Genomic DNA, 534,677 nt, shown 5'->3' on the forward strand with positions numbered 1-534,677 from the left:
TTTTGGCCATTACGAGAAGAAGTTTATTGATGTAGACAAATCCTTTACAGCTCATTTTATGTATGTTATTACCAATGAAGAAAAAAGCCAGTCACTCACTCAATACTGACAATAGTGTCAGACAGTGAAGTCTAGCAAGTAAATGGGTTTCCTTGCATAATTTGAATATTAGGACACTGCTAACGTTTAAATTTCACAGATAGGACATACATGACATATTCATAATTCCTGCAAAGTTCTACAGAATTTGAGGTTGGCTGCAAAAGGGATATAGTATCTTTATTAACATATAAATGTGTTAAGGATTCTGCGAGGTATATTATGAAGACATCTGACTTGATTTCACTCATGATTCAGACAAGTAAAGATGTCAGCAGTTAATGTCCTCCTCCTTACTCAACGAGCAATGTGTATGACAATAGCTCATGTAATTCTCAGGGTCCTTCTTGTTGCCAAATTTTGTGTAGGATGGTATATTATCTGTGGTGCACTTTAGAGTTGTCTTGTAGCAGCCATCAGCTGTTAATCTCCTCCTTCTTATTCAACGAGCAATGTTCATGGCGATAGGTCATGTAATTCTCAGGGTCCTGCTTGTAGCCAAACTTTGTGTAGAATGGTATATAATCTGTCTTGCACTCTAGAGTTGTCTTGTAGCAGCCATCAACTGTTAATCTCCTCCTCCTTATTCAACGAGCAATGTTCATGACGATAGGTCATGTAATTCTCAGGGTCCTGCTTGTAGCCAAACTTTGTGTAGAATGGTATATTATCTGTCTTGCACTCTAGAGTTGTTTTGTAGCAGCCGACTTGTTGACTAAGTAATGTCAGGGTTTCCACCATCCTACAACATAAACCAAACAATGAAATGATACTCGGCGACATTTTCTTAAGGACCTTCTTATGTCAACTATAAGTTTAGGGTTAGGAGTGCAAAGGTTAGGTTTAGGGTTAGGTATACTGCTGCATCCACGATTGAATTACACAATTCTGTTAGTAAAGGAAATTAATGCAGAGCAATAGTTGCAGGAGCATTTGTAATTCAACTGATGATACTCATGAATAAAATGAGTGAAAGTCATTGGCCTACATAATCATGCTGTTTTCCAGTAGATAAGAAAAAGAACACCTCCTGCTGGTAGGAAATATTTTGCATTAAAACAACAAAGAGTTAACATGTCTCATGTTTAATTAACCTCCCAGAAGACTGAGTTGATCTTGGAGGTGTTGATAGTATGCAGAAAGATGTTTCTACTGCTTGTGAGCAACACTATTTTGCTAAACACTGAAGGCAGCAATATAATTTGATTTTCACTGTTCTACTTACAATTTTCCTAGCTGCTTTCCCCTGTATTCCTCTTTCACCACTACTTCATCCAACTTCCCTTTCTGAAATAGAAAAGAAAATAGAATAATCATAAATACATACAAACTTATTTTTTATGAATACAGACGAGGATGAACATGATCAATATGGTCAAAAAATAAATTTAAGTTGCAATAAATTGTTTTGGCATTGGGCAATTACATGCCATTATAAAGCTTTAAACTGTAAGCTCTTACAATGTATGTTACTGTTCACTAACCAATATTAGGACTTTTGTTGAATTCTATGTTACAAACAGTGTTCATATTTTTGAGGGAGGGGTCAAATCAAAAATCTTATTTATATTTAATAATATTTCAGATTTCAAAAGTTATTTCTGTAATGTGTCCTTTCTTCTTTCCTTTCTCTTGTTGCTTCATACATTCTCAAGTCATGTCATAAGCAATCTGCACTATCCCTGTCCCTTTATTAAATAAATTACCTAAACATTTGATGAACTTGGACAATGGAACACAACAAAGTACCACTCTATCTTTACCTTTGAACACATATGAGTAAACTTGAAGTCTATTCCTAACGTTCCTGTAGCCACCACCTGACTACAGCTTGTGTCTTCTATCACAATGATGTAGTAAGAGTTTGGACAGGCTTTGTAGGCATGGAATTGTTCTGAAAAGTAACCAAAAAAGATACATTACACTTAAATACTGATTTGAGGAATCATACTTTATATGTTATACAGTTACACATATGACAATATGAACATCACATTTTTAATGAAAATCACTTCAGAATAATAACCTTGTGAAAAAGTATTAAAAACAACTTGATGTGACAGGGCATATTTGAGTTTGGACTAATTGGATTATTTCAAAGCAATGAGAAGGTTGATGTGTATAACAAAGACAAAAATAAGAGGGTGTCCTAAAAATATATAGCCTTGATCAAAATGCCAAGGCATCATTTCCAAATATGAAAAGGGGAAGAAAGAGACCTGAAGCCTGAAAAGACAGAAATGTTTAATTCTCAACAGAAAAAACAGTAATGATAGTACTTCCATGGTTTTTGCTTGGCAAAAGTCCTTGAAAGTTATAGGGGTACTTTGACGCTTAAAATCCATGCAATTCAGGTAAAATTTGACATACATGTACAAGCATTCAACTCTTTAAAAAATGGGCTCAGTAGTTTCATTCAATATGCAGGTAATAAAACCACATACTGGTATACAATACAAGAAACTACATACCTTCAAAGAGCTTCCTTGGCACATCGCCAACAGTTGTTAGCTGTGAAAGCAGTTGCAGGTACCCTGAGAAATGCAAAACAAACAAAATGAGCACCAAACCCCAATTCTGATTACACAACATGCCTATTTCACATAATGCTATAAACATGGTAGAAATTTACAACATGCTCCGGTACGGGCAGATGGAATAAAGCACTCGTGGTCAATCCATCTTTCATAGTTTAAAGTAAAACAAAAAATGACACTTTTACTCAAACTTAGGAGACCCTTTATCTTATAATTGCAATGGAAATATTTGATTAGTTTATTTCTTAATGGGGAAGTCTACCCTGATATTAAGTTGGTTTTAATAGAAGGAGGAAAAATGAGAGAAACATTCCAGTAAAAGTTTGAGCAAAATCTGATTAAAAATAGGAAAATAGGATTTTTTGAAGTTGTCATCGGTGATATCAGGGTGGACATTCTCATTAATTCTCATAGAATAGAGGCTAATTTAATATCTTGAAATCATTTAGGCCTACATATACTGTGAGACATTAAGATATCATTGACAAGTAAAGTCAACAAAATTGTCAATATTTTGATTAAATTTATCATCTACATGTACAGTATTGATGAAATTAATCTCTTTTGAAACAATGTCATATGGTCTGTTTGGAGCCAGAAGGGCATTAATCCATATACTCATATCCATACTCATATAAAGAGTAAACACCCTTCTGGCTTTTAACATACTTTATATAAGATCATTTATCACATTGTTACTAGAATTCACATCTGAAGTTTTATTCAAACAACTTTAAATTGATAAGTCACTGAAAAAAAAAGTTGGGAAGCATCAACCAATACATTTCTTATGAAATTATGAAATATCCTTTCTTAGTAACAAAATTGTTGATAGTTCACCTCAAGATTGTGCTTTACCTTTATCATAGTCTCCTATTTGAAGTGGCCTCATCAGCAAATCATTTCCTGGATTGGCAGGACTGATGGGTGGCTTGAAGGATACTTTTGAAATACTTTCAAAATCTGCTTTGAGTTTCTCCAATAACTTGGGATCAAACATTGGGGTCTCCTCTATATTATTCTGACAAATGAACATAATTGAGAGGAAAAAGAGATTTTTATCAATAGAGATACTTCCTCTATTTAAGATAAATCAGATTATGGAACCAGCTCTTGTCTACCATCATACCATTAACCATTCAACATCCTTTAATTTCCAGGGACATCCCCACTAGCTCCCTCCAAGAGGTATATTTAAGCATCCAAAGTTCTTTGCATCATCCTGCAAAGATAGACTCTTCACATTTTTGAAATGTTCACCAGACTTCACCTTCACCTCTTAACAAACAACTGCGCCACAGCTGTTTTATCATTATCTAAAAGTGGTAATAACTCAATCATAATGCTTATGCATCATGTGATGTGTGACTTATTTCCACTTATTTTGCAGGCAATTGTTAACAATTAAACACTGCATTCCATGCTCACTGTATAACTTGCTTGTCATCTACAATGATCTATTTCATCATATGAAGGGGTTTTTTTCAATTGAAAATTTCAATAAGATATCGTGATTTAGAGTTATGACCAGTGATTTATTTAAAAATAAATAACAATTTCAAAACCTCAATTCTATGTCTTAAATTGCCAATTTAATCAGTTGATTTTTTTGTGTTTTTGCCAATCTGTAGGACTACAACATATGAGAACACACACAAAAGGATATATCCTTAATATTGCTACTGAAGTAAACCAACATGAGTCTACTGCTTTTCAGACCTCACATTGAAAACAAATGTTATTTTTAATTTCAATGAGATATCAGGTTATCAGCAAACTTGGACATACACATATTAGTTTCTTCCAACCACAGGCCCTGAAAATGAAAACTAACTTTGTTTTCAACTTTTCATTAATTGGTTAAAAGTGTGTCACACACTATTTTGCAAAAAGTATTATTTAAGGCTCCCAAGTCGTAAATAGGACCTCAACTAAAAGTACTATTTATGGCTAGCAAAAATAAACACAGTAATCATGAACAAGGCAACAGGAATAGCATCAGTGGGTAAGCATGGAGCTATAAGATAAGAGAGATTGAATTCTTTGACTTTAACAGCAAAATCTTTTAACCAATCAATGATGAATGAACAATTGATATAGTAATTGATTGTAGTAGTATACTGCCTTTATTCGAGTCTCTGGATTAAAACTATGGTCCCAAGAGGGCTGCAATAGTGCTACTTTGCTGAGGGTATAGTTTTAACCAGAGCCTCTCAAGATCAAGTGTACATTTGTATAAACATCCACCACGCCCACCCACGTTAGATGTCATACGCCACTCCGATTAGACCTCACCCTGAGCTCAGGCGGAGATGAGATTGAGTTTTCGATGAGCAACTCAATTGTTATGGTCGAAGCTGGAGATTTTCGATTCCTAAGCCATAATTAAACGAAACTATACACCAATTTAAAAAAAATAAACAATTGTATTAATAACATGAACTTAAGAATTTCAAGTTTTTGTAATTACCTCCATATTAGACAAGATTGGTTGATTTCTAAAGGGATGTTGGACGTCCTTGCTTGGTCACTCGACTTGTGTTGACGTGTGCGCTGTGATCGTGATGGGTATGAGTTTCAGCTAGGTTGTTTTAGAGTACAGCGAACTTTACCTATACAAATATGTCAAGGACTTGTTTAAGTGGGAAAATGTTTTCATAATTTAATGTATTTTTTTATAATTATTTTTAATATGTGATTTAAATATATTTATATATTTTATGAACATAAGATGAGGTAATAGTATTACTAATAGCGGAACGAGCTCATTTCACTTTCAACATGGCAGCCTCCATATGATAATAACTAAAAACTTTGCTCGATTGATTTTGTTGTCTAATAATTGGGGGAAAATTCCAACAGTTGATAATGTTGATTGATGCTTAACATCAATTGATGTATTCCGTTATAAAGATATTCTTCACCTGAAACTCCGAGGTCTGGCTGTGTGCTTCCGCTCCGATCAAAATCAAGACACAACTTTAAGTCAAGAGTAGTCGTGCATGCCGTCTCCATCGGCGACTGGAACGGAGTGGTCCCCGCGCTCTCCGGTGAGTAGAACTCGTGTGGGGTCGTGATCATGTTCGCAATTTTATACTTAGTTATAAGGTCTAAGAATACGAGGTGTTTTCATTCCTGCTTAAGTCATGCTAGACATGCTAGAAGAGTGTCAGACATGTCATAATTCTTCGTCTTTTAATTTTAGTTGATGTTAACTTGTATTTTTGTAATCATATTTAGTCTTAAGTTAGAGTCTAACTTACAGTCTAATTTGTTAACTTATAAAAATGTTTATCACTTTTTATCAGTCATTGCCAATGGATGAGATGAGTGATATTTTCCAATCATCCATTGTAGTCTATGAGTAAAGTTAAGTAGACCTAGATCTACAGTAAGTAAGTATACTAAATGGCAACAACTTTATGTTGACTTATTTCTTTACTAATCCCCCTTCCATCTGAGCTATGCAAAATTAAGACAACAAAATCTTCCTTAGCCTACCCTGCCTTAGGTAATACTGTACATTTTGTTACGATATACGATATCCGATATATCCGGTATCCGTCGTAGTTCAATAAACATGGTCACCATCATCACAAACCTGACTGCCGACTCGTCTATTATCATGAGTATCTACCAAATCTAAGACCCTCGAACTCATCATGGTGGCAGCGGTGGGATCTTCGAAATCAAGTTTGATTTTTGAAGACACAATTGATCCAGTTCACGACCGTTGGGAAGTATAATTAGCAAAATTATCGTCGATTAGCGATTTGTCACGTCGCACTTTTTCGTATGCATTGTACATGCACCGTACATATATACAGCACAGTGTACCGAGACACTGATGCTACTGCATAATCCCGATGAACTCGTACGTGAATGGTGATGTGTGTATGAGCATATAAAGGTTCATAAAGCCTGCTCAGAATAGCCTAATCAAGTTATAACTGTGCTCAATCACTGACACAGGGGTCTGCATAATAACTTAACTAGTAAAGTTTAAATCTAAAATTAAACTAAATCAGAGGTGTGAACATTAAACCTGTTTTCAGATAATATTAACAATAATATCTGGTGTGTGAGGAATTGTCACTGTCGGACATATTGAGTGAGAGTGATCAACATTTTCATTGCATGAGACACCTAATGACATTCACACAGGTGTGAGAGCGTACACAGGTTTACGTGTACGAACCTTATCAACACCAGCCGGTTAGGACCTGTTCACACTAAGATAAACAACACAAAGATTTACACTCATTCATATAATCTGTCGTAACCAATACGCACACGTGACATATACAATGAGTACTAAGTATCCAGAGATGAACTGGGAGGTACCAGACCTACCCGAAGAGTTCAAGCTATTTAAGCAGAGAATGGAGCTTGTGTTGGCAGATCAAGAAATAACTGAAAACAAAAAAAAGGCTATAAAAATCAAAATCGCTGTAGGCAACGAAGGTTTGCGCAGAATCAATGCGTCTGGGCTATCAGAGGCCGACCAAGAAAAACCACAAGAGCTGTGGAAATTATTTGAGAAACAAATAAAGGTAAACATTAATTTTCGGGTCCATCGTCTCGAGCTGATGCGATATCGGCAGAGACAAGATGAGAGCATTGACGCATTCGTTACTCGATGTAGAGACAAAGCCAACACATGCGACTTTGAGGAATCCGAGCTTGCCGAGCGGATAATGGAGGTAGTCATCACCTCAATACCAAGTCTAGAATTCCAGAAATTCCTATTGGACCAGCCTAAAGGATATCTAATCGAAGCAATTCTTATAGAGGGTCGAAAATACGAGGCAGTTGCGGCGAGCAGAAAATGCCTAGAAACGCTTGAGCCGGCTAAAGAAAGCATAGATTCATTCAAGCGGAACCAGGGACGAAAGACGTGTGGAAACTGTGGACGTATCCACAAACCTCGTCAGTGCCCTGCGTACAACGATGTGTGTCGTGCCTGTGACACAAAGGGCCATTGGGCCAAGATCTGTAGAAAGGCTAAGAACGATCGAAGTCGAAAACCAGATCATAGATCAGATGACCATAAATCTGATGACCGTCAACCGAAACACGGTAACCAATCACGATCAAAATCAAAGGGTCGAAAGTATAAACCGATAAGTGAAATGGACACTGAACATGATACTAGCACAGATCATGAACATCAACAATCAGCAGGTCCATCAAACTTCGAACATTTTGACACCATACACACGATCGGAACACACACAGTGATCAACTCAAAGGGTACAGTAGCTTTTGCAAACATTGACATCATATGCCCACAGAAATCAGGTCAGCATTACCTATATCTGAAGATAGACTCTGGGGCAAGCGCTAATACTATCACAGTACGCACAGCCAAACAAATATATGGTGACAAGTGGAGGCAAGTAGTGAAACGTACACCAGTAAAGCTAGTAGCATATGGCGAAATATCAATACCATGCGTTGGTACACTAGACATAAAGTGTAGATACAAGAGTCCAGAATGGTATACACATACATTCTACGTAGCAGACGTGAATGGACCAGCTATCTTAGGGTTGTTAGGTTGCACAGATCTCGGGATTATCACAATCCACACAATGCACAAGGACACACCTACACATACACCTATCATAAGTGTTAGTGACCTCAAACAAACATACCCAGATCAGTTTGATGCCATAGGAAGCTTTAGCGGGAAAGCAATGCTGCATCTGAAAGATGATGCAGAGCCAACCATAGATGCACCTAGAAAGTGCAGTGTCCATCTGAAGGACAAGATCAAAGCCGAACTAGATAACATGGAGAAGCAAGGAGTCATCAGAAAGATAGAAAACCACACAGATTGGTGTAGCTCGATGACCACCGTTGTGAAGAAAGATGGATCCATACGGATATGTCTTGACCCCAGAAGGTTGAACGATGCCTTGAAAAGGTGTCCACACAAAATTCCAACCTTGGAAGAAATCCAACCAATCTTCGCAGGAGCTCAATTCTTCTCCAAGCTAGACGCAAAGGCTGGATACTGGTCAGTACACCTAGCAGAGGAATGCCAAGACCTGACCACCTTCAGAACACCATTTGGAAGATATTGTTTCCAAAGATTACCCTTCGGCTTATGCACAAGCCAAGACATCTTCCAGCAACACATGGATAGGATCGTCCAGAATGTGCCTGGCTGCGTATGTATCGCAGACGACATTGCCATTGTCGGGAAAACAGAGGAGGAACACGACAAGAATCTCCACTTACTCATGGAGACAGCGAAACAGGAAGGACTCGTGTTCAACAGCTCCAAGTGTACTATCAAGAAGGAAGCTATCAGCTACTTTGGATCCATGTACACAAGATCTGGAATCTTCCCAGATCCAAGCAAGGTTGAAGCTATCAACACAATGCCTTCACCCAAGGACAAGGAAGATGTTCAGAGATGCCTAGGATTATTCACATACCTAGCACCATACATTCCTAATCTATCAGAGAAGTCAGCACCACTTCGTGAACTCCTTCACAAGGAAATTCCATTCGTCTGGGACGAGGATCACGAACATGCCTTAAACAGCCTGAAAAGCGCAGTCTCATCGGGTGCATGCCTGCAGTTCTTTGACCCAAAGAAAGAGACAACCGTTGAGGTAGATGCATCAATGAAAGGGCTGGGAGCATGCCTGCTCCAAGATGGCAAACCCGTAGCTTTTGCATCCAAAAGTCTCTCCAATGCACAGTCCAACTACTCGAACATAGAGAGGGAAACCTTAGCCCTAGTGTTTGGTATCGCCCGATTCCATACATACCTATTCGGGAAGGAATTCACTGTGATAACAGATCACAGGCCTTTGGAGACAATTTGGAAGAAACCTCTAAGAAGCGCACCACCTCGTCTACAGAGACTATTGATCAAGGTACAAGGATACAGATGCCAAGTCAAGTACTTACCTGGGAAAGAAATGATTCTTTCAGATACCTTGAGCCGTCTTCCTAACCCCAAGGAAGCACGCGATGTTCCACTAGACATCAGAGTGGAATCAATCTGCTCCGAAGTAGAAGACACTCATCAAATCGACTTGATCTTCTTCGGACAACACAAGAGAACAGAACTCCAGAGGGAAACATCCAATGACCCTGTTCTTAGGTCATTGTGGCAGACAGTCACTCAGGGTTGGCCTGAAACTCTTCAGGAGCTGCCGACATCCCTCAGGGAATTCTGGTCTTACAGAGATGAGATTGGAGTATCTCAAGGAGTACTCTTCAAAGGAAGTCGAGTCATCATACCAAAGACACTTCAGGAAGATATCCTCAGACAACTTCATCTTGGACACATGGGAATCGAGAGCACGAGACGACTAGCTCGTGAGACAGTGTTCTGGCCACACATCAACAAGGACATTGAACAGATCGTAAAGCAATGTGCTGCATGCCAGGAACACTAGGCAAGGCAACAGAAAGAGCCGTTGCTTCCCCATGATGTACCTTCAGCACCTTGGACTAGACTAGGAACAGATTTGTTCATGCTAAACAGACAAGACTATTTACTCGTCACTGACTATTACTCCAAGTATCCGATAGTCTACAAGCTGACTGACACATCAAGTGCTGCAGTAGCCAACGTGATGAGTGGAATCTTCAGTCTATTTGGTCCACCAGAGGAGATCGTATCCGACAACGGTCCACAATTTGTCGGGAAGCACTTCAAGGACATGTGCCGGAAGTGGTCGATCACCCATACAACCTCTTCACCTCACTATCCAAGATCCAACGGACTAGCTGAGAGAATGGTTCGTACCGTCAAGAATCTGTTGAAAAAGTGTTCACAGACTGGCCAAGACAGTCAACTGGCTATGTCACACCTAAGAGCAACACCCGTTGACAGTCACATGAGATCACCTGCAGAGATGTTGTTTGGAAGACCCATCAGAACAACACTGCCAAGTCATCATCTTTCAAGAGAATCTACCACCACTGATCATCTCTTGAATCGACAGAGTAAGATGAAAGAAACGCACGATCGACATGCGGGTCCAGATCTTCCACCACTCCACGTAGGACAACCAGTCAGAGTCCTACATCCCAAAGATCATACTTGGATACCAGCCAAAGTATCCAAAGTCTGCGACGAGCCTAGGTCGTATGAAGTATCAACACCTAACGGAGGAATCCTGAGACGAAACCGATCTCACCTGAGGGAGATTCCATCGTCAACCAACCCTACTCCAAAGCGTGTTAGGTTCGACGAAGACTACACTTCATCTACTCAAGCAGAAACACCACAACAGAATGGCAACAACCATCAGCCAACACCAGAAACTCAGAACATTCAATCTAAAGGACCAACATCAAACTCGCAAACCACAACAAGATATGGACGCAACATCCGTACACCAGCGAGATACATGTTTGAAGATTGAAACTGAACTCTTAAATTTCTTCAAAGAAGAGAGAAGATAAAGAAGAACACAGAAGACGCTTAGTTTAATGTAGTCTGAGAAGTTTATTGTTCATATGTATGTATAATCATTGTACAGTATTTTTGGTATGACAAGCATAATGTTTATAAGTCTAAACAGATGCTAGCCCAAACATGTTTCGTTTGGAAATCCATTTTTATAAAGGAATCAAGTTATATCAAAACTATGTTCAATCTTGCAGATCAACTGTGAAGTTGAAAGTGGAACGACATAATTATATAGACAGTTAAATACTCATTCGTTAATACAATACAAAAGTAACGTATTGAAAACAAATCAAGATTTTATGTTATATAACCTGATTGGAAAAAGTTTATTAGGAAGCAAATAACCAAAACTTGCATACTACCAAAAATATTGTTATCAAAGCAATATGTCATTAATCATCGATCAGTGATGTTCACTGATTCCCAATCTTTCCAGAGGAAGGGGGATGTTACGATATACGATATCCGATATATCCGGTATCCGTCGTAGTTCAATAAACATGGTCACCATCATCACAAACCTGACTGCCGACTCGTCTATTATCATGAGTATCTACCCAATCTAAGACCCTCGAACTCATCACATTTTATTAGTAGATGTTGAAAATTGGTATTCTATAATTTATGTTCCATAACTTAAATGTAAAAGTAAAATCCTACCATAATAATGACTAATGATTATGAGTAATAAATGTTTTTTGCTAAATCAATCTAGATCTACCAGTAGTAAGCCAGACCATAAAAGTCCATAGGTCTTAATTTAGTTGTTGGAAAGTTTTTAAACGGTTTCATTGTCATTGTCAACTCACTAATCCAATGTTGATTGTGTGATTTTGAAATTTCCAATTGTAGTCCCCTCCCTTGTGAGTTGTTCGATTTGTTTTCAATTTCTTGTTTATCTGTTTCTGAGTTCTCTCTTTGAAAGTTGTATTGTAATGTTACACACTTGTAATAATAATAGGTACATGTATATTATAGACTATTGATCTTTTTTTCTTCTTTCCTTCCTCTTCCCTCCCTCCCTCCCTCCCTCCCCCTCCCTCTCTCTCTCTCTCTCTCTCTCTTTCTCTTTGTCTTTCTCTATTCTCTTTCTACAGATGGAAAAATCATGTCTTTTATAAGACTGGTGTCAGCAACTCGGTTACCACTGCATCGAGTCACTCCCTCCTGGACTGCAGTAACTGACTGGGATCAACGTCAAAGACATAATTACCAGTCAATTAGACCATGTCTGTGTTCCTACTCAAACTCATCCCATCCTGCCAATGATAAGCCCAAAAGTCGGAGAAGTAGGCAGCGAGAACAAGCGTTTCAAGTGAAGCTTGGCTATGCGTTACTCAAGCAGGGTGGGGTCAACCTGCTGGGACGGGCCAAGAAGGGGGCCGAGAAGGGGGCCAATGAATTTGAAGAGACAAAGAAGAAAGTTCAAGAGCAGGTGGAAAAGAGCAAGATCAAAGTCAAGGAACTAGTAAGTGTTTTTTTCTTCACACTAAATAGTTCTTTCTGATGTATTATAAATATCTCTGTGGTTGGAAGAAAATATCTCTTTGCTCCAAATATTTTTCTAAAAATTGAATGTCTTTGCTGTTAATACATGTGTACACATAAGTATGTATGAATCATGTAACCTATTTATATATTTGTATGCATTTAAATTATATAATTATTTTTTTCTTCTTCTTTTTGGACATTTTCAGAGAGAGAACATTTTCACCATCCCAAACTTGCTGACGACAATGCGGCTAGCCCTATCTCCTTACATTGGTTACCTAGTGGTCAATGAACAGTATCTCCTTGGATCATCTTTATTTGTTCTAGCTGGTGTATCAGATTTGGTAATTGGCAAAAATACATTTGTATTAAGTCCTATAAAAGATTGTCACTCATTAATTCATTGGATAATCAGAAAAAGAGACAAATTTAATCCATGCAAGTTCGCAATTTTTATAGCATTCATTCGTTTTAAAGTTCATTTTAATTCGTTTTAAATGATTTTGTAAATGCTCCAAAGTGATGGCAAATTTTACTTTAGAAGTATTCATACATTTATTTATAATATGATTTAATGAAAATTGTGAAATGTACATGTTTCTATCATTGTATAGGTTTTACTGGCTTAGTAGAAAATGAATGACATAAATGTATTCTCTGATTAAATCTCATGTATTTCTGTTGCAGTTACCAGCTTTCTTGAATTCAAATTCAAATTGTTCTCTGTTTATTCCACAGCTGGATGGATGGATAGCGAGGAATTTTGAAAACCAGCAGTCTGTATTAGGTTCTATCATAGATCCTCTGGCTGATAAATGTCTCATCAGTATTCTCACCATTTCCTTGACCTACAGTGACCTTATTCCATGTAAGTCCAGTCTTGTGAACTTGTTGTGATGATGTTGATGGCATATCTAATGCAGTTTAACTGTATGAAGCCCTTAGAATTTGAGCTGAGAGCCAAATTTAACTTACTTACAGTTTAACAGTAATCTTACTCCATATAAGTTGGGACTGGTTAAACAGCAATTTCAATATTTTGTTTGGTGTGATTATCATCGTTATGTCATTGATGTTCATGAAAAATATTTATTTTATTTATATTTGCGGGTTGAAATGTGTGTTTCGTCTTTCTTTGCATTTTTTATTTCCTTCTTAATTTAGCCTTTTCTTCACCTTGCCTCACAATTACTATTAGAGCAGCTATGTTTACTTCCAAACATTTTTTTTTTCATATGTTTTCTATATCATCGTTCTTGTCACCATTTACTCTTAATCTAAATATACTTTAAACACATAACATTAGTATGATCATCAAAGCATTATCTTTCATAAGACACACATAAATGCTTCATCAAAGTAAAATTTGTATCTGACATATGTCTGTCTCTTTCTAGTGCCCCTGACAGCTCTCATTATTCTGAGGGATGTTGGTCTCATGTCTGCTGCATTCTACCTACGCTATCAGTCCTTGCCTCAACCAATCACATTAAGAAGATATTTTGATGTCACCCATGCTACTGTACAGATGAAGCCAACCTTTATTAGTAAGGTAAGTAACATTGCCTGATGTTGCGTTTGTGGGCAGGTCCAAGATAATTTCAGATTTTTATAAATCAAATCCAAGTTATCCAGTAAACCTATATTTTAACTGTTGAATTTTATATATTTTGCTAGTTTACGTCTTACCTCTATCAGTGAATCATGTGTTACGACTCTGATACACATATCAATGCAGCTAATGTTGTTCAGTTTTCTTGAAGTAGAAGTTTTTTATTTTATATATTTCCTGATTGTCTTTATCTCATTCATTTACCGGTAAGTGGTACTAGTAAGTATTCTCAATAGCGTCTTCATTATTTATTCAAGTAATAAGTTTTTAATAATTCTTGATTGCCTGTTCGTCTATTTTCATTATCTTTTTTATTGTCTCTTTCCAAATATCACAATGAACAGTGACAGCGATTTCTATATTTGTACCTGGTTACACATTTTGTCAGCGTCGGTATGAGAATTAATCCAATGAAATTGTGTATATGAAAAAGCAGTGTATAAAATTCTTAAACTGACGAGTAGTACATTCTCTTTCTTTCTAATCTGTGTTTTGTAGGTGAATACTGCAGTTCAGTTATCTCTTGTTGGATTCACCCTCATTGCTCCAGTCTTCAGCTTCATAGATCATCCATTCCTACATGGATTATGGTAAGAGCTACTTTTAGAGAAATTTGAATAATATCAATAGTTGAGCTTAATTAATGTTGTCTTCAGAGGAAATATATTTATATGAAGGAAGGTGTTTATAATTGCAAGTATTACACATCTGCATGTATTACTCACTTGTAACTCACTTGATCCAGGATTCATCAATCTTAGACTGTTTGTTTATGGGTTATCATATTTGTCTGGTTTTCATAGAGTTCGTCATTCTGTCTGTTTCTAGATATAAATGTTGAATTGTTGATTGCTATAAAATCTATTATTTAGCAGATAGCTCGTCTCTGCAACAGCAACATGCAAATAGTATGAAAGAAGTTTGTACTAATTCAAAGATGTTCCGGTACTACTTTATTACCCCTAGGGAATGATAATTTACACTTAGGAATTTATTCCTTTAATTTATGTAGACAGAATCAAAGTGTTCAGCAAGTGTTTTGATGGGCATTGAAAGCATCCTTTCCTAATGGTACTGATTACCTGTAACAACATCTAATGCAGTAAACTCAAAATATCCTACCATGCTTCAGTACAATGTATTATTCATGGGCATAAATCTGTCATTGATACCTATCGTTCAGGGGGGATGATCTATTCATTCATCCCCCCCTGAACAATAGGTATTACGTAAGGAGTTACGCCTATGGTATTATGGTTAGGTATACGGAATGGTTTTGGTTAGGTTCAGGGTTAGGGTCAAGGTGAGAGTCAGGGTCAGTGTTAGACCCTAAGGTCAGTGGTAAGGTGACCTGTGTTATAGGATACTCTGCAACTGTTCCACCAAATTTTAGTCAGCCATGGTGATAGGATTGGGAACTATCCTTTTTTTTCTTCTTCATTCACATTGACAGGGCCCTCAAGGACAGCAGTGTTTTATCTGAAGAAGCAATCCTATTTGAATAAAACTAAATGAATAAATGAATACCAGGTAAATAAATAACTTCATACAGTTAATTTAGAGTTTATGATATGATCTTTGTCCCCAGGTATGTGACAGCATCTACTACAGTATTATCTGGTCTTAGTTATTGCTTCTCGCGTGATGTCTTCAAATACTTGAACAGGAATAGATAATGGAACATATGTTTGCACGCTACACACCTTGGATTAAAGAAATCAGAGACAAAGAGAAAGAAGGCAATATTAGCCTTTACAGTACTCGGTTACTCACTTTTGGAGCAGAATCAATATTAATCAAACCAGTATGGAGACCTCATTACATGTACGCAGATGTTTGTATTCGTGAACGCTTCAGAAGTTTTTTTGAGATGATATTAATAATGATTTTGCTGTTATGAATAGAAGACCAAACCAGCTCAATGCCTAATGTCTGGTATATACAGCATCTGTGCGAGTCTCCATAATTTTAAAGGAAGATTCTTCAAGAGAAATAAACTAGTAAAGATTATTTGTGATGTCTGAGAACCTTTGTCAGTCAGTCGGTCATTTGCATTGTACAGTAATATTAGAGATGTGACCTCTTACTGATTCAGTGGCATCAAGCAAATTTAAACATTCTATGGATATTCTCTTTTTGCTTACCGGTAGCTTTATTTTGAATTATGTCCAATCTTACATTTCACTTAGGAATAATTCACTCAAGACAATATTTCTCCAATGTGATTTTGCGAATGATATTACAAGAACTGCTGAGGATTTATGTAATTGTGACTGTGCAACTTAGGGGTCAAGTAACATACTGCAATAGTATGATAGAGTGTAATCTATCCATTTGGCACTTTCAAATCTTTGAGTTGGTTGTTTTCTGAATGCTTGTTTCTCTATTTTACTCATCAATATGACTGCAAAGAGAAGGTTAATTTATTACATGAATAATTTAAAATGTATCCTTTTTTTCCATCCATTATAGTTTTGAATACAAGAGCCCTACTCTTTGAAATGGTTTTCTATTCCCCACCAATTTAAATGGTATTTTTCATTCAAAATTTGTAATTTGGATAATAAGATAATTAAAGACGTTATTTTTTCAGGTATATATTCTTACAAGCCAAAAAATAGAAAATAAGATACTATCCTTTAACAAGATATAGTTTGATTGGTTAACACGCACCAAAATAAGGACCAAGAACAATTTTTAAATATTATGCATGTATATAAAGTACTTAACAGTTTCTGCTTTGTGAACTAAACTTGTAAGCTTTCTCTACAAACCATTTTCTGACCTTGTACAGACTTGCTACTAGTAATGATAACAGTATGCATTTTTATAGCAATGGGACATGAGTAGATATTCAGAGATCATTAGGGGGTTGTTTAGTCAAGTATGAATGCTTATTTTATGTTAGTCCCATGTTATAGCTGAATTGTGGGTTAAAGTTTGTTGGATCTCACAACCAGTTTAAGCAGAATGAAAAGATAGAACTACATGTCATTTCTGTAGGGAAGCCAATAAATATATTTTCATACTGAAATACCTATTGCAAATAAACTTAACCAAGACACTCTTGTTATAGGTTTGGAGTCACCTACTTGTAATGTGATACAAGTTTGCTCACTACAATAGATAACAACATTGGTCATGGGGCCTATGTATATAAGCTTAAAATTTATGAATTAATTGTCTTTTTAAGTTAGCTCAAATCTGTGAAGAGGTAAGCTTTGTTTGTTTGTTTTTGTGCCAACAAAATGTATGCAAGTATTGCATGATTTTCTTTTTAAAAATGTTTTGATAATTTTCTGATAAGTAAGTTATTAATATTTTAGCTTTCTTTTTAAAAGCTGAAGCTTTATTGTATATGTTCCTTACATGATAGAGGAAAGGAAGAGATGGGAGACACAGAGAGTGTACTAAATGAATGAGGTATCATTTAAAATATTCAGCACGTCTCAATTTTTGCAATTAAAGTGTACATGTATGACTATTTGATATATTTTTGATGATATTGATTATGAACAAAATTTATGAATAAATGCCACACAAATGTGTATCATAAAATGTTCAATTGCCTTTGGTTGTAGTGTGTCTGTACAGATCGTGCGCTTGGCAATGTAGATAATGTGAGTGCATGAATTTATGATGATGTACATGTGTGTACAGGGTATGGTCATTCATTCTTTCATTCATCATTCTTGGTAAAAAATTCAGTCTTTCAGATCATCAGTAGGATTACACATAACCAACAAATCTGGGCTAGTCAATGCCCTCCCAATAAAATTGTGTTTGACCGAGTCTGTAACTGTCAAGACTAGCAATCTTAATGCCCCCTCCCAACCCTGCCCCTTGTAATTCTCACTAATTAAGTTCATTTCCTGATTATACATATTATTGATTTTCATTTGGTTATGGCTTGTGTCGCTTCCTTGATGCATATTTATAAATATAAACTATTTACCACTAAAGACATAACAAATATTCAGCTTTTAAACTGAATTGAAGTATATCTGAATAAATCTGATAAACGAGAAAATAAAAAAAATACTGAATTATATTGGCAAATGATAACCGTACTAACGATATTGAACTACTCTCATATCATTTTCTTAAATGATTTTCTAATTGTCGATGTTCTTTATTTTCATCATATTAAGAATAGATACACGAAGTAATTACTGTTTTCAATGTAGTACAAAATTGATTTTGTACAAGTGTATTACCGTGAACAAAAAGAACTATCCTAAATTGTTTCAATCAAACGTCACGTACATCATTACTCTGGTAATAATGTAGATTACATTTATTTCCACACTGTAATAATTACTTTTCATATTTCATAACAGAGACAAAAGCAGAAACGTTGGGAAACAAACTTGTTATGTTTGGTTACATACCCTGATTGAATACGAAAGGAACGTGTTCGTTGTGTCCTACTTCTCGGCAACCTCAATATTCTCCCTTACCTGGGAAACTCGTAGAAAGAAAATAAATAATGATTAACATTTGTCATGATTTCTTTGTTTTCTTAGACGATTCTCTTTTTTACATTCTTCCCCAAGTCCCACTTTACGCTTGTGATTTTTTTCTGCATGTTAATATTGTCCAGTTTTGATAGATCTTCTTTTCTACAACCTGCAAACCATACAATCGAACATGTAACACTCATTACTTATAGAACATATAAGAAACTCAAAATCGTCCTATCCACATAGAAGAATTTCACTTTTCGTAGGAACAAACATTCTTTGCCGAACTTTCTCGTTGTAACCTTACATTGTTCTGAAATAAGTTGTCATCTATCACTGTAACTAGGTAAGGTATATTTTTTTTCCCCACAATGCCAACATCTATAAAATTCATCTAAATTGGTTCCAGATGCCCTTGCCTTTCTGAAATCAAATATCATCTCTTTCATTTTGGAGGCATTCAACTCGAAGTTATATGTACACCATGTTGAAAAATGTGTCAACTCATTTCGAAAATTGTCTTTTACTCAGTTTATTGCTGTGTCGTCTGCATATTTTAAGAATGGCACATCGTTTTTTTTTTCACTGATTTAAAATCATTCGTATATAAAGAACACAACCTCGATATTCAGAAAAATTTGTTGGGAGAATTAATTTTTTTACCAGTAATAAAGTCAAAGATGGCTTTACATTATAGCCCCTTATAGCTCTCTAAATCTGTCTATCCGTGCCTGTATTGTAAATGCCGAAGAGAAATCAGTACAAATATGTACATATGAAAGAAACCCTTGCATATTGACCTTGTTTATCAATGTGTTGTGCAATCATTGTGTACTAAGGTGATACCTCGGTCACGTCGCCAGACTGACTCTAAACCACTGATCTCTACGGAAAAATCGAGATCAGTGCTCTAAACCGACTTATTGTTTTGGTATACGGGTAATGTATTTGTTGTTGTTGGTTGGTCTCGGGGGCGGCGGAGTGACTTCAAGGGCGGGGATGGGTGAGGGGGAGCACCAACAAAAAGGGCGCTTTTTCAATATTTGTTTCTCTTCATATATACACCATACAAGATATTGCTTAAGCGTCATACTTTGCAGTTGAGTGTGATGGTCTGAATATTCATTTGCGAGCGAGCGAGCGAGGAAACAATTTTAAGATTTGTGAGGTCGCAGTGCGAAAAATTACATCTTATAAAGAGGAAAAAACCCAATCCTGATGGGGTTATATAAGCACAAATTTCATTACGGAAGACTGAAAAGACCTTTGATTTCGGGGAAATTGTTCTCGGTCGCTTGGAATTAGGGGCGCGTTTAATGGTGAGAGGAAAAGGGAACACTTATCGAAAGGGATAAGACACTTATTAGAAAAGAAAAGGAGCACGTGTCAAAGTACAACGGGTATTTATCAGAGGTGAAAATGGGGCACTCCTTACACCTACAAAAAGAGGTACTCATCAGGGATGAAAAAGGGCTCATGAGAATGAGAAATGAGCATTTGTCGACGGAAAAAAGGGCACCCATCAGATTTTGATAGGGACATTTATAAAAGGTGAAAAGGGGCATTTATGAAAAGGGGATAGGTCCCTTATTAGAAATGAAAAGGGGCACGTATCATTGTTAAAAGATAAATTATCAGAGGTGAAAAGTGGCACTTATCGCACCTGAAAAGGGGCACTGACAAGATTTGAAAAGGGGCACTTATGGGAATGAAACGGGCATTTATAATAAAGGAAAATGTGCATTGATTGAAAAAAGGGGCACCGATCAGATTTTAATAGAGGCATTTATCAAAGGTGAAAGAGGGCTTTTATGAGAAGGGGGAAGTGGCTCCTATTAAAAAGAAACGGAGCACTTATCAGAGATGGAAAGAGCACTTATTAGGAGGGCAAGAGGTACTTGTCAAAGTAAAAATGAGTATCTCAGATTTGAATAAGGGCAATTCTCGGAGGTGAAGGGGGAAAATATCTGGAGTGAAAAGGGGTTACTTTTTGAAACTGATAAAAGGTTATTTACGAGAGATGAAAAGGGGCATTTATGAGAAGGAAAAGGGGCTCTTTTTTAAATGGGGGCAGTTATAATAAGGAAATGGGGCACATGTGTGAAATAAGGTGCGCTTATCCGAGTTTAAAAAGGGGTAGTTATTAAAAGGGGGCACTTCTTACAAAGGAAAGGGGCACCTGTTAAAGTAAATGGGTACCTCTCAGATTTGAATAGGGCGATTATCAGAGGAGAAGGGGCACTTCTTAGAGATTAAAAATGGCACTTATGAGAATGGAAAATTGACACTTATTGGAAAGGAAAATACGCACTGGTCAAAGTAAAAGGAGCACTTTTCCTATTTAAAAGGGGGCACTTTTGGCGTACTTGAACAGTGGGGGCGCCAATGGTCGGTCTGTTATGGGTATGATGTCAGTCTTGTCGGTGTGATTCATGTCTAAGTAACGCATCATTATCATATATTTTTTAGGTTGGTATACGAACAATTTAATTTGTCAATGAGGCTTGAAAAATAAGGAAGAAGATGTTGCATGAATAATATCTCAAAACCTTTTCGTAACTACTTAGGTCAGAGTAATCTGTCTCTGGTATATAGTTATTTAGTTAGAATGGGGTGGAATGGAGTGAAATACCCAAGTTGAAATCAGATACAAACAGTACTCTCGAAGATAATCATTAAATTGTAATTCTGTTAATACGATTAGGAAAACGTAAAAGAAGAAGAATATAATAAAACAGAGAACCGTAATTGTACACAAGTGGTGTGTATGGTCGGACAGAGTTGTGTTTTTAAAGAAACTGAAATAATGCTATATATTTCATTATTTTTATGTCCTTTCTGTAGGTTATATATTCGTCATAAGTTAAACATTAACAGTAATGTTTTTGTGTTTATACAAAGGGACTTTATATTGACACGCCTTTTTGTTTGATCGAGGTTGGCGATGGATTTTGTAACAGAAAGCGCATTAGAGATTAATATTCATCACCATAAAACCATTACCCATTGTACACAAAATTACTTACAAATAAGGCAATCACACTACAGACGTATATAGTTTGTCATCAATGGTATTTATGATATAGACAAAGCAAAGTGGTTATAAAAAAGTAATAAATATATGTTTTATGACAGAATTCTGATTATGCATATAGTAACTCCGTGCACCCTGACAGTATCAAAGTGCGCTTCAAACTGCAATATGAATGATAACAAGAAACAATGGATACAGTGCAAAGTGATTTCTAACTCTATTATAATGGAATACCTTACGAAAAAGACATTTTACGAATTTTAATTTGTTTCTCGCTTACACCAGCGTGGAATCAACAAAACTAGCTTTCGATGCTACTTCTTGATTTTGTCCACATCCTTTATTTTGTGTTGCATTACAAAGAGTTGTTTCATGTACGTGTTCATGTATGCACGTGAAACACATTTAATAATATGAATATCTTTATATTTAAAAATGCAGACTATAAAATGTCCTTCATCTATACACACTTGAAACTTGTTCATTCTAATCAAGACAAAACCTTGGCCTCCAACAAAAATTGTTCTTCAATTGGTAACATTTATAAAAGTATAATAAAGGAAGCCTTGTATCTACGGTAGTGATCATTGTTTTTATATACAGTATATTATGGCTTGATTTTAACAATTTTAATAATTGGCTCCATGATGAAGCAAAATTTTCACGGGAATACAATAATTTACTACCATTACTTTAACCGAGATGCAGCGATTAGGCGCTCGGGCGTTCACTTCTTTACCAATAATTATATCTTTGTGTCCTTTGCACTTTTTTTTCCTTCCAAACATGAATCCAATTAGAGAACAACGATCATGAAGTTTTGATTATTATCACACCGACATTTGATGCCAGTGGTGTCCATACAACACACAGCTATCCCGCCTATCAAGGCTCTTGAATATAATGATTACTACACAAACACGAGCTATTTAAAATGAATGATATCTTAACATAACAATACTGCAGGCCTAGAAGTGTTGTGGTATATGGAGAGATGTGGTAATGTAGTGAATAAGTGTCCGGATTATGAACCACAAGGTACGGGGTTCGAATTCCTGCCGAAGCAATAACGTCCATTGGAAAGATATCAATATACATTTACCACACTCCACCCAGGTGTAGTAACTTGCATAATTCCTTGAATGCACTAATCGCTACGGTTGGCCCAAGCTAAAGCCGGGATAATACTTACTTTCTTAATTCATATAAGAGGAAAATCCACTTTTTAGGAGGATCACTTTTGGGGATCACTTCGAGTTGAATCTACTCAAATATATTAGAATACTCTCAAAGTAGTGATTGAATTACTCCTTTTCGAGTGGATTTCCACTCTAAACGAATTGATCCCTCATAATTATGACTCTCTCAAAAGTGGATTTCTAATCCTATACTTTTAGAGATTAGTGCTTGAAATACATCTTGCACAACACGAATCAACACAAAGTAACTACCAAAATGACGCCATAATAGTCAGGCAGATGGCGAGAAGAAAATGTGATGCCATTGCTGTGGAACTTCGAGAAGTTGTCATGCTTTCGGGCGGTCCCGGGGTGACAGTTACTGTATTAGGAGGAAGAAAATAAAGAGGAATATATTATATAGGGAAAGAGAAGGTAGAGGGAAGGACGTTAGCAATACACCAGAGACATGAACAAGTTATCCTAAAAGAAAAACAACAATTGGTCTACACTATACTATCAAGATATTTATTTTGTCATGGGGGGGGGGGGGGGGTACTCACATAATTATGAAGACATACGGGGGTGTACCGATCTAATCATGAGTCACTTTTCCACAAAAAGATCATGAACGTGGGTCCATTTTTCGAAAATTGTGGAAGATGGGCTTTACTTCGAGAACCCCCCCCCCCCCTCTAAAATGTCCCTTTTAAAATGAGTAGGGGTTTCGAGGCTTTGCTTTATTTACGTGATTTCCAACCAAAGGCATATCACTCCCATTTAAAACGGTTTTCATTCGAAACTTTTCGATATGAAATTTCAATATGGCCTAAAGATTTATCCGAATAGTTCCACACCGACGGACGACGACTTTCTGAAATGTTCAGTATCTCACTACCTTTAGAGAAAATATAGGTGCTTACCCGCCTCGATATCTCTTAGCTGTCTGAAAGTGTCAGCCCACTGAGATTGTGACCTAAAGAAGACTGGTATGTGACCCATCGGAGAAGGGACTGTGAGGGTCTCGCCTCCAGCCGAAGTGATGTCTTCATCCCAAAGGAATATCCAGTCATCTGTAGGGAGGTACACATCCCAGGTTTCTCGACCCTGCTCAATCACGGGAGCGACCAGGAGATCACGACCAAACATGTACTGATACTGGATGTTGTACACACGCTCGTCGTCCTCGTAATGGAGGAAGAGTGGACGCTGGACGGGGATGCCGAGTTCGTGGTTCTCGCGTATAGTGCTGTTGACGTAGTCGTTCAGGGCCACGTATATCTTCGTGTGACGGGCGAACTCGTACATGGTGTGTGAGCTGGAGTAGAATTGCCAGTTCTCGTCGGGACGGTTACCCTCGTGTGTGCGCATCATGGTGGTGAAGGCTGCCATCTCGGCATAGCGAAGGAAGAGTTCCTCGGTCCTGGTGACATCGAAGAGAGATGTGTAGCCTCCGATGTCGAAATGGTTCATCCCGTAGCCGGACATACCCAAGGATAATGTACCAGGGATTACGGACGCGATGCCATCAGCTAGACCATAGTCGACAAACTGATCACCAGCCCATGTCATGACACTATACCTCTGCGATCCTGTATACCCAGCACGCATCCAGAATAGGATATCTCCCATTTTTCCACCCTCCTCGACCCCTTCTCTGTTCACTTGAGCCCAGATGGCGGGCCATTCGTTATGAATATCTGTGCCCTTAGCTCCACTATAAAACACCGCATCAATCGGAAGGTACTCTCCAAAATCCGCCATCCAACCACTGATACCCAAATCCAGCATATTCTGTTTGATGATGCGGTCCTTGTACCACTGGCTCGCATTTGGATTTGTGAAGTCGACAATCCCGCAGAAGAATTCACCATAATCAACTATATAAGGATCACCAGAGCTGTTCTTGATAAGGAAGTCTGCGTTGACAGCTTCCTGGTACAGACCTCCTAATCTATTGAGATTTGGATTTGCGTAGACGAGAACCCTGATACCTCGCTGTTTGAGCTCTGGTATGACCGTATCGAGGTTGGGGTACTGCTCGGGACTCCATTCCCAGTTCCAGAACAGACGTCTTCCAAAAGACGTAGTGATGCGTCCAGCCCAATCCTGGATCCAAACGCCGCTCACTTTGATTCCATGGTCCTGTAATGGGTAAACAAAATGAAAATGACGATAAAGATGAGCTGTTCCTGCAGTTAAACAATAAGGAAAATTACAGAGTTTATTTCACAGTATAGGCAGACAGTGTATGTTTTAATTCCCGGCCCTTCTTCATTTACTTGATACATTATCCCAATATATCAGAGTTGTTCCGAATTGATTGATATCAGATAAAGACAATGATATTATTGGTAACATTTATAAAGTGTTCATTAAGAATTTAATATGTTACACTATTTTGTAAGGTGATGACAAAGTTGAGGACACCATTGAACACAGCTATTAAAAGGAGGGGAAGAAATATTAAAATTCGTTTTGTCCACTCACCTCGGCCATCTGAATGTAGTTGAGCATGGCTTCGGTGCCCCCTTGTACCCCTAGGATAGTGCCATTGTAAATCCATTCAGGAGGCATTGGCTGCCTTCCTAGGTATCCCGTTAGCCCCTGCAAAAGCTCAATGTAACTGCTTCCGGTGAAGAAGTGGAACTGGCTGGGGGAGTTCCCCCAGATTTGGATCTCGTGGAAGTCATCAGCTCGGAAGTCCAGCTCAGAGTAGGTGGTGGTGTCGAAGTGGGCATAGTACAAGCGAGACGAGACGAACGTTGGTTGAGCCCAGTAGGTTGTATAATAGTCGCCACCCCCGCCGTCCCGTTGGTCAGCCTTGAACGTGATCTCGTAATTCTTGTCTCGCCCAACTCCCTGTTCAAATATGACATAATATGTGGATAATAATCTACACTTTGTTACTTCATATCAAGGAGAGAATTTGGGACATGGGATGATACCGACAGTCATTGTGATGGACGCAGTTTTTGTCAGCAATGACAAAGTGATGATACTACGAAAAATACGATACAAGTCGGCTTTCTCTGGATGAGAAGACGAGATGCCTAGAAAGATCTCGCCAAGATGACTTTCGAGTAAAAATTAAAATTCATTATTATTTATTTCTCTTTTTTTTTCTCTTTGTAGTAATGTGAGATTGTTGCCTCCTGTGGCTGGACCTGGGTTTGGTGCAGGCTATTGTTCAGTGTGCACTCAGGCCTCTCTTGCAATGGCTGGAGTGCACGCTGGACAATGACCTGGGCTTGGGTTCGGTTGCAGGAGGTGACAGCTTTCACATTACTGGAGAAGACATTACTGCAGAGAAGTCACAAGTGGTGCACGTGCATAGTGGGCAATTGAGTTACATGTGAGTTAATCATTCGATTATCCTGATAAATTTTACATTTATTTATTGTTATATATAATACATGTATCCTACTTATATGCTTGTTGAACAATTATTGATGTTCCTATGGATATTGGCAGAATTTGAGTGTGTAATGTGTTCTTGCAATGCGATCCTTTTTATAGTATTTGAGTGGCGTATGTGCATGTACACGAAGTGAAATCCTAAACTCGCACTTGTTAATTTTATTGGTGGTACGATGTTTTACGATTTTATACAGATTAATGGTCTATTATAACTGAATTGTATGTATTTATACCTTTGAATTTTGCTGTATGTTAATTGTAATATATTACGTTTTATCCCTCATAGGACCACAAAGACTGTATTGTACAAGGGCGTTCGTTGAAGTCAAGCCTTTTTTATATGGTGTGGGCGGTGAGTCTTATTGGTTTTTAATTTGTTGATGGAACTGAAGTCCTGCATGACTTTGAGGAAAACCTGTGGGTAACCATGAAACTGAGAGGAAACGACAAACTTGTGATGGGGTGCATCTACAGAAGGATAAGGAGAACAACACAAAGCTATGCCAGCTCATTTGCAAAGCATGGGAACTGCAGGCATCTCATCTGTTGATTGCCGCTGACTTCAACTATGCTAGTATCAACTGGGAAACCCACACTACATAAAAAAAATCAGAAGAAGCTTTCATAGATGTAATAGAGGACTGCTTCTTAACGCAACATGTAGAGGAGAGCACTAGATACAGAGAGAACCAAACACCAAATACCTGCTTGACCTCCTCTTAACTAATAGAGATGGCATCATTTCAAACATTGACTTCCTGCCAGGACTTGGAAATAGCGACCATGTGTGCCTCCTATTCGATCTCCTAGTCTACCCTGACAAAGGAAGTGGTCATTCACCAAGACCACAGTACCAAAGAGGGCAGTACCAGGAAATAGTGAATGAGCTGAATGAGGTCGACTGGGAAAGAGAGATAGGTGACCTTTCAACAAACAAGGCTTGGGAGTTCCTAGAGAGCCTTTTGACTGTCCAGATGCAGAAACACATTCCTACAACAAGGGCAAGCAGAAGGAAGAAGAAGCATGCATGGATGACAAAATTTGCCATGAGAAAACAGATGAGGAAAGCAAAAGCATGGACCAACTACATTGCAACGGGCAGAATGGAAGATAAGGTGACTGCAAACAAGGAAGCCAAGGACTTGCGACACTTAACCAAGAAGCTCTGCTTAGACTTTGAGAGAGAGAGAGAGATATTGCCAAAAATATCAAAACCAACCCCAAAGCCTTCTGGAAATACACGAATGGGAGATTTAACTCACGGAGCCAGATTGGAGACTTAATGAAAGAAGATAGTCAAGTGACCAGTAACGACAAAGAGAAAGCAGATATTCTAAGCAAGTATTTTGCAACAACATTCACAAATGAGGACAAAGAACATATTCCCACTCTTGACAGCAAATACCAAGGAGAACCAGTAGAGACTGTCACTATTACCCCAGATAATGTTCTACGCAAGCTTAAAAAATTGTCAAAATATAAGAGTGCCGGACCGGACAACTTACATCCATGCCTACTCCGTGAAACAGCCTCAGCAACCTGTCTACCTCTCTCCATAATTTACAACAAGTCCTTGGAAGAAGGTAAACTACCAACTAGATGGAAGCAAAGCAATGTTGCTCCAGTTTTCAAGAAAGGCTGCAAGAAAGATCCTAGCAACTACAGACCAATAAGTCTCACCTCTGTCTGTTGCAAACTCATGGAATCTCTGATCAGAGATGAAGTATCTGACCATATGCTGACCAATGACCTATTCAGTGACCATCAGCATGGATTCGTCCCTGGAAGGTCCTGTATGACACAACTGCTGTGTGCTATGGAAGCATGGACGGACTTGATCGACAAGGGGGAGCTAGTCCATTGACGTAGTCTACCTTGATTTTAGTAAGGCTTTTGACTCGGTTCCACACCAGCGTCTAATACACAAGCTCGAGGCCTATGGAATCTCTGGTCCTATCAGAACGTGGATCCAAGACTTCCTCACTGAACGGAAGCAGAGAGTGGTTGTGAACCACAACATGTCAGATTGGACCCCAGTCACCAGTGGAGTACCGCAAGCTAGGGAGCGTGCTCGGACCTCTTCTATTTGTCATCTACATAAATGACCTTCCAGATGAGATTGAGGCAGCAGTCAAAATCTTTGCATGCAGATGACACCAAACTGTATGGCAAAGCTACGTCTGAGGAAGACTACACCATCCTGTAGAGAGAAACTTGAGGGATGGTCAGATAAAAGGCAGCTCCACTTCAATGCAAAGAAATGCAAGACCCTGCACCTATAGGGGCAGGCAATCCACGGAGGGAATATGAGCTAGACAGTGTAAAGATCCCAGAAACCGAAGAAGAAAAGGACCTTGGAGTTGTCATTGACGAGAAGCTCAGATTTCATCAACAATCTGCAATATTGCTGCTAGAAAAGCAAATGGAGTACTAGCTCGCATACGTAGATCTTTCACTTGCAAGGACAGATCAACAATTCCACTCCTCTATAAAGGTCTTGTCCGTCCCATATTAGAATATGGCAATGTAATCTGGCACCCTCGCTATGTGAAGGACGAAAAAATCATAGAGAAAGTACAAAAAAGAGCAACAAAAATGGTACCAGAGATAAAACTCCAAAGCTACCATGAGAGACTTGAGAGTTTGAAGCTTCTCTCACTTAGCCACCGCCGCCACCGAGGAGACATGATTCAGGTGTTCAAGTTAATGCAGAACATTGACAGGTTGGACTCTACCCAATTCTTCACACCTGCAATCAATTCAACAATGAGAGGGCATGCTTTCAAACTGACCAAACCCAGGTGCAACACCAAACTCAGGCAAGACTCATTTAGCCACAGGGTCCTCAACGAGTTGGTAGTATCTGCAACCTCGGTAAACAGCTTGAAAGTCAGACTTGACAATCACTGGAAGACGCCCCAAACTTAGACGGCCCAAACATAGACATTTTTAAGAAAAGGCTCTGCGATTTTTTCACAAACACCAATCGGAAATAACTCCACCAGGTCAACCCCCAGGTCAGCCCTCTGACGTGATGCGGGATCCCGCTTTGTCGGAGTAAAATCCAGAACCAGAACCAGAGAAGGAGCAATATCATTCGCCCTTCTCCCAGTTGACGGGACCCAGCAAGCAAGATACAGATTTAAAATGACCATGGTGCAAGACCCGGAAGCTGGGACATCCCGCCCCCCCCCTTGAAGTTAGACCTGGAAGCTTGGCAGCTGGAGACGGCTTTCTTCCAGAAGCTTTGGTATTCAAGGTATTCAAGGTATTTGCATTATGTATTGAATGAATCTGTTGTTACTTTTTACACTTTAACTGTAATTTAGGTTTTGCTTAATTGATGTAAGGTATTATATTGTGAAATGAAAAGTTAACTGTCCTTTAGCCGTTATATTACACATGATATATTATTCATTATTCATATATTGTTCATTGAAGTCATGAAAATAATAGTGATGATTATTTAATAGTTGATACAATGTTTGATGCTGGTCTATAATGGACTTATTTACTGAACACCTTCTTTGTTGCTGATACAGATCATGAAGTATATAATTATGTAATTGGTTATTTGAATGTTATGATGTTTTTTAATTTACATTTGTTTTTACTCTTGTGTTTCTACAGGGGCTGTTTTGTTGCCTTCAAAATAAAATAACCAAACATCAACTGCAAAGCGTCTGAGAGTGAATTCTTTGGCCTTTCTTTCAGTTCAAAGGAGGTCGATGTGACTAATTTTGAGACCTAGGTATCTGGTCCACGTGTCTTCTTGTCTGAGGTAAGTCACGCTCCTGGGTCCGAATGTCCATCTTCGTTTGTATGTCAACGTAAAATTTATTTCAAGGAAATCGACGTTTGATTTATTTAACGTCTCATATTTCCGTCTTAGTAAAGTCCGTTTGTTCATATTCGAAAGACGGCTTCTTATCCTCGACTGGAAGCCAACTTTCCATGATGAGTAAGTCAAAAGATTTCGGCTACTTTCAATCAAGGAAGCCTAATTGTCAAGAACTCTCCCAAGAAAGTCATCGTCTCGACTTTTTTTATTTTCATCCCTTAGCAAGGAAAGGTATATATATATCGGCTGTTTTTCGAAGAGAAAGTTGGTTGCCGATTTGAATTCAAAATGTTTAAGGCTGGAATAGAAATAAAGCTGCATTGATTTAACTAACAATATTAATGCCTTGAGGGAAGTGAATTGATTCATTGTAGCTGTAATTCAATATGACAGTTTGGTTTACCTCAGGTGTAATATCTAAATTAGTTATATTTCTCTCTCTCTCTCTCTCTCACTCACTCTCCGTAATGTTATTACAAAGTATGAAATATGTTTGTTGTCCTAGGGTATGTGGATTTCTAGGGTTGGAGAATGATATCTCGTTGTTTCGTGGGTTGGTAGACTGAATTCATCCAGGCCTGTAATTAGTGAATTTGAGCATTGACCTTAATTCATTTTTAGTAGGTTCATGCTTTGCGTATGAGAGCGTGGATGTATTTATTACATTAGAACCTCGTGGATGTTCTCTATAGTGTGCAGGTGTAGTAGACTTCATTGCCCAACAAGGGACGTTTCAGTCTTTCTAATGTGTAATCAGGTTAGTACAATTATCTACATGGTCTTTTTATATACATGTGTTGTAACAAGATGGTCTAAAACCAGCATGTACACACATAGAAATAAAAGGTGTTCTTGGGGAGTAAAACGAAATTGGAAAAATAGGGCGCCCCCTATTACACCTTTTAGGGAGTAAAACACGGAAATACGCAAGGGTGTACAGAATAGTCATTTGAGGGGTGTAATTTTACACCCTATTTTAGTCAGACGAGCAATGGCGCATCGTGTCGATATAGGTACTGCCAATGAAGGAATATTAGCATAATTTACATATTTTAGTCATGTTGGGGAATCATATGGAAACGTTTGCTTGTTTTTGTCTCATAAAAGAAGTTGATCACAAACTGACTCCCACACGGTGTTGAGTGCTCAGGGGTCACAGGCCACTTGCTTCATCGGGCAGGTAGTTCCATTATGTGAATGGGTAAATTAACTATTACAAAATGAGGGGACACATTACATTGTACATTAGTGACACACATTGTTTTTATTGTGCAGAACATACTCTTTTATTAACTTACTTATTGCATGAAACTATAAAACCAAAATGCATTTTGTATTCCAACAATTGGAGTACAAAGAATAATAACAGGTGAATGAAATGCATAAACACCACAAACACCTGGGGAGGAAGCATTCATAAATTTGAATACATATAGTTGATAAACGACTCCGATGAAACTATAAAACCAAAATGAAATTTGTGGTCTGGCAATTGGAGTACAAAGAATGATAGCAGGTGAATGAAATGCTTCAACAGCAACACAAACACCTGGGAAGCTAGGAAGCATCTATAAATTTGAATAATTTAGTTGATAAATGACTCCGCGTGTGGACGTTTGTTGGAGCAGAAAGCAGTGGATTCTTAACAACACGATCCCATTTAACAAAATGTCGGAACGTAAATTAAATTTGGTGCAGTTGGAAAATGCATCTTTCTACCCTGCGACTTTTATGGTACGATCCAGTAATTAAAACAGTAAAACGGCTCTTATTTTAAAATTACTCATTAAATAAAAACCCAAAACTTCAGTGATATCAGAAAAAATATGTTAAATCTTACTAATAGTTAAAAAAAAATGTATAAACATTGTGAAAGTGTCGCATTTTACGATAAAAGACGCCGATTTGGCGGAGATGACGTCATTAGTGCGCTTGCATCAGGGAATTCAAGGTCAAAAGGTCAATTCAGACACTGATAAGTTATTGGTCGAGCCTCTTTGTTTCCTTTATTCCGACAAAATTGTACAATCAATCAAAACAAGTTTAATACCAGAAGAAAGCTAACGATTAGTATGTTCACTAACCGCTTGCCCCAAAGTCGCTTGACCACAGTGAAACGAGTGAGAGCTTGCGAGAGCGGCCAAAGTGTGATTGAAACTCGCTATTTGCTCTTCTCCAACGCAAAAAGAGACGACATTGTGCTGGATAAATGTATTTTTTCCGACAAAAGTACAGAAAATTTGCATATGGTCTTTTTATATTATACTTTATGAAATGTTACACGAGTGACTTCCGGGCGCCCCAATGCTGGAAAGAAACGCACATTTTAGAAAACTTCACTTTTTCATGGAAAAATGCTTATTTGTTCTATACACGCGAGTCAGATTGAGCGGATGATATAACGTTTCCATATGTATCATGTTTCATTTGGGCATATTATTTTTGTGAAAGTTATCTGATCAAGAATAAGGGGTTGTACCGAAGGTTATATTTGATAATTTAATGAAATTAGCAGAAGTGTTGTTTTACTAACTAGTACATAATTGCCTTCTTATACGTGTAAGTAAAGGACGCAGGTTCGAAACTGAGTCACGTCTTTCGGATGGTGACGTTAAAAATCGGTCCCCAGACGTAAATAATCATATCTGATTGATACACGTCTGTAAAAACCCAATTACACACACACACACACACACACACGGGAAGGCAGGATTGTGTTTTTAGGTATTTCCACTACATTTGATCCGATACGTCCATCCAGGCCAGCCTCACCGAGGCTAACTTTAAGTTGGTTTTTACAGTCTGCACTTGTGTTGAGTTCACACTAACTGTTGTTTAGGTAAGCAATAAAGCTTTTCGAGATACTCGAGATGTTAGGTATAACTCGACTGTTAGGTGATTACGAAGCATGATTGATTGCTCGAGGGATGATCAATTGGTTGATGCTGTACATAAGAAGGGTGTAGATTTACTCCCCACAGGGTGTGGAATCGATCATATAGGGTTTAAAATTCAACCGTACGGGTGTAGATTTGAACCCATTTTTCATGAAAATGGAACCAAAAGGTGTTGATTAAGCACCATTGGGTGCACATTTCACTCCTTAAAGGGAGTAAAATCATAACCTTGGGTCGCAAATTTACACCTTGTGGGGTGTAAATTTACTCCCTAAGGGGTGTCACTTATGCGACAAGCATTTACTACCTATAGGGAGTAAATTCAAACCTATTTTTCTCTGTGTGTATGTCCTTCGTGTCTATATCAGTAGTTGTATATAATTTTTAATCAATAAAACTGAATCAAATAATTCTCTATCTGGCCTGAAAATATTGTTTCCCCCTTACCCCATTTACAAACCCTATTCTCTTCATACTTTTTTAACCTTTAACAAAAGAACAAACAGCAAATTGATTATTTCATACAACCACCCCTTCCGCATTTGGCACTTGCCCCGTAGCTAGTGGTAGACTGGAAATTAACAATAGGTAATATGATTTCCGGGAAATAAAAATCTGACACCATCACAAGCAAGGAGATGTCTTTAATGATGTAGCCTGGAGTAGGTGTACAATGATTCAGGAAAGATTGTGACGATCTAGGGAGATGGTGGTGGTGGTAGTCAGGTGATGATGGAAATCTTCTAACTCTAAGAGATCATGAATAACTAGGGGCTCAAGAGGGGATGCATATTATAACATCTTAAGATTGAAAACTGCAAGTGTATGTTAGGGTGAGATTTCATGAAGAGAGAACAAGGGAGTAGAAGGAATCGGATGACAATTTGAATGCTAAAGAAAGAGAATTAATAGAGAAGAACGAATGGAGAGGCTATTCAATCTTTCATGATGGGCATATAACATGGGATAGAGCTTTGCTTAATTCTAGTTACGTTAAAGATCATTACCTCAACTGCAAACAATGTACAGTATCACCAATCAACAAACAACCATGACTTGTGATCGTCAATCATTTAGTCGAATCACGTGTATCAATATATTTAGGGACATGAATAGATTCTAGTAAGAAATATAATCACGAAGGCAGGTGGACTTTGTACTGTATTTTTTAAAACGTATAATGCCACATAATGAAGACTTGTTCGTAAGGTTCATTAAGCAAAGTTCAGACATAAAAACATTATAAATGTTAACTTTTATTCAAACATGTCTCGTAGCCAGTGGCCGAAATGCGCATGTGTACATAAGGGTGGTAAATTTAGCAAAATGCATCTAAATGTATCGCATGAAATATAACCGTAATACTTTAGCATAAAACCTAATCATACACCAATAATAACAGCGAACTTCCTTTAAAAAGTCACAAGATTCCCGCTTGATTGCGTAAATGAATTACAGCATCCCAAACTTAAAAATCGTAAATCCTATCAGTAAAAATGTTTTTATTAAAAAATTGTGTTTTGTGACTTTTGAGTATAAAACGATACAAATATATTTTACCAAGGGGGGGGGGGGGGGGGTAATTATTCAACAAGCAAGGTCATAGTCTGAATGAATGATAAAATATGCCTGACATGGCTTCATATCTATTTGCTCCAAAGGGCACATCAAAAGCTTTATTTGGAGTCAATGAGAGTTTCAAATTGGTTTTATCAAATCTACCCCCCCCCCAAAAAAAAAAAAAAAATATATATATATATATATATATTAATATTAATGCTATACAGAATAATAACAATCATTATGATAACGAAGGGGGTGCTAACTAAAAGCAGACCAGAGCTATAAGTGATGCAAAAGTGCAATTTTCTATGTCGGGGTTTAATCTCAAGGAATTAGAAATATAGAATCCTGAGCTTACTTGTTCTTGGATCCAGATTGGGAACTTTTTCCCTCGCATGTTCAAATGAGAGAACTGTGATCCTCCACCGAACACGTGTTCATCCTCCTCTGCGACGAGGCGCATCCACACTCGATTGATACCATCAGAGAGACTCACGAACTCACCGTAGTATAACGAACCATCAACGTCTGTTACGAAGCGGATTTCAACCTAATGAAATGTGAATGCAATTTTCTAATGAATACTTATCATTTTATAACAAATACAACGTGATGTAAAAATAGGTATTTATTGATAATTCTCTGTGATTCGTATTCGAATTATCACACAGGTTGTTTACAAGAATATTAGAAATGGAATAAAAGTTAAGAAACAAAGTGGATGGAAGATACCATTTTGTATTTATGTATTTTATTGATTTACATGATTATAGCAACAACAACAATCAAAATATAATTATAAATGAAAATTAAAAACACGAAACTTCAAGAGAAATATAATAGAATAACATAACAAATAGCAAGTGCATATAAAAACAATACCTGTTTGATACATTATGACGATTGAACGCAATTACAAGTAATCATGTAATTATTTGGATAAAAATGTGCATGAAAGAGGGAAGGGATGATGATGCTAGTTATAGTCACTGATCTCTATACGATTTTTTTTCCTGTAGATGTCGGTGTAACATGAAGGCTAAGATAAGTTGTGTAAGGTAAAAATGAAATTCTATTATTCCACATGGTGCATGAATGGTGATCCGAATATTCAATCGTAAGAACAAAGTTCAGACATTTCGCTTTCAGGAGAAATCTATTTGCTAAATTCGGTTCTTGGTGACAAAATTCTAACCCCCTCCCCCCCCCCCCCAGAAAAAAACCCAAAAAACACAGAAACAACACAAACATTTAACTGTGCCAATATAGACTTAATCAAGTTCCGACATGTGGTTTTAGAGGGGCATTTTCCTTCCTGAATCAAAAATGTTCAAGCGAGAGATTATACACCTAAGATATAAATCTAAAAAATCTGCTTTGTATATTACTCGACAAGAGCTAGTTAATACATGCCAACCATACATAAAAACGCGTTTTCATATTATCATTCTTACATCGTCATAATGATTCTAAAAAAAGAGTGCAAGAAGAATGAGAAGAATTAATGGCGAACTTATTCCCTTGATTATGAAGTATAAAGTTACATTTTACCGTAGAGTAATCATTATTGTCCTAGCAAAATGATGGAAGAATCAGCTTGAACTATTTCGGAACAAAAGCAATACATTTATTACCTTGTTCGAATTCATGATGCATTTTGTTGTTGTTTGGCAGGGAACATAATACGCTTAGGCTTCAGAGGAAAGAGACTTCTGTTAGATCATCATTTGGGAAATTATAATATACACTATTGAATAAAAACTTTGAAATTCAAAATAGTTGTTGTCACACACACAAAATGACACGCGAGTAAAATGATATTCATTTCATGGTTATTTCCCTCTCAGTGGGTTATTATCTGGTTTAAGCGTTATTTCGGATTTCCTATTATTTTGAACAAAATAACTGAAGAAATAGTAAATACACACCCGCATTTATGTTTCAATGCGCTGATATATTGATAATAAAAGGCTACAGGGAAAAAGGAAGCGGCATTCTATGGTCTAATGTACTGACCTGCAGCATATCTAGTCGACTTAAAGTAAAATGGACACTAATTGGATCCTGGTCGTCAACAAGAAAGTCGATAAGGGCAATGCGCTCCTCGACAAAGTCCTCGACATCGTAGTTGCCAAACTGGCCTTCGAAGGTTGGTATGCCAGACCCGACATAAAGAAACGGTTCTTCGGGAGAATGGCGGATGAGCTCAACTCCGTTCAGAGAAACATAGAAATGAGTTGCGTTGTAACTGATGTCGAAAGCGTGTGACGACGAAACGATGAGGACGACGACCACAGCAATATAATGCAGTTGATGAACCGCCATGACGGGTGATTGTCACCCAGTCGATGTTGAATTCTTGATCTAAGTGGATTCGTCTTTGTGTGACTGACTGATCAAAGAGAAGCTTGCTGTTATCCCCTTCGACTGACCCAAACTAATGAGTAGGTTTGAGTTTTTATGGAGTTATAGGAGAACCGGGATGGGCGTGTTTATCTGAACTTTGCCAAGGTTTATTAGTGAACTCTGATCTCCTACTCCTCGGATACCCTCATAACAAATTAATATTTGAATTCCATCGGACCTGTAAGTCTATAGAGTGCCCATAAATTAAGTTCACTCTGTATTTCGATTTTTTTAAATATTTTCATAGTAGAGTAGGTCATAAATAATAATGTGTAAGCTATTATAAAAGCAAGTGCCTCCTAATAAAACATGGGAAGGTTAAGGACAACATAACAGAGAAAGAACAAGAGAAGAACAGAGGAGAACGAGAAGAAAAGCCATGAAGAGGGATGATACAACTCACTCCAAGCCCCCACCCCTCCCATCCCCTCACTCAATGTCCTTCTGCCTTCCCCTATTTCATGCACCAAATAAGATCGTTGCGCCGCCCCGCCCCCAACGCCTCTCAATGGCTGAATAGTGTACCCGACCGAACGCCACTGATATGAATAACGTAATGTTTCAATGACAATCATACTCATTAACCTTCCTCCATAGCACTTTAACATTAAACAAATTTATTGAAACCTCACGTGCACGAGGTTAATGTAGCCTTAAAGCCCCTATAAAGTGTTGGGAGCCCCAAATTCGCCAAAATTTCACTTAACCTGTAGACTGCTGAATTATCTTATTCCCCATAGGCTTAACACAGGGACCGCCAGGTTCCCGTAAGCAATGGGTTAAGTTGTATCATAATGGGAGAGAGGATGTCATCTAAGACACACTTCTGCAAAGATTTCCCGCCCCTAAAAAAAATTGATAAAAGACAAAATTGATAAAAGAATACGTAATTTGGGTTTTTTGTTGTATGCAGAAAACCTAAATTTTGTATTTTTTCATCAATATTCGACTTCAAACACATTTGTTTTGAAAATCTTTGCAGAAATGTGCCTGAAATGACACCCTCTTTCACATTATGATACAATTTAAGTGAAATTTTGCCAATTTTTTGTTGGTGCTCCCAACACTCTAGAGGGGCTTTAACACTTTATTTTCATATCACCATGCATTGCAAAATGAGCAGCTTTGACTTCTCTACAAAATGTAATAACACATTGGCATTGGCATAAGCAGGCGCGGATCCATAATTTTTTAGGGGGGGGGGGGCCCAAATTTGAAATTATGCGAGCCAAATATTGGTACGTAATGGGTAACACCGGCAGTGGCGAAATGAGCAAAAACGTTAGAGGGTAGACAAAATAAAAAATCTGCATCACCCCACTCTTACACGGGGTCAAGGGAAGGAGCCCGCAGAAGCTCAGGGGTTTTATATATTAAATTACCTTCAGATGAGCATATTTTGATACCTAATTTGTGACACTGGCAGGTCACGAATTGGCGTGGGGTGCAGGGGGCAGAGCCTCCAGAAGCTCAGAGGTTTTGGGCAATAAATTACGGTAAGATGGGCATATTTTGATACCTAATTTGTGACACTGGCAGGTCACGAATTGGCGTGGGGTTAAGGGGGCGGAGTCCCCGGAAGCTTAGGGGTTTTGGGCAATAAATTACGGTAAGATTGGCATATTTTGATGACTTATTTGTGACACTGGCAGGACACAAATTGGTGTGGGGTCCAGGGTGCGGAGCCCTCAGATGCTCAGGGTTTTTTACATTAAATTACCGTCATATGAGCATATTTTAATCCAATTTGTGACACTGGCAGGTCACGAATTGGCGTGGGGTCCGGGGCGGAGCCCCCGAAGCTCAGGGTTTTGAGCAATAAATTGCGGTTAGATGAGCATATTTTTATACCTCATTTGTGACACTAGCAGGACACTAATTGGCGTGAGGTCCAACGGGCGGAGCCCCTGGAGGCCCATGGGTTTAAGGCAATAGATTACGGTCAGATGAACATCTAGGGGCCCACCTTAGGGCCATTGGTTGGGTTCAGGGGGCTGAGCCCCTGAAGCTCAGGGGTTTAGGCATTTAATTACGGTCAGATTAGCATAATGATACCTTACTTGTGACACTGTCAGCCTGTCAGGTCACTAATTGGCTCAGGGGTTTTAGGCATTAAATTACCGTCAGATGAGCATTCAGGTGCCCGCCTTTACGGCCCTGGGTGGAATCCATGGGGCAGAGCCCCCGGAAACTCAGGGGTTTTAGGCATTTAATCACGGTCATTATTTTGTGACAAAGGCAGGTCAATATTCTTTCTTTCTTTAAGAATTTGCCATTTTCCAAAAAACGCATAAAAAAGTATTATTTACTAAAGATAATGACAGTGAGAAAAATCTCGGAAAATTATGTCATTTCAGCAACATTTGTAAATCATCGGTTTCGAATTCGAAATAACCACGTTTGAATTATATTTAGAGGGCATCTGTCACCCCCCTCCCCCCTATCTACACCTTGCTGGCGGGAAAATCGCAACTGATCTCCCCTACCTTTTTTTTTTTTTTCCTTTCTCTCCTCCTTTCCTTTCCTTTCCCTTCCCTTCCTTCTCTCTGTTTTAGGTTTTCTGGGGGGGGGGGGGGAGGCAAGGGCCTTTTGCCCCCCCCCCCCCCCGATCCACACGTTGTTGATGGGATTAATCGCAACTGTTCTCCCCTTCTTTTCACGCTTTTCTTGTTTTCTTCCTCTTTTTTGTTCCCTTTTAGCTCTCCTCTTTCCCTTTCCCCTCCTTCCCCCCTTTTTTTTTGGGGGGGGGGGGGGCGGGGATGGGGGGGGGGGGGGAGGCAAGGGCCTTTTGGCCCCCCGAGGCCCGAACTACAACTTGTTGGCGGGAAAATTGCAACTGATATCCCTCTTATTTTTTTATTTTTTTTCTTCTTCCTCTTTTCTCCTTCCCTTTATCTCCTCTTTTCTTTCCATTTCCTTCCTTCTCTTTTATTTTTTGTTGGGAGGCAAGGCCCTTTCGCCTCCCAATCTCCTTCCCCCCCCCTTTCTTTTCTTCCTCCTCTTCTTTCTTTCCCTTTCTCTCCTCTTTCCCTTTCCTTTCTTTTCCTTCTCTCTCTCTCTCTTTTTTTGCGGGGGAGGGGGGGGGGGGGCCAAGGCCCGCTCGCCCCCCCCCACCTGGATCTGCGCCTGGGCATAAGTATTAGACTCATACAAACAATATGAAAGTTTGGTATTTATTGATATAGTTGTCATGGGTGGGGGTTGGACCTTGCTAGGGACCGGTAGTATCAATGATGAGACAGGACAGCAGATATAAGGGCATTGAAGTTTATTCTGTGTCGTTAACAAAAAACCCTGTAAAGATACAGAAAAAGCCAGTGATAAATCACTTGTACCATATTACAGATTCAAGTAGTTCAATGTCATCGTTCACATACATATTCAATATGCATGTATTGTATAAAAACCAATCAGACTTCTAGTCATCGAATAATCATATATTGTTACAAACAATATATGTGTGTCTCGTACTTTATTTAGAGATTCCTCATATTCAGATAATGTTTATCTAAATATTCAAAGCATCTTAATTATCAAAACATCTTAATCATCAAAGCATCTTAATCATCAACCAGATATAAGACAATAAAATTACAATTAACTCCATAAAGTGCATTATCTTATCAAACCCTCTGATAAAGAATCAATTCATTCCCTCAATAAATCATCCTTTATAATATTATTTGAAAGCATTTACAAAACATGGTAAAGCATTAATCAGAAAGCTCATTAATATTACTATACTATACTGCATTATAAACATCAAAAGTATCACTGTTTGATTAAACATATCAAACAAATGTCAAGCAACAAGCTGCGACAACCAAACTGCAAACTCCAGTCACTCACTACCCGTCACTGCTACAAGCAGAAATGCAGTCATCACCTACATGTAGGCCTGGACCAGCTGTAGTCCCATACCTCCCAGCTGTAAATGAAAAGTCAATATACCCGTAACCATAGAAACCTACATTGAAAATACACTAAGTATTAAATATATACAATGTAATATGTTATCTACGGAAAAACTATATCAAGATTCAATATCTATGATTATATAACAAAAACACATTCTCATATCATAAGTCGGTATCTACGATTCATGGGCGCCGCCATCTTTGTATACAAAATGCTGCCCTCTACGTTCACAACTACCAAGAGCTTAGCCAAAACTAACTAAGTTGATAATTCTTTTCAACTACTAAAAACAAGCAAGTTTCTGCACTTGTTATTATTAAACATGAAATAATTAACAAAGCAAATACAACAGTAGTGATTTCACTGTCTATTCTCAATCTCAACAAATATCATTTGCAATTTCACTGATAGCTTTGAACTCGTTACATCGAAAGACGTTTCATAAACGTTTAGACATGACATAGAAATTGTGGCAAAAAGTCATCCATGCACTCCAATTAACTGAATGCAAAATACTATACAAACTCTGTTCCGAATCCTAAGTAACTTCTTAATGTCTCAATTAAGATTAAAATGCATTTACAAGTATAAATTCGCATACCCGAAGGATCTCCAAAACCAAAGTCTTGCCCGACCTAGAACACGTCCCTGCATATGGATGTTCAATTGGTGCCTGAGCTAACCACACCCAAGATAGAGCTACTCGCCCATACCGCGTACGTACGTACGTTAACATACAGACTAATTCATGCATACAATAAAAAAAAGGAATGTCACTGCCACTTGGCCTAATGTCATTACGCAATCTAGTGTACAACTGAAATAAACACCTGACTCAGCTATGCAGGTCACATTATACTATGGAAAAGGAATTTTCCAAGTGAAAAAACATCAGATCTTACCTCGATCCTTAACACTTAATTGGAAGCAGAATATAAAATATAAATTAAACTTAAACATCATAAAATAAAGACTTCCACAAATTTCCAACTTCCGACATAATTAATATTATCTTTGTATGATTGATATATATGGTATAATTTGTAGATAGAAGTACTGATTTATCTTCATTTAAAACCAAGTGAGTGATTTGTTTGCACTTGCAAATATAGTATAGTTAGCCTCAGGCTAACATCAATATACAAATTAATTATATTATCAATCAAAACTGCATTAATTGTGACAACTTAGCATGCTTATACACACCTCAACCCCAAACACATAAACATGCACAAAGATGGGCATGCACATGAATAATGCACTTATCACCAGTTTTTATAGCCACGGCACCCTTTAGAGAAAGAAATTACAGAAGATTAATCTTGTATCACTCTGTTACTCACCGAGAGAGAGAGAAGCAAGCGAGCGAAAAACCATGTAATTTTTAACACTAGAAAAAGATATGATATTATGTACACAGGTAAGTTGCTGTATAGTAGTCATATCTTCGGTCACCTAGATGCAAGAAATCATACCGTTTTGCAACTTAATTGTTCTTCAAATGTTATTTCTCCAGGGAAAAAAACAGAGGTTTCTAGCATTTTGTTTTTACAAAATTCACCCTTTATTTCATAATGGATCAAAAAATATGTCTTCAATTAATTTCTCTTGCGGCACCCCTGGAGATGTCCTGCGGCACCCGAGTTGAAAAATGCTGGCATAATCTATATTTCCAGCTTCTTAACACATCATAATTTTCAATACATGCATTATATCAGTTATCATAACCATTATTCATGATTCAGTAGAGGTGTCATGGTCTAGTGGATACGCCACTGGTGTGGATCATAATGGTTCATGGTTTGAGTCCCCCCATGGCTTTGGCAAGACATTAATCTACATTTGCCATTCTCCACCCAGGTGTTCAATGGGTACCTGGTAGAAAGTGAACATTTATGTTGGATTGGCTTGAGTGCACTTGTAAAATGGCACCTGGCCAGAATACTCCCCAGAAAGCAGAGCATGTGAAATATCATGGGCGGGTCAGCCAACTGAATTCAATGACCAAGGTAATAATAAATACAAATGTAAAGTTCTTATAAATGTAGTATTAAGCGCTATACAAATGTAAAAAGTCACACAATTGAGCCTTCAGGCTGTGAGATGATTTTCAATAAAACGAACCATTTATAACATAATTATTATTATTAATGACACTTCTCCTTTCTCCTTTTCATGTACCGGTACCAGACTATTCAGATGCACAGTTCACTACAGGTTATGTAAACTTTCAAGCTTTCAAAGATTGCTAAATGAAATCATACATTGCTTCATCAACATTATATTTTAGCGTCCATTTATCTTTATCCAACATTATAGGATTATAAGTTTGGACGTTTCTGATCAGGATCAAAAAATGATTGCACAAAATTTATGGTTCAAGATTCTAAATGGAGTCCAATCACTGAACACCTTTTTATGTATTACGAAAGACTATTCACGCACATAGTTTACTGTAAATTATGTAAACTTTCAAGCAAGGATTGCTAAATGAAATCATACATGGATCATCATCGTTTAGCTTCCTTTTACTAACGTTATAGCATTGGACATTTTGACGATTTCTGATCAGAATCAGAAATTGATTGCACCAAATTCATTCTTCAAAATTTTAGAAGGATTCCAATCACTAAAATTGTTAATTCTTTAGTTCAGATGGAAACAGCCACACAATATCAGTTTCTTTAACTGGATCTAAGTTTAAGAAACTGTCAAGAGAATCATAACAGCATAATCACTCAGAATTCAAAACTAAACACAATTCAGTCTGAATACTACACCAAATTCCTTACACACACACACCTCCGTAATACCTCTAAATACCCTGCTTAAAAAAAGACATTGATGAATAAAACTCCACATATTGTACATAGAAGGTTCTGCAGAACAGAAATGGTGTAACATTCATAGATTGCTGGGATTGGTCATATAATTGAAACAAACTGCTGTGAGGTTTGAATTTTAAAAGATACCCATTTCTAGATGAAAGAAATGATGAAGGTGATCAATTCACAAAAGTTATCTATATTTACACTTAAAATTGATGAAAAATTGATAGTAGCAACGATGGTAAAATGTGGAATGCCTATTGCTGCATGGCAAAAGGTAAAATAGGCAGGGAAAATATTGGTTATCACAAGCAAACATTTTTACCTTCATTGGTAAGTTCTCAAAGACAGTAAAACTTAAAGCCCCTCTAAAGTGTTGGGAGCCCCAAAAATTTGATGGAAAAATTTCTTTTAAATTGTGTCATAATGTGAAGAGGATGTCATTTAAGACACATTTTCAAAACTAATGTGTTTGAAGTTGAATATTGATGAAAGAATACAAAATTTAGGTTTTCTGCATACAACAAAATCCCAAATTATGTATTCTTTTATCAATATTTGTCTTCAAACATATTTTTTGGTGGGAAATCTTTGCAGAAGTATGTCTTAAATGACATCCTCTTTCACATTATGATACAAAATAAATGAAATTTTGCCATAACATTTTTGGCAAATTTGGGGCTCCCAACAGTTTAGAGGGGCTTTAAGTGCCTGTAGGAATTCACTAAAATTTCATTAGAATGTTACATTATTGAGAGAAGTGGATCAACAAAATCAAGGACATGGTTTATCTCTGGAGCAATATCCATTATCAACATCAGAGTATAATTTGTTACGGACATCCCTAACATCCCGGAAAAGGTCAGCCCACTGGGACTCACGTCGATAGAAGACGGGGATCATACCGATAGGTGCTTCCACTGTAACAGTCTCATCACCCATAGAAGTAATGGTCTCATCCCACATGAAGACCCAGTCATCAGGTGGAAGGTACACATCCCATGTTTCTACTCCAGCTTCATATACAGGTGCAACCAGCAGATCAGGGCCAAACATATACTGATACTGCACGCTGTAGGATCTAGGGTCGGATTCGTAATGCAAGAAGAGAGGACGCTGGACAGGTATGCCCCTTACGCTGTTTTCCTCGACGACAGCATGCCTGTACCTGTTCAGAGCATGGAAAATCTGTGTATGACAAGCGAGCTGGGAGAGAGTGCGTTCGTTGGAGTAGAATTGGAGATTGTCGTCGGGACGATTGCCCTCGTGTGTTCGCATCATGGTTGTGAAGGCGGCCATTTCCCCGTACCGGAACATCAGCTCTTCCGTTCGTGTGTAGTTGAAGAGAGAGGTGAATCCTCCAATGTCAAAATGAAACAATCCAAAGCCAGATATGCCCAGAGACAGTGCAGCTGGAATGACGGATGCAATACCGTCACTCAAACTGAAATCCACAAACTGATCTCCTGCCCATGTCATCACGCCATACCTCTGTGAACCACTGAACCCTGCCCGCATCCAGTACAGGATCTCACCCAACATGCCAGCTTCCTCCACTCCTTCACGGTTGATTTGGGCCCATAGCGTCGGCCATTCATTGTGGAGGTCCATACCTGACTTTCCATTGCTGAAATATGCATCCGTCGGTAGGTACTCCCCAAAATCAGCCATCCATCCGCTGATCCCTAACTCTATCATATTCTTCTTGATGATGCGGTCTTTGTACCACTGAGCAGCCTTTGGGTTAGTGATATCTACAATGCCACAGATGAACTCTCCATAGTCCAAACGATAAGAATTTCCATCTTTGTTCAGGATGAGATAGCCTAGTTGTTCAGCTTCCTTGAAGAGGTTCCCTTCTTGATTGAGGTTGAGGTTAGTGTAGACCAAGACCTGGATACCTTTGGTTTTCAGATCAGCGATGACTTTATCAAGACCAGGGTAGTGGTTGGGATCCCACTGCCAGTTCCAAAAGATACGCCTCCCGAAAGAAGTCCGGATCCGTCCTGACCAGTCTTGGATCCAAACAGCACTGACCTTGATGTCATTATCCTTCAAACAAAGATAGGGATATATCATAAAACAGGATTGCAAATGAATCATATACATGTCTATATGTCCTCCTCTTTATTAATATTTGTTCGTTAAAAGCATTTAGTCAACAACTATTGCAATTTGTATTGAAAATGTAACATTAAAAAGACCCTGTTCAATATTTGAAATTGCTACAAAGACAGATACGCCTTGAACTCTAAGGAAAAAGATCTATATTTCATGAGATTTTGTGCAAAATGGAAGCTTCTTTCATTTTGTCCTGTTCAAAGACCCTGTTCAATATTTGAAATTGCTACAAAGACAGATACGCTTTGAACTCTAAGGAAAAAGATCTTTATTTCATGAGATTTTGTGCAAAATGGAAGCTTCTTTCATTTTGTCAAGCCTTGAGAATAAAGTTTCAGTCATTCCAATGATGCAACATGAGTTAAATACATTAAAAGACATTCACTGCAAAAGGGAACTAAAAAAACATGGGGTACATTTTTTATAGCAATGTTTTTCATGTTGGAGTTACAGCTCAATGAATGTGCTGATACATTTGACTCAAATCTGCGTGTATTGTTATAGTTGAGTTGGCTGTGCATATACTCATGAATACATACATTCATTTAACTACAAGTAGAATATTTATTTCAACAAACATTTGAGTGACCTTCTGCAAGCCACCAAAGGATAACAGATGTTTCTTGAGTGGCTTACATGTTATCAAACAGATGTGGTATATGGTTGTAAAGACTTTACCTGGGCCATTTTCAAGTAGTGCAGCATCCTTTCTGTGCCACCCTGTAGACCAAGAACCACTCCATTGTAGACCCACTCTGGAATAGGAGGCTGTCTCCCCTGGAAGGCTGTGAACTGCCCGACCAGGTCCACGTAGGATGGCCCAGTAAAGAAATGGATCTTTCCTGGAGAGCCGCTCAAAATGTACACCTCGTGGAAGTCGTCAAAGCGGAAGTTGAATTCTGAATAGCTGGTGGTGGTGAAGTGGGCGTAGTATTTTCTGGATGAAAGGAAGGTTGGCTGGGCCCAGTATGTGGTGTAGTAATCTCCACCGCCATTATCGCGGTTGTTGGACAGCAGTGTTATAAGTGAACTCTTATTCCTACCAACTCCCTGCAGATCACAAGAAAAATAGAAAACACAAAACATAGAAAGCATATTGATAAAGGTTAATTATCATTATATATCAACCATCATAGAACTTAAATGGTATATAGAAAGAAGCATGTCTATCATTGTAGCAGTATCTACCATTGCTGACCTCTACATGTACTCACATAACTTAAGGTACTAAACATAATGTAACCTGCAACTTGGGAATGTTCTGAAATATTCTTTAAATATCCATCTGTGATTTTGCTTTAATTTGAATCACCTGAGTGTAAATTTAACAGAGAGAATTCCATGACGTGCAAATTGAGTTCAGTCATATAAGTGAGTGAAAACTTTGGTGATTTCCACTGTACTTAATTAAAACCAAACAAAATTGTTTCCAGTGTTGATATTTTCAAGCAGATAGCATGTATCTCACTCAATGTCATAACATGGAATATATGCCGCTGATGTGGTTTTACTTATTTCTCAAAGCAAGTTTCTTTAAATGAGCAACAAATAAGCTTAAGCTCCATATGCACTGTTTGAATAAGTGGTAGGAAATTAAAAATAAGTCAATCGCATTCTACAATCAATATAATACTTGGTCAGATTGAGGATATGCACATATCTGCAAACATAAAGTTCACAATTGTGGCAGTAATTTCTTGTTTTGGGTATTTGTGCCCTCAAGACAAACAGTATGCATCTTCTACTCAGAAACCAGAAGTGTATTAATGCACACCATTTTATAAAGAGTGCACCCCTTCCTTGCTCTTGCTCTTGCTCTCAGCAGACATTATTCACCTGTTCTTGTACCCAGAGAGGAAAGGTGCGCCCTCTCATGTCAAAGAACGTAAACTGCTCTCCGCCTCCATACACCTTCTCTCCCTCTTCAGCATGAAGGCGGATCCATAGTCGGTTGAAACCATGTGGTACCGCAACAAACTCAGCGTACATGGAATCTGGCGAGGACACAAAGTCTACAGCAACATCTCCCTGCAGATAAGGAATTGCACATAGGACAAGAGAATAAACGATAATCATTATAACATATCTTTAAAGATAAGCTTCTTGTACTGTCCTCATATCCATATCAGGACAATTACCCACAGAAAACAATTACCCCGGAAAACTACCCCCCCCCCTCCCCCGCAAAATTACACCCAAGTACAATTATCCCCCCCTGCAAAATTACACACCAGGGACAACCAACCCTGAGTGCAATTACCCCCTTAGGACAATCAATCCATTCAGGATAATACTTAATTATATCAAACTTGCCTAATCACTCAATTCATTTAAGAGAAAATTAAAATCACAATTTTTACGATCTTATAAAACAAATTAAATCTTTGTGAAGTCAATTTGTGTTTTTCTTTCCCCCTTTCATTCATCTAGTTTTTCTGCCATCGCATTCTCTTGCCCTATTCCCCCCTTTTTTTCCTTCATGTTTGTATTACATAAGTTTATGATTATTGTTAATTGAGGGAACCATATTCTACAAGCCCTGCTTCTCAGTAGATTCCTCCATTTTCAGTTTTTACTTTAAAAAAAAGGAACCCTCATGTCCTCATAATCCATCTTGCCAAGTGTTCAAGGTACTCCATTACCCTAGATTTAACTAGGCTCAAAAATTTGGTGCTCAAAGCATAGTTTTAGGACAATTACCGGTACCCCCGCGGCTATACCAGCAGAATAATTACCCCCCAGAAAATTTGGTGCTTATAGCATACAAATTATTAAATCCTACCAGGTACCAATTAACTACGACACCTGGATGGAGAGTGGCCAAATATAGATCGATATATGCAAAAGAAAATTATTGCCGTGCTAGGGATCATAACCGCAACCATCACATATCCAGTGGTGCTTAAAGTATGGGATTATGATCTACCTGACTATATGAGAAAGGGAAATTATATTCTTTACATTTTTTAATAGTTTTCTTACATTAGTTACAATCTCTTTTCATTTTATACACACAAGGACATACTTGTAAATAGTAAAACCTGCCTTTACTCTTTAGGTATACATGTTATGTAGTTAAAGGTAATACAAAGTTTTGGTATGGGGTCATGAATTGGGTTCAAATGAACATATTGGAAGCATGCGATCCTATACAATATTCAGTGACCGTTGTCGCGGTTGAAATCGAGTGTAAAGTTATGAAATTGTAAATAATAAACTCTTTGTGTTTTATAGCTCCCTCCCAAGGTCAAAATATTAATTGAGCCAGAAAACAATGTTTCTTGACTAAAATTGACCGATTAGCAATTCCCATTTGGAAATTATATTATCACAACTACATATTCTGAGATTTTCATGGTCGCAGCTACCATTGTACGGCCATATAGGCGCTATTTGAAATTTATAAAAATTTATTGGGAGCACCAGTAAATTTTTATATTCAATTTTTCTTGAAAGCAAAAGTGTTTTAGGGGCTAAATTTTCTAGTGCTTATAATACATCCACAGGGGCATCCAAATATATCAAAATTGTAAAGAATCACTATCCACCCAAGTTTCAAAATTTCCCAAAACTTTGTTATACCTTTAACATTAACAACTGCGATCAGGTAAATGGCACTAGGATCTAATACCAATGAGAACTATCCTGGAAGCAGTAAATTCAAGGAATGATTTTTATCAACTTGAATTCATGTGGGTTTGATTTATCTGTTATTCATTTGAGTGTTCCCATCAAATCATTGATAACTTTCTAAGTTAGTTGTAATTTACTTGTGCGTTAGTACTTTACCTTTTCATCACATCCAGTAACACTGAAGGTTACCCTTGTTTTAACGACACCTCCCTCCCCTATCTCCTGCTTTCCAACAGAGAATTTCTGCAATGGAACTCTGCTTTCATCAAAGTCATCAATCCTGTAGTTACCATACTGACTACGAGTGGTTACTGATCCAGAGCCGATGAAAACGAAGGGAGAGGTTGGTTTGTGGTCAATGACGAGGATGTCATTTGCATTCACGGAGAGGTGGGTGTCGCTTTGATCAAAATGAAACGAGTTGGAAGATGAAGCCAAGGGTGCATGGGTCGCAAAGATGATGATGCACAGTAGATGTATATGATCCATGATGACCGTCTAATCTGCTATGACAAATGAAATAACATTTCAGGAACATTGTCAGTTAGAAAAAAATTGATGAAATATGCCAACAGTAAAATGACAGGACAAAACAAACTCCAAAGATAATGGATCAACAACAAAAAAATTCTACAATTTAAAAGTCTAAATCGATCAAAATGCATCCCTCGGCCCAGGCCAGGGTAGCCTCATCAGTATGTTATAGACAAACAGTTGACTACCTTTCAGTGCTCATCAACACCATTTGCAGAATCCTTCTTCCCTGAAGCTGTAAAACTATGGAATGACCTACCTCAACTAAACGTGGACATCAAATCCAGCACAGTCTTCAAATCTGCAACCCAAAAACTAAATCAAATAGCATAACCCCTGAAATACACAAATCTATACTCTCGTCACGCCAAGTTATACTTCCAGTTATACTTATAGTTCCTAGCGGACCTTTCGGAAGAGACGAACACAAGGTACACATGGTACAAGGTACTACAAGTATTCATACTGTTCTCCCTGAGGGCCCTGCAATCGAACACATAACATAAGGTGGATTAGACCGAAATTTCTGTCTCTTTCGTTCGTTAGCCTCTTATTTGGGTCGGGTCGGTCGACCTTAAACAAGGTGGGCCTGGGGGGCGGAGTCAGAGTCAGAGACTTTGAAGCTTTCGGTCGCACGCCGCGGTCGAGCGCTTGCCAACAAATGAATACATTAACAAGCGAAGCAAATAACAGTTTACAATTTCAAGACAATATAATTAAACTCTACATTGAATAACATTTGAACTTTGAAGTATTGATGTATTATTTACCTGACTACTGCCACAGCTCGTGCACGGCCACGACGATGAACAACCATCTATTTGTCGTGCGTACATGTACGATCCAACGAACTCAAATTCGATGGTGCGATCAATGTCAATACATTAATAGTTATGGAACGCCAAGTATATATTTTATATTTTCAAGTTATTATTATTATCATTAATGGCCTCAATGCTTAATACCAGGGAGTTCTGGTAATTCGTTGTGAAAGCACAGGCATAGCCGCACATGGGTACACTAGCTTTCTCCTTCTTGGTTAGTTGATCCTCCAAAATACTCGTCTGAGTTAACTGGAGGATGAAGTGGAAAAATGCAAATTGATATACCGAACAATTAATCTTTTTACTTTGAGAGGAATTTTTTCAAAAATTATTTATTATGTCACTAAATTTTAAAAAAAGAGAAGAAAAGAACGAAACAGCACGCTCATAGAGCTGGGAAATGTCGGTACTTCGTGGTGTACTGAATAGAAAATGCGTTCCTTCCCTCCCTTGGCCAAAAAAGGGTACATTTAAAAGGAAGACGGGCCCCCTTCCCCCTGGCGCAAGTGGGGGGGGGGGGGGGGGGGGGTGTAGACTCGCCGCTAATCATTTTCTCACGAATTGGGCCCCCTGCCCCCAGGGCCCAGGCTCCCTTGCTGCCGGCTGGACTCCGCCCCGTGATGGACAAGGCCTAGTTAAATTGCCCTATGTTGAGTTTTCGAAAGTCTTTGCGATCTTGCCGCATTCTGTCATGAAGTGAAGCATCCGGGAGCCACTTAATTTTTGTATTTAAACAAGAAAATAACTTCCCAGTGCGGGTGCCAATTTCGTCGGGAACAGACGTACATACGTCGCGTAAGAGCAATGAATATTATTCTTAGCTATTTGCATGCCTGATAAAATTTAGATTCCATACACAAGATTTGTTTTCTTCTTCAGGTTAGGTACATAATGATTGCAAATTTAAAGCACATGGGGGCGGGTCTATAGAGGAGGGCATGGGGAGGAACATGTGCCGTGGCCTGATCGGATTTGGAATATCTTAAGGAGACATAGATTTCGTGACCCCCCCCCCCCTTCCGGGCCCATTTGTGCAAAAGCCTTCCCAAATGCACCTGAAAATAATAACATTTATTGTGTTTTTATTTATTTGTTTTTGTTTTTACATGTCAGAGGATTTGGGTTCAAAAGGAACTGAATTTTTTTTTTCTTCATGTTTTGGGGGGTTCTTTTTGTTTTTGTCGTTACCACCCCCCCCCCCCCCAACTCAGTATTTTGTTGTGCACGCACGCCCAAGAAAATAATTGGATTCACCACTGCGGGATGAAACTCAAAATGGCCCTTATTATTAATTTTCAAAATCATGCTTGGTAAACTGAGGGAGATGATTTTTGAATTTGAATTTGAAAAAGCAGTAGGCCAATATATTTGAAAATCATAAATGCTTCAGCCTTCAGATCACTGTCTCATAAAGACCATGGCTGCATACACACACGTTATATTCGGGTATAAGGTATCATTCAGATTCGGATAGCAAGGTGGCATTTTTTTCTTCTTCAGAACAGAGCCTTCGATATAGTTAGATAAGATAAGATATTTATTCGTCTTTCTTTCAAATGTCACACAAAGCATAACATTAGATCATTAATATAAACAAAATTATGGCAATGATAAAAACAAAGTGAACTAAAAGAAAAACGAGGAGACCCTGGCACAGCTTGTAAGCTTTAGGGTCCCCTCTGGACCAAATAATTGGTTGGTACATAAATAAGCAACAATATAAACATGATGGGAGTATATTATTTGTGACTACCTTAGAATTCATTAAGAAAAAGGTGGTATAAGAAACAAGAAGTGGACACAAAATCAGGAGTCTATAGACTAGACAAAACGGGAGAAAAGAGAGAAATTATGAGAATAAGTAAAAGACTACAGCACATTGACAATATAGGCACAGCACAAAAACGGACATATTCATTACCCCCCCCCCCCTCACCCACAAAATTGTACTATTGCCACTGTAAGATGCCCAATATATAATTTGGGTTTTGGTTCAGTTTCTGCCTCGAGGAAAGAAAAAATGTCATGAGGCATGCATCTTTATAGTCTAATTGCTAGCCGACATAATGGTACCACATTTTAACGAAGGGGGCGCTAATGATGGCATCAGAGGGAGGGGGGGGGGGGGGGGGGGGGCAATCAATGGGTGCATGAATTAATGCAAATCTAAGAATCACAGAGAGTAATCATCCTATTTCATGTTCATCCAACCCTACGCACACCCCCCTCATTCTCCTCTCTCTCTCTCTCTCTCTCTCTCTCTCTCTCTCTCTCTCTCTCTCTCTCTCTCTCCATCTTAGCTTTTATACGGTTTTGCCTTTGGGAAGGGTGTCCCGTGCGGCCCCAGTCTATATGCTATTGGTATTTTGTCTTCATTTGTAGCCTTACCGAATGCACATGCACAACGTTGAATAACACATGTAAACACTTCCAATTACATCCATACTTTCAAGTTATGTATTTTTCTTTGGTATTTAAATTGTCACATCAATAATAGGCCTATAGTTACTATCATCATTAATTGAATATAATTGAATTAAAATTTATAATTTGATTTAAAAATAAATGCGGAAACTGATGTCTGCTAAAAAAAAAGGGGGGGGGTATGTATATCGTGCACGTCATATGACTCCATTACTCCCAGGTTCGCGACCTCAAACCAGACGACAAGGTCAAAGAGGAAAGCATGGCCGTCCGGGTTTCCCGCCAGAGTACGCCGTTTCTATGACAACGCTTAACTGGGTAATCTGAACTACAGTGTGATGTTTGGCCGATACATTTGTGAAATAAAGTTGTTTGAGCTGCGGCTCTTCCGGAATTTTGATGAACAGTCTTCGATGATTACATAAAATGGCGAGACAGAAACGGAGAGACGGGGCAGAAGAAAATGCCATATGGATCATAGCCATCCCCAAGTTATCCACTCGTCCTTAATTTTAGAATTGGAGGCTTACATCATTTCTATATCTAAACTATAAACGCATCCGCGACCCCCTCCCGATCTCAACCACCATTGTTAATCATTTACGACCACGCCCATGTATCCCCGGAGGAACGCATTGATACCACTCCATGCAGTGCTTCTCGGCCGCGCATCTGTCTGACCCGGATAATTCCAAATGTTGGCCGTGAAATCATCGATTTTTATCCCGGTTCAATACACCGACTCATCCAGCAGACGAATGTCTTTGCCATGAGCAAATCGAAATTTTGCAAACCATATTGCGCGCTCAATTGGCATCTGTTGCATTAAGAAGTTGCACACTGGATTGCATACAATTTGTAACTGCATAGTCATTATCAATAGTGGGGAAAGTGATAATGGAGTAAATGCAACAAGCATCATCTGTGCACATGCTTAGCCTAGAGACCGCCCGCACCTTGCAAGCCGGTATACGGAACGGCATCCCGTTCGCAAGCGTACGAGAAGACGTTTTTCACGTGCACCAGCATCCAATTTGTAAACAGTCACGTTAGCTGTGGAGTATTTTAGTGAGTCAGTGTTCGGCGAATTAATTACGGAGATGAGCAAAAATGGATGGAAATGCATATAATTTAAACTATGCAAACGGCAATGGCGGTAGTGGATTAGGTAAGTATTAGATAGCATAGCATTGTTGTGTCATGTACTTGCTTGAGACTGCACTGTCTGTGATTGCAGTGTCATGATTCAGGTTGAGTACAACGTTCAATGCATGATGGTTCAGGCCTGGTTCAGGCAACCTTCACCAATCTGAGATGTTTTGAATTACTATGTTGAACTAGACAATAATAAAAGTAACATGTGATGTACATTTGTCATTGTGATTGTGACTGTTAGTGTTACAGTATATTACATACTGAACTTCATTATATGTTTGTTGCTTGCCATGCTTGTCAAATGTGATGTGCTTTTGGATCCAATGTTTATTTAGACTAGTCTAATCTAACTGTCTTGTTCATGTGCGTGGGGGATTGTGAATGGTTTTTGAGTGTGGTATTTATCTGAATGAATATCCTTGGGTCTCTGAAATATCACCCACTGGACAACAGACCAGAATCTAACTAGATCTTGTGCATTGGGCAACTTATGGACTTTGTGCTTTTGATACTTTGCGACATCATATTGGCCAGGGTATTGCCAAAGTTCTCTTCCCAGACAATAATCAATACAGGGTAAAACCTGCAGATGCCTATTGTTTAACATACTGTACATTTAACATGTGTTCAACCCCAAAACATTAAACAAACACGTTGTGAATTATGCCCCCCCCCCCCTGCCCTAAAAATAACAACTGTTGATTAATATAGCCCAACAGTTTATTCTCTGTGTGTGACTTACTGTAAGTTACAGACATCTTAAAGTGCCACCCCCTACCCCCTCCCCCCCCCCCCAAAAAAAAAAAAAAGAAAAGAAAGAAAAAGAAGGATGCATTTGCTTTTGTTGTCAAACAAAATATAGTGATTTTGCTTGAAGTCATTTAGTATGTTCTTCCAATTTTAGGTAGATCATTCAACCACAATATGATCAAGGAACTCCTTGATATAATTGACCATACTCTTTAATAGTCTTTAGGATGTGTATAATGTGGAGTATGAATGACCATAAATATCTTTATGCTCTTGAGCTGTAAAATATATAGTAGACTTACTCTCACGATGTGCTTTATCAGTTCCTAATATTTAAATAAATCTGTCATTTTGATATATGAGACAGGACAGGTACATACATGTAGTATCTTTCTACAGAGCAAAGTGCAGGAAATTGTAGGTTATTGTACTAGCTTTAAAAGAATCATGATAGTAGTTGTTTGCTGATCAAAACGAAAGGGACTTTATATAGAATATACTTTGTGTGTGAATTATTAATATAAGCCTACATGTGTTGAATTCTCGACTAGGGATGTTTAATCCACTAAACAACACCAATTTTATTAATCATGAAATACATGTATTCACTTACATTGTTTTGACTGCGTTTCATGTTTCACTTATATTTCAAGCGATGTTACCTGAATATATTCTTTTCATTCAAGATTGACAAATATGATTGGAAAGTGGAAACCTCACATAAATCCCAATCTTGATAAAGATCGAGGCAAAATATTTACCGGTATGGGATATGATGTTTTCAGAGTTCAACATTGTGCCAAGTAAATATTCACCTGCTACAAAGTATAGTTGTCTTTAAGACTTTACTTGCAATTGGTGGAAATTTCTTTAAAAACCCCAACTCCTGTGTAAGTAGGAGCTAGAGAACTAGGTCTGTCTTTTGGTTAATCCAAGTAGTTCACCAACCCTTTGACTGACCTGTCGTTTCCACTCAGCATTCAAATTTGTACCCATAAGCGTGTATTCATTGTGAAGTGTATAGTGTGTCATACCCCTTGACCCTCGGCTCCCAGTGCTTTTGTTGCCCAAGTCTTCTAAAAATGTCTCACTTGCACTAATAGCAAAAAAGAAAAGAAAGAGAGAGTAATCGATGGAAGAAAAAGGAGAGGAAATTCAGTGTAATGATGAGGCTTTATTTAAGTGACACAGCAGCTGCTAAATTGCATTGATGCAGATCTATTATGCATTATAGTACGCACATGAGAGGGCGAGAAAGGTATAGCATTTTTGTCTATGTGTTGATTTAGATTCACATCATGGCTATATCCATATTTATATAGTAATAGCCATATTTAATTGTTTTGTATCAATTTCAGTTTTAAAAAAAGAAAAAGAGAATAGACATTAACAAAATCTAGATACGTAATTGGTAGCATACATGTTCAAAATGTTTATTGTTAGAGATTTCATTTGTTTTGATGAAATATGAGATGGGATTTAAGATTACTTGCTACTTATCAGTTTGAAATGTAAAGGTCAATTTTATAAGAGCGATTGCTTAACATTTTGTTAAAGCATTCTTAGATTGTTGTATACGTGCAAAGGTATATTTTTCTGTGCAAAATGTATTTGTATACTATATGACCAACTTTAACAAGTTGCTGCCAGCTGCCGCTACATACAAAATGTAGCATGCTTAGTATAGTATCAGGTACTCATTAGTCTTGTTTGTTCTGCTGTTTGTATTTGATTTATAAATGTACTTTATATACAACATAATTGGTTGTAAAATTTATGCATGATGTTAATTTAATGCAACTTACAGCTTAAAGTCTGTAGCATGATGTTGAAAATGTTTTTGCATTGATCACTGGATGTTTTAGCCTTAATATTTCTTATAAACTATTTCTACCCTTCAATATTATTCCTTTGAATTCTTTCAGTTATTTCTTTCTGTTCTATCTAATATATCAAGTCAGAAGTGCATACATTTTATTTTCTCAGTATTGAAGAAATATGAAGGACCAGTGTATGATAGATTTTTGGAAAGCCTTTAATTCAAAAGCCAAGTAGAAGGAAGTTTGGAAAGCTAGAAAGAACTCTGAAAACAGGTACTTCTCCTAGGAAATTTAGGCAATACCTCTAGAAGAAGAAAAAAAGTGTATAATTTACACTAATTTTGAGAGATTAATATTCCCCCTCATGACACAACTGCAACATTGAAGGTTATTTTCATGTGCTGTTTTAGACATCAGTGCACAAATTTATATAATATCACATTTCCTGCTCAATAATTGTTAATGATGCACAATTGATTTCAATAGCTATTTTTGATATTGATCATCAGATTAGAATGCCATGTAAGTAGATTCAGCATTTACCTTTCTAAGTGATTTTTGTTTAACCTGTGAATATTAAAGTCTATTTGTCTTTGTCTCTATATTCTGTGACTGTAATAGACAGAGCCATTGATTGTTCAGTGCTAATATTTGCCCAGTCATGAAGGCAAAGGTCCCCTTCACTCTCCATTCTAATTTTCAGGTAATGACGTCTACCTGTCAATATCTGTCCAATTAGACGTTGACAATTTGACTTTGGCCTAGGCTTTCATAACATTCAGTGTCTATTGTAGGGGTGTGGGGGGGGGGGGGGGGGGGGGGGGGGGGGAGGGGGGGGGGGGGGGGGGGGGGGGGGCAGGGTGCTACAAGAATTTTTTTCACCACTTGCCCTGTCGGGCAAGTGGGTTTTCAATTTACTTGCCCAAACAATATTTCCACTTGCCCAAAACTTTAAAGCGAAAAAGGACTCTGATCTTGAGACCGCAGTAATAAATTGAAAACGAGACAAAAACATTCATCTGATTTATATGAGCAGCGAGTTTTAAATAATATGTTCACAATCATTAACAGTCATTATGAATAAATATCAAACATTTGACTTTTTGTACTTACTAGAAAATCCCTGTTGTTTATTCCATTCCGATTCGCACGTGTTCATTTCCCTAGAATAATGACGTCATATTTGGCGTGATTCAACCAATCGGCAATCAGAGAATAGCAAAGGCCTGTCGGTGCGGCCTGCAGAGCTAGAGAGAGAGAGCGCGAATAAGCTCGCAGCTGGTACGATCGCGCTAGCTGTCTCTAGCTAGCTCACGGCCGGCCGTGCGTGGAGGCGGAGCGGCATTCATGGCTTGAAGTGTCACTGTTGCATGCGCGCTGAGCTAGCTGAGCTGGCTAGCTGTCTGTGAAGTTTTTTCGAAATCGGAACGATCGCTTTTTTGCTTCTGGATTTTGACGACGGGTAAGAAGTTGACGGGTGAATGGTAGAGTTCTTGGACACTAGGAAATTACTGTAAAAGTATCACTTGCCCGAATCGGGCAAGTGATAATTTGATTTACTTGCCCGACGGCTCAATTTGGTTGCCCCGGGACGTCGGGCAAGCGGGTTTGTCGCGCCCTGGGGGGGGGGGGGGGGCGGGGGAGAAGGGGGTACATGCCCAAGGTAAAATGGTTTGCTATACCTTCCAACTCTTGTGATAAGAAATACAAATGCCTAAAATAGAAATAGTCATGAATTATTTTTATGAATGTGTATAGTTGATATTATACAACTCACTCCCAGATCCTAATCAAATGATTGGTCATGCGTGGTCACGTGTGATTCATGTACTGAGCCTATTGCACTCATTTTCATGAAAAGGAGTGCAATATTTTCCAGTACTATTGAACTCGTTTTAAGAGCGCAGTAGTGCGCGTAGAGGTTAGAGCGCTTAATACTGCGTGAGCATGAGCCAAACTATGCGTAAATGGGTATAGAGGTAATTTGTGCGCTTGCTACATGTATATCTATAGCTATATGTGTGTGCACTAACTTAAGCCTTATTAAACTTGAGATTTATTTGTCAGCCATATACTGTCACGAAACAATCTTGAATGAATTCTTTTTACATCAAATAACAATGATCTAGGAGTTTCATTGTATAAAACAAATCGTCGCTGTTTTCACGAAGTGACGGTAGTGAAAAAAAATTGCATTCACTTTGCGTTACGATTTTCCTCACTACCGTCACTTCGTGAAAACAAGGACGAAATGATGCATGTTATCATTCGTTCATTATACGATCTGTCTGCCCTCGTTGATGCTGTGTGTATCTATCGAACTCATGCGCATGCATCATTTGTATACTGTAAATGTCTAGAAATTCTTTATTTTTACATTCAAAGTAAGATATCTATAGTTATTTGATTTCATTTTTAGACCATATGGGTAGGGTAATACTGCTTAGGATGGGTGGAAACCTGACAACTAACTTCAATCGCTGAACATTCCATTGAAGTGGTAATCATATCTGTAGATTCTGGTTAAACTTTTGCCAGCGGGCATGGCTTCTCTGCTCCCCTTATCAATGTGCATTAATTTAGCAATATGATAAACAACGCTTTCATACTCTAAACAAATACTTACACATGTATTCCAAGCGGGTGAAGCAGTATCATGAGCCATCACGTTTGCAGTCAAAACCAAAACCAAAACCCCAGAAAAACCATGTGAAAAGGTATGTTAAATTGTCTTCATGCATTCTGAACAATCATATTAGAATATGCAATTCACATACTTTGATTCTAATTTCTCAGTGCCTACAAACAGGCAAGACATGTTTGAGGTAGTAACATATACCGGTATCTCTCCAATAGGGTCTATATTAATTCTTTGACCAGCTGTGACATGGGTCATATAATGCAAGGAGATGCCAATGATGCTGTCAATGACCTCCAGGTTTGGACCTAGTCTATCCATAGTACTGTACATGTAGGTCCATGGTCTACCCCGTTGGTCCTATGCAGGATTGCAGGGGTTCCCATTTCTCTTACATGGGTTCATACAGTGAGAGCTATGGTTCAAGGTGAAAAATGTGTAGAATGCAAGCCATCATCATGATTGCTATTATTGTGTGTATCAAATATCATGATGAAGAGCTCGCAGTGCAAACAGAAACTGAAAATCATTACATTGGGGAGTATGTGGTAGACTGTGTACATATTCAGATGGAGAAGGGTACTTATAGATTACAAGAACAGAATTATTATGTTTACATTGTAGACTTACGTTCAGACACATTTCCATGATAGAGCAAAGTATGTAGTGATTAAAATATACATTGGTATTTATAATGTTGACAAATTTGTCCAGAAAGGGATGGGCAGTAAGAATACATAAATGGCTAAAATGGTATTAGATTCTTATGAAATTGATCACCTAGTTATGGTGATATTCATGATAGTGATAAGAGAATATGAACCATTTTTGAAGAACAAGCTAGGAAAGATCATGCTACAGCTTAGCTACAACTCCAGGTCCAGGGGGGGGGGGGGGGGGTGTCATTTTCAACATAATAACTGGGGGCTACAATAAAACACAAAATGTATACTCTTGTGTAAATGTGTACATGAGCTAATGTCTTTTATCCCATTTGAAGACTATTTGACAAATGCACCCTTCTACAAAATTTGAGAATATTGCAAGAACCGATGACTATTTCTAGCCCAGTTTATTGTACGAGACTAGCATGGTTGAAAGCCTGGTCAGTGTCATGATCCCCGTAGGTATTCAATTGCCTCCAAAGATGTCCTGTTAGCACACCTTTTCAAGTGTATAGCAGATACAATAGATAGGATTAGAGTTAAGTGAACAAATAGGTGTATAAATGTGATTATCACTGTGTGGGTAATACCTATTGATATCATTGTCATTCACATAGACAAGTTTACAATGACTGTCACGGTATTCTGATTTTCAATGGGGAAAACTTGCAATGCTGATTGAAAAGTTTGGCAGTTTTATGTGCTGAAGATGTCCTGTTAGCACACCTTTTCAAGTGTATAGCAGATACAATAGATAGGATTAGAGTTAAGTGAACAAATAGGTGTATAAATGTGATTATCACTGTGTGGGTAATACCTATTGATATCATTGTCATTCACATAGACAAGTTTACAATGACTGTCACGGTATTCTGATTTTCAATGGGGAAAACTTGCAATGCTGATTGAAAAGTTTGGCAGTTTTATGTGCTTAATAGTTTGTTCATTTTTGGATGCATACATACTTTTGAATTGTACGTTGGTAGATCATCATAAATACCTAGCAACCAAAAAACCTTATTACAAATTTACAATGTACATGAATTAATGCAATGAGTAAATAAATTTGAATTGTACATCATTTATGTACATGCTTAAAGGTAAAGACCAGTATTGGAAACGCCCCAATTTCAAAAAATGAAATGGAAGCTCGTATTACCAATCATGTGAAAGAATATGTTTTGAATAATACATGAAGATAAAAATGTTGACGGGAAACTGCCTACTAATTGATATATTTGGTAAATTAGTGTATCTCTCGCCTGTTGAGAGATACAAATGCACGTGTCGCGCACGTGTGTGTAGTCCCATATACATGTACATCTTTCTGTGTACAGTGATTCTAACTTTATCCAGACTTGGCCAAATTTCTTATCATTTTGATAATTCCAGAACCTTGCATTACATCTATGCTAGATGATCAACCTTTTCTGATCGATTTCACAATGTTTCTTTCACAATGCAATCGCATGACCATAACTGGTCTTTAGCTTTAAGCAGGGGAAGGGTTAGGGATGGAGATATGGTGAGGGGGGGGGGGGGGGGGGGGGGGTTAGAGACTGATGGCCGCCCTTATGGTATTCTATTTTTTAAAAAAGTGTAGAATTTGTGTACAGTGAACAAAATCCCCTTTCCCTCCCCCCCCCCCCCAAAAAAAAAAAAAAAAAAAAAAAATGGTGGAGAGCATTGAGGGTAAAATCTCACCAAAGAAACACCTACCGGTAATATAAACATGTATCCTCATTTTACAATTAAGTTTAAAGAAATGTTATGAGTTCCAATTTTCCAGATACATGATTATTTTTGTTGCATCAGTTGTTATGGTTAGAGGTGCCCCGCAAAAGCATTTGAATCATTCAAGGGAAATTTTCATAAGTTTTTCATTTCTAAAGTTATTGAAAGCTCAATCAGTCCTCAACAGTACAAGTGATTGACAGCATCTTTTGTAAAGAGGATATAGGCTTTAATTTAAAAAATATGAGAAAGAGGAAACCAAGTCTTACTGGATTGCTGATACCTGTAGACAAGAGCTACTTTCACTTTTGATCCAGATCATGATGAGGCCATACCGGTAGTCCAAGTGATATGATTGACTGTAACAGGGGAAATGCACAGCAAGGTGTGTGTTGTTGAGGCAACGAGTGTTAGCCAATATGTTCAGAAAATGTGAAGGATAGGTTTCATAGTGGTATTTCCTCAAGGCATGGGGAAATACAGCGTGGCATCTAATTAGAAGCGGTATGAACATGGCCTGTAAATATGACTTTCCTGCTTGTAATGTAGAGGAGGATGTGAGCTCGTAAATGGGCTTGTGTAATTATTGCTTCGTGGCACCCTCCGTGCATACTTAAAGTGTACACCCCTAGCGTAGTTTGGTAGGTTCCACTCGGGCCTGTTGAAGGGGTCAGGTACGTTTCCTCTTGAAGGAAGCATTTTGGGGCAACATTGCTACGCAACACACAGCAATTGGCAGAACTACTTCGGTTAAATTTAGAACTTGGCAGCGAACTGGGCACGGGTAGGCATTGATCGTGTAAGGACAAACATGTCCTAGAACTCATAAATGAAAGTGACTTCATGGATCTCTCATGTTTAAACGTTGTTTTGCTCTTCTCGCTGTAGAATCGCTTCATCCTGAGGCTTGTTATTAGGAAAGCCAAGTAGGATATTAACATCATTAGCTCTCTTTGTGTACATGTTTACTCTTTCATCAGTGACTGTTGTGAGCACAAATAAGCACCTAGTATATTTTCACTCAGTATCTCTTGTCTACTATATTTTTGCTATGTAAACATAATGGATAGTATGGATGTAATGCTGCTGCTTCGCTTGAGATCGATGTACTTCTAGCTGTGCAGTGCTTGTTGTGTATCTCTGTGTCAGTGTCCTTTGTAAACCAACTGAAATCACTTTGGATTAATCTTTCGGAATTTTATCTTTACCTCACCATGATGACATCCTCGGTACGCACAGCTAATAATGTGGTTAACAATGCAGTCAAATTTCTACGGGATACGACCGAGCTATTTGAGAATGATTCCATAGAGGATGATGTTCCAGCGACATCACAACGGCATCATCGGGCGACAAACGGTTCACCCTTCAGCAGCATGCCTCCGAATCAGTCTTTACCTTCTCATACCTGGAAAAAATATAGCAGTGGTTTGGGTAAATTGACTCAATCTGAATATTTATCAAATGCACATTTTATTGCTTTGACACGCATTCTAACTTGGACTTAAGTATGCTAATACTTCTGGTCTAGCAGATTTTGAATAAAGGTTTACAGCTGGCAAAAGACATATATTGATTTAAACATAACACATGAGTCAACCCTCAAAATACTACTGTTTCTGGGGCTGTTTTTTTGCAGAAGAAAATGGGAAAAGGACCATGGGGAAGGATGTTTGGGCAATTTCGATAGCTCTGACGGTTCAGTCACCTGAGAATAAGAATTTATGTTCCTTGCACGTGCACGTAATGATGAGCATGAGTTGATATTTACTAACTGATATTAATAACATAAGATATAAATATGATGTTAGCCGTCGTTGAATACATAATATTCAGATCATCTGCCCTGTCTGTCAAAGTGGTTGATGGCTCGATTCAATATTGAAAAGTATATATATTTTAATTTTGTACTACATTAGACTGTTCATTTATATCCTGTAAATAATAATAATAATAATAATGGGTTCTTGTATAGCGCTCATGTCAGTCAGATTTGACCCTCCTGGCGCTCCTGATTATTACTGAAGCTTTGGCATGTACCTAATTGGTTCTTAAACCAGTCACAATTAAAAGATGGCTATTATTTCTATTTGGTGTTGAGTAGCCCTGTGGAGATTAACATGACAGATACATTTCTAAATTAGTTGGATATATATAAAACTACTGTGTAGAGCCACTGAAGTATGAGCCCTTTTTATCTATCTAATATATTTGTGTATCCGAAATTCAATGATAACACTCTGAGCTAAAATCTCAAGTAAGGCAGAAATTGCTAATTCATAGCTAACCATTATAATGCATCCTAAAGTAAGTGTCAGTGACCCTTGAATAACGTATGTACAGCTATAGAATCCTTGCCCATTGGCATTGTCACTTTTGATCATTACTTATTTCTCATTTTTTCTTATCATTCTTTTTTTTTCTATTTCTATTTCTTCTTCTTCTTCTTCTTCTTCTTTAATATTCTTCTTATCAATATTATTATTTGGTTGATATTGGTAAATGAAGAGGAGAAATAAGAGAAAAGCAGAGAAAGAGAGAGAGATGGAGAGAGATGAAGGCAGGTCAATAATTAAGAAGGGGAGAGAGAAGGGAAAGGGTATTGTTAGAATAAAGTCCACTCTGATATTAAGTTGGTTTTAATAAAAGCAGAAAATGAGAGAAAAGGGTCAGTGAAAGTTTGAGCAAAAACTGATCAAAAATAAGAAAGTTCAGAATTTTTTTAATTGAAAGCAATTAAAAACTAATTAGGCCACAGAATCTGCAGGGATTTGTACAAATTGCAAATGATTGGCAGAGGTAAAAGTGAATTGCACTTTGTTTCCAAATTAAGAAAGTTACAAACTATGGTTATGTTGGTAAAAGGGGGGGGGGGGGAGAGAGAGAGAGAGAGAGAGAGAGAGAGAGAGAGAGAGAGAGGGGGGGGGTGATAGGCTATTTAAGTTGGAACCTAAGCAAGCTAACATTATCATGCATACATGTAGCAAGTCAATGCATCCCAGCACCCAATTATTCTGCAATTTAATTATTTTGTGAAAGTAGTTTGTAGTTTTTAATTCATCATGAACAAATGTATTAAAGTGACAGATTTTGGGAAAGGTGCACAGTTCCATTAAGTTTTGAAAAAATAAAAGGCTTAAAATATAAATATATAATTTGAATTTTCATCAAGCTTTCTCACATTTGAACAACATTTTTCATTCCTATCTACTGCCCTTCTTCTAAGCTAACCTAACATCATTTCCTCATCTAATATTCTTGTATATGTTACTTTCTAATAATGTAGATGAATTTCTGCTTCCCAATGATGACTTCAGCCTTGATTTAAGTGACAGAGTGGCGGCTTTAGAAAGGACAGTACGAGATCAGCTAGATGAAATAACATGTCTGAAAACTGCCTTAGCAGACGTCGTCAGAAGATTAGCGGCAGTCGAACATTCAAGTAAAAATAACACAAGAGGTAAGTGAAATGTCATCAGAATGATGCTGGAAATAGTGTGGAAATGACGGGGAAGGAAACCAGATCTGATACAGGATCTTCACACCTGATTGGAGATGAAATTTATGAGTTTCCCCAATTTCCACGCTATTTTCAACTTTCTAAAATGGTTACTTTTCAGAGCATCTTTGATATGAATCAAGATGAAGGAAATTACAGGGAATCCTTGTAACCTGTAAAAAAAACAAATTTTAATGCTATCTATGAAATTCAGAAAATCGAAATGTCTGCAAGTGTTTAGTGCAGTTTAATGGCACATGTCTGGTGATCCCCTGTAAGTAAGATTGTTGCAATGTTAGTATAATTCTGCAATATAAGTATCCTGTAAGATGACCTCAAATCCACATCATTCTAATCTGTCAGTAAGACAAACCCTCATCGTCATTTATAAATTTCTTAACAGGATGTTGCAACTAAGGATGAGGTCAAAGATATTTGGCCTCATTTTCTTTGAGCTCTGATATTGAAACTTAGAACATATCTCAAAATAATAAGCCTTTAATCTTCAGCCAGCTTTTGATGAAAATCACACCTTCTTTCTGTCTCCCCCCCCCCCCCCATCACGATTAGTCATATAGATATGATACGATTTAAATACTGTAATTCCGTGCAAAAGCCATATGATTGCACCGATTGATATAAGATTTTAAACATTCAGACTATTATTATTACCAGATATCGTTGCTGTTTTCACGAAGTGACGGTAGTGAAAAAAAATTGCATTCACTTTGCGTTACGATTTTCCTCACTACCGTCACTTCGTGAAAACAAGGACGATATATTGAATATCTATTAGTACCTTATTTCTTGTGTTTTGTTTACATTTTGCTTCATTTATAATTCAAAAGCAAAATGTAAGTTATTCTGTTATGTACTACATTTTTGTATCGTGATAGTAATGTTGACCGTGTATCTCAGATATAATTTGGTATATTGTAGAAACATCGAGTATGTCAACCTGCATGTTGATAAAAGCATCTTTGATTTGCATGTTCACTGCATGATTTATTATTACTTTATGCATGAATTTTAATAACATGTACTTATGTATTATTTTTGAAACTTTACAAGCTTAATATGATTTTGAATTATAAGTTTAAATTGTATTGAATAGCATGTTATAATATAGCTTTTTTATTCATCCAAAGCATGTTTGATATCTTCGTTATACATTTGGAAGAAAGCAGTGCAATTACTTGTAAGCTGAGCATTGTTCTTTTTTATATTAGCCCAGCGAAACATTAGAGATTGTTTCACTTTTCATTTGCACTTTATCATCAAAAGTTTGCAACTTGTTACTTCTCGATTATGTTTTGAATAAATTGGTATATTGATGAAAGGGGAACAATTCGTCGCTGTTTTCACGAAGTGACGGTAGTGAAAAAAAAATGCATTCACTTTGCGTTACGATTTTCCTCACTACCGTCACTTCGTGAAAACAAGGATGAATTGTGGTATTTGTCAGCAAAGGGTTGAAAGTAGATACCTTGATAGAAGACCCGTTTTATTTACAATGTGTTCTGACATAAAGCATTCACTGAAACTGTTAAGCTACATTTATAAATCTGGTATTACCGTAAGCTATATAGAACTAATACTACAGTGAAGATTTTGAGATGATAGCCTTTCAGCCTATATCATTGCCAGAATGGTATTAGTTAGAATCCCACTCGCATGTTGAGTTTAAAGAAATTTTGTAGTTTAATGTGGACGCTTCCTTTTGTTTATAATTCCTCCCCCCCCCCCCCCCCAAAAAAAAAAAAAAAAAAATCCTTGCATTTTGAATGTTCATCAAATCGATTTTGTTGGTAGTTGTAGTTCATTCACACAACAATACTACTTTTCACTAGAGGGGCTCACTCAAATTTCAAGGCTTTGCCAGCAGATCCCAGTTAGTATACCACATATAAGGTTAAATATAAAGGGGGGTTGAATATTGAGCACAAATTTGTCATAGAATCTTCTTTTTACACCAGAAATTTCAAAGCTAATTAATTATCATTTGAATGTTAATTTAAAAAACACTTTAGCTCTTGCTTTATTTGTTTTGAAGATTAATTTGGCAAATGCACATGTACAAACTTCATCTTGACTACCTACAAATGTTTTAATTTTTCACAAATAGTTCATTAACAAAAAACAAATCATGTTATCTTTTTCTATTTGTTCTGGAAATGTCTTATTGTCCATTACACTTTGAATACTATGTGAAATGGTCCCTTTAACGAGTGTGAAAAAGGATTTCAGCTGGCATTTTGCATCATGAAAAGTTTGGAAAATGAGTAAGAATTTGGCAGGGTGTGTCAGCTGAGTTCACATCTATCAAGTTTGCAACCCAAGACGCCTACGTGACATTTTCATCTAGAATAAATTCAATTTATTACTCGCTCATCTAAAGGTCATGATTGGAACTAGGAAGACCTGCTGATCATTCAGCAGTTCCTAAATTAAGTCGATAATCACCCACGTTCTTTGAGTGAAGAACAAGGTTTCTTAATTTACTTAATGTACTTAATGTTAAATGGGAGGGGACGTGCATTCAGATTCAAGATCACAATAACTTAATTTAGAGGAGAGTTTATTCCATTTCATAGTTTGGTAGGGACTGACTTGAGACAACACTGTAAGTGTAAAACAATAAGGCAACACAAATGAATATATTTTATGCCGGGTATTCTAATGGCACTGTATTTTTTTCTTCTAAATGTTTTATTTATTTTTTTCTTCTAAATGTTTTATTTAGTGGCAGAATATCCTCCCCCCCCCCCTTTCTCCCCCCTGCATGATACACTATACAGACTGCATTTATTACAGACACTCCATTGATTACAAAAATTATAATATTCTGATGACTCAGAATGCATGTCTTTATATCTTTTTCTACAACTTTTTTTTACATTACCAATGACTTTCCTTTAAAATACAATTGTTTTTGCACTTCTTCAAATGATGGGAATCTTTTTATGAAACTTTTGCCCGCATTGCTGGAAAATTAGAGTGAAGAAATCGCAGGAAAAATAAATCTGCTGCTTGTTTCATAAATTTTTAGTCTTTATTTTCATTTTTATTGTTGGAAAAGTACACTGAAAATACCAATTGACTATGATTTATTATATTTCTTTAATTTGAAAGCATCAGCAGCTAAGCAGCCTGCTTCTCAAAGCTCAAGTAAGACCCCATTTTTTAAAGTAGTATTCTCCTTAAAAATTTGTATCATACTAGGAATCATTCACTGAAGACCCTCTCATAAGTAGGGTTTTTATTTTAAACATCTTGAAGGCAATACTTCATTGTGTTTGGGGAGTGATAATGAGAGCATTGAATTTGCTATTAGGGAATCAGCATTTTATATTGTCTTATGAGATTTACATTTGTACACCACTTCTACCGGTAGTTATAATATTTTCTAATATGTATGTTACATTAAAACACTACCGAGAACATAAGATTGTATTTCAATTACACTACATTTATGCACTATGTAAATATAATAATTATTATGCTGTCATTCTTAACAATAAACACCTAAAAAATGCAATAAGGGTAAGTAGCTTGCCAGCTGGTATAGAAGTGATTTATGGTGTCCTTTAGCTCGGAAAAGAGTATATTGATATTCTGCATATTTACACTGTATATGTGTATACTGTATATTAGTGACTCTATTTTTAGTTCACACACAGTTACTGCATGGCTGTATGATGTTATTGTTAATAGTGTACATTGTCTAAAGCCTGATTTTGGCATATTGTATAGATCCTCTATAAGTTGCCATAATATGTCAAACTCTAAAGATTATTTGTTATTGTTTCAAAAATATTATCACACTGGTTCAACCTTAGAGCTATTTTTGCATCCCCCTTTAATACCTCACATCCAAATTTTGGAAATTAATAGTAAAGAAATATTGCCAATGAATTTTTGAAAAAATGTCAAGATCAATTAATATTATTGGGGTGTGTTCCATATCATTGCTAAAGAGCCAAACAAAAAATTATATATTTTTTTAAATAAATGAAAAGTTGATTTGTTTTTCTTCAGTTGACTTTGATTCCCACGCCACAGGCTATTATTTAATCAACTGCATGTATGCATGATGTTTAATCTGCATATGTTATTGAAAAACAGTAAATTAAATTGCACTATACTGATATAAGATATGTATTAATTGATATAAAAATAGAACAAACAGCATGCAATCTGCAAATATAAATGTACATACATTGTATTCTACATGACTGTATACTAAGTATTTTGCATTGTATCCAATCCATAGACTAATATCAAAAGCAATTACCCATTTAACAGACACAACACAAGGTCATTATCAACATCTGTTTCCAGGGCTGAGATATGCATTCACTCTGTATGACATTGATACTTTTGGTTTAATTATATATTTACAAATACGCAGGAAACCTATCACGGTATCAATTAGAGATAATTCAGTTTCAAGAAATAAATTCATTTATTATTTAATTTATGATATTGCATTCTCAAATACAATTTTCTAGCATTCAATTTTGAAGATATAAATAGAAACCCTTGTTTTGAGTTATACTGTTGACAAATTCAATTTTCAATTCAATTCAACTTGGTTAACATTTATTTCCTTCACAAAATCAAAATCAAAATAGCCTGGAATATGATATTATATTGACACTATTTTTATACTTAAAGGCAGAGTTGAAGAATTTCTGATGAAATTTGCCTATGAATAGATCTCTGAGATTGATCCTTGTGGAAATTCAATTCTTGTGCCAGAATACTAAAAATGGTACCTCATTCACTATTAATAGATCAGCACTTTTGTGTAAGCCTCTGACACACATAGCACTTATTTGTGTACCCTTTTGACATTATGATGAGGCATGTACATCAGAAATAGTACAAATTTTTACTTTTAGGGAACGTTCCAAGGCTACTTTTGTCTCAAAATTTCAAGTGTATTTGAACAATCAAGAAAAGTTGGGGGGGGGGGGGGGAGACCCCACTGCTTCATACGTGTTCAGCCACATTTCTTTTGCCAAGGGCATTGAATCTTCAAAGACATTGCCAACTTTAAAAAAACTTGATTATGAATATAGAACAATTCCCTCATTTTCATTTTTTAATGGGAATATGACAATTTTCTTAATGCTTAGGAAGCTCTAGAGGCACCCCAGTAAAAAATTGCCAATAAAACTTGAATTATCGGAATCAATATTATTTTTATTAGTATTATTATTTATTCGGCAAAAACAAAGAAAATCATTAGTTGAATACAAAACAAAAGTACATTTGGAAAAGAGTCACATGGAATTGTGTATATTTTCAGATAAAAGGTAGTATAGTCTTAACACCTTTCAAATTTTATCACTAGATTTAAATCTTGTTAAATTATTATTGTTTAGCGAAGATTAAGATTTCAGTAGTTCAAATTAGTTAAAGAATTTTTAAAGGGTCAGAGGAGCAAATGGCTGTTATATTATTCATATTTATTGATTTATTCCAACTAGTCAGTGATATGAAAAACATTAAAAATATAAATTCATCATAAAAGTATTCATTGAAAACAAGTTTTTGAGAAACATCTCTTTCACACTGCATACAATAATGAACAAATATTTCACATTAATTGATCACCTGGATATATCCTTCTCTCATTATCTATGACAGGTTACCATCACTCGTTCATTTGACAGGATACAAGCAGATTTGTTTTGTCAGAACAATTCATACCATTCAATACATTTAAATTGACACATAATTAGTTTACGTCAGTTCGGGCATGTGAATGTGAGGTGCGATATTATTAGACTGTAATTGATTGTCTGTTTGCATGATAGTGTTAATAGTCATGGAACAATACCTCAACATGAGGCCTGAAATGTATTTCAGTTTCAAGCCATTAGCCAACTATATCAATGCATGAACACTTAATCATAAAAGTTGATGAATTAATTGAAATATGCACAGTCCTTTGATGATGTAGCTTAAAGTAATATCCACTCCAATCCAATCCAATCCAGGAATTTATGAAGCGCCAATATCTAGTTACCTAATCATAGCCATGTTTATAATGACATGGCTTGGTGTAAAACCCTTGCATATTGCAACAATTATCTTAATGAGAGCAATTTAAGTTACACCCTGCAGATTAAATCATTTAAGCATTTATTTTACACCTGTAAAACAGTGTCTGTTTTATTTATAAAAGCAAGGATAAATTATGACCCCTATTAGCTTTTAACATCATAGATTTTAATTATAACATCACAAAAACACAAAGTGTACTCATAACCAAACATTAAACATGCATGACAACTAATTAACTAATTTTGTTCTTATCAACTCAAATATGATATATTCCTAATGTTAAGATGAATGATGGCATCCCCTGCATGTTACATACTATGTAGTGTACATAAAGTGTGCTAATTTTTGACATGAAGTGTGTTGTTGCCTCCCTTATTACCATTCATTCACTCATCCAGGGATGCCTCAAGGCCCATTCAAAGTCAGAGATGTACCAGGTGAGTGTGGTATAGACACCCCTCCCCCGCCTCTCCCCCACCGCTCCCAGGATTATAGTAGGGCTCTTTCAAGTGTTCTGCACATGATCTAATAGGAAACTCCAAGGAACTTGAGCATTTTTTGTCCTATTATGTTACCAGGGACCCGTTTCACAAAGCCTTTTTTCAATAACAAATGACAAAAATAAGTGACAAATCTGCTGATAACCAATCAGAAGCAAGGATTTCACTAGCTTATAAGAAAAACTGTCATTTGTCAATGATGGCAAGTTTTGTGAAATGGGGCCCAGGTTTAATGGAATAATAAACATAATTAATAGTAATACAAAGGTGTAATTTTCTTTCATATTTTTATTAAATCCATAGAGCTATCAAATATAAACCATGATCAGGTATAACAGGGCTCACGATCATTAAGGGTCTGGTGGACATGGTCCCCCCCCCCCTCGTCATAACTCTGAACCTAAAAATGTAAACATGGGCCAATGGTATTTTAACCCCTAACATTTCAATCTAGGCTCTTAAAAAATTTTTTAATGTAGAGCCGCCCTTGGTATCATAAGATATTGATACAATCTATATCATGTGGGAAGTCATTACCTTGGATTTGCTACTATGCAAGTCATGCAAAAAATCATTACGGTAAACATTCTGCAGTTTAGGGCCTATGGTATATGAAAATATAAAAGCAAAAAACAAAATGTCACTTATCCTGCTAAGTGTACACAGCTCTTCTTTCCACATTTCCTTATGGTAAAATCTTTATTAATACTTTTCATCACCTGTGTAGTTAGTCATTTTTCAGTCAGATCAAGATATTTGTATGAACAAACATTTCTATTATCATGAGTCATCTCTTCATAGGAAAACCAGTACAATATAGATTCGTAGACTGAATCATTTTATTTTGTTTAGATTTCCTGTCTCATACCATTCATCAAGTGACAGAATGATTGCACATATAACCAAATGTAATAGATTGCATCTATTTGTGTATAAGCAGGATATTGATTGAAGTACATGTAATATATTAGTTTGCATACTTTGTGAATCTCTGTGGATTGTATTTCCGTGGTCTAATATAGATTGTAGTGAAAACCAATGTGATTGCAAGTACGGATGTGACTTCAGTTTCACATTGCATGTGGTGTTTGAATTCCTACATGTAGAATATTTTTAACAGATTAGCCAAAGCATTACATTTACCTTATTGCATTTTTGGGGGGTCAGTTACAACATGTCTTTTCAGCATTATTTGTTCTATTGTTTGTTTCCTTTCCGAAGTCTTTGTTTTGTACATTTTAAAATCGAATTTGTTGGGCCCATGTTGATTCTTGAATCATTTATACTTCTATATTATACATCCGTTATTGTGTACCTTGATTTAGGTGCTTGGCTACTACCGGTATGCAACATTTTTGATTGGGCCACCATCTTCTTTATGGGATGTCATAGTACTTAATTTTGCAATATGTCATCATTCATATATTCATTCTGCATTATTACTTCATAAACTGACTACCAAAGGTTGAGAGTGTAAACCTTTGTCTTTAGATATGGCAATCATTTGTAAGTTGCCTCTTTCAACCTGGAATAGTAAATTAGTACCTTGTAGGATACATCCAAAGCCAAGTTATGATCTAGAAGGGCAGAGAGCGATGCTGAATCGGTGTGTTAACACTGTTATGTACAATTTTAAAATCAGAAACTTTCAGGATCTGAAACTTGTATTAATTAGTAACATACTTAATTTTGTGATTTGCAAAAATTCTATGTTTTAAGTCCATCATTTTTGCAGCATGTCCATCAAATCTTCACCATTCGCAAATTTATGAAGAGTTTCTTGCACATGAAAGTATTTGGTTTTACAGTATACAAAAAACGGACCATCAATATACCGGTAGTCCAATCCTGTAACCAGGAAGGTAAAATATTGTTTTTCTTCACACCTAAAGCACTTGAATTCTAAGAATTCTAAACGATTATTGATATTTTACCTTTTTCATTCCTAAAATATGAAGGTTTATTCAACTCATCACACCTCCCGTCAAGACCTCCAGTGCCAACCAATGACAGACATCGAATAAAGAGGCCTTCAACTCCAGAACCAAAGAGAAGAACTGCATCGTTTGGAAACTCTGATAAACAGAGGTTAAAGAGATGGGGTTCAAACGACAGTGACTCATTCTTGCCAGAGTAAGTTTGGATTTTTATCTTGTATCTAGAAATCGCAGTTGATTTTACCTTTGGTTTATCTTGAAGTATGTATAATGGAAACTGCATATTTGAATTATTCTAATACGTTTAATAATAACATTTAAAAAATAATATTATAACCTTGAAAATAATTGAAATAAAGATTGCTTGATTTTTGTAATATGATTCAGGATAAGGTTTAAAGGGATCGTTTAACAATGTTCATTCTGAGATACACGGCCCTACGTGTTATCAGTGTCTGTGATATTGTGTAATATTGAAACCCTACAAAAATTGCGCTTCAAAATGATCAAGAAGTGCCCCCAAAAAGTGAAAAATCTTTGAGTGACCGGTTTTACCATACTCGTTTTCCCCAATAGACTGTAATGTAATGAAAACCGTCAGGCGAACGGTTTTCAAAATGTATAATTCCAATCATGAATATCTTGATAAACAGACAGGCGATCGGCTTGCAAAAGTCATGGGGTTCCTGACTGACCTAAAGGTTTATAATTATCATTGCATCATGAGCTAAATCCAGAATTTTGTTTCAGAATCTGAAACAAAGTTACCGGATCCCTTTAAGGATTGTAAACAAAAATAACCAATTCTTGTTGGCTACTTAGGATATGATATTAACTTCAATCCCGTAGGCTTAATACAGGGGAAACTCAGTTCCAGTAGGTAATATTAGTTTTTTTTCAAATTGTAATACCTATACATGTAGTACAAGATTATCAAAAATGCATTTTTTAAATTCAATTATAGTGCTTATAGGGAAATAATGGAATCAATTTTGTATAGCTATCTAAAATTTAATGCTATCATCATACAATATTGGAGCTTTAAAAAAATACAAGTATGATACATACCTAATACGTGTTGATATTTAAAATAAAGTTTATGATAATTTCAAGTGATAATTTTAATATTTGTTTGTGCAAATAACTTTATTGCAGGTCTACCTTTCAATATGGTTCCCTGTAAGTTATTTTTTGTTGAATTTTGGTGGTGGTGGTTTGTCAAAGCCTTTAAAACTTGCTAAAGGAAGCAATTAATCAGAAAATTATAATTTTATAAAAACTAGATTCGTCTTTCTTTCTTAAACAGTTTGGTTTGATATAAAAAATAAATGGATATTTATATTTGAGATATGATAATTTGAAGTTTTAAAAGAAAAATAGACTAGAGCAATATATATGTACCAACATTCACATTAAATATATGATAATGGAAAATATTTAGATTCCAGATTTCTTGCAAGAAAGCAGTCTTCAAAATAATATGTAGTTAGATAAAAAATAAACATTGATGAAATGAAAATTAAAAGTATTTTAAGATTTGGTCTAACATTTTGATTGTGTAATTTTAATGTACATGATGCTATATAACTTATTCAGTGATGTGTACTTAGTACTTGCCCAGTTGGTCCATGGGTTTGAAGTAAAAGGGGAAAAAAAAAGAAATAAACAAACAATCATGGTCTTGTCATGCCTCTTGTTAATTCTCAAGAAGACAAAGATTCTACTTCTGTTTCTATCATAAACAATTTAGTTACCTTTAAAAACAAATTGGTCACTATCCTCTTTTTGAAATTTGTAATAATGAAAGTGAAACAAAAGTGCTGAGAAATTATCATTATGATGAATATATCTCACAATGCAAACACAAGGGGAATTAACCTTTTTAAGAAAACTGGCCTTTTTTTAATCCTTTGTCCACACTTTCACTAATCTGTTCTTCTCATGCTTTCATTCAGGCCAGCTTTCTGTTACAGTAACGGCTTAATTCCCCTTGAATTCGAACTATTTGCCATGTTTGGATAATTGTTTGGATGAAAATGTGCCCTGTAACCCTGTTTACCATTGAAGCTGTTACATAGCATCTTGTCATGCTTTATATTTCTTCTATTTAATCATGCTGGTTTTGCAGTGTCAGTGGGCTGTGGTGATGCATGTCTTATGTTATATCATGGTTTGAAATGAATCTCAAGTACATACTACAAGTAAAATATGATGGAAGAAAGGGATGAGGGAAAATGAATTTAATACTAGAGATAAGATGGCATAATCTTAAACAGGTTTTTGCAGACTGAAAATGAAGTGTATATAGTATTATGATTTTAAAGGAGATAATAGGATAATATTTTAGGATACAATGGCTCATTATTGAGAAGAAATATTTCACTTCAAACCATGATCAAGCCAATACAATTTTTGCAGTTTATGTATTCAGAACTTTCATCATTTTTGCCCAGAATTGTTTAGAATCCTTTGATGCTTGTTTTTTTGTATGTGCAGTGCAACTTTCTGTGATTTGATTTTTCTATCCCCCCTCCTCCCCCTCCTCCCCCTTCCTCCCATCGAACTCGAAGTTGACTAATGGTTTGCATGGCATGGCTACCATAGCGAACCTTCCATATCACCAACCTGTGAAAGTGAATGAGTTAACCCTAATATAACTTGTATAGTATGTATGAAACGAGAATGTGGAGAAAGATAAGTCAAGGTTTTCTGGCAGATCAGTTTGTACTTTATCGGTAAGCAAGAAAATATCATCTGTTTGGAGCCAGAAGGGTGTTAAGTAATTTTAACCAGAGACGTGGCGGCCATAGTCTCTGCTTTAAACACGGAGTTAATGCCTTCTGGCTCCAAAGAGGTGATATGCTATATTGTTCTCATTTCTGGTAATTATTTATGCATTAATAAGTATAAAGATACCATTACACTAGGCCTGAATAAGAAATAATGTGTTGTATTATAGACTATTTAAGGGCCTTTTATTTTACTTGATCAATTGCCATTTTAGAGTATCATGAGCTGTCCTATCGATGTACATAGGTATAGATGAGTACTCTCATGTTATTACATACATACGGTAGTCATACTACTTTGCACTTAAACAGTATCAATATAATATTTTCTTAATTCATTGGCCCGTATTCTGAAGTCAGGTTTAACTTTAAACCTAGGTTTAAGTCTAGTCTAAGCCTCGCCTAACTCTCAGATTTAAACCTAGGTTTAATTTTGCGTTTCTGAAGTCGGGTTTAACTTAAACCTAGGTTTAAGCCTGGTCTAACTCTGTGGAAATTGTACACATATTTAAACCTGGGGTACACCTAGTTTAAGTCTGGCTTAAGTCAGGTCTAACTATTTGTTGGATATTCAGAGGAGAAGAAGACAACATTAAAAGACATTACGACGAATTATTGCAAATAATGAGACCGGAGAGAGCTCTTGTGGAAAGAAAAAAACCTTTCACAATCATGGCGACGATGATTTGTTTGTCATCGCTGTCTTTTTTTAAATACCAAACAAACAGCGATTTGCATTGACTCCAACATTGGAGAGACACACACATCGCTTGCGGATAAAAGTGGGCCTTGCGATTTTATGCCTTCGGCAAGTTTGAACATTAATTTGGATACTTCATTTGCTTATTGAATCTTTATGCCTAATATTTTCTAAGTCTTAAGATTTTATATTTTATATAAGATTGTGTGATTTGTATAGTACGACAATCCTTGAAACTAAAAAGTTGCCAAAGTAAATCAACACGTATCACTTTGTTGCAGAGGAAAACAAATATAGTAGCCCCATACCTTTAGTTTGACGTTATGCTCACGTAGTTTTGAAACTGTGAGTGCAATACACATTTTCAAATTGCGTCCCAACGATGTAAACAAATGCGAGATAAAATAAAACTGTAGGCCTAAGGTTGGATTAGAATAATCTATATTTATAAGACAATCATGGATTAGTATAATTAAGAGCCGACGAGTGTATTAAGCCGGAACTCTAGACCTAGATCTAGTAGAGTTTTGGGTAGAATCTGCCCTAGATGTAGTCTAGACTCTAGACCTAGACCGATTAGGCGCGCCTAGTCTATTTATATTATGATGTCAAAACATCGAGAACATCCTTAAGATGCCCCGAACGATGCACTAGAGGTCTAGATCTAGATCTAGACCTAGGCCTTAATAAGATTAAAATGACTGAAACTAAAAATGATCAAAAATACCTTCTTGATGCAGAATAACTAGTCCAAAGTCAACATTGAAGCTCATATAATATGGTCGAATTTTAAGCGTTTTTTGTTAGGACAATGCAATATTTCTAAACCGTGTGTACTTGTACAAATGAATGCGCGCACGATCGATGATATGCGCGCACGGTGACCAAGAAGGGGATCATGATACGCGACATGTCGGTTCGAAAAAGGATTCCATCGTCCTAAAAAAAACTAAAAATCAAACAAATAAGCTTCAGCAATGTTGACTTTGGACTAGTTATTTTGCATCAAGAAGGTATTTTTGATCATTTTTAGTTTCTCTTTTAGTCATCTAAATCTTATTTAGAGCATTTTTATGTTGTTCTGGAAGTTTTGACTAATCTGCATGGGCATGCAGAAATTGTAGAATCCCGATTTTTGTATTATTTATTATTCGTAAAGATCAATTCCACCTCGATTCAGACTTTTTCAGCAGTTTAACAATAAATCAAAGGGTAAAACAAAACAAAAAATCACGTCATAACGTTCAATGGTTGCTTCGAAAGAGATTTGTTTGTGTCGAATATTTTGAATTAAAATTATTAAATTTGCAGCACGAAATCCAGCTATAACAAAGCCTATAAAGGCCATATCAGCTACCCTTGAAGATGGATGAGCTGTACTGAGCATGTGCAGTAGAAGCAGACTACATCTCCATGGTAGTTAAACCTTGGCTTAACTTTAAACCTGGGTTTTAGACTTAAACCTGGGTTTAACTAAACCTGGCTTTCAGAAACTGAAATGATACTTAGACCTGAAGTCTGGCTTAGTTAAACCCGGGTTTAAAGTTAAACCTGGGTTTAACTAAACCTGACTTCAGAATACGGGCCATTATGTTCAAGACAAGAAGAGACTATTGTTGAATCCACTGCTCTACTCTCGACAATGAAAGTAGAATACATGAGAAAAATCAATTTTTATATTAGGCATATATATGTCTTTGACAAAGAACATTCTTGGCCTTGCACAACCAGAGGCCTATTTGGAAGATCATAATTCTGAAAAGGTTTGTAGGAGATGCAGATAACAGTTATACTTATATAGCAATGGTGCATATTATGTAAGGATCTTTTATTCATTATCTACAGCATTGGTAGTTTTTTTTTAATTGATTAGAAATGTAGTGATTAAACATTTATAAATAGAGTGGTACTTCAGAAATCGGACACATTCGGGACATGATTACCACTATTCACTGAACTGTGAACAGCTAGGATTCCTCTTTTCAAGATCAAGATTAAGCTCCAACAATTGACTTGATGCCAAGAATGCTGTAAAGAAAGATTGCAGGACTTGTTTGATAACAAAACAGGAGAAGAATGTTTAGCTTTCATTGTGTGGTAAACCAACAATAGAGGGAGCTCTATTGATTGATTTACAGGAAGTTTTGACAATACAGTTGATTGCACACAGTGTATAGAGCTGGAGCTGGCAGACTGCTTACTGTGAGCTAGCTAAACTCAGGGCTTTGCACAGTGACTACACAGGATAATTGGAAAGATCTGGTCACATGTTCTTTGGCAGCCAGTCATCTGGCGTGGATAAGGTTGAGTGGGCAGGCTTGGCTTGGCGGGTTCTATCTAGCTGAGATCGTGATCCTGTTGTGTGTACATGTGTGGTTAGCTAGCTCACTGTAAATTGGGTTTACGGTAGAGTTCCAACGTCTGGGCTGGCTGTCGTGTGGCAAGGGTGTGGTATAGAAAGAAAGTAAAGGCAGAGTTTTGAAGTGGAGAAAGTCTTGGATTTGGTTCTTTGGAGAAAGATTGAGGAGTTTATACAGAAAGGCGTAGCCTAGCTTGATTGCTGTTTATAGCTGAACTGTGTAACAGTAAGTCTGGAGCGTTAGTTTTGGAAGTCACTGGGACAACATTTGAGGATCAACCACTGACTCTGTGTGTGCACTGGACTGTTGTCAAAGACTTGATCTAATTGAAGTTGAATAGGATTTCTAAGTGAAAGTTTGCAATCATGAGTAATCGGCCATCAACTGCCCGCCCTAACAGCGCTAGCCCCAGGCGTCCCAACACCCCTGGCCGCCCATCCAGTGCCCGCCCTGGCAGTGGACGAACACGCGCTAGCCCACGAGGGGGCTCAGCAGGAGGAAAGAGGCAAGTTCAAATCAGGGGTATTATGAGTGTGATTAATAACGAGAGGTAGAGTTAGAGGGAAGTATAGTCTGGGAAGTAAGACAACAACTATAATTATGGAGCAGTATGAGTGGTATGAGCAGTATATGAGAATAGATGAAGAGAGATCTTCACACAGATGGCATATGGGGCACTTGTAAGTTGTAATTATATCGCGTACAACATTGTAAAAGTGTGCCGGCTGTTCATAATTCTTGAAGTGTACTTATAAGAGACAGGGTTTGTAATTCATGCGCACATTTCACAGGTTGCCGTTTATATTGGCCCAGGTATGGTGATTGGTAGGCCATGCCATGCCATGCATTCCTGTATGTCAACATCAGCTCTGGTGGTATAGTACATTGTCCCTATAATCCCCATTCATACTGTCCTGTTGGTAGAGCTATTCACTCATTCAAATGGCATTTACAAGGTACAAGCTCAAGGGCAAGGTGATCAGAAATTCTTGAAAGTGGTTTGTACCAAATGAACCCAGAAAATGAATAATACAGAAAAAACTATGTTAAGAAACGAGGCAGAAACCACAAAACTAAAGGACTTGATCATGACATACTGAACTTTTGTAACCAGGTTAAAATTACCACAACTCAAGTGAGTCAATATGGAGTGCATTTTGTGTCATGAACAAGAAGCCTTGTTGAATGTAGGAAAAAAAGTCCTCATGAAGGTCTGATTTTGATCAAACCTGGCATCAGGAAATGTTATTTGAATGAGGAATAGCTGTACCAAGAACTCGGTATGCATAGATTATTGCATGGCGGTGTGTGCAAAGCAAAGTCAACCATGTGGTAGATTTGGTCTATGAGCACACCCCCTCTTAAAATATTCCCTGGTTCGATGACACACAGTCCGGGGTCATCAAGAAGAAGTGCCTCCCTGACGAACCTATCGCCTCGGGACAGAAGAGGATCCTCTGGTTCTAACTCAGGAGGGTAAGTAAAGATGTCTTTCATCAACCCACGACCAGAATGTCCTATAGTTCTGTTCTGACCATGGAGCATAGCAGCTTCATAGCTCTGACGTAAGGATTGTAATTAATAAGAAATGCTTAAACATTAACAGGACAGGTTGTCTAATGTCTTTTGTCTTGTACAGTAATGTAAACCAAGTTTTTCTGTGCAGTTATTGGTAATACTTGAATGAGTTACATGTATGACGTGACACAGAGTGAATGATACAATGCCATAATTCAGAACTGTCATATCATGTATGGCAATTATCAAATCTTGTTCTTTGTATTCATGAAAAGTGGGTACAATACAAAAATAAATAAGGAAGTTGTAAAACTTGCAATTATATGTATTATATTTATTGTACTACTTTTGAATAGAAAGCACATTATCTTGCATTCATACCGGTGAAAAATAAATTTCTAAATGGCGAATCAATTTTGAGTCAATATTGTGAGTGAAGTAAAAATGTCATAAAACCATAATTGTATTCAAAGGTTTGTTATCTGATAAAATACTCCTTTGAATGATACTGAAGATCAATGATGTATACAAGAAAGTTATCCCGATAGAAGGATTCAAAATATGTTTATTGGTGAAATAATACATTTATAATTAGTCTGTCGAAGCAATATGTGATTGAATGAAACAAACATGATAGAATAGGACAAGTCTAAGCCTCCTCAACCTGAAGGTAGCTACATGTAGCTGCTCATCAATTTCCTGATCGAGGGACGCTGGCCAGGAAAAGGAAGGGAGCCGAGCCTTCCGGCTCAAATTACTGCGATGTGTGTAAACCTTTATCAATAGCAGACGCTCTAGGCAGTGGAGTGCACTTTTGTAGTCAGCCTGACAACAGCTGTCTACTTTAATGTTGTAAAAGCTAGGCCAACAAGTAAAACATTAATATCTCAAGTCTCTCAGATATAATGAAACTGGATTATTATAATCCCCAAAAGAAAAGTATTTAATAAGCTGTGAATATTTGTACATATTTGTATCAGAGTAGGGCATTTTCATAGTGTTAACTTCAATTGTCTACATGTATGTTGAGTAAACCCTGTTCATTACCATTTCTAGTCTTTACTACTGTATGTTTCCAAAGTTGACTCACTTGATTGTTTTCAAAGAATTTGAACCATAAATGTACATTCTGGAATCCAGAGTATACTGGTAAACATATTACTCTACGCCGATTAACAACTTTAGCATATCAGCTGTGACTTGTTTACATCCCTCCCCTGTGTTTCCACCTGCATAATTTAAAGAGACAGAGTTCTAAATGGACAGACTATCGATTGATACACCTCTTGCACCCCTAGTGACTCCTGGGTAGCTCAAAATCAATAAGCGAAGGGGGCTTCTTTTGTGAGCCTCAGACTCTCACAATGGCTTCATCCCATTGGTAAATGTAGGTGACGCTATCCGTAGACCCTCCCACAATCCTAGGGTCTCCTTGTTTGTTATAGCCGATTGTTGCTTATACAACTTATGATAGAAATTTAATTAATGCATCTAAAAAAACTATCATACAGGTATTCTTATTTCCTGGTTGTTTGGAAATTTGGAGTCTTCATTACAAAAATGTATTGTCATTTGATAGTATCAACTTAAATGGCCTAAAGGCATAAAGAGTGTTCATTTAAGCATGTCAGTTGCATGCTAGTAATACTAAGACCTTTCACCTTTTTATGTGATTTATTGACCTTTTTAGTTTTATTCAAATACTTTTGTGATTATTAAATGGATGATTTTTTTACAAGTTGGATAATTTCAGCTTTTAAACTGCATGTTACACTTTTTAATGTAAACCAACGCTATCAATCGTGTAGTCAACTTTCCAGTTAATATAAAGCTTTACCTGGTCTTAAGTAAACATGATACCTACATGTATATTGTGGAACTGAGAAATGGCTTACAATAGTCCTTTCAATTTCAAGCTCAGTGACCCACAGTTGCTCCATGCTTGACCCTGCTGGCCTTATACATGTAACTTAATTTTCTGTCTACCGGTACTATGATTGATAGTTGGATACCTTTACTGTTATTTACACTGTATTTGAGGCACATACATTAAGAAGTAGATCATTCAAACTGGTCATAAATTGTTTTTCAATTCCCATGTACAAGTATACAAAATCTTGTGTTCCTAACACTTCATGAGAGATGATGGAATGAAACTCAAACATAGCACCAGAACTTTTTTTTCGAAATCCAAACTTCACCACGTGGAGCTTGCCACTCCCACCAAAAAGTGCTTAAACACACAACTAGGAGAATAGCCATTGCAAAGTCAATACTCACCCACACATTGGGATCAAGGTTCATATTTTGTCATAGCAAAGTATACAGTGTTCATTGATTGTTCATTATACTTTGCCTTTTCCAGCAGACATCAAAGAGAATACCCCAGGCATAAGTCGTTCAATCCGGAAGGATCTGTATTGACTCAGTTTTGGACTTTGTAGTTTTTATTTGTTATAAAAGTAATGTCTTTGAGCACTGTTCTATTGACTGCAGCCCAAACTCATTATTATTTCAGCATTTCTTTTCTTTTGAAATTGAATGATACACAAGAAGAATGTTCCTTGGTAAAGGTAAATGTAGGTGTGAACTTTTGGGTTCCACTTTTTTAAAATTAGAGACAGAACAAACAGTGATTAAAGCACGAGAATAAAGCATTTATACTAAGTATTTAAAGGTTAATTTAATGTATCATACTAATAGATTTTTTGTTGTTATACATGTATGTCAGTTGTTGAAATATTTCATAACTTTTTCATAACAAAAAGAGATGACTTGAGACCACTACCCCCTTTATTGTATAATAACTTCTCTATTCATGTGTTGATAAAAATGACTATGGTAACTGAAACATTGATATTTCAGTTTTAATGCTTTTGGTTAAACACCATATAAATTTGTGATTATACTTTGAAGTTAAATAATTCAAGCTCCTTCTGGATATTAAAGCAAAAGTTGCTTTAAAATATGATAAATAAAAATTATACTTTGGCTGTCTTATTATAAACAAAGAATTAATGTAATTTCCTTCAGGAAATGAAACTATGAAAACAGAGCGTACCGATAATCACATGGAGCATTTGTGGTTTCTGCTGTTTTCTTTTCCTATACTAGGTTTTCACATTTCAGTTGAAAAATTGAATATTAAATGTAGTACTGAAGATCTGTGCTTGTTTGGGAATTGAAATTGTAGTTGAAAATGAATAATACTGCATGTGACATGTGTACATTCCCTATACATAGTAGAATGAGTCAATCGGATATTTGATTTGGAATTCTGGTGCATTGTGTTGTATAAATAATTGCCTCATTTTTGTCTGGCTAGAGAATTGAGAAGCTTAAAGGTAGAGTTCATGCTTTTCTTGTCCTTTCATCTTTTCTTCTTTTTGATTCCATGACGATACACAATTTTCACCACCTCTCTGTAGTCACGTTTGTCAATTGACATTACTACAGTGTACATTAGGTGCCAAACGTACCATGCAATATTTGCTTTCCCACCATTGGCAGTTGGAATACGAGAATGCTTGATAAATGAAGCATTTTATAACTTGCAGACTACCAATTGAATGGTGTTAAAAGCTAATGATTATTTACTTTGTTCATGGGTACCACAAATATTTCTCCAATGATCCAATTAAGTTAGTGTAACAATTTCTGTAATTCATTTGAATATGACAAATATTTACTTTGTAATCAATTTAGATTAGCAGTATGAAATAAACCCTGGAATATGAGTTTGACAGTGATAAGATGATTTTTTTCTCTCCATGTAACAGCATGTGGAACTTTAATTCTTATTTTATAAATACATAAATATGAGTCCCTTATGAAAAAAATTAAAATGATTTACCGGTAGATGAAATTATCCTAATTTAGAGATTTTCATATAAAACTTGATGGATTTAATTATTATCTTTCTTTTTATATTAGAATCAGAATGAACCTTTTACCATACCCCTTGAAAATACAGGTTTATGAAGTTAATGCAGCTTCAATGGGTTCCGTTTAATTACATATCATAATGGAAGGAAACGAAAGGGTACTGTAGTGATTTACTAATTTTCTTTTCTTTCTTTTTGACATCCTTGTTTAGATTTTCAAAGGAGCCGCAGCATAATGCTGGTAAGTTTTCTGTTATCTAAGATTTGAAATTTATCATTGGTAGTAGTTGTGGTTCAGAATGTGTAGATGTAGTGTTGTGTTGAAAACCTTTTCCTCTCTCAAGTACCATGTACAGTGTAGTTGTACATTTTAGCTGTGTTAATCTGTTTTGTGGTTCCTTTGACAAGTAGAAATTTCAGAAATGTAGCCGCTATCACACCCTACCCCTAAACTGGTTTACCGAAGCAGTCTAAAATTGCACAAGTAAAGAAATAAAAAAGCTTAAAGTTGTTTTTCCAAACAAGATTAGTGCTTACATGCGATAAGAAAATAAAGAAGTATAAAGACGAGGTGACTAGAAGGCCAAATTTGTATGTTTTTTTTATAGTATTCTGAAGGTTTTGTCATTGCTCTTTTTTTTTAAAGAACATTTGTGACAAACAATTTTCTTGACTTGATATTTTGTATATTTTCCTTAACAATTAGCTCTGAAAATATACAAAAATACCCCTGCTTGTATTCTTCAAAATAAGTTTTATGTTGTTGATAGTGAAAAAGAAAATTTCAATTGTACAGATGCTCTAATTGCAATTGTGTTATGCAATATACATCTGTACCAATTTCCATTCATTCCTGTGTTAACTTATGAAATCTGTTTTCAGTGATATACAATTGGTTTATTACGTAACCTACTTGTACATGTAACTCTACTTCGATTTACATATTGATATTCATTAATTAGGGAAGTCAAGTGTTATTGAATTTTTGAGCTTTTTGTTTTAAAGAGCTGACAAGAAGAATCAACTTATCTGGCATTAGATTTCCAAGATTAAAAAGACGGCCAAAAATGTCCCCCATCAAACGCTGCTGGTACATGCAAAGTTAGAAAAGTGCCGCTGAAATGTTTATGTATATGTTTAGATAAACATTTGCTTGCATGAAATCTCAGTATTTCTGTAGTCAGTAGATGATGTATTGAAACCAAATATTCTATTTCCCTTCCAATCATAATATTGGTATGCTGTATTTTGACGATTACCCTTTCCATATGTGCTTAAATGGTCCTCTTCTTATTTGTGATGTACATTGTACCCCCATTTTAATGTGTTTGTCTTGCCCTGTGTGTGTTTGTAAGTTATATTTGTCTCTATGTCTAACCTGAAATTTGCTTTGCTGTGCCCTGCCTGCTATAGCGTCCCATTCTACGTATAACCAGGGTAAGTTTAGGAGAATGTACCGAGCCTGCACGATGCATGTGTAATATCCGGCATGTTTATAGCAAGAAAATTAAGTTGTCATGTAGACAGAGGAAAACTAATACATTTGTACATTGAGTTGCACCGTTGACATCTGTAGTTCATCCAGGGATTGGATGTACCAAGCTCCCAGTTAATCTAATGAGTATTTCTTCCAATAGAAGTTGCCCAGAGAAGTAGCAATATCCAATTATTGATTTTAGATTTTATTTGAAATAAAAGGACTGTGTTATTGATGTTTGAAATTTGACACATAAAAGGTGCTACAAATTGTATTTATATCTACTATGCCCTTGAAATTATTGGCATTATCTTTATAGCAAGTTTGTTGCTGATTTGTCTCTGTCAGTAGTAATATCAATCACTGACATTCTATTTGATGGAGTATTATAATAAAGTTAGTTTAGTTAGAAACACACATCCATGAGCATGCATGCACAGAGCTATAATTATTAAACATTAACATGCTTGAATATTATGAAGCACACTAATTAAACATTACAGTCAGGTTATATTGGTTTTATTTTCAAATAAGATAATTAGTACAACATGTATTTAGTCTCAATTTCAATAAGAGCTGGTATATGAACCGGTATACAGAAAAAAACTATATTTAGGTACATTTTATCCTTCTACTCATTAAACTTTGAGTCATGTTCACAATTCAATCATACAGGTACATTGATATGCTGGATATTAAAAGAATGGGTCGAAATAGACAGCCAGCATTTATTTGAAAGTGCCATTTACATTGAGAAACTGTTACAAGATGTATTACAAGCATGTATAATGTACTAATGTAACTAAGAAATACCCAAACTTCTTTGCATTTTGCCCCATGTGTGCATTTCTGCTTGTTTTGTTGATCGGTTGAGGATGAGAAACCCGTCTCCTAAAGGCTATCTAGTAGTACATGTATATCCCATTTTTACTGTTATGTGTTATTGACATTGACATTTGTACATGAACATGTATGAGCATGTGAAAAACTTGAAGAATGTGAATCTGATTAACGGTACTTTAATTTCATCCTCTTCGCAAACCGCAGCATCATCATAATATGATTATCATTTTTTAATTTGTCATCATTGTTTATCAAAAAGAAGAATAGATATATTGAGCTATAAACTTGTACAATGAAGTTTTCAAAACTTCAAGATTTTCAACAACAAAAAATAGAGAGATAATAGATGTTAGTCCAAGTCATGCATTCTGGACAAGTTTTTTATTTGTGTGTGTTTGTGTGAGCGTCACTAGTACATGTACATATCACTAGTCAAGCTACCACAGAGAGAGTTGAGACTGAGAAGTAAAATAAGAGCCATACTAATTACAAGTCCACTCTGATCTGACACACCGATACCATCCAAAGATTAAAGATTCATATTTTTGTCAGTGATGGTCATTTCATGCTCCGGAGAGCAGGTGTAGATAACTACCATCTGGAAATCTACTACCGTCTTCCATCCTGATGATATAGCCTCTAAGCATGGAAGATCATGGAACACCCTTTACCCTTTTTTGTCTTTGTAAATGTGAATGGTATGAATGGAAACCTGATATTAATATTTATCTTAGAAATTTGACAAGATGTTAGTGATACCATAATAGAGTTTAATAAAACAGTACTGGAAAGGGTCAATAGAATTGTAATGAAATAATCATTCGGTAAAGATTAATTAATTTACCATTTAGATTGGAATTACTTGCTACTTTATATTTTGTCCTTTCTATTGTGTGAAGTTATTCAATTTCCAATAGTATCTGATTTGTAAAGAAACATTATTTCACAATATCCACAACATAGCATATGCATCCCAACAACATTTAGGATCAAATCTATCAAACATGCTGCTGCACAAAGATTCACGAAACGCCATAAGCCCATAAACCCTTTGAAGCAAGGCCAAGTGCAGATTAATATCGATCACTCGGGAATTCACACAAACCCCAACCACTCACCAGCAGTCCACCATTATCTTTAGGCCTGTCCTCATCAGCTCGAGTTTGCCAAATAACCCGCTATTTTCAGACTCAGACTATTATCCTGAACCTTGAAATTGTGACTTCACCAGACTGATACGCTCATCACAAACTTGCACAAACGGGCGCGAATTAACCCGATATTTAGGAAAGAGCGAGGTATTTTGGAAACAAGACCAAGATATCTCTGGATATTTTCTCGACCAAATATCCCGCTCATTGCAACTCCGGGCTGATGAGGTTGCAATTAACTGGCTAATTTACTCTCAGAATAGTTAAAATAGCAGGTTATTTGGCAAACTCGAGCTGATGATGACAGGCATCTTGTGAGAGGAATGGCCGTGATCTCTCTGCTTGACTGGACACCTACAGGCGGTGCTTTTCTTATTGATTGCTAGGAATCCTAGGATGGCCGATGATGGGTGGGAATATCATTACCTGAATGAATAATGTTTATGAGAAATTACACTTCACATTTTCCCATGGGGGATTATGAACAAAGGGAATAATCTTTTGTTGGTATATAAATCCTCAGAAATACAGTGTAAAATGATTTACTGGTCATTGCAATGTTTTTTCATGTGCTATAGCAGGTGTTATTTGTATGATTTCTAAATTTATATTGTTTGAGATTGTTCTTCTTTTGAATATCAAAATAAAAGGCCTGTACTCCAAACACACTATATAGAGAGAGTTTATGGGAGTTGCAAAGCAAAAGGTAAACACAATTCCACTTTGATACAGCACAGATTTGGTGATTTGCATATTATTCCTCTTAAGAAGAAGGAAATATGCAGCAATTAAGATTTTTGTTCTGGTCCTGTGGATTTCCTGCTATTGACCACTTGTATTTGAAGTACACCAGATTACAGCAGACAAATTGATTTTGGGGTCACCAACAAATTATCTACCAGGGCTTGAATGAGTTTTGTATTATTTGAAGTAGCCTCAAAACTTGTCGGTTTGTTGAAAGGGCAAGGCCTTGATGCATAATACATGCAATTGATTTGCACTATATACAATACAATATACAATGGCTAATCTCATCAGCAGCAGTCACAACAAGATGCACTATGGATGCTACTAAACACAGTTATACCTAAGTCACATCGACAACACCAACTACAGGCCAAACAAATTATATTATTTCCCCTTGCTGAAACCATCGTGCATGTTCATGATGCCGATAATTGATCAATCAATTAATTATATTATGACATGCTCATTTCTCATAAAATTTAATCAATTCTCATAAAATTCATTTGTATGAATTAGTTGTGATGTAAAATATCCGTTTCATATCATTGATATTGAAGTTTACATTAAAAACCTGTATCAAAGGGATGAGATATAATTTAGAGCTAAAACATTTAGCAGGTGTCATATGTTTGAAAAGTATATATTTATTTATAGTTACAATATAGATTTCAATTGATATTAGTTTGTTTATCTTGCAAGCTAACTAGAATCTGAGGACTATTTGGGAGTTTGAACATTTTCATAATCTATTCATGCATGAACATTTTATAGAGAAAGTAACTTGGTATCTGGTTAAACTAGGCTATGTAGGTGTCATGATAATGTGATGATATTATGCATGAGAAATTCTTAAAGTCATTTTTTCAAGAAGATGGGTCAAAGATTTGAAGGCACATGGGTTCAAGCAAAGTACATGTACATGAAGGTTTTGTATTCTTCAGAATTGTTCGCACCAGTTGTTTCCTCTTTCCTCCATGCTCACATTTTCATACCAACTTTCTTATTTTTTGAAGCATAATAGTTGTCTTCCCCTTAGGTCATGGGCTCCTGGCTGATTCACTTTGCAATGATGTATGTACATGTATCATCATTGATACAATAAGTTTATCCAAGCTTGTATATACATGTAGTTCACAATGGATCAATCCCAGTTTAAAAAGGAGAATTTGAAAAACATTAAAATATAAATATTTGTGGTTATTTTTATGGCAGGGTTGATGATGTAAACTATAAACACTTTTGTCAGTTTCACTCTCAGGTCTTGATCATTGTAGTCCTACATCATAAGTACATTGTATACACATTTTCCACAGACATTTTCACCGAACCTATGACCTTTAAAAAACATACTGTTCTTTCCTCTAAGTTTGATAAAGTTTGCTCTTTTGATCAAGTGCTTACTTCACAATGTTTAGTTTCTTTTGAACAGTGTTGTCATGCAAAATGTTATGGGAAAGAAGGGAAATGTCAAGTCTTGTTTGAGAGAAACGTGCAGCACAGCTTTGAACAATTGGTACAGAAACTTCAGAGTAACATGGTAGACCACACTAAAAGCCGCAAGAAGAGAGACAGGCAGACAGACAGAGAGAAAGAGAAAGAGAGAGAGAGAGACGCAACCAAGAGAATGATGAATGTTGAATGAAACCACAAATACTTGATAATCTACTCAATTTGCTTACATTGTACTGTACATTGTCAAATCATTAGTTATACTGGTACATACAATATTGAGAGCATAAGGCACTTATCAACAAATAATTGAGATATTTACCTCAATTATTTCATTCACTACATACTATACATGTACATGTAGTTACCACATCAGCACAGCTATATGAAATATACACAGTTTGTTAGGTAGCTTAAAATAGTTGAAAATCATAATATTATCACACGTGGGTGTAACCACATCATTAGGATATGGAGCTGGTAAATGTGTTTACTATCTCGATGAGGCTCAATGCTAGGTAAACTTTCACTCAGCTACAGTACATGGATGTTAAAAAATAATAATAATAATAATAAACAAATGTTTATGGATGCTTTTTTTTTGTGCCATTACAATTTGCTAGGCTACCTTACCCAGAAACATAAGGAAGTGATTTATAGTCAAGTCAACTTTCTTTTACCATTTAACTTAATTTGCAAAACAAACTTCATTGCTTGTTATTTGTGCTCCATGTCAAGTATTTGTGCATTTTGTGAAATCGTGTCCAAACCTCCAAGCTCACCTCTATTTGTTTTTCATACATTTGTGTTTGTACTAACCTTGTTGTTCTATGGAATGTTCAACTGCCTTCATTTGCAACTTAATGCTCGTCTATAATCCAGTTAAATGATCACAAAAACACATTATATAACAATGTTCTCAGAGCCAATGCATGAACAAGGTTTTAAAGAAGTCTGTAAAATTAATCTATTTGTATCAAAACAACATTAATCCACATCTAGTTTTTAAATTTAGTTTTTGTTTGTTGTTTGAGGTCTAATCACAATTCAGTTGATATTTGATGAAGAGAAATGATAAATTAAAGAACTGAATATTGTGTTTATCCTTTTTATATCACCAGGATTACATGTACACTTCCCTTTTTTTTCTTTTTGAAGTAAGTTATGAAGTTTCAGAAAAATACTAACTTGAGGTTTTATTTCTTCATCCTTTAATGTAACACTTTGGAAGTATTTGATGTAAGGTTTTGCTTCACACAATGTATAGCCATCAAATACTAACTTGTTTTACCTGTGGTTTGATTTCTGCAGAGGAAGGCTACGTCCGTATCTACCTGAGAGGGCGTCCTGTGACCAACTATCTTCCATCAGACGTTGAGGATTATGATCTCAACGCCAAGCACCCCGCTCCTACTGAGAAACTCAAGCTTGACTGGGTGTATCCTTTCACAAATCACCTTAAAACACAGAGTTTGTCTCTTTAAAATAAGATATTGTTTTGTACATGATAGTGATCTGTCTGTATTTGTTTTGCACATTACTGCGTTATTGTACCGTCTTGCATAACCTTTAAATCTTACTTTACAAACTGTCTACTGAAGAATGAAAGGATGCCATGTTTGCCCAAGGGTAAAGCTGAATTAAAACTACAATGTTTCTGTCCTTCTGGTCTTGTAAGCTACAGCATGTGATAGATTATATCATCTAGACTAGAGAATTGTATTCATTAATCTTATGAAACGAGTTCACAAAATGATCCTTCAAATGTTGATTCATTTCAGCTAAAAGTAGGTTTAGCTGTTGTAACCCCCCCAACTCAAAGCTAAATTTATTTTGTTTTGGTTGTACTGGGCAAAAACTCAAATAGTTTGTTTGATGCGAACCTGACTAACCAGTATACAACATAAGAAATTAATATTATAGCACAGTATGATTCCCAAGGGAAAAGGTTCACAATTATATGAGTTGTTAAACTCTGTTTGATAAGAAAACAGTAGTCAGCTACTTGAAAGCAATTATGTCAAGACCACTATGCTATTATGACGGCCATGTTTCAGTCACGAATGAGTAGCAATTTATCAATCTGTCTGAGAGCTTTCATGGTGTGTGAACTGCAAATATAAAGTTGGCACTAGTGTGTTAGTGTTGCAACAAATGCTCATCAGGGTTCCCAGCAGGGCACGTATCTCATTCAAAAGGTGTCTGTGAAAATGGTGATCTCGCTACATCATACATGAATGCATTCGTGCAATTGGGACTAAATGAGGCGTGACATCCGAGGGACTAGGTAGAGGCTTTTGTCAGCTAATAGAAATGTATGAAGGTCTAGGAACTAGTTATCAATCTGTATGGGGCATTAGGTCTGTCTATCAGTGACTCATACCTCATATTTGACAATCGTCTTTGTCACCTGGCCTTGACGAGGAAGACATGCAGACGTCTAATCTGAGAACATTCACCTTCTACTCTGAATTTATTACTTCTGCAAATACCAAGCAGTGAAAATCCCCCTCAGCCCCTCAGAAAGCAACACTCACTCTCAATCTTTACAAACAAGTCAGACTTTATTAATGTTTTATTTCTATATTTTATAATTTTCAACAGAAAATCAAATTCCCAAAAAGGACTACAATGTACATGGACTGTGAGCAGTGATCCCATTGTATCGGTGGTATGAGAATGAAAAGTACAGATACTTTTCATTCAATACTTACTTGATATACTTACTTGGTATACTTGGTAGATTAGCCCTCTTTTCCTAAGGGAAGGGCTCTCAGTTGACTTTTAAAAGTCGCCACTGTAGGTGCAGACACTACTTTTTCTGGTAGGTTGTTCCAAGGTTGGACCACTCTGTTTGTATAAAAATGGCCAGTCAGTTGAGTTCTGGAACGTCTTTGGAACACTTTTCTAGAATGCCCTCTTAATTCCTTATTTGGGTGGGAGAAGAATCTTTGTGCTGGAGTTGTGTAATAGCCATTAAGGTATTTGTACAAATTGATAAGGTCTGTTCTTGCTCTTCTCTCCTTCAATGTCTCAATAGGAATTTCCTTGTTACCAAGACGTAGGCATTTGGTCTGCACCTTCTCTAACTTCTCAATATTCTTCTTTGTAAGTGGGCTCCAAGCAGATGATGCATATTCCAGCGCTGGACGAATTATGGATTGGTACAAAATGGTGATTTTCCTTTCATCCAGTGCAGTGAAACAGCGTCGGAACATTGCAATCTTACAGCGAGCCTTTTTAACTAGTTCATCAACATGTTCGTTAGGGGTGAGGGTATTGCTAATTATAACTCCCAAGTCCTTTTGGTTTGTCACTTCCTGCAGATGAACACCATTGATAGAATAATTGTAGTTAATAGCTGCTCGGATGCGCAGGACAACACATTTTTCAGCATTGAATTCAAGTAGCCATAGTTTAGACCATGCAGCGAGTGCATTTAAGTCTCTCTGTAGTATGTCACAATCATCTTTCGATGTTATTTGGCGGTAAATCTTGGTATCATCAGCAAACATCTTAGCAGTAGTGAGAACCATATCGGGAATGTCATTTACGAAGATTAGAAAGAGGAGCGGCCCGAGAATAGACCCTTGCGGCACGCCGCTTGTCACCGACCTCCATCTTGAGGTGCCGTTCCTTAGCACGACTCTTTGTCTGCGTCCAGTTAGGAACCCCTCAATCCAATTGAGAATATGTCCACGGATACCATTGTGCTTAAGCTTGTATAACAGTCGACGATGGGGGACGGTATCGAATGCCTTTCGAAAATCAAGGTATATGACATCCATTCCTTTCGCTTCATCGTATGCTTTCGTCCAGTCATAAAGACACTCTAAGAGTTGTGTCACACATGAACACTTCTTCTGGAAGCCGTGCTGGTGACATGAAATCATATCATTGTCTACTGCATGTTCCATCAGTTTGTCGTAGATAATTCTCTCAAGAAGCTTTAGAAAGTAATTTCCTTTTCAGGAGTAAATCAGGAAGGAATGTTGGCATGCCATGTAGGGGTGAGCCATTCACATTAGAGGTGTTAAAACAGCAGAGTGTGATAATTATGTCTGACAAGACTAATTTGGTGTCAAAGTTAACGATTCACCAGGATTTACTTAATTTCCTTCATGGAAATGGAGGTGTAAATCTAGCACCTCCCGCTAATCAGACTTCCAGACTTGCTTTCAGGTTTGCTTTCAGATCAGTGAGTGAAGCAGGGTGTCCAACATATGATACATGTAGTCTTTCACACACAGAGCAATTAGTGACATTGAATGAAATTGTAGGCGAACCATGTTCAGTATTTAGCATGAACAAAATAAAAAACAATTCATTTTTTTTTTTGGAGATTCCAAATCATGATCTGAATTGCGCCGATTGCTCTCTTTTGTTTTAATTACCAAAATGATCTGGTCTGCCCTCTGTGTTGCAGCAAAGTGCAGTGGTACTCTGCAGGGCTGGTACTCTGTGAGTTACAGTGTGCATGGGTCAAAGGAAATGTATACCATTACATCCCACATTTCTGTATGGATGCAAATAAGAAAAGGAGATTAAACAATTAAAATCTTTTCCTTTGGTATGTGAAGGCATAGGTCTGTGTTTACTTGTCAAATAAGATGCAACAGACAGTCATGCAACTATTGCAGGAACTGCTTTTGGGAAGAATGGAGAACTGTGTGTAGAGGATAGGTTAAAGCAAGGGTATCATCTTTAGATGCAATAATCCAATAATGAGGAATGGTGCTGCCTTGATAAGCACATTCAACCTCTCATAATCTAATAGCATATTCGATTGAATTATGATGCCATGTTGGACGGGTTGTACAGGGGTACAGCATATGAAGGTATGTGAAGGTACCCGTGACTGTGTTTTCACTAACTCCAGGAAGCAGTGTTTTCGACTCCTCTGGGCATGTCGCACCACACTTGAAATTATAATTTGAAGAAGTCTTCGATGGGAAAAGGGGTGATTCCTCGTCCTAAACCGAGCCGAGGTTTTGAAGGACCGAGGGACTTTCGAGTCATGCATATTCAGCATTTTCTAGCGAATGACGCTCTATAGCATGAATATTCATATTTGCTGCGCCGCTAACGCGAATGCGTACTTTCTCTTCGCCATGTTGACAATACAACATGGATGGCTCGGTTTAGGGCAAGGAATCGCCCCTTTTCCCATCGAAGACTTCTTCAAAATATAATTTCAAGTGCGGTGCGACATGCCCAGAGGAGTCGAAAACACTGTAAGTCAGAATTTGTAATTACTACCGTTACACACTTCAGGAAAAATGTCACCACAACCGCTGTTTGATTTTTGTTTCAGACTTCGCACTGAAGCTCCGACGCCTTTGGCGTTGGCGTCAGAGCTTCCTGGAGTTATGTCTCCACTTGAAAAGAGGAGTCCTAATACATACATGTACATGTACATGTACAAAACAGGCTCTATCATGCCATTCATGTGCTGTACCTGCATGTAGACCAGTTTTAGCTGATTTGCCATAGATTTAATCCTCAGACAATGGTGATTAAAATAAATCCTTGAATTGCCAGCTGGATTTTAGCTTTGTTAAAATTTGTATTCACACAGGTATTACTTTGAATACAGGTAATCTCTGTATTGAATTAAAGGTACTATATGTCCCTTTTGCAGCCAACATCAAATTCTGTAGAACTTTGCAGGAATTATGAATATGTCATGTATGTCCTCTCTGTAAAATTTAAACGTTAGCAGTGTCTTAATATTCAAATTATGCAAGGAAACCTGTTTACTTGCCAGACTTCACTGTCAGACACTATTGAGTGAGTGACTGGCTTTTTTTCTTCTTTGGTCATAATATACATACCGGTACATAAAAAATGAGCTGTAAAGGGTACATGAGCATTTGTCTACATCAATAACCCACTTCTTGTGATGGCCAAAATTAAACTGATTGAATCATTGTGTAGCATAAAACGTATGGCCATTCGGTACAATGGTCTGAAAATCAAGACTATTACTTATTGGCTCTATAGCCCCTAAGTCGATTTGACAACTAATGGTCATTATTTTCCCACTTGAAGACATTTTCAAGCCCAACCCTTTTTTAGGGAAGTTCTAAAAATAATATTATCTTTCAAATTCTGTTGGAATTTAACCTTTTCATTTTTTCGGCCTGCAAATGGGACGTACATGTAGTACGTACCTTTAAAGGCACTGTCATTCATTATGAAAAAGTTCTTGAAACATATGATTGGTTTGAAGATATTTACCGGTATGGCATACATATCACCTTGGGCTGTGCAGTGAGTACACATACATGTAGCCTAACATATGTGATTGAGATCACCTCAGAACATTAATGAAATACAGTTATCTATATTCTGAACTGTTTGTTTAAATTCATCATTATTATCATTGTTATTATTAATATTATTTTAATTTTCTTAATAAAACAGTGCTGTTGTTGTTGTTTTTGTTATTACTTTTTATTTTTAATATTCTTTCTGCAGAGTACATTATCTTTACACAACCTTTACTGAACCAAACACATAACGAACCAATGCAAATACTGTATTGTCCCATGCCTATCCACTTGATTGGCAATGAATAACAGCATGGATTGCATGCTTCTCCCTTTCAAAGGCCTCCCAATAGGTTTCAAGCCTATATTTCCAATTTCCAATTACTGAATGAGGAATATGTAAACCTCTCCATAAATAACCCACCCAGGCCCAGCCAGTGTCCGCATCAGGATGGGGTCAGTGGAATCCATTAGCATAACCCAGCGCATACTTGATTACTCTAACAACTCTCGGCCAGCTCGGCCAGAGCTCGGTTGGTCTATTAGGGAATGAAGCTATCATGAATATGGTATGACCAGCTGAGAGCTGTAATTTAATCAACTGTAATGATTCTGCGCTTGAGATGTTTTTTCATTTGGAATTGCTTGTTCAAGCGAATGTGGCGGCCTTGATAATGGAGAGCAATGTTAATGAAATAATGTTATTTATTGACATTGTGTGATTAATCAAAATGTACAAAAGAATGTTCTGCACATCCCTGACAGCCCTTCTAATGTGTTGGGAGCCCCAAATTCGTCAACAAATTTGATGGCAAAATTTCTTAAATGACATCCTCTTTCACATTATGATACAATTTAAGTGAAATTTTGCCATCAATTTTTTTTGGTGAATTTGGGGCTCCCAACAATTAAGAGGGGCTTTAAATGTTCAAGATCAAATAATATGTATCTTATTATGAAGAAGGAATTAATTTCTTTGGATGTATTTAGGAGTAGTTAAGTGAAAACAGGATCTATTATAAACTAGAAATGTGTACCAGAGTCTTCCTTTCTCCAGTTGAAAATTAATGATGCGAAGACAATGCTAGAATCTCTCATATTAAAATTATCGTGAATGTTGAAAAGCAGTCATGCATTGTGCACATCAACGATTAATGATGCTTGCAGTTTAATAAGACAGGATTATGGTAGGATATGAAGATGACATTGAGATAGATGGCCTTGCCTCCAATAGCCATTGAGATTAAGGGGGGGATGGCAATCTTTACTTGCTGGACATCCAGGGCTTATGGTGTAATCCTAGGTGATTTATGGATTTGATGTTTAAAGAACTAATTCAGTCATTTTGTGTAAGCAACAAGAATATTTCCCATATAATTTCACTGGTTAATTTTATGCTCTTTAAAGTGAGAGTGTGTAAGAGGCGTTCTTATTTAAATAGGAATTGTTTTTGTATATTTGAGCAGGTGTGGTTCAAGAACATGTGTATTGATGTGTAAACATTCATGTGTTCTGACTAAAAGGATAATTGGTGATAATTGATAACTGGAATTTTAATGTTTCTTTAAGTTTGACATGAAATGAGACAATATAAAAAAGGAACAGGATCACTGTAAAAGAAAGAGGGTGATTTTTATTTTTAAATCCACAATTTTGTTGTTATATGCCTTGACTACAATCCTTCTCAGCTATGGATACCGTGGACGAGACTGTCGTTGCAACCTGTACCTCCTGCCGACGGGCGAGATCATCTACTTCATGGCAGCGGTCGTAGTCCTCTACAACGTAGAAGAACAGAATCAGAGGCACTACACGGGCCACAATGATGATGTCAAGAGGTGAATTGACAGTGTTTTCTTGCAATTGTAATATGAGTTCTGCTGAACTTCATGGAAAATTAAGATACTGGATAAAATCAAATGAAATGAAGTATTCATTGAAACTACCACATATGAATGACATCTCATTTCATTAAAAAAAAAAAATTACTGTATTAACCCATTTAACACAGGAGCCAGCCAGTTCCAGTAGGCAATGGGTTCAACAAAAATACCTATTTGCTGAAATAAATTGCGACGATACCTGTAGTAATAGTAGCAACTGTGATTTGCCATGATAATACTGGGTCTATTAGGGCAAGAGTGAGACATTGGTAGTGCTATGGTGCAAAAGGACTTCCATGTTCGCTAAACATGAAGCAGCAAGCGCATGGTATTCTGATGGACAACTTCTGTATCATAATTTTGACAGAAAGGAAACCACAAAATGCAAAGAACAGCTTCACACCCCCTCAATGCCCCGTAAAACAGTGTGTAATCAAGAGCAATGCTTGGCTGCCTACTTGTGGAGCAAAGATTGTAGTAAAGACAATTTTGTTTTGACAAAACCAATCATTATAGACTAGTGCATATTCACATGGAACCCGGTTACACTCCACAATGTAAATGAACCATCCCATTTTGCATTCCTTTCGTTTTTGTGTGTAATTCAGTCCAATGACTATATCCTGCTTTTGAAAAAGACTTAATAGTTCATAAACCTGCGAAGAGTAGAAAAGATACGCCTCATTTACTTATTTCTTTGTTTATTTGAGCCTAAAATCTGGGCCTTGTGTAAAAAAAAAAAAAAGTAGAAAGAATATAATACCGTAACCTATTATCTATGGATGGAAGACGGTAGTAGCTGCATGTATACTTAATTTAAGGTTGAACTAGCTGTTACCCACTTTTTGATAGTTAAAATCTAAATATTTGTGTCGGTAAAAACTAGCTTCACAATTCAATGTTGATTTAGTCTATATATGATTGATGTAATCTCATAGTGATGCTCTGTTCTCAGTGATTGATGTATAAAACGCATGATTATCTTCTCCTTGTACATATATCAAATCATGTTCAATTTGATTTTGGCAAAACCAAAAGTGTCTGTTTTGAACAAGTATAATGAAGGCCATATTCATCACGCACAGTATTTTATTGAGTACTTAAACTATCGGGAATGGTTGGGTAGTTGTTTTTACACACAGAGTTGCAATATCAGAATACCATGTCTGGTATTAATAGGACCATGCCCTTTTTTAAGTGCTATGTTATAACAAAGAGATAATGTCAAGTATAGTCTCGATCACTTAATGTTTAGTCATGACAAATTGATACTTGCTGGTAGCTTGAATGGTTCAATTTCAAGGTTGTCACACTATGAAAACTCATCTCATCTAATTGGGTTAAAAGCTTTGATATTGCCTTTACATGCTAGTGTACAAAAAGAGGTAATTTTAATTACAGAAAAAAAAAGTTGAATTTGATAATGGCTTGAATGGTTCAATTTCAAGGTTGTCACACCATGAAAACTCATCTCATCTAATTTGGTTAAAAGCTTTGATATCGCCTTCATATGCGAGTGTACAAAAAAGAGGTAATTGTATTGAAAGAAAAAAAGTGGAGTGTGTAATGATTTGATAAAGGACTTAATGTTTAGATGGTCTTTAGTTTCATACCAATTAGAATTTTGGAAATATTGGATACTTACTTTATACTATTAAAACATTGAATGAATACAATTATATTCTATCAGTTATTAAGTTTATAAGACTATGGCATCAAAAGTCAAATATTCATGCATTTCTAAGTCAAGCAAATCTACCATATTTCATTTAAAGCTGTGACATTACACCTGCTCATGTAACAAATGCTTTTCACACTTTTGAATGTTTTGCATAGTTATCAATCAATAAATATTTTAATTCATTTGACAGCATTGCTGTACATCCAGACAGTGTCACCATAGCAACAGGACAGGTAGCAGGTCACGACCCAGATGAGGGAAAGGTAAGGGTCACTGCTGTTGCAAATGTACCTCATGTATTTTCAAATATTGCTAGTGTTTTAAATGATTTTTTGTTGTTGGTTATATGACGTATTCCATGATTGAAAGCTGTCTTTACCTCATTACAAATTGTGGGGCAAAATAATGCGATGAATGGCCTTGATCTTTCAACCTGCAAAGATTGAATGACATGCATGTTGGTTGATGTTGTGAACAATTGAGAGGACAGAGACAGAAAAAGGAATGAAAGTGAGGCAGAGTGAAGTTGGAGGCCAATGAATTGAAAGTGGCTAGGTTGGAAAGAAAATATATGCTTATACTGTTTTATTTGTGACAAAATTCATCTAATCGCAGACATGAGTTATTATCATTGGTAAGATAGGAAAGATTGTAATTTCTTTTTCATTTCTGCATTTCAGCCCCATGTGAGGATCTGGAACTCTATCACCATGGAAACCCTTCATGTCTTAGGCCTTGGATTCTTTGACAGGGCTGTCTGCGCTCTCAGCTTCTCTAAAGTGGTAAGATTGATATCATCAGCATTTTTTCCAGATTTACTGTCCTCTCATAACCCATTTGAATATCTCAAGCATAATATTTACTTGAAACATTTTCCTCTGACAGGTTGTAACATCTTTCTGTAGGAGCATGTAAGAATAATTCCTTGCATTTTCAGTATATATATTTTTTGTTGTATCTATTGTAAATTATGTCAATATCTTTTACTTTTTACAACCTCTTTTACCACACTTTCATTTGAAGGTGCTGTTTCCTTTTCTACATAAATTCCACATAAAAAACAACTTCAAAATTATTTCAAACATTTTATTTACATGTTCATTCCATCATGATTATTGGCTATCAAAGAGAGCAATTCCTGTAATAGGAAGAGCTTTGAATTCAGAAGGACTAAATTGTTTGTTTCATTTTTCTCTCTTAAGAATGTGGGTGTACACCTAGCAGCTGTGGATGAATCCAATGAACATGTTCTCTCTGTATGGGACTGGAAGAAGGAGAAGAAACTCAGTGACACAAAGGTATGTATATTTCTGAGTGAATAAACAATTATAGGAGTTACATTTAAAAAAAATACTTTCTGCCGATAGGTCAAGTACATTGCATTCTCAAGAAACTCAGTGACACAAAGGTCATATAAGCCAAGCAAGAGTACTCATTTGATACATATATAAATTAACAAAATGCTGGTAAAAATGTGGATCCATTAGGTTTTGACAGTCTTGTTTGTAAGAGACTGAAAGTATTAATGCTTTCAAAATAATTTTTTATTCCATTTCTTATTAACCTACCGGTATAGATCACTGGCAAATTTCAAGTTGAATATATTTTGTCCATGTGATATTGTAAAAATTATTGTATTTCATACAAAACAGAGGAGAAATAGTACTTCTTAGGCCACTTCAAATGAAACATATTGCGCGTTTGGTAACGCAAGTATTTTGGGAATGATGTATAACATTTTGTGTCATTTTCTAACCTCTTTGTATCGCAGAGTTCTCAAGACCCAGTCTTAGCCTGTGAATACCACCCCATGAATGATGAACAGATCATCACCCTTGGAAAAGGTCATATTCACTTCTGGAACACCACCGGTGGCAAACTGGTCAAGAAGTCTGGTATCTTTGAGGTAAGTCTCTAATTATTAGGAACTGTGGCCTTTATTTGCAGGTCTGTGATGTTGTATAGCTCTATTTAGTAACACAGGGTTAAATTCTGAGCTGCTTCTTTGGTGTAGTGGCATTTAAGGTCAGGCCCCAGACATTTTGCCCCATATTCTAATAAACATGATGCTGGGCTTAAGTTTTTGTTCAAAGGGTTAAACATGATCTTAGACCAAGTGTCAGTTATAACTGAATTAGTGTAATACAGGCCTTATACTTTAAGGGGCAGGCCACATTTGCAAGTTGGAGGGGCAAAGAGCCAAAAACAGATGGGGATATTAATCATAAGCTTTGACATTTGAAAGGGGCATTAAAGCCAGTAGCTAGGTCATCATTTAAAAATGCTCTGACCTTTTGGTAATTTGTTGCTTGACATTGATCTCAGAGTTGTGATACTGTAAAGCATTGAGAAAATTAATGAAAGATTGATCTACGCTAACTGCATTTGGAAGACTTAATTGGAAGGCTAGTTTGTTACCTCAATGTAGAAATGCAACTTAACCTTGGCCTTTGTTTTACTTTGTTCCTGCACTAGAAATATGATAAGCCCAAGTTCGTGCTGAGTCTTGCATTCACTGGCAATGGAGATGTGATTACAGGGGACTCCAATGGAAACATGTACATCTGGGGAAAGGGTAAGTCAAGAAGGAGGTACTGGTATCTAAAGTAAGAGTTTCCGGAATCAACAATTTGATGATGAATAAATGTATGGATTACAAAAAATATGTTGGCATAAAAACACGTTTATGACATGATATAAATATATTTGGGATGGAGACAATCCATACTACTTATTTTGACAGGTGGAAATGTATTATTTGTATTCTAGAAAAAAATGTTGTCAAAGGTTTTTTGTCAAAGTAGGCTTATCACTATCAAATTGTGACAAAAAAGGTAATATATAATATAAAAATACTGATATTATTTATGTATAATTTTCTCTGATTTGGAAGCTTTTTCCTAAAGTTAATGCTTTAACCGTCGCTCCTCACAGGCAATACCCGTATCTCCCAGGCTATTCTCGGAGCACACGAGGGCGGTATTTTCTCTCTGTGCGTGATGAACGATGGTCAGATTCTGTCAGGAGGAGGCAAGGATAAGAAGGTTATTCTCTGGACGGCGGACTATCAACAGAGTGAGGTCACTCAGGTTAGACTTCCCACCATGCATTCTTTCCACCTCTGTATCTGAAAAGTAATCCTGAAGTCGAGTTCTGCCAGGGAAATTTCATTTCATAGTAGGAGTGTTCTAAATATATTCCTTGATTGTTCACCATGGGTGAAATTGATTATTTTGATACACAAATTATCGAAAATTGCATACACTGACAACTAACAGGACATAAAGTACTACCGGTACATGTTCTATGGGCATTTTTTTTTGTCATGCTTGCTAACAAGCTAGTATACAGTTTCTTTCCAATTCATGTGATGGATATCATTTCATTATCAGATCTCAAAACTGCCTTTCACTATGTCATTCTTGGTATTTTTTCTGGCTGTCCATCTGTCTGTCTCTCTCTCTCTCTCTCTCTCTCTCTCTCTCTCTCCCTCTCTCCCTGTTCCTACCCCTCCCCCCTCTCTGTCTGTCTGTCCGTCTCTTTCTCTCTCCCTCCATTTCTTTCTCTCTCTCTCCATTTCTTTCTCTCTTTCTTTCCCCTCTCTCACCTCTCTTCCATTCTCTCTCCTTTTATCCCTCACAGTCTATTACTTGCTTATTTTTTTTAATACTTATCCTCTTATCTGTATTAAAATCAAGGCAATGTCTGCTTTCATTGTATGCAGGTACAAAGCCATTGATTGTTGTCCTAATAGATGATCAATCATCATGACTCCTGTACCATTTTCCATTGCAGTTTAATCATTCAATATTTTTACCAGAATGTATCCAAACAAACCCTCCAAGGTTGATAAATTCTGGCTTCCACACTGCCAGTTATTATTTTTTTTCACTGGAATTTCTGCTTTTGACTGATAATCAGGCTGTCGTATTTTACAATTCAGATTTCCTCATCCATGCCCTTGTCCTTCTTTCCTTGTCATCATCTGTGTCTCGCACTACATAATTTGATTCTCTGTACATCAAATTAATATCCATTACGACTCACACTTCAAGGTTTATGATGTTATGTTATGTACAAGTAATCGTATTGAAGAAACAATTTTGATGACCTTTGTGCCTAACAAAGTAGTTTGATGAAGTAATGTTTCTACGTTGTATGAACGAGAGTTTTAATGCAAGATATTTGTAGCTAATTCTGTTTAAAAAGAAATAATTTGCAGGTTAGATTCTCCTCTGGTCAACTGATGCATAAATCGATTGCTATTTTTAGCACGTTTTGGGTGGAACTTGTTCCAAGCAAAATGATAGTATTCAAATGCGATGTTATCTCTTATTTCTCTGTATAGGTCACAGAGGCCACGGGTCCAGTAAGGACGCTGTGTAAAGGCAAGGGAGAGGACTTCTATGTTGGAACTACCAGGAATGCAATCCTTAGCGGAAACATGGGAGGAGAGTTCAATACATTGGTTCAGGTAAGACCAGTTTGTTGTTGTTGTGTTGTTGTTTTTTTTCTTGGGGGGGGGGGGGGTAAAGATATCATGAATTTGTTATTCTTAGTAGAGATTAATGAAAAGGGTGTGTAGCACTCGTTGTTTACCGTAATTAACGTTGTATAAACCGCCCTCGTGTATTAACCGCACCCCTCTTTTTCGCCCTTAAAAAAAAATAAAAAAATAAAAAAATAAAAATTTTGGTCGACTTTTTTTTGCCAACTCTGTCGGCAGCAAGCCTGGTCCGTGTTAAAAAAACCCACGCGGGAAGGCCTTTCATTTAACTACGAGGTGCAGCTGAATGTGTAAGATCATTAATTAAATTAAAAAACAGTAGAGGACCTAGGATAGAACCTTGTGGTACACCATGTAATAGAAGAAAAATTGGAGGAATTATTATTATAAACTACATATTGAGATCACAGACTAATTTGACAGACAAATTTGAGTGTTTTTCTAGTGTCTGAGTGGTGAGTCAACACACCGATTACTGAGCTGGGAGACATTGCCAGGCATAGCGCCAGGTGGAGGGGCAAAAATCGAAACTTTAAAAAAAAAATAAAAAAATAGAATTTTTTTCGGAGGCTAAAAGGTGCGGTTTATACACCGTTAATTACGGTAAGATTTATTAATTTTTTTGTGGGAGTATATAGATTTTCTCCTTGCATTATTAAATTGATTGATGTCGTAGGAAAGTTCATTAGAATAAAATGCAGAATTCTTTTGGGAAGATTTTGGAAAGAGTATCCTCTCTGATTTTGTGCATCTAAATGCTGGACACTGATATAATAATAGATTGATTATTAGTGCAAGTCACAATTTGTTGCTTGTCTGGAATGATGCCACCATAAGAACATGTTAGACATTATAACTGTGATATTATTTCAAATCTGACTGTAACTTGAATTGAAGTGAATTCCCAGCTAAAAAGAGGATTGCATCAAATAGATATCAGCAAGAGTTTAAGCTCGTGACAATTTCATTTTCTCTTTAGAGAATGATGAAACCCACATGTCCAACAATTGTGAACTTTTGACTGATATCACCCACAAATTTAGTTTATGTATAATCTTTGATTACAAAATTTGATTGTGTCATTTATATCTTTGATGTAGGCCCATACAGAGGAGCTGTGGGGTCTAGCTTTACATCCAACCCAGGGTCTATTCTTGACTTGTGGCTACGATAAGAATGTCATCATGTGGGACTTTGAACAACACAAACCAATGTGGAACAAGCTCATGGAGGTCAGTGCGTGCCCTTTCTTTTAGAATTCCCTGGCTTGACCTTTGAACTTTTAACTCTGATTGTATGACTGATCAGGAAAGCTTTTTTTTTCTTGTGAGATTATATCAGGGACTTAGTTCTTATTTGTATTCATTTATAAATGCTTTAGGCCTAAAAGTTTCATTAAAAAAGCCCCAGTCCCTTTACCATTTGTATATTGTACAATGATGAGATATTTATTTCGTCTGTCATATTCAAAGAGGATTCAGGCAACAAAAACAACAAAAATCAACAACTTTTATTTTGTTAGCACAAATCATTTTGGGAATTCTATGTCCTGTTGTGTCTCAAACCATTCTTGATAAGGATGAATGATTCAACAAATTTTTAAGAAAATGCTTATTGACTGTATCATTTGATTGTATTTTTTGTTTATCTTATTTGATTGTATTATTTGATTGTATTTGATTGTATTATTTGATCATGAAGGATGGATGTCAGTCAGCTGGATTCCATCCCTCTGGAGCAGTGGTTGCCATAGGAATGACCAGTGGACGATGGGTAGCCCTAGATGTTGAGAGCCAGGATCTCATCACTGTACATACCGATGGCAAAGAGCAACATGACATCATCAGATATTCCCCTGGTATGTCTTCTACAAAAAGATGTATTATGTGTAATGTCTATGATGTTGAATTAAAAGTGTATTAAGCTTTGTTGTGTAATCCCCAAACCTGCAGTGGCAGATTATAATCAGTATTGACGGGAAACATTACAGAGGCCTTGCAAATTGATCATTGTAATGATCATGAACCTAACTATTCTTAACCCCATTAGCACCCACACATTATATCATTATCTAATCAGAGAAAAAGAAATAACAAATTGCATTTCACATTTAGATAAAATCAAATAACCTGCATTGACATAGTTTTCATTACAGAATCAACCTCATAATTCTGTGGAGGTAATTTACATGAGATTCCATAAAGCAAGAGGCTATACTTATGATGCTATAAAGTGCATGTGCGGTCTCTGATACTACAAGAAGAAAAGATTTGGTGGATAAGATACTATAGGGTGAAAGTGGAATATGATTTCCTGATCCTATCATCATTTATTAGCCTAATATTATCAAGTTGTTATAAAGTTATGATATGTAAATGTAAGATTTTTTTCTTCTGACCTCAGATGGAAACTTCCTAGCTGTGGCTTCCCATGACAACTACATCTATATTTATTCAGTGACAGAAGAAGGCAGGAAGTACTCCAAAGTTGGAAAATGTTCTGTAAGTATTCTACTTTCAATGTCATATCCAGAAAAAACATTGTATTCACTCCCCTCTTTGAATAAATAAACTAATTTAAATTACTAGGCCAAATAATCATGCAGAGAAAGTTGCATAATAATTGTGTGTATTGGTGATGTACAAATCTCGCTTGATTTTGGTGTTAGATTTGTTCTAGATCTAAGATTTAACAGTGGTCTGTGATTAGTTAAGGGCTGCAGAAGTGGACCAAAATTGTCTAATCCAGGATTTAAGCGAGTCATGAGAAAGAGGGGAAAGAAAGAAAGATAAACAGAAAGCAATTGAGTGAAAGAGGGGAGAGAGAGAGATAGAAAAAAAAAGGACAGAGTGAGAGAATTTTTAAGAAAGGAAGGGAGAGGAAAGTGAGAGTAATAGCAAGTGAAATACAGAATGGGAAAATAGACAGAGGTATAAACATATGTGGACAAACGGACAATACCTTTTGATGTCTAACACACACCGATGAAATATCACCTTTATCATCAACATTATTTCACTTCTTCTTTAGGGTCATTCTAGCTTTGTGACTCATATTGACTGGTCAGCTGACTCCACTAAACTACAGTCCAACTCCGGTGACTACGAGCTACTCTTCTGGGATGCATCTACCTGCAAGCAGATCGTCATCAGCAAAGAGACGAGGGATGTGGAGTGGGCAACATTCACTGGTGTCCTAGGATATCCCGTCTGTGGTAGGCATTAACTATTTGTTTTCTTTCATTAACTCTTCATCTGCTCTGGTTGACTAAAAAGACAAACGGAGGACTGCCACGGTCCACTTGTGTCACATGTATAATGTGTTTTTACAATATGCTTCAAAGCAATGAATCGGTCTAGGATTTCCATCAATAACAGATAAAGAGTTAATAGCGTTATATGGAATTCGTCTTCACATTTCTAATGACATGCAATATACCATTTCCTAAAGTTACAAATTTGCATCTCATTTGATAATAATAATGATAATAATGGGTTCTTGTATAGCGCTCATGTCAGTCAGATTTGACCCTCCTGGCGCTCCCGATTATTACCCTGGCTTGATAGCCAGATCATTACCTATGGTTTGCGAACATCCAATGTTTGACAACTGAACTCTGACATTATAATTGGAGTAGTATGAAGGAAAAAAGGAGAGACGGTCCAGAATGCATCAGTGCTCTTTCCACAGATTTGTATACAGAAGATTATTATTTTAAACAATATAATATTCTACAATATTTGGAATGTCACAAGCTTAAATCTTTAAAAATGCAAATAACTGTGGAGCTTTGATATTTGCTTCTCTTTGTATAGTCGTAATTTGACAATAAGTATCTGATCTGACAATTAGTATCATTTTGAAATTCTGCATGTATATATCTCTTCTTGTATACATATGTGAGCGATATAATTTAATAGAGAAACCCTGTGAAAGGGAGAAAAAATAAGTATCTGATCACATCATATACTGATTTGGCAAATAAAACCTGATTACAAACATAATCAACAGGAAGTCATCCAAGAGCATTAAATAAGAAACAGTTATTCACAGATCTGTTCTAATCTCTCACTTTTTACCTCATCCTTCAGGAATCTGGCCAGAAGGTAGTGATGGAACAGACGTCAATACTACAGCACGATCAGCCAATGGAAACCTCTTGGCTTCAGGAGATGACTTTGGAAAGATCAATCTCTTCCGCTATCCAGTCAACCACCCCAAGGTATGTCTCATCTTCTCTGCTTGTAGGGAAAACAGGTCTCAAAGAATTTTGATAAATCAAATTATTTAATGAATGTTGATTTATACCACCCCATTTTTGTTATTTGTACATTGTGAATTTTCTTATCATTCTAAGCTCATGGACATGCTAGCTTATTAAAAACATTTCCATTAACATGATCCTTTTCATAGTAAAATTAGAAGGTGTTTTGTATTAAAAATGATTCCACATACAAAGTTCCGACTGTTTGGACCTTATGCTGGATGACAATCTAATATTTTGGATTTTGAAAGACACACACTCCAATGGAAAAAATCCCCAAAATGTAAACAATAGCTGCACTTAGCTTGATATCTTCAATCCTGATATAAATTGTTCTTGATCATATTGTATTTTACAGGCTGACTGCACTTCATTCAAAGGTCACAGTAGTCATGTGACCAGTGTTGCGTTCAACGGGGACTCGACTAAACTGATCTCAACAGGAGGGCGTGACATGTCATGCATGCAGTGGAGCGTCGTCTAACGTCAACCTCTCAACCTCACAAAATGTGTTTTCTCTTGATACTCATTTTCGTTTCCATGAGATATCTCACATATCAAACTTATGCATTGTTTCTCCACTGTTGATACATTATCTTCCAGCAGGTCATTTGTTATGCCTGAAACACCATTCTTACAAAGAGTATTTCTATATGTGAACAATAATAAAGAAAATTGAAGTTTTGGGTAGTAGGGCCAGGGAGCTGTGGTGCACAGAATTGGATGCACTTTGTAATATTTTAGTTTACTGATAGCAGAGTGAGAAATGGTGATTACAAGAAATTACAAAAAAGTCCTCCAAATGTACACAGTGCACTTACAGTGCCATTGACCTGAAATGTTTCACTGATCATAGCTATTTGTCTTTCATTGAATTGCCTCACAAAGAAATCAGGCATCAATAAAAGAGTACAATCTTTTTCAAGCCTTCTTGGATAACATATTGTTTATTAACATCCTGAATTGTATGAATGTGTTTGTTGGAAATATGATCATACAGTGGAGAATTGTTACAATCATGAATGCAAATCTGACTTACTATTTTTTATTTAGTAAAATACATACAATTAGTTGTAGTCATTTCTGTAAACTGTTTCATATATTATATATGCATTGTTTCTTTGCTTCAAAGAAGTAGGATCCTGAACTGTATGGGGAAATAAACTTGCCATAAAAAGAGAAAAGGGTTAAGTTAGTTTGATGCTGAAAGTCTTGAGAAAGGGTATACATAATTTTTAAGTGAGTTATATTTGCATTTTTTCACAAGGAGGTCGTACAGAAATGATGGGATATGTAGTTTAGTCTGCTAAAGCATATTAAGGCTATGAAGGTATACTGAATGCATAATTTTAATGCGATAAAGATCTGTAGTCAAGCAATGGAAAAATTGTTTTACTTTCAAATTCCCAGCAGTCTCTGACAGTAATTAATTCTTATGACTTATTAAAAGTACCCACTTTGATTACACCTAAATTTTCCTTTCACTCTTGTCTAAATCTCCATATAATTGTTTTGAATCTCTATATGTATTTTTAAATTTGATACATCAAATGCAGTAAGGGGTCTCTAACTATCGGTATCTATTCTAGATATATTAATCAATGTAAAGATGAAAAGTATATAATTTTTAAAGGATATATATTGGGTTGAAGTGATTTCTCAAAGATGATATATCACAATTTTATTACCAAGTGCTATAGTGTGCAGTTTGTTGAAGTGTTGTAGTTGATCCATCTTTCTGTTGCATTTTAACACCCCCCCCCCCCCCCCCCCCCCTGTATCACTAGTGAACAAAAGAAAACAAATGCAGAATAACATTTCTTTCACTCCTTTCTTCAATTTACTTTTGCTTTTAAATAGATAAATGCAGTGTGATTTGCATAAGACAAACTTGTGAGACAATCAGACAATATGTATCTTACATCATTTGTCAAGGAAAGCAATTTACAATCCATTACCGGTATTGCAAATATAAGCATATAGCAGCATTATGAAAAAATGGTTTGAAACGTTGAGCCGCATAGTGTAATATGCATTCAGTAACAAAATGTTGCATCAGTTTAAAGTTGTCATGTGGTTTGTGTCCATCTTCCTGATAAAGAAGTTCCAGATGTGAAAAAGGGTGGACTTTATTTTGTCTATAATATGTGTACAATCTTGCTTGAAATGAAAAAGTCCTGAACAACAAATCATACGATGTGTAGGGAAGTATGTTTGTAGATATGTAAAGTTTTCAAAAGAGAAATAAGTAATAAAAACTTGGTGGTTGAATTCCTATGGCGAAAGAAGGGTAGTTTGTTGTATAGTTGTATGTGGAATGAAATTCGAGTCCTTATGAAATTAAGGAATATATATTGGGAAGCATGCACAGTTCATTTTGTATTTTTATGGCAAAGAAAAACTTTATAGGCCTAAACAAATTGGCCAAGTCATGTGATGTTTGTTCTTCTAAAATACAATCATGACTATCAATCTTCTAAAAAAGCATTATTCATGTTCATTTTTCACTTGATGGCAAATGATGATTCTAATTAAAGTATGAAATTTGATAAGTTATATTTTCCTTGTTTTGTCTCTTCATTCTTGAATGTCTTACTGACTAAATATCAATATAGGATTATTGTGAAATAAAAAGATGGAAAAAAGTAAGCAATTATTGTATATATGCAAAATAGGGGTATTTATTCCATCCAGAAATTTACATGACAAAGAAGAAAAATAAATACTTGTACTGCTAATTACTGTACCAAATATGTTACATCAATCTACATGAACTACAATGTAAATTTCTCACTAAGATAAAACAGAATTAAATTTACCAAGAGTAAAGGGAAGGTCTCAGATCAAATATAACTGATCCTTATAGAACAAATTGTTAACCAATGTCATGAATCTATAGTATTCAGAGACACTTACAAATTGTAGTTATAATACAAAATCACGTTTACTGCCCCGAAAACGTAAAAAGGCAAAGGTGTAGAAACACTCCTGACAATAGCAGCTACATACATTACATGTACAGTTAGCAACTAAATTACTCATAACCCTTGTTAATTTGATGTTTTTTGTGTTATTTGTAACTCAGTAATGAAAGGCGTACTAGTTGAACTAGGGTCTTTGTTGAATACTTTTACATGTAAGCTTTAAAGGGATAGTTTAGTTCTGTTTTCAGACCGCAAATGCCTTCAAAATGCTTGGTTATTGCTCTTATTCTTATCTTTGACATATCTAGTGCTCTTTTAGGACCTAAATTTGCTATGAATGTTATTTTAGACCCCAAAATGTGTGAAATTTAGCCAATACGATCATACCAATTCAGCTCCACCGTCAAAAAATATGGTAACCGTTGATTTTTAATTAAAAATAACAATACATGGGCCGACTGGTTGTGCGTAATATAATTAAAACCAACACAAAAAAGCCAACATCGGCATTGGTTAAAATACAACATAAAAGGCCCTATTTCGTTTTTTCAACGGCTTTTTCAAATTATTGAATATTTGTGGTGGTACACAAGTATTAGAAATTGTTATACTTATGGATATTTCAGCCGTCTCTGACCCGATTTTGATCAAACAAAGATGATTTTGTCATTTAAATTGTATGTTCTTTCAAATTTGACGCTCAGTTTTTATTATCGCACAAAAAAATTATTTTGTGTAGTGCCCTCTGCAACAGAACTCAACTATCCCTTTAATATGCCACATTCGCTGAAGAAACATAAATTGGGACAAATACATTTTTTACATTCTCGAAAAATGATAAACCTTGGTGAGGGTATGAATAATTTAGTTGTTAACTGTATATCATGCACATATCCGACCCCAAGGGTTGCTCAAAGGCACGTGCAAAGTACTATTACTATTATGGCTTTTACAAAGCTGCACTGGGTTTAGATTGGCAATTGTAGACAAATGTCTTTCCAAAGGACATAAGTACTACATGTACTGTACATGTACATGGCTCCCTTAGACTTAAATCAGAAACCATTTGATCCAGTCTAGTGACATAATAATAATAATAATAATAATATTTAATTTTTATATAGCGCTTAATACAAATGTCTCTAAGCGCTTTACAAATATATTATTACATTCCAGCCGGGCGTTACTTGACGCTCACAAGCTGTTTGACCAACAATGACATAGTTACTACAGCCCCACAATTATTTATTTTTAGGGGGGGGGGACCTGTTGGCTCTTAAAAGTAAAAAGTTGTTAGTAGACAACGCGTGTATGTGTCATTAAATTTTCATTGAAATCCCTGAACACTGCAAATTTAGCTAAATAATCAAATTCAGGGTAATGACAAAAAGAAATATAAATATACATCATAAGTAATATAACAAAAGACAATGAAAATTGACAAGCAAGTTTTTTGTTTCATATTATGCTATTCATTTTACATGAAATCTCTTTAAAAAGGGTCGATAGAACCTCGGTCTCAATCATCATTGAATGCGTGTACATCCCTAGAAAAATCATGAAGTAAAGTGTAAAGAGGGAACAATCGCATCATAGCATAAACCTGCATGTACATTTTACCCATGGTGTCTCTAAATCATATAAACCCAAACTGACTTTATTTGTCAATTAAGCATTCAGAGAAGGACAAAGTAGATGATATACAGTAAGCGATCAAAGGTATACAAAGTTATGAATAAATACATGTTTTAAAATTGCATATTAAAAATCTAGTTGAGTTCTACAAAAATAGAGAAAATAATGTACATCTTGTCTCTCTATGAGCTGTGCCTTTCTCTGTGACTACAACATAATTATTTCTTCTTGCCTGCTTTTCGCTTTTTCTTCTTTTTTCCTTTCTTGCCCTTCCTTGCCACCTTTTCAATATGGAAACCATCTTGTTTGTTGTAGGTCAGCACTCTGCCGTTATTCAGCTTGACACCATACAACATAGCACATACTGCATGGTCAAACTCACTGGAGTCTTTGGGGATAGAACAAGGCAATTCAGAGAGTGCCATCATGAGGACCATACAGCGAAGAAGCGTTGGGGCAGGAACGTTATTTACTGTATCTTGTGAGCTGGTGAGAGTTCTGAGTTTGCTAGGTGAATCAGGGGCTCTGACTGGAGCAGAGTTTGAAGATCTTGGATGTTGTGTCGGCTGCTGGCAGACATTTGGTGGTATCTGAATGCAAAAGCAACAGTAAGATGGAATTAGAGGCAAATCAAGAACCCAGACAAAGCTTACTTCTTCCCTCAGTTACATATTGTGACATTTTATAAGTCTATATATTTTGTTTCTCTTCACATTCTTTCATTTTAAAAACGCTGTGGTACTACTTTTTTTAGCATTCTTAAATAATCAATATCATTATTATAAATATGTATCAAGGAAAAATGCAAGGGTCTGGAATTAAAATCGTTAATGGAGCACAACACAAATAAAAATTAATCAATTAAAATTCTGCTTGAATTGCCTAATAATGCAGGTAGGGGTCTACTGTAACAATGCAATTTTCATTCTAAACGGGCCCGGGCCCCCTCCCTTGGGGAAAAAACATGTAAAAACACATTAATTTTTACCTTTTTTTGGAGATGGGCCCCCACCCCTGGCGCTCAAGGGGAGGGGGGGGGGTGCGAAAAAAAAAAATTAGTGCTCACTACCCCCCCCCCCCCACTGAGCGAATTATCGGCCGGCTATTTCGCTGCTAAATATTTTCTCACAAATTGGGCCCCCTCCCCTGCCACCGGCTGGATCCGCTCCTCATACAGGCGCGTAGCCAGGGGGGGGGCGGTGGGGGCAGTCGCCCCCCCCAAAAACGCCGGCCAAAAAAAAAAAAGAGAGAGAAAGCGAAGAAAAAAAAGAAAAGAGGACGTAGGAAGAAAAAGGGAAAAGGAGTCGAGAACGGTACAATGAATCGTCAAAGCTTCCGCGCTTCGCGCGTGAAGGGGGAAACTGAGTTCAAATTAAGAAATATGAGTCGGGAAAGGTACAACGAATCGTCTTCTTTCTCTAATAATTTAATGAAACGTCAAAGCTTCGCGCGAGGGGGGGGGGGGGGGGGGGAACAGAATTCAGACAAGGATTAAGAGTCGAGAAAGGTACAACGAATCGTCTTCTTTCTCTAATAATTTAATGAAACGTCAAAGCTTCGCGTGAGAGAGGGGAAGGACTGAATACTGTGGCGGACACGGTTCGCCACCTTGGCTTGACACGGAATATTTGTCAGGATGCCCCGTGTCGGCCAGGCGCTCTCCGTCCGTTTGGACAAAGTATATGCCCGTAGCTTGATGGCTGGAGTTCTTTCACTGCTCACGTCACAGGGCGTATTAACAATCATGCATCCTTCGACTGCAATCGGTCACCCCAATCGTTGTGCACAGCAACAGTCAATTGAACATCCTTCGAGCATAAGCAATCAATCAATCAATCACCATGCTTTGTCAACTCCTGTCACTGATTCTCGATCTCAATGTCTAACTACGGTTTCACTGTTCTAAGAAATCAGACCAATCATGAGTTGCATGTTGAATTCTTTTAATGCGAACCAACCAACAATTCAGGGTAAACTCGTTCAACAAGTACAAGTGTGGACTAGAAGTAAGACTTCAAGTAAAGACTAAGGCCAGTGCCAACTACAAGTAGGCCAGCCTCGGTGAGGCTGGCCTGTATCGGATACAGTGCAGTGGAAAGTCCTAATTACACAATCCTGACCATCCTAAAAATTTCCCTATACATAAACGTATAAAAGAACAATTATGTCCTCGTTAGTAAAACAACACTTCAACACCACATTTCTACTAATCCCATAAAATCTTCACATATAATCTTCAGTATAACCCCTTATTCCTGATTAGATCACTACTATACAAGTAATATCCCTAAAAGAAACATGATAATTGCACCAACATGATCAAAATATGTAATTTATGCTCATTTTCCTTCAGTTTGGTAATTGCTAAATCAACGATGCACCATATTGCTATAGCGCATGCTCGTACAACAGAAAATGCTTAACCTTCGTCCAATACTACAACACTGATTTGTTACACGATTCCCTTCCCTCCCAAGCTTGGTCCCCAAGCTAACTTATCTCTAACTTATGCAAAAACAACAAATCATAACATGTTATCAAAACAATTCAAAACTAAAATCCAAGTCTTTTCTGACAGTTCAAAATGGCTCTTTCCAAAAGTGTTCAACTGTTCTAGAGTTCAAATCATGGGTCTTGGGCTACCTCATGCTTCACTGGGCCGCCGACTGACACCTCGTTGATCACCTCGCCAACTGCTAGGCCAGTACCTGGTGGATCTCTAGCTACTTCTTCATCTATTGGGACAGCCTCTGACGGGTCTTTGATTGCCTCGTCCACTAGTAGAAGGGTATCTGGTGGATCCCCAGCCGTCTCCTCGTCTGGTAGAATGTCATCTACCGTCCCCCCAAGTGCATCAACATTCGTCGAATCCTCATCTGGTGGAATGGTAACTGAACCACCAACGTCTTGTTCAGGGTGCTTAGTCGCCACCCCATCGCCTCCAGCTGGATTATGAGGACAGTTCTGAAAGAAATGCCCAGCTTCATTGCACTGGTGACAACGTCTGGTCTCTGCTTCCTTCATTTCTGGACGGTCATGTGCGTACAGCATCTTTGGATGAGGACAATTCCAAGAAAAATGTCCTTGTTGGCCACAATCATCACAAGGCCCGTCCTGACGTCTTCCCCGGGAGTGTGGCCCTGTATTGCCAAACTGCGACGTACTTGCTACTTGGCGGGTCAGTGCTTCCAATCTGGCTGTAAGATCAGTTAGCGCCTTCTCCATCTTCTTCAAAATTTCGGGTGTATAAGGGCTATCAGGGTGCTGAGGTCGATCGCTACCTGTCAGTACCCGGCTGTGACTGTGACGGTGAGAGTACCACAACTCTCCCCTCTCTGCTTCCATCTGAAGAAGAGCCTCCGTGTTCAGAGCTGCTCCAATAGCCTCATCCAGGGTATGTGGCTGAGCCCGAAACAAACCTTCTCGGATGGCTGGATTCATTATTGCGTCAAGAAAGTGACCCCGAGCCAGCTCATCCTGTCCATCGGCACCAAACTCCTGGTAAGCCATTGCTGCCATGTATCTGATACTTTGGCCCAATTCCTGAAGGGTCTCGTTCGGCTTCCTTCGTCGGAAACGTAGTTCTGCCAAGAATACATCAGCTTTCCCTGAAGGTCCGAAGTGATGTTTGAGCCTGCTGGTCAATGCACTGTACGTCAGTTCTACCTCACCATTCTTCCCCAGTAGCCTCAACGCTGGCCCACGTAGACTGGCTGCTAGATAATGCGTTGCCTTTCTTTCCGTCCAATTATTGATGATTGCGCATGCTTCGAAATGCTCCAAGTAGTCCAGTATGGGAATTTCCCCGTCAAACCAGTCTGGCAGCATGTTTGGTTCATTATACGACTCCATTGTCGTTCCGCAATTCCGTCAGCTCGACCAGCTGCAACACCGTCAATGCTACCTTACGTCGTTCCAAGCTCCGTCAGCTCGACCAGCTGTGACGCAGTCAGTCTTACTGCCCGTTGTCCCCAAGCTCCTTCAGCTCGACCAGCTGTGACGCCGTCAGTCTCACTGCACGTCGCCCCCAAGCTTTATCAGCTCGACCAGCTGTGACGCCGTCCGACCTACTGCCCTTCGTCGTCCCCCAGCTCCGTCAGCTCTACCAGCTTGTGACGCCGTCAGGCCTCCTGCCCGTCGTCCCCCAGCTCCGTCAGCTCTACCAGCTTGTGACACCGTCAGACCTACTGCCCGTCGTCCCCCAGCTCAACCAGCTGTGACGCCGTCAGTCTTACTGCCTGTCGTCCCCCAGCTCCGTCAGCTCTACCAGCTTGTGACGCCGTCAGACCTACTGCCTGTCGTCCCCCAGCTCCGTCAGCTCTACCAGCTTGTAACGTCGTCAGACTTACTGCCTGTCGTCCCCCAGCTCCGTCAGTGCTACTGTCGTCGTCCCCCAGCTCCGTCAGCTCGACCACTCCACACCATCAGCAATCCCACTTCTGACACCATGTGTGGCGGACACGGTTCGCCACCTTGGCTTGACACGGAATATTTGTCAGGATGCCCCGTGTCGGCCAGGCGCTCTCCGTCCGTTTGGACAAAGTATATGCCCGTAGCTTGATGGCTGGAGTTCTTTCACTGCTCACGTCACAGGGCGTATTAACAATCATGCATCCTTCGACTGCAATCGGTCACCCCAATCGTTGTGCACAGCAACAGTCAATTGAACATCCTTCGAGCATAAGCAATCAATCAATCAATCACCATGCTTTGTCAACTCCTGTCACTGATTCTCGATCTCAATGTCTAACTACGGTTTCACTGTTCTAAGAAATCAGACCAATCATGAGTTGCATGTTGAATTCTTTTAATGCGAACCAACCAACAATTCAGGGTAAACTCGTTCAACAAGTACAAGTGTGGACTAGAAGTAAGACTTCAAGTAAAGACTAAGGCCAGTGCCAACTACAAGTAGGCCAGCCTCGGTGAGGCTGGCCTGTATCGGATACAGTGCAGTGGAAAGTCCTAATTACACAATCCTGACCATCCTAAAAATTTCCCTATACATAAACGTATAAAAGAACAATTATGTCCTCGTTAGTAAAACAACACTTCAACACCACATTTCTACTAATCCCATAAAATCTTCACATATAATCTTCAGTATAACCCCTTATTCCTGATTAGATCACTACTATACAAGTAATATCCCTAAAAGAAACATGATAATTGCACCAACATGATCAAAATATGTAATTTATGCTCATTTTCCTTCAGTTTGGTAATTGCTAAATCAACGATGCACCATATTGCTATAGCGCATGCTCGTACAACAGAAAATGCTTAACCTTCGTCCAATACTACAACACTGATTTGTTACAATACAGATAAGGATTAAGAGTCGAGAGAGGTACAACGAACCCGGACAACGAATCGTCTTCTTTCTCTAATAATTTAATGAAACGTCAAAGCTTCGCGCGAGAGAGGGGAGGGACTGAATTCAGACAAGAATTATGAGTCGAGAAAGGTACAACGAATCGTCTTCTTTCAAAACTCCCCCCTCCCTGCACCCACCCCCCTAGGGAGCGCGCTTCGTGCGCTCTTTAAGTGATTCGCACGCTTCGCGTGCTCACTACAGCCCCCCCCCTAAAATGAAATCCTGGCTACGCGCTTGTCCTCATATCTAGCCTAGATATAGAGTCTACTTACAGTGTCATTCATGGATGATGATGAGGGAATTGACGAAAGTGTTGTCAGAGTGGTAGACTTGAATCTCTTTGGTGGATGAGGAGACCTCAAGTTTGTAGTTGAGGGTCTAACTGAATCAGCTTTCCCAAGTGATGTTGCAGTTTGCAAAGTTGTTGAAGGACTCGCATTAACTTTGTCTTTATTTTGCAGGCAAGCAGACTGTGGAAATGTTGCAAAAATCGTATTTTGTGGAATAAGAGGAACAGTGAGTTGAGGCAAACTGGTTAAAACAGATAAAGCGGGGCTAGACACATTCTTAGTGCTGATAGTGAAGACTGGCAAACCTCCCAAAGATGGCATCACGCTTTGAATGGGAGCCGAGATCACCGGCGGAGGAAGACGTGTTGCGACTGTCGCATTGTTGACGTTAGGACTGAACAAATTGCTTCTTAAATCAGGTTTGGGGGCTAGAAGAACTTTCTTATCACACTGCGAAGAATCTTGTTCTACATGTACTCTGCTCTTCATTGCCTTCATTTCTTCTTCTTCCTGTACCAGCTTTTTGACTCTCGAACGTTTGTTCTGAAACCAAATATTAACAAAATGTGTCGACATCTCGATTTCCCTAGCAAGTTCTTCTTTCTTATCCCTGCCTGGCCATTGCTCCTGTTTGTAAAGCTCCTCTAGCTTCATCAACTGCTCCGGGGTGATGATCGTTCGTTTTCTCCTATTATGTTTCAACATTGCAAAAGTTTCCTCAGTTTCTGGCTCTGCAGCTGCGTCAGATGAAGATACATCCATGACAACCTCTAAATATGTCTGGTTTATCAGCTAAATGATAACCGGCAGTGGGTTTTTTTTTTTGCATTCAAAATAATGCACAGCGTCGCAATCGCGTTAACATTGAATTTGTATACGCGTATTATACGCGGTGCATAATACAGTGCACAATAAGTGCAGTGCAAAGCGCAATGCAATACAGATCTTCGGCGCATGTGTATGCGTGTTGCGAACGCATAGAGAGAATGCTAGCCCCGCACTTTGGACCAATCAGAACGCAGTATTTTAATTGATTGGTAAAACTGACAGGTGAGGTTCTTTTCAATCTGGCCGTATAATAAACACCCCCAGATTTTGAACTACATTTTAATTTCAAATTATATTGTGCTCTCTCCTCTCACCTCTCTCTCTCTCTCTCCCTCCCTCACTCTCTCTCTCTCTCTCTCTCTCTCCTTCTCTGTATTGTGATCTCCCTCTAGCAAAATGCTTTCATTTCTGACAAAACCTAATTGTCAAAAGGGAGTCGCTAACACGCGATTAGGAAAGGAAATGTTCTCAATAGATGGTTGAATGACAGAAAATAAAAGGCACTTAATTGGTTTGGATAATATGAATTATTGTAAATTTGGGTTTGATTCAAAAGAAATTCTCAATCTAAAACAATTTAGAAAATATCTCTTATTGGACCAGGCATTTTCATCTGGACTCATCTGAATCGTCAATAAATACGCTTCAAGTACAGGAGTTCTCTATTTTCTCCATACAAGTACAATCCACCAGGGGACGTTACGATAACTCTTTCCGATTCCCAAGTAATTTGAATGTTCAAAAGTAAGAAATAAATGATATATGAAAGCATCTCAAAGGTACTCCTACGAATTTAATCTCAATACATATAATTCCAAACACATTTCAGTCTCCCTTGCATTGCATTGTTCCTTTAAAATAAACTTAAAAATTACATACATATGATGCACCCATTTTGACATGCTTCGTTTGACTTTTCCTCACTGTATATATATATATATATATATATATATATATATATATATTTTCTTCATAATTTATCTGCATATTTTACTAGGCAACAAAGCATATAATCCTGTAGTTAAAGCAATAACATTACCACCTTGACCAGCAAGATGTTGAGAAATGTGCAAAGCATTAAATTACAGAATACTTTATGTCCGAAACCTATGTTAATTACAAAGTAACAATATTGTCCTGTCCAGTAAGAAATATGATTCAAAATAATTACAATCAACAGATTTATTAGACATCTCTACGTGTATGGATGTCCCTATATAGGGGGTGTGGGTGGGCGCGACAACACCCCCCACCCCGAAAGAAAATCTGCAAGGAAGAAAATTATTTCGGCAGATATTTTAAGATCCCTTTAGATCCCTTGTTTTAAATACCTGTTCCCCAATTTGAAAAAGTGATGTGCTTGTTTAATTAGTTCCAGAAAATGTTACCAAAATTGTCCCGACACCACACAGGCCTACTCCGCCGTTCGTTATAGCAACTCCCCTGAGTTAATCCAGGGAGTGTTTGTCTCACCTTCCTGGTTTATCCCACACATTATTTTAACATGTATACTTTGAAATGATTTAAGGAAAAGTAAATAAAAATACAATTTTTTCCTCCAAAAATTAAATAACCTTCACAGCCAAAAAGAATACATTAAAGCTCTTACAGTAGTGAATGATGCCATTTACGTTATTTCAGATCTTTCCTGGAAACAAAATTATTAACGAGCGGATATATTTACAACTTAATTCACATACGAAAATATAAAGATAAAAAAGAAAGTAACTTACATTATAAATAGACTATAAAACAGCAGTATAATTATGCAATCATTGAACATAAAGGCAAGTTCTTATTTCATTGGTTTAATATTTACTTTTTTTTCACTCTTACAATTTGAGGTAGAATCTAAATTAAAACATTAGCATGCACATAATGCACTGATATATAAATTCACTATACGTTGACCTATAAATAATCCCAGTTAGCTCAATAGATATCTTTAATTTACTCAAGCTCGTAATTAGCTATTTGGAACGATGATATATATAGGAGCAATCATTGTCAAATAAACAAACGAAACCACGCACGTGGACTGAAATATTTTACGAGAGACTGCATTATATCTGTTACAGAGGTCTATAAATCCTATATAGATTAATGTAAGTAATTGAAAATGGTAGGCCTACATTCACTGAGGCACGTTGACATACGAAGCATTACACGAATCTGTACAAAGAATGACACTTAATCTTCTAGGTTCTGGATTCGACACCCTTGTGGTTTATATGTATGGGTTCGTCTTGAAGCGGTAATGAGCTGGAACTGTTTGCGATCGCTCGTTGCGACTAACGGGTGATTCGGGCGGGGTCACCGCATCAAATCGCTATTAAGATACAAATGTAAATACAAAGAAAAATAAATGAATAAGTTGTATTTCACCCTTTCATCTTTGTGATTTCACCGCTTGTGTTTTATCAGGCTCTTAGAAATGAAAAAGGTGCTAGGTTTCAGAGATGAGTTGGTCAAATGAACAAGATGCTCAATGGCACGTCTTCAGTGCATGGGCATCAATCAAGAACGATTTAAGATGATTGAGGTACTCGAATCATGAATCCTCCCTTGTAATGGGCTCTGTGCAATCACTAATTCTTGTATGCATGTTTAACATTTTGTATCAAAACGGTCAAAATTTCATGAATAACGGTTTCTTTATTTTAATACAGGCGATCTGTTAAGAATGTCCCGTAAATTTGCAGTGATGCAATATAATTATGTATATGCTAAGTATAGAGTGAATATGAACTATATCGTATCTCCTTCGTTACCTGTAGATGTAGTGGGACGTTGGCATTGCCTTCTTTGCCGCCTTTCCTCTTTGAGTAAAAATACAACTGTTTAGAATGAAGAAAAAATGGAAAAATATGCTAGAGAGTTGTAATTTCATGAACGAGGGTAGTTATCACACATTATCCATCAACTCTAAATAAATTAAAAATATTGGTCCCAAGTGAAGAACACGATAGAACATGAGCTATTATTTTAGGTGCGTGTCTCTTCATGTGAATTTTAAATGAAAATGTAAAAATGGAAAACTGCAACAGCTGAAATATAAACTCGTCAGCCGCTTCATTGCTGATTGATGAAAGGTCAGTCTTCTGGATACAGAAGAACAGATCGATATATGATCAAAATAGATACACATGTAACATTAATTCTATTCAGTGTTTTGTTATGAAATGATTAAGCGAACGTACCCACTAAAAAATCGCTTTGTAAACAACAATATATTGGAAAAACATAAACCTTGAGTCTTTTTTAATCACGGATTTAATAATGAAACGCGAGTTCTTTTGATTTGCTAGAACAATAAATGATATTGTAAAATTAAGTTTAATAGGATACGATGGTCATAGTTATGTAAAAACTAGTTTTATATGAAATATCATACATGTAATCCTCTAGTTTCCACAGAATTATGATCGTCGTATCTTATTAAAACTTCACAGTCTTCTGAATAAGATATAACAAAGAATAATTTGTTCTTAAACATATAAAACTAGACTATTTAATGATTCACTCGTAAGTCACTTCGTTTAAGACATGAGCGGTAGGCAGGCCCTATGGAAAAGCGTAAATTTGTTGATTTCAACAATGTTTGGACGTTATCAATATACTTACGAAGGCGATAATGCACATGATAATGACAAGGATGCCGATTGATCCTCCAACGGCCCCAATGATCACCGACATGTTATTTCTCCCCTCGTCCGATGGTTTCTCAGTCGTCATATCAATGTCGATTTCCGTGAACGTAGACGAGATGGCACGGTATGTTTGACCCTCGAACACGAGCTCAAGGTTTCCACCCTCCACCTGAATAAAAGCATACGGATAAAGACAAGGTTAATCTCAATCAAGAGCGTTGTTTACACATTGTTATTATTCTTTTTATATCTATGAATATCCCGTATTTGATAATGATTAAGTATAAGTTTTTTTTTGTTAGTTCTGAAAATATTTGAAGTAAAAGAAACAAATTTATTTTAACCGAAGTTTGATTGTGAATATTAATACCATATTTGAAATCAATTTCCAAATACGTACGCTATAGACATGGAATTGAAAAATAAATAACTCACTTTGGTTTGGATTGCTTCTGTTATGACATCAACACTGATTTCCTCCGACGAATTCTTGACAATACTAAATTGGAGATACGTTCGGCTCCCATTAGAAGGGCGGATCTGAGATAGAGAGGGGAAAATATTGGTAGTTTAACACGCCACAATATGCCGTGCTGAATATTTAACTGTTAAATGAATGAAACAGAACAACTATGTAAAGCATATTGTATTATTCATTAAAAAGAACAATAACAGTATCTACATTCTCTCATTAAAAGGGTAGAAGATTTATATCTAACTGATAAATGCATGTATCAAAATAACGCTGACATATTATGTTTTCTGAAGAAAAAAAAACTGAGTTCTATTTTCATACTTGAGGTTGACACGGTCAATGCTATTAATTTCGCCTAAATCATTAACATGATTAAATGCTGTATAAAATAACGGAACAGAACCGTCTCTGTTTTGACCGACACTCAAATAATAAACTACCAATAACCAAACCCATATTACCCACTCAAATTCCGGCATTTCAATTCGAGATGATGATTCTTACATTAATATTCACATCACACTAATTATTCGGGCCCCATTGAGGATTATTAACAAAAAACAGAATTTTTTAAAATGTTATTTTATATATATATATATTTGTTTTACTTACTTCCATATTTTGAATCTGTGTGTTGCCAATTACGAAGGTTTGGACCATTCCTGTCCGAAATGCACTGTTAGAATGAGAAAAAAACAAAAAAACATTGTTGTGTTTATTTAAGGAAGGGATCAATTTATTGTCTTATTACACTCGTATCAATATTATGCGAACTACCGAAAGAAACTTACTAGCTTACACTCCACCATATCAAACATTCATTGTATTTCTTAAACTGTTAAAGCAGCGGTTTAGTAGGCTGACGCGAGTTACTGTGATTAAATAAAGAAAGAAATGAAATCTACAATAACAATATAAAGTATTATTCAAAAGGGCCGTCGATATGTGCTAGCTGGGTATCGAACCTTCGACTAATAGATTCATCAAAAGCAAAGTTGTATAAAGTTGGAGGATGTTTCAGCTTACTTCATATTGCTGGGCATAACGTTATTTAAGAGCATGTTAATAAGTGTTAGCCATTCTATACAGGGAAGAAAATACATCACATTAGTTTTAAACAGTTTTAATATACTTTTAAATATTCTGAAGTACTGTCAAGGAGTACAGTCTATGTATAGGGGAGATTTGACCTTTTATCTTCTTAATTTGCACGTATTTAGCGTTTAATTAGGTTTTATACTTTTACTTTTGTATATAACTGTGTTTCTGTATTTTTAATTAATGTGGAAATAAATTAAATTAAATTAAATTAAATTCAACTTACTCCTTAAAGTCACTCTCCTTTCCTGCTGGAATAGCTTTGTCCAATTCAATGGTGACTTGAGTAACCACAGGACTGAATAAGTGAAATAGAGATAAACATATGTAACGTATCATTATCAGACACAGAAATGTATGCTGTCTATCTTAATATTCTAATTCACTGTAATCTTTAGTCTACGATGGCGTCATTGTAGACACTGATTAGTATAGAAGGCTCGAAATAATAAACGCAATCTATATACTAACCTGTATATAATTAAAATGAACTTACGATCCAATGCCTAACTCTCTTCTCAGTTTTTTTTTCCATCTACTGTATATGATTGATGCTTGTCATGATTTGTAATGGGCGTTCTCAACACAAGCCTTGATTTTCGCCTTCTTATATTTACTGTATCATTTACTGCACGGATCTTTATGTTTACCATATTATTGTACCGATATGAAAAATAAATAAATATGAATTTCAATTCAATTTAAACAAAAATACCATATGCGTGAAGCACTACGAGTTCTGTAATGATTGATGATCAGGCTTGATAATTATATGAAAACAAATTAAAATTACGTCATAATTATTCCCTTTTTTTAATACTAGTTACACATGATTATCTTAATGTGTCAACGTTACTGTTTTATACAGACTTATGCTATTTTGAATGCATGGTTGTCATGGTGGTGGGCTGGTATATTCGACCAGAGTGAGGCCTGAGTAACCTCTTCCTCCCATAGCTCAACCCAGGCAGGGGCGTTGTTAGAGGGAGTGGGGTCACACTCCATCATCCGCCATCACATTTTCTGGTGGAACATGTCAGGGTATCTGCCAGCAAATGTAAAAAGTGCTGACTTTTTGTGTATTTTTTCTTTCTTTGGGAGAAAATTAAAAAATGTATGCTTGCAAATTTGCATATCCGGCAACCTGTTATTTCTTTGTCGGGAAATTTGGTCCAATACCCCCTATTTAGAGTGGTCTAGCAACGCCCCTGAACTCAGCACCCCTCCCCCACACACATACACTGCTATGTGTATGTGGGGTGGGGGGAGAGCGAAGAAACAAAATTTGTGGTCATTTGCATGACGCAAGTCATAAATATAGATACTATTTAGCCAAGGATAATATTAAAAAATTACTTACTACATATCTAAGGACACCCGATCAGATGGTGAAAAGAAAGGGAGAAAATGAGGAAGAAAATGGGGGGGGGGGGGGAGAGAATAAAGTAGATTTCATTATACATGTATAGGCTTCAATCATTAAATGCTTACTATTACATAGACACATCTTCGATCGTCTAGACCTATGGTCCAGACAATAAAAAATCTTTATACAGATATATCCATGTGATAAAATTATACTCAATAGCATGACCATGAATGATTAATTCGATCATTATTGCATCATTTGCTTGTCTAACATTAAACTAATTCTCGACATAATTATATACGTAATCCTAAAAATATGCATCTTCAAAACCCATTAAATTTCTCCTAAAACTTTACAAATAATCATTGTACTTTGTTTTGATAAAAAAAGATGCAGAATTCACCCTTTTTTAGTAATGATGTAAACATATTTACCACAGCTGCTCGTTGTGCATTGCCAGTCATTCTGCTGACAAGTACTGGGGAATATATAAATAAGTCAATGCAAGATTTTAAAAAGAATAAAATTCAACTTGACAATGAATAATTGATTGCCATACTCTTTACTAAATTAAAGAACGTTAATGATAGAATTATATTCAGCTGCAATTATTTGGTTTTTTGAAATATTATTATTATCATCTATTATGAGGCGCATTTATATATTTTTCTGTTCAGTTAGCCTTCTCCATATATCCTAGTCTAATTGTATCCAATTCTGTCTTTAATAACTTTGCAGAAATTGAAAATTCATTTCAATAATACAGGGAAACCATACGGAACAATCTCCTTACCAGAGGTTGCAGTGCTGTGGGCGAATGGTTCCTTCCTCGTAGGGCGTACTACCATACATACAAGTGTTGTCAACTGTTCAGAAATAGTGGTGGAAAAGTGGGCCATCATTAGTTTAAAGCATTTTATTATAACCCACAATTCATATTTGCTCCTTTCAGGATAGTTTAATGGATAGGTTATTATTCTTTCGTGTTTGATAAAATAATGCCTTCGGCTAAGTATCATGTCATAAAGAAAGTACTTATAAACCTTAAATAGGAGCATTTCATTAGACACAAGTCACTTGACTGTGGTTATTCATTCAGTTACAAGATTAGTGTAGCATGCTCACAATGAGTGAAGTATTAGGTCTACATCGTTCGAAACAAAAGCTATACTAAGGAAGTATCTTGAGTACAAGGCCTAGCATGTAGCACCGTGGACTGGGGTGAAACTCCAAATTCAGACATTGCGAGGACGACGCAACTTTAACCGACTTAAAAGTACTTCAAGAGTATAATACGCTCAAATGCATATCTTTGAAAATACATTTAGCATAGCAGCTATCTGCTACTATTATGCTCTATTCATAAGTGACAAACTCACCACAGTCATCGAGTTGAGCGCAGTACCAGCGACCGAACTGACAAAGACTGAAAATCAAATATGTATATATATATACGTATATGAGAGATGGGATGAGATTAGAGATGAACAGAAATGAATAATAAACTAAATGTTTGTAATCGGAACGTACTTCTAAATATTTGATATTTAGCACAGAAAAGAGTAAATGGAATACTTGAGATGTATACTGTTTGGATACTATTTTAGTGAATTGTAACGTCTGTGCATGTTTGATAATTTCTAGTGTATTCCCTGCTCGTTTTTTTAATGAAAAAATAGATATTAAAACAATATGTGTTATGATAAATAAATCACTTCTGTTTCTAATTAAACAAAATATAGCGTTGGTCAGAAGAGAGAGAGAGAGAGAGAGAGAGTAATATAAATAATAATCATACCATGTAGAACATCTGTCATTTCGTTGTCTACCGACATCATAAAGCTGACCATCATGAAGACAAACTGAACCTGCATCATAAGTAAGAAATAGGAACAACGAACAAATATTGACATGAGTTACAGAAAGGATTACCTTTTATGTCATTCACGTTACCGAAGGCATATAAAAAAAAAAACGATTGCAAAGAAATACGAGGGATTTAAATTACTGAACAAAGAGAAAATTTACCTTTGTGGTGACCAAATGAGAACATAAACAAAATTTAACATTAAACCGTCTATTTTAGGCATTGCATCAGGATGTAAATTAAGTCGATGAAGTCTTGCAAACCTTTGTTACTATAAAATCAAATGCATTAAAATAAACTCAGATGAAAAAAATATAACCTCAATGCATACCAAGATATTCTGTTAAGTGTGAACACGTAAACTACATTACGTTACATCTTAGGCAAGGAGTGATCATATTTGAAATGTATTTCGTATTTTCACTATTATGCGCATTTAAGAATTACAATGACGTCATACTTACTGCAATCAATGGTTGTACACAAAGTAATACCATCTTGGCAGGAACTAGAAAACGAAATTAAAAAAATATATATAACATGTTAAAAGAAAGGAATTACAATCAGATCTTTAGCCAACATATACGGATAGAAACATGATTTTACACCCTAAAGCATTGGAGGTATTCTTTAGCTGCTTCGGTCAAGTTAATGAAATTAGGTCTAATGAAAAGCGCTTATAATAAAAAAAAAAATTAAAAGCAGAATTCTCTATTTATTTTATTTTCCCTCTTTATTCAATTCTTTTATAGATAGCAAGTTAGCAACTGATAGAATATATATGGTAATGATCTCATTTAGAAAATAATTCACCTACCATGTATTGCAGTCTTCATACCAAGTATCCTCGTTATTGTATACATTTCCATCTGCGTAACATTCTAAGAGTTAAAGGGTAATACAAGGAAAAATGATAACACCAAACGATAAGCGCGTTGGTATTGTGAAGTGTCTTTTGCCTTGCATGTTGAAACATACCAGATGTTACAGTAGTCAAGGAATATGTAAATAAATGTATAAGAAAAGTGAAAGAGTTCTGTGTGATGTACTCTCATTTATCTTTGAATGTCAAATATATACTACATAAAACGTTTTTTATCAATCATATTAAAGGATTATATCGATGTAATGTAAAGAGACAGAAATCATCTCCAAATAAATGATATGGACTATTTTACTGTAGATGTATAATGACGGGTAAATCTTACTTCGCTTTTTGTTACTTGATATAATTCAGCCATAACTTTCACATTTCATCATTTTTTATTAAAAAGAAAGGGACGGAGAAGAATGAGTAAACTTACCACACACATTGGTAGTACACTCCCATTCCGAGTTGTCACACACACTGTGGAAACAATTTGAATGTATGCGTCAGTCATGATACAAGAATACTGATACGATACATACATATTTTAAGCAATTAGAAACAACTGTTGGTTTTCTATGTCCAGGCGCTTTATGGTTATTGAAAAGAAGCAAAATAGATAGCAAAAGTTATATAGAACTGAAACTAAATATGATTACAGGGCCCTCAGTGAGAACAGTATGAATACTGATGAGGCTACCCTGGGTAAACAAGACATATAATTATTATTAGCAATTATTATTATATGAAATTAAATATAATCTCTCGAATAAAATAGCCTTCTTTGTTTGACTACAGAACAACATGTATAAAGACTGTTCTCCCCCTTGTTCAATACACTGATTTTAATTAAGAAAATAAGATGGGCCAGAGCATGCATGATGTCTCAGCAAAAAAATGGGGCGAAAACGAAAGTGGAAACTATTTATTGTTCAAAACGGTCATATTCTATCAATAAAATATGATAAAATGTAAATAAAAAATAAAGGAAAATAAATACTCTACCAAAATCAATGACGATCAATTTTCGAACTTCCACGTTTTGGTGGACACATTAATGATAATAATAATAATACTCAGTTTTTATATAGCGCTTATTAGAATCACTAAGCGCTTCCAAACTTGGAGATTATTACCCCGGCTTTAGCTGTGCTGCCATTGCGGCGCTCTATAGCATTCCAAGGAATTAATTCCTACATTACACATTAGAAGGTCTGATTAAAATGGCAAATATAAAGCAAAATCCTTGTTATAAATACTTTTTTCTTTCTGTTTGCTGAGTGTATAACTTACCATTCTCCACACCCCTCGTTTCGAATGTCTCCGTCTTTGAATGATTGACCTCCGAACGAACAATCTGGAAGATGAAAATCATAAACAGATTTTTTTTCTTCTCCAAAGTTTCATTACCATTGATAAAGATAATATAAAAGAAGGCACCATCCATACATATTTTCAAATTGTATTCATATAATGTCAAGTTGGCAAAAAGAATTCACCCATTAATTTGTCGACACAATCATTATTCAGCAGATTAGAAGTGATTTCATCTTATCTTATCTGTTTATGTTAATAGAAAATTCAAGTATAGAATTGAAGTAAATATATTTTTTCACAGGCAGAACAAGAAGATTATCAACATGAGGATTGGATAAAGGCCGGTTCTAAAATTGCAATTCAATATTCCTTTTAACCTAATCCGAGATCTACATCAGATTTATATAAGCAAATTGCCCCCCCCCCCCCCCCAAAAAAAAAAAAGAAGAAAAAAAAAAAGGAAGATCGCTTCTTACCTCGAATATCCGTGGCGCATGCAGGTCCAACGAAGAAGGTTGGACAAAGACAAATAAATAGTTCGTCATTATCTACACATGTGCCATCATTCTGACAGGGGTTCGACTGGCATGGCTGGATCTCTCGGGTTTGGGCAGTCGGAATTTCAGTTTCAGTGGCGATGGGCAGGTCAGAAGGTAGTACTAATTTGGAAGAAAAGAAGAATGCGAATTTCATTAATTAAATGGCCAATCCAGAAAATTAGTGATAACGAAAAGATAGATTCTCTCCTGACGGCAGGGAGAGGGGAAGGGGAAGGGAAGGGGAGCATAGTGTACATGGACATCACCATGCTCTATACAAAGACATTACAATGTATATTAATTTTGTTGCTAGGCCTTCGAAAATAAGGGGTATACGACAGCTTCGTCGTTTGCTTTATTTGCCACTACTTGATTCACAGTCGTAAATTATCAATCATATTTACTCAAGGTTACAATTTGAAAATTTCTAGCGATTCAAAAACTCATGTTAATTGAAACTATACAGAACAGGGAAATATACATGAACAAAATGTTTAGGATTGAGATTACGATATTGCAAGATAAATATTGCGATTTCTAATCGACTGTAGGGAAACCCTTGACAATACCTTTCAAAAACATCTCATAGAATATATAACCATGCACACAAAGCACGACTATCTTTAAAAACTTCTTCAAAGAATGTGCGTTTGAGTATTTCTTTTCTTCACTAAGCAACTTACCATCGGTGTGTTCACAGTTCATTCCGGTGTAACCTTGCTGACAGCTGCATATGTATCCAACATGTGCACTCGGAGATGGTGTACATCCTCCTCCGTTCAAACAGGGGTTCGGTTGGCACTTAGGAGTAGCTATAGACAACAGAAGGATGATTTATTTTACATTAAAAAATGGGTGTAGTTCTCACAACCATGTTTTCGGTTAGATAATAATATACTATCTAGCCTAATACATTTCCAATAAAGTTTTTATGTATTAAGATTAAACGGTTGTATGAAGGCTCAATATTTCTCGAAATTGGTTGTACAGGTAATCGCTCTTTCCATAGTTTTGAAGACTGATGTAATGTAAAAAAAAATATTGGCCCTAAAAACTGCTCGTTTTTTAAATTGTATTATTTTTTCAACATGACTAGGTGAGTGTATAGGGGTTCCCATCCACATGAACCATCTACAGGAACCATCCACAGGAATACTGCACATTTGCCCTCAGATACTGTGATTTTTCCGGGAATTTCTTCGTAAATTATTCCCGACAGGGTCCAAATCTTTCTGCGGAACAACCCTTATTACGATCAAGATAGTGGTGAAGTTGATGATTTCCTAACACCTCAGTCACACGAGCAAACCGACTCCACACAGACTGATTTTGGCCAATCGGGGTAATGTGATTTATTGTTTAGTCTGCTGTCGGTCTCATTGGTGTGACCGGAGTATACGAATTATTTTTAAAAAACCCTGATCATTCAATCTTACGTGGGAGTTCGATGCCGCAGGTGACTCCGGTAAAACCCAGCGGACATAGGCACATAGGGTAGAAATTACCCGATGAATCAGGCCCTTCAAGCTCACACGTACTATCACCCTCACAAGGGTTCGATTCACAGTGATCTGAAAAACCAAACATTCCAAATTAGTCTGAGAAGTATATACTTTTACTTATTTAGTTTCAAATCGTACTCAATAGAGCAGCTTATTAGAAATGAAAGTAAGTGTGTGCTTCTTTCTTGCATGCCGATCGCACTTTTTAATGAAAACAACGATTACAGTTATTCAGCGTCGATATAAAGGGGATTATAATATGAATTAACAATTATTGTACTATTTTACGATGCATTCTACATTGTTTGGTAAGTAACATAATTGTAACATCGAAAAATGAATAATCTATTTTATATCATGCATCAAAAATGTATTGGTTTTTGATTGGTTGAGAGCTCGTCACGTAACCAGAAATATTTCAACTATTTTTAAGGTTGCTCTGAAAAAGTACTTTATGAGAGTACTATTTGGGAATACTATTTGGGATTTTTTTTCTTCTTCCAAAGCTTAATTTAATGCAAACGAAATATTCTACATATTTTTTTATTCTTAATTCTATTTTTTTTCCGAGAAATGGTATTTAAAAAAAAAAAAATTAAATAAATTGTTGATGCAGGATATAAAACAAATATACCATGCCTTCTATTCGAGGTACTGGTTAAAACTATGGGCCTCGGTGACTCCAATAGACACCTCTTGTGCATTACCATGAATATAAATTGATGTAAGGCACTTTAAAAATCCTCATTCTATGCGGCTTCAGTAAATCTATCCTTGATTATTATTCTTCCGTATTTCCTATACTTAGTACATTATATGAATCAGAAAAATCCATAGTATAATACGCTAAGGCGTCGAGGGGGGTATCCGGGGTCCATTTTACGGCGCCCAGATCTCCCCTCCCGCCCGCCCCCGGGCGCCGCCGGGCGGTCCCGCGGACGGACGGGGTTTCAATCTACAGAATTGGCCACGTCCCTTCCCGGTGCGACGTCCCGGTCGTCGTCGATGTCGTCGATGCGTCCGCACGTCCCACTTATCCGTCACGAATTTCATGCTCTAGCATGAAACGGAAGTGGACGAGCGGTCTGAGGCGCCGGTTGCGTTCGATTCGCCGGCAGCTCTTGCACTTTTTGCACGCACGGGTTCGATCCCGCCTCCGTCTCAAGTGTTTTGTTTTTCTTCCCCGTGTTTGTTTTGTATATTTTAGATTTTGTAATCTTTACCATTGTTTTTAATTTTAATTAAAATGTAGACCTCATATTTAAAATTTAAACGAGTCGAGTCTTTATTTGATATTTATTAGCTTATTTCATGATCAGCGCAACAGATGTCTTCCCATCCACGTCCAAACTTAGAGACCTATTTCCATCATTATTGCCGGGATTTTTATATAGTTTTCGTGAGTGGAGGTATGAAATCAAAGCTTATTTTGTGATTATTCTGGCCATATGTTTACTCAGTTTTGATTATCATTTATTAAAGGAAAGTTTTCACAAGAAAATCAGAGAAAAACATCGTTCAGTTTCAAGAGCTCTGCCGTACGCATGTAGTGCAGTGCACTCTAGCTGCGCTGGCTGCTCGATCGACTAGACTGAGTGAGTGAGTGAGCTATTCAGAGTCGAAGAGACTATGAAGGGCCAAACATGCCAATATTCGACAACTATACGCTATATTATGTATCCATCCATGCGACTATTTATGTCTATCCATTCATTGAAGTAGGCCTACACGTGAACACAACAGCGGGCAGGCCGAAGTGCCATAAGATCGTTGGGGGGAGGGGGGGGGGGGGCAAAATATTTTTTTTTGCATCTTACATGTTACAAAAAAAATCTGCATCTTACATGTTACATGCAGACCCCACAAAACATTTTTCAAAGTGTGGGGGGGGGGGTCAGGTAGATCGAAGCGAGTTGAGTGTAGGCGTGGGGTCCACGGGTTGTGGGGGGGGGGCGAGGGGGATCAGGTAGATCGAATCGAGTTGAGTGTAGGCGTGGGGTCCACGGGTTTCAAGGGGCCATAAACCCCGAAAGCTCGGGGGGTTTAGGCGTTTGATTAGGGTCAGATGAGCATATTTTTAATACTTTATTTGGCGTGGGGTCAATACGTAGAGTTGCGTAGTGTTGCGTACCAACTACGCTGGCCTACGTTACTATATGCTGGGGGACGGAAAGGGGTACGCAAGATGAACGAAAACAATTCAACATGTTTAATTTTTTTCGCGTACTTTCGGCGTAGAAACTTGACGCAGAAAGTACGCCTTTTTACGCAACACTACGCTACATGACTACGCAACAGTACGCTACCCTACGCCAGATTGACAAAGCAGTAAAAGCTTTCCACACAGTAAGCAACCATAAGCAAACCTGTACGCCAGCCTACGCATAACCTACGCAGGGACTATTTTCCCATTAATACGCAGCCTAATTTCTGCGTAGTCGGTACGCCACACTACGGAACTCTACGCAGTTCCAGTGGCTTAAAGAATAACTACCGGTATAGTTGGATCGTTTTTGTTTTTTTATATAAGGCCAAATTTAAAAAAAAACATGTTTAGCGTCCTGTTTTTTCGAAAAATGGGAAGGAGAAATACATTTTAGCAGTGCTTTTCATGTTTTTTTCTTTCAAAAAAATAAAAAAATAAATAAAAAATAAATAAATAAATAAAAAAAAAATAGGAGGCGGCCCCCAAAAAGGAAGCATGCGGGAACGCTGTTTTTTTTCTTTCAAAAATAAAAAAAATAAAAAAATAAAATAGACCCTATTTAAAAAAAAAGCGGGCGGGGACGCTAAACATGTATATTTTTTTAATGGCCTGAATGGCAAATAAAGTTGTTGGTGGTTTTAATTTAGACAGTCTCTATATATCTAACTACACCCCCCGCCCCCCTCTAGAATCCCGCGGATTTCCGCGGGTCCTGCTAGTCCATATAATAATACGCTAAGGCGTCGACGGGGGTATCCGGGGTCCATTTTACGGCGCCCAGATCTCCCCTCCCGCCCGCCCCCGGGCGCCGCCGGCCGGTCCCGCGGACGGACGGGGTCTCAATCTACAGAATTGGCCACGTCCCGGCCCGGTGCGACGTCCCGGTCGTCGTCGACGTCGTCGATGCGTCCGCACGTCCCACTTATCCGTCACGAATTTCATGCTTTAGCATGAAACGGAAGTGGACGAGCGGTCTAAGGCGCCGGTTAATTGCGTTCGATTCGCCGGGAGCTCTTGCACTTTTTGCACGCACGGGTTCGATCCCGCCTCCGTCGCAAGTTTTTTTTTCTTCCCCGTGTTTGTTTTGTATATTTTAGATGTTGTAATCTTTACCATTTTTTTAATTTTAATTAAAATGTAGACCTCATATTTAAAATTTAAACGAGTCGAGTCTTTATTTGATATTTATTAGCTTATTTCATGATCAGCGCAACAGATGTCTTCCCATCCACGTCCAAACTTAGAGACCTATTTCCATCATTATTGCCGGGATTTTTATATAGTTTTCGTGAGTGGAGGTATGAAATCAAAGCTTATTTTGTGATTATTCTGGCCATGTTTACTCAGTTTTGATTATCATTTATTAAAGGAAAGTTTTCACAAGAAAGTCAGAGAAAAACATCGTTCAGTTTCAAGAGCTCTGCCGTACGCATACAGTGTGTAGTGCAGTGCAGTGCAGCTGCGCTGGCTGCTCGACTGAGCTGAGTGAGTGATTGAGTGAGCTAGCTATTCAGAGTCGAAGAGACTATGAAGGGCCAAACATGCCAATATTCGACAACTATACGCTATATTATGTATCCATCCATGCGACTATTTATGTCTATCCATTCATTGAAGTAGGCCTACACGTGAACACAACAGCGGGCAGGCCGAAGTGCCATAAGATCGTTGGGGGGGGGGGGGGGGGGGGCAAAATATTTTTTTTGCATCTTACATGTTACAAAAAAAATCTGCATCTTACATGTTACATGCAGACCCCACAAAACATTTTTCAAAGTGTGGGGGGGGGGGGGGGTCAGGTAGATCGAAGCGAGTTGAGTGTAGGCATGGGGTCCACGGGTTGTGGGGGGGGGGGGCGAGGGGGATCAGGTAGATCGAAGCGAGTTGAGTGTAGGCGTGGGGTCCACGGGTTTCAAGGGGCCATAAAACCCCGAAAGCTCGGGGGGTTTAGGCGTTTAATTAGGGTCAGATGAGCATATTTTTAATACTTTATTTGGCGTGGGGTCAATACGTAGAGTTGCGTAGTGTTGCGTACCGACTACGCTGGCCTACGTTACTATATGCTGGGGGACGGAAAGGGGTACGCAAGATGAACGAAAACAATTCAACGTGTTTAATTTTTTTTCGCGTACTTTCGGCGTAGAAACTTGACGCAGAAAGTACGCCTTTTTACGCAACACTACGCTACATGACTACGCAACAATACGCTACCCTACGTCAGATTGACAAAGCAGTAAAAGCTTTCCACACAGTAAGCAACTATTTTCCCATTAATACGCAGCCTAATTTCTGCGTAGTCGGTACGCCACACTACGGAACTCTACGCAGTTCCAGTGGCTTAAAGAATAACTACCGGTATAGTTGGATCGTTTTTGTTTTTTTATATAAGGCCAAATTAAAAAAAAAAATTTTTAGCGTCCTGTTTTTTTCGAAAAATGGGAAGGAGGCCCTTTTTTTCTTTTTTTTTTCTTTCAAAATGGCCGCTCCGTACATTTTCCCTGACATTCAGCCTATTTTTCAAGATGGCGGCCGACAATTTTTTTTTTCTTTTTTAAAATCAGAAATACATTTTAGCAGTGCTTTTCATGTTTTTTTTCTTTCAAAAAAATTAAAAAAAAAAAATAAATAAATAGAGGTCTAAATAAATAAAAAAAAAATAGGAGGCGGCCCCCAAAAAGGAAGCAGGCGGGAACGCTGTTTTTTTTCTTTCAAAAATAAAAAAAATAAAAAAATAAAATATTTTAAAAAAAAGCGGGCGGGGACGCTAAACATGTATATTTTTTTAATGACCTGAATGGCAAATAAAGTTCTTGGTGGTTTTAATTTAGACAGTCTCTATATATCTATTTACACCCCCCGCCCCCCTCTAGAATCCCGCGGATTTCCGCGGGTCCTGCTAGTCCATATAATAATACGCTAAGGCGTCGAGGGGGGTATCCGGGGTCCATTTTACGGCGCCCAAATCTCCCCTCCCGCCCGCCCCCGGGCGCCGCCGGGCGGTCCCGCGGACGGACGGCGTTTCAATCTACGGAATTGGCCACGTCCCGGCCCGGTGCGACGTCCCGGTCGTCGTCGACGTCGTCGATGCGTCCGCACGTCCTACTTATCCGTCACGAATTTCATGCTTTAGCATGAAACGGAAGTGGACGAGCGGTCTGAGGCGCCGGTTGCGTTCGATTCGCCGGCAGCTCTTGCACTTTTTGCACGCACGGGTTCGATCCCGCCTCCGTCTAAAGTTTTTTTTTTCTTCCCCGTGTTTGTTTTGTATATTTTAGATGTTGTAATCTTTACCATTTTTTTAATTTTAATTAAAATGTAGACCTCATATTTAAAATTTAAACGAGTTGAGTCTTTATTTGATATTTATTAGCTTATTTCATGATATCTAGGCCTAAAATCAGCGCAACAGATGTCTTCCCATATCCACGTCCAAACTTAGAGACCTAGATCTATTTCCATCATTATTGCCGGGATTTTTATATAGTTTTCGTGAGTGGAGGTATGAAATCAAAGCTTATTTTGTGATTATTCTGGCCATGTTTACTCAGTTTTGATTATCATTTATTAAAGGAAAGTTTTCACAAGAAAATCAGAGAAAAACATCGTTCAGTTTCAAGAGCTCTGCCGTACGCATACAGTGTATAGTGCAGTGCAGCTGCGCTGGCTGCTCGACTGAGCTGAGTGAGTGAGTGAGCTAGCTATTCAGAGTCGAAGAGACTATGAAGGGCCAAACATGCCAATATTCGACAACTATACGCTATATTATGTATCCATCCATGCGACTATTTATGTCTATCCATTCATTGAAGTAGGCCTACACGTGAACACAACAGCGGGCAGGCCGAAGTGCCATAAGATTGTTGGGGGGGGGGGGGGGCAAAATATTTTTTTTTGCATCTTACATGTTACATGCAGACCCCACAAAACATTTTTCAAAGTGTGGGGGGGGGGGGGTCAGGTAGATCGAAGCGAGTTGAGTGTAGGCGTGGGGTCCACGGGTTGTGGGGGGGGGGGGCGAGGGGGATCAGGTAGATTGAAGCGAGTTGAGTGTAGGCGTGGGGTCCACGGGTTTCAAGGGGCCATAAACCCCCGAAAGCTCGGGGGGTTTAGGCGTTTAATTAGGGTCAGATGAGCATATTTTTAATACTTTATTTGGCGTGGGGTCAATACGTAGAGTTGCGTAGTGTTGCGTACCAACTACGCTGGCCTACGTTACTATATGCTGGGGGACGGAAAGGGGTACGCAGATGAACGAAAACAATTCAACATGTTTAATTTTTTCGCGTACTTTCGGCGTAGAAACTTGACGCAGAAAGTACGCCTTTTTAGCAACACTACGCTACATGACTACGCAACAGTACGCTACCCTACGCCAGATTGACAAAGCAGTAAAAGCTTTCCACACAGTAAGCAACCATAAGCAAACCTGTACGCCAGCCTACGCATAACCTACGCAGGGACTATTTTCCCATTAATACACAGCCTAATTTCTGCGTAGTCGGTACGCCACACTACGGAACTCTACGCAGTTCCAGTGGCTTAAAGAATAACTACCGGTATAGTTGGATCGTTTTTGTTTTTTTATATAAGGCCAAATTATAAAAAAAACATGTTTAGCGTCCTGTTTTTTTGAAAAATGGGAAGGAGGCCCTTTTTTTCTTTCAAAATGGCCGCTCCGTACATTTTCCCTGACATTCAGGCTATTTTTCAAGATGGCGGCCGACAATTTTTTTTTTCTTTTTTAAAATCAGAAATACATTTTAGCAGTGCTTTTCATTTTTTTTTCTTTAAAAAAAAATAAATGAATAAAAAAAAAAAAAAAAAAAAATTTAAAAAAAATAGGAGGCGGCCCCCAAAAAGGAAGCAGGCGGGAACGCTGTTTTTTTTATTTCAAAAATAAAAAAAATAAAAAAATAAAATATTTTTAAAAAAAGCGGGCGGGGACGCTAAACATGTAAATTTTTTTAATGGCCTGAATGGCAAATTAAGTTCTTGGTGGTTTTAATTTAGACAGTCTCTATATATCTATTTACACCCCCTGCCCCCCTCTAGAATCCCGCGGATTTCCGCGGGTCCTGCTAGTCTATAATAGTAATACGCTAAGGCTCCGCGGGGGGCGCGACGTCTCGGCGAGCCTTTGTATTCTATTGTTTTTTAATGAGATCGCCGACCGAAGTTGGTGCGGCTATCTCCTCCTGAACCCTCCCCTCGGGGTACCCGTGCCCTGTGCCATCGTCCGCGGGAGAGTCTACTGTAGCGAATTGGCTATACTCCGCCCGAGGTCCTCCTCCGTGTCGACGTCCAGGGCGAAAACAGACGCGATATGCATAATGCAGGATATGCGTGACGACAGAGATACCTCATGGATATTCAACATGACATTCATAGACACACGACCGATGACTGTCCACTCACATTAAGTTGCGTATTAAATGCACGACGCACAGGGTCGGGCTTACCCGAGTAAAGCATCTTTCTATAGTATAGTATTGTATAGTAGCTGCACGAGCCACAGAGATACACACGAAGCTTCCCGTCCACGTCCAAACTTAGGATTTCCATCATTATTGCCGCGATTTTTATATAGGTGTCGTGAATGGAGGTATGAAATGAAAGCTTATTTTGTGATTATTACGGCCATGCTACTAAATTTTGATTATCATTTTCTAAAGGAAAGTTTTCACAAGAAAACCATTGGACTGACAATTCAGTCGCAAGCTGCCTTCAGTCAGTGCAGGGCTGCTGTGCAGTGTGTGTGAGCTGCAATTTAACTCCAGCAAGCTCCAACACCGGCTCCGCGCACCGCAGGCGTCCGAGGCCTGCGGCGCGGGTGTTCGAGCCTTCTGGAGTTACGCTGGAGTGTTATGTGTGTGAGTACAGCTGAGCTGAGCTCGAGTCGAAGAGATTTGACACTTTGAAATTGTTATCTGTTGGTTTGCATCATTATTGCCGCGATTTCAATATAGTTTCGTGAATAGATTTACGAAACCTGAGCTTAGAATTAGTAAAAGTATTACTAATGTTACGTTTTTTAACGACTGTCTGATTTTCTTGTGAAAATTTTACTTTGAAAAATAATTATCGAAATTTATGGTCAGAAATAATCACAATCTAGGGTCAATTATGTTACAGTTCTTGCATCAAATCAATGCATGAAAACTTAGTTATTGAACTAGAAAAATGTTTTTTTTTTAAATAGGCAATTATGAAGAAGGAAACCTGAAACCCTGAGTTGAGTGTATATTTGTTTCAAGGGGCCATAAACCCCCAAAAGCTCGGGGGTTACGTTCTTCAAAGTATGGAGGGGGGGGGGGGGGGGGAGAGATCAGATCGCAGCGAGTTGAGTGTATATACAATATAGGCGTGGGGTCCACGGGTTTCAAGGGGCCATAAACCCCCGAAAGCTCGGGGGTTTTAGGCGTTTAATTAGGGTCAGATAAGCATATTTTTAATACTTTATTTGTGACACTTGCGGGTCACTAATTGGCGTGGGGTCAATACGTAGAGTTGCGTAGTGTTGCTACCAACTACGCTGGCCTACGTTACTATATGCTGAGGGACAGAAAGGGGTACGCAAGATGAACGAAAACAAGTCAACATGTTTAATTTTTTTCGCGTACTTTCAGCGTAGAAACTTGACGCAGAAAGTACGCCTTTTTACGCAACACTATGCTACCCTACGCCAGATCGTCAAAGCAGTAAAAGCTTTCCACACAGTAAGCAACCATATAAGCAAACCTGTATGCCAGCCTACGCATAACCTACGCAGGGACTATTTTCCTATTAATACGCAGCCTAATTTCTGCGTAGTCGGTACGCCACACTACGGAACTCTACGCAGTTCCAGTGGCTTAAAGAATAACTACCGGTACAGTTGGATCTTTTTTTAAATTTTTTATATAAGGCCAAATTTAAAAAAAAACATGTTTAGCGTCCTGTTTTTTCGAAAAATGGGAAGGAGGCCCTTTTTTTTTTTTTTTTTTCTTTCAAAATGGCTGCTCCGTACATTTTCCCTGACATTCAGGCTATTTTTCAAGATGGCGGCCGACAATTTTTTTCTTTTCTTTTTTAAGATCAGAAATACATTTTAGCAGTGCTTTTCATGTTTTTTTCTTTAAAAAAAAAAATCAAAAAAAAAAATCAAAAAAAAAATTCAAAAAAAAAAAAAAAAAAATAGGAGAGGCGGCCCCCAGAAAGGAAGCGGGTGGGGACGCTGTTTTTTTTCTATCAAAAAATCAACAACAAAAAAATTCAAAAAAATTTCAAAAAAAAAAAAATAGGAGGCGGCCCCCAAAAAGGAAGCGGGCGGGGAAGCTGTTTAAAAAAAAAAAGAAAAAAAAAAGGGAGGTGGCCCCCAAAAAGGAAGCAGGCGGGGACGCTTTTTCTTTTTTCTTAAAAAAAAAAAAAAAAAAAAAACTTTTCAAAAAATTTCAGGAGGCGGCCTCCAAAAAGGAAGCGGGCGGGGACGCTTAACATGTATATTTCTTAATGGCCTGAATGGCAAATAAAGTTCTTGGTGGTTTTAATTTAGACAGTCTCTATATATCTATTTACACCCCCCGCCCCCCTCTAGGATCCCGCGGATTTCCGCGGGTCCTGCTAGTTCTATAATAATATTGTTACCTGCCTGATTTCCTTATATAATTAGGGATTACATTCACTTAGACCCAGGTATACCAGTGATTACATTAAGTCAATTTTTTTTTATATCTTAAATGCAGGTGCGTGAGTTATCCTACACATTATTGGAGTTGGGTGACTTGAGATTTCTTCACAGTACGTCCCTGTGTATCCAGAAGCACATTGACACAAGAAGTCAGTAGCATCAGCATTACGCCAACATACACCATCATTCTGACATTGTGGAGGAAAGCACGGGTCTGACATCAGAGAAAAGTTGAAAGAGAATAAAAGAAGAGGTGGATGTTATTATCATGATGACGATCTCCTATAAATAAATAATAGCAACAATATATTATTGTTACATAGTGTATTTTTCTCATGAATGGATGATTATGAAAACATCAAACATAAAAATTGGAAAAACATGTCTTTCCATCTCGATATGAAAAAATATATACTCCTAATTGTTACCGGAGTAGCGTATGAACACACCACAGGTCAACAGTTATACGGTAATGTTTATCGGTTGAATGAAAGTTTGAATTCTTTTCAAGTCGTCCGAATATTAAAATTCTTTGTTTTTTCAATGTGAGAGAAAACAACTACAAGAGATTAAGTTTCATCTCGAATTTGTGCGTGTTGCATGATGCTATTTGGATCTTGACTCACCTGGAGATTCACACTGTAAACCAAGGAATCCCGGTGCGCATTGGCATTCATAGACATTGATATCGAACGTACAGCTTCCGCCGTTCAAACATGGACCAGACAAACACGGGTGCTCTGAAATAGGGAGGAAATAAAATTGAATTATCTCTGGTACCACCTGACTAGCACCACTGAAAAGGAATTAGTTTTATTTTCAAAGGATGTTCTGTAGCAATAAGTAGTTGTGCAAGGATAAGTATCTCCCTACCTATCGATATATAGCAATTATTTTGATGCTAAACACTTCTTATAACAAATATATTGCTCTCAGATTAATAAAACGACTGTGTAAAGAAAAAAAAAAGAACTTTTAAAAGTTGTATCTGATGTTGGTAATTGTCAAGAAGAATAACAAAGAAATAAACCTCGCAGAAAACATCCACTTGATGTCCTGAATTACATCATTCCCGAAGTAACAGTTATTAGAGTAATCTTCATGGACGTGGTACAAAACTCACCATAAAATATTTCGCAATATTGCCCCATGAACGGCATAGCACACTGACATATGAATGAATTCAATTGAGCGCTGATGAAACACTGACCATCATTGACACATGGGCTGGATGAACACGGGTCTGTTCATGTGTTGAAAGAAGAAATGCAAATTTTGTCAGCATACAGAAACATATACTGGACATAGGTAACATATACTACAAAAATATATCGACAGTAGCACATTACATTTATTTGAATATCATGATAAACGATAAACGTCAATATGGTACTATATACTTTCACTATAAGAGATAGGGACGAACTATTTAATTCCTTATTTATTTTATTATAAATAAAGCGGAGCTCGGTATAATGGGGGGGGGGGGGTGGTATTATAATTAACCATGTTGTCGACCCGTTCATTACTTTGTATTTGATCGGGAAAATTGACATTGAGAATTTATATTTCAACTTATTTTGCCAAAACATGGCATCATGTTATATAGTTGTCATTTTTTACTCAAGAAAAATGATTTCCGAATAGACTCCTCACAAAAAATTACTACCTATTGGTAATTCCCTATCCATATTACATATTTCTACAATCTCAGTCTTGAATATAGCTTACCAATAAGCTCACAGTTAGATCCGACGAATCCATCAGCACATTCACATAAGTAGAAACTGTTTATGGCGGTGCAATTTGCGCCATTTAAACAAGGATCTGATGAACAGGCATCATAAATTGGCACTGTGTAAAAACAGTTCAAGACAGTGTAGAACAAAACATTTTAGAAACTACATGTATAATAATAACAGCGAAACCTAAGTACACAAAAGAAGAGAAAGAGGCAGGGATGAAAGAAAAAAAATTAGAGAAAGAGATAGGAGAGGGAGAGAATGAGAGAGAAAACATATAAATATTTGTGCAAGCCAACTACCAAACCCCATAGGAAGAAAGTGAGCATAGTATGCTAGTGATCATTAAAATGTAAAAAAGAATTTAAGTGGCAGAGGTGATAATTCTTGCAAAAAGAACAACTACCCAGATACCAATACGTTACATTCATAATATATGACTAGTACTATAAGATCGAGAATATTTTTAAATATAGTCAAACGTTTTTGGTATGTAAATCTACTCTTCCATATTATGTGGATTATATTTTCATTCACTTTACGTTAGGAACTAACGTCGTCGTAGCACCGTCGAATCTCTTTAGTTATAGATTTCAATATATCCCTGTCGCTAATGAAGTTGCCCTGATAAGCTAATTGTCTTACACTCCTCTTCGCAGTTGACTCCTGCCCAGCCAAGGTCACAATCACACATATAACCTGCACTTCCATCTTCAAATAATGGATCAAAGACGTCACGAACGGTCATACAAGTCGCTCCATTGCGACAGGGGTTGGATGAGCAGGGATCTATGTGTAGTATGAACGATGTCATAGAATGTGTGCCGTGTGGAACATCCAATGAAAGGGTGCAATGAGTGTATAAACCAGAGAGATTGAAAGAGAGGTGAAAAACGAAATCATAACATTATAAATACACCAAGGGTGAACAGGGTCATTGAAAAGCTGGTGTAAATAGGGTGAAAACAATTTTCGAATTAGTAACTTAAGAAGGTGATGTAAAGCCTAAACATAGTGATTCCTTGCTTATATTTATTAAATGTAAATGGTGAAATTTTATCACCACTACCACACATACCGTTACTCGTACATGAATATGATATCTCTCTAAAAAAAAACACACACACATTTTGAAGAAGAAAAAAGAGAAGAAAATGCCAAGTCGACCAAATGAAGTTCACAACCCATCAACACCTCGTTGTAAAGAATGATGGATGACAGTGAGAAGAATACAAAATGGAGGCTCGTTCACATCTTATGTATGGAATATGAAGTAACAAGCTTTTTTTTTCAATGGTCGTTTAAGAGAATCTAATTGATTTCTTTCTGAGTTACGAGGCCACTGAAAAATGTTACCTTCTTAGGTTTGTGCACGTGACTCGGTTCGAGACAAAGGTCAATGTTAAAATATTTGAAAGCGATTCGGTTTAACCTAATTCTTCATAAGACGGGTCCTGAAAACATGGGGATTAGAGTTAGGCCTACGGTCCTGACCTGGTTGAGAGCACGTGGTACCAGTGAAGTCAGATGGGCAGTCACACCAGAATCCTTGTACCATGTCTTCATTACCACCTGGTGCGATCAGGGTACATGTTCCTTTATTCATACACGGACTAGAATAACATGGATCTGTAAGAGACAAGAAATAACAAGTTTTTTCTTTACAAGAACACAGTACCAAGGGGGGGGGGGGGGTATTACCCTTGTAGTCAATCCCTGTGACCCTCCCCCGTCATCTCCGTTAGCTCCTGTACAATAATCTACAGTGCTGAGACAATTGGTAAGGCTGATAGAAAATTCCGTTATAAATCCGAAAATTTATTTTGCGCCAATCCCCAATGACTGATTTTTGTTTAGAGCATTGTGAACTGATTCCCTGTTCCTATTCTACAATTTTTCCCATTCTTGAATCGAGGTAAAAGCGTGCCCATACCTTTTTGTTTAAATCCTAGCGCTGACATTGTTCAGGGAATCAACTGTTTTTCATGTCGGTGGGGTGGTATGCTCTCGCCCCCCCCCCCCACTCCGTGAACGGAGGGATACCATGCGTGTTTCCAAAATGTCCGGTAAAGGGGTACTTTTCACGCACCAAAGTCCGGCTCGAAGTACACAAAAATCCGGCCCGTATTGACTTTACACACTAGACTTAGGGGGGGGGTGTTTTCAAAAGGAGGGAACACGCATATGCGTACCCTAAATAACACTGAGTGGGGGGGGGGTATGCTTCACTGGATATCTGATTTGTTTAGATACCATGTTACGCATATAACACAACACGACACAAATAATCATAAAGTCAAGAGGCTAAAACAACAATCTTTGATACACATTCATCTTAATACTCACCTATATTTTGGCATGTGCTGCCTACATAACCAGCAGGACAAAAGCAAAAGTATGGTGCCAAGTTTTGGTTGACTTCTGACTCCATCAGTTGGAAGCACGATCCTTCATTCATACATGGACTTGGGCTACATGGGTCTGCATTTAGATCACAAATAATTAATATTCGTATTTTGTGTACATTTCTGACGGATGTTATAAAAAGTAGACTATGATAAACTAGAAAATAATGGTAAACTATTCGTTGAGAGTGAATTTAATAACATACCCATTACATGAATTATAACGTTCATAAACATATCATTCTCAAAGAACTACAAAGAGGCTGCATGTGCACAAATTAGGACTAAGTAAATAGCTTTAAAAACAGAAAACAGGGGAAACAGGTTTAAGGTATTAATCAAGAATTCGCAACATTATGAAATACATTTTGAAAACAAGTCATATGTTGAAATCAACTCCAAACTGTATTCAAATTCTATTTATCACTTATTCATATAAAAATGGAAGAAGAGGAGAAACCTTACTAGATTGGTAAGCTTCTGAGCAGTTTTCTCCAAAATATTCCGAAGTACAAGCACATATGTAACCAATGGAAGCAAAGGCTTCCTCCTGGCATGTTCCTCCATTGAGGCAAGGCTTCCCAACACATGGACCTGTTGGTAAAAATTCAGAACGAATAGGTAGATTAAAGCTGGGATTTGGTTACGATTTACATAGCACGTATTGAATATACATAATGTTGATAGAACAACCCATACATTATAGGAGAATGCATGAGTCTCTTAATGATACTAATAAACATAGCTACATTTTCATTGCGCACATATTCTTCCCAGCTACAAAGGTGTGACTATTAAATAGTAAAATGCTGAATTTGTCCAAATATATTTAACTTACGAGTTTTTTCTCGTTTGTTTCATATTGTGCTTCAATATCAGGATATGCACACTTTGATGTTTTGTAAAGTTTCGATATTTTAAGATATTATAAATATGCAACAACGTTTTCTTGGACGAAAAAGCAAAGCAAAACAAAAAACAAAAAACAAACAAACCATTCATTACGAGGATACCAAATACTTTGTATATAAGTTTATGTATTATTCTTTATTGCTATTATGAATTTATGTTCATGATTTTGTTATTAATTTTATTATTATATATTTTTTGTTTGAAATATTGTTTCTCATTATGTTTAACAGGGCATCATGGAAAACCACCATTATTAGTGATAATGAGTCACACTAAATATCAGAAATAAATAATCTGGAGTAATAGCAATGCTAGCATACCTTCCACTTCACAATGGCGACCACTGTATCCTGATGCGCAGGCGCAGTAGTAGTCATAGGTTTCATATTGATTCATACATTGTGCTCCATTCAAGCAAGGCGAGCTACCACAACCGTTGTATTCTAATGAAGGAGAAATAAACAAACTGATTTTTCGCCTCAAGTAACATAGATCTTTGTTCGAATTTATGAAAACATGATGAATGGCTGAGGTTAAAAGGGAATGCCAAACAAGGGCACTATCTAGAGAAGAAAATAAGATTGTATCGCGGCCTTGGGTCTGGGCCGTACTCGGCACCGCTCTGAAATAGGGCAATTTAAGGGCGACATGAAAACTTAACATGTATTTTTACATTTGTTGTTATGTATCAAGATGAATATCAATGTTTGGTTCTATCCGTACAATAATATTTTAGGGCGTTCATCCATTAGGCCTTTTTTTTTTTGAAGAAACAGATGACGAATTGCGAATATTATAACTGTCCCTTTATTAATTTGCACGAAACTCTTCTTCATAACATGACATTTGTTCAAAATGAAAAATAAATGATTATCGTATGACTTACCTCCAGAGAGACTCAACTCACAGTTAGCCCCTGTATAGCCATGTATACATTGACACGAGTAACCCCTGAGAGCAAATGGACTGGGGTCACACGTTCCAAAGTCTCCACAAGGATTGGGGTCACAGTCGCCTTTCCCTGATTTAAATGTCAACAACAACAAATTAAAAAGGAACCTCAACAATGGGGTGTCAATAAATGCCGAGAATGTTTCTCGTTATCCTCAAATAAAATGTCCATATCTGGGTAGTCCTTTTTTTTTTTAGGTTTATGGATCTTACATGAGAGGGTCATTGAACTGTGGGTGCATTGGGCAGTGGGTCAATGGCATAGTGTGAGTCTAGACATTGAGGGGCCACTAGGGGCACCGGTTTGACTGGGTAGATGAAATACGAATAAACAAGGACACTGATTAAGGGCAGGTTGTGGTTTGGGTTGCGTCATATGTCTTATTTTCATATTATTCTTTCCGCATTTCTCTATCTTTCTCTCATTATCTGTTTATGTTCCTTTTTATTTGTCGTCATTCTCTCGCTCTCTCTCTCTTTCTCTCAGAATCTCCCCGTCTTCCTGTATCTTTGTTTCTATTTCTCGCATATCGGTCGATTCTCTGCTTCATCGCTTCATGACACATCTAGGTTGATGACACTAGAGCCGCTCGAATTAACTTGAAGAATAGAGCTGGCAATACACGGTTGATCCTTACACTGTGATGAACATCATAGTTACTTTATCAAGTCACGCCAAGTTGATATAAAAATTAGGTTTAGCGTGGAATTTAAATTAAAAAAACTCATAATACAGATCTAACTTTCAATACCATAATTCAGTTGCGAACATGACCAGTTAAAAAGGAGCATTGAAATGGCGATATAGAGCCGAGTAACGAGTGAGAGTGGTAACCGAAATATGAAAATAGGTGGTTTTCTAAGCCTAAGGTTACACCAATTTACGAGCAATTGAATCAATATCTATACTGATAATTTATATCATTGGTATAAAACCATTGTACAGCATCTAAATTATGCATGTTTTGGATTCAATCATTTAATGACATCAACTATTTTTTAATAATTTGCTCATTATTTTAGACATAAAAATAGAATATGCATATTACTCTGAAGAATATGCATCCGATTATTTATTAAATATGATGCACGGTGCAGTCGCTGCGAACAAAATCATCAACGCCACCAAAAATATGTGCCAGAAATTGTATTGGACGTTTGTCAGCACAATCCATATTTAGTCATGGGCCCAGCTACTGTTTAAAATTGCTTACTGATCAACGGCGGTAGTGGATAGGGGATTTGTAAAGTTTTAAAGATAATGTTAACTATCGATGGCTATGAATTAAGTCTGATTTCTTTGAACTTACCAGTGTCTAGCCTGTCACAGGTATAACCGACGTACCCTGGGGCGCACTGGCAGAGGGCGGTAGTGGATAGGGGATTGGTAGGGTTAATACACGTGGCGCCATTCCTACATGGCCCGCTGGAGCATGGGGTATTGGCGAGCACAGGAGGAGAAGCTGCATGTGATTAACAAAGTGATTACTTTTATTAGAAATATGTTGATAACTGTTGACTTTAACTAAAAAAACACATGTTATTGTTTGCACAATAGGGAGCAGTAAAACATTAGTAACTGTCTAATACGATCGCTAAGACTTTCGAAAAATCTACCTAAGGTAATTTCAACAGTCTTTTCCATCACTCATTGAAATGTACGGATAAATATTGCAATTAAATATTTCTTTACCCCAAAATTATATGGAATTTTAAAAAAGGGTATTTGAATTGTCCTTCAGTATTTCTCGAATGTCTCTGTGATCGGTGTTTGGTGCAGTACGAGAACTCATGTTCTTTAAGTCATGCATTTTGCAATTATTCCAAATATATTATATTCTTAGCTCTGACTTTGTCATTATCTCTAAGGTTCAGTTGTGTTTTTACATTTTAAAATTTCCGGGTATGGTAACTATCTTTTCTCTTCACTATTTTGTCATAGATATTTGTTTAATTTTGTACGTAATTGTCAAGTAAGAATTTAGGTGTTTAAAGCACTTTTTACCCCCAAACCAAATGAAAATATAATATTACATTTACATCCATTTAATACATATACATGAACAAATATTTCGAAACTTGAAATGAATAATTCTTAAGTGGGCAAAAATATCCCTATATCTTTACTGCTCATTTCAGTGAAGGATTTTGAAATAAATAAATTCAAAATGTCTCTTACGAGCTGAGCCAGTCGCTGTCTCACATAAAGGACCTTCGAAATCTTGAGGACAGGTACATATAAAAGCAATGCTAGCCGATGGGTTCGAAGCAAGAAAGCATATTCCTCCATTCTGGCATGGGCTATTGGTACACGCATCTGAAAAACATGATATATTATTTTAAGAAATGACTATAAAATCTTCAGAACCTACACAATCCAACATTTCATATACTTTCGGAAACATATGCCGCATGTCTGTAATATCAAATAAGTATTGAGGGCTGGTGTACTGATTCATGGGATGAAAAGATCCAAGGAATCATCATTTTAATGTTATTTTCACAATTATTGAGGTGAAGAAACACGAACTGCAATTTTACACAATATGCATTTAGATTTAGATAACCGAACGTAACTGGATTTTTAAGTTTAAAGGGTGAACTGACGAGCAATTTTAATTTTAGTATCTTCCCTTTCTTCTTAATCATCTCGTTCTTGTTATTGTTCTTCTTCCACTTCTTCTTTCTCCCCTTCTTTTGTCCTTCTTATTTTAGTCCTTCTTCATTTCTCTCTTTCTCTCTTCCCTTCCTCTCTCTCTCACTCACACTCTTTGTCACGAGCAAACTTGAGAAAAGTTCATAATAATGATGACTGATTTGCTTTGATAACCTGAAACTGGTAACAAGAAGAAATGGCCCCACACTCTTCAAGGCAAAATGAATAAACGGGGACAAAAGGCTACACGTAAGTTGACTAGCTAGCTATTGTTACCGTTTGACGCAAGCATTTATTGTATACTTCGTTGATATTTTTTCGAAGTAAACGGTGTTTATATTGATAACAAAACATGTCGTGTGGAAATGAAAAGGGACAATTTATGATTTCACAAACTGAAATTGCATCCTGGTATAGAGAAATCCAGTTAATCATGCAAGTTATAATGAATTTCTCCATCCTCTCTCCCTCTGGCTCATTGAATCTAGCTGTCTTGTTCCTCATTGTATAGTGTTCCACAAATCCTACGTCATTTTTGTATTCTTTCAACGCCAAACGATTATACAATAAGTGGTATTCTGTTTCGATTTTGATCATCAGCATGTAGGGTCAAATATAATGAAAACAAATGATCATTCTAACTTACCATCTGCCTTGCAACTGTTTAATAATGACACCAGTACCATCATCATGACAATTACATGATACATCGTGAAAGATGTACTGCTGCTGCAGAAGGAGAAAAAAAAGAGATAAACATACATAGGCTATTACTATTGCTTGAATTATTGTTTTATTCATAGTTTGAATACATGCATGCACCTCGTGATATTGCAGGTAGAGAAGTTCGTGCTGAAAATCTCGAGCCTTTCAAATTGAGATTCAGGCGTTATGGATGTGGTAATAAAATCCAATTTTTCCAGAGATTATATTGGGGAATACATACAAATCAGTGGAAAAACCTCCAATTGGTGACACTTTCAATTATGAAAATTGTCAAGACAATTAATAAAAACTGCAAATACATGCATGTATTTGCAGTGGAAAGGGAAAGAATACAAATGGAAAGGGAAAGAATTGCAGTTCATGAACCTGAACAACCGGGGAAGGGTGGCTCCTTTTTCTGAAGGTTTATAAGTTAGAATACAAATAGCAGGGGCTCATAAATTCCGAGAACGGAACAGGATTCTAATATAGAAATGGGATATATTATTCCCATTATTCCGAAGGTTTATTTTCCCGAAAATAATTAAGGGTGCTGTTTCGTTTTCGAAATTATAAATCTAAATCAACTTTTGAAATTACGACCATTCCTTCATTTTCAGATTTATAAACCCTACTTTATTTTCAGAATTATGAATCACATTTATTTTTCGGAAGTACTAAATTTCTGAGTAGTAAACATTCAGATTACAAACGAGCGTTCGTATTACCGAACCTTGATATGAACCTTATACACTTAAGCAACAATAACTGTTGTTTTTATAAATCTTAAATCTCATTACATTTATGCAGTCATTGTTCTCAATGTTGTTATCGTCTTCTGCCACGTTCTTTCGGAAATACGAAACTTCTGAGTAGCATTAACCTTCGGATAAGGAATCCCAACAACATTACTATCAGTTTCAAGGCCTCACAGTCAAAAACGTGCCTAAAGTGAAAGAAATGTTACACTCCTCGAACAAATTTGAGCGAGACATACTAGGATAACATGACGCGGCGAAGTATGACGAAGTTATCCTACCACCACGGATTAGATCGACCGGTCGACCTGTCATAGAACAATCTAAGAAGAAAGGTCTATAGTCCAAATCGAACGAGCATTTGATGTATATACCACGGGTGAGGTGGTGGTGGGGACGCAGGGCAGGTGACCCCCCCCCTTAACATCCATGTGACATACCTTAGGAATCCAATAGAGAAATGACTCCAAAAATAATCTGGAAAACCTGGTAACCACCCTTTCGCTTGCTTGTTAAAATTCATTTAAGTAAATCAACACCCCCAAAGAAGAAGATATTTCGGTTCACTGAACATGTCATTAATATACATATATAGTTGCAGACCACCTTATGTGTGTCTGCATCAGAAACGGGTTTATTTTTTAAACATCTGTCACATCTGGCCACTATATAAAGAAGTGTGTTACACTATTCTAACCTGTTCATTTTTCCCCTTCTTTTTGACAACTCATCGCCCTCCGCCTGCCGGATGGACGTTTTTTTAGGCCGTTTTTGGTTTTTCACATTCATTGTATTCTGATCACAAAAAGCACCGACACCAATTTCCCCCAGAACACAATTACGTATGTTAATGACTTACACAACTGTACCTCTCCGACATTACTTGGTAAAACATTTAGAAAGTAGTAAATAACAATACATAGGCTATAACGTTTCATATCAATGAATCACATACTACTAGTGCAGGTATACGAAAATATTAATTAATATTTGAAATGTACCATTGGTATATCGGTGAGAAGTTTGATATGAATGTCGAGTCTCTGATGAATTTTTTAAAAAAATGACTTCTTAAAAAAAAAAAAAAATCCATTATGAATAAGCAAACTATCACATTCAAAGTATTATTGATAAAGTAAAGCGACGTATAATCACAAATACCATATTTATAAAAAATACATGTACATGTATAACGATCTGGTATGGACTTTACAAAATATATTTTACTTACCAATAATATATTCGAGTATCCATTAATTTGACCTCTGCATACGTTTCCGGAGAGAAATTGAATCGTGTCCTGCTATGTTTCTCTATTGGAAGTAAATAACCACCAAGAAGTACGATTGGAGATAATAAGATCAGACGTGATATACCTGTATTTTCAGTTCATGATGTATCAAGAACCTTTATTGTTATTTTAAATTCAACTAGTTTCCAAGTCAACCATGTAAGTTTAAGTCAAAAGAAGACCCTGAGCGTAGCAAACAGCTTATCTGGAGGAAAGGTAGATTGCTGTGGCCTTCTCAATCGCGTCGATTCATCTGACTTGTTCCTTTCTCACGGACCATCAAGTTCCTAAGCAGACGGTATTGGCAAACACATCGAAAAATTTGAACCATTGCCTATTGACTCTGTATAAAAGAACAAAATCCGAGTCCTATTGTTATTGAGGAAAATTTCTTGGGTTGGGCAAACATTGAACTCTGTATGCAATATTTTCATAAGCAACTTGCTCATTCTCCAAGTTCTGTTTCGGTTGTAAATACGGAACAATGGAATGACGCCTTCGATCGTCAGGGCCAGTCTTGCTAGCTGCTTTCTTTGAGTTCTGGTTTTGGGATAATATTTCGTCATTCATAAACGCGCGGCTCGGGAATGAAATGTCATTTTTCCTGTTACTTACATAGGTTATCATCTGGGGTCTCCCCTTTTCCACTTTCTGTGAAATTGCCTCACCCTTTGATGCCCCCTTTCTGAAAGAAAGCCGGCGTTTCCTTCCAGATGTAGTATTAATGTTTATTAAAGACCCTAAAAATAGCATGTTTTTCTTCTCATACTTGAAATTCATTTTGTTGTAGTAATAATAATAATCATAATGGTAATAACAATAAATATAAAGTATTAATGATATTAGTAATAATAATATTGAGAAGAAGAAGAAGGAAAATAAGAAGGGATAAAATAAGAATGTGGAACACAACAACCTCTATCATAACTACACTTATTCAATTGTAATACATTGACTGGAATTTGTTATTTGAAAATGTATTTTTCATCTAGTTCTAACATCTAGCTTGAGAGTATAGTATATTACAATTTGATTTGAGTGACTGAGAGAGAGAGAGAGAGAGAGAGAGAGAGAGAGGGAGAGAGAGAGAGAGAGAGTGGGAGACTGAGGGAGAGAAATAGAGAGTCAGAGAGAGAGAGAGAGAGAGAGAGAGAGTGAGGGGATATGTATCAGACGAACGCTTGAGTGGACATCAAATGATCATGAAGGGAATGATCTTTCCCATAGAAAATACTTTTAAAAGTAAGGCAGTTCAACGTTCTCGAAGTGAATGTACTTGTTTGTCCTTTTAGGGCCCCGTCTTATACAGAGTTGCGATCAATTCGAATTATATTAATCACAATATGCAATATATAAAATGTACATGTTAAACTATTTCCAAGGGAAAACTTACAAGTCTTGCAATATCTCATGTTTTTAAAAATGAACTGTGTTTGGATAACATCTCAGATGTTATATCAAATGTCCTTCAACATTACAGCCCTTACAGATGAGGTGTAAAGTGAATGTATATTTCTATTTCAATTATTTGTTGTTAAATGTATTTTATAACCGAATAAATACTTCTAAAGAGGAAATTATTTTAAAAAAAATGATCACAACTCCTATCCTAGTACAGAGTTGCGATTGATTTGAATCAATCGCAACCCTTTATAATATAGGGCCTTCTACTCTGGTGATTATACAGCCGTCTCTAGTTTCGTATAGTATAGTAATTCTCTTCTTACAAATCTTCTTTAAATCTATCTTCCTCCTTCTACTGTTATTTACTTTGACAATAAGGATAATATTCCGAACACGGTTTCATCTCTATTATATTCTAAAGAAAAAAATAAAATGGGTACTTTAAAACCTATTTTTATCTAGTTCGTGTATGTTCTCTTTGTTTCTCTATTTTCGATTTCAAGGAGTTATCTTAGTTATTACGATTAACACATCCAAATGCCAAGTTGTTGGTAAGTGGATGCACAAACATGGCAGTTTACATGGAAAGTTATTAAAACACTAGTTGACATTAATAACTTTTATGCAAACGCCAATGAAAAGGTGCAATTTAACTTTACTGATGGACAATTTCCTGGCATAAAAGATACTGTTTTAGTATTTTAAAAAAACCTTGTGTAAACCAAAGGAGATGTGTGTAAAAGTATTGTATTGCTTGTATGAGTGTCTGTGCAAGAAAGTTTTCCAAGATAACTTGTGAATATGAGAAACACACTCGCTCTTTACACATACACAGATAAAAACAGTCCATTTTAAATCCTCAGCTATAACTAAGTCACACATTTATTTACCACAACTCCTTTATAATCTCATACAATATCCATGTTTGTTGTTCTTACAAAACTGTTATATTCATTATGAGCAAAAAATGTAGAAAGAACATGAAGTTTCCAAATTGCAGTTATAAAAATACATCTACATTGAAAAATGTATACTACCAAAGAACAGGATACATGAAGATCATGGTTGTTCAAGTATACATGCTATTACTAAGCTAGTTTTTCTTGCATACAACGTAGGTATTTTGCATGTTTATTCTAAGCTGACATTAAAAAATGTTTACGCACATGAATAATGTAAATAACAAAAGACATGGCATTTATGAATACCGTTCAGGGATTATGAGGGACACATAGGCCCGAATTCACAAAGGAGGTTTGTCGACCTCCTTTTGTTTTTTTATAAACCAAGGTTTGTAAAAACGTGTCGAAACGCGCCGTATGACGCACTTAAACCTCGGTTTGTCGACAAACCTCCTTTGTGAATTCGGGCCATAGTGTCACTTATCCACATCAATTGGAAAACTGAAAAAAAAAGGGCAGGAATTCTATTAAATAATAAATTGATAAGATTTCTTAGTCATAAATGAATATACACAATTTCTGTCCCTGAATGAATACAAGATAAACGTAGTAAGATAAATGCATTAAAACCACAGATTCACAGAAAGTCCATTTATTATACACATATATTTACAAAATCTCTATTTACAAGAATTGTATGTATACGTACATAGCCCGTCATTTGTCAAGAATGTCTAAAAAATTATTTATAATAAACAATTGTACAGTGTATTGCCAAACACATGTAATTCATTCAAATACCTATCAAAAGTTTATTTGTACTGTCATTTGTCAATATTTCAGATTTTTTAATAATATCACATCTTATTCAAGGCATATGCTCGGTTCCAAGTTTTGTACGCATCAAACATATAGCATCTTTCAACCTAGCATGTTACGAGTGTAAGCACTGCAAGGAAAATTAAATGCTTGGCTAAAATGATAGCAAGTGTAGCAACAAAACCTCTAAAGCAAAATTTAAGTTGGAAGTTCATGAAAAGATGCATATTCTAGTAAAATCAGAAACAAACAAACTATGTTCTTCAATTATCAGGCTAGTGTTTGCTATGGAAAAACATTTACATCGGTAATGATGTAAGTACCTAAAATGAAACAAAAATCAAATACAGTTCAACATTAATATGGCACCTCAAAAAGAGTAACATTTTTTTGCACATCACACACTCCATAATGCATTGTTATTTTGTTTGAAGCTATCTACCATGAGTTCAATAAATACATGTGAGCAAACGCTACATACATAGAAACATTTTTACAATTTTCTTGCATAAGAATGTACTATTGAAGCTCCATGGAAGGGAGGGTCAAATAATGGTGTATAACAGCCACATCAGATGTAAGGATAAATTTAAAAAAAATTGAAATTGAAATTGAAAGTAATTAAAGGAAATAGGAATTTCCATATTTTGTAGCAAAGCTCAATGAAGAAGCAAGAATAAGAAGTAAAAGGAATACAAGATTATGTCAAGATATGCACAATCTAATACACTGTACATATAGGACTCTTTAACATCTATTGCTATCCAATTCTTCTATCCATAAAGCACTAATCAATATTTGTTAATTGAATAGCAATCCCTCCACTGCCGGGATAAGATCACTTCAAGAAAAGCTCAGGCATGCTTACTTTTTTCTGCTTCTTGCATTGATTGCTTAGCGTACATCATAATCACTGTGTTCCATTAAATAATTATATACAATGTACTTGTAAAACACATAAACTAAAGAAGCCCATTAGAGAGATGAGACTTAATAATTTAAGAAATACTGATCAAGTCATGGGTTATAAAAAGAACCATCTGACCATAAACTTACACATAACAGCTTACCTGCACATTCTTTGGGATGGGTACAATCAAAGTACTGTACATATTTACATATATTACATACAATGGGTGGTGCCATTCATTGGGTAAAACACATCTCACTTTACTGGAATGAAGAATGGATAATTGAGACATACCAAATTGAATCTTCATCATAGTGCAAGAACAATTGCTTTAATTTACACATGCAAAATTGCAGTGTTTCACAAACCATCACAAGGACAAGTTAGCTGACATTCCATTAAAACATGCGTATTAAAATTAACATGCACTTCAACTGGATGTCAGCAAACTTGTACTTATGACAGTTTTGTGAAATCCTGCCCTGAGCATCATATTAGTGTTAAAAATTAAGTTGGTACATTTTATTTGCAAACTCTGCAGCATAAAATGCAGACATGCTTTCAACTCTTGATAAGACGGGGCCCATCATAAAAACAGACCAAAACCCATGAGAAGCCATCAAATCTTATAACCATATTTTTAAACAAAGATTGACATACAATCTTCATTACGAGCCCAACACCATGAATCCCTAATTGTAGACATCAGTCAAGGTCATCATATCAACTATCAAAAGCTGGTGCATTTCCATCCAGCCTTCTCTGGGATAATACGTTCGTTGAAGACACCTTTTCTATTTGTCAGCATGCCAATTTCTACACACATCAAAATAGTTATCCTAAAATATATAGAGGCAAGTGGATGCTCTATGACATCTCCTGAGCAAATGATGAGGGTCATAATCCATTCTGTTAGCAGTGCAGCAAGGGTTTGAGTAAATAAAGGAATGCATCCATGTGTTAGATAATAGCTAAAAGAAATAATCACACTGAATGACGAAGCACCAATGTCAATGGCTGGAAATACACAATTGTCCATGAGGCTCATGAGAGAGAGAGAGACATTCTAGTAGATGTAAGGAATGATCCTGTACTTGACGGTAGCACAGTATTTGGTCCATGCTCCTCCATACTTCTGCCTGCAGGATGCGTCATCTCTTCGTTCCCGATGAACGAGGAGGACGAAGAAGTAGATGGGGTAGAAGTAGGGCACGATGCTCACAAAACCTGGACAGGAAAGCAAAGAGAATGCAGTTTTTGTTATAAAAAATAAGTGAAATAGGAATACGAATCAAGATTGTGTCTTATAGGATGAGTGTATGCTTTCCAAACATGGACTTTCTTCTAGGTAAGCAGATAATTTAAAGTTGCAAGATATCAATGACTTGAAACTTTGGTAAATTGGTGATAAAGGGCATTTTTGAAGCAAAAAACTTTCATAATTTGCAAAAATGAGTGTTATAATTCAATCATTCTGCAGCTTTCACAAATCAAGGTACATAACTTTCTTCACATTCCAGACTGCAAAAATGTGATGTTGAGATTTCGTACTATACACTGCAGTGTCATATGGAGATTAAGAGAGAGAGAGAGAGAGAGAAATCCAACTCTGATTACTCACCTGTGCATAGCGACCAAGAGAGTGCCATGAGTAGATCTCCCAGGTAGTTAGGCTTACGTACAAAGCCCCACCAACCTGATACCAGCAACCTCTTGCCCGTGTCTGTTGGAATGGTCTGAAGACCTGTCAGGGGAGGGCAAAAGTTCATCATCCATTAAGAGACATTCAACATTTGCTCATCAAAATGAATTATTTTAACTGAATATATGAAACAAAACATCAAGTGAAAAATATATTCTAAATAGAAAAAGAAGCTTTTTAAAATTTAGTTGTCATGATTTTCCTTATTATTGCAGCCATCTTGGTAATCTGTTGCCACAAAAATCCTTGTCTTTTCGAGCACAATAATGTAGATTATGTAACCACTTTAAATTTTAAGTCATAATACATATACAAATCTAACTACAATAGCAAAGGGGATGGCCTACCTGCAACATTCTTGCCATATGGGTTTTGCCTGTAAGCATTCTTCTCACTGTTGGACATACGGAAGATGAAGTATCCAAGGGCTATAATGAAATGATACAAAAAATAAGTAATCAATGCAGACCAAGATATTGATTAGAAATACTGATATGAAATTATGAATTCACTGAAAAAATATGTTTAAAAAATTTGACAACAGTTTTCATATTCTCAGTGAAAGACTGCTTCAACAAATTCCGGAAAGGCTGTTAAATTCAATACTCTGACTGAAGTGTTCATCTATATACTAAAAAAAGTGGAATGAAATTATGACGAAAGCTTTGCAAATTAATAGATTATTCAGCTGTTGTCCCCCCCCCCCCCCCCACCAAAAGTGAGAGAGTTACCACATTTTAAATACATGTCTGTTGCATAGTTACACCCAATATATGCAGGTAATTACGGAACATCCAGAATGTATAGTTCAAAAGGGGAATGAGAAGTCCACAGCTTAGGCAAGGATACAAAAAAATTGGACATGACTTACAGAAGAGCAGAGCAACCGGGATAAGGCAGTAGTCTGGGAAGGCTGGTGGGTGATCAGCTAGGAAGCGAGCTTGTAGGGTGTATGTGAAAGGCACCCAGGTCAAATCTCCAAAGACGAGCATAAAGCCAAAGCCATCTTGGATGATGTCCATTGTAGTCAGGATGGCAGACTAAGGGGAAGAAGAAGACAATGACAAATAAAGATGATTTAATAACAGCTTTCTATCTTGGCTGCAATTACATCAAGACGTGTATACATTGACTGAGAGTAGGTTATTCATATATGATAAGAATGTGATATGAAAATCACCACCATTATGAATACCTCATCATCATCATATTCTTTCTCAAATATAATCCATAGATATGTCTGACCATACGTGTTCAACTTAGGATAAAATCAAACGCATCCCTGGCATCTACTAGATTGGCTACAAACAATTTCATTCCATAAGGACTTGAATGATATCACACAGACATAGATCTGGTAAGGATCTGTACAGCAATACTTGTCTCTATATTCTGCAATTACAACAAAAATATCTGTACCATTACTCCTAAATCAAATGTAAATATAGACATAAATGTCCTAAGGAATGAATTGTGTTAGTCTCAAACAGATTACAAAATTGGAATGCCATAAAAATATCCTTCTGCTTTATAACAATTTACCACACCAAAGCACACATACCTCATAAAGCAGGGCATCAAAGACATAGAGGAACTGGAAGACACAGACCAAGATGAGGTTCCATGGAGGGTTGTCTGGGAACTCGGTCCATACCTTAGTCAGGCAAGCCATGTTGATCAGGGCCTGATTACAGAGACAAAGTTAGTTTCAATTATAATGAATTACATATCAAAACACAAATTATAGAAATATGAAAACTGTACACTGATGAGTGCCGACACAGAGCTTGCCTGAATGGTAGGTGCATTGTCTGTTCCAGTTATTGGTGATCAGGGCTCTCCCATATACATGGTTCTCTAGACAATACATGACAAGGAATCTACATCATACAAGTACATTCGTTTCTTGAATTCCCTAATACTTCATTGAGTGCATCTTGATGCCCTAAACCTCAAGAAGTTTCATCAATTACCAATTCATCAATTATTAAGTTCTTTCATTTGAAAATAACAGCATTATATAATTACTTGCAACTTCTAGACAGGCTATAGTTTGAGACTCACCCAAAGGAAGAGACCAGGTCGGAGCTCACAGAAGAATTTGAGGTCCAGGCTTCCAAGGCGAGGGTTCAACTCATGACCCATGAAGAAATCATAGAAGAAGTTGCCTACAAGAATGAAAATATATTTATAAACAGGTAATAAAAATTAAAAATTTCACACAATAGCTCTGAAATATCTCTTAGTTTGTAAAATTGATATCTACAAAATGTGAATTTCATTTATTTACTCCTGCAGATCTTCCCTAAATTTCCTACAACAAACAAAGAGATTTTTTCAGGAGTGACTTTATTCAACAAGGAGTTCGAGTAATTATTTTTCTTAATGTCTAGCTCAAAAACACAATCCCTTTCGATGTTAGAAGGGCCTCATCTATGTGCCTGCCATGATTGATTCATTATGTTTATCTCCTAGCTTTATTCAATTAGCTCTCGTTTGTTACTGATATGACAAGGAATGATTTATGATGTAAAATAAACAAAAAGATGTTTACCAGAGTTTCCACCAGTAGCCAGAGCACTGTTTGGTCCACACCTAGCCTTGATGTAGAGAAGGGTGCTGAGGAGGAGAGAGAAGAGCGCTGAGGCTGTCATCAAAGGCAGGATCTTGTCCACAATCAAGGTCACAGGACACTTGTAGTAGATCATACCTCCAAAGGTTGCACAGGTCACAATAAGGGCAAACAGACCTGAGTATGGTGTAGCAGAGGGAATGAAAATAAATGTGACATTTTTAGGAAATATAAGAACTCTTTAAATCTGTAATGATTGTATTTGTGATGCTAAAGATATAATAATGTAATCAATGAATAATACAGACAAGGTGCATGAGGATTGAAGAATAAAAATGTTAAAGGTAATACAAAGTTTTGAGAAATTTTGAAAATTGGCTGGATAGTGATTCTTTACAATTTTGATATATTTGGATGCCTGTGGATTTATTATAAGCACTAGAAAATTTAGCCCCTAAAACACTTCTACTCTCGGAAAGTTTTGATAAATTTAAAATATCGCCTTCGGCCGTACAATGGTAGCTGCGACCATGGAAATCTCTGAATATGTATTTGTGATATATAATTCCCAAACGGGATTGGCTAATCGGTCGATTTTAGTCAAGAACATCGTTTTATAGCTTAATTGATATATTGACGTTGAGAGGGAGCTTTACAACATAAAGAGTTTATTATTTACGATTTGAAGACTCGACTTCAACCACGACAACAATCACTGAATATTGTAGGATCGCATATGCTTGCAATATGTTCATTTGAATCAAATTCATGACCCCATACCAAAACTTTGTATTATCTTTAATACAAAGAATTTCATAATGAACGACTTCAAATTTGTGGTTTCCATAATTGGCAACCTAAAACCACATCTGGTTGCCTACATGTAAATGTCTTACATACATGTATGTGGTCGGGGGGGGGGGGGGAATTAAAAGATTCTCAATTAATGAATCATTGTAATTGTGTCATATCAACTTTGCCTAATTCATATATCCATGAAAAGTTGCCTGTGGAAACCCAAGGATTATGTTAGGTTGCCCTGTTGGCAGCCAAAATAATGAGTTAAATGAGCCCCCTGTACAACACGAGCACTTACCATTGGTCCTGTAGCTCAACCTCTGTCCAGACCTGAGAGGCTGACCTTGTACAACCTGCAAAATAAAGAAAGTGTATCACAATCATTAATCAATCTTAAAAAGCATTATCAGGGGTGATAGTGAGCACCAAAAAAAAAAATATAAAAAAATAAAACATTCCTCCCCCCCCCCCCCCCCCCCCCCCCCTCGTCCACAACACACCTTTGAGTAAAATTTTTAAAAAGAGTATTCGGGGGGGAAAAGGCATCTCATATTCCCCCCCTTTTGAGAAAAAAAAATTGGGGAAAAATAGGAAAAAAATAGGGAAAAATATGGAAGAATAGAGAAAATAAGGGAAAATCGGGAAACCGATTGAAATCGGGTTATTTTCAGGCCTGATTATGCAACAATCTATAGGTGATCCAGATCAATTGCAACTTTTATATGACTTGGCCCAGTGGAATATGATTACAGCTTACCTTTCCAAATGGAAGGAGAGCAAGGATGGCTTGAAAGAGGAACCATCCCACGTAGAAGAGATAGGCTTCCTGGTCATAGTAATCCCTCCAGTCCAGGGAGAAAGGTGGGTTGTAGACCAGCTTGCATCCCGATGGCAGGCAGGTGAAGTACAGGAAGTACACCACCAACGGTAGGCCAAAGATCATCAAGAACGTCCCTGTGTGTGTGGTGTGGTGGAATAATGCCATATGAGACAGAGGTATATGTGTGATCAAAGCTCTGGTTTATAATAATAATAGGTATTTCTATAGCACCATCTATCTAGATAATTTTATTCCGAGGGGCATTTATTATTACCCCGGCTTTAGTCTAGCTGCCGTTTATTGCTCCAGCATTTCAAGGAATTAATTCCTGCCAGGTACGGTCATTTACATCACCTGGGTTGAGTGTGGCAAATGTAGATCAATGCCTTGCCAAAGAACATTAGTGCCGCGGCGGGACTTGAACCGCAGACCTTGTGATCGACAGTCCGAAGTCGTATCCACTCGACCACGACACCTCCACAATATGTATACCAACTCACTTTCATAAAACCCCACCTATACATGTTTTGGTGTTACACTTTATTATTACCCCTTTAGATGATAACACAAGTTTCCATTCTTCGACTAACAAGCAAGAAATTGAGTTACAAACCAATACCTCACCAACCTTCCTGCATCTATCGATTCAATAGACTGATTGACCCATTTCAATTCTACCCCTAACATTCCTTCAGAAAGCTCCCATGAAACAATTTTATTTAACTTCATTGTACTGCAGGCATACAGTACATATCGTTAACTGGACTTACTGGTACCATATTGTTAAATTGCATTTGGGATGACATCATATGGAAAATATGTATACTAAATGAACAACAATGCATACATTTTCCATATATTTCAGTACAAATAACTTACCAATTGGACCTCCAAATTCATAGTGTGTGGTTTTAGCAACTTTTCCTGCCTTCATCTTTACTGGTAATTCTAGCTGTTGCTTGCCTGATCTTGTCTGTGCTCTGGTTGTGTATGAATGATGCTCTGTCTTGGTCACTGTCTGTGTCTGCACAAAAAACACAACATAAAGTGGTCAGGAGATTTTCTTTTTGTTTTCTTTCATTTTTGTGGGTGTGTAACTGTGTATATGTCGGTATGGTCATATAATTCACAAATTCCCTTATCCATTTGGGGTTGACTCAGTGACATAGGTAACCAGTGATGTTGAGGCCTGGTGGGTGTTTCATAAAGCTGTTCGTAAAGTTACGCATGACTTTATGAACGACTTGTATAATGAAGTGCCAGATAGGACGACCAAAGATTAGTTTTCCTGATGCTTTAACAAAGTGTGACTATATATTTCCAATAACCTCAATTGAATTATGGCAAAGAAATATATTTTGCATTAAAAATGTTTGTTATGATAAGAATATTAAAGATAAAGACCAGTTATGGTCATGCGATTGTATTGTGAACAAAACGTGGAATTGATCAGAAAAGGTTGATCATAATATGTATTGGTGTGTACTGCAAAGATTTGGAATCATCAAAATGATAAGAAATTTGGCCCAGTCTTCGTAAAGTTACAAGCACTGTACACAGAAAGATGTATATGGGACTACGCACACATGCGTGACATGTGTGTTTATCTCTCACACACCAATAGATAAACTAATTTACCAAATATATCAATTAGTAGGCGGTTTCCCAGCAAAATTTGTATCATCATGTATTAGTCGAAGTATACTCTTTCACATGATTAGTAATAAAAGCTTCCATTTCATTTTTTGACATTAGGGCGTTTCCAAAACTGGTCTTTACCTTTAATCTACATCTGCACAGTTAAACTTTAGTTGATGCAGTTAATAATGATTGAGCATCCCATTTGGCTTTTCATATTTAAGTCATTCGTGAAGTCATGTGTAACTTTACGAAACACCCCCATCATCCCATGGCCTTGTAAAACATAACATCACTGCAACTCAGGTGTCACAAAACTCAGTCATGATGCAAAAATTGGAGGTATCATTTATGTTTTCCATGTAATCCAAGGTCTTCTATGACTGCATACCCTAAAGATGTACAATCCCATACTATTTCAGAATTATTTTAGACAGAGGGTATCATTTAGATTTTGTTTTTCTTTCTGAGGAGAATTTTGCCTTTTATATTTCTAGTCGATTTATGGTAATCTAAAAAAAAGAAACGATTCACTGATCTTCAATAATATTTTACAGAAATTCCAATTACACTACATTTACATGTACATATCATGAGCAGGATTCCTTGGTGATCTTTCTACACATTTTTACTTTGGATCGATTTTGTGCTTAATAAAAACTTAACAATGTTTGTTTTTTCATGTGCTAAATTCTGATCGCTTGTATGACAGATTATGAATCACAAAAATATTTAGTCCATGCCATTGTCAAGTGTTGACTAATACACCTAATCACTCAAGTCAAATATAATAACTTCATGTTTTATTTATAGATTTGTTGGGTCAAGAAAACTAGGGAAGAGCAATCCATATACATGTAGTGGTATGCAGTGAACTCACATAAAATAGCTCAAATATTATAACTGCATAAAATATGTTGAATATCAAAACTGCATAAAATAATTCACTGCAAATTTGCAAATAGCACAATACATAAGGAAACATAAAACCATGAACATAAAAAAAAAAAACTCCTGATGGAAGAAAAAGAGGGTTATTGTAAAATTAAAATGGGGAAACAAAGATAGTAAAAAAACAAAGAAAATAAAACACCTTTAAACTGAAAAACAAAGGCATTGTGTTCTATATAAAAACAAAAAAAATAATGTGAAATAGAATAGATAAAAAAGAGCAATGTAAACTAAAAGGCATACTGTTGTTAGTAATGAAAACTCCTGAAAGTCTCAACACATAAACAACTTTTCCACTTCAAGAAATTTACCTTTCTAGCTCTTTTCGATGGACTCCCAAATACAAGACTACCTATAACCTTTATATTGAAATGCAAAACCAGTAACCAAATGTTATAAATAATTAGTCTCGTTTCTATAAAGAAGTCCATTCTATCAATAAGCTCTAGTGCAAATATATAGTCAACTATGAAATATTATCAAACTAATATGTCTCTCAACACTTACCAGACTTTATAATAAAGAAACTGTCAAATGTTATGCCTCAATGCATCATAGAGCACACCCTAGAGCAGGTCCAATCGATCAACTGGTCAAACTGAGCAATACTGCAGCAGTAGATGTATGGTGACTATATTTAAGCTATTCTGTATGTACAATCATGGACCTAGCATTATAATTAGCAATTGCTCTGGAATCTTAAGATTGTTCCAGGTGAAATTTAGTAAGCGTTTAATAGCACACCCAACACAGCAGTAGGCAGCATCTAGAATAGAATTGACCCTGTGGCTTTACATAAATGACATGACCTCATACTATCAAGATACTCTGCACATGTTAAGTAATGTATGCAAATCATTGTTATGCATGACTGTGCGCACATCAGGTGATTGATTTGATATGGTGTGTTCACACTGGTGATATATTACACAACTGTACTCTGACCTTATGTCATCAGAGTCTAGTGAGAAACCATATGGCTGTACTGTACATACAGTACATGCAGATATCACTCTGCTACTTAAGCAAAAAAAAAACAGCTCCTATTTATGCTATGTTACACCTAGTATGTATATTCATAAGTCATGCATTGTTGTTATCTACTTTTATGTTTGTTTATACTCTCATATCCTGAGAGGGAGTCAAAGAGTCAATCAAATTCTAAAAAAATGCAATACATATATTATAAGCAATGAATCTATGGAATATTGCAACTTGCATCTTCATTTGTGATTTTGTGCTAATAGTATACAAATGATATGCATGCGCATGAGTTCATTATACGATCTATCCGCACTTGAGTTGAGGCTGTGTGTATCTATCGCACGAAGCCGTTATAGGCTGAGTGCGATAGATACACATAGCATCAACGATGGCGGATATAGATCGTATAATAAACGAATGAAAACATGCATCATTTGTTTTATACAACGAAACTCCTAGATCCTTGTTATTTGATGTAAAAAGAATTAATTCAAGATTGTTTCGTGACAGTATATGGCTGACAAATAAATCTCATGTTTTAATAAGTCTCAATTTAGTGCGCACACAATATAGATAGATAGCAAGCGCACTTACCTCGGAATCTATTTACTCATAGTGCTGCGCAAGAATATGCCCATGTACACGCAGTATTAAGCGCTCTAACCTCTACGCGCACTATTGCGCGCTCTGAAAACGAGTTCAATAGTACTGGAAAATATTGCAATCCTTTTGCATGACCAATCATTTGATTAGGATCTGGGAGTGAGTTGTATAATAACCATTGCAACAGCTTTCCTGCCATATGTTAATATATTTTCACTTACTTTTACCTACTGGATTGTTACTTAACTGTGTTTATTTATTATACTTTAAAGACTGAAATTAACACTTTATACTGTTTATTAAAAAGAAGAGGAAAAGAGATGAAAAGAAAAAAAGGAGAGATAGAGATCTCCCCCCCCCCCTCCCCCCTCACCAAAAAAAAAAATCTGAACATTTACGTACACACACATGAGATTGTGAGTACTTTTAGGCACAGTCAGTGTACCAGTATCATAGTCTGTCTTTTAAATGTACGTTCATTTGTGTAATACATAGTTACATACAGTAAACAACAAAACCTGACATAATACTAACCTCTCCTTCTTCTCTTTCTCTCTCTAAAGAATATATGTCACCTGCTGCCCCACCCGGCCCCTCCAGTTTTTGTATAAGGGGTGGGGGGGGGGGGGGGGGGGTATAAATAATAACTTTTGTAAGTTGTACCTTCCAGATATTATACATGTTGAGTAAAATTAAGTGACTACAGAAAAGGCATGCAGTTTACATACCGTACTCAAGCCTTGTCTTAAGTTAAAAGGTAACTGGTAAATTACATGTAATGAGGTCTGTCAGCATTTCAGATATTTTCCCGGACAATCACTAAATTTTGTCTGTTTTACTAATTACACATCCTGCTGCTATACCAATGCTACATACATACAGAATCAGAGAAAGGCAGTGAGAGCTAGGGAGGGAGAGAGAGAGAGAGAGAGAGAGAGGGAGGGAGAGAGAGACAAAGAGAGATAGAGCAACACACATGTGCATTGAACAATTTTCAAAATAATCTTTCAACATGCCTTAATTTAATTGTTTCTAGAAAGTGATGATTTTGCCATGCACCTGAGTTATGCAGCTTAAAAAAAGATCGTAGATAGAAAGGTAAAGTCCACATGTTCAAGCCATTATCTTTAGGAAACAAATAGAGTGTGTTTGTACACGTATGACTGTAATTTTCAAATGAAATAAACTTCAATGAACTAGGCTGATGTGAAATAATAAAATATGGATTTAATCAGGCACGGGTACAATTAAGGTGTAAAAGCTTTTGTCCTTGAAGCCTCTATTTTGCATAAAGTAGTAAAGAGCTTGTTCATGCTACATGTAAACCTCTACGAAGGGTCTCGGCTAAATATTGCCAAACCCTGTTTTAATATGTGAAAAATGAGCGAAACAAAGTGCCATTTTTTCTTCATTACGCCAGATCGATACTTTTGTATGTGATAAATCAAAGTATATTAAAGCTCTCCTCTGAATATTATTTCACAATTTCATGTCCCACCTCTGAAACAGAAAAATGCCTATATCTTTAATAACATCTAACAGTCTTAAAGCCTAAGTCCACTCCAAAAATAACTTACTTTCAATAGAACCAGAGAAATCAGAAAAACCAATCAAAACAAGTTTGAGCAAAATCGGATAACTAATAAGAAAGTTATGAACTTTTAATGACATGAAAAACTTTGAAAATCACTATACAAATTGGCAACGCACTCATGAATCTGTGACGTATGGTCCTCACTATCCACTAATTATTTTCTTTATATTAATTATATAAATTTCCTATTTTCACCCTTAGATTCTTATTTCTTCACTCCAGCATCCAAGTTAGATTGTTAGTAATATTCTTCTGTGTGGATGCACAAATAAAGAGTAATTTATGTCCAGTTAAATCATGAAAAAATAAATTTTGATAAACTATTTATATAAAAATCAATTATTATGAAATACAATATTCAGACAATAGTATCAATTCTTCAAAATTCATAAAAGTTTTTAGGAAATGTCATGCACGCAATATGATACAAATCATATAACCAGGGCAAAGACATGAGGAAATCAAGTTTTGGGGAATAAAAGGGAAATTAATGGGATTAGACTAAATAAAGCAATTGATAAGTTGTGAGGACATGACGTCACCAACTGATATTCATCTTGGCAATTTGTGTTGTGAATCTCATTGTTCCATATTTTTACATACTTTTTCAAAAATTCATAACTTTCTTATTAGTTATCCGATTTTGCTCAAACTTTTCTTGATGGGTTTGTCTGATTTTTTTGCTTTTATTGAAAGTAAGTTATTTTTCGAGTGGACTTATCCTTTAAATGAAATTTTTTTAAAGAATAATATCAATCTGTATGTGCTCTGAAATTTTCATGATCTTTGGTGCTAAAATAAGGGAGATATACGCAAAGTCAAATTTTTGATGAATTTTGCTCCTTTTTTCGAACAGGACCTTGCTAGCCGTTATGAATTCAATTGAATTTTCAAGGTTTTAATTGCGCTCTAGCCTGCGCCTGTAATAACAAGGAAATAATTCTTTATTGGGCCTAGAGACATTTTTTCTAAGACCGCAGTAACACATAGGTACTCAGTGCTTGTCATTTGATAAACTTACACTTCCCTCTCACTGACTGGAATAAAACATTACCTGGGCTGGAGGAATCAACAGTAATTTGAAAAACAGAGCAAAATGTGCAACACTGCACACACCTCTCTCTCACCCCAGTGACCCCATGTATTCCATTCGGTCCATACACTTAGAGGAAAATACAAACACACACGGCAAGCTGCTCTGGTGAATTTGTGAAATTTGATATCATAATCACTTCACAAACATCAAGTGTACACGTATGGGAATTTCAAAGTGGCGATTAGTAATATCACCATGAAGTAAATTATGTTAGAACACTCTCCCAATTGCTCAAACACATAAACAAGTTTTGAATATAATGTTTCATGATTAAAGTCTAGACTCCTAAGCAAGATAAGGGTTGGATTACCCTTTAATCAATGCTGAGGAAATGATGTCACTACAGTAATATACCTGCAAATTTTACTTAACTACATGTATTCATCTTGTTTGGCAGCTTCAAGGCTAAGTTGCCAATTTGTTTCCATTAAATGTTATCTTCACATTAACAAAAATCATTATGACAGTGTAAATGCATAATATTTATAAGTCGACATATTACAGCTGGCAAGCTTGGCATGACAATCACAGTGATCCTTTCTAAAAAAAAATTATTAAAAAAAAGTTTATATCATACAGTGGCAAATTTGAAATTCCACTGAAGACTAGTCACATATGACCATGCTACCCATTCCTTTCAACTACAATCTGAATGTGCAATAAAGTAAAAACAAATACAAATCTCACCCTTGAGATGAGTTTTGATTCAGTCCTCTTCTCCTGTGTTCTTGATACTGGTGTTTCAACCACTTCTTTCTTTACTGCTGCAGGCTTCCTTCCTGGACTTCTAGGCTTCCTAGACTGCTGTGTTCGGGCAGGGGATGATTTGCGTGCTGGTGACCGAGATCTTCTTCTGCCTGGTGACCTTGACCTTGAACGCGACCTTGATCTGGTGAAGTAGGATTCCGACTGAAAGAGAAACAAGGTGGAATTGTAATTATTGCAATGATAAACCCCCCAGTTTATCTATGTTAGTCTGTACATGTATACTACAGCCATCTGAATGAATCTGATGTTGAAATTGAATCATGAAATTCATCAATATATATTTTTTTTTGTGTGTAGCACTTTAAAATGTAATGAAATATATCTAACAGTGACAATTTTTGAACTGATCTGTTATTCTCTAGTTCAGAAATTTACAAAATGTTTGTGGGTTATAATTAAATGCAAATGGATTCAAGTACCTTCAAGAACAAAAGAAGAACAAATAAAATAAAACTTCATACTAGTTTCTTACCTTCACATCTGTCAATGGGATCTCTTCCTCGGTGCCATCTTCAAACTGCACTTTGTATCCATCCTCGCTTACACGAAGAATCTTGGATTTGAACCATAAGGTGCTGCCTGGCCACCTGGACATGACAGCATCACCATCTCCAAAGCTTGTTGTACTGGGCATGGTGTACGTGTGCTCACTTCAGCTCCTGAAACAACAAAAATGGTACTTCCTATATAAAGTCTCACTAAATAGAAGAGCTATCATTGTACTATTGTAAAACCAGAAACTTCATAAAATTCTGAACGTTATTAACGGATAAAAGTTACTAGTTTTAAAGTATTAAAACAAAATACAGAATGTCATCAGACTTTGCAAGACTAAGAATCTTTTTTAATCCATTTTTAATTTTATTAAATTTTGTTAACCCTCTTTAGAATATAAAATCACTGTTCATTCACAAAAGGGAAATAAGACAGCAATATGCACCTGTCCTACACAATTTGTACATTTTGCATTTTCTTACATGCCGAGATATTCAGATTTGGTATAAATTGTCAGATACTGTTTCTACTGACGCATTATGTTAGGATGAACTTGTGACTGGCAGCCTTGATTGAATCATGTAATCCACTTGCTTAAAAAATATGGTACTCTCTAATCCTTAGACTGACATTGATTCCTCCCCCATCAAACCACACCCATTGAGGAGTGAGTAGATAGTGCAAATTTACACAATCTCTTGCAGGTGTTAACAGAGTGGCTAAGGGGGTCTGGATGATGTCAAATATGAGAAAGGTAAAAATCTCCTATACAAACAAATTCATTTGTGGCAAGGGAGAAAGAGGGCAGGAAATGAGCAAGTTTAAATAACAGGTCCTACTGTACTGTATGAGTGGTTAATAAGTAGATACATGTATGTACGTTCCACTCCTTGTTTAGTTGCTTGCTCAGGTTTAGCTCTTATCAACAAGACAAAAGAAAACCCCTTAATTATTTTCATGATTTGATAAGATTTCAAAGTCTTGGTACCATCAATGAGAAGAATGTTCCAGTACCAGGCCAAAACTACTTTGATCTGGAGACACAGTTTTCTTTTCAAATGATTAAAGAATTCTCCAAAGCAAAAAGTAAACAATAAATAGATGATAATACATTTTTTTAAAGAAACAAAGTAATCTTCCCTACACCTGTAATTGAGAATTTTGAGATGATGCTCCCATGATGACATGAGAATGGGATTTTTATTTTCTACAATATTGTGCCTTGCATTTCATGTACTTTGCTAAGTTTGCCATCAATAGATATTTATTATTAAAGGCCACAAATTATATCATTCCACATGTACATGTGTAGATTGACTGTAATATCTGGACCTAGATTAAAACCAAATCACTACATGTAATTTCGTTCAATCTACAGGCAAAAAGGACAGCAGGATTTTGGTTTAAAAAAACTTCCAGCTGTTAAGACCCTAAAAACCCTGTAAAAACTCTAACCCATCCCCTGAAAATTGTATGCTCTTTTCAAAAAGCACAAAATGCCTTCAGATTGAACATTCCATCTCATGGAAACAATATTCAATGGGATGAGGCACACATTATTGAGTTATCCATCTGGATTATAAAAAGGATTGATCCTTAACTGCACAGGGACTCTGGCTATGTATTGTTACATTTCTTCGCTACAGTGATCTAGAGGCACCAGACAGTTGTAAGGAAAGTTGTATACAATTACAAAAGGTTGTCTTGGGAACCCTTATATCTTTACTAGTGGGGTGCGGCGGGGAGCCTTTGCCAGAAGTCTAGTGAGCAGAGCCCCAGGAAGTTCTTTAATTTTTCAAAAAATTTAGAAAATTCAAAATAGCCTTCACGAGCAATAGAAATTGTAATTTCTTCCTTTGATGTCACTTTTATTTATTTTGAAATTAACCTCTCTTTTAGTTTTATGGAACTTTTTTCCCGTATTGTACTTTCGTCCGCAGTCTTCTTAGGCACATGTCAAACTCACTCATCAGAAATGTAATCTTTACGTGTAAATTTTAGTTTCATGTTTTTTCTTTTTTTTCTTTCTCTCTCTCCTTTTTTCGCCATCCTCTCTATCTTGTTCTTTTATACATTATTTTCTATTTCCTTTCTCATTTGCTCCCATTTCCATTTTTTTAAACTGCCAAATAAAAGGAGGGCAATGTCTGCTTTGCCGCCCCGGCCCCCCCCCCCCCAACGATCAGCCGATGCTTTAGATGCTGATGCAGGCAATACGCATAACTTGCGATGGGATTTGGTTTCCACCCTATCTAGATCTACCCGTTACTCAGAGTAGACTCGTCTCTAGCAATTTTTGTTAAATTATTGTAGCCTAGATCTAGACCTTCTAGTTCTACCGTCACTCTCTCTCTCTTTCCCCTTTGGCCGTCATTTACCACAGCTGCTTCGGCCCTCACCTGGATCTCCCACTTTTTCTAAAGCTAAAGTAACTAGAGTCTCTAGACTCTAGTCTAAACAGATGAAATTATAAAATAGTTGACATGAAATGTTCACCTTTTCAGGATTTATAACCTTCCACAATTATCAGCATTATTTCTTCATCTGTTTCTACCAGAACCGCAACACACCAACACTAAAAAGTAACAGAGATATTATCAGACATATCGACACAGCACAAAAACCAGCACGCCGCATTCGATTCTGATCACCGACACACACAGCGCCTCAGCTCAGCTCAGAAAAACATCGCAAGGACTTGATCTAGGACCAAGGTCATGCTTCCCCATTTCTTAGCAATTTTGCATTTAAGTTGTAGGCCTAGCTCATTCAATATTTCTTTTGCTCACCATTTTAATCTTAGAGAAAGAATTTTCAAATTATATTAAATTATGGCACTACAAGACAAGCTACTAGACTACTAATTACTAAACGAGATCTAGGAGTAGGAGTACGATTCGGGAGGAGCATTCCCCCCGACGGTTTCCCGTGAACAGAACACTCGGCGATGAGTGAACAATAAAAGTCCCTGATGTTTCGGAGCAGAACGAAGAAAATAGAGGTAATATTTTTAACATATATCTTTGTTGAAACTCATTTACAGTGAAAGGTTTTAACAAAATAATAATAATAAAACATTGTTGAGAGAGTAATGTGTTAATAATGTATTCAGTCTTACCTATAGTATACTGTATCCGATAAAATACGGGAAAAAAAGTTGACAGTTACGAGTGACGGTTCTTGTTGTATACAGGAATTATTCAAATTACGCTCAAAGTTGCGCAGGCGTAACGGTCATAGAGGGACGCGAAGCGGGAAGCCAATTGATTGGTGTATTTAAATTAGATAGGACAGGCCAGACCTTTGTTCAGCTCCGATTGGCTGAATGATTTATTTATCACTGATAATTCCCACGCCCACAAACGCCCGACTCTCCTCGGTGTTTCCGAACCAGCTGATTTTGTAGTAAAATCGTAAAAACCGAAACCATTCTTCATAACAATTAAACATTATTTTTGTAACATCCATAAATCATTATCAGGCTTTTATGACTGATCATTTCTGGTGATGAGTTGAATGCAAGTTACAATGAATTAAGCTTCATAAGATTTGTTCAACAAACTATATGTAATGGTGAATAAAATGAGATAAAATTGGATCATTTAAGTAGGTCAAAATGGGGGTAAAAAATTAAAGATTGCAAAAGTTCGTTCTGGGCAGGGCCTGTTAGTAACTTTCTTCGTGTGGGCATTATAACCAGTATAAAGGGGGAGGGGCACATTATTCAGGCGCGTCTCATGGCATCTCATGTTCACTTTACTATAAATACTAGAAGTTGCCCTGTTGGGAAATAGTTGTAGAATTCATCAACAGTTATAAGGTACTCATCAAAACAAATTCAGAAGCATAGTCTATAGTTTTGTTTTCCATTGACGTTTGAAAAATTATAAAAATAATTGATTTTTTTTTTTAATTGAGAAAGGAAAAGTCTCTATATATCTCGAACATTACTAAAATGAAAGGTACATAACAAATTTCTTTAGAGACGAAATTTGACTCTAATTTTGATGTTTTCTCTCTTATTTTTTGGAGAGGGGGTTGTTTTAATTTGTAGGGTCTATTCGTAATGAATTTTAAGGATATTCAGTTTCAAAGTTTCATCGTTGCTCTGCTTGAAAGTTTGTGATATCTGTTGTTCCTTGTAGTAGTGCAATGTATTTTTTATTTATTAAAATAGGAAAGAAAGAAACTCACATCAAATGTAATTAGATGTAGAATCTGAAAACAATCCAAATACCAATGGAACAAAACTAAATGTTCAAACTGTGATGTGTATAAGATTTCGGCCAATGTCAGACCTTTTTCATTCAGCATTCGAACTCGCGCAAGTCGCACTCACAGGCCCGAATTCACAAAGCAAGGTTTGAGCTCAGACCAAGGTTTACGTACGTCATATGACGCGTTTTAGACCTTGGTTCAGACCTTGGTCTGAAATGCATTTCACAAAGCCGGTTTGTCCTCAGACCAAGGTTTATGTACGTCATATGACGCGTTTCAGGTTTGAGTTCAGACCTTGGTCTGAAATTACATTTCACAAAGCAAGGTTTGTCCTCAGACCAGGTTTATGTACGTCATCAGACCCGAAATTTACAGACTGCTCAGATAGGAGGTTTGTAATTTCTCAAACCTGGTTTGAGAGCTATCAACCAATCAGGATGCAGCACTGGGTGGAGATAATTTATGCTCGATTGATTTTATCCAAATAATTCACCGCCTAAACAATCTGCGATAGTATCTGGTCAGCCCGATTTTAGTGCAATTGAAATCTCTCAATCTCTCGATCCTTTCCTTAAAATCGTAAGTATAAAACCTGTACATGTAGTCGAATCCATACTCTTCACGTTACTGAGACTTCAATATGTGATATGCTTTATAACTTTCCATTTTCCATGAAATGTTCGGTGTTTACATATCCGACGGCCTCTCAATTCCAGAGTTCAGGGACTGAGTCCGAGGGAGCTCGAGTCCAACGCCCAAGGCGGCGGGGGAGCTCGCACCCTCTGACCCTGGGCTGGAGTTGGGCCTAGCCGGGCCTACAGTAGGCTATATCTGAGTATGTCAGTAGATCTATGACTGTCATGTTTAATTTCGTCTTGTTGTCAGCAATGCCATGACACATGCCTATTAGAATAGGCCTAGACCTACACTAGTTATTACAAATTCATGATAATGATAATAATACCAGGCTCTAGCCTAGTAAAAGTAGTATAGGCCTGGCAATGATGTCCATCACTTGACTTGTTTCACTGACACTGGTACCTAAATAAATAGAAATTAAAATGGCATCAGCAATGCCAATGTTCCCCAAAATGAATCACACTGACAGGCATGGACCAAAAGCTTCAGTCTCTCTATATCGCCGGTTGTTCACTGAGACTACGCCTGGCTCCACTAGACCTCCGATTATAGAATGTCAACAAATGTCAGTTTTAATATTATTTTTATTAAAGAAATGACCCATATCACTCAGACAGTTATTTCTGTCTATGACTATGAGTCGTGACAAGCAAAGCTTAGTTTTATTAAATTTAGATCTGGTTCTGATTGTCTTAATTAACTGGCTTAGTCTCCAGAGCAAGGATCACCCACAAAGTCACAAGCACAAGTAATAACATTTCTTTAATTTAAAAACATTGTTTAAACATTTGTTTAATTTTATCTTCACTCTAATAAAGATGGTAGAAATGCAGCTGATTCAGCATAATGAGCTGGTGTACCTGAAGGAGGAGCTGGAGCAATATATAGCAGCACAACCGGGCAGAGGCCTCTGAGTCTGAGATTGGAAAAACCCGCTGGATGATGAGCCTTTTGTTTTAGATTGAGGTAGGCTACTTTGAATTCAAATTCTGTATTGGGAAAGTTGCTGAAAACATGGCCAAACTACTTGATGAATATTGAATATTGTTAACATAGCTATACAAAAAAAGGGCTTCTGTTGTAAAATCCAACCCTAGACTAGTGTCGTTATTAAAATGCAGAAATATTTCAATTCATGTTGACCGCCTAAATTCACTGTTCGTTTGCCCCGCTTCGCTGGTCTGCCTACGACCGTGCAAGCCCCCAATGCAATACACATGTGCATTTACATAAATTTATTCAATTTCTAAGCATTTTCTGTCATATTCGATACATTGATAGATTAGTCATGATATTTATTCTTTTACATGGTACTGTAGGTGATGGGAGCATTAATGTTCATAATTTGTGTGTGGGGCATTTCCCAATACTGTTATTTGGCTTTAATACATGAGGAAATTATTCAGATTATGTGTTGGAAACAGGTTTGTGATTTCTTGTTTTGTGTAAAACTACTTAACTACTTAAACTTATTTTTCAAAAGGTGAAGCCGTAATGAAGATTAGAAAAGGCATAGACAATTTTGTCTTTTACGTTAAATTGATTCACACCACATCTAGAAATCAGGATTTTTTTTTTGTAAAGTGACAGTGACAGTTGGGGATGCTGTAAAAATATAATAGCATAAACCAGCAAAAAAATGATTTATTTGAATGCTTGTTTTTTTAATTTTTTTAAAAAGGTAATTCGATCTAAAGGATGCACCGTGAGGAGGTGGCATGCCGTGTCATATTCATCTGTTTGCCGAATGGAGAGTAGTGAGTGAGGGATGTTTCCGAAGCTGTTGTCAGAAGAAAGGGACAAGTCATGAAGTTTCCTACAAGTTACAAGGCAATAGTGACTACTATTCAGAAGCAGTTTTTCCAGTACTGCAGATTTCCAGGAGTTGCTGTTGATGGGACACATGTTTACATCAGGAGCCCTGGTGGGGCAAGAGCCAGGTACTACTTCAATAGGAAGAACAGGTACTCCATCGATGTTCAGGTGAGAATAAATGAATACATCATGACTGGATCCAGCACGGCTTTCCCTTTAGACCTTTTTTTTTGTACCTTGCAAAATTTTCACATTAGATATATACACTCTCCAGTCTTGTGTGTTGTACATCCATGCTAATTCATTGGTGACCAATGCAAGATTTCTAGTGGCCAAATGGATATTAAAGTAATATTCGCGTACAGGTACTCATTTCACTGCCTTTGTACACAGTTAAGGATATCCAATGGATAGTTAAACTTAAAAATCCTAACACTCGTTAATATCTTTTTAACGAAAGGGAAATTTGAAAAATCAAAACTTGTTCCATCCTTCTATTGGCAATACGGATATGACCTCTAGATTTCTGATATTTTGTTGATGGCCATGGCAATTGGGCCACTGTTAATTTGCCATTGATCAATGAAAGAAAAAACAACAAAGAGAAGCATGTAAATTGATCAATGGCAATTACCACTATATATTTTAAACTATAGAAAAACAAACAGGTTCATTTCCAATAAAAAGATGCGAGAGTGGGTACCCCCTCCCCCCCCCCCCCCCCCCCCCCACACACAAACAAAGCATTTGTTGTTTTAGGCTCGAAATGTTTTGTTAAAAGTGAGATTATTTTTGTTTACATTGTTACAAGATAAACAATGAAAACATGAGTTAAAAATGAAGAAATACTTCATCAGTCAATAAATATAGGGTAATTAGAATTTTCTTCCAATTTTTGTTGTATGAATAGATATTGAAAAGCAATTATCACATATTCAACTGCATTTGCATTAATTACCATAAATAACAAGTGAAATTTATACATTTCACGGCCTATCTGAAGTGTGAAATGAGTGAGTTTTCATAACTAATGAATGCCAACATGTTATTTCATATTGACAGGTTGTCTGTGATTATGCTGGGAAAATAACTAGTATCGTTGCAAGGTGGCCTGGACTGGTAGCAGCCACGATGCCAGAATCTTTTCTGAGTGTGCACTGAATTGACAGCTTGATGCTAGGGCATATGAATAACAGTTGATTCTTGGAGATAGACTATAGGGTAGGTACTGTAGATTATTTCTTTATATGAAAACATTTGTTTATTCTTTTTCTTAATCAATCTTGTTTCCTTTTTTGTATTTGGCCAACATGTGACATGTTAGGAATGTTCATTTGGTAATATAGTAACAACTCGCATTAAGTAATTAATTCAAACGAGCTCATGTGCTTTTAAATTTCAGTTCACAAATCACAATTAATGTTTTTGATATCTGGATGCAACTTGATTAGTTTGTTGTCAAGTGGAACCTCATAGTTTTTGTATTAGTGACACAGGATTGAATAATTCCTGATTATGTGTACAATACATTGTATCCTTTCTATAGTATTACCCCCCCCCCCCCCACCCCCCCCCCTCCAAGAAAAAAAATGAACAAGTCGAAATTAAAAATATTGTTTATGATATTGTTTATTTTGTTCATTCAATTTTGCAGGTATCCATGCCTTCTCTGCCTCATCAGAAGCCATTTCTTCATTCAGAGGGTCGACCACAGATGTGCTTTAAAGGCCATCTGTACTAGTTCAGCCAAAGAGGATTAGACAACCCAGCAAGGTCACTGACGGGAGGCTATCTCATCAATTCAGTTCTCAATTAACATAAGAAAAAGAGGATCATGGGGGATTAACAGGCACAGATTGGGGAAGTTTTCTATATAGAGGGAGCAAGTAGCTAAAAGTAGTACAGTGGGGCTTTAACACTTCACACACAAAAAAGGGAGATGTGTGATTGAGCGCATATTTATTAAATGCAAGGATGAGGACGTTCCATGCCTCATCAATACTAAGAGTATTTCAAAATACGGCCCCTCCTTGGTGTTCCCACAATACTTCGTAGTTATGCAGCATTACATCAAGAACCTGGGTGTTGAATATTTTTGATGTTATGTTTAGTTGATAAGTATTTGTTGTCACTCTGACGGTATTTGTAATTAAGTGTTCTCTATAGATTAAATGCACCCGATTTAACTATAATTAGCATTGTACTGCTGAGTTGAGGGGTGGGTCAATATAAATTATTTGGTTGGCAGCTAGGGGAGAGTATTCGAACAAATATTATTTACTGTACTAAGCGAAGTCAGAATTAAAGAACTTTTATGTGCAAATTTGAATTTTCGTCACCCATTTTGTTGTATTTCTGATTTTCTTTCTGCTAATAGCGCTACAGTGAGACTTTTAATTGGCCTTCCAGAGCCTCTCTTAACCTCTAGTGGGCTATATTTCATATAAGCATGCTACAAAATTTACAAATGTGAACTGCATTGTTTGAACAAACAGTAGATTACTATTGTGTTGTATGCTCAATTATTTATGTAAAACATGAAAATACAAATACAATATTCTTGCTTTCATATATTTACAAAGATAACTGAAATAGATATGTGTCAGATTATCTCTCTCTCTCTTTCTCCCTTTTTTTTGGGGGGGGGGGGTGCAGATGTGTGTGTTTGCAGTTTGCATGGTTTTGCATTATGTGTTTCATTGCAAAAAAGAAGAAGAAGAGAGAGAGAGAGAAAGTTGAATAGAGAGAGAGAGGGGACAAAGAAAAAAATTAATAGAGAGAGAAAGGGAGGGAGAGAGAGAGAGAGAGAGAGAGGGGAGAAAGAAAAAGAATTAATAGAGAGAGAAAAGGAGAGAGAGAGAACAAAAATGGGTATAGAAAGAGAGGAGGGACGGGGACAGAGAAAGAGACAGGGAGGGAGAGAGAAAGGAAAGATGGCCATAGAGGAATTTTTAAAAATTAATATTATATGGAAACAAATCATTTACCAGTTGCAATTTTGATGTGAAAAAAATAGCCAGTTGGGGAAACAAACGGGGAACTAGTTAAAATAATAATTGATTGACCATTCTAACAAAATAACTATATAGATGTATAGTAATTAACAATTGCAATCAAATGAATTAATATATTAATCACAATAAAAACTTAACTCATATTAAATCATTATTATTATTATTATTATTAGGTGATTTTATTGATAAGAATGTGTAACCCCCAAAACAATAAGACTCTTACAGTTAATTTAAAAGAGCCCTTGACAACCTTAGATGTATTTATCTAACGAAGGTTTTCAGGTGCCGATGTCAATTTGTTCTGGGTCAGATTGAGTGCTTCACCAGCACCACACAAATGTGAGTACGTGGGGCACTTTCTGCATCGGCGCGCCAGTTTGGTTCGATTAATTCATGAAAATACAATTCAAAAGTTTATTTCAGAGATGTTCTAACCATCATCTTTTCAAGATTGCTCATTAAGATGTCCGGATCGTACTAAGAATGCTTAGTTTAACAGTTTTTTCAATTCTTAACATTTAAACCCTAGCCCATAAAAATTATGTTAGAAACCCTATGGCTGAGACTAGTTTTACAAACCTTGGTCGGAGGTTTGGGAATTACAGACCAAGGTTTATACAAACCTTCCTTTGTGGAATGGGTTTGAAAATAAACCAGGTTTGAGCTCAGACCGAGGTTTGTACAAACCTTGGTCTGATCAAACCGGGTCTGTCCTCAGACCTCCGTTGTGAATTCGGGCCACAGCGTTCAATCAGCTTTTTAAGTTCAAAATCCGTCATTCACATTCACTATCCGTGCAATCAATAATCGCGTCATTCAAAATGAGCGTATAGGCCTACATTTCGCGCAAAGCATTTAAATTCATCTAATGCCGCCTATACTACCAGGCGGCGTTATTTTCTTCTGCGGCACAGATTGGGGCTTTAAAAAAAAAAAAAGAGGTCTTGATTTAACCCTAACCCTAAACTTTCCCATATGCTCAACACGCACCTAACCCCAATCTGTGCCGCTGAAAAAAAATAACACTACCGGGCCGGGTCAAGTATTTTGTTCTTGTTCTTGTTATCCGTATTTAATGTTGAGTGATATTATCCGGGGATAATTATCAGCAAAGTGTAACTTTATAGGAAGTGTCTTTGTTCTTTGGATCCATTGTGACTAGTATTCAGCTCATCATACCTGATTGGGCCTACAAAAAATTAGGGGCTTGTATTAAAAGAGGTGAGAAAAGGATACAGAGTGGAGAGAGAAAGAGCGAAAGAGAGAGAGAGAATGGGAGAGGGTGACATGGAAGAGAGAGAGAGAGAGAAAGGGCGAGAAAGAATGGTGCGTGTGTCACGGTGTGTGTGTGTGTGTGTGTGTGTGTGTGTGTGTATTGGGTTTTTACAGACGTGTATCAATCAGATATGATTATTCACGTCTGGGGACCGACCTTTAAACGTCACCATCCGAAAGACGTGACTCAGTTTCGAACCTGCGCGTCCTGGGCTGAATCAGTTTGTAACTTCCACTGTTGGCTGGATTTACAGGCGCACGCCACAACGCCTATAGAACAATCTCATTAAAAAAGTCTTTTCATTCAAGTTTGTGGAAATGGATTTCAAAGTATAGGCCTGCCTAATTGATTTTTTTTTTTTAATTGAGGGAAAATGCATTTCTGCAGTATTATTGTAAAAATCACCTCCAAATCATTAGTTTTTATGTTCTAAAACTTATGTTATCCAATTATTTAGAATATGTATACAATATTGAAAGAAATGTGTAGTACAGGATTGTAATGTATATTATAATCAGCGATATGATAATCAAATACATCATTAAAACGCAACAAGTGTCAGATAAACAAAGAACATTAACTTAAATGTGGAAATTCCATTGTGTAACAGTGATTAACAATATCTACTCCAATTTAAAGAACTCAACTTTCCCGCTTATTTGGAATCCCTCTCAATATTACACGAAATAGAATGCTCGTTGTAGGAAATTGATCACCAAAAATGAAATTGAATGCCACCAGGCTCATCGTGAGCGCCGCGTTAATTTGAATGCACAAAGTAGGAAATTGTGAATTTGATTTCACCAAACAGGAATAAGAGTGCTGATAAAATGAAATTGATATCTCGGATTTTGAATTTGAAAGCCCGAAATTATTTGAATGAAAAATTTGGGAAATTGGCCGCAAAAACCTATATTAGTAAAACAATGCGCGCAATATGTTTTATCGGTTTAATAGAGTTAAGAGAATCGGTCATCGAAATCTTTTCATTTTGTCTGGTGTGAGGCGATGTCAATGTATGCCTATAGTCTAACCGAGGGAACGGGGGGGGGGGGGCACGGGTTTTACCATTAGGTGTGTGACATGCAAATCAAAAGGCCCTCGATCGATTAGGGGTAGGATGTGGGCAGGGGCGTCGCTAGACCTTTTTCAGTGGGGGGGGGGGGGGGGGGTTAGAGGCCAACGATTACCGACAAAACTAGCCACCAATTACCGACAAAATTAAATGTCCCAATATCTACAAATTTAGCGCTATAAACCTGGGGCCGGAGGCTAAATTGTTTTTCCTATGGATTATCTATAGTATTTGCGTATGCGCAAATGGTCATTTTCCTCGACGACATAAATATACGAATTATTTCGTCAACTTAGTCAGCATCATAGCTATATATTTTAATGCAGGCGCGGAGCTAGGATCTTTAGGGAGGGGCGTTGGTGAGTATAAGCGAATCACTTTTGGGCGCTCATTAGGGGGTGTGGGTGATAGGCCTCCCGCGCAAAGCGCGGAAGCTTAGACGTTCCCTTAAATTATTAGGAAAAGAAAACGATTTATTGTACCGTTCTCGACTGTTAATCCTTGTCTGAATTCAGTTTCTCCCCCTCCCGCGCAAAGCGCGAAAGCTTTGACGTTTCATTAAATTATGAGAAAAAGCAGACGATTCGGTGTACTGTTCTCGACTCTTAATCCTTATCTGAATTCAGTTCTCCCGCGCGAAGCGCGGAAGTTTTGACGTTTCATTAAATTATTAGAGAAAGTAGACGATTCGTTGAACCGTTTTCGACCTTTAATAAGCCCTATTTATCTGAATTCAGTTTCTCCCTCTCGCGCGAAGCGCGGAAGCTTTGACGTTTCCATAAATTATTACAAGAAGCAGACGATTCGTTGTACCGTTCTCGACTCTTAATAAGCCCTAAATGTCTGAATTCAGTTTGCCCCTTTAGCGCGAAGCGCGGAAGCTTTGACATTTCCTTCAATTATTAGAGAAAGAAAACGATTCGTTGCACCGTTTTCAACTGTTAATCCTTGTCTGAATGATGTTTCTCCCCCTCACGCGAAGCACGGAAGCTTTGGCGTTTCCATAAATTATTAGAGGAAGCAGACGATTCGTTGTACCGTTTTCGACTCTGTATAAGCCTTAATTGTCTGAATTCAGTTCCCCCTCCCGCGCAAAGCGCGAAAGCTTTGACGTTTCATTAAATTATTATGAAAAGAAGACGATTCGTTGAATTGTGCCCAACTCTTAATCCTGTCTGAATTCAGTTTCTCCCCCTCTCGCGCGAAGCGCGGAAGCGATCACGTTTCATTAAATTATGAGAAAAAGCAGACCATTCAATGTACTGTTCTCGACTCTTAACCCTTATCTGAATTCAGTTTCCCCCCTCCCGCGCGAAGCGCTCAAGTTCTAACGTTTCATTAAATTATGAGAAAAAGCAGACGATTCGGTGTACTGTTCTCGACTCTTAATCCTCATCTGAATTCAGTTCTCCCGCGCGAAGCGCGGAAAATTTGACGTTTCATTAAATTATTAGAGAAAGTAAACGATTCGTTGAACCGTGCTCGTATCTTAATTATCCCTATATATCTGAATTCAGTTCCCCCTCTCGCGCGAAGCGCGGAAGCTTTGAGGTTTCCTTAAATTATTAGAGAAAGCAGATGATTCGTTGTACCGTTTTCGACTCTTATTAAGCCCTATTTATCTGAATTCAGTTTCCCCCCTGTCGCGCGAAGCGCGGAAGCTTTGACGTTTCCTTAAATTATTAGAGGAAGCAGACGATTCGTTGTACCGTTTTTCGGCTCTTATTTATCCCTATATATCTTAATTCAGTTCCCCCTCTCGCGCAAAGCGCGGAAGCTTTGAGGTTTCCTTAAATTATTAGAGAAAGCAGATGATTCGTTGTACCGTTTTCGACTCTTAATAAGCCCTATTTGTCTGAATTCAGTTTCCCCCTTTACCGCGAAGCGCGGAAGCTTTGACGTTTCATTAAATTATTAGAGAAAGGAGACGATTCGTTGCACCGTTTTCGACTCTTAATAAGCCCTATTTATCTGAATTCAGTTTTTCCCTCTCGCGCGAAGCGCGGAAGCTTTGACGTTTCCTTAAATTATTAGAGAGAGCAGATGATTCGTTATACCGTTTTTGACTCGTCTAAAATTAGTTTTCCTCTCCCGCGCAAAGCGCGAAATTTTTGGCGTTTCATCAAAATATAGAGAAAGGAAGACGATTCGTCGTACCGTTTTTGACCCTTAATCCTTGTTTGAGTTTAGTTTCCCCGAAAATTTTAAACCTCTGATTTCTTTAGCTGATATTATAGGAAAGTGAAACTTCGAGAAAATACAAGTATCGTAGTTGTAGTCACTCTCGAAGTCGTCACAGCGGATAAATAGTCACAGTTCGAAGGGGAAAAAACTTGTCGGCCGACCGACAATATACATCTCACCGACTTCAAACTTCTGCATTGATATAGTAGGCCTACACGAGGATTGAGCAAGAATACCGACACAGCTGACCCGACACAGCAACATATTTACCCGTGTCTTTCTTGCTCCCTCGACGAGACGACTCAACCCAACAACCACCCTCTCTCTTTTACACCCACTCCTCCTCTCTCAGGCTCTTACCTCCCCTCTCTCTCTCCTCTCTTTCATCCCCCGTTTCTTCTGTTTCCCTTTTCTCTCTTTTTTCTTCTTTTTTTCCTTTTCTTTCTTTTCTTTCTCTTCCTTTCTTTCCTCTCCTCCCTCTTTTTCTTTTTTCTCTTTCTTTCTTCTCTTTTCTTTCCTTTCTTTTCCTTTCTTTCCTTTCTTTTCCTTTCTTTCTTTTCTTTTCCTTTTCTTTTTTCTTTTCTTTCCCTTTTCCTCTCTTTTTTTTCCCTCCCCCTTTTCTCTTTTTTCCCGACGGCAGCGCAATTTTACCGACAATATCCTGACAGGTGGGGGGGGGGGGGGTGTCGCACCCCCCACACCCCCCCCCTTTGGCGACGCCCCTGGATGTGGGAGGGGTCCCATTATTTTTTTCTTTCTTTTCTTCACGCCCCTTCTCCCTTACTATTTCTGCTCTCTCTTCCTCGCATTTCCGCTTTTCACCGGTTTTCACCATAAAAATGGCGTATCCAGTGAAGGATTTAGCCGACGTAATTATTGCCAACCCCTGTTCGAATACCCAGACAAATATATTCTGCGTTAAACAGGCAGCTCATGGGTATTCTGCTCATTTTTCAACTTGTAGGAACTCCACTGGGTGAATGTCGAATACAATTTATTTTTTGTTACTAAGGCACTACATTGGAGCCAAATTTCATTTTACATAACACAAGGGCGCCTTGGCAGTTATGCTTGAACACACTTTCACCAGCATTTTGATGGTTCCAAAATCTAAAACATATACTCCAGGGGCGGCGGAGCGACTTAAAAAGTTTTTTTTTTTTTTTAATTTTTTTTATTTAAGATTAAAGAAATATAAAAATGTTAACTGGCATTAGATCATACAACTTCATGGTGCCAAGGTACATAAAATGTGGCACAGTGTGATTGTTTGTTTTGCATGCATTGTATAAAAAGAACATTGAAATTTAACAATATGCATTGAGCATCAGGTGAGTTTTAAGCCCAGTTTTGAAAGTAGAAAGAGTGTTGGCCGTCTGAATAGAGAAAGGTAACTTATTCCACAAAGAAGGAGCTGCTGATGCAAATGCTCTATCCCCCCAATTTCTTTTGGTACGTATTTCTGTAAGTCTAATATTATGTGATGAACGTAAACTAGAACGACCTGCAGAGTGGGGTGATAGAAGGAATGAAATATATTCTGGAGCTAGACCTTTTAGTGCACGATAGGTTAAGAGTAGAATTTGATAGATCACACGCTGTTGAACAGGGAGCCAGTGCAGAGATTTCAAGATAGGAGTGCATGTGATGATCTTCTGGTGTTAGTTACAAGACGAGCAGCAGCATCCTGAACTTTTTGCAATCGGTTAATTTGGTTGGCGGGTAGTCGAAAGAGTAATGAATTGCAATTATCAAGGTGCGAGGTAACAAAAGCATGTACTAACTGCTGGGTGGATTGAGGTGAAAGATATTGCCTAATTGCACGGATATTACGTAGATTACAATTGGCCAGTTTAACACAATTTGAAACATGGGTTTCAAGTGACATGGCAGAATCAAATATTACACCAAGGTTCCTAGATTGATGTACAGGAGATACAGGCAGCCCCAGGCTGGGGCAGAACCAACTTGAACATAAGAAACCTTAATTTTACTGAGCTGTCTACTGTTGCCAAGCAAAATTAATTCTGAAAAAAGGGCACTTTCTGGAGAAAAAAGGGCACCTACAAAGGGAAATCTCAAAGCGAAAATATACAATTTTTTAGACAATGGTATTAATACCTTTACATTATGATTACATTATCAGGGATGATTTCAATATTTGTTTCTCTTTATACACACTGGCGTACCTATGGGGGGGCAGGGGGGCAGGGGGGCAGAATGCCCCCCTGACGGGCTCCAGGAGAAAAAAAGAAAAAGGGGAAAGAAAAGAAAAGAAAAGAAAAGGAAAGAAAAAGAAAAAAGGAAAAGGGAAGAAAAAAGGAAAGAAAGAGAAAAAAGGAAAAAAAAGGAAAGAAAAAAGGAAGAAGAAGAGAAAAAGGAAGAAAAAGGGAAAAGAAAAGGAAAGAGAAAAGGAAGAAAAAGGGAAAAGAAAAGGAAAGGAATAAAAATGGGGATTTTTTTTAAAAAAAAGACCATGGCCGTACGCACCAGGGGGGGGGGGGCAGTTGACCCCAGATATTTTGAAAACGTACAGTTTTTTTCCTGAAAATGTAGTGTAGGCCTATACCAAATCCTTCAATTCTACTTTTGAAAATGCAAAAGTACCCTCATGACCAGTTCGGTCGCTCGAACTCCCTTCACTCCTTTTGCTTTTGAGATTCTTCGAAAACTTTTAACGCATCTTTCCCCCTCCCCCACCAGAAAAATATTCCGCATACGGCCCTGAAAAATCAAAACAAATGAAAATAGGAAAATATAAGTGATATAACAAATTTGAAACTCTTCGCTGGCGCGAACTGCTTGCTAGCCTATTTTGTATTAAATGTTTTCACTTGCTCGTCCCCCTGAAAAAAGAAAAGGATTAGTATTGCCTAGAATACAATTGTGCCTGCCCCGACGGGCCCCGACGGGCCCCGACCTGCAACCATGGCAACAATAACACACAATATATGTACCAAATGTTACTAAAAGAGAATAATTCATTTTTCTCGCTCGCTACACTCGCTCGCGAATAAAATTAATAGACATTGCTTTGGAAACAATTGTGCCCACCCTTGACCTGCAACAATATCATTAAAAATGGAAGAGTTTTTTCGCCCTCTCGCCAAAAAGGAATTGAATCGCGTTAAACGCGATTGCGTCCATCATGACCTGCACCAATAAAAACAAGTTTATTTATTAATTTCTATTAAAAGAGAATTTTTTTTTGCTTGCTCGCTATGCTCGCTCGCCAAAATGGAATTGACACTGCTAACGTGCCCGCCCAAACGTGCAATAACCAGTTAATAATTATGTACCAAACGTTATTCAAAGAAGTTTTGGTGTGCTCGTGCTCGCCAAAATGGAATTAACATCACCTTAGACATGATTGTGTAAGCCCTGCCCTGCAACAAAAAAATCTGAAATTTATGAACCAATTATCATTACAAAAATTTTGCTCGCTCGCTACGCTCGCTCGCCAAAATAGAAATAACACCGCTTTTAATAATCACGTCCCTGACATGGAACAATGAACCAAAGTTTATATACCATATTTTCCCTATAAAAGAGAAGTGATTTTTTTTTGCTCGCTCGCTACGCTCGCTCGCCAAAATAGAAATAACACCGCTTTTAATTATCACGTCCCTGACATGGAACAATGAACCCAAGTTTTATGTACCATATTTTCCCTATAAAAGAGAAGTGATTTTTTTTTGCTCGCTCGCCAAAATAGAAATAACACCGCTTTTAATAATCACGTCCCTGACATGGAACAATGAACCCAAGTTTTATGTACCATATTTTCCCTATAAAAGAAAAGTTTTTTTTTTTTTCGCTCGCTACGCTCGCTAGCTCGTGGAATTATGTGCCCACCACTAACCTGCTATAATATCATTAAAAAGAGAAATGTAGGGGGTTGCCTGCCCGCCAAAATGGGATTGACATTACCTTAAACACGATTGTGCCCGCCCCCTACCTGCAACAATAAAACAAATTTTATATAGCAATTCATTGAGAGAAAGATGTATTTTCGCTCGCTAGCTAAAATGGGTATAAAATCACCCTAAACACAATATTGTTCCGGCGCCCTGCATGGGACAATTGAACCAAGTTTAAGTGGCAATTATTAAAAAAGAAGTGATTTTTTTTTCTTGCTCGCTACACTCGTTTGCAAAAAAATGAAATTAACGTCACTAACAAGTGAATGTTCCCACCCCCAACTTGCAACAATACCAGTTTATATACCAAACGTTACTTAAAGATTTTTTTTTGCTCGCTCGCTCGCCAGAAGTGAAAATTAGCATCGCCTTTTTTGTTTGTTTCGGTCGCTTGCCCCCCCCCCCTGACGGAGTACCCCAGGTACGCCACTGTTTATACATCATATACAAGATTTTACTGAAGCATCATAATTAGGAGTTGGGTGCGATGGTCTGAATATTAATTTGCGAGCAAGCGAAGCGAGCGAGAAAAAAAATAAAGATTTGTGAGGTCGCAGTGCGAAAAATTACAAAGAGGAAAAACCTCATTAAAAAGCCATCATGATGGGGTTATAAGCACATTCTCATAACAGAAGACTGAAAAGACCTTTAATAGCACAATTATATCATCTATAAATGCGAGCGATTTTGGGGGTAAATTGATTTTTGTTTCTTTAAATTAGGAGCACATTTAATGATGAGAGGAAAAGGAGACGCTTATCGAAAGGGATAAGACACATTGGAAAAGAAAATGAGCACGTGTCAAAGTACAAAATGTAATTATCAGGGGAGAAAATGGGTCACTTCTCACACCTGAAAAGAGGCACTCACCAGGGATGAAGAAAAAAAAGCACTTATGAGAATGGGAAAGGAACATAATTTTGTCGACGGAAAAGGGACAACCAACAGATTCTGATAGGGGAATTTATAAGAGGTGAAAAGGGACATTTATGAAAAGAGGATAGGTCCCTTATAGCATGGACCTACTACGAAGTAGGTCCATGCTCATAGTAAAAAAAATGTGCATTTGTTGAAAGAAAAGGGGCACTGAACAGATTTTAATAGGGGCATTTATAGAAGGTGAAAGGGCGAATTTATGAGAAGGGGGAAGTGGCTCTAATAATAGAAAAAGAGGCACATGTTAAAATAAACGGGGACTTTTCAGAAACGAAAAGGGGTAATTATGAGAGGGGAAAGGGGCACTTAAGGGGGGTTTTGACCCAAGCGATTTTTTGTTTTGTTGCTATATTGAACCCCCGTAAGTGATGTTTTCCAGGCATCTATATACAAACACAATGGAGAATTGGAGACCATAAAAAGCAGTGCATGATAACGTCTCCTTAAATTAAAACAGTTTAATACATTACACATTTATATCCAGAGTTATCATGACTTTGTGTTTGGTTTAGTTACCTGCATTTGAGTTGAATATCTGGACACATGATGGCGTTTATCTATGCACATCACATTTTCCCTTGGCACCCCAAGGAGGGGGGGGGGGTTAAACCCCCTAACCCCCGTAGATCCGCCCCTGCTCATCAGAGATGGAAAGAGCATTGATCAGGAGGGGAAGGGTCACTTGTCAAAGTAAAACGAGCATTTCTCAAATTTTGAATAGGGGCAATGATCAGGGATGAAGGGGGTCATTTACCCTAGATGAAAAGGGGCATCTATGAAAAGGGGAAAGATCTCTTTTATTTAATAGGGGTTCTTATCGAAATGAAAATGGGCACCTATTTGAAAGGAAAACTGGCACTTGTGAAAATAAAAGGTGCGCTTATCTGGGTTAAAAAGGAGTAGTTCTTAAAAGGGGAAGGGACACTTCTTACAAAGGAAAAAAGGCATTTCTCAGATTTGAAAAGGGCAATTATCAGAGGTGAAGAGGGTACTTATCAAAGGTGAAAAGGACACTTCTCTTACCTGAAAAGGGGCACTTACTAGAGATTCAAAAGGGCACTTATGAGAATGGAAAATGGACACTTATTGCAAAAGAAAAATAGGAACTTTTCGAAGGAAAAGGGATACGTGTAAAAAAAGGCACTTTTCCTATGTAAAAAGGGGGTACTTAGAAACGTGGAGGGGGCACTGTGACCCCTGCCCACCCCCACCACTCGGGAATGCTGCCTCTGATATTTTCAATTAACTATCTTGTAACATTATTGAAATGATATTTTACTATAAGTATCAATGCAAAATGTTTTTGCACAAGATGTGTTGTGATTTTAGAAATCCCTCCTTTATAGGGACATTTCACATTTTCATCGTAACCTCACTATTCTTTTTTTAACAGATCATTCCTGGAAAGTAAGAGGATTTAAAATTTGAAAAAGCATAAATACATACCCTAAGGGGGGGGGTACTTATAACTCCGTTAAATTTATAACTTAGTTTCCGTGAATGTTTGAGACATCATAGTCGATAGCTATTCAAAGAGATAGGTCATGCCTGTGAAAAAGGAGGGTTTCTTCTTGAGGATAACCTTTCGAAAGAGTTTGCCAGAGGAAATTGTCCGAGCCCATCCAATACACAATGCCAAGCAGAACAAAGCGCTCAAACATTAGCATCACAATGTTTAGGAATGCTTTTGAATCTCTGAACATGCACATGGGTTTAATTGAAAATGGACTTGCCGTTTTGTCAAATTGGTTGGCGACTCCGCATTCCCAACCCGTTTGGTCCATTGATAAGGTTTGCGCGCGTTTTTCGAACGGCGAAGAAGGTGTTCACAAATTGCAGGCAGTGTGGAAGACCACAACCTGATACCTGAGTAAAAATTGTCATCTTTCTACATAGAAAATACGTAAAAACATGATGATTTAAAGTTTATTATCATCAACTGACCATCGTTTTTCTGTTTTATGCCACTTTGAAAATGTTGTGCATCAACGTCTTGCTGTATTTAGCTGTGTGTTTTTCGGCACCCAGCAAAAGTTCGACGACGGCGATCAGAAATGGCACCTTCACTATCGGGAAGGAACCCGCCCAACAGGTAAGCTCTTGAGCTGGAGCAAACTTCGTTGCTCTTTGTAGTAAAGACTTATGTAGGAAACGACTTGATAATTATTATCAAATGACATCGATGATAGTTTGTGTTTGTTTTCGTTTATGTTTTTTTTGTGAGCACACCAACCCGTTGTCTAAAATATCAAGCTTGGACTAAGTACTGAAATCCAATTTGTAGTGCAATCTCACTTTAAAATGTCTCTAAAATAAATACAGATTTAAGGATCTATCATAAATATCTTATTATAATCTATGTAGAAGTGTGATATACAGTGCGTCCCGGAAAAAACGAAACCGAGAATTATCGATTTTTTTATCATAACTTAATCACAATTATAATTAAGAAATGACACCTATTTGTAAAGCTTAGATCCTCTTTCATTTGATGCAAGTCATTATTATGCATGAGTGATTAAAACAATTTGAAGAAAGGGTACCAAAAAGTCATTTGGCAGGCGGTATCTGAATTTCAAAGGGAAAATCACATTTCTAGAAAGTTCATTTTCTGCCTTTTCATATGACACTTTAATTAAGAAAAATGAGTCAGGAATAACAAAGTTCTGTTCGTTTAAAGTAATGCTTGCATTTTCATAATTTGACAAAACGAATTCGTTTTACTGGCTTTCTGATGTAGCGACAAACAGAGTTGACAAAACTGCGTTTCGTTGACGATCAGCCACGTATCAAGTCTTTTGTCTTCTTTGTGCGTGGCTGATCGTCAGCGAAACGGAGTTAAGTCTTTTGTCAACTCTGTTTGTTGCTACGGCAGGCAGCCAGTGAAGACTAATCAAACCTTGGAAATGTGCATGATATAATTTGCATCAAATGAAAGAGCAGGATCTAATTAACTTTACAAATATGTGTCATTTATTAATTTTAATTGTGATTAGTTATGATAAAACATCGAAAATCTCGGTTTCGTTTTTTCTGGGACGCACTGTATATATTAAGTTATCTTTTCTCATTACATTTAGTTAGGAATGAAAATCTCTTTCTTTGTTTCAATCATTGTCGATGGTATTGGTGGGTTCACTTTTGATAAATATAATCGTGGATCTAGATTCCAAGGGGACTGCACCACGCCCCCTTGAGAAGTAAGACTAAAAATAACCCAGAAGAGCTCAATGGAGAGTCATGTAGGAGAGGGGGGGGGGGGGGGGGGTTGTAAAATCATTCTTCATCACTGCCTTTAATGTCATCTGAGCATGCAGGAACGACATGATAGAGGTCAACTTCCGATCAGATCGGTTCAGGGGACAGTCTATATTGGGTAATCAACTTTCTCTCTTTTATATTTCATGTTGTCAATGTATTTTGTTGTTGTTTAGTAATGTAATTTTAAGTCACCTCTTCATTTTTTCACAATATAGGGGGCACCACATCTGGAACAGGATACTCGGAAACTTGAAGACTTGTCGCTATTTTCTTTCTTACGCAGTAAGTAATTTCAATCATATACACAATTTTGGACACTTTTTACAATATTGATTAAGTTGGATTAACACCTATTCCTAAAGTGTAGATCTATGATTCATGTTTTATTGTCCATAAAAAAAATTATGATACATACATTTGGTTTACATGGTATCATTTGCTGAGCGCCAGGAGGACGTTAGTGAGAAATACCTTTTGTACAATTTTGTACAATTGTAATGAATGCATTCGAACATGAATGGAATGAACTGGAATAGATAACAGCAGATAACAATTATGGGGAAAGTTGCAACCCCTTTCAATGTAATGGCAGAATAAACTGGAATAAAAAGAATTGCTGCAACCAATATGATTACATACAGCAAAAGGAAATAGCTATAAAGCGTTGAAGAGTTAATGGTGGATCACGCTCGTCTCATGCGTCCCTTTGAAGCCGTCCCTAAAAAATAACCTCGCTTTTGAGAGGGGCATGGTGTCCGCTGATCGAGTAGGTCATCTTGACAAAATGCTGAATTACCACCCTGTTATTCGGAGCTTTTGTTGATACTAACTAACATTTAATGATGATCTGTGATAAGAAGTATCCTTTCTTGGCCCTTTTCTAGATTCCAGTCATGCATGTAGTTTGTGTCTCTTTTTTAAATTGTATAGTGGACGTTGGCGATGACCCCCGGACTACAGCTGATGGCACGGCAGATGTTCAAGACTCACTAGGTCATGCATACCGCATCTTTAGAAGAAGTTCATCGAATGGCAACCGGACGAAAGTAATGAAGGAGCATACCATTAAGAAAAGGAGCGACAATCGAAATGTATGTGAACATCATCTGGAGAGTTCATCTGGTATACTGTCTTCGAATGTAATGGCGAAATCGTTGTTTTGCAGATGGAACATTTCTGCACCAGAGAACTTCATTGTAACCATTGTTTTGACGATTCTACGATTTAACGATTCCAGCCTGGTTCTTGCCGACAGTGCCGGCGATTCCTGTCTTCAAAACGGAACACGCATTGTCTTTACAGAATTCCTTCCTGATTTTCAACTTACGCAGACGGCGTTGTGTGAAGTAAATTCTGCACAGACTACAGCATTGACATTCACAACCCTTAGCAACAGAGTTTCCATAACTGTATATACTCGACGAGATTCCCAGATCGTGTGGGCACTCATGTACCAGGCCATCGACGAATCTTCATTCGTAGAGCTGGATCAAGATGACGTCTATGACGTCGGCAGTGGAGGAGATTTTGCAGAACTTTTAACCATGAGCTATGACATGGGCGCTGACCAGTGCTTTGAACTCTACGGAATGACCATAAGTCCCATGAACAGATCATTTGGCAATAGTGAAAACTGTTCACTGACGTTTATGCCTGATCTGAATGAAGAACTGATGTTATCATTTCTCAACATTGGTCTTTCTAATCCTGCTGTTAGTAATTGTAGCTCTGACATTGCATTCCTCACTATCCGTACATGGGCGCCAGATGGAAACGTCAATGAGACCTTTCTCTGCTCGATTCCTTCAATGGGAGCTCAGTTCATATCTCCTGTTCGCATAGAGCTGCATTACAATCCTTCTGCAATCACTGGCCGAGATTTCAAAGCAGAGATAAGTATTGCTATGCCTGATTTTGATATGGGTAGAGCTGAATTATCGAGCATGTTGATAAAGAACACACTGGTGTACTCCCTAACAGGTGAACGTGGAAACTTTTCTACTTTGGGTTACCCGAATCCTTTTCCAAATATTCGCATGATATGGGAGATCATTGTTGGAAAGGGGAAGGCAATTAACCTTGAGTTCGTCGATATTGATCTAGGGTACACGCCCCCTTCCATCTGCAATGAAACCACGCCCATTCTGTTCATCATCTCTTCACCAACCCAGGGCAGGGAACAGATATATTGCGGTTCTTTACCGCCACGGAACATAATATCGACAGGCGGCAGGATGATTTTAATGTTCGACCCCAAGGCAGGTAAAGTTGGAAGTGGAATACATGCAGTTTACTCATCATTTGATCTTGAGAAAGATACATTTCGAGGAAACCTGGATATAGATGATGCTTGGAGTCCTTCACCAGAGTTCCCCATCCTGCCTTCAATGTTAGCTGATGTTGTGAGAGTCTTTGCAAATTGTGAATTATTATTCATGAATGCCACTGACAATTTCACGATGGTCAATAATTATTCCATTGATACCACCGTCGACAATACTATCTGCTGGCAAATATTGTTAAGCCCATCGAATTTCATAAAAAGCATCTTCACAAACATTTCGCTCTTCGATTCGCTTGATGAAGATAATGGAAGTACAATGAAGGCTACCTACACAACATTGTTAAGCACACCATTTTCTGACGACGGTGAACATTTTCGAAGGGACGTTGACAATGGCGAGGCTGTCACTCTTTCTCCAGAACCAACCGCCTCATCCAAACAGTCGACTGATGTTATAGTAATCCCTGACGAATGTGCATACATATTCACAGAGGACTCTGGAACATTTTCTACATTTCTTTTTCCCGATGATTATCCAGCCAACTACACCTCCTGCTGGTATATATCGACGGATCCGTCTCGCTTCATAATGCTCCGATTTCAAAACTTTTCACTTGATTCTGCCCAGATAGATCCGTGTGATAAAGCGTATTCCTTTGTAACTGTCAGTGACTTCGTTTCAGACGAAGTACTCCTCTGCGGGACTCTTGAAAACCAGGTTGTTAAATCTTCAAGCAATAGCCTAAGGATAGGTATCGATGGAAGATTAGGACAAGGACAGGGATTTTATGCCCTGTTTGAAACATTCAAAATACCTCGATTTCGATCTCATGTTGTTACAGGCGACACTGGCAGTTGCAATGGCACAGAACACCTAGAGAGCCTCACTATTTCCGGGACTGTTCGACTGCCTGCCCTCATGAGCAAATGCACTGTAGACGGAATCTGGTTGGAGTGGTTCACCGAATCTGAAAAAGAGAGTGGATGGATTGCATCATCAATGTTTCCTGGACGATATCCAGCAGGTTCACACTGCCTCTGGGTTGTACGTGGAGAGGAAAATGTGGCTTTTAACTTAGATTTCTTTGATTTTGACCTTGGTGAGGCACCCGGGACATACCCGCCTTGTAGTGACGCCGATACGTTCATTCGGATCCTTGATTGTGTTTCAGGAGATGAGCAGATTTTATGCGGTGTCAGAACTGAAAATGATCATTTGCTGATACAGTCAAACTCAGTCGAAATAGAGTTTTACAGTCGAAATGGACAGGGCAGAGGCTTCCAGGCTTTCTATAGCCTTCAAAAATCCACTGTGGATGGTCAACAGTTCAAAGCTCTACCCGGAGGTCTGACTCCTGTTCCATCTTTTACAGGAAGACTAGTCATGACTACCCAAGAATCACCACCTTCACAGTTGATAATGTCCACACTGCCGCCAGAAATCGACGTAGTATCGATGGAGCCTGATGTCTGTGGAGGTATGGGTTCTGATGCGTGTGGTGGCAGTTTACAGTCTGAATTCGGTTACTTTTCATCTGCATTCTATCCGCAAGAGCTGCAAACTAGAACTAATTGTATTTGGACGATTGAATCTTCTCTTCCTGATCACCAAATAGCATTGAAAATATTGGACATTGATTTGGGTGTACCGGTGATCAATGGCGAATGTGATGCTGTTTATGGATACATCAGGGTTGAAATTTCTGGATATTCCGCGTTCATCTGCAACAATCGAGGACAAAACCTGTTTGTATCCGAGGCAGGTTTAATCACAGTCGAATTTTCCCCGGAATACAGTGTTGGACGGGGATTCTGTGCAGCGTTCATGTCCATTGATTCTATGTTCAATGGCAGTGTTGATGATCTTCAGTTCCCATGTTTGTGCGGAAACCTATATACCAACATTTCGTGGATCACACCTTCCCCAGAACCTACTGAACCCGCAAGGTGCGAGTTTATTATCGGGGAGGGGTCAGGTACATTGCCTTTGGACAGTTTTCCGATTCCGTATCCACCTAACTTCGAATGTGTGTGGACTTTGCTAGCAAATCCAGACGAGCATGTGAATCTTCGGTTTCTGTCTATGGATCTGGATGGAGTGAGGATGAGCAGGAGAAGGACATGTCTCCTGTCCGATACACATGTTCAGATAACACTCTTCAAAGAAACCAAAGTTTTAAACAAGCGGTTTTGTTCTGGTGACGATTGGTCTGTGAATATACCATCATCACGCGACGTGACCATTAAGTTTACATCTGGAGACATCCCAGATCATAATAAAACAGGATTCCGTATGGCATATAATTTCACTCGTACGTTATCATCATCATCGGAAGTGTTCCGTCAAGACTTAGCAGAGAACACGTCGGTGAGTGAATCCTCATCAGAGGACGACTTTGGGTTTAGGGTCTTCGATGACATCAGCTATTCGTCACTCACTTCAGATGCGGATGAAGGAGTGGTGGTCGAATCCGGGAGAAGAACGACAGAAGGTGACAGAACGAGGCTGACATGGCCAGTCGAGGTAGAAACTGAAATTCCAGACCCAGGATTATTTTCTGACTTCGCAACAGAGCTTTCAGATGTTTATGGCACGGAGTTACCAGAAGAACCGAAGACTATCGTTGATGATACAGCTATTGCGGCAGATATCATGACACCGATATCGCAGACTAAAAGGCCGCGTAGGACATATTCCTTAGATGAGCTTCCAACAGGAATCTCAACATTACCGACATCTGAAGAAATCCCAGGCAGAGGTATGTCTTAAGTTATTACTACTATTTTACTCACATGTAACGACACCAATATACTTCAAAACTACAATGCATTTTAACGAAAAGATTATTCATAATCTGTATAATCCATTACATGTCCTTAAATTTAAAAACATAATGCAGACACCCTCGTTTATTTTCTGACCCACAGACTTCAACCAAATCCATTTTTCTTAGGACTTAATTCTGAATCGATGTTGTTTACCTTCGTGTCAAATATTTTTCACTGTACCCTTTCTCATCACTTGCAGGTCAAATGACTGCCAGAGAGATGGAGCTGACGATCTACATCTGTACGGCATTAGCTGCTATCCTCGTCGTTGTACTCATTTTGGTTACTTTATATTGCGCAAAGAATAGGTACAAATAAGACAATTGTAATTGGAGTTTGAAGCATTCATAAGTCTTCTGAATACACTATTTCATTGTTTGAGGTCATAAAATCATTCACTTTGGTAAAGAAGTAGTAGTTAACTAGTGATGATTTTTTTTTCTTCTTCATGTTTCTTGACTCTCCACAATTCAATTTAGTAAGCGGAAGCGCCATACCACTGTATTTGGTTTATCTAGGCCTACTTCTATAGGAACCTACATTTTCAACCATGTACACGTCCTCTCTTTTAAATACATGGACCGGGTTCATAACATTAAAAGTCCAGAAATTTGGTCTCGTAAACCTCCTGACAACTGGTCAGATTGTTCACAAGACTAACATCTTTGGTCTCGTGAATCTTCGGTCAGCTGATATTGTGCGCCCTATTCGAAGAACGTGCTTGTATCTAGCTAGAAAGTTTGAAGAAACTGATTGTATTTCGTAGAATAATTATAGGCATGATGAAGCAATTTATTTCAAAATGAATTAATAGTGTAAGAAAAGAGGACAAACCTCGATAGAGTGTCGGTTGGCTTAGGCTAATTACCAATTTTGGCATATGTCATTAACTTTAGGAGGAGTAATAGTAAGGCTGGATTCGATGTTGATGCTGCAGATGAGGCTAACTATTGGCAGACATACAAAGACTGGGCTAAGGACTGGGCTACCGAGCCAGTCGCAGGGTCCACTCATAGTACCGTGGGCGCCAAGTGCGATGATGAAAATGGAACGACCCCAAAAGGTTTGTCGTTAACCGTAGGAGCGGACACGTCCGAGTTGTCGCCGAGTCACCTTAAAACTGTGAGTGCCGTCGTCAACCAACCTCCTATAGACAAGCCGGAGAGGAACTTCATACCATCCGAGAAATTGGTATAATATCAGAATAAATCTTTTACTGACGTGACTGACGTGCATTGAAAAAAAGGATGTTGTGCCAACAGGTGGCCTCTCATTATGATGCAGAAAAAGTGACGAAGGATACGTTGCCTGGTCGGAAACAGTGGCATTGTCAACCAGTACAATGAAATATTGCCGAATCTATCGAGTGGTCGGACTCTATAGCCTGAATACTTGACTGCTTAAAAGCAAGAAATGTATGTAGTTTAATGTTGTAAATTTTTCTCTGTAAAATGATTAGTAAGAAAATATGAGTGAATATGTTGTGAATGAACAGTGGTTGTAGTACGTCGTTCGTTGAAACAGATAACTTTATAGAGATTACCGTTAAAATTATCTGTAAGTATAAGGAACATATGAGTAAAATTAATGGAGATTTTGTATTGTTAAAACAATCCAAGATCCATGCAAATGGCGTCTTGGGTATAAGTATTGATGTGAAACATCACTATTCAATGTGTTGTGTATTGTATTTGTATTGTATTGTATTTTGCTTTACTGTTGATATACTGATCGTTTGATGCTTGGAATTACATGTTTGTAACATTCTAACACAGAGTTTTGTCATGAATCTAACCTAAATCGAGGAAGCTTCTTTTCAATATGATTGGTGTTTTCTGAAGATGAGCAATTCCACGTTGGAAAGAATCTTACAGGTCACTGTCTAGACCTATGTGAATCTGACTATTACGTTGCCCACCTTTTCTTTAATATTCGGCATAGAGAATTAAACACAGTCCTTCCCTAATATGATTAGCCGAAATATAAGGGGTGTCTTTTGTAAGTAAGTTGAAATACACCATGTCCTAAATGATCTCAGTAATTTCGTCACCGGTATTTTTTTTTGCACCATTCGTCCACTGTGCGTCATTTTTAGTATTGAATGTAGTTAGATAAAAACACATTTATATGTAACAATATTGTAAATAGATATAAATAAATGAATACCTGCATGTTATCGAATTTATTGGAATCAATCATTGAAATGAATTGCATCAAATGATTTATTTTGACAAACAATTAAAACAAGATTTATATTTAAAAGAAAGAAAAAATATTCCAAGAGAGAATGTATCGTTATATATGACTTCGGAACTTCCTGAGAAACAGAAAATGTAAGCCGTGAGGTTTGAAGGAAAAAATAAAAAACATTTTGACATCAATGTAATGCAGTCCATGTTGACTTTTGTTGTTGGTATATTGTACAGTTAGTATTAAAATGGTCAGAAGGGAGAGTAGGAAATATATAACTATAAATATATAACTATTGATTGATTATAAGGAGAGAGAGAGAGAGAGAGAGAGAACAAATTAACGAGACCAAGATAGTTTTTAATTATCTGATGGTGAATATCAATGCTTTTTATGGCAAAAGGCAAAAGCAGGGTAGTCAACAGGTTTTGACATGTAAGTGTATAAAAGTGGCAGGTGTGAAAATTGAAACGAAAAAATAGTTTGAAAGGCAGTCATTTCATTATGAAAAATTAGTCATATTTTAATGAATAAAAATGTGCTTTTCACTGCACATTAGAGCATCCTACCTCGGGTAGCATAACGGGGAAGTCCTTCCCGATATTTGGTTCGAATAGAAGCAGAAAATTAGAGGAACAGGTCAGTGAAAGTTTGAGCAAATTCCGCCTAAAAAATAAGAAAGCTATGAATTTTGGCAACTTTATGACGTATATAACGATTTCCCCTCCCATTTGCTCTGTACTATAAACAAAATCAGAATTTATATTTTCCTTAAAGAAAATATTAAACCATACATGCACCCTCAATATAATTATTGCACTTTATGTTTCTATAAGAAAATGAACGTTTAATGAAATGTTATTTAGAGAGCAAATTAGAGACGACCTTGCAAGATATGTTGCCGTTTGTGTTTGAATGATCGCAAATTTAAAACTTCATAACTATCTTATTTCTAATCGGGATTTGCACAAACTTTCACTGCTTCTGTTTCTTTTAAAAACCAGACTTAATATCAGGATCGACTTCCTCTTTAAGTGAGCCCTGGAATACAGCCACAAAAACTTCGCCCCTCACATCAGTGAGGGGCGAATAAATTCACAAACAAGAAGCACCCCATCACAGTGGACTACACCCTACTAAACGAGTCAATTCCTCGAGTAAAACAATACAAGTATCTTGGTGTCACGATTACCCATGACCTTAAATCAGTGGCGTAATGAGCAAAAACGTTTGGGGGGGCTGACAAAAAAAAATCCGAATCACCCCCACTCTAACATGCAGTCCCTGCTGAACGTTTCTCGAAATGGGGGCTAGTGGCAAAGCCCGGCGGGGGTCAAGGGGCGGAGCCCCCAAGCTCAAGGGGTATGGGCATCAGTGGCGAATCCAGGAATTTCTTACCGGGGGGGGGGGCACAAAATGGCAAGGGTTGAAATGTAAAACGATGAAGCGACAGAACGAGGCTTTAACGGCGAGGGAGTGGAGTGACCAAGCAGGGGGTGGGTCTGGGAGGGGGTTCTGGCCCCCTCCCAGAGTAAGAAGCGTTTGCAATTTTAGAACCAAATTAGACGCATTTTCAGGCACTTCCTGGCAGGGGCGTCGCTAGACCTTTTTTAGTGGGGGGGGGGGGGGGGTGTAGAGGCCACCGATTACCGACAAAACTAGCCACCAATCACCGACAAAATTAAATGTTTAATATTTACAAATAACCCTATAAACCCGGGGCCGAAGCTAATTTTTTTTTCATATGGACTATAGTACTTGCATGTGCGAAATGGTCATTTTCCTCGAAGACATAAATATACGTATTATTTCTTCAATTTAGTCAGCATCATAGCTATATATTTTAATGCAGGCGCGGAGCTAGGATCTTATTTTAGGGAGGGGCGGTAGTGAGCAAGAGAATCACTTAAAAGCGCGCTCATTAGGGGGTGTGGGTGATGGGCCTCCTGCGCGAAGCGCGGAAGCTTAGACGTTTCCTATAATTATAAGGAAAAGAAGACGATTAATTGTACCGTTTTCGACTAGTAATCCTTGGCTGAATGAAGTTCCCCCACCCCCTCCCATCCCCCACCCCCCTCTTTGACGTTTCATTAAATTATGAGAAAAAGCAGACGATTCGGTGTACTGTTCTCGACTCTTAATCCTTATCTGAATGAAGCGCGGAAGTTTTGACGTTTCATTAAAATTATTAGAGAAAGAAGACGATTCGTCGTACCGTTTTCGACTCTTAATAAGCCCTATTCTTCTGAATTCAGTTTCCCCCCTCTCGCGCAAAGTGCGAAAGCTTTGACGTTTCCTCATATCATTAGAGAAAGAACACGATTCGTTGTACCGTTTTCGACTCTAAATAAGCCCTATTAATTTTGTCTGAACTCAGTTCCCCCCTCGCGCGAAGCGCGGAAGCTTTGACGTTTCCTTAAATTATTAGAGAAAGAAGACGATTCGTTGTACCGTTGTTGACTCTTAGACCTCGTTTGAATGTAGTTTTCCCGAAAATTTTAAACCTCTGATTTCTTTAGCTGATATTATAGAAAAGTGAACACTTCGAGAAAAAACAAGTATTGTAGTTGTAGTCACTCTCGAAGTCGTCACAGCGGATAAGAAGACACAGTTTGTAGGGAAAAAAACTTGTAGGCCGACCGACAATATACATCTCACCGACTTCAAACTTCTGCATTGATATAGTACACGAGGATCGATCAAGAATACCGACACAGCTGACCCAACACAGCAACATATTTACCCGTTTCTTTCTTGCTCCCTCGACGAGACGACTCCACCCAACAACTCCCTTCTCTCTTTTACTCCCACTCCTCTTCTCTCAGACTCTTACCTCCCCTCTCTCTCCTCTCTTTCATCCCCCGTTTCGTTTGTTTACCTTTCACTCTTTTTTCTTCTTTTTTTTTTCTTTCTTTTCTTTCTTTTCCTTTCTTTCCTCTCCTCCCTCTTTTTCTTTTTTCTCTTTCTTTCTTCTCTTTTCTTTCCTTTCTTTTCCTTTCTTTCTTTTCTTTTCCTTTTTTTTTCTTCTTTTCTTTCCCCTTTCCCTCTCTTTTCTCCCTCTCTTTTTTTTCCCTCTCTTTTTTTCCCTCCCCCTTTTCTCTTTTTTCCGACGGCAGCGCAATTTTACCGACAATATCCTGACAGGTGGGGGGGGGGGGGGTCGCACCCCCTCACCCCCCCCCCCTTTGGCGACGCCCCTGCTTCCTGGAGTAATATAATATGACGTAAAATTGCTTTCTCCTACCCCTTCCAAGAGTAGGGATCTTTTGCAATTTGAGAACCACATTTGGCGCATTAATGTCCACCGGCACTTCCTGGAAAAAAAGAGGCCTTATTGAATTCAGACAAGATTAAGAGTAGAGACCGGTACAACGAATCGTCTTCTTTCTTTAATAATTTAATGAAACGGCAAAGCTTCCGCGCTTTGCGCGGGAAGGGATTCGTTAGAAGTTAGAGAAAAATGATCTGACACGTCGTGAGACGTTGTATAGATTATGCTTTGATGCCGGTACTTCACTGTAGTACTTGCAAAAATTATCTCGAGTGTATAAACTGTGTCGTTATCGGGGGCGCGGCTAGATCTTTTTCAGTGGGGGAGGGGGGAAGGGTGTAGAGGCCACCGATTACCGACAAAACGAGCCACCAATTACCGACAAATATAAAAATGCCAATGTCCAAATGCCTACAATTTTAACCCCATAAACCCGGGGCCAGGAACTAATTAATCTTTTCAGTTCCCCCCCCCCTCCCGCGCGAAGCGTGGAAGCTTTGACACTTCATTATATTATTAGAGATAGAAGACGATCCGTTGTACCGTTCTTGACTCTTAATTCTTGGTTCGCCCCTCCTGCGCAAAGCGTGGAAGCTATGACGTTTCATTTAATAATTAGAGAAAGAAGACGATTCATTGTTCCAACCCCGACTCTTAATCCTTGTATGAATTCAGTTCCCCTCCCCCCTCCCGCGCGAAGCGCATAAGCTTTGACGTTTCAATAAATTATTACTCTTAATCCTTGTCTGAATTCATTTTCGTCCATCCCGCGCGAAGCGCTGAAGCTTTCACGTTTCATTTAATTATTAGAGCAAGAAGACGATCCGTTGTACCGGTCTCGACTGTTAATCCTTGTCTGAAATCAGACCCCCTCCCGCGCGAAATGCGGAAACTTTGTCTTTCAATAAATTATTACTCTTAACCCTTGTCTGAATTCATTTTCGCCCATCCTGCGCGAAGCGCGGAAGCTATCACGTTTCATTAAATTTATAGAGAAAGAAGACGATTCATTTTATCGTGTATTTGTCTGAATTCAGTTTTCCCCCTACCACGCGAAGCGCGGAAGCTTTGTCGTTTTATTTAATTATTACTCTTAATCCTTGTCTGAAATCATTTTCGCGTCTCATCAAAACCGTTCTCGACTCTTAATCCTAGTCTGAATTCAATTTCCCCCCCCCCCCCTCCCGTGCAAAGCGCGGAAGGCTTTGCCGTTTCATTAAATTATTAGAGAAAGAAGACGATTCGTTGTACCGTTCTCTACTCTTAATCTTGTCTGAATTCAATTTCCCCCACTATATGTGCAGTGTTACATGATGTAAGTATGGAACGCTCGTTCGCAAATCTGTGCATGCTCAGCCCGAGTGGTAGGTAGCATGTTATCTCCCGGCAGTGCTTTGCACAAAGCTTCTGGAAAGGATTTTTTACCAGTACGTGTTACTGTTAGTGGCCACTATAGGGCCCTTAGTGACTATAAAAAACATAAGCTCTTCTTAGCTTTTTGGGGGAATGGGTCAGTTTGCAAGAATTAATGGAGAAACTAGCATTTTGTTGAAAATCATGTGATATCACGAACATAAACATCACTTGTGAACAAAAGTCATGGTTCAATTTTATTTGGGGGGGGGCTGAAGCCCCCCCAAGCACCCCCACCAGTACGCCAGTGCCTTAAATGGAACACCCAATGTAAACTCACCACCCAGAAAGGCAATAGAACCCTTGGCCTCCTACGCAGAACGCTATCACCGTGCACCAAGAACATCAAATCCAAAGCCTACACAATGCTTGTTCGTCCTCAACTTGAGTATGGCAGTGAAGCTTGGAACCCTCGGACTCTGACATCAATATAAAGTCTTGAGAAAGTACAGCGAGCTGCCGCCCGTTTTATATACCAAGACTACCGGAGAGTAACATCAGTCACAGCACTTGTCAACAAACTGGGATGGGATACCCTTAACAATCGCAGGCTTCTTGCACAGTCCACTTTGTTTTACAAGATGCACCATCATCAACTCAACATGCCTCTTCCCAGCTACATATCTGGGCAGAAATGATCATCCTCTGAAGTATGCAGTATACCCACAGCCAGACGCGGATCCAGGATTTCTTAGGGGAGGGGGCCCAACTTTTTTTTTTTTTTGCTCCCGAAAATTTGAAAATCGCGCCGGCCGAAAAGTCGCTCAGTGGGGGGGGGGGGGGGGGGGGGGGAAGGGACATTTGTTTTTTGTTTTTTTGGAGTCCCAAAAAAATCGCAACGACTCAGCCAGCCGAAAAGTCGCTCAGTGGGGGGGGGGGGGTCCTCGAAAATTTTAAAATTTGCACCCCCCCCTTGAGCGCCAGGGGGGGGCCCAACCCCCCAAAAAGGTAAAAATCGCGTGATTTTGCATGATTTTTTTCTCAAGGGGGGGGGGGCCCGGGCCCCCGGGCCCCCCCCCCCCCTGGATCCGCCACTGCCCACAGCTTCCATTGGTAGCTTCAAGTACTCCTTCTATCCTCGCACCATCTGTACGTGGAACCACCTATCAGCTGCTGCGGTAATATCTACAACAGTGACCATCTTCCAGGAGGCTGCTCTACCCATCATCAGAGCGTTGCCTCCTCCTGTTGGGTCCAAGCTACTGTAGACTCCACGTATCGGTTTTTTTTTTACTTGCACGTCCACCGTTTTATTGTAAATAATAGACATCATTCACTGTTTTGAATTGCTTCATGCACTGTCACTATGCCAGCACGTTGCACGGACATCCCAGTTTAGCTGTATGATAGCTGCCATCGGGATTATCTCTACAAGTAACAAGTCATACTCCTTCCCAGTTGCAATCAGGCGCGTACACAGGGGGGGTGTTTGGGGGGTTAAACCCCCCCTTTAGTAATTTTTTGTGTGTAAACCCCCCCCCCCTAAATTTCTCTAAACCCCCCCCCTTTTTTTTTTTTTTTTTTTTTTTATTAAAAATTATTACCCCCCCCACCCAACGGAGCAAAATGTCAAATTTTCAAATTTCGAGACCAAAAAAAAAATAAAAATGTGTCCTCTTACCCCCCCCCCCCCCCCCCCCCCCCCCCCCCGCTTATTCAGCAGTCGGCTGAGTCGTTGCGATTTTTTTGGGACCAAAAAAAAAAGAAAAAAAAGTGACCTCTTACCCCCCCCCCCCGCTTATTCAGCGGCTGGCTGAGTCGTTGCGAAAATTTCGGCCCGATTTATAAATGTTAAAAACCCCCCCCCCCCCCCTTGAAAAAATCCTGCGTACGCGCCTGATTGCAATTATCATGTTTGAATTTCCAGTGTGGACTTTCATGGTTAAAACATACAGCCAAATAGCTAAAATTGTCAAAAAGGTATTGAGTTCAATTAAGTTTTATATACGTTTTGTGATACATTTGTGCAACATAAGCAAATACACTCGTTACTGGCTTGAAGATCATATTTCTAAATTCTTTAATTATGATCAACGGAAAATGTCAATGCACAAAATTAATGGAAAATTGAATGGAGAGAAGAGAAATGTTGAAAAGAAAAAGTATGAATATTTTTTCCCCCTTCATCTTTTCGTTAGAAAAAAAAAGTTAATTTGCGAAATTGTAAATACTGAGAATAGTACATAAGCTATAAAAGAAACATGGGATATGTCTTAAACTTAAGAATTATGAAATAAGAAACCCTATATTTATTGTAGAATATACTATGGACATAAGAAAAGTATAAGGAGTGTTTAATGAATGTTGGCCTATAGTAGCTAACTTTTATTACAGACTGTGTAGAAACATTTTGACCATCAATTAAGATCCCTGATAAAGGCGTCCCCCCTTATATTCTAATTCTATTCAACCATGAACCTTTATGATTTAACTAGACCCTATGCACACGTATAGGCGTACGAGGATCAGTGGTTAACCATTGGTTTTTCTAGTCGGTTTAGGCTACCTGTCATTGTTGGAATACTATATAAAATGACGGTCATGAATGGTGACCAAGCAGAATATATAGGTAAAATCTCTACTTTATAGAGCGATCTTTACATTCTGATGAATTTCCCCCTGCCATGAAAATAAATTAAGAAAGTATAAAGCTCATATTTAATTATCAAAGTTAACGAGTGGAGGGGTATAAAAACCAAAGTATGTTGAGAGCAGGGGGCGGGGTACCCACATATTAAGACATACGGTGGTGTACAGGCCGCTCTAATGGGTCACTTTTTCACAAAAAATCTCTAAACATGGGTCCCATTTTTAACAAAAATATCCCTAAACATATGGGTCTGTTTTTCAAAACTTCCAAAACAAATGCGATAAATTGGCTTTACTTCGAGAACCCCACCCCCCCCCCCCCCCACAACAACTTTTTTTTGAGGCTTCAGCGGCACACCCCCGTCCAAACCTAATTTGAGTAGGCCTACCCCTCCCCTGATAAAATGCATCACTCATTAATTGCAACTAACTAAACAATGAAGACAAAAAATAACGCGGGTCGGTGTGTCACCAACCCCCGCCCCGAATTATTTCTGCTCACTTTATCCTATTTGTTTTCATCGCAGCTCGGTTCTGGGGGTTTCCCCTTCGATTACGACGTGTTGAGGTACTGTCATAAGTGCGTCTTTTCGTTGTTCTATCTAAATGGACTGGCTAAAAAAATAAAACTCATGTTTGAAATTAGTGAAAATATTATAATTTACGTGTCAAGGTTCCGGTTCTCGCATGGGACTGAAAGTACGTTTCTTTTTATTTATTTATTTTTATTTTTAGTTCTGTGATGTGTACCATACAGAAAGTGATCTCCACCACCAAGCACCGTCACGTGACATCACGCATTATCAAATGCGATATATGCGAAATCGGTATTATTCGTATCGTACGTACATGTACAGTATATGAGGAACAAGTGGATATCCGGAAGCAATCTTTTCATGAACGAACACCACCTCACTGACTTTTAGGGAAAGAGAAGAAATGCTTGTTGTATGAAAAAGGTAAGATTTACATATAATCATGTAGATCTACTGTACTTTAAAAGCGGGTTTTACCTTGAAATTGAAATCAGGATGCCTTTCAGTTTCATTTTGTAGGAGAAGGCACAGGCAGTGCAGCGCATTGCATTGCCATTGCATTAGTGTTGGGATAAATGCCATGTAAATTGGATCGAACTTGCTGCACAGTTTTTAGCTGAATTCTAGCCAGGCCAGACTCGTCGATGTTCATGATAGATTGTATTTGTATACCTTCCAGGCTTCCAGTTAAAGGGAAACCCAACCTTGATAGCAAACTACTCTAGAAAGTAGAAGAAATCAGAAAAATCAGAGAAGTAGACTGGTGATAGATTGAATGAAATCAGACCCAAAATGAAAAAGTTGTGATTTTTGAAAGGTTACAACAATGGCAGAATTGCCGGACAACTTTCCCATTTGTTCCAAAACACTAAATGACTAAAATTTCAATTTTCAAAAATGTAGGAAGAGTAGACTCTAGTATCAAGTAGGCCTATAATTTAGTAAGTAGTTAACGCCAGAGCTCGTATAGGAAAACGATTCGAACAGCGGGTTGGGTCACATTTTTTCGAAATGTGAAGGTCTAGTAATTACAATTTTGACTTGCAATGTTTTTCGACTCCTCAGGGCATTGTTCCAAACACTTAAAACTATACTTTGAAGAAGTCTTTGATGGGAAAAAGGTTGATTGCTCGTCCTAAACCAATCCATATCCATGTTGTTTCGTCGATTCAACATGGCGAAGAGAATTAAAGTACGGATGCGCGATAGCGGTGCAGCAAATATGAATATTCATGCTATAGTAGTATAGAGCGCTGTTTGCCCGTAATTGCTGAATATGCACAAGATTGAGAAGGGCTCTTTTTCTTCTAGTCATGCATATTCAGCAATTTTGAGCAAACAAAACATGAATTACCGTATTTGCCGGCGTAAAAGCCGCAGTATTTTCGGGTGAGAAAAAATCAAAAAGTCGGGGTGCGGCGTATACGCAACAACAACAAAATTCAGCGGTCAAAACATCACGTCCATTTGCACGTATGGGACTATATGAACGGTAGCATGACTAGACAACGGTACAGGACAATTCTAGAATAACTCCACACAACTTACCGACAATTTTATGTTGCATAGTTGACATGAAGACGAAAAAACTTATTTTTCTAATAAAATCTGCCGATAGATCTAGATCTAAGTCCGTACCATTGCATCGCCAAAAAGTAAAAAAAGGGACAGGCCGTTACTTACGGAGCTAGCTGCCGCGCAACGCAACTGCGCAGGTCGAAAAACGCTATTTCGGATTACACCTTACATCGAGGTAGGGGTTTTGTAGGATACCAAATCTGCGTACGATACAGTACTAGCTTAAAAGTCGATGAAGATCTGCTAAATTATGATCATTTTTGAGGTTAACTTCTTGTTGATTTATAAGAATATTGATGAATTTGGTATAGTTTGTAAAAAAAAAAAGAGTGTTCTACAAGAAAATTACGATCATTTTTTTGGTCCGTTTTTTTTTTCTCTTTTTTTTTTTTTTTTTTTTTTAGTTTTTTTTTTTTAGTTTTTTTTTTTTTTTCTTCTACGAAATGTCAAAGTTGGGGGTGCGGCCTATACGGCGGTGCGGCCTTTACGCTGGCAAATACGGTATATGGGTTTTTTTCTAGAAGGGGTCTGGTATATTATGACTATAATGGTGAGAAATGAGTTTAAGACAGCAAATCCAGCCAATAAGCCAAATGTTGCACAGATGTGTAGGCCATCAAATGCTTTGATATTGAATGATATCACACCCATGTCACTGCCATTAAGAGTGCAATAGACATTGCAATGTGCATGATACACCTGTATACATGCGCATAAAAGAGGAAGCCCACCATGATTTTCATAAGAGCAGACAAAATCAGAGAAACAGGGCAGTGAAAGTTTGAGGAAACTCTTGTAAAGAATCTAATAGGAAAGTTGGAATTTTAAAATTTGTAATACAGCAAATACAAGTAGATAACTCTTTGGGTTATGACATACCTTTCAAGTACCTCTCCCAATTGCTTTGTTCAGAAAAGTTCATGAATTTCCATTTTCTTGGTTGATAAAGGAATCCCGGTACATGTATTCTACCAAGATCCAGGGCGCAAGGATTGTCAGGGATAATTCCTTTTTTTTTTTCTTCAGAGAAAATGGAAAATTATAATTTCTTTTGGTACAGTAACAGAGGATATGGGAGAGGTGCTCATGTCACAGAGTTACCAATTGTGTTCGGCACAGTCTTACATGTACTTGCACAGTAAGAGTTGAAGAAATTGACATGAAAATACATGTCTGCAGGCTGATTATCTGCTGAGAGCCAGAATGCCAGCAGCCTTCACTACAGAATCATGCCTGTTGGCTTTTAGCAGAAAGTGTTTTACATTAATTTACACATCTTGTCTTGTACAGTGTATTCAAACGTTTGGCTGCAATTCAAAACAAATCAAGTGACAAATATTTAGTGTGGTGAATTTATTCTGAATTTACAAGCTAAACAATTGAAGGTTACTGGTGCTCACGTTCATGGTCATAGTCCACATAACATGTTTACTTACATTAAAAATACAATGCAGTTGACTAATACATGCATACAGTCTCTTATTATCAACATTGATGTGTACATTGTATGTAAAGCACTTAGAGAAACAATTTACAAATATTTTTTTGTTTCAGAGGCATCCTGACTCCAAGTAATTGGACATTTGAATTCTATTATACTTAGTGTAATACAAAAGGTAATGAAATTACATCATTGTATGGGAACCTGTTACAACCAATGCACCATTTATCATAATCATAATACATGTATACTTTGCAGAAGTTTGCACTGCTTCTAGCCTTCTACTATATTTTACCAATTTGTGTGTGATTTTTTTTTTAATTGATTTTATGTGGCATTTGATTTTAAGTTTCATTTATTTTGCTCATCAGTAACATATGTAACTTGTGAGAAATACCTGATTATAGTTCATCATGCACGTCCAATTTCTTTTTTAACTGATGCTAAATTGCTAATACATGTAGAATAGCACAATGAGTATCAATAGCCTGAAATGTTTGTCCCTGATAATGCCAAGAATTTTACTTTCCTTATACATGTGTTCACATGTACATGTACATGTATAAGGAAAGTATAAACCATGGCCATTTTCTCAGTGACATTTCAAGAAGCATAACTATACTTACTGAATTTTTATTGTCTAATTTGCTTCTTTCAGTATACATGTTTAAAGGAACATTCAACATTCAATGCTTTTCTAGCTACCAATTATAGTACCAAAATGCTATGAAAAATCTAAATTGACGAAAGACGAATTGCTTGATTATTAATCATTGACCAGTGTTTACAAATATATAATATGCAAGATGTGCTTCTTATTCCATTCTATAACATTTCACAATCTTGTACATGACTTTTTGTATACAGGTACATAAATTTGTAGCACAAACAATAATCAGACAAAGTGCCTTACATGCAAGATTTGCCCTATTTATGACAGTTAATGTTACCTGGCTCCTGAGAAAAAATGAAAATAGGTTACCGTACGTTCAATTGATTCTTACAATGTTGCCAACAAATAATGCAATTCATTGTGTTTTTCTGCATTATGCATGATGCTAGTAAAAAGTTATGATAGCTTGTTGGTGATTTACAATCAGGGTTGGAAAAACATTTGTGATTAAAAAATTTAAAAAAGAAAAGAAAGAATAACGTAAGAATGATAAAAGAGAGGGTTAAAGGAAAACATAAATCAATTTTTTAAAAAGAAAACACATAAGGTGTGATAAAAGAAAAGATAAAAAGAGTTGTACTGAAAATGTCATAGAAGATTGAAAAATCAATATGGGCTTTAAATATGTACACTATTTGCATCACTGATACTAATGGGCTTAGGGTTAAGATAGTTTTTCAACTGAATTATTTGCACAGAACTGATGGGGGGGGGGATCCACTTTTAAGAAAATATTTGTCAACACACAAGTCTATGGAAGTAATGGTATTGGTAATCATTTATTTTTTTTTAAATCAGGAGATACAAATCAATATTGATATCAAGGTGATTTAAATCACGCCAGCCCTCTCACAATGTATGAAACAGAAGGTATCTGAATAATTGCAGGGAGCTTTAGTTAAAACAACAATGTCAAAACTATTAAAATTCAAAATTGAAGACCTGTAAAGGCCTGAGATAATTATGGTAAAACATGTTATCTCTATAGACTATTATTATTTTGATTTTATGGAGTGCGTTGGCATGCTTAATGGAACTAATTTGCGTGAGGTGTGCGTGTGTGTGGGACCACACAAGAGATTTTACTAAATAATCCATATCAAATACTTACAAGAATTCACTGTATCTCAACAATAGTTTAGTACACTTGTGTTTTGAGACCTGCAACACTTTGCATTTACTTCCACTTTCTACTAAAAATTATAGAAATATTATTTCTCATTCATACACTCTTTGTTTCACTTATTTTTATCATTCACTACTTTGTTCTGGTCCTTCCTTTCCAAACTTTTTCTCAATGGTGGTGGGTTGTAAACCTAGCTTTTACCTCATACACACTTGGAGACCAAATACAGGTACAGTTCATTTACTGTATTAGTGGACAGTGCGTGACCAAGCCTTTAGCATCATACATGTAGTTTGTGATGCATTAGAATACTTCATACATTTCATTTGGTAGAAACATCAGCTTTTTCATATATGTACACCTGTACGTATATTTTTTCTTATCTATTTACAATTTACATGTATATACATGTACATATATCATTACATTGGATCATTTGTTATAATTTACACCTGCTACCAACTTAAAGGGATAGTTGAGTTCTTGTTTAAGACATTGGCATTGGTTGGAATAAAACGTATAAGGTGCTATCTTGTTTTTTCAACTGCTGGTTCAAATATTAGAAATGGTTATATTCATGGATATTTCAGCCGTCTCTGAACTGATTTTGATAAAAAAAAAGATGATTTTGTCATTTAATTTGTATGCTCTATTAAATTTGACACTCCGTTTTTCATTATCTCACTAAATTTTTTTGTGTGTAGTGACCTCTTTACCAAAACTCAACTACCGGTATCCCTTTAAAGTGGCGAAGTACAAGCTCCAATGCATATTGTAGACATAAGATACAAACATATTGGCCCAAATTCACAAAGGAGGTTTGTCGACAAACCTTGGTTTTCGTGCGTCTAATGACGCGTTTCAACGCGTTTTTACAAACCAGGTTTGTAAAAAATGCATAAAAAAACGCGTCATATGACGTACAAAAACCAAGGTTTGTCGACAAACCTCCTTTGTGAATTTGTGCCATTTTGTTTCATTTTAAAGTTCATTCCTGGACCTGTGTACAATCTGGAGCTATATTGTACATTGTATTTACATTAGCTAATTTACATACATTTCATAATCTAAGAGTAATAAAACAGATAATTCAATATTTACAACAATACAATATTGCAAAAAATCTGTCTTAAATTAAATGTTCCTTTCTAATCCAAGTTTCAAACACCATTCCTTTATTGATAGATGGTAATGAACCCTTACAGATAAACATGAGTTTGGGTAAAAAAAAGAAAATGAATTCTCACAGAATCAAACAAAACTTACACTGAATGTTTGAGATTACAAATAAATGTCATTTGCCGAACATTTTTGGTAGAAAATGTATACTGGCTGAGTAATGAGCATAGAAAGATAAGGAAATCAAGGTACAGTGTAAGTAGGCCCGACACCATTTGTGTAGTCCCATATGATACATCTTTCTGTGTACAGTGCCTGTTAATTTACCAAGACTAGGCCAAATTTATTATGACTCCAGTACCTTGCACTACACACCAATACTTACATGCTAAATGATCAACTTTTTCTTATCCATTCCACACCTTTTCTTTCACAATGCAATCACATGACCAGAACTCAACTTTATCTTCAACTACATGTACATGTACCACTCTGCGGTAAAATTTAAACAAATTTATTACATGTTTACATCTTTACAAGAGAATGACAACATTTCAACTAATCTTATTTTCCAACTCACCCTGCTCTTTCCTGATTTTGATTGCTGTGTTTTCCTTTTGTCTAAAATTTTTAACAAAAGAATAAAATAGAATATTTGTTTTAAAATTTTCCTTTTATTTTCAAATTTTCCTTTTATTTTCATAGTGTTTTCCAGAATTGCTACATGCAAAAAATGTGACAAATTATTAAGTGAATGTATGTTACATTATGACTTGAGGAAGACTACCAGCACCATGTAGTAGAGCTATACATACATTTCATTCAATTACTCAAGAGGCGGAAGTCACTCATTTTGTGACGTCTAATCACACAAGCACGTACATCCTCCTCGTAGCTGCACTGTACAGCCCATTTCTCACTTATTTTGGTGACGTAGCCGTTTTCTCTCCTTTCTTTCCAGCTCACATATGGGTGTGTGGGACCAGGACGAAGACAATTCTACAGAAAACACACGGTTGATGTTAGACACTGAGGAGGAGGAGCAGGCACCAACAGAAACAATGTCGGCTGAAATTCTTGCACCGACATCAGATGGTGCTTCAAATGCAAGAAGACCTATCCAGGTGGAAGGATCCAATAATCCGAGCTATGGTACGAGTGTCAACGCAGAAGTTCGTGGTACCTCTGTTCAACGAAGGGTAAGGATCCCAACTTTCAGTTTGTAAACACATTGGTACGCAAAGGCTATCATCCCAGGCATTTCTTGTACAGAAGTACTTATTCATAAACTTTTAAAACAGAAGAGAATATAATTTCCTTCTTCAGATTGTCAACATAGATTGATACCAAGAAATGTGCCTGCCCTCTCCATATTTTGTTCAGGTATGTACATATCAGACCTGCAAAGTGGCCTGCTTTTTGCAGGACAATCCCGCATTCTGGAGAAAAAGAATCCTGAAAATCCGGGATTTCCCGCATTCTGCTATTTCCGATTAAAAAAAAGAAAGAAGATCTTTCCTTATAGTCATTAATCATAGGTAGGTCTGACACGTACATTTACATGTACTGTATATTTGTTGAATATGGTATCAACAATGGACATTGTACAGTGAGTTTGCAAGCATTGAAGAAATGAGATATAAGTTGTATATATATATATACAGTATATTTATACATTAATTTCTTCCTGTTTTACCACCACAATTATTTTATTGCATTTGTTTCCAATTACATGCTGGTGATTGTGTGTTAACCAGCAGTTTACTAACAATGAATGATCCTAACGAAATTTCAAATGAATCACCATTAACTTTTATGTACGAATATCTTAATTTTATACATGTTGTATTCCTAGTATTCCAAGTTTTCCTCCTTTATTCTTTAATGACGTTTTATTAATTATTGCAATAAGTGAATGGCTTGCAACAGGTACGTTTAAAGCTTTTATTTACAAACAGGTAGACAAAAACATTGATGAAGTTATTGATGTACTTGGTTTGGTAGAAGAAATACACGATATAAAAGAGGTTGGCTGGAAAGATCCTAAAGAGTTGCTTATAAGGAACCTGATCAAGCACAATGCTAGGAAACCAGAAGAGAAAAAATATAACTGTAATGATGATGACCACTTGAGTAGTCTTATGATCAGTCTGGTGGCTTTTAGACTTCTTTGATGATTGCTCTGTCTTCTCTTGGACTGGCCTAGGGTGGGATCTTGTGTCTTGCTTGCAGGTTCCATTGGACTCTGCGGCATTTGACAATTTAGCATCGGTCGTAGAAACGGCGGCACTCACTGATATGACACTCTTTGTTGTAGTGGATGTGACATGTGCATTTATCATTTTTTTGCGAATAATTTGGTGAGCACGAATGAACTTATAAATGAGGAGGTATAAAATAGTTATAACTATGGCAGAAACACAAAATACAATGGCTTGCGATTTGGCGTACACCTCGCGTCCCCATGGTATGTTGCCATACACGTTGCACCCATACGACCCTTCATTTATCTTCACTGAAGTTGTAATGAAGAAGAACGGGACATGAAGACAGACTGCAAGAAGTGTGCAACCGATGGAGATCAAGATGGCAGCTCGCCGTCCGATTCGTCTTTCAAATGGCTTACAGACAGCTTGGTAGCGGTAAACAGCAATCGAGATCGTGAGAAACAACCCAGCATAGAGTGCAGACCTTCCTCCGATGATCTCCACAAAACATGCCCATGGGTGATCATTCTGAAAGAAGACCATTGGGATCTTCATGCTGTTGATGATACTGGCCATGAGATCAACAATGGCAAGTGCAGTAAAGGTAACATCAGTAGCATTCTTGATACCTTGTCTTACAAAGACAAATATGATTGTTATGTTGCCAGGAATACCAAGAGCAGCAGCCAAACAACCAACTGCCATGCGGATAATTTCCATTGCACTACCGGTAAACATTTTGACAGATGATAGCAAAGTATGATTTAAAGAATTTGATCTGAGGTGGAAATAGTTTAAACTGATGTATTTCAGCAATATCTAAAGATCATATCTAAAGATGATATCTGAAGTAACTGTGATGATGCTGTAAACACTGCCAATGCTTCTACAGAAATGAAAGGATTAATGAACCCAACATGTTATTTATACATTAGCAAGTCACGTAAGGTAGGGTAAGGTTGATAGCAAAAGATTAAGAATTCCTTTGAAAATTCTTTAAAACTAACAGATTGAATGTTGTAATATATCTGGGAAAGATTATTTGAACTTCTCTAGTATTCTGGCAATTTCAGCGGAAATTACAAACTATCTTGTTTCTACCTTTCTTGTCAATCACATACTTCCCTGTATTTTCTTGTACGGTCACAACATTATTGCCAAATAGATTGAATTTGATGAATCGTTAAAAGTATTGACTTCACAAGGATGGAGCCTTATTGCTTGGAGATTGACAGAGGTAAACCTTTAAAAAGTCCTTTTACATAAAGTTTAATGATTTATTTGAATAGATTGAATCTTATGAATCGAAAAAAGTATTGACTTTACAAGGATGGAGCGTGATTGCTTGGAGATTGGTCGACGTGAACCTTTTTAAATTCCTTTCACAAAAATTTAATTAATGGCATATTGCCCTGCCCTGCTTTCGACATTCATCAGAATACTTGTCGATGATTTGACTTTTTAAAGGAATCGGTATAACATAAACTTTGTATACATGTCATTGAATCCCTGTACTTATTTACATATAAATACAGAGTTACAGACCACCTTCTAACTTTGTTGGATTTTTCTTTATAAATCTCCCCCATTATTTGTGCACAATGTGTCTCAAAATCTATCCACGTGAATGCTTTACACTTTTAATATTGCTCGCATTGATCTGTATCAGGAATCCTGTTGAATAGTTTAATGGTACATCTGAATGAATTGAATCTTATGGATTATTAAAGTATCGACTTTACAAGGACGAAGCATGACCGCTTTATAGAGATTGATAGAGACAAACTTTTTTAAATTCCTTTTCCAAACATTTAATTAGTTGCATATTGCCCTGCCCTGCTTTTGACATTCATGAGAATACTTGTCAATCATTTGACTAAATATACAGTGTAACATAAACTTTTCATGTACATTAATAGCTGTACTTATTAAAGTGCAGACCACCTTCTAACTTTGTTGTATATTTTTGTGCCTCTGTTACGAAGTAGCCGGAGGCATTATGTTTGCGAGTTGTCTGTCCATCCATCCGTTCTCAAGAACCGATAGATGGATTCCTGCCAAACTTGGGTCATGTATGTATCTTGCGAGACTAATGAACTGATTAGATTTTGGGGTCACGAGCTCAAAGGCCACAGGGCTCATTATGTATGCAAAAGAGGCTTGTGATCACGTTATCTCAAGAACCGATGGACGGATTACCATCAAACTTGAAACATGTATGTATCTTGCAGAGCCAATGAACTGAGTAGATTTTAGGGTCATGAGGTCAAAGGTCAAAGATCGAAGGGTCGTACATACATGTAGATATGAAAAATGGCTTGTAATCACGATATTCTGAGAACCTGTTCATGAATTAGAATGAATTTCAAACTTGAATTTGAAAAATATTTGCTTCTGTTTTGGTTTGTAAAATCGCTTTATGGCGGAAGCATCATTAAACAGTTCAATGATATTTATCTGAGTGGATTGAATCTTATGAATCATTAAAGAACTGACTTTACAAGGACAGAGCTTGATTGCTTAATAGAGATTGATAGAGATCATCCTCTTTAAATTACTTTTCCAAATTTTGTATTAATTGTATATTGCCCAAGCCTGCTTTTGACATTCATAAGAATACTGGTCAATCATTTGACTCAATAAAGAAACAGGGTAACATAAACTTTGTATGTATATGTACATGAATAGCTGTACTTATTTAAATACAAGTACAGTGAACATGAGAGTGCAGACCACCTTTGTTCTTATTTTTTATTCCTCCGCCCACTGATGGTGGTGCACGGAGGGTTAGGGTTCAGATTTACTCATAATTTTTCAAAAGAGAAATGAATATGATTTCCTAATTTTCCTTCTTCAAATTGCAAAATATATTGATACCAAGATATGCGCTACCCTGTCCACATTTTATTGTCCAGGTATGTACATGTATATAACCAAAGGAACTTAGATTCATGAAAAGTAGTATGTACATGTAACAGCCACACATACATGTATAGTTTCAACAATCAACATACAGTAGGTTATACAAGCATTGAATAGGAATGTTAGGAAAAATAAGTAATATATACAGTATATTGGTACATTCATTTCTTCCTGTTTTACAGCCACAATTATTTAATTGCATTTCTTTCTAATTACATGCTGATGAATGTGTGTTTACCAGCAGTTTACTAACAATGAATGACCCCAATGAAATTTGAAATGAACCACCATTATATTCTACAAATTTAATTATAGGTAGAAATATCTTAATTGTATTCTTTTGTACAAGTTTTCCTACATTACTCTTTAATGACATTTTGTTAATTATTGCAATAAGTGAATGGCTTGCAGCAGGTACGTTTAAAGCTTTTATTTACAAACAGGTAGACAAAAACATTGATAAAGTTATTGATGTACTTGGTTTGGTAAAAGCAATACACAATATACAGGAGGTCAGCTGGGATAATCCTAAGCATTAGCTTATCAGGAACCTGATCAAGAACAATGCTAGGAAACCAGAAGAGAAAAAATATAACTGTAATGATGATGACCACTTGAGTAGTCTTATGATCAGTCTGGTGGCTTTTAGACTTCTTTGATGATTGCTCCGTCTTCTCTTGGACTGGCCTAGGGTGGGATCTTGTGTCACATGAGACTTCATTTTGCAGAGAGCCGTGTCGTCCTTGCTTGCAGGTTCCATTGGACTCTGCAGCATTTGACAATTTAGCATCGGTCTTGGAAACAGCGGCACTTACTGATGCAACACTCTTTGTTGTAGTGGATGTGACATGTGCATTTATCATTTTTTTGCGAATAATTTGGTGAGCACGAATGAACTTATAAATGAGGATGTATAAAATAGTTATAATTATGGCAGAAACACAAAAAACAATGGCTTGTGATTTGGCATACACCTCTCGTCCCCATGGTATGTTTCCATACACGTTGCACCCATACTTCTTTCCAAATTTCACTGAAGTTGTAATGAAGAAGAACGGGACATGAAGACAGACTGCAAGAAGTGTGCAACCGATGGAGATCAAGATGGCAGCTCGCCGTCCGATTCGTCTTTCGAATGGCTTACAGACAGCCTGGTAGCGGTAAACAGCAATCGAGATTGTGAGAAACAGCCCAGCATAGAGTGCAGACCTTCCTCCGATGATCTCCACAAAACATGCCCATGGGTGATCATTCTGAAAGAAGACTATTGGGATCTTCATGCTGCTGATGATACTGGCCATGAGATCAACAATGGCAAGTGCAGTAAAGGTAACATCAGTAGCATTCTTGATACCTTGTCTTACAAAGACAAATATGATCGTTATGTTGCCAGGAATACCAAGAGCAGCAGCCAAACAACCAACTGCCATGCGGATAATATCCATTGCACTACCGGTAAACATTTTGACAGATGATAGCAAAGTATGATTCAAAGAATTTAATCTGAGGTGGAAATAGTTTAAACTGATGTATTTCAACAATATCTAAAGATCATATCTAAAGATGATATCTGAAGTAACTTTGATGATGCTGTAAACACTGCCAATGCTGCTACAGAAATGAAAGGAATAATGAACCCAACATGTTATTTATACATTAGCAAGTCACCTAAGGTACGGTTGATAGCAAAAAGTTAAGAATTCCTTTAAAAATTCTTTAAAACTAGCAGATTGAATGTTAATAATACAGCCGGGAAAGCTTGTTTGAACTTCTCTAGTATTCTGGCAGTATCAGCGGAAATTACGAACTATCTTGTTTCTACCTTTCTTGTCAATCACATACTCCCCCATATTTTCTTCTACGGTCACAACATTATTGCCAAATAGATTGAATCTGATGAATTGTTAAAAGTATTGACTTTACAAGGATGGAGCCTTATTGCTTGGAGATTGATAGAGACGAATCTTTTTAAATTCCTTTTACAAAAAGTTTAATGATATATTTGAATAGATTGAATCTTATGAATCGTAAAAGTATTGACTTTACAAGGATGGAGCATGATTGCTTGGAGGTTATTCCTTTTTAAATTCCTTTTACAAAAATTTAGTTAATTGCATATTGCCCTAGCCTGCTTTTGACATTCATAAGAATACCTGTCGATCATTTAACTAAATAAAGGAAACCGTACGACATAAACTTTGTTTACATGTACATGAATCGCCGTACTTATTTACATGTAAATACAGAGTTACAGACCACCTCCTTACTTAGATTTTTCTTTATAAATATCCCCCATTATTTGTGCACAATGTGTCTCAAAATCTATCCACATGAATGCCTTACACTTTAAATATTGCTCGCATTGATCAGTATCAGGAAACCTGTTGAATAGTTTAATGGTACACCTGAATAGATTGAATCGTATGGATTATTAAAGTATCGACTTTACAAGGACGGTGCGTGATTGCTTTATAGAGATTGATAGAGACGAACCTTTTTAAATTCCTTTTCCAAAAATTTAATTAATTGCATATTGCCCTGCCCTGCTTTTGACATTCATGAGAATACTTGTCAATCATTTGAATAAATATACAGTGTAACATAAAATGTTCATGTACATTAATAGGTGTGCTTATTTACATATGTACATGTACCTGAAAGAACAGACCACCTTCTAACTTTGTTGTATATGTTTAAGCTTCCGTTACGAAGTAGCAAGAGGCATTATGTTTGCGAGTTGTCCGTCAATCCATCCGTTCTCAAGAACCGATGGACGGATTACCATCAAACTCAAGACATGTATGTATCTTGCAGAGCCAATGAACTGAGTAGATTTTGGGGTCATGAGGTCAAAGGTAAAAAATCATGGGGTTCATGAAGGTATTCTCATTAGAACTGAGGATGGATTACTATCAAACTCAGGACAGTATTTATCTTGCAGAGCTAATGAACTGATTAGATTTTGGGGTTACGAGGTCAAAGGCCACAGGGCTCATTACATGTACCATATGCAAAAGTAGCTTGTGATCGCATTATCATTAGACCCGATGGTCGAATTACATGTACCTCAAACTCAAGACATGTATGTATCTTGCAGAGCCAATGAACTGAGTAGATTTAAGGGTCATGAGGTCAAAGGTCACCGATCAAAGGGTCATACATAGAAAATTTGATACGAAAAATGGCTTGTAATCATGATATTCTGAGAAACTGTTCATGAATTACAATGAATTTCAAACTTGAATTTGAAACAAATATGCTTCTGTTTTGGTTTGTAAAATCACTTTATCAATTATGGCGGAGGCCTCATTAAACAGTTCAAAATATCTGAGTAAATTGAATCTTATTAATCGTTGAAGAATTGACTTTACAAGGACGGAGCTTGATTGCTTATAGATTGATAGAGATCATCCTCTTTAAATTCTTTTCCAAATTTTGTATTAATTGCATATTGCCCGAGCCTGCTTTTGACATTCATAAGAATACTGGTCAATCATTTGACTAAAAAAGGAAACGGGGTAACAAAACTTGTTATGTACAGTATAGCTGTATTTATTTACATACATGTACAGGTACATGTAAGTGCAGACCACCTTTGTTGTTATTTTTTTATTCCTCCACCCACTGAAGGTGGTGCCGTAGGGTTAGGGTTAAGGTTTACTCATAATTTCTAAAAACAGAAATGAATATGATTTCCTTCTTCAAATTGCAAAATATATTGATACCAAGATATGCGCTGCCCTGTCCAAATTTTATTGTCCAGGTATGTACATGTACATGTATATAACCAAAGGAACTTAGATTCATGAAAAGTAGTATGTAACAGCCACACATAAAGTTTCAACAATCAACATACAGTAGGTTATACAAGCATTGAATACAGGAAAAATAAGTATATTGGTACATTTATTCATTCCTGTTTTACAGCCACAATTATTTAATTGCATTTCTTTCTAATTACATGCTGATGAATGTGTGTTTACCAGCAGTTTACTCGTAACAATAAATGACCCCAATGAAATTTCAAATGAACCACCATTATATTTTACAAATTTAATTTTAGGTACAAATATCTTAATTGTATTCTTTTGTACAAGTTTTCCTATTACTCTTTAATGACATTTTGTTAATTATTGCAATAAGTGAATGGCTTGCAGCAGGTATGTTTAAAGCTTTTATTTACAAACGGGTAGACTAAAACATTGATAAAGTTATTGACGTACTTGGTTTGGTAGAAGCAATACACAATATACAGGAGGTCGGCTGGGATAATCCTAAGCATTAGCTTATTAGGAACCTGATCAATCACAATGCTAGGAAACCAGAAGAGAAAAAATATAACTGTAATGATGATGACCACTTGAGTAGTCTTATGATCAGTCTGGTGGCTTTTAGACTTCTTTGATGATTGCTCCGTCTTCTCTTGGACTGGCCTAGGGTGGGATCTTGTGTCACATGAGACTTCATTTTGCAGAGAGCCATGTCGTCCTTGCTTGCAGGTTCCATTGGACTCTGTGGCATTTGACAATTTAGCATCGGTCTTGGAAACGGCGACACTTACTGATGTAACACTCTTTGTTGTAGTGGATGTGACATGTGCATTTATCATTTGTTTGCGAATAATTTGGTGAGCACGAATGAACTTATAAATGAGGATGTATAAAATAGTTGTAACTATGGCAGAAACACAGAATACAATGGCTTGTGATCTGGCGTACACCTCACGTCCCCATGGTATGTTTCCATACACGATGCATCCATACTTCTCTCCAAATTTCCATGAAGTTGTAATGAAGAAGAATGGGATATGAAGACAGACTGCAAGAAATGTGCAACCGATGGAGATCAAGATGGCAGCTCGCCGTCCGATTCGTCGTTCGAATGGCTTACAGAGAGCTTGGTAGCGGTAAACAGCAATCGAGATCGTGAGAAACAACCCAGCATAGAGTGCAGACCTTCCTCCGATGATCTCCACAAAACATGCCCATAGGTGATCGTTCTGAAAGAAGACCATTGGGATCTTCATGCTGTTGATGATACTGGCCATGAGATCAACAATGGCAAGTGCAGTAAAGGTAACATCAGTAGCATTCTTGATACCTTGGCTAACAAAGACAAATATGATCGTTATGTTGCCAGGAATACCAAGAGCAGCAGCCAAACAACCAACTGCCATGCGGATAATTTCCATTGCACTACCGGTAAACATTTTGACAGATGATAGCAAAGTATGATTTAAAGAATTTAATCTGAGGTGGAAATAGTTTAAACTTATGTATTTCAGCAATATCTAAAGATCATATCTAAAGACGATATCTGAAGTAAGTTTGATGATGCTGTAAACACTGCCAATGCTGCTACAGAAATGAAAGGATTAATGAACCCAACATGTTATTTATACATTAGCAAGTCACCTAAGGTATGGTTGATAGCAAAAAGTTAAGAATTCCTTTAAAAATTCTTTAAAACTAGCAGATTGAATGTTAATAATACAGCCGGGAAAGCTTATTTGAACTTCTCTAGTATGCTGTAGAACTGTTTACTTTTTAAAAACTCATAGTATTTTTTCCAACTTTCAGTTTGGATTTAGAGATAAACATAATACAGAACATGCCTTATTGAATTTTATTGACAAAGTAGCGCATGCTTTAGACAATTCTTCTCACCTGGTTGGCATCTTCCTGGACTTCTCCAAGGCCTTCGACACCATCAATCATGACATCTTATTATTCAAAGTTTCTCATAATGGGGTGCGTGGGAAGGCCTTGGAGTGGTTCAGGAGTTACTTATCCAATAGACGACAATATGTATTCTTGAATGATCATACTTCCAATATGCAAAACGTAAATTGTGGAGTACCGCAGGGAAGTTTGTTGGGCCCTTTATTGTTTATTATTTATATAAATGACTTTTGTAAATCATCCGAAGTCCTTTCATCTATACTTTTTGCAGACGATTCTAATTTATTTTATTCCCATAGAAATCCAAATTCCCTAGTCAATGTTGTAAATTCTGAACTTGAAAAAGTCACCGAATGGATAAAAGCAAACAAACTATCCCTTAACCTCCAAAAAAACAAATATATGTTATTTAGTAATTCTATTGACACACTGCCCAAGAATATCATTTTTGACGATACCCCCTTGGAAGTTGTTTCATTCATTAAATTTTTAGGCATAACGGTTGATAACAAACTTTCGTGGAAATACCATATAGATAATACGTGTAAGATCATTTCACGGAATATTGGCATAATAAATAAACTTAAATTTCATTTTCCGACATCATCCCTACTCATGCTTTATTCATCTTTAATTTTACCATATCTGAATTATGGAATACTTACTCGGGGCAACACGCAGCAAACTCTATTAAAAAGACTGTTATTATTACAAAAGAAGTCTCTCCGTATTATTTACCATTCTGCTCCACTCTCACACACACAGACCCGTTATTTGTTAATGGCAGACTATTAAAAACATATGACCTGTAGGCTGTATCTACTTCACTTAGGACAATTTATGTATAAGTATTCAAAAAAGACCCTTCCACATATATTTGATGCCATGTTCCCCCTAAATCGGTCATTTCATGATTACCCAACTAGACGGTCAAACGAGTTTCACCTACCACTCTTTAGAACTTTATTAGCGAAGAAGTCTTTTATGTATGATGGTCCTAGATTTTGGAATTCTCTATTAATTAAGTGAAAGTATTCAAAATAGTCCATCCCTAAATTCTTTGAAGAAAAATCTAAAAACATTTTTGCTCAAATCTTATAGTAATATACAAGAATAATCTGATAACAGTTGGTAATCATCTTAAATTTTCATTTAGGTCTTCATCATCTGCTTGATTAATTTAATATTTATTTGGTCTTATTATCTTACCTTCCCAAAATCAACATTATATCTTACTTTTTTCCGGTCATGATTTGTCCTGCTTCTTCTTCCTTCCCCCTTTTCCCCTTTCCTTCTTATCTGTTTTACTTCTCCTTGTTCGTTTCGTATTTGTAAATTGTATGTTGTTTTGAAATATTGTCTTGTGTTTTCTAAGTTTTCGTAGGCAAAATTTGAAACATTTATATTTTTATTTTTTTCTGGGGGATCCACAAACTACAAGCACTGCTTTTTAGTGGATCCCCCACATTTCCTCAGAAATTAAGAAATTCTTGTAATAATTCTATTATGTGCAAAGTTTATTTGTATAGTTTCTTGAAAAAATGAATTATGTATGAAATCAAATGTAATATCTTTGTTTACCTTTCTGTTGGAAATGAAATAAATAAATAAAAATGAATATGAATATGAATATCACCGTAAATTACAATCTACATGTATGTATCTTCTTTATACCTTTCTTGTCAAGCACATACTCCCCCATATTTTCTTGTACGGTCTGCACATCATTGCCAAACTTTTCAAGGATTGAGTCTGATTGCTTGGAGATTGATAGAGATGAATCTTTATAAATGCCTTTCACAAAAATTTTAATGATATATCTGAATAGATTGTATCTCATGAATCGTAAAAGTATTGACTTTACAAGGACAGAGCATGATTGCTTGGAGGTTAGTCCTTTTTAAATTCCTTTTACAAAAATTTAGTTAATTGCATATTGCCCTAGCCTGCTTTTGACATTCATAAGAATACCTGTCAATCATTTGACTAAATAAAGGAAACGGTACGACATAAACTTTGTATACATGTACATGAATCGCCGCACTTATTTACATGTAAATACAGAGTAACAGACCACCTTCTAACTTTGTTGGATTTTTCTTTATAAATCTCCCCCATTATTTGCGAACAATGTGTCTCAAAATCTATCGACATGTATGCTTTACACTTTAAATATTGCTCACATTGATCTGTATCAGGAATCCTGTTGAACAGTTTAATGGTACATCTGAATAGATTGAATCTTATGGGTTATTAAAGACTTGACTTTACAAGGACGGAGCGTGATTGCTTTATAGAGATTAATAGACACCAAACTTTTCAAATTTCTTTTCCAAATTTTTCATTAATTGCATATTTTCTGCCCTGCTTTTGAAATTAATAAGAATACTTGTCGATCATTTTACTAAATAAGGAAATAGGGTAACATGAAGTTTTATGTTCGTGAATCGCTGTACTTATTTACATGTAAGTGCACACCACCTTTGTTGTTAAAGGGCAAAGATCATAGTCGTTGGTTGACATGTAATTATAGGCTTTATCATGATATTTCAAGAATAATTCCATCCACTTCCTGAACTGATATTAGGGCGAAGGCATATAGAGCTGCAGTCGCATTTTTCTTGTTTCTTTATAAATTCCCCTCCCCCTATTTGTGTAATACATATCTTAAAATTTATTTGCATATACACATGTGATGTATGCTTTAAATACATGTTGAATATTGCTCACATTTATCTGTATCAGGACTCCTTTCAAACAATATCTTGTATCTATTCTGAATCTTATCATATAGCATTTGAAATGTTTAGCTATTGGCTATATGATCTCTGCTATGACATATCGTATCAACATACTAATCCTGTGCATGCTCGCATCATTACAATCTCAAAATACTCAACTAATGAAGTGGTATAAGTTTCAAATATTTGTTTGGCCATTTTGAGCATTAGATTTTGAAATTAATCATCGTCGTGAGAAATGATGAGGTAGGACGTGTGCAGGACTGCAGGAGCATGCAAATGTTGAGAATGTTTAAGATGGACTTGGTTGAATTTGTTAAAGGTAAAGACCAGTTATGGTCATGCGATTGCATTGTGAAAGAAACGTTGTGGAATCAATCATAAAAGGTTGATCATCTAGCATCTAGCATCTGCAAGGTTCTGGAATCATCAAAATGATAAGAAATTTGGCCCATTCTTCGTAAAGTTACAAGCACTATACACAGAAAGATATATATGGGACTACCCTATATCTCTCACAGACCATGAGAGAAACAAATTTACCAAATATATGAATTAGTAGGAGGTTTCCCGGCAAATTTTGTATCATCATGTATTAGTCAAAACATATTCTTTCACATGATTTTTGAAATTTGAAATTGGAGCGTTTCCAATACTGGTCTTTACCTTTAACGTTTAGATTTGTTATTGTTGTTAAAGGAAACACTCTCTGATTGATATGGCTCTACCACTACATTACAATCAATGAAATCTAATCTAATCTGCATCCCCAGACTGAGATTACACTCATTGCTGGTCTTTTATGTGAGGCAAGTGAGCCCTCTGTTGAGCAGTATACATGTAGGCAGTGTTTAATCATCAGCACTATGCCATACTACATGTAGTTTGTAGTGTTTGATTGCTGGCACAACAAATACACAACATAATGTCTGAATCTGGTTCTTAATATATTCTGATTTAAGAAAGCTCAATTTGGTGTAACAGAGAATATATATGTACACTGTACTACATGTACATGTAGTTCATAGTTCACTGTTTCATTTTGTAGACATGTAGATCCCAGCCCAATATATTATGGGTATACCTTCATTAATGGTCAAAATTAAAGGGATATTTGAGTTTTGGTATAGAGGGTGCTACACATAATAATTTTTTGTGAGATAACAAAAAAGTTACTGTCAAACTTGAAAGAGCATACAATTTAAATGACAAAATCAGTTCGAGGCGGCTGATATATCCATAAATATAACCATTTCTAATATTTGTGGTGTCCCACAAAATATTCAATAGTTTTTAACCAGCTGTTGAAAAATGAGATAGCGCCTTATACATGTAATGTACGTAGTATAAATAGTATATAAAATGGCAGTCCACAAAAAAAAAAATCCTAAATGGTGTTTGTGCTGCAGCTGTACATGTGGTCTTAATAGTTTCTTATTTTCTCTTGTGTAGTAATGCGAGATGCAATATTATGGTACTCATCCATGTACATATTTCATAATAAACTTTGATTACTCAAAGATAAGATTTGAATAAAAAATGTTCTGCTAGCTTAGGCATGATGCATTATCCCTGTGTTCTTGTCCATTTGTAGCTAATATGTAATAACCCAAGGGGGGGGGGGGTTACAAAGATCCTAAGTTGAGCTTATCTCTAAGTTGGACTTAAAAAAATTATGGAAAGCTGTTAGCAATCTATGAAAATAATTTTGTAAAAGTTGTTTTAAAAGGCATAAAATGTTGATTCAAATCATTTATATTTTCTATTATCAAGAAGATTTCATGTTTTTGATGTGGAATTTATAAAAGTCTAAAATAATTGATTTTTCTCTTTTGAGTACCGGTATATTTATTTTAAGGCTACACATGGCTCTTGATAACTTTTAAATCCGACTTAGGATCTTTGTGAATCACCCCCCCCCCCCCAACATACATGTTCTTCTGAATTGTGTAGGATTTATTATCCATTAACTTGTTATCTTGATTAAACACAGCACTCCAATAGTTCTATTGACATTAACTGTTTACCCGGATCCACTAGTACATGTTGGGCCTATACCGGTATTCCACATGTCAGCCTGAACTACGGTAGTGCTATAAAATAGATTTTTATGTACATGCAAATGCAGTGCATTCAGCTGTGAGATCATTGTATGACTACACACCTGACAGTCATTTCATACCACAAAATATCACTTCAGTTACATCATTGAATGAAGTATAGCAATCAGTAAAGGCCATTGAAACGTTAGGTGTACCAGTACCAGTTCTCAATTTTCTCTGCATTGTACTAGATAACAAGGACTACCCAGTATATTGACCTGAAGTGGTTGTTGCTGGTGATAGTCGGTGCTGCTGATTCTGTGAATACTCCTACCAAAGATTTGATTGTTTGGATATTCTACATTACAAAGTATGATACGTACTAAGCAACTGTGGTTGGATTATAGAGCTGTAAAAGCTCCATTATTGGAATATGTCTGCAGCTAGCTAGAGTAGAGAGTGGAGTCTGTTGTGTCTGAGAAGTGGGTGTGTTCTCATCAAGTCCCACCACCATGTGACAATTACTATCCAACAGTTCAGAGGAAGGATTAGGCAGATTGATTAAATGTCCAGTGGTTTTGTGTGTGATGTCTGAACTTGCTCATTATTTTCTTCCAGGTTGAAAGGTTGATTCTGTCATGAAATCTGGTGTAGTGGCTTACAGTATGTGTACAACATGTAGGCCAACTTGCTGTAGACAATAGACTATTTTCGTAACGTGATCAAATTTAATGCACAAATCTTGGTTGAGTGGCTTGTTGCAAATTATTTCATTCACCTGTTATGAATAATTGTATTTCAATAGTCGGAATGCAACTTGCATACATTAATTGTTGCTAGGTAGGACAAACATTATTGCATGTCCTACTTATGCAATTTGCATTCTGACTACTGGTATTGGGATACAATTAGTTGTAACAGGTGAATGAAGTAAGTTGTAAGGAGGCACTTAACAAAGATTTGCGCATTAAATTTGATCACATTACGAAAGTGGCCTGTTATGTATGGGACCAAACTATGTTGGTAACCTGTGCATTCTAGGTTGAAAAATTTGTGGTGGAACAGCTTCAAAACTCAAGTCACATCAACTTTTTTCTCTACTGTGTTTTTTATTGCTATATCTTTCCAGTGACATCAATCTTTGACTCTTTAAAATTCTTTATGTATCTGCCTATTTAATGTGTTCAATTGTGCATTCAAACATTGGAACGGACTTTGGAATGTGACCAAGCTTTTGTCTTTTGTCTATCTAGTATCTACATTGCACACACAACACAGTTGGTACTATACTATGTGATTTATGGATGTTTTATTGGTGTCAAGTTTGATCCACGTCACTGTATTGTTCAGTTGGCAGTTGGCAAAAGTGGTGTAATAAACAATGAAAATACATTTGTACATGCCATGTGTTGCTGTGTTGGTCTACATGTACATGTATACACAAGGAGGAAATGACACTAGGAATTGAATTCCAAATTTCTGTTGTGCAGACTGAATGGTATTACTTTTGGGGAGCTGTCTTTGAGTTTGAGCACTTAATTTGGTCCTCTGCAACACACGCGCTGTCTTAATTGATCGTGTACTAACAAAGTAGTCTTTCATATTTTGAAAAATAGCTTGCAAATATCTTTTTTAAAGAAACATATGATACAGGCACTCCACCTTTTGTATGATTGCTACAACATGTACAAAGTGTTTGCACATGATCTGATGGTACATTATGCATGGATTTGTGCAGAAAAGGAAATACAAATAATTTGCAATAACTTCATGTGATTTGAGGACTTGATAGACCCATGATTGAGCCATGTGGATAGATGTAGATGTGGATATTATCTGCCACTAGACAGAAGAATCTGTGCCAGACTATATGAAGAAGTATAAACCACACCTGTTGCACTTTTCCCCACTATTTACATACTACATGTATTTGCTCAAAAGTCTAATACGTGTTCCAGCTAGTGAGTTTGCTATTGCTTTTATTTAATCGGTGGACAGAAAATTGCCAAAGGGATATTTTTTTTTATTTGATAGCTCCAGATTGTTGAGGTCTAGATAGGTAAAGACTGAAGCCTAAGAAGTGGTCCATAACTGATGATACTGATCATTTGAAATCCAGCTTTGATCTTAATTGCCAAGATACGGGAAACATGAGGAGGTCCAAAGTGACAATATAAACTTGAAATATATAAACTGGAAATAGTATTAAATTAGACACTTGTTTTCTCAGGGCATTGTATGAATAGGGTGCTTTTTGAACTGAAGCAGTTAAGACAATGAGTGATACACAGGACAGTGACCATGATGTGGACGAGTGTGCGGTGCTTCTTATAAACCCAGACCGGTCCAGGTCTGAGGCATCTTTCCAAAGAGGCAGAAATAGAAGAGTAAGTTTGCTGAAAGATCAAGGTGTCATCTGCTGGGAGCCAGAAGGCAATAATCGAGTCTCTTTTCACAAAGGCTCTTTTGCCTCTCAGGAAGCATTTCATCCATTTACTTCAACTCTTGTTGGAACACACTAAAGATGTCTAGGAAATCTATTCATACTTTTGTAGTTACACTTGCCATGTTGGCAGTAGTCATCAGTATGTCTAGTCAGTATTTAATTTCTTTGGCTAACTTCTTTTAAGATTATTGTAATTATTATGTAATGTTGCTAAATCAGAACAGAATTGTACTTTATACCTGTCAGGAGCCAAAGGCTTCAATGTGTGAATTGAAAATCTTCTTGGTACTTGTATTGTAAATAAGAAAGAGGCAAAACATGCGAGCCGCCATTTTGGGTTATAATGACATTGGGAAAAAATGTGTGCCTACATTCAGATCCAAATTTATGACTCGCATGTTTTGCCTCTTCTCTTTAATAGACTAATATCATTAATTTCAAAGTATTGGAAAAGCACTTAGTATCAACCAACATGGTCTACAACAACTCCAAATGACAAAATAATCCTAGCTATGCATGTTATTTAAGTATTTGATAGCCCCAAACTTTTTTTTCTTCAATTATTTTCATTGATCGGCAATCAGAATTTATCATCCATGGCATTATTACAGAGCCACATTTTCTCACTTATTAACTCAACATGTAACATGTAGAATATTTATCAACAAACATGGTGTAGCTTTTCTGCTACATGTATACTTTTGTTCAGGTTTGCAGGAAACCACTAACCACAGGTACTTCCTTCTTTATGAAAAATAATTATGAAGGACTGTCTGGATGCTCATATCTTTATCAATTGCCCTATATAACACTCGGAAGTCTATTTGTCATAGAGGTACACAATACACATACATGTAGATGTTTAATGTTGTTGGAAATCCTGTCCACACTTTCCACTCCTCTATTGGTCACCTTCACTTGTATTATGATGATGATCTTGATAGATTGTCATTGATTCATGGTTAGGATAGTGCTCATATTTCAAATTGAATTATGAAGACAGAAATAATAAGGATGTGATATTGAATGTCATTCCATTGAAGTGTCAATAAGTGCTGGAATATTTCTATTCATCACTGTGACCCCACAACCCGTCAGTGGCCCAACACTGATGGGTTATGATTATAGTAACTAATGATAATGTTTTAGTTGTTCAGCACATAATAGTAAGTATTCAATTACGCCCTTTGCATCTAGAATTGGTTAAAAATAGATATCTATTACATATAATAGTGAAAAGTTCACAGCTTTGACAAAGCATTAATATGAATTTGAGATTCATTTGTGTGCCCGTATATGTTACCATTATTGAATTATAACATAATGTTATATCCTCCTGTAATCACAATTCCCTTTTCTCTCTTTTTTCATTGACTAACCAGGCCAATGCAGGCAACAGGCCAGCGAACCAGGAGCGACGGAGGGAGAGAGACCCGCCCCCAATGGAAGAGGAAGAAGAGGATGAGATGCTCAAGTATGGGGCCAAGCACGTCATCATGCTATTTGTGCCTGTCTCCCTCTGTATGTTGGTTGTTGTGGCAACCATCTCCACCGTTTCTTTCTACACAGAGTCTGGTGATGTTTACCTGTGAGTTTTGTCTATGTTATGTTGGGAAGTTTTTTTTGTTTGGAAATTTATTTTATTGTTCATTCAATGCACAAGAAATAATAACAGAATGATAACATATACATAATTTGTCATAATATTACAAGATATTGGAGTTTATATTACTTTCACATAAATATATGCAATATATAATAGCAAATTGCAACTTTCCATTTTTACATCTCAAACAAAAAGGATATTAAAAAAAAGGATACTACATGTACTTGTAGATACTAATTGGCACGACTTAATTTACATAGACACTTAGTCAAAGCAAGATTGGGCAAACCAAGATTTGATTCAAAACAACTGATGCGGTGGATTCATAATCCACAGCGCTATTTATCCAGCAACACCAGTGTTAACTAAATTTGATGTGATGCTTCTTGGGAAAAAGTCAATTCCAAAATTGTCAGTATTATTGACCCTACTCACAACATTTTGGTCATTTTGGCCACTTTCTGGCCCAAACTTTACCATTATGGTCACCTTTGATCAGGGGTAATTTTCCAATTGTTATTATCAGCAAAGATTTAAGGGGCCTAACCTATTTTATAATTGTGCCCTGATGCAAGAAAAAGTGGTCAAATTGACTCCCATCAACAACAATATGGTCCTTCCAACTGCTGTCCGTCTGTGGACTCTCGCTTTTTGCCCATGTTGTAGGAAACATTGCAGATATAGGACTTCAAGACTTTAAATATAGAATATATGGATACCTCCTTGATGTGATGTAAACAGATTTTTAAAACTTTTATTTTGTGTTGGTATCAGTCTGTTCCCTTGTATTGCCTGTTATAAAATCATTTAGTCTTTCTGAGATGCAGTGAACCACTTGATTGGCCCACCAGAGCTCTCAGTGAGCGTCTGTTGGTTCAGCATGTTTTGTAAGATGTTTGGTGATGCTATCGTCCACATTTTTCAAATTTTATTTAAAAATTGGGTCATTATTTGGCCCAAAATAAACATTTGTATTAATTTTTGTTCAAAATCATGCCAAATTTTCAGTCAGCATCAATTGGTGGGTTTTGACATCCAAATTTAATATAAAAAATGTGCGCTGATATCATAACAATCAATCTCATTGAATGAATTTACACAGATCAGACTGCTTTGGTCATTTCGATTGGTAGCTAGCGTTTCACTGCACTCGCTGCACTGGTTGAATGATGTTCACTTCATTTCATTTCATTTCATCTTTATTGAACCATGGTAATACATAGAAATTCTGTTTCCATTGGCTTTATAATACAATATAATACAATAATACAGGTACAATAATTTTACAATAACAAACAATGCACATAAAACATAAAACGAATCACACTAACGTTTTACAATTTGTATATATTTGCGTACATGCATATGATTATTTGTTTACATATGACCTGTGGGGCTGAAAAATTGGCCTGTCACGGTTTGCTGGTGAGGCACTGTTGATTGTGAATCCGCCCTATTGGACTTGAGCTTTGTCTTTTGCTGTTCAATGTGAATATTCTTCATGCACTTCCTGGTGAATGGGGCATTTGGGATGTATTACTACATTTTATTATTAGATTAATCCTTCATTGTGAAGATTTATTTTTGTATGAGGTCTTTAAATAAAACAACATCAAATATTCTATCAGGGATATTGGATTGTGTACTCTGAATTTCTTACAATATCTATATAGAGGAGTTATGTTCAGCAAACTATTTGAACTAGAGAAAGCTATGCCATAAATAGATTTTTAGTCTATTTACATCTTTACACCAGCTTGAACATCAACCTCAACCTCATCTATACTATTGGCCCCTCTGACTCAAAATGATTAATTAGTTCGGGATATATGGATTACTACTCTGCTCATTATAAACTCCTCATATTGCCGTCCTTCCATCTATCAAATTCAGAGTCTTATTAAAGACGCTCCATATTGCTTCGGATCAGAAATGGGCCCATACACAGGGTATCAAATTGCAGGTTTTAAGCAAATGGAGACTTTTCAGGTTTTGTATCTTGCAAGAAAATATATAATGTTTGGAATTGGGACATAAAGTAAGGGTCACTTTCAATGGTAATGATCTATTGAAAGATATTCATTCCTTGGCTCTAAAGCTGATGAATTGAAGTTACCTGAATTGTTATCATATCATTTATCAATTATATAGATACGAGTTAGAAATGCTGATTTTCAATACCGGTAGTTGATTTAATTTGTAAGTTGTGGAAAAATTGTGCAATATTAAATATAAAAATCTGACTTTTATTTCTCAAAATAAATAATCCAAGGTAAGCTGTAACATGGAAATCATTGGTATACAACAAATATACCTAATACATATTCTCTTCATTGCTCTAATATGCTGCATGTACATGATAAGGGGAATTAAAGGTCAACAGACTTCCAGTACAGATTTAGAGGGCTTTATCCTTCCTGCTTTACCATATCATATTCCAGGGCAGAAATAACATGTAAAATATGCTGAGTCAGGCATCTTGAAACTATCATTGAATATTCTTCATGTGAATTATATGAATTATTAATGCATGTACATAATAGACCAGTCTAGTAACGTATTCATATTTATGGATGTTTCTTTCCTGGGGACCGATGAGGTATTCCATTAAAGGTCGGGTGACATCCAATATAATTTGATTCCTGTTGATGTACAGGACTGCATACAACTCATATTTTATTTTTGAAATATCTAACGTAAATATATGTCATACATTTAAAACAATATACCGGTATATAAAAATTAATTTTCTCAGACCTGCTAAGCTCCACCTCTTTGACATCATCTGTCAATTATTAGTTGGATGTAGCTTCTATTCAATTCAATTCAATTTACGTTTCCAAAAAAACATTACAAATCAATTATAAACATTTACAACAATCTAGGAATACATTTTGGAAACAGAGGGGTCCACTAAAAAGCAATGCTTGATACTTATGAATAATGAGTAATTTAATTAACAAATTTGTAACTACAAAAGGAACTCCAACTTTTCTCAAAATTTAGACTGCACCTACATGTAGGGGTAGTTTAAGTCTGGTTCACTTTTTTTCATGCGTTGTTGCGACGGCGAGAAAAAATAAGGTGCCTGAAGTCTGATGATACTAGAGAGACTTTGATCTAAATTTAGATCCAAATTCACTTTTCATCAAGAGGAATGTCTTTTATTGAACATTACATCTCACATAACCTAGAATACTAGCTAGCATGGTTCTGTACCCCAAGCTAGCCATGCCCTGTCTGGCCCCGCGGACGCATACCTGGTACCCTCTCGCACTAAGCTTGGTAGAGATTAGCTGACTATGCACTGCAGAGGCTTGGGCTTGGTAAACCCTACTTCAGTTACTGGCCCGTATGTTTTGGTCTTAATAATTAGAAAGCTATTAATATTAGTGAAACCATCCGGTATACCTGACGCTAGTTTGTACAAAACCACACATTTTGTCTGTGTCTGTGATAGTGGGATTATGGTGAAGGAAAATATTTGTTAAACAAATTATGCAAAGGTAACAAAATACAAAACAAGACAGAAACAAAAAACTTTGATTATGTGACATGAGTTGATGAAATTTTTTTTTTTGTCTCTTTATCACAGGAGAACTTTTAATCAGTTTTTGATATCACATGCTCACATAATTTTAATATGTAAAATGCTTATGAATCGAGAGATGATTTACTCATGTTCTCTTGTTTCTGTTTCTTTATGTTTTACCTACCAGGATTTACACTCCTTTCCATGAGAAGTCTGACCAGGCTGGAACCAAAGCCTGGAACGCCTTGGCAAATGCTCTCATCATCATCGGCATTGTTCTTATTATGACAATATTTCTTGTTGTTCTCTATAAATACAGATGCTATAAGGTTAGTAAGTTTCATGAATACAATTGATGAATTTAATTAAATTTTTTTTTTTTGCAGCTATTTTATGTTGTTGTTGAGAGAGGTTACAGAAATTGATGTGTATAGCATTGTCACCCCCCTCTCTTTCTTTCTCTCCCTCCGAGTCTTTCTCTCTTCCTCTCTTCCACTCTGTTACTTCTGTTTAATACCTATGTTTAAAAGTGAAAAAAATATTCTTTTTACTTTTATCTAAAGCTTCACCCTTATCTTGAATTGTATGTCTGTTAACCTCCAAACAATGTCACTCTCTGTTCAATGCACATTTGGACATGTATATGTCAATACCAGCACGTCATGTAAATTTGGGCGTTGTTTCACGAAATTGTCATATTGTACAAGAGTTGGTTTCGTGAAACAACCCCCTGATACTTCCAGAATGTTAAGGTCTTGAAATAAACAAAATTTTATTGATTTTGTCCAATCAATACTTGTAGGTTATACAATCACGTACGTGTACATACCTTTAATTGTCTATACTGAAGTAAATCAGATATCTTCAGAATGTTAAGGATTTGAAGTAAACACAATTTTATTGATTTCTTTTTGATCAATAGTTGTTTTTCACACATTCTGTGTAGTGGTGGTATAATGGTGTGAAATGTTTTTAAGATTACAATGATTGTGTTATTGAGCATGTTAATCAATCACAATGTTAAAAAACAACAGCTGTCTTAATAAAACATCTGTTATTTTGAAGTTATTCCCATCCTACCCATTATAGAAGAAGATATGTTTTAGGGTATATTCTGTGCTATTTGTTCCATCAATTCATTTTGTCCTAAAAATTAAAAAATGTCTTGAATGACCGTCGACCGATGGTTCTTCTTTGTATCACAACCGCTGGGCAATGGTCATATCAATACATTTTTCGATGACAAATAGTAGACATATCAGTTTGTAGCCAGATTGGGTGATAAATCTGTGGTAAAGCATATGCCCATATGGCTCCAAATTTACAGTATGTTTTACAGAACACTCTGTATTCATTGTCTTGTACATGTATATCTAATATTCATAATGGATTGTATATGTAAAAAAAAAGACACATTAATGAATACGATACCTGTATATACAGTATATGTTTCCATTACCACATGTATGCAATTTTGTACATTGTGATTAAAAGATAATAAGTAATGCTCCATGTGAACATGAACCTGAATTCAACATCATTGTAGGGGAATGTTTTTTGATAACTTTATTTCAACGAAAGACATTTTGCAGCCTAATCTGTTGCAATTTGCATACTTTGAAAGAGAAATAGAGAAAGGGAGAGAGAGATGACTTACTGTAATACATTTGTCCTTGTATCAAACTGTTATTATGTAGAGTATGTTATGAACAAAATGCCTTTGATTTTTTTTTTTAATTTTCAGGTTATCCATGGTTGGTTAGTCTTATCATCACTTCTTCTCCTGTTTTTCTTCACATTCTTTTATTTACAGTGAGTATACACACATATATGTAACCTTTGAAAATAATGATCCTTTTCTGATTTGCAAAATGTATTCTACCGCCAAATTGCTGCCTTTAATCCTGTTCAAACAAGAGTATAGTGAAATGTGTAAAAATGTAATAGCAGAGTAAAGACCCCCCCCCCCTTCTATGTAAATGAATGCCGGACAATTCTTCTTCTTTTTTTTTTTTGGGGGGGGGGGGATTAGGGAACCAACAAATTAGTAGAATGGCCCCTACAGTGTGCACTCATCTCATGTGTGTGTTAGATAAGGGTACATGTATGTGGCAAAAATGTGTACTGATTTTACTTTACCGCAGCTTTTTTTAAACGTGGTTTACCATCTGTGAATGTGGCTTCAAATATATTTTGAATGTAGTTAATATTGCCAAATATTATAACATGAATATATTTGTTGCCAATTGAACATAATGTTAAAAGATATATTGATAGTCCTGAATGAAAAACACATTACAATACACAGGATAATATAAATAGAATAATGTAACAAATAAATAAAAATAAACAACAAGAAAAAGGACTAAAGAAAAGAGAGATTAGACAATACACTTGATTCAAATTCATCAACTCTACTACCACCTGTAATGATGGATTGATTGATTCTATCAGTATTTATTTTATTTACCAGTACCAAGAAATTATGCATTACAATATGTACAATATTTAGAACAATGTGAAAACATTAAATATAAGCTTATAGAAGAGAACCATAAAATACGACATGATGTAGATTATCAGGTGGTACAGACCTACATGTATGAAATGACATCAATTCTTTTGTTCTACAGAGAATTGCTGGTAACCTACAACATCCCAATGGACTACTTCACCATAGCAGTCATCATGTGGAACTTTGGCATGGTGGGCATGGTGAGCATCCATTGGAAGGGGCCTCTACGTCTCCAGCAGCTCTACCTCATCGTCATCTCAGCCCTCATGGCTCTCATCTTCATCAAATACCTCCCGGAGTGGACCCTCTGGACCATCCTGGCAGCCATTGCTGTTTATGGTGAGTTTTCCTGTCTGGTCACTCATCTGGTTTTTATTTTAAAGGTCATAACCAATTTCATGATAGAAATAGCTTTATCATTGTGCTGTTCACATGAATTGAATGTTTCTTGTCTGAGCTAGTTCCTACATTTTTTATGTACCGGTATGTTGTTTTTTAATTTATCTTCTACCCCATATTGATATTTAAATAACCTTTAGGCATCTTGATTACTCCGGTTTACAAAGCATTATAAGATTTTGCTAAGCATATACATGTTAACTCTATTGTGATGTTAAGAGAATGGAATGACCTTTAATTTTTATCCTCCAAGAATAATCATGAAGAAAATATGATCAGACAGCTTTTAAACTATCATGTAATGGTTAAAGAAGACTAGATGATTTGGATTCGTTCGTTTGTTTATCTCTTTAGATCTGTTTGCTGTGCTGTGCCCTAAGGGTCCTCTCAGAATGCTGGTAGAGACTGCTCAGGAGAGAGATGAACAGATCTTTCCTGCACTCATCTATTCATGTGAGATACACTCTTATACATCAAACATCCAGATGCAAACGTAGTTCTGTCTAGTATTGCAGCCTAGCTTGTATGCTTTGACTGAGTCTGTCAAATATTAGAATGTAATGTTTTTTAAAGAATTTGCCCTTAGGATCATTTAAAGGATATTTGATATTTCTTCCTCCTTTTAAATCATGAGAAATTGTTATTAATACTGTCTTTGTTGTCCACTTTTTCAGTATTTATCTGTCTCTTCTGCCCCCCCCCCCCTTCTCCCCTCTCTCTCTCTCTCTCTCTCTCTCTTACTCTCTTCTTCTCTTACTCTCTTACTCTCTTTACTCTCATTCTCACTCTCATTTGCTCTCTGCTCTTTTACTAGTGGGTAATATGGAGTAGATGTTAATGTCAGTAATGTGTTGTGCAGTTTTGAATAGTGCTCCAATTTGCAATATACATACATTGAATGGATGCATAGTCCCATACATTAAATGTATATCATGTGATTAGCTTTTGATTGTATTTTACTAATCCTCATTGTCTTTCTATACAGCAACAATGGTCTGGTTGGTTGGAATGGCAGACATTGACTCACCGCCACCCAAATCAAAAGCAAAACAGGAACCACCAGTTGAAGAACACACAGCTGAAGAAAATGCAACTGGTGAGTTTGTTATTTCCATAGTGCTTTTAATATCAAAACCCTGATTTTAGCTCTGGTAGTCTTCAGTGCCCAATGTATATCTAGGAATAGATCCTACCAGGTGGTCTATTATTACAAGTAGAGAGTGCCAAATGTAGATAAATGTGTTACATAGGGGTGTTAGTGGTGTGCCAGGGCTTGAACCCATGGCCTTCACATCCACAGTCAAGTGTAGTTAGCCACTGGGACAACTGTATGTGTGTGTGTGATTTTGGTTTTACAGACGTGTATCAATCAGATATGATTATTTACAACTGAGAACCGACTTTTAATTCACCATCTGAACTTGGTTTTGACCCGGGATCTACCCGAGTCAGTCTGTAGGCGAAAAACAGAGACTTGATCAAGTGAATGTACCACTAGATCAACTCCGTGAAGGTGTAGGGTTTGCCAAGTAAGGAGTAATATTGTAACATTTATTACATTCTTTCTCAGGTGGGCAAGAAGATCAAACGGTGTCCAGTGACCAGGAGGTTAACGGCGGCTTTGATACCGTGTTCACCGAACGAAGAGAGAGGGATCTAGAAAGGAGTGCAAACTCCAGCGTCACATCCGAAGACAGGAGGGCAGCTGTCCGGGCGCTGAGGCAGAACAATGGTCCTAGCAATAGACAGCCTCCAGTAGATGAGGAGGAAGAGGAAGAACGTGAGTTTGGAATTCATCCTGCAGTACATTGTCCTAAACCAATGTTATACAATGCCTTTAATAGACAACTTGAAGTGTCACCTGTGGAAATGTGTATTATACCAAAAATCAAGTTGTATTAGGTTGAGGTTTGAAAAAATTGTTTCAGTTCATGATTGAAAGCTTTTGGTCACACCCTGTGGAAACTTTTGTTTCATCAAAATACTTCCACATGCTGTTATTGCAAGGTTTCAATTGTGAATACATACTTAACATTGAAAGATTGAAACCTTCAGAGAATGAACCATCAGTTATTTATTATTCATAGATATTGCTTGGGTATTGTGAGTGTGCTACATTTCATGAATTTTCAAAAATTGTGGGTTTACAGCTCCTTAGATGAACTGTCACAAATAGTAATGTTAGTGGTACCTGTATATGTTTGTGATTTATCTTGCAATCAAAATATGATACTATACACTTAAAAAAAGAACAGTGCCATACGTTGTAAGTTGTAATCCATATGGTGTAGACTTCAGATAAAAACAAAGTATCCCCACAGAGAATATGCCTGATCCTATATACTATCTGTTCGGAGCCAGAAGGGCATTAACTCATGCTCTAACACAGAGTTAACACCTTTCTGGCTCTGAACAGGATGTATGTAGGTTGTAATCTACATAAGTGGGTTAGAAACAATTCCTTCCTGACTTTGGTGAATCATGATGAACACAGTAGAGAGACAGGATATTTTGAACCAGGAAATCAACAGTGATAGCTGGAAGGGGAGACAGAGCATGCAAGGGGGAAATATATGGAGGTTGACTAAGGTTACCAAGATATTGTAGATGTACAATTATAAATATGTGTAGTTATTATTTATTTGCAAAACATGGGTGATATGTCTGTTATATAGTTAAAAATAATACATTGAGTCTTGCATTTCATTTTGTTTGACAGTTGTCCTTTATAATCATATTTATACCAGCACTAAGTTCCCCCCTAAAAAAAAATAATAATAAAAAAAAAAACCATAATCAAAGGATTTTTGATGATTATTTATTATTGAATGGACAACTTTTATTTACGATTGGAATGGAATTGGAATGCACCACATTAATTCTGAGAAAACTAAGATGTTCTTTATAGTTTAGAAGCAATAGTGTCATTCTTATGAGAATGATGTTGGTCTCTCTTTGTTAATGTGCATTTCAGCCATACATGTTCATGCTTGCCTACTATTTTGATGCTTAGAATTTTGGTTCACATCATAACATCTCCATTAGTTGGTTGTAAACTTGTCCTCAAACATATTTCCTTCTGTACATTGCAGGTGGTGTAAAGTTGGGTCTGGGAGATTTCATCTTCTACAGTGTGTTGGTAGGGAAAGCATCAGCATCAGGAGACTGGACTACCACTATTGCTTGCTTTGTGGCAATTCTTATTGTAAGTCAATCAGAGTTATTGTTACCATTCTCCCCCACTTATACATTTTCTCATACAATACTCATACTGTGGCAAATACTTATAAAATATAAAGATGTGGATGATGTACATAGTATTCCTGTTTTTATAATAATTTTGTAAACAAGTGTTCCTAAAGTATCATTGACATTCAAGAAGCCTTTGCTTCTAGCACATACTCACATTTTTATTGTATTTAAGTTTTGTTTTGGCCACACTACCACTGGGATACCATTTCTTGGTCAATGAATTAGAAGTGAAAGTACATGACGAGAGAAAATAAAATTCATTTGGGCAGATAGATGTAACTATTGGCAGTACTGATTTTCTAATCCATGTTTGCTATTCAGTGCATTTTGCTTCAGTATTTCATGTATTTATCAGCATGTTTGCTATGACCTATCCATAATTGTACATATTTCTCATTCGATCTATTCCTTCTCCAGGGGTTGTGTTTAACACTCATTCTCCTGGCCATCTTCAAGAAGGCCCTTCCTGCTCTGCCCATCTCCATCGCCTTCGGCCTTGTCTTCTACTTCTGCACATCCAACCTTGTGTTCCCGTTCACAGACGAGCTTGCCAGCCAACAGGTTTACATATGACATCCTAAAAACTTAAAGAGTTGGACAGTTCTTAACAGTTTTATATATATTCCAGGTTAAATGTATTTTGAAGTATTCGTTTTTGGTTTATTTAGTGTTTTTGATGATAATTTGTTTGAAGGAGTGAGTGAAAGAAGAATGATTAAGCATTAGCATCACAGGACTGGAAAGTAATATTTTCACCCGAGTTGTAAAGGTGGATATAGTCCGGGTTGTCCAAATCTTATTGATATGTATGTAACTACCTATTTGAATTTTATAGGAGATTTGATGAAAACAAATTTAGACAAGTAACCTTTTGGGCTGGCTCACAATTAACATTGAAGTATTTTACCATTGCTTACGCAATCATCTGGATCCGTGGTATTAATACATTTTGAGAAAACCATTGAATGTTAGGGGAAGAAACAAAAAAGTAAATTTTTAAACTACTTCCTGCTGAAACTGTAAGCTTGAGAAGAGAAATAAGCTTATTCTGCAACCGAATGTTCAGGCTCATGCTTAGGTCTTGAGCTAAGAAATAGTGTAACTTTAATCAGATTTGTATCAACTTTGATTTCATGCTAAGTCTTCTGTTGTTGAATAAAGGAGACCAACAGCTGGAAATCTATAAGTAGAAAAGAATTTCTTCCAGATTATTATCAATTACACAACTCACAATGAAAATCCCATCATGAATCTCAGATTAAAGTTTTGTTCACTTTTCAGTATAAATGTCATTGCTTAAGTAAGTTTTAAAAGAATTCATATTGTGTACATTACAATAATTTGACTTGGACCAACCTGATTTACAGGAGGCATTTGATGAATTGTTATTTACTAGTTGAAATGAAGTTGTATGCATTATTTATTTTGTACTGCATCTTGGTGGGTTGGAGTAAAATTGCCTATTACCAGTTTGTGATTTTTTTCTTCAAGAAATACGCTCCAAATTGAGGTAATATGTAATGGAATCTGTGGAGATATGTGAAATACACCACTCTTCTAATCAGGAGACAAGAAAGTGAAAAATATCTTTATTACATCTTTCAAATAGATGAAATGCTGTTAATTGTAAAGTTCGTTTTAAATTTGTTTTGATAAGATTTTTGCCAATTTCGAAATGTTCCTTCTCTTTGTTATAAGTTGTTCTATTTCTTTGTTAACATTGCTCTTATTTATTTTGATTTTGTTTTTAATACCTTGTTTAAACTGTTCAGATATGTCATTTTGAATTTTGCTTGTCTTACGTTTTGAACATCTGAAGCCAGTGTTTCAATGTGTGGAGATATATGATACAGCTATGAAAGATCTTTGTAAGTTTGGATATATGTACTTAAGTTAATGATTTAACATGTCTTTTCCCATTTAATTCACAATTTTATTCGCAAACATATTGAAGGTTTGGCATATAAAACTTCACATTAAATATTATACACAAGAACCGCTACAGGTAAATTAAATAAGGTGTGATAGCGCTTGCTAATCATAGTATAGACACTGTATATGACTATAAAGAGAACTGAAATTAGAAACATTATAGCTGTTTAGTAGATGCATGTACATTACTCCCTCTGAAACAGATTTTGAGAGCTTGCTGCATTATAATTGCATGATGACAAAATGAAATATAAACGGAAAAAGTGAAAGATTTTACTGAACATTTGGAATCTCATGTGTGAAAGATCTTAGAATTTCACACTATACAGGATTACTGGCATGTAAAGCAATTTGAATATCTTGGGAGAACTATTGAATGGAAATATTGAAACGTGTTTGTGTTTATATGACATTCGTGTGTGGCTTTTTGCCATCCTTTAGAAGGAAAAAATCTGGTTGAAATGCTGTGTAAATCCCTCAGTAGTAACCCTATGTTATTTTATTCTTCAGTAACGCATTAGGTTTCTTTTAGCCAAAGGCTTGTGTGCCTTATTTCCTGTAACTCATGCACTTTTTCCAATTTCGATCTGTCGCTCATTCCAATTTGATGTGATTTCTCTGTTAAGCCTTCATCGATACAAATCCAAATAGTATAAATGATGGGTTGGGTGATGAAATAAATTTGAGATGTTAAAATATATGGTATACATGGTTCAAATTCTTTTAGACTATTTAAGGGTTAAAATATAGGCTGAATGTTTAGGAAAAGGGGAATTAATTAACAATTAAACAGAGGTCATGCAATTAGTAAGCCCCTTTTGAATTTACTTAATGTTTGTTGCTGCAGAAATTGTAAGGACTATAAGGATATTTAAATCAATACAAAGTATGAACTGATGTTGATATATTATGATTATGTAATCAGGATCTGAATCTTAAATGACTCTTTAATTATCTTATGAGGAAAGTCATATCACAAATAAAGCCAACTTCTTCCCCAAAACCATTCTACGTAATTCAACTAAGAAATTTTGGCAATACTCATCAGTTGATACGTGGAAGAAGATACACAACTTCCAATGGTTGGTAATGAGGAAGGTTATTTCTTAAACCATTAAATGTATGTGAGTCGAACCAATGGATAACATTATCCATGTTTGCAATCATTCATGGCTGTGTGAACCTACATCAGTGTTTTTACCGTAGTTTTAGTTATAGCACCTCACAAGGACAACCCCAAAACCATTTTATACTATGTGTAGACAATGTACAAACTATATTAAGATCATGTAGATCATTTTGAGTATTATTGTTGCAAGCACTTTTATGAATAAATGATATTTGATTGTATAGAACTTGATACAATTTCGCAACCTGTGTTGTCCTTTTTTTTAAATGATTTTGTTTGCCTTAGATAATTTTTAATAATCTATTCATGATTATTTGTTCAATTTTTATTGTCATTATTTCTGGAGTTGGTTTTTAGTTCAACTTAATCTGCTTGAATAATGAAGTTATCTTTTCAGTGTGTCACAACAGTCACAATGTATCATGATGATACTTGTATCCATGGTTGAGATGATGGTAAGAGGGATGTGATGACAATCCGGGTATGTGTATCTGGAAGAAGGAAACAAAATTATTCATAGCACTTGCTAAAACTCTGCTTGTGCATGGAAAATTCAAAGTACATAATATACAAGACACTACACATTAATAGGATATTAGACATTTTGACAACAAATATATTTTTCATTCATTCTTTGTAAAATTTCAGTCCCCATATTTTATTATTAGAAGTACAGCCTTTTTCAGGAAAAAGGAAATTAAATTATGCATACATCTATCTTAAACTGATTAGAGCATAATTTAGAATGGAAATGAGTCTCTTTTTAATACCTATATTATTTTGAGAATACTTTGTAATAAACTCCAGAAGAAAACTTCCAAAAATACAGACACTCATGTTTTGAAACCAACTTATTTGTATTACCTTGAAGTTCATAGTTATTAAAAAAATGGATGGATGTTGTTCAATTGCAACTCTTTCCTTGATATTGATGGGGAGGGGGGGGGGTGTCGTCACCACTATTACTTTGATATTCAGTTTATATTCATGACTTCTATGTTGGGGAAACAGTTGAAAAAACAGAAAGTACAGAATGTTTTCTTAAATCTATTTACAAATTACCTCAAATCCTTCCTTTCATAACTTATGGTATGTGAAAGCTACATAATTATGTTGGTATATATCCAAATTAAAATTTGCCAGGAGGGAAGAACTAATCGAAGGAACCACACAGGGCCGGTAGATTACATTGTACTTTAACAGTCCTTGAATGTCTACAACAATGAAGTAAGCTTGGTTACATGATGTCCATGGTCAACAGCAATTAACATGTCAGTATGTGGTATAGTTTCAAATAACAAGAATCATGAAGAAGAAACAAACTATGTGATTAAAAAACTTACAAACCATACACATTTTTTTAAAATGAGGTAAAGGAGGTTTTTCTAAAAAGTAATCAAATCTCTTTTTATCTCAAATAAACACTATGAAAAATAATTAAAGTTTCCTTCAAGTTCACATGAAAGGAATTAGCCTCTCCTATGGCAATGCCTGGAGGGGTATAGGTGTCACATAGATAGACGTCTAATAGAAAGAATCGATCGCCTTATATCCGTCTAAAACATTGCGTGAAACGACCATTGTTTGCCTTTGTCATTTTGCTGGCTTCATGCGAGGGCCACCGACCGGCGATTACCATAGTGACTACACGCTATCTGAGGTCGTTCATGGGTCGATTTGTTCCCTCCGGTATGTAATGTATTGGTATGCTTGAACGAACAGACGACAGGCACGACACAGTGTGATCTTGGCCCAGCCGACCCAATACCAAACATAAACCAGTGTCTATGTGCGAGGCGGGGATTGTAATGATTTCTAATATTCTACTTTTTGGAGTTTGAAAGCGTACTTTGTGTCGAAAAGGAGAAAATCATCATGCACAGACATCGGAATAACTAAGTTTTGTGATTGCTCAATTTATTTCGAACGCGTACACAATATTTGGACGTTTTTGACACCGCTGCGAAAGATTTATTCCACTTGTTGCGAACTTAATTGGTTCTTGATCCCGTTAATTTGTTTGGATATTCTTCATACTACCATGATCAGAGAATTATTTAACCTGATGGAATTATAACCAGACATGACATCCAAGGCAGCTGAGAAATCGTCTGGTGGTCTTCCGAGGCCGTATACCACCAATACTTTTCGACAAAAGTTGGAACAATTTGAGGAACTTATTGCCCGTCTCACCCAGCAGGACAGCGAGGCGAGTGCGGAGGAGCGACGGCAGGCAATCAATGGTAGGTTCCGTAGCACTTGACCCATCTCCCTGGCCTGGTGTGGACATCGACATGCGCCGTTTGTCTTGAATTGATGATAGCTGTGAAGCGTAGAAATTATTTTACCTTTTTCTTATCCACATTCAATGGACTAAAATTTGACCAGGAAAATACCTTGCTTGTTTTGTCACATAAATTATTATCATTATTACACATATTATTATTATTACATGATGTATCATTGTGTTGTATATGATATATTTTGTTTGTTTGTTTTAAAACTCCATCAAGTGTATCATTCTTTATCTCCAGTTATTTCAATATGTCTGAGAATTCGCTTCGTTGTATTAAAACTTAGAAGATGTGCAATATGTGTACTACTGTGTAACTGTAGTGAACAAGTAAGCTAAATATTTCAATCATTCTACACTTGTTTGAATTGTCAGTCGTTCCTAAATGAACAAGGAAGTAGTGTATCTAATTATCTGATCTGTACATGTAAACATAAATCTTGTTCTTGTTTCCAAATCATATAAAAAATGCATCCACATCCTACTCCTAGCATTTGATTTCAAACACGAACATATGTGTGATTCTACAAGTAAATGAGAAGTCTCTAATATCTGATAATGTCATTCTATTTCTATGCCACTTTGGATTTTTGTATTTTCAAATCAAAACTTTGTTTATCATGTTGAAGGGAAACAGCAAAATGTAGACGTGAGACTTTTTTTATTGTACAAGTGATCTCTAAATTAAGCAGATTTTTGCTCTTATCTTTTAATTGAGAATATAATAAAAGAATCCTAATTTCTAGACCTGATATGATTATTTACTATTGCAAGACACACTATAAGAATCAGGCCAACGTCTTGTAAAGAGTTGCAATTTATTAAGGACTGCATGATGTCATCATAAAGTTAGATCGAGTGCTGATATGGTTGCATGACCCTCAGGGAGAACATTGTTAATACTGATGAAGCTACTGCCTTTAAACAAGGTCCATATTTATTATTCATTTGGTACTTGTAATTTGTATTTGGGAAATTTTCTGTTACTCCAACTTTTTATTTTACCATTGTTTCAGAAAACCTGAGGTTTGACACATTTTGTGATTCAATTCAAGCCTTGTTTGGTCCAGACATCAGAAGCAGTGATCTCAAATCAATCTTCAGGAAAATCAGCAACAATCCAGATGCTAAGGTTGATTGGAGTGAGGTAAAATCAATGAACTATACCCTGTCAAGGATATTTTGTTTATATGTGATGCTAAGAAAGCTAGAAACGATGGTGAAAGAATTTGGGGAGAACAACGTGGGGTACAAAGGACAATGACAGTGCGAAAATGTATTGTTCTTAATGGAACAATTAAGATACTCGAACTTTATTTTTTTTAAATAATAGCGAGTGACAGAAAGAGAAAGAGAGAGACAGAAAGAAGTGGAGTACCTGTACACTTTTTTTTTTATACAAGAGTACCGTACAATGATTCCTAGCAATCTTATCCTAATTCCTATGTATGAAAGGAACACATTTTGAATTAACACATATATAAATTATATACATGTATCTTATTTACCAGTTGATGGTTATTTTTCTTTTATCTGTATTGCATTTTGATGAGATTGTGATATAATAATGTTCTTTTCTTCATTTATTGACAAAATATGAAAAATGGTGTACTGAATCAGAATTGCAAATACCACTACATCATTGAAGAAGTTTTTTGAACATTATTTTCCTTTTAACTCCTAGTCTTAAGGGGTATTAACATTGAAGGACTTTTGAAAAACTGTTCTCAAAGTAAAAAATTTAAAAAAAAGTTAAATGTAAGAGATGAATATCTATGAATAAGTCTGACACATAGAAGATATTTTAAGGAACTGCTCACTGCTCAGATATCCTAACACTACACATCTTATATTCTTGCCAAAGGAACTTAAGTAAAATGACTGCATATTTATGTTTTATGGGTACCTATACAATATTGATTATTTTATGAGGATTGCGGTTGTTCTGTCACGTCTGTGTGATTATCAACAATTGATGTGCATTAAGTGCTTTCCTCTCCGGTTCATTTCCAGATTTTTGGATATTTCCAATCTACCACTGATGAACCTGAGCCCATGCTCAGTGAAGACATCAGTGTCTTCACAGTCTCAAAGAAACAGAGAGTTGGAGAGGCAGCAGGTAAAACCATATATGAGGAATCAATTGAATCATAGCTTAGCATGAATGAACGAGAAGTCTAGAAAATCAATGAACCAAGTTAAAATTGCTTGAGTGTGATTTATAATTTTGTCATTTTGTGTAAAGTTATTATCAGAATATATATGAATTGTTTTGGGGTTTAATAGTTCCAGACTGGTTATCAAATTCTTATTAACATCATACCGGTAAACATGGTCCAAAAATATCATGTCAGTCAGTCTGTCTTCTTTTTCTTTTCCTTTATTTTCTTTTCTTAATAAGTAATCAAATATGATTATTTCAATTAATCGGTTAAAGTCTTGGAACAATTAAATTAAAATTAATATGAAACATGGACTCTTGAAGATCATCATAACACATTTCTATTACGTTTTTAATTAAGGTGACAAGAAGAGAAGAGATGTAATCCATGCTGCAACATGTGTGCCTCAAGTAGATGTGTATCTAGCAGCATCACAGAAAGGTGTTATATCAGTATGGAATTGTAAGGTGAGATAACTGCATACAGGTTGGTGTGGGGTTGTGACTTCAGAAATAAAATAGAGGCTTGTACATGTACTGCTGTACAATACATGGAGTTAAAGATGTGAAGCTTATAATAAAACCCAAACAAACCATCAAATCTTTCGTACCTAACAATTTTCTGTTTATTTAAGTGTAGAATTTGGGTTTAAAAAAAACCCTCTTCTTTGCTGTCTTCAAACTAACAGGATATTGTAATCATTAGATTATTGATGTGATATTAAGACTAAAAATAGTATTTATCTGTATTTTGTATGGAAGGTATAACCTCTATTTATACATACCACCTCTGCTAAGGTTACTATGCTCAGTATGTTGTATATAAAATACACAACATTTCTTTTGACTGATTTGATCTGAGGAAGAGTGCTGCATTTGGCAGAAGACTGATTTTATATTTTATATTTTATGTTCATAAATACCCACATTTGTGTGTGTTTGATATGTCAATAAATTTTGTTTGTAAATAAGAAAAGAAACGTATATTGGGTACTACATGTAAGTACAATAATTTGCACATTCAATTGATAAAAGTGTGATAAATGAAATTCTTTATCTTTCCATCTCACACAGACACTAAGATTACAAGCATGCTGTGATGTCAATGTAAGTATATTGATACACCACATATTAACAACTTTCCAGTACCAGCTCATTATTAATTTGTACACTTTAAGTAATATTTGATTAGAAGTGGGTGTAAAGTGCTTTTAATTAGTCAATAGAGGTGGTGTTTTGTATTACAGGGCATGCAATTAACTGCTGTTAATTCGTCACTGGCGGTGAATTAATTCAGTGACATGGAGGGTACGTTGTTGTGTGGTCACGTTCAGATCACCTTTTAATGACATTCTCATTCTCTGTATTGTTTTACTGGTTAAGTGTACACAAGTGTGCAATTTACATTTTAAAGTTGCACACATTGCAGATTTACTGGTATAAGTGATTTTTTTAGGGCAGCCAGCTAGTGCAGGCATTTCCTTTTAAGAGGACGGTTGAACAAATTCTATTTTCAATGTGTGCCAGGCTTCTGCTCTGAAACAAGGCTGCAATCATCATTTCTAAAAAAAAGAATTAAACTAAAAGCACAAAAGGTTATATTTCGAGCTGGGCCCTTGAAACTCTATAAATGGCCTATATAAAAATACCCAGGCCTGCATGGGCTTTCTTACCAGTCTTGTGTCAATATTCAACAAACTACATGTGCAGCTTAAATATATCTCAAAGAAAGCTTCTCTGGCTCTTTCTAATTGAGACTGTTGTAATCTCTACTGCAAATATGAAATACCTCCCTTGGGTAGCAACAACATGCCTCAACCACTGCCTTGAGATGTTTACAAACAGACTGAAGATCAGTTAGGTTCTGTCAAGAAATCCCTCTAGAGTGCTGATACCGGTAGACATATAAATGTTATCTTTTCTCATCATATCCCCCTTTTTGCTTGGGGAGGGAGGTGTCATTTGTCATTTAGGATCATTACATTATATTACAAAATAAATGTTTATAGAGGAATCATTATCATTTTGTCTACTTTTTTTAATAGAATGTGAAAAGTAGTATGGGGTCATGATTTCAGCAAGCCCTGTACATCTGACTATACTTATCCCACAGAGTAGAATCGGTTCTGAACAAATTCATTTCCTGTGGGAATACCGGTAGATATTTTATGCTCCAATATCATTTATTTTTTAAAAAAACAGAAAGACGTATAATGTAGGTACATGTACATGTGTAGTAGACTTTGGGATGCTGTGTTTTTAAAGGATGTGTTTAAAATCATTGTACAGTGTATTATACATTGTATGTAATATAGACTTACTTTTATGAATGGCCTTTTTGATGAGCCTCCTTGAATAGAACCCATTCAGACTTCAATCCTTTTGTTGAAGTTGTCATAACAATAGGGAAATTGCTAGGCCCAGTGTTATTGCAAATCTTTAATATTGATTTTCACGCTTCTAAAATACTAATCTTCTGTACACAAAAGAGTGAATTGATTCTTCTATGTTGTTTTCTTGTGCTCTTTGTAAGTGAATTGGATAATAGAGTGTTGTTAAAAACGAGCTGTAGAAGAAGGGAGAAAAAGAAGATTTATTTTAATTTTTTAAAGCAATGGATTTTGGAGGGTGTAGGCTATATGTATCACTGATATCTGTTTATTATGTGTTTCTAAATAGTAAATAGCGTGTCAACACATACTTTATGTCATTTTGAGGCACATGACTAGCTTTTGCTATATCATGAGTTGTATTTGTTTATGTCATTGCCTTTATATCCTCTTTTAATTGCCATCTTATGTTCTCTTATCTTCATTTATTGCAATTAAAGTTGCATGGCCTTTCATTTTGTCTTTTCATATCTTGTCTTTGTTTGTGCACATTTGTAGGAGACGTGTTGGGTGACAGGAGTAGACTATTTGCCAAGTCTGCGTAGGATCGCTTGTTGTACAGAACGTAGTATTTGTGTTTGGGATCACAGAGCTAAAGGAAAGAACCAGGTAAGATAGGATTGTTTCTATTGTAAGACATATCTAGTAAAAGCTTAAAGTAATCAGGTTTTCATTAGCAACCTGTATATTTGTCATGCAAGTGAATGTCCATATTAAAAGAGAGCATATTCAAATCAAGATAAATTAAAGATCTGTCTCCTTTGGGGATGGGTTTCTTCAGTAGCTATCCATATGTAAACCTGAAGACATCATAATGAATGCTGATACAAAGGAAATGTTCTGTGCTATTTATATTTTGTTGGTAAAGAAGATATGAGCATTGTATCAAATTAATAAGAAGGCCATACTGGTAAAGACAGGTACATGTGGCATGTTGCTATTTTTAGCCCCACTATTTGAACTTTAGGTGAGAGAACAAACAGAAAGATTCTAGTAATCTAAAAATAGAAAACAATTATTGAGTGAGCTCCATGCATTATAACAATGAGTGGATTTAAACAGGATTGTAAGGGTGTGAAACCTACTAGTGTAAAGAAGGGCTTAAAAGAAGGTTGGACACAAATAGACCATTATATCAAGAGGGAGAGAGGCAAACAAGAACTGTGATATGTTTCTATTTAACTTCCAAAGGAGAAGATAGTAAAATCTAAAAAAAGTCTCTAATCCACATCTACCTACCCTTCTCTATATCTCTATTTTTAATTCCTTTATATTTTTATTCTGCATGGTATCCTCTCCATCTCAGCTTTTTATTCAAAACTTGAATTCACTTTCAGGCATGACAGCTATTGCCAAACAAATCTACAAAATATTTGCCCTAGTGTCACTACTGGTCACAAATGTTGTCAATATCTGCACAGTCTATGAGCACAATATTAAATTACGTATCAATTCTTCATCACTTTTAATGTAGACCAGTGCAATGGAGAACTTCCTGAACACCTGCGGCTTGGTGCAATCTAAGCGATGCGGTTGTTGTGAGACTTGCATCATTCATTAACTGATGTAATGAAACCTGTATAGAAATGACGGACAAGCAGGTGCAATCACCTGTTTACTATCAAAGATTATGACTTACCAGCTGCCTATTTCATTCATAATTGACTGAGTTTTTCAGATAATGCAGGTCAAATCGAAAGGCCTGTCCATTATCTGGCCAGTGTCTTCCCTTTTCAAAACTTCCTCAAGAAGAGCTTTAATTGTAGTTGATGGACCAATTATAAATGCATGTTAGGTTGTCTGTGTCTTTCTGAATAGAAGTGATATGCAACATCTTTTCAACAGGTCTAGTGACAACTACAATGTTTTTCTGATATATCCAACTTCCGAAACCTCCACAAGAATGGCAATCATTTTATTGGTGATTTCAGTTCAAAGTCATTCATCCATGATAATGATATTAATCAATCGTTTCCTTTCTGATTTTGAACAACACAGAGCATTTTTTGTATCAAGCCCACCGACAACTCAGTCCAATGTCTTGCCTGGGTCCCTTACGCCCAAAACCTCCATGAGGATAGCCTTGTGTTTGGTGATGATCAAGGGTCCATCAGTCTCCTCACTATAGCTGCTAAGGATCTCAATACCAAGCATGCCAAGGTCGACAAACGCAACCAGAATCTCATCATTGAACCAGCTACTCTTACCTAGTAAGTTCATATCCAGGGTTTGTACAATATCCCTGTTCTTAGCAATGCTCAATTATTAACCGTTCCCATCTCAGAACTTTATAAAAAATACTTTCTTCTTATATCTTGAAATATGCTTATGTTAATGTGTCTTGCTTCCTCTTAAGCCTTATCATAGTAGCCTATCTACAGTGAACATGTTAATTCTTCAAAATTTCACTGTATCACCATATATTGGCTGATGCTGTTAAGAGCTTCGATAATGTTTTTGAAATGATGTCTCATCATTATTTGATTTAATACAGAAGTTTGTCAAATTCATGTGAAATGTATTTCAAACCATGCCACAGTGGCTACCAACCATAATAATGTTAATAACTTTGTTTGCAAATTAGTGTTTTTTCCTTTAATTTTTTTATAAACCCTATCTGCCCGGTATTTTTTTTTGCTGTATTGATATGTCATCTCTTGGAATAATTTTCTCCATAGTCCGATTGTGAAAAGGAAATTTCATGACAACTGGGTGCTGAAGATCAAATACTTCCCTGAGTTAAGGTGCTTCGCATCCTGTTCTCCAAGCAGTAATACTTCATTTGTACTTGAGTCGGTTGATAGAATCACAGACAATCTGTAAGTAGAGGGCAGTCTTTTCTTGAGCAATCATACCTGTATTCTGTGTTGGCACGATGTGATATTCCCATCAAACTTATATGCTTGTGTACAAATAAGGGTTTTAATAGTCAGGGTAATCTGACAGAATGGTGACACTTTATAATATATGTACCCAGATTTCGGTGTGAGATATTTTATTTTTCTTCATTAATATTGAATTTGAAACAAACACTATACCTAGCTACTAGACATTCTATTGAGTTTTGAACATTATTAATGTAACTCATACGATGGAATATCAAGAGGAAGCATCCATATATTTTATGTGATATAGCCCATCTTTTCAATTTCCATAAACTTATCATGCTCTTAAATACATATGACTTGACAAGAGCTGCAGTTGGGGAAATAACAGAAATCTGATAAAGATTTGCTTCAGGTGATCAGGATAAATACATTTGAATCAATGTGATATTTTATTTTATGATTTATTACAAACACCCTTTTGATATTAACTCCTACTCTTTACAGACCATTCAAGTCCATCAGTATCCCTAAGGGAGTCAACTCCTTTGCTTTCTGTTCCCGAGCCAATATCATAGCAACCGGAGGCAATGATAAGATTGTCCGCATCTGGCATCCACATATCTTCTCCAGACCAACGGGCAAGATGATTGGTCATCTCTTCACCATCATTGATGTAGCCGTCAATGAGAAGGATCAGCATGTCATTAGTTTATCAACAGCTAGGGTAAATATTTAGATATTGGTATTGTCTATCTTAATTTATCTGCTAGAAGATGCATTAAAGTAACCATGTGACAAAGAAAAATGATTTCTCCAGGAATTTTTTTTTTTTAAATGAGTTTGATGGAATACTTGCAAGTGTTTTATAAAACTATTATTGTAGAAATGGATTACCATGTCGTATTCCAATCCGGAATTTATGTAATGACAGATTCTAGCTGCATATTTATTTTTTTGCATTTGGTTTTAATGGTTAATGTGTATACTTGTCATGATTCATAAGAGAATGATTTGTGACATTCATCATTACATGATTTATTTGTTCTATAATTAAATATTCAATACAAAAAAACAATGATGATGATGTCTGTGTATCTCCCTTTGAACAATAGGTATTCAGAATATGGGACATTCACACTCTGACGAGCTTACAGGTGTTTACTGACAATGAAGACAGGCCTGGTGAGAAGAGGATTCATTGCATGGTGTTTGATGAGAAACATGAGAGACTCATGACAGGCAAGTGTTGGGACCTACGGCACATTCGGCTTAATCTGTAAAAGGGGTTCTCAGGGGTGCTTTCCTTTTCTTACTTATTGTTGTATCTATTAAGTGTCAAGACAAAATAGTTAGGCTATTATTAAGACAGTTTTATAAAGAAATGCAGTTTTTACATTTATCATATCCCACCGCTGCCATCGTTTTATTTCACACAAAACTTATCACTCACAGAGATACATGTTTAAAGTGAACAAAGTTACATTGGTTAAGCATTGGCTCAAAGAGCATAGAATTAGAACTAAACCAAACGGTTGGGGTCCTGTAACTCAGTTACCAGCATTGAATACATTGCAAGGCTTATATGTACTTGTCCTGTTTTTCCTCCAGGCTTTGTTTTTTTTATTTAAAGCTGCCGATTAAAATTATTTTCTACTTTTATTTCAATTTTTTTATTGAGCCTATCCTTGATCCCTTTTCACCCTCTTCAATACTTAATCAACAGGTTCTAGCGTATTGGATGTGTGGCCTCTCACAAGAACAGTTCAAGATACGATGCAGGTACCACACACCCATGACAGACCCATCAGTCATGTACTGTGTAATGCTGAACTCAATCAGGTTGTCTCTGTTTGTACAGAATCTGTTATCAAGGTAAGAGCTTTGGATGAATGAGGAATGAGTTGGGAATGCTGAATGTTTATGTCAGTAATTTTTGATAGTTTTTCATTTGGTGTGGTTGCGTGTGTAATGTATCTAATAAAACATTTTTTGACTTAGTTGAATTAATTGTTTATCTTTCCGATGCTATATCGTTGGTATTGGTACTTTAATTAATGGCACACTTTCCCTCTCTACAGGTTTGGGAACTAGAATCTGGCAAAGCGGTATATCATGTGACTGGGTCACATGGGCCAAGTACAGAAGTCACAGCCCTTGCCATCGACACAACAGGATATAGACTGGCATCTGGTGCAATGGATGGTATGGAAACTCATAATGTGTTCAGAAGGTTCTCATTTCATGTTCCCCTCAGTCTTCTGTTAATCAGTGACATGTTGGATGTTGCTTTGGTATTTTGTCGAAAAACTTATTAGATAAGTTCAACTTCAAAACGTATGTCATGTCTTTCTTTAAATTGATTAGGCGCCATTAAGATGGCTGATCCATTTTAATAGGTGTTGGAAAAGCAAACGTATAGCTCTGCATATTGTACAGCAACTTTTTGATGCAGGGATATGCATTTAATTGGACATAGTAGGAATGATAGGCTATATCTGGATAGTAGAACATCTAATCTCTATAAGTTTTTATGGAATATTATTAGGCATATATAGTAAAAGTGTAACTAGGAGAATGTAATTATTTACAATTTCATTTTCATGCCTAAAATTCAAGACCTGGTCAGAAAACAAAGATGTTCTTTTGAGACTCAAAGTGAGTCATTATTAGTGCATGAATTAAACCATTTTCCAGAATCCTTCATTTTCACAAAATTACATGTTTAACCATTTTTTAAAGGTTCCATCAAAGTGTGGGACTTTGGAAGCGGTCAAGAAATCCGGTCCTGGGTCTACTGGTCAGAGAATGAGAAGGAGGAGGATGTATCCATTGCTTCCATGCTTTACTGTGAAGTCCAGAAGTTTGATGACCCCAAACCTCACCGCTGCTTAGCTGTGCTGGGCTGGAACAATAAACTCAAGCTTCTAGAGGTGAGTGCATCAGGAGAAATTAGGGTTAGCAGAGATGGTGAAAATGAATTGGATAGTAAGAGACATGGATTGGATTGGATTGGTTTGGTTTATTGAGAAATAACATCAAACAAGCAGCTCGCAGGCTGAAAATGTTCAATTTACCAACAAGTTAAAAAATATAGAGAGATATAAACATATACAAAACTAAAATACATATTGTAAGTCAACCTTTGCAGAAATTATTTAGCATTGGTAAGATGGAGAGAAAGAGGAAGTCATTGAAATTCGCTTATTGGTAGAGAAAGAGTGACTGAGTTATAGCTTATATAGTTTCTGTGTGATTGAATGAAATAGTATGTTATACCTTCAGTGAACTGGACTATCTGCTAGCTGCTCTAACACCCAATTTTGTCTTGGATCCTCCCATTATTTATGTCCAGGACCCTGCTGATCACGGAGACTTGGTCCTGTTTGCAGAGTTCTCGGGCTACACCCAGCTACCTGACAGTCTGTTCCTACCCAGTAGTCCCAATCCTAGCAGTGGAAGCAGCAGTGCTAGGGGCGGTGGGAGTGTAAGCTCCTTCAACAGGTCAGCTCCCCTCCCATCCATTGGCAAAACTGTTGCACAGGTCACAAACATGGCGAAGGAGGTGAGTGTAATAACCTTCAGAACTAGATATTTTATTATCTGTGTTTTAATAATAAACGTTGCAATTACATACATATTTTTCAAGATGCAATATATGCACAAAACAAATGACTCCAAGATAATATTTGACTTTGCACTTATGACACTTATGCTTCTTAGGTAGAATACATCAGCACAATTAGAGCTCAACACTAGTGCATCCAAACACTAATGAAACCAAATTTGGACAAATACTTCAGAAAGAGCCATGGCAAGAACCCCTTGTTTCAATGATAGCTATACAATGATTCCCAAACATTTTTGTGATGTGATGGTTATGTGATGTGATGGTTATTTTACCTGACTGCTAAGAAAGCATAAATGCTTGTAAGTAAGCAACCAGACAGCCGATGGCTTTAGGTCCTCTCTGAGGGACCTGGTAGTGAGGATTAATGCCTTACCAAAGGGCACTAGCTAGCGCATCAACTTGTTTTCGAACCTGGGTCACCGGATTACAAGACCACTGCTCTACCCACTGAGCTATCACGCCTCCTCTTTTGCATGGAGTCTAATACATGTAGTACTCTTCACATACTAAGTTGATAGATAAATGCATCTTATTTCCCTTCTTCTTCTTAAAACACCTTTGGAAAGTAAATAATTCTTTCAACCTCTATTTTCCCAGGATGACATCCTTCAGTACTATGAGATGACATGTACAGCCTTCATGAAGCCAGATGTGCTTGCTACCGGATGTTCTAATGGGAACATCCTCCTGTGGGATGTATCTAGAGGTGCTATTGATAACATGTAAGTAAAGACCTTGGGGAGGCGTGGTTTTTCCTCTGAATCCTTATCTTAGGATTTTAGATTCAAATCCCAACCAAGCGATTATGCCCTGACACATGCGCAGCATTGATTAAGCCAGATGTGCTGGTTAATGGTTGCTCTAAAGGTAAAGTCTTTCCATTGAATGTCGTCATGATATCATGTAAGAAGAAGCCCTCAAGCACAAGGTTATGGGTCCATGAGAATAAGTTAGATGGCACATGTATTATAAGATGATGACGTGGATCCTAATCAAATGATTGGTTGAAAGTGTACACGTGATCAGGCATTTTTTTTGCCTAACGCGTAATTTGGATATCAAAATCTTGTTATAAAACATCATTTTATAAAACAAATAAAACATGATCTTATAAAACAAATAATACACATCATTTTGTTAAGGCATTAGTAAAATTACCTACACGAGGTACCTTTGGAACAGTCTATCACGCCAGAGGCGATACTCATGCCCTCACTGATGTGTATTATTTGTATAATAGCCACTTGCTTGTCATTTACCTGGGAATACATTTTTTATTAAAATATTGCTATTGTTGTAATAATGGATTCTTACAGTATTTAGTATTGTCTCACCAAATTATATGTTACATTGTTATGGCATATTATACATTTCTTTTCTGCGTTAAACTGTGTAAAATATATTGTCTTTTTTATTTTGTCAAGATTTGAGATGCCTCCACTGGCTCCTGGACCTGATGACGAGAGTAGACTGAAGAGTCCCAATCCTCACAAGGTCTATATGATGATGTTTCTCATCCACAGGACAAGGAGACCAGATCCTGCTTTTATCAAGTAAGCCATATGGATCCCTTTTGTGAGATAGCCCCTTTGACAAGCTTGTTTGACTTTCGCTTACTTTTTCCCTTTCAATAAGATTAGTTTCCTTTATTTATATTTAAAATGTACCAAGTTCATTGGTCCATATTACCTAGCACTACTTTGATGATGTATGTCTAGACCAAACAATATTGTATATTTGTTGTAAAATAGTGAAGGGACATATTGTATAGCTGATCTCTTAATTGAAGAAGTGTCTTCATGAAATACAGTCAAAAGATACGACCTGCAGAAATGACCAGTATGTTCCTGATTCAGTAAATGCATTCTACATTATTTACGCTCTGACAGCACCCTTTGAAACCTTGTAAAATCTACTTATTTTTGTCAGAGACATTCTTTAATTCACATTTGCTTTATTCCTGTGCCAGGAAACTGACAGTGAGACATGAAGGACCTTCAACTCCTGGTTCAGAGCTAGAAGGGATCACAGAGGGTGATGAAGACTCAGATGTTTCATCGTTAACTCATAAAGAAAAGGTCAGCTTTGCCACCTTCGTCTTGCTTAGAATCAGACTTTTGATCAGTTTATGAATCGCTTATTTTCATTCGAAGAAGGCCCTTAGGCAGTATTTTCAAGAAAAAGCTGTTGAAATACTTATCAATCAGCCTCAAAACAATTTGAAGAAGTATATATTTGAAAGTGTTAAACTCAATATGATACTAGACAAATTCTTCTTGTGTGTTTTGTACATTTTGTTTTTATGTTTTTTGACAAATGCATGTGCATGAAATAACCATAATCATTTACTACTTTCCCTTGAAGGAGACTCTTCTCACTTTGTGTTTATTTTGATAGCCACATTGCTGCCCAAGACATTTTGGATTGATGTTGTTTCATAAACCCGAAAATATCACAATCCTATTTTCACCATTGAGATATCACATGTACTTAAACTAAATGTTTAAATAGATCATGATATCCCATATTGCCTATGATTCCATCTCTAGGATGAAGATGAGGAAGGGATGGAGGAGGAGGATGCTCGAAGCCCAAGGGATGGAGAAGCTGAATACATGGATACTGTCATTCAGGATGGCGAGAAGGAAGAGAAGATGGAAGATGAGGAGATGGAGAGGTTAGGATCTAAGCCAGAGAGTGAGCAGGACCCTAATACTAAGATGCTGGTCACAGAATATGATCCTCTTCTCGTCTCGGTTCATGCAGATTCCTTCATCAGATTCTGGACTATGGAGGTAATCATGGTGTCCTTTAAACAATTCAATTCAATTCAATTCAATTTCAATTTATTGTCCAATATAGGAAATTTGTTTTGCTCATATTTTACAAACGTACAAAGAATCAAAATATGTTTACATACATAAGACTTCATATACATTGACATAGAAATTCTTCAGAATATTGCTTTACAGAAAGTTTTCTTACATTATTATAAAACAAAATAGGTGAATAATTTTAAATGTTCGAGTGAACGGGATGGCCCAGAAAGGTTACAAAAATAACATTACAGAAATAAAGAAGAACGTAAAATTCAGGTAGCATTTTGATTGTATTTGCGGATCAATGTTTTCATTGTGCATTAGATTTATGATTAAAAGCTTAAATATCATCACAACTTCATTATTTTACAGTTTTGGTGATTTCATATTCAATAGTGTTTCCAAATTCCAAGACTCGAATTGCCATTATGTGCATGAACTTTAGGACCTATGTTTCTCATAGAATTATCATATTTGCAAGATTATTATTACATAATCTTATGGTAAGAAAATGCTGTTTTATGTTACAATATGATGAGTATTCCAGCCTGTTTGATTGGTTAATATCAAGTGCAATAAAGTATTCATTCGTGTTCCAATGTTGTATTCGTGTTAGTGATGATTAATAAACCCATTTCTAATGTTCTCTCATGGTTATAGGGAGAGGTTGTGAGGATGCTGAGCCCTATGACAAAGCGACAAGGATCAGCTGTCACATCTATCTGCTCAGATATAGACTGTAACATAATCATTACCGGAGATATGAGTAAGTAATGAGAAATTGATATTAATCCTTTGAGGAGGATGGCATTTTAAAATGTAATAAGGTAATCATCAAAGAAAGTATTAGGTCAGACTTGTAGCAGTGTTTGTAAGGCTTCAAATACGAAATGAAAATTCAGGGTTCATTTGAGGTAAAATAAATATACATATGTGTATCTTGCCCTTGTTTAATAGTGCTGTACCTAATCAAATTACTTGAGTAAATACCATTAAGAAGTTGCCTTTATCTACCATATGATCACACGTAATTGCATTTGTATTGTGATTGTGAGTCTTGCAATTACATAGCATAAAGTATAAAAAATTGAAACGTAGTGTTATAGCATTTCTCATGTCCGTGCTTTCATTGCTCATTGTTAACAGAGGGTTACATAACGATGTGGAATGTTGCTGAGCTCTTGGAGGATCCTCTAACAGATGAACACGTAAGTTCTGCAATATCATGTCAATACTATGTACTTTGTAATTGTAACTATGAATTGTAGTTTCATTCACATTCTTAACTGTATTCATGAAGTTATTGTTATATTTCTATTCAAGTGATATTTTTGTTAATGTTTTTAATTATCAATTCCATATTATGTGATTGCATATTAAGTAACTACAATTGTACAAGGCCTAAGGGCTTTGTTTTAGTTCAACATTTCATTTCCAAATTTTGTGTATGATTTTTTTTTTTTTATCTTGATTTTATTTTTCAATCGAGAGGGAAATAAATGAAATTGAATGAATTGATGTTTATTTAGACTTTGAATACAATGATTATGAGGATACACATTGAGACAATTATGTTCTAGTGTGTACTGTACAAATACAAGAATAAGTGGAACAATTGTCTGTTGTTTATTTAAGATGTCTTTAACAACTATTATTTCGTCTTATTTCTGAATGAACAGGGAGCAGTGCAGCAGCTGATCAGTTGGAGAGCTCACCTCAGTAAGATTGTTAGTCTGATCTATGTGGATAGGATGAAGATTATCTTATCAGGATCAACAGATGGTTCAGTGAGGTATGTCTAACTCAGGTTTCTTTTACATAAGAAAGTAATCTGGTGATTTCATTCAGTTTCAAAGGATTAACAGATCCAGGGAAAACAAAGGTCACAATTTATTCTTGTTTTGTCTCAACGTATAATTCACAAATTGCTCTGTACACTATAATGCATAAAGAGAATGGTCCTTGCATTATTTTGTCAAGAAGGAAGGTATAAAAGAAGAAAATACAATTGACATAGATAGCAAATGATAATGGGAAATGGAATGGTAGCAAGTTGAAACTCAGAGATTCAACTTCACATGTTTCTTTTGTAATATAATCCCAGGGTTTGGTTTGGTGATGGCCCTCAGAGGAGTCACTTCATGGGATTCTTTGGTCAGCATAGACCCTGGAACTACCCCAGTGCAGAGAGCTCCAGTGAGCCTGTCTTACCCTACGACATCGCTGAGAGACCTCTGCTACCACCCAAGAGGGAGAACGAGAAGAAGAAACAGAATGCCCAAAGCTATGAGTATCCACTCATCTTTGACAGTGACAAGTAAGTAGAGAGCTCTAAGAAAATTAAGCGTAAAGAACAATGGATGATCAACATTCATTTTGCAACAGTGTAACACATGTCAATTATACATAATTTCTGTTTTTATTATTTTGCAAAGTTATATATCTTTTCAATTAATGATCACATTTTATTAAAAATTTGTAAGCTTGACTCTTGTCACAGAACTGTCACAGGCAATTTTAAATAACTATACAAACACTTTCACATTCTCTGTTGTGATACAGATGGAAGCCATTCCGTCGTTCAGCCTACCAACAGACCAGAAACAAGAAGCTGGAGCCTGAAGATAAGAAATTCTTTGAAGCGCTTCAGAAACCTCACTTCTACAACGATCATCTCAAGAGCTTCAAGACCGGAGAAATGAGTCTTGGAGCAGTGTTCAGAGCCCTACCTGTCTATAGGGTGAGTAGATTATGGAATTGTATTGAGGGGAATCATGCCTTAAAATGGCGTATTAATAGTTTATAGATATTGTTATATGGCATCATCTAGAGTCTGTTTTACATGTCTCAGTGACTGACAAATTTGCTGGAAGAAAATGGTTAATTTACATTCTTAGTACATTGATACAAAATCAGCTGTGTGCAGAATACTAGGCTCTTTTATCTAGTGCCAAATACAGTTCTTCAAACCATGCATATCAATATTCAGCACATTGATTTGGGGTTGTAATGTGCATTTAAAGTTAGTTATAATGTCTCCTAGATAATAGATTATGAAATAATAACTGTATTTGTGATGCTTGATCCCTGAACATAAAGTTTGTGCAATCCATAGAATCTCAAATGAAAGCGCAATAATTTACAATTTGAATTCCCATGGATAACGACTTGATCTTTCAACCTATCATAGGTGAGTACCCCTGAGAGATTGGAGACACCAGCTATGGAGTACAGCAAGTCAGCTATAGCCAATAACTCCTACCTGTATGGAGCACCTCCAGCTAGGAACAACAGGGATCCTTCACCTGTCAAAGAAGTCTCTACAAAGGTAAGTGCTTGTATAATTTACTACCATTCCTAATATAAGATAAAATGATTTATGAGTATGTGAAATACATACCGAAGCCACTTTCGAGATAGTTTGTCATTGTTTCAGAATGAGGAGCAAAGGGCAATGTAACTCAATCGAGCTAAGAATCCTCAGTTTGATCAGTACATAACAGAGAATGTGGGGTGGGGATGGGAGGGTCTCATGAGTGGATTCAGTCAGTCGGGCCTTTTGTAGGTTACAGAAAACCAGCTTACAATTCTTGTGAAAAAAATGAAATCTGTTGAGATGGTACACATGCAGTCGTCACATCATTGCTACATGTAGTTTAATGAATTTTAAACATGCAACTCAATAGTTATATGCGAGAGGGTTCATAATTCTCTCTCTATCTCTTTTATTTTCAAACTTGACAGCCAAGCAAAGGTCAGAAGAAAGGTACCATTTCTCCAAATAGCTCACCCCTTCCATCACCACGGCGACGTACAACAGACAAAACAATCAGATAGTAGATGATAGAGCTCAATTCTTTCATGGTCATGGCTATGATTTTCAACCTTCAACTTTTAGTCTATAGATAGTAATGTAGCATGAGAAATATCTCAATGTTTATGTATGTAGATATGTTACCATCTTCCCTTTTGCGTAAAAATAGCTGAGAGGTTAGGAATCATCTAGGTTGTATGTTGCAGAAAGTGAAATGAGCATCTCGTTAAATTTGGCTCATCTTCAGTCGAAAGAATATATTTACCAATGCCTTATCTAATTTTGTTATTGTTGCATAATTGATAAGAAGTTGTGGGGATTCCATGGACAGTTACCTCTTACATGTTCAAACATGTGCAAAATGCCTCTTTATCATCAAACTACTTTTTGCTAAAAATTATGTCTGTGCATTGACATCTTAAGATATCCCAACACCATTAAACTATTTTCATAAAATTTTCAATCATGCAAAATGACTTCAACATATATTTTTATTTGTTTGAATATGCATCCACTAGGTGTCGAAGACCCACTGTTACCTGGGGAACATTTCTGAAATTTTGCAAATGTTATTTTATTTCATTCCTCAGTATTTTTCACATTTTCCTTCTGTATAGGGTCTTATTTTTTTATGCAAAGATATTGCATGTAAATGTTGATGTTTTGATTGGAAGAGGTTTAGTTGATATATTTTGTCCATACATGTATGAGTTGATGATGTCATATGCATATACTGACGATCAAGTGTGACCAAAGTACCAAAGAGCAGTATTCTATGTAGTATAAATCATTACTTCAATATTCTTTTCCGTCCATTTTTTAGTGTAAATGCTGCTTGGCTGCTGTTTAGATCCGTCCAGGTCTTTTGTAGGCATCATAGTAATGCTCTGCATGGCTGCTTTACTTTTAGCAATCATTTTATATCCGTCCATTTCTTGTAGTTGATTAACATCTCTTCAAGTATATTTTGATAATTTGTATATTCAAATCAATTGTATAAATATGTATCCTATTGAACATGTAAATTTGTAAATAAAGATCTTGACTTATATTTTCTATCTAGTTTTACCTTGAAAACATGCAGTAATACACTATGTTTGTAAATATCTAAATTACTATCTAAATTGGGAAGTATTTCTAACAGAGGGTGTGACGTCTCAACTCATTAAGTGTGAATTTGTTTTGGTGGTTGAATATGGTTAACATGCACAAAGTGCAACTCATTTTTATCAGATGGTTGTCTTTATTCTTCTTCCATTAAACAGTATTGAATGAAAAACTGTTTTTGTTATGTAAATTTATGTATAAGTACATCAGTTTTAAACATATATTTTCTGTATGCTTCTTTATATTAGTAACCTAATAATTTGGTAAGATTTAGAAAATTCTCTTTTTTTACACAATTTTAAGGCCCTTATTTTTATTTTTAAGAAAAACAAAATTGCTGACTCAGTAATGATTTCGATATATTTATTTAAAACAAGATTATGATTTTAATTCTTAAAACATGGATGCTAGCATTCCACTATATGGTACCCTTCATATAAGTGTTCTAGCAACAAACAAAAAAGGTAAATTACCCTCCTGTCCACTGTACAAGAGTATAAAAAACGTCTGCGCCTTCAGGGCTACCCTAGTGATTATGGTAAACTTAAAATGGTAAATAAAGAAATGAGTGGAAGGATGGAGACAATTGATATACAACCAGTCCCCATCTACCCCCTGAGATGGACACACATACTCAAGATGTTTTGAGTTATGTTTATTTAAATCTTAGAGATATAGATTTCAGATTTGTTTTATGATGTAGAATATATCTTCTATATAGTTGTTTAAATTCATCTCAATCTTTAGCTATATTTTGTTCAGCTCATCTGTTTTGCTGCTTGTCCATCTATAATCTTGTGTTGGTATATCTTTTGCGAAGAAATTTTAAGTACATGTTTATCTGTTGTTTTTTAATTTTCAATGTTCTGATTTGGATTATGGAATGAAATTTGCAAACCTAAGAGTTTTTTCTGAAATATTTATCAAGTGTGAGCGTTTGCAGGGTGGAATAAAACATATTTCAAAACATTAAGAAATAGTTTCTGTTCGATTGTTTTTGTTTTGTGTGGTGGTAGCTAGACAACGAGAAAGAGACAAAATATATGAGTAATATCTTCACATCAAATTTGTAATGGATACATTTTTATTTACATTGGAACTGTATTTACAGCTTGAAAAACATGATTACTTTTCTTAGGAGATAAACATAGTTATTCATGTTGTCGTATCATGCCCTCCACAATAGAAGGTAAATTATTTTTCAGTCTTTTTTTTATATTGCACTTTGTAAAGATAATTGCATATGCTTCTCGGCTCAGTGCAAGCACTTGCTATGGCTAAAATGAACAAATATACTACCAGTAAATACAATTTGGAAGTGGATTTCAATAACATTTGGAATGGAGAAATGGCGGGAATGAATACAAATGTAACCTATTTCGATTTAATGCGCAAAGGCTCGTATTAAATAATTTGATTTATGATACAGGGAAGAAAGAAAAAAAGTTTAAGTGTAAATTCGAAATTAGCCACTTTCATTCTAAATTTAAATTTTACAAGACTGATTTTGGAAGTTGTTTGGATCAAGGTGCATTTCTGGTCTGCCTGGTTGCTGTATTTCCTTGTCTTGCCCGTTCTCGATGACCGTCCCTTGGAGTGTTCCTCCCGACATCGGTGGTTCTTGAAGGCATTGGTGAATGTATACTATCTTGACTTGCAGACGCCACGGCTGACGCACCCGGCTCGATCTTCTTGCTGCGTCGTGTCAAATTCTGCGTAAAGCGACTTGTCGATTCCGTAGATCGGTCTTCCCGCAGCGGTGGCGTTGACCGCGTTGTTGCGTTGTTGTTACCGCTGACGCGGTTACTTTCCACTAGGTTGCTGGTTGCAGGGGTTGGAGTTGGGGGATGTGCTGGAGGACTCCGACGGTTGGAAGAGGCATTAGAAGAGCGTGATGTGCCAGCTTGGCTGGAGGGTGGGGTTTGCTTGAAGTTGCATCCGTCTTGCATCCATGGATGGTTTAGGATATCATTTACTTTCAGCCTGCATATTGATATTCAAACAAACCAAATTCATGAATAATGATTGTTATCAATATTTTCACCCCAGTTCAACCAATCATGGTTATTTTGACATGTGTTGGTACATTTTGTGGCGAAATTCACTGTATTGGCTGGTGTGAAGGTCTTCCCTTCAATTTGTCAGAACAATCGCCTCACCCCCCCCCCCCCCCACCCACTAAAACAAACAAAGTTCTACAAAAAATGATTCTAAAAGCTTTGACATACAGTATCGTTCATGTCTTAAATGAGGGGTAAAAATGCACACACCCTATTTCTAACCTATGTCATCGGCTATGATTCTCTCTTTCTCTCCTTCTCTCTCATACAACTTGCTCTCATATTCTCACCTCCTCTCTGCCGATGGTTGGAGAATAGCCAGAACGATATCTTTAAAGAGTAGGGTGAGTTCTTTCCTTTTCGTGAAGCAGAGCCGCTGATCCATTTGGTCCTTGATCATCCGTTTGATGTTAGAATCATCGAAGGGCATTGTACCACATACCATAATGTAGAGAATAATACCCAAACTCCATACGTCGTATGCCTTACCTGAAAGTATACAAGTGCATTTTCAAGTCGATTTAAAGATGGTTCTTACTAATTGAACGGTAATTAGAAAGTGACGTATACTAAGCTGAACAAGTATTGATAAAGAATAGGAACATTCATTCATGTAAGTTACTTTAAGGGACTAATTCTCTTCTTTCAGAATCAGATACTTTTAGAACGACATCAAATCTGTTTCATCATTTTTAGTTGGCCGCATGCTTCATACTTTAACATAGTTCTTTTTATGTATATTTTAAGCATGAACTGTCGTTATATCTCTATCAACATCCAGAAGGGGGTAAAACCATACTGTAGATACATGTAAATATTAGTAAGTTACTGCTTTGATAATACAGGACGATAAGATTCCTCGATCCATGAAACTAAGATGGAGATTTACAAATCACTGCTCACATATGGGTACTTTGAATCAGTCTATTCTTTAAACTTTATCAGGATTTTAGGTTTTATCACGGAAAATGAATATTGCGTTTATTTTGGAGAATAACTTACCATTATACATGTTTCCTTTCAATATTTCTGGGGCAGCATAAGCAGCACTCCCGCAGTAGGTCTTGCTGAGATCTTTTGGCTCCATATAACGCGCGAAACCAAAGTCAGATATTTTGATGGTGTTTGATGCGTCCAGCAGAATATTTTCACATTTCAAGTCCCTTCAAAAGAAATCAATAAGAATACAAAATATCGATTGAATTCATGGTCACATAACTTGAGAAATCGCGAGTATGTAATATATACTATTCAACAAAACCCGAAGTGCAATATCGATAGTAAACACCCGCCAATAAGAGAGGGACAATATATAAGTATGGCGAAGAAGAAGTAAAGTGTAGAGGAACATGGGAATAGATGTTGTAAATGCCTTAAACATTGTCATAATTATAATCATGATTAGTATGATCCCTAACCAATGTATAAGATAACTATAGAGGGGTGTTAATCTTCAAGCTGGCACAGTGATATGACTGAAAGGACAAATAAAAAAGATGAACGATAAATCAATGAAATAAAATACAAACATTAATAAAGTAATAATTCATAACTAAACCTACAGGATACATTTTATTGGCGTTATAGTTTCTAGAGATAAAGGCCCTACAAAAAAACTTTAAGATCATTATTCATGTTATGTCTATTGTCACTTTCACCTCATGAATATCACTATCGGTGAATAACATCACATAATATAACCATTGTCATACATCTCCACCACCACCACCACCACCACCACCACCACCACCACCACCGTCATCATAAAAATGATCTTCATCATATGATAATTTTGATCATCACCATCCGACCACCGTTAAATATTAACAGAATTCAATCATACTGATTACGAGCTAGCTGGTTTAGGTTGATGCTCATTTGACTAGAACCATACATACATGTAAATGACATATTATTCACTCTTCAAGATAGATTTAAATACAAATTTGTATATGTCTACTGACCTGTGTACTGCATTCAAACTGTGGAGGTAAGCAATTCCATCCACCATTTGACGGAAAAATGCCCGCGCCTTTTCTTCGGTTAACGACCGTCGAAGTTTAATGTATTCCAACATATCACCATGTCCCGCTAACTCGAGCACCATGTAAACCTAACAGATTTTAAACATAATTATATTTGTATATATAATTTGTCAAATTTGTAATTGATTTTTAATTAAATATAGAAATATAGTTGACAAATTATTACATCGAATTCAAATCCACCACACTACAGGCCCTATTTAAGGCTTAAATTCCGCAATTACTGTTAATATCATGTCAATCGGCATCTTTAAAGTTTGATCGGCTTCAAAGATGTATTTATTTTCTTTAAATCGGAAGCAATTCTGTACTGATTTTTTGTTTGTTTAAAGAAGTCAGTGTTATTATAGTTTTTTGTTAAAGATATCAAGAAGAATCAAACTAGTCCCCCCCCCCCCCCCACGCTCCCCGCCTCCTTCTATCCCTCCCTGTTAGAAAAGATCATTAATGCATAGAGCAATACCTGTTACATGTAGCTATAGGCCGACAAACGAATGGAATGACTTACCTTGGTACCAGTATCAAATATTTCAAAACATTTGACAATATTTCTGTGCTGTACTTTACTCAGGATTTTGATTTCTCGCGGAAGAAACTTCTCCAGAAAATCCTTCGGTGCCTTTTTTCTGTTGATTATTTTAATGGCACACTTTCCTCTGTTGTTGCTCAGTTGGCAGGAGTAGACGGCGGCATACGACCCCTCCCCTAACATCAACCCCAGGGTATACCCCTTCTTGTTTAACATGACTTCTTCGTTGATAACTCTACGAACCGACGTCGTGCCAGCCATGTTTCTTGTTGGATCAGGCGTCGAAGGCGTCGGAGGCGTTGTTCCCATCTTAGTTTGTGGTGATAACATATTTTTTTCTCTTTTCATATATTTATTTTTTAATAATTTGTTCCCAAGATTATTTTTTGGAGCTTTGTGAGTTAAAAAAGAAATGTCGGCCCTTTTTTCTGACTTATTAAGACAGGTTGTTGAAAACTTGATTGCACTAAGTCGTGAATTTTTCGCCTGATGTGTCTTTTATGGCTGCGTTTCCCTTTCGTTGCAACTTATGCGAATATGTCAGCATTCTAACTTGTTTCATTTTGTGAATGAGTACGTACGTACATATATTCGCGTATGGCAACGCGCATGCGCCTTGTCTAGCTATAGGCGCTTGACGCATGACGTCAACGAATGACAGCCATTAACCTTACATATCTATCTCTTAGTTATAATGATGATGCATTGACTTGCGTTCGATTGAAGTCTTGATTTTGATTTTGACTGATTACAACTATGAAAAAGCCCAGAACTAATAATCACAAATGTGTGTCTATATAGAAGATGTTTTAATTGTTTGAATATGTATATTTTGTATTAGTTATTTCAAGACCCATATCGTATGTCATATTATATTGGTATTTTTGGTTCTTGAATATATTTTTTTTCTTGAAAAAGTTCTTGTGCTTTTCCTCTGGACAGCTTTTCGACTCAGTAAAGGTTCAACTAGTTTGTAGAATATTTATTAAAAAAACAGAACAATAACATTCCGTCTGTTAATTCACTTTGTTTCACATACTTATCCACTATTCTTATTTTATTTATATCTGCCGCTTTTTCATCCTTTATTATATAAAAGAGGATTTACCATAATAACTATTTCCTTGAAAGGGTGAAAGTTGGATGGAGACAACTTCTTATTTGTTGAGACACATAGTTGGCTAACACAAAAACATTATGCTCCACCTCTCTCTCTCTCTCTCTCCCCCCCCCTCTCTCTCTCTCTCTCTCCCTCTCTTCCCATATCCACTATCTCCCCCTTTGTTTAAATAAAAAATTATATCTCCCTATTACATACCCCTTTCAACATAGCTTTTTATCTCCTCTCACCCCCTCCGAGTCTCTACCTCTCTTTGTTTCTTTCAACTTGACAAGGAAAGTTATTTGGTTTTTATTTCCTCTGTCCTCCACGCTCATTAAACAAACAGAAACAAATTATCAAATTTGAGTTTTATTCATATGCAGCTATTTTTAGGTTTTCATTGTTTAGTGAATTACATACGGCAAATCCATTTACCCCCTTCCCCGTAGATACCTTACTAATAATAATTCCAATTTGATATTATATTCACACTATAATTGGGAATATTAACGCTGTATATTCACGAAAATGACGATAAAGCAGTTATTTATCACCGTTTTTTTCCTTCTACCTACTGACATTCAAAATGTATTGACTGTGCATTCCTTCAAAAGAGCAGCTAAGCAACTGCTATTCTCAAAGATGTAATTACCTTATCACATTCATTATTGTATTTCGTTTTATCACTACAAGATTATCTTCATAATTTCTAATAATAGAAGCTTTTCATATCTTTTCTTTTCTTCATATTTTTGTTGCATGTTTATGTTAATTTTTGGATATTAAATATTAGGGCTATTCTATTCCATTCTATTTTTTCTCATTCTTCTTTTCTTTAATTTTCTTGACTTTATCTAATATTTTTATTTAAAACTTGCAAATATAACTTTATTACTGTACTGATTACGGCCATGTTTCAGTTATTTAATTTGTTGAATTTAGTTTTAATCTAATAGTTGTTTAGTAGTAGTTCAATAGTAGCTTAGCCTAGTAGTAGTAGAAGCTTTAGTTTTTTTCTCTTCTTCTACCAGTTTAAAAAATATATCGTTAGATGATAAGGTGTGGCAATCTCTCAAGAATTAAGCTGATATTGTGTCATACCTCTGTATGCTTCTGTATTATTTACAATAATATAGCAAATGTATAATGATCGTAATCCAGTGTTTACCACCGTGATGGTCATGATTATACCATGTAAACTGTTGATCCATGCAATATATATATATATATATATATATGAATGTACATATTTCACATGTTTCTCCAATTTGCACTCATGGACATTTTAATGAACTATATAACTGTTGTCCTTCCTAATTATGGTATTTAGTCTTCCCTGTCGGATTAGTTTCATCAAACTTATTCTCCTAAGGCGGGAAAATTATGGCAACAATTTCAGTAACCACTTTATCAGCTTTTATCCGAATTACAATAGGAATAATAATTTTCGTTATCATATTATAAACACAATCAATCGGCAGTAGTAGAACCCTAATTTACAATCATCTTTGAAAATTCATCATGGCTGTCGTGCTGGCTACGCAATATATGACCCATTGATTTGACTCGTTACCAAGATGTGAAGCGCACCACAAACGGATAACGCGCAAACGGCTTTATGACGTAACAAAGCACATTTTACAAGCTGACTGCCTGAGCGAAGTCATGACCCCATTGAGGTGACCTATATATTGGTTACGCGCAATCATTATCATGACGCAACAATGGATATTTTTTATGAGCGGCTATATATGACCCCATCGATGTGACCTATATTATTGCCATCGGGCGCATCTACAAAATGGTTACGCGCATCGCCTTTATGACGTAAAAATGATTTATTTCTCTTCTGCCACATATTGGTTACCACATAGTTAATAATCAAACATTAGCATGCTGAACTTGACTGAATCAAGAGGTAAATAATCAGATATTTCAAGAAAAGGAAAAAAAAAGTAAATGAAACCATAATGCAGAGTTCAGTAAAATCCCTTGGTTTGAAAATCCGATCTATTGGTAAAAATCAAACATCCCAACCAGCAGGAGCCGTCACACCAGAACGAGCTTCTCCGAACAATGCTGTTAATGATGGCACTGTGATGTTAAGCCATGGATTCTGTCTGGCACACAAACTCGGCTCTGGTAGCTACTCCAAGGTACGAATGGCCGTGCACAAGACAACCCGTAAGCGTGTCGCCGTCAAGATCATTGACCGAAGACGAGCACCTCGCGATTACCAAGATCATTTTCTCCCTAGAGAACTGGCCGTCATTCGTCAGCTTCAGCATCCTAATGTTCTCCGCACCTATGAGTGGTTTGAACAAAATCAAAAAGTTTATATGGTTTTAGAATTAGCGGAATCTGGTGATGTTTTGGAGTATATCCGCACGGTCACCAAGGGTGCCGTCCCCGAGGTTCTTGCGAGAAAATGGTCTCTCCAGACTGGAAGAGCTCTTCTCTACATGCATGGGATGGACGTGGTACATCGCGACGTAAAGTGTGAAAACCTTCTGCTTGATCGCTGCAACAACATCAAACTCACTGACTTCGGCTTCGTGAGGTCAGTCGGGAAGGGTAGCCTAAGCAAGACCTTCTGTGGATCTGCGGCTTATGCTGCTCCTGAGATCATCCGCTCCGTGCCTTATTGTCCTTTAAAGAGTGACGTGTGGGCTTTGGGCGTGGTCATCTACATCCTAGTTGTTGGATGCATGCCCTTCGGAGATGACGTCAAGAACATCAAGAAAATTCTACACCAGCAGTATTCAGGAGCACACTTTGACGCCAGCAAGAACACTGCCGTCAGAGACGAGTGCCGGGACCTGATCAGAAGCATGCTGACCATATCCCCTAAGGCCAGGCTTACACTAGGAGAGGTGATGGAGAGCGAGTGGCTTAATCAAGTTCAAATTTCTTAGAGCAAACTGAAAGAAAATGATATTAGAAGGACTTCCGATTTCGGTCTATATATTGACCAAGAGAATAACAAGTTTATGTTTATTTCTCGTTTGGTATCTGGATAAACTCTGACTTGTCAAACTGAAATTGATATCAACAATTCTTTGAACGAACACCAATGCAGCATGGATCGGAGATATGTTTCGTGGACGTGAAATTTACTGACATTTAACATGGATAATAACTAACTTTGGGTTTGGTGAAAAAAGGTTATCGACAAAAATATTCAATGAATTACATGAAAAGAAAAAAAAATGATCATGTATAGAGACTGGAGCGTAGAAAAATGCAGAACTGTATTAAAGTGAGAATAATGGACCTTGGTGGGGTGAATGACAAACAACTCATGAAATGGATTACCCCAAATTTACTGTTGATTGTAGACATTTTTGTTTCCTTTAGAGAGGAAAAAACAACAACAAATGTATTGAACTTTAAAAATACCGGACTTTCAACAAACAACATTTAGGATCAAACTTATTTAAAAAAATATGGCTATCTATAGATGAAGGCGAGAAAGGATAGGGGAAAAGACAACAAGAGCTGAATACTTTATATTCTTCAAGAGGAAAATGAATCATCTGAAATATTGGATAGGTAGTGAAGTTGAAGAAACTCTAATGATATGGATCGGACAAAAGACAATATTTCCTTTTTACATTAAAATCATGAATAAAAGTAACAAAACTGTGATCTCTTGCCATTATTATTTTGTGAAATATGTGGGGCTTTTTTCTTCTTTTGTGTTTTGTTTTTACCTTTAGTAAGGAATTATGAAGACAATAATTCCATGTATGTTCCTATTGATCCGCCACCAGGTGTGGTGACGAAACTTCTGTTTGGGGTTGTTATTATTGTGGAGACGAAGTTGTTGGTACGGTGATGAAGTTTTTGTTGGTGCGATGATGACGTTCTGGTGACGAATTTTTAAAAATATTTTGTGAATTTGGTAACAAAATTGTTTTTGATGCAGTAAAGAAGTTGAAGTTCGTTCGATGACGAAATTTACATAAATTTCTCTTGATGTGATGACGAAGCTCCAATGGATGCGTCGGAAGAAGTTGTAATTATCAATCGGCGACGAATTTGCAATTGGTGCGATGATGAAGTTTCTCTTAAAGATACCATCTCCCTTTTGCAGCCAACATCAAATTCTGTAGAACTAATTTGCAGGAATTATAAATATGTCCTATCTGTGAAATTTAAAAAATTAGCACTATTCTAGTATTTAAATTATGCAAGGGAACCCGTTTACCTTCTAGACTTCACTGTCAGACACTATCGTCTATTGAGTGACTTATTGGTATATTTTTCTTTGGTAATAACATACATAAAATGAGCTGCAACAGGTACATGCGCATTTGTCCACATCAATAACCCACTACATGTAATGGCTAAACTGATTGAATCTTTGTGCAGCACAAAACGTACGACCATTCGGTAAAAAGGTCTGAAATTCAGACTATTACTTAGGATTGCAATCACTAACTTAAGTCGAATCGACAACTAATGGTCGTTATTTTCCCACTAAATTTCAAGGAATAATCATACCAGGTACTCATTTACTTCACCATGGTGGTCATTTGAGACTGAAAGGCTAGAATGGGGTTAGTAAATAGTCTCCACTGTAACTATTCTGAATCCTCTCTCATCCTAACAAGGATGCATCAATGATGCAGACGGTACGATGCTGAAGCGCACCACCGCGCGCTCCCTAAAACCTAGGATTCCCTAGACCACGCCCCCTCGACCAACGTTTATAGAATGTGAAGAGTTACCGCGTACTTCCTGGGTTTCAACGGGTACCCTCGGAGAAATCCCCCGGGTCCAGCCGGGTGGGTCCTTCCGTCCTTCAGACAGCAGCTAGTAGCTTCACTGTCAAAACTGCGGCTGAGTGGACAAACTGCGTTGAATATGTCTCGAATTTATGACAACAAGCCGCTTCAGTCAGTTCCAGTACAGAATCAGACTGGGAACTGGAATCCACAGCAATTTCAAAGGTAATGCTCTACAAGTCGACAGATTACCATGTTTTATTTAACATCATCTGGGCAGCTGCAGCGACTTAAAAATAAAAGTTATAATTGTCAAAGCTAGTCCCACATTAATCAAATCATGTTAGTAAATTGAATGTATGTCTACACTGTTCTCTTTATTATCAGATTAGTATTTAAGTCTATATGCTAATGATGTATTTCATGATCATGTTCATTCTGAAATGGTCATTACTGAAAGTTGTAGTATTGTGATTTTTGAGCCATATGTTAATAGTCTAGACCTAGTGTAGTGATATTTAAATAGCCTAGATGATCTACTTCCGTTAATTCATTTACCTCAACTGAATTGTAGATTATTAGTCTATTTATTTATTGAAATAATTTGCTTTGTTATGTCTTCTTTTCCAATATAAATTACACATTTATTAATACAAATTATGGCATTATGTATTGTTTAAGTTTATCACTGTTTGTAATCCCCACATTGACATTAATTTGTTTGTAGTCTAATGTTAATATTCTGTATTTCTGCTTTTGATCTAGTTGATTTTTTTTCATTTTTTTCTTCCTAATTTGTATCATGTAATTAATGTGTTAAATAATTATGATGTATATCATGTAAATCTTTTGAAATGTGGAAAATGAATGAAATGAAAATAAATCAATGAAAGAAAGAAAGAAAGGTAAAGAATTTGTTTCTTATAAATTTGCAGTGGATCTGGAGCTATACTGGAAGGCAAGATTGATTCAAGATCCAGGCATGTCATCACAGACTCTAAACAAAACAAAGTAAGTACAAGATGTGGTTTGGCTTTCAAGTTTCATTATGAAATATAGAAAGTGTGTTGATAAGCTTAAGTACTGATCATAGAATAATTTGTGGTAAAATGACAGCCAGTTTTTAGTGATAAGCTTATTTTACATCAGTCATAAAACTGTTTAAGTTTGTAATTTAAGTTTGTTTGTTGCTACAAAAACGAGCTTGGTATAGAGACTTTAAAGTTATCATTTTTGTTCACTTAATTTTAGACATTGATTGTAATGACACAATAAAAGAAATAGAATGAGTTAAGAATTATTTGTTTTCAAGGATATGAGCATATTTTATTTCATTCACAAATTCATTCAATATGAATGTATTGTTCAGTTATGAATTGATTTGCGACATAACAGAGTAAATATATGACATTTACCAAGTAATGTGTGGCAATTATTATTAATAAGTTTTTTCTATTGAAAATGAAACAACTCTGCATTATTTATATTTTCTTTTCAGAGTCGATACTTTGTTTTACATGTGAGAGTGAAAATTGCTCATAGAAGACAATTTAATAGTAAAGGTGAAGAGATTGAATCCAACATGGATGCCACACAGAAGGTCAATACTGGCTATCTCATGTCATCATACAGTAAGTGTCTTCTTCTCCCATCCTCCCCTTCCTTATCCCATTTTCTCTCTCTCTCTTTCCCTACTTTTTCTTCCCTCTTGTCTTCCTTTTCCTCCCCCTTTCCTCCTCTGTGACTTTCATTCTATCCCTTTCCTCATTCCTCTCTCACTTTTCTCTCTTCTCTTCTCTCTCTCAGTCTATCTTAATCTTACTTTCCTTTAATGTCTCTTTCTCCCTGCGAGATTCATATATTTTGAATTATTTCAGTTCCGTTTCTCTAGTTGTCATTCTTTATGATGTCATTCTTTATGATGTGTTTACTTCCATAAAAAAAATAAAAAATCACAATTTGTTTTAACCTTCATTATGCTTGTCTGCTACAGTGTGCACTTATGTGCATGACTACATTAATAATCATATTCAACAGTATTATGATCAAATTTTGTTTTTTGATGATAGTAAATACTTGTTCTCGACTTCTTCTTGTCATTCATTATTGGGGCGCCTTATTTTTTCAATAGAATTAGTACATGGTTGACCCACTCACCTTTGTCCTAACCCATCTATTCATGTCTTATTGCATTTTATGTAAAGCTGAATTTGACCACACTGACAAACCTTACCCTGTATGATTTTAAAGAGGTTGAGGCCAAAGGGCAGACTGACCGCCTCACTCAATCCCAGCTGTCTGCACTGGTCAACAAACCATCTCTGACCAGTTTGACCCAAAGACACACCCCTGAGGGATGCCTTGCATTCTGGATGACAGAGCTGGAACTAAAGGATGTGGAATTTGAAGATGGTGATGTCATCATGCTCAGGACTAAAGGAGATGGACCTTTCATTGGTAAACATTTGAGCTACGGAGATTCTATGTTTAGGAGTTGGCCTCGAACCTCCACAGTTTAAACAGAAAAATGCTGCACTTTCAAAATCAATAATGCTGACTTGATTGTCTCAATTTGAAAACACAGACATATATATTTGTTTTACCAGACTTGAAATAATGACAAATACCAGTACACAAACTCACGGTTTAAGAGAAGCAGGGAATTTGAATGGGTCACAGTTTATACATATACCGGTATATATATATGGGTTGTACAGCAGAACCTATTTTATGAATCATTGCATCTGAAGGCTTGAGATTTTGACATATTTTTTGTAGATTACAAATGACTCATGTTTGAATGCTGATAGCCCCTATTGACATGTAATATACCAGCATGACTATAGAGAACTATAGTAAATAGATCCAATGTGCAATAGCATCACATTCTTGATATTTGTGAAAATGTTATAAATGTTGTGTAATTAAATCACAAAATTCTGATTGTAATTCAGTGCAATTCTTGAATTCTTGCTCCCATTGTTAATAGACTCAGTAGGAAAGCTTGACACAAGCTCCAAGGAGATGACCAACATGGCTGGGTCGGGTCAACTGGGGGAATCCTGGACAGACAAGATCATGACCATCAAGTCATCACAGGACCCACCCAACCCCAAACCAGGGCAGGAGGAGAATGAAGGAGCTGGGGATGATGAATGGGTAAGATTTATACAATACTTTTTTTAAACATGTTTTATTGAATATAACAGAATCACAATATTTACAACTAATTGGACAGTCATTATGAATAAAGTGTAACAAAATTAGACAAACGAATATATCACAACGTAAATCACAACATGATAATTAGATTTATATACTTTTCAAAGCCAGAAACTTTGAAATTACACTGGTGGTCAAGTTTCATGCAAATTTAATGCAGTTAATAATCATTGTTAGAATGAATCATAACAAGAGGTATATTTGCAATTTGTAAAAGTTAATATACTGGTAAGCAGTTTATATTATAGTCTTAGGTCCTCCTTGTTTTTAGTTTTACAGTACTTATTAACCTAATCTTCAACCAAATAAACCTCTGTTCATTCACTGTACAAATACAATTCAATTGGGAATTAAATCAGATGAGAATTAAATAATCAGAGATGGTAACATGTATTCAATTGCTGTGGTATAATAATGCTGAATGTAGGATATGACATGGTTAGGTCTGGTACACTTGTGTGGTTGAAAACTTTTGTTGGGTGTGCATTATAAATGGACAGATAAGAAAGGAGAATAATGTGAAGTACCGGTACCATTTTAATTGAAAATGTCACTGGCAAAATCGTATTCAAAGGTGCACAAGTTACAATAGATATACTGTGCACTGGATGTAGGGGTTTTTTAAAGTGAAAATTCATAATTATATGCGAATTTTGTTCTCATGAATGTTAAGTGATGAAATTCTGTTGACTATAGACCAATGGCTGTTTTTTCTTCTTCTCCCATTTCTTTTCAGGATGACTAAAATATCATCAGATGTTTCCACCCTGTAGTCATCCACCCCAAGGAAGATGGTACAAAGAGGATAGCATATCAAGGACAAACTTAATATCTCAGTCACACAGCCAGACTAACTACAAACCATCTTCAAACCAATATTCTTGGCCACTATGGGTAATGGATCTTCAAAGACTCAGAGATACCAGAATGCAGAAACATGGCTTTGGAATTGTATAGTCAGATATTAGCTGAATTAATCAAGCAGATAAGTGGCATTTCTGGTATCTCTGCAACCATGACGATCCAACAATTCAATATCTGCGGCGGCATTTCCTTGCCATCTTAAAATAACATAAGAGACTTTTGTCTCACAACCATCCGTACCAAATAAAGGAAACGTGGCATCTGCAACATGTTAAGTTAATATGGGTTTTATGGTAGCTTTAAATAACAAAAATGGCTCTTTCAATGTTTGCTTAGCAAACCAGGTACGGTAATGTTTTGTTCGGTTTGTTGTTGATCTCGTCGGTGTGGCTGTGTTATAAGCAAGCGTTCATGGTTACATTGACTGCATTATGATTTGTAACACTCTACTTTGGTAGAAAGTTTCAATTAAGCTCATTTAAACAATGTTTGTGGCACAATGCATTGTACTTAGCATGTATATTTCATAAGTAGAGCAAACTATGTGTTTTTATTGTTATTGCTTCAGGTATTGTTGAACAAGTACTGCTACTAGAATAAATTACCTCAAATACCATTGTATTTATGTACTAGAAATCTAAAAGCAGTCTGTATTTGCTAAAGCATATTTTGTATTTTTTACTTGAAATTATTTACATGGTAGAGAATGAAATAAAACAAGAAATATGAGGCCTCTGACTTCAGAAAAATAGGCTAATAGTGTAATTTAATTTCATCAGTTTTGAAATTAGCTTTTATCATACATACTGTACAAGTGTTTTTAGATTTAGAAAGAAGTGATTCATAAATACATTTAAAGTTATGTATGTTTCATGAGGCATATCAGAAATGAATTTATTTGTTATTTAATTAACAATCGCAAAGATTCAAACTGTATACATACTTATTAATTGTCGATATACATGTATGCAAATTAAAAAAAGGATAATTTAATTGGGGGGATGAACTTCGCGAGTCATACTGTGCCTTTACATGTTGTTGTTTTAAAGTGATGAGATGTAAGTAACTAAATATGTAAAGTCCAAAGTTTTCTTGCCATTGATAATGATAATATAAATGTATGGACTTATCTGTTACTCTGCATGGGGAAGATTGTCTGCTATACATTCCTGTCAATAAATATTTTATTAGATTCACTGTGAAATGGGCAAGATATTGTTTATGCATGCAATTTCAAACCCTTCTGATTTAGACCATGTATCAAATATGAAGCATACATCGACGCACTTCTCTAATAGCTGGACCCACACTTCACCACTGGAAGTATTGCAGGATTATCCATGTATCGTATGATTTTAATACTTGTCTAAGGGCTCAAGGTTGGGGAAAACCAACATTCATTTTGATATATTTTTTTGTTTTCTTTTTTCCTTGAATTACTTCATAGATATATTTGCCCCAGGAGTGTCACATTTTATGGACATGTTGCATGGCAAATGTTCACAATTATTATTATTACAATTACAAAAGACAGAAAAACACCATGCTTTTGTAGTATATAGACATGAATCCACTTTATTGCTGACTTTTCAAATAATTAACACAAGTAGTGCAATTTTAGTCATTATGCTTCACATAAACTCTTTAACATGGAATTTCTAAATGGAGTAATATGGAAAGCATAATAAACAATGTACAATGATGTATATATGATATTCTATATTGTAATAAACTACATATGTAAATTCACAAGAAGAAGAGTAGTTCCTTGTTTTATTCAATAACAGGCAGAATTTTGTTTGATCGAGTCAGAGATAAGAAGCACCTACTCTGTTTCTATTTTGTTTAAATCTCTTGAAACTGAAAACTTAGAAATTATTGACAAACGGTAATATTGCACCCAACTCAACTTATCACAACTGTCACTTTATTCTGATTTAAAGCAGATTTTTAAAAATCTGTTGAAATATACCCCCAAACCCTTTACATGCATTGACTTTTATTAAACACGACCATCCTTTAAATACCAAGACCATAAATACTGAAGAAGAAAAGAAAAAAACATATACCGGTAGTATTTTACTTGGTAACACCTGTGTTTATGTTGTTGAAAAGTGCTCTTTTCATACTAATACAGCAGATGTCATTTTTAGATGTCAACTCTGCTAATTGAGCACCCAGTACTGAACATTGAATTAAAAACACAAATAGAAATATATAATGACAAACATGTTTACAAGTATATTTACATAAACAAGACATGTCCACATGTTTACATCTTACACTTACAGATTTAGTTTTACTAAAGCCTGGTCTCACTTTTCCATGATCTCTAATCTACACCTCTAAATAATCATAGATTGTGTTTATGGGTTATTGGTATAGATCCAACCCAACTGACAATGCTATAGTTATCATGGAAGTTTATGTTGTCATTATTGGAAAGGTTGGACAAGGCTTTGATTCTCAAGTCTCACCCATAATGGAATGTACAATGAAATCTACTGGCAAACTCAAGTAAAAATTACACTAATAGAGACATGGCAGCTAGATTTCCAACAGCCTTTATGAGCGCAGTACACAAAATCTTGATTGTTAACATGCTAAGTCCAATTTGATTTGGTATTGCATACATTTACCATAAATTCCTGCCTGAGTTATCACAGATTTGGTTTTCAACAGATTAACATGATTAAACTGTAGGAAAGAAATCCTTGACAAGTTGCCTTACATGCTACGTTTAACAACACAAGGACTTTCTGGATCATATTCTGATGAGGACAACAATACCTAGCAACGTTGGACGAGCAAGATCAGGTAAAAACTTCATCACAGAATTTTCATGTAATATTTTCTTTTTTAAAGACCAAGAAAATGATTTTGCTACAGTATTCAAAAGCAAACTTCGATTTCTCTGTATCATACATGATGCAATAGGTACACAAGTGAATCAAACTATTGTTTTTCATACACATGAACATAGTGCCCCATCTTCATTGATTGATTGATTATTAGAATTCCATTTCATGAAATTCACAATATGCCATTCATACACTATGGAAGAGGAGTTGTTTAATACAATATTCAAAGCTATAAGAGCAAATGTGTATTCTTTTACACAGACCATTAGTTACATCATAACAAAATTAAAGCTGACAAAATTGTGCTTTAATGGTACAATGTTGATGATATGAATGTCCGTCTACAACATAATACAATATTTGTTCAACTATGGTATGTTGGGTTACAAAAATATTTAGTAAGCTGTAAATAACTGTTCATTACATTGTTGCTGTCTATTTGAGACTTTGACTGAGAAGAAAATCACATGGTTTTATGTTTTTAGGTTTTAGGGATACTAATTGGAATCATGACAAGGCTAGCCATAAAAATCATACAAATAAATTCCCTTCCCTCATAACTATAATTCCATTTACTATCACTTTACTTTCAAACCGATTCCATAAACTGTCCATGTATATATCATGTAAATACACAAATAATCACCAAATGAGTTCTTGTAATATTTTATCTAAACGAAATTGGGGGAAAATGACATATATTCCTCCCAGTAACCCAATACATGCTTATGAGATGTCTTGGAAAGAAATTGAATTTCACAAAACGACTCATAATCAACATATGAACTAGACTGATGTATATAGATATATATTTCTTTATTATATATTTCCCCATCTATAACTATCTATTCCTAACATTACACTATGAGTCAAACAATAAATCTTCATCTACATCATCAGCTATTAGATTCCTGGAATCACCATAGTCTCCCTGCGCTTGTCTTTGCTTTCTCCTTAGCTCTTCCTTGGCCTTGATCTTCTTCTTCTTTTCCTGGATCTTCTTCAGACGGTAGAACTCTTCCCTCTCTCGCTCGTCAAGTTCAGTAGTGATGTAGGAGATGGTGTTCTCAATGCGTGGGATGATGACTGCATGGAGGGTACAAGGGCAGATAAGCAAGTTAGAGATCTACCGGTACATATGATCTCAGATCAGTTTCTGTCAAAAATTATCTTCAACAATGGTGGAATGGCACATAAAAACTACATCTAAGCTTTCAGCAGAGAATTACAATCACTAATTCAAATTGATAAAACTGGCCTTAAAACATCAAAGGGGAATGGTTTTGGAGGACCAGAGACCTATTTTGTATTTTCTTCTGGATTGTGAATGTGTTCACATAATGTATACTTGTCATTTTACACTTCTTTGTTATGTAAAATTCTGCTATTACATGATCTTTGTTATTGTTCAACCAATGGGAAAAGACTTTTTGTTGTATGACAGATGAATCAATATATTCAATTCAATAGTATGTTTTCTTGTGATTTTAATATTTTATATATAAGTCATGCCATTCATCAAATGTACATTTTTGTATCCTTCATCCTGGATAGTGTTCCGCCTTATAAAAATTTTACACACATAATACTGTCCATAATCTATTGATCACTATCCTTACACTAACAGAGAAGGTCCACCCTGAAAGATGAAGAAACCTCTTCTATTCATAATATCTTTTATCCAACTGTACATCCTGCGTACGTACCATGTTCAATTGCATTGACACGTCTGTTGGTGATCTTGATGACTTCGTCCAGAGTAATGAAGGAGGTCTGGAGGGAGGCAAGCTCAACAAGGAGCTCAATAGCTTTGGCATAGTTCTTCTTTAGTCTGTCAATCTGCTGCCCTCCACGAGAGAGACCGGTCAGTTCATAGGCTGCAAAGGAATATCGATAAACCCAGAAATATACATGATAAAGAAAGTTTCTTTGTTATATGTCTGTACAACCAGATGGCTTTTTGTCTGGGATATCAAGATAATAACAATAGAAAAAAAAAATATATAAACAAAGACAAACACAAACAAATGAACATGCAGGAAATGATGGTAAAAAATATAAGATTTGTCTGGAAATTTGGCTTTTGAATCCCCATGTATATTTACTAAACACACAGAAACTACAATCTTTAACACATTTAAACAATAAATCTTTGCCTGAAACTTCTAGTTTAAAATGGGATGATTAAGACACAATTGAAACAATTTCATTTGTTTACCCCAAGTATCTTAACAATGTTAACATGTACCGGTAAGTGCACATTGCTACTTACTATCTGCTCCATCCGTGTAGTGTTCAAAGACTGGTAGGTTAACTCCAGCTACATTCTCTTTCTTAGATCTCACTTTGGTCTGGGCCTTGGTTACATTCTGAAGAACATTGTGACTGAAAATAAGACAAAAAGAGAATCATCATATTTTAGAAACCATACATATTAGGTTCTTTGAAATCAATAGCGGTTAGTTGGCCTACCGGTATACATTTTCCAATTAGTGGTCATCATTAAATCAAAAAGATAATGGTACATTTATTTAGTTGATAATATTCAACTAAAGTGAAAGAGCTTATCTGGAAATGCTAATTCTTGTATGTTCATTTCATGCCGAAAAAATAGCATTAACAGGGGAATACTTATTTCTTTGGATAAGAGCTTCCCCTGCTTATGATTTCTTGCTCACCATACAACATTACATCCTCCAACTTCTATTCTTTAAATCCCATTTTTTTTAAGAAAAGAAAAAAAAAGGAGGCATGTCATGTGAAAATGTATTTATTTAACATGTCTGTCCATTTTCATCTATACAAAAATACATCATTTAATTCTCCATAGGGAGAAAATCTGCGCAACCAAAAGATAAGAAAGTAATTTTACTATAACTAAAGATAATGTCAATACAATGAAATAGAAAATAATCATACTATGAGCTCTAATCTGATCGGGGTTGTATAAAACTCAAATTACCTGATATCTCCCATTGCAAACTTGGCTTCTGCAAGGGACAGAGATGCAAGCTTCATTGCTTCTCCCATTAATGTTTTATTCTGTAAAGATAAGGAAATATAAGGAGTTAATGAGAGAGATTATGAAATAATAAATATCTTAGTGTAATGGTGTGTGACTGTGTAAACACTTCCATTGCAGACTTTTGAAGTTTCTCATATAACACAGATCGGTTTGCACCACTCACTCTCTCTTTCTCATATCTTTTATCTTTTTAGCAATAAACATGTATCAGTCTGGGCATATTTCTGTCTCTATTTATCGATGCATCAACCAATCAATCTTTTCCTTGAAAATGAAACATGTCTTTTATATCAATCTGTCCATTTGTAATTACTCATGTTATGTAATGAATACAAGGGTTGTATTTTTCATTCTGATATTGCTTTTCAAGTAATCCCTTTTTCAATCCATGCCCCTCCCTCTCTCTCTCTCTCTCTCTCTCTCTCTCCCTCCCCTCCCTCTCCCCCTCTCTCTCTCATTTCATCTGTCTTTCATGCTCTTCCCTTCCATTACAAAAAGTATGAACATGCTTCTATCTCAATACATGTGAATGGCAGTGAGTATCCTCTCTATCCTGGATCTCTATTTCCTCTCAATTCTTGTTCTGATTCCAGTCAGACTTCCTGTATGCAGTCATTCAAGTAAGCCTTGTACATATCATTAGTCAGGTATGTTGAATACCGAGCCACACTTTGCATGAGACCCTCTTACTGCTTGGTCACATACTGCACTATGACAGTTCTTATCATAAAATGTCTTTGATCATAAATGAATAAACCAATAGGATTATTTACAAGGGATTTGGTGTATCCTGAAAGTTATGTTAACTTAGGAGGAGAATGATCATAACATCAAAATTGATTTTACGAAGAAAAACAAGATTAGTGGGTCAATGAAAGTTGTAGAAAATCTGATCATGAATTTTTTTTCAGGTAGAATTTTTAGGATCACTAAATGACTAAACAGACTGTCAAAAGTTCTCTTTATAGGGCTTTTGTATGTTACTCTCCATTTAGAAAAAAATATAATGTTTTCTCCATGGAAATAAGTTTTTTTCCTCCAAACCAGGGCCTGAATTTATTACCATAAGTAACTACTGCTCAAACATATTGGGTACCCAATTACATCTGGGTGGAGAGAGGCAAATGTAGATTTAATTTTAACATCTTGTCAAAGGACATGAGTGCTGGGCTGGGATTTTGACCCTGTACCTTATGATCAACAGTCTGGTGACTAATCCACAGGACCAAATCACCTGAGATCAACATACATGTACATGTATACATAAATATTTAATAAAAATACATAAAATAATCACCTCATTAAATAATCACTATGGGAAGTGTAGAAGAAAGATATAGTAATTTCAGAGTAATGGACAGTGTACAAATCCACATTTACTTAATCCAATATACTTTATCAAAGTGTGCATTTCTGTTGAAGCCCATAACCAAATGATTTGATAACCATGGCCCCATGAAGAGCATGCAGGGTTACTATTACTATTAGTACTTCTCACCTCAATAATTTTGCCAAGGATTTGTCTGAATTTCAATGTCAGTGCATCTGCTTTTTTCTTCAGAAGACTGTGGCCCTTCTGTGCTCCTTTCAGCCTGATCTTCATGGTGGTCAGGGCCCTTATGTAAATAAAAACAAAAAACAATCACATTACAAAAGGCTGACAGTAATAGTTTGTTATGTTAAAGAGAATCAATAATATAAGATACACATATACATGTACTTAATGACAAATTAATGGTAGGAGAGGAGTGCTTGTAACCCAGACTGTACATCTTTTTCCTTTACTTGAAACTGTTTCAAAATTAATGGAAAGATATATGCTGAAACCAAAATGTCAATATTTATAAATTAACATGTACGAAACTAGAAGCATAAATCTGACTGGTTGCAAGTGATTGGAGGTGTCTTTTTTAAACATTTTTTAAATTTGGAGGCTTTCTTCAAAAGATTAGGTGGAGTCTCAACAAAATGTATATCCTTGAAAAAAGTAAACTGTTTTTGCCTAGTGCATAAGTTGGTTCTATAAACTGCAGGTTACTGAATGAAAAAAAAAAAAAAAACAGGTCAATGAAGTTTTTTGAGTTATAAAAATCAGTCAAATGATCAGGAACAGAACAGATCTCACAATGGAAATATAAAAACTTGATTTTTTTTCAATTTATGAATATAAAACTGTACTTGCTTTGATATATGAACATAAAAGCTGTATTTTATTCTTGTAAATAGACTTTCATGTCAATTCAAAAGAAAGAAAAGGATAATATTTCTTTAAAATAATATAAGTTGAGTGGCAAAGACTTTGCGTAAAAATTGCTTTATCCAGGTGTTAGATATTTTCTATGATGTGCTAAAAAAACTGCTAACAACCACTAGATCTATGCCTAAGGAGTCCACACCAGCAATGTTTCCCACAAAAACTCAAGAAGACAATCATGACTATTTTGCGCTTAGGAAAGAACTATGTAGAACAAGATCAGCTACTGTTTAATTGGTGCAATGAACTCAGAGCTCTTACATGCTTCAGTGCACAAGCCGTAAACGTTATGGCTATTTTGCTGATGCCGTTCATACATGTATGATGTACATTTGTATTTGCCAGCTTTGGCTAAAATAATCTGACATGTTAATCACTATCAGAAGTTCTTTGACCGAAGTTCGATCCCATAGTTTTAAGGTCTACCTCTCGCCAGTCGCCAATGAGAAGGATTTTTTTAGCGACCAACCCACCGCGCCCTCTAGTTCTGTTGTCGTCTGTCCTGTGGGGGCAACATATTTATTCCACTACTACAATTATTGGATTAAAATCTGTCAAGATCTGTAAGATCGTCAACAAATGGTGAAAGATCGCAACGGATCCGTGATTAGTTGTGGTCTTGTGCCTTTTGTGGGGTGTATTTAATTGTATTTTTGTAATAAATTTAATTCAATATACTTTTACTTTGTAGGCCTAGTTCTTGTTGTTTAGATCTAGCAATTTTCATAATTAGACGCCGAGCGCACATATCGTAGGCCTGGAACTAGTATTACTAGTTCCAGGTATGTCGTAATCGCAGTAGCATATTATCCAGAAAATATTTGCAAATTTTTAATTGTTGCAGCTATTTTACAGATAGCTATCGATAGGTCATCATATAGCTAGGTGGCAGATACATCATAGATCTACATGTAGTTTTAAATACATGCATAAACGAAGCTAATGCAATATATATATATCATGTATCCTAGAGGTTGAAATGACTGTAACCAAATAGCACCGTAAAAACAAAAAACAAAATCTGGCTGGAGTCATATGATCAACCAGGGCCAGGGAGTTGGAATGGACACAGACCCCGGCCCGGCTCATTCACGTACTCTCAAAGCTAGCACACACTGCACGGCCCGGTCACAAGACCGAGTCGCGATATGAGTCGGTGAGTGACACTAAATAACACAGCATAATCTAAATGAATTACCGAAAAGACAGCTGAATAAAAAAAATTACAATAACAAAAATTGAGAACTTACATGCGAGATGGAAACACGGCTATTCTATCTTTCGACATCTTGCCCTCTCTTTATTGTTTTTCGTATTTTTTAGTGGAAAAATCTATATCACAACCCACGGTAGTTTCGTCGTACACAAAATCCTAAGCTTCATTGACCGATGAGGGCAGTTTAACTGTTTGACTAAAAATACGGCGAAGCAACGTTCCTAAAGTGATTTCTTTCAGTGAAATTAACAGGATTACTACCCGTTCTCCATTAATACCCGCACAAGTAATTAGTCCAGTAGGGATTAATGCAATTATTGTGTGTTGTCTGTCAATAGGTTGTGTTTGACGAGATATATGTCATCATTTCTGGACCAGTGTTGACAAAGGAAGACACGATTTTGAACGCATCGGACTACAATACAACGTGCTAGCTGAAGAACAGTGCAGTGCAGTGCTAGCAGTGCTGTGGGAGTTGCTATCGGCGTCACTTACTTACACCTGCACCTGGCCTGGCCTGGCCTGGCGAAGAAGCGGCTAGCGGCTCTGTGCAGTGCTGGCAGAGCTCGAGCTGAGCTGAGCTCAGACTAAGCTGAATTAAATCTAAGAGGCTATAAAGAGTAGACTGAGTCTAAGTTCAAGGATCAACTACAAGACGACATAGGTACTGACTAGGATCAGCCATGTACAATCCTAGTCAAGCAGTTCCTGTCTCCCTTCACAAAAACCAGGTAGAAAAACTTACTAGGTTTTTAGACTACATCCTTGTCTAATACTAACTGATACTAACTGATACTGATACTTAGTGATACTGCACTGACTACATCTAATCTATACTAACTCCAGGGAGCTTCGCCGCCAAAGGGCGTTGAAGCTCCATAGAGCCTGCATAGGAAAACGATTCAAATAGCGGGTTTGGTCACATTTTTTCAAAAATGTAAAGAAGTAGTTTTCTAATTGCAATTTTGACTTGGACTACAATACATAATTTTTATTTACTCCATTTTTTTACCACAGGAAATTACAATTTAAAGAAATTTCCAATTGGAAAAAGGGTGATTCCTTGTCCTAACCCAATTCACCCCATGTTGTATACTGGTGATTCAACATGGCAAAGAGAAAGTACACATACGTGGTATGTGCTGCTGCATGCTGTGTAATTTCTCTTCGCCATGTTGAATCGATGATACAACATGGGATGAATTGGGTTAGGACAAGGAATCGCCCTTTTTCCAATCGAAGACTTCTTTAAATTAAATTTCAACTGGTTGAACAGATGCCCAGAGGAGTTCGAAAAACATTGCAGGGAATAATTTTCCTCAAATTTTTTGATTAGCAATTTCAGCCAATGGATAAATATCTCAAATGAAATTCTGTACATTTCTATGGAAGAAAACTGCTACACAAAAGATATTTTGTATAGCAGTCATGCAAAAATGCATAGCAAATTGCGATGCGATACCAGGAAAATTATTCCCTGCATTGTAAGTCAAAATTGTAAATACTTCTTCTTTACATTTTGAAAAGAATGTCACTCAACCTGTTTTAAATTGTTTTTCTTTTGCACGACTACTGGGCATGCTTCACTCTTGCGAAGGTACATTTGTAGCAATAATTGACTTGGTGAGTCTGACAAAATGCAACCAGCTAGATCTCCAAATTATAAATAAACCAAGTTCTAAACAAACTTCAGAACTGTTCAAGTTGTAAGTTTTGGTTGTAAGGCAAGTGAGCAGCAGTTCCCTGTGAATGAGTAGATCTACATATGTAGCTGTCTTGTAATCTCTTAAAGGAGAGAATATTGGTGAGTTTGTTCAGAATAATAGAAATATGTTGATCTAACACATTATTTCTCTCCCCCCCCCCCCCCCTCTCTCTCTCTCTCTCTCTCTCTTTCAAATTGTTCACAGGACAATCAGGATGGAGGGCAACAGAGGAGTCATTACCCTCAGATCAGTTCCCAGCAGAGTCAGTCCTACCTCTCTGTTCCCTCCATTGGCACACCCTCGTTTGGCTCGGTGGGGAGTGTGTCGTCCCTGGCCCCAGGTAGCAGCTTTATTCCACCCTCCCCCATGGCTCCATTAACACCAGCTACACCAGCTAGCAGTGAGTCATCAGGCATCGTTCCACAACTTCAGTAAGTACAGTGACATGTAACATGTCCCCTTCATGTACATGTAAGGTGCAAGGAGTGTACAATTTGATGTATATGAAGAGGAATTCTCCCATTGCCGACTAAAAACAAATGGTTCCTGTAGCTAGGCAAATGAGAGAATTCATTAATGAAAAGATTAACAAACAGTGGTGCTGAGAAGAACCAAATACAGGGTCTAATTGCCCCAGATGAGGCTATCCTCGATTTCTAAATTTGTCAATTTCTCTTTAAGATTTCACAAAGAGTATGTTGCATTTAAAGTACTTTTTCTTTAATAATTTGAATAAAATTTTAGCTGTTGATAGCATCATATATGCATGGTATTTATTCATGTTATTTACAATGTTCCTATAAGTAATGTCTTTGTTTGTTTGACAGAAGAAAAAAATCACTATTCCCTGCTCATGGTAGCAGTATCTTTCACTTTCAGAAGCACTTCCATTTGGTATCATTTAATTTTCCTTTTTTTAACAGGAATATTGTGTCAACTGTAAATCTAAACTGCAGGCTAGATCTGAAGAAAATTGCCCTCCATGCAAGAAATGCAGAATACAACCCCAAGGTATGATGCTTTAATGTTTATGAAATCAAACAAACAGTTTGAAATTGAGTCAACACATTGAAAAGGTACAGATTCTGTTTTAAATGAAATATAGAATTAAATGAATGCCATAGATTTTGTTGAAAGGTATAGCATTAAAGAGAAGGTTGAGTTCTGGGAAGAGGTGAAAAAATAATTTGTGAGCATTATCATTCTTATTATGCAAGTGTGGAAGAACATCAGATAAGACATGTTCCCTGAAAAGCATGGCTCTTCAAATGCCTTTATATTATAAATATGTCATGTATAGGATTTTTACGCCACGTGTTCAGGTAGTCCCATATACATCTTTCTGTGTACAGTGTTTGTAACTTTACCAAGACTTGGCCAAATTTCTTATCATTTTGATGATTCCAGAACCTTGCAATACACACAAATTCTTATATGCTAGATGATCAACCTTTTCTGGTCGATTCCACACCGTTTCTTTCACAATGTGATCGCATGACCAGAACTCAACTTCATCTTTAAAGCAATTGCAACTTCAGTCATGTTCAATGTACAATATATTGCCAAATTTATATGCTTTTTTTCCTTTATAACAATTATTCATATTTATAAAAAAAAGATCAATCTAAGGAAGATGTAAACTTGTTGGTAGGGGACTCATTAAGATTAATTCAACATGGCTGAGCCTTCCTCCTTTCTCCAATGATCCACTTCAAGAGAAAGAAAATTAAAAGCATTAAGAAATATTAGTTTTTGTATTTTGCTGTTTAATGCATTGAGAAAGAGCAGAAAGGCCTTTGTTTAATTGTAAAATTAATCAAAAAGTATATGATTAATGTGAATTGTATTGATTGCATTGAATATTTGCGTGAGATCATAGTAAGGTACTGATAATAATATCAATTCATGAAATACATATTTTCACATTTTACAGAGATTTGCAGCAGTGATCATGAGGATACGTGAGCCAAGAACCACAGCTCTAATCTTCAGCTCAGGGAAGATGGTCTGTACTGGTGCAAAGAGTGAAGATGACTCCAGATTAGCTGCAAGGAAATACGCAAGAGTTGTACAGAAATTGGGCTTCGCAGTAAGTGGAGATTCTGAATGGCATCATGATGAATAAGTTTACTAGCTTGCCTTAATTTCTTATTTTGTATTAATCTGAGGAAGATGTAAACATGTCGGTAGAAGAGAAAAAATTCATCAAGATAATTTAACATAATTGTGTCAATGTTCTTAAAAAACTTAGCTCTTTGATTGAGCTAAAAAATACCGGTATGCAATAATTACACATTGAGCTCTTATAATTCTCATGCATATATATTACTGCAACTTGTAATGCTCTTTACCATGAATGGTTTCATTGTTTGTATTACCCATTTTTTATATAATATGGTCTTGTTGTTCATATGATGAGACTAGGGTATAATTGTTTAAAACACTAATTTTCACCCGTGATCATCATCTTTTTAATACATTGCTTCTTGAATATTGTATAATAATTTTGATTTGGAAGTCATTAATATGCATTAGTGGAACGATGCTACGATACAAGTAAAGTACATCAGCAAACAAGTGCATTATCTCTTTTATCATCATTTGTCTTTCACCAGGCAAAATTCTTGGATTTCAAAATCCAGAATATGGTTGGTAGTTGTGATGTCAAGTTTCCCATCCGACTTGAAGGTTTGGTGCTAACTCATGGACAGTTCTCAAGGTAATTCCAATGTACAGATATTAACGAGGCACACAATGTGTTTTGGTATTATTTATCCCTTGAGAAACAAATTTGATATTTCTCTGTATTTAGATGCATGTTTTCCTGTTGTCAATATGTGGATATCCATACTGATTGTATTATAATTTATGATAAGGTGGAACACATGAAGGTTTCAATGGAATACATTATCACCTATCAGAATCTTTGCGCCATTGGGACATAGGTCATATGTCACAAATTAAAATAGTATTGCTGATAACTATGCAGTGTACAGTTAACTCTTTTTTTATTCTGTGAAATTTGAGAATGTTTATAATCAATTCATTTAAAAATGGTCAATGGTATAAATCAAATCTATCAGTTAAAATATTGATTTTTTTTTCTTCTTCCCATTCTTCTTCAGTTTATGACTTGCCATAAATTGGTCATTTTCAAACTTCAGTAATTGTTCTCTGTTGTTTTTATTTTTCATTTTGTTTTTATTTTTCAATCATATTTTTTAAACCCTTCTATATAGCTATGAACCTGAGCTGTTTCCAGGTCTGATCTACAGAATGGTGAAACCTCGTATTGTACTCCTCATCTTTGTTTCAGGAAAGGTGGTATTAACAGGTAAACAATTATTGTTAAATAATGATAATCATATATTTTGACATTTTGAGTGGTTTTAATATTTTTCATTTCTTTGAGATATATAGATATACAGGAAAATAACAGTTTGATAGCAAATTAGCAATTTTCAGCATATTGTCCTGTCCCTGTATGTAATTAGTCAATAAAATATCTCATAAGTTTTGCTTACTAGACTGTTTGTCTGAAGAATCTCATTAGCTAGTAAAAGAATCAAAACCTGAAAGAATAACATGACAAATCCTGTTATTAACAGAGATCAAAATTCTTACACCTATTCCCTATAAATTACAGTGTATGTGATTATTTTGTTTCTTCTACACCTCTCCCTTTTTCCTTCTACCAACAGGTGCTAAAGTGAGGCAGGAGATCTATGATGCCTTCAATAACATCTATCCTATTCTGAAATCCTTCAAAAAGACTTCCTAGCGCATGGCACGGTTGTGTAAAGCACAAAAGAGACTCCCCAAAAATGGTGACACTTGGTATTATTTTTTTTTAACACCAGAACGGATTAGTGAAAGGATTGAGATTTCAGTGAAATATGTTGGAGGTACTTTGTGAGACATATATCGGAAGGAGACCAGTGAGAATTACATGTGAGGAGAGGTTAAAGCCTGAGCGTGACTTCTCATTTCTGGATAGTGACTCAAGATCAGCTGTTGATTAAAGTGAATTGAAAAACTAGGAAGCTCAGATGTAGGCTCATCAATGATGATACACAGGTGGTGACTGAAGATCAAAAATGCATCTGGTTTTTCATTCCAGTACAATAGCAACTTTGGGAGAAATATTTTTAAGAGTAAATGTCTGGCTGTATGTTTACCCATATCATCATTACTGATTTGTAATTTCATAAAAGACTGAAGGTTTTTTTTTTTTTTTGTTCTTTTCTTTTTCAAATTTGATGTGATGTTTCTTAGAAAGTTAAAAGGTAGGGGGAGAGATATGTTTTCATTCTAAGCGCTTATCTCTCATCTTTTAAAACAGACAATTCAGCAGATTGTATTGCAAGATATCAGAAAGTTGTTTTTTCACCAATTGTTTTATAGACAATGATGTTAAAGCACTACTACTTTGGGAAATGTTTTATGTCTTTTCATATTCTTCACAGAAGTGTTGTTAACTTAGGTATTCAGAATGATTAAGAGCTAAAAGGTAAAAAATGCACCATACATAATTCTGCAATTATTTCAGTTTTAGTCATGTGACATTTGCAATGTTTGAGCAATGTTTCAATTTATGGTAGCACAACATTTTTAGTTTGTATACCTTGATAACGCCTGAGATAAAACATTCTTTAAAAATAAGGGAAAATAATCCAAGGCCAGTGCTCCCTTTTTTGTACACACATACAACTACTGCTAAGGTAACAGAAATGCATTGAAAGAGACGGTGACTAAAATGATTCAAAATTGTCTATCATCGTTTTATCGAATGGGCAAAATGTAAATAAAACTCCTTGAAATTTGCCTAAAATCTCATTCACTTAAACCACAAGGTCTCTTCCTCAATATGTGATTGGGAAAACGAGTGTGATTTTCCAATCTTCATTGGCTCATTGCTCAGCTATTCTACATTGTTTATGGAAGTATTTCACAAGTTATTTGTAGTTTTTTTATCATTCGATGTAAGTTTGGGTTGAATCTATGGAATTTAATTTAATTTTCAGTCATAACCAGATCTCAAGGTTGCCCTCGGTTAATCTATCAAATACACCTTGAAATTTAAAGGATATTAGTTTTATACTTACGATTTTGTAGATCTACTTGTGGTAGTGATGAGATATGCTATAAAAGTTGGAAAAGCGTTGAGCCTATAATATATGCAAAGTACTCTCCTGTTGTATTTGATAAATTCAATACCAGATATTGTAGTAAAATTAGATAGTTCTTACAGATACAAAGTTGTGAATTGTTCCACAGCTTGTCATGTGATATTGATAACAAAGATCGTTATATTACACTCCTGGTCATTTTGTTATGGGTACATGTATGTTGACCACCTGGTCAAATTAGTATATTTTTGTGTCATACTGTATCCAAGCAACCCTGCTTGTGCTAGCACATACCCATTGTTTGCATTGTCTTAGCCACATGCATTTGATACAGAAGGCTTTATGGCTCAAGAAAAATATTAGGGCATGAGATCTCAATTATCCTTGATTTTATATAACAAAGTGCAGTCAAGGCTATCTAATATAACAGATATTGACTGGTAGTACGTGTAATATAACACATTTTTTTAGCATATAGGAGTTATATGGACCCTCGTGATCATATTATTTCCTCAGTGCTACCGCTTTGTGAAAATATAACCCCTTTGGAGGTCCAAAGAATGTTATATAAGTCACATACCATCAGTCAAAATCTGGAATTCTGGATAAAATGTACTTGCCTGATGGATGTGCCTCTCGTGCTGTTAATTTGCAAGGATCGTTTATTTATTTTGTTTGTTGAGTGCAGTATTCCCACATTTTCTTCTGATTTGTTTGTCTCTAAAATGTTTGAGAATTTTGTTTAGATTGAAAAAATAAGTATTTATTGAAACAATTCTCATACATAATAATAATAACATGTTCGTATAGACAAAGAATATATATTAAAATATAATGTACTAGTTAACTCATCAACAAAAATTACTTAACAAAATATCTGCCATTTCTTTTTATGAAGATCGAGACGCTTTTCTTGAAAGCAATTATACATAAGTTTGAGAAGTTTATGCAAGTATTAGTGTATAAGAGTCCTTGCTACTTTCAAATAAGATTTGTCTAAATGTATTTTGTTTTGCCATGTGCAGGTCAAGTATATTTTGGAAAAAAATTGTGTTCGTTTTCGACAAAAGAGGTTCAGTCTTTTTTTCTCCAGGTATAACATCAAATTATAATTCCTGTTTTATCATCTGATTGCAGTTGAGGACCTATGTGAACAGATGATGTTCAAGGTTTTGTAATAAATGTAGATTTAAAGTTGTAGAATAGGAGAATGATAATGAGATAAGGTGCAGTAATGTGCGATTTAATGCAATTTTGGCGAATTTTGGCGAATTTTGGCGAACATTTTGTCCTCACTCTTTATTTACCCCATGGATATATGTATGTTTGAAGTATGTGTACTACCGAAAAGAATTGGTCATTGTCAAAGTTAGCAAAATACTTTTATAGTTGTGTGTTAGTTTCCTTCTTTTGTCAAATAATGATGTAAAAAATGTATAAATTCCAAATAAAAGCATGAAAATGTTGATGAATGGTACTACTTCCCTTTGTTTTTTAAATGTGCCATGTATCAATAATAAAATGAGAAGTTATGTTTCACTTCACATTGTGCTTCTTCTTCTCCTCCTTTTCATTCGTTCTTCTTCTTCTTCTCCTTCTTCTTCTCCTTTTTCGTCGTCTTTGTCTACATCTTCTCCTTTTCCTTCTTCTTCTCATTCTTTTCCTTCTTCTCCTCATTCTTTTTCTTCTTTAACATTTTTTTTTGTTGATGTAGGCTTATAGAAATGCATTATCAAATGACCACAATAAAAAAAAATTAAAAAAATGTTTTGTCTTTCTGATAATTTAAGTTTTAACTGCCACGTACTTACTCCACCAACAGACTTGAATTCAGTCAACACTTGCATTTCTGCTTTTGTAAAATGGTCTAATCTATCCAAAAAAAAATTTAGGTGTTGTGTTTTTGATGGATAAATTGAATGACGAATCATTCATGACATCATATGCCATACTTGACATTTTGATAATCATTACGCCCGTCCCCGCGAATGTTGCCAAATTGAGCGATTTTCATTAAACAGTAATATACACATTGATGTAAACCATTATTTAACGTTTTTCCAAATATTATAAAACTTTCTGTAAAATTATTAAAGTCTTCATGAAAGGAAACGGCTATTTTACATCGCCTAAAAATTAGTTATTACATCAAATTTGATCAACTAGTACTACATAGTTGTGGTTTAAAGATGGCGGCTTACATGGACGGCGAAGAAAATTTTGCAGACGACGAAATTGGACGTTTTGTTCCTCCTTTTGGGGTTGGGGGAATGTGTATTGCATTCGAAAAATGTCCATTGTGTTTTACTGCGAGAAGGCCGTTTACATGTGAAAGATGTCTGGAGAATGGGGATTTCAGCCATTCATCTAGCAAAAGTTCTTCGGAGTCGGAGACAGAATCGGAGAGGTAAACAAAAACAAATGACAAAATGCACAGCTGAGCTGAACGACGTACCGTATAGGTATACGCAGCTCAGCGCAGTGCAGCTGTGCCTAGGGCTAGGTCACACATAGGAGCATCACTATCCTGGCTGTGTAGTAAAAGCTGTGCTTTTGACTCTCAACATTTCAAACACCACTGTACAAAACTCAACTGATTTCACTCAAAATCGGTACTTTAGTGACAATTGATGACACCTAAATAGCAGTCGAATACATTTTTTTCAACTTACGTATGTTTAAAAGAATAATTTAAAAATTCAAATTGTAAGTCTAGTGTCAAACTTTGCATACAGCTGCATCGACTTGATTGTGTACAGTCTATGCGATATTGTGTGGTGTGTATATTTAATAGTGTATAGACTTCTAGGTCCCTGCCTCACAGCATGTATGCAGTGTTAGAGGTCAATACGCATTAGCATTGACTCTCTATGCTTTGCTGGAGTGGGCTAGGCTAGGCACGGGCACACAGATTGCAGTTTTCTGCTAGTGTTGCTAGATGAGCTAAATCAGCTTAGCCTGGGCTGGAGAGCATGTTTTACTTTGTCATGGTTGTAATTGTTAAGACCCCCCAGCTATCTAAACTTCTAAAGACTAAACAAGTATGTCTAGGTCGACGTCTGATAGCCTAAATAATTCAACAAACGTTGTGATTGTAATTCAGATCAGGTTATTATTTTATTAATATTATTAATATAAATAATGATATGATTTCATCTGACTTAAACTTAAAGAGGGTCTACTCTACTTGTACTTGTAGGGTGCATTCATATGCTCTGAAGGCTGAAGCCTCCTTTTAGGGATCATTGATAATATTATTATGCTATATCCAAACCTTGATTGGCAACCATATTTGCCTTGCCTCAAATGTGTTTGTAATCACCCATTCCCACACATGAAAAACCATGCAAACTACGTGTGTTGACTTTGCTTTAATCTTCTTAATTTCTCATTCAAAGTACAGTACTTGAAATTGGTCAAAATTTTAGCAAAAAATGTAGAATGCATGATTACCTTTCAAATGTTTCATCTATTTCTCCCGTTTCATATGTCCTTTCTATCATTCCTTAGGTATTTCTCTGTCATCTTCCCTTTGTATCTTTCCTAGTGTTATTCTTTGGTTTTTGTTGTCCTAGCTTTATTTCTTTGTATCTTTCCTATGGTTTTCTTCATTTTGTTTTCATCATTCAGTCATCTTCTTTTTGTCTTTCTTTCCTTGATTTCCTTTATTTTCTCCTTTCATATTCTCTTTCTAACAGTTTGTTTGGGGTTCTTCCTATTATCTTCACCATCTTTTCTTATGTTAGATTTTAATATTCTATCCTATCGTCTTCTCTTTCTATATCTCATGTTATTTATTTTCCCATTTCGTCTCCTCTTTTTATCTGTCCTTTTGTTATGTTTTTCTTTATATCCTTGTATCATTTTCAATCATTTTCTCTTTATCTTTCTCCTTTCTACTCCCTATTTTATCTGATAAATTTTGATTGAGTATAGTTTTGAGCATGATGATTGATGATCATTTGGCATGTCTTATATTTCTTAATGAATTTTCATATTTTTGTGGCAGGTATTTTGAAAAACTTGACAGACTACAGAGGTTTAGAAGTGAGAGAGACAGATTATTATCAAAGTAAGTCTTTTCAATCAGATGGATTAAAGATGGTTCTATATTGCAAAGATGACTGCAGAAGCAACCAGGAAACACGTAGCTTCAAAATAATCTCACCAAAGATTTCTAGACAGATTTAAACTTAAGGCAAAATATATGGAAGCTATGAGTTTTTGTCTAACTTGTAAAGTATCTTAACAATGGGAATCTCAAGCTGTTGGGATATGAAATATATTAACCACAAAATTCTGTATGGCCTGGAAATTCAATGTTTTAAACCATTTTCCATACATATTATCTGTTTGATACAAAGTTTTTTAATACTGAATGGTAGATTAATAAATTTATGTCATGTTTTTATATTGTAATTGTATTAAAGTGTTTTATTGGTGAGCAGAGATTTAGACCTTCCCTTGTGTTGTATTTTCTTATATATTTATTGCAGAGTATGTACTGTAATTTATTTCAAGAAATCATGACCTTAAGCTTTTGTTTGTTATCAACATAATATTGAAATCTTTATTTAATATCATAGATCTAATAAATTATGATTGCCGGCTGTCTTATGCTATATAATTTGTTACAATAACTGAATGCTCTTTCGTTTAATTTCTGTAATTATTCATTTATATCTAGACTTACCAATAGACTCGAGGAAAGGAATTCAGTTGCAGAAAAGGTATGGTTAATGACGATGGGAAGAATCTTTTTTTTAAAACATATGCCAGTAGTGCATTTTGAAAGTTGGGTTTCGACTTTCGAGAATGGTAAAACAATATGCAATTTTCTGTATATTATATATGCAAAACATTGAGATATATTATTTCAAATGTATTCTTCTTTTATTGATATATTTCACAAATTAATGTTCACCTTATCTAATGACCAAACATGTGATTTCACAGCAGTATTTGTGTACTACAGATGTTAAATATTAGTTCATCTTTGGCTAGAAAGTGAATAGAACTGCATGTGTGACTGAAAATTGAGGATTAATGTAACCCTGTAAACGATCATCGGATCGGACGCTGATACCGATCCGATCAGGGGTGATCGGAAAATAATTTCTGATCGCCGATCAATTAAAATGATTTTTTTTTTTTTTTTTTTTAATGCCGAAAATTTTCAAGTTTTTGGCTATCAAATGCTTTTAAAAAAAATCATAGCTGGGATTATTTTGTCATGTGGAGTTGTTGTAGACCATGTATGTTGCTATTTAGTGCATTTTCATGACTTAGAAATTAATAATATTGGTCTAAGAGAAGAGGCAAAACAAAATGTCAACAAACATGGTCTACAACAACTCCAAATGACAAAATAATCCCAGCCATGAATTTTTTTTGAGCATTTAATAGCCAAAAACTTGAACATTTTCGTCAGTAAATTTTTTTTTTTTTTTTTTTTTTTAAATACCTACATTATATTTATAATAAAAAATGGCAGCCCGCATGTTTTGCCTCTGCTCTTAGACCAATATTATTAATTTCAAAGTCATGAAAAGGCACTAAATATCAACAAACATGGTCTACAACAACTCCTAATGACAAAATAATCCCAGCCATGAATTTTTTTTGAGCATTTGATAGCCAAAAACTTGACAATTTTCGTCATTAAAAAAATCTTCCGATCCGATACCGATCAAAGGTGCGAGGGTGTCGCTCCGATCACAGCCCCAACTTGCAGGGTTAGATTATTACTTCATCAATGGCATTAGTACAATCTTTCTATCAAGCTGCAATACTCTATTTTAAATCTAGTTATTATTATCGTTTTGTTGTTACTATTATTGTTTTTGTTTCTTATACAGCAATGGGAGGTGTCACTCATGAAGGGGAGGTTAGAATGGACTCGAAAGGCAATACAGGATGGAAGAGGCATGGTGGAAAAGGGTAAATATTAAGCAGCTTCTTTTTTATTTTATGTACTTGTGTATTTTTTTAAAAGTTGTATTGCTTTGGACAGTAATTCATGAAGGGTGATTAATTTGTGTACATAAATGGTAATAGCTAAAATTATATCCAGTAATGCAGTGATTTTATACATATTTATACAATTTATCACATCTCTTTTCTTTTCCAGTAGGAAGCTTCAGAACGTGTTTGTTATTAATTCATTGCTGCAGTGTATTGTATTCAAAGATTATTGTTCCATTTTCTCCTTAGATAAGCAATCATTAAAGAAGCGTCTTGATGAAGTGAGGGCTGCTAAGGCCAAGAGAGATGAACATAACAAGAAAGTGCTCAAAATCCAGAAATATCTAGGTATGCATTCACTACTTTAGCACTGACCTTTTGCTACACAGACATGATTTTCTTCTTATGTTATAAATTAATGAACAATTCACATCTTATTTACTTTTAGAAGTAAACACTTAGAAGTAAATACAAGAGTTTTCATGATATCTAAATGCTAAATGAGTCTTGAGCAATTGTCATCCTGTATAGTTACCAATTACTTGCAATCACACAGATAGTTTCTGGTAATGACCCTAGGTGGTGGGATTGTCCAAGAGGGTAGATACCCCCCTCCCCCCCCCCCCCCTCCTCACTTTGTGAATTTACCAGGAGGGGGTTGGGGATGTCAGGGATAGTTGTCTTGGGGATAGTCCAGACATGAGTTGGTGCCATTTAGCCATTCATATATTATCTGTAGGTATTTTAAAATCTTACAGAACACATTCGAACCAACATAGACAGTCGTGAAGAATCCCTGGGGGAGAAAAATGATCAACTGAGAACAAAGAGGCAGGAGAAAGTACAGCAGCTGTTACATTATGTATTCCCCATCACTGAAATACAGCATACGTAAGTGTGAGAAACTGTGTCAAAATCTTTATTTTGACACAATACTTATTTTATGTGACGTTACAAAGTTATGATGTTTACTGATAGAAATATAGGATGTACATGTTTTTTGTTATCATTTTGAATATCTAAAGTGGTAGCTCAATTGATATGGTTTTAACTTTAAGAGAGGCATTTTATCTGCAAGTCCCAGATCTTAAATTTGTCTGTGGAATGTTTTATTCCTTGAAATACACTGCATGCTGGTAAGAGCTAAATGGAGCTAAGTTCTCAAAATAATTTTGAAAGCACTTCTAGAGCACATAGATGTTGCATCGTATTTTTATATTGCAGGTTTAAATGTTTTTGTATGCATCATCAGAATATTTTCACTATCTCATGATTAGTATTGTAAATAAAATGGTAGAATGACATCATCCCTGGGGGTGTTTCATAAAGACTAAGATCGACTTTAAGTTGGACTTAACTATGGCAGGCAGTTCATGCCACTGGTTGCTCTCACTATTGGTCTCATAACTATGATCTTTAGATAATATTTTTTCCTCCAATAAAGAACTATCAAAAAATATTCATTATGTAGATTTGTGACCACGATTTATACGTCCCTTGAGAAACCAATGCCAGGAATGGTTATAGGAATTATTGGCATGAATGGCCTGCCATATTAAGTCCAACTTAAAATTGATCTTAGTCTTTGTGAAACAGGCCTCAGTTATATTATGTAAAGTATAACTACTACATGTCATTTATCCATCCACAGTGCACCAGCAGAAGAGGCTTGGCAGGAGGAAGCGAGACAGATGTCTGAGTCTGAAGCTGATGATAAGTCAGAAGAAGACGAGCTGGTAGCTGCCTTGGCTGAGGCCAGGAGGACGTCCTATGTCAGAGGTCGCTGGGTAGAAACCATTAACAATGGAGAAGCTCATTACAGTATTGTCCATCCAAATGTCAGAGTGCCAGCCAATGGAGATTATTCTGCATATGTAGCATGCAGTAAGTATCGTAAATGGCCATCTATCAGATTTAATTGTTTTGTTTAGCTTGGCGTATGATTATTTCTCTATGTAGGAAATTCCCATTAAGTTTGTCCCACATGTTACTGCCCACATGAAGGATTTTAGCATACCTGGTGATGGTATTTGATTTGTAGCCCTGTTAAAGATGGAATCTATCAAGGAGAATGAGAGATTCAATGTTTATTATATTCTTAAGTCCATGGACCTGTTTCACAAAGCCTTTTCTCAATGACAAATGACAAATTCAGTGACAAATCTGCTGATAACCAATCAGACGCAAGGATTTCACTAGCTTATAACAAAAACTGTAATTTGTCACTGATGACAAGTTTTGTGAAATGGGGCCAGGACACTTGGTAACAAATGGGACACAGAAAGACCGAATATGTTGGACTTGCCCGATATATATGACCTTCACTCCCTTGTTCTCCCGTCTTGTCCAGCACTGACCAGTGAGCCTGATGTCCCTGACCCTGATGGAGAGTTAGATCTTCACAATCCTGGACACCAGGTATCAGCAATGCTGTGCTACACAGCTCAACTAGTAGCTCACATTGCCAATACATTAGATGTTCCTCTAGTCAGGAAGGTCCATTTCAGGTAAGTACCGTTTTGTCAATATTTACTGAAGACATCACCAAAGAATACAGCAGCATTTCCCCAAGGGCTGATTGAATGATTAATAGCAGTGTGCATTTCTTTTCATGCATATTTAATTGTTGGTGTTTGTATGCATTTTTACCCTATGTCTTTTTTGCTATTTCCCACATTGTCAATATTATAATTTTCTCTCTTTCCTTCATTTGTCGATCTCTCACTTCTTTTCTCATTCTCCTTATTTTTCTGTAAAAGAATAATGTTATTTGAATATTTTTTTTTAATTGAAGTTTATTTAGGATATATGATTTTATAGTGCTTCGAATAGCAGAAATTCCAAAAATAGATTTGTATGATGTCACAGTTTCGGTACTCTGTTGATCTGGCATTTAAGAAGAGAGTCATCAAGGCATGCACTTTTACTTTTTCATGTATTTTTTATTTGTATTTATATATATTTATAATTTTTAGTATTTCTAAGAGGATATTATAGATTGTTTAAAAGTCAGTTTGCCATAATCAGCCTTATTTTTTCATTAACTATCTTTTCATTTTCCCAGTCGATTCTGCAAGTCTGAACTCAACCTACGGCAGTTTTCTTCAGCAGTTGAGAAGCTGAACAGTAGTGTGCTCTTCCTATGCTTTAGTCAGGTAAGAATTGTTTTCTTTCTCTATATGCAGATTTTGAAGCCTGTCAAAATCTGTACTAAGAATTATTTTAGTAATAGTAAACTTGCTGTAAGTATTTAAAATTAAGTAATCTCAGACAATGTTGACCTTTAGCGCTACATTTTATTGTTGAAGAAGCCAAATTAAGTAGCATCAGTCCTTCAGGCAATACTTATGAGTGATTACTTGCCAGCTGTATTTCAAATTACAGTAAAATGAACACGAGATGTTTGCTTAATTGATGGTATAATTACTGTCCAGGTTGTAGGACAAAGGAGTTAAAGAAAACAAGTTTAGACCTTGATGATAATGAGACATAGCATTATTAGCAGTTGGTCCAGCAGTCCGTTAATTTCATAGATTAAGATTGCTATCTTATATCTATAGTACCATGAATTTGTGAGTGTAGAATGATATAGTTTATTGATTGGATAGAATGTTTTTAGTGTTTGTAAATAAATTTGAAGAAAATAATCCATTCTTGTGTAGCTCGAGTATCATGTTATAAGTCATCCATATGTGCTTCCAAAGAGCTTTATAAATTGAATAATGGTGTTGTTGTGTTTATTGCAGGCTATTCCACCTGATAAGCTCCACCCTCATTACACAATGAGAAACCTTATCACCATGGTTGACAGCAAACACCAAGATTATGGAAGGTACGTCCTAGTTGCTTCATTGATTCTTTCATTATACATGACTTTCATGTTCAATAGTTATGGTAGAGATGTCATGGTCTAGTGGATAGGTCACCGGACTCTGAATCCCATGGTTCGTGGTTCGAGTCCAGCTACAGCACTAACGTCCCTAAGCAAGATATTTATCTACATTTGCCTCACTCGACCTGGACGAGGTAAATGGGTACCTGGTAGGAATTAATTCCTTGAAAGGCTAGAGCGCCATAATGGCAGCCATGCTATAGGCGGGGTAATAATTGTGGAGCACCAGGAGTGCCAAGTTTGACAGATATGAGCGGTTCAAGAACCCACTATTATTATTATTATTATTATACTATGACAGAATTGTATTCAACCCTATATATAACAAAAATATATGTTTGCAAGTAAATTTCAGATAATAATAGTTATTATTGTGTATTTATGATTTTGAGTAGAGATTGTGTATTTATTAGTTTTACACATACCTTCACAAACAAATCTTGAACAGTGATCTGAAGTTTAAATTTGATGTCAATTTTAGGTGTAGTAAAATAATAATTTATGACATTTACTCTCATTCATTCTAAAGTACAGGATATAGAATTTTGAATGTGTTATCCTATTTTTGTATTTGATAGGACAAGTGACTTTGAGGTTCACAGTGACCTTCTCCTCGCTACATTAACTACACCCAACATGACCAGTATGCTAAGTGGGTCAGGCAGTGAGAGCCAACAGGATTCTCCCGACGATGACGGTGCCAGCACTGGATCTGCAGACCAGGAGGAATGGGAAACAGTCCCGACCTCTCTGTCGCTCCTCCCTCAGGGGCCGGTGGGAGTGAGTGAGGAAGGCAACAGCCCCTCTCCACCAGAACCCAGCCCTTCTATGATGAGTGCTTCCAACTTGCCACAAGCCCCTGGGGGTCTGGTATCATCAGCAGTAGCATCAGTTGCATCACTGTGGAGAACTGCCACTAGCCAACTAGAGAAAAGATGATGAAGGTAACAAGGGGAGGAGGCGTACTCCCCTTTACCTCTCCTTTGTAATGCAGGTTATTGTAGATGTAGCATTTATTAAGTGATTCCATATTAGCTGCAAATGGTTCTTTAGTTACGAGAAATGGCTGGAAGAACTGTGTGAATCAGAATGTGATTTATATTCTTTTGCACGGTTTTCATATCTGATGACTTGACATCTGTCCTTTCAATTTTGTAGAAATTACTGGATTCAGCATTTGCTGATATAAGTTTGGGGAGGAGAAGCCACTGGCACATATATAAGATCTATACATTGGTTTCATGAAACGGATGTGTTGTAATTAACATGCGTTCTAATGGGATGTTGGTGAACTTGTACTTCTGGGGGTTTTGGTGAAACGATGCCCTGCAAAGCAACAAAATCAAGTTGTTTTGCTTTTAGTCTCGGGGAATCTTGACTCTAATTAGAAAGGGGAGCATGTGCACCAAGCAAAGCATCTGAGCTGCCTTTTGTGATCATCAAGATTTTGGATTCATTTTAGTTCCTTCATTGACAGGAATATATCAATGTAAATCAGTCTATAAAGGTCCAGCTTTATCTTATAAGGACAAATGCCTTATTGTAAATCAGGTATAACATCTAAATATTGTAGTTTGTTAAACAATGGAAAGTTCTGCAATTATGTTTAAGACACATAAATTCCTTACTCCAATATTACTATCAATGTATTGCCAAGGAATGTTAGTGCCAGGCAGGGATTGGAACCCTCAACTGCTCCATTGAGAATCAAGTGAATGAACCACTATACCATATACGACAACACTGCCAATTTTACATTCACTCATATGTACATAAGGGGGTATCTTTTCTGAAGTTTAACAAAAACCCAGCCATCTCTCTTTGATTAAAGAGTCATTTGCGGTGCCTTGAATTCCTGCCATAAAAAAAGGACATAAAACTATCGCAATGTTTGTGATTAAAACATGCTGGCAAATCATATATGTGAAAGATTTTAGGCTCGCATTAATATTATGATGGACTCTTTTGACCATCACAGCAGATATTTATGGTTTCATTTTCTTTTTTAGTTCATGACGACGATAAATTCATTGCAACTCCTTTAGTCCTGCTTAGACTATATTCTCTTCAATATAAATAGTGCTGAAGGTATGTTTTAGACGTGTCTGTACTCTGTTTATCAAAACCCACTAGAAGCTTCATTATTCTTTCTTACAATTCTTTAACTCTGGCAATAGGTTGACCTATACAAGCTATCAAGAGAATAAGAAGTTCACATGCTGCACTTTTTAAGATATTTTGTGCAATTTGGTCAAAAAACATAAACAATAGCAAGTTTTCTTGAATGTGTATCACATTTTAATGGTAATGATAAATTATATCAGTACAATTGTGTGGTTCATGGAGAACTCCAAAGACATTTATATCAATTTCTCACTTCGATGTATTGGGCCAACTAGAAATGCGAGTATTGTCATCAATGACTTGTAAACTAATAAATCTTTCTTTCATGTGCTCTATATCTAATTTTATTACTATGTGGAATGGTTAAACTTAACTGTTTATCTAATTCTAAAACTGAATTGATTTCCAGGTGAAGAAATGAAAAATAGTTTGTGAAAGTGTGGAATGAGATTATGCTAATGTGAACAGACATGTGTACGTTTTTTAAGAAGAAAAGACATGAATGGTGCTATACTTGTAAAGAGCTAACTTTATTATTTTGTGTGTATTTTATTTTATTTACAGCTGAACTCTTCATTTGCTATGAGGGGTAATTCTTGTTTGCATCATCATAGCAGCTTGCTTTATAAAATAAAAAAATTGCTTTTAGAGTTGAAACAATTATCAAAATGTTATTGATATGTTTCACGTAAAGCTGCTGCTCACCAGAGCTCTCAGAGATGGTCTAATGTGTCAGCAAACTCAATAGTCCATAAATGTTTTGTGAGGAATTTCACAACTTTGAACATGTTTTCAACATGTGTATGAAAATAATAACAAGAACATGGGAGGGAAGAATCCAGAATGTATCAAGTCCCCTCTCTCACCTCGTTTTTGTTTTTGTTTAGTTTTTTCCCTCATAATAATAATATGTTCCGTGCCTAGAAACAAAGTATTAGGCGCATTATAAATGTGAGCTATTATTGTTATTATTATAGAGGGTCATAAATGAAGCCTGTTTAAATGTTGATCTATTTGTGTTGTGAATTTGAAATCTGAAGGCCCCTTGTGCACTGGAGCCATGTCGGTGTCAAGCCCTGAATACAAATATGGGAATTGCCATGATATACATGTACACTCTCTATTGTAATATATGTGCCTGGGGTGTCGCATGATAATAACAAGAATAGTGTGGAAGATTTGATAAGTACCGGTTGGTTTGAAAGAACTGTACAGTAGACAGTACCAATGGTCATTGAGTGTTTTTTGTTTTTTAATTCAGTGCTTGTTTTTAATTCAGTGCTTGTAAGTGTAATGTTGTGTACATTAAGCTCGCCTGCAGCTAAGGCAGTAACGAGGAAAGTACTTGAGAAGAGGTGGGTTCTTTATAAATACCGTATGCAATTCAGGGATGTGTTGTTTTTTTACCTTGCATATCAAAGAGTAATGAAGAATGAAATAGGTTTTGTGAAGTGAGTACCGTATATAATTTGCAGAGAGAGTATACAGAGCGAGAGGCAGAGTAATTAAGAGAGATGGCGTGTGTGTTTAAGTGAGGGAGTGAATGAGAATGCGAGAGGGAGAGAGAGAGAGAAAGAAAATACAAGATAATTAATTAATTAATTATACCAAGGGTTTGATAAATGGAGCTTATGAAAGACTTGAAGGTAATACTTGTATTGATATGCTTGTAAACAGAGAAGATTTGAACGTCAACTATTCGAATATAACCAGCTTAATGTGTGTCTGCATGTATCGTATGGTAGGTATATGCAGGTCAGATATAGGTAAAATTGTGTATTAAAGGACACTTTGAAGCAGTTGATTTACGTATAACTCAAACATGATCAATCATAATTCAGCTCTCTCAAACCAAAGTATGTTCCTACGTAATGTGAGATGAGATTGATTTGTTACGATCCATTATACTTTTAATTTTGTAATACTTGGAAACATGCTAGATCGTATAGCATCATTTATCATTGTGCCTCATTTAAAGAAAAATTACCATCAGTATTTTTATAGGTATAATTATATGCAAGACCAATTTTTTAATTCTATATTGTGAGGTGTTTTTTTGTTCCTCATGAATTTATTAAAAAGCTTTGTGACAGGAGAGCTCAAGAAATCATTATGATTAACTCAATATTTAAATGATTTTATAATACATGTGTCTCATAATTAATAGAGCCTTCAATTGATATACAAAGAGTATTGTTATCTCCTTAAGTTTGTACCACATATTTCTAAACCAGTTTTTGTTTTATGTTCATGTATATTTTTTGTTTCATTGTTGTTTTTAATGTTAACAAATACTGGTACATCTACAAAATGTTGTGATTTGATTCAATATTGCAATATAGTTCAAATCTCTCATTTTTATTGTAACTGTAACACAGCTAATAAGATGTCCCTTCTTTGGTTCTTCCTTGTGACATGTGATTCAAATAAAGTGATAACTGAAGAAAAGGACCGAGGTTTGTTCTTAATATGTCTGGGGACAGTTATGACTACAGTGCTGAATGATAGTGTAATAGTGTTGTTATGCCGAACATGTTTCAGCTCTGTGTCAAAAGCCTACATTGAGATCACCCCTGCTAAATGTATTCAGTTTATTCATAGCTATGTAGAAATGCATAGAAGGGGGTTAAATGTGCAATGTAAAAGTCAAACTGATTTTAACATCACTCTCAAACCATGGTCAATGCTTATGATATAGGTTGATAATTAATAAACATATTTTTACATGGACATATACAATACATTTTTTTTTTTATTTGCCATATTCAGGATTTATTTTATCTATCTGTGTATTACATTTGTTTTGTTATGTTAAATATATAGACTCCACTCATGTACTGATGATATGCATACACATAGGGAATTCAATTTTGAAGAAAAAATGTTGAAGTACATTTTAAGGATACTAATGTTATTCTTCTTGTAGTATGTTTTAGCCCCATGGTTTCACCAATGAAGCTTCTTGGTTTAACAAAATTAGGAACGACTGGTGTATAATATAATATGGTCAAATATTGAAATTGCAGTGCTGTGTATGTGGAGGAAGGATATGAAAACCCTGTGCAATAAACGGGATACCATTCCATATCTTAGAATATGAATACTCTTGTGGATCTCTTTATTCTCTTCATTACTGAACAAAATTAATTTAACCTGTTGTATTTGCTTGTTAGGTGTACTAATAATTGTGTGAGCTTGTGTGAAAATAATGGCAAAAAAAGTTGTATGTAATCATTGAAAAATGTTGAAGAATGTTGATTGTTATACTTGTTATATAATATATATAGACTAGGCCTATATTGTTATATAAGTAGAATTTTACTATTGCCCAAGTGAAATTAAAGAGAAGGTTGAGTACTGGTAAAAAAAAAGAAAATTATTTCTCACAGAATCAAACGAAACTTACACTGAATGTTCAAGATTACAAATAAATGACATGTGCCAAACAATTTTGGAAGAAAATGTATACTGGCTGAGTAATGAGCATAGAAAGACAAGGAATCAAGGTAGTACCAACCCCGACACCATGCGTGTTGTCCCATACATAGCTTTCTGTGTATGTGCTTGTTACTTTACCAAGACTCGGTCAAATTTATCATGATTTTGATGACTCCAGAACCTTGCAGTGCACACCAATACTTACATGCTACATGATCAACTGTTTCTGATCCTTTCCACACCTTTTCTTTCACAATGCAATCGCATTACCAGTACTAAAGTTTATCTTTAACTCCCCACTTCTCTTTCATGTAGATCTTAATTTCCATTGAAAGAAATATGGAGAAATATGGAGGATATATTTGAAATTTATAGGCCTAGACTAATAGATTTCTACTACTAGTAGATCTACATCTGGGAGGAAAATATTTAACTTTATAAGCAGCATATGGATAGAACCAGGATACATTAGTCATGACTGATCTGTTACAAGATGTATGAAATAGTTCCATCTACCACTAAATAAATACACGATAACAAACGAAATATTGCACGAAATACGAGTACGAGTACGACAGATATCTAGAGGCTATTGATTCTTTCTTGGATTATTGGTGGCTCTAAAAAGAGCCGTTTGTTTGATGTCAGAATTCCCTTCTTAAGCGGAAGACTTGCCGGTCTTCTTGGGGAGAAGGACAGCCTGGATGTTGGGGAGGACACCACCTTGGGCGATGGTAACTCCTCCAAGAAGCTTGTTGAGCTCCTCGTCGTTGCGGACGGCGAGCTGAAGGTGACGGGGGATGATCCTGGCCTTCTTGTTGTCGCGGGCGGCGTTGCCAGCGAGCTCGAGGATCTCAGCGGTCAGGTACTCAAGCACAGCAGAGAGGTACACGGGGGCACCAGCTCCGACGCGGCCAGCGTAGTTGCCCTTCTTCAAGAAACGGTGCACACGGCCAACGGGGAACTGAAGCCCTGCACGGGATGAGCGGCTCTTGGCCTTGCTCTTTGCCTTTCCTCCTTTACCACGTCCAGTCATGATGATTTAGTTAGATTCGGTCGTTGCTAAATGAAACTGATTTTTTCAAAGTTCGCGGCCAGCTATTTATACCACCTTGACGGATCCGCTAGTACCCGTACGCAAATTAATACTGCCAGGATACACCAATAGACGAGCAGTATTCGACACCAACTCCTCAAGTGTGACTAGACGACTATCGACTGTATGTACTGTACGTGGTTAGGTTACTGTGCCGCGGCGCGCGCTTTTCCTTCTGGTTCGGACACCTCATTTGCATATAGCGCCAATATTTCATATCCTCGGCCTCTAGCGCTGACCACACTGGTGGTTTGTAACGACCGTTGTCCAGTCAGGTCATGTATCGTATACCACTAAACGTAGATTAATTAAAAAATTTCAAAATATATATTCATATATATTTTCAAAATCCAAGTGAGAGGCATGTATAGTCAGTTATGACTAAATATGCAACTCCAAAAATAATTCGCTTGTACTATATACTGTTGTAGTATAGATGCAGAACAAGAGAAAAAGAGCCCCCCAAAATTGAGTAAAATCGGATAACTAATAATAAGGAAGTAATATTTTTTTTTTTGTATGAAAAACTATGGAAGTCAAAAAATGATAAATCACTACACAAATTGCCAATTTGGATATCATTTTGTGACGTCATTGCCTCACTGTTTATTGCTTTGTATATTTTTATCTCATTTAATAATTTTCCCATGCCTTTTTCCAGTTATCCAATATTATTTTGCTCAAACTTTTTTCAATTGGTTTGTCTGATTTTTCTGCTTCTATTGAAAGTAACCTTTTTTCGGAGGGGACTTGCCAATCAAAAACAACTTGTCCTACATATAATTTTGTGGGTTATTTCTTCTTCTACTACTTCTCTCTTCCCTCTCTCTCTCTCTCTCTCTCTCTCCCTCTCTCGCTCTCTCCCTCGAACACTCCTTCTCTCCCTCTCTCTCTCTCTCTCTCTCTCTCCCCCCCCCCCCCCTCGAACCATGGACCCTACTACAAATGCCCGAACACTCCTTCTCTCTCTCTCTCTCTCTCTCTCTCTCTCTCCGATTTCCGACTTCTTCCGTCCAGTCCCCTGTCATGTTCTCTCACGCATTTTATTTGCTTCGGTGTAAAAGGTGGCATATTCAAGTTGAATCTAACTTCTGAGATTCATTTCTATATCTGTATAAGTATACAAATATTACAAGTCATATTTTCAACTTCTAATAACAGTTAGCAAATACTGGACCGTTACTATTCTCCCCTAGTAAAAAGGGTTCGAGTTTATGAATGATAATTATTATCAGTACTAGTGATATACTCGGATTGGTAGTAGCACTGAGTTACTATAGTATCCTTGGTAGTAGATTTTTCTCCTTCCCTTGTTAGTTGTAATATAATTTCTTTGCAAAAAATGGAGGTATTAAAAGTCAGTATCTATCTGCCATTGTACAAGCAATATCGTCGGGCTTCAGGCATGTTGTACGGTGTTCATCGTACAGAAAATTAGGAGGCCTTTTACACGTTATCAAAGTTCAGCTAAATAATATTCTCACTCGGGCACATAGCCTAATGAACAAAGATTTGTTCTATTTGAAGAGATGTCAGGTATACATTAAAACATGAGTGGCAACATAGACGGAATAACACACAGAGGCTGATATAATTTATTAATAAGCTTAATTATGTCACAAGTCATGTGGCTTCTTCTTTTTGTTTATCTTTTCTTATAACAAAAAGTTGTTGTATTGCCTTTTACGACCGACCCCCAAATCTTGAAATCCACAGTCGGCTTTTTGAAAGTTTTTTTAGAGAAAAAAATTGTCTGATGAATACAAAAATATGTATATTAGAAGAAAAAAAATTGAATTAAAGCAGCATTCAAACCTGGAAAATGTCAGCCCAAAGAGGGGGAAAAAACCAAAAAAGCAAACCATAAATCGACCAACCGACCCAGGTGCAAGTCACCATCTTTTTGTTGTATAGGCCTATTTGGGAGGATATTAGCCTATATGGGCTAAGCATTAATTTTGCAGCGCAAATTTCGCATTGATCTGTGATAATGCGTTTCGAATTGCTATTACAAGGAAAAAGTTCACTGAAAGAAAAATAAGAAACCATAATAAAATATTTCTACCCACAACTTTTTATAGATTTAGCAAACGCCAAAATATCAAGAAAAGAAGGTCTCTTTTTGTAACTAATTTGTAGGCCTATAATTTCCATATAAAGGTAATACAAAATTTGGGGGTTATGAATTTGGTTCAATATATTATTAAACATATTGGAAGCATAATTTTTATGCGATTTTACTATCGTTGTGGCGGTTGAAATCGAGTCTATAAAGTGATGAGATCGTGCATAAAATATGTTGTATAGCTCCCTCTTAAGACTGATATTACTTTCGCTTTAAAACGATGATTCTATAGACTACGATCGACTGACCGTATTCCCGTTTTGAAATTATATATAACTGCATATTCTGAGATTTATATGGTCGCAGCTACAATGGAATGGCCTTAGGCGCTATTTGAAATAGTTGAAATTTACCGGGAGCACACTGGTAAATTTTTTATTATTCAATATTTCTCGAAAGCAGAAAATTAGGGTCTAAATTTACATGTGCTTATAACACACATCCATCGAGGGGCTTCCAAATAAAAAAAACATTTTAAAGAATTATTATCCATCCAATTTTTAAAATTTCCCAAACAGTGCCTTACCTTTAAAGTCTTAACTCTTTTTTTTTCCTCCAAATATACTTTGATTCTTTTTCAATCAACTGTTCCAACAGGGATTTTGTTTCGACTACGCCATTTTGTCCATATCGTATGCCATGAGTTTAATTCTATTTTATATATATATTTTTTATTTAATGTGGTATATAATAGAAGCGATTTTACCATGATTAAATAACTGCATATTCTGAGATGTGTATGGTCGCAGCTACAATGGAATGGCCTTAGGCGCTATTTGAAATATTTGAAATTTACCGGGAGCACACTGGTAAATTTTTGATTATTCAATTTGTCGAAAGCAGAAAATTAGGGTCTAAATTTTCAAGTGCTTATAACACACATCCATCGAGGGGCTTCCAAATAAAAAAACATTTTAAAGAATTATTATCCATCCAATTTTTAAAATTTCCCAAACATTGCCTTATACCTTTAAAGTCTTAACTCTTTTTTTTTCTCCAGATATACTTTGATTCTTTTTCAATCATAACTGTTCCAACAGGGATTTTGTTTCGACTACGCCATTTTGTCCATATCGTATGCAATGAGTTTAATTCTATTTTATATATATATATATATATATATTTAATTTAATGTGGTATATAGAAGCGATTTTACCATTATTAAATAACTGCATATTCTGATATTTATGGTCGCAGCTACAATGAAATGGCATTAGGCGCTTTAACGTCTTAACTCTTTTTTTTTTTTTTCCAGATGATTGATTGATTTTTATTCGACAAGCTTCCAATATACAACAATATACAATAATAACAGATCAAAAATAAGTCAGCTTGAACAGGATAACCCACGAAAGCTCGAGAGCTTATTTCCAGTGGGGTCCCTTACAGACATGTATACAATTAATAAATTAAAATAGTAATATTTACAGACAGATAAGAAAATTAAAAGAACTACTTATTAAAGATAATAATAACAACATTAAACTGATGATAGAAATGATATTAAGTACAAGAAGAAAAAGAAGAAGGAGAAGAAGAAAAAGAGGAGAAGGAAGAAGAGGAAAATAATGATGAATTTGTAGAATTTCTATAACGTACGAAAACATAAGTATATACAACATGAAAAAGTATGAACCGACAGAAGAATAACAATTTCAATCATATAACATGTCATTCACTTCTCTTCTCTGACTGTCAAGTATTAGGTATTCCTTTAATTTCCTCTTAAAATGATCATAGTTTCCTATTTCTTTTACACCATTGGGAAGGGAATTCCAATGTTTTATGGCATTGTAATAAAACGAATTTCCAATACTACCTACTCTGTCTGGTAAGTTAAAGTTGAATCGTCTATTTCTTGTATTATAATCATGTACGTCAGTAACAAGATCGAAGTTGGATCGAATATAATGATTCGCCCTAGTATGATATATTTTATGCACGTGATGCAATGCGAGTTGTTTTGATCTTTGGTCGACTTCAAGAAAACCAGCTTTAGAAAGTTCGCTATAGCCAACATGAGTTCTTGGACCAGAACAGTTGATAAATCTCACCATTTTGTTCTGTATAATCTTCAACTTCTTTTGATCTGACTTGTTTATGTTACTGTACCATGCAGGGTTAGCATAGTCAAATAAACATTGAATAAGAGCAAAACAGAGTGTACGTCTTGCTTTTAAATCCATACAACTTTGATATCTGTACAAAAATTTCAGACGAGAATTTGCTTTTTTTACAACTGATTCTACTAAAGATGAAAATGAAATTGCGCTAGCCAACTCAATGCCTAAATACTTCACAGACTCTTTTCTCTTGATTGCTTGATTATTGTGTGTCACTTTGAATTCAAATGACTTTTTAGAACTACTTTTAGAACAAAATAAAATGCTTTCTGTTTTTCCCAAGTGTAAAGAAAGCTTATTATCAGTCATCCAATCGACACACGTAGACAGCTGTTCACTGAGCTTTTCCTCAATATATTTAGGATCAGGATTTGAATAGAGTAGTACGCTGTCATCTGCGTACAATAATAGTTTGAAGTCTTTTATACAAATACACATATCATTTATATAACTTGAAAATAGAATTGGGCCTAAAATACTTCCCTGAGGAACACCGCATGTTATAGGCATTAGTTTGGAACGAATATCATGAATGGCCACTACTTGGTGCCGATTAGATAAGTAGGATCTAAACCAATCTAAACTTGCCTTATCAAAACCCATTAGTTGTAACTTCTTCAATAAGACGCAATGATTAACTGTATCAAAAGCTTTTTGCAGATCAAGGAGCACCATACCAACAAAGCGTCCTTGGGAAGTTTCTCTCCTCAAATAATCAGTCAAATGAATTAGACATGTTTCAGTCGAATAATCATGTCGAAAACCAGATTGAAATTCATAAATTATATCATTTTCTTTGAAGTATCTTTCAATTTGAACACAGACCGATTTTTCTAGAATCTTTGATGCTACGCTTAAAACACTAATAGGTCTATAGTTGCTAACATCAGTTTTATCTTTCTTTTTATAAAGTGGAGTCACTTTTGCTATTTTCATATCTTCTGGAAAAGTACTCGTCAAGATAGATAGGTTCATTAAGTAACTTAGAGGCTTAAATAAAACCTTCGCACCATCTTTTAGAAATTTAGCTGGAATCAAGTCTAACCCAGTACTTTTTGATACATTCAACTTACGTAACTCTTTGAAAACAAATTGTTCACTGATTGGTAATAACTCGAAGCTGTTTTCACGTACACCTTTTCTTTCGTAAAAGTCACGAATACAATCATTGTCTGCGCTGAAAAAGTCTTTGGAAGGGGGGAGTTTGTCTACTAATTTGGCAGCCACATTTGTGAAATGAGAATTGAATTCATCAGCGATGGCCATCTTATCATGACATAATTCCCCATCAATTTTAATGACAGATTCTTGTTCTTTTCGCTTCTTATTTTTCAATCCTAAGCTTTTTAGATTCTGCCAAAGTTTTTTCGAATCTTGTTTATTTTCTTCTATCTTGTTTTGTAAGTAATCGAGTTTAGCCTTTTTCACCTCTCTTTGGACCATATTTCTTAATACTCTGTATCTTTTATAGAGCTTCTCATCTTTTGCTCTTTTCCTCCATTTTTTGTATACTATATTTCTCTCTTGAATTAGGGAAAGAATATCTTTAGTCACCCAAGTTTCTGATCTTTGTTTTATTCTTATCCGTTTCAGTGGCGCTATCATATTCAAATTTGAGATAAAAACATGTTGAAATATTGACCATGCCTCATTTACATCTGTACAGTCAGTTATTCGTGACCAATCAACAACAGATAGTTGAAGATTGAAAGACTCTTCTGTATATTTTTTCATGGATCTGATATCATTAGTCCTGTGATGACCTATAGCCAGTCTAACATTTTTCCGTGTACAGAAAGTAAAATAATGGTCGCTAATACCTAGATCAATGACACCACTTTGACTTATTTTATTTTCTTTGGTACAACCAACATGATCCAATAGAGAAGAACATGTAGGTGTAACGCGTGTTGCCTCTTTAATGAGTTGACTAAACCCATGAAGACTCAACAAGTCAATATATTTTTTAGCCAGTGGCGATTTGCGAAGAAGACAAATATTCATGTCTCCTAAAAGAATTATTTCGTCATCCTTCTTTAATGTATCAAGAATATTGGACAATTTCTCGATAAACAAATTGTTTTTCGGAGGTCGATACAGAACACCAACAACAATTGGTTTTGATCTTGGTATAAGCAAATTTATCCACAGGGATTCCGTATCTCCAGTACTTATAGCATCCATAATATTAAATGCAATATCATTTCTGATATAGAAACATACACCACCTCCAGAGCCAGAGGATCGATCATGGCGTATGATTTTATATCCGTCTATTTCAATTTCTTCATCATTTATGGAATTGTTTAACCATGTTTCAGTGAAAGCAATAATAGACAGCCTTTTTCTTTTAAAAAGAATTCTAAGTTCCGATATCTTGTTTAGAATAGACCTCACATTAAGGTGTAAAAAATGAAGACCTTTAACTTTAAACTTTTCTTCAAATTCTTGATAAAGAGAAGTGTTTTCATCTCTGAGGTTTGGCTGAATTATTCTTGCTATCGCTTGCTTTTCAGGTGTAACGCGCGTTATCTTAAAATAGTTTTCTTTTAGTCTATCCTCGTTTTGGCTTTCTTTCTCTAAACAATCGTCGTTAAATAATGAGTCACAAAAAGATGGCAGACAACATGTTAAACAATTCCACTTCTCATCAGGGCATTCATAATATAACCTGCGGTACTCTGAAAAACTGATAGCTTGACAATTAGTGTGAAACCATTTTTTACAATAAGAACACAGAAGGCCGTGTTGATTACATTTGACTGGCTTATCACAGTTCCCACAAGGGAACTTATATTTTCGACCGTCAACTATAATTTTCGGATCATCACTAGATTTTGTCAAACTTTCACTTAATTCAATACCCTTCTTACAAATTGAAGATATTTCGCCCAGTCTTTCATGTCCACCTTGGATGGTCTGAAGGCTGGTTTCAGTCGTGACCTCTGTTTGACTGCACTGAAATCCAAAGATCTCCCAGAAACAGATTCGGCGTAGGACTTTACGGGGCTGCTTTTCTCCTCATCAGAATGAAGACTCTGGTTTTCTCGGTAGATGGCTTGATGCCGCCTTGCTCCAGGTTCACTGCCTGTAACTTGATCGGACGACCGTTGAGTCCAGCCATGGCCTCGTGTTGTCGGTTGGTCAGCATTGTTGATGAGGCGTTTCAGGTTGCCTGCCAAGATTCGTTGACCGGCTCTGTTGAGGTGAACGCCATCACGCCCGAGATGCTGCTCGCTGATATCATTGTTGATGATGAGGCCCCATCTGTTCTCGCTGGCTGCCAACTCCATCAGATAGTTGATCTCATCAACCCGCTTCTTGTCCGCTTCACTCTCCCCTCTACGATGGATGATCGTAGAGACTGAGACGTTAAACCCCTCGGCAGCAACAGACTTGCCGAGGTCTGTGATTTGGTGGCAAACTTCACCAGCACCCTCAGAGATGTTATTGGTGCCAGCGTGGATGATCAGTTCTCCCCCTGGCTTGAGAAACTCGCAAGGTGAAGAGGTGAATATGTCTCTCACTTTTGCACCGGGAAACGAGACGCACCTCACATTCTTGCTGCGGGAGAGATGTCTTCCGTCGATGTGTTTTATCATGGAATCACCGACCACAACTACATCTCGTTTGTTGCGGATCACACTATGTCGGTGGCGGTATCCCTCTATCTGCTCATGGTATGGTGGTGAAGTAGAAGTAATACTAGTAGGTGTTGACAAAGATCGGTCTGAGCTGTCATCAGTTGCGTCGTTGTCAACAGTTGCGTCGCTGTCATCAGTTGCGTCATCAGAGATAACTTCAGAATGGGTGATGTTGGTTTTGGAGAACAACTTCAGGTGCTTGGCCTTGTAGTCACGAAGTTGATCTTCAATTGGCATTGATACACTCTTGGCACTGTTGTCTGATTCCGTGATCTCGGATAGTATTTCAAACCGGTTATGCGTAGCAATTGTCGGGAAATATTTGGTGGTAGGCCTAGATACTTGTTGTTGTGCCCTCAGATTCCCTTGCTCCTTCTCCTTCTCCTTCTCCGTCTCCTTCTCCTTCTCCTTCTCCTTCTCCCTTGCACTACATCCTGACTTATGGATCCTGCTGAGTATCGTCGTAGAAGTAGAAGTAGAAGTATGCTGTTCGAATAGATTGTTGAACTTCTTCTCGATAGTATCTAGCCTACTATTCAAGCCTTTTATTTCACTCAGTACATTATGCAGTAGTTGTCGGCAGTCTGCGTCATCATTGAAGACATCATCTGGCTTTTCATGTTTATCTTCATCTACATCACCAGCGGCATTAGTGTTCCTTATTTCGTCTAGGCCTACTGCATTTTCTAGTCTTTCAAGAAGGATCGCCTTTACTCCGTTTGTATGCATACCTCTTTTCTGTAACTCAGCACGTAGTTATACTTTGATTCTTTTTCAATCATAACTGTTCCAACAGGGATTTGGTTTCGACTACGCCATTTTGTCCATATCGCATGCCATGAGTTTAATTCTATTTTATATATATATATATATATATATATATATATATATATATTAATTGATGTGGTATATAGAAGCGATTTTACCATGATTAGCTGGTAACTGCTTGAATTATATCATTGGTTTCTTTCTTGGAAATGTGGTGGCTCTAAAAAGAGCCGTTTAGTAAATGTGGTGGGAACCAATTTACTTGGAGGTGGTGTACTTGGTGACAGCCTTGGTGCCCTCAGAGACGGCATGCTTGGCCAACTCTCCGGGGAGGAGGAGACGGACAGCGGTCTGGATCTCTCGGCTGCTGATGGTGGACTTCTTGTTGTATTTGGCAAGACGGGAAGATTCATTGGCGATGCGCTCAAAGACATCGTTGACGAAGCTGTTCATGATGGACATGGCCTTGCTGGAGATACCAGTGTCGGGGTGGACCTGCTTCAGAACCTTGTAGATGTAGATTCCGTAGCTCTCCTTTCGCTTCCTCTTCCTCTTCTTATCTCCAGCTGCACGGCTGGTCTTAGCCTGGCCGGCCTTCTTGGCTCCCTTTCCGCTTGTCTTGGCAGGCATATTGATTGTTTGGTATGTCGATGAGATCAACTGAAGAGCCACTGAGCTCTGGCCGGTATTTATAACAATCCCAAAGCCGCCAGGTTATCCGGATCAGATGTCGATCGAAGAGTACTATACAAATGAAGAATACGGATCGATATTCAAATGAGGGTCCGTTGGCTGGTCAAGCCGGGCTGTCCTGAATGTTTGCCGAATGTTTGCAAAGAAAATGACGGTTGAGAGTTTAGAAAACACGTCGATATTCAAATGAGGGTCCGTTGGCTCAAGGCGGGCTATATTGCTGCTGTCCTGAATGTTTGCCGAATGTTTGCAAAGAAAAATGACGGTTGAGAGTTTAGAAAACCATATTACCTTCCAGTATTTCTACTGCAATTTCAGATACCATGGGTGTTCTTATGCTTTTTGTTTTAAACCTTAGCATTTTGATAACTCTGATTGGTACGTAGAGCTATAGGGCATTGGCACTGACCATTATTGTTCTGCTAACATTAAATTCGTGTTGAATGTTCTGCCATTTCCTACATTGTAAGAAATGGCAGCTGAAAAACTCATTTACCATTGTTCAAGACATTGTGTTTGTTTTTTAAGCTTGTTTTAATGAACTAAAACAGAAGATAACAGTTTGCACCAATGAACATGAACTCCATGTAATCATGATCATATATATATACTCAAGTCGCGGAAGAGAAAATAAAGAGATAATGATTGGTAATGAAAAAATGTTAATTTACATTGAATATATTTTAACGAATGAGTTCGAGAACATAAAAGATAAAAAGAAGAAATCCCTAATATTCAATACATGAAATTGTCTTCTTATATATCAGTCAACCGTATAATTCTCGTAAATACAAATTATCTTCTTGATATCAATATCTACCTTAAAATAAAGGAAACTTTAAGTAAAGATATTAATGCAAAACACATTTTAGACTATACTCCTCTTATGAGCGCGACCATAACATTCGTTCGTAAAGAAGTAAAGTATTAACTTTAGTAAATGGTTTAATTACTCAAGTGACTTGTAAACAAAGTAAGAAACTATAGAGTGAATTTCATTCAAAAAGAATTAAAAGATTATTCTCATTTTACTAGAATTCAATTTCGATTGAAGATACTACTTCTAATACTGTAGACCTTTGTAATTTGTCAAAGTATTTTTTTTTAATTATTTCTTGTAACCAAGCATATAAATCCGCTGCAAAGCCCATCATAACCATAACACCCGACCATAAGCCCATCATAACCATAAGACCTGATATTTTATCAATCGATATCTATAATGTCAAATCATTTATCATAGTTCTATTTTTCAAAAATATAATTTACCAATATCTAATTTATAGGGATATCGACCGTGTTATAATTATGTAGTTGAAAAACGATGTTGTTCTAACCAGGGTCCATGTTTTATAGCCTAATCATAGTTTTATTTTATAGTTTTCAATTATGAAACTAGTAATATTACTCTATTAGACTAGTATAATATGATTTATAATAATGAAACGTTGTTATAAAGCGCTTTTCACCGAAGTCTCCATATAAATTAGCACTATACCAACAAATACAATGAAAAACTATTCAACAAAAAATTACAAATAAACCTACAAATTGAAATACATATGAAATATACATCAAAGTGTACAGAGTAAGTTAATCATCGAAAGCAATTTTGAATAAATGTTTTGAATTGGTTGACAGTCTGACAGTTCTTTTACATGCAAAGGTATATAGTTTGTTCCAAAGTTCAGCAGAAGCTTTGCAAAAGGGCGATAACCATAAGAAAGAATTGACACCGAAGTAGACACGAGGCTTACTAAATTAGTTTTCTTGGAAAAAGAAAAGTAGCTGAAAAGCAGAAAAACCTATAGACGATTTTAGACAAAGAAAACGTATACTATACTTCTTGTAGGTTGCGAGGGAATGAAAATAATGAATGATAACAACTTTTCACCAAGCAATGAATGCTCGAGTTATTGCACTGTAACATTATTGTAATTGAAAGTATAAGTAGATTGCACTATGCAGTTAGACCACAAACACGATGGATGTTGTCACACGCGTCTTATGCGTTTATTTCTAATTCGATCTAAGAGCAATTTGTCATCAATTTCGCTCGAAGCTCGCTAGATACGCTCGCTTGGTTTGAAAATTGATATAATTATGTTTCTTATTAATTATCTTTTTAGTCTTTCATGATAAGAGTGTGCTTAAAACCCCATCAGAATGGTGTTTTCCCCCTTCTTTATAAGATGTAGTTGTTCGCTCTTCGACCTCAAAATCTTAACTTTTGAAATCACAATGCAGGGGTATGGGGTCCCCTCGCTATTATTCGTAAGGACCGCTATTCATAACGGAGTACTATTCATAAGGACCGCTGTTCGTAAGGACCGCTATTCATAATTTGAATATAAATAGCAGTCCTCATGAGTAGAGACCCCCAATATAAATTATGCGGCCCCTTCTTCATGTTTACGAATAGCGACCCTCATCTCACATTATGAATAACGGTCCTTATGCCTTTAAGAATAGTGACTCCTTTTCGTTTTATGAATAGCAGACTTTACGCATAGGAAGTTCCGCGTTTTGAATAGCGGTCCTAACGAATAGGTGCCCTTATGACTAGCGAGGTAGTCATGCCATCAAGCTTTGCTTACTTTGTCAACCCTCCTGTTTGATGTTTTCTATTAGTTACAGCCAACCTTACTTTATTCTACATACTCTTTTGCCATGTAAAAAAATTGCAATGATTTGTTTGTTATATTTTGTTAAATTGCAAATGAGAAAAAGAAAATCAAACAGAAAGATATATTAAATCAAATCAAATCAAATCGAACCCCAAAGATATTTACCAACGTCTAAAAATTGCATATTTTCACTTTGTAAGACACTCCACCGCCCCTGGATAATGGGTGGGATATTAACTTATCATCTTATTGCTCAAAGTGTGAAGAACACCAATGAGAGCAATCAAGTTGTTTGTTATGGTATTAGTAGGTAAATGCAAAGTATTCTAGCTTCATTAATAATCAACATAACAACAACAACAAAAACAGTACGCTATAGCTAAAAGGTTTAGTTTGTAGGCCCACATCTTTACCGTTTTCGTCAATACCCCCCCCCCCCCCCCCCCCCATCGAAAATAATTGCTCATTACGCCACTGGATGTTGTAACACACATCTTGACACACCCTCCCAATCAAATAAGTGGATTGGAAGCTCCCTTTCCGATTTTGTTTTTGAAATAAAATTAAAGACTGATTAGGTTTCTTACCAAACTTTGGGTATATACCTTTTGTCGCATGGAAATAAGTCATTCTTCTTTGCAATTTTGTCATTCTCACATTGATTAAAACATCTACTATTGAATTAGAACTGTGATAGACGAATAATGAATAACGTCTCATAAATTAAAAACTACAATGAACGCACAAGTATCTACGTTTTACATAAAATGCATATTTCAAGAGTTTTTAAAGAAATATAATTTGTGTATGTGCTATAAACTATCTATTGTAACGTGGACAAACCCCTCTCTATTCTATTTATAGGCAATAAAATAGATCCATCATTATGTAGACCAGTGACGGCTAAAATTTAGTAAATATTTTCAACATGTCTTTTGCTTTTGCAGTGTAATTCATAAGGCACAAATTCTCCCGCTAATTTCCAAGAGTTTTTAACATATCTATTTTCATCATCTACAGATCAACGTAGCGAAAGGTATCCAGATGGAGCAGCCTGTTTGGGGAATCTTTGCCTTTGGACTTTACGACACCTTTTGATGATAAGTTCATCATTTGTGCTTTGACTTCATCATGTCTGTAGCCTCTTCCGCTGAGCACGGCGGCTGCACCTAAAACAAGATCAAATGGGGAAAAAGAATAGATAGCTTTTGAAACCCTTCAATTACAAAAGAAATCATGTGTAAATAAAATTTGCTCATAATTTCTTCCTCATAAACCCATGACCTTGGAATGTGATGTGTATCCTCCGGTCAATAGACGCCTTTAAGGTCTATATACTCTGTAAATCTGAATTTACTCTGGATAAAGGATATCTAAATGCACTTCGATATATCTTAATAGAATGCATTTGCAAAAGCAATTACAAAAACAACAAAAAAGGAGAAAAGGAAATGAAAAAATTAAACACTATTAAAGTCATCATCAATTATTTTGCCAGCAATACTGACCCATGTGATTTAGTCGATTAGTTGAATCAATTAAACGTATTACCTGAGACAAAGGGCGTGGCCATCGACGTACCGCTCATGCTAATGTGGGCGTCATCGGAGTGGTAATCGAGGCTACGTATATGCTCGCCGGGTGCGAATATATCAACACACTTGCCGAAATCGGAGAAGAAGCTGCGATAGTCTTGTTCGTCGGTCGCACCGACAGTGATCACCTAGGGAGGAAAAGGATTGAATATTAGTTTGGACCTGCGGATCATAATCAATAGGGCAGCAGATCAAGGCATTTTAAAAAAAATTATGGGGGGGGGGGTCCAATTCCTGACAATTGTGACTAAAGCAAAATAGAAAATAAACCCCCAAAAAGTTTTTAAAACTAAACAATGCACCTGTCTTAATCTGAAAATGATTTGCTTGCTTCATTGAAATCCGCCATTACTTATCTTGAGAATGAGGGAAATCAAAATCATTAAATCGAAATATTAAGAAGAGATTTGAGGGGGAAACGAGCATCGCCGTACCTCCCCCACCCCCGTCCACACTAATAAGGTGACTTGCTGAAATAGCCTTGACACGGATGTCCCTAACCCACCCCCTAGCCCATGACGCCAATGTCTATAGTAACGCCAGGCGCGTACGCAGGATTTTTTCAAGGGGGGGGGGGGGGGGGGGGGTTAACATTTTTAAATCGGGCCGAAAATTTCGCATCGACTCAGCCAGCCGCTGAATAAGCCGGGGGGGGGGATAAGAGGACACTTTTTTTTTTTTTTTTTTTTTGGTCTCGAATTTGAAAATTTGACATTTTGCTCCGTTTGGGGGGGTAGGGTCGCCTTTTTTAGGTCAGCCATGGGAAATATTATTATTATTATTTGTTTTGTTTTATTATTATTAAAAAAAAAAAAAAAAAAAAAACCAAAGGGGGGGGGAGGGTTTTTTTAAATTTTTTTAGGGGGGTTTATACACATAAAAAACCCAAAGGGGGGGGGGAGGGTTTTTTTTTATTTTTTTAGGGGTTTATACACATAAAAATACCAAAGGGGGGTTTAACCCCCAAACACCCCCCCCCCCCCCCCCCCCGCGTACGCGCCTGAGTAACGCCACTTCGAATATCGGTCAGATTGTTATCTTTCTTTATAGATTCAAGAGGAGTTATCGAATAGAAAATAAAATATACCAAATTCAGGACAATGTCGTTTCAACGAGGAAATTCACAGAATGTGTATAAAAGATCATTTTACTACTTATGTGTTGTTGTTTTTTAAATGGTTTGTGATGACGACGCATGTTTGTTAAATTCTCTCACTATATATCACGACTGTCACAAGAACACATGTTTCGTCATTAAATCACTCGAAATGCAGAGCATTGAATTCCTTTAATTGTAGTGGATATTAGTGAGGACTCTAATTTATCCTTGTCGCTAAAATTAGGGGGGGGGGCTCGAGGGATGTTTTTTTCTTCTTCTCGCATCTAATTCTCCTTCTGTGTTTGGTTGTATTTTTTCGATATTCGTTTCTCTACGAGAGTGATAACGAGACATTATACAGACAGACGTGATATGAATATACCACATTAAAGCATATGATATTTGTTATACTTACATCATGGACTCTAGCGGGCGACCTCCCGCAGGAGTCTGCATGCTCGTTGCTTGCTGCCACGGCCAATACACATCCGCTGTCGTAGAGGGCTTGAGCCATGGTGTCCAGGGATTTCGAACCTTTGCCGCTGAAAGACATGGATGCTACACAAGGACGGGATCCGTTCTTCGCCACCCAATGCATAGCTATAAAAAAAATACGGGTAAGAAGATAAGAAATATAAAAAAAAAAAACGTTTTCCGATGTATTGACAGTCTGTAGTAAGTAATAAATATTAAAAAGTTTGCAACATCTGACAAATTGGAGAATCACGATTTTTTTTTTCGAAACCGAATTTCTAAAACAAAAACATATATAACATAAAGCAATCCAGCCTAATTAACTAATTAGATAACGATTTTGAGTGGGTCCTTCTAGAGACGACCAGGACGATATACATGTACGTCTATAATTGGAATCACTAAGATACACATCAAATTATCAAGTGGTTTGTCTTACAGGAATATCAATTCATTTGAGCATATTATGTATACCTTTTTAATGCTTACCTCGGACAACTGCGGAGACTGATCCCTTACGATTCTCTTTGATAACCCTAACACCATGAACATAAGCTTCTTTTGCCACTCCGTACTTGGTGCCTGCTATGATACCAGCACAGTGAGTGCCATGTCCATCAATATCACTCCCCTGTCGGTTAGAAAGAACCATATCAAATTAAAAGTTATCCCCTAAAACGTTTCAATAACATTGTAGTAATATTCCCTATCAACCTTGTCAGGACTAGATGTGCAACACATTTACAACTAGTTTGTGCTTTATAATCTTATTCTTAATTAGCCTCAAAATATATTTTTTTTCTAAACATAAAATGACAAATTAACGATACAACAACAACAACAATTCTCCTGTAATAATACCCCCCCCCCCCCAAATGTTGTATAGCTGTGGTCACAGGGAAAGAGATGGATACTACAAAGTGTGTCTTGGAATTTAACGATAGAATGCATACCATTTGAATGCAAAGTCCCGAAAGTACTACTAACAAACGAACGCCTTATAATTTGTTTGTTTGTTTGCTTGTTTTTGTAATGGTCAAATACAGGACATCGGATTCCAATTGACAAAATTATGTAGGCCTATATTATTTATGTATAAATATAATTATTAAGAATAACCATATGTGAAACAATGTAATGTGTAGTCACAGGTCTTCATAAGCCGGTAAGTTATGTATAGCACTCTGGTTATTTCTGATAACTGTGTTAATTTGGAGAAGCAAAATTAATCGTTGATTCAAAAAGATAATAACTTTATAAAATATGAGCATCAAAAGCCTCCCATCTCCCTCCCTCCATCCCCTCCCTCTTGCTCTCTCCCACCCACCCCCTCCTCATCCTTCCTCTTCCTTATGCTTATTGTTTCGACAATCTATATATAACTTTTTGTATAAATATATTTTTACATTTCCACCGTATGCATCGAAAGCAGCATCAGCTCTTCCCCTGATATCATGATGCGTCGCTCGGATGCCAGAATCTAAGATATAAACATGCACCCCTGTTCCAGTACCTAAGGGTGAAAGGGACATGAAAAGTGCATAAGTTTCCCCAGAGATTGTGGAAGCTTTTCATTCAAAGTTTTTCATGTGCATTTGAATCAAAATTATTAATCAAATGACGTGTAAGTCGGTATTTTAAGATCATGAAATGAGTCCTAATAATAATAATGATAATAATAGTTATGTTTAAAGGTAAAGGCCAGTATTGGAAACGCCCCAATTTCAAAAAATGAAATGGAAGCTCTTATTACCAATCATGTGAAAGATATGTTTTGAATATTACATAATATTACATAATTTTGACGGGAAACCGCCTACTAATTGATATATTTGGTAAATTAGTGTATCTCTTGCCTGTTGAGAGATATGAAATGCATGTGTCGCGCATGTGTTTGTAGTCCCATATACATCTTTCTGTGTACAGTGCTTCAAACTTTAAGAAGACTTGGCCAAATTTCTTATCATTTTGATGATTCCAGAACCTTGCAGTACATCTATGCTAGATGATCAACCTTTTCTGATCGATTTCACAACGTTTCTGTACAATGCAATCACTGCGCATGACCATAAATGGTCTTTAGCTTTAACCAGGGAAACCACATCAGCATCAACGCTATTCTTCCTGAGGGACCCTGCAACTATTATTACCCCAGCAATTGACACGTACATTTACACCTGAGTCACTGATTGGGGAGTGAACAGGGTGGATTAATGTCTTGCCAAAAAAACGTTACTGGCGGGCTAGGATTTGAACCCTTAATCCTTGGATTAAGAGTCAAGTGAATGAACCACTATATAAAATATGTTATCAATGATAAGTGCCCTAATTCAATAGCAACCTCGGCGTTATGTCCCCTCCCCCTAAGATCTCGGCCTTGAAAAGGCCGGTCGCCGCGAACATTTGCACGCATGTCAAGTGAAGTATAGAATACTATGGTAAATTAAATTTCTTGAAAATTTACTCATTTGCATATTTATGGTAATTTATGCAAATAAGGTAATAAAATACACCTTTTCACCCATAAATCATATAATCTTTATATATAAGCATTCTTTTCACTACATGTATTCGTTAGACCATTTTAAACTGTATCGGATAAACGGATCCGGGGGGGCACAAGGGGCACGTGCCCCCCGGCCAAAAAAAATATGTTAAAATCAGCCCTAAATTGGCCCAAAATGTACTGAAGAAAACGGACGTGCCCCCCCCCCCCCGACCAAATTTTTGTTTTAATTTTTTAATAATTTTATTTAAAAAAAATAAATAATGCCAATAGCTGACCTAAAAAGGTGACCTTACCCCCCCCCCCCCCCCCAACGGAGCAAAATGTCAAATTTAAAAATCTCGTGACCAAAAAAAAGAAAAGTGTCCTCTACCCCCCCCCCCCCCCCCCCGCTTATTCAGCGGCTGGGTGGGTCGTTGCGATTTTTTTGGGACCCCCCCCCCCAAAAAAAAGTGGCCTCTTACCCCCCCCCCCCCCCCCCCCCCCCCATATATGTTTTGTACACAAATCAAATATATGCGCAAAACTCGAAAGAAAAAAGTCAGCGAGCGGGGAGGCGGGGCGCCATCCGAATATGCGTTCCCGAACAATCAGAAAAATCGCGGAGGGAGACGGGGCATAATGCCCCCCCCCCGGCCTTATTAGGGTTAACCTGGTGCATTGATGGGGGTGCTGGCAGTATACCCCTGTTTCTTAGGGCTAATGTCCTGTTTATACATTTCTGAATACGGTATTAAATAATGTTTGCCTTCTTTCTCTGTCTCTTTCTCTTCTCTCTGTGTCTCATCTGTCGTGTTTTCTCTCTCTTCCACCTGATATCCAAAGTGGTCGTCTATAGTGGTAGATTTTCCTGGTTTTTCCGCGCCAGTCCCCAGTTTCCAATAGCATCCCAATATCTCTCTCTCTCTCTCTCTCTCTCTCTCCCTATCTCCCCATCTCTCTACCTCTCCTTCTCTCACCTGATATCTCAAATCGATCATCTAGTGGTAGATTCTCCTGGTCTATTCGGTCTAGTCCCCAGTTTTCAATATCATCCTCGAAGATCTCTTCCTTGTAGATCAACACATCAGCGAGAGACACTACACCATCCTCCTCCACGTACGATACACCTTCCATCTCGCGGACCTTATCCGATACAAGTGGAGGAAAAGTGCTCATAACACGATCAAAAAAAAAATTCTCGAAAAATCACCCGAGAAAGGAAATGTCAGTTACCATGTATACGTCATCTTCTTAAACAGGAAATAAATCATGATACTATGTTAGTGTTTAATGAAAGCAGAAAATTAAGAGGAACTGGACAGTGAAAGTTTGAGCAAATTCCGATTGAACTTTAAAAAGTTATGATTTTTTTTTTATTAAGTTGCGATCAATCAAACACTATAATACTAATAGGAACCACCGTGATGTATCTTGCGGAATCATTTTCTCCGATATTGATGACGAAATAGATTTTTAGGGTGCATGTATGATGGAAAATTCCCTCAAGAAAATAAAATAAAATGAGGGCCCATATAATCCCAATGTCGTAAGCTCGCAAGATACGTCACCGAGTTGTCTATTTGTGTTTGATTGATCGCAAAATTAAAAATTCATAGCTTTCTTATTTTAATTGGAATTTCCTCAAACTTTCACTGATCTGCCTGTTCCTCTCATTTCTGCTTCTATTATAACAACTTCAAGTTGATATCAGCATGGATTTTCCCTTTAAATGCGCGAACAGTGCAGTTTCATAATACATAATTCAAACGTGATTTCAAATGGTAATAATATGGTATTGAAATTGCCCATAGGTCGACTATTTTTTAAATTCCTTGCAATCGTGATTCAAGAACAGTGGCTGATTGAGCGAGGCATCGCTTGAAAATCAATCAAATATCTATTATTCAAAACACAGATGTAATATTGCAATCGTGATTCAAGAACAGTGGCTGATTGAGCGAGGCATCGCTTGAAAATTAATCAAATATCTAATATTCAAAACACAGATGTATATAATTAAGCAACTTTTTACTTACATGTGATAAAGCTTCTGGGTCGAGTTCAGCGGTAAGAATGTTATTGTTTCTATCCGTTATCTTCCCATCAAATGTTGATTCGCGAGCGTGAGCATGAAAGGCCTCGACCCACTCACCCACATCATGATCATCCTAGAGATGAAAATAAAACAAAAATAACGAAATAAATAAAGAAATAGTCACGATAATCTATTTCAAAAAATGAAAATATACTATTTAAAAGACTAAATGAAAAGAGGAGTATTGAAAGAATATATGGACAGTGTAGAAATTAAAAAAATGAATAGAGAAGAAATGGAAGAAGTATAGTTGTGATGATGATAATGTTTATGACGGACAAGAGGACTGTCATGGTGTATGACGAAGAATGAACGAATAGAGGTATAGATTATTATGGTTAGACAAGATAATAACCATCTGGTAAGTGACAATCATCGGACTATCACGATCAGGAGAATGAAGATGATGAAGAGGGTGAGATAATGATAACGATTATAATGTGATAACGGTGATAATACTGAGGAGGAAGAAGGAGAAATCCACAAAAGATGCTGCAGATAGCAGCACATTAATTATGAACTGGATCACAACATTATAACTTCTTGTTTTATTATTGATACATGTTGCACATATTTTTAAAAACAAAGAGAAATAGTATCATTCATGAATATAATGATGATGAGTAGGAGGAAGAAGATAGAGAGAAGGAAGGAGAAAAATTAAAAGAAGAAGGAATAAAAAGAATAGGAAGAAAGAAAAAAGAAGAGAGAGAAGAAGAAGAAGAAGAATTAAAAGAAGAAGGAAAATGAGAAGTATAAGGAGGAGAAAGGGTTTAAATTATAGTGCCAAAGAATTTCGGAATACACAGGGTAAAAACGATCAATAGGCAAATAGAAAGTGTGTTAATCGTTGTAATGGAATACAACTGCTTTGGAAATGATCAATAATGATATTCAGCTAGAATTGATGTGCCGACTGCGAGCTGGTATTGTGTACTTTCAACTACTTTGATAATAATGCCAACATAAATGATAAATAAATCATATAGGTAAGCTTTATACTGTTGGAAAGTTCAATGGAAAACGAGTTTATATTACACAATATTGTAATCTGATCACATTAAAAATAGTTGCCTCATAATTATAGCACACATAATCATAAGTCGGCATTTACTTTAAAATCTATTTAATTATTTCTCTGAATGAAATGCAGTGATATTGAAGCCTAATCAATGTCAATTTGCTTTGTATTTCATCAACTTCTCTTCGTCATAATAATCTTTAAAGAATGAGACGCTCAAATTACGATAATGCAGTGGCCTAATGCTCTCACTATTGCTGTTAAATATTATCCCATTGTTTCATAAAACATGTATATTTAAATCGGAAATTTCTAAACCATATAAGGTTGACATTAAAAGGAGTCATATCGCACATTCCTTACTAGTTACTATTATATACAGATATGTTTTTATTTTCTTCCTTATATCTTATTCAGCGCGAACCTACATTAAACGTGCAATAACGATTCACTTTTTATCAGTAATTTATAGCTTTCTTGCGCAAAGCTATGATAGTGAAATTTCACACTAGTTACGTATTGAGACGAGTTACTTAATTAGTTGCATAGTGTTCGGACTTTGTCTATTCTTCGATTACTAAATCTTCGATTACGAAAAGCTCACAATAAACGTGTTCAATTATCATTCATTGTCCTTTTGACTATGCTTACACAGCTTTTCAAATCCAAAGGAAGAATTAAGACGCGTAATCTTGGAATAAAAGAACTATTTGCATGATATCATGTCTATATACAAAAGAGAGTCATTTGCATGTATCCTGTCTATACAAAAGACTGCGCATCCGGAGCGAGTTTATAGAAATGTAGTATTAAATCTCTTAAGAATGATCGTGAGTGACTATTGCTGGAAACAATAGTTTTGTCATTCTCATTAGAGCGTCTAGAAATACGAACAATACTGTAAAGAAATTTATGAGGTTGCTTCACCAGTATACACACGATTATCATGTCCCGATGATTCTCACCAGCGTTGGAGGTTACATTTTCAAGTCATATTTTTTTTTAAATTCCAGGGCCATGTTTAATCAAAGTAAACTCTTGTTTCTGTTTAAACAAATGTATTTTGTTTTCACATACCTTTAGCCCCCCCCCCCCACCCCATGAAGAAAAAAAATATCCATAAACGATGATCACGTACAATGATTCATACCTGCTTTTGATAATTATTTAATTATCTTAAAATAAAAACAACATATATTTTAATTGTATGATTTTAATTCAATTACATAACATTTCGAAGAGATAGGTAAAATGGGGCATACGTAGCACTTAAATAGGACAAACCTCTAAGCCGACCAGATAATGGTTATCATCCTCCTTCTCTTCGGCGATATGAAGTGGTGCGGTATCGGCTATGACCACGGGGATGACCATGGATATCCACAGTAGAGCGATGACGCCCTCCATGACGGTAGTCTTAAAATTGACCTGTTTGAAGTCGCAGTAAAATATTGACAATTTTATTCCAGCCTTTATGTCACTTATAACATTGTTGACTAAATGAAATGTACTTCAATAACATGGGAATACTGTCATGTTGTTGTGTAATTTGTTATCAGAATGCTTAAATTTTCAACTATAATCGTGAAAATAATTTGTATAGTTTATCTAAAAGCTTGTTGCTTGGAGGAAGCATAGTAATGCTAACATGTGAAGCCGACTTAAGTTATCAATTTATCCATCTGGCAATGATAAAATGAGCGCCATTTTTATTTGATGAACGTTCTTTTTCTCGTATAGATGTACGAATGAAAACTCAGCTAGTATGAATTAGTTACTTCCACCTTGAATATTAACGCTTTTATGATCATTTTCATTTAGCTATACATTTACTTCTTATCTTCACCTGCTACTGAAGAAGAAAAACCCAAAGAAATTACGATTCACGATGAAGAAACTTTACACAACAGGAAATGTATTTTGTTATACTTTAAAGGAAAATATCTATCCATTATTATGAGAAAAGATCTGAATAGGGAATTTTTTTAATGATACTGCTTTAAGAAATCATCTTTCCACTCGATCAATCACATTAAAATGCAATAACTGAGTAAAAACAGCAATGTTAAAGAAAATATTTTGTTAAAGCCTGAAAATGTGTTATTCTAAAATGATATAAAACGTTTAATGAAACTTTACGCATCTTTAAAGCAATTATTGATGATTAATATAGAAGAAACAACAACAATAACAACAACATATGATAATATAATAATTGTACCATATGTACAAATGAGGATAGAATTTTCACTATTGTATCTCACCAAATGACTGCAGATTGTGATATTATTGGCAACACACAAGGAATAGTAGGATGTAAAGATGTTTCGTAAATCCGTCTATTCTTGAAAGTTGTTATTTATCTCCAAATATCAGTATGGGCCTTTTCCTCTGACCAAAACGAATCGCAATATGTCATTCCATTCCACAATACTTTTGGAAGAGTACTTCAGATAGTAGATGGGTCTCTGAATGTCAGCCTGTATATTCAGTTGACTATATTATATCCACATATACAAACGGCAGTATTCTCTTAAGGAATATAAAAATGCTGGTATGTACTGATGTATTTTTTTGTCCTCGCAATAGCGAAGCTTTGATTGATAACTCATCGTCATGGTTACCCATAGGAATAAATGCCTCAGTTTACCATATGGTAAATTATTATAAGTCAGACCATATTCATCCTTGTTTTCACGGAGTGACGGTAGTGAGGAAAATCGTAACGCAAAGTGAATGCAATTTGTTTTCACTACCGTCACTTCGTGAAAACAGCGTATTATGTCTGACCAACAATCAAGGCCGTATGGTAATATCCCAGAGAAAATTAAATCGTCACACACCAGTGACCAATATTGATAATACTCGTCAGATTAAAAATAGTTTAATTTGAAATTATATTAATTTTGCATATGCATTATTCTCTGAATGTTTACGTTTCTACGATATATCACATCTAAAACTGCAATGGCTGGTAAATAATAATTCACATTCTTTAAAACTAAAACTTAAAAAAAAAAAGGATGCCTAACAATGTCACATTGAAAAGGGACATGATGAATTGTATGTTATTGTATTAATCGTTTCCCAACAAGGTTATAGACTGAACTTTGAATGTTTGGACAATATCAACGAAAATTCAAATTTCCCAGCCATTGCAGTTTTAGATATATCGTAGTAAGGAAAACAGTCAGAGAATAATGCATATGCAAAATTTAATGTTTTATTTATTCTTGTTTGGTACTATTTACATCCATTTCATATGACTACTATAGTCTACGAAAAATTGAAATAATTCATCATTGTGATTACATGATTAGCATCAAAAATTAAAAAAAAGAATGCTAAATGCATACTATGTTTTCTGTTTTGTTTAAATCATCTTTTCGTCGGATAACACTTCTACAAGTATCCTTATGATTTTTCGATCATTATTGTAATTTCATTTTCCTTATTAAGTGGTAGGCCTATAGCCCTTTTTACTAATGATTATCTGCTTAAAGACGAGGTAATTCGCAAGTCATCATATTTTACTTAAGCATGTTTTGTATGGTTAAAACGATAGATAAACGAATCCTATCTGTTTGTATCATCACAACTATGATACAAAACTTATCTTCACACAGGCCGAACCAGAAATTCCTAGCACTGAGGGAATACGAAAATATCTGAAAAGCAAAAGTTGTTATTTCTATATGGTAATGATGATTTCATTTTGCAGCTATAGACATTCACCTTTCTACTTCAATTAAATTCACATGGCCTAATACAAATTTGTTTCTTCAAAAACTTTAACATTTCCTCATGGTATGTAAACATGAAGTAATTTTTCTGCTTTCCTTGATTTTAGTGTTTTGGCGAAACCTCGGACATAAAAGCAGAGCTGAAGTTTACACCCTGCGCTCCTTAAAGGGATCGTTTAACAATGTTAAATCTGAGATACACGGCCCTACGTGTTATCAGTGTCTGTGATATGATGTAATATTGAAGCCCTAAAAAAATTGCGCTTCAAAATGATCAAGAAGTGCCTCAAAAAGTAAAAATCTTTGAGTGACCGGTTTTACCATACTCGTTTTCCCCAATAGACTGTAGTGTTATGAAAACCGTCAGGCGAACGATTTTCAAAATTTGTAATTCCAATCATAAATATCTTGATAATCAGACAGGCGATCGGCTTGTAAAAGTCACGGGGTTCCTGACTGACCTAAAGGTTTATAATTATCATTGCATCATGAGCTAAATCCAGAATATGTTTTCAGAATCTGAGACAAAGTTACCGGATCCCTTTAAGTTGCAAGGAAGCTCGATACCGATCAATATGTTACATGTTATTTTCATTGTGAGTATGGTTGTTTTAACAACTTACAGATGTGATGGATTAAAATCCATTATGCACGGGTACATGTAATTAATAAGCCTTGATTGTTTGCCCCCATCCTCCAATAAAACCACCGTGTGGGGTGGGGTAGCGAGACAAAAGGGTCATAGGGTATACATCATAGTGCCCCTCGCCCACGCACGTACAAACAAAGCGCGCGAAATGCACACAATAATGCACACACGAAAATTATGTCCTTCGTTTCGTACACATTATAACCATAGAGCATTCCAACGGTTTGTGTGTTCGTCATCGTGGTATGAAAGACGCGGACATACGCTACTACTTGATTCCCCATTTAGGGGGTGATAATTACCCCCTCCTTATTGTCTCACCCTACCACCTAACCCTGATTGGCCGAGTGTTTCTAATGAGTGTCTCTTTCTCGGCTTATATAAGTGGAAACTCAAACTAACTTTTCTCATTGACTTCAAAGCCTGTCAAACCTCGAGGATATCTGCGGCATATACTCTCTTCTACAGTTTACTGTATATAGTTCAACGAATCAACAGTAGTATCTGCATATTGAATACCGTCGCCAACCAGCCATATATTATAACGCGGTTGAACTACATTGCCGGCTGAATTTCCAGCTTCACAAGAAATCATCACGATAAGGTGAGTAACGAAATTAGTATTTAACTTTATGGACGATATATTTATATCAAATCAAATCAAGTTTGATGTGATATTGAATACCGGGAACTTAAATTTTAAAAAAATATGGCGATCGTGAGGTTAGTTGGTAGTGGTACTGCACTGTCAACTGTGTGGTGTACATACGTTTACATATCCATATTCACGTTCGGCCTTCGGGCTGCAAGCATATAATGTACATTATGCATGCAAGTATTGTGTGGTATTTGCTCACGATATTATACTCTGATGTATTAAAGTAAAGACGATTTTCATGCTTTTCTAATGACTGGATTTGTTTCTATTTTGTTAATTCAAACTCATTGATATTGTAAAAAAAAACAAGAACAGAGAAATGGTGTCAGTGTAGTAAAACGATGCATGGTGATTATGACTATATACCATCATAATATCACACGCCTGCATGAATGCCATGAAGCCATATATTGTTAATGAAACTTGAAACAGTTACAGAAATAATGTGTGTTATTAAATCAACATATTTCAAATAATTTGAAACAGTTGTTTTAGCATAATTAAGTGTGAACATGCATACTAATGTAATTCTCTTGTTTTTATCTTGCCTTTTTTCAGGTTCCACTATCTACAATGGCACCAGTGTTGCGCAACTCATCCTCCAGGCAGACTGTCCCTGCTGAGAGTACCACAGCAGACCCTCCGTACTCCGCTCTCACCAGAGCTGGGGAATCACTCTTCATGTGTAGCAGTAAAGAAGGCCATACCTGCTACCACGCCTGCAAGGGTCATGGCAGATACCCCCTCTGGAGTGACGAAGACTTCATGATAGATGACGTCGACGATGAGGAACCTGAGGTAGAAAGTAAGAAGGAGGAAGAGGAGGATGAGGACGGTTCTTCTTCAGAGTATGAGTTTGATTCAGATGAGGAGTGGATATCAGACACTGATCGGGAGAGCGAAGCCCAGTTCTGGAGGGAGATCAACGAGTCTGTCGAACGCACACGCCAGGAACGTGACCGACGTGAGGAACGCGAGCAACGTGTCCACTACGGTGCTTCTGATCTCCGCTTCCTACCTGTGCCAGGTCGTGATGGCAGTGCCATGGAACACATTAGAGAAGGTTTTGGTCCTCTAGTCGGCGTCATCCATACCAAGCCTCCTCCTGAGTATGTCTGGTATCTCTCAGATGACAGCGAATCGTGGATGAGAGGTTCACTTCCAGAGAGGCTGTCAGAGGAACCCGACGGTGCCTACCACAGATACAAGTACCACGTTTGGGATCAGATTCCATCTGAAGATGTTCACGAGAGCGATAGCGACGACGATGACGACGATGGGTGGGGTCAGAATTGGGATGATGAGGAGGAGGAGGAGATGCAGGATGAACACAGTTCATGGAGTGAACAAGCTGACCAACAGGAGCAGCAGCAGGTTTCGTGATGACATTGATTCTACTGGACATTGAACAATGAACATTGTATTGAACTTTTTATAATATTCACCCTGGAGAAAGAGACTCTGACCAAAGACCTTATTGTTTCCAATTGATAACATGTATGGTTAATTATTTAATTACAAACCGAATGTATTATTTTGCATTTATCATAATTTTTCAAATTTTCATAGTTTATCTTCTTAACTTTATTTTAAATTTGAATAGCTAGATTTTGTTTGCATTAATGAAACTCTTTTTAATTCACTCTGAGTAATTTCAAAGCTTGCAATTGCAATATTCATGGTAAAATTATACCATTATCTTGAAAAATAATTATGAAGCTGAATTTTAAAGCTTTAAAACAAATTTCTATATATTTTGTGGACAATTTTAATGAATTGAATTCTTTTTGCTTGAAGCTATTTTAAAAATTCAATGATGAAGTCATTTAAAATGGACCATGCAATGTTTGCTGGTGATATTTTTTTAATTCTTTTTTTATTATGCTGTTGTATTTACAAAAAAAGGTTAATTTTATTGGACGCTTTTTTCAAAAATTCAATGATGAAGTCATTTAAAATGGACCATGCAATGTTTGCTGGTGATATTTTTTTAATTCTTTTTTATTATGCTGTTGTATTTACAAAAAAAGGTTAATTTTATTGGACGCTTTTTTAAAACTTGCAATTGGAAGCTTTTCATAGTATTACTGACATATTTTGGTTGCAATGTATGCATTCAAAATTTGACGCTATATTGATTGATACATGTATATGACTGTATTTGAAATGTGACCATGTAATTGGTCTTATTATTGTGCATTGATAATAACTTTGCAAAATACAATTTAATACTCGATTGTATTTGAAAATTCCCTTCTTTAGTCTTTTTTTACAGTCATTAACAAAAAGAGTAAGAGAGAGATTCAAAGATGGAAACAATATGGGGAAAAAAAAGAGGAAGAGAGAGAAATAGGGGAAAGTTTAAAAGATTGTTTCGTTTTCATCGACTGAATTCTAAGATGAAAAGTATATTTGAATAAGAAAAAGGAAGAAAGATGAGAGGATCTCGGGAGAGAAACAAGATTGATTTAACGAGAGTGTTGTGTGAAAAGATTGGTGTGGAAGATAGAAAATGGAGATAACTAGTGAGATACATATGGTCTGAGACATGAGTGAAAGATAAAGAAAGGGGGAAAGTGGTGATAATGGTCCGTTGAGGGAGACGGACATATTTATAAAGCATAGCTCCCAAAACTTAGAATCGTACTGTTGAATCCAACCTTTAGAATAACTTAATTTTGTATGAAAGTAGGAAAATAAGAGGAATAAAACAACAAAAAGTTTGAAAAAGATATAACAAAGATTGAACGAATAACAGTTATGAATGTCTCAAATAATTATGATATCACTGAATCTATGCGAAATTAAAAAAGGCAAATATGTCAGGATATTGTGTTTGTGACGTAGACACTAGACACAGCCAATTCTCCTGTTAGCCATTCACAAAATCTTATTATTTTCTTTCTTTCTTCTTTCTTGTGGTAATACTAACATTTTTTTTAAAAACATGCCTTTATTTCATATAAAAGGAATACATGTGTACATTCAAGACCAGGTCCATGTTCCCTTTCCAAAACCATGGCAGGTTGCACTACATATAAAACATATACAAATAATAATGTATTACAAATGTATCAATCATGCACAATAACAATTATATATTAATCATGTATAGTTACAATTATACATTAATCATTGATCAATATGCATTACATTCATAAATCAATCATGTATAGTACAATTATTAATCGTGCCTGCATTAATCATGCATAGGTTGGCAACAAAGATTAAATTCATAAATTCTGACAAAACCAAAAATGACAACAGCTGTGTTATTTGACAACTCCAGTATTTTCTTGTGTGAAATAGCGCCCTCTTTTGTTACTCCACTTCAGTCTATAGTACTTGATTATTCTTACATTGGTCATGTTGACTGCGTGGCTTTAAAATCATACTTTTGCATGTGGCACCCGCCTTAATTATATAAACCTACTTTAAATAGTTAATTATCTTTGCAAACCCTAATTCCACAAAAATAATTTCTCGTGATAAACAAGTGGGCAGAGAAAGAGGCAAGGTTATTTTTTATTTTTCTATTCCAAACTGACTTGTATAATTATTAATGCTCTAATAATTATATATCAATTCATATCAATGACGATTTTGATTCCCTATATACTTTACGAACAATCAAAAATCGGGCATTGTTTTGTATGCCAATTTTTCCTGTAAATATTCTCTTTTTTCTTCATCTTCATAATTTTATAAGATGTTTATAAGAAACATAACAGTATTTTTTTTTCAGGGGAAGATGCCATACGTAGGTTGGATCTGGGATCGAAAGCCCTGCCCGGCTGCGGGCTGCCCCCTTGAGAAAAAACGAGAAGTATCTAGGTTATATATTGCTAGACATTTCTCATCTCCGCTCCCATTTTGGGGAGGTAATGTTGTTGACGCATTTTTTTTTACCGCGAAAATCCCTAGGAACCAAATTCCTTTTTAAAATTCCACCAGGCTTTAAAAAAAACTCCAACCCTACCCTTCTTTTCAAAATCATAGCAATATTTTGATAAGGGGTACTATCTTCTGCTAGCCTCTTCTAATCTTGAATCTACCCAAACCCTATTTTGTTAAACTGTCCGAGGAGTATTAATGTCTTGCAAAGGCTCAGTCCACTCCAAGAATAATTTTATTTTAACGGATGCATAAAAAACAAGAGAAACAGAGCCAAACAATTGAGTAACATCGGATAACTAATAAGGAAGGTATGAATTTTTGAAACAGTATGGAACAATGGAAATCACTACACAAATTGACAATTTGGTTATCAGTTTGTGACGTCATGTCCTCACTATTTATCAATTTCTTTATATATTTTTAATTCCATTAATTTCCCTTTTTAGGCCCAAAACTTGATTTACCCATCCCTTTGACAAGGCTAAATGATTTGTATCATATTGCGGGCATGACATTTCACAAAATCTTTAATGAATTTTGAAGAATTGATACTATTTTCTGAAAATTGTATATTCTTAATTATTGATTTTTGTATAAATAGTTTATCAAAAATTTTCATGATTTAACTGAAAAAAAACTTAATATTAGTGTATCTATATACACAAAAACATAATTACTATCAATCTAACTTGGATGCTGGTGTAAAGAAAAAAAATTAGTGGATAATGAAACAATGACGTCACAGACTCATGAGTGAGTTGCCAATTTGTCTTGTTATTTTCATTGTTCCAGAGGGAGGGGCATGGGGAGGAGTGATAGGAAGGACAGAGAAAGAGAGAGAGAGAGAGAGAGAGAGAGAGAGAGAGAGGGGGGGGGGCAGTAATGAGGTGTTGTCTGTTTTTTGTTCACATCAGTAATGGTGTAAATGAGGCACTTTCCTTTGGGTACAAATATAGCCCCCGTTGGACAAAAATACTACTAAACACAACATCCATGATGTGTCATGTATACGTTGAGGAGGTTACAGCGGAGCAATTCAATATGATTGGAGAAAAAACACAGATAATAGATGAAATGTGGAGGGAGGGGGGGGGGGGGAGTGGGAGGTCAACTGGATACGTCCGGAGGGGGCAAATGACCTCCGAGGCTCCGTCCATCACAGTATTTTTTAAAATCTCTGACATGCATATTCGATTGCAACATTCAAGTTTTATTTTACCCTCATTTTTTTCTCTCTCGTCCTAATGTCGAACCGGTAGATACTCAGTGGCAGATCCAGCCGCTGATTAAGGGGGGGGGGGGGTAAGAGCACTATTTTGTTGTGTGCCTAATTCGTGAGAATTAAAAAAAATATATTATAATCTTTTTTTTACCGGGGGGGGGGGGGGGAGGCCCGTCCCTATAAAACTTTTCGAAAATATCATTAAAATTATACACATAGACTAATCGTATTTTTTAAACAGGATTGCACAAATTTGTTCAAGTTAGTCCAACGGAAATGGTGCAATTTTACCTTTATGATAAGTAGTATGATCAATTTATATTTTAATTTCATGTAAAATCTTAGAGATTAGTCAGGTTTACTCCCATTTGATAAGTATTATAGAAAGCCGGACTTGTACACAAATGTCAAAATTGCAATCGGAATTATTGTTATTAGAAAATTATTGTTAAGACGGTCTCTTTTATGAAAAATCAAACTCAACAAAAAAATTACTGTTGTATATTGATGGGCCACTTTTAAATAAAGAAAATGTTATTAAAGTTCTTGGAGTTTATATTCAATGTGATTTAAAATGGGATACTCAAGTATAGGAAATGAGAAAGAAGTGCAATAGACAGTTATATATGTTACGTACCTTGAAACGTTTTAATTTAACTATTAATGATCTTGTTATTGTTTATACTGGATACATATTAGGCCAATATTAAAATATTGTGCACCACTTTTTCATTCCAACCTAACATGTTAACAAACATATAATATTGAATAAATACAAAAACGGGCATATATAATTATTTTGGGACATAATTTTTTTAATCATATAATCATGCTTCAGAATTGTGCAATTATTTAACATTGGAAGAACGTTTATAGGTTTAAACTTTGTTTTAAATTCGCCATTGACTTAGAAAAGCATGAATTTTGTTTTTTATTACTACCAACTCAAAGAATTGTTAATTTTTATTTACGAAATGTTCAAATTGTAAAACCATTCGATAGCCATTTTCCCCATTTTGTTCGCCTCGGCTGCAAGAATGTTCTTGAATTAAATTGAAATCCCTCCCCCTCCCCCCTCCACCATCACTTTACCACCACCAATATCTCTCGCACCCCTCTCTAGCTCTTGCACCCCTCTCTTGCACCCCTCGCATTACATGTCTCTCCAGCTCACTGAGTGCTCCAGCTCTTTTCCGTCCGCTGCGTGCACGTTCGTACGAAGAGCTCTCAAGGCGAGCGAGAAACGCCTCGCGCTAGCTAGTGTAGCAGACGACGATTGCACTAACTGAGAAAGCCTCGACTTGACAGGCAGACATCATGAAGCTTCTCCTTGGAATATTCGCAGTTCTAATTGCTGTAGTGAATTGTTTGCCTCGGGATCAATTCTTCCCTTTTGGAGAAGGTACAACGGACAAGAAGCTGAACAGGAGAAGCAAGAAGCCTCTAACCCTATCGTTCAGAGAGCCTTTTACATTTTTGGGAGAGGAGCAATCCCTACTTTATGTAAGTTTATAGACCGAATTTTCCGTCTCTTTCGTTCGTTAGCCTCTTATTGGGGTAGGGTCGGCTCTCTCTTTAGAGACGGAAGCCGTTTATACACATGTCCTTGCTAACGCCACGGCCAGTTCTGGTCGTAGCGTTTTGCCCCCAAAATCCCCCAAAATGTCATTTTACCTCGAGCATGTTATATTGTAAATTAGGCCTAGGCTATAATAAATCAGTTCCACTTACCAACTTGACTGAAATAATCAGTTTAATAGTCCCTTTTTAGGAAATTATGGGTCAAAATCGAAATCCATTTTGAAAATCTTTTTCAACATGGATTCCGATTTTGACCCATAATTTCCTAAAAAGGGACTATTAAACTGATTATTTCAGTCAAGTTGGTAAGTGGAACTGATTTATTATAGCCTAGGCCTAATTTACAATATAACATGCTCGAGGTAAAATGACATTTTGGGGGATTTTGGGGGCAAAACGCTACGACCAGAACTGGCCGTGGCGTTAGCAAGGACATGTGTATAAACGGCTTCCGTCTCTAAAGAGAGAGCCGACCCTACCCCAATAAGAGGCTAACGAACGAAAGAGACGGAAAATTCGGTCTAGTAAGTTTACCGACTTGGTACAATAATATGCAACAATGCACTCATTGTGTATCACTTATTTTACAGGGGTTTATTGACTGGAACATGGAGTTCCTAACTCCATGACTGGAACAAGCACTGGTGAATGTTTGTGGGGTACGTGGTGTTATGCATTCACATGACATGGCCTATTTGACATAATGGTGTAATTTCAATGAAATATGATAGCCTGATTTTAAGCTTAGAAATGTTTGGATTTATTGGTGATTGTTTTTTACTCCACCACGAGTGTCAAGTCCTATTATTTGTGATTTATACTATATTCAGAAATATGATTAATCAAGTTACTGTGAAAGTGCGATGAAAAAGCACAAAATGTACCTAAGTAAAATAGTTCTTCTTTTATTATTTTTTACGGGAAGGCTTTTAATGAATATATTTAATTCATAGTCTTGAATAACCCATTGACCATTTACACCTTTGTACTAGCAGATATTCCAGGAAAGTTCTTTGATAATTGATTCATGACACTGTCATCATGGTCATGACCTTTGTTAAGCCTACTTTAAGTCAAGTATGAATCTTAGAAGTGGTTATTGACAGGGGACAGGTATGTTCAAGTCTCAAGATCAGGTTTAAAGGAAGGTCAGCGTCATTAATCATCTCTGACTCTTAGACATGTACACCTGTTTGATCATACTGTGTGATCAGAGCCAGAAGCGCAGGGATCCGGTAATTTTGTCTCAGATTCTGAAACAAAATCCTGGATTTAGCTCAAGCTGCAATGATAATTATAAACCTTTAGGTCAGTCAGGAACTCCATGACTTTTACAAGCCGATTGCCTGTCTGATTATCAAGATATTTATGATTGGAATAACAAATTTTGAAAACCGTTTGCCAAACAGTTTTCATAACACAACAGTCTATTGGGGAAAAGGAGTATGGTAAAACTGTTCACTCAAAGATTTTTTACTTTTTTGAGCCACTTCTTGATCATTTTGAAGCGCACTTTTTTTAGGGCTTCAATATTACACCATATCACAGACACTGATATCACGTAAGGCCATGCATCTCAGATTTTACATTATTAAACGATGCCTTTAACTCTGGCTCCAAACAGATGCTATATTGTTGATCACATCAGAGGTTTGTTAGGTTGTGTTGTCTCTCATTCTATCATATAGGTAAAGAAGTACATGTGTCTCCAACATTTGCCAAAAGAAGTATTAAACATTTGATATTTAATTATGTAAAATATATGTTGATGAATCAAGCTTTGCCAGGGATGCCTACAAGTATGCCACAACTCATTTCTAGATTTTGGGCCATTAGATTTATTGGCAACCAGAGAAAATAATGATGTGTGCATTTTGTGCATGGTTTTGTTTTTGCCACCTATAACTACATAATTATTACATTAAACATCTAGGCACACAGTGTTAGATTAGGAATAATATTTGGCTCTGACTTGGCAAAGTTTTAGCTTTCTCCTAACAAGATTATTTCATGAAATTGCAGGAAATCAGAGAGATATTCAAACATGAAAGTCAGTTTTTTGTTGAAGAACCCCTTATCCCAAAGGTTAATCCTGTGCCAAAGATCTCATTACTGGTAAGCGTTTCAATGGAACTTAGATGGCCTCTAATCTAATCCATTGTCTTGGATCGCTGCATCCTGATTGAAAGGAAGACTTTGAAAACTGAATTTAGAAAGACCTACACACACATGTACCGGTATGAGCTTCTTCTTTTTTCCTTTTACCGGGTAATCCTTGTTTAATATCCTGTAGGCTTCACTCATTGACTTATTTAGAATGTGTAAGTTCTTTAAATGCTAAAGGAATTAATGAATATTTTCATTTACAATTAGACCTGTATTTATGTGTTGATGTTAGGAAACATATAAATTATTCACCATTTGAAACAATACACATGTTGGAATCTATTCTTTCTACATGGGCATGTTACATACTTGAATTGACCTGATTTCCTTGGGGTCCTTAACTTCTTTCATTCTTTTGAATGTAATTGTTAATTGTTATCATAATCAAGTGATTTTTTTTTATTGGATAAACATGTGGCATGGTAGAGGAATATGCTCCATTCAGAACATATCCCTGCAGATTAAGATGAAGATATCTTTTCCCTGCTCTTCTATAGAGCTGTCTCTTTTAGGATAGAGGCGACTTAGGGCCAAATCTCCTTACCCACAGGAAGTGTATTGTCTGGTGTTAGTCACTAGATTACCCCCCTTCCAGCTCAATCTCTGATTGATTCAGGGGTGCACAATAAGGATGTACATCATGTACAGTGTTTGTGATAGTCACTTTTGTACCGCTATTGGTATCAAGGGAAGAGAGAAGAAAGGACATCCTCTGTCATTCTTGGGTCAGGTTTCAGGCATGAGAGCTCTGCTCTGACTGTATTGACATGTCCAATCAATAGTCCATGGCTTCACCTCTTTATAATCCCCATCAGTGCTGCCACAACTTGTTATCTTGAACTACATTACTCCTTTAAAAAGGTAAATGTAGTTTGACACTGGCTTGCTTTTTGACCCTGGAGCTTAGCTACATGTAGGCATATAGTCACCCTAACTTTAACGCCCTCTATTTTGTTAAGATTGTAGACCTGTAGACATGTCCATTTTAACTTGATATCTAGAGTTCCCCTGCATTTACGGTATAATTATTAAAACTATTATTTTGCATTATTTTTAATGCAGAGAAAGATAAATACAGTTAGATGAACCGTTTGGCTACCTTCATAATAGCAATTATTCTTATGTTTACAGAAACTCTTAAGTACCCCAGAGACTTCATGTACTAGTATTATTAGATTAAGGGCAAAACCTGGATATAAAAACATTACCGTAACTTGGCTCAGAAACAAACCCACTTACAAACATTTATCTGAATCAGTATGCTGGCAGGACATGCTCTGTGCCCTCCTTATCAACCTCAAATCCATGCAATATCTCTTGAATTCATATTGAATTTAATGGGGTCTTGTACCTCCTCTAGAATATGATACACCTTGGGGAGCAATTACACAGCAGGGAGTTAACAAGAAAATTGAGGCTGTGCAATATATCATTCAAGTATTGTATGTCAGCCCCACTTTGTCTCGGAGTGGAAGTTCTGGGCTAAACTTGTAGTTGAACTTGCTCCGGCAGGAATTCCATTAGACTAGTGAAGCTGAAATGAAAACAGGTTCGGTGTTCAGGAGGAAGGAGGTTTAATGCGTGGTTGCACCCTCTTCTCACATGAGATGTAAATGTGTGTAATTGGATATGAAATTACATAGATATAATTGCAGAACGATTTGTCTGAATCTGTGAAAAGATTTGTTCGCCGATTCAACTGCATTGTAGAACTTTTAAAACCATTGTTAGAACTTCTTTTCCCATACTGATACTAAGGGGTGCTGTGAGTTTCCGATTGAATGGTAGAATACAAATGCCAGTCAGTGTGTGTTGCAAAACACAGACACTGTGGAGCTTAGGTGGTTCTCAGTGTAGTTGGACTACAATAGAGAAGGAGTGGGTATTGTTGATCCATTCACTGTTTTTGTAGTATTGGATTGTAGGGACCGTTCCTTTCAAAGAGGCAGAAACCTTCACAGAATTGTCGGGAGCAGCGGCATATATATTGAAGTGGTTGCTGTAGTGTGGTGTAGCTACATGTACACCCCTTTGATGAGAGTGTAATGAGGGTGGGTGGTATCATCAATAGTTCACACTGGTGTGGATCAAGAGAATATTTCCTCAAATTAGGAGTTAAGTTGGGTTTAAAATGGCTTGAAAACTGCTAGATTGCTTATTTGTGTAAGTACGCTGACATACTAGATGCAGTAGATGAAGACATGGTTTTGGGTTGGAGGTAGTGAACTAAAGAAAAAACGTTTTGTAAAGTTTTGATGATCGTAAATCAAGCTTCATTGATCGTATTGTATATGATGAATGGTCAAGGCTAGAATTTTGACCGTTTTGATGAACCAGACTAAACTGATAGGTTCATGCAACTGTGCAACATATCTTTAATACTTTGACCCATTTTAATGTGAAATTACAAGAAAATCAAAAGGAAATTTACTTTTATATGGTCTTTAACAAACTTCCACTGTAGACTTGCTCATTTTTAACAAATAATAAGTTTCACCTGATTTTCACATTTTAATGTATCATGAGTTCATGGCAGCCTTATCCATTAAGTGTCTTCTCTGCTATCTGCTAAGTTAATATATTATATTGTGATGAGGAATATAAATTATTTTATTTTTAATGAAATTCCTGCAAATACCATCTTGTAAAGGCATTCTCTCATTACAATATACAGATGTGTGTAGCAAGTACAAGTTACAAGTCCTTTCAAAACTTTCACCATTTTAATTTGCTTATTTCTATCTTCTAATACCGGTAGTCGGTATTTTCTGATCTGTAATGGGTTTCAATTCTGAACATGTAAATCATATCATGATTTTGTCACAAACTGACAACCGATTCACAATCATGTCTTTTAATCATTACATAAATAAAAGTTAGTCAACTATTTTATTAGGCCCTTATCATAGCTGTTTTCATTATTTGTTTTATTTTTGTTGTTATTTTGTTTTGTTCTTATTTAGACATAAATCATAGTATATAAGTGTCTGTTTTTTATTTTTTCTCAATCTTTACAGATTGTTCGTGATGGATATGTAAGCTTTTCATCAGGAGCTCGTGGCAGTAAGATTGCACCTTTCCATACCAAGCTCAAGTTAATAAGGTAATTATGAATAATGAATTAATCTTCTTTTTCTTCTCTCCTCACAACCCAATACTGTTACTACTGAGGTTAGACTTGCATTAGCCACTGCTTGAAGCGTTACACAAAAGCTGAAGTAATGCCAAGTTCTAGCAGAATAATCGAGCTTTAGGAGTTTGTTGTTGTAAAAAATTCAAATTTCAGTTGGTAAATGGCATTTCAGCTCCTTGCAAAATGCAAATGAATATTCAATTTACTTTTTATGATATGCTTGATGAATTTTTTTTATTGCTTCTACCTTTCATTTGCAGAGGTCAAAGCTCTGTCTGGTATCGGACGACTGTATCTTCCAACGAAGAAGATGAGATCATTAATCTTATCCAGAGGAACTTCAGAAGCCGAGGGTCCACTGATTTCACCACCTTCAGTCCTTCCTCATTTGTTATCGTCACATGGGAGAACATGGCAGTCCGTAACAGCGATCATGAAGTGATTGGGGTAAGATTTAAGTAGATGCGTGGTTGGGATCGAAACCAAGAGAGATATTCTCTTGGGGGATGAGGCAATGTTAAAGAGCAGTTCTTTCAGACAAGCTTATTTTCCTTACTGTGCACACCTTCAGCAGGGACTGCTCCCTGCCTTCAGTATGTCCTCATTGAAATTGAAATTACGCATTTATTATCCATTCAGAAATTAGTTTTACACTGGTATTCACTGTAAGTTTACAGATCAATTTACAAAAAAGAATAATCATTTGTTATTGTCACATGGGAAAAATATGACAGTCTGCAAGAGCAATTGTGAAGTGATTGTGGTAAGATCTAGATGGATGTGTGGTGTTAGGAGTGAAACCTTACTAGATGGATCTCCATTCTCTAGGGGTAATGGAACAAGTAACGAGACAAGTGTACTTGTAGCTTGTTGCACATCTTCAGTCTGTCCTCTCATGTTGTCACATTGGAGAATATGGCAGTCCCTATAAACAGCAATCATGAAGTGATTTGGGTACTTTGACGTAGATGGGTATGTGTTTAGGAATGAAACCAAAAGAGATGTTCCCAAGGGGTAATGAGGTGATGGTACAAAGACAAAGTTTTTTTGTTTTTTAGCTTGCATCTTCCCACTCAAATGTATTTTCCCTGCACATATTTCGTCTGTCCTCCATGTTATTTTTGTATGGGACATCAGTCCTTACAGCGAGCATGGATTGATAGGGGTTGGGATCTAGATGGATGTGTGGTCAGGAATGAAACCAAAAGAGTAAGATCACTATTCTCTGGGGGGGGGGGGGGGGGGCAATGGCAGAGGTTAAGAGCAGTGTTTGTGACAAGTAGAGCTTGTTGTTCAAGCAGAGTGTTTTTTTTTCTTCTTTGCTATGAATCAGTGTGTCTGGGTTCGCACTGTTTGGAAATCTCCACTTGTTGATAAGCACCAAAGCATGATAGTGTGGTTGGTTTATATCTTCATCAGACTTTGTCAAACATGTTGTCAACTAGAGCAGGCAAAATCCACTATGCCTAGAATAAAAGCTCTATTTCTTTATTTATATGAGACATATAGCACCACAGATCTCAGAGAGCCAGAAGGGCATTAACTCAAATCCTTTACACGGAGTTAACCAACTTCTAGCTCTCAGCAGACGATAAAGATAACCTTCGTGTCAATTTTAATATAATCTTGATATCCATGTTTATAGACACTTCTTTAACAACTGCAGTGTGATTGAATGATGACAAGTTTCAGTTTAACGATACTCCCAGTTTCAGTTTAACGATACCCCAAGTTTCCCACTCCCTTTGAGCTTCTAACCCCAGTCATAACACAGTTCTAGTCTCCTTCCTCTGTTGCTTGTACTTTATGGTGACTTCATGCCCCAGACTCCATAAATTACAGTAACTTGTGGGTACCACATGGATGAAGTTCCTGTTTGATGACAAATGTTCTATTTATAACTTCCTTTACAAGGGAGAAATACCTCAAGTAATGGATTTCAGATGTACGATTTCTGTTACTTCTCATCTGTTCAAGTAGGCATGATCATAAATATTATTATTAAAGGTACAATGACATGGTCATAAAGATAGTGTAAATTTTTGGCTTACTGGTACGGTAGACCATAATAAGAAAATCCTCCCCTAAGAGTTTTCATTAAACAAACATCTTAGGTGCTTCTGTGCAATATGTGCATGTCCCAAATGACACAAGACTTTTATCTAGATCTCATCCATGAATGAAATCTCTTTTGAATTGACTACAACTAAGTGATACCAGAAAGCTCCATTATTCTATGGTCTTCAGATTTTGATTTTAAAAGGTTGATAAAAGACACATTGCACGATATGGGAAAATTAATTTCAGTATTCAATAAGAATTCTATCCATTCTGTATTACAAATGGTCCTGAAAGTACAGATATCATAATAATGACAACTTGCAAAGTTTAAAAAAAGAATTTGATACCTGTGTTTGCAACAACAACAAACAAAATCTTCTTGCTTACCATCACTTTTTCAACTGAATTTTACAATACATATATTTTCAGAAGTCAGATGGTACTGCTCGATCTATTCAAAGTCACTCCTTCTATATTTAGGTAGAAGTAATGCCTGGATTACGTTTGCCCCGGGCGCCGTATGATAAATTAGTCTACGGTTTTTCGTAGACATCGTAGGAGGCTACGGGGTACGATGTTTGTGTTTACATTAACTACGAGCATCGTGCCATATATTGTGTTGGCCCTCGGGGGCAGGCCAGGGCAAATCCGTACAGAGGCTGCTCGGAGATTGTACGGAAATCGTGCAATTTGAATGCAGTAGCCGTGCAGTCTCCGCAGCCTCCGCACGGAAATCGTACGGAGCCCGTGCAGCTTCCGTGCAAAGATGACTGCTCAATATCACGGATACTGCACGGGCAGCGAGCAGCAACCTTGCTATAGCTGTGCAATGGCCGTGCGAATGCCCAACGAGTCTACAATCTCTGCATGATTTTTTTTGCCCCCATGTTCACCGAAAAATCGTACGTTTGCTGCACAATCAGTGCGAGGCCTCCGGGCGATGCTACCTACGACATGTATATGGGCTACGGGCTTACGATTTTTTCAAATTTGTTTAACTTCTCGCGAAACAAAATTGTACAGGCTGCGGAGCCCGTGAATCCGTACAAAAATCTCACGGTCGCCTCCTGCTTCTGCACAGAGGTCGCACGGAAAAGGGGATACGGGCAGGATACGGCCTCCGTAGACTAATCTCAGGCCAAATGTAATCCAGGCATTAGTTTTATAATGGGGTATTTTTTCCTTTTGTTACTCAGCATGACATTTTTAACTAATCCATGAGTGGGGCATTGCTGTCAAATGTTACAAAATGGTTTGACTCTTGTTTTCAGCAAATATTGAATTTGTAAGTTGTTAGTAAACTGAAGCATACAATTTTGTGGAGAAGACACTACAGTAACTCAATCATGTGAATGATGTGATAATACTCAAATTGTAATTTCAACTCTTTTCTTGAATTTGTTACAAGTTCTTTCTTTGAGTTTTTTTCTGTTACTTTGTCAACAAAAGGCTCTTTGTGCTTTTGAGAGACATCTCAAATCTTGCATGAAATAGAAAGATTACAATGCAATTCATATTAATAAGCAACATAGAAATTGATTTCTTCAACAACAACACAAGATATCTGAAAACTGTATCAAAAGCTCCTTTGAAATTGGCTTGACAGGTAAATTGGTATAAATCCATTTCTGGTCTGATTCAATTTGTTCAAGTTTAGATTTTTGTTGTTGAGGGCTCCCCTTTGGTATGCAGTATCATTAGATGGAATGGTAACCAGATGTCGGAGTGTCAAAAGCCAGATGGAAATCAAATCTAGGGGTGTGTTTCCACTCAACTCTTAATCTGGTCTCCACAATTTTCAGTCACTACCGGTAGTTGTGCATGGATTTTGGTTTTCTTGTTTGTATTTGGTGAAATTTAGCCCAATACAGATATCTTTCAATGAAAAACCTCTTGCTAATGCTAGAAGTGATAGTTACCAGTATAGTCATATAGTGAATTTGTTATACAATAGGGGCTCATTTTGTTGAAATTTATTGGTTATAATGCATAGAAATTTTGTACTTAATTGGAGAAAAATTAATACGAGCTTGTGACTATAAGTTGGAGCAGCATGAAAACAAAACTGTGCACGAAATAATGATGACTTAAGTTTAAGATCAAGCAGAATATCTACCAGAACATAGCACCCTATTAAATTTGGTCTATATAACTCAGTAATATTGTTACAAAGTTAGTAATTACTACATCAAAATTGTGCCATGCTTTTGTGCTCCCATGGCTGCTCCACCATAGTGCAAACAGGGTACCATGATGTGGTGGGTTCATATTGATATGAATGTAACATGTATTTATAGTGTGAAGTTGTGAACATAAGTCATAAGGTCATATTGTGAAAGGATATAGGCTGTCAGCCTAATTAACAACAAATCAGGGAAAGCACCCACGTGTGGGCGTAGAAATTGTACAGAAATATTAGACCCATAGACCTAAGATGTATGGTAGACCTTTAAATGCTAATGTAGCAGCTGTATTAATAGTAGCAGTGTGTCTTTACTGTATGAAATGATACATAATCCTGTCCAACATACCCAAGAGATACAAACAACTTGCTTGCAGCATATTAGATAATTATACCAAAATGTATGCCCACTTTTTTTAATTTTTAATACAAATTACATCAGTATGTAGTACTGATATGCATCAGGGGAATATTTGTTTTTGTGGGTTTGTACCAACTGTTGAAGGCCGACAATCCTGATTAACTTGTTTTGGGTAGGAATATTAAGCTTTCCAAGTAGTGCTGGAAATTGCATTACTGTAAATAAGGATACCTGACAGCATTTCTTTTCAAATAAAAATATTGTCATATTGCCAGAGATGAGGATGAGATAATGTTAACTGCAGGGTGCTCATTGTAAGAGTGAGAATTGAAGCCAAATATGTTTCTTCTTCTTAATCTTTTCTATCCAGATCTCGTAAAGGTCAGCCAATTAAGTCTTATTATCTAATGTCCTTTTGAATTTTGAGCCTTTTTACTCTTGATTTATTTAATATTATCTGTATTATTCTTCCAAATCATTTTGCTGTCTTGTTTTTTTTTTTTTTTTGGTCATTGATTGTTGTTTTTGCATAAAAACAAACAAAGACAAAAGAAAGTGTGTTGCACTTTTATATGTTTATCATGCTAGATCAGTGTGGGAACTTTTAAAAATTATAGTAATTACTGAAGTTTATACAATATCTTAACAAATAAAGGCATAATCAACTTTGAAAGTATGAATCATAGTATAACTAGAACATAACTGAAAAAATATAATATATACTTTTCATAAATAGAACTTGCATTCTTTTCAAAAATTGATTATGGCTTTATATCAACTGAGAGTCAGAAAGGTATTGTATCATTTGACATAAACCTTTTTTGGCTCTCAGCAGACAAGTTCATATGAACTTTTTGACAAAATAAATAATTATCTATGCTTGTTGTACTCTCTCCTTGTACATACAGACTGTAACTTTCCAGCTCATCTTGGTAGCTGATGCGATGCATTCCTTTGCCTTCTTCCTCTATGATGAAAACAATGACTACCCTCGTCCTGATCGTATTGGTAGCAACATTGATGCTGGGTTTACCTCAGGAAAGGCTCATAATCAGTGGGAGTTTGAGATGGTCTATACCACGGAAGACAACAAGGCTGCTACTCTCTTTGAAGCCATGAGGTATATTATATATTATATAAACCAGTCATTCATTATCATTTTCCATAAACTTTATTACCTATACACCGATCAGTACTTTTTGTGCTCTTTTTACAACTTTGTATTGCTATTTTGGGGCAGAAGAAGAACATATTAAAAATGATATAAAATGGAGATCTACATGTAACTTTATTATGTAAATATTAATGCTAAAAAATTGCTATGGGTTTTTCTTTTTTCTTTATTATCTTATTTTGATGTGCAAATCTAAAAGGATTTCAGATTCTGATTGTAAATCCTTGCACTGGTTTTTGAGTGACGTACCCTTTAATATATGTCGGACCTATTGCATACCAGTGTATAATGACAGGAGGACATGACCAGTATCTATTGAGAGTTAGATAAATATAATGATAATGCCATCTGCTTGATATAGTATCTTGTACCTCCTTACTCTGGTCATATCATGCACATGTAATGCTCTTTCCAGATTGACCATTTGGCATGTTCTTCATTACATATTACCGGTAATAGAACTTGTTATACCGGCCTCCATCAATTACTAATCATAATTATAAAGAATATTCACATTGAATCATTGATGTAGGGCAAAGACCTAGAGGTTAGTTATTTCTGTGTAGTATCAGGGAGGTGTCTCATATCCCTTATAGTATGTATCTCTCTTGTCTTTAATAAAGAACCATGTATATTTAATTCACAGAGTCTTTTTTTAACATCTATTGATTAACAATTAATGTAATTATTGTCCTAGTGTTAGATTCTATTTCTTGTATCACAGTGCTGACAGTTTAGCACATACATGTATGAATGAATTTGTGGTTATGTGTTTTTGTGTTTTTTGTATTCCTTACTACATCTTCATTACCAAGCTAGACAGCCACAAATTGTCTTTGGTTTAATTTGATTAAAAGTTGGTTAGGTCTTGACCATGATTCCTTCTTTTTATCCTAGTTTTACAATTAAAAGGTCGAAAGCCTAAAAGAAAACATAGATTGTTTGCAGAGTAGTAAAAGTTTCAAAGGCCAGTACTATCATGCATGCCTAGCTCTTCTAGTTGTACTAATCAAATTGACAGAGCAGTGGTGCCCATAATGTTTGCTCGTTTACCAGTTAATCGCTGCAGCTTGTATAGAGTTTTTAGAATGACTCCAACAGACATGAAAAGAATGCAGCTGAACCGGGAGAGACCTTGTGTCAACTTGGAGGTCCTCATGTAAACTCTCATTTCCATATGCAGATTAGAGATGTCTTCTAATCTATTTGCTGAATTTCTTTTGGATTGCATCAACTATGAGCGCGTTTATCTAGGCTTGCCACTAGATATGTACATATCGTACCCCACTATCGAACCCCACTATCGTACCCCACTATACGATCGTGATTTGCGGGATGTCGCGTTTATCGACCCTTCACGATTCAAAATAAAGGCTTTGTGTCTGCCCAGCTGTTTTGACCCGGGAAGCAGACAGTTTCTCGGAGGTCAACTTCACACGTATGCTTGTACACAACACCTGGGTGGTCATATTTGTATGTGAGGTTCAAAACAGCTTTGCGTTTATCGATCTTTCAGAAACGTGATTCTGGCTGTATGTCACATTCAAAACGCACCTTTTTGCGTCTTTAGATATGCCCATATCTAAAGACGTTTGAAAAAGGCTTTGAGTTTATCTACTTCTAAATTTGCCTGAAAGACGTTTGAGAAACCTGATTCTAGCCGAAAATTTGCTAGATAAACGCAACCTATGTTGTTTAGCAGATATGTAGGTGGAATTGTGGATGCTGTAAAAACCAGACATTTTTGAATGCTTGAAATTTTTACAAATTTTCCAGGTGGAAGTGATTTGAAACAGTTTCATGTTTGTGCAAAGTCAAAGCAAAAGATTTTAGGAATAATGAGCACTGTTTACATTCCATGAGTTTCAGGTCAAAGTGGAAGCAGTGTACACATAGTATATAGTACCGTTGTTCCTCTCAAGTTTTCTTATACTTTAACAAATTGTGTTACTCTTTAATAGTCAGTACTTGCTGCCTGACTGCTTATTTAGAAAATCGTATTCCTCCTTTTCACCGTTATTCAAAACCCAAATTGAGTTGTTGTGCATCACGTCAGCAAGATATTTTGAAACTGTTTCAAAAAATTTGCTCAGGGATATGGATATGACCGATGATTGATGGAGGTGAACAAGGGTCATTTTGGTGCGGTGTTGAAGGGATAAGGGCAGGTTAATCTTATGAAGAGGTACTTCATATAGTAGGAGTTATTTTTAGCTTTTGTGGGTGTGCCTAGCTTGGACCTACAATAGCCTCTCTCATAGCTACATGTATAGTCCACGGTGCTAAGTAGGGAGAAAGTTTGTATGAACAGAGACATGCCATATATATGTCCTTGGTATAAAGTAAAGAAATGTGATGACTTGATGATAACATTATAGCGTCAAATTATCTTAAATAAAATATGTTTTGGGGGGTCAACAGTTCGGAGGTTATTAAAAAGTTAAAGGAAACTGTCTCTCAAATACTTTTCATTAAACAAATAAAAATACATTTGACTTTCTTCATTTAATTGAGATAATTCTGGAATTTTCTCATTATGAGACTAGAATTATGTTCCTCTTATTATAGATTTGATTTATAATGCTCAACCTAATGACAAATCCCTGCTATATTGATACCAGATTTGAAATGGGATTTGGAGTCTGTTATTTATAGCAAAATCAACTATGTATGTAGGAGCAGCCACTCCTACCTCCCTGTTTGGTGCCCCTTGGAAATTATCATCAGATTTCCTTTGCATTTTATCCAATGGTCATATTTAGTTGCAGGCCAGTAAAGCCTCTGATGGATATATAAGTGGTTGTATTATTACATAAATGCTTGGAAAGAAAGAACTTACCGGAAGAACCTTTAAATTACTTCACTAAAATTTCAGTTTCCCTCATGTGTTGTATTTCTTTTGTTTTCTACAAAGTACATGACCCGTTACATAAAGGAAATGCAAATAGACATTTTATCAATACAATTTTGATTTCTATTGCAGTATTTACTCTGTTGGTTTCCTGTCATTCATTTATTTTGCATCCCTAAAAGTCAAACTGTCAAATGCAAATAAAAAGTATGACTCACATTAGTGAGTGTGTATATTTTCAAAAAGAGAATAATTCAATATCATTTATAATCCTATTGACCCCTGGATTCTCTCATTCCCATAGGCTTTAATACATGAGTCACTAGATTCAAGCAGACAATGGGTTAAGAAGATGAGTACCTGGTATACAACGTTGTTCATCATTTTCACACGAACTTGTAAAATTGGACAAGACAGACATCTAGGATGATATTTATCAAAGTTCACAGTTTGATTTCCTGTTGTGCATTCAGTTGAATTGTTTGAGCAGGAAACCTCAGCATTGTCTCGTCTGTTTCCCAAAACAAAGTTTCTCATGCTACTCCCACCTAAATTTGAGGTTTCTGTATCCTGTAATTTTATTATTTACTGGAACATACTATATTTATAGGTCTGACTGACGGTATTTGCTGTTTACATGGATTATGTATCCTTCTGAAGCGTGGGAAACAACATGAAAGTTTCATTATAATAATGACAGCCTAAGACCTTGGAAAATAAAACTGTTATTTAAAATATCGTTTTAAATTTGTTTAACATGCTATAAACAATGGGTGATTTTTTTGTTTACTCCTTTCATTGATTTTGTTTTCTAGTTCCATTTGTCAATGCACTTAGATACAGGGCATTAAAGGTAAAGACCAGTTTTGGAAACGCCCCAATTTCAAAAAATGAAATGGAAGCTCTCATTACCAATCATGTGAAAGAATATGTTTTGACTAATACATGATGATAAAAAAATTTGCCGGGAAACCGCCTACTAATTCATATATTTGGTAAATTTGTTTCTCTCATGGTCTGTGAGAGATATAGGGTAGTCCCATATACATCTTTCTGTGTATAGTGCTTGTAACTTTACGAAAAATGGGCCAAATTTCTTATCATTTTGATGATTCCAGAACCTTGCAGATGCTAGATGCTAGATGATCAACCTTTTCTGATCGATTCCACAACGTTTCTTTCACAATGCAATAACAATAACCATAACTGGTCTTTACCTTTAACTTTCTATTGAGAACATATCAAATCAATGTACATACATTGTATATCGTCTCTATTTTCATGAAGTGACGGTAGTGAATGAAAATCGCATACAATTTGCGTGGAGATTTTCCTCACTACCGTCACTTTGTGAAAATAGAAACAATATGTACATATATATATATATATATATATACTTCTATTTTTTTTTTTTTTTTTATTATTATTATTATTATTCTGCTTGTAAATCCTTGCACTGGTTTTTGAGTGACGTACCCTTTAATATATTTCGGACCTATTGCATACCAGTGTATATGACAGGAGGACATGACCAGTATCTATTGAAGAGTAAGATAAATATAATGATAATGCCATCTGCTTGATAGTACCTTGTACCTCCTTACTCTGGTCATATATGTATCATGCACATGTAATGCTCTTTCCAGATTCGGCCATTTGGACTGTTCTTCCATTGGAACCTATTATACCTCCATCAAATACTATAATTTATAAAAACTATTCATATTGAATTATCGATGTAGGCCAAAGGCCTAGAGGTTAGTTACTTTGTATTACAGAGCCTCAACATTGGTTTGAATGGGATGTACCTTTAAATGAATAGACCAAGTTTCACCATGATAGTTATATATTAATGGTTTCTACCAAACTTTCCCTTGATATACAGAATTTTTTTTTGCATTGCCTATCCTCCTTACAGGGACTCCAACGTTGGTATGAATGGGATGTGGGCATACAAGATTGATGGGCGTATGGACGGTAACATCATCCCTGCAGTGGCCTACGTACCTGTCGAAAGCCTTCCCCAGAATGACGAACCCCCACAGGATGCAGTCAACATCCAACTAGATAATAGTTAGTTCATATTTCTGTTTCCAACCATAAATTAGCTTCCATAGATATAGTTGTGATTGTAGTCAAATATGCATATTTTCTTCATACTTGATGTCCCTAAATAATGTATGATGGAGTGACCTGTGTTTCTATTTTTTCTTCAGTGTACTGCATGGCCATCGAATTATTAGATCACACACAGTTATCATAGATTGATATGAAACCTGTACTTTCCGAAGAGGTGTGTTATTTTTTCCCCAGTATATTCACTCTGTATGTATGGAATAGGTTTACTCGATCATAACAATCTCTAAAAGATAGTATAGGAAGTGGTCTGTAATTTAATTACCTCACGGAGACAGCTTCTCAAAATGATATTACATCCTATAAGTTAGTAATTGGTTTCCTTTTCTTGTCTATATTAAAATGTAATTTCACATTTTGTTTGTGAACTCTTGCCAAGTGAGGCACCCTACAAGCATCTTTTCACCCCTTGTTTTATTTGAAGAAATGAAACATGAAAACATTTTGGTGCAGCAATGCAGTGTCATAAATTTAATGAAGCAAAATTGCTGATTCATAGACATCTGTACAGCTGACAAACATATGCTCTGTAAAACAAAAAGCCCCTTCTAATATTTTCTCATATTGTTATGTTATCTTTATTGTTGAATAGGAAAAAGAAAATTATGTCCTAGAATTTGATTACATGTTGATCTTTTATACAATGTTTCATCCCCAGAATAATATTTTGCTTTGAGATGAATGCAGAGAGTCCTCTTATTAAAATTTGTATGAATTATATATCCAAATTGTTTGGAATATCAGCATAATGCCCCACCACTCTACCCATCAGTAAAATAAATGATAATACAATAAAAGACAAACAATAACAAAAAAAACAGAGGAAAAAAAGTTTGTGAATATTGAGAGAAAATGTTTCCACTTTTTATATCTATGCTACCATTATTAAAGCAATTGATTATTTTATTTTTTGTTATTACCAAACAAACTTAGGCATTTATTATGTGAAGAAATTAAATGTTTGATTTCTAATCTTTGTTTATTGTGCAGCATTTGATGTTGTTCTAGACTTTGAGAACCAGTGTACTAGAGAGACATGCAGTGTGGATGGACGTTGTGTACCTTACCCTACTGGTCATTGCTGTGCATGCAATGAGGGCTTCATGGGCAACGGTATCCACTGTTTGTCCATCAGTAAGTACAGACATTCAGTCATCATGGATTTTACGAATACGCTACAACTTTATTATTCATTTTTAATCCATTGTCCAATTGCCTAGTTTACATTATATTTAGTTTGTGATTTCAACATCAAGAGATTTCATTGTTGCTATTACTTGGTTTATTGTACATGAACAACTAGGATTAAAACCATTTTTCATTGCTTTGTAGCACAAACTAATACTGACCAATATTTTAATGAATCAATATTAAGACCTACATGAATATTGGCAAAAGCTGATATATTTGTGGCTCATGTGTGATGTATCATAAATTTCACCATAACATTTGTCCCTGATATTGTAAGAGAGATTCAAATTGTGGTTTTAATCAGTAAAGCCTCCTAATATATTGATGATTCATGAAGAAAGAGGCATGAGCTTCAAGCAAAAAGTGGAAAAGTGTCATTAGGGAGATCACATCTGGGGAGAAAATTTCAACAGTAACTATCTTGAATCAGTGGAATAGCTTTATCTCATTAAGTATTAATAACAATGTATTCAAATACAGAATCTGATCTCTAATTTTCAGTGATCTTTGTCATGTTTTTTATGCTCAGAATTCAGAACAACTGCAATCAATGACACTAGACCATGCATGTTTAAACCCTATCCGTATTAACCTATGATGTGTGTGTGCTTTTCAGACGACAATGGACGTATGAATGGTCGTGTGAACGGGACAATCAATGGAGTGACCATTCCCGACGAGGTCTATCTCCATACCTTCATCATGGGAGGAGGTGGACGCACCTTCACAGCCATCAGTCCCGTACCCTCATCCATAGCTTACTCCATGCAGATCCTTCTGCCCATCGGTGAGCTCATGGGCTGGATGTTTGCAGAACCAGCTGCTAAGGGCATCAATGGCTTCATGCAAACAGGTGAGAATTACTTGAAGGTTTCCATCCAAATATGGCTAAGTAAGCATTCTTTGATGACAAAAAATAGATTTGTTGGATCAACAGTTGAAAGGTTATTTAGGTCAAGGCTTCACACCAAGTTTAGGGGAAGGGGTTCAAAATTTAACTTTTAAGAGACTATGCATTAGCGTCATGTTTCAAAATGGTAATGGTACAGACATAGATTTTGGTCACCCATGTGTCTCTGGCACCTTTTAGCATAGAGCCCTGTATAGGGTGAAGAATTTGGTACCAGTAAATTAGACCTGTTCAGACATAATACAAAGCAAAACAAAACAAAACAAATCACTGCAGCAAAACTAAGCATGTAAATGAATGATAAGAAGCAATGTTTTGAGAGTAAAAAAATAATTCTGTGCGCAACAGTGCCTCCTAGGTGTACTCCCAGATCTGTATGTTGCAAGATGAAGAAACGTGAAGTGCACTATGTTTATCTTATTATATTTTGATACAACAGTACTTTAAGGTGGTGTACCCTCTTATTTCTGAACCACAGGAAGATGTTTCAACTAACTTAATTAAGCTCTCTAGAAATATGGACTTCTATGTAAACCCACTTGTTATTCTTGTCATTCATTATCTTCTTGACTTCTTTTCCATCTATGTATTCCTCATTTATGGCTGTTTCTATACACTCGATTATTAACCAATTGCCTCCAGAAACTGACTAATTTTTCTTGTATTAATATTCATAAATAAATAAGCCTACATGAATGAGAAAACTACAGTCAACGATTTAATCACCTCATAATGTCTTGTCAAAATCATACAGGTGGAGACCTACTTTACTCTGCCAACATCAGATTTGAAAATGGAGACGAGGTGAGCATCATCCAGAGGTATACCGGTGTGGATGAGAGTGAGGAAGGTGGTGGTGTTATCGGAGGCTACGTCACCATCGATGGAAACGTACCAAACCTTTCACCGGGTACATCCGTCTCCGTAGATAGGCACTCTGAGGTCTACACCAAATACAGACCAGGTACAACAGCTAGTCGCAAATTATAACCAGTTGTCTGTGGGAACTGGGGTAGTTCTTTTATTAGCACTTTGGTTGCTTTCTTTGCCTCTGCTGGTCATTGCCTCATGTGCATATTGTATTTATAGACAATACACACCAGCTGATGGAAGAATTGCTTTTTGTAACACAATGGCTTTGCAAATTTACCCATTTCCATTGTTGATTAGCTCCAGAATGATCCTTTCAACAGGTATAGATTAATCTTACACTGGAAACAGTTAAATTAACTTTCATCCTTAAAGTACATTTATCCCATGATATCTCACAGGGAGATTATTTATGTGTGGCATATGAAGAGTTGAGCCTATGAGAATAAGATAATTCAGTAGTTGTGGGGTTAAGTTTATTGGTGGATGGAGGATTAAAAGGATATTGAGGTATTGAATCTAGCATGTATAGAATCTCTGCAATGAGCAATGGAGTATGATCAAAATTTATCATCTGATATAGCTTTCTGCATGTTAAGTTCATGATGATGATAATTGATGTTAAGATATTGGTCAGGGGTCACATCTGAAAATTCTTGTTGACATTTGATAAATAAGAGATATATTGATATTGAGAGGAAAATGAAGAGCAAACTTATTTGAAGAAAAATGTAACAGTTTGTTAACTGTTCACTTTTTTGCATGAGTCATTCTGATCAAGAATATTATCCATCATCAAGGGTGTATTCACAAATTACCACCTCCATACCGGTAGTCGTTATTTTAGTGCTGACCCTTTTACTTAGTTAATGAATATATATACATACCTAGTTTCTTATTAACTCCGTAATGTAAAAAATTTCAATAACATTGTAAATTCTTCATTTTCCTGTTTGTTGAACACAGGATATGTGTATTCCTCTGAGCAGCGCAGCCTGGATGCTGACGGTCAGACCATCAGGTTCTCCATCGAGCAGACCATTACCTACCAGGAGTGTGAGGCTGATGATATCAACACTGATGCATCCCTGACAGCCATGAGGATGAACACCACCTATGCCTACTCCATCTTTGAGCCTCAGGGAGATATCCTTCGATACGCCATGATCACCAACGTAGGACCTGATATCGGTAACTATTTCACTGTGACTGCATCTGCGTAGCAAGGATTCATTCCCTGCATCAGTTAACATGTCTTCTTATACTCGATCTAGGAACTTTGATCACTTATATCAGGGCCTTTGTGTAGATGTCATTTGCCGGATCAATTTTATTGATTGGACCCCCAGTTTTAGTTTTAAGCTGTAACTTAATTGGATCAATTTCTTTTAATCTATCCATTTTGATTAATTACTTGTGCAATTACCCAATGAAGAGCATATTAGATTTCTAGATGGAACAATCAAATAACATGAGTTTTTTTCAGTCTTCCTTCTGTTTTGATAAAATCAATAGTAGTTAAGGTAATTGTTTTAAGCAAAGTGCTTTATAACCATTTTGTATTACATTTAAAGGTAAAGACCAGTTATGGTCATGCGATTGCATTGTGAAAGAAGTGTTGTGGAATCGATCATAAAAGGTTGATCATCTAGCATCTAGCATCTGCAAGGTTCTGGAATCATCAAAATGATAGGAAATTTGGCCCATTCTTCGTAAAGTTACAAGCACTATACACAGAAAGATGTATATGGGACTACCCTATATCTCTCACAGACCATGAGAGAAACAAATTTACCAAATATATGAATTAGTAGGCGGTTTCCCGGCAAATTTTTTATCATCATGTATTAGTCAAAACATATTCTTTCACATGATTGGTAATGAGAGCTGCCATTTCATTTTTTGAAATTGGGGTGTTTCCAATACTGGTCTTTACCTTTAAGCTAGTTTGTCTTAGAATGTCAATTAGATTCTTATTCCTCACACATTTTACCACTGTATTACCTAAATCTTTTAAACTATTTTCCCGTTCATTTAACCATGTTCTTGATCTTAATTTCTTTAAGGTGTTCCCACTGATGCCTGCCAGGATAACAACTGTGGTACAAATGCAGAATGTTTCCCTCAGGCTAACACCTTTACCTGTCGGTGTAGGGCAGGATACACTGGAAATGGTTATACATGCACAGGTAAGTCAAGGTTTAAAGGGATCCGGTAACTTCGTCTCAGATTCTGAAACAAAATCCTGGATTTAGCTCATGCTGCAATGATAATTATAAACCTATAGGTCAGTCAGGAACCCCATGACTTTTACAGGCCCATCGCCTGTCTGATTATCAAGATATTTATGATTGGAATGGAATTACAAATTTTGAAAACCGTTTGCCAAACGGTTTTCATAACACTACAGTCTATTGGGGAAAACGAGTATGGTAAAACTGGTCACCTAAAGGTTTTTACTTTTCGAGCCACTTCTTGATTATTTTGAAGCACAATTTTTTTAGGGCTTCAATATTAGACCATATCACAGACACTGATAACACGTAGGGCCGTGCATCTCAGATTTAACATTGTTAAACCATCCATTTAACAGTTTTTAAAATATCTTTAAAAAGAGGGAATTTAAAAGTAGTTGACACAGTACTTCATGCCCTCATGAATATTTTCATTGATATTCTAGAGTAAAGCCTGGAGATGGTTTCATGCAGCTGCACAGGAAAATTCTGAAGGTCAAAATCTGAGTTAGTGTTTAGATTAAAATTCAAGTGGTGTCACTTCATTGTCGGAGGTGTAATGCTTGATCATTAGCAGACTCAAGAATAGTGACCTCCAGTTTTGAATACATTAGGAACATTCAATTCCTTCCACATATCCATATTTTATAACCCCATTTTTGGCTTGTCAAAAGTATCCTATTTTTGCAAAAATAGGCACTACGGTACATATGTTGTGTCCATGTATTAAGTCAGATAACTTGGATAATACTAAGTGTGAAGCATTCTGTGCTTGACAGTGGTCCTCATTACTTCCTTCTGGCATGCATGTATCATATCTCATTCAACTCTTTTTTACGTTTGACCTTTCCTAGAGTCACCCAGTGACCCGTGTGACAATAATGACTGTGATCGCAATGCTAACTGCTACCCTGCTGGAAACAGCTATACATGCCAGTGTAACACAGGCTTCAATGGTGATGGGCGTGTCTGCGTTGCAGGTTAGTCGTCATGTTCATCACCTCATCTACATTCATTTGATTGATACAAAGCCTTCCTTGTTTTGAAAGATGTGCTGGTATAGATAGAAGTATATTTTAGACACAAACACAGACTGAAAGTCAGGACGGATGCATACGCATACTCATTCTTCCCAAGGACGGTTAAGGAATGGAACAGTCTTTCTCCCTCAATTGTAGCCCAACCTTCCTTAAATACTTTGAAATCTGCGTTTAAAACCAACTTAAAACCAGCACCTTAAGTTGGTGGCCGCACACGACGACACACCTCCAGTTTAAACACCTTTAAGGCGTCTTTTGGAGGAATCCTACCAAGTACTAAGAATGTTATTATTGGGGGGTATTCTTTAATTTGTATTCATAAAAACATGTTTGTGATGTTTTACTTTGGCTTTAGCTCAGCTAATATATCTAATATTACATTGTTATGATGAATAAGTGCTACCATGCAGGTACTCAGTAACTACACATGTGTAAAGAGAAACTGGTGGAAATAAATACCTGGTCGAAGCATACATGTATTCACTGGGGACAATTAGAGCACTCAGAATTTTGATTGAAATTGAAATAATTAAACTATCTGACCTGTATGACTTTAATGATTGCCGTCTGTATACTTACTGCTGAAATGAAATGATTAAATATTCTGGTACTCTTCATACAAGAATGGATTAACAACCAATGTTTTTTGTTTTATTTGATAGATCAAGCATCTGACCCATGTGACACTAATGATTGTTCTCTGTATGCCTACTGCTACCCTACAAATGATGGCCAGAGCTTCTACTGTCAGTGTGCTACAGGCTTCACAGGAGATGGGCGGAACTGTGAACGAGGTACTCCTTTCTGTGCCCTTCTTATTGAATTTATGAAATATCATTTTAATAATCTGAACTTGAACTGAACTCAACATAACATAAAAACAGAATAATTGAATATACAAATGTACATACTGAAAAACATAATGAAGTACATACAGGTATCATAGTCAAAGAATAAACCTTTTGCATAATCAAAATGAATTAATGATAGATCTATTTTCCTTTAGAGGTGCGTAAATGATATTAATGTTTCATTTTAGAGATTATCTTCGATCAAAAGTACAAACAAGCGAGGAAAATGGAGGCTATTCATCAGTTTTTGTTTAGGCAACAGATATACAACATTGCGCTATGCTCTGAAATTGACACATTGAGCGAGATTTAATATTGAACATTTTAAAGTTTGTATTACATTCAAAATAGCAGCTTTGAGACTGGTATGTGTATGGGATCCAAGCAATTAATTAGCCTATTATAAAATATACCTCTATAATAATCATTAATGATTTGGTCTTGGTCAGGGTAGCCACATCAGTATTAATACTGCTCTTCCTGCTGGCCCTGCAATTATTTTTACCTCAGATACCCATTTATTATACATGTTTGGAGGGATAAATGTAGGCTAAACACCTGGTCCAAGGATGTATGCAGCAAGCAAGGATATAACCAAAGATCTCTTGTATGACAAGGCAAGAGCCTTCACTAATATTTCACAGTTCTCCTAGAATACCACAATCCCGGGAATTAACTCCCTTCATGTTATATTCCTAATGTACAGAACAAAGAGGTAATGCATGTGACAACAACAACTGCAGCCCTTATGCCTATTGCCGGCCTCGCGGAGACACTGATTTCACCTGTGAATGTGCTCCAGGTTATGTAGGAGATGGATACAACTGTGAAGGTACGCATAAGCAGTTGAGTTGTTCAAGACTTGTTCCTGCAACACTATACCTTACTGTAAGCCCAGTCGCAACCCTAACTCTAATTTACATTAATAAACTTAATCCTGTACCTCTGACGAAATAAAGCAATGTGGCAGGAGCAAGTGTTGGGACACCATTAGCTGATTTTTTTATTTTAAGTTGATTATGTGGAGTTCATTCTTACAAATTAGTGGAAACTCCTATAGGACACTGATGGAAGAGCTATAGGCACTAATGCAGGGTTCCAGTGGTCTATCCACGTCTTTTTCTTTGTTCCCCCATCGTATCATATGAAAATGTTTATTGTAACTTGGTCCCAGAGACCTTCAAGACAGCAACTCATGGAATTTCCATATCCCGGTGTATTTAATAGAGGTATATGTATCTTGTCATTATGTCATAGAAATGTTTGTATATTTGAAAAGGCGATGCACAATGCTATTGAAATTATCCTAGGGTGATTTCTTGAAAGTCTTTCATATTTATGTTTCTGGTATCAAATCATTTTAAAACTTGTAGGGATCAAAATATTGAGCATTTTTCTAAACATACCAGTGAAATTCACGAATTATGTCTTTTGATGATTTATTACCAATAGAAGAGAGCCAGGACCCTTGCCTGAACAATAGATGTCATCCCTACGCTGACTGCTCCCCCGTGCCCGGAGGATACACTTGCTCTTGTCGATCTGGTTACCAGGGAGATGGGTACTTGTGTGAAGAAGCAGGTAAGTCCGTTTGCTTGAATCCTGAGTAAATATTGATCCATTGGATCTGGGGCATGGTATTCTGTTAGTGAAACATAGAGAACTTTCTGTCCTTTGTATTCTTTATTCTGTGATTTGTCATCCTTTTGAATTGTATTTCTTTGGAAAATTATATTCTGGATCGATACAGTGCTTAAGGATGGAGGATGTCAGTTTGGCATACCTTAACTATATACAACAGGATAAAAAATAAAAAAAGAAGTATATGTGCCCCCTTCCCCCAGCCAAATTTCTAACCTTCCATAACCTTCCCTATTTTGTTTGTCAAAGATCTTTAGATTGAAAAATGCTTCAGAGTTAACTTCCAAAGCCACATACAATATATTTGTCATTTGTAAAGATAGTTTTCAAAACATTCTGAGCTGTTTTATGCAGATATATTTGACTAGTATGGTTGTTCTTTGTCTCATTACAGACCAGCTAGTGAATTTGTGCTCTGATTGTGGCAGGGATGCTGACTGCCTACCAGAGGGGCGGGGCTACAGGTGTATCTGCCGAGCTGGATTCAATGGCGATGGCCTTACATGCGAAGGTGAGCACAAATGTAGAGCTTAACATGAGATGTAGTGAATGGTAGTGCATGTCTTGAAAAACTAGTTAGTCCCAAACCCCCCCCCCCCCCCGCGCGTTTAAGGTGATGACCCTTTTTTCTTAAAATCCTGGACGCAGGCCTGGTAGATGGCATGCTGGCACTGAAAACGATGAAAACAAACTTGCTGGAAATAACATTTCACAAAAAAAAAACTTTTTTAGGCATGTGGTTTAGATTATTACATGTTTCTTAATTTCTTTAGCTTTCTTGCTCGTCACTCAGCTGTTGGACCTATATTAGTTTGGCAGATATCATTCACCAGTATTAATTTGTAGACTGGAACATTCTCTGCAAGTATCAGCTTATTCTGTCATTTAGAGAACTAAAGATTGAATTCAAAATAATTCAACCTAAAATGAATTACACAGGTCTGTATTACAAATGACCTTCATTTGGAAAGAAAATTCTAAATGATAAGCTGTTTACTTTTTAACTGAAGACTCCACCCAAAGCGTGTGGATAGTGATATAGGTCTATGTCACAAATGGGGGGGGGGGGGGGGTGAAAGTAAGAAGACAACACAGACTTCTATGCATTTTAACTATTGATCTTTGATCTTTGAATATAAACTATAGTCTGTGCAATGGTATAACATATAGCATAGGGCTTACATTTCAAGATTTGAACCAAGATATAGATATAACAGCATGTATTACCGAATGCATGTACATTCATCAATGTATTATATGATGCTTCCATGATGTGATGGTGCCCTGAAGGAGCATACATACCAAAGTAAAACATTGTTTTTTTTCTACAGATGTTGATGAATGCTTGGAAGGAGCTGACATTGCCTGTGATGCTAATGCTCGATGCCAGAACAACCGAGGTTCCTATACCTGTCGCTGTAACGCTGGATATAGAGGAGATGGGTTCACATGTGAAGGTAAACAACATTGATATCTCAGCCATTTTTTGCACAAAAATGTTTAATTATTTCTGATGTGCCCGACTATCACTCTTCTTTCAACCACCTCAGACATACTATTCAATATATTTCATATGCATCTTATATTGAATTTATTTATATTTTATGATTCATTACTATTGATTTGTTAATATTTGTATTTCAAAGAATATTATGGGGAAAAAAAGAAATGGTGATGCAAGGACTAAGAACCACAGGCATTAGATATCTCTTGTTCTTTATACAGGTGCTAGATTATATTATACGCATAATGAATGCATACTTTGCATAGCTAGAGTGCATTAACGGTGCAGGTAACACAACATGGTGGAAATGATGTACACCTCCATCAATGATTTGTTTGCTTATTAACAACAGAAAATAACGTGTGTTAGGCCAGGATAATACCAAATTACTGGTAGATGCAGGGCATACAAAAAAGACATCCTGAAGAACAAAATACAACGTAATAAACATAGTGCTATCAATTATTTATATATAAGTAGTTGTGAAAAGAACTGCTTCATATTTAAATTCAATGCCAAGTACTAACAAATTTTAGTCATATAAATGTAATTCAAATTTAAATAACATCTAACTGATTACATGATTTCATAGATTATTCACTAAAATCATGAAATTCCTAAAAGTAAAATGGACAATGGAGGCAGGAAAGTGCAAGTTTGCATAGACTTTACCATTTCATGCCTACCTTTTGCAAAAAATGAATATTATAACCTTTTTTTCTTCTTTTTATGTTGCTAGCGCTTCCTGAGGCTGATGGTTCCCTGGTGTTCGGGCAGGGTATGTCTGTGATGAACCTGCCCCGTGATGGTAGCGCAGGAAACAAGGTCTACATGAAGAGCCGTCAGACAGTGGTGGGACTGGGCTATGATTGCCGTCATGAGTACGTCTATTGGACTGATATCTCTGGCAGGGCTATCATGAAGGCATCGCTGGATGGCAGGGATGTCAGTGTGGTCGTCAACACAAGTAACCTAAAGTTTTTTTTCAAGTTTTTTCAAGTTTTTATATTGTTTCTTGTTTCACAAAATAGAATTCACATAATTGACAAACCTAGAAAATAATATGAAATATACTAAAAGTATCACATTATATAATCAATTCTTTGTAAAGACGTCAAAATTAATTGTATTGAATAGTAGGTTATACAGGGTGAAATGTGAGGAACCTATTAAAAAGCTCAGATTGTAGATTATATTCGTCAAGCTAAGGAAAGTGCTAGTGTTGGATTTGTAGCGGGTGTGTATTTATGTAAATGCTTTCATTTATGTTGTAAAATTATTCTGTATCTAAGCACCTGTTGAGATGAGTAAACATTTGTTAACATTATAAAAATGTTAACAAGAAAGTACAGAAATTTAGAATGCCCTTTCTAGTTGTCTCAAAAATGATTAGTATTTCATGTTGATGTTTTCAGATATAGTTATCCAAAGCTTTTTGTTATAATGATCAGTTGGGGTATGTTTCTTTTAATCAAAAGTTTAGGCAACCATATATACAGGAGAGTCATGTCGATATAATCTTCCTTATTATGATGTGTATGATTGACAATCTCAAAAATTAAGTTTTCTAGAATTGATTCATTTTACTTCTAAAATGTCTGTGCATCCATATTTTGGAATTTCCTTATGCCTCATAACAAGTGAACTATATCAAAGTGTCTTTAGTAGTGTCAACACAAACTTAAAGAATGGTATATAATTTGATTACCTGTATGTTTCATGTTAATGGGGATGGCCTTGCTACGTTGTCATAACCATTCCCATCCTCTCTCTCTCTCTCTCTATGCAGGTTTGAGCAGCCCAGAAGGTGTAGCTGTCGATCATCTCAGCCGTAATCTGTACTGGACAGACTCTGGTTTTGATCGCATTGAGGTTGCTAATCTTGACGGAACCAACAGACATGTGCTATTTGATACGGATCTTGTCAATCCTAGAGCCATCGTCATAGATCCAGTTGGAGGGTAGGACTTATATTTCTATTCTTTGACCTCGAGGGAATGGTATTATGCTTCAGAGAATGCAATTGATCTCATTTGACAACGGTTATGCTATTGCAAGTCACAGTTATGCTTGTATGATCTATTGATTGATTTGCATTACAGTGATATATGTGATGTTATCATTTATCTTATTATGATATTGTATTTTTAGACATGAATATATGTTATACATGTGTATAGAATATATACGTTTATATAAATGTATCTCTTTAGTTATGTATAAATTAGATACTGGTATATGAAAATCAATGTTGCTGCTTTGTCTTAAATACTATTAGATGACAGTTAGAATAAATCCATCTGTATACTCTCACATCCAATTTTCATATTGGCATTATCATTTGGGATATTATGAACTTTCTAATTAATTTCTTAAATCTAGAAGAGAATGACTTATACATGTACCACTATTCACAGACCTCTTTTATTTCAGACCATTTGCTGATGATTTCAGTCTATTTCATCTAGTCTAAAACAAGTCCTTCATCCTCTATTCATGAATATTGAAATAATGACCACATTTGATGTTTCATCCTACAGGTACTTGTATTGGGTTGATTGGGACCGTAGCTACCCAAGGATCGAGGTGTCTGGTATGGACGGTAGCGGGCGTGCTGTCTTTTTGGATGAAGATCTTATCATGCCCAATGGTCTCACTATCGATCTGGTCTCACAGCTTCTTTGCTGGGCAGATGCTGGTAAGACTTTTGAGTGTTTATACTTTCACTTGGAATCTATCTAAACAGCTGTAAAGTAAAATTAATACACAGTTAATGTTGATTGCTTGATCTTTAACAGTTTGTCAGTGGTAATTGCTGTGACATTTGAGGTTTACAATACCTGGTAGTACAAAAAGTGTTATATGCAAGAAAAAATATTATAGATTAAAGCATAACTCTTTGTCATTTGTTTAACAGACCAATACACTGATATGACTAAGTGGGGTAAATCATTTAATTTCACCCCAAAATTTATTAATTTTACCCTGAAATTTATTACTGCACTTATCAGATAAATACACTAATATCAGTACAGATTAATGCATGATTTTTGTAATTTTTCAACTGAACAATGGAAGGAAGTCATTTTAAATCACTCTCACTGTTTTTTTTTTTACCCCTCCCCCGAAAATGGAAAATTTATCATCACAATGATTCATGGATTAATATTTTCAGGCACACAGAAGGTTGAGTGCATGAATCTTGATGGTGATCCACTTTCACGTTACCCAGTGTACCGTCCTGCTCAGTATCCATTTGGTCTGGCTTCATTGGGTAATAACCTGTATTGGACAGACTGGCAAACGTAAGTAGCCTTACAGATATACCCCTACATTTGTAGTATAACGGTTGTCTCCCTATTTGTCTATTTGTCTCCTCCTCCTCCTCCTCCTCCTCCTCCTCCTCCTCCTCCTCCTCCTCCTCCTCCTCCTCCTCCGCCTCTTTCTTCATATTAACATTATTACTATTGTTGTTGGAAATATTGTTATCTTTATTAGTAGTAATAGTAGTAGTTCATCGTCATCATCATCATCATTATTAATTTCATTATATTCCTTTGTGATGACAGGTCCAACATCCAATTCATCAACAAGAATGGAGGTGAGGTCCAGTCCCTTGCTCTACCACGGGGAGGCAATGGAAGGACTTACGGTATCGCTGCTGTTACACAATGCACTGATGGTACGCATCTAACCTTTCACATCAATAAAACCACAAATATATATTGTTGCATTTGTTTGTTTGTTTGTTTTTATTTCTGTGTTTTCAAAATAGAATATAACATATACATAAAATAACAATTATATCTTCATTTTACATAATTATAAATTTTTAGTACATTACCGTAAATAAAATGCATACAAACACAAATATTTTTCAATGAAAAAAGATAAATTACAGAAAATGCAGGAGACCGCCATCATGGGCGGTAGGCTTCAAATCGATAGCGGCCTCGAGAGAATAGTGGCAAACTCTTAAATTATATAATTGTACACACGAAATTCATCAAGTCAAGGCCTTGTTGCACAAATCTTTGCAAATAAGGAGCAATATTTTATGAAGCCCTTTTGAACTCTTTGATTCGGTGGATATATTTTTACTTGATTATTGTGACATTGTGCTGAGAGTTGCTTAATTTTCTTTCCAACGCCATAAGGAGGGTGTATTAAAGTAATATATGATCAGATATGTTGAATGATCAATGTGCTACCTAAGTGCGAGACCTGTTTGGTCAAGAAGATTGATAAAGACTTACTATTGGATGAATAGTGTCACTGTCCTTGTACAAACCCACGATAATATGACTTCAAACCTACACCTTTTCCACCTGTTATTTTCAGGTAACGATTGCTTTGTACCTAAATGTAACAGATGAATAGTTTCAAAGTTCCTGTTTGAATCCAAGATAAGTAGTAATCCTTTTCACCATTTATTTGTAGGTAACAATCGTTGTGCATATGAGAATGGCGGATGCAGGAACCTGTGCCTACCAGCCCCAGGGGTTAGAGCTACGTGTGTCTGCCCTAACGCCCTCGCACCCAATGATATCCCCTGCAACTAAATGTAAGTAATGTATCTGGGGTCACTGTGTTGTCCTTGCACAATCACTTTTTCTTCAAACCTTATTCAAGACACTAATGTCTTGTGGCAAGACATTAATCTACATCTGTTACTGTCCACTCACATAAAGTAAATGAGTATCTGGAAGAAATTCCTTGGATGCTTAATTAGTACCGCCCTATAATGGCGGCTCAGCTACAGTCGGGGTAATAATTTTATGATACTAAACAAATCTGGTTGATTTAATTGAATGTGTGTACAGTGGGTAGATTTAATGTAATGCAAATTATCTTGGGTAGTTGAAAGAATAATATATTTTGTCAGGTACACTGGTCTAGTTTTGGAATTATATGTATTTGGTTAAATTAGGATTTATCAACGTGCACAGAATTTGATATTGTAATGTAGTAAACAATTGCGTCCATGTGATATTCGTGAAAAAGGAAAATGATCAATAACCATAACACAAGATAAAAAGAGCATCAGTGTTTTCTTATATCAGCATGAAATATGTGATTTCTTGAAAACTCTGGCATTCCAATGCAAAACTGTTATGGTATGTGTTCTACCCTCATTTGTAGGTTTATTTGCACTTTTTTGTTTTGTTTAATATGTAATTGTTTATCAGTCTATTTTGTTTGTTATAGCGCTTAGAGACTTTGGTGGTAAGCACTTTATAAGTAATGTTTTTATTATTATTATTATAGTTTATCCAAACTATAAAACTTTGAAATCATATTTTTACCTAAAGTTTATCAGAACAGTGAAATAAGTATGACGAGAAGGGCATCCATATTGTATGCAAACCCATTGTCACATATTTAGAGTCAAGGGTAGTTAATGTCAAATTAAATATCACAAAAACAGCATTTGTCTACAACCAGAAAGGTTAAAAGCTCTATGAAAGCTGTTTAATTCTCAAACTAGCTATAACAGTTTGCTCAAAAGATGTGACAAGTTGATGAATTATTCAACAATTCTATGAAATAGTGCTTATTTTTATTTGGAGATTTCTACAAGTGTGATTGAAAGAAAGATCCAAACAAATAAAAGGAGATCAGTTTTAGTCCTGTCAATCTGCAGTATGTTTGTCATCTCTATTGGTCTTTATCATACACAATGACCTCTGAGTGGCACTTCACTCTCCTACGAGTTGAGCGATGACCTTATATGGCAAGGTCCTTTGTTGACATACTGAGTAATTTTTCATTGTTAACTCAGTATGACTTCAACTTTGGTCTAAAGTCCATGTTTGTTTGGTTCTCAAGTGTTCACTCTCTCTATTTGCATGTCTGCTCTTTCCATTGTTAGGGAGATCAAAGTCCTTCATGCTGAAAATTAAGAGAAACTTTGAATTATTCAAAAATATATTTCACACACACCCTCAATTCATGATTGTGTAGACCCAAATTATTAACAATATTTCAGTTTTGACTGATGTGAGATTATACATGATGGAAATTTCAGAATTTTGTTGAAAACAAATCCATCTGGTGAAAATATCATACACACATAGGCTTCAATTTTACTCAATGATTATAACTGACCCTGGGTTTAAGATTTTATTCAAAATGTAATTTCCAGTCTGATGAGCAAAGTAAAATTTACTCATTCCAGTAGTAACATATTTTTCCTTTTTTAATATTTTTTTTTACTGTATTTGTATCACCATACCAGATCTCCATCTAGATTGTTGCAACACGTGATCAAGTTCGCTTGGTGCCGCTTGTTGTTCCTTTGCTGTGGAGGTCATCAGACTCTCGTCTCCATGGAGATGCTTTGTCGACTAATGGTGCCTAGAAATCTGATTTTCTCTTTTACCAAGAGAAAATTCTGTTCTGTCAATCTTGTATAATAGCTATGTAGAATGTTAGTTTGTGTTGTGTAACTTGAATGTATATTGGCTCTTTTCTTCATGCATTTAATCTTCAGGTATGTCCATTGTGTATATTTTAGCCTTCAGTTTTATATCACTGGTGCCTTTTTAATCTTTGTCAAAAATATCCTACTTGCAATTGAAATGCTGCTAGTGAAACATTGTTAAAGCTCTTCTTCTTCTTGTGTTAAATTGCTGTGACAAAAAAACAAACGTATTGAATAAGTCACAGCCTTAGTCACAGTAAGTGCCTTCAAAGATCAGAAGCTTACCTCAATAGACAGACATGCTTTCATACAGTACTTAACAATTACTATGCAACTTTTTTTTAACCTATCGTACATTGAGCTGATGTTGATTCTTATGAAGTATTTTAGACAATATGAACAGCAATCTTATCTAGTAGGTAAGTTATGCTTGTCTGTGCTACAGAAACTGATGCAGCCTCTCGTTTTTACAATACTAACATTTAGATTGGGAATTTTTATGCAATTAACATCAAAGTGTAAAAGAACAGTAATGCTACATACAGACTGCCTTCAGCGTCATAATAGTATCAGATATATATATATATATATATATATATAAGCATGACAAGAACATAACATGTTAAGAACAGTTTGTTTAGAGATTCACAATGAATGCTAATAATGGTCTGTATTTTACTTTTTGTATTGGTTTACAATCAAGCTTTTGATAATTATATGACCAATAGCTTCAATTGATATTTTTTTAGAGCTGTAATAAAATCAAGATATCAGAGAAATCGAGTGGCAAATTTTACTTATTCATCATGTCTAGCAAGTGAAATTCTTGCCTACAGAGATAGAAACCAGGCCCTTAGTATGTAATAGCATTGAAATATCTTTCAAATCCCTGTCTTTCTTCTGACTGTAGAGTGTAATTGTAAGTCTTTCACATTTTTAATAAGCTCTCTATTTATAGCCACACATATACAGCATGTTTATTGATTTTAAAGTGGGGTTGGTTTAACAACTTTATGTAATCCAATTTATCATGTATCAAAATGTGAACCATACATAAAAGTATATTCATTCAGTTATTTACTTTGATGGTATTCACCCTGTATTTGCAGTTAAAATTTTTAGTGTTATTTTTTTTTATTCAGCTTTGTATTTCAATCTCTTCTAGTTTTATACATTATACTGATTTGGCCACTATTCAAACTTTTATTTCAAGTTGACTCTCACATTTTAATGTAATATAAACAGTAAGTGCTGGCTGTGAAATAAAGTATTTTTACATGAACAATGTTATGTGGCCCTGTGTAAAGCCATACTTGTATGTTAAGCACCAAGAAACAATAGTTCACCCCAACGTTAATAGTAATATATCGTGAAGTCAGAATCAGTAATGAATTTGTAATTCTCAAATTTCTATTGATGTTCTCACTTTTGTTCTTACTTCTATTTGCGACCAATACACATAATGCCAACAAGTATTAACACATACTGCATTTTTATCTTTTAGTAGTGTATGTGAACAATTTGAGAAATACATTGTCAATAAAATGAAACACATCCATTTAGGTGCTATTTGAAACAATTCCTGTTTCTGCATTGATTATTTGTACGGTATGCTTTCTTTGAATGTTTTCTATAAGTAATATTTAGTATTTGAGAAAGTGAATGGTATGGAGATGTTGATTAAGGAAATCATAAGTCAGAACTTGACTTTTTATTTAACTGATTGTATTACATGCCCTCATTTTGTGATTGAGAAAGAGAGGGGGTATTTGTGTATGTGGGTTCGAGAGAGAGAGGAGAAATTTAGTAGGTGTAAGTGTGGCCAGGTGTGGATGAGAGAGAAAAGGAGGAGAAGTATCACTATGAATATGATGGACAAAGAAAGCGGACAAAATATACAGTTCCTCAGGTAGACAAAGGAACATCCCTTCACTGGTATTATGTAAAAAGGTGAATATGCAAGTGACACCTGTTCTACACATTTTTACATAATAGCAGTGAAGGGATGTTCCTTTGTCTACCTGAGGAACTGTATATTTTGTCCGCTTTCTTTGTCAGTCATGTTCATAGTGTATGTGCGTGTGTGTGGATGAAAGAGGGAGAGAGAGAGCGACGGAAAAGGAGAAAGTGTGTGTGGGTGGAAGAGGGAGAGAGATACAGAGAATGTGTGTGTGTGTGCGTACATGTGTGAGAGAGAGAGCTGGATAGAGAAAGAATGAGTACAGAGGGAAAGGGGAAAAAAGAAAGATACATTTAAAGAAGAGGGGGGGGGGGGGGGCGGGAGGGAGAAGGAAAGAAAAGGGCGAAGAGAGGGAGCTCCTAGCTTCCCTCTCAATATGTTTCCATGCAGGAGAAGACGATTATTTTTGTTACACAAATCATTTTAGCACCATTTTGAGATATAGTGTTGAAATTGCTCGACTAAGAGGTAAACTTCAGTTTCGGTGGAAACATTACTTTTTAGTAAGGGCTGAGGGAGATATATATATATCTCTCCATCCAGCTCCCCGGCCGTTTCAAACTGAACAAGTGAACAAATGATCCAATTATTAACCGACATTTTTTTGTAATGAATTCAGAAGAGAGGAAAGATCCAACGCATTGGCGAAACATTGGCTATACATATATTTTTTATTTTCTTCTGTTGAGTATGATTTATGATCATGATATTTAAGCGATAATGTTAAGAGCCCGCGTTATTCAAAAAAAGAAACAATTACTGATACGACTGATCGAGATACCCATTTGCTGATCGGCATATCGTGAACACTGAACAGGCCGGGGAAACTTTTCAGATTTGTGCATTGTTTGATAAATCATAATTATTATATAATTCACGGAATGGCGAAGGCATCAAAGTCAAAGTTCAGTTGTACAGGGAAATATTTTGACCATAAAAGGAATTGCTATTCTCTATTTGTATTTCACAACGATAGGTGCGCAAACATTCATATCACTGCTGGTGTGAACCATATGTTGTGGGCGTGGCCAATCCTTCATCCAAAAATTATGATCGGCGCGATGTATATCCTTCGAACGGACCCCTTCGAACACCTCACTTGCACTGTTTGCAGCTGCAGTCTGGTTTCAATCAACATACAACTAAATTCTCAACTAAACTCTGGCGAGTAGCCTACGGACGATTAGTAGCAAAATGTTTACCACACTTATATTGATATTTTGCTGCATCATTTTGTATTTTGTGTGAGTATATATATCGATTACTAACTTCCCGACTACATAGTCGCATTTTTATAACTTGTGAAAATATAAGGCACACGGTTAAACGGTTGGTGGTTTTAAACTCACATATCCCTGGTACGTGGTTACATGTTGTGTCATACTGGTTGTGTTATGATGGACTGCAGCTGCATGCACGTGTGAGAAATCAGTAAAGAAATCACTATAGATGTAAATGATGCACGTACCCCTATAGCACATGATTGTCTGGGGTCTATCTTTAGTTTACCCAACTCACCATTCATGGCCCTCGCGTACACAGATAACGCGTGGCGCGCGCGCCACGCGTTCCTGATGGGCCCGACCTAGCGCCACGCGTTCTTAAAAAAAAAAAAATCAATTTTTTTTTTTTTTTTTTTTTTTTAAATCAGAAAATTCCGGATTTTCTGGTCCTAGAAATCCCCAAAAAACAGAATATTCTGAATTATTTGTAAGGGTTGGCAGGTATGGTATTAAAAATTCATCAAATTACTTGTAATACTTGTAAAAAATAAATTTAAATTAAAAAAAAAAAAAAAAAAAAAAAAAAAAAAAAATTAACTTTTTTTTTTTTTTTTGGGGGGGGGGGGGGGGGGTCAAAATTTCCCTCGGGTCGCGCCACGCGTTTTTAATTTCTTGGCGAGAGGCCAATGACACCATTTATCAAAGCTTGTAGGCCGGTTATCACTTTCCAGCTTATATGAAACTTAGCTTTTGACCCCTCACCAAAAAGGTACTGCTAAGATTAAGAGTTAAATACCCTTAATATTTGGCTTTCAGCCCTTGATATGTTTTTGAAAGTGATGCGCAGGTGCATCTTTACTATTTTAAATTGGGTAGATTTAAGTTTATCAATATTCCAAACTACCATACTGTTTAATCCAGAGAAAAACAATTGGCTATCAAGTATCAATTGTGTTAGAAGTGATAACCAAGTATGATAATCATGAGTTACGAAGCTTTATACAACACCTACGTGGATCCTTGTCATTTGATTGGAGGATTGTTGGTCACATGATATTCAATAGATGTTATATTGCACGGTCGTGCATTTTTGGTTATATGCGCCGTGCAATTTTGGTTATATGCAGCCTGCGTTCCTCTCAGCCGTGCGCGCGCGTATCCCTGCGTGTATCTGACGCGCAGGCAATCTGAATGTAATCGAGAAGGCTTGACTCCAACTTTGATTTATCTTTGATATAAGGAGTAAAGCATAATTTGTTGATAACGTTCTATTAGATCTTCTTCGATGTTGTATAAAACAAATAATGAATGTTTTTCATTCATTCAATGGTGCGAATATTTTCATTCGTTGAAAGATTAACGTTGATTCTATTCAACTCGGCTGACGCCTCGTTGAATAGAATGTTAATCTTTCAACTCATGAAAATATTCGCACTATTGAACTCATAACCATTCATTATTTGTATAATATCTGGTACAATTATATCTTCCCATGTAGATATGACAAATGGTGCAGGACATACTTCCAGAGGTTGGGCATCCCTGGTCCTCCTTCAATCCCTGTCTTAGGAAACTTTACTGAGTGGTTTGTTGTAAGTATATTACCTCATCTAGAGGTTGAGACAGGACCCCTAGCTTCTCACATCTTATATAGACTTCAGTATATATAGCTTTTATATAAAGAGTATAAGGCTCCTCCCATTGTCCTGCATTGGCACTGGGTAGCATTGCAGCCTGGTTTCATTTAGGGCTCAAATCATTGGGTTTTTGAAATCTATAGGCATTTTTTTAGTATACACTTTACCGGTATATACTTTGAGTACTATGTAGAGGTAGAGGTGTCGTGGTCGAGTGGATAAGTCACCGGACTGTGGATCACAAGGTCCGCGGTTCAAGTCCCGCCGCGGCACTAATGTCCTTTGGCAAGACATTGATCTACATTTGCCACTCTCCACCCAGGTGTTAAAATGGGTACCCGGTAGGATGCGAAAGCTAATGTGGTTTGATTAGCAAGTGGCGCTTGTAAAATGGCGACTGGCTGGAATGCTCCCCAGGGAGTGGAGAATGTGCATACCTTGTGTGCGGGTAAGCCTGAATCCGATGACCGGGGTAATAATAATATGTTGTAAAGCGCTGTGATACACATGTATGTCTGTAAGAGCGCTATATAAATGTCAATATTATTATTATGAAGTTGTGTTTCACAAGTCATGTTGTATAGTAGTAAATGGGTTAGAAACACCATCCAGTCTCTAATTATGTTCATTTAAAAAACAAATTATAGGTGTCCTATGAATGCTTTTATTCATAAGATTAACATTAAAAATGAATAAAATATAATCACAGACAGGATGCTTACTTTTGTCTTTTTTAATCATCTGTGTGGTAATATCTTGTTACGGTATACATTAAATTTGAATGAGATGACTTACTTAAGCAGCATAATTGAAGAAAAAAAATCACTAACTCCTTTTATCATAGATGCTTTCCTGACATATACTTACTTAGCTGTAGCTATTCATGGATATGCATGACCACATTTTATCTGATTACAACATAAAAAATCATAGTTTTCTGATCAGAGTGCATCTTCTGATCACTTTAGCAAGATGATAGACTATTGATTAATCTGCAAATTTGACAAATTACTATTAGTTTTCTTACTTACATCTTTGTTTAGGCCAACCTTAAAATGACTTCAAATGGATATAACAATTTGAATATTAATTTCCACAGGTGTTTCACGATAGATTTGCTGAATATTTCCAGAAATATGGCAAGATCGTTGGGTAAGTTAATTTCCAAGCGCAAGTCAAGGATATTTTTTTTCTGAAGAATGAATACACAAGAAATTGTTCAAACTTCATCAAAAATCAAGTGATATGACAAAAAAAAGTTTAACAAAATAGAAATAAAAAGTAACAGTTGATTATTTTTTTACACAATATATTTGTAAATGTATGATTTCAGATGTCATTTTGCAACCATGAACAAAAAATCTCACAAATGACATTGTATGCATGTACCTCATAGGAAATGTTATTTTGACTACATCAATGGAAAAATGGGTGCATAATATTCAATTTTCTTGATATTATAACAGAGTCTACAATTTCCGGAAACCCACGCTGCTGGTCTCAGATCCAGATGTAGTGAGAAAAATCCTGGTGAAAGACTTTGATCATTTTGTGAATAGACAGGTGTGAAGTTTTGTATTATTCTGTCTTGAAATTGTTCAGTAGTATCCCCTTTCATTTAGATATTAGGATGAAGGAAAATCAAAACATAGAGAATACTACTCTGAAATAAAACAGAAAAATCAGAGTAGCAGACTGGTAAGAGTTTAAATGAAATCATACCAAAAACAGGAACTTTTAAATTTTTGAGTTTTACTTGGCTGAATTGGTAATTTCACTGTGATGCAGTGCCGCACAACTTTACCATTTGTATCAACAAATAATGACTAAAATTTCATTTTTACAACATGTATGACTCGATTAAGCCTTTTCTTCTTAGAAGACCTAATATGCTCTTCATGATATACTTTGAGAAGTGCCACAAGGGAGAAGGCACTTAGGAGAAGAAGAAACATTAATGATATTTTGTTTCATGATCGATGGTAGAGTTGTCCATGACTAAGTCACAATTAATCCACGTCCAAATTTGCATAGATTAAGTGATCTCACATTTCAAACATTCATAACTTTGCAGACTGTTTAGGCAGGGGGGAATTTCATGACCACAAAAGAAAACCATTAATTGTTCAATGCTATCAGAACACTATTATTTCATGATGAAGATTGGTCGTCCTCAAAAAGAAGCAAAGCCCATATGACTCTAATTATGTTGGAAGTTCACTTTTCCAATGTCAATAAGTAATAAACATGATCTGTTTCAGTAAAGCACAATTCAAATTTTGAACAGACATTTTAATTTGAACTGTCCAGATCTATTTCTGGCCATTCTCATTATATAATTTCTGAAGAAAAAATTAATTAAAAAATGAGGAGAATGGAAATAGAAGCATAAAGGACAACATTTTGATGATTCGATTGTGACTTTACTTTTAGGAAGCTGCTATAAAGACGGACCTCTTAGCGGGTGGTATGTTGGCTGCTAAGGATGAGAGATGGAGAAAGCTTCGAAGTCTCCTTTCTCCATCCTTCACCAGTGTCAAGCTTAAAAGTGTAAGTATTGTCACTTAATTTGATGTCTTTTGTCCATATATGCTTTAAAACTTGAATTGGGGTTTACCTCCATCTGTACAAATTGAAGATAAACCTTTCAACTATAGTGGTCTATAGTATGGACAAATTATTTTTAGCAAGAGGTAGTTTGGTTGGATGAAGGTATATGTACTATAAATGAGATAGTGGTAAGCAGCATTTGTAATTGGTCATATGTTCTACTTTTGCTCTTTTAATTGTTTGTGAATTGTTTGGTTTCATTTATTATAATACAATATATCAGTGCAAGAAGCTAGTCTGAGCTCTCTTCTCTATAATTAATTTTCTCTTAAAGCCCCACTGCGCCCTTTATATATCAAACAATGCCTAATCAGTGACCTTGGTCCCCCATGATCCCCTTTTTCTTATGTTCACTGAAAGCTGATTTTGATGAGATAAAACACCTGTCAGTGACCATGCAGGGCGGGCTAATCCCTCCTGGCCAAACTTGTGCAGTGGGGTGGTTTGACTACTTGACCACTTCTATCACAAATGTATATTTTTGTGACAAGAATTTGTATTTAGATATACTTTCTTTAATTTTTCATGTTAATATAGGTGTAGGCATTGCTCTTTTTTATTATTTTTTTGCAACTTACAAGCCATTTTAAAAACCTAAGAAGAAAAACAAACTTTTCTTTTAGTAGAAATCCAGTATACAATGTTGAATTAGGGGTTTAAACTGCCAGTGGCATTGAAGGTTTTATTATATTATTAGGATTATTGTTGTAAATATATGACAAGAAATGTTTCATGCTGTCTCATATGAAGTCACTTTGTTTCTTTGTTTTGTACTTAGATGGTTCCATTGATGAGAGAATGTGCTGAAGTTCTTGTTGATATCTTTACCAAGCGTGAAGAAGAGGGAAAAACTATCGAATGCAAAGAGTATGTATACCTCCATGACTAACTTGCAGTTTTTTTGTACTCTGCATGAGAGACATTTTTCTTTCAATTTCAAACTTTCTCCGACCAAATGTCCTTGAGTTTTTATAGGAATTGGAGGAAAGGCAATTATATGGTAAATTATTTGTGTACTTAATATGAATCTATCTTGAGTTTGAAGTAGTGGTTATGCAACATGAGTTATAAAGATTGTTTTTACTCCCGCGACAAATGCTCAACATTCACACGCTATTTCTAGTTGAATTCCAAACTTATGACCCTAACACTAAACTTAACCTAAAACCCAGTTGAAGCCTGACCCTATATATATTTGACAAATTATAGCCTGCAGCAGATTATTGGTGGAGCAAAATATTGGATCAGTGTCATGCAACAAAAAGGGACCTTGTTTGGTTGAATGAGCAATACAAATGAGTACAACCATAGAAATAAAGTCAATAGGCTTCAGGTAAATAATATGCAATTCCATATGACTGATATTACAGAATACATGTTTCAGTAGGAGTATGATTTCAAAGAATTTTATTGAAAATGTAGTTTTACCTAAATTGGAATGCATTTGGTCATACCGCTTTCTTTTGAAGTGCAATGAACAGAAGAGAAATTCTGTGCCCGGCATTACCAGATGCAGAGCTTGCTTAATTCATTCTTGAATATTAATTTTTTGTAGACTGTATGGTCCTTATGCCATGGATGTGATAGGGTCGTGTGCCTTCGGTCTACGTGTCAACTCTCAAACCAATCAAGATGAGCCTTTCATTAAATATGCCAAGCGAATTTTCAACTTTAATGTGACTAACCCAGCCTTTCTCATTTCCAGTGAGTAAAATTCCTCTGATTATTAAATCATTAATGCAATCATAAAAGTGTAGTCGGGCCAATGTTTTTATTGGAATATCTTGTTATGAGCAAGTTGTTGAAAAGATAACCAGTTGAATATGTATTATGAAAATATTTAAACAACTTTCCTCAAATATTACCTCAAATATCAATAATACTAGCACAATTTTTTGCTTGCTTCTTTCAGTTTTTGCTACCATAAAAAACATTTATCATTATACGTAAGGATCTCAGAAAAATATTTGGGCGATTTCATAAAATGTGTCCTGTTCAATATATGATATTTATCCATGTCTCTTTCATGAGTGGAAAATCTCTTCATATAACTATGACTATGATGGTTGTAATATGAGTAAGCACCATTATTCAAGGGTGGTATGAAGAAATTCTTAATTTTTGGTTGAAATATGTGGAAAAGAACATATTGTATGGGACATATTGCACAAAATCATCCATTTTCTAATGAGATTATATTTGCTAAGTGAATGACAAATCAAATTTGAATGTGGTGTGATAGACATATTTCAATGAAAGTTTTTGTACCTTATACTTGTTTTGACTTTCCTGTTATTTCCTTGTAGTGTTATTTCCCTGGACTGCACCCATTTTTAACTTTTTCAAGTTGGGGTCGGTGCCCAAGGATATAGAGCAGTTCTTCCTGGGAGTGTTTGAGAAGGCAATAGCTGACAGACAAGCCAATGGGGATACCGGGGTGAGTTCAAAGTCAAAACTAACTGAAAATGTTGCCCCCCCCCCCCCCCCCGACCAAAAACAAAAAAAAATCATGGAAAAACAAGCCATTTAGAATACTTTTGTTTAGTTTGTTATACCACAAACTGAATCCACACTGACTTTCGATCTGACAAATTCTTGCTCATTTGGGCCAATGTTATTGTTTGTTCAGTCTGTTTTACAGGTGTGTTGGTCTAGTGGATATGTCGCCTTACTGCAATGTGGATGATTTAGTTCGCAGTGTGAGTCCCGACGCAGCACTAATGTCCTTTAGAAAGACATTTTATCTACATTTGCCACACTCAAGCCATGTGAAATAATTGGATACCTGGCAGGAATTAATTCCTTTAAATTCTAGAGCGCCATAAAGGCCTACCAGAGCTTAAATCGGACAAAATATGAAATGAAATTACGTATTTGATGTAAATTGTGTTCAGAACTCCAAAATAGCTGGCAATATATGACCAAATAGCCGACAAACCTCAGCCCTACCCCAATTCATTATGATTGGTGCTGATGTTAGAGAAATAGCACTTCTATATATTAGTATAAGTTTTTTAATTTAGTTATTTATTCATTGATTAGAATAAACCCTTTTGCAAGGTGCAAATGTTGTCTTGTCCAACTAATCAAATGTTCTCACCGTGAATGAAATTATTAAAAAAAATATACATATTTGCGTTGATGCTACCCATGCAGAAATCCGATTTCCTTGAGCTGATGATGTCTGCTCATAAGGAAGATGACGATGTGAATATAATGAATGATGCTGAGGATGATATTGCAGACTTGGCTCAGGAGACCAGCTGGAAACCAAAACAGAAGACTGCTCTCAATAGGCAGGAGATTATTGGCAATGTAAGGATAAGTAAGATATTCAGTTGTATGCCGCTTAGCATATTCCATAAACCCATTAGTAGGCATATACAATGTATGAATTAAACCTATACAGGCTCATTATATATCTCTTCATCATAAAGGTATGTCATGTGATTATATGATTTATGATTCATAAGTTTATAAGGTGATATAGAAACATCTTGATGTACAACCTATCACTCTAATAGGGCGTTGCAAGAAAGATGCAATCTATTGCAAATCCCCAAAATCAAGCGTAATTCTTGCAATCAATTACAAATTGCAATTGATTGCAACTCAACTTTTTTGCGACGCTCCATTAGTAAGAGAGAAGGGGGAGAATTAAAGCTAGATCTAGTCAACTCAAATTTATTGTTAAAACTTTAATTCCAACAAAATCCTAAAAAATTTAGGAGACTATAATACTAGTGGGGCTTTGCAAGAAAGTGCAGTTCAATCGATTGCAAATATCAGTTGCAAATTTTGCAACTTGCAATCAATCGCAACTTTCTTTCAAGTTACTCTTACTCAATTTAGTTCATAATGTTGATTAGATATGATATTTTATTCTACTTTTTTCCCTTCTCATTCTCCTGATTTCAGTCAATAACCTTCTTGTTGGCTGGCTATGAGACCTCCAGCACAGCTTTAGGGTTTGTCTCTTATCTCTTAGCAACCAACCAACATGTCCAGGATCTTCTGGTGGCAGAGGTCAAGGAAATGGCGCCCTCTCAGAGCGATGTCACTTTTGAGACGGTAACGAAGATGGAGTATCTGAATATGGTTATCATGGAAGCCATGAGGATTTATCCTCCTGGAGAAGTGTAAGTTGGTTGTTGTTTTTTGCAGATTTCTAGCTCTATTGCTATTATTTATGCTTTGTTTGATATGTTTTCTTTGTATTCCAGTGTTGTCCTCCATTTAAATTTTCTTAATTTTCCAACTTTGTATGATCATAGGCATAGATTTTTTAACCCAACCTTTTTTCCTTGAGTTTATCAGAATAATTAATGAAAGGGCCTAATTACGATTTGTTGAAACCTTTAGCTAATCATTGTGCAGCACATCACTTAATTTGTGTCTTTGCTATCCACAGATTTTATTTATTCATATAGTCTGATATTTTGGTTGTTTCCAAAGCATTATCAAAAATTACTCTTCTAGTATCAGATGAAAGGTCAGATTGCCATGTATAATAATCATCAGTATGCCCTGTTTGTAGTTTTGGTCAATTTTGAGAGCCCATGCATACCTAGTGATTACAATTGTACAAATTCAAACTTTCACTAGTCTACTGTTCTGAAGATTTTTTTTTCCTCTAGAGTATTTTGCTATCAAGGTTGGATTTCCCTCAAGTATTATTTTAATAATTTATGGTAATACACTGAGGACAAATGTTTGCATTTCTCTTCCAGTCTAGAGCGTGTTTGCAACAAAGAAATCACCTACAATAATATCACCATCAAGAAAGGACAATATATCTTTATTCCAATATGGAACCTTCAACATGATTCTGACCTTTGGCCTGACCCAGAGACCTTTGACCCTGAAAGGTAATGTGATAAAAAGTACTTTTGTCAACAAGAAGTTAACCAATATGTATTTTGCAAATGAGGAGTGAATTTTCATAAAACATAGCGATATAGCATGAGTTAAGTCTATCACTGTGCAAATGCAGAACCAAGATGAAGGTTGTGTTGTAAAATGCATTGCTGATATTTTTGTATATATTAGCATTTACATTTCTACTTTCTTCTTGTCTCCTATTTCTTCTAATGTGTGAATGTTCCTCAAGAAAATTAGCCTTACAAGGATCCTTTGCAAATGTCTGATAAAGGCTGGAAATTAACTATTAGTAACATTTTGTTATGTTGTTTCTATACTTTTCTTGCCAAAAGTGCAAGTGTTTATTGGCATATGCTTTATGAAAATAAAATTATCACTATTTTGTTACCTAGATACTGAGTTTGAACAATTAATGAAAACACCAAATAAAATCCTTTTGCTTGTTTCGATTTAAGAGTGGTAAATATTACACTTCTATGTTTTAGTACTTGATTCTCAAACTATTGTCAAGTGGTATGTCACCTGCATTCAACAACTTGCATGTTGTGTTCTAAACTCTCTTTTGTTCAAAGCAAGTGTCTGAATATTCACAGAGACTAACATTCTGATGTCATTCTAGGTTCAGCAAGGATCGTCGAGGGAACAACCACCCGTGTGGATGGCTGCCATTCGGTATTGGCCCACATACCTGTATTGGTGTCAGATTCGCCATGTTGGAGATCAAAGTGGCTATGGTCTGCATCCTACAGAAGTTCCGTTTCGATACTTGCCCTGAGACAGAGGTGAGGTTTGGCCATAGCTAGGATGATTTTGTCTGTTCCGATGAGTTACTGACCTTCTAGCTTCAGACAATGTTCTAAAATATGTCTAGTCCGAAAAATTGACTTATATAACATATTTTATTATTATTGTTCAGTTGTATACCTTTACAAAAATGATCTTCACAGTTGATGTATCTTCATTCTATTATGTATTTTGCTTTACTCCTTCTTATCTTTCTTTGTTTCATATTTGTTCAATTGTTGTTGTTTTTTGTTTTTCAATCATACTTAATGGCAAAAACATGTCATTGTCAAGTACAGAAAACATGGTTATAAGCTGTTCATGTATTATATACTTCACCATAATTTGCTAAATTTCATGGTAGCACTTTGCATATTTTCATCTTCTTCAACTTGAATTTCGGTAATGACAACAACTGTCCTTTCTCCCCCTTATTTTTGTTCTTTGTTCTTGGTTTTCTCCATTGTTATAGATTCCTCCCAAGCTTGGTAATCTTAGTTTCCTCACCCCTCCCAATGGAATCACCCTCCGCATCACTCCTCACTCTCGCTACAACCTACGAAGCCGCTGAGCCGGTATGTGGTAACGATCAAAGCTCTCTACCTGAAATAGTGTGAATGTAGTCATAACCTTGACCAACATTATTAAGAATGTATATATACTACATTAGAACAAAGTATTATTGTCATAGTAAATTCCTTGGGACCATTAGGAAATTCTTTTGTTATATTGAAATATGTTATATCAGGGTTAAAAACAATAGTATTCAAAGAAGTGGGACAGGCAAAATTGCCTTGTTGTAACTGGGGTTTGTTATTTTACCAGTGTTCTTTAAAATGAGTATTCTACTCTAGTGCATTATAGGTACTTGGTAGGGTATTGTGCATTGTACAAAGTAGTCAGGACTTTTAAAGACCAAATTTAGAATTTTTTTGTCATATACGTTAAGGAGTGATTTCATAGACAGAAACGCATTTGTGTTTTTATAACTAGCTTCTACTGTAGTATGGATACTCTGCAGAATATTTCAGTAAAACAAAGTAGTCCAGGATCTTTTTTTCAAAGACAAAATCAGGATACTTTTTGTCATATTATTTAGGAATCATTTCATAGCTAGAAACACATGTTTATGAATTGTGAGATATGTTTATGATATTCGAGTAGCTGAATCAATGCCCTAATCATTCCTGTAGTTTCATCAAATATGATTATGTGTTTGCTACAGTCTGAGCCTCATTTGGAATCAGTCTGTTTTTAATGTTCAGTGGCATACATGTATGTTTTCCTTTTGTAATGTTTGGTAGCTATATATCAAACTTGTGCCTGAAATAATGAGATCGTTGTCATAGACTTGACCAAATTTAAAAAGACAACACTGATACATGATTTTATCAGACTCGATGTAAAATGGTAGAAATCAATTTTATATGATCCTGGAACTTTCTTTAACCACCCAAGTTATTGAAAAGTTGCATTTTCCCATCCTTTATTATGCTTTGAAACAATCAATATGTGACTTAAGTTAAAACTTGCCTCTTGTGCCATCATTGTACAGCACACTCATACTCAATCTCTAGATATATTTTTGGTTATTCAGGTATGATCCCCTATCCCTTATAATTATGTTAATTACTTTATTTTTTATCCAAATGATTTTTGTAACTTTGTAATCCTCAAATCCAAAGGTGGAAACTTGTGAATTATTGTTGAGTGTTCATTCTTTGACTTGAATAATGAGGAATGTATTAGAAGCATACATTGTCTTTCAAATCTCTAAGTTTTGTAATGATAGATACATGTTTTCTTGTGTTGTCTCACGGTACTGAGCTCAATTTTTTCAATACAAACACCATCACTTCCACGTCTATATTCTTTCTTTTTCTTCATTTCATTTAATCTATGTTCTTATTACTCTCTAATCAAAATTTGCTCTTTATATCTGTTCAAGAAATAATGTCTTTCTTCTGGATTGAAAGTTTTCTCTATTGAAGTGAAATATTCTTATTATACAATGTCAAATGCTACGTATTGATAATCTGAAATATATATTATAATGAGATATGATACTGTTAGTCGATGTGTAATGATTTTTTTTTTTTTTAAGTATAGAAAGTCAATGAGAAAATAAATTAGAGAAGACATTCAAAATTAATGATTACAATTTATTTTGTAGCATTTATTTTGTGAGTTCCAAGCGTGTGTTTGTGTGCGCATTGTGGTGTGTGTGTGTGTGTGTGTGTGTGTGTAAGTGTTGAGTCTACAGAAATTATGGACTAAAACAGATAGTATCCTGCACAGATAGCATGCACGTTTATTATTCTTTGAATAAAATGAAAAGTGTCATTAAAAAAAAAAAAGTGGAGGGTAATTTTTAATGTTATCATAATCTTGGAATCTCGTTTTTAAAAAATAACAGAAATAATGATTTATGCATGATACAAGTTGTCTGTCAGATTCATGAAATGTGAATGATTTTGTTTCCCCAAATCATGTCCGTTATAATATACAGGCAGACATCAATCACTATTCACATTTTCTTTATTTCAAACACGATCTCAAGCCTGCATGCTCTAACAGTAACATTACTCTAATTCTAAATAAAATCATTCAGTGCTCCAATTAATGAGTATGAGTCAGGCCACGGGAAAGACACGTAGTCTCGTCATGCTACAGCCCTTTTAAGTACGAAAGTTACAATTTTGAAGAAAACAATAATGTTCCCCGTGTAATATATAGCAGGTGTGAAACATGGTTGGCTTTAAACATTTGGTATCAGTTACAATAGTATTTTTTTGAAATGTATGTTTATTTTAGTCGGCTGCTATACCATTTTCCTAATTATGAGTAATGTTGTTAATCTGCCCAGTAACCGTATTATTCTGGATGGTCGCACTTCCAGATGCATTGAACGTTATGGAACCCGATTGAGTGTTTCCACCACCTGTAAGAAAATAAGAAAAAATGTACGAGGACGGTCAAGCATCAATATTGTCTCTCCTTTTGAATGTATTGATCATAATTAGATAATTAATGTTAATAAAAAAACAATTTAGGCCTATATCCGGGCCTAAATCCAACATTTTGCTCATATTTTTCATGAACAGCGACGCCCGGCAAATTACCTTTGTTTGTATGATTTGTGTATTTGAAATGGTATACAAGGAACGATTATTGTAACACAACTCACAATACGTTATTGTAGGTGACAGATTCAATTATATTTACAATTCATGCTCTTAGAGACGATCAAAAATATAAGCTTGTGTGGAAAAACAATCGATGCTGGTACTTTTGACGCATAAAATGGAATGGGAAAGGCTCAGTCAAGTTCTTGGATGAAACTCTTGTAAATTTTATGAAGTAGATTAGTGTCTTATTTCATGTTATTTTGTCATTTATTTATAATTTATTATAACAAAATTCTGTTCAAGTCAATTGGTACGTTAGCCCTGAGAACGCCTCCATTTTTACGAACTTGAAATTATATTTTGCACACATGGGTTCATCCAAGCTACAAAGTGCACCCTTACCATATTTACACAAAATAAACTTTTTCTTTGGTCCGAGGATATAGTCATAGACCACAAAATCTGTATAAGAATTTAGCAGAGGTAAGGGAGCTTATAAAATCATGATAATTTATGTAGATTGTACATTGAGAGGATACATGCATGTTGGCACAATGGTTTTATTTTAGAAAAGTATGACAAAATACAGGGAAGTAACTTACGTGAAGGCTGATCAGAACTTGGCAAATGCTCTGCACCTGAAAGAAAAGGAAGAAAGAATCGAACAATGAGGCATAACAAACAAAAAAATTGTATTGTCCTTTGCGACCGACCCAAAAATCTTGATATCTACGGTCGGCTCTAAAAAAAAAAAGAACCTTAATAAAAAATATGTATAAACGCATTTAAAACTGAAAAATATCAGCCCAAAGAGGGAGAAGAAAAAAAAGGGAAAACAAATTCTGACCGACCGACTCATGTCATGCATGTTCTGGCACCTAAAGGGCAATACAAATTAGGGAGGTGACGAATTTGGCACTTGCATCTGCGCATAAGGAGACTGTTACAGTAGTATACATTTTATTTGGTTTCTTGTTATTATCATGATGATATTATGTGCAGCGTTCACTATGGAGGCACCGGGGTCAAGCGAGTGGGTGCAAACTATAAAGGCAATGATCAAGTTACATTTTGAGGGACACAACAATATTTTCGCCAATATAGAACCGTTGAATTGGACATAATTTTCATTAGCCCTCTAAAATACACTCTCCAATGCTGCAACTCATTACAAACCGACATAAAAGAAGTAACTTGTACCTTGACTAGTAGGCACGTCTTGCTCTTGATACGCCTTTTCACATTCCTTCAAAGACTCATAAAGATGAACCGAACCTTGGATCTTGCTCAGGCTGTCCAGGAAGGATGCATAGGCTCTATCTCCTCGTCTTGGTAAGATATCTAAGAGGGCAGCGACTTTCTCCTTCCTGGTTGATTTGGTTTTTACTTTTTCGGCATCATCCGTTGTGATTACTTCATCCCTTATCAGGAGTGGTAGTACATCGTCAGTATTCAGATCATTCAGGAGGTCAGGAGCACTCTTCTCGAGAATCTTGCGATGTCGTGTGGTCATAGACATGGTCCTGGAGAAGGTTGTCGTCAATACAAAATAAAAGGATGTGTATATCACTGGCTAATTAAATATGAAAGCCATTTTGCATGTTGAGGTTTGGAAAGTAAAACTTAATTTTATTGCAGAATATCAGAATACTTTCCTTGCGACTCATGTAGAGCACACACCTTCTACCTGGAAAAAAGATTATGGCTGCCATTGCGTGACTCAGTGGATGAATAAAAGGAATGAAAACCCCCAATTACCCACATACAAACGTACACGCACACACACATACGCCCACTGTAAATACACGTTATGCGCATTTTCAAGATTGAAGAAAAAAATATCTGGGCTCTGAAATATTTGATGATATACAGTTGTATAATACTACTAATAACAATACATAATATTTGTATGACGTCAAATCCACTTGACAATCAAATGCTCAAGGCACAGCTTGTGCAAACGATGAAATACATGATAAATATATACAAACATGCAATAGGAAAGGTACAGACATGGAAGGTAATGATAATCAATATTATAAGGTAAATTAAACATGTTTGATTTACCTTATATACACATTAAATACACATTAAATCATCATAAAGCAAACAGGTGCATAGATACATAGATTAAATCTTTATGAAGCATTCTTATCTATAATAGTAAACAAGTATATACGTACACTATTTCGAAGATATTATTTTTTCTGCACGCGACAATGTATGGTGATTTTCTCTAATGACGGATCAAAGTCCATCCATATAGACAGCGCAGTGAAAATAATGTTCATTAGTTCCGCTTTGTATAGTGGGGAAACCCATTTCGAAATAGTTCATTTTATGTGACCACCCAGGGGCGTACGCAGGGGGGGGGGGGGGGGGTTTTGGGGGTTCAAACCCCCCTTTGGTATTTTTATGTATGTAACCCCCCCTAAAAAAACCTAAAAAACCCCCCCCCCCCCCCCCCCCCCCTTTGGTTTTTTTTTTTTTTTTTTTTTTTTTTTTTTTTTAAATATTATTTTTAAAAAAAAATAAAAAAAAATAAAAAAATTATACCCACGGCTAACCTAAATAAGGTGACCTTACCCCCCCCCCAACGACAAAAAATGTCAAATTATGAAATTTTGAGACCAAAAAAAAAAAAAAATGTGTCCGCTTACCCCCCCCCCCCCCCCCCCCCCCCCCCCCCCCCCCCCCCCACTGAGCGACTTTTCGGCTGGCTGAGTCATTGCGAATTTTTTTGACCTCAAAAAAAAAAAAAAAAAAGTGTCCGCTTACCCCCCCCCCCCCCCCCCCCCCCCCCCCCCCCCCCTCATTTAGAATTAGTCTTTTTATTATGATTCAGGGGCATACATTCAGATATGTTCTCCTTTCGTAATGTTTGGTAACTATATATTAATCTTGTTCCTGAAATAATGAGATCCTTGTCATGGACTTGACCAACTTTACAAAGACAACACTGATAAGTGGGTTTATCAGACTCGATGTATGATGGTAGAAATCCATTTTGTATGATCGTAGAACTCTCTTTAACCACCCAAGTTGAAAGCTGTTTTTTCCCAGATATAAATATAACTGCAGATTGTGAAATACAGCGAGACAAAAATGAGAGAGAATGAGTGAGAGAACGAGGACACAAATATAATAAATACCTAAAGAGAAGAGGAAGAACAAATCGGTAGCTTTACAGGTAATCGGAAAGTGGTGAATATATATATTTTGTATTATTATGAAAAATAAAATGTTTTCATTTTTTTAAACTACATGTATATATGATCTATATCATTATTTGCAACTGTGAGAGTCCTGCCGAGCGGATTTAGGAAGAACTCATTATTTGATCATCATCTTAATTGTTATCATTATCAACGTCATCAAAATTTGTTTTTTCTCTGTAAGGTGTCTACACAAAATTACTCTATCTCTTTTCCTTCATACCTCTCTCTCTCTCTCTCTCTCTCTCTCTTCCTTTAATCGCTCTCTCTCGCTCTATTTCTCTCTCTCCCATTCTCTTTCTTTATCTATCTCTATCTAACTACCTGTTTATCTCTCCTTCCATCACTTGTTTAGTTTTTTCGTGTTGAGTAATTTCTTTATTCCCGATCAAAAGGTCAGATTCCAATAGAAAGAGGGCAAACAAGTATTACTACAAAATTTTCTAGTGCAATGTTTATCATCAAATAATGATAGCATTACAAACAATAAACATGGATATACAATAATACAATGACCCACGCCCTATTTGTAAGTAGGACAGAAAATTTTGCTTTTACGATTCAACAGCATCAAAAACGAAAAAACGCTAACATCGATTTGGGCATCATGACCATTTGGTTCCATGACAGAAAGGCACAACGTTGCGAGATGACACTAAGCCAAGTTATTAACAAATTATTAGCATTATGTCACTAATTTTTAGGTTACAAGCAAAATGAAGTTAGTTGTACATAAAACGAAATATATCTGAGTCCAAAAAAAAGTTTACACCTAGAAAATTGCTAATTATTTTTAAAATCATCTATGAAAAGTAAGTTATTATGACTTCTTTTTAAATTAGCAATTTTCTAGGTGTAACCTTTTTTTTGACTGACACTGTAGTAAGGCTGGATAAGCTTCATTTGTGTAGCATTCACGTTGTGATTTCAAGCGTGTGTGTGTGTGGGTGTGAGTGTAAGTGTTGAGTTTATGGACATTTTGGACTTTAAAAGATTGTAAGATCGTATCCTCCTAAGATATAGCACGCACGTCTTAGTTTTTAAATAAAAAGAAAAGTGTCATTAAAAAAAAATATGTGGAGTGTAGTTTTAAATTTTATTATAATTTTGGAATCTCATACAAGAAAGAAAAAAAGTTCATGATAACAAATATAACAGAAATATGAACATTTGACCTTAAAATACAGAGTCAAGATGCCGTCGTGTATAATGTTGTTGTTATTACGTATGATTATTTTATCATGTTCAACCTGCATATCAAACGTGGAGAATTTTGGTTTAATGATTCACGATATAGAAAACAGAGGGAAATGTGAGCATGTAAGCGCACAGGTCTAATTTAGTGTGAGCAGTCTGATATAACGCTTATAGAAAATAACAAATACACTCTACCGATTAGTTACATCGTTATTATAATTCTCGTCCAAACAAATTTTAATTCAAAGCAAACCAAATTAATACGACATTGTAGACCCCATTGATGGTTACTTTGCCATCAACGGTAACTACCATGGAAACTTTGATTTTGATCGGTAGTTGCCATTGATGGCAAAGTAACCATCAATAGTAAGTTTTATGCGACGGGGCCCTTATTGGGAACAAACTAATATACAACCAGGAATCATAGCAAAAAGTATAAATATATGACCTCGTACAACCGAACACACTCTAAAAAGATTAAGCATATCTATTTCCAAATTGAATAGAGGCACTCTTAATATCAAATAATATTTACAAAAAATAATATTTATAAAATCAGATTACAATGTTGAATGTGACATTACAAAAACCCCTGAAAATGATTTGTCATTTTGATACCTGTGATCTGCAATATCAAAACACGGTCATGATATAAGGAAATTAGACAATCGCCAGGAGAAAAGTATTTGTTTGATTTTCTTTTCTCGAGTAACTGACAGGTAAGTTGTCTGACAGATTCATGAAATGTAATGAATTCAGTTTCCCCATATCATCTCGCTAATAATACAGACATATATAATTCACAATTCGTTACCTTTATATCAAAAACAGTGATTTTGATATGATCTCGAGCCTGCTCTAAACATTACTCTAATTCTAAATAACACCATTAGTGATCCAATAATTATGATTTATGCACTTGCACTCTATCACAACTCTAACCTTTGGTATTGAATATTAATAAAAGCGAGAGCAGAGTAAAAATTATACAAAATTAGAAAAAAAGTATTCATGTCATTGCTATAAATCATGGTTTTTGATTGGTTAAGAGCTCTTCAAGTGTCCAGAAATATTTCCACCATTTTAATGTTGCTCTGAAAAAGTACTATGTGGGAGTACTATTCGGGAGTAGAAAAGTTTTTGTTCAGATTTGTTTTCATAATTTTCTTTCATTACAATAATTTTTCTTAAAATTCTAAATGTTTAAATTGCTATAAAAAAAAAATTCATTACAAAATATTTAAAAAAGGAAAACAATCTTCTTTAAAAAAAAATAAAAAAATTTTGATGCAAGGTCTAAAACAAAATATACCCTGCCTTCATTTGCGAAGTACTGGCAAATACTGACAAATATGAACCTCAGTGACTCCAATAGTATTACTTGCTTCGGGGCTGCACCCCTCAGCAAGTTATACTATTGGAGTCACCTCTTGCCGATAGTTTCAACCAGAACCTCTCAAGACAGTATATATTTTGTATTTAAAGTCGGTTGCCACTATTTTCCTATCTTAGATTATAGGTGTTATTCTGCCCGGTAAACGTACTACCCTGGATGTTCGTATTTCCAGATGCACCGATCGTAATGCCACCCGAATGAGTGTTTCCACCACCTGTAACATGGAGAAAATAAGAAAAAATGTACGAGGACGGTCAAGCATCAATTGTCTATCCTTTTGAATTTATTTGAATATAATGTGAATTTAATATTAAATAAACAATTCAGGCCTAAATCCAACATCTTGCTCGTGTTTTTCATGAACAGCTACGCTAAAGGCAAATTATACCTTTGTTTGTATGACAATTCAAATGTTACAAGGAACGTTTCTCGTAGCACAACTTACAATACGCTATCATAGGTGACAGATTCAATTATATTTTCTATTCATGCTAGACTACCAACAATTTAAGCTTGTGTAGAAAAACAATCGACGCTGGTACCTTTGACACATACAATGGAATGGAAAAGGCTCATCTGTCATGTTCTTTGATAAAACTCTTGTCAATGTTATATTGTAAATTAATGTCTTATTTCATACATGTTATTTTGCTATTTATTCCCCCCTATTTTAACCAATATTTTTTTAAGTCAATTGGTAAGTTAGTCCTGAGACCAGCTCCATTTTTACAAACTTAAAGGGATAATTTGCAATGTAATGTTTGATAATAAAAAAAAATCTACCCCGGGATCATCTTTCAACCCTAATTAGTTCGTGCAAGCTACAAAGTGCACATTTACTATATTTACACAAAATAAACTTGTTGGGGGGGGGGGGGGTCAAGGATATAGTCATCGTCAACCCTCCTGTTTGATGTTCTCGCTTAGTTACACACAACCTTACTTTATTCTACATATATTCTTTTGTCATGTGTATATTTGCAATATTTGTTTGTTATATATTTGTAAAAATGCAAAAGAAAAAGAAAATCAAACAGAAATAAATAAATCAAATCAAATCAAATCAATCGTAGACCACAAAATCTGTATAAGAATTTAGCCAAGACAAGGGAGCTAGATATTATTACAAAAAGATGATAATTTACGTAGATTGCACATTGAGCGTATACGTTGGTACAATGGTTTTTTCCGAAAATATATATGAAAAATACAAGGAAGTAACTAACTTGAAGGCTGATTGGAGCTCGTCGAAGGCTCTGCACATGAAAGAAAGGGAAAAAAGTATTGAACGATTAGGGAGTTGACGAATTTGGTACTTGCATCTGTACATAAGGAGACTGCATTTTATAGTAGTGTACAGGCTATTTGTTTTCTTGTTATCATCATGATAATTATGCGCCATCGTGCGCTGTGTATACAGAACTGGAAAATTGATAATATTAATTAGCCCTCTAAAATACACTCTCCGATGCTACCACTCAATACAAACCAACATCAAAGAAGGAACTTTTACCTTGACTAGTAGGCACGTCTTGCTCTTGAAACGCCTCTTCACATTTCTTCATCGACTCATAGAGATGGACCGAACCTGGGGTCTCCTTCAGGCTGTCCAGGAAGGATGCATAGGCTGTATCTCCTCGTCTTGGTAAGATATCTAAGAGGGCATCGACTTTCTCCTTCCTGGTTGATTTTTTGTTTACTTTTTCGGCATCAGCCGCTGTGATTACTTCATCCCTTAACAGGAGTGGTAGTACATCGTCAGTATCTAGATCGTCCAGGAGGTAAGGAGCACTCTTCTCGAAAATTTGTCGATGTTGTTTGGTCATAGGCATGGCGCTGGAAGAGGTTGTCCTCAATACAAAATAAAAAGATTTTATCAATTCCTTGGCTGATTAAATATGAATGCCATTTTGCACGTTGAGGTTTAGAAAAGAGTCGAGAAAAAGCAGGTAATGAAATATGTAAAAATTAAACTGAACAAAATTGGATTGCTGATTATCATGATTGTTGATTTGATTGAAACATGGAGCAATTTACATGTTTATTCCATTCATTTTCAGATCAATTCGATTCAGTTGATATTAATCATTCACGAACTTTTAGAGAATACAATAAGTTCAACAATTAAACATCTTAGATCAATATAATACCACAATGTGAAAAGCTTGTGGATAAAGGTGATTACAACAGTAAAGTCTTATCATTACATAACAAAATCGTAATACAAAATTAGATTTCGTAAAATGATATGGGAGTGATATACGATTAGATTATTTACACCTCATATATCGTATTTAAGAAATTTTACGATATCCCAAATATAAACTACGATTGTAATCACATTTTTAATATTTCAGAAAACAAATCTATAGGTTCCGAAATATTTGATGATATTTATTTATTCATGTCTTCTTTATAAAACAGGTTGGTCCCATTCAAGCCACAAGGCTTGCTTTCCAATTAAATCATGATGAGCATTTATATTAGTACACACCAAACAGGTTATACGTATTTAATATTTCCTGCACGCTATCAATATAGGGCGATTTTTGTTTTCTTATGACGGATCAAAGGTCACCCATAGACAGCGCAGGAAATTACACTTGTTTACTAGCTCCAAGTTTGGGGATAACCCATTTCGAGATAATTCATTTTATGTGACCACCGAGGCATGAAGAAGGGATTTTACGAAATTCGCTACTAACAATAGATCAGTTATGATTGAAAGAGAATGCTTTTTTTAGCAATATGCTGTGTAAATTATAGGCGCGTCGGTTAAAACATGCAATGCAGTAAAGATGCTGCGTCAAAGATGGATCATTAACTTGCCAGTATTTAATATAAATATTAAGTTGAGCCGATGGAAAGAAATTTATATAAGTTTGCGTATATAAAGAAACATTCAAGCTCGCATTTTACCACTAACTATACGCTAGTTTGGACATTTATTTAGCCCAAGCATGGTGTGAGGGAATTGACTCGGCATTTTACTTCTTTTCTTTTCAGATTATTTACAATGTTAACTTTCCATTCTCCTTTAGAAATAAATAATAGATATGACCAGAATATAACCATAAAATCATTATCGATGGCTAGCCCATGGATGGATCTCCTTTAGTTCACGATGGTCACTGTCATTGTATCGCATGGAAAAGAAGAATTTCAAAATCAATAGAAAAAATAATTATAATTTGTCTTACTTTTCATTTGCCTTCTTCTTCTGAGAAGGTCCGGCTTCAGGTTCATCGGTTCTTCGCATCCTATCTTCACTATTTCCACTTCATCAAGAGAAGAATAAACGATATAAAAAATGTACATCAAATTTATTTCATTTAATTTCATTTTGTTTATTTCCATTTCCAACAAAATAAAATAAAATAGATGGGATTGCATTGTACTTTGCAGATCTTAGGTTTTTTCAGTGCAATAAATTACAGTTATTGTGAGTAAGATAAATGAAAGAGGCTTTGAATCTTCTTTAAATACATTATAATATCATCCAACAATGATTAGACAATTTTTTGTCTAATCATTTTAAAGATTAAACAATCGAATAATAAAGCTTAAGGCACCGTTGTGTGTATACACGTGTGCGCGCGCAAGTGTGTTGGTTAATCAATCATTTATTATATTGTAATGAGTTAGTAGAATATAATCAGAAGTCACTCTTAACACACCGTTTTATAAGTTGTACGCATCATAATAGCATAATAATTCTTTGGACACCTTATGTATAGCGGAATATCGTTCCCCGTCAATATTAACGTGTCGTTTCTTAAAAGATATGTCTGAAACTAATATTCTTATATTTATATCTGAAACTCATGCTCAGGAGTTCCTTCTTATTTTTGAATCAATCCTGGTTTGAAAAATAAAAAAGAACAAACGATATAACATCTATATAAGTTCTTTTTATCACATAGTACTCTCACTTACGTGCCAAAGTTATTAGTCACATTGATAGTTTTGCCTGTCAGAGTCATGTTTTGTCCAGCACTGGATGCTGTGGCTTGGTTGTTAGCCTGGACATCACTTTCATCTCCTGAAAGTAAAAGGTATGGCTTAGAAAGTAATTTTGAAAAAATGGGAAAAACAAAACATAACCTATATTCCATATTGCGACCAATTTCTAGCATACACTCATTTTATAGTTTTTAAATCATCATTCATTTATTGCAACCATAAGTTGGATTTCATACAGTAAAAAAGGCAGGCATATAAATATATTATTGTTCGTATCTTTGTACTTTATTACGTACATTCCCTTTTTTTCTCCCATTATGACATCATTTATTATAGCCTTTTACAAACAAATACCTTTTTTCCTATAACTATCAAGGCTGTTTGGAAAATTAATCAAAATCTTCCTTCCCATCCTTGTAATCTTCTGTTCACAAAAAACCAGGACCTTTATTTAATTCCCTTAGATTTACAAAACCATATGGAACTCAGTACAGTCAGGTGACAAAATCGTTAACATGTTCATGTTTATTTTTTCTATGTAGAGTATGATCATATATATTAATTTCACAAAAAGGATCATAAAATTCCAAGTAACGGGCTTTAAAAAAAACTTTGTTACAATTACCTTCAGCTGATTCTTCCTCTACAGCATCTATTTTTGTTTGCAAACAAAAAATGAAATTGAAAATAGAAAAGAAGAAAGAACCTAATGATAAAAGGCAAAATATGTATTGCTTCACATCAATGAATAACTAATAAACTAAAAATTCAATAAATGAACGACTAATGAAGAGCTTCACACAAAAATTATGAATATTTGACATAAAAGCATATTTGAGTGTTCACTGAAATATATTTTATTATCGTAGTATGTATTTAACATTTAAGCAAACTTTAAAAAGAAAACGTGAGTAAATGAAAATAGAGGAACATTATTTTACATAAGTGAATCTAGTTAATCAATCACCCTTCGGCTATCTCACAACTCTGAATCCTAACTTGTTTGAAGCTGTCCTATAAACCTTACAATTTGTATTCAATTTTTTAAAATCTTCCTTTAACCTAGTTAAGAGTGAAATGGTTGAAGAAAGTCACGATGAAATTCTTGTAATCAAGATATGGCTACTCCATAATCACGGAGGACAGTTAGTCAGAAATAGTCTCAATCATAGGGCTAGATATATATATATATATATATAGGCATACTCACATTTTGCAAAGTTCTTCTTGACGATGCTTGCGAGTCCACCTGTTTGTGCGTTTGTGAGAGCCGTTTCAAGCTTTTCTCTGGTCACATCTTCTCCCTTGCTTAACCATTTATTGAGTACTTGTTTCAAGGCTGCCGTTTGATTTCCCATGTTTTCATTTCTTATTTGCTGAGCTGAGTTGAAGCTGACACCAAACTCATTGCAGAATGATGTGTAATTGTTGTGTGGATAGTTTTCAGCAAGTTCGGTAAACAGTGGATCAGTGTTTTTAAGAATTCTGCCTGTGACATGATATAAAAGAAAGGAAACATTAACGAACATGAAATACAGCAGCATGTGATAAAGGGCAGGCAGAAGACGAAGAGGCTATTGGATGCATGCTTACCGTTTGATGTGGACTAAGTTTGTAAGTTCGAGTATATTAAGTAGTAATTAAAATTTGTACCTAGAAAGAACGTTATCATCCTAAATATGTATTTAATAGCATTATTTTAATTGGTATTTTGCATTCAGTCATCATTCCTTTCCATTTCTCTTTGTCATCGAGTTAAACCATCATTACCTTAATTAATTCACTGTATAATAAAGTTAATGTCTCACCTTTTCCATCTCTGATTCCACCTGCCATTGCTGATGTTGTTGTTGTCGTTGTTGTTGTTTGTTCTCTAAATTGGAATAAGAAATATAAAAATGCATACCTGATCTGAGCGGCATTTTAGAAGTTTAAGATTATACGAATTCGCATTTTGAAGAAACGCTGATATACACTTTTGGAAAAGGATAAATGATTGCACTTGTATACCCTTCCCCCGCCCCCTTTACACATTTTAACCAAATTTGTACTCAGAAACGCAGCAATCGATTTTCGTTTTTAGCTATGCAGTTATAAACGAGTCACTCTGTAACATGTGCCGCATGGTATAATTCCGTGTAAATGTATCATACTTCTTTACGCTCTCCCAATTCGCGAAATATACCAGGAGTATAATAAATCATCGAGAATAAATTGAATCCAATATCAACGTAGGTTTGAAAGTATTAAAAACAACAACAATGCTTACACTCAGATCTGTTTGTCCACGTGCATGCTAGAGACTCTCCGAATATGATTGTGACAATTATTCTTTACGGTTTTCCAGTTTGCGACATATACCAGAAGTAGCCTATATGATATAATTATCAAGAACAAACTGAATCCAATATCAACGTAGGTTTGAATGTATTAAAACAACAACAATGCTTACACTCAGATCTGTCCGTCTACGTACATGCTAGAGACTCTCCGAATATGATTGTGACAATCACTCTGATTCATGATTCATCGTGTAGGACTACTGGTATTGTGATTATGTTTTCATGCCACTGCACGTTGAACTCTGCTTCGTTTTACCATACATGGTCCATGGTTTAACCACTGACATGGAAATCATGAATAAGGAAGCAAGTGCATGTGCGAAAAGTAAAAGCGTAGTTCAAAACATGTTTGATACATGCATTGATCATTGCAATATACTGGAGTCAACATGCATGGATTTTGTTATGGTAAGATTTTGCTTATAGTGCCTCTTTTACACTTCAGAGACGGTGAATTTTCATATAGTCATAACTAACGAATTTTATACTTTGATTATAAATTTTTCACTATATTAGTTGTGTACGATGTGTGTTTCATTTTCAGTAATTAATTTACTTAATTGTTTGTTACTTATTTAAAGAGGAGAATTCCTAATTTTCATTTGCGTTGTCTAACAGTGAAACTGACCGAGTATAAAAAGAGTTGTGGTCAGAGAAATCCCATACAGAGTGGTGTGTTTTCTTGAGCCGTATATACGCTCGAGTGGACATCATATTTCTAAATAAATATCTAAGTTCTTTCATGCTAAAACAAATTGTGCATCCATGCATGGCTATGTGAATTTCCAAAATCATATCAGGGTTAAAAAAAAACAATGGTATATACAAAAAGGAGGACATGCAAAATTGCCTTGTTATAACTGGAGTTTGTCATTACACCAGTATTCTTTAAAATGAAGGTTCTACTCTACTGCACTATGGATACTTGGTAGGGTATTGCACATGGTAAAAATTAGTGAGGACTCTTTAAGACTGTTTTGGATCAAATTTTGTAGGAGTCATTTCATAGCCAGAAACACATGTTTATGAATTCTGAGATATGTTTATGATATTTTGAGGAGCTGAATCAAAGTCCTAATAGTTCCTGTAGTGTCATCAAATACGAATATGTGTTTGCTACAGTCTAAGCCTCATTTGGAATATTAGTCTATTTTGTATGATTCAGGGGCATACATGTATGTTTTCCTTTTTGTAATGCTTGGTAAAGTTTTATTAAACTTGTGCCTGAAATAATGAGATCGTTATCATAAGACTTGACCAACTTTTAAAATACAACACTGATAAATAATTTTATAAGACTCGATGATAAATGGAAATCCATTTTATATGATCTTAGAACTCTCTTTAACCACCTTTTTAAAAAGTTGCATTTCCCAGCCTTTATAATATGTGACTATAGTTTGAACTTGCCTCTTGTGCCATCATTGTAGAGCAAACTCATAAACAATCTTTCAATATATATCCGGGTATTCTGGTATATGGTCCCGTATTCTTTATAATTATGTTAATTACTTTTTTTTAATCCAAATGATTTGGGTAACTTTGTAATTCTCAAATCCAAAGGTGGAAACTTGTGTAGTATTGTTAAGTGTTCATCCATCCATCCATCCATCCATTCATTCCATTCATGCATCTATCCATTCATTGAACAAGCTGGCTTTAATAATGAGGGATGGAATAAAAGCATACATAGTCTTTTGAATCTCTAAGTTTTGTAATAATAGATACATGTTTTCTTGTGTTGTTTATAATGAGCTCAGTTTTTTACAATACCATCACCATCACTTACACGTCTTTTTATTCTGTCTTTTTCTCTCACTCTCTTTCTCTCATTTAGTTCTTCTTTTTCATTTAGTCTGTGTTCATATTACTCTCTCATTATTCAATTTTGAATGCAATATTCAAATTTGCTCTTCATATCTTTTCAAGAAATAATGACTTTCTTCTGGATTGAGAGTTCTTTCTGTCAGAATATTCTTATTATAGTTTTACATGCTACGTCTTGATAATCTGAAATATATAATGAGATATATTGTTAGTCGATGTGTGACGAATTGATTTTTTTATTTTAAAGTATAGAAAGTCAATGAGAAAATAAATTAGAGAAGACATATTCAAAGGATTAAAATTCATTTTGTAGCATTTATTTTGAGAGTTCTAAGCGTGTGTTTATGCGCGTCTAAGTGTGTTTATGTGTATTGTTGAGTCTACGGAAAATTTAGACTAAAAATAAATCGTATCCTCCATAAATTAAGCATGCACGTTCATCGTTTTTTAGGAATGAAATGAAGTGTCATTAAAAAAAGTATGTGGAGGGTAAATGTTAATGTTATCATAATTTTGGAATCTCAATAAAGAAAAAAAAAGCTCATAAAAAAATGTAACAGAAATATGAACACTTGACGCTAATTTGTATAATCAAGATGCCGTCATTTAATGATGCTGTTATTACAAAATATGATTACCTTAGCATGTTCAGCCTGCATATCAACTTTGGAGAACTTTGGTTTAATATAGTTCATGAGATAGAAAGCAGAGGGAAATGTGAGCATGTGCTAATATAAAGCACACGGTTCTAGGACACCTACCTCATGGACATCCACCCCCTGGACATCCACCCCGGATAACCACCCCCAGTCAACTACCCCCTTGGACAACTACCCCCTAGGGCAGCCACCCTCTAGGACCCCTAGGGGGTAGTTGTCCTAGGGGGTAGTTGACTCCGGGTGGTTACAAATGGGGGGGGGGGTGGATTTCCAGTGGGTAGGTGTCCGGATATGAAAGCACACAGGTCTGATAATGTGTGAGCTGTCTGAGCGGTTCAAGGACACCTTCCCCCTGGACATCCCGCCCCGGATAACCACCCCCAATCAACTACCCCTAGGACAACTACCCCCTAGGGCAAACACTCTCTAAAGCTTATATAAAAGATAACAAAATATACTCCGCCGATTAGTTACATCGTTATTTAAATTCTCGTCAAAACAAATTTCAAAGCAAACCAAATAACACTACATTGTACATCTCTGCAACAAGATTTTATTGGGAACAAACTAAGATACAACCAGGAATAATAGCAATAAGTATAAATATATGACCTAGTACAACCCCTCTATCTTCTATAAAGATTAAGCATATTATTTTCCAATTGAATAGAGGCACTCTTAATATTAAAATATATTTAACAAAATTCTAAATATATAATCAGATAACATGCAATGTTGGATGTGAACATTAAAATAAAAACCTGATAATGAATAATCATTGAGATGCCTTAATTTGTTCTGTAATATCGAAACATGGTCATGATGGAAGGAAACTAGACAACTGCCAAGAGAAAAGTGTTTTGTTTGAATTTTTTTTCGAGTGAAGTCCATAGTCAGTAAAACTACCGGGATAATGATTTATGCATGATAAAATAAAACTGACCATTTCTGACAAGTTTCCCGCCAGGTTCATGAAATGTGAATGATTTTGTTTTCCCATCATCTCCGTAATAATACAGGTAGACATAAATCACAATTAATTTCCTTTATATGAGACACGATCTCGAGCCTGCTCTAAACATTACTCTAATTCTAAATAAATTATTAGTGAGTATGAGTATTATGCGCCGCATGGCACTCTATCACAACTCTAGTATGGAGGCGCGAGAGCTGAGAAAGAAATTATACAAATCGAGAGGAAAACAATATTCTGGATCATTGTAATTTGCTATCTACATCAAAATTGTTCTATATAATCTTGTCTTTATACATAATAGACATACGTGTACGTCTAACGGAAGAAAATCGGTTGAAATCAAATCTTCTATTTATCTATTTTAAGTCCAAAAGTTACAATTTTGAGGAAAAGAATAGTGTTCCCCGTGTGATATAGCAAGTGTAAAACATGTTGGGCTTTAAATATTTGGTATCGGCTACTTTAGTTCTTCTTTTAAATTTACATTTATTTTAGTCGGCTGCTACCATTTTCCTAATTATGAGTAATGTTGTTAGTCTGCCCAGTAACCGTATTATTCTGGATGGTCGCACTTCCAGATGCACTGATCGTAATGCCACCCGATTGAGTGTTTCCACCACCTGTAACATGGAGAAAATAAGAAAAAAAAAATGCAAGGACGGTCAAACATCAATTGTCCATCCTTTTGAATGTATTTGATTATAATAGATAATTAATGTTAAATAAACAATTTAGGCCTAAATCCAACATCTTGCTCATCTATATTTACAATTCATGCTCTTATTAGAGACGGTATAAATATAAGCTTTTGTGGAAAAACAATCGATGCTGGTATTTTTGACGCATACAACGGAATTGGAAAGGCTCAGTCAAGTTCTTGGATGAAACTCTTGTAAATGTTATGAAGTAGATTAGTGTCTTATTTCATATATTTTATTTTGTCATTTATTTATAATTTACGTAAACCAAATTCTGTTTAAGTCAATTGGTACCTTAGCCCTGAGACCGCCTCCATTTTCACGAAATTGAAATGATAATTTGCACACATGTAATGTAACAAAAATCTAACCCAGTATCACCTTTTAACCCTAATTAGCTCGGTTCATCCAAGCAACAAAGTGCACCCTTACCATATCTACACAAAATAAACTTTTTAAAGGCAATTAAGTTACATTTTGAGGGACACACTAATATTTTTGCCAATACAGAACCGGTAAATTGGACATAATTTTCTAAAATACACATACTGAGGAGGCGCGATAGCTCAGTCGGTATAGAACAGTGATCTAAAGCACTATTTTATGCGTGCGATCATTATAGGACGTTTTTTTGTTCTTATATGACGGATCAAAGTTCACCAAGAGACAGCGCGGGAAAATACACCTGTTTACTAGTTATGGGGAAAACCCACAGAACTGTAAAATACGTATTTTACAGTTCTGTGGTAAAACCCATTTCGAAATAGTTCATTTTATGTGACCCCCGAGACATGCAGATATGATTTAATGAAATTCGCTACTAATAATATATCAGTTATGATTGAAAGAGAATGCTGTTTTCAACAATATGCTGTGTAAATTATAGGCGCGTCGGTTTTAACATGCAATGTAGTAATGATACTGCTAAGCGTCAAAAAAACATCATCGAACAATAATCAGAGATCATATATATTCAGTAAAATTAGACAATCGAATAATTGCTTAAGCTAGGGCAAAGCTGTGTGCGCGTGTATGTGTGTTTGTGTGTATGTGTGCGCGCGCGCCCGTGTATGTTGGTTAATAATCAATATTGTAATGATTAATTAGTATATTATAACACCGGGTCATAAATAACATGATTTCTGATTATTGTTAGATGATATCATGATATATAATTTACCTAATACCCACGATAGCTGAAATGACTTGCAAAGCGCTATATACAGGCATCGAATAAATTTGATGTACATTTTTGTATCGTTTATTCTTCTCTTGATTAAGTCACAATGAAGATAGGAAGCGAAGAACCAATATACCTGATGGGCCCTCTCAAAAGAATAAAGCAAATGAAAAGTAAGACAAAATTATATTTATCTTTCTATTGATTTTGAACTTCTTCTTTTTCATGCGATACAATGACAGTGACCACCTTGAACTAAAGGAGATCCATGAGCTAGTCATCGATAATGATTTTGTGGTTATATTCTGGTCACATGTATTATGTATTTCAAAAGGAGAACGGAAAGTTAAGCGGCATTGTAAATAATCTGAAAAAGAAAAGAAGTAAAATGCCGAGTCAATTCCCTCACATCATGCTTGGGCTAAAAGAAATTCCAAAGTAGCGTAGTTAGTGCTAAAATGCGAACTGGAATGTTTCTTTATTAATATAAACGTAAACTTATATCAATTCCTTTCCATCGACTCAACTAAATATTTACATTAAATAGTAGCAAGTAAATGTTCATTCTTTTGAAGCAGCATCTCTACTGGATTACATGTTTCAACCGACGCGCCTATAATAAATTTACACAGCATATTGTTGAAAGAAGCGTTCTCTTTGAATCATAACTGATATATTGTTAGTAGCGAATTTCATTAAATCATATCTGCATGCCTCGGTGGTCACATGAAATGAATTATTTCGAAATTGGTTTCCAACAGAACTATAAATACGTATTTTACAGTCCTATAATGATCACACGCAGAAAATAGTGTAGGCCTACGTATAACTGTTTACTAAAAAAAGAATGCTTTATACAGTTCTGTTTGATATTTAGAATGTTCATCATGATTTAATGTGTGAACAACTGTATATAATCAAATATTTCGGAGCCTATAGATTTTTTTTCTTCAATATTACAAATGTTATTACAATCGTAGTTTATATAGAGATATCGCATACTTTCTTATATACAATGTGATGTGTACAAAATATAATCGTATATTACTCCCATTTTATTTTACGAACTATAATATTGTTATGCGATTTGTTATCTAATGATAAGACCGTTGTACACACCTTTATTCACAAGTTTTCACTGTGTGATATATTGATACACGTTTTAATTGATGAACATATTGTATTCTCTAAAGGTTTGTGAATGATTAATATCAATTGAAGTGAATTGAACTGAAGTCTGAAAGTGAATTGGGATATACATATATACATAAATTGCTCAATGTTTCAATCAAGTCAATAATCATGATAATCTTCCTTCGATCCAAGTTGTTTTAGTTTAAGTTTGTACATCTTGTACATTTGCCTTCTTTTTGTGATGCATGAATGAATCGTGTGGTAACAATGGCAGCCATATGTTTTTTCTCCTGCAAGATGATGTGAGCTCTAAAGGAATCTCAAAGAAAGTATTTCGATATTTTAAAATAAAAGTAAGTTTTATATTTCAAACATCAACATGCGAAATGGCATTCATATTTGATTAGCCAATGAAGGGATATGCACATCCTTTTCTTTAGTATTGACGACATCCTTCTCCAGTACTATATGTCTATGACCACACGACATCGAAAGATTCTCGAGAAGAGTGCTCCTGACTTCCTTAATGATCTAAATACTGATGATGTACTACCACTCCTGTTAAAGGGATTGTTTAACAAAGTTAAATCTGATATACACGGTCCTACATGTTACCAGTGTCTGTGATAATGGTGTAATAATGAAGCCCTAAAAAAATCTTAGAAAATTATGTCCAATTTACCGGCTCTGTATCGGCAAAAATATTGTTGTGTCCCTCAAAATGTAATTTAATTGCCTTTATAGTTTGAACCCACCCGCTTGACTCCTGGTGCCTCCACAGCGGATGCTGCACATAGTATCATATTAATTTTACAAAAAGGATCATGAAATTCCAAGTAACGGGCTTTAAAAAAAAACTTTGTTTCAATTACCTCAAGCTGATTCTTCCTGTTCTGCATCTATTTTTGTTTGCCAAAACAAATGAAATTGAAGATAGAAAAAAAAAAAGAACCTAAAAATAAAATGCAAAATATGTATTGCTTCACATCAATGAATAACTAATAAACTAAAAATTTAATAAATGAACAATTAACGAAGAGCTTCGCAAAAAATTATGAGTATTAGACATATTATTAGCAAATTTAAGTGTTCACTGAAATAAATGTTATTATCGTAGTATGTATTTAAAATTTAAGCAAACTTTAAAAACAGAACGTGAGTAAATGAAAATAGAGGAACATAATTTTACATAAGTGAATCTAGTGAATCAATCACCCTTCGGCTATCTAACAACTCTGAATCCTAACTTGTTTGAAGATGTTCTATTTTTATTCCAATTTTGTTCTTCCTTGAAATCAGTTAAGAGTGAAATGGTTGCATGGTGGAAGTCACAACGAAATTCTTATAATCAAGATTTGGCTACTTAATCACGGAGGAAAATTAGTCAGAAATTGAATATAGTCCCAACCATAGGGCTAGAGAAACATATAGGCATACTCACATGTTGCAAAATTCTTCTCGACAATGCTTATGAGTCCTCCTGTTTGTGCATTTGTGAGTGCCGATTCAAGCTTTTCTCTGGTCACGTCTTTTCCCTCGCTTAACCATTTATTAAGTACTTGTTTCAAGGCTGCCGTTTGATTTCCCATGTTTTCAACTCTTAATATTTGCTTAGCTAAGTTGAATCCAACTCCAAACTCATTGCAGAATGACGTGTAATTGCCGGATGGGTAGTTTTCAGCAATATTGGTAAACAGTGGATCAGTGTTTCTTAGAATTTTGCCTGTTACATAATATAAAAGAAAGGAAACATTAACGAACATGAACAAAAAGCTGCACGGGGATAAAAGACGAAGGGGCTATTGGATGCATGCTAGTGGACTAGCTAAATTTGTAAGTTCGTTGTATAAGTAGTAATTAAAATTTGTACCCAAGCAATGACTAGACAGAACATTATTACCTTATGTGTTTAATATATAGCATCATTTAGATTGTTTTTTTTGTATTCAGTCATCCTTGCTTTCCAAATTAACCAACATTACCATAGTTCACTGTTTATTAATGTGTCTCACCTATTCCATCTCTGATAATGATGATAATAAATAATAATAATAATAATAATGATAATAATAATAATAATAGTAATAATAATAATAATAATAATAATAATAATAATAATAATAATAATAATAATAATAATAATGATAATAAATAATAATAATAATAATAATAACGTTACTTATAAAGCGCTTACCACTGAAGTCTCTGATACCATCTGCCATTGCTGCTGATGTTGTTGTCGTTCTTTGTCCTCTAAATTGGAATAACAAAGTTTTTAAAAAGGCATATATTATGGGCCTACATTGGCATTTAAGAAACTCAAGATTATACAAATTTACATTTTGAGGAAACGCCGACCACTTTTATGCAATGGAAAAGAGCATCCGTACCACCCCTTACAAACCTAATCTGTCATCAGAAACGCAACCATTCGATCTTCATTTTTATCTATGCAGTTTTAAATGGGCGCTCGTTATATGCCGCATGGTACATAATTCCGTGAAAATGTATCATAATTCGTTACAGTCTTCCAGTTTGCAAAATCTACTAGAAGTATAAGATATGATTATCTATTTAAATTGAATTCTATATATCAACGTGAGTCTGAATGTATTAAAAAAGCAACAATTCTTACTCTAGCTGAGATAATGTCCGTCCACAATATGTATGTGCAATCCGAATATGATAGGGACAATATTATAATTCTCTATGATTCACCGTGGCTGTATATGTATCCATCCACATGCACCACGGTGAACTTTGCTTTGTCTACCACCGACTTTATGAATGAGGAAGTAAATGCGAGGGAATGTTTCAAGTTTCAATTTTATTGTTCCACATTTTACAAAAAATATAGACATACGTATAACATTAAAAAAATTATTCTCAATTCATTAATAGATTAAGTAGAATGTGCAGGCACGTAGCCACTGGGGGGCACGAAGAAGCTGTTAAAAAGCAGTGCTTGTATATTATAGGTTCCTGGAAAAAAAGTATCGTAGATGAAAAAACCCGTACAGACTCCAAGTTCAAAGATCAGCTATGCGTGACATGTTCATGACTCGGCGCGCGAGCGCGCGGGTGAGGGTATGGCAAAGGGTATAACTTACGTATAGCGAAATGCGTGATGTCACGCATGATGCGTGACACTTGGTAGCAGTAATTTAGTGGGGAGAATTTAAACACAATGGAAAAAGGAAATTTGTATACAAAACAATGCATGAGCACCAATACTCAGAGTCAACCGGTTAAAATGCGTAGTCACCCGAGCAATTTAGTTGGCATAGTACAAAGTATTATATAGTTTATATACATTAGCGGATATCAATACATATTTTATACCCGCCCCCGCCCCTGCTCGGGGAGGGGGCGGGGGGGGGGGGTTAGATACATGCAACGATATTTGGTTGATCATAATTATACTGGAGTCAACATGCATGGAAATAATTTTCGGCTTATGTTTATGTCACTTTCTCGAAGTACAGACGGAAGTCTTACACATTTAAATGAGTTTTGATAGTTCATCATGTTTGTCTACATTTATATAGTTACTAAGAAGAGACCGCATTCGTTTTCCCAAAATCTCCGGTAAAGGGATACTTTCCGCGCGTCAAAGTCCGGCCCGAGAATTGTAAAAAAGGGGGTGTATTTGATTTTCACCACTGATTTTATTTAAAGGCCCGTTTAAAAAATCTCTCTCTCTCTCTCTCTCTTTGGATTACTGAGAAATTTTAAAGGGGGTAATAAAATATTAAAAAGGGGTGGATTTGTTTCTCTCTCTCTCTCTCTTTGGACTCCTGAGTCATAACTAACGAATGTTATACTTGTAGAATAACTTTTCACTCATATAGTTGTGTACGATGTGTGTTTCATTTTCAGTAATTAATTTATTTAATTGTTTGTTACTAATTTGTAGAGGAGAATTCCTAATTTTCATTTGCTTTGTCTAACAGTGAAACTGACCGAGCATAGAGTTATGCATGGTCAGAGAAATCCCAAACAGAGTGGTGCGTTTTCTTGAGCCGTATATACGCTCGAGTGGACATCATATTTCTAAACAAATATCTAAGTTCTTTCATGCTAAAACAAATTGTGCATCCATGCATGGCTATGTGAATTTCCAAAATCATATCAGGGTTAAAAAAACAATGGTAGGCCTATATACAAAGAAGGGGGACAGGCAAAATCGCCTTGTCATTTCATAGCCAGAAACATGCATGTTTATGAATTCTGAGATATGTTTATGATATTTGAGTAGCAGAATCAATGTTCTAATAGTTCATGTAGTTTCATCAAATAAGAATATGTGTTTGCTACAGTCTAAGCCTCATTCGGAATATTAGTCTATTTTTTATGATTCAGGGGCATACATGTATGTTTTCCTTTCTGTAATGCTTGGTAAAATTCTATTAAACTTGTGACTGAAATAATGAGATCGTTATCATAGACTTGACCAACTTTTGAAAGACAACGCTGATAAATGATTTTATCAGACTCCATGTAAAATGGTAAAAATTAATTTTATATCATCCTAGAACTATCCTTTTTAAAAAGTTGTATTTCCCAGCCTTTATAATATGTGACTATAGTTTGAACTTGCCTCTTGTGCCATCATTGTACGGCAAACTCATAATCGATCTCCCAATATATATTTTGGTATTCAGGTATGGTCCTTTATAATGTTGTTAATTACTTTTTTGTATATAAATGATTTTGGTAACTTTGTAATCCTCAAACCAAAAGGTGGGAACTTGCGTAGTATTGTTGAGTCTTCATCTATCCATCCATCCATCCATTCATTCATGCATGCATGCATCTATCCATTCATTGAACAAGCTGGCTTTAATAAAGAGGGATGGAATAAAAGCATCTCTAAGTTTTGTAATGATAGATACATGTTTCCTTATGTTGTCTATAATGAACTCATTTTTTTACAATACTTATCACCATCACTTCCACGTCTTTTTCTCTCACTCTCTTTCTCTCATTTAGTTCTTCTTTTTTGTTCAATCTATTTTCATATTACTCTCTCATTATTTAATTTTGAATGCAATATTCAAATTTGCTCTTAATATCTTTTCAAGAAATAATGTCTTTCTTCTGGATTGAGAGTTCTTTCCGTCAAAATAAAATATTCTTATTACGCATTACATAATGCGATATGATAATGTTAGTCAATGTGTGATGAATTGATTCTTTTATTTTTAAGTATAGAAAGTCAATGAGAAAATAAATTAGAGAAGACATATTCAAAGGATTAAAATTCATTTTGTAGTATTTATTTTGTGAGTTCTAAGCGTGTGTTTGTGCGCGTCTAAGTGTGCTTATGTGTATGTGTTGAGTCTACGGAAAATTAAGACTAAAAATAGATCGTATCCTCCATAAATAAAGAATGCACCTTCATCCTTTTTTTCGAAAAAAATGAAGAGTCATTAACAAAAAAATGTGGAATGTAAATGTTAATGTCATCATAATTTCAGAATCTCAATAAAGAAAAAAAAAAGCTCATGAAAAAAAATATAACAGAAATATGAACACTACTTTGCATAATCAAGATGCCGTCATGTAATGATGCTGTTATTACACAATATGATTACCGTATCATGTTCAGCCTGCATATCAAATGTTGAGAACTTTGGTTTAATATAGTTCATGAGATAGAAAGCAGAGGGAAATGTGAGCGTGTGCTAAGATAAAGCACACGGTTCTAGGACACCTACCCATGGACATCCACCCCCTGGAAATCCACCCCGGATAACCATCCCCAGTCAACTACCCCCTTGGACAACTACCCCTTAGGGCAGCCACCCTCTAGGACCCCTAGGGGGTAGTTGTCCTAGGGGGTAGTTGACTCGGGTGGTTACAAATGGGAGGGGAGGGGGGTGGATGTCCAGGGGGTAGGTGTCCGGATATGAAAGCACACAGGTCTGATACTGTGTGAGCTGTCTGAGCGGTTCTAGGACACCTACCCCCTGGACATCCCACCTCGGATAACCAACCCCAGTCAACTACCTCCTAGAACAACTACCCCTAGGGCAACCACTCTCTAACGCTTATATAGAAAATAACAAAATATACTCCGCCGATTAGTTACATCGTTATTTAAATTCTCGTCAAAACAAATTTCAAAGCAACCAAATAACACTACATTGTACATCTCTTTCACAAGATTTTATTGGGAACAAACTAAGATGCAACCAGGAATAATAGCAAAAAGAAATTGACCTAGTACAGCCCACTATCTTCTATAAAGATTAAGCATATTTATTTCCAAATAGAGACACTCTTAATATGAAAATGTTTTTAACAAAATTCTACAATAAAATAAGATAACATGCAATATTGGATGTGAACATTACAAGACCCCCCTGACAGTTGCCCCCTGATAATGAATCATCATTTAGATGCCTTAATTTGTTCTGTAATATCAAAACATGGTCATGATAGAAGGAAATTAGACAATTGCTAAGAGAGTGTTTTGTTTGATTATTTTTCGAGTAAAGTCCATAGTCGGTAAAACTACCGGACTAATAATTTACGCATAATACAATGAAACTGACCATTTCTGACAAGTTTCCTGTCAGATTCATGAAATGTGAATGATTTTATTTCCCCAAATCAACTTGGTTATAATTCAGGCAGACACGAATCCCTATTAATTTTCTTTATATCAAACACGATCTCGAGCCTGCTCTAACATTGTACTCTAATTCTAAATAAAATCATTTAGTGCTCCAATCAGTATAATTATTATGCACTTGCACTCTATCGCAACTCTAACCTTAGGTACTGAAAATAAATGGAGGCGCGAGAGCTGAGTAAAAATTATACAAAACGAGAAAAAAAGTATTCAAGTCATTGCTATACATGGTTTTTGATTGGTTGAGAGCTCTTCAAGTGACCAGAAATATGGAGGGTATAAAACAAAGATACCCTGCCTTCTTTTCGAGTTACTGGTTACAAATATGGGCCTCGATCGGTGACTCCAATAGTACCGTTTGCTTCGGGGCTGCGCCCCTCAGCAAATAATACTATATTGGAGTCACCTCTTGCCCATAGTTTCAACCAGAACCTCTCAAGACAGTACATATTTTGTATAAAGCCGGTTGCCACCATTTTCCTATCTATAGTTGTTAACCTGCCCAGTAACCGTATTATTCTGGACGGTCGCACTTTCAGATGCCCTGATCGTTATGGAACCCGATTGAGTGTTTCCACCACCTGTAACATAGAGAAAATAAGAAAAATACAAGGACGGTCAAGCATCAATTATTGTCCATCCTTTTGAATTTATTTGAATATAATTAATGCTAAATAAACAATTTAGGCCTAAATCTAATATCTTACTCATGTATTTTTTGAACAGCTACGCCAAAAGCAAATTACCTTCGTTTGTATGATTTGCATGACAATTGAAATGGTATACAAGGAACCATTCTTGTATTAAACACAACTCACAATACGTTATCATAGGTGACAGATCTATATTTACAATTCATGCTCTTATTAGAGACGGTATAAATATAAGCTTTTGTGGAAATCAATCGATGCTGGTATTTTTGACGCATACAACGGAATTGGAAAGGCTCGGTCAAGTTCTTGGAGGAAACTCTTGTAAATGTTATGAAGTAGATTAGTGTCTTACTTCATATATGTTATTTTGTCATTTATTTATAATTTATGTAAACCAATTTCTGTTCAAGTCAATTGGTGCCTTAGCCCTGAGACCGCCTCCATTTTTACGAACTAAAAACTGATAATTTGTACTGTAATGTTTACATAATTATAACAAAAATCTACCCCAGTATCACCTTTCAACCCTAATTAGTTCGGTTCATCCAAGCTACAAAGTGCACCCTTACCATATTTACACAAAATAAACTTTTTCTTTGGTCCGCGGATATATTCATAGACAACAAAATCTGTATAAAAATTTATCAGAAGTAAGGGAGCTCGATATTATTTTTAAATCATGATAATTTATGAAGATTGTACATTGAGAGGATACATGCATGTTGGCACAATGGTTTTCTTTTAGAAAAATATGAAAAAATACAAGGAAGTAACTAACGTGAAGGCTGATTAGAACTCGTCAAACGCTCTGCACCTGACAGAAAAGGAAGAAAGAATCGAACGATTAGGGAGGTGACGAATTTGGCACTTGCATCTGTACATTAAGGAGACTGTTCAGTAGTATGCAAGTTATTTGGTTTCTTGTTATTATCATGATAATATTATGTGCAGCGTTCGCTGTGGAGGAACCAGGAGTCAAGCGGGCTTGGTGCAAACTATAAAGGCAATTTAATTACATTTTGAGGGATACAACAATATTTTTGCCAACACAGAACCGGTAAATTGGACATAATTTTCTAAAATACACATACTGAGGAGGCGTGATAGCTCAGTCGGTAGAGCAGTGGTCTCGTAATCCGGTGACCCGGGTTCGAAACCAAGTCGATGCGCTAGTGCCCTTTGGTAAGGCATTAATCCTCATTACCAGGTCCCTCGGACTCGGAGAGGACCTAAACCGTTGGCCGTCTGGTTGCTTAGTTACAAGCTTTTATGCTTTCTTAGCAGTCTTAGCAGTCTTTCTTACCACTCTCCAATGCTGCCACTCAATACAAACCAACATAAAAGAAGGTACTTATACCTTGACTAGTAGGCACATCTTGCTCTTGATCATACACCTCTTCACATTCCTTCACAGACTCATGGAGATGAGCCGAACCTTGGGTATCGTTCAGGCTGTCCAGGAAGGATGCATAGGCTTTATCTCCTCGTCTTGGTAAGATATCTAAGAGGGCAGCGACTTTCTCCCTCCTGGTTGGTTTAGTTTTTACTTCATCGGCATCATCCGTTGTGATTACTCGATCCCTTAACAGGAGTGGTAGTACATCGTCAGCTTTCAGATCATTCAGGATGTCAGGAGCACTCTTCTCGAGAATCGTGCGATGTCGTGTGGTCATAGACATGGTCCTGGAGAACGTTTTCGTCAATACAAAAGAAAAGGATGTGCAAATCATGCACTTCATTGGCTGATCAATATGAATGCCATTTTGCATGTTGAGGTTTGAAATATAAAACTTACGTTTTATTTTAAAATATCAAAATATTTTCCTTGAGATTCCTTTAGAGCACACATCATCTTCCAAGAGAAAAAACATATGGCTGCCATTGTTTCAGTGGATGAATAAAGGAAACGGAAGACCCCAACCCACTTACTCACACATCCATGCATACACATGCCCACGCACAAGAAATACAGGTTATGCACATTTTCACACTTATATACCATTTTAACCCTCGATTCACAGTTACTAGGTCATGTATCACAAAAAGAAGGCAAAATGTACCAGATGTACAAAATTAAACTAAAACAAATTGGATCGAAGATTATCATGACTATTGACTTGATTGAAACATTGAGCAATTTATGTATATGTACATCCCAATTCACTTTCAGTTCGATTCGATTCAATTGAAATTAATCGTTCGCAAACCTTCAGAGAATACAATATGTTCATCAATTAAAACTTGTATATCTGTATATCACAATGTGAAAACTTGTGAAGAAAGGTAATTGCAACGGTAAGTCTTTTCATTAGATATCAAAATCGTAGAAAAAGATTAGAGTTCGTAAAAGAAAATGGGAGTAATATACGATTAGATTTTGTACACATCACATTTAAGAAAGTTTGCGATATCCCTATATAAAATATACGATTGTAATATTAACATTTGTAATATTGAAGAAAAAAAATCTATAGGCTCCGAAATATTTGATGATATACAGTTAACTGTACACCCATTAAATCATGATGAAGCATTCTTATTATTAAACAGAACTGTATATATTCATACACACATTACATTATGATGAAGCATTCTTTTTTAGTAAACGGGTATACGTACACAATTTCACAAGATCAATATAGGACGATTTTTTTTTTTTTATGACGGATCAAAGTTCACCACTGGACAGCGCGGGAAAATACAATTGTTTATTAATTGTGGGGAAAACCCACACTCCCCCAGAACTGTAAAATACGTTAGTTCTGTGGAAAAACCCATTTCGAAATAGTTCATTTTATGTGACCACCGAGGCATGCAGATATGATTTAATACAATTCGCTACTAACAATATAGATCAGTTATGATTGAAAGAGAATGCTTTTTTCAACAGAATGATGTGTAAATATTATAGGCGCGTCGGTTATAACATGCAATGCAGTAAAGATGCTGTGTCAAAGATTTATCATTAACTTGCCAGTATTTAATGTAAATATTAAGTTGAGCCGATGGAAAGAAATTTATATAAGTTTGCGTATATAAAGAAACATTCAAGCTCGCATTTTACCACTAAATATACGCTAGTTTGGACATTTATTTAGCCTAAGCATGATGTGAGGGAATTGAATCGGCATTTTACTTCTTTTTTGTTCAGATTATTTCTAATGTTAACTTTCCATTCTCTTTTAGAAATAAATAATAGATATGGCCAGAATACAACTATAAAATCATTATCGATGGCTAGCCCATGGATCTCTTTTAGTTCAAGGTGGTCACTTTCATTGTATCGCATGAAAAAGAAGAAGTTCAAAATCAATAGGAAAAATAATTATAATTTTTCTTACTTTTCATTTGCTTTCTTCTTGTGAGAAGGTCCGGCATCATGTTCATCGGTTCTTCGCTTCCTATCTTCACCATTTCCACTTTATCAAGAGAAAAATAAACGATTTAAAAAATGTACATCAAATTTATTTCATTTCATTTCATTTTGTTTATTTCCATTTCCAACATAAATAAATAAAATACATGGGATTTCATTGTACTTAACAATATAATTATAATTGGTCAAAAGTGTGCAACAGACATATAAAACAGGTTGGCCATGGAGGGGACTGCTGAAAAGCGGTGCCTGTATATAGCGGTTTGCAAATCTTAGGTTTCTTTTCAGTGCAATAAATTACAGTTATTGTGATTAAGGTAAATGAAAGAGGCTTTGAATCTTGATATTATACATTATGATATCATAATCAGACATCATATAGATATTCAACAAATTAAAATGCATAAGGCAAAGTTGTAGGCATACACGTGTGCGCGCGCAAGTGTGTTGGTTAATCAATCAGTTATATTGTAATGGTTAATTAGTAGAATATAATCAAAACTCACTCTTTACACACCTTTTTTAAAGGTGTATAACGCATCATAATATAGTATAATAATTCTTTGGACACCTTATTTATTGTGAATATCGTTTCCCGTCAATATAAACGTGTCGTTTCTTTAAAGCTATGTCTGAAACTAATATGCTTATATTCATGTCTGAAACTAATGCTTAGGAGTTCATTCTTATTTTGTAATCAATCCTGGTTAGAAGAAAAATAAAAAAGAATAAACAATACAACATCTATATAAGTTCTTTTTATCACAATGGTACTCTCACTTACGTGCCAAAATTATTAGTCACACTGAAAGTGTTGCCTGTCATAGCGATGCTTTGACCTGCAGCCCTGGATGCTGTGGCTTGGTTGTTAGCCTGGACATCACTTTTATCTCCTGAAAGAACGCAAGGTAGGTATGGCTTAGAAACGAATTTCAAATGAAATGGGAACAATAAAACATAGCCTGTATTCCATATTGCCACCAATTTCTAGCATACACTCATTTTATAGCCATTATTGTTTGTATCCTTGTACTTATTTAACCATTATTACGTATACATTACTTTTTCCATTATGACATGATTTATTATTGTCTTTACATTTCTCTTTTACAAAACATTACCATTTCCCTATAACTATCAAGGCTGTATGGAAAATTAATCAAAATCTTCCTTCCCATCCTTGTGATGTCCTTTTCACAAAAGCCTGGACCTGTATTTATTTTATTCCATGTGGAGTATGATCATATGTTTTTCACAAAAAGGATCATGAAATTCCAAGTAATATATATATATTTTTTTAAAATCTGAATTTGAATTACCTTCAGCTGATTGTTCCTTTACTGCATCTATGTATGTTTGCAAAATCATTGAGAAGCAAAAAAGAAGAAGAAAGAAACCGATAATAAAAGGCAAAATGTGTATTGCTTCATAATAATGACACCAACGAACAACATAAACTAATTTATAAATAAGCGACTAATGAAGAGCTAGGGGTAAGCGGACACTTTTTTTTTTTTTGGGGGGGGGGAGTCCAAAAAAAATCGCAACGACTCAGCCAGCCGAAAAGTCGCTCAGTGGGGGGGGGGGGGGGGGGGTAAGCGGACACTTTTTTTTTTTTTTTGGTCCCAAAAAAATCGCAACGACTCAACCGACCGCTGAATAAGCGGGGGGGGGGGGGGGGGGGTTTTAGGGATTTTTGAGGGGGGGTTTACACACATGAAAATACCAAAAGGGGGGTTTAACCCCCCAAACACCCCCCCCTCCCCCCCCCCTGCGTACGCGCCTGGAGATACATAATAGGCATACTCACATTTTTCAAAATTATTCTCGACATAGTGTAGGAGTCCTCCAGTTTTTGCCTTTGTTAGAGCCGATTCAAGCTTTGCTCTGGTCACACCTTGTCGCTCGTCTAACCAATTATTCAATACTTGTTTCAAGGCTGCCGTTTGATTTCCCATTTTTCCAATTCTTATTTGCTCAGCTGAGTTGTATCCAACTCCAAACTCATTGCAGAATGATGTGTATTTGCCAGGTGGGTAGTTTTCAGCAATATTGGTAAACAGTGGATCAGTGTTTCTAAGAATTTTGCCTGTTACATGATATAAAAGAAAGGAAACATTAACGAACATGAACAAAAAGCAGCACGGGGATAAAGGCCGAAGACGAAGAGGCTATTTGATGCATGCTTACCATTTGTTGTGGTCTAAGTTTGGAAGCTCTTTGAATAAGTAGTAATTAAAATTTGTACCCAAGCAATGACTAGAAAGAACAGTATCATCTTTTGTGTTTAATAGCATCATTTTGATTGGTATTTTGTATTCAGTCATCCTTGCTTTCCACATTAACCATCATTGCATTAGTTCACTGTTTATTAATGTGTCTCACCTTTTCCATCTCTGATACCATCTGCCATTGCTGCTGATGTTGTTGTCGTTCTTTGTCCTCTAAATTGGAATAACAAAGTTTTTTTTTAAAAGGCATAGATTCTGGGCCTACATTGGCATTTAAGAAACTCAAGATTATACAAATTTACATTTTGAGGTAACGCCGATCACTTTTATGCAATGGAAAAGAGCATCCGTATCACCCCTTACAAACCTAATCTGTCATCAGAAACGCAACCATTCGATCTTCATTTTTATCTATGCAGTTTTAAATGGGTCGCTCGTTATATGCCGCATGGTATAATTCCGAGAAAAATGTATCATAAGTCTTTACAGTCTTCCAGTTTGCGAAATCTACTAGAAGTATAAGATATGATTATCGAGATTAAATTGAATTCTATATATCAACGTGAGTCTGAATGTATTAAAACAGCAACAATTCTTACTCTAGCTGAGATAATGTCCGTCCACATGCATGTGCAATCCGAATATGATAGGGACAATATCATAATTCTCTATGATTCACCGTGGCTGTATATGTATCCATCCACACCACGGTGAACTTTGCTTTGTCTGCCACCGACTTTATGAATGAGGAAGTACATGCGAGGAAATGTTTCATGTTTCAATTTTATTGTTCCATTTTTTACCAAAAATATAGACATACATATAACATAACAAATTATACAATAAATGAGCACATCTCAATGATTCTCAATTCATTAATAGATTAAGTAGAATGTACAGGCACGTAGCCAAGGGGGGGGGGGGCACGAAGAAGCTATTTAAAAGCAGTGCTTGTATATTATAGGTTCCTGGAAAAAAAAAGTAGATGAAAAAATGAGAAGGGGCACCGTTCGGATTTTTAAAAAGGGCAGTTATGAGAAGGGGAGGGCGCTCTTTCTTTTTAATGGGGGCACTTATAAGGAAAAGGGGCACTTATTAGAAAATAAAAGGGGCACATGTTAAAATGAAAGGTGTGCTCATCCGAGTTTAAAAAAGGGGTAGTTATTAAAAGGAGAAGGGGCATTTCTTACAAAGGAAAAAAGGGGCAGTTGTCAAAGTAAAAGGAGCACCTCTCAGCTTTGAATAGGGCAATTAGCAGAGGTGAAGGGGGCACTTATCAAAATTGAAAAGGGGCACTTCTCGTACCTGAAAAGAGGCACTTACTAGAGATTAAAAATGGCACTTATTCAAGATAATTTCAAGATTTATGAGAATGGAAAATGGATACTTATTGAAAAGGAAAATGGGAACATGTCGAAGGAAAAGGGGCATGTGTCAAAAATAAAAAGGGCACTCGTCAGAGGTGAAAAGGGGAAAGGGGCACGTTTACTAAGTATTATAGGGGCACTTGTCAAAGTAAAAGGGGCACTTTGGGGGTATCTGAAAAAGTGGGGACACTGTGCTCCCCTGCCCCCCGGGAGGGCTGCCTCTGCCCCCCCCCCTCATTAATACGCCAGTGCGAGGGAGCATATATGAACGAGAGGGGTGAACGGTGACGGAACTGACTACCCCCTTACAGGTTTTTGAAGTTTTGTGGTATTAAAAAATTACATGCCTTAGCAAAACTAAAGTATAAAAACAAGCAATGTATTTTTTTGAACACTTCACCTTTCTACAATATTTACTTGTACACTTTGAAGGATATTATGCGAGGGAGCGAGTTGATTTTTGCATTTAATTTTTCAAAACGCCGCTCTCTTGGGCCCTCCATAAGGCATAAGCCTAAAGTTTGTTGCACTCTTAAATAGTCAGTATTGCTGTACACCTTTTTTCACTTTTTCAAATTTTCAAGGGGGAGGACGTGTCCCCCCCCCCCCTCCCCCTCCCCCCTGTCCCCCCGGGATCGCCGCCCCTGCTGTAGAGTGATGTTGCCATGGAAAAGTTTTATATGCAACTAAATTAACAAAACCTAGCCCTGAACTGTGTTTGCTGCCATCTTGCGACTCCGCTTCAGCTACAAGATTTAAACGCAACGAAGGAAATCCGGACTTGTGACTTGTGAGTGGAAACTTCTTTAAATAATATTGTATTAAAAAAAAGCCATTGATAAATGAAAATCCATTTCATTCTTGTACACTAAATCTTCTCATGACGAGTAACTGTAATAATTATTTACTCGTTTCATTTGTAGGCCTACTAAAAGTTAGATCTAGACTCTAGTTCAGTCCCACTTTATTAACCTTGCGGTAGGGTAAACGAGTCAACGGTTGCCTTATAGGCCTAGCCTAGAAATTAGAATAGACTTCTTCTCTTCTTCCTTTTGAGTAGACTCTACAGACCTCTTTACAGAGTATTATCGTACTATACTGGGGGTGTGCAGGTGGACCACTACACCGGGGTTTCCCCCTACTCTTATACGAATAGATCTAGTGCAGTGCCAGTGGGTTAACGTGCAAAGGCCAAAGCCAAAGGTAATGACTCTTCTCTACACGGGGCCTCCATTTAACGTCCTATCCGAGGGACGGAGTGTTTTCCACTTGACATAACCTGCGTCTATGAACAAGGGAAGGGGCACGTTAACACACAACTCAGGTTTCAGTCATCCGCTTGGGTGGGAGTCGAACCCGGGATATCTTTGGTTCGACAGACGGACGCTTTACCGACTGAGCCAACTGCAACTCGCCTCCCTTTGACTTGTAAAATAGTATTGAGTCACACACACATATATTTAGGTACATTACTATCCTGGCTGTGTATTAAAAGCTGTGCTTTTGATTCTCGACATTTTAAACACCACTGTACAAAACTCAACTAATTTCACTAAAAATCTGTACTTTATGCTTTAGATCTAAGTTAGACTAGAGTAAAGGAGCCGGTAATCGGCCGGCTCCAGTTTTCGGCCGATTGGTTGGATGCAAGGTAAAATCACTCTAAAATACATCGCATAATAGCATAACACATATCCCACACATACCATACCTTATACCTTGTGTTCGTCTCTTCCGAAAGGTCCGCTAGGAACTATAACTGGAAGTATAACTTGACGTGACAAGAGTATAGATTTGTGTATTTCTGGGGTTATGCTATTTGATTTAGTTTTGGGATTGCAGATTTGAAGACGTGCTGGAATTGATGTCCACGTTTAGTTGAGGTAGGTCATTCCATAATTTTACAGCTTCAGGGAAGAAGGATTCTGCAAATGGTGTTGATGAGCACTGAAAGGTAGTCAACTGTTTGTCATGTGTCCGCCTACTTCTTGATCCTTTCCTCTGGAGATAATCTCCTAGTGGAATATCTAGTTCTGCATTAATCATCTTGTGGAGTGTAGTTACCCTTTGGATTAGGCGTCTCCTCTCTACGCGCGTTGTCCCATTTCAGTGTTGTCAGCATTTTGGTCACACTGGACCGGGGAGTGAAGTCGCCCAACACGAACCTTGCTGCCCTTCCCTGCACTTTTTGCAGCAGATCCCTGTTTTTCTTGGTTCCGGGGTTCCATGCCGAGCTGGCGTATTCTAAGTGGGGTTGGACTATTGTCTTGAAGAGGTTTTCTTTCACAGTTCTTGAGCAGGAAGAAAAATTCCTTTTGAGGAAGTTGAGCATCTGTGTTGCTTTAGTTGCAGCATTGCTGGACTGCCTGTCCCATTTTAAGTTATTTTGGATGATAACTCCCAGGTACTTGTTCTCTTTGACTTCTTCAAGGGGGCTATCTTTCATCTGGTAGTTAGTCTTCCCGGGATTACGTTTTCTGGAAACCCTCATTACTTTGCACTTTGATGAGTTGAATCTCATACCCCACTTGCTTGACCATTCTAGCAAATTGTTAAGGTCGGTCTGGAAGGAGACTTCATCTTCTGGGTTAATGATAGGCCTGTAGATAATACAGTCGTCTGCAAACAGCCTGGGGGTTGATGTGACACACTGTATTATGTCGTTAATGTAGAGGATGAACAGATGTGGGCCGAGGACGGTCCCTTGCGGAACTCCACTGAGGACGGGCATCCATGGCGATGTTCTCCCAATCACTATGACCCTTTGGACACGGCCGGTTAAGAAGGACTTGATCCACGCAAGGGTTTCACCTCGTATACCGTGCCAGTGTCACTGAAGAACCACATTTGCAATGAAAAATATATCCTAAAATATCACATTTTAGCGATGTAATCGGCGGTCCCGCTACCCGAATCTGAAAAATCGAGTATCTTACGCGTGTCTGTAAGAAATATGGGTACCATAAAATGAGCTTTATTTCAAGTATTTTTCAGATTTAGAGCCCGATTTTGTGCTAGTCGCAAGCTCAAAAGTATCTCATCGCATGTATTAAATCAATGCAGCCGCACACCGCAACCCACACACGATATCTCTGTCTAATTCAGATTCCAATATCCGATCACCACAGTACTAGTTTTCGGCCTGGCGAGCTCCGTGGAGCTCCGGCGTGGGATATCTGCTCTGCTCGTTAGTGCTATAGATCATTGCGGAAACGCACGGCGCGTGTGCGCGCTTCCTATTGACTTTGTACATGCGGCCGAAAACTGGTACGCTATGCCGAAAACTGACTCCGAAACAGTGAAAATTGAAATGAATATTGTCATGGCAATTCGTGATTTTTTTCTGGGATTCTTGTTTTGTTTAAATAATAATAATATTTGCTTCATAATTTGAACAAAAAATGATAATAAATAGAAAGTAAAGGGTCCTAAAAATAGGATTTTGTCTTAAGTGGCCGAAAACAGGCTACTTTACTCTAGAGTCTAGTGACAATTGATGACACGTAAATAGAATCTAGCAGTAAAATATAATTTTTTCAACTTGGCTATGTTGGAACTCCAGAGCCAGATTTTGAAAACGATTCAAACAGCGGGTTGGGTCACATTTCTTTCGTAATGTAAAGACTCTAAAGGGGTAATAATAGTATAGATTTAGAACTACTAGTAATTTCAATTTTGACTTGCAATGTTTTTCGACTCCTTTGAGCATCTCTCCCACCACTTAAAATTTTAATTTAAAGAAATTATTTAAAGTAGATTTGATGGGGAAAATGGTGATTTCTTCGTCCTAACCCGACAATTCATCCATTTTGAGTCGTTGATTCATCGATTCAACATGGCGAAGAGAAAGTACGCATGCACGATAGCAGCAGAGCAAATATGAATAGATCTAGGTCTATTCATGATATAGACTCTAGAGTCCTGTTCGCTCAAAATTGCTGAATATGCAAGAAGATCTCCTTCTCAACCTCTTGCATTTTAGCTGCCAACTGGGCTGAGAAAGGTTTTATGGATATGGGCCCTGCCCCCTGGGGTGGTACTCTGAACATTGTTGTAAGTTTTTGTTGTATCTTCCAAAGATAACACAGCGCTAATATTGTTGTAAGTTGGTATTCTGAACATTATTGTATCCCTTGAAGGACCGCCTCTATCTTATCTTTGACCACCGTTGACACGCCCATTTGTATGGACCCTACCAATCAAAATCTGTTTTATATTAGCATGATAAGTACGTCAACCAATGGGAATACTCTATGCCATATCTGAAGATGCGCTTAGCGCATACTAATCTAGGGCATAATTAGTTATTTGAGCACTTATTACGTGCATCATCATTATGCGCTGTGGCATGTGGATCATGAACACAAATCACGCTTTCATTATATTGGTTAAGATGAGAGCATTAAAATCGTCATATCCTAGCATGTAATTTCTTAAAAAGTTCTCATCTGTGATGTTTCCGGTCAACACACAATCTTCTTCTAACTCGTCTATTGGCACGTAGTTGGTTCTGGGCAAGAAACATTGCCGCCATTATATCACCATGAAAGATACAACAACCCTCTTACCTGTTGTAAATATTGTTGTAAATACCATGCAAGATAAGATAAGATAAATCATAAAAGATACAACAATTTTCAGAATACCAATTATCTTGTCATATTATCTCTTTTGCACATATGCAAATGAGGATTAAGCGCCATTTTATTACTAATAAGCACAATTACAAGCGCACCAAAGATTGAACGCAGGCACGACCAAACAGATGAGAGAAAAGATACAACAAAAGATACAACAAAAGTTACAACAATGTTCAGAATACCAACTTTATCTTATCTGATAATCTCCAAAGATACAACAATATTAGAGATAACACAGGGTTCAGAATACGGCCCCTGGTCTCATGACATACTCTGTTTTTGCTTAAATCTTTAAGTTGACAGCCAGAGAGAATTTTTTTTTTTTTTTTTTAAGTTGCCAACTAACCAATGACTGTCAACCAATTCAAAACTGTCATAAGACACAATTATTAAAAATTGCTTTTGATAATTAACTGTTCACATTGATGTATATTTCATATGTAATTGTAATTTGTAGGTTTATTTGTAATGTTTTGTTTTGTTTGACATGTAATTGTTTATCATTGTATTTTGTTTGTTATATACTTTGGTGGTTAGCGCTTTAAAAGCACCATTTTTATGATTATTTAACTATGCTTAGCACGGTTTTATGAATATAGTCTCTTGACATACTTTGTTTTGTATCTTAAATCTTCAGGCACCCTACAGCTACCAGCCTTTGAAAGCATTGCCATGGCTGACTTGAATTTTAGTGAAGAGGATATCAAGAGACAACTAGAGTTACTTGGCTATCGTGATGTACCCAGGCATCGACTTGCTCAGTTTGCAAGAGGTGGGTGAACTTGTTGATATGATTCATGATCAATGTTTAAAAAAGAGTATGAGCTGTGTAATTTTTACACTAATTTGAAAATAAGAGGCCCATAATGTAATTTATTATTAACATGTTCCATGCAAGACAATACAGTTATTTATTTATATATGAATGGATGTTTATTGATACTCCTTAAAACTAGAAAGAATGCCTGAGGTATCTCACAAATCTTTCTTTTATTGTATCTCTCTGAAAGAGATGAATAAAATTAAGAAAAAATGTCATGTTTGAAAGGTTATTATAGGTGATGTAGAACAGAATTGTGAAGGAAGTCATTGATACCAGTGTAAACATAATACAGTCAAGACATACTAATTAAAAGTTCAATTTAAATTGTTTGTTACAGTTTTCAAAACACGAAGTTTAAAGATGAATGAGACTCAGTTTTTTTTAATTTTGCCTGTTTTCCTAGCTAGCTTTTTAGTTTTTATTAATTTTCTAAAAAGTTTAACTTTCGGGCTGATCGACGTTGCTAATATCCTAAAGATGACAAAAACTTATTTGATTGATATAATTCAATATATAAGTCCAATTTATAACTTTTGACTTTATTAACGATGAGCTGAAATGTTGTAACATGTTTTACTTCATGACAGATCTTGAGAGGTTGATTGATGAAGACAGGCTACCGATGCAATCAGATGATTCCCTTTACTCAAGTGAGTCTACATTCAGTTCTTTGCATGGTGCTCTAGGATTTCATGGATCCCCTGACAAATGTGACATCATTTGCAAAAAAAGAGACTTTGATTAGGGACATTTTGATGTCTAATCAGAGTCTTGATTTTAACTACCGGTATTAACTCTGGTATTGTCATAATACAAAATTTAAATGAAGATGTTCATCTATGTTGCCATTTGTATTCCAAGATTAGAAAGTATCACTTGTTTGAGTAGGTTCTTTAAAAGTTGAATAAGCACCACAATTGTATGTCAGTTTCATTGGCTAGCAATTGTCTGTTTTTTATGTATTATTTTTGGATTAATTAATTATCCTATATTCAAGTAGCTGAACGTAAGTTAGTAGTTACTTCCAAGTTTAGTTTTGTCAAAATAAAAGTACTTAGTTTTGTCTTACGTTGGACATCAATGACAAATTCAATAAGGATACTTAAATTAAACAATGAAGAAATTTCTGCTTGCATCATGTACCACAGCAAGAAAACCTTTTTTTTTTTTTTATATTTCAAATATACCTGCCCTCTTTGTCACTGATGTGTGATGTATCTACACAGATATGAGTGATCATCAAAGTTCATCAAGGATCAGATCACCTGATACATCAACTGATGTGTCACATGATAGATCAGCTGTTCGATCACCATTCAATGATGTACCAAGACGGTCAAACAACAGACAAGTTCAATTCACTGAAAGCGTAAGTTGCAATGTATTTTCACTCTTTGATGCCCATTTCATATGCCTTGTTCCCTGCACTGCATGAAATTTGTTCTTGTAATTAAATGCAAAATGTGTAAATGGGAAGTATATAGAAGCAGAGAGAGAGAGAGAGAGGGGAAAAAGAGAGAGAGAGAGAGCGACTTCCATTATTGCATAACAAAATTTATTATAAGACGGGTAGAAGAATCCCTGCAATCTGACTTGTCAATTACCATGTAATTATTTTTACTGGATGCACGCGATATCGGCGATCGATACTACCGATATCCTTTTTTTTTTTATAATTCTCTTCTCTTTTTTTTACTAATTTTTTTTTTTTTTATAATTTTTTTTTTTTTTAATGATTTTTTTGATTATTTTTTTTTTTGGTGATAATTATTTGTTTTTCGTGTTTTTTGATAATTATAATCTGTTTAAATTTTTTTTAATATTTTTTTTTTAAAGTTTACAGTTTAAAGGTACTATGTCCCTTTTGCAGCCAACCTCAAATTCTGTAGAACTTTGCAGGAATTATTTATATGTCATGTATGTCCTATCTGTGAAATTTAAACATTAGCAGTGTCCTAATATTCAAATTATGCAAGGAAACCCGTTTACTTGCTAGATTTCACTGTCAGACACTATTGAGTGACTGACTGGCCTTTTTTTTTCTTTGGTAATAACATACATAAATGAGCTGTAAAGGGTACATGAGCATTTGTCTACATCAATAACCCACTTTGTGTGATGGCCAAAATTAAACTGATTGAATCTTTGCGCAGCATAAAACGTACGACCATGTGGTACAATGGTCTGAAAATCAAGACTATTACTTATTGGCTCTATAGCTCCTAAGTCGATTTGACAACTAATAGTCGTTATTTTCCCACTTGAAGACATTTTCAAGCCCCAAACTTTTTAGGGAAGTTCTAAATTAGTATTATCTTTCAAATGCCGTTGGAATTTAACCTTTTCATTTTTTTGGCCTGCAAATGGGACATAGTACCTTTAATGTGCACTGACAATTTTTTTTTTTTTTTTTTTTAAATTTCATGATAAGTTAGAAATCATGCTTCCGGTAATTACCGGACGCATGATTTTGCCATGCATCTGGTAAATCTATAAAATAACAAAATGTTGTATTTTTGACAATTTTGGGGGCCCCATCTTATAAAACAGATGATGCACAGGTTTAATTCGTGGGTCGATGGAATTGTATGCACGCGGTACCTTTGAATTTGGTCTAAAACCATTCAAAGTTACGTTGTGTGCACAATCCCTACCGACCCACTCAAACCTGTGCATCATTTGTATACTGTATTTGCCTGAAGAAAATGTAGTCATTTGAAGTGCATTTATCCAACGTTGAGATCTTGATATAACTATTCTGTGTCATCCCACCATTTGTCATAGAATATTGTCTCTTTTCCATAGCCTGTATTGAAACAGTCCAGACAAGATCAGGAGAATCAACCAGTCCCTACAACTTCATCAGGAAATCAACGGTCAGGTCAAGTCAGGTCACCAGGGGTCATTGACTCCAAGGTTTATGACCCCTATGAGAGAAGAGAAGCCAGATCAACGGGTGCTGCTGCCAAGAAGGTGCCTATGAAGAGGAAAGTTGTCAGGTAAGAATTGTGAACTGAGCATAGAACAGAATTGGTCCTTGACCCATGCAAACAGATTATAGTATGTCAGTCAAACAAGCATTTGGATCAAAGTGTTCAATTATTTTGCCTAACTTGTCAAGCAAATTAGGGGTTGACAATGAATTAAAAGGATATTTAAATTATTCTTGCAGCGAAATAGAAATATTCTAAATACTAAAGTAAATACGATTTCGAATTATAAGTATCATCTAGGCATTTGTGTTTGCAAGGTTTACATGAAAGATGTGTCTTTAAGTTATGCTTATAGTATGCAGTTGAATGTGGTATCCTTATTTGCTACACAATATATGTCTTTCTCAGACAGTTTTTTATTCTAGTTCTTTGTGTGAAAGGTACAATATAGACTGAAAACCATTTATCTCCTTTATCGATCTCATTGATATATTTTTTTAATCACTTCTTTTAATTTGTCTTTGCAAAGTTTTCTGCTAGTTATATTGTACCTCATTACTGTCTGTTGTCCATAGGAAACGAGCAGGCCAGTCTCAAGTTTTTGATGAATCAGTGACAGAAAGTGAATCAGGTGAGTATCATATGAAAGGAGATTTACAAGATGTAAAGTTTTAGATGGACCCCTTGTACTTTGCTATGTATCCCAAGGAATAATAGCTTTTGTATTGAGCAGTGTCCAAGTATACATGACAGGTGTATGTGTATCTAAATTTGTAGACCTATTCTATTATTTGAATGACAGATTAGAAGTGTCAAACTATCTTTGTAAAAGTAGGTAAAGATCATGTAAGCATACATTATTGATTGATAAAGTTCCATCAGAATGATGATGACCAGGTGATAAAAAAGTTACATTATGATACTTAGTTAAGAAATGGGATTCATATACGTGTGCCAATAGAAGCAGAGAATGTGTAATACTGAGAATAATGAGCATTAACTTAACTGAAATGAATGGATCTCTGTCACCTTATGTACTCAGCTGGTTTTTCAACATTGCATTTTATAACACGATTGGTACCCATACCAAGCATGGGGGATTTATTAAGACATAAAATAACAAGGGTAATTTCTTACCTGACAAGCTACCAACAAGGGTATTAAACATGCCAGAACATAACTTCAACTGTACTAAAGCTTTGGTCCTCTCAAGCTATTCTCCTTCAGATGTTACAAGGCAAGTTCACTCAATTCAAACCAAAGGAAAACAAATGCCTCCATGAACCTTGATGTGTAGGAAGGGTTCATGGTATTATTCTGTATGGTATTTTTTTACAGAAATATTTTTACAATTTCTTACTTAATTGTTGCCTAAAAATTGATTGATCTTGCCCATATTTTTGTCGTAGATATGTCATACCTGAATGAGAGACTTCAAGATCTTCCTCTAAATGATGATGAGACAGAGTCTGAGACTTCTAGCTCGGGGTTTGATAGCTACAGGAGACATGTGGGCAGACCTCATTCTTCACAAGGATTGGTAGGTTTACTCTTCTTGTATTCGAAGATGTTATTCATTTGTGGCGTTGGTAATGTGCGACTGGGTCCAAACTCAAATCAACTTGAAGATGATGTATATATTGTTTATGAATGAACAATATTATACATATGTCTATTTCATCATTCAAAGATTTTATTTTATTTTATTTTAGAGGTCATTTTACTGAGCTGTTTATACTTTGCCTTATTTCCAAATTATAATGAAAAAAGGGTAGTACTGATATTTCCATGAAAATATATCATAATGGCATTGTTTTTTTTAAAGTTATTTTTCTTCTCCTTAAGTATTAAACAGTTTGTACCTTTTTGGCACATTTTGACTTTGGCCTACTACATTTGCATATATGTTCAGGCAATACACAGGAACACCATTTTATGGAGCATGTTACATGGGATTGAACTTAAAAGTCTGATCTGTTCTTAAAATGAATTAAATTTGCAACAATGTGAGCTCATTTGACATTGTTGTTGTGTTTTCATTCCCATGTGCAGTACTCTCACAGACCAGCTGGCAATGAGGAGAGTGTATATAAACCTAATCAACCTAGGTCATGTAAGTACTTCATTCATTCATTCAAACCATGATGTCAGAGGAAATGTTTACTCGATATTTAGTTATCCAATATTAGAAATAACATTATCAAAATGGATTAAATTAAAAGATCCATTGGTGATTGGTTTCAACTAATGTCCATTGTATTTTGCCCATGCTTTGAACCAGTTTGATGACTGAGACATATTAGGATGCATTTGGCAACAATAAATCAATACTACAGCCATAATTTTGAGCCCAATTAGGAAGAATAGGATTTATGATTATGTCATGATATTATATGTATTCACATTGCATTTTTTTGTCAATAAGCTGTATAAATCAAGTAGTACTTGATATTTTTTGCTTAGCCATTGTTCTATTCTGTTTCTCTAGTTAATCTTGAAATGAATTTTCTTGTAAAAAATTTCATAGATAGAAAAGAGGAGGAGGATGGAAGACAAAATGAAACTTGTACTAATACCAGGCCTCTGACATTTGTAATTAAATGTGCATATTTTGCCTGCTCTCCATAACAGTGGGCGGTGATGATTGCGAGCATATATTCTGAATCTCTCCTCAAAGCTATCCAGTATTATATGAATGATTATTCATGTATTCTGTCTGATCTTTTTCTGTACAGTTATCAGACCCTCAAGTGCCAAACCAACATGGAAACACAACAAAAAGACAGACCCTGTAACAAGGTATGTTCAACTCTATCTGTTGTGGGCAGAGCCACTCCTGAAATGACAATGTGATTGGATTAGCATGTGTGTGCCCTTAGAAAGGTAACTACCTGGAATGCTACCTCGTGGAGTGGAGAATGCACTTTAAAGTGCAGAATCGTAAAAGAATCCAGTGATCAAGGTTATAACTATGCTGTAAGCACTTTAGTCAGTATACTGGATAAGCGATTCATAAGAGTCGGTTTATGAGTTTCCATAAAAGGCTTGTCGAGATGATGAAAAGAGATTTGGGAAATATGAATAAGAACCCAACATGCCCTTTGTGAATGTCGATAATGTAGCCAAATTTAATGTGTACGTCTTTGTGAAGTGCCTCTGTACAAATGATTTCATTCACCTGTTACAAATAATTGCATTTCCATAGACTGAATGCAAAATGCATATACAATGGATAATGTGTTGTTAGGTTGGGCAATTCATATTGTTTGTCCTCGCAATTGGCTTTCTAACAATTGAAATACAAGTTTTCATGCTTGCTGTGAAATTCATGCTTACTGTGAAATTCTTCCAGGCTTTGTACTACTAAAAGTTGTTCGCCCCTTTGATAATTGTATCTTCTTCTTTTTTTTACGGACTAGCTTATTTTCAATTGCATTCACTTTTAATGTACTGGCAGTACAAAAATCACCTGGAAAAGAACATAGTTTTCTGAACCTTGGTTAAATTGCTTTACACTGAGAACCATAGACCTCACCGTACGTATGTTATGATCTCTTTCCTGCAGGCATCAGATGTATCGTGATCAGTGGAATTCTCAGAAGGCACCGGGAGAGAAGAATCACAAAGGGCTCAGATGGAGTGTAAGGGTAAGGAACAAGGCTCAGGAATGTATTTCATAAATTAGGAGTCAAAGTGGTCAGTTTGGCATTATTTATCTTGTTTATTAACCTCCACATTCAAAACAGTGACATGTGAAGTAATATCAAATCTCTTCTTAAATATATTTTTTCGCTTTAAAGGCACTTGAAAATTGAAATTTTCCTAAAAAATTATCATATTGATCATTTAACACTGCCTATCCCCATAAGTGAAGAGAGAAAATGGGTGGAGATGAGGCTCAGATTTTAATTTGCCAGTGTGCTCTAAAATGCAATGTTCCAAACTAAAACTGTACCTTTATAGGTAACTAGTATAATGGCAGATCAAATCAGAGATATCTAATCTGTCAGCTCATACCTGTACTACCTCTTTTATGGTCCAATTGAAGTGAAATATAACATTATATTAATGCTTTATAAGAAATATGAATGTGATGTCAATGTCACTATTCATTCACTGAGTATATGTAGCAGTTACACATTAATTGTTTTTTGACCGTGTAAAATATGAACCTCAAATTTGAAGAGTCCAGAATTCGAATTTTCTTGAAAGGAAGTAATTCAGGCTTCAAACATGATTGTTTCAAGCTCCTTCCTAACAAAAAGCCTGGCTCCAAGTATGCTCTCTGTTCCAGAGTAAACTTTCTGTCATGTTTCAAGCCAAATAAACAGATCAAATGGATGAAGAATAAAGAATTAGCTTCTATCTCTTTGTTTCTCCTATGTAGGAACTCATGATGTACAAAGATGAGGTCGTTCAGCCCAAGTCTACACCAAGAGTCTATGTCCCCAACAGCTACGTGGTTCCTTCAGACAAGAAAAGACAAGCGCTCCGATGGGCGGTGAGAACACAGCTAGCCCATAGAGAGATGCCTTCAACCTCATTTGATTTCTAATGGTGTACCGGTAATTCCTCTAAACCTGATTTTCATTTTGTGATCCAAGTAATAGCAGTTACATGTTCATAGTTATCAGTAATGTTGATGGACAAACACTGAATGGCAGTGAGAACACAACTACTCCATAGAGAGATGCCGTAAAATTTATTTAGTATTTTTTTCTTGTCATTTTAAATTCCTTGAATCTGATGCTGCTGTTCTTATACATGTAGTAGCAGTTCCTATAAGAGTATAGATTATGTGGTGAGAATATGGCTGGCCATAGAAAAATGCCTCATTAGAATTTTTAGCATTTACTGTCCTTTAAATCTGATGCTTTAAAAATATGGACAATATTGTTGATAACTATTAAAGTGTACCAATCACCCCAAAAAGAAAATAGTGTACAGCTACATTGTACAAATTCATCCAGAATTCTGTGGGCCAACAAATAATGTTGTTTATTTAAAAGTAAGTTTTATATTATTTATTTGATTACAATTCTTACAGTAATGCATCACAGCCAAAATCTCTTTTTAATGGGGAGTCATGAAGCATTATTTACACTGGATAGCAAAAGGATGACAGGTGCAATGCACAATAGTATTTTTGCTGTGATTTTGCAAATGGTAAAATTTTAATTACATTATACTCTGAGCATTATTTTATCAATACAAATTAATGAGATTTACTTAAAATATATTTGACATCCTTAAACTTTACAATATCCTTAAACTTTACAATATCCAAACCTTGGACTGATAGGGGTCCTAACTTTTGAGTTTTGAACGATGAAAAGTGTCAATTTTTTTTTGCCAGATAACTTGTTATCCCAATCTTCTTGAAATTTGCCCTATTCTCCTTTTCTGCAAAGACTGGTGTCACACTTATTGTGGATTTTTTTTTTTTAAGTCATGAAAATAGGCCCTTTTGAAGAAAAAGAATATTTTGGGCCAAAAGAATGAGAAATGATGAACTACATTGCATTTCTGCAAAATATTTTTTTTTCCCCCAACTTTCTTGAAATTTGCCATATTGCCGTTTTTCTACATAGATGTTGTTAACAGTTATCATGGATTAAAGAAAACTTTGAAGAAAGCTATAGTGCCCTTTGAAAATTTATGATTTGGGCCAAAATGATTTTTTGAAATTTCAAAAAGAGTAGAAGTGGAGGCAGTGTCTCTAGTGTTTGATTAATAACAGAAATATGAAAATCAATGAGGTATGACCATTTTTTTCATTATCTGTGAGGTCTGACCAGGCCTTCAACAATGAAGCCAGTGAAAATTACTCCCAAATTATGAATTCATGTATTATGATAAGATTTGTTTTTTTAAATTGCATTGCAATTCAATTGCTCCCTCCATTCGTAACTTCCATCTGGAAATGATTCTATATGTAAAGGTGACGTGGTCGAGTAGATACGTCTCCCAATTGTGGATCTAGTCCCGCCGCTGCACTTCCATATTTTGGCAAGACATTAATCTACGTTTGCCACACTCTACCCAGGTGATGTATTAGATGGTGGAAGTTTTTCAGAATTGGAAAGTTGTTAAGTACAAGGTTGTTTTTTTTATTCGTGTTCTAGATCGATATTGAAGTAAATTTAGCTTGGTTGCCACCTTGGCAACCTTGGGCAATTTTTTTATTAGCCTAATTAGCATATGTGCAATTTGTAATTTGTTGCTAATCTTAATCCAGGAAGCCTGAAAACATGGTTAATGTTTTTTCAAGGATTTTTTCCTACGAGGAATTTATTTATGACACCAGTTTTTATTTTACAGTAATGCAATGCTCTTAAATAGCATAATAAGCTAATTAGCATATGTACAGTATATTGACTTCTTTATCATTGTTTATCTAGAATGCCTGAAAATGGTGTAATGCCACATTGTAAATCACGTTTAAAGACAACACATCAATTCTTGAGAACATATTGCATGTATATGTAGTATAAGTAGCCTAATTAACATAATTAGTAAATTTTCATACCGGTATTTACATATATCTATATAGGTCTAGTTTATCCAGAAAAATCTTGAATGACAATTTCAATGTTTTTTATGACAACCAATATTTATCTCAGAGGTCAATCATGTTGAAACGAGAGAAAAAATAGCCTTACTAGCATAATTAACCTAATTAGCATATTAATCAAGCAATTGCCTAATGGCCTTGTGAATTTCTGTCTGACAAAACAGAATACATAGGTATTCATTTTAATTTCCCACTGTACCAGTGATAAGAGCAGAATAAACAGTCATGACAGAGGCCAGTAAGTTATTAAAGATAAAAAGAAATGGTGTGGGTCAACTGAACAATGGTTATGGTGGCAAAGTATGTTTAGAATGTTGCTCTTTTTCTTCTTTTTCTTCTTTGAGATTAGGTATTGGGGACAGAATTACGAGAATTTCTTGTTTCTGTTATCTGGACATATTGGTACTTTGCATATATATATTGTGTATATATTCGGATGCATAGGTAAATGAATTACAAAGTTACAATCCTTGCCTATTTAATCTAACCTCAGTAAAACATTGGTTGCAAAGTGGAATTCACTCCAATTCTTCTTTGTCATGTGAATATTTGTTAATGTCTTCATCATCTCCGCCATCTTCTTACTTGTTTGGATTGCATCAGTTCACTCCCGACTCCTACGTGCAGTACACCAAGCAAGACAATCTCTCATGATGGCAGCTGCAGTTGTGTGTGCTGCATCAGACCGACACTTCTCGTCCACCACCTTCTACGTGCAGAGCGAGAGGGAGATTTTGTTTTGCAGTTGGCTGCCATCGAGTACCTGTTGTCGTACTTTGCTTCAAGCCACTTTCATTATGCCCAATACCTCACACAACACATCCTAGAAGTGAATCATCTGATGCCGGCTGAAGCCAAAGCAGAACTGACTTCTGGTGCATTTGTTTGGAGACACCGAGCTGGAGTATGGAACTCAGTTTCCTGAGATCAATTTGGAGAGCAGACTGCTGTGCGCATTGGCAAGGGTGGACTGAAAGGTGTAACTCTCTCACAAGAACAAGTGAAAGAGTCGATCGACTCCTTTCCCATCACAGCATATTATGTCAGACACGTTTGAACAGTTCACTCCTGACTCACACTTGCAGTACACAGAGCAAGACAATCTCTCGCGATGACAGCTGCAGTTGTGTGTGCTGCATGCTTTTCTTGCGGCCTTGCAATTGCAGGAAATGGCATTAATTAGTTGAAGTTCCTTTGATCCTGCAGGTTGTTTTGAAATGGCTGGAACGGGGATCCTGTTTTTGATCTCCCAACCGAAACTTTTGAGATCTAGTCTAGGTGCTTCCTTTTTGTTTGCCGCTTTGATTATGACTGCATGATGGGCCCTCAGGTTTGCATGTGTTGGTGGAAAAGCCATGACTTTGAGGAGGCTTTCCATGTTTCAGTGTGTACAACTGATACCGTGCCTCTGCCATGGATGGACCTACAGGAAGGCCATACCATACGCAGACGAAAGCTTTCCCGGCCGGCCGCTATCAGATCAGAGTGACTAGCTCCAAGTTCGCCCAAGGCAGTGTCGAGTCCCTCAAAATCCCCATTTAATAGGGCTGAAGGCTTGCCCTTGCTTCTCACATGTAGCATTGATTGACATAACATCCCCATGACAGACCTCCATCTGAACTGCCGAGGTAATGCCTGCCTTGTACACCCAATACACCAGTGATACAAATATGTCAGTGTCATCGCTAAGAACCCTTATGTCTTAGTGGTCATGCATCGCTTGCGGCTTGAAGTACATATACTACTACTGTGACATCTGCATCCTGATGTCCATACGGGCCATCATTCTGACTGTCAACGATTGTTTGCTCTCCATATAATAGTCAAATGTTGAGAAGAGTGCAGAAAGTTGCCTCTTATTGTTCTTACTCTTCATGATTACTTCTCGGCAAGGGAAAGCTCTTCATATTTGTCAAACACAAGCACTTTTTTGAGTCTCTAAACTTGTCAAGTCTCTTCTTCATGGATGCAGCAAGAACAGACACAGTTCATCCTAACATCGTTTACCACATAATATCACCCATAGCAACCATCACATCCAGATGTCACTCTGACAAAATGATAAAATATACAATATTTTGGGATATAGCCTGCTGAGCTGGCCACACGACATGATAAAGCAGCTGCTGTGCATCAATGACCACCACTTCAGTAGGAGATTATTCACTCTGTGATATGCTTAGCTTGTGGACAAGTGTTGATTTGGTTCCCTTTCGGAGGCATCCAAACTCATTTTTAAGGACAGGGGACAGGGCACGGTTCAAATTCATATATTGGAGTGAGTTCTATGTGTCTTGTTTGGCCTGTAGTGTGATCAATCTCAGAAAGATTGTCTCCGTGTCGTACACAGTAGAGGAGCCCACTTTGGTTTCCTTCTTCATCATCTCCATGGTTTCGACAGGACTACATGTACTGGTGTGATTAATTTCAAGCAGATTGCTAAGTACTTCTTCAACATTGATTTCAAGCGAGGCAATTTGTCCTGTTCCAATGCTGTATAAGCAATCACTGTGGTTGTTGAGAGGATGAGAATGCTTAGCAAGCTCCTGTCTGATTGCTCTCTTCTTTATGCTTCAATCCAATTTCGTCCTCTTGTCTGACATAATATGCTGTGATGGGAAAGGCGTCAATCCAGTCTTTCACTTGTTCTTGTGACAGAGTTGAACTCTTCAGTCCATCCTTGCCAATGCGCACATCAGTCTGCTCTCCAAATTGATCTATGATGAAACCAAGTTCCATACTCCAGCTCGGTGTCTACAAACAAAGCACCAGAAGTCAGTTCTGCTTTGGCTTCAGCCGGCATCAGATGATTCACTTCTAGGATGTGTTGTGTGAGGTATCGGGCATAATGGAAGTGACCTGAAGCAAAGTAAGGCAAGAGGTACTCGATGGCAGCCAACTGCAAAACGAAATCTCCCTCTCGCTCTGCATGTAGAAGGTGGTGGATGAGGTGGTCTAATGCAGCACACACAACTGCAGCTGTCATCATGAGAGATTAGGGACTTTTAGATTTGCACAACGCCAACGTGGATTGTTACGATCGACGTCCTGTTAATGCACTGCCTTGAATGGACATTACACGTATCAGTCCACGCAAATCTAAAAGTCCCTAGTGTCTGGCTCTGTGTACTGCAAGTGCGAGTCAGGAGTGAACTGTTGCAATCCAAACAAGTCAGAAGATGGCAGAGGTGATGAAGACATTAATAAAGACTCTCAAGACGAAGAAGAGTTGGAGTGAATTCCACTTTGCAACCAATATTCCGCCAAGGTTAAATTAAATAGGCGAGGATTGTAACTTTGTAATTCATTACCTATGCATCCAAGTATAAACACTGTTAGATTGCAGAGTACCAATATGTCCAGATAAGAGAAACAAGGAATTATTTTAATTCTGTCCCCAATACCTAATCTCAAAGAAGAAAAAGAGCAACATTCTAAACATACTTTGCCTCCATAACCGTTCAGTCGACCCAAACCATTTCTTTTTATCTTTAATGACTTACTGGTCTCTGTCATGACTGTTTATTCTGCTCTTATCACTGGTACAGTGGGAAATGTTGGACAAAAATTCTCAAGGCCATTAGGCTATTGCCTGATTAATATGCTAATTAGGTTAATTATGCTAGTAAGGCTTATTGTTTTTCGTTTCAATATGATTAACCTCTGAGATAAATATTGGTCGTCATTAAAAAAAAAAAAATTAAAATTGCCATTCCCAATTTTTCTGGATTAACTACCGATAGACCTATCATGTAAATATGCAAATGTACTAATTATGTTAAATTAGGCTACTTGTACTACATCTACATGGAATATCTTCTCATGAATTAATGTGTGGTCTTTAAAAAAGTGATTTACAATGTTGCATTGCACCATTATCAGGCTTTTTAGATAAACAATGACAATGAAGTCAATATATTGTACATATGCTAATTAGCTCATTATGCTAACTATGCTATGTAAGAAATTGCATAAATGAATTCCTCGTCATAGAAACTCTTGAATAGTCATATTATCCATGTGTTCAGGCTTCCTGGATTAAGATTAGCTACATATTGCACATAGGATAATAAAATTAAACAAGGGAAACGCTCTCGGCGGTCTCGCCTGCATAACGCAATTCAATATGATAAACCAGAACGTCAATGACGTAGCGCTCATCCGCATCTCGCAACAACAAATATCGTAAATTTTATGTGGTACACTTTTGAACTGGTCAAAAAATAAAAATTTGATGCCCTGGAAGGGACATACTGTAATTTCATTTCATTTGCATAAAGTACCATAAATAATCAATAGAGCAAAATCTCACAATTCTGTGTAGAAGTTTAGTGTTCCAAATTTAGCTCTACCAGATAAGGCAAACCAAATCAAAATCGGTCGAGAAATGAAGGAGAAGAAGCCTTTTTTGTGATTTCGAATAAATTTGCATAAATTAGCATAATTAATTAATGGAAAACAATTTCAAAATTCTGTGTAGAAGTTTAGTGTACCAAAGTTGCTCTACGATATAAAGCAAACCAAATCAAAATCAGTCAAGAAATGAAGGAGAAGAAGCCTTTTTTATGATTTCGAATAAATTTGCATAAATTAGCATAGATAATGAATTTCACGATTCTGTGTAGAAATTTTAAATCCCCCTCCTAGCCCTATCATATGAAACAATCAGAATCAAAATCGGTTGAAAAATAACGAAAAAGAAGCATTTTGAACATCTTTATGCGGTGCCACAACAAAGTCAAAGTTTGTTGACCTTAAATGACCTTTGACCTTAACGTAGTGACCTGAAATTCTACTCACATGATTGGGGAGACTTGATAACCTTATAGTCTAATTTTCATTGACTAAGAACTTATACTTTCAAAATTATATCAAAAATTCAAAAACTTAACCTTAGGTTAAGTTTTCGATGATGATGCTACAACATAGTCCAAGTCTGTTGACCTGAAATGACATTTGACCTTGACTTTGTGATCTGAAATTCTACTCACATGATTGGGGGTACTTGATTACCCTATAGTCAAAGTTTCATTGACTAAGAACTTATACTTTATAAATTATATCAAAAATTCAAAAACTTAACCTTAGGTTAAGTTTTTGATGTTGACGCCGTCGCCGTCGCCGTCGCCGCCGCCGTCACCGGAAAAGCGGCGCCTATGTCTCGCTTTTTGCTACGCAGGCGAGACAAAAATTGCCCAAGGTTTTTTTAAATTATGTTTAGTTTCAAATCTGGCTTTTAATTTGTATAAATTAAAGTACAATTGTTTTGCTTTGCATTATTTACTTTTCAAGACTATTTAAAACAAAAGTTTGCTTCTCTCTGTATATGTATATATGTAGCATTGTAATAAATACATTTATCTTTCAATTATCAGATTCTTGTTAATTGTTATATCAAAAGTTGATGTATAAATTAATCTCTATTCTTTGTTCATGAAATTTTACATTACATTAAACACATGACAGATAAATCATACACAGTTGGCAAACTGAATGAACATGTTTTAATTGGTTCTTTATCATAAATATATACCTTTATATAATTTGCACAATTCTTAAACCAAAAAGATCTTTCATTTGTTAAAAAATACAACCAATTTACATAAGGGAGATTATCAAATACAATTATCACTAAAGTATAAAACGAAACAAAATGCAGTACCGGTACACAGAACAAGTCAAGATGAACAATCCACGGTTAGTACAATATTTTTTTTTAACCTCATGCAGGTGAAGGACAATACTTTCATATCCCTGTTCATAGGTCATTTTCAAAATGTAATAACATTTAATGAATATGTCTTTGTGACTTCTTACCATTTATTTCATTCACCTGTTACAAAAGATTGTAATTCAATAGTCAGCATGCAAATTGTGTGCATTACATTTTGTTAGGTAGGGCAAACTAATATTTGTCCTACCTAGTAACATCTAATGTATGAAAGTTGCGTTCTATATCATAAAAGCTGAATGTAATAATTCATAACAGGCACTTCAAATACAAGACATATGCATTATTATTTGATTACATTCCAAAAATGGTCTTTTTTTTTACCAATACTGATTTACTTTTCTTCCTTGTACCTAGGTCTTATGATAAGTAAACAAACATATAAGAACAAACAAAAGTACATTACGGTTACACAAAAAAGTACTGAAGATTATACACTTTACTAAAGTGTTAAATGGGATGGCACTAATATGGAGTACATGTATATTATATTGATTGCATTACTTGTAATACAAAGAACTCAACTTGCAAATGAACATTATGTGAAAAAGGTTTAAATAAGGAGTACAAATATCTATACATAACAAGATATGCTTACATATAACTATCATCTTCAAAGCTTCATTAATATACTTAATGAACAAAAGGAACATAGTTTTACAAAAAAGTAGATTTCAGTATTATTGCTTGGGAAATTTGGAGAATGAAATATTACCTGTATAAGGTGTACATGTTTGTGTTCAGTTTCAATCTATTTCTACTTTTTTTTATTATCTTCTAGTGTCAGTATTATCTTCTAGTGTCAGTCAATAGAGACCAGTCCCTAATAATGCTTTTTGTTTTTATTCTACGAAAAAAGCAGGAAAACAAAAACATATTGAATAACATATTTACTATCATATTACATTGAACTCCCAAACTGATTATGTGAAAAAATGTAATGAAAGCCAAATTATTAACATCACTATAAGTTTGCAATATGCACATTTAAAGCTTTCTGTACTAGTTTGACCAGGAGGGATTAGGCCTCCCTGCATGGTCACTGACAGGTAGTTATCTCATCAATTTAGCTCTCAATTAACATTAAAAAAGGGGACCATGGGGGACCAATGATCACCAATTGGCAATTAGGCATTGTTTGTTATATAGAGGGTGCAAGTAGCTAGTGGGTGCAGTGGGGCTTTAATACAGTGGAATATGATTAAAGTGAACATGGCCATAACCAACTCATTAAACAAGATAACTTTGCCAGTCCAACTTCTTTGCATTCGCCTATTTTCTAGCCTTGATTTAACAAGTTCATGGTATGAATATGTAATTTCACAAGTTCTAAAGGAGGTTGTTTTATAAACAAGGTTTAATTGTACCAGAAGTAAGTGTTTTTGTTACAAGCCAGTACTCCAATATATAAAGGAATTCATACAAAATTACACCAAGGTTAAAAAATGATGTGTGCATACCGGTATCCCAAATTACAAATTGTAGTTAAAGCTAAGCTTATCACAGTATCATAAACTAAATCATGATAAAATATCTATACTACCAGTATCTTTTTGCTTATAAGGAAACTTGTTGTGAATTGATACACATTTGAGCATTTCATTTTTTATCTTATTGAATAAATCAAATTGCAGCAATAAATGATTGATTGTCCGATTGATTGTCCACAAAATGATTACCCGGTACTGCTAAATTTCAAGACATATACCAGCCTTGAAACTATAGAGAAATGCACACCACAGCTTTCTCATACAAGATCAATACAGATTATTTTGCGTAATATAAATAAGACTTATATATAGTAACATCATAATAATACGCTCAATTCTACTGCCTACATTAATTAAGGTTGTACCCACAAGAGGTTCTTTTTTTGTATAGTCATTTACACTAAACGACAAACCTTTGACACTAATAATGGACATTAAGCAGAGATAATCAACTAAGGTTTTCGGTAGGGATCATATGTAATGCAGCAATGAAATGAAATGCTATATATATATATATATATATATATATATGTGTATATATAAATATTCTAAATTTAATACCTGAATAATAATCACTTTCTTTAAGGTCATGAAACTATAATTTTTGTTGTAGGTGTGGAAAATGATGTGATGGAGACGTTCACTTCCTGATCTAAAATTCCATTGACATTACATATCATACATATCTATTCAGTTGGTGCCACGTTGTTTAAAAAGACCAAGATCAATACACTGACATAGCTCCTGAAACCCCTAGCCACCCCCTTATGCCACAGTAGTTGATCATGTAATACCATGACAACACGATGGGATGAATCACTTGGATGCTTACAGAGTCTAGGTTCAGCATCATTCTACTGACATCAAGATTAGGAAAGGATTATACATCAAGGCGTCTACAGAAGTTTCATGAGATAGATGACCAACCCACCAGTTTGCAAGCACACATTTGTATGCAATATTTTGTTTAGTTTTTTACAACTATGGCAGATAGCCCACTTCAGCTGTATTGTCAGAATATATCTGCTTCTGCATGGGGGTCTTTACAAAGGCATACAAAGTCTGTGTAGGTAGGTGTTAAGAGGTCACCTATGCATCTGTACAAAAACTGCTACTGTGTTGAGTGAGTAAACGAGTGGGTGTATATTTCAGGATAGTGTATTTTACAGTAAAACAAATTAAATAGAATGTTTATGCAATAGGTCTCAGATATCTTGGAAAAGATGATGAACTCAGAATCCTTGTCTGAGATGTCTAGAGTAGTTCCCAATCATCTTCCCCTGGTAGAGAGTCTAAGATGTCTAGAGTAGCTCCCAATCATCTTCCCCTGGTAGAGTGTCTGAGATGTCTAGAGTAGTTCCCAATCATCTTCCCCTGGTAGAGTGTCTGAGATGTCTAGAGTAGCTCCCAATCATCTTCCCCTGGTAGAGTGTCTGAGATGTCTAGAGTAGTTCCCAATCATCTTCCCCTGGTAGAGTGTCTGAGATGTCTAGAGTAGTTCCCAATCATCTTCCCCTGGTAGAGTGTCTAAGATGTCTAGAGTAGCTCCCAATCATCTTCCCCTGGTAGAGTGCTTTCTATGGATGCAGCTTTGGTGGATGAGCTGCGGATGAACATCTTGGTGAGTCGATGGAAGAGACGTCCATCACTGTTGACTGTCCATAGTTCATCATTCTGAGAAACTGCAGAAAGTAAATGGGATAAACATAAGCAATGTTATCTGTGACTTCAGAAGTGTTTCATGACCATAATATTTACAGGGTCTTGACTAAGTTTTCTTCAAGCTTGAGAATAACCATCTTAAGTTTGAATTTGAAAAAGCCCAGTATGATTCGTATTGATATGTATACAACTAAATTATTGATTTCTTTGTAATAAATGTACAATATTTTAAAGTGAAAATCAATATTCAGAGAGTGATTCAGTCATATATTCACATCTTGAATGGGCATGAAATTTACTCCTTTATTGTTCAATCAGTACAACATGTAAAATTGCAAAACAAAATTATAGGTAATACAAAGTTTTGGTACTGGTCATGAATTTGGTTCGAATGAACATATTGGAAGCATATACGATCCTACAATATTCAGTGATCGTTGTCGCGGTCTAAATCGACTCTAAAGTTATGAAATTGTAAATAATAAGCATTTCATGTTGAATAGCTCCCTCTCAAGGTCAAGATATTAAATAAGCTATAAAACAATGCTTATTGACTAAAATCGACCGATTAGCTATTGTCGTTCGGAAATTATATCCCACAACTACATACTCTGAGATTTTCATAGTTGCAGCTACCATTGAACGGCCGTAGGCGTTATTTGAAATTTATCAAAATTTACCGGGAGCACCGGTAAATCTTTATATACAATTTTTCTCGAAAGCAGAAGTGTTTTAGGGGCTAAAATTTCTGGTGTTTTTAATACATCCACAGAGGCATCCAAATATATCAAAATTGTAAAGAATCGCTATCCACCCATTTTTCAAGATTTCCCAAAACTTTGTAATACCTTTAATTCAAGAGAGTGATGCAGAGTTGAATGATCATGGGATTTATAATTCATTGTTCATTCTAATTTATCAGCCGATCCTTTCATACAATATTAAATCATAAATTTTATAAATGTAATGCTTCCTGGGAGAAATTTCAATTATTTCAACATATTTGTGGCTTACACCCAGTAAATAAGATCAATTGATTTAAATAATATTAAATCAATATCTCAAACTGAGAATGACATACTAAATGGTCTACTAGTTTCGTATCTCTTCGTCCATACTCTCACAAGCCCACTCAAGCTGCTGTATGAATCCTACCTGTCACATATTTGAAGTTGCCTGATATCTTCTTCCAATAGTCCCCTGTAGCATTATCAGCAGAGATGCCAAAGCGACAAGCCAGCTCCCCATTAGGACAAAGTGCCCACACAGTGTCAGAACTCATACACAGCTGAGTAGCCTGGGTACCTGGAATTAAATCAAAGATTACGAATTAGGACATTATATTGATAACGAAATTCAACCTTTTTTTAAATTGGTACAACAAACAAATTTGGAAAATTTTCGGAGCCAAAAAGTGACTAACCCATTGCAACTTTTATTAAAAGTTAATAATTTTACGACATTCTGAATTTTTTTCCACAAAGTGCATCATTGGACAGATTGGGGTCATATTTAGTATGGATTGATGAAGAAAACATAATGATCCCTTTTGAAAAAATTTCGATTTTTGGCCTATGAACTCTGCCCATTGCAATTTTTCAGAAATTAATGTTTTTCCAATTTTCTTGAAATCTGCCACAAAAACCTTTATTCTGCATAGATTTGGTCACATATAATGATTGATTGATGAAAAAAAATTAGAAGAGGCTCTTTTGACAATTTTTGAGTCTGGGGCATAAAAGATGATGAACAACAGGTAAAACCCTTTGCATTTTTTATCAGAAATTTATGTTTTTCACACTTTCTTGATATTTAATCAATACTGCAAAAAAATTGAAAAGATATTTCTCTAAGGCAATTAACATGATGCTCTGGTGTTGATGTCCCTCAGATATTTTATTTCAGATCTTTTCTCTGATTCTTTTAAAAAATTCCTCCATATGCAGACATATACACCCTCTCCCTCTCGCCCTAGCCAACCACATGTACCACCTAGAATATAATTTTTCTTTTCATTGTCCAGAGCAGAACTGTCATGGGGGGGGGGGGGGGATTGTTGCGAAAATCCTTATGTATCAATTGTTAAGGCACATGAGGATGGTTTGGGTGTCACAAAGGTCTTTAAATTGCAACAGTAAACATTCTAGTCTTTGAGGACTAAGGGACCCTTTAAAAAATTTGAACTAGTTTAGAAGATAAACACAACTCAAAATAATACCTTCCACTGGCTCCCATCCGAGTCCAATAGGATTACTCTTGCACACCCCCTGCCTGGCGTAGACATTCTTCTTATTGTCAATGGCCCATACTATGTTGTTGGAAGGACCACAGAAGACATTGGTGAAGTAGACGCCATAGCCGACCGGTTTCCCATCCACCGGGACCCAGGCCAGAGGGAGGGCATCATGCTTGGGGAGATGGACGCCATACCGGAAGTGAATGTCACCTACAGAATCCACCGCCCACACCGTCTCACTGCCCAGGGTGAAGTGAACGATGCGACGGGTACCTGAGAGAATGGGGATGCAAAGGGATACGTTACAGACATACATATACAATGACTTAAATGGTCACTTTATGGTCAAGTTTTGATTGGGAAAAGTGACTGGCAAAGCAACTTTTTCATACAAAGGGACACCATGGAATTACTATGTGTGTGTACTGCCTAAACAGAGCAAGCTTTTGCATGGTTTCAAAGCTTTACATTACTGTAATCTTTTAATCAAGTCGCCACAATAATTTTGTATGGAAGGGAATGAGGGTCCATTCTCTGTCTTCATGAATCAATCAATCATTAAAATTGAGATAGTTTTGATTTAATAGAATAATTTAACTCTATTCATGTCCAACCCTTTTCACATACTGAATATCACTGAGACATACATTTGAATCCATACCTCTATAAACAAACAACTGATTTCTGTCATGGTTATCAAAACAAGGTACACTCACCAAACTGATTTAGATTCAGTTTCTTCCACAGTGTACCTCCCGGACAGCGTTCAGAGATGTTCATCCTGACATAGACATCCCAGTTGCTTGAGAGAGCCCAGACGGAGTCAGACGTAGCTCCAATGTACTCAAAGGCCACATGATCAGGTGACTGTACCATGTTGGGTTTACGGTTCTCTGGAGAGAAGCAGAAGATCTCTCCGCTGGTCTGCAGGGCCCAAATCATACCTGGAGAGAGCAAGAGAAAATGCTGAAGCAATGGCATTTTGTCCAACAATTGTTGAGAACTGGAGCATTTTTTTAGAGAAGAGTTTTCAACAAAACAAAAAAATCAATCTATAGCAATAGATACACTTCTCATAAAATTGGCATAAAAGCGTCTCTGGAAATTATTGATGGAACAATCTCATTGTTTCTCATGTTTTAATATTGGAACAAAATATAATAATGAGAGCATGACAAACAAAAAATACTAAATACTAAAGTCATGACAAATTGCATCATCCAGAAATCCTAAGACGGATCTATTAAAGCAATGTGGCCCAATAAAATCCTAACTTGTGAAACCTTAAAAGCTTGAATTAGCAGATATGATATACCGAAAAATGAAAAATCTGAAAGTTTTAAGTCATGCCTGTAATTTCTTCTCATTACTTATAAATGTATACCGGTACACGTAACTAAAAACAGAACAAAAATCTCAAGATATGAAGACTTACCACTAGGACCGTACGATGGTGAAGCACAGACACACTTCCAGGTAGCTGATGCTGCTAGACCAACAGGGTTGGACAGCTCCCAACGAGACCCTGTTCAGGACAAACAAGTCAAAGGGTTGCAACATCTTTTATTCAATTTCATTTAAGTTTGAATCTATTTCAGTAGCATTCAAAGTCTTTGTCTTTTACAGTAACGCACAGCTGAAATATGATTAAAAACACGGTGCTAACATTGCCAGAAACTTGGTTAAGATGATACGCTTAGGAGAAAAAACTCTTGTTGAATTAAAAAAAGTGAACATCCATGCATCTTGCTTTCTATTTTCACTTCCCCTTTTTCTATCTTTCCCTTGCTCTTTTCCTTTTCTCCCTCCTTCTCTCCCTCTTTCTCTCCCTCTCTCCAACAATCCTTCTCTCTGTCCCTTCACCCGTGCTTCTCTCCTTTCCTCCATCATCCCTTTCATTCCTCCATCTCTCCCTCTCTTCTTCTTAAGTAGGATGCATGTGTTTGGCATAACTTTGGTCCTTTCTTCACTCCAAAGCCATATTTGCACCTACACTCATCAAAGGTTTCCCTTAACACTGGGTCTCACTGGCCTAGCTCACTCACCAAGAAGGTTGCCCCTGGACACATGCAGTGTAGTCTTATAGTGATAGGAGCTGCACACCCACACGCTTGATGAGTTAGCAGCGATGGCTGTAGCCTTGTAGCACTGTTTCTTGAGCCAATTGACCACTCTGTCCACCTTGGTTGCTGACCCTGCCATGTTGACCATCATACGCAGCACATTGGGATCCTCCATCAGATACTCACTCATACACACCTAGGACATCAAACATGTGGCATGCAATTCTTAGCACTTGTACTAGCCTTGTCATCCATGACATCAACATATATAAAAATCAACATTCTTGATAACGATTCAAATCCACTTAAAATCAAGAATATGATTAGTTTGTAGAAAATTCAATACAACAATAGTACACAATACCTAACTACAATAGGATGATAGTTATAGACTTTATGGTAAGCAATGTGTGTGATAGATGGCGAACGAATGAAGAAATTTCACAGTGACATCTCCTCTACAGTTTAAAGTTGTACATACATTGCTAATCTGCTCTACATTATTGACAATGAGTATTACCTGCCACCATTTCTGGTCATCTCCCATGGGTTTCTCTGCTGTGACTCCTGTCCTGAACCACACCATACCACCATCATCGATGGCCCAGCCTGTGTTCCTGGAGTCCAGAGCGATACACACCATCCGCAAGTTCCTGGTCCATTATATGATAGAGGAGGGAAAGAAGACAAACAAAGAGACAGACAGACAAACAAACCAAAGACACCAGACAAGTTGGGAAGAAAAGAGCAGACAAGAAAGCAGACAGGATTTTGATTAGGGTAGGGGTGAAGGGAAAACAGCATGGTAGCAATAGTGATGGAGTCACAATATTGACAAAGAACATTGGCACCACGAAGAGCACACATTTAAGAAGATGGAAGCAAAAGAAGACAAAGGAAGATAGGGCACAATAAAAGGAAAGTATAAGATTTAGAGGGGAAAATGAAAAATAATAATTATTAATACAGCTTTAATACACATTCTACACACTATAGTCGAGTTCCATACAAGCATTTCAAAATATAATTTTCAGGTAAATGATGGTGATATGGTAGTGGTACGCTGATTTGGGCAACACATTGACCTAAAGGGGGCGCTAGATCGATAGAAGAGTCGGGTTGGGCTGTATATCCGAGCCTCTTTCGTTTTCATTTTGTTTCTGAACTTGTCGTCACCGACCCATTAACGGGCCCATTACAATACCCAAAACTTAGGGGATCAATAGAGATTTCATCAATCATCATTCTGAACATGAATTATAAGTAAGAGCAGGTATATTAGTGAAAATTTGACAATTTTGTCCTATGTGTGAACTGCAATGAACTGCATTGTAAGAAACCAAACATGAATCATCAGTACTCATTTGGACAGAAGGAAAATAAGTCAATACTTACTCATCATCTGGCAGTTCCATCCAGTTCTGACCACTAGGTTTCTTAAGGGTAATTCCTGCTCTGTACACCACCTTGTCTGTTGATGTCCTGGCCCACACAGCACCATTGTTGGCTGCAATCTGCACTGCATGAACATTGCTGTCAATGAAGGTGTCCTTGGTGTAAGGTTTGTCTCGACTGAGGCCTTTATGAACACACAGCTGTCCATTGTTCTTGATGATCCATGCCATGTTCTCATCAAGACAAACATGGGACACATCCTTGGAGGCATCGATCCATCGGTAGCCAACATGACTGCGTTGGGTGATGGCTGTACTGGAGCAAGCATGACTAGTCTTGGGATTCACACGCCATACTATGCTGCCAGATGGGGACACCGCCAACAAGCGGCAGGGTGCATCTTTCAGCTTGCTCCATTTACAGGCGATGGCCGAGGTAAGACTGTGGTGGGCCTTGTCACGGTTGTCCACATACCAGATGTGACGTTCAGATGCTACAAGCTGGTAAATGTAGTTTGGTGTGGAGCATTGCATCCAGCTGCCAGCAAGCTTCTGCTGTATGCTATCAGGTAGCGATGTTTCTCCTTCCTCTCCTTCATCAGATTCTTGGCTCTCTGTCTCTGAGTTGTCGCTATTGGCGGTTTCCTTTTGATCCTCTTTATGAACAGGCTTGGGAGGATCTTCAATATAAATAGACTCTCTCATCATGATCACTGTCTGTCTGTACTCAGAGTAGATATCCTCAAACTCAGATGTAGGTCTTGAACCTGCTGCAGACTGTCTGATAACATTATTGAAGAGCATGTGCTTCTTTCTTGGTGGCAAGAATGGCAATGGAGCTACATCATCTGTATTTTCTTTGGCTGCTGCTGGAGAAAGTGGACGTGGAGAGGTGGTTGGGCTTGGTTGTTTATCTTCCTCAGGAACATCATTATAGTTAAAGTCCTCCATGATAATACCCAACCTTCTAGCCTGTCTTCCTTCTTCTTCCTCAGCAGACGTCCGTCTTGGTGACCTCGGTGACCTCGGCGACCTGGGACTGACTATTGGGGACAGTTCATCACCTTCCTTCTTTGGTAGCATATCATTAGAGTTCAAAGACCTTGGTAGGCTGATGCTCAATCCAGTACCTGCCAATCTAAGACCATTCACTGGATATCCAGAGTCTGAAGGGTTGTTACTTGCAGGATCGATTCTGTATGGGTTCTGAGGTGTGTTTAATTCTAATGTTTCACTGATAGAGTTCTCAGCAATATTTGCTTTCATGAGTTCATCAGCATCGGATCTCAGCGATCGAGGAGGTGTATAGATGCTAAGCTTGGGAGAAGTCGGTGCTGGCGATGGTTCCCCTAATGTACCATCTTTCATTGCACCAAGCAATCTCTCTTCAGGATGAGCAGAGTTGGATCCTCTATCACCTATCTTGTTAGAATCTTCCTCAATGCCGTTCCTCATGGAGGAACCAGGAAATGCTCTTAACCTTTCTGCAACTGCCTCTGGATCAACCCCTGGTCTCATGGATGCTCCTGTTTCTAGAGCCTCTCCTTCTTGAATAGATCCTAACTTGGGTGTCATAGCAGGACTAGGACTAGGACTGGGTGGTTGATCTCTGTCAAGACCTTTACTGAAAGGGGACTGTTGGCCAACCTCACCAATAGTAGCAACACCTTTATTGCCTATGCAGAAAGGAAGGAAAAAAAATACTAAGATGACTCAGAAGATGGAAGCTTTTCAAGTGACTTTACTGAAAAGTGGAGGTGTATTATTACATTATACAACTATCAGTCAAAGCATCTCAAATTAGTTTACATTGTTTAGATTTTCATTAAAATGTCTATAACATACTTTTTTCATATAGAAAATTCTCTAGAAATGAAATTCCATAACACTTGGAATTGATCATATGTGAAACCACTCATGGTAAAATAATACCAACCCAATGAATTTCATTCAAGGGTTTTTTGTATTTCAATGGAACACGTGAAAATGACTTTAAAAATTATTATGATTTCCACATGTAGAGATGTAAGATTGAATTTCATTTTATAAATCTTATTATCAATCAGAAATCTAGACAATGATGAAATTATCATTTAAAAAATGAGATTGAAATGAATAGATACATGAATGGTGTAAATATAGAAATGAAACAAATATACTGTATTTACCTTTGACTGTTTTCTTCTTCTTCCTCGTTTTTGATTTGGGCTTTGTCTGGAAAACAATGCTAGATGAATAACCACTGCCAATGTTCTCAAAATTGTCTGGATTACTCTTTGATGCGTACGACAGTCTTTTGCTCAGGTTCTCCATGACCTTTGCTGACTGATCCTCACCTGGGTCCTCAGTGATTACAATGGATACTGCCCTATCTGCAGCACTGTTCTTTCTGCCTTTCAGAGCCGTCACTTCAATGGCACTGCTGAAGGTTTCCTTAGGGTTGTCTCCAGCTATGGCTGTACTCTCCTCCTCTGTCGCAGTCACTCCTTCCGTATTAGGTCCATCTGCTTTCGTCTGATTGACACTGCTTGCTTGTCCATTCACTCCTTTCACGTTGGAGTTTGATCTACTGCGATCAGCATGCTTGCTGAAGGAAGTGGCTGGGCTTCTGAACGGCGGTGCAGTTGGAGAGGTTGGGGATCTCTCCCCACTCATGTTGCTAGCATTTATGACAGACACAAACAATTTATCTGAAAGCATTGCTTCAGGGGTCCCTGGATCGGAGCTCTGCTGGTCACCTTCATTGATGGATGATCTATCACTCTTAATGCTCACATTGTCCTCAGACTGTTCTGGGATTGGAAGATTCAACTTCAAGGAACCCTTAAGATTCTTCTCCATTTTATTCTTTGTTTCAGCAGCTTTATCAGCCAAGTCATCTGCTGCTTTGCTGAGAAAGCCCCGCATGGAGCTGAATTTGTTCTTCAGTTTAGTAGAAGTCATTCTGTCAGATGACACTTGTGCACTAGGAACCAAGATCATCTGGAAAGGGTTATCAACAACGTTCAGCTTGGTTGTCTGGATTCTACCAAAGTCCTTCTCTGATTTAGAGGGTTCTAGAAAAGAAGAAGAGATGAAAAATATATTTCAGTTAATTGATTTAAATCCCCAAATCAATTTATTCTCTAATCAATAGAACACCATTTTCAAAACAATTCAACTTAAGCACATAGTACTACATAATTTGCTGTCTGTACCATGAATATACACAAAATCATTTCAGGTGTATGTATACTAGCACAACAGGAATGTGGACCAAAATAATTATTAAAAGCAAAAATTACTCAGACATACTTTGTAACAGTATCTGAACAGATTTGCAGGAGGAGTAGTCTAGCTAGGTATACCAAACCATCTCTTATATTAAAATCATTTTTCTGTACATCCTTGAAATACACTCATTATATCAAGAGAACATCAGTCAGTCAATCTATCAGCTATACCTACCTCTAGTGAGATTCATTTCAGGAGCAGTAGCAATGCGGACCAGACATCTATCACATCCCTTCCTCAGAGCAAATATCTCATGCCTGGTCACAGCCACTGAAACCAAGTTTCCAAGCTCTCCAAAATTACTGCCAACGACTAGCGCCCCCTCCGGTCCAAAGGGCTGCAGGATCACGATGGCCGACAGAGACCAGCTCACCAGCAGGCCATTGCTGAACGGGAACAGGTGGCCAAGCTGGAGTTCGGTAGGTGGTGGGATGATTTCAGGTGGGGTATCTGGAAGCAGTTCGATCGACGGATGCTCCTTGCTGATGAGGTCTTTGAACATGATGGTTTCCAGGACAGTCCCCTCGGTGTTGGTGTGCCATAGTCTCCAGCCCGGTCTGGAGATGTAGGTGGTGGCATCGCTGGGTTTGCAGAGGCCTGGCACAAAGTGGGCACCATAGCTACCTTTGCTGTAATATGAAATCAACAGGACAAGGACACATTAAAATTGTCATAGCATTGCATACTATACACATACATGTACACATGTAGGAAGTTTTAAAAATGTTATTCCATGCAATCACATTGACATTCACCTCCAAATTACACAGGTAAAAGTATTCCAAAAATAACATTGACTCTTGACTTTGAAGAAGTTTAAAAGAACAATATAGAAAACATAAGAATGTTTTACCTCCAGAGCATACAGGTGTTATATCATTCCAAGATATAAGATGAACTTATGCCTTTATGAAAAGCATGTTTCTTTTTATCTGTTCAATTCAATTGCTTATTTTTTCTTCAAACTAACACAGAAGCAATTATGTAATTCATTGGATATAGGATTATTCTCTTTCCAAAATTGCAATGTTATGCAATATTTTCCAGGTGTTTTTCACTAGTGAAAATACATATATGAAATGTATTTATGATATTTTGACGTCCACTAGCATATTTATAAGCATACACATGTAGCTATAAAACCCATGTTGATGTGCAGAAAGAAGTAAATGAAAGAATGACACTTGATGATACAGTGCATGAGCATGTATATTGCTGTCAAATGATACAAATAAGAAGGAAAATTTACAGATCGTGTTTTGTCTTCCATGATAATAGTTTACTGCAATAACTGTCAGGTTTGGTGATGCTAAGAACAGTATATGTGAAATAAAGAAAGGATGTTTTAATTTATAGGGTACAAGTAACTGAGCATCATAACCATTCAACGATGATCACCTTGAGAACAAAATCCTGAGAGAGAGAGCTAGAGCAGAAGGCATAGAAATTTTCATTTTTTTTTTTTTCCTTTTTTTCTTCCTGGTCAACAGCTACATTACTTAATATTAATGTAATCTTAACATTGCCAAAAAAAAATGGTAAAAGGAACTGCTAATTGTATTTATTTGATGACAACATGGCACAATGAAATGTCAGCTGTATATTTCAAATGGTTCTTGCAGATTTGTGAATTTCTAATTTCTAGTTTATGTAAAAGAAACTTTCATGTAACTTATTTGCTTCAATATCAAAGATTTAATACACATCATTAAACATTTATTTTGAGAAATAATACACACAATAAGAGTATGCCACTTAAGATTGTAATCATAAAAAGGGCTGAATTACAACATTACATGTATTAAATATATAGCCTCTTAGTTCTAATGTGAATTATATTGCACACTGAAACTAGAAAATAGCTTTAAAAACTGTTTCCTGTTCATGTCATATTTCTCATGATTACATAGGAAATGAAAGCAATATATAAAAAGGAAAGTGCTAACAAAACATGATAATGTGTAATACATACTGGCATTACATTTTAATTTAACTGACATCATGAATACAATTATGAATTTATGCTCTTTGTTTGACTCAAAGATAGAGATAAAAGGCAAAAGGGTCAATTAAATATGTATACTGAATCTGAGAGATATAAGCAAAGTGAACATGAAAGTGTCAGAGGCCATTAATGGGAGCCATCAAGTATGCTTAATAATATTAATATACACATATAATAATGTAGTTGAATATTCCCACTTTAGTTGAGGAACCACCATGCACCTGTCTAATTATATAAGACATGGGATCATCTTACACTGTATTATGTTCTCAGATGCCACCCCCCTCCCCCCTCCCCCAGCTATGGTAGACCAAGTACTACAGTGCTCCAAGATTCCATGGAAACCAAACTAGTCTAGCATTTATACATTGAGCCAGGATGAAGATATTGTGTGTTCATTTTGTAGGTGAAAGCAAGATACCTTTTATGACACAGTATATACCGTAATCATATATTTTTGACATATCAGAATGGGTATCAAAAAGTAGTGAATACAAGCTCTTTTGTCATAGAAGTAGCCACACTTAATAATGATTCCCAAACAGTTCTACCTACCTGATCCAATCAAATTTGGTCTTTGACAATGCTTCCCATACTCTCCTGAAATATGTCATGTTCATGAATAGGCAAAACATATTTATATTTTGTATATAATTATATGTATTTTACTTGGTTACAGAATAATTAGCCATGTTATCAATGCAACATTATCATGTACAGACATGAAAATTTGACAACAAATTATAACAGGAGAAAATAATGAGAAACATAATACCAAAACCTTTCCAATTAACATTGAACTTTTTTTGTTGAACCAAAGTTATTCATTTTATCGTTAATGTTCATTGTCAAACAATTATTTATTTCTAATTTTAAGAAGAAAGACAAGCTCTTGCATTGGCAAAAATTTTAAATACAGGATCAGAAGTTTGGGCAGAATCGCCTAGCTGAAACTGAAAAGTTGGACTAATTTGTGAAGACTAAGATATGCTACAGGGCTGGTATTCAATTCAATACTTAAGATTGAAATATGAGTATTTTACGAAGTATTCGGCTTAGATAGAATACTTGGCTAATTTTTGTATTCAGTTCAAACTTTTGGATGAGTATTTTACCCTAAATTCAAGACAGCTCCCTATCAGACTTAAGCCAATTATTTGGAGGCCTTAATTGGCAGGCATGTGGTTTTCTAACGCAGTATCATATCCTGCGCACAATTATATTAGCGCGCATTTATAGCATTACTTTTAACGACCGTGTGATGTCACAATGATTATCGGTAAGTAATTTACTTAGATTTTGTTGTATGTATGTAAGAGTCTAAAATACGATTTGAATTTGAGATAAGTAAAGTTCTTTATAGCTTAGTAATTTACTTAGTAAATTCTAAGTCATCTTCTACAGGAATTGTAAAAGTATATCTAGATGGAAGAGATTTCCTTGCCAACGGACCCATAGAGTCCAGCCAAGTATTATTTATTTCCCACTGCTTGTATAATTTAATTTTTGATCACCATAACTGATTATATCTTCAAATAAATATATATACGATAAATTATTTTCTCCCCCCCAAAAAGTGTCTTTCCTCTCACTACTTCCTGACAATCTGTTTAGATGAATATAATTTTTTTCTTGATATGACTATACACACATTAGGGGTATTCCTTAAAACTCATCAGCTTTCCTAAATGCTAGTAATTACACAATGTTTAGTCATTCACGTCAAAGTGTACTTACGACTTCCTGGGCTGCTGTCCGACCTGTACTATCTTGTTATCATCCTCTGGTGTGCAGATGATAGTGCGTGCTGTGGTGGATACAAGCAGTTTCTTGTGGGCATAGCTGAGCTGTACCACAGCTTCCTCCTCTGTTACCACACATGACGCTTGACATTGATTCTAGGAAATGAACAATGATTGCATTGAATCATCAGAAATAATGCATGGAACTTTCTACTTCATAAGGACAATACCTTCAGGGAAACTCTACAAGCTGTTTTTCCATTTCATCAGACGCTTAAATGTGATGAACTTATTGCTAAATTCACTGTGCAAACCTAACTGATATGAAGAGTGAAGACTATCAATTACCATTTATACTTTTAGGTAATTCACATTCTCTCATTTGCTAATACATTCATTCTCCTGCACTTTCAACAACATGAATCTAATTCTATTCCTATTATCAGGGCTTCACACAAGCTTTTTTTCCTTAGTTTGGAGCAAAGTATTGTAGGTTTATTTACATAAGGTCCATACCGAGGGTAATTACATTTGTTTTCCTTTTTTTTTTGGGGGGGGGGGGGGGTCCTGAGTAAAGATATGGGGGTCTTTACTGGAACTCCGTAATATATTGTTGAGTTCTACCTGCATGAATATCATTTACCAGTAGATGGTAACTTACCTCATAGAAGTCTACCGCTGTCTGGACCACTCTACCCTGGCTGTCTCCAGAAAAGAGTTTCATACCGTTACTACTCCATTCTAGACACGTCACAGGGTTGGTTTGGTGCAAGTTCTCTATCACAAATTTCTTGGCCTGGAGGAAGAGTTGGAGAAAACTATATAGTTTGAGAATATGTTGATCAAGAAGAATGTATAAAAGATGTGATCAGAATGGGAAGAACAAGATGAAAAGAAGGAGAATATAAAGAAAGAGAAGAATAGAATATGAAAGACTTTTCAAGTCCATGTTTACACCTTAAAAATTTATCAGGATTTTTTTTCTATGCAACAAAACATAATATACAAAATAAGACACCATTTAATGTGGATTAAATGTGGTACACTCATGCCAGAAAGAATGATTGAGGAAGGAAGGTGGGAAGGAAAGGATAGTAAAGCGTGGCTAAATCTTATCCTTTTGTCATTAACACATTGAATGTAAATTGTAAAGGTTTATGATGAGCAGAGAAAAAGGAATATCTACAGTGTAGATCATGCCTTTATGATCTAGTGTAAATCAAGAATAGGTTATATCTTATAGCTTGACATATATATGAAGGAATACATATGATCATGATGTGCATAATGCTACAGTATGGGTACCTGTATGTATCCAAGCCCATCTTAAATGTTTTCTTACACCAAATACATTAACTTGTTTCTTTCTACTTGTATTAAACTCATTTTTAGAAAATTAGGGTTTAATATTTGCTTTGTGATAAGAGCATTTACTCTAATCTAAGCCATAAAAAATTGAATACTTGTCATACATGTAAAGGAAAAGATCATATTAGTTATATGCAAATGAAACCTTTGTTTGCCATCTCTTTTCCAGAAAGAGGCTAGATAAAATTTACAATGTAGAGTTTGGACTTTCATCCCCACTGAGCACAGAAACTTTAAATCTAATTTAGACATTTATGATTTGTGTTTGAGCTTGATACTGAGCGAAGTGCTCAGTCTACACTGCTGCTGTCTCCAAATAGTCAAAGATAATCAAATTTTATGAATACTTAACTGATAGTGAGGATAACCCCAAAACAATAGTTTTTAACAATAGTGTAGGGCCAAAAATTGAATTATATTATAGAATCTGAAATGTGAGGAATATCATTTCTCAGAGCCACAATGGCATTAACTCAGTGTCAAAGTATATGGGATAATGCCCTTCTGGCTCTAAACAGATACATGTAATGTATATATATATATATATATATATATATATATATATATATATTATAGTATTAATGACTGCTTTGAGAGAAATAGTTGTTTTTATACGCTCAAGGGAAGGTTAGAATTGTGCTATTGCCCCGAGGCGTTTCTCGAATATTAAAGCAGTCATTAATACTTTTATATGCCAAAAAAAAAAAAACATTTGTCGAAGATGGGATTCGATCTCTTGCGTACCAAAGGTGATGTATCGGAAACCACCGCCTTAAACCGCTCGACTATCGCGCTCTATTCCCATACATAGCAGTTTTTTCTTATATATACAGTAAAATGGATTGAAAACGGCTTCGCGTGGTGGAAGCTTCGCGGCTGCTCCATTAAACAGGCCCTTCTTTTACTTTTGCAATGCATATTGGCACGAATTTAGATCAAGATCTATCGGCAGATGTTGTTTTTTTGTTTTTGGAAGTTTATTTTCGTCTTAATGTCAACAATGCAAGATAAAATTGTCGGTAAGATCGATCGAGATTCAATTGTATTGAAATTACCAATCCTTCGCACACGTACGGTATCCTCGATAGCTCAGACCATTTTTTAACATGTAAACCTATGGGGTAACCATGGAGACTGACCTATTTTCCCAATAACCATGGTTATTGGGATTTTGAACTGTTTTTTTAACCATGGTTACCGGGAATTTTCGGGAACAGTTAAAGTTTATGAATGCAATTTCGACCAATCAGATTGCTGGATTACTTAAGTGAGGTATATAAACAAATATATATATATATATATATTCCTCCCCTAGCACATGAGTACTATCAGCAAGCAATATATGGTCATTTTATGTAAAGGAAGAGAGAAACGCTAAAATCCAGTAATCTACATGTAAATGTACAACTGTACATCTGTAAACCCTTAATATTGCCATTACATACAGTATACATGTGAAAGAGACCCATAGAGATAAACGTTTCTGATAACATAAACAGATAAACATGCCAGTACTGAAGAGATTAAACAGTGACAAACATATAACTTCTGCTGAAAAAGGAAGTATGTGAAGTTCCATCACAGTATATCTATGGTTTACAGTATAATTATATAGCATATTTCTTCACCTTTGGAGTTTCCTCTTATAGGTATGACTTCATATGGGAAGGACTTTGGACTTTCGATATACCTACATGTACGTACTACGTAAACACTACTGAGGTATTAATGGTCTCACATAATCTTAGCATCTTTACAAAACTATAATAAACCATGAATACCATGTCTGCTCATCTTTCGAGATATTGTTGCAGTTCAGTTTTCTATTTTGTTAATAAGCTCATTCTCCCTTTTAACTATGTTTATGGCACATTCATCACTATAGAATATTCAGATTTCATTTCATTTCATTGTACTAGATGCCAGCCCATGTTGACTTTGAGCAGCATGTAAGCTCGTTGAATTTGATTAATTAATTACTCAGACTAAAAAATATGTTCAACAGATTTTTATTGTGATCCATATTATATCAAAACAAAATCATTCAGAATAGAGTATAAACACATAAAACTTAGCAAGAGATAAACAGAATTACAACATCGAATGTGCAAAACATCAAAATGAAGATAACAAACATAGAAACGACCAGATATACATGTAATTTTCTAAAGGGTATATAGGCTAAGAGAAAGTCTGTAATGATGTATAACTCAATTATTGGGAGCCAGAAGGCATGACCTCAAATACTTTAACACAATACTTTAACAACACTCTACTAGCTCGATCTGAACATACAAAGTATTTAAGGTACACGTAGGATCGGTACGAACAAGCTTTACCTGTACTGAATGTCCATGTGATCTTGATGGAAGTAGAAAGATCTCAACATGTCCGTTGGAAGTCCCTACAGCCAGTTGATGATCCAAGCAAGTCAACAGCTTTACACTAGTTACCTGACAGTACTTATCCTGAAGATAAAAAGAAAAAGAAAAAAAAAAAGAAAAGAAAAAAAAAGAAGAGAAAGACAAATAGTTGTAAGAATGAAACTTTAATAGCAGAAATTATGAAATTTAATAGCAAAAAGAGGTGTCATTACACCTCGCCAGCTTTTTTTTTTAAAGGGAATAATCTGAAGTTATACAGGTCAGCTAGCTGCATGAATCAAGTACTAAACATTCCCTTCACATACACTTACCACTTAGCACATACATGTATGGTACAAATGTCCACCATACATGCAAATATCTTTTAATCATAGACATGTCCCACTTGGTGCATTTAGAATGATCATCTTCTTAGCACCTCTATTGAATCAATTTGCATTATGTCAAGCAATCCTCTCCCAAGGAATTGATTTGTCAAGAGAAAGTATTGTTAAAGATGTACATGTATGCATAGCATTGGTATTTAGTAAACATGTCTAAAATGTACAAATTACTTGTATAGCCTGCATGATGTTCACATGAACTGTTTGCATGATCAGTAAAGCACTTAATTAATAGACCATTTTCTTAATGTAATTAAATTAAATGCACAAATCTTTATTAAGTGGCTCATTACAAATTATTTCAATCACCTGTTATGAATAATTGTATTTCAATAGTCAAGAATGTGAATCGCATTCATTATGTGTTATTAGGTATAGGAAAAGCCATTCGCATTCTGACTATTGAAGTACAATTCATATCAACAAGTGAATGGAATAATTTATAACATGGTACTTCACAGAGGTTTTTCATTAAATTTGATTACAATACAAAATTGTCTATTGTCAAAGTGTTGAAATAGCCAATAGACAATTGGTCTCATTCCCCTTTATAATTAAAAAAAAATGGAATAAAAACTAATCAAATTTATTTTACAGGTTGAGTACACTGTAAACAAAATCCCTATGACTGGCTTTTCTATAAGTATCAAACCACATCCTTTCGACATCTTACTGACGTACAGTGTATGTTGTCATGTGATGGTCATGGGTTATCATCCAGCTGATTAAAGAAAGAACTGGGATTTTGTTGTCAATTCTGTCTCCTTGCATAAATTCATTTATCTCAATTCAATACAATAAAAATACATTATCATTGACCAATATACATTCTGACACATGTATGCTTTTGTGAAACATGATTTTAGCTTATACCTTTCTTAAATTTCATAATTTTTAAAATTATCATGTGGAGGTATCGGAAAGTATAATCTAAACGGTTTGGAACATATCTCAACTAGAAGAATATATCTAAATGATATTAATATCAGGGCAATATTTGTCTTAAAATCAATAATTTTTGTGATTCGATGATGTGATTCGGTGGGTAGTGCTATATAATTTACACCTATTTTCCTTTCTAAGAAATTATGTTGATAAGAGAATACTAACTACCCATTGTATCAAACACTTGAAAACTCCATTAGTATGAAATGATTGATATGAGTCACACTAGCTGCCTTCATGATCTCCTTGTAAACAGAGATACAGGAAGGCCATTATATTTACATTCAGTTCCGTTTACTACATGGTCATTTACTATCTGATCTGCTTGTTTGCAGACTAGCTATCTGTTTATCAACTAACTACTGTACTTCTTAGTAGTATAAGTCAAATCTCCCTTCATTCACATTATATATGTATTTCTTGTACATGTTTTGCTTAATAATGACAGGAGAATAATGTGATTTGATGAAGGCAAAATCACATATAATAGGTCTATAGATCTATATATACATGTACATGTACAGTAGTTACAAACTTGCTGGTACATATTAGGCATTTCATGTCAATGTAAACTTTCATCATATATAGTAATCCTGGTATCATATGTTTATACATGTACATACATACACGTAAGGACAGTTGCATGCTTACTGCTAGTGGCTATCTAAATTAGCATGAATAAAGTTTTTTTGTTGGTACCATTACTTTATATTGAAATTCATATGCATTTCCTATTTCCTTATAAACATTTCTGGAAGGTGCACAATATTTGTTTTACTTGTGTAGTATTTTGATTAATTTGGGGTTCTGCAATTTATCCTACATGCAGTCTATTAGCTAACATGGGCAAGTACTCTCTTCACTACAGCTCTCTTAAGTCTTAACAAATTAGCGAAATTTCAAAATTAATGTTTCAAGATTGTTTAGCTAAAGATTAAAGCATTCCTATTTCTAGATCAATTTTTTTACACAACAAATACCCCTGTATCCCATCACGAAAGGTCAATAAATTGTTTCCAGAAAAAATAGAAATAACAAAAACTGGTCTACTGATATGTCAACTAGAGGTCATAGCTAGTAATATCAACATTAGAAACTATGATGCCGGAAATACTTCTTTCCTAAAGCAATGGATGGTTTATCAATTGGATGTAGCTGTGACATAAAACACAGCTAAGGCTATTACCATGCATTCAAGTATGATGTGTGTTAATGAACAAGAGAAGAAAAAATAAAATCAATTTCCCCAAATTTAAAACCATTGACTGATAAATCCTTCTTTAAGAATGGAACTATTTCGAGGTCAATGTGTAAAGTTCTGTCATAGCCCTTTAGAAATGTCCATCAAATAAAAAGGACTCCATCTGATGTATTATCTGGGGGTGCTATCTGCTATGGGAAATATCGGGGGCTTCTTTCCCATTTAATTTAAGTAAGAAGTCTCCATCCCCACCCAGCACACTTAGTTTTCTTACCTCACATCTCAACTTTGCTAGCTGCTGCTCCTGCCTGTCAAACACATACACGATAGAGATGTTAGATCCTAGCACAATGAATTCGCTGCTTGCATCAACACACGTCAATTCTACATCAATGTTGGCCTGACTGAGAGCAAGTACTCTCTGAGCCTTCTTGGGAAGCAGCCGAAAGAGGGAATCCAAAGGGGCATATTCCCTCAGAGTCACCAGCTCCAGGATAGATACTGGCCTGCTCGCCATCCCTGGGAAAAAAGAAGAGAAAAGAAAAAAAACTTAGTTTACTTCATAAAGAAAATGGTTAAAACATGTTCCTATATTTGTATTTCTTTCTATATATCATTTTCATTTTTTGTTAATGATGGCACTTTTGTCTTGATAACAATGGCTATGTAAATAAAATTACAAATTTACATCTTTTCTATTTAGGTAACATGGAAATAAATGCATATGATATCAGCATAACAAATTATGAAAAAATAGCATATATATGTACATATGCACCTTTCCAGTGTCTATCACATATGATTCACACAAAATGTTTGACTAAAAAACAGCATTACTTTATGACTTCCCCGGTCCCCCCCCCCCCCCCCACCCAAACAATCACCACCACCTACCCACTTCATTTTCAATACTCACTTAAACCAACTGGAGAAATTATGTCTTCTCCTTCTTGCTCTGTTTGATATTCCCATCCCATTTTTACAAACTGAACAGCATCAATCACAAAGCATAGAATGACCGAGTACTTCTAGTAACATCGTCATTTAGTGGAAGTGATATCCTCCTATTTGTACAGAAGTTGGTCGTCCAGTTTTGTTTTGGCTAAACGTCCAAAATAGAACAGTGGTGCACCTACCAGTATACACAGATATATATCCTACAGGTATAGAGTGACAAGGAGAGAGTGAAATAGGAAATGAGATAAGAGAGAGATAGACAGACAGACAGACAGGACAGGCAAACAGACAGGCAGGCAGAGGGAGAGAGAGAGAGGAAGGGAGAGAGAGAGAGAGGGGGGGGGGGGGGGGGGGCTACATTGCAGGTAGAAAGGTATCACATTTACTGCATTTTTCTTTGTTCTTTTATCAAGGCATTCATCCATTGGTGACAGCACCAAAGAAAATGTGTATCTTAAGAGGGAAATCACAGAGAATTAATACCAAAATCTAATTGTATTCAACAGGCTAATCTACCCATAAACAAAACTGCAGAATCAAATGTACAATGTAGTGAACTAATCAGAGTAAACAAAATTCAGCGATGTCAGAGAAAGGAAGTCAGAATGGAGAGAGAGAAAGAATGATACTGTAGGAAGTGTAACATACAAACTTTCTTCTTGCATGAGTCATATTATGAGATTTTAATTTGTAATAGTAAATTAGACTGTAAACAAACCTCTTTTTAGCTTTTGCTCATACATGTACTTAGCACAACAACAAAAGTTCATTTCAACACAATGTACCATAAATAACACTTCTGAAACCTCTAAGTGTACTTCAAAAGTTCAAACTTAAATAAAGTTTAACAAAAACATAATGTAGGCCTACATGGATAGGCATTTAAAGGTAGTGTATCCCTTTTGCAGCCAATGTCAAATTCTGTAGAACTTTGCAGGAATAATGAATATATGTCATGTATGTCCTATTAAAATTTGAACATTAGCAACTAGTGCCCTATAGTATTCAAATTATACAAGGAAACCCGTTTACTTTCTAGACCTCACTGTTAGACACTATTGAGTGAGTGAGTGACTGACTTCTTTTTTCTTTTTCAATCCTACAATGTACAGTATATATCCTACTGGCATTACTTTTTACATATATATTATAAATTTTTTTTAAATGTCATTGGTTAATCTATACCAGAGAACTTGGCCTCTGTACCGCACACGTTTTTTTTGTCCTTGGTAGTTTTAAAGAATATAAAATGTAATTCATGTGCGCTTCTGGTGTTGTATTTATGGATAGAATCATTTGATATACATACCAGTTGCTTTACCTTGGCCTCGAGGCAAATACCTAGCTGTTCAATTATTTAAACACGGACTCACCCAATTGTAATTGACAATTGATAAAACAGTTACGGTAATACACTATATTTTATAAAAATATTTGATGCAGGTGCTCTATTAACAATGTTTTGGCAATAACTCTCAGTCATATAGCACATTTTTGTAACAACAACAAATTGTTTAAAAAAGAAAGCATTAAAGGTAAAGACCAGTATTGGAAATGCCCCAATTTCAAAAAATGAAATGGAAGCTCTTATTACCAATCATGTGAAAGAAGATGTTTTGACTAATACATGATGATAACAATTTTGCCGGAAAACCGCCTACTAATTAATATATTTGGTAAATTAGTTTATATCTATTGGTGTGTGAGAGATAAACGCACGTGTCGTGCACGGGTGCGTAGTCCCATATACATCTTTCTGTGTACAATGCTTGTAACTTTACAAAGACTGGGCCAAATTTCTTATCATTTTGATGATTCCAGAACCTTGCAGTACACACCAATTGTCAGCAAATTTGACAACCTGCATGACAACTGCAAACTGAAATGCGCCAATCTATATTGAATCTACATTTCAATTTTGTGTTTGTTCATATAGACCTCTAGATTTCTAATTCTAGTATATTCAAAATCTCATAGATTCCATACAATTTCTGTATGGGGTCATGAACTTGGTTCAAATGAACATATTGCAATACAATATTCAATGATCGCTGTCGCAGTTGAAATCGAGCTTAAAGTTATGAAACTGTAAATAATAAACTCTTTATGTTGTATAGCTCCCTCTCAAGGTCAAGATATTAATTAAGCTATAAAACAATGTTTCTTGACTAAAATTGACTGATTAACTATTCCCGTTTGGAAATTGTATATCACGACTACATATTTTGAGATTTTCATGGTCACAGCTACCATTGTACGGCCGTAGTCTAGGTGCTATTTGAAATTTATCAAATTTACCAGGAGCACCGGTAAATTTTTATATTCAATTTTTCTCGAAAGCAGAAGTGTTTTAGGGGCTAAATTTTCTAGGGCTTACTTAGGATCTATATTCATCCACAGGGGCATCCAAATATATCAAAATTGTAAAGAATCACTATCCACCTAATTTTCAAAATCTCCCAAAACTTTGTATTAGATCTAGATCTACCTTTAAACATAGACCTGCGGCTGAGTGAAGGTCGATAGGTCGATCTGTCACTCTTATTTGTCATTATATACCTCACTTAAGAAATCCAGCCATCTGATTGGTCGAATTGCATTCATAAACTTCAACTGTTCCTGTAAAATTCTCGGTAACCATGCATAAAACATTTCAATATTTTTAATAAACATGGTTATTAAAAAAAGTTGGTCAGCCTCCATGGTTACCCCATAGGTTTACATGTTAAAAAATGGTTTGAGCGATGGAGGATGCCGTATGTGTGCGAAGGATTGGTCGGTAATTTCAATACAATTGAATCTCGATCGATCTTACCGACAATTTTATCTTGCATTGTTGACATGAAGACGAAAATAAACTTCCAAAAACAAAAAAACAACATCTGCCGATAGATCTTGATCTAAGTTCGTGCCAATATGCATTGCAAAAGTAAAAGAAGAGTCCGTATATGGAGCTTTTGCGAAGCATTCATCACACGCGAAGCCGGTTTCAATCCATTTTAATGTATATATTGTACAAAACTGCCATACATGTTAACAACGCGCGATGGCCGAGAGGTCTGAGGCGCTGACTTTAGACACATCACCTTTTGTACGCAAGAGTTCGAATCTCATCTTCGACCAAAAAAAAGTATTTTTTATTTTTTATTTTTTAGTCTATTTTTTTTTTGGCATATAAAAGTATTAATGACTGCTTTAATATTCGAGAAATAGTTGTTTTCATACGCTCTCGGGAAGGTTACAATTGGGCTATTCCCCTCGGCAAGCCTCGGGAATAGCACAATTCTAACCTTCCCTTGAGCGTAATAAAACAACTATTTCTCTCAAAGCAGTCATTAATACTATACTATACTATATTATGTCAGCCTCGCGACTCCCTGCAGCTGTGCAGACTACGATACACGGAATCGACTCCGCGGCATCCACCATACCCAACACTGCACGCGCCTCAAGCGGCATCCAAGAAGTCTCCACTCTCCACACACACTGATAGTAATAGAATACGGAATAGCTATGAAAATGGTAAAATGGTAAAATACTTACTAGACTACAGATAATTCTAGTGACTGTTGGAATTCTTCATATGGACCTCAGATACGTAGATATTATTATATAAATCCAAACAAGTGAACCACAATCCGGTTTTGTTCTATGTTTTTCGAATCCGTAAGTTTGCGAAATCCTTTCAATCTCGTGATGATGATAGACTTACAAGTGCAAATGTAAACAAAAGTGAGACTGAAATATTCGCATGGAAACATGCGAGTATTATGGTAGCGTCAACGCACAATAATATGGTCAGTGCTGAGATGCTAAAATGAACACTTGCTGGATTTCTGTGATAAATGATGATGAAGAGGTATATACTGCATCCAAACTTTCATAGGTCGAAAATTCCGTTTTTCAAAAACAGTGACGAAGAATAAACAATTAATGCTTCACTCTGGTAATTAGATTGTCATGCTAAGAATCATAAATGGCTCGGAGATCCGAAGGCCCGCCGTATAGCTTATAAAATGTACAAGAGAAGTATTATTAAGAAGGGTAAAGAAGGTGATAAGAAGCATTCAAAGAGTCTGACAAAAGTGACAACTAGTTTTGAAATTATTGTCTGCATCAAGCCAAATTTGATATGTAAATAAATGTAGGCCAATAATAAAATGGTGCTGATGATAATGCGCTTGGCCACCGAAGTCTCTATAACAAACAAAATAAAATGACAAACAATTATATATTAATCAAAAAATTACAAATAAACCTAAAATTTACAACTCATATGAAATATACATCAATACATGCAGAGCAAGTTAATCATCAACAGCAATTTTGAATAAATGGGTCTTAAAGGTACTATGTCCCATTTGCAGGCCCAAAAAATGAAACGGTTAAATTCAAACAGCATTTGACAGATAATACTAATTTGGAACTTCCCTAAAAAATAGGTGGGGCTTGAAAATGTCTTCAAGTGGGAAAATAACGGCTATTAGTTGTCAAATTGACTTAGGAGCTATAGAGCCAATAAGTATAGTCTTGATTTTCAGACCATTGTACTGAATGGTCATCATTTTATGCTGCGCAAAGATTCAATCAGTTTAATTTTGGCCATCACAAGAAGTGGGTTATTGATGTAGACAAATGCTCATGTATACCCTTTACAGCTCATTTTATGTATGTTATTATCAAAAGAAGAAAAAAAAGCCAGTCAGTCACTCAATAGTGTCTGACAGTGAAGTTTAGCAAGTAAACAGGTTTCCTTGCATAATATGAATATTAGGACACTAGTAACATTTAAATTTCACAGATAGGACATACATGACATATTCATAAGTCCTGCAAAGTTCTACAGAATTTGAGGTTGCAGCTGCAAAAGGGACATAGTACCTTTAAGACAAGTTTTGAATTGGTTGACAGTCTGACAGTTTTTGACATGTAAAGGTAGTTTGTTCCAAAGTTCAGCAGAAGCTTTGCAAAAAGAGCTATGAACTTACACTGAAGTAGACACAAGTAAGAGAAAAGATATTGCCTAGATCCATTCCATTAAATCCATAACGGCATTATTACATATAGGCTTGTATCACAATTTCAAATCTGAAATCTAAAAACTATATTTACTGTGTCTAGCATCGCTAAATATAACCTCTCTCTCTCTCTCTCTCAAATAATTTTGGGGGGATGTGGGTTGTTTTTTTAAACTATAGGTGAGCCTTCGTAAAAAAAGGTTCTCTTTTTTTAAATGGGAAATCCTTTACAAAAATCACCTTGGAAAAATGGAATACTATCGCATTAAATTTTGTATAACCTCTCGTTTTTTATATTAATCAATTATTCTGTTGTATGAATATCTTTAAATTATGGATATATCATTATGGACACCGGAAGCTAGCCTTAGGAGTGGGCGAAACATTTCAACACTTTAACCCACCCCCACTCCCTCCCCCCCCCCCCCCCCCCCTCGGAGAGAAGAAAATAAATCTTTTCGAAAAACGGACAGGGAAAAAACCAATATAATAATTATGAAATGTATTGATTGTTTTGTTATGTTTGTTGGTGCTTTTATTGACAATATTGGTTGCGGACAGGCGCGTACACAGGGGGGGGGGGGGGGGTGTTTGGGGGGTTAAAACCCCCCCTTTGATAATTTTTTGTGTGTAAACCCCCCCTAAATTTCTCAAAACCCCCCCCCCCCCCTTTTGGATTTTTTTTTTTTATTTTTTTTTTTATTAAAAAAAAAAAAAAAAAAAAATCCCATGGTTGACCTAAAAAGCTGACCTTACCCCCCCCCCCCCAACGGAGCAAAATGTCAAATTTTCAAATTTCGAGACCAAAAAAAAAAAAAAAATGTGTCCTCTCCCCCCCCCCCCCCCCCCCCCCCCCCCCCCCCCCCCCCCCCCCCCCCCCCCGCTTATTCAGCGGCTGGCTGAGTCGTTGCGAAATTTTCGGCCCGATTTATAAATGTTAAAACCCCCCCCCCCCCCCCCCCCCCCCCCCCCCCCCTTGAAAAAATCCTGCGTACGCGCCTTGTTGCGGATATTATACTGGTTTGCAAATCTGTTTCTCTATGACTGCGCAGCCACTATCCCCGGCCGGTCATTTCTAGAACTTTCAACGAATTCAATATTAATTCGAAATACTTTTACCTGACACATCATTCGTTAGACAGATCAAATTTTACATATTTTTACCTATGCTTCAACTTTCAAGGGAAGGCCTATATATTTCAAATCTAAGTAGTAAATTAGTAACACATTTATTCAAGGCCGAATATTAAGCAAAACTTTAAAACAAGAGATGAGTAATTCACATGTAGTTGAATGACTAACATTTCCATTTTTATCAATATGTTTGCAAATCCAAATACAATATTTATCTTTTCTCTAATCACAAATTTTTCCTTAATGTGTCAATTCACAAAGAATTATTTAGTCTCAAACTTTTAATTGAAATTATAAATTAGCTGAGTATAAGAATATTTATGTAAAGGCAGTGTATCTATTTTATCATGATAAATAACTGCATCCATTTTTTGTGTGTTCCCCTATACTCTTTTCCCCCTCCCTCTCTCTTTCTTCCCTCTATACCATCCTCCTTCCAGTAACTCTTTCCACCTTATTTTCTCTACCCTCTCTGTCAATGTTAGGACAGCTTCTGTCTCCTCGTATATCATATATATATATTATCAATTGTCACTGTGTCATTATTATGTCTTTGCCGCAATGAAAGTATTTTATAAGGCCATTTTGAATTGAATGAATTGAATGAATTGAATTAAATGATTATGTATAGGGTTGAACCATATAGCTTCTTTTCAATAGAGTGCGGAACTACTAGCTTTCCTAAATCATGCATGAAGACCTTTTCAAGTCAAATAAAACACAAAAATTATTATGCACCAAAGTGCATGACTACAAATATCAAAATGCTAAAAGGGGGGGGGGTGGGGGAGTGGCGCGACACCCCCCCCCCCCATGACACGAAATCCCAGATACGCAACTGCAGTGATTCCAAACATGCTTACTATATCATAGTATGGCTGCATTTCTTTATCTTTGTCAAAAATCTGTCTGGAGGGACATCCCTTCCCCCCTGTCTGGAGGGAGTACTCACATATCGAGACATACGGAGGTGTGCCATTCTAATGGGTCACTTTTGCACACACACAAAATCCCGAACATGGGTCCTATTTTCACAAAAATTTCCCGAAATATGGGTCCGCTTTTTTAAAATTTCAAAATTGTGAGAAATGGGCTTTATTTCGAGAAAATCCCCCCAAATGACCCTTAACCATGGGTAGGCCTGTTTTCGAGGCTTCAGCGGTACACCCCGTCCAAACCAAATCTGAGTACCCCCCCCCTCCCGATCCCCCCCCCCGGAATTCCCCCCTAGATCTATAGAACTTGAATTGTTTCTACAAAAGCATGTTGAGCAAATATCGGGCACGAAAATAAAAGTTTATTTTGTTTGTACACAGTTTACTAAGCTTGCTGGAGAAAAAAGTTTGTTTTGTTTGTGCACAGTTCAGTAAGCTTGCTGGAGAGATTGATCCTCTAAATTAGACGATATGTTCAGCTTATTCGGGATCATGGCAGAAGCTACACTATCCACCCTTCTGCAAACCTTAAAATTCCCCCAAATACCCACCTCTGATGAAGAACCAAGGGTAAGATATACATATTTTAAACTTCAAAATTTATAACAGTCCACGGAGCATTTTGCGAAAAGATACAATTATCATACATAAGAAATGTAGATGTTCGGCCCTTAATCGCTCTAATGTCGGTCAGTCCCATTCGTAATAATAATTGTGTGGAAAGCAAAGTCACGTCATGTTAATTAGCGAACGGCGCTGTAGTGTTATGTCCAAATTTCCAAGATAATTTTCCTGAGATGGTAGAGTTTGGTTTCAAATGTCACACTTAGTTATTACTGTAAGCTAATATCACCACTCTGTGAATTTAAATGGCCGGCGAAAGAAAAAAAAGAAAGGAGAAAAGGGAGAGAGAAATTGACACAAAAGAAACGGTGGGGGGGGGGGGGGGGGGGGGGGGGGGGGGGGGGGGGGTGAAAGAAGGAGAGAGGGGGGGGGGGGTAAGAGCATGAGAGAGGAGGGGTGGAGTAAGAGAGAGAGAGAGAGAGAGGGAGGGGTTGTTGGGTGGGGTATTTTCGCTCGATCTTGTGTGCTAAATCAATGCAGAAGTTTGAACACGGTTAGAAAACCTTGTATGCATACCGTATAAACAACAAATTCTCTGATGACTTGAAAGTTTGCCAGAAGTTTGCCCAACATAGCAACAACTATTGTACGTAAAGTAGATTCAATCTAGGTGATGCCATTTTGCTAAACCAAGGGTTCAGGACAGTTGATAGAAGCATGCAGTACATTTAATAGTAAATGGTAAAATGATAAAAATGGGTCTAGAGTCTTGTTGTAATTTGATGAAAGCTTTATTTTATTCCAATGCACATCTCTATATCATTGCAGGACTGGGTATACACTAGGAGAAGGGAGATGCAGGTAACTGATATAGAAAGTATTTTCTTTTTTAAATTAGATTACATTTTTAATTTGTATTTATTTATTTGTATTATTATTATAGTTTTTTTTTGTGGGGGGGGGGGGGGGGTTGGGGCTTTTTTTTGCATTCAATTCCTACATGTGCCATGCTTAAATGAATTTATTATAAGGATTCTTCTATAGGGGGGAGGGGGCTTGAACCCAAAACCTTTAGAACTGCTGCTGCTATCAATGCAGGCTATGACACAAAGATTATGGAACATTTCAAAATCTCAACATCTATTTTTACAAACTAGTTTGTATCAAATGGGCATCAAAATGTACTCATGTTTGACTTGAACACAATATATCTGTATTTTTAGATTGCTATTTATAGATACATGTTCTGTTTTTGTAGGAAATACTCCCTGGATTATATTTAGGACCATATGCTGCGCTCAAAGAAGCAAGGTAAGAATTAGTTTGATCATATACTTCACACTCACAACACAGACAGGTATTAATTTGAAACAATTATTAATTTAATAAGCCACTTCAGAGATTCATTTATGCTCCGGCCGTACATTTTATGATGCACAGGTGGAACAAACAAAAATTCAAGAGGGCAAAGACAAAAGTTATAATAAAGCACCCTCATCACTTTGGCAGTGATGATTCTGAAATGCACAAAGTGGACTTATCTATGTTTAGAGAATCTATGGATATTTGGGGTGCATTTGTTCAAGTGCTATCTCTGGAGTGAGTTATTGAAGTATCATGTGTACATTTGAATCAAAGACACTGAAATTTTTTTGGTTGGAATTGAAAAAAATTTGCTTTTTCTAAAAAAAAAATTCCTTCAGTGTTCTCTCTGATCTCTCCAATAATGAATGTGTTTTTTGTTTGTTTTCTCCAAAACCTTCACCCCTGACAGTTATATCTTATTTCTCTTTTTCAATAGTTACCTGTTCTTTTAGAGCATGGTATAACCCATGTCCTTTGTATAAGACAGGCACCAGAGGCAACCATCATTAAACCAAACTTTCCAGACAGATTCCGGTAAGTTAATGTGCAAACTTTAACATAGGTACCAGGTTTTCATCGGGTGATATCCAACAATACAAATTTCACATCAGTATTTAGCCGATTTGACACCAGCATGTTTGTAAATAGTTACTAAAGTAATAATGAAAACTGTCTCACTTCAATTAATAGTTTCGTTGAAGATTCTTAATACTGTTCTTTCAGTTATGTTGACCTTGTTTACATTAGTAACTACTTTTCCTTTTATTATGGTGAAATATTACAATGAGTCAATGACATCATTTAATATTTCTATGTAAGCTATAGATATGTGCATAGAGCACTACCTCAAAAGATTTGGTATCGAAATAGAGACCAAATTGAAAAAAAATATCTTGATAACTTTGTCTCTTCTAAGCATTTAGATAGCCCAAATTGTTCTCTAATAACAATCAATATCATGTTAAGTTGTCATTAGATAGCTTCTTTTTAAACACAATCTTTATTAAATTAAGACAATGATTTGGTGTGATTTACAATTGGTTTGAGTAAAAACAAAAAAAGAAGATATTGGTATTGTACTAAATGAAGTACTTATCTTTTTTACAGGTATTTAATTTAGTCCCTGATGTAGCTATAAGACATTAGTATTTTACTGAATGAAGTATTTATCTTTTATTTACAGGTATTTAGTCCCTGATGTAACTATATGACATTAGTATTTTACTGAATGAAGTACTTATCTTTTATTTACAGGTATTTAGTTCTTGATGTAGCTGACAATTGCATGGAAAATATCATCAGACATATACCTACAGTAAGATCTTAAAGAGTTATCCTCACCATATTATTCACTTTGCTTGCCTTCACCGCTTCTGTATATTGATGTTAGTTATCAGTCAATTTGATATTAGAGTACTTGAATTGTAATATATGTCACCAGTGGATTGTATCATAATGCAACTTACTACAATAGTGTGTATCATTTTTTCCCCTAAAAAGTATATTACTCTTTGTCTCAAAAATGTGTAACCTATGTGCTCTCTCAAATCAGTTTCTTATATGACCATATGCACTGCCTGGCAAAATTAATCAAGCATTGTAAGTGTAAATGCCAGTTTTTAGAAATAGAGCATGAAGGTCATTACACCACATCAAATTAATTTTCTTCTCAGTGCACTTTAAATTTTACTCAGTGCACTTTTAAAATTTGTGAATCACTTAAATAATGTTTTTGTGATTGTCTAAAGCATTTTTATCACAAGTGTAATTTACTTTGTTGCAGGTGAAGGGATTCATTGACTCGTGTTTACAATCTGGAGGAAGGATACTGGTACATGGCAATGCTGGTATATCAAGAAGGTGAGTTATTTTGTAAACTCATTGCATCACTTCTTGGAAAACATCAAACAGTCATAGGCTTGTATTTATAAAGGTGGACCATCTGTAGTCCAGGTTTAAAACCCAGCTGATTTAGAAGAGTTAGTCCTCAGATTTATCATGGTGTGCCAAATGTCAACATATTCATGCCACAGAAATTATCATAATTATGTAACTAAGAAAACAAAGGATGTGTCATTATGAAATAATTTTGTTATTGTTATTTCATAGCTGGACTCATTTCATTAGTTCATTTATTACAAAATTACAGTAATTTGTACAGGGAAAAAAAGGTGACACATGGTTGGTGCTCCATAAATCTGTGGACTAAGTTTAATTTAGTGAATCTTTATGAACACAAGCCAAACTCTATATTTTGTTGATATTCCCTTGTTTTATTTACACAGACACACAGTATTAGAGAAAAAAAAAATGTTCCCAACATATTTCATCCAATTTGCTCTGTATAAAGAAGTAATTTAGAAAATGACAGCTGTAATTAGCTTTTTAATCTCAAGTGCCCTAGGGAATGAACTTGATTAATTGTGATTGTGACATCTGTTCTTTATTGTTCATTTATTCACAGTGCTGCACTAGTTATAGGTTATCTAATGGAAACATATGGACTGAAGTACAGGTATGTAGCTTGTGGACATGATTTAGAAATATAATATGTGTTTGTGTAATTTGGGTTTTATAGACCTATATCAATCAGAGCCGTGTAACATAAAGAGTTGCTATCAATTGTATCTCCTTTAACTTAATAATATCTCCTTCAAATTACAATGAATCAAATTTACGATTAACTATATGTTTCAGCTAGATACAATGCATGGTAAGATACGGTTGGTTGCAGATCCAATAGAAGTTTGTAATATAGAAAGTTTATTTTTATGTTACAGGGCCCAGTTATTAACATTTGGGGACCAAACAAATAGTATGATTTGCGATGTTTGATATATTGACTCTCATGAAAGCACAAATATATACAAACTAAAAGGGAAAGTCAATGGTATATCCCATACATTTCCAAGTATTGTGGACTTGTGAACATGAATTAACATAAAACATCATTCTTTTAGATGTTTTGTCCGATTTTGTCTGGACTAAAAGTAAATGATGCTGAAGTGATTAAAACATAGCAAAGACTATAAAAATCATGCCAGTGGAAAACATTTGAAATTTTGAATATATTATGTGTATTTTACCAGGATTGCCTACCGCTATGTACAGGAGAAACGTTTCTGTATCAGTGTAAATGATGGATTTGCCAGTCAATTGAAGGTATTCAAAATTGTGTAATTCTCTTGTACTTCTTGAGTCCTTATTATGTTATCATTTATTTTTCACACTTTCCTTTTCTTTGACTTCTCTGTCCACTACTTTACCTAGTTCCCTTTTCTTTTCTTCTTTTCTTCTTCTTTTCTCTAATTTAGTTCTTTGTAAGTGATAACATCACATTATAAAGTAATTTTATGATGATTAGATGTTAATATTTTAAGACTTGTTAACTTACAAATATAGAATATGAGAAAGAGAATTGGTGAATCAGTGAGAATTTTTTTGGAATGAATATTGATATAATCATAACAATTTTTGCAAAACTACATCTTTCCAAAAGAAAAATTATGCATTTTTTAAATTTCCTCTTTACCGGTATGTTCCTGTAATCAAAACTGATTAGAAGAAGTTAAGAATTTCTGAAATTGCTCTTTATATTCTTCAGGTGTCAAATTAGGAACCAATACTTTCTACTAAAAATTGATCAAGAAACCATAGTGAAATATAACTTACAGTTCAGATGTCAAGCACTATGGTAAATTAAGGGAAGGGCTGACAAGGGCTTTCTACCATGGCCTGTGGTGCCTGGAACTTGCCATTGTGTACAATTTACTATGCCTGCATAATACTTGTACATAGCTTGTACATTTTACTGTATTGCTGTGATCTCACCCTACACGTTGACTCTCACAAGATATGCAGTGAGTAGAAGCTCCTACTCCACTCAGTATTTCTCTCTACCACATAAAGAACACACCTGTTTTAAGAATGTTTTTGTATTTTACTTTGATATACTGCCTAGATTGCCAAGCAACAAAATTCATTCATCTTGCAGGCCTACTAAATTCTTTGTCTATTCAGCTAACAGGGTTTTAAATGAAAAGCATTCAGTCACATTGTGACACTTGTATTCTTGTTTATTTATGAGATAGGTTAGTGTTTTATGAAAGGAAAAATACTAATGTTAGGCTAAGTAGCATATTATGTAATAGTTTTATCAAACAAAAAATTGTGACTGGATGATTTTATTTACAGGAGTACGAAGCAATATTCACTGCAAGGATGCAAGTACCTGCTGGTATGACGAAGGACTAGGTGAGCCAAATTCAGGCAAATGCCATTGTATTTTTCAACAATCATTATGTCACTTGACACATGTATTCAGAAGCATTGTACAAAATGGATAGAATGTCCAAATTCCTAATTAGTTTGGGTTTTATTTAATTTCAATATTTCTTAATTGATATTGAGCAGTGGTAGTATGATCAGGGATGCTAATTTTCAGACCATTGATGAATTGTAAGCCAATCATTATTCTAGGATGATATTTTGTTGGAAAATTACCATTGTAAACTTATCTATGCTTTCAGTAGTTTATACTGATGTTTTTTTTTACTCATGACACATTTTCATATGCCAGTAATACTTTTCTCTCTTGAAATTGTATACATTGAAAATATACACAAATCTTGGTATACTGAATGATTCTACAACTACTTTTTTGCTTTCTCTGTAAGAATACTATCATTTTGTCTCATCTTTTATTAATGTTTAGGTATCAAAAGGTCACTGGATGAAGAAGAGATGGAGCCCGACTAACAGACACTAGATTCCTGGCATTGAAGACTGTGCAATCATTCCCTTGTAGTGGATTTAACTTCCTAGCTGTTCCTGCATCTGGTCCTGGTCCTGGTCCTATACAGACTTCTTGAACCTGGACCTGCCTGGCCATGTGATATATATCTGCTCTTTCAAGCCAAGTAATTAAAAGTCCTAAATCTGAGATGGACCAAAGAAGATTGGCAGGTAGACACGTAGAATCGTTCCAAGTTTTCAGGATATCCTCTGTTTAAGGTGCAAAGACCTGCATTTAAATGTTACAGCATTGCAAAAACACTCCACTGTTGTTTATACATGTATGTGAATTGTGAAACTTCAGCAGTTTCAAACTACCATGCATACTTTAAATGAAATTTCTAGCATATCATATACACTGCTGTAGTTCAAATACATTTCTACTTTATTCACTGTTTGATTTAATCCTGTAATGTGTGTTAGAGATTTTCATTGTTTGATCCCCATTTTTTATTACAATCCACACATCTCCTTACTATTTTATTCCTTTTAAGTAAGCTGATAACAATTTTTAATTTTGTTGTTGCTAGAAACTGTAAAATTGTGGTGCTTTACGTGTTGTGTTAAGTCATGTGATGTTTGTACCTGAATGGGAATGATCTGAATGTGTTTGATATTACAAACTATGTTCCTGCATTAATATCATTATGTCTTCTTTATTAAAGATATGGTTGTTTCAGAATTTTTATACCAATGATTAAAATGTACCCATACTCATTCTGTCTCTCTCTCTCTCTCTCTCTCTCTTTCTCTGTTTTCTAACACTCCAAACTGACCATGGTGTTTTATTCCTTTTCCTGTGCCCAATTCACAGTAGGTCTTATGATTATACCAAAGCTATTACATTCAATGTCATTCCCTGAATCTACATTAACAGGACACTCCAACATGAGTTTGTGAAAATTATCATTTAAATCCAACGTGCCATTGTGATGTCATTTGTTGTGGTCCAACCACCATTCTGCCAATTTATTTTAAAAATAGTGTAGTACAGTAATTTCGTACAAGATTTTTACCCGTTTTTGTAGAATGAAGGTAACAAAATAGGCATTGCTTTTTGTATGTTTAAAAAAAAAAAATAATACTCATCAAAATGTATTCCATCATAATATATCATGCCTCATCATTAAACATGATTATTATAATATACCGGTATATATATATGATGGATATGTTATGTCATGTGTACAACTTTGTTCATTGACAAAAGAATAGATCAACAGCCGTGTTTACAAAGGCTATCATTAGATGTTACCGGAAGTCACAAGTTGTTAACATGTTGGTACAAACTTAAGTATTGGATACATCTATATTCTTGTACACTCAGAACTTTTACAAAAATTTCTAAAAAAGATGTGAAGAGGCCTGGTTATGAACACATGTGAACACAAGCCCTAGAAGCAGTTCTAAGCAAGATGTTGCAAGAAATAATAACTCGATGTTCATTTCTTATCTTACCTTTACAACAGGAGAGTTTAAAAAAACCTCTTTCATATTCTGATTATGATTTTTTTTCTTCTTTACTAGTGCTTGAAAAACTAGCTGTTTCTCTATGCAGAATATCACTTTTTATGCTAAAAATCACTCTTTATGCTTTAAAAAATTCACCCTTTAAGAGCTTCAAACAATTGTTTTTGTCTTTCATGTTTTTTTAGGGGGATTAATAATTTAGTGCTTCCATTTTTAAATATGCATATTATATACTTTTGCATTTTTGTTGACAAGGGAAAAGATTGTGAAATTGTTTCAGAATTATTAATCTGATTCTTTTCATGAGAAGATTTCCAAAACGCGTGCTAAACTAATATTTAGATGATTTCCAAAACCCTTGCTAAACTAATAGTTCGGTCGTTATACATTGTACACCATACCGTGTATATGTGCAGTTATATGGATATATCATTTGTTTGTCTTGAATACAGGACTTTTTTTCTTTACAGTAAGCAATATTACTCAACCATTCAAAATCAATTTTACATCCTTCAGGGTCCAAGAATAATGAATTGGTTAAACATGTATGAAGTTCAATTATACTGTTAAATGTTTTAGTTTTAAACCTGTTGTTCATGCTATATTTTCCGCTTGAGTTACTCATCTAATATATTTTTGCCTCTTTTTCTTTAAACTGTGTATCGGTTAAATTACGATTTTGGTGAAAGATATATCTTGTTGTAAAACTGTAATGAGTACAAAATTTGTTGTATTTGAATTCCAAACATATTGATTGCGTACTTCTCAAATTCATCATACTGTACATTCTCATTGTCAAAGTTTGGTAAAAACGGAATAGCTTATCAAGTTGACCTGTTAATATTCTTGAAGTTTAGTTGAGATATTTTCCCATCCCATTTTTATTTCTAGTACATAGTTATATTCCAACCAACATAATAGACACATTATTTTTGTATAGATATCATAATAAATATATTCTGCACCTGTATTTGTCAGCAATGTACTGCCTTACATTTGTTAGGACAATATCTTTTGGATTAATAGTAATACTAATTTTGAAACGTCAATGACATTCCTGTTCTTGCCATTTACTATTAACAGCTATGATTATTTGCTCATTTTTGTATGGTTGTATGATTGAGTAATTAATTGAATAAATCAGGAAAAATGTATTTGTGAAGAGTTAAAGGTATATCTTTTTATGAAGTTAGATTGTATGAATGACTATGTACAATATAGTCACAATGAGTTTGATATGATATTGATGATGATTTTGAAGATGACGGTGATGATGATGATGGTGGTTGTGATGATGATGGTGGTTGTGATGGTGATGGTGATTATGGAGATGATGGTGATGAAAATGATAATGCCTGTAGTGATGATACCATATGGATGATATCATTTTCTGGTCCGCTGATTTTCAATTACATTTCATAGCATTCATATCCTGCTGCAAAATAGGAATAATTCATACTTGCACATAGTATTTTTAATGCTTTTCTGGAGATCGAAGATTACAATAACTAAGCTCTAGATGAGGTAGCTATAATTCTGGTATGATTTTTTTTCTTTAAAAAAAGAAAGATATCAGGCCGACTTTTTTTTTAATATGACAAAGAAGTCTTTGAATAGCTTCAGAAATAACGTAAATAAGTAAACACAGATACGACTAAACATTGTTTCGACTAAGTGTATGTACACTCGCATATGGGTACGTTGGGACGGATTCGCTTCTGACAAAACATGAAAGGGGAAATTTCATTCATCACAAATTTTCGACCCTAGGTATCGTAAGCGCGTAGCTAGGATTTTATTTTAGGGGGCTGGTAGTGAGCACGCAAAGCATGCGAAGCTCGATCCCTAGGGGGTGGATGCAGGGAGGGGGAGCTTTGCCGTTTCATTAAATTATTACAGAAAGAAGCCGATTCGTTGTACCGTTCTTGACTCTTGATCATCTGAATTTAAAAAAAATGTTTAATGTCTGCTCCTTTTTTTTCCTACGTCCTCTTACTTTTTCTCTCTTCTCTCTCTCTCTCTCTCTCTCTCCTCTCTCTCTCTCTCTCTCTCTCTCTCTCTCTCTTTGGCCGGCGTTTTGATGGGGGCGACCGCCCATCCCTGGCTATATACGCGCCTTGGTACGTTATCGCTTGTTCCGATATATCTTTACCCCATTCCGTCGTTGTCAAAATGACACTTTTTAGCCAAGGGGACAGATTGGAGAGGACAGGTTTAAAAAATGCAATGTTTTAATAAAAATCAAAAATCGTTTTCTGCCCACCCCCCCCCCCCTCACCTCTCCCCGGATCCCTCCACCCCACCCCTCCCCCACCTAATTTGTAAGTTATGTGAATAACTACATAATAAATTGAAAACTCCATAATCCTTCCACACAGCGTCAGGCCGCTGCCGCCGTATCCATGACGTTTTTATCAGACGGTTACGTAATACATGATAAAAACTGTTAATCAATAATTGGTGCAAATATTGTAAATTTGTAATTGTCCACAACGCTACAACTATTTGGTCCTTGAAACTAAGTGAACAAATAATTGAATACTCTCATACATAACTACGTTGCATCGACATCAAGCAGGTGCATGGTTACTACCTCTGCGTAAAAAGAAGGAAACTTTTATGAATGTTACGTTTGTCAACGAGGACGAAAAAAAAAAATGTGTGATCATCGAACTTGATGGAGCCGTTTAAAAGAATTGACAACGGACTTTCTGAGTCTTTCCTCCTTGAGTGACAAGCGAAATTTTTCATTCAATTTTTCTTTCTTGGAGCCTGCAGGAGTACAGAAACAACTGTAATATACATAAACATTTTCTTCAAGTTGTGCGACTATCAATTGGAATGAAATGTTTATGATGTTAATGAACATTTGCTACCAGTCTACACCTAAACGTTACGGCACATAATGATCGTCAACATTACAAAAATGGAGTCTCCCTGAATTGACGAGGACCGGAATCACTGAGTCTCAGCGATGTACATTGATTGCTAAGTTGGTATAGTTGATTTTTTCTTATTTTGGACAAATTGAACCAATCGCGATGTATCAGAGAGAGATGCGAAAGCGCATCTCTGAGAACTCCCAGAGAGTCATCCAGAGCAATGAATGTGAGAGACGTCTGCTAGATGGGAGGAAGGTCTCAATGAACAAAGAACATCTCAGACAGTTACGTAACCATGACATCGAAATGCTCCATCTCAAACAAGAAATTAAGATGTTCAATATTACAAAAAAGGAGCTTGCCAACGAAATGCATGGAGGAGCAAAATTGAAAAATCGGCCGAGCACTGTTGAGTTAATACGTCTTGTACCAAATAAGATGACGAGGTCGCGAACGTTTGCATCTGGAGCCGTGGCAGCAGATGACAAAACTCTACGGAAATCAATATTCCCGCAATTGCAGCTTGATGAAAAAACGCGGGATAATATCAGACAAAATTCAAAATACGAGCAGACAGTACAGGACGGTGATTCTAAAGATGAAGGGAATCGCAGAAGGGGTTGCACTAATGACGATCAAGTCGCATTCAGGAGAGACCGTCGAAACAGTTATCTCGATAAACCGGTAGGAAATAATAGCTCAGGACAACATGTTCTTCCCGAATTACCAAAACATCTCCAGCGGTACGATCATCGACAAAGACCAACAGACGACTCAAGGATGAACGGGACTTTCAAAACTCGAGTTTCGGCAACACCACTGTCGATGGTGCATAGTATCGCCTGGCTAAGCTTCCGAGAACGACAGAACGACATGAACTCGACCTACACTCCTGAAAACGAAGATGACGATGATGTTGATGATGACGGGGATCAAGAAAAGGAGGAACAAAACGATACGAATCAGTCGTCAAATAATGCATCCCTAAAAGTTAAGAACGAACCTAACTTGACTTCTGCGTCCGATTCGGCACTGTACCCATCCCGCTATCATACAGGTATGATAGACGAGGAGGAAGACGATGACGATATACCGGCATACCGTAGTCAGTATCTGTCATACTACAATCTAAATCGCTCGAATGTCACCGATGTAAAAAAGACGAGAATGATTGATGAACATGATGACTCGCTCTAAGATTAAGTTTGGTCAAGGGCGTCATATCGCAGCTAGGATAGAGCGTCGACGACTCCTTCGTAGCTGGAATGCTCGATCTCTTCCGACAGCAGAGAACATGATGGACGAAGACTGAAAGTTATCCTTATACTTTTAAACTTAGAACCTGAAAAACTCGAAGTAAAACTATTATGACCAAGCAGTAACGATACGTGTACATACTGGCGATATAATTGGAATATAGATTATGAAAAGTAATATGTGTACCTAAGGTTTATTTCTTTTCTAGCCGAATTCAATTTCGAAACATTGTATTGATATAATGGTGAGGCAAAAGAAATATAAAGCGTTATGATTAAAGATCAGTTTGAAAAAACAACACATTTTATAATAATAAAACTAATCTGCTATTGAGATCCAACCTCGTGCTTATACTTCAATGACCACGATCTCTGCTTCATGAAACAATCACGTTAACATATTACAATTAAGCAACTTATATAACCTAAGAAATGCCATGTAATTTGATCTCGAAATATAACTATTAATCTACAGGCTTTCCATGATTTGTTTACAATCATATTTGGTTAGTTTCTAATGTTTATTTTGTAAGTCATTTTGTAAATCAGATTTATCCATACCTCTAGTTTTCTCTAGTTTTCAAACTGTTTTTGATCGAATCGATATTAAAATGGGGGTGTATTCCAGTGGCGTAATGAGCAAAAACGATGGGGGGGGGGGGGGGGGGGGGGCTGACAAAAAAAAAAAAATCTGCAGCACCCCACTCTAACATGCATGGGCATCAGTGGCGGATCCAGGAATTTCTTTCCGGGGGGGGGGGGGGCAAAAATGGCATGGGGTTAAATATATGTAAAAATATGAAAGCGACAGAACGAGGCTTCAGCGGCGAGGGAGCGAAGGGTGGGTCTGGGAGGGGGTTCTGGGCCCCCTCCCAAGGTAAGAAGCATTTGCAATTTTAGAACCAAATTAGACGCATTTTCAGGCACTTCCTGGAGTAATTATTAGAGAAAGAAGACGATCCGTTGTATCGTTCTCGACTCTTAATTCTTGATTGGATCCAGCTCCCCCGCCCCCCCCCCCCCCCCCCCCGCCCCCTCTCATCCCGCGCGAAGCGCGTCAACTTTTACGTTACAATAAATTATTACTCTTAATCTTGTCTGAATTTATTTTCGCCCATTCCGCGCGAAGCGCGGAAGCTTTGACGTTCAATAAATCATTACTCTTAATCCTTGTCTGAATTTTTTTTTGCCCATCCCGCGCGAAGCGCGGAAGCTTTCACGTTTCATTAAATATTAGAGAAAGAAGACAATTCTTTGTATCGTGTTTTTGTTTTGAATTCAGTTTTTTTCTCCTCCCGCGTGAAGCGCGGAAGCTTTGACACTTCATTTAAATTATTAAAGAAGCTTAGAAGACTATTCGTTGTACCGTTCTCGACTCTTAATCCAAGTCTAAATTCAGTTCCCCCCCCCCCCGAAACGCGGAAGCTTTGCCGTTTCATTAAATATTAGAGAAAGAAGACGATTGTTGTACCGTTCACTACTCTTAATCTTGTCTAAATTCAATTTCCCCACTGGGCCCTTAACGTTGCATGTGCAGTGTTACATGATGTAAGTATGGAACGGCCGGCAGTGCTTTCACAGTTGCTTCTGGATAGGATTTTTTTTTTACTAGTGTTACTGTTAGTGGCCTCGGCCCCTTAGTGACTATAAGAAAAAACATATGCTCTTCCTGGCCATTTGGAATGTGTCAGTTTGCAACAGAAATGGATAAACACGCATTCTGTTGAAAATCATGTGAAATCACGAACATTTATACATCACTTGTATATGGAATGAAAATAAGCCATGGTTCAATTCATTTGGGGGGGGGGGCTGGCGCCCCCTAAGCCCCCCCCCCCCCCCCACCAGTACGCCAGTGGTGTATTCTACTGTCAAATGATTGTTTAATATATTATAGTTTGAGAAATTGACAGGAATAAAAACCAATTCAATATAAAAACATAGGCCGACATAAAATAGTAACGAAAATGAGAGAAAATGGAGTACGAACACAAAAGTAAAGAGAAAGAGAGAGAGAGAGAGAGAGAGTAGAGAGAGAGAGAGAGAGAAGAGAGAAGAGAGAGAGAGAGAGAGAGGAGAAGAAGTAGAGGAGGTGAAGTGAAATTGATTGAAGTATAAATGGAGCGACTTATACAATATGAGAGTTAAAGGAAACCCTGTAGGGGCAAGTATTACATTCAAACAAATTTAGGTTTGCTTCACATTGTTCTTCCAAAGGACAATTACCCCCGGAAAACTACCTCAGGAATATTAGGGACTTTTAGATCTGCACAACGACAACGTGGATTGCTACGATCGACGTCCTTTTAATGCACTGCCTTGAATGGACGTCACACGTATCTGTCCACGCAAATCTAAAAGTCCCTATTACCATCCAAGGACAACCTGCCCCCTCCCTCTCCCCGAGGACATTTACCCCCCAGGACAAAGACCCCCCTTCCCCGAAAAAAAACAAAACATACTTATTATCAGGGTGAACTTTCTCTTTAAAGAACAGGGGGTAATTTTTCCTAGAGGGAATTGTCTGGGGTAGGGGTAATTGTCGTCGGGGCTTATTGTCCTCGGGGATGGTTGTCCTTGGGGGTTATTTTCTGGGGCGTTATTGTTCTTGCATGGGTTAGTTTTCTGGGGGGGGGGGTATTGCCCTTACATGGGGGTAGTTTTTCGGGGGTAATTGTCCTGATACGCTTTAGATCTTCTGTTCCTGCAGGTGATTCCTATAAACTTTTGGTTAGAATCCAGCTTCTTCTTTTTTTTTTGGGGGGGGGGGTGGTGCTACTCCCACGTTTCCTCCCACTGGAGGAATCGGTAGCCCTTCAGAACAATTTCATATCCGCCTGCCTAAAAAATCAATTTAAATCAAAATCTTGCATGAATTTTACAAAGATTACCATAGAGCACCATAGGATTGGGGGATGCTGCCTCAACCCTACTTGTGTAGCATGTACCCCGTTTGAACAACTATAGATTTCCCTTTTCTGTAGGTGATTCCTACAAATTTTTGTTAGAATACAGCCATAGATTTTCAAGAAGAAAAATACAATGTTGAGTTACTGCCCTAAAGAACTGTGGTAGTGCTTTGGGGGTACGTACCCCTTTTGAACTGTTTTAGATCTCTCTTGCCTAAGGATGATTTAAACCAAGTTTGGTTAAAATCCGGCCATATTTCTTTGAGAAGAAGACAGAAGAAAAAAATATGGTTGGACAAATGAATAGATAGCAATAGCTCATTGGAGCTTTAAAAAAAATAGAGACATTTTGGGAATATAAACATAAAAAGAAACAGTGACAAAAATAAAGAAAGTGCAAATTCTGCATTGTGATAGTAGGAGGGAAGAAGTGCAGAACAGTATTCTACTTTGAGCTTTTCAAATAAATGTACTTTTAAACAAAATATTGACATAGATTTTAAAAAGTTTTCAAACTCTGTATTTTGCTTTTGACTCAATATATATTTATTTCAGAGATGACGCAATCATACCATAAGAAAAATTAATTGGGTGAGCTGCATTGGATAAACAGTGTAGCTCATTGCATATCTTTAATTATAATCCGACTGCCAATATAAACATCAATTTAAGATTTTGAGAAAGTGAAATATCATAATTTCTGATGTTGTTAGATTTAGGACATTGATCACAGTTCTTTTATTTGTCATATAACAAACTCATAATTGAAGGAAAAATTCTCAAAGCTTTGAGACACACAATTACATGTACAATTGTTCCTGGATTCAAGGTTTAGAGCAGGGGAAAGCCCAATCCATTCCTAGACAGTACAATGAGAGTCAAATATAAAAATCACATTTCTAACAAAATAAAACTACCATACTTACTTAAAATAAGTATCTATTATTCACATTGAAGTATCTCTTTATCTGTATCATTAGTCTCTAGATGTCAAAATACCTACAGAAATACATATTATACAAAGTTAATGCATTTCTATTGTAATGCAACTATGCAAGTTAACAACAAAAAATTGTGGAATTTAATATAAAAATCTTAAAACAAATCCTGTTCAACTGACTTTCTAATCTATGCAAATGATCTTTTCACACAGGCAATCAATTTCCATTCGGATGATTTCTTCATATACAATTCCTTACTAGTAGATGTGATTAAACTGATCTTGCAATTGTATTTAGGGCACTGGTATAATAGTTTCTGTATACCGTCATGAAAGAACATAAAAACTTGGCTTTGCCAAATTGCCACTCGAGGTTTGAGTATGTACCTATGTATCACTTTTAAAGAATGTGAACATCTAATATCTCAGAACAAAATCAAGAGCAGACAACCATTTGTTAATAACCTGCATAGAAACATCACCTGACAATAAAATTACCCAAACTTTGATTGTTCAATCATGGACAAAACTTGACAAAAATATTTCAAATTATGAAGACACTTTTTTCTCAATCCATAATCTTTCATATTTCCTGTCTGTTATGCATTCATATCAATGAGCATCTTTGAATTCAGTCACTACATATTACTGCTTATACTTTAGTCAAGTCTTACACACATTACATGCACTTTAGTGCAATCTGTAAAAGAACTGCAGATGTTCATATTATGAACACATTGACAGGATGAACACACAAGTCTTATTAGAATGAAATATGCATAAATCCTGATATAAATGAGATCATGCTATCTCTTTATTGATATCTGTTTGGTCTTCTCAATATTTTCTCTCGCCATCATCTGAAACTCTTTAGAATCCTCCCATGGCCGGGGTCCTCGGATGTTGTGCCAGGCGTCCAAGTCAGACCGTCGCATTTTCTGCAAAGATGAAACCACCACAACAATTATAATCATGATTATAACCCTTTATAAAGCTCACTTCATTCAACTTGACATGACATATTTCACATCATCAATTGGATCTAATCATCACAAAAACAATAAAATATATTCATGAGCATGAATAATTAATTATTCATGCTCATGAATACCCGTACTTAAAAAAAGCAAAGCATTTGTGTACATATAAAAGGTTTCTACATTTAAATCACATTTGAATGGTTCTTCTGTAATTAAAAAAATGCATAGTAAATGTATTGACTTAAAGATGAAGTTGAGTTCTGGTCATGCGATTGCATTGTGAAAGAAACGGTGTAGAATCGACCAGAAAAGATTGATCATCTAGCATATAAGAATTGTGTGTATTGCAAGGTTCTGGAATTATCAAAATGATAAGAAATTGGCCAAGTCTTGGTAAAGTTACTAACACTGTACACAGAAAGATGTACATGGGACCACATGAACATGTGGCGTAAAAACCTACCCCCCCCCCCCGAGTTTTAGGATGTACATGAAATATTTAGAATATGAAGGCATTTGAAGAGCCATGCTTTTCAGGGAACATGTCTTATCTGATGTTCTTTCACACTTGCATAATAAGAATGATAACGCTCACAAATTATTTTTCACCTCTTCCCAGAACTCAACCTTACCTTTAAAAAGATGCATGTAATTACTATAGGCCTACCTCAAATTCTTCAGTTACAGAATTCTTTTTCTCTTTCTGAAGTTGTTTCATTCTTGCCTCAGTTTCTGGATCAACCTTTACAAAAAAGAGAAAGAACTTAGATACAAGAAATGCAGTCTAACTACAACAGTAACATTTTGTGAGACAACATGTTTATATTATAACAAATCATGATGAAATAATAAAACTTTCTTTTCTAAACAAATTCAACAATGATTTTGGTACATATATATTATTTACAACATTACAGTATCAAATCATTATGCATGACCGATGAACAAGACATCATTTATTCTTCCATTCATCTGAAATAGATAATTTAAATTCTGATTAAACAAAAATTAAATGTATAGCCAAATACAGATCATTTATTATATACAATAACACACTTCCATCTTACCGTCTTCCTCTTATCGATTATTTCATATCTGAGTGTTCGAAACTCTTTCAAGCCATAGGCACCACCAACGATCAACACCTGGAGCAAAAATAAAATAAAATAAAGTATGGGTGTCCAGCATCTTATAGCAGGCAGCCCTTACACTCTCAATATCTTACCAGATTAAAGTACTGAAGGTAGAATCTGTGTCAGTATTCATGATCATGTGAAGAGTCCTGTCAATGGACTTATATTTTTTTTAATAAATACACAGAAAGTGATCATCATCATTCATTAAAAATGAAAGAAACTTCAGAGTGTGACTGGGCTGGGTTTTTTAACCAAAATTAGACCCTAGAAGATTTCTGGGAAAACAGCAAGGGTAAGTTAAGTAATGTACATACTAGATCTACATGCAATGATGCAACTCAAAACTTGAGTGTACAAGATGTAGACTCAAGCTCAAAGAATAATAGATAGATCTAGACAGAAATGTTCCATTTGTTTGGAGGAGTTAACTTTAGTTCCTACAGCGCGGCGACTTTGCTAATTTGTTTACTTTAAGCCGTCTTTCCGATACCATCTCAAGTTCTCAACTGCAAATAGCAAGCTGCATTGCATGAGCTTTCAGTCAGCGTACGTGAAAAGGATTACATGGGACTGAACATAATTGGCCGACCCAGATCCTTCATATAGAACTCTTCGTTTTTTTAATAAACATGCATGCATTATGTCCATTAATGTACTGAATACTTTTATTCCAAAAAAATGAAGCCTTTCTTACCAGCATTGGAAGCCCGTAACGAAGAAACGAGTTCTTCTGTATGACTTGAACAAGTTGAAGGAATCCTTTTCCTTTCATGGGCGCTGACATTTTGATTTTAGTAGTCTCTCTGCTAGCTGTATTGCACTGCAGACCCCGTATAATTCGACGAAGGTTACGAAGCAAAACAAAGAACCCACTGGACGTTTTATCACTCCGAAGAAGAGCATTGGTGTTAAAGGAGGTTTGGGGGGGGGGGGGGGGGGGTGAACATACATGTATTTAGTCAAGTCAAATGAGTACCCTATAAAAGTGGTAATTTTCCTCAAAATTGATTTTGGTACAGATGTTCTTCTTAACCCTTCTCTACAGAAAAAAAATACCGGTATGCTTCGACTTGATTGCAATTTGAAAAGGGCTGTTAAGGTTAATTTCATCTTCTGTCATATTCACTTTCATAACATACATCCATTAATAGTTCTACATTCACTTCTTTCAAGCATGCACAGATGAATTTTTTTTTAAATTGTTTTAATGGGAATGAGAAAAAGAAGATCTTTGAATTTGAAGGAGAGGAAGGGGGACTGGGGAGGAGGCGAATAACGCCCCCTTCACATTTTTATTCTCTGGTATCTATGAGTAGGATGAAATACATTTATTTGGCTTCAAACAAATCCAAATCAGGGATCCTAGCACAAAAATTCAGATATTTTGTAATCTACTAAACAGACATATAAAATGTAAACACTGATTTTCATGTATGCTAGGATAAATATTTATTAATATGAGAAAAATTGCATACTACAAATCACTTCTTTTTCATACATACAAAATATAAAATCTCATGCAAATTCAGCACCTTTGGAAAAAATAGGAAAATTAATACCCAAATCATTAGTCCCCACAATCGGAATTGTTCCCCTTTTTGCAGGTTTCTACTACATAGAGCTACATGCATGTAGAGTGGTACAATGGATACTCATTCTAACAAATACTGTTATAACAAACTGTAGTTTTGAGAAAAGTCCTACTTCTCTGTAAGCTGTTGTCCTCGAGCCCTGAAGTAATGAACTAGCTTCCAATAAAAACACAGTAAAATTCATTGGTTCCACAGAGTTCATTATTTTAAGATTCAACTGTACAGTTCCGTGGCTGTACTGCATTCAAAGAATCTTGCATGTTATCAAAAGTAAAAAGAATTTTTTTTTTACATTATCATGAAATAGAAAACCAATTTTCGTCCGCACAGCAGCGCTTCATTGGATATAGCCAATTTTTCTCTCTTCTTTTTTGTGTAGACATCTAAGTGTAGACCAAAGAGACTTGTTCAGAAAAAAATTACTTTGCGTTCCTTGACCTGCTCCAGTCCCTTTTATAGAACAAATGTACAATGTTTTCAATGATCACAAAGTATGAAAATCTGTTTGAAACAAAAAAAGACTCTAAACATAAAATCACATGTTATTCCTTAGTATCTTACTAATATGATTTTAATTCTTAATGTGCATCAAATATGTGAAAATCTGCAATTTCTTTGCACCAAATATTACACAAATATATATTAAGCTCTCAATGGACCATGCAAAAATCACCTTTTTTTCCTTCTTTTATAGATGCTTAACTATAAATCAGATTTAAAAAAAACTAAATTCCACAGGTCCTAGCGTATGTCAAATAAAGGAGGGCAAGATTTATTCTTTGAATTAAAGGAGATCAATCACCAAATTATATTTAGATCTGAATCTTCTGACTTCCATACTGGTATGCTACAATAAAAATACCAGCTTACCAATATTACTTCTGCGGAAACAAATAGCATCTTAAAATCCTCTGTAAATGAAGATAAAAGCTGGATGTGAGTAAGCTGTGTGAGACGTACACTCACATCAGTAAATGGGACCTAGCTCTGACTGGAATTTTTATATTATTCTTTAATTTTATTATACCATTTAACTTCTCAAATATAGAATGATGAGCAAAGTTTATTTAGTGTGTGTGTGTGTGTATGTGGGGTGCGGTTGGTTTCATATGTATCATATTTGTATGTGATTGGTTTCCTTTAACCAGCTACTATTAGCATTTATATTGTTATTAAAGCTCAAGACATGTCTTTATCCATATTGAAAAAAAACTCACACTGCGTAATGATCTTTCAGAATATTAAGAAATGTTGCATTACCAGTAGCCTACAATTGTTTGTTCTTATTTAGTCTTCCCATACATAGGACACATTTTACAGGAACCCGGTGCATAAAACTTACCACTGATGGTAACTTTGTCATCGATATTAACTACCATGGCAACATCACTCAACGGCCAATCAAATCAAGGTTTTCCTTGAAGTTACCATTAATGCTAAGTTTTATGCAACCGGACAGAGATATTAGGCTTTCAGTAGTATTTGAGATCCAATTAGAAAGAGATCATTCATTATGGAACTTAAAATTAAGACCAATCTTATTTACATTCATTACAGCACCATATTCCTAGCAGGTTACACAAAGTTTCCCATCTCCAATCTAAGCAATCCAAATGCATCATCAGCACAATGTAGTTCTGGTATTCTTTACCAAAAATTAATTGATATTGCACAAAAAAACTTAATGACATACGTGTATAAAACAAAAAGCATAGAATTTACCTCATAACTTAGTTTTCTTAAAAACAAAAATTGATGAGCATTATTTTTGAAACGTCATCTCTAAAATCTAAATTCTGATTTATAAGTATAATTAATTTTACTTTCATGCAAGGTTTTGGAATAGTGACAAATTTTAAAGATTTTTGAGTAAGTACATCTTTAAGAAATACACTTCTAAACATGCATACAACATCAACAATAAAACAGAGTACAAGCCATTTTCTGCCATTCATGACAGAATTAAGTACAAAAATAAAAAAGAAGATTAAAAAAGATTTCACAATATTCCAAGCTTGGTTAAATGTTTGATGATGGTGCATGCATATCTTCTTTAAAAGGCAAAAATATCTACTTTGCTAAATATGTCTAAAACATGTCAACTTCACTCAACTTGTCCAGATTCATTGACTCGTCAGAATATAAAATGCAAACTAAACAAATTTATAAGCATGACTTATCAACCCTCCACTGAGCAAATTATCGGCCGGCTGTTTCGCCGCTAAATATTTTCTCCCGAATTGGGCCCCCTCCCCTGCCGCCGGCTGGATCCGCCCCTGGTAAGAGATGTCATTAGCATTGCACCTACTGTATGCAAAATTACAATATCATCATTTCAGTTAACAGTGCAGATTTGAAAACATCTTTGACAGTGTCCCATTCACTTCCCTGCTGGCTGAGGCATTAATTTGTAAACAAAACTTTTGCAATGAAACTTAATTTTGAATATATTTTCATAAATTCATAGCAATCACTTTGTTACAGTCACTATAAAAGTACACAACATTCATGCTGAGAAATTAAGTAAGCAGTACCGTATTCAGATATCAGAAAGTCATTACAGAATTCAGTAACATACATTGTCCCCCCCCCCCCCCCCCCCCAAAAAAAAAAAAAAAAAAAAAATTGATTATACACACACGTATGTTATTAGACATTGACATCACATTATTTGATTAACAAAACTGTATAGATACTATCCTGTCTAGCATAAAGTATACCATGTATACAAATGAATACTTTAAAGAATATTCATTCTAATGCCATTACAAAATGGCAATATCTCTTGTGACATCCTATCAAACCAAACTCATTCATGGCTATTGCTAATGTTTAGAACAAAGGAACTGAGTCAAGAACAGGCGGCAAGTGGAGACTGCCATGGGCATCTCCTAATGATAGTTGGCAACAAGATCTATTCTAGAGTATATTGAAGGAATTACAGGGTCTACTCAGTCCAGACGTTTGAGAATGTACCCAGTAACAGCCTACTATAAAAAGGGAAATATTTGTTCAGTCAATAACAATAAGTACCTGCCAAATCAACAACAAAAATGGTTGTACCCTAATATTAAAAAACTTGATTCTTTAGAAGACTGGTAAATCTCATATCCACCATCATTATCATTGATATTCATCATTGCTCTAAATTTAGCTAAACTTTCTTTTCTAACATTTCATACAGTTTCAATTTTTTTAAATGCCAAATATTACAGAGTAATCTTTGGTATTTAAAATTATAAAACCTGGTACATCTGCAACTGTGGGATAGACTGTATTGCATAGATGTTATTTCTAAGAATTGCAATCAACAATCAATACTATTTATCAAGAATTTCATCTTTTCTGATGCAGGCCTCTGGTGATGTGGGACATGAATTCATAGCGATCAGCACAGTGGAATGAACATATATTGCACCTAAAGGGCTCCTGCCAGTCATGGCATCCCATATGAATGGCATACATTATACTGTCTGCATAGATAGTATGGCAATGCTCACATCGCATCACCTCATCCTGCGTGGAACTGTCTACCATCTTTGTGCCACGGCTGCGGTGTATAGAGCTGTTTGAAGAGAGTTGAGGGGAATGAGTGTCCAAGCTGTCGTGAGAGTCTCTGCTGATTGTCGGTGACACTACATTATGAGGCATCCTTGAAGATGAGGAGTTTGAATTACATGTAGGCGAAGGATTCCTTACTGGATATTGAGGGTAGCGAAGGACATTTCTGCCTTCATTCAGTGAAATAGTTTTCGTGATGTAAGGACCATTGCTTGTAGTTGTACTTGGGGCTGCATTTTGTACTTTTCCACCTTGCAGTAACCTTGACAGCATGGATTGAGAAGACATGGCCCCTTGGATAGAAGGGGGACATGCAGGTGGATTTCCATGAATACTGGATGTTGAACTACTAACTGATAGCTTGGATTCTGTTCTCTGACAAGGTTTCTGTGAACTAGTGCTACTTTCACTGGGAAAACGATTCCTTGATGAAGACGATGGCGATGAATTACCTTTAGACAGCGCTTGCTCTAAGATACTCATTCTAGCAGCCCTTGATTGACCATTAGAATGACTTGCATCGTTGGGCGAGGCACGATCGGCTACAGAGTCAGGAGATTGCAGGGATCTTTGTGGGTGTGTCTGAATGTGATCTACATACTCCTCAATGGAATTGCACCAACGATGACACACATCACAAACATAAGGGTAATTTCCTGGGTCTGTACCCGAGTCTGGGTGCCTACGCTTCAGATGCTGCACAAGCTCATGAGCAGATTTAAATTTTATATGGCACAAATCACAAGGGAAATTATCCCACTGATGAGATCGCATATGCAGGGTCATTCGTCTCTGGCTCTGAAACATGTTACTGCATAGAGGACATTTGAAAGTGAAGTGCTTAGAGCTATCTCGTGTATGACGGGTCTTGATGTGTGTTTTCAACTGATCCTTTCTAGTTGCATTGTATTCACAGAATGGACACTGAAATGGGCGGCTCCCACTATGAAGGTTCATATGCCTTCGCAAGCTGGTTTTCTTTGTGAATGACGCTTTGCACCAGCGACAATCAAATTTTTTCTTGATACCTCCCATAGCGATATGCTGCATTGCTGCAGATTCTCCATGAGATAGAACATTATACAGCACTGACGAGCTGGTCCCAGAGTCTGGATCCTGGTCCTGATCTGCAATCGGGCCCAAAGAGCTCAAGTCTTCTGGTTCAGACCGTTCAGCATCAAAGGTAGTATGGATTTCATCACTTTCTTCTCCCATGAAGCTGCATTCTCCCTCTTGCTCCATATGTGCGGTTCCTGTAAAAATACATGCAGTCATAAATTCAAAATTTGATTTTTTAATGATATGTTTTGACAATCAAAAGGAAGCATAAAGATTGTAAGTAAAATGAGATGCGTAAATTCTTTGCTTAAAAACAAAAGCAAAGTAAAATAGACAATTTGTTATGTGCGAGGTATAATTGTAACATTATTGCCATAACTTTTAATTATTTCTGATATATGAAACAACCCTCACCATCATCTGGTTCATCATTTTCTTCAGGAACCATGATATATCCACCATTTTCCTCCTCAGGCAAGTGTCTGTTGTCATCTTCCCCTGGTTCTACTTCATCGTCAATGAATTCTGCCTTCACTTGAAACACTTCCATCAAACCTTTCAGATCTGAATCACTATATTCTGCCATTATCCATTAGCTCTGCTTGTTTATCTGCAAATTGTATTTTATGGATAAAAAAAGCTATCATTATTAGCTAGATTCTATGCCAATGACGCACAAAACAGCTCAAAATTCCACTTTTCATCCACCAAATGAATACGAACACTTGCATTTACTTCAATACCTGTAGCACCGTTATCATCATCGCAAACAATAAAATCACAACATATCTACGGCTATATAAAGTTGTTGTTGTTGTAAAGACTTACAATATGGTAGCGTATTCTGCAATCAAGCCGAGAAAATTGAAATCTTGTAAGTTGTACAGTAGGCCTACAGTAATTTGTATCAAAAGCAGAACACACATTGAAGTATGTGGGACCGACCTGAAGCTCTGCAAGCGGCCTTTGATAAATCTAGCTAAGCTTCAGCTTCGCGCTTCCTACCCCCCAAAATGGGCCATAAAAAACAGTAATCTACTGTTGTCTTTAATTAAAACCATAAGAAATTGAGATATTATACCTGACGAATTATTCAATGTTGATCAAATAGAGTAATGGACAGTCGAAGCAAAAACCTGTGATTTTCATATCCTCCAACATTTCTCGAACAAATTGATACAATGCGCATGCGCGCGCTAATTGCACACCAACTATTGAGATCATTCAAATACATAATTTATATGGGGGATTCTTTATATGCAGTGAACTGTATGATAAGTCATGACTGTCTCTCTTTTAGGGGTTAGTTAAATTTTGATTATTTAATTTGACTTATTTGGTGGCCTACTTTTAAAACAGGAAATTTAAATTTTAGACACATAAAATGCTTAATTGGCCTAGGGTCTACTTAAATAAAATATGTGAATATAATATTATATAGGATTATTTTTCCAAAAACATTTAATTTCAACATCGTTTTTATTCATGAAAACAAAACACACACAAAAAAAGCAAAAGTTGCAAAACAAAAACAAAATAAAGGGGCAGCGTGATAGGAAACGGCAGTATTACCGGCGACTTGAATAAATCCAGGTGAGGACTAGCACAATTAAGTCTAGGAGACCTATATATGCCCAGGGGTGGGCCCGCCCCCGGGCACAAAAGAAGAAGATGGTATTGTTAATGTTTATATTATGTTTTGTTCAAGAGGAGGGGGAGGAGTGTTTACTTCCTCTCCCCCCCCCCCCCCTCCCTTGATCGAAATATCGATCGGCGTGATTTTCACATTTCCGGGGGGGGGGGCAAAAAAAGAAAAACTAAATTTTAATAGTGTTCACTGCCAACTTGATGGGCTTATACCACCAACGAGAGCTTCGTCCATGACTGAGAGGCAACGATTAACCATCACACCTGCCAATACTTTATGCACTGTTAAAACTAAGTTGTTGAAGGCATATCGACATTTTCACTTTTAACATGCTGAATCCAACAGTAGAAAGGTTACATCAATCATGTTTTCAAAACGTTGTCACTCCTTTGGTTTTAAGATTTGCATTTTAGAGCAGAGGAAAATATGAATTTTAATTTCTTTATGACGGATGTTTATTTGGCATATTTAAAAATTGGGTTGGCAATTTGGATATCAAAATGTGTCCATAAATGGTTTTAAACTTTATCAACATTTTATTTTGGTCGGGTAGTACGGGTAAACTTAGTTGCACAATTATTATGAACAATATGAATTTCCTTTCATAGCCGATGTTCATTTGCATTATAAAAATGTGAACATGTTGTCATAGACTTCACTGACCGATCATGCTAAAGTTCACTGCAGAGAAACAAAATATATTTGCAATTTGTTATGGGTTATCCCCTAAATTCAATATTTACCCTTAGGATCAGTTCATGAAAGCAGAAAGTTATGAATGTTTGAAATATGAGATATGTACCAGTGGCGGATCCAGGAGGGGGCACAGAGGGCACGTGCCCCCCCCCCCCCCCCCGGCCCAAAAAATATGTTAAAATCAGGCCTTAATTCGCCCAAAATGTACTTAAAAACAGGAACGTGCCCCCGGCAACAAAAAAATATTAAAAATGATGTTTAAAAAAAAAAAAAAAAAAAAAAAAAAAAAAATGCCAATGGCTGACATAAAAAGGTGACCTTATCCCCCCCCCCCAACGGAGGAAAATGTCAAATTAAAAAATTTCTTGACCCCCCCCCCCCAAAAAAAAAAAATAATAGTGTCCTCTTACCGGGACCCATGTCCAACGTCAGCCTCATTCAAAATTATATAGGGCCTCTTAACAGTATAGATACAACCAAGGCACCACTCCCCTCCTACACTTGCTCAAAATTAATGTAGGTAACTAAATCATAAGGGGCCTTAATAAGTGACCCCCCCCCCCCCGCAAAAAACAAGATCATGAGAGAGAGAGAAAAAAAGGGCCCCTTTTCTTTTCTTAACCCGATCTACACCTTGTTGGCGTAAAAAATCGACACTGATCTCTACCTATCTGTTTTAAGTTTGGCTGGAGGAGGCATTCCCCTTCGCCCCCCCCCCCCCCCCCCCCCCCGTTCTACACGTTGTTGGCGGGATTATTCGCAGGTGTTCTCCCTTCTTTAAACCTTTTTTCTTTCCTTCTTCCTCTTTTTTGTTCCCTTTTAGCTCTCCTTTTTCCCTTTTCCTTCCTACCCCCTTTCGGGGTGGGGAGGGGGGGGGCGTGGGTGAGGGGGGGGGGGGGGGGCAAGGGCCTTTTGGCCGCCCCAGAACTACAACTTGTTGGCGGGAAAATTGCAACTGATATCCCGCTCTTTTCTTTTCTTCGTCCTTTTTTTTTCCTTCCCTTTATCTCCTCTTTTCCTTTCTTCTTTCCCTTTCCGTCCTTCTCTTTTATTTTTTTAGCGGGGGGGGGGGGGGGTTTACAAATGGGAGGCAAGGCCCTTTCGCCCCCCCCCCCGATCTGCTTCTTTTCCCCTTTTTTCGTCTTCTTCTTCTTCTTTCTTTCCCTTTCTCTCCTCTTTCCCTTTTTTTCCTTCTCTCTCTCTTTCTACCTCTTTTTTGTTTTTTTGCGGGGGTGGGGAGGGGGGCAAGGCCCCCTCGGCCCCCTGGATCCGCGCCTGCCTTTAAGGGGTAGCTGCGCCTGTCGTCGGATAGCTAAAAGTATTACCAACTAAAAGCACAGTGATAACAACTAAAAGTGAACCAGGTAATCGCAGTGAGCCATAGTGGTCTCATGGATAGGCGACCGCCTAGTAAGTGAAAAGTATCAGGTTCAATCCCCAGCTAGTGTATTTTTTTAAGAAAAAGAAGAAAAAAAAGGGCCTTTGTTGAGGGGGATCAGTGTAGAAAAAAAATGTTAGGGAGCCCCTTTGGGGTTTTTTTTTTTTTTGGAGGGGAGTCGTCAGCTAGCTGGCGGTCGTCAGCGTAGCCGGTGGCCGGTAGCGTTAGCCCCAAAGCCATGTCCAATTTTTAAACTACATTCAAGAGTCCCTTATTGCCAGGTTAAACAAGTTTTTTACATTTTCAGTACTACTTTCTTCCTTTTATTCACTCTCTACACTCCCATGCTATCCTTTTCCAGTCTGTAAACAACTTTACAACATGAATTCAATGATGGGCAAGGTTTTACTTCTTATATTAAAGTGCCCAAACTTCGCGAGGTGAAACAAAGGGTCTTTCAATAATCAAGTCTATTCAAGCCCAATATGGGTAACAACTGGCCTGCATATCCGAGCAGAATCATTTTGTGCTTCTTCTTCTTTTTCTTCTTGATTTGTTTTTGTTTGGCAATCAGTCACAGTTGACTATTTTTGCCACACACTATTTTATGAATTATTTATATACACATAAATTATATGTACAATTTCATGTCATAAATGACTATTTTTAGGATTCTTTCTCTTTCCATCCTCTTTCCTTCCTCTTTTTTTCTTTTTAGACTCTATAACTTTTGTTACAGAGAAAATTCAATAAATTAATAATTTTGGAAAGAGACGACGGCCTAGCAAGTTGTGAATGAAAAACGCCTATAAAACTAAACGTACGTACTTGTGTTTACGCGCACGTGCGCGTTCAAATATCACCTCACGTATGCACATGTGTACTTCGCACCTACCCCCACCCTTTTCAAAATGCCATCTTACCAGTCTTTGAGGTATATTTCGCAGACTTTCGGTTTTAACCTAGGTCACTCCGGCATAGGTGAGGGGGTGCCAGCTAGCATGTGATGTTGGAGGTGATCACCGAATTGTTAGAAAAAGTAAATGGTCAAATTAGTTACAAGTATTGTGGGCTTTATTGGTGCAAGAAAAAGGAAAAGAGAAGATAAAAAAAAAAAAAAAAAAAAAAAAAAAAAAAAAAAAAAAACCTCAACAACAATTTAATTGTTTTGATACAGCCGCTTTGTTCTTAAAACGAAGCGAACTATTGCTTTTTGTTTAACTATTTCTGAAAGTTTAAGTAGTGTCATGATTTCCTGTGGATGTGATAAATCAGTTTCTACGAGTAACATAGCTCTTTCTATTATGTACTTTGGGCATTCAGTGAGAAAGTGGTTTACAGTTTCAGTACGTCCTATGCAGTTATTGCAATGGCCTGTCGAGTGTATATTCAATCTGAAGAGATCTAAGTTCAAACCTATCACTCCTATTCTTAATCTATGGAGAATACTTTCTTCAAATCTGTTCAACTTACATTCATATGGTTGATTTACTGTAGGCAGTATATGTCTAAGAGATCTATCAGAATTATTCCATCTGTCTTGCCAGAGTTTTATATACTTGCTGGTAATAATACTCTTTATTTCAGAAAAGGATAATTTATTACAAATTTCAATGTTATTTTGTAAAGCAGATTTTGCATAAAAATCTGCCATTTCATTTCCGTGTACACCACAATGGCTAGGAATCCATTCTAAGTGTATGTGTTTTCCTTGATACGATAATTTTGTACTTAATGTAATAATTTCAGTTACAAATGTAATATCTTTTTCATCCTTTATGGCGAGCAGGGCGCTTACGGAATCACAAAAAATAACAATGCCAACATACACATTAATGTTCTCTAGCCAATTAAGCGCAAGGACAATTGCAGCCAATTCGGCTCTGAAAGATGAGGTGTGATCCGCCAATCGTTTGGCTTGTTGAAAGGAGAATGCTGGTACATAAAAAGAAGCAGAACTTATTCCAAAACTTGGAACCTTTGACCCATCTGTATAGATGTGTAGTTGTATTGGCCATTTGGTACTGATCAATTCTAAACTGCGTTGACGTAAATAAGATGGGTTTTCATGTTTGTTCACTATTTCGCTTAATTCTATCGACACTTTTGGAGCATTAATTTTCCAAGGGGGGAAACTAGGTATAGTGTAAGGTTCGATAGTACAATGTTTCATTAGTTCTGTTCTGCATCCAAATGGCTTGTTATTCTTTTGGAGCTTCAAAAGTTCCATTTGCCAGCTGGGCTTAACGTTTAATATGACAGGGTGATCTCGATGCATTTCAATCTTTTGTCTGAATCTGTCCGCCAGCATCTGTCTTCTTAAGTCTAAGGGCATTTCACCTAGTTCAACTTGTAGTGAATCTAATGATGTAAGAGGAAGAGCTCCCGCACAAATTCTCAAGGCTTGATATTGAATGGAGTCAAGTGATTTCTTTATACTTTGAGCCGCACTGTCATAGGCTTCACAACCAAAATCTAATAACGATCTTATCAATGCTCTATATACCATTAGCAGGGATTTCGAGGAGCTTCCCCATGTAGTCCCAGTAAGGCACCTAAGAATGTTCAGTTTCTTTTTACATCTAAGGACTACGGCATCTATGTGCGTCTTCCATGAAAGTCTTTTGTCAAATATAAGTCCTAGGAAATGCTTCTTTGATTGGAATAAAAGTGCGTCGTTGTTTAATTTCAGTTCTGGGTATTTTGCTTTATTGTTTTTAGTAAATAACACTGGAAAGGATTTACTCTGTGAAAGGCGAAAGCCCCATTTAGTAAACCATTCACTCAATGTGTTCAGATAGCACTGTATTCTGTTTGAAATAATTTCTATGTTATTACCTGACATCCAGATGACACAGACATCAGCATAAATAGATGTGGTGATTAATTCATCTGTTGGAATATCACTCATCATGATATTATACAATATAGGACTTAAGACACTCCCCTGGGTGAGGCTGTTGTACATTTCATATAATTTTGATTCTTCTTTACCAATCTTTACTTGGAAAGTCCGCTCTTTCAGATAGTTATAGAGAAACTCGAGCATATTACCTGTAATACCATGTACTGATAGTATGTAAATAAGGCCTTTGATACAAAGTCTATCATATGCCTTTTCAATATCGAGAAAGATTGCTAAAGTATATTCACCAACATTAATGCTTCTTTGGATGGCATTCTCTAAAAGTACAATGTTATCCGTGACCCCACGTTTACTACGAAAGCCAGTCATGAGGGGAGGAAGTATATTGTTCTTTTCTACATACCATTGGAGTCTATTCTTCACAATCCGTTCTAGTATCTTGGCAAAACATGAGGAAAGTGCTATGGGTCGGTACGACGATACCTTTCGGGGGTCTTTATTCTGTTTTAACACAGGTATTAGGATAGAGTGTTTCAGACTGGGAGGTATGCTACCCGTATCCCATATCAAGTTCATGACCTTTAGCATATATTGTTTTGCTTTCTGAGGAAGTTTTTGGTAAACCTGATAAGGGATCTTGTCTTTTCCAGGAGCTGATTGTTTACATGTGTTTAGAGTTTTTTGCAATTCAAAAAGAGTGAATGGTTCATTCAAGATATGCTCCATTCCCCGCTTCAGTGATTTCGTGACTTGTTGCTCAACATTTTTGTTTTCTTTTATTTCTGGACATTCTTTAACATTACTAATTGATTGGAAGAACTTAGAGAAAGCCTCAGTCTTTTCACTGTTACATGTGATTTCTTTTTCATTTTCTATCAGGACTGACATGTTTTTTGTTTTTTTGACAGATACCCCCTTTAACCGTTTAATGGTAGACCATACCGCTGATTCTGGTACAAAGCGGTTGAGTCTTGAGCAAAATTCTTGCCAGTAATTTCGTTCTGCTTGGCGTAGAGTTTTTTGTACCTCTGATTTTTTCTTCAAATATGTATTTAGATTTTCTATTGAAATGTGTCTTTTTAATCTATTATTAGCCCTGTTTCTTTCTTTGATATTTTGTGTACAGTCTTTTGTCCACCAAGGTACAGGGTCATGTTTTTTCTTTCCCCTCTGGGGCATTATTTCTTTAATAGTCTCTGACAAACTTTTCATAAAACATTTATACATTTTCGTAGGGTCGGAATAGTTGCCACTATGTTCAATTTTATGTTCACATTTTTCGGCAAAAGTGTTCCAATCAAAATTTTTAAAAGACCAAGTTGTTTCCTCATTTATCTTCTCGCTGTTGCTGTTTACTTTCCCTGCTCGGTCCAATAATATCTGGGTGGAGATGGGAAAATGGTCACTACCAAGGGTGTGCCGCAAAACTTCCCACGAGCATAGGCAAGATAGTTTGGGGGAGGTGATGCTAAGATCCAAACATGACATTTTCCCAGTGCGTGGATCTATTCTGGTTCCTCTTCCGTCGTTTAAAATTATAAAGTTATTGTCATGTGTGAAATTTTCAATTGTGTGCCCATTTTGGTCTATCTTTGCACTACCCCACACAGGATTATGTGAGTTGAAATCCCCAACTATAAGGAATAGATTGTATTCTAGTTTGTTAATCATCCTGTTCAAAACAATCTCGTTTAATTTTTTGCAAGGGTTATAGAAATTGATTATGGAGATTTTTGATCCAGCAACATGAACTTTAATATGTTGTATTTCGAATTCTTCGTCATTGACAGGATATTCATAGTTGATGGAATCATGTACATAAATGGCACACCCTCCTTTAGATTGATTTTCCCTGTTTCTAATAAAACATGTATATTCAGGGATTTGCAATATTCTATCATCATTGAACCATGTTTCCTGAACACAAATTAAATGGTACTTTACATCTTTATATGAATCTAAGTATTTTATAAGTTCAGGACCGTGATTAAGAAGTCCCTGCGCGTTCCATTGTAATATGGTTAGCGCTGTCATCATCATTACTATGCTATACCAGTACATCTTTAGCGTCATGTTTTACTCTTTGTTTGAGCAGTCTCTCAGCTGCCACTTTCACTAAGGATGAAATCTCCTTCTCGGATTTTCCATCCGTAAAAGTGAGAACAAGTTGCGTAATGAAAGAGATTATTTGCTCATCACTCATTAATGTTACTAGGTTACCTCGAGGGAGGGCTTCTAGTTCTACTTCAGTTTTTCCATCCTTATCTATTAATTTACTGCTCTGTGCGTTTTTTTGCAGCGGGGTGTTCCAGGGCTGGGGATCAAGTTGCGGGGTGGCGTTTTCAGGGCGGATTGCTGTGGATGACCTCACTGGTCGGGGAGGAAGAGGGAGGTTATCTGAGTTGACATCGAGGGAGGGATGTGATTCAGGGAGGTTGGCTTGTGGTTTCTGCTGTGCTTTTTCTTGCTCCGACTGTATTTTTGCAGCTTGTGCGTATGAAAGATTGTTTTTGACTTTTACTATTTGTATCTTTTTGGCTTTCTTAGCTTCAAGACAGCCGTCAAAGGCTGCTGAATGGTTCCCACCACAATTTATACATATCGGTCTTTCTTTTCGGTTACATTCCTCAAATTTGTGGTCTTCCCCGCATCTGACGCATCTCATCTTTGCTCTGCATTGAGCTATGCCGTGGCCGTAGCGTTGGCATTGAAAGCACCTCAAAACGGGGGGAATGTATATATTTAACCTCAAAATGTTGATAGCACATTGTTAAGTTGCTGGGGAGGTTTGTACGGTTGAATGCTATAATAACACTCCTCATTGGGATAAAATTGGGTCTGCTTTCTTCAATTTCAATTGATTTTACATTTGATTTGGACCTTTTCATGATTCTTTTTACATCAATTACTCCTTGGTGTTTCAATTCATTGAGAATTTCGTCATCTGTCATTTCTGTAGGTACTCCATATATGACCCCTCTCACAACTTGCTGCTTTTCTGCAACTTTTACTGGGGTGGTTCCTATGTTACTAATTTGAGATAGTGCTTTTACTTGTTTCTGGTTTTTGCATTTGATAAGGAGACCTTGGGCTGTGGGTTTGATAAATTCCACAGGGTTCGGACAAGCTTCACGGATATTTCTAGCTATAGTAATGGGATTCACATTCTTTAGCGATTTTGATTTATCTATGGGGGTAATTAAGACTTTGAGTTCCGATTGGCGGTTCTGGGTTGTATTTTGGTCTTCTGAGGAAGAGGATTCTGTTCTCATTGAAAGATTTTCAATTGCAATGCTTCCTTCGCGCCTGCGTTTATTTCTCGGTTTTTGCTCCCTACGTACGAGAGTATTTTACAGTTCGAAATTCATCTTCTTCATTGGGTTGTAAAAGAGGTGGCTCTTCGCCCTGGCCGGTGTTTGTCACTCCGGCCATGACCTGGTTGGTTGCCTGAAAAGGGCGGGAAATTCAATTGTGTGCAGTCTACCGTGTATTAAGGGTGCGGTATGTGTTAGTAGCCCACAAGACTTGCTTACCTTTTGACTCTGATCCTAAGTATAGGCTTGTATGAATCCACTATAGTTTCAATCCAAAGTTCAACAGTATAAAGAAGCAAAACAGTCCCAAAATATCCGGTATTGAGGCAATTTTTAACAATATTGGCAAAATTCTACAAGAAATCTACAAGCTCCTAGAGAGCTTCTGAAAAGCACGTCCGCTCGTCCGCTCGGACTTCTATCCTCCTCGACAATCTCGACAAAGACACACAGCCTTGGGTAAAGAGGTCCATTATTATTATTTTGTTTAGTTATATTTTTCATTTACAGTATACTATTAAATATCAGGAATATTGGATGCTCTGTTTCAAATACAGTCCAGATTGCCGAGCAATGAATTATCTCATGCTTCTTGTTCAAAAACCATATCTAACTGGTTTTTAAAACGGTATCATTTTAATTTCCATTTCCCAGCATTATTTTGAACTGTCTTGAACTGAAGTTGTTTTCCTTTCTTATATTTCGATACCATTACGTCATCTTTCATACGCCTTCCCGGCATGCACCTCGAGCATTGCATACGTTTCTGTAGATCAATGCAATGCGCATAATATATAGATAGCAATGTACCATACTTGGAACACAAGCCACCTCCAATCTCATAATATTGTAGTTGATCGACGCGAATTAGGCTCCTTCTCATTTCATCTCTCTTGGAGTTTTTGATACCGATCATGTCGATTTATGATGTTTGATTATTTTAAGCACATCTGCTCCTACTTCCACCAAGTTTTGGTTATATAGCAGGTTTATGTTTAGGAATGTCTATCGACGTGAAAAGCTGAAAGAGAGAGAGAGGGGGGGGGGGGGGGAAGGGGGGGGGAAGGGGGGGGGGGGGCGAATTAGAGCGCGAGAGGGTTATAACCAGGGGCGTAAATCCCGGGGGGATGGGGGGATGCATCCCCCCTGGCTTGAAGTAGGGGGGATGGACTGTACAATCACCCCCCCCCCCTGATATTACCAAAAAAGAGAGACAAAAAAGGAAGAAGAAGAAGAAGAAAAAAATGTGATTGTTTCAAATTCAGCATAATGCATGAGAAATGTGTTATTTTTGTTTATGTATGTATAACTGTATAGCCTACACGTATACAGTATTATACAGTATGTCACGCGGGATGTCACGATCATAATAGTCCATGGGCCAGACCAGATATTGGTACCACCAGAGGTGGCAAAACCTTTGTACTTTTTTTTTGTTTGGTGGGTATATATACGTGTAAAAAGTTATGATAGCATTTCTGAATGTACAGCTTAGTCATATAATCAGCAGTTTCCATGGCAACACTACACTAAAACCGGTATTATTCAAAGAAACAGTTAAAGTCATTTAAAAATTATAAAAACACTTTTGAATGCGTAAAAATGTACAGTTTTGAATACCTCGCCATAAAGGAAAGTAATGAAATGCAAATTACATTACCATTTATAACGGTTGCCATGGTAACGACCCCAGAATAGCCTAAAATCAAGGATTTTTGAGTAATTTCAGTAACATATTAGACAATATGCCCTTTCAAGACAAGTTAAAGTCCCCTTTCCAATTTAATGAAACAACTATATGACTAATACATCATATAAGCCAAGAATATGCTATTTAGTACCTTCCCATTGTTACCATGGCAACATGAATTAGAGTTAACAAGATGCCCTGTACGGTACTATATGCCATATTTTGGCTATATTTTGGCATTGGAGAGCTGTTGAAAGGTCATTTTGGTGTCTATATCCAGGTTTTCAGGTCCACAGACTAAAAGTTTAGAATACCTCACCATAAAGAAAAGTAATGAAATGCAAATTACATTACCATTTATAACGGTTGCCATAGTAACGACCCCAGAATGGCCTAAAATCAAGGATTTTGGCGTATTTTCAGTAACATATTAGACAATACGCCCTTTCAAGACAAGTTAAAGTCCCTTTCCAATTTAAAGAAACAACTATATGACTAATACATCATATAAGCCAAGAATATGCTATTTAGTACCTTCCCATTGTTACCATGGCAACATGAATTAGAGTTAACAAGATGCCCTGTACGGTACTATATGCCATATTTTGGCTATATCTTGGGATTGGAGAGGTGTTGAAAGTTCATTTTGGTGTCTATACCCAGATTTTCAGGCACAGGGAACACAGCTAAAGCATTATTTTGGACATTAACATAGGACATCACTGCTATTTTTCATACATTTGCATAAAATCAGAGCAAAATGACCATAAATGTAGTCTGCCACTGTATATTACAAGCTGCTTCTTAGGGTTTAGAAAGATATAACATTGTGATGACTACATTAGATGCTAGAAAACTTCATTTGATTGTATGCAATGTTGGAACCAGCACAGATTCATCATATTAATGACCATTTATTTGTTATTGTATAAAAACTGTGAAGTCCCTGGGATATATATCTCTTGGCATATGCACACTGTAGTCACCCATTGAGAAGATGTTTCAAGATGCTTGACTGAGGGACCTATGTGTAGAGTCAGGTGTCACTGATATTGGCTCTGTAGCTGGAGTGATGGAATGCTGCAAGTACAACTGTGCAGTCAAGTTGTTGTACGAGGCATAATTTATGCGACAGGCGTTGAAAGGCTTCCTACCCTGTCTAGAAACTAACCACACTGATGACCAGGTTCACCTAAAAGAAAGCCTTAGAGTCGTGAACAGCCTATGTCAATATGTTTCTCAAGCTGCTGGCTGTGAGATGATTGAGAACCAGTTCTTGAGCCCATATCTTTAAGCTGTTTGATGTCTACCTTGATTACCTGATACGGGAGAATGGGACCCTCTTGGCCTTCTGGATGTATGTGGACATCGTCGAGGTTATGCTAGGTCTGGTTAGGGCATCTAGAGAGGGTGTCTGCATGGGTGCTGCACCTCGCTTTCATTCGTGCAATGATTCCCTGGTGCTTCGCCGACGACAAACTGAACTAAGCACGCTTTCTTCCCTACTATAGTTATTATGTACAAATGTCCCGGCTGGCCAATTGATCACCCAGATGTGCATGAACAATTCATGCAGGGCCAGAGATTTTCTGTACAACTTGGTAGGACGTCTTTGGCAGAATCCCAGTCGACCAGAAAATTGAAGAAACCATCAACAAGGACACACAGACCACTGGGGTGGGGGGACAAAAGGTTCAGCCTAAAACCAGGAGCTGACATCTGAGTACAGAAGGTCAGGAGTTCATATTATTTGAGGGAGTTGAGAGACATGGTCAGCAGAAACAGTTTACAGCACTTCAATCATCCGGACCTGTCAACTTGTCTACTGTATCCCGGCCCCACAAGATAGTGCCAAAGACCTGCTGAAAGTTCACAAAGTTGGAAAAGAAGCATACCGAAAAGATTGTTTGGAAAAAGAGCAACCCATGGTAAACTTTCATGACAAGATGAAAAAAAGAGAGCCTGAAGACCTTCCTCAACATCAATAATCAATAATTGGTTCTCAATGGGAATCGCAGCAGATGGCGCAGACAGAAAAATGGCCTACCACAAGGAAGTGTGCTTGCACCGTTACTCTTTAACGTGTACACGAATGACCAACCGATCCACCCAAACACCAGGAGCTTCCTCTACGCCGATGATCTCTGCATCGCCACCTAGAACCAATCTTTTGTGAAGTTGGAGGAGTCCCTCAGTGATGCCCTGGCCGGTCTCATCCCTTACTATGCGACCAACCACCTGAGAGCTAACCCTGATAAAACTCAGATAAGCGCATTCCACCTCAAAAACAGGGATGCCAACCATCAACTAAGGATAAGCTGGTATGGGAAAAGGCTGTAGCACACTCCCAGCCCAGTCTACGTAGGCGTCACACTCGATCGCTCCCTTACCTACAAGAACCACATTGCCAACACAAAGGCAAAAGTTGGAGCCCGCAACAGCATCCTCAAGAAGCTAGCCAATACCAACTGGGGGACTGATGCCAGAACAATCCGGACGACAGCCCTCGCGCTTTGCTTCTCTGCTGCGGAGTATGCATCACCAGTATGGAGTAGGTCGGCCCATGCACCCAAGATTGACCCAGCTCTAAATTCATCTTGCAGAGCGATCACTGGATGCCTTATAGGCCAACTAAAGTAGAAGACATCTACCTGCTCTGCGGTATTGCCCCTCCACACGTCAGAAGGTTGGTCTTGTCCCAACAATCCACTCCACTCACTCTTCGAACAACAGCCAGTGGGCAAGCAGCTCAAATCCAGACACAGCTTTCTGCACTCGGTAGAGCCTCTTAATACTAGCCCTCACAACCAAAGGATGACTTTGTGGTCTAACCACCTTCAGACCACTCCACATAAACTCTCCCTCAGCCCGAAGGAATCCCTCGCAACCGGCTCCAGTGAGACTTGGCCTACCTGGCTTAGCCTCAACCGCCTAAGAACTGGCTACGGTCGATGCAGAGTCCTAATGCAGAGGTGGGGTCTAGGAGACGAACAAACGGCATGTGAATGCGGCCAGGAACAGACAATGGAACACCTGCTAGTCTGCCCACTCCTGCCAGAGCCATGCACCCAAGATGACCTGGAAGCCGTTAATTGCCGTGCCAAAGCCTGTGTGGACCACTGGACGGGACTTGTGTAGTAACTCGATAAGAAGAAGAACATCAATAAAAAGCAGGCTGGTTACAAAGCTAAAGGGAATCAGGTAATCGTGAAGGCAGACCGAAACCTCTTTGGGCGCATGCATGATCATCATTGCTCACAGCAGAGCGCTATCTATTAGAGAGGTTCTAGCACGCCCACTCGGACCAATACCGTGGTAACTGGCAACAGCATTGCTCTCTGCGCAAGACAAACAGAGCTGGAGAAAATTGTGTCACCAGCAGATCTCACTCCGAAGTCTTCATTTTGTATCATTGATAGAATGAGCCTTGTACATAGACTCAAAGGGGATGGCAAGTCATTCGCACATCTAACAGATGCTGCACTGACGATAGCTCTGCACGAAGGCACTGATAGTGCCAGGACTGATATCGTGTTCGATGTCTACAGTGATGAGTCCATCAAGAATGCTGAGAAATACAACAGAGGTTCCACCGCTTAAACACAGTGGAAGAACATTGCACCTTGTCACAACATTTTGCAGCGGAAAAAATTCTGAAAAAACCCTGAAAATAAAAATAAGCCTAGATTAAATTTTTGGTCGATCAGTGGAAGCAGCCTGCAGAGAGGGAGAAGCTTCATGATAAGTAACTTTATGTCACAAGTGGAGAAGCACTATGAAGAAATCATAACTCTGAAGACAACACAAGAGGAAGATGACACACGAATGCTTCTTCATGCATGGCATGCTGCGGAGGATGGATACAGATCCATAGTAACCACAGCCGAAGACACAGATGTGCTGGTAATCTGTGTCTATATTATCGTGCTGTCCCATGGTGTTACATTTTTCCACTGTGCCCTCATCGTTTCCATTCCGTATGCATACTGGTCCCTACTTACAGCGTGCTCGTGCCAGCTAGTGTCACCGTGTTGGCCTTTCCCTCGCCGGGTCTCACCAGAGCCCCACCGGGTGGGTACCGGCTGCTTACCACCCGGAACGCAACCATAAGGGCCATTCGCTGAACATTCGCTTGGCCTTGCATGGAGACGTCACACACGGTATATGAAAGCTGGACACTCACCCTAGCTACCGGTCACACTTCTGTTCTCAAGTTCACAGACGTCCTCATTGTTCTTCTCAACAATTCATCATAAATCTTCATAATTCTTCATAATGCCTACACATGGAAGCAGGGGCGGCAGAGCGACGAACAAATTAGAGGGGGGGGGGGAACAAAAAAGGCACCTACAAAGGGGCACTTTAATAAAGTAATAGGTGCACATGTCAAAGTAAAAGGGGCAATTTTCCTATGTACAAAGGGGCACTTCTGGGGTACTTCGAAACTGGGGAGGGGGCTGTGCACACCAGGCTGGTATACAGTAACAGCCCGTTGGACAAAATATGTCACATCGTCACGTCACCGTTCTCACTGCCCCACGAACGGGTCCATGATTGCCTCGTACCAGCCCACCGTCCTTATACCGTCCTCTTTATAGTCCTCATACCGGGTTCTCACTGTGTGCCTCCGCTTGTGCCCACACGGCGAAAGTTCTGGGCATGCCCATAACTTTTGCTGAACTTTTGCAGGTTCTCGGCTGGTCTCTGTGGCCACTAACAGGCCTTTACCGTGCATGTTCACCGATCACTCAAAGCCCCGCGGTGTGCCCTCATCGTTTTCCATCGACCACACACAATTTACCACACGGTGGCACACGGTAGGCTTATCCGGCGCAATGGGACAGCTACTGTAGCAAGAAACTGACATGCTTTCTGAGAAGTCTGGCTGGACAAAGAACCGCATCGGGTACATTTATGTTTGCAAACTGCAAGCTTTTTGGGTGAAGATGTCTGCTAAGCTCTAACGCCTGCCTTTACTGGCTGCGACATATTGCGTTTGCAGGACGTGGAAAGCTGGTTGCACTTAAGCTCCTGACTTTAAGCATGTTGGTGAAGAATGGGATGTTTCAACAACCCTAATAGAAAAGAAACAAGAGTTTGTGTGTCGAAATGTATGCATTTACATCCACAATCTGATGAGACTGGATCAATGAACTCCGCTACCACCTCTTCTTTGCAAAAGGAGGAGAGGTAGAATCCAGCCAGCTACCTCCAAGCAAAGACTCTTTGCGCATGCATGTTCTTCGGGTGAACTCACTGTACCGGCTGCAATATGGCGACGCTGCCTTGTGAGTTAACCCGTAGTCAAAGATCCAACGACCTGTGGGTAGAACACAGATGGCAACGGCAATCTGTCCATAGAATAGATAGCACAGCACCGGAATCTGTGTTACAATTGATGTCCTGCAAGTGTACTGTGCCCGTGCCTGCAAACTTCCTGCCTCGTGAACCAATTGAAATGCACTAACATGTACAAATTAAAGACCTTCACAAACCAGCAGGAAGATGATGAAGATAAAGAAGTGGCAAAAGTCAAGGTAGACGATTCAGACACAGAATCATGATAAATTAAAGTGAGATGAATATATTTTGTTCCAAGAGAAATGTAGGAAACAACTTCGGCGTTCCCTTATTAACGTGTTGACTGCAGGAGTAACTTTGAGAAAGTTTGCCGAAGTGAGGATGAAAATACATGTAGTAGATGTTGCTTTCTTCTCTCTTGTCAATTCAGGATGAAAACAAAGAGAGGTGTTGCAGACAAAAGAAGAGTCGGTGACCTGTGATTGTGTGTGATCTATTTAATAATAATAATAATACATAACATTTATTAGGCGCTTAATACTGATGTTTCTAAGCGCACAGTGTTCTGATTAAGAGAAGACTATAACCCGTAGAATTAAATTAGAAGAAAAAGCAAAAATACAAAAGTAACATAGATAAGGTAAGAAAAACAGTGGCAATCAACTAAATAAAGACAAATATGGTGCGCACCTCCATTGACCGACGCACAACTGCAATTTACAATTTGAAAAGATAGGTTTTGAGTAGAGATTTGAATTGAGATACAGAGGGGGCGCAGTGAATAAAGGCGGGCAGTTTGTTCCAGAGAGCGGGGGCAATAACTGAAAAGGCGCGGTCACCATACCGGGTGTTAGTGCGGGGTCCAGGTGTTAACAGTAATGTGGAAGATGAACGAAGTGTTCGTGACGACGTACGGGAACGTAAGGATATGAGATCGGAAAGGTAAGAGGGGGCTAAGCCATTGATAGCTTTGTAGCACAGGAGAAGAATTTTGAAGGATATGCGGTGGTGAATTTTAAGCCAATGTAGTGAGTTCAATATTGGAGTTATGTGCTCTGATTTACGCGAGAGAGTCACAAGCCGAGCAGCGCTATTCTGTACCCTTTGAAGTGGGACTAGATGTGACTGAGGGAGGCCAGAAAGAGAAGAATTACAGTAATCGATATGGGTCGAGACAAAAGCATGGACTAATTTTGAAGTTGTGGGTCGGTCAAGTAGCCTCCTGATTCTACTGATCTTATATATACCAAAGGAAGCAGACTTACAAATATTACTAATGTGTTGTTTGAAAGTAAGATTGCTGTCAATATTTAAACCAAGGTCACGCACAGAAGCACAACAACTGAGAGAGCCATCACTCATAACAAGATCAGGAAAGGGGTCTGAGTTCCGAAATTTAGAAGTAATATGAATCATTTCAGATTTTGAATCATTAAGGCAGAGACAGTTTTGAAAAGACCAGGTTTTGATTTCATTGAGGCAACTGGTGAGTTTGTTCGCGGCTACTGTCCTGCTGTTTGGGTGAAGAGTTACATAAATCTGGGTGTCGTCTGCATACATAGTGTGTTGAATATTCTGATGAAGGTTAATAACATTTGAGAGAGGGCTGGTGTAAAGAATAAACAGGAGGGGGCCGACCACGGAACCCTGAGGAACGCCGCAGATGAGGGGAAATGATTCCGAGTTGGTGTCATTGATGATCACCTTCTGAGTTCGGTGCATGAGATAGGAGCGAATCCATTGAAGTACGGTGCCGGTGATGGAGAAGTCGTTCTCTAAGCGATGGAGTAACAGGTCGTGGTTGATAGTGTCAAATGCGGCAGTGTAATCAAGCAAGATGAGGACAGCTTCATTACCCTTATCTACAGCTAGAAGTAGGTCATTTAGGACCTTGACAGTTGCAGTCTCAGTAGAATGATGATTCCGATAGGCAGATTGGTGGATTGGAAACAAACCGAGATTGTCAATGTGGGCTTTCAGCTGTAGTGACACAATACGTTCCAAAACCTTCCCAAGGAATGGCAGGTTTGCGATGGGCCTGTAGTTCTTAAGTCCATTCGTGTCGAGACTCGGCTTCTTTAGGAGGGGAAGAAGCAGAGAAGTCTTAAAAGACTCTGGAACTATTCCGGATGATAACGAGAGATTGAACAGTTTGGTTATATGAGGAAGGAGTTCATCGAGGACTTCCTTTAGAAGCCAGGTAGGAATCGGATCTAGCTTACAGTGTTTAGAAGGAAGTGAAGTGATGAGCTTCCTGACTTGTGAGAGGGATACAAGGCAGAAATCAGAGAGTTCATGACGAGGGCCTGGAGCAAAAGATCTTGAAGCTGGTGCTGGTACTACATTAGGGAAAGAGGATACAACTTTGGCGACTTTTTCCCTGAAGAATGTAGCAAATCTGTTGGCGAGTTCACTATCAGAAGAATGATCTGGAAGAGGTGAAGATTGAGTGGGCGTTGAGAGTGTCTTCACAAGACGAAACAGTTCTTTAGTGTCAGCATTCTTGATGAGATCTTTGAGATACGCTGACTTCGCATTGAAGATGCACTCATAATATGACTCGCATTCACGGCGGTACAGCTCTCTATCAACAAAAAGTCCAGATTTGATCGAACGACGTTCCGCACGACGCCTTCGCCTCTTGGCTTCCTGGATATCATCGGTAAACCATGGCGCATCAGGTCTGATTGATACAGTCTTGACCTGGATTGGAGCGTGCTCATCAATCAACGTCCGCAAAGATGAGTTGTAATGCTCCGCGGAAGCAGATGGACAAGATAGATCAGGAAGTGAATGGAACATTGTGTCAATGGAGTTGCGTAGAGAGTCCTTGTCAATGCTGCGATATTTCCTGAAGGAAACCTCTTTCTTGGGATTCTTCGGCCTTGCGATATTGACAGTGGTGACAAGTGCACAATGGTCGGAAGGCATGGAAGATAGCGAGTTCACGTTGCAGACATCATCCGAATTCCTTGTGAAAATCAAATCTAGAGTGTGACCTGCGCGATGGGTTGGTTCACGAACATGTTGCTTGAACCCTAACGAATCAACACATGTCATAACAGATTTTGCAAAATTATCATTGGGATCATCAACATGTATGTTGAAATCACCCAATAATAGAGGAAAATGATCATCTACAACAGCACCTTCAAGGAGAGTTGGAAATTCATCCAAGAATGTGCCGTTGGAGAGATTATTATTGGCAGACGGGGGTGGTCGATAAATACAGTACAACCTTACAGCAGATGAAGGTGTCAGATTGAGTGTGACATCCAGTAATTCAAAAGATGCAAAATCATTGTTGTTGTTCAAGGTACAGCGAGCCGTGGATCTATAGAGAAGCAAAATCCCACCGCCCTTGGAAGATAACCGGGGTCGATGGGTGAAATCATAATTAGGCAAACCAGATCTTAGATCAGCTAATATGAGACCATCCCTCTTACTGTCTCCAGAGAGCCACGACTCGGTGATGACTAGAACATCGAGATCATGTTCAACAATCAAATCAGTAATTGCGTGTGTTTTATTGGTCATGGAACGTGCATTCCAAAGGCCAAGTTTGAGGCTATTGGATGATACCGACATTGGTGGAGGGAAATCCGGCCTTGGTATCGTACGCCGCCCACGTCCGCGATGAGTTCGACGTCGGCGACCGATGCCAAGATCGCAGATCCTGCTCCAAACATTCATGGGTAGTAAATTAAGCGGCTGGTTATTAATCTGATGGAGATCATTCAAGTTGTATGAAATATGTAAAGCTGTACAATCAGCTGAATAAGGAGGTGAGTTGGTATGGCCAATATTGGAAACATTCTCAGTGCGATTCACTGGACCAGGATTGGGCTGGATATCTCCAGAATTAAGGAGACATCGAAATGTAGCTGTCGAATTACAGTAGTATAGTATAGGTTGACTACAATATTTGAGATGTTTACAGTGGAGGCTCTTCATGTGTGAGCCAGTACAAGTGAAACATTCCTTGGTTATATAGGGCTGATTCAAAGTGTACAGAATAGAAATAACAAGCCCTATAGAAAACAACACTTTCAATGGCTTTCCATCCATTGTACAAGCAGGAATAGCTTACACAAAAGGAGCATACAAAAGAGACTATTGTGAATGTCAGTACATTCAGATGGTATACAAGCAAAGTACCAGTAAAGCTTAATGCACATGCCTGTACAGTAAAATTGAACAAGAACATCAAACATTAAACTTAACAGAAATACTGCAAATTCACACCAAAATACACCTTACAAATTGATTACCTCTGTTCCTTGACCAATATCAAACACAATGTTGAAAATACAAATACTAAATCCAACCAAAATTGGTGAAAAATGAAACAAATTACAGAGCTCAAAATGAGAGAGGCTATCTATAGAGGTGCACACCAGTATCTAATTGACAAATAAGCTGCCATTATCAAAGTCATGGTGACAACTTAGGGTAGGCTTAAAATTCCGGATCACATGGAAAGGACACTTGTAGGTTAAACTCGAAGATGTACTAGATATATTTTATCAGTTACATCATTTCGAACAATCAATGTAAAGTTTCAAAGGCATATACATGTTGTTTTTTCTGGCGTTGAGAATGTGAATTAATTTGTGTCTAAATGGACTACTTAAATTCAATCACACCTTTCTTTCATAGAGAGTAAACAAAAAATAGGAAAGAGAGGGTGTGACAAAATAGTTTCTGAGACTTTGTGCAAACCGCCTGTAATATTTCTGCCCAAAGAAGGCGTTTTGATAAACAGACACAAATTTTCTGGCATTCATATTTACCTTTGACTCATTTATTCTCATTTTGCTCGTAGTATTCTTCGGGACAGTTTTGATACAATAGCAAGCAAATGGTCATTAATGTGATGAATCTGTGCTGGTTCCAGCATTGCATACAATCAAATGAAGTTTTCTAGCATCTAATGTAGTCATGACAATGTTATATCTTTCTAAACCCTAAGAAACAGCTTGTAATATGCAGTTGCAGAATACTTTTATGGTCATTTTGCTCTGATTTTATGCAAATGTATGATGTCCTATGTAATGTCCCAAATAAAGCTTTAGCTGTGTTCCCTGTGCCTGAAAACCTGGGTATAGACATGAACTTTCAACACCTCTCCAATCCCAAGATATAGCCAAAATATGGCATATAGTACCGTACAGGGCATCTTGTAAACTCTAATTCATGTTGCCATGGTAATAATGGGAATGTACTATATAACATATTCTTGGCTTATATGATAGATTAGTCATATAGTTTTTCAATAATTTGGAAAGGGGACTTTAACTTGTCTTGAATGAGTATATTGTGTAATATATTACTGAAATTACTCCAAAATCCTTGATTTTAGGCTATTATGGGGTCGTTGTTATGGCAACCGTTATAAATGGTAATATAATTTGCATTTCATTACTTTTCTTCATGGTGAGGTATTCTAAACTTTTATTCTGTGGGCCTGAAAACCTGGGTATAGACACCAAAATCAACTTTCAACACCTCTCCAATCCCAAGATATAGCCAAAATATGGCATATAGTACCGTACAGGGCATCTTGTAAACTCTAATTCATGTTGCCATGGTAATAATGGGAATGTACTATATAACATATTCTTGGCTTATATGATGTATTAGTCATACAGTTGTGTCATTATTTTGGAAAGGGGACTTTAACTTGTCTTGAATGAGTATATTGTGTAATATATTACTGAAATTAGTCTAAAATCCTTGATTTTAGGCTATTCTTGGGTTGTTACCATGGCAACCGTTATAGATGGTAATATAATTTGCATTTCATTACTTTCCTTTATGGCGATTTATTCTAAACTGTACATTTTTACGCATTCAAAAGTGTTTTTATAATTTTTAAATGACTTTAACTGTTTCTTTGAATAATACCGGTTTTAGTGTAGTGTTGCCATGGAAACCGCTGATTATATGACTAAGCTGCCAGTCTGGAAATGCTATCATATCAAAATATTATGTATAGATATAGGGCATTTCAAAATGCATAAGTAGATCTTGCCACCTTGAGTGGTACCAATAACCCAAATTTCTGGTCTTGGCCCATGGACTATAAGGAGTAGTTGCGCGACGTGCGCGAACAAGCACTTCCTAAACTTCAGAATAATTATTCGTTATTTTGCAAGGTATTATTATAGCCCAGACGTAAAGTGCGCCATCGCGCGAGCGCTTAAAAGTGCAATCATGAACAGTAGATGCCCGGCTCCCCCCCCCCCCCCCACATTCAGTGTTCTTGAGGGTGCGTGTATGCTCGTTCCCTCCCTTTGAAAGCACCCCTCTATCCCAGGACTGCCAACATTTCTGGATCCCCTTTCGCCGGCTTTTCGCTGGCTTTTCCTGCCTCGAAAACTTAGGGGACGAGGGGATGATAATTATTTAAGGACTGCAATGCATGTGATGTTTGTGTAGGTCTATGAATTTATTAATTTGTTTTTTATATTGAATGAATTGAATTGAATTCAGATAAATAGGGCTTATTAAGAGTCGAAAACGGTGCAACGAATTGTCTTCTTTCTATAATAATTAAATCAAACGTCTAAGCTTTTCGCGCTTCGCGCGGGAAGGGGAAACTGAATTCAGCCGAGAATTAAGAGTCGAGAACAGTACACCCAATCGTTTGCTTTCTCTAATAATTTAAGGAAACGTCAAGGCTTCCGCGCTTCGCAATAGGGGGAAACTGAATTCAGATAAATAGGGCTTATTAAGAGTCGAAAACGGTACAACGAATCGTCTGCTTTCTCTAATAATTCAATGAAACGTCAAAACTTCCGCGTTTTGCTCGGGAGGGGTAAACCGAATGAGGCGCGGATCCAGGGGGGGGCGAGCGTGCCTTGCCCCCCCCCCCCCCGCAAAAAAAAAAAAAAAAAAAAAAGGAGAGAGAGAGAAGGAAAAGAAGGGAAAGAGGAGAGAAAGGGGAAAAAAAGAAGAGGAAGAAGAAAATAAAAGAGGGAAGTAGGAGATCGGGGGGGGGAGGACTTGCCTCCCCTTCCCCCCCCCCCCCCAATAAAAAAATAAAAGAGAAGGAAGGAAAGGGAAAGAAAAAAGATAAAGAGGAGATAAAGGGAAGGACAAAATAGGAAGAAGAAAAGAAAAGAAGGGGGATATCAGTTGCAATTTTCCCGCCAACAAGTTGTGGACCGAGGGGGGGGGGGCAAAAGACCGTAGCCTCCCCCCCCCCCCTCCCGTCCCCGCTAAAAAAGAGAGAAGGAAGGAAAAGGAAAAAAGGAGAGCTAAAAGGGAACAAAAAGAGGAAGAAAAAAAGAAAAGGGAGAAAAGAAGCGGAGATCAGTTGCGGTTAATCCCGCCAACAATGTGTGGAGCGGGTTGGGGACCAAAATGACCGTGCACTCCCCCCAGCAAACCTAAAAGAGAGATAAGGAAGGGAAGGGAAAGTGAAAGAGGAGAGAAAGGGAAAGGGGAAAAAAAGAGAATGAAGAAAGGTAAGGGATATCAGTTGCAATTTTCCCGCCAACAAGGTGTAGATCGGAGGGGGGGGGGGGGGGCACTGGCATACTGATAGGGGAGGGGGGGGGGGTTGGAGAAATAGAATTTAAACGTGGTTTATTTATAATTCCATAACGGTGGTTAACAGATAATGCTGAAATGAGATAGTTTTCCTCACTTCATGCGTTTGTTGGAAAATGACAAATTCCTAAATTTACAGCCAGGCAAGAAAATGCTTCTTGAGATGCCTACATAATCAGGGCGCACGGAACGGCGGGGATCGGGATCCTCGAGCCCCTCCCCCACACTTTCTTTGAAAAAGTATATTAAAGAGAAATATAAAGAAAGTGAGCGAGAAAGAAAAAATAGTTAACTGCCAGTGTCACATTATAATTGGGTATCAAAATATGCTCATCTGACCATGATTAAAATTAATGCCTAAAATCCTAAGGGCTCTGCCCCCTGGATTCCACCTAGGGCCCTAAGGCGGGCCCTTAGATGCTCATATGACGGTCATTTAATGCATAAAACCCCTGATTTCTGGGGGCTCTGCCCCCTGGACCCCACGCCAAATAGTGTCCTGCTAGTGTCACAAATAATAAGGTATCAAAAATGCTCATCTGACCGTAATTAAACGCCTAAAACCCCTGAGCTTCTGGGGGATCTGCCCCCTGGACCCAACCAAGAGCCCTTAGGCGGGCCCCTCGATACTCATCTGATCGTAATTGAGTGCCTAAAACCCTTGAGATTCCGGGGCTCCGCCCCCTGAACCCCAAGCCAATTAGTGACCTGCCATTGTAACAATTAGGTATCAAAAATGCTCATCTGACCGTAATTAAACGCCTAAAACCCCTGAGCTTCCGGGGCGGACAAGGTATCAACATATGTTCATGTGACAGCAGGCGCGTAGCCAGGGGGCGGTGGGGTGGTCCCCCCAATAAACGCCGGCCAAAAAAGAGAGGAGTGTAAAGGAAGAGAACGTAGGAAGAAAAGGGAATAGACAAAGAACATATTTGAAATTCAGACAAGGATTAAGAGTCGAGAACGGTACAACGAATCGTCTTTTTTCTCTAATGAATTAATGAAACGACAAAGCTTCCGCGCTACGCGCGCGCGGGGGAGGGCAGGGGGAACTTAATTCAGATGAGGATAATTTTCGGGAACGGTACAACGAATCGTCTTCCAATAATTTAATGAAACGTCGAAGCTTCCGCGCTTCGCGCGGAAGGGGGGGGGGAATTGATTTAGACAAGGATTAAGAGTCGAGAACGGTACGACTAATCTTCCTCTTTCTCTAATGATTTAATGAAAAGTAAAAGCTTCCGCGCTTTGCGCGGGTGGGGGAAACTAAATCATTTTCGAGAGCGGAACAACGAATCGTCTTCATTCTCTAAAAATTTAATGAAACGTCGAAGCGGGGGGGGGGGGGGACTGAATTTAGACAAGGATTAAGAGTCGAGAACGGTACAACGAATCGTCTTCTTTCTTTAATGATTTAATGAAACGTAAAAGCTTCCGCGCTTCGCGTGGGAGGGGGGAAACTGAATTTAGACAATTTAGACAATTTAGACAATTTAGACAACTGAATTTAGACAAGGATTATTAGTCGAGAACGGTACAACGAATCGTCTTATTTCGCTAATGATTTAATTAAACGTAAAATCTGTATTCAGACGAAGATTATTTTCGAGAACGGTACAACGAATCGTCTTCTTTCTCTAATGATTTAATGAAACGTACAAGCTTCCGCGCTTCGCGCGGGAGGGAGGAGGGGAAAACTGAATTTAGATGAGGATTAAGAGTCGAGAACGGTACAACGAATCGTCTAACTTCTCTTAAATGAAACGTAAAAGCTTCCGAGTTTTGCGCTGGAGAGGGGGATGAATTAAGACGAGGATTAAGAGTAAAAAACTGTACAACGAATCGTCTTCTTTTTCTAATGATTTAATGAAACGTAAAAGCTTCCGCGCTTCGCGCGGGAGGGGAAAAACTATTTTTCAGACGAGTAGGCACGTACGGAAGAGGGGGGGGGGAGGGGGTTAGGGGGTTGACCCTACCCCCTTCGGTTTTTTAAGTGCGTATTTTTGAGCAACCCCCCCCCCCCCCCCTTTTCTGTGATTTTTTTTTTTTTTTTTTTTTTTTTTAATATAAAAAAAAATTTAAAAAAATATGCCAATGGCTGACCTAAAAAAGGTGACCTCACCCCCCCCCCCAACGGAACAAAATGTCAAATTTTCAAATTTCGAGACCAAAAAAAAAAAAGGTCCTCTTCCCCCCAAAAAGTGGGCCCTCCCCCCCCCCCCCCCCCCTTAAGAAATCCTGGATCCGCGCCTGTGTACAATATAATGTCTATAATTATGTATACTATTTTGGTCGGTGGATTGTGGCGTCGTCGAAGATAAATCTCCTGTTTGTCAGGTTAAAAAAATATCATTAATTTCTTTTTATTTGATCCAAAAATGCCTTTTCCCTTTGAGCACTACTCAAAATATACTATTGATAGCATATTATTATAGGTCTTCAAAGAGAAGATCTCGAGTTATATGTTTGAAAAATTGAAATATCAGTCATTTTGTGTCTTGGAATTGTTGAGAAATTTGTCCGCCCACTACATTACAGAGACATTACCGATTCATCTAAAAACTAAAAGCCCATATTACGGTGATTTCAATTTCAAAACTTCATAACATTCTAGTATTTTTTTTGTTCGAATTCATTCAAATTTTCAACTCTCTACTTTTTTGATTTTTCGCTTTCCTCTAGAGTAGTTTGCTATCAAGGTTGGATTTTCCTTTAACTATAACAATGACAGCTATACCTCGCTTCTCTAAGATGATATGAAGATTATTTTGCGGAGGACAACAAGTGTTCATGTTTTTTAAGGTTGAAATTCAGAAAGAGTAGGTAGTATTGGTAATTCGTTTTTATTACAATGGCATAAAACATTGGAATTCCCTTCTTATAATAATATAAAGGAAATAGAAACTTTGCTCATTTTAAGAGAAAATTTAAGAAATACCTAGCACTTGAGAGATCAGAGAAGAGAAGCAAATGACATGTAATATGATTGAAATTTTATTCTTCTGCTGGTTCATACTTTTTCATTTTGTATATACTTATGTTTTTGTATACGTTATAGAAATTCTACATATATTCATTTTTATTTTCCTCTTCCTCCTCCCCCTCCTCCTACTCCTTTTCTTCTTCTCCTTCTTCTTTTATTCTTGTACTTAATATCATTTCTTTCATCAGTTTAAGGTTGTTATTATTATTATCATCATTATTATCTTTAATATGTCTTTTTTCTTCTTATCGGTCTGTAAATATTTCTATTTTAACTTATTAATTGTGTACATGTCGGGGGCCCCACTGGGTTATCCTGTTCTAGCTGACTTAATTTTGATATGTTATTCTTACTATGTTGGAACCTTGGCGAATAAAGATCAATAAATCAATCAGTCAACTAAGAGAGTCAGCCTGGAAGGCAAGTTCCCCACTCATTTGGCCATTTGATCCCTTTTACCCTCCTATTTTGTCCTTGTCGTTCACTTCTTTTCCTACATGCAATGTTGTCATGCCCTCTTTACTTATTGTTTAAGTAGGCCTAATTATTATTATTATTTTATTTATTTATTTATTTATTTATTTAATAATTTTTTTAAATTTTATTTTTTAATTTTTTATTTTTTTTTTTTTTTTTTTTTGGGGGGGGGGGGGGGGGGAGGAGACGACAACACCGTGACATTGTATCCTCAATTTTCTTAACTGCATGCAAGCTATATAGTTTCATGATGAATATATAGCCTGTGTTTTTGTTTTTTTGTGTGAAAAAAAGTAACCCATTAGAGCGGCCACCCCGT

General features: G+C 36.4%; 31 protein-coding genes and 3 long non-coding RNA genes across 51 annotated transcripts; 16 read left to right on the forward strand and 18 right to left on the reverse strand.

Moving 5' to 3' along the window:
* Positions 1-279: 279 nt before the first annotated feature.
* LOC578899 (glucosamine 6-phosphate N-acetyltransferase) lies at positions 280-5,192 on the reverse strand. Its single transcript, XM_030999701.1, has 6 exons — positions 5,107-5,192; positions 3,495-3,657; positions 2,571-2,633; positions 1,863-1,993; positions 1,325-1,386; positions 280-841 (listed from the first exon to the last, which is right to left on the reverse strand). Exons 1-6 carry the CDS (start codon positions 5,110-5,112, stop codon positions 661-663), a joined length of 606 nt encoding a protein of 201 aa, XP_030855561.1. The 5' UTR covers positions 5,113-5,192; the 3' UTR covers positions 280-660.
* A 173-nt stretch (positions 5,193-5,365) lies between these two features.
* On the forward strand, positions 5,366-17,747 carry LOC587370 (probable cardiolipin synthase (CMP-forming)). 2 transcript variants are annotated; one of them, XM_030999103.1, is made up of 7 exons: positions 5,390-5,686; positions 12,177-12,547; positions 12,777-12,914; positions 13,309-13,438; positions 13,968-14,122; positions 14,681-14,772; positions 15,771-17,747. In XM_030999103.1, exons 2-7 carry the CDS (start codon positions 12,188-12,190, stop codon positions 15,856-15,858), a joined length of 963 nt encoding a protein of 320 aa, XP_030854963.1. In that variant the 5' UTR covers positions 5,390-5,686; positions 12,177-12,187; the 3' UTR covers positions 15,859-17,747. The 2 variants fall into 2 exon arrangements, with proteins under 2 accessions (XP_030854964.1, XP_030854963.1); XM_030999104.1 differs by lacking the exon at positions 12,777-12,914 and having other exon boundaries at positions 5,366-5,686.
* On the forward strand, positions 10,136-11,032 carry LOC115929613 (uncharacterized protein K02A2.6-like). Its single transcript, XM_030999162.1, has one exon. The coding sequence runs from the start codon at positions 10,136-10,138 to the stop codon at positions 11,030-11,032; it is 897 nt and encodes a 298-aa protein (XP_030855022.1).
* Positions 17,748-21,700: 3,953 nt separating the features above from the next.
* LOC587348 (sulfoquinovosidase) lies at positions 21,701-37,138 on the reverse strand. The gene is made up of 5 exons (XM_030999629.1): positions 36,595-37,138; positions 34,937-35,128; positions 25,348-25,719; positions 23,781-25,002; positions 21,701-23,239 (listed from the first exon to the last, which is right to left on the reverse strand). The coding sequence occupies exons 1-5, from the start codon at positions 36,901-36,903 to the stop codon at positions 23,127-23,129; spliced, it is 2,208 nt and encodes a 735-aa protein (XP_030855489.1). The 5' UTR covers positions 36,904-37,138; the 3' UTR covers positions 21,701-23,126.
* A 3,099-nt stretch (positions 37,139-40,237) lies between these two features.
* LOC115929554 lies at positions 40,238-44,161 on the reverse strand. Its single transcript, XR_004066537.1, has 2 exons — positions 41,504-44,161; positions 40,238-40,912 (listed from the first exon to the last, which is right to left on the reverse strand). It is a non-coding gene; the product is annotated as an uncharacterized LOC115929554 (long non-coding RNA).
* Positions 44,162-44,369: 208 nt separating this feature from the next.
* Positions 44,370-62,451, reverse strand: LOC100891054 (sulfoquinovosidase). 6 transcript variants are annotated; one of them, XM_011669305.2, is made up of 6 exons: positions 50,789-50,838; positions 50,278-50,319; positions 49,641-49,987; positions 47,688-47,879; positions 46,530-46,901; positions 44,370-45,782 (listed from the first exon to the last, which is right to left on the reverse strand). In XM_011669305.2, the coding sequence occupies exons 3-6, from the start codon at positions 49,971-49,973 to the stop codon at positions 44,505-44,507; spliced, it is 2,175 nt and encodes a 724-aa protein (XP_011667607.2). In that variant the 5' UTR covers positions 49,974-49,987; positions 50,278-50,319; positions 50,789-50,838; the 3' UTR covers positions 44,370-44,504. The 6 variants fall into 6 exon arrangements, with proteins under 6 accessions (XP_011667607.2, XP_030854708.1, XP_030854707.1 ...); XM_030998848.1 differs by lacking the exons at positions 50,278-50,319; positions 50,789-50,838 and adding an exon at positions 62,298-62,451; XM_030998847.1 differs by lacking the exons at positions 50,278-50,319; positions 50,789-50,838 and adding an exon at positions 62,298-62,451 and having other exon boundaries at positions 49,641-49,990.
* A 17,605-nt stretch (positions 62,452-80,056) lies between these two features.
* EMAP (77 kD echinoderm microtubule-associated protein) lies at positions 80,057-111,829 on the forward strand (the record flags this gene model as incomplete). Its single annotated transcript, NM_214468.1, is given in 17 exon segments — positions 80,057-80,393; positions 85,503-85,531; positions 92,269-92,395; positions 98,918-99,067; positions 100,984-101,056; positions 101,474-101,575; positions 101,996-102,091; positions 102,565-102,699; positions 103,269-103,368; positions 103,728-103,882; positions 105,142-105,267; positions 106,401-106,532; positions 107,002-107,158; positions 107,704-107,801; positions 108,331-108,514; positions 109,392-109,522; positions 109,923-111,829. Coding segments are annotated over 17 exon segments (2,061 nt in total).
* A 7,158-nt stretch (positions 111,830-118,987) lies between these two features.
* On the reverse strand, positions 118,988-120,592 carry LOC100894050 (homeobox protein Mix.1-like). Its single transcript, XM_030999163.1, has 2 exons — positions 119,773-120,592; positions 118,988-119,059 (listed from the first exon to the last, which is right to left on the reverse strand). Exons 1-2 carry the CDS (start codon positions 120,550-120,552, stop codon positions 118,988-118,990), a joined length of 852 nt encoding a protein of 283 aa, XP_030855023.1. The 5' UTR covers positions 120,553-120,592.
* Positions 120,593-121,562: 970 nt separating this feature from the next.
* LOC100891127 (fibropellin-1) lies at positions 121,563-155,082 on the reverse strand. Of its 2 annotated transcripts, XM_011669300.2 has the most exons (32): positions 154,536-155,082; positions 152,488-152,570; positions 151,365-151,502; positions 150,496-150,648; positions 149,121-149,255; positions 148,555-148,677; positions 147,788-147,916; positions 147,264-147,398; positions 146,412-146,546; positions 145,563-145,706; positions 144,907-145,029; positions 144,299-144,418; positions 143,802-143,915; positions 143,249-143,389; positions 133,238-133,372; positions 132,485-132,613; positions 131,739-131,921; positions 131,239-131,302; positions 130,382-130,425; positions 129,895-129,958; positions 129,542-129,585; positions 129,009-129,078; positions 128,590-128,636; positions 128,004-128,076; positions 127,645-127,688; positions 127,202-127,208; positions 126,068-126,139; positions 125,356-125,419; positions 124,704-124,808; positions 124,243-124,437; positions 123,390-123,455; positions 121,563-122,947 (listed from the first exon to the last, which is right to left on the reverse strand). In XM_011669300.2, exons 1-32 carry the CDS (start codon positions 154,556-154,558, stop codon positions 122,846-122,848), a joined length of 3,204 nt encoding a protein of 1,067 aa, XP_011667602.2. In that variant the 5' UTR covers positions 154,559-155,082; the 3' UTR covers positions 121,563-122,845. The 2 variants fall into 2 exon arrangements, with proteins under 2 accessions (XP_011667602.2, XP_003723671.3); XM_003723623.3 differs by lacking the exon at positions 145,563-145,706.
* A 1,781-nt stretch (positions 155,083-156,863) lies between these two features.
* Positions 156,864-175,899, reverse strand: LOC581447 (delta(14)-sterol reductase TM7SF2). Of its 3 annotated transcripts, XR_004066638.1 has the most exons (15): positions 175,770-175,899; positions 172,629-172,815; positions 172,076-172,297; positions 167,423-167,470; positions 165,402-165,546; positions 164,460-164,656; positions 164,001-164,055; positions 162,887-163,081; positions 162,397-162,500; positions 161,894-162,016; positions 161,204-161,372; positions 160,680-160,760; positions 160,252-160,374; positions 157,348-159,857; positions 156,864-157,263 (listed from the first exon to the last, which is right to left on the reverse strand). XR_004066638.1 is itself a non-coding variant. In XM_003723624.3 (14 exons), the coding sequence occupies exons 2-14, from the start codon at positions 172,788-172,790 to the stop codon at positions 159,697-159,699; spliced, it is 1,785 nt and encodes a 594-aa protein (XP_003723672.2). In that variant the 5' UTR covers positions 172,791-172,815; positions 175,770-175,899; the 3' UTR covers positions 156,864-159,696. The 3 variants fall into 3 exon arrangements, 2 of the variants coding, with proteins under 2 accessions (XP_003723672.2, XP_786536.2); XM_003723624.3 differs by having other exon boundaries at positions 156,864-159,857; XM_781443.5 differs by lacking the exon at positions 167,423-167,470 and having other exon boundaries at positions 156,864-159,857.
* On the forward strand, positions 171,584-200,434 carry p160 (cell surface protein p160; the record flags this gene model as incomplete). The annotated part of the gene is given in 5 exon segments (NM_214664.1): positions 171,584-171,620; positions 193,581-193,820; positions 195,205-195,271; positions 195,920-200,032; positions 200,302-200,434. Coding segments are annotated over 4 exon segments (4,416 nt in total). The 3' UTR covers positions 200,421-200,434.
* Positions 177,147-181,140, forward strand: LOC115929654. The gene is made up of 5 exons (XR_004066639.1): positions 177,147-177,448; positions 178,327-178,474; positions 179,190-179,491; positions 180,386-180,544; positions 180,978-181,140. It is a non-coding gene; the product is annotated as an uncharacterized LOC115929654 (long non-coding RNA).
* A 9,964-nt stretch (positions 200,435-210,398) lies between the features above and the next one.
* Positions 210,399-248,673, forward strand: LOC578066 (presenilin-1). Its single transcript, XM_030999792.1, has 11 exons — positions 210,399-210,524; positions 217,000-217,237; positions 235,460-235,665; positions 239,403-239,544; positions 240,960-241,027; positions 241,849-242,069; positions 242,484-242,582; positions 243,115-243,225; positions 243,700-243,909; positions 245,222-245,334; positions 245,799-248,673. The coding sequence occupies exons 2-11, from the start codon at positions 217,007-217,009 to the stop codon at positions 245,952-245,954; spliced, it is 1,557 nt and encodes a 518-aa protein (XP_030855652.1). The 5' UTR covers positions 210,399-210,524; positions 217,000-217,006; the 3' UTR covers positions 245,955-248,673.
* A 1,285-nt stretch (positions 248,674-249,958) lies between these two features.
* On the forward strand, positions 249,959-270,455 carry LOC582771 (WD repeat-containing protein 64). The gene is made up of 25 exons (XM_782712.5): positions 249,959-250,685; positions 251,752-251,882; positions 252,749-252,854; positions 253,258-253,364; positions 253,971-254,003; positions 255,785-255,895; positions 257,285-257,496; positions 257,965-258,105; positions 258,619-258,838; positions 259,227-259,353; positions 259,838-259,986; positions 260,193-260,316; positions 260,854-261,044; positions 261,467-261,676; positions 262,340-262,464; positions 263,167-263,295; positions 263,712-263,820; positions 264,292-264,537; positions 265,222-265,327; positions 265,708-265,769; positions 266,241-266,353; positions 266,666-266,878; positions 267,124-267,301; positions 267,752-267,889; positions 268,306-270,455. Exons 1-25 carry the CDS (start codon positions 250,526-250,528, stop codon positions 268,396-268,398), a joined length of 3,534 nt encoding a protein of 1,177 aa, XP_787805.4. The 5' UTR covers positions 249,959-250,525; the 3' UTR covers positions 268,399-270,455.
* Positions 270,456-271,005: 550 nt separating this feature from the next.
* LOC582803 (testis-specific serine/threonine-protein kinase 1-like) lies at positions 271,006-274,397 on the reverse strand. The gene is made up of 5 exons (XM_782741.3): positions 274,096-274,397; positions 273,507-273,655; positions 272,545-272,705; positions 271,833-272,031; positions 271,006-271,465 (listed from the first exon to the last, which is right to left on the reverse strand). Exons 1-5 carry the CDS (start codon positions 274,375-274,377, stop codon positions 271,006-271,008), a joined length of 1,251 nt encoding a protein of 416 aa, XP_787834.3. The 5' UTR covers positions 274,378-274,397.
* A 2,725-nt stretch (positions 274,398-277,122) lies between these two features.
* On the forward strand, positions 277,123-278,428 carry LOC582834 (testis-specific serine/threonine-protein kinase 1-like). The gene has a single exon (XM_782772.4). The coding sequence runs from the start codon at positions 277,189-277,191 to the stop codon at positions 278,131-278,133; it is 945 nt and encodes a 314-aa protein (XP_787865.3). The 5' UTR covers positions 277,123-277,188; the 3' UTR covers positions 278,134-278,428.
* A 1,523-nt stretch (positions 278,429-279,951) lies between these two features.
* On the forward strand, positions 279,952-285,783 carry LOC582858 (arpin). The gene is made up of 6 exons (XM_782796.5): positions 279,952-280,173; positions 280,884-280,959; positions 281,447-281,579; positions 282,199-282,405; positions 282,938-283,107; positions 283,907-285,783. Exons 1-6 carry the CDS (start codon positions 280,088-280,090, stop codon positions 283,913-283,915), a joined length of 681 nt encoding a protein of 226 aa, XP_787889.3. The 5' UTR covers positions 279,952-280,087; the 3' UTR covers positions 283,916-285,783.
* Positions 285,582-293,555, reverse strand: LOC581267 (V-type proton ATPase subunit D). The gene is made up of 6 exons (XM_781278.5): positions 293,425-293,555; positions 291,419-291,536; positions 289,858-289,937; positions 289,168-289,280; positions 288,602-288,772; positions 285,582-287,981 (listed from the first exon to the last, which is right to left on the reverse strand). The coding sequence occupies exons 1-6, from the start codon at positions 293,460-293,462 to the stop codon at positions 287,758-287,760; spliced, it is 744 nt and encodes a 247-aa protein (XP_786371.2). The 5' UTR covers positions 293,463-293,555; the 3' UTR covers positions 285,582-287,757.
* Positions 293,556-293,602: 47 nt separating this feature from the next.
* Positions 293,603-299,137, forward strand: TBP (TATA binding protein). Its single transcript, NM_214621.1, is given in 7 exon segments — positions 293,603-294,121; positions 295,301-295,527; positions 296,020-296,107; positions 297,030-297,185; positions 297,712-297,815; positions 298,336-298,430; positions 298,798-299,137. Coding segments are annotated over 7 exon segments (798 nt in total). The 5' UTR covers positions 293,603-294,073; the 3' UTR covers positions 298,878-299,137.
* Positions 299,138-302,395: 3,258 nt separating this feature from the next.
* On the forward strand, positions 302,396-313,429 carry LOC581163 (beclin 1-associated autophagy-related key regulator). 2 transcript variants are annotated; one of them, XM_781176.5, is made up of 11 exons: positions 302,396-302,632; positions 304,235-304,297; positions 304,913-304,955; positions 306,084-306,165; positions 306,439-306,537; positions 306,948-307,080; positions 307,841-308,073; positions 308,540-308,696; positions 309,254-309,344; positions 309,936-310,021; positions 310,660-313,429. In XM_781176.5, the coding sequence occupies exons 1-11, from the start codon at positions 302,415-302,417 to the stop codon at positions 311,018-311,020; spliced, it is 1,566 nt and encodes a 521-aa protein (XP_786269.4). In that variant the 5' UTR covers positions 302,396-302,414; the 3' UTR covers positions 311,021-313,429. The 2 variants fall into 2 exon arrangements, with proteins under 2 accessions (XP_786269.4, XP_030854864.1); XM_030999004.1 differs by lacking the exons at positions 302,396-302,632; positions 304,913-304,955.
* Positions 313,430-316,121: 2,692 nt separating this feature from the next.
* On the reverse strand, positions 316,122-316,742 carry LOC590143 (late histone H2A.2.2). The gene has a single exon (XM_789760.4). The coding sequence runs from the start codon at positions 316,677-316,679 to the stop codon at positions 316,302-316,304; it is 378 nt and encodes a 125-aa protein (XP_794853.1). The 5' UTR covers positions 316,680-316,742; the 3' UTR covers positions 316,122-316,301.
* Positions 316,743-325,568: 8,826 nt separating this feature from the next.
* LOC581037 (late histone H2B.L4-like) lies at positions 325,569-326,061 on the reverse strand. The gene has a single exon (XM_011669291.2). It carries the CDS (start codon positions 326,027-326,029, stop codon positions 325,658-325,660), a length of 372 nt encoding a protein of 123 aa, XP_011667593.1. The 5' UTR covers positions 326,030-326,061; the 3' UTR covers positions 325,569-325,657.
* A 3,132-nt stretch (positions 326,062-329,193) lies between these two features.
* On the reverse strand, positions 329,194-340,405 carry LOC100888160 (aqualysin-1). Its single transcript, XM_030999005.1, has 9 exons — positions 339,756-340,405; positions 338,776-338,919; positions 336,412-336,543; positions 335,353-335,518; positions 333,294-333,400; positions 332,377-332,518; positions 331,829-332,013; positions 330,271-330,442; positions 329,194-329,888 (listed from the first exon to the last, which is right to left on the reverse strand). Exons 2-9 carry the CDS (start codon positions 338,896-338,898, stop codon positions 329,734-329,736), a joined length of 1,182 nt encoding a protein of 393 aa, XP_030854865.1. The 5' UTR covers positions 338,899-338,919; positions 339,756-340,405; the 3' UTR covers positions 329,194-329,733.
* A 1,694-nt stretch (positions 340,406-342,099) lies between these two features.
* LOC580803 (FK506-binding nuclear protein) lies at positions 342,100-344,790 on the forward strand. Its single transcript, XM_795014.5, has 2 exons — positions 342,100-342,487; positions 343,100-344,790. The coding sequence occupies exon 2, from the start codon at positions 343,115-343,117 to the stop codon at positions 343,922-343,924; it is 810 nt and encodes a 269-aa protein (XP_800107.1). The 5' UTR covers positions 342,100-342,487; positions 343,100-343,114; the 3' UTR covers positions 343,925-344,790.
* Positions 344,791-348,881: 4,091 nt separating this feature from the next.
* Positions 348,882-383,549, forward strand: LOC586685 (nidogen-1). Its single transcript, XM_786457.5, has 23 exons — positions 348,882-349,163; positions 354,425-354,510; positions 354,801-354,987; positions 360,053-360,264; positions 365,088-365,242; positions 366,296-366,439; positions 367,113-367,349; positions 368,161-368,370; positions 369,243-369,467; positions 370,343-370,465; positions 371,365-371,490; positions 372,213-372,344; positions 373,108-373,233; positions 373,854-373,982; positions 374,437-374,553; positions 375,374-375,499; positions 376,286-376,513; positions 377,336-377,507; positions 378,087-378,244; positions 378,722-378,851; positions 379,116-379,228; positions 379,987-380,110; positions 381,785-383,549. The coding sequence occupies exons 1-22, from the start codon at positions 348,978-348,980 to the stop codon at positions 380,106-380,108; spliced, it is 3,444 nt and encodes a 1,147-aa protein (XP_791550.3). The 5' UTR covers positions 348,882-348,977; the 3' UTR covers positions 380,109-380,110; positions 381,785-383,549.
* A 1,486-nt stretch (positions 383,550-385,035) lies between these two features.
* Positions 385,036-397,212, forward strand: LOC586711 (cytochrome P450 3A9). The gene is made up of 13 exons (XM_030999265.1): positions 385,036-385,174; positions 386,652-386,745; positions 387,890-387,942; positions 388,257-388,353; positions 389,224-389,340; positions 390,179-390,267; positions 390,956-391,104; positions 391,707-391,837; positions 392,557-392,715; positions 393,319-393,539; positions 394,131-394,268; positions 394,901-395,063; positions 395,537-397,212. Exons 1-13 carry the CDS (start codon positions 385,125-385,127, stop codon positions 395,633-395,635), a joined length of 1,560 nt encoding a protein of 519 aa, XP_030855125.1. The 5' UTR covers positions 385,036-385,124; the 3' UTR covers positions 395,636-397,212.
* A 372-nt stretch (positions 397,213-397,584) lies between these two features.
* LOC100892318 lies at positions 397,585-410,479 on the reverse strand. 4 transcript variants are annotated; one of them, XM_011669282.2, is made up of 9 exons: positions 410,419-410,479; positions 409,775-409,839; positions 409,177-409,455; positions 408,592-408,618; positions 407,940-408,045; positions 407,204-407,281; positions 405,517-405,854; positions 398,795-398,830; positions 397,585-398,005 (listed from the first exon to the last, which is right to left on the reverse strand). In XM_011669282.2, the coding sequence occupies exons 2-9, from the start codon at positions 409,800-409,802 to the stop codon at positions 397,899-397,901; spliced, it is 999 nt and encodes a 332-aa protein (XP_011667584.1). In that variant the 5' UTR covers positions 409,803-409,839; positions 410,419-410,479; the 3' UTR covers positions 397,585-397,898. The 4 variants fall into 4 exon arrangements, with proteins under 4 accessions (XP_011667584.1, XP_011667585.1, XP_001202563.3 ...); XM_011669283.2 differs by lacking the exon at positions 410,419-410,479 and adding an exon at positions 410,236-410,391; XM_001202563.4 differs by lacking the exons at positions 397,585-398,005; positions 398,795-398,830 and adding exons at positions 403,872-404,217; positions 405,230-405,259.
* Positions 410,480-413,062: 2,583 nt separating this feature from the next.
* LOC115929644 lies at positions 413,063-419,554 on the reverse strand. The gene is made up of 5 exons (XR_004066625.1): positions 419,418-419,554; positions 418,977-419,035; positions 418,224-418,505; positions 417,655-417,681; positions 413,063-414,390 (listed from the first exon to the last, which is right to left on the reverse strand). It is a non-coding gene; the product is annotated as an uncharacterized LOC115929644 (long non-coding RNA).
* A 3,384-nt stretch (positions 419,555-422,938) lies between these two features.
* Positions 422,939-430,355, reverse strand: LOC105439844. Its single transcript, XM_030999267.1, has 9 exons — positions 430,282-430,355; positions 429,837-429,895; positions 429,262-429,540; positions 428,771-428,797; positions 428,236-428,344; positions 427,417-427,494; positions 425,433-425,758; positions 424,854-424,889; positions 422,939-424,003 (listed from the first exon to the last, which is right to left on the reverse strand). The coding sequence occupies exons 2-9, from the start codon at positions 429,862-429,864 to the stop codon at positions 423,903-423,905; spliced, it is 984 nt and encodes a 327-aa protein (XP_030855127.1). The 5' UTR covers positions 429,865-429,895; positions 430,282-430,355; the 3' UTR covers positions 422,939-423,902.
* A 1,422-nt stretch (positions 430,356-431,777) lies between these two features.
* LOC100892531 (hydrolethalus syndrome protein 1 homolog) lies at positions 431,778-444,704 on the forward strand. The gene is made up of 11 exons (XM_003723628.3): positions 431,778-431,839; positions 436,327-436,461; positions 437,100-437,162; positions 437,739-437,881; positions 439,318-439,511; positions 440,021-440,076; positions 440,855-440,985; positions 441,498-441,558; positions 442,181-442,244; positions 443,011-443,092; positions 443,833-444,704. Exons 2-11 carry the CDS (start codon positions 436,362-436,364, stop codon positions 443,998-444,000), a joined length of 1,062 nt encoding a protein of 353 aa, XP_003723676.2. The 5' UTR covers positions 431,778-431,839; positions 436,327-436,361; the 3' UTR covers positions 444,001-444,704.
* A 9,801-nt stretch (positions 444,705-454,505) lies between these two features.
* On the reverse strand, positions 454,506-478,567 carry LOC586665 (tectonin beta-propeller repeat-containing protein 2). 4 transcript variants are annotated; one of them, XM_030998420.1, is made up of 15 exons: positions 478,402-478,567; positions 474,171-474,415; positions 471,323-471,451; positions 468,277-468,411; positions 467,611-467,771; positions 464,043-464,497; positions 462,764-463,651; positions 460,597-462,271; positions 459,722-459,854; positions 459,184-459,397; positions 458,574-458,663; positions 457,855-458,082; positions 457,121-457,411; positions 456,058-456,207; positions 454,506-454,922 (listed from the first exon to the last, which is right to left on the reverse strand). In XM_030998420.1, exons 2-15 carry the CDS (start codon positions 474,411-474,413, stop codon positions 454,777-454,779), a joined length of 4,938 nt encoding a protein of 1,645 aa, XP_030854280.1. In that variant the 5' UTR covers positions 474,414-474,415; positions 478,402-478,567; the 3' UTR covers positions 454,506-454,776. The 4 variants fall into 4 exon arrangements, with proteins under 4 accessions (XP_030854280.1, XP_030854281.1, XP_011667577.2 ...); XM_030998421.1 differs by having other exon boundaries at positions 478,397-478,567; XM_011669275.2 differs by lacking the exon at positions 478,402-478,567 and adding an exon at positions 474,813-475,016.
* Positions 478,568-482,432: 3,865 nt separating this feature from the next.
* On the forward strand, positions 482,433-489,811 carry LOC581476 (serine/threonine/tyrosine-interacting protein). Its single transcript, XM_030999164.1, has 10 exons — positions 482,433-482,510; positions 483,350-483,365; positions 483,763-483,815; positions 484,306-484,403; positions 485,124-485,184; positions 485,653-485,729; positions 486,334-486,384; positions 486,959-487,031; positions 488,064-488,123; positions 488,584-489,811. The coding sequence occupies exons 1-9, from the start codon at positions 482,433-482,435 to the stop codon at positions 488,121-488,123; spliced, it is 567 nt and encodes a 188-aa protein (XP_030855024.1). The 3' UTR covers positions 488,584-489,811.
* Positions 489,812-497,683: 7,872 nt separating this feature from the next.
* On the reverse strand, positions 497,684-501,060 carry LOC581365 (cytochrome c oxidase assembly protein COX16 homolog, mitochondrial). Its single transcript, XM_781371.5, has 4 exons — positions 500,931-501,060; positions 500,168-500,245; positions 499,768-499,842; positions 497,684-499,058 (listed from the first exon to the last, which is right to left on the reverse strand). Exons 1-4 carry the CDS (start codon positions 501,018-501,020, stop codon positions 498,927-498,929), a joined length of 375 nt encoding a protein of 124 aa, XP_786464.2. The 5' UTR covers positions 501,021-501,060; the 3' UTR covers positions 497,684-498,926.
* A 3,369-nt stretch (positions 501,061-504,429) lies between these two features.
* On the reverse strand, positions 504,430-507,846 carry LOC100892885 (zinc finger protein Eos). 2 transcript variants are annotated; one of them, XM_003723630.3, is made up of 3 exons: positions 507,530-507,674; positions 506,863-507,058; positions 504,431-506,642 (listed from the first exon to the last, which is right to left on the reverse strand). In XM_003723630.3, exons 2-3 carry the CDS (start codon positions 507,032-507,034, stop codon positions 505,165-505,167), a joined length of 1,650 nt encoding a protein of 549 aa, XP_003723678.2. In that variant the 5' UTR covers positions 507,035-507,058; positions 507,530-507,674; the 3' UTR covers positions 504,431-505,164. The 2 variants fall into 2 exon arrangements, with proteins under 2 accessions (XP_030855276.1, XP_003723678.2); XM_030999416.1 differs by lacking the exon at positions 506,863-507,058 and having other exon boundaries at positions 504,430-506,642; positions 507,530-507,846.
* Between the last annotated feature and the right edge of the window lie 26,831 nt (positions 507,847-534,677).

The sequence above is a fragment of the Strongylocentrotus purpuratus genome, unplaced genomic scaffold, assembly GCF_000002235.5.
Source record: "Strongylocentrotus purpuratus isolate Spur 01 unplaced genomic scaffold, Spur_5.0 spur5_scaffold_5, whole genome shotgun sequence".
Taxonomy (NCBI): Eukaryota; Metazoa; Echinodermata; class Echinoidea; order Camarodonta; family Strongylocentrotidae; genus Strongylocentrotus; species Strongylocentrotus purpuratus.

What these genes read in the sequence shown, in the direction of transcription:
- LOC581365 (XM_781371.5), bottom strand. Translation starts at nt 501,020, where the DNA reads ATGTCAGCGCCCATGAAAGGAAAAGGATTCCTTCAACTTGTTCAAGTC. An exon ending in GTTACGGGCTTCCAATGCTG is followed by an intron (nt 500,246 to 500,930) that starts GTAAGAAAGGCT and finishes TTTTTGCTCCAG; the next exon opens with GTGTTGATCGTTGGTGGTGC. An exon ending in CTGTAACTGAAGAATTTGAG is followed by an intron (nt 499,059 to 499,767) that starts GTAGGCCTATAG and finishes TCATCTTTGCAG; the next exon opens with AAAATGCGACGGTCTGACTT.
- LOC581476 (XM_030999164.1), top strand. Translation starts at nt 482,433, where the DNA reads ATGGCAGAAGCTACACTATCCACCCTTCTGCAAACCTTAAAATTCCCC. An exon ending in GCTGCGCTCAAAGAAGCAAG is followed by an intron (nt 483,816 to 484,305) that starts GTAAGAATTAGT and finishes CTTTTTCAATAG; the next exon opens with TTACCTGTTCTTTTAGAGCA. An exon ending in AACTTTCCAGACAGATTCCG is followed by an intron (nt 484,404 to 485,123) that starts GTAAGTTAATGT and finishes TTTTATTTACAG; the next exon opens with GTATTTAGTTCTTGATGTAG.
- LOC100894050 (XM_030999163.1), bottom strand. Translation starts at nt 120,552, where the DNA reads ATGGATGTATCTTCATCTGACGCAGCTGCAGAGCCAGAAACTGAGGAA. An exon ending in CATCATCCATGAATGACACT is followed by an intron (nt 119,060 to 119,772) that starts GTAAGTAGACTC and finishes TATCCGATACAG; the next exon opens with GCCAGCCTCACCGAGGCTGG.
- LOC100892531 (XM_003723628.3), top strand. Translation starts at nt 436,362, where the DNA reads ATGGCTGACTTGAATTTTAGTGAAGAGGATATCAAGAGACAACTAGAG. An exon ending in AAGTTCAATTCACTGAAAGC is followed by an intron (nt 437,882 to 439,317) that starts GTAAGTTGCAAT and finishes TCTTTTCCATAG; the next exon opens with CCTGTATTGAAACAGTCCAG. An exon ending in ATGAAGAGGAAAGTTGTCAG is followed by an intron (nt 439,512 to 440,020) that starts GTAAGAATTGTG and finishes TGTTGTCCATAG; the next exon opens with GAAACGAGCAGGCCAGTCTC.
- LOC582858 (XM_782796.5), top strand. Translation starts at nt 280,088, where the DNA reads ATGTCTCGAATTTATGACAACAAGCCGCTTCAGTCAGTTCCAGTACAG. An exon ending in CAGACTCTAAACAAAACAAA is followed by an intron (nt 280,960 to 281,446) that starts GTAAGTACAAGA and finishes TTTTCTTTTCAG; the next exon opens with AGTCGATACTTTGTTTTACA. An exon ending in CTATCTCATGTCATCATACA is followed by an intron (nt 281,580 to 282,198) that starts GTAAGTGTCTTC and finishes ATGATTTTAAAG; the next exon opens with AGGTTGAGGCCAAAGGGCAG.
- LOC580803 (XM_795014.5), top strand. Translation starts at nt 343,115, where the DNA reads ATGGCACCAGTGTTGCGCAACTCATCCTCCAGGCAGACTGTCCCTGCT.
- LOC100891054 (XM_030998848.1), bottom strand. Translation starts at nt 49,973, where the DNA reads ATGGATCATATACATCTACTGTGCATCATCATCTTTGCGACCCATGCA. An exon ending in TTACTGGATGTGATGAAAAG is followed by an intron (nt 47,880 to 49,640) that starts GTAAAGTACTAA and finishes CCTTATCTGCAG; the next exon opens with GGAGATGTTGCTGTAGACTT. An exon ending in CTCTCTGGGTACAAGAACAG is followed by an intron (nt 46,902 to 47,687) that starts GTGAATAATGTC and finishes TGTGATCTGCAG; the next exon opens with GGAGTTGGTAGGAATAAGAG.
- LOC581037 (XM_011669291.2), bottom strand. Translation starts at nt 326,029, where the DNA reads ATGCCTGCCAAGACAAGCGGAAAGGGAGCCAAGAAGGCCGGCCAGGCT.
- LOC590143 (XM_789760.4), bottom strand. Translation starts at nt 316,679, where the DNA reads ATGACTGGACGTGGTAAAGGAGGAAAGGCAAAGAGCAAGGCCAAGAGC.
- LOC578899 (XM_030999701.1), bottom strand. An exon ending in AATAGGAGACTATGATAAAG is followed by an intron (nt 2,634 to 3,494) that starts GTAAAGCACAAT and finishes TGCATTTCTCAG; the next exon opens with GGTACCTGCAACTGCTTTCA. An exon ending in GCCAAGGAAGCTCTTTGAAG is followed by an intron (nt 1,994 to 2,570) that starts GTATGTAGTTTC and finishes GTTACTTTTCAG; the next exon opens with AACAATTCCATGCCTACAAA.
- LOC587348 (XM_030999629.1), bottom strand. Translation starts at nt 36,903, where the DNA reads ATGGCGGTTCATCAACTGCATTATATTGCTGTGGTCGTCGTCCTCATC. An exon ending in GTCGACTAGATATGCTGCAG is followed by an intron (nt 35,129 to 36,594) that starts GTCAGTACATTA and finishes ACATTTCATTAG; the next exon opens with GTTGAAATCCGCTTCGTAAC. An exon ending in CAATCTGGATCCAAGAACAA is followed by an intron (nt 25,720 to 34,936) that starts GTAAGCTCAGGA and finishes ATATTTGAACAG; the next exon opens with GGAGTTGGGCGAGACAAGAA.
- LOC582834 (XM_782772.4), top strand. Translation starts at nt 277,189, where the DNA reads ATGCAGAGTTCAGTAAAATCCCTTGGTTTGAAAATCCGATCTATTGGT.
- LOC105439844 (XM_030999267.1), bottom strand. Translation starts at nt 429,864, where the DNA reads ATGGCAGATGGTATCAGAGATGGAAAAG. An exon ending in CGAGAATAATTTTGAAAAAT is followed by an intron (nt 428,798 to 429,261) that starts GTGAGTATGCCT and finishes AAACATACATAG; the next exon opens with ATGCAGTAAAGGAACAATCA. An exon ending in AGATGTGCCTACTAGTCAAG is followed by an intron (nt 424,890 to 425,432) that starts GTATAAGTACCT and finishes CTTTTCTGTCAG; the next exon opens with GTGCAGAGCGTTTGACGAGT.
- LOC587370 (XM_030999103.1), top strand. Translation starts at nt 12,188, where the DNA reads ATGTCTTTTATAAGACTGGTGTCAGCAACTCGGTTACCACTGCATCGA. An exon ending in AGCCAACCTTTATTAGTAAG is followed by an intron (nt 14,123 to 14,680) that starts GTAAGTAACATT and finishes TGTGTTTTGTAG; the next exon opens with GTGAATACTGCAGTTCAGTT. An exon ending in CCATTCCTACATGGATTATG is followed by an intron (nt 14,773 to 15,770) that starts GTAAGAGCTACT and finishes CTTTGTCCCCAG; the next exon opens with GTATGTGACAGCATCTACTA.
- LOC582803 (XM_782741.3), bottom strand. Translation starts at nt 274,377, where the DNA reads ATGGCTGGCACGACGTCGGTTCGTAGAGTTATCAACGAAGAAGTCATG. An exon ending in GAAAGGAAACATGTATAATG is followed by an intron (nt 272,032 to 272,544) that starts GTAAGTTATTCT and finishes GTATACTTTCAG; the next exon opens with GTAAGGCATACGACGTATGG. An exon ending in CAACCATCGGCAGAGAGGAG is followed by an intron (nt 271,466 to 271,832) that starts GTGAGAATATGA and finishes ATCAATATGCAG; the next exon opens with GCTGAAAGTAAATGATATCC.
- LOC578066 (XM_030999792.1), top strand. Translation starts at nt 217,007, where the DNA reads ATGGGTGTGTGGGACCAGGACGAAGACAATTCTACAGAAAACACACGG. An exon ending in GAGTCTGGTGATGTTTACCT is followed by an intron (nt 235,666 to 239,402) that starts GTGAGTTTTGTC and finishes TTTACCTACCAG; the next exon opens with GATTTACACTCCTTTCCATG. An exon ending in TCCTGCACTCATCTATTCAT is followed by an intron (nt 242,583 to 243,114) that starts GTGAGATACACT and finishes CTTTCTATACAG; the next exon opens with CAACAATGGTCTGGTTGGTT.
- LOC586665 (XM_011669275.2), bottom strand. Translation starts at nt 474,873, where the DNA reads ATGGGATGGGAATATCAAACAGAGCAAGAAGGAGAAGACATAATTTCT. An exon ending in GAAGAAGAAAACAGTCAAAG is followed by an intron (nt 462,272 to 462,763) that starts GTAAATACAGTA and finishes CTTTCTGCATAG; the next exon opens with GCAATAAAGGTGTTGCTACT. An exon ending in GTCCAGGGGCAACCTTCTTG is followed by an intron (nt 458,664 to 459,183) that starts GTGAGTGAGCTA and finishes TGTCCTGAACAG; the next exon opens with GGTCTCGTTGGGAGCTGTCC.
- LOC100892885 (XM_003723630.3), bottom strand. Translation starts at nt 507,034, where the DNA reads ATGGCAGAATATAGTGATTCAGATCTGAAAGGTTTGATGGAAGTGTTT. An exon ending in AAATGATGAACCAGATGATG is followed by an intron (nt 506,643 to 506,862) that starts GTGAGGGTTGTT and finishes GTATTTTTACAG; the next exon opens with GAACCGCACATATGGAGCAA.
- LOC586685 (XM_786457.5), top strand. Translation starts at nt 348,978, where the DNA reads ATGAAGCTTCTCCTTGGAATATTCGCAGTTCTAATTGCTGTAGTGAAT. An exon ending in CAACGTAGGACCTGATATCG is followed by an intron (nt 369,468 to 370,342) that starts GTAACTATTTCA and finishes AATTTCTTTAAG; the next exon opens with GTGTTCCCACTGATGCCTGC. An exon ending in CAGTGTGGTCGTCAACACAA is followed by an intron (nt 376,514 to 377,335) that starts GTAACCTAAAGT and finishes CTCTCTATGCAG; the next exon opens with GTTTGAGCAGCCCAGAAGGT.
- LOC100888160 (XM_030999005.1), bottom strand. Translation starts at nt 338,898, where the DNA reads ATGGAGGGCGTCATCGCTCTACTGTGGATATCCATGGTCATCCCCGTG. An exon ending in TGATCGATTTGAGATATCAG is followed by an intron (nt 333,401 to 335,352) that starts GTGAGAGAAGGA and finishes TTTCACCCTTAG; the next exon opens with GTACTGGAACAGGGGTGCAT. An exon ending in GGCCACGCCCTTTGTCTCAG is followed by an intron (nt 329,889 to 330,270) that starts GTAATACGTTTA and finishes ATCTTGTTTTAG; the next exon opens with GTGCAGCCGCCGTGCTCAGC.
- LOC582771 (XM_782712.5), top strand. Translation starts at nt 250,526, where the DNA reads ATGACATCCAAGGCAGCTGAGAAATCGTCTGGTGGTCTTCCGAGGCCG. An exon ending in GAGCTAAAGGAAAGAACCAG is followed by an intron (nt 255,896 to 257,284) that starts GTAAGATAGGAT and finishes TGAACAACACAG; the next exon opens with AGCATTTTTTGTATCAAGCC. An exon ending in TCAACAGATGGTTCAGTGAG is followed by an intron (nt 266,354 to 266,665) that starts GTATGTCTAACT and finishes ATATAATCCCAG; the next exon opens with GGTTTGGTTTGGTGATGGCC.
- LOC100891127 (XM_011669300.2), bottom strand. Translation starts at nt 154,558, where the DNA reads ATGGATACTCGAATATATTATTG. An exon ending in AGTCAACTGCGAAGAGGAGT is followed by an intron (nt 145,030 to 145,562) that starts GTAAGACAATTA and finishes GTTTTTACACAG; the next exon opens with TGCCAATTTATGATGCCTGT. An exon ending in TCACCCAACTCCAATAATGT is followed by an intron (nt 133,373 to 143,248) that starts GTAGGATAACTC and finishes TTGGTTTTTCAG; the next exon opens with ATCACTGTGAATCGAACCCT.
- LOC115929613 (XM_030999162.1), top strand. Translation starts at nt 10,136, where the DNA reads ATGCTAAACAGACAAGACTATTTACTCGTCACTGACTATTACTCCAAG.
- LOC581267 (XM_781278.5), bottom strand. Translation starts at nt 293,462, where the DNA reads ATGTCGAAAGATAGAATAGCCGTGTTTCCATCTCGCAT. An exon ending in CTACACGGATGGAGCAGATA is followed by an intron (nt 288,773 to 289,167) that starts GTAAGTAGCAAT and finishes ATTCCTTTGCAG; the next exon opens with CCTATGAACTGACCGGTCTC. An exon ending in TGTCAATGCAATTGAACATG is followed by an intron (nt 287,982 to 288,601) that starts GTACGTACGCAG and finishes CCCTCCATGCAG; the next exon opens with TCATCATCCCACGCATTGAG.
- LOC100892318 (XM_011669282.2), bottom strand. Translation starts at nt 409,802, where the DNA reads ATGGCAGGTGGAATCAGAGATGGAAAAG. An exon ending in AGAGGAAGAATCAGCTGAAG is followed by an intron (nt 408,046 to 408,591) that starts GTAATTGTAACA and finishes TTTTACTTTCAG; the next exon opens with GAGATGAAAGTGATGTCCAG. An exon ending in GTGACTAATAACTTTGGCAC is followed by an intron (nt 407,282 to 407,939) that starts GTAAGTGAGAGT and finishes CTCTTGATGAAG; the next exon opens with TGGAAATAGTGAAGATAGGA.
- LOC581163 (XM_781176.5), top strand. Translation starts at nt 302,415, where the DNA reads ATGGCGGCTTACATGGACGGCGAAGAAAATTTTGCAGACGACGAAATT. An exon ending in GGAATTCAGTTGCAGAAAAG is followed by an intron (nt 304,956 to 306,083) that starts GTATGGTTAATG and finishes TTTCTTATACAG; the next exon opens with CAATGGGAGGTGTCACTCAT. An exon ending in GTCAGGAAGGTCCATTTCAG is followed by an intron (nt 308,697 to 309,253) that starts GTAAGTACCGTT and finishes TCATTTTCCCAG; the next exon opens with TCGATTCTGCAAGTCTGAAC.
- LOC586711 (XM_030999265.1), top strand. Translation starts at nt 385,125, where the DNA reads ATGTTTACCACACTTATATTGATATTTTGCTGCATCATTTTGTATTTT. An exon ending in AAAACTATCGAATGCAAAGA is followed by an intron (nt 390,268 to 390,955) that starts GTATGTATACCT and finishes AATTTTTTGTAG; the next exon opens with ACTGTATGGTCCTTATGCCA. An exon ending in GGCAGGAGATTATTGGCAAT is followed by an intron (nt 392,716 to 393,318) that starts GTAAGGATAAGT and finishes TCCTGATTTCAG; the next exon opens with TCAATAACCTTCTTGTTGGC.
- LOC581447 (XM_003723624.3), bottom strand. Translation starts at nt 172,790, where the DNA reads ATGCCCAGTACAACAAGCTTTGGAGATGGTGATGCTGTCATGTCCAGG. An exon ending in AATCAAAACTCATCTCAAGG is followed by an intron (nt 167,471 to 172,075) that starts GTGAGATTTGTA and finishes TTCAATATAAAG; the next exon opens with GTTATAGGTAGTCTTGTATT. An exon ending in GTTGAGCTACAGGACCAATG is followed by an intron (nt 163,082 to 164,000) that starts GTAAGTGCTCGT and finishes CACCATACTCAG; the next exon opens with GTCTGTTTGCCCTTATTGTG.